This window comes from Macaca nemestrina, chromosome 4 (genome assembly GCF_043159975.1).
Source record: "Macaca nemestrina isolate mMacNem1 chromosome 4, mMacNem.hap1, whole genome shotgun sequence".
NCBI classification, from domain to species: domain Eukaryota; kingdom Metazoa; phylum Chordata; class Mammalia; order Primates; family Cercopithecidae; genus Macaca; species Macaca nemestrina.
In genome coordinates this window covers 74,422,612-74,980,427 of record NC_092128.1, presented here as the reverse complement: position 1 = coordinate 74,980,427, position 557,816 = coordinate 74,422,612, and the positions used below count along the sequence as shown (strand labels likewise).

Sequence of the window (557,816 nt, the reverse complement as noted above, 5' to 3'; positions counted from 1 at the left end):
GTGACCACGTGGTTAAGCAGCAGCAATGCCAGGATCAGGGCTACATGCCCAGCTCACAGAAGGAGAGTTTTTCTGCTCACTGTACCTCCTATAAAATCATCATGAGCCCTAGAGAGAGACTTTCATGTGTTTCTTTCCATTGTAATTTATCTAAGTACTTCATTTCTCATACTTTTTCCCTATCATCATCATGAAAATATTTGTCAGTTAATTACGATATGCCAAACAATGCACTGAAAGTATTACATTTGTTATCTTATTTAATCCTAATTGCAGCTGTAAGTATTGATATTATATCACTTAACATTTCACAGATGTTCAGTCTATTTCTGATGTCAGAGCCTGTACCACTAACCACTACAGGATACTACTGCCATACAACGAACTAGTATTTTGTTACTCACTTTTTCCTAATGTACACAGTTTCTTCGTGTTTTGTAGATATCAGTTTGAGTTCTGCTTTTAGATGAATCATTTAATGGCTTTTAAATGTAAATTTCAGTAGTAGTCTTAAATTTGGCCTGTATGCATTTGGCCTGTGTTGTTATTTATATATTTACCTAGTTTGTTACATACTGTATTGGATTTATTTCATGCTAAAATAATTTTCTTTTTTGTTTACATTATCCATGGGAAAATGCTAAGTCATAGATGAATATAGCAAGATTAAATATTGCAGACCTAGGGATCCAAATGAAGAACTAGATGTTTTAGATTTTATGAGATTGTATCAATGAATATCTAAAAAGCTACATTTATAAAAAGTACTGGAATACAGTAGGCATAAAACAAAGTTGGTTTCTATTGCATTTATTACAAATTTTAGAATAAAACCATGTCCTTTGCAGCAACATGGATGCAGCTGGAGGTCATCCTAAGCAAATTAATGCAAGAACATAAAACCAAATATGGCATGTCCTCACTTTTAAGTGGGAGCTAAACATAGAATACACAGACAAAGATGGGAAAAACAGACACTGGGGACCACTAGACAGGAGGGAGAATGAGGCTATGGGCTGAAAAACTATTGGGTACTGTGTTCATCATGGTTGACAGGACCATCCATATCCCAAACCTCAGCATCATGCAATATACCCAGGTAACAACTCTACACCTGTACTCTTTCACTACCCCCTCAAAAAATACTGGGAAGTACAATTTACTGGATCATATGGTAGAAGTTGTTTAATTTTGAAGGAAACTGCCAAACTTCCAAGTTACTACACTGTTTTGCATTTGCACCAAGCAGTGAATGAGAGTTCCTGTTACTCCACATCCTGGCCAGCATTTGGTGTTGTCAGTGTTTTAGATTATACTGTTATGAAGTGGTATCTCATTTTGATTTGCAATTCCCTGATGACATATAATGTTGAACATTATTATGCTTGTTTGCTATCTGTATGTCTTCTCTGATAAGCTGCCTGTTTGTACCATTGGCTCATTTTAAAATCTTTTTTTATTGTTGTTTTCTTATTAAGTTTTAAGAGTGCTTTGAATATTTTGAATAACAATCCTTTGTTAGGTATGTCTTTTGCAAATATTTTCTCCCAGTCTGTTGCTTGTCTTCTCATTCTCTTGACAGTGTGTTCTGCAGAGGATATTTATTTTTAAAAGCAAAATCAGGGCACCTCTATAAGATAATATAGCCACTTCGAATGATACTACAGAATATTAGCATAGACATGTGCTCACAGTGTATTTTGAATAAAGCATGCAAGTATTTAAAAAATTTTTATTTGGACAAAAGTATATGTAAGTTAATAAGCACATGTATGGCCAGCCACGGTGGCTCACACCTGTAATCCCAGCACTTTGGGAGGCTGAGGTGGGCAGATCACCTGAGGTCAGGAGTTCGAGACTGGCCTGACCAACATGGAGAAACCCCGTCTCTACTAAAAATACAAAAATTAGCTGGGCGTGGTGGTGCATGCCTGTAATCCCAGCTACTCGGGAGGCTGAGGCAGGAGAATCCGTTGAACCTGGGAGGCAGAGGTAGGTTTCGGTGAGCCAAGATAACACCACTGCACTCCAGTCCGGGCAACAAGAGCCAAACTCTGTCTCAAAAACAAAAAAAAAAATTTATAAAAAGCACGTGTATTATTTATCTTAGAAATAAAAAAAAAAAAAAAAGAATCTCTGATTTCTGACCTCTCTGGACCATGAGGAATTGTATCAAGCTCTTAGTATATTGTGCACTTATTTATGGTGCCCTCTCTCTGATCTTATACTGAGCTGAACAATTGAAAACAACTGAAACTGTGATTGGGATATGACACCATGAGGTGAATATAGGTCTTACAGGTGTGAGTATGTGTTAATTATTTTTACTCCAAGATTCTGTTTAGTGACAGTAATTGTTTTTTACTTTTTACAAAACCTCAGCTCTTTTATAATGATGAAATGTGAACATGAATACTTAATACAAGGAGTAAGATTAAACATAAGCTATAATACAGTATTTTTTTCATGTTGCATATGGATTAATCCTTAATTGCAACTCATATAAAGCTGATTATTTTCTCTGGACTTTGATTTGCTCAGTTTGAATCCTATCTTGGAGTCACAGCCAATCTAGGCTAGTGAATATCTACTCTTCTCAGCAAAGCAATGAAAAAGTAACAGCTTAAAAGTAACCCACCACCACACCAGCCACTTCTACCTTTCTGTGACTACTTGTAGTTTTCATTACTCATGCTGCTTTCCAGGGAAGAATTTCTGGGTGTGAGAGAAGGAGCTGGGTGGGAGAATCCCAGTAGCATTCTCTCTTAGCTTTCTGCGCCTGCTTTTCAGCACTTTTCTTCTAGTGTATTTTAATTTTCATTCTCTTTTTATGAGTTAGGTACACTTTGAGATATTTAAGGAGATCTGTATTTATTTTTTTGTGAACTTTTTTTTTTCCTTCAAGGATGTTGGCCTTGTTCTATGAATTTCTAGGAGTTCTTCATGTGTAAAGGAGGAGTTCTTCATGTGTAAAATTATTTTTCCAGTTCATAACTAAATCATCCATTATGCAATTCTTGATAGGGATTGAAAACACCAGGAAAGGATGTTTTCCATTAGAAGAGAAAGCAGTACAGATATTTTCAAACTTTTAAAATCATGGAACCTGGTTCTCCCATCACAGGTAGTAGTGAGTGCAGATGACATTATTCAGACCTTTCTTAAGAAAGGGCTAATGTAAAAAATACATTTATTACATGAATTGATTCAAGGCCTGAAAATGATGATTAGGATAAACATGACTTTTGTCACTCCACTTTAGAAAACTCTCCCGAGTTCTCCTATAATATAAAATGGAAACCACAACTTTAAATGGACTCTCTGAAACTGGGCACAGTGGATCACACTTGTAATCCCAGCATTTTGGGAGACTGAGGCAGGAGGGTCACTTGAACCCAGGAGTTCATGACCAGCCCAGGCAACACAGCAAGACCCCCATCTGCATGTAAAACAAAACAAAACAAAAAAAAAAAACTTAAAAAAAATTACTACAGCGTTATATATAAGATATATGGTGATACTTGCTGTAGTCCCAGCTATATGAGAGGCTGAGGTGGGAGGATCACATGAGCCTGGGAAGTAGAGGCTGCAGTGAGCCATGATCACACCACTGCACTCAAGCCTGGGTGGCAGAATGAGGCTATTTCTCTAAATTTTGTTTTTAAAATGAACTCCCTGATTTTCTATTAATATTGCTTCTGTTTCTTGGCCCCCATATCCATATAAACAGCCCTCTTTAACAGATTCTCCAAGCCTAGACACCTTTCTTCATTTCTCCCTCTCCCTCACCACCTCTTTGCTCATATCCAACCAACTGCCAGTCCCTCCACCTAAGCATTTCTCAAAACTATACAATTATAAGAACTTTGAGAAACAATCTCCTCACCTTCTCCAGTCACCCTCACATATCTCACCCAGAAAGGCCTCCAATTATCTCCCAGCCTCCAGGAAAGGTAAGTGCTCCACCTGCTCCATAATCCACTCTCATCATTGTGGAGCAATGTTTCTAAAACACCTGCCAAAACATGTTACTTCCAGTGGCTTCCCAATGCCCCTTAGAATATAATTCAAGTTTCTTAACTTGGCCTACAATCTCCCTTCCTCTCCAGATTCAATTCTCACCATCTTCCTCCCAATCATTTAAGCTCAGTGATTCTGAAAGCATGGTCCCTGGGCCAGCAGCATCAGCATTACCTGCAAACTTGTTAGACATGCAAATTCTCAAGCCCCACCCCAAATCTAACAAATCTGATACTCTGGGTCTAGGACTCAGCAATCTCTCTTCTCAGGAGCCTTCCAGGTGATTCTTAGGCCTGCTGAAGTTTGAGAACCGCTGCTCTATCTGTACTGGACTATTTCTGTTCCAATTCCCCTACTTGCCGATGCCCTGACCTCTTTCTGTGAACCTCACCACCCTGTCTCCACTTAATTAACTCTTCCTGGTCATACAATCTGACAAGTTCATGTTCAATCAAGTAATGTAATATGCTGAATCTACCTTGAGGTGTGTTCCAAACTAGAGTTACTGAGGGACTACCAGATATTGATGAAAAATCCTCTGAAGACACTTAAAGTGGAAGATAAATCTGGAAAGAACCTTCCTGGCAAAGTGTGCCCCTCAAGGATTCCCCCATTCACTTGGTGCTTATATAGTGAAATGTGAGCCTGCTGGTACCCTGGTGCTCCTCCTGCTAAATACACTCAGCTCAGATGACTCCTAGCACACCACAGGCTGCACCTGAAGTCCTGATTGGGGGCACCTTCCCCATGGTGGGTTGCAGGAAGTCACCAAACAAGGTATCAGACTTTCACTACCTGACTTCATTATCAAGTGCATCTTCAGAATGAAATTAAGAATTTTATTTAAATTCAGAGATACCTAAATATTTAATAAGTACAAATTTAAAATAATAAAATTTCTAAATAATAGAAGTCACTTCTTAATACAAATCTCTGGTCCTCTAGCTTTTCTCTCTCCTGAGCAGCACAAGACACATTAATGACATGTAGTTGTACCCAGGTTTTAAACAGTGGTTTCTATGGCTTAGGACAATGTTTTCTAGTGTTCTAAAATCCATATCCTCTTTTTAAAAAACAGCTTTATTGCGATATAATCGTAATCTCTTTTGATTTGTTGCTCTTCTTCTCTATCACCACCTCTTTTTCTCGGCAAGATTCACTGATACAAACAATCTTTTTAAATTAAAAATGTAGCGATTGTAAACATGATCAAGATATAAAGTTTGAAAATTTTAAACATCACAGAGGGTCATACAGTAAAAGCAAAGTCTCCCTCCATACTCACTGACCTCCCCACTCTCCATGACCCCAATCTTCTGCTCTCAAAGTAACTACTCTTCAGTTTATGTCTAGATTGTTTACATATATACACACACACACACACACATATATGTGTATAATATGTAATTTCCCTAATTTTATACCTTAGGATTATACCACATGTATATTCTGCATCCCCCTTAATGGCATTTTGATTATCAGTGGTGTTGGGCTCCCTAGATCTACATACAGTATTGTGTTACTTACTGTTTAAACGTATAGCATTGAATTTGGTCTACATTAGCTCTTTGAAAGCCCCACTATACATGTAAGGAAAGAAGGGTCCAGAGGTGGTGATGGGTGATTTCAAAAGATTAAAGAGCCAACTACAAATGGAATTGGATCTTGAATTGAGGCCTTTTGAATTTATCTGTCCTGCTCTTTGAAAGTCAACAAACCTCTTTTACAATACTGATGTACCTGTGGCCTCTTGACCAAGTCAATTTGCTAATTGGCCTATTGCTAAGAGCAGATTTAGATGGTGATACTTGATACAGTGGCCTCCAAAGTTTGGAATTCTTTAATGCTAATTTACCATGCTGGGGATTTGAATTACTGATTATGGTATTCAAATAAAAACTAACCACCTCTAGGGTTTAAAGTTAATGTACACACACACACACACACACACAGACTCCTCTGCTTAAAGTGAAGAATTTTTAAACAACTTACATCTAACACAGAACTTCAATCAATTGCCCAAGAATATGCTTCTTTCTTTAGCCCTGTCTTCATGCTATGCTGCAAACACAGTGATAAGGAACATGAGCTCTAGAGTCACCTGATCTGAGTCCACATGGAGGCACTGACACTTCTTAGTTATGTAACCTTAAGTGAATTATTACTTTACCTCTCTAAGCCTCACTTTCCTTCTTTTTAGTCCCATCAAACTTGCAGCAAGCAATTCACTTTACTTCTTTGAAGGTAAGGTTAATAAGAAGTAATGTGACAAGGCATGCATGTGCTGAGTGAAATAATAATGTGACTATTATTATTTCATTATCCACTCCATTTATTTTTTATTCTTCTAATTTTTCTTTCTCCCAAGTCCATATTTTACATCCATCCATCTAATCATATCTGTTGAGCCATTATTAAGCACAAAGTTCTATGGATGGCACAGGAAAACCCAGCTGTCAATGGGATGGAGTCCTTCCCACAGGAGCCTACAATCTCAAGCAAAGTTCAGAATTAATTAGTGGTTAATCTTTACTGACTTCATAAAACGTATCAAGCACAGTGCAGAGCACTTGACACTCATTATCACATTTAATTTTAAGCTACCTGTGAGGTGGACGCTCTTTTACAGAAGAGGAATCTGTAGCTTAATAAAGCTGAGTACCTTATCTAAGCTGGATCCAAACTCAGGCAGCCTGACTCCCAAACCCTGCATGCACGTCTACACTACAGCCCAGGCCCCTCAGCTCTGTGTGCCTTCCTAACTTCGATTCCTCCTCTGCTTGCACTCTTTTAACATTAGTCATCTTAACAAGAACTCTTATCTATACAATTCAAGACGTTACACTGTGCTTTTAATACAACCCTTCTTCCATAGCTTTTCTAGAGGCAGCATGGTAGAGGCAGCTCAGTTAAGGGCCCAGATTTTGGAGTCTGCTGCTTGATAGCTGTGTGACCTACAGCAAGCCACATAAGCACTCTGTGCTGCAGGTCTCACCGGTAAAATTGGGTTAAGGCTACCCACACCCCAGAGATTGTGTTGATAATTAAATGTGTTAACACAGGTAAAGGTGTCAGCACAGGCAAAGCACACAGTCAGTACTGCACAAGTGGTGGGCTTCATTATTCATCCTGTAATTATGTATTCACAGTAGAATCATGTATCCCGTAGGTCAGGAACCACCTTTTCTTTTTTTAATACCCCCAGGATGGGCAAATCTTGCTCTCTCAACAAATAGTGTACTCAGTGGAACCCAACGGAACTAATGTTTCTTTCTGTCCGTAAATAAAAATAGATCATGCTTGAAGATGCTACTTTGCCCGAAATGCTTCTTGTCTTCCCCCATCTTCAGTTCCTCCTCCTCCAACCTGGTCTTCATCAGGAGAGGGGAAAGAGCATTTCTTGCCTGGCAGGAACTCAAGACCTAGAAGAAAGAGGTCCTACCCTGCCAAGGAAACGACCTTCCCCTTCATCGCCTCTGCTCCTCTTCCCGTTTCCTGTGTCTTTTCCTTCTTTTCTCCTGGTGTTTCCTTCTCCGGTTAACTCTGGGGGCAGACACAGATATTCACAAGTCCGTCTGGGCAGCACACTCCGAGGTAGGGCACGAAGGTCAGGAGACAGGTTCCCGTGCCCCAAATCTTGGAGAAGATGAGTTAAAGCTCTTCGCTTCGATTACCTTCGCCCTTCCCGTGTCTCGGGAGCAATTCAGCATCACCTCACGTCTTGCCTTGCAGAAGTCCGGAATTCCAGTCCTGAACTGGAGCTCCCCCTTCCCGGCCCCTCCGGTTTCCCTCTCAGGCCATCTGAGGAACTGAGGTAGGATTTAGCGGGTTTTAGGAGCAAACCCCCTCCACAACTTGGTCCTGGGCTTCCTCTCCGTTGAGCCTTGACCTTCGCCCAAAAAACAAGGACTCGTGCACGTGAAGCTGGCCTTGAACCCGGGCTGCGGGGCTGGACGGGACTCGTCGGCGCCCTGCTGCCGCACCTGGGCCGCTTACCAGAGTGGGAGGCGCGGGCGGGAGGGGCCGAGCCGGCCCCAATCCGTAGGCGAGGCGGAACCGCCCGCCGCGCCTCCGGAAGCTCTCGGCGCTGCGCGTCACCTCTGGGCACCCGAGACCATGGGGAAGCTGGTGGCGCTGGTCCTGCTGGGGGTCGGCCTGTCCTTATTCGGGGAGATGTTCCTGGCGTTTAGGTGAGTGGCATCTTGCCAGGGCGTCCTTGACTCTCTTTCTCTCCTCTTCCAAGTGAGGTCAGGGGCTGCCTGGCGCCCCCTTCCTAGCGAGTAGGAAAGAGCAGCTTTGGAACCTCACTCCTCCATCGCACCCAGCAAACTGCCCCTTGAGACTCGCTTATGGGGAAAGTGAGCTACTTGCGTTTTCAAAGACTGCCGAGCCGACTTACTCCCATTTATTTTTTGAAGGTTATGACCCCCCTTTACTTTCTGAAGATCATGACCCCCTTTTACTTTCTGAACGTCATGACCCTTTTCCCAGCTCACCCTCAACATTCCGCTTGGGAAAAAAGGATGTCCATTGGAAACGCTGGACTGGGGAGAGGATCAGGCTACCAGTTGGATGTTTATGGCTGACTGAGACATTGCCCGGGTCTAGCTAACCACACAGAAGTACTGAGTTATGGAACCTATCCTAGATTTAAAGAACTGGCCAGATAGCAGGGCAAACCAGCTGAAACCTGCAGTTGGTAACTGGCATTTTGTAGGCATTTGACTTTTTGAAGTGGAAGATACAATGGTGGTAGCCAGCCTAGAAATGTCTCAGGAAAAGTCAATACTGGGCTAGAAAGAAGAATCTTTAAGTGGTAATGTACATTCATGAGTGGATCGAAAGCCTCTGCTTGCTTTCAGTTGTCTTTGAGTGTTTATGTATTTCTCTTGGTAGAAGCTGGCCTTCTCAGAGGATTATGTCTAGAATCTGTTGAGGTGCCTGATGCCTATTAGTAATACTTCCAGTTTGAGAGTTTTATTGTTACATTTGTTCCCAGTGCAACCGCATGGAGAATCATAAAATAATAGTAATAATAATAAAGTAGATATAAGGGGTATTTTTTAAATAAATGACTGTAAGGTAAGTATCAAGTCTTCCTGAATATACTTTAATACAAATTTTAAATTATCCCTGATATTAGAAGAATGTGGAAACATTCCATTTCACTCTGGAAACAAGAAAATTGTATTGAAAAATAAATTGGCCAATTGTTTAAATTGTGGTTGGTTTAATGAATTTACATACTTGAAAAGTAAGTCAGCATAAAATTTAAAAATTAAAGCAAAAGTGACAGAGTTTGACTATTAGCACACCCTGTTGAATTTTGGGAAAGCAGTTTGGAAGGAGAAGTTCAAAGGGCAAGACTGTAGGGGATTAAGTGCAGATTTATAACAGACAATACTTTAGAAAATTAAGTAGGACTATTTTGTGCATTTAAATTAGTGATATTGTTCAATTACTCATACTATTAAATAGTGTCTTTTATTTGGGCAGCAGAATGTTTTCCATGTAGAATCATATTATAGTTTTTCAGCAATAACTGAGTAAGGTTAGCTGATATAGGTAAAATACCCATATAATGTCTACATTATGTAAATAAACATAAAAGGAGGTACCTACTTGTTATATCATTCATAAATTATGATAAAGATAGTTAACCAACACGAAGATGATTGAAGTCCACATTTAAACGTACATTTTGAACGCTGTGCCTTGATTTCCAGGATTGGGTTTTATCTTCTACAGAGAAAGGATGAGTGCCTCTCGAGAAGTGCAGCCAGTAGAACCTGAAAACTGCCGCCTTATTGAGGAACTTGGTATGTATGTGACAGTACCAAGAGGAGCCAGCACAGCTTCTTTGTCTCCATCCACCTGACTGAGCCCCACCAGCTCATTTAATTACCTGTCACTACTTAAGCCCTCCCAGTGGGACATCTGCCCCGTCCACTCTGCCTCATGCAAGGTCTTTAGGGGCGTCCTAAATGACATCCTTTGTGGCTTTTTCTCAGCACATTTCCTTACTGACATCTCTCCACATTACCTAAAGAATGTCATTGACCACACCCTGGTTTTCCCCTCACTGAATGCTTCTCCTTTCCTGTCTGTGATATTTCACTCTTCTCCTTGTCCTCTGTTACCTTCTTTTTTTTTCTTCCTTCCTTCTTTCCTTCCTCCCTCCCTTTCCTTGTTGTCATTCCTGGCTTCAAGTGTTATTTTTTTCAAAATTTATCTACAAGTACCAAGAGTAATATGACTTAGCCCCTCCCCTCAAGAACCTCAGACCCGGCTGGCACAGTGGCTCACACCTATAATCCCAGCACTTAGGAGTCCGAGGGGGGCGGATCATGAGGTCAGGAGATTGAGACCATCCTGGCCAACATGGTGAAACCCCATCTCTACTAAAAATACAACAATTAACCGGGCATGGTGGCGGTGGGTGCGTGTCGTCCCAGCTGCTCGGAAGGCTGAGGCAGGAGAATCACTTGAACCAGGGAGTCATCGGAGGTTGCAGTGAGCCGAGATCGCGCCACTGCACTCCAGCCTGGCGACAGAGCGAGACTTTGTCTTTAAAATAAAAAAAAAGAAGGAACCTCACAGCCTACCTACCTTCTTTTAAAAAAATTCACCAAAATTCCAGGGCCCAGTCCCTAACCTTACAAACTGCAGCCCTTCTTTTTTAGTCAGTTAAAGGGTAGCTCCATCTCAAACTCTCCCTAAGCTGAAATCTATTTTACATTTCTGTCCTTTTCTCTCTCATCCTCCCACCCACAACCAGCTCTGCCTCTAGACATTTTCTGTGTATGGTACCCTCATTCTCAAAAGATTCAGTTCAAAATCCAGGAACCATTGTTCCCCGCTTGTCCCTCATGCTTCTACGTGAGACATGGGCTAATCTCACCTACTAGCTAATGCCACAGCTGCTTATTTGGGCTCCACACCTCCAATTCTTCCTGACATTGCTAACAGAAAAATAAAATAAAACCAGGCTAGATTGTGTTCCCTGTTCTGAGAATATGTTCTTTCACTTTCTCACCTTTGCTTATGAAATTCTCTCCAAACTTACTTATTCCTCCGTCTCTGCTTGCTGAAATCAGCTGCTGAATTCTCACTGCACTCTGAAGCTCCGATTCACTTATGACACCTGCCACATGCCTTATATTATAGCTGGCAGTGTTCTCTCTTTCACTATCAGATTGTAAACTCCCTAGGGCCAAGGACTGTGACTTATGTATTAGAATGTGATGGGATAGCTTATTTTGGGATATGATTTTCTATTTTATTGCTATATTAAAAAATACAGAAAAAGTGCCCTTTTAATTTGAGTTTTCTGCCTTTTTTGCCTCTCAATTTCTAAAAAATAAAGTAATCTGAACCTTGCACTCCCTAGTCTTAGAGGTGGTTTGTGCTAGCAGCTGGAAAGCAGAAGAAACCAAAGAAACTCCCTTTCCTGAATTGTTTTTAAGAACCTGAGCCCCTTCAAGGGATTCTGATGGAGAAGGGATATGAATATGTGGATATCTTTGAATAATAGGGACCCTTACCCCACTGGCTGACAGCATTCTGGGAGAGAAGCAGGACCTCAGAAGGAATGGTTGCAAGGTATCTTTAGGGATGCTGGACCCCGTGTTCCAGCTAAGGTAAAGACCTTGTGTCAATGTATGACATGGAAGTAGCAGAATTGTCTAAATAAAAGGGACCAGTAACTGGCAATGAATAATTTGATGATACATAGTATAGAATGAATGCCAGATGGCCTTTCCAAAACATTCTGCTTAGGTTTAGAACCTACCACCTAAAATGATTTCATAACCCTAACAGAGAAACCCAGTAATGACTCAGATTGGATTTTCCATCAACTTAGCGGAATGGGGTATCAGAGTGATTTATTTAATTTTAAAAATAAGAAAATGTGACATTTACTCATTTGTTTACTGTTTTGTGGTGTAGTAGTATTCATATTCACTATACAAATAACTCTCAAAATATATAAGCCTGCAAATAATTAAGAGGTGTAATTAGATTAGATGATTGGTAAGGTCTAGTCTGACTCTTGAATTGTATCACTCAACTAGATTTGAGAAGGTAAAATTAGAGTTAATATTGTAAGTCTTAGGTCAATGTTCTGATTTTCCAAATATTTTGAAGAAAATGACTTAGTTGGAAGCAGGCTGGGAGCAGAAGAAAAAAATGCCATGTTACTTCTCATGTCTATTGGCATATGTTTGGTGAACTAAACAAGTTAGAATGATGATGGGTCATGCGTCAGTAGGACAATACTGGTATATATCTTTTGAAAAAGCTGCTTTATCAAAGGCTTGGTGACTATGAGCAGCCTGTTGAGTCCTTTACAAACATCTACATCATCCTCATAACCAATTTGTAAAGTGGGTGCTGCTATCTATGCTTTGCAGATTAGGAAATTGACATACAGAAGAATTAAGTTGTTGTTTGCTCAATGGTCTGGAACTAGGGGGTGATGGGCTTAGCTTATGAGCCAAGACCATTTCCTTCTATGCCTTTGTACTCTCTGTTGTGTAACACCACCTTTCTTATCTACTGACAACACATTTTTTATTATGGAAGCTTCAGGAAAGTATTACAACAGCAGGAAAACAGAAAATCTGAGATGCGAACAGCTGAAATATTACTAGGTATAGGTTAATCAAAACAAGGCGGGCTAGATATTTAAATTAAGATAACTGATAAGATAATACTTACAAGTCACAACTAGTTGAAGAGTAGAGGCTTTATAAAGCCATGAAAAGCTGCTGAAGGATTTTAGGTAGGGTATAGTAGGTTGTAACAGAGCTGGAGAAAAATTCTTATTTGTATTTTCAAGACCCAGATTTTTGAGGTTTATTTTATTGGCGGAAGAAACTCTTATTTTGTTTTTCTTCCCCAGTATTTTTTTCTGGGCAGAAAAGTTGAAAGATGAAATATCTTTCTCCAGAAATCATATCTCATAGATCTTTTTGTATTACGTTCATCTTTTTCTCCAAGGCTTTGAGGGTCAAGGATTGTTTTAACCAGGATGTTATCTGGCTGCCCTTGGCATCTAATCAAAGCTGCACTTGAAATATGAATACTTCAGTAGGGCTTTCACTGGGCAGGATTATTGAGTAGATGGCCTGTGTATTTAATACCTACCTGCCTTCCCTTCCACTCCTTTCCATTCTATAGCTTCCCATGTCTCCAAGATATGCTTCTACACCATAGTAGGTTCCATGTGTTTTCTTAACTGACTATCAGAAACTTCTCTCCAAGATGTGAAGTGACGATAATAAAATTAACTGATAGTAATGTTTTGATGTGACCCTTTATCAGAGTGCCTGTAGGGGATGACTGGAGAAATGAAGAAAAGAGTAAAGAAATGAAGTTATGCCAAGTAGTAGTAGGGTTGACAGGCTAAGAAGCAGTAGGCACCTATTCATAAGTCTGATTTTAGACTTAGCACTGGGGTTTTAATGATAGTTGTGCATAGACTAATAAGTGTGTGGGAAAGTCTCAGAGGAAGGTATCCTGGAGGCTTTTGCTCCCACAGGTGCCATTGTTGCTGAGATGCATGGGGCCTGTCATGCAGGCACAGTGTAGGTGGGAAGAAGGGGTGGTGACACTGTGCAATCTTGTGTGGTAATTCTTTTCCAGTGCTGAGTGCAAAGCACCAGCTTTCCCATGCTCCGGATGGAGCAAGTAAATTAAGACAGGCACAACACGTCTGAAAAATGCCCACTCTGTTTTAGGTGAGTTATTGAAGTAGGTTTATGCTGTCAGAGGAGACATGTAAAATTGTGTTTGGAAGAGAAGAGGAGCCAAACACAATTCAGGATATCTTGGACTCAGAAATCATCACCCACTTTTCAATAGTTGAGCCTCAATACATGACAAAGTTCAAAAAACAAAAAGTGTTTATTTCTTTTTTGAACCAGCCAGCTTTATTAAGAGCTTCTGCAGTGAAAAGGCAAGTATTATGTTGAGTATAAGGATACAACACTGAATAAAACTCAGTTCTTGCCTTCAGAAAGCAGACCATCTAGTAGGAAATTAACAAGTAAACAGAGGGGTGCAGCCTAGTATGAAAAAGATCATGGTAGACATAGTCACAGATGACCATATTAATACATAAAATGGATGCTGAAACCAGGAAAGTTTGCATAGGTTGAGAAGGTGGCCCCAAACCTCCAGGAGCCTGTGGCCTTGGCCAAGTAGAGGTAAGGTTAGGATGGGAAAGGTCTGAGTGTTGCAAGGAGAAAGCAACATATGCACAGACATGCTGGTGAATGAGTCTGGCCCATTTCACAAATTACTCACAGGACAGTAGTAAGTACCACAGCACAGCTGCAATGTAGAGTAGAGAGTGGGGCCACAGTAACTGAGACTGGAGCCAAGATGTTTGGGATCTAGACCAAAGAGCTTGGTATTTATACTGTCAGCCCTAGTGGGCCTCTGGGAGGTTTTAAGCAGGGGATAACAAGGTCAACTTTAAATTTTAAAATATGACTCTCAGCAGTGCAGAGAATGGGTTCAGGGAAGCAAAGCTGAGTTATTGGGAAACTATTGTAGAAATCCAAGAGGAAGTCCTGGAGCTTGAATGACTGGTGATCAGTTGGATTTGGAAATTAAGGAAAAGGAACGCATCAAAGGTAACTCCAAGCTTCCTGCTCTAGGTGTTTGTGGAATGGAGGCACCATTCATTGAAGTAGAAATATAGAAAATAGAGCAGATTCGAAGCAGAAACTTTCAGATCAGTTTGGGACCTGTGGAATATGAGAAATAAAAGACCCAGGTAGAAATGTCCAACATGCAGGTTCATACAAAGGTCTGGAACTTGGAAGAAAGCTTTGAGCTTGATTTAGAGATTGGGGATTAAAGAGCATCCAGGTGGAAACTGAAGCCATCTGCCACTACCCATGTGGGAGTAGAGTGCATCATGTGGGGAAAATGGATGCTTTGCCATGAGAAAGAGCCATGGTCAGACAGAGCCTGGAAAATATCCACCTATAGGACAGAGAGGGGAATGAGATTAAGGTACAGAGAAACCAATAGGGGAGTGCAGAGAAGAAGGAGAAACACTAGAAAATAACCAACAAATATTCAATGCAATTTTTAAAATGACTTTATTCAGTTTGCTGGATTCTTCTGATGTCTATGTCATTTTGTGTGAAAATAGCTATCAAGGTACCATATATAGGTAAATCTTGATTAACTGGAATACTTAGGAAATGGGAAGTTCTGGTTAGTTTGATTTTCATATTTCTAGGTGGGGATTACTTTCAACCTTCAGTATACTGAATAAAATAAAATCTTTCTCAACTTCTAAGTGCCTATTGTTCACCATTTTATTGATTTCAGTTTGCATCTTCTTTGACTTTTCTGCAATTTTCTTTTTCATATTTTCCCCTATACTTCCCCCATTGCCTTTTGACACTCTAGTAACCCACTACTCTAGGTAACCATTTCCCTGCATGTTCCAATAACTATGACTGTGTAGCAAACCACCCCAAAACTTAGTGACTTAAAACAACCACCACTATTTTGCTCAATAATGTGCAATGTTGACAGGGCACAGTGTAGGCAGTCCACTCTGTTTCATTTACATCAGCTAGAATGACTCAAAGGCTGGGAACTAGAGTCATTTCTAGCTCCTATGGCCTGAGCTAAAGATAATGCTGACTCTCTTTCCACTTTGGGTGATCCCTTTGTACTCTTTCCTCTGTAGTTTTACAATAGCCAGACTTTTTACATTTTGATCCAGAGTTGCCAAGGTGCATATCTTAAGAAATAGAGAGAGAGAGAGCCAGTGGCAGCTATGACTATGACTTAGCCTAGGATGTTATGTGGCATTGCGTTCATCTTACTCTATTTGTCAAGGCAGTTACAAAGTTCTACCCAGCTTCAACAGGAGAGAATATAGACTTTACCTCTTGCTGGAAGAGTCTGAACATCACATTTTAAGAACAAGTGGCGATGATACATATTGGTTCTGACATATTTGTAGACTATAGTTTGCCACACTAGATAATCTCACTTCTGTCTACTTGGAACCACATCATATGCAGATCTCTATTCCTACTAGAAGCCATGACAGCTCCTTTTTCATCTTGTTCTCAGTCAAAACTTACTTATTATATGTCTCTTTCCATAGAAAAAAATGCTGAAAACTAGCTCTTAATGAGAAAAAAGATCTGACTAAACTTTCATATTAATTCTCACTAATCTTTCATATTCATTTATACTCAATATTTTATTACTCAATAATTTCCCAATATAATTGTATAATGATAGTGTTTTAGGCTTCACGTTGGAAGAGAAGGAATGCTTGGCAGAGAGGCCTGTAATAAAAGACCTTCACGATTATGACTTTCTAGATTTTATTATTGAGTCTATAGACCAGCCTTCTATGGGGAATAAAGCTGAATCTCTCAGGACATGCCCTGGAAATTGTTACTTAAAGAGTAAATCTAGGATATGAGTTTATTTTCTAGATATTTGCCTTTTTCTCCTGAAAATGGGATTCTAAAAAATGATTTAGTATTTGAGGAGTCTGATTCAAGTTTTACTGTAGAGTAGCATGCCTGTGAGATTCCCAAAAGTTAATATAGTTTCCCAAGTAAATGGTTGAACAAGTCGACAGTTTCCAAAAGAAGTTTCCAAAAGATATTTGTAGTTTGGACTGTGAGATGTATTTTTTTGAGCATTCATATATGCATTTTTCTGATTCTACCCTTCTTTTGCAGAAAATGGCTCTGAAGATATTGATATACTTCCTAGTGGGCTGGCTTTTATCTCCAGTGTGAGTATTTTCCATGCTGCTCTGATGCTCACGTCAATAGCTGTATAGACAGTACATTAATGTTGTCCACTGGAGCTGCCAGATGGATCCCTACACTCTCATCCCACCTATGGGTAAACCAGTCAACTAAAAAAACCAAAACAGGATTCTGGAGGGCTAATTAGAACACCACAGGAATGCCCAGCTTTGACTGCCTCATGGTGGGCAACTCCCTGTGGGTAGTGGCATACTCAGTAGGGTCTTGATAAATGTGTATTGATTTCCATTCGATTCCTACACTGGTCTCCAGATCGGTCCTATTGCTATCCATTCTCATCATTGCCCTATTTGGGCTTCCGCTTCTAATTGTGAATGGTAGTTCACTCATGATTGGCTCTCTGTTTGTTTGTTAATAGTGTATAGGAATGCTTGTGATTTTTGCACATTGATTTTGTATCCTGAGACTTTGCTGAAGTTGCTTATCAGTTTAAGGAGATTTTGGACCCGGATGATGGGGTTTTCTAAATATACAATCATGTCATATGCAAACAGAGACAATTTGACATCCTCTTTTCCTAATTGAATACACTTTATTTCTTTCTCTTGCCTGATTGCCCTGGCCAGAATTTCCAACACTATGTTGAATAGGAGTGGTGAGAGAAGGTATCCTTGTTTTGTGCCAATTTTCAAAGGGAATGCTTCCAGTTTTTGCCTATTCAGTATGATATTGGCTATGGGTTTGTCATAAATAGCTCTTATTATTTTGAGATATGTACTATCAATACCTAGTTTATTGAGAATTTTTAGCATGAAGGGCCATTGAATTTTGTTGAAGGCCTTTTCTGCATCTATTGAGATAATCATGTGGTTTTTGTTGTTGGTTCTGTTTATGTGATGGATTACATTTATTGATTTGCGTATGTTGAACCAGCCTTGCATCCCAGGGATGAAGCTGACTTGATTGTGGTGGATAAGCTTTTCGATGTGTTGCTGGATTCGGTTTGCCAGTATTTTTTTGAGGATTTTCTCAGCGCTGTTCATCAGGGATATTGGCCTAAAATTATCTTTTTTTGGTGTGTCTCTGTCATGCTTTGGTATCAGGATGATGCTAGCCTTATAAAATGAATTAGGGAGGATTCCCTCTATTTCTATTGATTGGAATAGTTTCAGAAGGAATCGTACCAGCCCCTCTTTGTACCTCTGGTAGAATTCGGCTGTGAATCCATCTGGTCCTGGACTTTTTCTGGTTGGTAGGCTATTAATTATTGCCTCAATTTCAGAACCTGTTATTGGTCTATTCAGAGATTCAACTTTTTCCTGCTTTAATCTTGGGAGGGTGGATGTGTCCAGGAATTTATCCACTTCTTCTAGATTTTCTAGTTTATTTGTGTAGAGGTGGTTTTAGTATTCTCTGATGGTAGTTTGTATTTCTGTGGGATCAGTGGTGATATCCCCTTTATCATTTTTTACTGCATCTATTTGATTCATCTCTCGTTTCTTCTTTATTAGTCTTGCTAGTGGTCTATTTTGTTGATTTTTTTTTTTCAAAAAAGCAGCTCTTGGATTCACTGATTTTTTGAAGGGTGGATTCATTGATTTTTTGAAAGGTTTTTCATGTCTCTATCTCCTTCAGTTCTACTCTAATCTTAGTTATTTCTTGCCTTCTGGTAGCTTTTGAATTTGTTTGCTCTTGCTTCTGTAGTTCTTTTAGTTGCGATGTTAGGGTGTCGATTTTAGATCTTTCCTGCTTCCTCTTGTGGGCATTTAGTGCTATAAATTTCCCTCTACACACTGCTTTAAATGTGTTCCAGAGATTCTGGTACATTGTGTCTTTGTTGTCATTGGTGTCAAAGAAAATCTTTATTTCTGCCTTCATTTTGTTATTTAACCAATAGTCATTCAGGAACAGGTTATTCAGTTTACATGTAGTTGTGTGGTTTTGACTGAGTTTCTTAATCTGGAGTTCTAATTTGGTTGCACTGTGGTCTGAGAGACAGTTCGTGATTTCTGTTATTTTGCGTTTGCTAAGGGATGTTTTACTTCCAATTATGAGGTCAATTTTAGAATAAGTGTGATATGGTGCTGAGAAGAATGTATATTCTGTTGATTTGGGGTGGAGAGTTCTATAGATATCTGTTAGGTCCACTTGGTCCTGAGCTGAGTTCAAGTCCTGGATATCCTTATTAACTTTCTGTCTCATTCATCTGTCTAATATTGACTGTGGGGTGTTAAAGTCTCCCATTATTATTGTATGGGAGTATAATTCTCTTGGCAGGTCTCTAAGGACTTGCTTTATGAATCTGGGTGCTCCTGTATTGGATGCATGTATATTTAGGGTAGTTGGCTCTTCTTGTTGAATTGATCCCTTTACCATTATGTAATGGCCTTCTTTGTCTCTTTTGAGCTTTGTTAGTTTAAAGTCTGTTTTATCAGAGACTAGGATCACAACTCCTGATTTTTTTTGTTTGTTTGTTTTGTTTTTGCTTTTTATTTCCTTGGTAAATCTTCCTCCATCCCTTTATTTTGAGCCTATATGTGTCTTTGCACATGAGATGGGTCTCCTGAATACAGCACACCGATGAGTCTTGACTCTATCCAATTTACCAGTCTATGTCTTTTAATTGGAGCATTCAGCCCATTTACATTTAAGGTTAATTTTGTTATGTGTGAATTTGGTCCTGTCATTATGATGTTAGCTGGTTATTTTGCTCATTAATTGATGCAGTTTCTTCATAGCATCAGTAATCTTTACAATTTGGTATATTTTTGCAGTGGCTGGTACCGGTTGTTCCTTTCCATGTTTAGTGCTTCCTTCAGGAGCTCTTGTAAGGCAGGACTGGTGGTGACAAAAATCTCTCAGCATTTGCTTGTCTGCAAAATATTTTATTTCTCCTTCACTTATGAAGCTTAGCTTGGCTGGATATGAAATTCTGGGTTGAAAATTCTTTTCTTTAAGAATGTTGAATATTGGCCCTCACTCAATTCTGGCTTGCAGGATTTCTGCCGAGAGATCTGCTGTTGGTCTGAATGGGTTTCCCTTTGTGGGTAACCCGACCTTTCTCTCTGGTTGCCCTTAACATTTTTTCCTTCATTTCAACCTTGGTGAATCTGACAATTATGTGTCTTGGGGTTGCTCTTCTCAAGGAGTATCTTTGTGGTATTCTCTGTATTTCCTGAATTTGAATGTTGGCCTGACTTGCTAGATTGGGGAAGTTCTCCTGGATAATATCCTGAAGAGTGTTTTCTAACTTGGACCCATTCTCCCTGTCACTTTCAGGAATACCAATCAAATGTAGATTTGATCTTTTCACATAGTCCCATATTTCTTAGAGGCTTTGTTCTTTTCTTTTCACTCTTTCGTCTCTAATCTTGTCATCTTACTTTATTTCATTAATTTGATCTTCAATCACTGATATCCTTTCTTCCACTTGATCAAATTGGCTATTGAAGCTTGTGCATGCATCAGGAAGTTCTCATGCCATGGTTTTCAGCTCCATCAGGTCATTTAAGATCTTCCCTACACTGTTTATTCTAGTTATCCACTTGTCTAACCTTTTTCAAGGGTTTTAGCTTCCTTGCAATGGGTTAGAACATGCTCCTTTAGCTTGGAGAAGTTTGTTATTACTGACCTTCTGAAGCCCACTTCTGTTAACTCATCAAACTCATTCTTCATCCAGTTTTGTTCCTTTGCTGGCGAGGAGCTGTGATTCTTTGGAGGTGAAGAGGCACTCTGGGTTTTGGAATTTTCAGCTTTTTTGCTCTGGTTTCTCCCCATATTTGTGGTTTTATCTACCTTTGGTCTTTGATGTTGCTGACCTACAGATGGGGTTTTTGGTGTAGATGTGCTTTTTGTTGATGTTGATACTATTCCTTTCTGTTTGTTAGTTTTCCATCTAACAGTCGGGCCCCTCAGCTGCAGGTCTGTTGGAGTTTGCTGGAGGTCCACTCCAGACCCTGTTTGCCTGGAAATCACCAGCGGAGGCTGCAGAACAGCAAATATTGATGCCTGGTTTTTTTTCTGGAAGCTTCGTCCCAGAGGGGCACCCACCTGTATGAGGTGTCTGTCAGCCCCTAGTGGAAGGTGTCTCCCAGTCAGGCTACACAGGTGTCAGGGACCCACTTGAGGAGGCAGTCTGTCTGTTCTCAGAGCTCAAATGCTGTGCTGGGAGAACCACTACTCTCTTCAGAGTTGTCAGTCAGGGACGTTTAGGTCTGCTGAAGCTGTCTGCTGCCTTTTGTTCTGATATGCCCTGCCCACAGAGGTGGAATCTATAGCAAGGCAGTAGGCCTTGTTGAGCTGTGGTGGAATCTGCCCAGTTCAAGCTTCCTGGCCTCTTTGTTTACACTGTGAGCACAAAACCACCTACTCAAGCCTCAGCAATGGTGGACGCCCCTCCCCCTGCCAAGCTGCAGCATCACAGCTTGATCTCAGACTGCTGCGCTAGCAGTGAGCAAGGCTCCGTGGGTGTAGGACCCACCAAGCCGGGCATGGGAGGGAAGTTCCAGGTCTGCTAGTTGCGAAGACTGTGGGAAAAGCACAGTATTTGGGAAGGAGCATACCGTTCCTCCAGGTACAGACTGTCACGGCTTCCCTTGGCTAAGAAAGGGAAATCTGCTGGCCCCTTGTGCTTCCCAGGTGAGGCGACGCCCTGCCCTGCTTTGGCTTGCCCTCCATGGGCTGCACCCACTGTCCAACCAGTCCCAATGAGATGGACCAGGTACCTCAGCTGGAAATGCAGAAATCACCCGTCTTCTATGTTGATCTTGCTGGGAGCTGCAGACCGGAGGTGTTCCTATTTAGCTATCTTGGGAGCCTCCTTCCAGTTTAAATTTTCAATGTTATGCTAAATACACCACTAAAAGTGATGATTCTATAGCTAGGAGATTTCTTTGCTGTTGTGAAATAATGTTTGTCCTTCGTACTGTATATTTTCTTCTTTTTTTTTTTTTTAATTTTCACTGGAACTAAAAGTTCTGAATCATTACTATACAGGAAGTATATATTTTGATCACAAGTTTATGAGAAATGTTAACATGAAGTTTTTAATAATGAATCTCCTTTTGTAAATGAACAACTTATAGGATAAGGATTATGTTATTTGCTTGTTTCTAATCCTTCTGCACTATAATAAATTCGGGACCTTGTTCTTTTGGTTTCTCCTTTTACCCTTTCTTGCCATCCTAGAAGATGTTTGAAAGTTGCTGATTTGGACAATAATTCTGTGCAATAGATATTTCTAGTCTATTTAGGGATGGCAAAGAGGGTATTTTTCTCCCCTGTCTTGGGACTTGACACGCTTATCTTTGACTCCAAGATTACTCCCTTCATCACACTTTGCCAGCTAACTCCTACTTCTTTGTGAGGGTTCATTGCGGTGGCACTTTACTTCCTCAGCAGAGTCTTCCCTGGCACTCTCTTGTGGAGTGAGGTGCCTCTTCAATGTTCCCTCTTGAATATTCACCTGAGTTAAGCTGTTATAGACCACACCATACTTATGTACTTGCTCTAGATTTCAAGATCCTTGAACTCAAGACTTTGGAGCATGCATTGACATGCCCAACACCTAACATACTACCAGGCGTGTGCAAGTCCTCGAATATTTACTGAGTGCATGTGGTGATGGATGAGGATAGTGGAAGAGTTCATTGATTGTCCACATATACCTGTAGTTTGTTGGGAAAAATAAGATTCCTGCATGTCTCGATGATGATTTTCACCATTTTCACCAGTGAATGGTATGAAAAGAATTGCTTACAGTCATTAGCACATAGTTGGTTTGCTGCCACAAATTCCTACCTAACTGCTTTACACAGAAAACTAGGTGAATGTGAAGCCATTTATCAGAAGCGTTTCTTCGATCATCACACTTAATCCAGACCAAGCTTGTTTGCAGTGCCCCACCCTTATCTCTTTATCAGATTATTTTATTTCTGTAACATCCAGTCTTTGCATTAGCTGTCTATGCTCTACCTTCCCCCAAGCTACCAAGGTACTTGCCAGTGTGTTCTGTCTTGAGCTGCCTTCCTGAGCAATATTGTTTACTTCCAAACCTTTCTGTATGTGTGGGAGAGAGGCTGAACAATAAATGATCTGAGTGATTTAGGCAAATCACTCATCTAGGCCTCATTTCCCTCATGTGAAAGGGAAGATGTGAGATTAAATGCCCCTAATATATTTATATATATAATTATTATATATATTTGATTTTTAACGTATATATATAATTTTTTTCTCCAGTGCTACTATTATCTGAGCCATTGAGTTTGGTGACAAATTGGTTATGGGGGAAAGAGTGGATTGAAAATTGAATTTTATGGTCCAATGTTGGGGAGCATAGTGATGTCCTTAGCTGAGAAGAATAGATAGAAATGAGAGGATGGATTCGAGGGGAGAATGTTGATTTTGTTTTTGACTATTTGATTTTGAGCTGCCCTTTGGGAGGAAGTTGGGAATGCAAGCTAGAGTTACAGAGTTACAAATAAATGTGCAGACTTGAAAGTCCTTGTTATGAAGGAAATACCTGAATCTTTATGTATAAGATCTGCAAGGAAAGAGTATAGAGTGAGAAGGGAGGAGGGATGGATTTAAAACAGAAAGAGGCAGAAATCTAAGAGTCAGGAAGAGGAGCAGGATTTCTATCTAGGAACTCTACTTTTGACTTTTTGATAAGAAAGAAGACGGTATATTGTAGTGTCGAATGCCACAGAGAAACAGATAAGAAGTAGAAAAGTTATCAAAATAAAGTAATTTGGAGACCATTATGTGATCTTTGTAATGGTAGTTCTACAAACTGGTGGGTGTAGAATGCTAACTTCAGGGAATTGAGAGTTGGAGCAGTTCACAATAGGCAACAAGATCAGGTGATGTTTCTAAGAAATTTGATGGTGAGGGGAAGAGAGAGAAATGCATATATGAAGAGGCAGTAAAGTTAGAAAAATATTGATTTCAGGGAAGGAAACCTTGTAATTTTTCAGGCCAAAGAAGAAGCTGTTAGTGAAAAATGAGTGGTAAAGCAAGAGAGAGAAGGTGTAATCTCTAGAGACAGACCCTAGAGAACAGGGAACCAAGAAAGCAGGTAAAGGATGTAACCTAAGAACAGAGGAGGGACACTCCTTCCTTGAGAAAAGAAGGAGAAAGGAAGAGAATGAATAAAACTAAGAAGAATTACTGGGACAGAAAGGAAAGAATTATAGGAAATTCATGTTAAATGACATGATATCTTCAGAGAAGTAGTAAGTAAAGTCATCCACTCATAATAAAGAGGAAGAAAGTATGGGCTCTAGAACATTGGTCCCAATCTTTTGGGCACCAGGGACCAGTTTCATGGAAGACAATTTTTTCCACAGTTCATGGATGGGGAGCAGGGCATGGTCAAGACAAAACTGTTCTACCTCAGATCATCAGGCATTAGATTCTCATAAGGAGCATCCAACCTAGATCCCTCGCAGGCTCAGTTCACAATAGAGTTTGCACTCCTATGAGAATCTAATGCCACTGCTGATCTTACAGAAGGTGGAGCTCAGGCGGTAATGCTTACTCATCCACAGCTTACCTCCTGTTGTGTGGCCCAGTTCCTTACAGACTACGGACTGGTACCAGTCTGTGGCACAGGGGTTGGGGACCCCTACTCTAGAAGATAATGAAATAAATTTAGAAGGGAGACATGAGGAAATCGAATAGATTGCCTATCATAATGAGCCAAAAAAATCAATAAACAGTACTAAACGTCTGGCTGAAGTTGGGGTGGTGACTTTGTAGTGGAGTTTTTCAACCTGATTTTAAACTTGCCCTATATAAGAACTAGACCAAAGCAAAGGGAGTTGGAACATAATGTGATAAGGAAGCAAAGGGTGTGGCTACTGATGATGACAGAATTATGGTCTGGAAGCAGAAGTTTGTGGCTAGGGACATGCCAATCCCTTCTCCAGATGTGCTGACTTAAGGAGAATAAAGAGGGAACATTGCCTCCTCTGATGAGCTTCAGTAGTGCCAGTGTTGTCTGGGAAAAGCCAGGTTTCCTCCAGACAACATTGGGCATATGATTTGGGCATACAAGGACTGTTCTAAAAAAAAGTTTGAAGATGTAACTGGGGTTGTTCAGAAAAGGTTGACTACCTCAAGAGGGAGCAGTGGAAGAGCCGGTAATAGTATTATAAGTGTATGTGTATGTGTGTGTAGAAAGGACAGGGAGAGGGAAAGAGGCAGAAAGACAAGGTGAAATAGGAAAGACAGAATTGCAATAGACTGTGAAAGAAGATAAAGGTAGCAGAGAAGATATAAATTTATTGATATTGATATATATCCGATCCAGTGATAGATGGGGAACATGGAGAAGAAGTGGACTGTTTTGTAACTGGTGTAGAATAAACCAACCCCAAGGTTTGTCACAGTGGACTCAGATGCAGCAAAGGCTTCATGCATTCAGGATGCCTATTGTTGATTGATAGCTACCTGATCCTAACAGTAGAAAGGACCACTGTCCAAGTTACTGGAATAAACTTTTTGTGATATATGAGTAAAGCATTCATGTCAGAATTTTCAGACATACCTACAGGAACAAAATAGGTCAAAAATAGTCAACTCTATAAGACTGGTATCCTTATGTTGATTCTTGGCCAGCTCTACTGTTTGCCACTACATGATATAATCAATGTAGGAATGGGAATGATACAATTAAACTATACACCCCTTCTCTCTGCTTTGAGGAAGGTTAGTTATAGAATACCAGTACTGGAAATAATCTTATAATCATGTATTTGAACTTCTTCATTTTATAGATGAGGAATGTGAGGTACAGGCATGTGAAGGAATTCACACAAAGTAACAGCCTAGTCTCTTCCGTTATATTTTTTGGCTTAATTCCTTTTCTCTAAATTAAAAACTCTTCCTTATCTTGAATATGGTTCTTTCTGTGTTTATAGCCAATGTTTAGATGACATCAGTAACACCCCAGATCAGATCATGGAAACAGCTGACAGAGTGAAAAAGCCCAGAAATCTAAATGAAATTTAGAACTTTGAACATTTTTATTTGGCTTTGAGATTTTAAATTCCATATGAAAATATTGTTTTGATATGTATATGTGTGCACACTTGTTCTTTATTTTTAAAAGGGATTAAAATATCCAGGCCTGCCAAACTTTGCACCAGATGAGCCAGGAAAAATCTTCATGATGGATCTGAATGAACAAAATCCAAGGGCACAAGCACTAGAAATCAGTGGTGGATTTGACAAAGAATTATTTAATCCACATGGGATCAGTATTTTCATCGACAAAGGTAAAGCCTGTATGCTTAGGGATAAGGGGGAAATGAGGGAAATAGAAACCATTTATCTCCAGCCCCTCAATATTTATGTAATAGAAAGAGAGAGGACGGTATTTTACCATACACATATGTTTTTGTAAAATGATAGATAGGTATAAAACATTGTAACCATTGCATTAAAGAAGGAACACTAGTATTTTTGGCCCTATGTGGTCTCCTCCTCTTCCTTCTATTCACTTGTCTTCTTGTTTGACTGTCACAACCTGTTTGAATAGTATTCTCAGAAATCTAACATATAAACTAAAGACCCTTTAGTTTAGTTGTCACAAAAGACAACTGTGAGACATTAAAAAACATAACATAAAGGGAAAAAAAAAACAAATTAGACTCATCAAAGTTGAAAGCTTTTGTGCTTCAAAAGACACCATCAAGAAAGTGAAAAACAACCCAAAGAATGAGAGATATTTGTAAATCATATATTAGATGAGAGACTTGTATTCAGACAATATAAATAATTCTTACAACTTAACAACAAAACACAAATCATATAATTTTAAAATGGACAAAGTATCTACCTAGATAGACATTTCTCCTAAGATACACAAAGGCCTGTAAGCACATGAAAGATGTTCATCATCCTTAGTCATTAGGAAAATACAGATCAAAACCAGAATGAGATACTATTTCAGATAGTATCTGAATGAGATACTATTCAGTATCAGAATGAGATACTATTTCAATTATGGTGATAATTAAAAAGACAGACAATAACAAATGTTGGCAAGGATGTATAAAAATTGGAACCCTCTTACTTTGCCAGTGGGATTGTGAAATAATGTAACCACTTTGGGAAGCAGTTTTGCATTTCCTCAACATTTTAAACATAGAGTTACCATACAATCCAGCAACTCTGCACCTTGGTGCATGCTCAAGAGAATTGAAAACATATCCATGCAAAACCTACACAAATGTTCATAGCAGCATTACTGCTAATACAAAAGGTGGAAATAACCCAAATGTCTATCGACTGATGAATTCACAAATAAGATGTGATAGGCATTTATACAATAGAACACTATTTGGCAATAAAAAGAAATGAACTACTCATGCATTGCTATAATATGGATGAAGCTTGTAAATATAATGCCAACTGAAAGAATTTAGTCACTAAAAGCCACATATTATGTAATTCCATATATATGAAGTGTTCAGAATAGGTGAATTCGCAGACAGAAAAATTGTTGACAGGAGCCAGGGGAGTGGGGAAGAAGGAATGACAGCTAATGAGTAGGTGATTTCTTTTTGGGTGATGGAAATGTTCTGAAACTAGATAGTGGTTATGGTTGCACAACCCTGTGAATATACTAAAACATACTGAAGTTTACATTTTAAAAGTCTGAATTCAATGGTGTGTGAATTATATCTCAAAAATATATTATAAAAAACATAACAGTTATTAACATGCCATATATGCTTTAAAAACAACAGTTTCCAATATTATTTTTGACTTCTTCACAGTTCATAGTTTCAAACATCTAATTTTAAAATATTTGTGGGTCTATACAGCATGAAGAAAAGTAAGAACAGGGAAACCTCACTAACAGTGACCACATGAAAGGAGGGCCAAATTGAAATGCTAGAATTCCATGAAATCTTATATACACTTTTTATTTGCTTAGCAAGCTCTGCTTTAAAAGATAATTGAATCTAACAATTTTTCATTGGTTTATAATATATAAACTATTTTCATTTATAATGGTGTCTTTACTTCCCAAAATAAAATCCTGAGCCCAACCTTGACACTTCCTCTCCCTGGCCCTTTCGATCAACTCATTATAATGTTTTGTTTGATGTATCTCTCCAATATCTCTCCCATCTGAAATATCTGTCCACCTCTCCCCATCCTCACTGCCACCAGCAGTCCAAGGGCCCAGCATGTCTTCCCTGATTCTGCATGGGCCCCCAACTGTACCTTCCTTCTCATACCACTTCAATTCATTGTCATAGTAAGGATTGCTTTTTATGCAAATCTGATTCTGTCCCTCTTTTCATCAAATTTTCCATGTTGTTCCATCACTCTGAGGATAAACCCCAAATCTCCAGAATGGCCTGTGTTCCTGGGTGCTTCCCCTGTACATTCTGGCATCTGTATGCTCTCCAGTTTCACTGGAAACCATTCTCCCCCAGACTCTCTGGACCAGCCACACTGGATTTCTTTTCATTCGATGAAGTGTCTCATGCCTCGGGATCTTTACATCTGCTGTTCCCTCTGCCTGGAATGTCCTTGTGCCACTTCTGGCTCACTCTTTGTCATCATTGAAGCCTCAGCTTAAATATCATCTTCTCAGGGAAGCCTTCCCACCATCTTGTTCCAGGTTGTGTACCTTTCTATATTTCTTCTCAATGTACCTCTTTTTAAAAATCATTCATTACAGGGGTAACTAACTTTTTTTATTTTTTGAGATGAAGTTTTGCTTGTCACCCAAGCTGGAGTGCAGTGGCACAATCTCAGCTCACTGCAACCTCCGCCTCCCGGGTTCAAGCTTTTCTCCTGCCTCAGCCTCCCAAGTAGCTGGGATTACAGGCATGCGCCACCGTGCCGGCTAATTTTTTGTATTTTTAGTAGAGGCAGGGTTTCACCATGTTGACCAGGCTAGTCTCAAACTCCTGATCTCAGGGGATCCACCTGCCTTGGCCTCCCAAAGTGTTAGGATTATAGGCGTGAGCCACCACTCCCAGCCTACAGAGATAACTATTTTTTTTTTTTTAATGTTAAAGGATACCAATTTTCTTTCCCTCTCCTGCTCTTGCTCTATAGCAAGTTCCTAAACTTAACTGTTACTCTTCAAATGAATGACACTCTATGAAGAACATGTCTCCCAACTGTAGTATTCTTTGTTTTAATTTATTTAATAATTTTTCCTCCTTGTTTTCCTCTCTCAAATATAATCACCATAAAAGCATATGTGATTTGTCCATTGCTGGATTCTGAGAGTCTAGAATGTATCTGATGCACAGTAGGTACTCTCTGAATGCATATTAGATGAATAAATAAATGAACCCTATAGGACAGGCAGAGCACATAATAATATTCAACTTTATAGATGCATACAATGAAGTTTAGAGGAATACAGTAAAGTGTGACTTCACTTCTGCAGTTAGTAAATGGCTGATCCAGAACTCAGACAGAAGAGGTCTCACTTCTAATCCTGTGTCTTACTAAGGTGAGATTAGGGCTCTATTTAAATAATTTTAAAACCACGGCTGTTTTGCCTCACACTGTATAAGACATAAGATTCTTCATTGGCGATGGTATAATAAGTGATTAGATTTACCTGAAACGATTTCATTGCATGGGGTAGTATTAGAGGTAGAGGTAGAGGTGGAGTTGGGGCTTTTTTTCTTTTTTTGTTGCTGTTGTGTTTTTTTTTTTTTTTCTTTTTTTTTTTGAGATGGGACACGTTTACACAATAACATTCAGTCCTATAATCAGGCTTCCATAAGTTGAGTATATTATGATTCACAGCTTATCTTATTTGTTTTGTCATCTCCCTTAATTGTGTGTTTAATTCATAAGGCCAAAATATTACACATAGAAATAGAGATGGAATGAGGAGATGAAGAAGAAAAGTATTCTCACTAAGTATATCTTATTTGGAAAGAGGGATTCAGTAGATGCACTAGAAGAAATGAAACCAGGGCAGCACATATGATTGTTCACTACTGTGTCTAGCAAAAGACTGAAGGTCCGTGTTGGGGCTGAAATCCAACCCATGTTCTGTTTGCCAAGCCCTGAGCCTTGGAACAGAGCTGGATCAGACCAGAAGGAAGATTTCATCTGTGAGCAAGCACCTTTCCTTAATGTGCATCAAAGTGCCCAGTGTGTTTCAGAGGTCCTGGTTATGAATTTTGCATCTCAGGGTTTGGGCTTGTTCTATCACGTGCTTAAAAACTCCATCTGGGAAAGGAATAGGGAAGATGAATACAGATCAAGTCCTACAGTGGGAGGATGGGGCCAGACCCTTTAAAACTCCAGAGCTCGTCAAACCTAGAACTCCTGATAAGTCAGAAGACAGCACTCTCAGAGGCCAAATTACTACCCTCAATCCTGTTCACAGCAGTTCACATTCCAGTTGAAATGGGTAGGTGACATTTCTGAGGTGGGTACTACCTGGAATTAGTTTGTTTTATCTTGCATTCGTATTTACATGCCATGACCATTGGGGTCACTAAATATTGTTATGTTGGCTTGTGTCAGAAATTCATTGTCTAGCTGGGAAATGTTGCTTATTTTAAGGTATTTACACTGCCCTGACATTTACTCAGCTTCTGTTGCAATGCAGATAATTATTGCACACACACAACGTCTCAGCAAAGTTTTGTTTGCTTGCACTCACTTTTCTTGCTGAAGGGCCGTCTGGGGAACCACATTCCTGTTTATGCATCATTATAGTTCTGTAGGCTCCTGTTAGGCAGGATATGCATATAAGAGTGAAGTGACTATGGCAAAACATCTTGGCTCTGCCACTTTGTGGTGATGACATTGCTGATGGGTCATTCGCCTCCTGAGCTTCAATTTCCTCAATTAAATCTGGATTCTGGTATTTGTCTGACTTACCTATCAGATAGACTGTGAGAGTCAAATGCAAGATGTATGAAGAAAACTTTTGGAAGTGACCAAGTTTTAAAACAAGTCTAATATTAGTTGTGATAGAGGTAACTTACTTGGAAATTATGCCTTTTTTCCATGTAGACCATACAGTGTATCTTTATGTTGTGAATCATCCCCACATGAAGTCCACCGTGGAGATATTTAAATTTGAGGAACAACAACGTTCTCTGGTATACCTGAAAACTATAAAACACGAACTTCTCAAAAGGTATGGAATGAAAGTATTATGCAGTTCTATTTATTTTGCACCTCTGCTGTGTGCTTTGTTTTCTTTGGTTCAGCAGGCTTTCTTAAACTTTTGTTTTGAAGTTGTTTTAGATTTTTTTCTAAAGCTTTCTAATGATTCCCATGGTGACTCTTCCCAGCACCTCACTAGAAATTGCCTGTTAGGTATTGAATATGCCTTTATTTTCCAGCATTTTGAAAGCATTTTAATCCTATAAAGGTGCTCAATTAGATTCGCAGCTCTAATTCCATCCCCTTTACCACAGCAACTCAATACCTACTATCGGTCTCTGTTTAAACACCTACACCCTTTTTTGGTTGTCCTGGTAGGCTGTGTTCCGTGAGCCTTGCCCACCGGGTGTTATAACCAACCTCCAGAGGAGCCACTTCTTTGTTTAATTACAGCTTTAAAGTAGAATTTTTTAAAAGCCCGTGGGCACTTATAAAAAATACATTTGTTAAGCATCAACTATGTGCCAGGCACTATGCTAGAATACTTAATTTAACTTAATTCTCACAAAGCCTTTAATAATAGGCATGGGTAAACTAAGACTTAGAGAAGGTTTGGGTTAGGTAACTTGCCCAAGTTACACAGTTTGTAAGTGGCAGAAACAGGGTGTAAACCTATATCCATCTGAATTCAAAGCTGAGCTCTCAGTTGCAATGAACATCTTTCTTCCTGCATTCATTAAAATAACAGGCTTTTCAGTGGACAGGCTGCCTGTTTAAAGGCTGTAGCAAACAATAAAGAATTCATCTTTTATCAAATGGGCTTAACACTAAAAAAACTGACTCCAAAACAGTAAACTATTTCATGGGATGGAAGAATAGGAAAAGAAAAGAAAGTTCATCTTCTCTCCTTTGCTCTCTTTCTCAACATCATGTGTTAATTTCTCCCCATAGAATATGAGGGAAACAAATGCAGAGGGTAGAAGTAAGAGTGGTTGAAGTTATTGAACTCTGCTCCTAATGCACTGTGCTGGGTTCTGAGGCCATAGTGGAGAACAGGACTTCCACAGGGTTGCTGGGAAACTGTGTCAAGTCACTTAATTGGTGCCTCAATTTATTGAGCAAAATGGGGGTTCTCATTTGCCTGACTTACATAACTGGTGGATTGTGAGGATCAACTGCATTAGCATAGGATCTCACAGGAACAGTCTCCCAGAAAGTGCAGCCTGAGGGCACACCTGATATGTGGCCACTTCATTAGGGAGTACAATCCCAGGAAGCAGACTTAAGAAACCAGTGTGAGGCAAGGAAGGGAGAATGTTATGGGTTGAATTTTGTGTCCCCCTGCCCTCCCTGCTCTGCTCCCCCGCCAAAAAATATGTTAAAATCCCAACCACCACTTCCTCAGAAGGTGACACTATTTGGAAATGGAGTCATTGCAGATGTAATTAGTAAAGATAAAATCATGCTGAAATAGAGTACCCTTAATACAGTAGAACTGGTGTCCTTGCAAGAAGACAGGCAGATATACAGGGAGAATGTAATGTGAAGATGGATACTGACATTGGAGTGATGTATCTACAAGCCAAGGAATGCCTGGGACTACTGGAATGTCTTGCTGGAAGAGGCAAGGAAGGATCCTTCCCTAGAACCTTCAGAGATAACATGGCCCTACCAACAATGTGGTTTTGGATTTCTAGCCTCCAAAACTGTGAGGCAATACATTTCTGGTGTTTAAGCCACTGAGTTTGTGGTTCTTTGCTGTGCCAGCCCTAGGAAACACACAGTGAGGGAGGTACAGCAAAGGCGTCATTAAGCCAACCACTGCTAAGTGCAACTGACTGCTTGAAATCATGGGCTTATCCTCCAGTAATCAACGCAAGCTGCATCTCAGGACAATCTGGTCGAGGAGAAAAAGGGAGAAGGGTTTATCCACTGGCCCCATCTCCTGTTAGTCAAAGGTTTGCCTCAAGAGGCCTTCATTCTCCCACATTCTTGGTTGTTGTGCACATGCAAGTCTAGTTTTGTGGTATCCTATGACTCGATGTCAACATGAAGTCTGGAAGTGGGAGGCAAGAGGGCCACAGCAGACATGAGCTGAGACACTGCTAGGCTGCCCCTGTGGGAAGTATGTCAGACCTGTGCAGAACTGGTTGAAATAATAGCAGCTGGAACAAGGCAGGTGAGGCTATGAGGATCTAAAGAGGAGCCTGAGGGTACGTACACTGGCACAGGCATTGATAAGCACTTACAAGGGGGCAGAACAGAGAGCTACAGAAACAAATTATGAGGCACTTTAACCTAATTTATGGTGTCAGGCAATACTTTTTGGAGTAAGGAATGCTTAAGCTGAGATGCAAAAGGTGAGTAGCCCGGTGACTTCGGGAAAGTCATTATATATCAAAACCTCAAAGTATTTCCTGATTCACCCAAATTTTCCTCCCTAAAATTTAATCTAAAAATGTTTAAGCATTATTTTTTCAAGTCACTTTTTTCCTTTCAAAAATAAAAATGACTTTATTGTTCTTACTGATTGTAAGAACAAGACTTGCTCCATTTTAAAATGTCAATGATATTGAAGAACGTAAGAAAGAATATCACTCATAATTCCATCTACTCAGAGAAAATATAAAGGTCAAGATGAACTGGGTTATGCTCTGATAACAGGACAGCAAAACCCTAACATCCTGATGGCTCAAAACTGCCAAGGTTTGTTTTGTTTGCTCATACATGCTATGTATCCAGTGTAGGTTATTTAGGAACTCAGTTTCATATTATCCTCATTCAGGGCCCTAGGAGGACCACAGTCTCTATCATTACTGTGGGAACATGGGGGAAACATGGTGAAGCAAGCACTGGTTCTTAAAATCTTCCATCTACAAGCCACTCACCTCATTTCATTTCATTTCATTTCATTTCATTTCATTTCATTTCATTTCATTTCATTTCATTTCATTTCACTGGCCAAAGCAAGTCACATGGCTGTGCCTAACTGCAAGGGGATGGGGAAGTGTAATTCCTGAAGGAGGATAACCATAGCTATCAGTGAACTGCGCTACAACTGTCACAGATAACCATGATCAACATGTACAAGTCAACAGATTTTGGAGTTTGAGATTTATTTGTGAATTTATTTCTTTCACTGACTTCTGTGAAAGGGAAGAGTGAGAAAATAATAAATGGCTAAAGAAAACCCATGAGGGCAATGCAGAATCATGACTTTCTATGGAATTCCTTAATCCATACTAGTTCATGTATCCTTTTTCAAATTGATGAACATATTGGTCTATGTAGAGATGAGTGATTTTGACAAGGATAAAGGATATTTAAATAACTCATGGGTCTCTTTTTCCACCTCTCTTTCACTTTAGTGTGAATGACATTGTGGTACTTGGACCAGAACAGTTCTATGCCACCAGAGACCACTATTTTACCAACCCCTTCCTGTCATTATTTGAGATGATCTTGGATCTTCGCTGGACTTATGTTCTTTTCTATAGCCCAAGAGAGGTTAAAGTGGTGGCCAAAGGATTTTGTAGTGCCAATGGGATCGCAGTCTCAGCAGACCAGAAGTAAGCTCTTGTATGTATTTTTCTATCCTTTGCCCTTGACTTTTTGGTGGACTCCTTTCCTTACGAGGTACTTACTTCCTTACTTAGGCTTACATAGTGAATATATGTGTGGAGGGATCAGTTGTGGCCAGGATTTGCACTAAATCTGTGATCCTAAGCAATCCATTTGTTTCCTTGGACTTCAGGTTCTTCCTAGTTAAAGGAGGGACGTGGACTTAAGCATAAAAGGACCTCATTCCAAATTTTAACATAACTCTTGAAACACATTTTCCTAACCCACTAAAAAGGAAGATAAATGAGCAATACTTCTGCCCCTTATGAGACTAGAAAGTATTTGACCACTTATGCTAAGTTCAGTTACACAAAAGCTCTTAGGAGAGAGGGAAGGCTACCTTAGATTGGGCATAGGGATTGTAGAAGTTTCAGACTTACTGACTTACAACAGCAGACTATTCAATGAGAAAACACTATTTTAAACAGCATGAAATTTTATGAGAAAACACTTTTTAAAAGTGTTTAAAAATTGAAGGTTTTTTTAAATAAAGAGAAGTACCTTGAATATTAACATGTGTATTTGAGATAATGAACAGAGATGATCCCTGTAGAAAACACCTTTCAGTGTCCTTCCTCTTTTCAAATATTGTGATTGAATTTTATGGTCATTTGATACTTCTTTTCAAGCACTAGTTTTTAGAAGTATATATACTTTTGGCCTTATAGGAGATTCACTTACTTTCATTCAATTTAAGGAAAAAGTTGTGACTTTGAAGTAATAAGATTGAGCCTATATATGTAATGTAGAAACACCAGTTTCATTATGGTCATAACTCATATTCAAAGCCTGTTTAAAGCACTTCAAGAATATTAAAAATACTACTCCATTATCTTATTTAACTGTGGTTTAGAAAAGGATTGCAGTTGTACTTTGAAGGAGTGTGAATTTTTATACCTCTTCTCCAAAATAAAAGTGAGTGTTGTCTCTCATTACCACTTGCTTAAATGTAAATGTCATTTACTTCAAAGGTATGTCTATGTAGCTGATGTAGCAGCTAAGAACATTCACATAATGGAAAAACATGATAACTGGGATTTAACTCAACTGAAGGTAAGAGTACCCTGTCTGGCCCACACAATCTGACTTCTTACCTTAGTCCCATACTTGACCCAGGAATGTGCCCCTTGAATGAGGAAAACACGGCTGTTTGAGAGCAATGCCAGTGAGATTATGCATGCGTTTCTAAAATACAGAAGCAAAGCCCCCTAAAAATACCAATTTTAGGTGCCAGAAGGAGCTGTAGGGGTTGTGGGGATGAATAGGGAAGAAAGCAGAGAATTGTTGAGACAATGTCTTCACTGCTCCCTCTTTGTTGTAAGGTGATACAGTTGGGCACCTTAGTAGATAACCTGACTGTCGATCCTGCCACAGGAGACATTTTGGCAGGATGCCATCCTAATCCTATGAAGCTGCTGATCTATAACCCTGAGGACCCTCCAGGATCAGAAGTAAGTTCCTATGCCTCTCTGAGCTCACAGGCAAAGCTGCAAGAACAAATTTGTTGGGGTGACTAGAATTTAAGCCAGTTGTATGTGGTGTTATAGAACTAAAGAAATTCTACATATGAGAAAACTAAAGCTTTTGACAGGTAGGGAGATAAGGTTCGTTAACTCTTTTAGACCACCATTAACTCTTCAATAACTCTTGCTATTGGGAATAATGGAAAAACATAAGCTCAATTATTCATATTGACCCAGATTGCCATATCATGTTTCCAATCAGGAGATAGTCTCTGAGCAGGTCTTGCAGTTAGACAGAGAGTTATATATGGTACCATCTTCTTTCACACAGTTCAACATGATGCTCAGATAAAAGGATTTAAATAACTGTCATCTCAAAATAAAATGAGTTTTTGCCTGCAAGTTCTAACCTATATGATGGTGTTGAAAATTGTCTTATTTTCAAGATATCATTTATGTTATTTTAAAATATCTCTTCTAAAACAATAGCATAATCCATTGAATTTTCTACATTAAAAACAACATTATAAGATAGTACATTTTCTATGGCATTAAGGTTAACAATTTAAAAACCTTTAATGAATTTATATATAGTTATAAATTCTAGGCACACATACTCAGAAATTTATTCACAAAAATTTATTGAGTACCTATGTTGTGTCACACATTGTTCTTATGCTTAGGATATATCAGAAAAAATATACAGAGATCCCTGATCTGAAGAAAGGGGGACAAACAATGAACAATAAGCATAAGAAATAAGTAAATTACATAGTAACTTTGAAGATGGCAAATTCTATGGGAAAAAAGGCTCAGCAGAGTAAAGGGGATCAGGATTACTATATTCAGGAGGATGGGCAAGTCCTACTACTAAAGTCAGAGATCAGGGTAGGCCTCATTGAGAAAGTACAGTTTGAAAAAAATTAAAATGTGTGAATCCATATTTGGGGATTTGGGAAAATGAAATTCAAATTCAAACCCGGTAATTGGTCTAGTGGGTAAATTAGGACATACAGTTATTTCTACTTCCAATATTGCTGTTTTTCAGTTAAAAATATGATTTTTTCTTTTTTTATTAATGTATTAGTCACAGCTTCTTAAAAAGAACACAAGAAATGTAAAAAGAAACACAAGTCCAGCCTAAGCCTAGAACCAGAATTGTTACCTTAAACTAGGAAGCAATCCTTGCCTCAGATATATACCCCTAAGAGTGATAGACAAAACTTTCCTTCAAAAGCTCAACCACAATGTCTGCCTTAAGGAAATGAAATATGATACATAGGATTATTGGAAAATTATTTAGGATCTTTTTCATATCTCTATTTTCAAGTTGAATTATTTTTAAAATTTTAGATAAGACTTTTTTGTCACAATTATGACACCCTTTACTTTCGGTTGAATCTCATGTTTTCTACATGAAATCAAAGCTTAAGTATTTTTGTGTAACAAACCTGAGATGAAGGATCTCCCTTAAGACAAAAAAAAAAAAAAAAAGAACAAACTCAATTCTAATAAGAGATATCAATATAGACTCATACCTCATAAATTTCTAATTGTTTTCCTTTAATTCCTATCGTATTTTGTTTGAGTGAACTTCATCCAGGCTATTTGGAAGCCTGAGTGCTTAAATATATACTGATTAGCAAAGTTAAGTGTATTAATCCTGGGATCAATAACAGTACTAGGCAGTGATGTGTCAGATGGAATTCCAAAGTAGTATCCATTATTTATGCTTTCTAGCCACTTTGCAGATGTGAAGGGGCTCCAGTTGTGATGATTGCCATCCCATCAGGTTGGGTTGACTGGATAACTGGTTGTTTCTTCATTATTTTGTCTTGTTTCTCTCCCCATACTGTCAAAGGTAAGATTCTTCCCACAGAGGGATGACCGCTATCCACTTGAGAACTAAATAAGAGCATCCACTGGGTCTTACCTCCTTCTGTAAGGGATGCCTGCACTATAAATATTGTGTAAGTCATCCCTGAGGAATTTGGCTAATGTCAGAAAGCCAGTTCACTTTGGTGCATAGATATCTTTATGACATTAGTACTTTCATCAGAAGAAGAACAAGTTATTGAAGATATACAGATTTTAGCTTCTGATTTCTGAAAAATAGATTCATCCTGGAATGTTTGGGAAGGACAACATCATGAAACAGCTGTTTACTCACATAATATACTAATAAGTGATTTTTTCTTAACAGGTACTTCGCATCCAGAATGTTTTGTCTGAGAAACCCAGGGTGAGCACCGTGTATGCCAACAATGGCTCTGTGCTTCAGGGCACCTCTGTGGCTTCCGTGTACCATGGGAAAATTCTCATAGGCACTGTATTTCACAAAACTCTGTATTGTGAGCTCTAGACGCTAGATGGTAAAAAAAAAAAAAAAAGTCTACATATTTGGTAAAAGTAAGCTGATAATTGTATAAGTGGAACTGCAAGTAAATAGCAAACAACAACCAGTGAGTGTGGCTTTTCTTATGGATAGAAGTAAAGGAGCAGACAGAGATTCCATGATAGCCATCAAATTGCAAGTCAGGTTAATGACAGTCCAACAAGAAGCCAAACTGTACAGCTCTTTGTTAGCAGCCCCAGTATTCTTTCTACAATAAAACATGTGGACGATGTCCAGTGAGGTCTCCAACTCACCTAGAGGTCCTTGGTAACTGGGTCCAAGTTTCTTCCTACAGTTTTGATGTTCTGGGTCTCCTACAGTCCAGACCAAGAGAAAAGCTAATGTTCACGTATTTACAACCCCTGTTCTCTCCCACAAGTTGTGCTGGGCATAGACTGTTAATTAAGTGTTCCAGTCTGCAGATAAAGCAAGAATTAGCATCATGAGAACTTGCATTCTCCCCGGGTACTGACACATAGGAAATCGGGTTCTGAGAAATCTGACAGATGGGCCTCAGAGGCTACCTTAGGGCAGACGGGGCTTATCTGTAATAGGCTGTTATTTGTATTGATGCTTGTATCTAAAGTACAGTTGGCCCTCTGTAACTGTGAGTTCTACATCCGTGGATTCGACCAACCAGAGATTAAAAATATTTGGAAAAAAAATGGATGGTTGCATCTGTACTGAACATGTACAGACTTTTTTTGGTAATTAATCCCTAAACAATACAGTACAACACATATTTACATCATATTTACACGATATTAGGTATTATAAGTTATCTAGATATTACCTACATAGGCGAATGTACATAGATCATATGCAAATACTATGCCATTTTATATTAGGAACTTGAGCATTCATGGATGTTGGTATCCATCAGAGTCCTGGAATCAATCCTCCTCCTCCTGGAATCAATCCTATTGAGGGACAACTGTTTTGCTAACCTACTGGGCTCTGAATCTTAGATGAAGCCTTAAGGCAGTTGTCTTTGACTGCTTTTAGCCTGCTCTTCTGGTTAATTCAATAAACACTTATTAAGCAATCTCCAGTAAATTTGGCCCTAAGGAATCTGAAATGAGTAGAATGGTTCTGGCCTAATGTACTATCGTAAAGACCAACCTTAAACTTAGTTTGACGAGAATGAATAGAAGTGTCCTTTTTTGGTCCAAAACCAGTACAACTTTTAGCAAACAAACCATTAATGAAAGTAACAGCACCCAAGCACCTCCCTTCCCTGTTTGTGACTTTTATTCGGGAGTGATTTGTTGATGCTTTTTCTCTTTTGGGGATAGAGATTTGGGGAGACCAGTTTACATCCTTACCTTGCTCAGTTATATGTAAGTTTGCTGAAAAGTTTTGCAGGGTAAAATTCTCCCTTTTTCCCCTTGTAACCCATTGTGATTTTGACTATAAGACTTTATAGTTTTCATTGCTTCAAAGAGGAATAAACATTCAGCAGAATGCTATAGTCAATTATCAGATTTTAAATTTCAAAAGCCTAGCTATCAAAAGAACACAGAAAAAAAATAAAGACATAATTTAAGAAAATAAGTAGAATCAGTTTTAAAGAATATAATAGTCTTTGTTTTAGTCCCTAACCCTCATATTTACTATATTAGATAATGTTTACCAGACTAGGGGAGAATAAAGAGAAATAGGAAAAGACAAAGATAATTTAGATGCTGGTGAGTTCCTGAGAATTGATCCTGCTCTGCCTTCTCCTCAGACCAAGTTAGAAAGGCTGGGGGATAAAACCCCTCAGGAAATTTGGGTGATCTGATTGCTGAGGGACTAATGTGTCCTTTCCCTGGGAGGGCCTGGGAAAGTCACAAAGCCCTAGGGATTCTCTGCGCTCAGCCTGATGAAAAAACAGAGAAGAAATGCTAGTGTGATTTACTGGGGATGGCATCACACCTGCACTTGAACTTGGCGCAGAAGCAAATTCCCATATGCACAGAGGGTAATGGGGGTTAGCAGAGAAAGAACTGATAGACTTAAAAAGGTTTCGCTGTCTGGAAAAAGAAAATAAGTAGTCATTTGATTCAAATGGAGACCGAAGTTTAGACGGTAACATCAAAGACCAGCTGTCTCCCATGATGCTTTAGCTCTCCCTCCTGGATTTTAGACTCCCGGGATTAGGAGGGGGCCTTGGAATTGCTTTATATATTGATTTGTGCTTCCAAACAATGTGTGGGGACTCAAAAATACAATTACATGAGGCTTTGGAAAATAATAAGTTCTGATACACTTTATGGTTTTAGCTTTATCAGAATTGGAACAGGATAGAGTGGAAAGGACTTAAAGTCTTTTGCTAATGGACATGTGATTACTATCTTTTATTGCTTGTTCTATGGCTAAGACCAATGGGTTATTAAGTTGGCCCTCTCCTGGAAATGCCAGTGGAAGATCCAGCATAATCTCTTTTACATTTCACCCCTGCTCTTGCTCCAAGTAGGTCACTCTCAACCTTCAGCTACTGGGATCCCCTTACTCAGTGTGTCCTCTCTTTGGGAGAGGCCCTGGCAAGATGGTTGAAGCTTGGATTCCTCCTGGAGTAGGCAATTTACCCATTCTTTCCAAAGGATAGGGTTGCTGATTGTCCCACTATCATCCTCTCTTTGCCTTGTTATCTCCCTTCAATAAGTTTTTTCTCCCCTTTATAGGGAGGCACAGGTTTACCAACAGGCCTGCAGCCTAGACAGTTATCTCAACCAACTTTCCGTTTGTGTAAGCACTCCCAATCTTTATGTGATTATGTTGAGCCTCTTCCTTCATTTAGCTTGGGAAGGAGAAGAATCACTCCTCACAATAAATGCTGTATTTTGATAATTAATTCTCTTCTCTTCCCCAGTCTTTCTGCTTAATTATCAGAGACATGAATTGGGAATACAAGGGTGAGGGTTAGGGGTAGGTGAACTCTTCCAGGAGCCACAAACAAGCTTTGGTTGTGATATTTGACTTCAAGTATTTTCAGCTATTTTTAGAATGTGGGGCACTTCATGCTTTGTTGTTTTTATCTTTGAGCCCTTCGATGCTGATTCTATAATCACAGAAAAATTCTCATTCTATATTCCTTTGGCATCAAACAGGTTTTAGTTTCAGGTGGCAGAAACCACTCTATCTAGTTTTTGGGGAAAGTGATCAAATGCAGGAACTAATGCTTCACAAAATGCTGGGGTATTTCCTTTGGGTTTGGAAATAAGACAAAGATTCTCTATTTTACCATGACTGTTGTTTAACATAGGATTGGAAGTCCTGACCAATGCTATAAGATAAGAAAAAGAAATAGGCTCTGCACAGTGGCTGACACTTGTAATCCCAGCACTTTGGGAAGCTAAAGAGGGCAGATTGCTTAAGTCTAGGAGTTCCACACCAGTCTGGGCAACATGGCAAAATCCCATCTCTACTAAAAATACAGAAAATTAACCAGCATGGTGGCACATTCTTGTAGTCCCAGCCACTTGGGAGACTGAGGTGGGAGGATCACTTGATCCCAGAAGGTCAAGGCTACAGTGAGCTGTGATCACTCCACTGCACTCTAGTCTGGGCAACAGAGAGAGACCCTGTCTCAAAAAACAAAAGAAAAAGAAATAAGGACTGTAAGAATTGTAAGGGAAGAAATAGAACTATTATTATTTGTAGATTACATAATCACCTACTTGAAAGTAAAACAATAGAACCAAGAGATGTACCATTAGGATACTCAACAGTGTTGCCTGATACAAGCTAAATAATAACATTTAATAGCAATGAAAACTATGAATTTGAATCAAAGAGAAGATAGCACTCACAATAGCAAGAAAAGCTATACAGCATTTAATAAAGAAATATGTTAACCAAGAGTACACAAGACCTCTATGGAGAAAACGTTCAAACTCTAATAAAAGATCTAGAAAATATGTTGGATATATGAATACATATTCTAGGCTCCTGGATAAGGTGAACTTATAAGGATATAAATTCTCTCCAAATTAATCAATAAATTCAAAGTCTAGTAGAACTTTTAAAAATAAATGACATAAACTTTTTTATATCTTAAAGGGACATCTTTGATTTCTGGCAATACAGCAGGCTAAATAATTCAGAACAAAACAGCCTAATATAAACAACAAAAGATAATAGATAAAATATTTTTGAAAGCATCAAATATCTCACAAGATAATATGGAATCAGCAAATCATAATTTAAAGGAAACCAGAAATCCAGAAAGGTAAGCCAGATGAATTTGCTCTTGCCCTGAGGGCATCTTAACTGATTGATCTTGTGCTTTGGGTATTAATGTCTCAGAGGGCAAGGGGAACAGAAGCCAAATCCCAATTCATCCTAAAGTGAGGAGTCTAATAAGGGACCAATGCCTATAAAACCAAAACCCTCTGACCCCAAAGGGCTCAATATTCATCTAAGGTTGAAATAAATATAAACCCGTTCAATATTTCCACTCCCAGAAACCTAAAATGAAAATTGTCTTGGGACTGAAAAAAGTAGAAGAAATATAGTTAATATTGCTGATTAGTTTAATATTGCTGAAATAAATTCAAGATTGTTGATGATATCCATCTGCTTATCATCACTCAGATTTTGAGTCAAATTCTCACTAATTGAATGGAAAAAAAAAAACTCAAGCTATAAATTTAGTATAAAGTCATACCATATTTGTAGTATATTTACTCACCTGGCAGAAACAAACACATATCCTCTCTGGATTTTATCCTAGATCTTAAGAAACCTAACAAATAATTATCTAAGCAATGAGCAACAAATCACAGTAAATAAATAAATAAATAAGTAAGCAAAGAAATAGGGCAGGAGAAACAAAAGCCAGCAGAAACAAGTGATGGCAGAAACAGACTTGCAGAGACCCCAAATACAGAAATGATCAAATAGAGGCTCAATAACTATACCTACAGAGTTTAAAGAAATAAAAGACAATTTTAAACCCAGGATACAGTAAATTGTATTAAAAAATTGCAGCAGATTTGAAAAATATAAAATTGAACTTTTAGAAATGAAAATCTAGTAATTGAAATTTAAAACTTAATGAGTAGCCAGGAAACATTTTATTATTGAGGTACAGCAGCTTAAAAATTGTTCAAATATACATTTGTAAAGGCTCTCACAATCTGAGGGAAACATTTTCCACTTTTTAATTTCAAAGCACACCAAAAGTGTTACTCCATTGGAAAGGCTATGAGGATGATTTCTAATCTTCAGGACTCAAATGCCTTGGGATAGTTACTCAAAGCCTTTTTTTTTTTTTTTTTTTGAGACAGGATTTCTCTCTTTCACCCAGGCTGGAGTGCAAAGGTGTGATCATGGCTCACTGCAGCCTTGACCTCCTGGGCTTAAGCAATCCCCGCACCTGAGTAGCTGGGACTGCAGGCGTGCACCACCACACCCAGCTTATATATATATATATATATATATATATATATATATATATATATAGGGTTTCCCCACATTACCAGGCTGGTCTCAAATCCCTGGGCTCAAGCAATCTACTTGCCTCAGCCTCCGAAAGTGCTGGGATTACAGGCATGAGCCACTGCACCTGGCCCCACACAAAGCCTCTAAATATACCCTCTAAAGGTGGATGACTAGTGAGGCCATGTAGGTTGCAAATAAAGACAGGCCAAAACATGCTTAGGCTCAAATAAAGTCATGGATTATCTGATGCATTTGGCTAATTATTGGCAAGGGACCTGAATTCATTCTTAAGTTTTTGAGGTCAGTTTTTAGGAAGCAATGTGGGGTTGTGTCAAGGACATTAGAGACCAAAAGAAAAAAAGAAAAGAAAAGAAAATGAAAGAGAGAAACAAAAATCTTTAATGGATGGATTTAACAGGAAATGAAGCAGATCTGAAAAGATAATTAGTGAAATGAAAAATAGTTCATGGGAGATTATACTCAGTGTAACACAGAGAAACTGAGAGATGGAAACTCTAAAAAAGACATGGAGGCCAAAAGTGAGAAGATCTAGCGTAGGACAAATTGGATCCCCAGAAGGAAAGGAAAAAAAGAAAAGAGGAGGGTAGAGAAAATATTTTAATCATACTGAGACTTAGTAATGCATACCTAGCCATATGTTGGTGACATTGCAGAATATCAAACTCAAAGACCTTAAAAGGAGTCAAGGGTGGGAAGAACTATACTGTTATCAATCAAAATAGATTTTGAGAGTAAAAGTTTTAACACGGATAGAAGGGACCACCCAGAAGATATAGTGATTTTCTTTTTATGTTATTTATTTATTTATTTATTTATTTTTGAGATGGAGTCTTACTCTGTCGCCCAGGCTGGAATGCAATGGCGCGATCTCTGCTCACTGCAAGCTTCGCCTCCTGGGTTCACGCCATTCTTCTACCTCAGCCTCCCAAGTAGCTGGGACTACAGGCGCCCACCACCACGCCTGGCTAATTTTTTGTGTTTTTAGTAGAGACGGGGTAGAGTGATTTTAAGTGTACATTTTCCTTCTAATACAACCTTAAAATATACAAAGCAAAAATTTGCTGAACTACTACAAGAAAAATACAAAGAGTCATACTGTCATCATGGTTGATTTTAACTTGCATTCATTGTTTATTGGTAGAACTAGAAAAGTTTTTTTAAAAGATTAGTGAGAATAGAGAGCACCTAAAACACACAATTAGCAAACTTAACCTAACAGAATTATATAGAACCTTTTGCCAAGTAATTCAGTAATGCAGATAACACATTCTTTCAAGCTCACAAGGAGCATCTACAAAAATTAACTATATACCTGGCTATCAAGCGAGTCTTGATAATAGTATATATTGTCTGACTACAATGCAATCAAGCTTAGATTCAATTTTTTACAAACCTAGAAAATTTGCATGTTGAAAAATTATGTAACATTTCTAAATAATCCGTGAGTCAAAAAAGAGAAAGAAGTAAAATGGAAATAAGAAAGTGGTGTTAATTGAATGAAAGTTTTCCAACCGATAAAGTCTTATAGGAAACAACCAAAATTAAATTTAAGTAAAATTTATACTCTTAAATGAATATATTAGAAAAGAAGAAAGACTGATATTAAAGAGGTAATATCATCCTTTTGTTGATAGAAAAAAACAGCAAAGTAAGATCAAAGAAAGTTCAAGAAGGGAAATAGTAAACATCAGAGCAAAAACTAACATGGTAGTTAGCTCTAGGATTGTTAGCAGTGGTGGATCCATATGGGTCTGCAGCAAGTTGATTCTTGCCTCCTTAAAGGAAATAATTTACCTAAGGGTTATAAGGTACAGTGAGAGACCAAGGCAAGTTTTTGAACAGGAATGAGAGTTTATTTTAAGCAGTTTTAGAGCAGGAGTGAAGGAAAGAAAGTATACTTGGAAGAGGGTCAAGCGGGCAATTTAAGAGACCCAAGTGCCTCATCCCATCCTTCACTTGGGGTTTTTATACATTGGCGTAGTTCTGAGGTTTGCAGCTCTCCTTCCTTGATTTTTCCTTAAGGTGGGATATCCACGTGTGCAGTGGCCTGCCAGCACTTGAGAGGGGCTGCATATGCAATGTGTTTACTGAAGTTTTGTGTGTGCTCACTTGAGGCATTTTTCCCTTACCAGTTGAGCATTCCTAGAGGAAACTTGTATACCAGTTAAACTCCACCATTTTGCCTCTTAGTGTGCATGCTCGGGCCCACTCACCCAACTCCTGAGACCTTATCGGGAAGCTGCTGATCATGTTTCAGGTGTTTTCAATCTACTGGGAACCTGCCTGTCCCTGGCATCAGCTGCCACCAATTACTATTTTAGTGAGTCAGCTTAACAACCACCTGGCCATAACCTGATCGCCTGATCATCTGATGGTCGCCTGAGATTCATGGAAGCAGCGGCGGGATAGGTGCCTCTTTTGCCCTGTTCGTGTCTGCCAAACTACCTACTCTAACATTCCTAACCCAGTTCTTTGGGAAAATGGACAAAGAAAGGTCAGTCTTCATAACTACTTCCTGCTGACAGAAGGATAGTGATGATTGTTCCGTGGGTCTTGGCCTCTTGCTGTCAGGGCAGGGTGGCTTTGTGGGTTGTTGAAAGTGGTATCCAGCAAGGTCCAGGGGAGACAGGGGCAGGATTTCGCTTCTTTCGTGTCTCACTGATGGACAGTCTAGTGGTCCTCTGTAGAAGTGTGACTCTTTTTTTTTTTTTTTTTTTTGCAGTTTTAAAAAAATTTTGTTCAAGGAAACAAGTATACTTTCAATGTAATTACAATGCTTCCAAAAATCCACTCCTTTTAAAGTTACATGCAAATCATGTATCTAAAAACTGTAGTTGTGGATTTGTTTTTATACCCAACACTCTGATTTAGTGTAATGTCTGAAGTGTCAGTGGCTTAGTTATTCTACTGTAAATTCTCTGATATTTAAATACATTCTATTTTGAATTAATTTTTTTTATATTTACCGCATTTGCAAATTTATATTTTAGTATAAACTCTCTGGTGTTTTCTAGGCTGTAGTTTCTGGGAAAAAAAATCAGTGTTTCTAAACTTATTACATTTGCAGAACTCATCTCCAATATAAATTCCCTGATGTTGAATAAAGCTTGAGCAACTGCTACAGGGTTTTCCTCTAGTAAAAATGTGTGCAATAGGATCTGTGATACAAGCAAATGTACTATAACCCCCTTTATATTTGTAATAGTTGTCTTCCCAATACTCTTCTTCACTTTAAAGGCTTATACTTTCTGAAAGATTTCTTGACTGTAATTGCACTGTTAATGCTTTTATTAAAAGGAACTTTTTATGTCGAGTAAAATGTGAGTACGAATTAATGGGTTTTCCATATTCTTTATAGTTGTACAATTTTTCTCAAGGATACTAGCTTTCCTGTGAAATAAGGTATAAGAACTGATGAAAAGTTTTGCCACATTTTTCACACTTGTAGGAGTTTTGCCAGTATGAATTATCTTACCTACAATCAAGTGTGGCAACCATATAAAGGCTTTGTCACCTTTTATATATCTCTAGGGTTTCACACTAGTATAATTATTTTTATGTATAGAGAAGTTGGAGGTGTTGGTAAAAACACTGTCAGTCACATTTCTTAGGTTTGTAGAGTTCCTCTTCAGCATGAATTATCACCAAGTCTCTTAAGAATTGAGAACTTGTGGCTGGGCATCGTGGCTCACGCCTATAATCCCAGCACTATAGGAGGTCAAAGCAGGTGGATCACCTGAGGTCAGGAGTTCAAGGCCAGCCTGGCAAACATGGCAAAATCGCGTGTCTCTACTAAAAATAAAAAAATTAGCTGTGCATGGTGGTAGGCAGTTGTAATCTCAGCTACTAGGAAAGCTGAGGGAAGAGAATGGCTTAAACCTAAGAGGCAGAGTTTGCAGTGAGCTAAGATTGTTGCATTGGTGACAAGAGTGAAACAATCTCAAAAACAAAACAAAACAAAACAAAAGAATTGAAAACCTGTTATAGGCCGTGCGCGGTGGCTCAAGCCTGTAATCCCAGCACTTTGGGAGGCCGAGACAGGCGGATCACTAGGTCAGGAGATCGAGACCATCCTGGCTAACACGGTGAAACCCCGTCTCTACTAAAAAATACAAAAAACTAGCTGGGCGTGGTGGCGGGCGCCTGTAGTCCCAGCTACTCGGGAGGCTGAGGCAGGAGAATGGCATAAACCCGGGAGGCAGAGCTTGCAGTGAGCTGAGATCCGGCCACTGCACTCCAGTCTGGGCGACAGAGCGAGACTCCGTCTCAAAAAAAAAAAAAAAAGAAAAGAAAAGAAAACCTGTTATAGGCTTTGCCACATCCTACACACTTGTAGGATTTCTGTCCAGTATGAATTATGTATAATAAGGGTTGAGAACTTCCTAAAAGCTTTGTTACATTCTTTATATTTGTAGAGTTTATGTGCCATATAAATTCTCATATTTAGTAAAAGTTGATAGCTGGTTAAAGGCTTTCCCACATTCATCAAACTCATAGGGTCTCTCTCCAGTATGAATGATCTTATGTCTCGTAAGCATAGAGGAGTGCTTAAAGGCTTTGCACATGTTCCCACTTGTAGGGTTTCTCTCCCATATGAATTATGTCTATTAAGGTTTGAGGAGGAAATAAAGGCTTTGCCACATTTATCGCACTTGTATGGTTCCCTCCAATATGAATTTTCTTATATGAAGAAAAAGTTGTGGGACTGGTTAAAAGCTTTGCCACATCCTTCACACTTGTACAGTTTCTCTCCAGTATGAATTATTTTATGTGTAGTAAGCATAGAGGACCAACTGAAGATTTTGCCACATTCTTCACATTTGTAGGGTTTCTCTCCAGTATGAATTTTTTTATGTGTAATAAGGTTAGAGGAGCAGTTAAAGGCTTTGCCACAGCCTTCATTCACATTTGTAGGGTTTCTCTCCAGTATGAATTATCTTATGTGTAGTAAGGGAAGAGAAGTACTTAAAGGCCCTGCCACATCCTTCACATTTGTAGGGTTTCTCTTCAGTATGAATTTTCTTATGTGGAGCAAGGTTAGAGCAGCAGTTAAAGGCTTTACCACAGTCTTCACATTTGTAGGGTTTCTCTCCAGTATGAATCATCTTATGTGTAGAAAGATGTGAGGACCGTTCGAAGGCTTTGCCACATTCTTCACATTTGTAGGGCTTCTCTCCGGTATGAGTTTTCTTATGTCTAGTAAGGTTTGAGGACTGGTTGAAAACTTTGCCACATTCTATACATTTGACAAGTTTTTTTACAGTATGTCTTATCTTATGTCTGTTTGAATTTGAAAATTGATGAAAGACTTTCACATATTTATCACATTGAAATATTTTGCTCTGGGTAGTTGTCAAACATTGGTTAAGTCCGTTATAGCCTCTTTTGTGCACCTTACACACATCTACACTTTCACAGCCTTTTTTTAACTATAAGTTGTCATGTCCACATTTTTCATATCTTCTCAGTATCAGTTTTTGGAAAGAATCTTTTATGCTCTGCTCTGGCTAAAGATCTTGGGTGAAATGAGAACACAAAACTGAGGGGTTGGCTACCATCTCATGTCTCTTCATAGTCAAAGGTTTTTTTCCTTGCTCCAGACAGGTGATGAGGTCTGGCCTTAAGACAACAATATCAAGGAAGACCAGGTTTCTGTAGTTCTCTAACATCACATCCCTATATAAATTCCGCTGTGCAGTGTCCAAGCAATGCCACTCCTCCAGAGACTATTCTATGGCCACAATGGCCACGTCTCTGAATTGCAATGGCCCCTTGTTATACAGGGTTTTTTTTCCCAGAAGATCTGGAATAAAGTCTAATTTTTTGAATTTCTAACAAGCTTATCAATAATGTCAATGTTTTTGGCCAAAGAAGGAGGATATTTTGTCAAAATATCCAGTAAGTGGAAGAGCCTGTGTTTTTCCCACTTTTTCTGACCCAGGTGTGGTGGTGCACACTTGTAATCCCAGCTATTCAGGAGGCTAAAACAGGAGAATCGCTTGAACCCGGGAGACAGCAGTTGCAGTGAGCCAATATCACACCACTACACTCCAGCCTGGGCAACAGAGTGAGACTCATTTTTGGCTTCCAGGGAGTCCTGGCCTCTTAATTGTGGATCTTCCAATACATGAAGGTAACAGGGCCACAGAGGCTGGGCCTCTAGGAGCTGAGGACACGGAGCAGTGGAGACAGAGTGTGACTCTTGAATATTGAGAGGATGGTATCTCTCACTGAGGATCATCTGGAGCTTGATGGCCTGAAGGTGTGAGGAGACAAATCAGGTTGCTAGATTTAGAAGACATGGCCCAAAACGGAGCAAAACTAGGAGACTAACAAGTGGGCCTAAAAGGGGAATAACTCAGGAGAACCATTTCCAGGTTCCTTCCAAATCTAACCAACCCTGAGAGGCTTGTTCCAGTAAACGGGAGGCTCCATTTAGGAGTTGTCTGATATTGTACTTTTCCTGACTGATTTACCCATAAGCAACATTTTTCATCTAAGGCTAAACAAATTCCTCTCTGTGCTGCCGTTAACTTATCTAATTCCTGATCATTTTGGAGGACTATAGCTGCTAAAGAGTCAATTTGCTCTTGCACAGTTGTTAAGGTTTTAGCCATGGCATCAATGTTCTTGGCTATTTCCCTTGAGGGCTGGCTACGGGTCAAGGAGGCTTTTGTGATTCTAGCAATTCTGGTTCCCATACTGGCTATAAAACAAGTCCTGTGAGAAGGAGAATTAATTGGAATGCCTGTAGATAGAATGCCTGTAGATTGGTGCTGGAAGAGAGAGATTGTCAGGGACTATGAAGATGTCTAGGGATACATAGCCTATAGTACAAGTGCCAGTCTAGTTAGTGGGGAGGCACTGGTGAACTGACTGGCCACAAACATAGAAGGCTCCTTGGGTTTTAAGATAAGTAGAGATGTAAAAATGAAACAAGGGGGTGAGGACAGCTCCAAGACATGCCAAGGCTGCCAACACACGCAGGTAGTTGGTGGCTATAGTCATGCCTGCTAAGACTTACGTGCGTGGGCTTTGATTCTGTTTAGTTCCCTTGGTTTTATTTTCCTAAGAAAGAGAATTTTGAGTTTGGTCCAATAGAACCCATTCTTCTGTAGAGCTGAGGTTGGTAATTTGCAGGCATTGGTTGTATCAGCAGGCCGGAATGAGAAATTTTGACTACTGAAGGAGCTTGGGTGTCCCTGGCAAAACTGGGTGGATTTATCTAGCAAAGTTCCCAGAGGAAAGTTAATATTTGAAGGTTTGGGGAATCTTGTGTGATGGTAGAATTAGTTGTGGATATATGTTTGGTAAGTTTGTTGCTTAGGATTTACGGTCAGAGTAACATTGCAAACTGTACTGGGAAGAGCCCCAACATCCATTTCATTTTTCTTGGCCATAACGCAAATAGGGGCTAGTCCCATTAAAGTGATATTAGAAAAGATGGATCAAAAATTGGGAGGTTCCTTGCAGATACCAGGGAAATCTTGCTTTACTTTTGCAAGAAGGCTATTTGCAGGCCCGAACATCTCCCATTAGCCTCCCATTGATAGAAAATATGCAGTTCTCCCTCTATACTTGTCCAATCTCTTGGTGAGGCTGGATAAGCTCTCCCTGGTGTTTTAGCAGAAGAGCCGGTACATAACCAGCAATTGGTGGAGTAAGGGGATCCTGTGCTTTGGAACAATTACTGAGGTTTTTCCAATAATGGGAAATCAGGATGGTAGTGTGCTGCCAGTAAAGGGGTGAGATTGAGAACCAGCAGGAGCATGCCCATGGCAACCTAAGGCGACTGTGAAGAGAGAAACTGGTCACAAAGAAAGCTGCCCCTGGAATGCCTAGTGGTGTACAAGTTAGGGTTAAAATAGTGATAATAATCAGAGCAATTGCGAGTAAGATTTCTAATATTAAGATCATCTTACTCTGAGGAGAAAGGACGTTGAGGGTCATTACTTATCTTTCACTTAAAGAGGAATTACAGATTTTCCAGCGCCTCACAAGTGTGTTCTGGAGCTGAGGGCATTGCTTCCCGATCTGGTGTTTCGGGGCCTTTCCATGGCTTCACTAAGGTGTGATGTATCCAACTGACAATCTCTGGTACTTTAATGGCTCTGGGGGTGAAGAGGCCTCTTCACACTGGAGTTAGTTGGGAATTCAGAGCTTCATCCCTCCAAGCTTTAATGAGAACTAGTGAGCCTGGAGGATAGAGGCTGGTATTTTTTCCCCTTCTGATTTTGGGTTTCTTTGTAGCCAAAATTGCTGGAAAGCCTGTTGGAAGCCTGCTAAAGAAGAGACACTGTGGGTGATTTTGGCAATTTTTTCATCTAGTAATAAGTCCGAATATAGGAAGGCCTACCATATAAGGCCTCAAAGGGGCTTAATTGCAAGGGAGTCTGAGGGACAATATGCTTCTGAAGGAGGGCTAACGGTAAGAGGTTCACCCGTGGCTGTGCTGTTTTCTGACACAGTTTATTGAGGATGTGTTTGAGGGTTTGTTTAGTTCTTTCCACTTTTCCTGAAGATTGCGATTGCCAGGCAAAGCGATGCCTACTTTATGCCTTTATACCTACTAAGGGCCTACTAAGGGCCCTACTAACCTGTTGAGTTACTTGGGAAATAAAGAATGAACCATTGTCACTTTGCAATGACCTGGGTATCTCAAACCAGGGAATGCGTTCCTTTAGGATGAATTTAGCTACCTCCTGTGCCTTCTCAGTCCCTGTGTGGCAGGCTTCCACCCATTTTGTGACGATATTTACACAGACCAAGAGGTACTTATACCTGAAGCCTGCAGGGAGATGAGTGAAGTCCATTTGCCAGTCCTCCCCAGGGTATGTACCTCTCCTCTGGATTGGACTTATTAATGGAGGGGGCTTCCCTCTGTGGGAATTATTTATGGTACACAGGGTATAGGCTTGACAAACCTGTTGAATGGTTTTGTTTAGTCCCTACCCACTGAACACTTATTTACAAATTTGCCCTAGACTGTCCTTTGCAAGGTGGCAGAAGTTGTAAAAACTCTTAATGACTTTCTATTGGGAGGTTCCATTTTTGGACCCATCTTTTCTAATATCACTTTAATGGGAATAGCCCCTATTTGCATTATGGCTGAGAAGAAAATGGAATAGATGTAGGGGCTCTTCTCAGTACAGTTTGCAGTGTGACTCTCACTGTAGACTGTAACCAATAAACTTACCAAACATATACCCACAACCAATTCTCCCATCAACCAAGATTCCCCACACTTTTCTCCACCTACCTGCCAATTTCTTATCTCTCTTTCAATTTCTCCATCTACCTCCCAATGGAAAGATTTCACTGGGAGGCTTTCCATTGGGAGGTAGATGGAAAAATTCTTCCAATCTGTACCATCCATTGGTTTCTTCTTTATACCCATGTTGGGTGGCCCAGTCTATTTCTTCCTTAGTGTACTGGAGAAAGGGAAGTTCACTGGGGAGAGAGGGTTACAAGTCTCCCATGAAGGTATCATTTGATATGGCTGCATCTTCAGCGTTTTTGTCAGCTAACCTATTTCCCTGTGTAGTTTCATAGGAGCCCCTGTGGTATCCTTCACAATGCACTACTGCTACTTCCTGGGGCAAATGAACAGCCTCCAGTATCTCTAAGATTTGAGGCCCATACTTAATAGGAGCATCCTGAACTGTTAGGTAGCCTCTTTCCTTCCAGATAGCCATGTGGGCATGAAATACCAAGATGGCATGTTTGGAATCTGCATAGATGGTTATTCTTTTTCTTTCCCCTAGTTTTAGGGCTCTGGTTAGTGTGATGAATTCAGCTAGTTACACTGAGGTCCCTGGGGACAGAGCTTTGGCCTCTACAACTTGGTGATGGGCCTCTATAGCATACCCTGCATATCTAGTTCCATCCCTGACAAAGCTGCTGCCATCTGAAAACCATATTTTGTCTGGATTATCTATGGGCTGATCTTTTAAATCTTCCCAGCTGGCAAAAATTTTATTAAGAATCTCACAGCATGAATATGTTGAGTTATCATCTCCTGGTAGTGGCAGTAAGGGGCCTAGGTTAAGGGTGGAACACTGCTCATCTGTTACCTGTGGGTTTTCCAACAACAAGACTTGGTACTTTAGCAATGTGTTGTCAGTGAGCCATTATGATCCTTTTAGATCAAATAAAGGGTCTATTTGGTGGGACATTAGGAGCCAGATTGATTGTCCCATTGTGATATTGAAGGCCCCCTTGAGGAGAAGGGCTGCTGCACCCACTACCTTGAGGCAATGTGGCCACTGTTGTGCTGTTGGGTCTAGGTTCTTTGAAAAGTAACGTACAACATGTTTGGCCTAAAGGTTTGAGTTAGAACTCCTAGTCCTATACCTTGCCTTTTCAGTGACGAAAAACTGAAATGGTTTGGTTAGTATGGGTAGCTCAAGGGCTGGGGCTTTTGAGAGGGCAGTTTTTAGCTACCTAAAGGTTTGCTCCTGATTCTTTTCCCAGAGATTGACTCCCTATTAGTCCCTTCTTTTAAAGCCTGATATAAGGATTTAATAATTCCACCACATTCCAGTGTCCAAAGTCTGCAATATCTTGTGATTCCCAGAAAAGCTCAAATTTGCTTTTGGGTGGTTGGAGTAAGGATTCTAAGGATGGCCTATATCTATTCTGCAGAAAGCTTGTGTTCTTTGGGGGTCAGGATTATCCCCAAGTATTGGACTGCTTGTCTTAGTAGCTGTGTCTTGGCCTTGGACACCTTGTACCTTCTGTCTGCAAGGAAATTTAGATGTTGGATTCCTAACTCTCTTGTTAGGGACCAGATTAACAGGTCATCCACGTACTATAGGAGATGCTCTCCCACATCAAGACTTAGGTCTTGCAAATATCTAGCCAAGGTTTGCCCAAACAAATGGGGACTATCTCTGAAACCTTGTGGAAGCACTGTCCAGGTGAGCTGTTAACTTCTTCCTTTTTCATTCTCCCACTCCAATGCAAATATAAATTGGGAGGATGGGTCTAGGTGGATACAGAAGAAATTTTTGAAGTCTAAGACTGAAAACCACTGAGCATCTGGAGATACTTCTAGAATTACGTAAGGGTTGGAGACCATTGGGTGTATTCAGACTACTGCCTCATTTATGACTCACAGGTTCTGGACTAACCTATATTCTCCATTAGTCTTTTTAACAGTTAAGATAGGGGTGTTATAGGGTGAGTTACAGCATATTAGTCCATGTTTTAGAAATTTTTAAATCAGGGGCCGAAGTCCTTCTTTGGCCTCCAACTGAAGAGGAAACTGTCCTCTGCAAGGATAACTAGAAGGAGCCTTGAGCTGAATTACTATAGGCGTGGCCATTACGGCCTTTCCTGGTATTCCTGGGGCCCAGACCTCTGGATTAATTGGAAGGTCTGTGGGCAGTTCATCCTTGTGTGTGGTTTCCTTGAGGAATAAGATTGCATTTGGGAAAGGGGGTGTTGGCCCTGGAGGAAAGGTTAACTGAATCCCTAGTCTAAACAAAATATCTCTACCCAAAAGGAGCATAGGACATGCTGACATCACTGAAAATGAATGAGAAAATACTATTTATTCCCACAGACGGCACCAAGAAGGAGCAAACCTCTATATTATGGGCATCCCATTTATCCCCATTGCCTGGAAGGATTTGAGGATAATTGCCCAGAAAAAGAGGTAAACACTAAGCAGGCAGTTCCTATGTCCAAAAGAAATCTTACAGTCCTACCTGCCACATCTGAAGCAGCCCTTAGCTCCATCCCCTCAACAGTGATGTTCAATCCAGAAGCTGGCCAGAGCATAGAGCCCCTTCAGCTCAAGGTCATCAGGGGTTGGGATTCTGTCCCAGAGGCCCTTTGGCCCTCAGGGAAGTATGAGATCCAGTGGCTGGGCTTGTGGCAGAGGGGCACACCATGCGGGGCTTTTTCCCCTCTGTTCCATTGGGGCTGTTGACCTTCCAGTGGTCTGGCTTCCTGCACCAATGGCAGTTACCTGGGATAGTTGTCTGAGGCAACCTGGAGGGGGCTAATGGACCCGTAGAGCAGCCAATAGTTGGAGCTGCCTCTTTTCCTTTCACCTCTCCTTTTCCTGAACCCTTTCCTCTTCTCCTGGTCCTGGTTGTAAAAGACTGAGGAAGCTGTTTTGAGGGTGTCAGGCATAGGGGTGTTGGGACACAGTGCTCGTTTCTGGAGTTTCTTCCAAATCATCTGGGGCTGCCTGAGTTAGGAAATGGTCCTTTAGGACCAGTTGCCCTTCTGGTGTCTCTGGGTCTAGGTTAGTATATCTCATTAGGGCCTCTTGTAGCCTCCTGAGGAAAGCAATGGAGGTTTCAAGAAGGCCTTGATCTATTAAGGCTGATTCATTGTAGTTCACACGTTTTGTTCTGCTAGCTTTCATTCCTTCTACCAGATAGAGGAATATATGGCTTCTTGTCCACATGCCCCACTGGGTATTGTAATCCCAAATGAGGTCCACCTGAGAAACTATTGTGCCCCCACTCCCACCCCCCACCCCCAGAGTAGCCACCAGGGTCAGTCATATGCATTGCATTTGCAAATTATTGGGCCACTTCCTTAATAGAGTCACGTTCTCCCTTAGAGTTTGCCTAGTATGACCGAGAGGTCCCTCCAGGTGAGTTTAAATGTTAAGCCTGCCTTGTGGAACCCTTTCATGTATTTGTCAGGGTCTTCCATAAACTTCCCTAGTTCCATTTTAATTTGGCTCAGGTCTTGCATAGTGAATGGAGTTTGGACTCTAGTGGCTCCACTGGGGCTGCTAACCTCTTGAAGGGGCATAACTTAAGCAGGTGGTGTCCAGAGGATGGTCCTGGTTAGGGAAGGGAATGGTCTGGGCTGGGAAACTTGGATATAATAGGGTAGAAGGAGCAGTGGAGTTTGAGCTAAGCTCTGCCCTTGGTTCCTCTGGGGCTTGCACCCTGGATAAACACAATAATGGTCTCCCAAACCAACCAGATGGGGCTGCCTGACTGGCTGCTATCATCGCTGGATCCGTTTTACAAGGCTGACAAAGGTCAGGGTTGTTTCTTAGGACTATGAAGCCCTGACATAGGGGATTTTTGCCCAGTTTCCCTGCTGCCAATAAAACAAATCCAGTGAATAGATCATATTAAAATTTATAATCCCATTTTCTGGCCAAGATTCCTGGTCCCTGAGCTTGTATTCAACCCAGGCTGTATTACAGAAAAATGTTAGCCTCTTCTTTTTTAGGGTTTGGGGGTCAAACTTTTCCCAGTTCTTGAGGATGCATCTAGGGGTATGTCCTGTCATATGGAGATGCAATTACCCATCTGTGAAGAGAGAACAGAGGAGAGAAAAAGAAAAGAGAAGGCATTCCCTCTTATTTCTTTATTATCCTTTCCTAAACAGGGCATCCCCCAATTCGTTCTTAGGGTTCCAGAATAAACCAGTCTCACCAAGTACCCCTAACCTTGGTCCCATCTCATCATGATTACCCACTTGAGAAGAGGAGATACTGGAGTAAACAGGGGGCCCCTTCTTAATCCTTGGAGTCCAGAATGAACTGGTCTTACTGGGAACCCCTAACCTTGCTTTCCTTCATCTCTGTTCTAATGGTAATCTGTGCCTATAGCCTGGGACCAGCCTTCATCTCTGTCCTATGAGTACTTTTGTCTGTTGGGCCTGTAGCCTTGGACTGGCCTATGTGTGTCTCCATGACCTTATGGTGACTCTCACTTGGAGCATTCTAGCAACAAAATGATTATTTCTTTTCTGATATTCCTATTTTGGGGGGCATAAAATTTGAATAAACTTTAATGAAAAAGGCAAATTAAATGTGAAAACATTGAAATTATTCTTCAGGCTTTCAAAGAAGGTCTTGGTTATTTTTTTAAATTATGCTTTAAGTTCTGGGGTACATGTGCAGAACATACAGGTTTGTTACATAGGTATACATGTGTCATGGTGGTTTGGTGCACCCATCAACCCGTCATCTACATTAGGTATTTTTCCTAATGCTATCCCTCCCCTAGCCCCCCACCACCTGACAGGCCCCAGTGTGTGATGTTCCCTTCCCTGTGTCCATGTGTTCTCATTATTCAACTCTCACTTATGAGTGAGAACATGCAGTGTTTGATTTTCTGTCCCTGTGTTAGTTTGCTGAGAATGATGTGTTTTAAGTAGATGAGAAGACTGGTTTTCAGCCAACTGCTGCAATGGGTTGGACTTCCATCCCTTCAAATATGGCCTTGAAGGTCCTTATACCTATTGAGAAGAGTCTGGAAGTGATTGGAGGAATGGGGACAAATTTGTATTTGGGGTTCCTTATTCTCCCAGGGTAACATGGAGAACAAATGCTTCAACAGACAAGATAATCCCTCTGCTACAGGAGAAAATGGGAAGAAGGAAGAAGAATTCCCATGGAAAACCTTCATGTGCTTGCAAAACAGCATCCCTTGGATTCAAAAGGACAGCATTTTTTTTGTCCTTTTGACATAAAGGAGGAAACTCCAGAGGACTTGGGGCTTGGAATAAGGGTTTGCAAATGGCAAAGGTAGAATTTTTCTTCCTCCCAAAGGGTTGCTTACTCAAAAAAAAAAAAAAAAAAAAAAAAAAAAAAAAAAAAAAAAGGAAGTAGGTGGAGTCCTTTAAAAGCCACAGAATAAGATTCTATGCAGTGGATAAACAGCATCAAAAGACACCAAAAAACTTGGCCCTGAAGCACAACATAAACAAAATGCATATGGTAAGTCATAAGGAGCTGGCAGAGTCAGGGTTCTGGTGTCTGTCCCAGAAACGAGCCAACAGACATCCACAAGGAAGCCCATCTCTTTGCTGCTGTGCAAACACAGCAAGAGCTTCATGCATATAAATAACAAATCAGGAGTGTGTGTTTAAGGCAGAGAAGGAAGTCGTGTGGCATGCAAAGTGAAAGCGGGGAGGGTGGGGGGGAGGCAGACTTGCCCCGCCTCCTGGTGGGTATGCAAGACCATTTCAGGGTTCACAGAGAGAAAACAGAATAGAGAATAGATGGTGTTGGTTTTAGGGAAAGAGCCAATTTTAGTAGGAAAAACAGAGGAAACCCCAGACATTGCACAGTCTTAGGCTTTAGTCCTACCCATCTCATGAGCCTCCTATCCAGGAGAACCGTTAGTGTCTCAGGTCTACTCGGTACAGTCTCCAAGGTTTTATTCACCCCTGTGAGCCACCATCAGGGCCAGCTGAGAGATCAGCTATGGGGACCAGAGCCACTGTGACTGAAAGGAACCATTCTGGGGGTTAATTAATAAGCAGGAGAGTGAAAGGGGAGAAGGAAACCATGTATGGGGGTTGGATGCCTCCAGTCTAAGAAGGCGAGGCATAGATAAGTGTCTTACCAGTAGGGAACGTATCCAAGTCATGGTAGCAAAGTATTTTTGCACTGGTGAATCTGTACAGCTCTACAACAGCTCAATTCTTGCCCCCTCAAAGGAAAGAATTCATCTTACGTGTATAAGGCAGAGTGAGAGACAAGGCCTAAATTTTTAAGCAGGAGTGAGTGTTTAAGTTTTAGAGCAGGAATGAAAGGAAATAAGGTACACTTGGAAGAGGGTCAAGTGGGTGACTTAAGAGATCCAAGTGCCTCATCTGACTTTTGACTTGGGGGTTTTGTACATTGGTGTGATTCTGGGGTTTGCATTTCTTCTCCCCTGATTCTTCCCTTGGGGTAGGCTGTACACATGCACAGTGGCCTGCCAGCACTTGGGAGGGGCCGCATGTGCAGTGTGTTTACTGAAGTTGTTCATATGCTCATTGAGATGATTTTCCCTTACCAATCGAGTGTTCCTAGTGGCAGTTATATACCAATTAAACTCTGCCATTTTACCTCTTAGTGCGCATGCTTGGACCCACTCACCGAAGCCAAGATCCTGAGATCTTATCAGGAAGCTGCTGATCACCAGCTTCAGGTAGTTTCTATCTATTGGGAGACTGGCTTTATCTGGTGCCAGCTGCATCCAATTATTATTTTAGTGAGACAGTTTGCTAACTACCTGACCATCACCTGATAGTCACCTGATATTCCTGGTGGTGGGCAGTGGGAGGGGGAGGCCCTCCTTCCCTGCACATGTCTGCCTAACTACCTACTCTAACCCCAATACCGGAACCCCAACATGAACCCCAACATCCTCACTTCCTGGTATTCATGCCCTTGCATATCCCCCTCCAACATCAAATAGGGCTGACCTGTGTAACCAATAGGATACTCTAGAAATGATGATGTGTGACTGCCAAGGTCACCATTTCCACCTTGCTCCCAGAAAGAATGTGTTATGATAAACATTTCTGATTATTTTTAGCTGCTAAGTTCCAAAGTAATTTGCTATGATAACTAGTACAGTTAATGAAATAGAAAATGAACATATAATGGAGTGATTCAACAAACCTTAACATTTCATTCTTTAAAAAGATTGATAAAAACTAATACCCATGTGATGAGACAATCAAGAAAATAATGGCTCAAATATCCAATTTTAGAAATGAAAAAACATGCAGATGCTATAGACATTAGAGAGGGAAAGAGGAGTCAATGAATCATTTTATGCCAACAAATTTGAAAATTTAATGAAATGGACAAACTTTTAGAAAAAAAATATATCCTACTCTATTAATTAGGGTAAGATGAAATTACTATAACACATAGAACAAAAATATAGTGACTTAAAAAACATGGATGTTTATTTCTCTCTCATCTAACAGTTCTTGTGAGAGTTTTTAGTAGGGGAGTTTCTCTTGAGGGGGTCATTCAGAGACCTCACTCATCAGATCCTTCAGGAAAAAGAAGGTACACTCAAAAGGGCTATTGAGGGAAGTTCTTTAAGGGGACTATTGACATAAGGATGGGAAAACTAAGGGAAATTAACAAGACACAATACAATACTCCAGTGCTAGCAATGGGATAGAAGAGGAGAGGTGAGGGGAAGGCCAAGAGCTCTTTCCATCTCTAGGTTTGAAGGAATAAGGAGTGGAAGCAGATACTGGCACAAGAAGAGGGTAGCCAAAGTGGAGACTCTCCCAGTAGATGCTGTGGCTGTTGGTAGAAAGATGAAGCCAACCTGTGACAGCTCAGCACAGAGGGCATGGAGGGAATAAATATCCTGACTTAACTTATTCCACCCTCTGAACTAGAAGCCCGAAGGCAAGGGAGCTGTTGGTGGAGTTCATAATGCCTCCAGGGACGGAGCATTGAGGGACTGCATAGAGAGTGAATCTTGAGCAGTGAGTGGCTCTTTCATGTTTCTAACCATTCCTAGGTGACTGCGGTTATCTGCATGGTTGAATTTAGGTCACTACTGTGTCTGTGTTCCGTCAAACTGGAAGAAGAAACACTAGAGAGAATGTAAAGGAGAAGTACCCAATGTCTTAAAGCCCAGGACCAGCAATGGTACTCAGCACTTCAAATTCCCTTCTAATGGTAAAATCTAGCCACCTGGCCATACCTAACTCATTGCAAAAAAGAAATGGGTAATGTCAAATGACTGGAGAGACATATGTTCAAGGCAAAAGAGAAAATAAATCTTAGTGAGCCATTAGCAATCTGTGCCTGCCATTTGACCACCAAATAGCCATCTGCACCCTTCTCTCACACATTGACTCCCTCATCCCTCACCAAGGGATAAAATCCCAACCCCCATCCAATTTCTGCACCCACTTCAAAGTACAGTATCTCTGGGTGATGTTCTGACCTCCACATTAGGTCCACTAGGGCTGCATGTGGAAACCTAGAAAACAAAATTATTATCCACCAACACATCTAGATTACCGTCTAGAGTGTGATCAGTATAACTATAATAAGCAGTCTTAGGAAAAGAAAGGAAGAAGGGAATAGACTTGATAGTCAGTGAAAAGTTATTTCTTTTCTTTTCACATTGCATAGCAATGAGATTATTCCACCAGAGAGGAACTGAGATGGTTCCCTGTCCTGACCATGGTGTACTTCCCCATGTTCTTTATGATTTCAAATTTTGCCCTTCGGAAATTCTTCCTAGTCTGTTATGCTTTAAAGCCACCTCTGAAATGGGTCTTGAAAAGACCATGTAATTTTAGTGTCCATTTCTTACAGGTATAGGTCTGAGAGTGTGAAGTCATTTTCAGGCCATGCTTCTGGTTGCTTTTGAAATATCAATACCTTAGAAACTCAATAGGCTTCTGGGTCTGTTTGGTTTCATGTGCCAGCAATGTCACCCAGATTTCATTTCAGAGCATGGCATTAAAGCCAACTTTACTTCCTGGTTACCGTGACCCATTTCCCTCTCTCATTGAAATGCTTTCTCTTTTGAGGTCATCAGAATACATGGTCAAGAAGAAATAACACCTTTCATAGCACCATATTTGTAGGCATTCTCTGTAGCTTTTTCCTTTATACCTGCTAGTTCTCTCTCTCTCTTCTTCTTCTTTTTTTTTTTTTTTTGGAGACAGAATCTCACTCTGTCACCTTAGCTGGAGTGCAGTGGTGTGATCTCAGCTCACTGCAGCCTCCGCCTCCTGGGTTCAAGCAATTTTCCTGCCTCAGCCTCCCAAGTAGCTGGGATTACAAGCACACACCATCACATCCGGCTAATTTTTGTATTTTTAGTAGAGACGAGATTTCACGATGTTGGCCAGGCTGGTCTCAAACTCCTGGCCTCAGATGACCTGCCCACCTCGGCCTCCCAAAGTGGCTGGGATTACAGGCATGAGCCACCATGCCTGTCCTACTAGTTCTCATTTGAAAACACAATTTTTCTTTTACTGACCTCTGCTAAAAGCATCAAGGAATGGCCAGCACACATCAACATTCTGATTGCTCTCTGGGTAAATGATCAATCTTTCAAGTTACAGCCAGAGAGAGTTTCACAAAATATTTTGTGATGACAGTACAAGAGTCCCCATTTTTGCAGCCTGTGTGTGAAATCTGTTTCCTCAGTTCTGCTCTAACCATGTATTTATCTAGGTTCAAATTTCTGTATTTTTAAGGTCATGCTAAGCTGTCGTAATGAAGACTCCAAATATAGTGGTTTAAAGGACATAGACATTACTGGAAGGTGGTGCATCACAGTGGGTAAAAGCACAGATTTGGGAGTCTAATTTTCTGGATTTCAATCCTGGTTCAGTCATTTACTAACTGTGCAAATCTGGCCTTCTCTGAGCCTTAGTTTAAAAAAAAATTAGGTAATAATAGTTACTACTACCTTCAGGTGGTAATAAATCTTTAAAATTGAGGTAATAATATTACCTAACATTGGTAAGAATATTAAAAGAGTTACTATATATAACATTTAGAGTTAATATATGTTATATGACAATGCTATAGAAGTATCTGCTAATTTTTTAGAACATTTATATTCTCTTTCACATAAGAGATCTCAGATAATTATTCCAAATCAGCGAGAAAATTCTGATACTTCAGGGGACTAAGAGCTTTCCATTGAGTTACTTACACTCTATGGGGTATTGTCATTAGCTTTCTGATCAAAACTTGCTCACCATCACATCGGATTCCAGCCATGGAAAGAAGAAAGAGAGTGTGAGAAGACACATCAAATATCTTTGGGCCCAATTTGGAAATGGCACAAACTACCTCCACTGACATTCTATTGATAAGAGAATAGTTACACAATTATAGCTAATTGGAAGGAAGCTGGAAAATTTAGCTTAGCTGGTGGTTTGGTTTAGCTGTGTCCCCACCCAAATCTCATCCTGAATTGTAATCCCTATATTTCCCAAGTGCCAAGGAAAGGATCAGTGGGAGGTGATTGGATCATGGGGGCGGTTTCTCCCATGCTGTTCTTGTGATAGTGTGTGAGTTCTCATGAGATCTGATGGTTTTATAAGGCAGTTTTCCCTGCTCTTGTTCACACTCTCTCCAGCTGCCTTGTGAAGAAGGTATCTGCTTCCCCCTCTGCCATAATTGTAAGTTTCCTGATGCTTCCCCAGCCATGCAGAACTGTGAGTCAATTAAACCTCTTTCCTTTATAAATTACCTAGTCTTGGGTTGGTTGGTCTTCCTTTCCTTCCTTTCCTTTCCTTCCTTTCCTTCCTTCCTTTCCTTCCTTCCTTTCCTTCCTTCCTTTCCTTCCTTCCTTCCTTTCCTTCCTTCCTTTCCTTCCTTCCTTCCTTTCCTTCCTTTCTTTCTTTCCTTCCTTTCCTTCCTTCCCTTCCTTCCTTTCCTTTCCCTTTCCCTTTCCTTCCTTCCTTCCTTCCTTCCTTCCTTCCTTCCTTTCTTTCTTTCTTTCTTTCTTTCTTTCTTTCTTTCTTTCTTTCTTTCTTTCTTTCTTTCTTTCTTTCTTTCTTTCTTTCTTTCTTTCTTTCTTTCTTTCTCTCTTTCTTTCTCTCTTTCTTTCTCTCTTTCTCTCTTCCTTTCTTTCTTTTTCTTTCTTTTTCCTTCCTTCCTTCCTTCCTTCCTTCCTTCCTTCCTTCCTTCCTTCCTTCCTTCCTTCCTTCCTTCCTTTTCCTTCTTTCTCTTCTCTTCTCTTTTCTTTGACAGAGTCTCACTCTGTCACCCAGACTGGAGTGCACTGGTGTGATCTCAGCTCACTGCAACCTCCACCTCCTGGGTTCAAGCAATTCTCTTGCCTCAGCCAGGAGTAGCTGGCATTACAGGCACACACCACCACACTGGGCTAATTTTTGCATATTTAATAGAGACGGGGTTTTACCACTTTTGGTCAGGCTAGTCTTGAACTCCTGACTTCAGGCAATCTGCCCACCTTGGCTTCCCAAAGTGTTGGGATTGGAAATGTGACCCACTGTGCCCAGCCTCAGGTATGTCTTCAGAGCAGTGTGAGAATGGACTAATACAGCTGGGTAGCCTTATGCCCAGAAAGGAAGAATTTTGGTAGGCAGCTAGTACATTCTACCATAGTTCCTTAAACTGACTAAAAAAGAACTTGGAATATATTATAATTCTATAACTATTGAGGAAATTAAGTTCGTGAATTAGTATTAAAATATATTTCTATTAAAAGAAACTAAAAAATCAAAACAATGAAAGGTCTATAAACATTGAAATGGATAAATAAATTATGGTAGATTCATACAATGAAATATGGACAGCAATTTATCCCATAACTAGAGATACGTGCTAACAACTTGGATGCATTTTACAAATAATGTTGAGCTAAAGAAAACAAAAACAATTCATGTAGTATGATTTTGTTGTGGGGGAATTCCAAAAGAAGCATAATCAAACAATGTTATTTGAAGATACATGCCTAGGAGGTTAAACTAGAGAGAACAAAAAGGTGATGATTATCATAAGAGTTAGGACATTTGTTGCTTCCAGGAAAGCAGTCAAGGGAAGGTACAGGGGAGGCTTCTGCGTTGTTAGTAATATTATATTTTAACCTGGATGGTGATTTACATTGGTGTTTGTTTTATAACTGTCCTATAGAAGGATATATGTATTTTATACACTCTCAGGTATATATATGTCACAATTTTCTAGTGGATATGAGAGAGCAAAGTCAGCTTCAAAAAATAAAGGGCAAGGGTAGGCCTGATAATAAATCAGTTTAGTATTTGTGCAAAAAAAACCAAATAGACCAATGGAACAGAAGAGAGATCTCAGAAAACACCATATTTATGTATGCGGAATTAATATAAAATAAAGTTAGCAGCACCAGTCAATAGGGAAAGGATGTTTTGTTTAGGAGATGGCATTGGGAGAATGGTCTCACTCTAAGGAAACAAATCTGTATCTTATCCAGCATCTCTAGATAACTACCTAAGAAAGGTGGACTCTGGATGGGTTAAAGATCTTAAGGTGGAGGATAACTTTTAGTTAATAGAAGACAATAAAGGAGAGTATCTTTATGACCTAAAGGTAGGGAAGAACTTCTGAAACAAAATTTAAAAAGCATAAACCCTAAGACTAAAAAAACCTGATTGAATCTGAATCATCAAAATTAAGGATTTCCACTCCTTGTAAAACACTATTGGCAAAGATAAACTGACAAGGTATTAGTAAGTAGACTATATTAGGAACTCTTAAAAATTACAAAGTGGGGATAATAAGCCCACAGAATAACAGGCAAATGATGTGAAGAAGCAATTTACAGAAGAGAGGGAAAAATGACACACATGAAAGATGTTCAGAATCTTAGTAATCAGAGATGTGCCAATTAAAACAGCACTTCTAAATTACTTTATACCTATTTGACTAGCAAAAAATTAAAAGGCTTGATATTGCCAAGTGTTGATAAGGAAGTGGGCATGTGGACCTTATGCGTCACTGGTGGGAGAGTAGATAGTTGTACCTGTGATAGGTAACATCCAGAGCTCAAGGAACCACAAGAACTGTAGGCTCCAGAGCCACTCCTGTAGCCACAGGCCTCCCTGGCAAAACAGATGCTTGAAATATTGCCTCTTTCCTCAATTATTTGTAAATTTTAGTTTTGCTCAAGCCCTGGCTAACACAAAATTACATCCTATACAAAATTATATCCTATACTGTGGCTTCAAGGGAGTTGATGGAATATAACCTTTAGTTTCTATCTCTGCAGGGCAGGTATGCACACTAGAAGAGTGAGGTCTAACCCCCCAGTTGGGGTCCAGGCACTGGTATTTTATAAAAACTCCATATATTATTCTAATATATGAGCCAATATTTTAAAACACTGCACCCAAAAGATGTTGGAAAAGAGCTTGAAGGTCTTGATTTAGTGTCCTCACTACACATCACAGAAGGAAGACCTAGGTGCACACTAAGTATTATTGATGTGTTCATGTTTCATTGACACAATACAGCAGAAATTTGTCTACAGCAAAAAACCAAATCATTTACTTTTTGCCAAAGCTCATTTTTATTGTGCAATGAGATTTTCTAGAAAAGTAATTCACTGGAAATGTAAAAGACCATATTAGCACAGCCGAGGGCAAGTCATCCAACTGAGGGAAACCAAGAGGAATGTTCTTAAGCAGAAGCAGAGAATGTAATGAAAACTTTTAACATATTTAGTTTCATATTCTCTATAACAGATATAGCAGAAAAAGCTCAGTCCTTTAGGGATGACTTTGGGAAATGGTGAATGAATAGTTATCACATATTTGTGTTCATCAAGCTCTAGGCTTTGCATACCAGAGGAGTTCTGCGGTTTCTGACAACTAACTGGTGAATCACATAAACCATAAAATGTAATTGATTCTATCAAGAAGTAAAATCAAATGAAGTATAGATGGAGCATTCTGTGGACTGTTATCAATTTTCTTTAAAGCAAAAAAGATTTGGCTTCTGCCATGAATCTGAAGATTGTCTGTGGGTAAAATGCAAATGGAAAATAAATTGTTCATTAATGAATTCTAGAAAAGCCCACTGGTAGTCAGAGAGAGAGAAAGTAAATATCTATATAGAAATTTTGGGAATAATAAAGTCAGATGTGCCCTACTATTACTAGGTTTAAACATTTTGATTATTTCCCTGTCTTTATCTTGCTTTACTCACTACTTTCCAGGACTTTTCCTATCAAGCACAGTCAATAAATCATGTGCTTCTGAAATCCTCTGTCTCCCATTCTAGAGAACCAGACAAACATCAGACATGAATCTAAGTTGCCCAAGACAGGAACCAGATACTCACTGTCTCAGCCTCTGTGGTATATTGGACATCTGTTTTCCAAATATTCCAGTTCTCTTCTTACTGTGCCACCCTCAGTGGGCTGAGTATACATCTCTGTGTCATTAAACTCAGGAATGGTCATGTGACTTAGTTTGGCCAGTGAAATACTGGTAGAAGTAACACAGATCACTTTCAGGTAGGAATTTTAAGAGCCACTGTAGTTTGCTGTGTCTCTTTTCTCTTTGTCCCCAGACTGGTAATGTTTTAGACAGAGTTTGCTCTGCCAGACTGGACCCTGGATTAGTGATGACAGAAGAAGAGCCAGAGCTAACTTGCAGTGGACAAGTAGCATGAGCAATAAATGTTAAACATAGACAATAAACCATTGTTGTTATGAGCCTCTGTTGCAGCATGCTGCATGCTGCAGTAGTTCATTCTTTTTCATTTGCCATGTATGGTATTTCATTGTATGAATATTTCACAATTTATCCATTCTACTATTGATGAACACTTAATGTTTATCCAAATTTTTGTACATTATAAATAAACTGCAATGAACTTTCTTGTAAAATGTAGTTTAATGTATGTATGTAAACATTTCTTTTGACTATATAGAATTGGAATTACTGATTAATAAAGCACATATATGTGCAGCTTTAGCAAGTACTGTCAAGTAATTTTCCAAAGTGGTTGTACCAGCCTGCTCCTTCACAAATAATGTTGGAGAGTTCTAGTTGCTTCATTTCTTTGCCAACACTTAATAGTATTAGTTTTTCTTCTTTAACTTTTAACTATTTGGATTGTTATGTAAGAATATCTCATTGTGGTTTTTATTTGCATTTCTTAGGTGACTAATGGAGTTGAACACTTTGTCTTATGGTTATTGGCCAATTGGAATCCTCGTTTGTGCAGTGAATATTTAACATTTTGTTCATTTAAGAAATTAGGATGACACTATTTTTCTTATTGATTTGTAGGTATCAGTCTTTTGTGCATACATGTATTGAAAATATATTCTATTTTTTGGAGTCTTTTTCTTAATCACTTCTGTTGATGAACAGAAAGTCTGCAATTTTAATGAAATCTGACATCAATATTTTTGTTTATGAATGTTGCTTCAAATATCCTCTTTAAAAATCTTTACCCCAAAATTACAAAATATGCTTTCTTGTTATCTTATAAAATATTTATAATTATTTTTTGCATTTAGATTTTTCATCCACCTGGAATATATTTTTGGTTGTCTTGTGAGTAAGAATGAAGATTCATTTTGGCCATATGTATATCCAATCTATACAGCATCATTTTATTGAAAAGAAAATATTTTCCCCACTCATTGCAGAAGCATTTTATCATAAATAAGGTAACCATACCATATATGTGTTGGTCTACATCTGGACCTTTTTTTTTTTTTTTTTTGAGATGGAGTTTCACTCTTGTTGCCCAGGCTGGAGTGCAGTGGCCCAATCTCAGCTCAGTGCAACCTCTGCCTTCTGGTTTCAAGTGATTCTCCTGCCTCAGCCTCCTGAGTAGCTGGGATTACAGGTGCCCATCACCACGCCTGGCTAATTTTTGTATTTTTAGTAGAGATGGGTTTCACCATGTTGGCCAGGCTTCTTTCAAACTCCTGACCTCGTGATCCACCCACCTTGGCCTCCCAAAGTGCTGGGATTACAGGCATGAGCCACCGTGCCTGGCCTATATCTGGACTTTCTGTTCTGTTCCGTTGGATTATTTGTCAATCCTTGCACAAAATCACGGTGTTTTAATTATAGTGGATTTATAATAAACCTTGATTTTTGGTTATAAAATCCCCCGAATTTGTTTTTCCTCAAAATTTTTTATGGATATTCTTAACTCTTCACATTTTCACTTAAATTTAGAGTCAGATTGCCAATTTGTACAAAACCTTTCTGGGATTTGTGTTGGAATTTTATTGAGCTCCGTATAGATGAATGTGGGGAGAATGTACATCATTAAATTGCCACCTTTCCAAGATCTGAAATTGGTCTATGTGTTTCTTTAAATGTTTAGTTTCTGTTAGTGAAGTTGTAGATTTTTGTTTAGAGATTTTGAACATCTTCTGTTACATCCTAAGAGTTTAGTAGTTCTGATGCTCTTGTAAATAGTATCTTCTTAAAATTTCATTTTCTAATTGTTTGTTACTACACAAGAACAAATGATTCTGTATATTGACTCTATAGCTAGCTACCTTGGTAAATTTATGTTTTTATTTTAATAGTTTATCTATAGAGTCTTTTGTCTTATCTACATACCAATTACGTTGTCTGCAAATAATGAGTGTTCTAGATCTTCTTTTCCAGCCTTGACATCTCTTCTTTCTTTTTCTTTCCTTTAGTTTAATATTGGGCATAAGTGATAATCATGAATATCTTTGTTGCTTTCTCAATTACCAGGGAAAACTTTCAAATTCTCATCAAGTGTGAAAATTGCTGTAACTTTTTCTCTTTGGCAGATATTCTTCACCTGATTAAGAAAGTTGCATTTTCTTTCTAGTTTACTAAAAATATCTTTAATTGTAAATGAGTGTTAGATTTTTAAAATACTTTTTCTGCATCTTTTGAGATCGTCATTTTCCCCCTTTATTCTGTTAATTATATGTTGATTTAAAACTTTAAGCCAAACTCCCGTATGGTGTGTAAACCTTACTTGATTATGATATTATTACGTTTTTATAATTGTGGACTTAATTGACTAATGTTTTAAGATATTAATGTCTATGTTCATAATAAAGATTGGCCTGTAATTTTAATTTCCCTTTTTTATAATTAATTGTCAGGTTTTAGTATCATGGTTATATTCACCTGGTAAAAGAGTTGAGAGTTATTTATTTATTTTTTATTCTCTAAAAGTTAGTGTAAAATTGAGCATTTTTTCTTCCTTAAGTGTTTGGAATAATTCACTTACGAAGCTACCTGGGACTAAAGATTTCTTTAAGGGGGATTTTAAATTATAGATTACATTTATTTAAAGAACATAGAAATATTGAGATTAAATGTTTCTTCTTATGTATGCTTTGATAAATTTAGGAATTCATTCTTTTCATTTAAATTTGCAAATTTAGTGGAATAAAGTAGCTCATAATATCCTTTTGTTACATATTTAAGATCTGCGGTAATATCCTCTTTATTTCTCACATTTAGAATTTGTTTTCTTTCTCATTTTCTTTCTGTCAGTCTTACTAGGGTTTTATAGCTTTCATTAGTCTTTTCAATAATCAACTTTTGAATGTTGTGTCTTAAGATTTTATTATAGTAAATTTCGCATAGTATAAAATTCATCATTTAACCATTCAATGACATACAATTCAATGGCATTAAGTACAGTCACAATATTGTGCAACCATCACCATGATCTTGTGCCAGAATATTTTTCATCATCTCAGAAGGAAACCCATATGCATTAAGTAGCTATTCCCCATCCTCCTCTCCCCTGCAGTTCCTGACAACTACTATTCTGCTTTCTGTCTTTATGGATTTGCCTTTTCTGGCTATTTCATATAAATGGAATCCTATATCATGCAGCCGTTTGTGTCTGGCTTCTTTCACATAACATAATGATTTCAGGGTGTACCTATGTTGTGGCTTGTATTAGGACTTTATTCTTTTTTATGACTGAGTGACACTTCATACAATGGATAGTCTCTCTTCAAGTTTGTTTTTTATTTCATTGATTGCTGCTTTTATCTTCATTTCCATCCTTCTCCTTTCTTTGGGTTTTTAAGCTTTTTGAGATGTGTGCTTAGACAATTGGAGTGAAGTGATATAGTTCTGTTAGCTTTCCCTTTCTATACTTTCAGGTTCTGTTTTTAGGTACACATCAGTTTTGGATTGCCCATATCTAGACATACAAACTTAGGGCTCCTACACTTCCTAACTGGATGACACTGTATGAATGGGGATACTAATATTGATCCTATCTCCTTGTCCAGGGTGTTGTGAGAGAATGCAAGGTAAAAGCATTTTGTAAACTAACTCCTAGACTTGGACAGTACCTTGTACTTTGCACTGCCGTTGCTTTATATCTGCATGGTGGTTTCACAGGTTTTTAAAAATTTAATACAGCAAACTCAAAGGAATTATCTCCATTTTACAGATGTTATTTCTGCTACTATAGAATTTTCAGGAAGTGACCATGAATTTAGCATTTAAAGCCCAGGGTTTTGGGGGTTTTTTCTTCCAGCTTACTATAGCTGCCTTATGCAGAATGGTATTATTGGCATTCTTAGAACATTGGAATTTCACACTTTCAGAAACTTGAGAACATTGCAACAACTGCCAAAAGGGCTCAGCATCCTCTGTAGAGGAACAACACCAAGTGGTGTAGTCACCCAATCAATCCTTTTACACTTGTACAAAGTTAAACTTGGCAAATTTGGCTCTGGCTTTCTACCAATTCATTTACAGTTTTTACTGACTACTCTGTGAATTAGGCTTTTTGTGGGAAAATAAAAGAATGGGTTGATGTGATTGCTACCAAATATATTTAGGAAGAAGTATTTGAACATGTGCAAATAAATAAGGCACATGAGGACCAAGGGAGGAAAAGGAAAGGGATTCTAATAGTCAAGATGAGATCTGAGTTTTTTATAAGTTTGCTTTCTAAGTGTTTGATTATACATTTCTGGTGATAAAAAAGTCTAATTTTAAAACACCTTCATAATTTCTCATAACATTTAAAATCTTCACATTCCATGGACTCATACTCGTTTGTACATTTTAACATGTGTGAAATAGGAAATTGTTGTATAATTAATAGTTTCTTAGAATTGTGTTGTAGATTAATTATAGTTTTTCTTTTTTAGTAGTACATAAAACAAAAGAATAATAGTAAGATAGTTATGTATTTAACATTGATGGCATTAGAGTAAAATGTGGAACATTAAACTATTCCAGAGGCTTCTGTAATAAGTTTTAAACATTCATTCATTCATTCATTCATTCATTCATTCATTCATGCATGCATGTATTCAACAATATTTATTAAGCACCTAGATTTTGTTAGGTGCCGTACCAGGCGTTAGAGCTATAACAACAAGCAAGGCATTGTTATATGGACTTCTGGTCTGGTTAGAAAAACAGTACAGTAATCAAGTATTAACAATACAGAGTGGCAGGAATAATAAAGAAGCAGCATGGTGCAATGAGACATACAAGAAGGGTATTCAAGATTTAGACATCAGGAAAAACTAGTAGAAATAAACTGCAAACACTGAAGGAGCAGGTAGGATTTGATCATGTTGAGAATGGAGACTAGTATTCACACCCTTGTGTAATTCCTTCACCTTGAGAGAACAGAATGAATAGAACATGGCAAAAATGATATGTCACTTTGAAAATTAGGTTACAGAGAGATGGTGACTTCCATCTTGCTTGGTTAAAATGAGATCACAGCCCTAGCTAATGCCTGGGCTATGACCTTGGGAAAGACCCTGAGACAGAGGCACCAGGTAAGTTGTAGTCATACTCCTGGCTCACAGAAAGTGAGAGATGATAAGTGTTTGTTGTTATAAGCTGATACATTTCAGGCTTGTTTGTTTCACGATGGTAGATAACTAATACATCTGTAGGGAAGTGGGGTGGACATAGGTATGAGAGGCATGAGAGGGATTGCAAATAGGCATGAAGAAATTTGGAGGCAAAGGATATATTTATTACCTTGATGCCTGTGATGGCTTCATGGCTGAGTATATATGTCAAAACTTATTGATTTATATATATTGACTTATATATTGAATTAAAAAATATATAATTATATTTATATATTATAAATGTGTGCAGTTTATTGTATATAAATTATATCTCAATAAATATGTTTGTGTTTTAAAATGGGAAATAAAAAGCTTATGGAAAGACAGTGTTTCAGGCAAAAGAGCAAATGAGAACAAAAGCCCAGAGCAAGAGCTCCAGAGACAGCAGACCATTTCAATGTGTGCACTGACTTGGGAAACCTTTGCTCTTGGATTTGAAAGAGATAAGTAGGTTAGGGGAAGGAAGGAGGACAAGATTGGTTGTGAAAAGAGAACAAAGAGAACAAATAGTCAATGACTTCAAACAAATACCATGGATTTTTGTGCAAGAAAGACCACTTGGGTTCTTTAAGGCCCATAGGACAACTGGGTCAGAAAAGGAGAGAGTGGCATCTCTAGTCTACTTCCAAACCATCTTTTACTCCCTGCTCCTCCTGCCTCCTTTATACCCAACCCCTTACCATTCACTTATACTTTCCTTCCCTCTACAAATATTTGAGCATTTACTATGTGCCAGAAACTGTTCTAGGAGTTAGAGAGAAAGTAATTAGTAAGTTAAGGTCTGTGACCTCTAAAAGTTTACATGCTAGTAGGGGAAGGCAAGTGGTATTAAGTAGGAAGATGATTTCCTATGGAGTGCTGTGAAGACAGGGGTGATAGAGTCCTTAACAATAGGTATGGCACAGCCTCAAACGGTCTGTTCAGCCCCAGCTGAACAAAACACTATTTGGAAGCAGAATCCTAGAGACCCTACTGTGCCAGGAAATAATACCTTGGTTGCTAGATCATGGTAAAATGAGGGAGGATCCCAGGGAAGAGAGAATGGTCAGTACTCTGGAGGACCTCTCGGAGGGTCTGAGGAAGTGGTTATTTACCAACCACTGTAGAAATATGCCATTATTCTAATAACCAGTAATTATGTACTGGTGCTAACCGTTTGATATCAGCACTGAGGTCTTAGTAACTGGTGCAGAGAGGGGGTTCAGGAGAAGAAGGTGTGGAGGAAGGCTACTCTAGATGGTAATATTGGGAAAGGCCTCTCAAAAGAAGTAACATTTAAGCTATGACCTGAATGAAAAGAAAGAGAAATGCAAGGGGCAGTTGGGAAGTTAAGTCAGGGGGATGGGAAGAGGATTCTAGCCAAAGAATAGCAAAGACAATGATGGTGAAGTGCAATAAACTTGGTGTGTGTACAGATTGGTACAAAAGCTAATGTTGCTGCCACGTTATGCTGTGTGAATTATAATAAATTAGGTCAGATGATAAGCACAGCCCAGACCTTTTAGGCCACAATAAGGAAGTAAAATGAGAAGCCACAAGAGGGAGGATTTTAATCAGGGAAATGATATAATCTGATTTACATTTTTAAAGGATTACATGGGCTTTGGTAAGAAGAATGGATTTGTGGGGAGGCTGATTAGAGAGAGAACAATGGAGAATCTGTTCTAGCCTGGAGACGATAGCAGCCTGAACCAGAGTAATGGCAGTGGAAATGGGGGAAAGTGGGTTGATTCAAGATTATTTGAAAGTTGTGGTGGTTTCAAAGAGAGATCCATACATTATATGATATGTGGGCTAGGCCATTTTTGAATTGCTATAAACACCTGAGGCTGGGTAATTTATTAAAAAAAAGTTTTAATTATTTCACGGTTCTGTAGGTTGTACAGGAAGCTTGGTGTCAACATCTGCTCAGGTTCTGGTGAGGGCCTCAGGAAGCTTACAATCATGGAGGAAGGTGATGGGCATCACCAGCATGTCACATGACAAGAGAGGGAGTGGGGGTTGGGGGAGGTGCTACAGTCTTTTAAACAACCAGATCTCACGTGAACTCAGAGCAAGAGAACTTACTCATTACCATGAGGATGGCACCAAGACAATTCTGAGGCATCCACCCCCATGATCCAACACCTCCCACCAGGCCCCACCTCCACCATTGGGGATCACATTTCAGCATGAGATTTGAGGGGGACAAACATCCAAACCATATCAATATGCCTCAAGGCATATGGAAGGGAGCCTCAAGAGGTGAAGTTTAATTCTTCTCCCCTTGAATGTAAACTGGACTTAGTAGTTTGCATCTAACAAACAGAATATGACAGAAGTTAGGGGATGTCATTTCAAAAGTTTGGTTAATAAAAGATTGTGGCATCCATTTTGGAGGCATGCTGTCTCTTTCAGATTGCTCATTCTAGTGAAAGTCAGCTACCTTGTTCTGTTGTAGTTCTGTAGAGAGGCCCATGTATCAAGGGACTGAAGTCTCCCAAGAGCTGTGTGAGTAATCTTGGAGGCTGATCTCACCTCTTCCACCCACTCCAGTTGAGCCTTCAGATAAGATGGCAATTCACACTGACAACTCAGCTTCTAACTCATGAGAGACTTGAGCCAGAGGTATCTCCCTGTGCCATGCCTGAATTCCTGACCCACAGAAATGATGAGATAATAAATGTTTGTTGTTTTTAATGGTGAGGCTTTGGTATAATTTGCTATGCAGCATATGATAACTAATATAGAATAGAGGACTGTCTGATATGTTTGGTGCAAGAAGGTGTGAGGAAAAGAGATGGATGAAAGAAGATATGTAGATTTTGGACTTGAGCAACTGGATGGTAGTGGTGCCATTTATAGAAGTGTGAGTTTGGACAGGGGGGATTAAGAGTTTTCCCTTGGATGCATTTTGAAAAGACTATTAGACACCCCAGTGGGCATGTCAACCAGGTAGCCTGCTGGGCGCTGCCCAAATTCCTTACGCACTGTTTATGAACATAAGAAAATGATTGTTTGGTTTAGCAGCTACCCTTGGGAAATATCTCCAATCTTCCTTTCTTGCCTTAACCCATTCTAATATGGCTTGTGTTCTTTGGACTCATGTAGAATTTGTTCTTATTAAACCACCCATTGTATCCATGTTATCAAATTAAGTAGTTGCTTCTCTGCCATAAGCATACTCAACTCATAGCCACTTTGGACACAGATCATAACTCCCCCTCTTTTCGAATACTCTTCTCTTTTGGATTCATTGGTTCTACTCTCTTAGGTAGATTCTTCTGCTCTACCTGGTGTTAACCAGGGTGCCTTAGCCAATGGTATTCAGTTGGTGGCCAGGCTGTGGTGGCTGGGCTTTCATTCATTTCTGCTTCTTTGGTGCCAATGGTTAGAAGGTTGGTTTCAGCTGACCACTTTCCCTCTCCATATGTTCATGGCCTTTCATGTGGATGCTCTAGTGCAGTGGTCAGTTTTTTTACATAGAAGCTCAAGGCTTAAGAGCAAGTGTTCAGAGAGAGCAGAGAAAGAGGGCAGTAGTTACAAGGTGAGGCTAAAGAAGCTTCCCCCCAGATAACTAAAGGCTATAAGTAAAGCATGTTGGTATTGGCTGGCAATATTCCAGAAAAGATGAAAGGACAGTTATTGCAGAAGAGAGAAGGTGTAACTGGGACCAAAAGCCTTGAGAAGGAAAGAGACATGCAGACAGCAGAGAAGAGAGACATGGTTGTACAGAGGCACCTCCTTTGGGTCTTTACTCAAGGGCCCCCCTATCAGTGAGGCCTTCCCTGACTGCCTGTTCTTAAGTGGAGGGTATTCTTATTCCCTTTCTTGCCTTATGTGTTTTCTCCATAACATATGGGCATATCCATAATACACACATGCTAGAGCATTATATATGCCCTAGTGACATGTTTTGCTGATTTCTCAATTGACTCCCCCCATTGGAATGAACGTAAGCTTGGGGAAGACTTTTTGTCCTGTTATGTAGCATCTAGAACAACACCTGGCACATAGCAGGTACTCAATAAATGTCAGCTGCGTGAGGAAATGAATGAGCTGTGTGGGGGATGTACTTGAGAGCACTATAAAGTCAGAGTGATGTTGAGAGAAAGATGCTTGAAATCCAGATGTTGGAAGGTGACACAGAGTAGTAGCCTGGTGAGAACAGTTAGATCTTAGGGGTTCCTACTACAGCCCTCCCTTCCGCACCTTTTTGGCTGTCACCATGATCAAGCGCCTGAATCCCTCTGAGCCGCAAGGACCTGGCTGGCACAAAGTGAGTGCTCACCAAAGCTTGACTGTCCTTTCCCACCTCTGTTTGCTTCAGCTTGTTTGATCTCCCCTCCCCGACCGGACTAGGCACCTATTCTCGGTCTTCTCTCTTTGCAGTGGCAAGAAGCAAAAAGGCGCTTGGCTGAAAGCGCTCAGCTCCGGCGTGGGGCCTTCTGTGTACCTGGTCCGCCCAGCGAGCTGCGGACCCTGCGGGGAGGGGCGGAGCGGGCCAATCGGCGCTGCCCCAGCTAGGCTGCGGCTGCAGGTAGGCATAGCCTTCTAGCCCGTCGGTGTCTGCGCCCATCGATCCGTCTGTCTGTCCCCGACCATGGCGAAGCTGATTGTGCTCACCCTCTTGGGGATGGGACTGGCACTCTTCAAGAACCACCAGTTTTCTTACCAGTAAGTTGGGTTGTGGTGAGGGCTGCAGCCTTCGTCCTCCTCACCCCCTGCCAGCTCCATGAGCCCCCAGAAAGTAGGGTCCAGGCTGTTAACAGAACATTTACTGGCAGGTGCAAGATGTACACTCTGCAGGGGTTTCCTAAATGTTTGTCCGGCTGTCATGTGCCCCTTGAAAACAAACTCTTGCTCATGGCCTGTGACATGGGATAAGGAGGCAATTGCCAGGGCTGTGAATGCCCAGGTTGTCAGCATACATGAATTAATTTTTCATGAAGATTTGTGTGCCCTGGCTACAGATTCACTTCCCAACCCGGAAGGAAACTAACTAGCCAGGCTGGGGGTTCTCCTGATATTTTGTGAATTAGAGAAAGGAGTCCCCGTCCCTTCTGCGCCTTGACTGCCTGGCCATGGCAAACCTTCCAGGCTTGAAGAGTCTCAAATTGAGGCTACTGAGGGCCACAGCAAAACTGCGTGTGGACCCGAGCAGGTGGGAGCTAACGTGTGCCGTGATGACTTGCTTCAGTGGGGGCAGGCCGGGAAGAGGGAGCCCTGGAGCCAGCATCTGATGTCCTGGGGTTTAGCTCTGCTCCGTGAGTATGGGATTTTGGGCAAATCACTTTACATCTCTAACCTTCGCTGCTTCAGTAAACTGGAAACGGTAATACACACCTGCCTGGGACAGAGTAGCTATTCAATAAATGTTAGTTCCCTGCTTCCCTTTAAAGTATTTAATAAACGGTTAAGTGTTACACAAGGAGGGTGGGGATATTTTAAGAATGTATCAAAAGTTTCATAACTTGTAACAGGAGTTCATAGTCTAGAGATCATCCTAGTCTCTAAGGCTTAGTCAACAAAGCCTTATTTACTCTAAGGTAAAACCCAATCAACATTAAATATAAAAAAATTATATGTGCTTATGGACTAATTAGAAGCTTATATTCAGAATGAGTTTTTACTAATTATTGTGGAGGTTTTTCTAATTTTTTTTTAAGTTACAGAGTGCTAGAAAAAAAGAAGCAGTTGGTAATCTTGGCTTTTAAATCATGTAAAAATTAGTTTGTGAGTTTGTATTATAGGTTTATTATAGGAGATTATAGGTATAGATAAAAATATATAAAGGATGGGTTGCTGAGCCTCCTGGAGTGGCCCAGACAGAGGAAGGAAGGGAAATTGTACCCACTGTTGGAAACCCCTAAAACCTAGCTACTCAACTGGGTCTGGGGACCAAATGCCTGAGCATCACCTAGGGGCTCCCTGCACATGCAGAATCTCAAGCCCTACCCCACACTATTGAATCAGAACCAGCGTCATTGAACAAAATTCCTGGGAGATTAGAGACCATGAATCTGTCCCAGGGAGAGAAGGCAAGAGATGATATCCTGAAGCCTGCATCAAGGAGCAAGCCAAATCCCCAGGGTGGATGCATCCTTTTTTCTTCAGACTTGGAGTGTATGTGTGTGGGGCTCACAGGAAGCTATATGTGTCTGGGCTGGAGGGAACTTATGGAAGCACACAAGCGATGCCCCAAGAGATTTCTGAGTTTCCCAGGTGGGAGCAGCACAGAGAAAGGAACTGGGAGAGTTCCGCTAGACCACGAGTCTCCCACCTTTGTAGTCGCTGTATGTGCCGCACAAGTCCAAGGAATGCCTTGGATGATGGTAGAAACAGCTCCCCTCTCCCACCCCAACTTGGGCTATGGAATGTTGCAGCGCTGCATCTGTATGGCAGCTTCCTTGTCCCTACATTGCTAATTGCAATACGTGAGTCCACTGAGTTTCCCTTCTCAGAAGGAAACCACAAAGCTAACGTTGGGCCTCTCAATGCATTTCTGCCATTCCATGCTTACTGTAGGTAACACACAGTTGTGGGAAGAGAGTAGTGGTGGATTCCTGATGACCTGGGTTAGATCTAATTTCTGCAACTTTCAAGTTATTTTACTACTTTATTCCAGAAAAGTTCCAGCCTGTTTCTCCACCTGAAAACTAGGGGATAATGATACATATTACAGCACAGATGTATGTGTGTGTATATATATATATACTATATTTATATAAAAATATAAAATATATATACGCATACATATATAAATCAGGCATATAGCAGGTGTCCTGTAAATGTTAGCTTTTATAGCTGTCATATGTGATCTCAAAAATGCACCTATGAAACCTAATGAGTGATACTTGAATATGTATTATAATTATACCTCATTGAAACTCTGAGATAAGGACAAATAATCCTCCAACCCTCCAGCCTCCCCGAGGAGCGCAACCAACGCCATCTTCTCAGTCTGAAGTACTTGCCTTGTATCTCCACAAAACACTTCCGTGGACATTTGCAGAGTACCTTCTCTTTGCAAACATTGTGTTTCTGCTGGAGGTTATAGGAATGAATAGGATGCAGTCTTCACTGCAATTTTAAAGTCTACTAGGAGCAAAAGAACAAAAACTGACAACTGTGAAACTGACAACTATGGTCAGAAAGTTGACAGTTGTGAAGGTTCCTGAGGGTAAACTAAGGAGTTATTACCCAATACAGAAGACTGGAGAAGCTACAAAGCATCACGAGTAGGGGTCTTCCCAGTGGGTAAGGGGCTAAAGAGCATTCTAGGTGAAGGGAAAAGTGTGAGCAAATAAAGAGGTATGAAAGAGATACAGGGAAGAGTGCTTAGTATCATGACACCTAGTTTCAAATCCCAACTCCACCCTCTTAAATAAGAAACCACGTGCAAAGTACTGAGTCTCTCAGTGCCTCCATTTCCTTACCTACAAAACAGAGTAAACACTCATCTTTTTCTCAAAGGTGGCTAAAAAGATTAAATGAGGAAGTATGTGTGAGAGCCCTTATTGGGGCTTGGCACATAGTAGGCCATGAAAAGGAATTTGAATGAATGAGGCACATGTAGGAGCAGAAAATAGACTGATGAGAGTGAATTTGGCCCCAAGAAGAGTTTGAGAATGGATATGGATTTCTTAATGCCTAGGCAAAGATCTCTGCTTTCTTCTGTGAGCAGCCAGCATGTGTTTTCACTGAACACTTCTGCTTTGGTTTGGATGTTTGTCCTCTCCAAACCTCATATTTGATCTCTAATGTTGGAGGTGGGGCCCAGTGGGAGGTGTTTGGGTCATGAAGATGGATCCCTCATGAATAGATAAAGGCCTTCCTTTCGAGTGAGTGAGTTCTCACTCTATTCATTTTGAGAGAGGTGATTGATTGGAAAGAGCCTGGTACCTCTCCCCTCTCTTACATCCTCTCTCATCCCGTGATCTCTGTAAGTACTGGCTCCTCTTCACCTTCTGCCATGAGTGGAAGCAGCCAGAGCCCCTCACCAGATGCAGATACCCAATCTTGAACTTTCTAACCATCCAGAATCATAAGCCAAATAAACCTTTTTTCTTTATCAGTTGCTCAGCCTCAGGTGTTCCTTTAGAGCAGCACAAAGCAGACTCAGACAAGTTCACAGCAAAGGCTGTATGGTTTCTGCACAGAGTTCAGAGTCTAGTGAATCAGGGACGTATCTCAGACAATGACCCTTATCTCTTAGGCCCAGAACGTTTGGACTTAAGCCTTTGACAAGATATTTCCTAATAAATTGAAAATGAGGTAGAAAAAATATGAGTTGGATGATAATAACACAGGTGAGTCAGTTTTCAGGTGCCTCATCCAGCTTTTAAGCAGTGTTCTCTGTAGATTTTGCCTGGTTAGAGAGCTAAATGTGAACTTTGCATTCACACTTGAATTCCAATCTCTGCTCAGCCACTTCATAACTCTGTGGCCTTAGAAAGCCACTTAATCTTGGTCATCTGTGACTTAGGGAAAAATAACACCTCATGGAGATGTTTGAGGATTAAACGAGGGCATATACGGTACCTGAACTGTAGTAGTAATGATTATCCTGTAGAGATATGACATTTTTGGGCCACAAATTGGAACCCAAATCAACAGGTGCTGACTTAATGCCTCCTTGCCCACCCTGGGCTCTCTTTAACTAGGATTATTCTACCTTTTCCAGGCTAGAGATCATCTTCTAGCCTGAATTAGAATAGGAGCTGAGCAGTTCTGCCTTTCTCTATCTTTTGTGAACCCATATGTTTAGTGACCCTTGTGAGTCAGGCAGTGTGAGTATTCTTCCCATGTGGTTTTGAGTCTAAGAAAAGTGAATTTGACTGTCCTTGGTGTTTTTCACAAGTCTTGGCCCATTCAGTGATTTTATGTCCTTGAATCTCTCCTTCCATGCCAGTCTTTGTGTTGTCCTTGGTTATGACCATCACCCTTAACATCTTGTACCTGCCCTTCGGTTCCTTGAGGGCATGCTACAAATATTCACTACACTTTCCCTAGACCAGAATTTTTTCAAATGGTGGGTAACAAAGTCAATTTAGTAAATAATTACTAACATTTTAAAATAAAACAGAATTGAACAGAAAAGTTAGGAATGTATCACACAGATTAGGGCAAGTATTGTTTGTGAAGCTTGATTCAGATGTGTGTGTGCATGTGTGTGTGTGTGTGCATGTGCTGGGTGTTTGCACCATATAAAATACTTTTCCTAATGTGAGTCTCCGTCTGAAAAGTTTGTAAGCCATTGCTCTATCACTTCCCCTTTTATTTCCTTATTGTGAATTTTTGCAATTATAATGTCAGATTTCCATTTTTGAAATACCTTTCCATTTCTTAGGTTATGGACAGATTCCAACTTTCTGTTGACGTCTGCTTTCTAAGTTCATATCCATCAATTAGGAAACCACAATCTCCTCACAGTCCAAGCCTTCATCATCTATTCATTCATCTCTGTATTTCTAGTACCTAGACTGGTGGTTCTTTACTCTGGTTGTACGTTGGGACAAACTGTGGCACTTTTACAAAGCAGATTACTAAGAGGCACCCCTTACCTCTTAAGTCAGATTTTCTTAGAGAGTGAAAATGATAGCCAGTGACCTGGTGGTAGGAATATACTCGTTTTTTCCTGAATGAATAAATGAAAGATCAGTCGCCCCCAAATTCCTATCATTTTGTACCATGTCAGTAAGAATTTTATCTAGCGTGTCTGTTCCCCCTGTAGCCCATCCTCCTCCTGTGAGTTCAAGTCATCAGGAGGACAAGTAAACTTCTTAGCCTATCTGAAGCCAGATAAGATTTCTAGGGATATTTGAATAATTGTCACTACCTGCCTTGACAATACTGTATCACTAGTTCTCAAAAAAAAAAAAAAAAACAGTTTATTGTTTAAATCTCTTGGTTGTGCTAACGTCGTCTGTTTCTTTCAAATGCCGCATCAGTAGCTTCACTCTGCTCAGGCAGTTGGCTGGTACTTCCCTCTCACATCTGTTCATTTTTCCTTTGTCCTTTACTCAGACGTTCTCCATGGTGTTTATGCACTCATATCTGATAAGTTGCTCCTGTGTATGTGTGTGTGCGTGTGTGAGTGCACCTGTATGTGTGAAATGCCTTTTTACATGCAGGCCTTGTGCGTGATTTTTTGAAGTTACAAATCCTTTCAACATACCTGTATTTTTCAAGCACTACGTCACAAAGCAGATGCCCAGTCCAGTCTGTGGAGTTAGACTGAGCAGATGAGTAGGAGGCTGCCCATCTGTCAGCATCTCTAAAACGTCAATGGAATAAACTGGAACCATGTTGCCATTTACCCGGACTTTCCACCTAGGAGTCCTTACACATTGATGAAATTGCTCCTGTGCCTGCCTAAGTACAAAGAGCCCTGGAGAGGGTACTGTGTATCTCTTGTGTGTACCTATCCACCTCTGCTAAATAAACACTAAATATTGTACCCAGAGTTCCCCACTTGTCTTGCCCTGGCCTTGCCTGGAAAAATTGCAGGAAAAACTCTGGAGTTGAAACTCAGACAAAGTACAGTGAAGGAGAACTTTGTGGGTTGCCTACCTTTGCAACTTAATTATAATTTCTGAATAGTTTTGTGTGTGTTTTCTTTCTTTCTCCCCCACAGAACACGACTTAATGCTCTCCGAGAGGTACAACCCATAGAACTGCCTAACTGTAATTTAGTTAAAGGAATCGGTATGTATGTGAGAGGAAGAAGGGTCTCATTTGAACTTCCGGTATTTTTTTGCTTTTTGTGTGATTAATGTGCCTGTTTAATTTTGTCGAAAAATAAAATTTTGAATCAGGAGAGTCAGTGGTAGTTAATGATAAATACCATGTTTTTTGACTTTTGACTTTACTAACATATTACCAAGGTGTTGGCAGTTTTGGTTGGTTGTTTTTGATCAATAGAGAAAAAAAAAAAAAAAGAAAAGTAGAATAAAGTTTGATTCCATGGTAATCTAACTTGAGGAGACGGCAGAAGAGGGGCAGGAGAGCCAGATAAAGCAGTGAATAAAGGTAATTTTTTTTAGAAAAGCTCTGACAGGACTTTGCAATTACCACAAGGCTTCTCCTTATGTGTATCTCTTTTGATATTGGAGAGGAAAATTTTTTCCAGAAGCTCCCAGCAGATTTCTCCTTAGATCTTATTTGTCAGAGCTGGAGGACAGGCTGGTGCCCTAGTTGCAAAGGATGCTGGGAAAGTAATTATTGAACCTCCAATGTGGGAGGCAGGCCCTGTCAGCAAAGATAAAAGGGTAGGGGAATAGCAGCTGGGAGGCAACCAACAAGGAGAGTCCCCGGGCTCAACTCTCCAGCTGGTTCCAACCAACAAGCTTTGTTATTTGAGGACAATTTTTTTGAGATCATGCTTTTGTGTATTTTGGGTATTTTTGTTGTTGTTGTTGTTGTTCTTTTAGAATTATTCATCTCAGTTGATTAAGGCTCAGGAGGCTAGACCAGATGACTTAGTATCATTAAATTTCACTAGATATCTTATGGTGCAATTGTTTTCTAGAAAAATACGATATTGATATCAAATATCACTGGGTTTTTGAAAAGCATACTTTTCACTAAGTGTATAAATACCTATCAAATAGTTCATTTTTCTCTAGATAAATTGAAATGTTAAAAATTTACATGTACTTAAAGTATAACTAACTTGAATACAGTAATATTTAACTGATGTTTGTAATTAGTAGTAAAAATTCATATTCTGGATCACCTAAAATGTATCCCCATTTTAACTCAACTATTTGGAATTTGCTTATATTTTCAATATGGCTTTCCAAGGGTTTAATTTTTTTGGAACTATTAAGTATCAACACATATTTGTAGTTTACCCTGTATCTTTGGAAAACAGCAAGTTCTTTTCAAATAATCATGGCTTTTGTATATTTTGTGAATTTCCATGAACTTTAAGAGGTTTCAGTCTTTGAGGAAAAAGCTCTAGTCCATCAGTTTAAAACAAATATACTAAGTGTAAATTTTAATTAAACTTGTTAATGATATTAATGTATTTTTAATTTCCATATAATCACATTCATCAATTTGAATAAATGAAAGATGAATTATTCTGAACCTGTTAAAGAAGAGTAACATATAGCCCCAGTTTCAAGAGAGGTGTTAAGAAATGGATCCACTTCCTGCAGTAATATGAAACAACCTGTACTTTCTATTCTCTTTTCTGGCAGAAACTGGCTCTGAAGACTTGGAGATACTGCCTAATGGACTGGCTTTCATTAGCTCTGTGAGTGTTTTCTTCCACTTTTCTGTGTTCTAGAACGTTTTCTAGGACTGGCAGTTTAAGTCTTTCACTTAGGCTTTCTGTATACCAATGCCCACTTTCAAATAAAATGAACAGCCGTGGTTTAAAAGACAAATTGTGTATGCATTTACACCTCTGCTATAATTATGATCATGCGTGTTCCATGCATATTTGTGTTCTTCGGTCTACATTAAACCATATTACCTTAGCTTCTATAGCAGCAATTTGTTTGTGAGTTCAGTGTATTCAAGAATGTTTTCCCCTCAATTGTCTATTCCCTGAAGCACTTAAAATTGCCATATTCAAATATTTGCTAAATTAAATATACATTTAATGTATACTACTTCACATGTCATTTCAACTTTCACATTTTTAAACATATTTCAGAATAAGCCCTCTAATTTAACATTGTTGATAGGTCCCAATTCCCAAGCTTTGAAGAGAGAATCCACCATATTTGTTGAAACTCTCCTGCATATAGATCGCTATGGTAGCTGATACAGTGCAAAACAAAAGAAGTCCACCATCTGGCCTGGGGATCATAACATAACAGAGTGGATAGGAAACAATAGACAATCATCCAGTCATTTAAAAACCTTTGCTACCTCTTGTAATTTATTTAGTCCAGTTTTCTCTTACAAAGATAGTAGATTAGTCATCCTGCAAAGCAATGTCTTGCAAACATTTCTTGAGCAACATAAGGCATATTTTAAGCAAAATCTTATATGGGAACCCAATATATAAAACAACAGCTTTGTTGTTTTGATTGAAGGCTAAGAAAGGAGTAGTTCCTCCGACCCACTAAACCTCTGTCTTTGAGATGCTTCCAAGGACCTACGAGGGAACAGTGTAAAAGCCATAACCAATATTGTATCTGTATTCCTTGCTTCTATCATTGAAGACTATTATTAATTGCCTCTTGGGTCTGCTCTTCCATTTTTGATCTTTCTCATGGGCTGGAAGCTGTAGTGTGGTGCACATATGATTTTGCTGCAGGGGATGAAAGGGTTTGTGTGGGGTGGCCTAGTGGAGCATGTGGCTTCCAGAAGACTTCTCCTGGGGACCCATCATGCAAACTAACTTAAGAGGCTTCCTATGTGGCCATCTGGCTAGCTCTGTGGTTTGGAGCAGTCAACACAAACCCATGGCCCATGCAGCGTCTCTATTAGCATTTAAAGTACTGGTATTGTGCTTGATTTTTCTCCTCCATGGTTTATAAGGGATTACAATATCCTGGAATAAAGAGTTTCAACCCCAACAATCCTGGAAAAATACTTCTGATGGACCTGAATGAAGAAGATCCAACAGTGTTGGAACTGGGGATCACTGGAAGTAAATTTGATTTATCTTCATTTAACCCTCATGGGATTAGCACATTCACAGATGAAGGTAACAAGATTTACTGTTTATTAAAATCAAAACCAAATTTAAAAAACAGAAAAACATGCCAATAAATGAATTATTTTTTCTCATCCAAATGCAGCATAATCATGAATAATGTTCTTACTCTGGGTTTTAAACTTACCCCCTATGTTAATTGACCCTTATAGTAAAACCATTAGAATACTTGAGAATGCTAAAATATTTAAGATTTGTAAAGCACCTGATTTTGTAAAATACCAACATTCACATTATCCCTATAATTACCATAATAATAATATCCAGCCCTGATCATTATAGCTTTTCCATTGTTAACAATTTTCAAGACTCAGGCATTTACAGGAACAGATTTTTCTAACCCAAGGCATCTGCAACCTATAGGTCCAGTGACAGAAAGTCACCATGGTCAGTTTTCTGCCGGCCCCATCACCTTTAGTGCCTCCTGTCTGCTGGTTCCTCTGTTCTGTGTTCAAAATGCTCTTCTGCATGTTGGTCCCTTTCAACACAACTTGTTGATGTCATCCTTTATGTCTTTACCCCATTTCTTCCTTTCCATTTGCTGCTACTTCCTTGTCTCTATATTAATTTTCAGCCCCAGTTGCACATGGTAGCACCTGAAGAGTTTTAAAAGACTCGATGCCCAGCCCCCAGCTCGATAGATTCTGATTCCAATAGTCTGAGGGAGGCCTGGATCACAGTACTTGTTAAAAGTTGTTCAGTTCATAAAAATGTCAGGCTAGGGTTAAGAACCACGTTTATACCCATTACCTCCATTTCATCATCAGACAATCACTCATTCAGTTCCTCTTCTGGACTTTCCCCACTGTGGGTGGCTAAAATTGCTGCCTTGAGAATCATCAGTGATGTTCCTATTTACAAATCTCCTCTCTTCCCTTCGTCCCTCTCCTTCCTTCCCTCTTCCCTTCCTTCCTTCCTTCCATAACCTCCTTTTGTTTTTTGTTTGTTTTGTTTTTGAGATGAGTCTCGCTCTCTCCCAGGCTGGAGTGCAGTGGTGCAATCTTGGCTCACTGCAACCTCCACCTCCCGGGTTCAAGCAATTCTCCTGCCTCAGCCTCCTGAGTAGCTGGGACCACAGGTGCATACTGCCATGCCTGACTAATTTTTCATATTTTAGTAGAGACGGGTTTTCACTGTGTTGCCCAGGCTGGTCCGGAACTCCTGAACTCAGGCAATCCACCCACCTTGGCCTCCCAAAGTGCTGGGATTACAGGCATGAGCCACTGTGCCCAGCCTCCTTCACCTCCTTTTATGCTGTTGACCATTTTCTCCTTCACAAACTTGCTCTTCCTTGATGCTGCAGTGCCCCTAGCTGCTCCAGTTCTCATCCTACTGCAGGTTTCTCCCCAATTCATTGTTTTGTCACTCATTGCCACTTCCCTGAGCACTACCCCAGAGGTCTGATCTTTTACTTCCTCTTTATTTTCTCTATTTCAGAACTTTCAAACCAGTGTCACACTGCCTGCTTTCTAGGAGGACATCCCCAAATAGGGGTATTATTATTATTCTTTTCACTAGTCCTTCACTTTTAATGCCGCAGGTGCTTACTAGACACTTCTATTTGGGTTCCTTTCCTATAGACACTTTAAACTCAAAATGTTGAAAATGATTTTCCATCCTTTTATCTTTCCTTCTCTTCCCCATGTAACGCGCACACACACACACACACACACACACACACACACACATACATATATATATCCCTTTCAGTGGACTCTCCACTCATCCACCCATTCATCGCCATTACATTTTATTTTAAAAATATTTTTAAGTGCAAAGAAATATAGTGTTTGATGTGTGGATACTTTTTAAAATAAAAATGAGGTAGTATTACACAACCTCTTCTATAAATTGCTTTTGCATTAAACACTACATCATGGACTCCTTTACATACAGCACATTTGCAGCTGCTTTGCTAAGGTGGTTTGGGATTCGGTTGTGTGGGAGCACTGTAATATAGCTCATCTGCCAACGGATATTTAGGTTGTTCCCACCTTTATGCTCATTGCAAACAATGCCAAAATAAACTTTCTCGCACATGTATTTCCTGCGACTATATCCTTAGGATGAATTTCTAGAAGTAGAATCCACTGCACAAAATGTGAATCCAGGTTTTAATCCTCACTTGAATTTGATTTCCATACCCTCCTTCCTCAGCTATATTCAGGGCCTTTGGATTCTTCCCTTCAAATACCTCTCATGACCTTTCCTGTCTTTTATTGCCAGTGGCATCATCTTGGTCCAGTCCCTTCTCTCCACATTGCTGGATTACTGCTGTAGCCTCAGCTCATGTTACTCCTTGGTTCAAATCGGCCAGTGAGCAAAGCCTGGATCTTCACCTTAAGCCCTAACAGGACCAATTCTGGCTCCCTGTGGTTTCAGCCCTCTCACTCTCCCACTCTCTCTTGCCTTCACTCTGCTCCCACCACAACCTCACTATTAAGTGAATATGTCCAGGAACTTCTGCCCCGGGGCATTTGCACATTTTCTCTCCTCAGCCTGGAATGCTATTTCCCTAGATATCCACATATTCGTTCTCTTATTTCACTTAGGTTTTTGGTCTAACATCCCCTCATCAGAGAGAACATGCCTGACTCCCATGAGGATAATACTTCATTACTCTCTATTCTTTTATCCTGTTGTATTTTTCCCTTGTAGCATTTAACACCAACTAAAATAAATTAAACACTTGTTTGCTGAAAGGGGTAATGAAAATCATCTTAGCAGCTTTCTCTGTTCAAATCTTCTCAATTCAACCTGCCAAATTTTGCATCTTGACATGGCGAAACCCCGTCTCTACTAAAAACACAAAAATTAGCCGGGCATGGTGGTGGGCGCCTGTAATCCCAGCTACTCAGGAGGCTGAGGCAGGAGAATCATTTGAACCTGGGAGGTGGATGTTGCAGTGAGCCGAGATAGTGCCATTGCACTCCAGCCTGGGCAACAAGAGTGAAACTCCGTCTCAAAAACAAAAACAAAAACAAAAACAAAACAAAACAAAACCCACCAATTTGATCATGTCAGAGGTTTCAAAAGACTTACTCTTTCTTAAGGCAAAGGCCACAATCTAACTTTTACTTGCCAACTCTGATCACACATTCTTGACCGCTTAGATGGGTCGCCTTTGTATTCTTAAACTCCCACTGACCCAAGGAAGCTGCTTCTGTTTGCTACTATCCTCTCAGATGTTCTGTGAAATTTATCACCTTACACTGTGTAAATTACACTTGAGCACACCTTCTCATATTGGGAGTTCCCATAGTTTTTATACCTTTCATCACAACTGTGCATCTTGTGGAGACCATTTGAACTGGAAAACTTCAAGAGTTCTTTGGAGTTTTAGTGTCAGTGATACTCATTCTTAATTTGAGAATTTTTTTTTCTCCTGTGGAGTTTTGAGTTTTCAGAGACTGTCACTGGTTCTTCCTTGAGCCACTTTTCTCTGGAACAGGAACAATCACAAATGCTTCTCTCTACAAAGAGATGAAAATATTCCATCTGCCTGACATCCTAACTACTAGCTGGAGGTGGGTTGAAATTGGTTTTTGGAGAGAGGGCTGACAGTGAGAGCTTAGTTAATGTTTCATTTTTGTTTTTAATCTCCTCTCAGATAATGCCGTGTACCTCCTGGTGGTGAACCATCCAGATGCCAAGTCCACGGTGGAGTTGTTTAAATTTCAAGAAGAAGAAAAGTCGCTTTTGCATCTAAAAACCATCAGACATAAACTTCTGCCTAAGTACTGAGATACAGCACATTTCTATTTTCCTTTAGCTGTAGTGGATAGTTAATCCACTTTTGGTTTTTCCTTTTGGCCAGAGTAGGTATGGCTGTTCAACTCTCATTTCTAATGATCACAAACTCCTCCACATGCTCTTCTGAAGAACGTTTTGAGGACTCAAGCCCCTCAGAGATGGCCCATTCTTTTCCTCTCTTTCCCAGGCTGGCTCCTGGCCTCACGATCTCCATTCAAGTTATTACCAGGAAAAAATCCTGCTCTTCTTCAGAACCAGACTTAGTATTTCAAACCCAAATAGGCTTCATAGATAAATTTGACGTCATGAGCTTATTTATTTATATTAAAAAGTAGACTCTGGGAAGTTTCCATGAATTAGAAACACAGACCCAAGAGGAGACCCTAAATCAAGTGCATGTAAGACCTCCTTATACTGCCTCCACTGCTGTTTGATTGCACGAAATGTATGCAATAGCAGATCTGTGGTAACACTCAATTCCACCCTAGGCGCCTTCACATAACATATGGTGAAATAAAACACTCAAGGATCCCCAATCTCAGTCAGCTTCCTCACATGCCCTATGAAGATCTGACTTGTAAGACCAGTGATGGATTTAGGAGAACAACCTGACACTATCTTCTAAAACATTTACCTCCAACTCATTACGATTGTCTAGAATCCCAACCTATTTTTGTATAATTTATGTTATACAAAAATTTGACCACCTCCATATCTGTAAATCTAGATGTGTACTCTTTGCAGGTACCTAGCTAAGGGCCTGGTATGTGGTGTGCACTCTGTGATACCAGGACCCCTTCCTCTTCTTTCTTATCAGGTGGTTTGAGGATGAGGAAAATGAGATTGGAGAGAAATTGAGTTACTGGATGAGGGTCAATCAATTCACTAGTGACTAAGTAGGAACCCCCGCTCAGGTCATCTTCTGCTCCAGTGGGATGAGTAAAAGTCCGGAGAACAGCTTTTGGTAGAAGAGTTCATTCATACATTCATTTAACAAATATATTTTGGAAAGAGAATAAAGTTACTGAGTGTTTGGAGAATGTGAAGAACACCAAGATTTAAAGTAGAGAAAAGTATGTAGAATGGAGAAGCTGGGTTAATGATAACACTAATAAATGAGCTTTCTCTGTACGTCAGGTGCTGCACTAACTAATTCAAACAGATTATTTTATTGATGTTTTACAAATACCTTCTGAATTAGGTGTTAGTATTATATCCATTTTGGATTTTTAAAAAGTTGAGGCCTGGAGTAATTGTTAAGTTCCCCTAGATGACATCATCAGTAAATGGTGCAGCTGTGATTCTAATCCTGGTAACATGAGTTCAGAGCTGGTGCCTTAAACCGCTACAAAATAGTGAAAAAAATTATATGTTTTAACATTTAATCTTGGAAATCTCAGATTTGTCTAAGTTACCGGGTTGGAGTATTTTTTTCTTGAGCCAGTTGCAAAATTGTTGGTCTTAGGCAGCATAGAAGGAGACTGAAAATAACCACGGTGCCATAATTAACTAGAGTTCTGCTCTCTCAACCCAAGGATTAGCTGTGTGTATTTTCTTCTTTGTATTTTATGGTTGTTTATAACATTAATATTCCAATTACTAATTCTATTATAATTTAAACCTGTTATTATTCATATATCACAAGCATTATTATTGGTCATTTACTGTATGCCAGGCATGGTACGAAGGCCTTTGCATTCATTATTTCATTTTATTCTTACCCTAGCCTTTCAAGGTATACAGAGAAAACAGAGGTTTAGAATAGTGGCTCAAAATTTAGTGATAATGCTGTGGCCCCACATTATGATAGCAAGCAGTGTCAGGATTCAAATGAAGTCCATCAGATTTCAAAGCTATTACTCTATTACCCTTTAAAAATTTGTTATTTATTTACTTATTTTACTACACCCCCATTTCAGCAATAAAAAGTTATTGCTCTAAACCATTGCATTCTGCTCCTTTCTGTGAAAAACAGACAAATGATAGTCCAGCATACTAATTTCAGAAATTTACTTTTAAAAAACAGAGAGTAAAATCAGATTGCAGATTTATGTCTGGTGCCCGTCCAGACTAATCCTAAATTCCGAGACCTTTTTTTTTTATGTTGTAATAGTGGCTACCATTGATTGAGGATTTATTGAATGTCATGCTCCCTGCAAAGCACACAACAGGCATTGTCTCATTGTAATTCCCACTGCAACTCCACAAATTAAGATCCTGACCCTTAGTCTTCTACTAATGAGCTGTATGACTTTGAGAATATCATTTAACCTCTCTTTACAGATGAGAAAACTTAGGCTCTGCATGCCTGTCTAACTTGCCTGAGAGCTCAGAGCTGCGTCAGAGCTGATGCGCTGGCCACGACGCCCTCTGCAATAGAGCAGAGATAATTTTCTCCCAGATCATGCCCTCGGGAACTTCCATCACCTCAATCAGCAAAGAATGACTCACTTATGTGTTCACTATTGTACCTATTAAAGCAGAAAAATAGACTCATATATCTTACATTTTCAGTGACAGAGAGAGAATCCTAATCAGAAAGCGGGGGGCGGGGGGGGGGGGGAAGCCATAGCATTCTATTTCTGAGGATTCTTGTTCATGGACATTTCATTCAGTTTAGAATCACGAAATCTTAAGGCTGGAAGATAGACCAGTCTATCATCCTGCTTTCATAGATAAGGAAACTGAGGTCCTGATATGTGAAAGGATTGATTTTTCTTAGATCACACAGCTAATAGTAGCAGAGCTTTAACTAAAATGCAAGTATCCAGGCTGCTGGTTCATTATTTTTTCAGTTTCTTATGGGAGTTAGTTCTATGTGAGCACAGATATGTGAGCACATTTTTGCCCTGACAATGATTTCTGGCCTGATTTAATTTCTACTGAATTTAGTGTATTTACACACACACACACACACACACACACACGATGTAACACTATTTTAAGATACATATAAAAGGATTTTTATGTTACAGTGCTATAATCACTTCCTCAGATTTCTTAGACCAATGATTGTCTTTAAGAATTGTATTGGCAGGACTAATTTCATATTAATTCTGTTCCATTATAGCTAGCATGAAGGCTCCATCCCATATCTTGATTTTAGGAATAGACGGCGATGAATGTCAGTTCATAATCCTGTAATGTTCAATACCTTCACCTTATATATGATGTGTGTATGTTTTATTTGCAGTTTGAATGATATCGTTGCTGTGGGACCTGAGCACTTTTATGCCACAAACGATCACTATTTTCTTGACCCCTACTTACGGTCCTGGGAGATGTATTTGGGTTTAGCGTGGTCGTATGTTGTTTACTACAGTCCAAGCGAAGTTCGAGTGGTGGCAGAAGGATTTGATTTTGCTAATGGAATCAACATTTCACCTGATGGCAAGTATGTGAACTCTCTGAAATGTAGTGAATTTACTCAGATTCTCAGGAGATATCTTGGAATATATTCTTTTTAAAAGTAATATGATACATTTTAACATGTTACCCTAGTGAGATAAAATCAGGAAAAATGTAAAATGTCTTAATTTTTCAGGGGGTAAAATTTATCAAATCAAAAATTTCGTTGTGAAGGCATATTGGTTTTGTTTCCTTTTTGGAAAAAAAGTACATTTTAAGAGGGGGAACTGTGATGAAGATTTAGTATGTCTGAATAGACTTGTTTTGAATAAAGATTCGAGTGTATAATGAGATGAATAGTATGCAGGTATACATATGTCAGTAGTTCAGGTTTATGACAAGATAAGGAATTTGTACCAAAATGTAAATCAAGACAACACTTCCTTCATCACGAAAGTATTACTGTGAAAAACGTCAGTTTAAGCAGTGTGCTTAGTGATGTAGTTGATTTATAATGTTATCTCATGGGGCCCTACAACAAACAATTTGCAAACCAACATTGGTCTGGAGACTGCATTTTGGGTAGCATTGGTATATGCATTAAATATCTATATCCATCCATATATATGCCCTTTGTCATCTTGCATCATCATCAAGGATTTCAGAGTCAGTAACATATGCTTAGAAAGAGCAACAGGGGCCAGGCGTGGGGGCTCATGCCTGTAATCCCAGCACTTCGAGAGGCCAAGGTGGGTTGATAACCTGAGGTCAGAGACCAGCCTGGCCATCATGACTAAACCTCGTCTCTACTAAAAATACAAAAATTAACCAGGCATAGTGGCACACTCCTGTAATCCCAGCTACCAGGGAGGCTGAGGCAGGAGAACCACTTGAACTTGCCAGGTGGAGGTTGCAGTGAGTTGCAGTGAGCTGAGATTGCGCCACTGCACTCCAGCCTGGGTGACAGAGCAAGACTCTGTCTAAAAAATTGAAAGAAAGAGAGAGAGAGAGATAGAGAAAGAAAGAGCGAGCAAGTGAGCAACAGGGACAGGGACAGCTTTTAATTATTCATATCATGGACCAGTTTTTGAAAATAGAAGATAATCGAGCAGTAATTTCTTTTTTTGTTGGGGGGATGCACAGTGCTTAGACTAACCCCAGATCTTTGTGGGGTATGACTAAAGCCACAGAGTCGGGACCAGACTCAGGACAGAAGAGGAGGAAGACTTCTCTCGATCGATCCAGGCCAAGCAGCTTTTCTTCTCTCATAGTTTTCTCTGGATTAAAACAAGGAGCTGTTGTCAAAGGGCTTTCCTGCAACTTTCCTGGGAGAGAACTCACTATCCCCTGAAATGCAGAACCTGGGGCTTGACACAAATTGACAAACCAAAAGAGAAACACTGTAATGCATTTTACTCCCAGATACTAAAAGTTGGTGTTAGGGTTAAGTTCCTTCCATACTGATAAGGACAATTACGTCCCCTCCTTCAGAAATAACTTTGCAGAGATTAAATCCCTCTGTGCATTGTAAACTCACTGAGTTCTTTCAGAATTTAGTGTGTTTGAGATGGGTTCCATTTTCCATTCCTTAAACGAAGTTCTTCCCTATGAATAGTTATTACAACTTCATCGTAATCTCTCAAGTTGTGTTACTTCTAGTACTTTGACGTAGCTCTTTCTTCTTTGAAGGTATGTCTATGTAGCTGAATTGCTGGCTCATAAGATTCATGTGTATGAAAAGCATGCTAATTGGACTTTAACTCCATTGAAGGTAAGATGTATTAACACTGTAAGTTTGCAGAGTGATAATTAGATTCTAATTGATTTGTGAAATTAAATGTGAAAAGGACTCCTTAATTGGTGTGGGTGAGAACCAATTTTTCACTCCTTTATTAAGAGTCATTAGCATGGTTATGTGTTTGTTGTTCGTTTTTACTCAACTGCAGAGTGGCAAACAGCAAACCACACCTCTCACCCGGGAACCTTGCATTCTTTCTGCTGTAGCAAACTTTGAGCTTGGCATTGTGTTCCCAGATCCTCCTTCCACTCCTCCCTTCCAGCCTTTCTTCCTTCCTTTCTCCCATTCTCCCTCTCCTCCACCTTCCTTCCCTCTCCTCCCCTCTCTCTCTCTCTCTTTTTCCCTCGACGTTGATGGAACAGCCAAGAAGTAGTCTCAACTTGTACTTAATGCTGGGCTGCTCTCCACAATGTTTATGAAGTCCACGCGCTCACAATGGCTGCCGGGTGACCTGGCTGCTCCTCACCTCTCTGCCTTTTTACCTCCAACCATTGTGTCCCTGCCCCACGTCTCCTGCCACTGTCTCAGAATGGGGCACCATTCCCTCTGCTAGGAGAAACCTTCCTCCAGATCTCCATGGCCCTCTCCTTCATCTCCTTTCATTTTTACTAAAACGTCAGCTCGGTCTTCGAAACCTGGAACTGCTCCCTTCCCCTGCATGTTTTCCCTCGCCTTTCCTGCTTTATTTTCCCATTCAGCATGTATTGCTAGCATACTATATATTTTATTCTTCCCCTTTATTACCTGATTCCCGAACTGGGGTGTAAGCTCCACAAGGACAGGCTGTTTTTCTATTTGCTCCTAGTACAATTCTAGTTGGAGCTGCCTAGTTGGCATTTAACAAATACTTGTTAAATTACTGTGGTGGGGCTGGGCATGCTTCAGGGGTTCACCTCCTGTCCCCACCAATTCTGGTCGTTTGAAGGTTGGAGTCAAAAGGGGTGAAAACACAAAGGATAGGAAAGAGAGACCAAGAGCAAACTAGAGCCCTATGAAAGCAGCCCTCTACCTCTGCAAAACAACAAGATGTTGCTTTCCTGCCATAAACGCCCACTGCAGGAAGCACTGTCAGCGCCAATTGTATGACTGTTCCTGTCAGCACATCCGAGGGACTGTCATGAGGGGCCTCACTCAGAGAAAATTACCTTAAAGCAACATTAAATGTAACATTGTGTTTGACATTAAAAATCACTGGCAGGGCTACTTTGGTATTAGCTCAAGTAAAATGGAATTTCACACGCTCACACTGGCTGAGGGAATAAAAAACAAGCTGCAGTTTTAACAATAGATATTTCTGTAAAGCGAAAGTTAAAGAATTTTATGAGAATAGAACCCAATGTAACATACCTTCACCACAGAATGTCAAGGCTCTGCTCCCACCAGGGCGAGACTGAAGGCAAGGGCAATTTCAGCAATAGACCATGTCTGTCTCCCATCATAAAAACCCCAAAAAGGTTATCCATCAATTGACACATTATTCTTTCTTTTGAAAAATTGTATTAATTAATGTCAGTTAATTAATACTCGAGAGTGCCAAGTAATTTGATAAACTAGCCGAGGCTAATCTTAAATTTTTGAGGAGGTGTAGATGGGTTTATGTCCAATCGGATATTATTCAGCCTTAAAAAGGAATGAAGTTCTTGGCCAGCTGTGGTGGCTCATGCCTGTAATCCCAGCACTGAGGAAGGCTGAGGTGGGTGGATCATGAGGTCAAGAGTTCAAGACCAGCCTGGCCAACATGGTGAAACCCCGTCTCTACTAAAGATAGAAAAAATTAGCCATGAGTGATGGCATGTGCCTGTAATCCCAGCTACCTGGGAGACTGAGGCAGGGGAATCACTTGAACCCAGGAGGCAGAGGTTGCAGTGAGCTGAGATTGCACCATTGCACTCCAGCCCGGGCAACAAGAGCAAAATTCTGTCTCAAACAAAAACAAAAACAAAAACAAAAAACGGAATGAAGTTCTGATACCTACTACAACTTGGATAAGCCTTGAAAACATAATGCTAAATAACATAAGCCAGCCACAAAAGGATAAATAGTGTACAATTTACTAATGGGAAGTACCTAGAACAGGCAAATTCATGGAGACAGAAAATAGAATAGAATGCTGATTACTAGGAACTTGGGGGAGAGAAGAACGGGGAGCTATTGTTTAATGGGTACAGGATTTCTGTTTGGGGCTGACTGAAAGTTCTGGAGAGGGATGGTGATGATGGTTGCACAATATTGTGAATATACTTAATGCCACTGAGTTTTATACTTAAAAGTGGTTAAAATGTCAAATTTTATATATATATTACCACGATAGAAATAATTCTCTCCTCTCTCCAAAAAAGATTCCAGGACTTAGTCAATGGATTAGTCACACTTTGATGAACCTCAATTCGCAAAAACCTGGAATATTTGTTAACAGAGAATACCGTTTTTCCCAAAGAGAGTAATTTATTAAGTTTTCTTGACCAAGGAATGCGAAATTTTCCAGTTGCCTTTGTGGGAGTGTGAGATGTGATATGCAGGGGTCTTGCCGTGAGTTAGCATGGAGAGGAATTATTTATTTGCAAGGCAAGGAGTTCACTGTTGGACTCAGAATAGGTTCCCTGCTGGACTGTCAGCACTTCCGTGGCATAAGCTGTGTCTGCTGGGTACCTGGTGCTCTCCAGATGCTGCGTTCCTCGCAGAGCTCATGTAGGAGCTTGGTAATTGCATGTTGAATGAATGGGATCCCAGGTTTCTGTGTCCTTCTCCCACTCTCATCTCAGTAGGTTTCATCTGCCATGGAATTCGCCAATCGGCTATGCCGCTTCCAAAGATAAGAGCAAAGCCCTGCAACAAACATTTCCTCATTTAAAGACATTATGGTACCAGAGTGGTGTGCTGACACTGGGATGGACAGGGATTTAGGGATGGAGAAAGCATGGAGCCGCCTGTCTTGCCTGTCTCTGGGGTAAGAAAGACTGATGGCTCTGCATGGTGGTGAGAATGAGGCTCTGCCACGATGCTTGAGTCCTCTAATCCCTCCCTGGCCATGTGAGGAACAGCTCTCATTTTGAGTAGGAGGCACAAGAAAGCGCTGGTTTTCTGCAGCTGTCTGTTCATGCCCTGGCCTTTACAATGAGTCATGAGCAGTTATTTACAGGGTCTCTGGGCACTGAGGTATGCTGGTCTCTGAGGTAAATGGTAGATATTATTTCTCCAATTGAGAATAAGAGGTAAACAAATAGATGGGATTTCTCCCTGGTAGAAGGCAGACAAGATGATGAATGGTGGAATTAAGAATCATTGGTATTATTTATGATCCTTGTACAAAGCCTCAGCAGCAATCTGTGCAGTCATCAAATGCTTGCAACTTATATTTAGAGAATAAACAGCAGAAGAACAGGGAGTTGAATAACATCAAGAAACTAAAGAACAAACTTTTCCTCAACTTCAAGGCAAAAACGAGACTCTGGGTGATCATTTCTTCTCTGGCGGCACAGCCTATGATTAGCCATTAAAGAGTCCACATTTCATTGATGTTCTTCTCAGAAATGAATCTACATTTCCTGATGGTTTTCTGAATGCTTATAAAAATATCATTTGCACATGCCATTTTAGAAGCAGTTGTTTTATGCTGAACTGAAAACTTTTTTTTTTTTCAGTTTTAGGTTCATGCACAGATGTTGGTACAAATGATTTTGTCTAACTTTTAACAGTCTTTCTTGGTTTTCTGTATCTTTACCCTACCGCATTCTGTCCTGGAAACTGACAAAATACTAGCATAGACGAAATGTCAGAGGAATTTTGTGAGTCCTGTTGAAATGGGGCAGAACTGTATCCTTGGAACCAGCAGTGTGGTGGCCAAGGACAAGAGGCAACTTTTCTCTGATATATTTTGCTCCATCACAATTGTGTTTTACTTTATGTCTTGTTCTTTTCTTGTTTTTAATCTTGTAAGTCCCTCGACTTTAATACCCTCGTGGATAACATATCTGTGGATCCTGAGACAGGAGACCTTTGGGTTGGATGCCATCCCAATGGCATGAAAGTCTTCTTCTATGACTCAGAGAATCCTCCTGCATCCGAGGTTAGTTTTAAAAATGAACCAGATAAGTGACTTTATTCCCAGCCGTTGTTTTTTTCAGTTGAAAACATAATTCTCAATTCTATGTGCAAATAAAAGGGGGGACATGGATAGATGATCCAAATGATCAGAAACAAAGGCTTTTGAAGGTGCTTTAGTCAGCGTCTAGGCAAGAAACACATGGCACACTTAAATTGGATAATTTGAGGGGAGTTTAATCAAAGGACTATATAAAAAATGTGTGGACACAGTGTAGAGTAATCAACAGAGGATAATGCAGTACCTCAGGGCTAGCGAGGGAGGGAGGAAATGAATACCAGAAGCCAGAACAGGTATACGGTGGTGGGTGGAGAGGGTTGCCTGAGAGGAACTTGGCCTCTGGTTAAGGGATCCTCAAAGAACATAATGACGCCATATTGCTATGGTTTAATCATTCATTTGTTACCTGCCTTCCTATTCAACTCCCCCTTCCTGTGTGGTAGTATATGCACAGGTCCATGCAATGGACCAGTCCTGGAGCACATTGGCCAGCCTCTCTAGATCTTCCTGCAGGTGGCAAGATAAATTGCTGGAATTATTTTGGCTTAGAAGATCTCATCTTCCACCTTAGTTACAGTACTCAAAGGTCCCAGTTTTTGTCCATGGTCTTTATTCAGTGAACTATTTTGGGTACAAATAAGAATTTGGGACCTACTTCAATATAGGTATTTGCACATTTACTGAGTTTTCAGTATCTACTAAGGGTACTTATTATTTACATCATATATATGACATCATTTTGACATATTTGTCTGCTGCTGTGTATGTATTGTTAAAGCTGAGTTTTAACAGTCCATTTCACCTGCCCAACAGGAAAAAAAAGTGTTAAAGCCCGTATCTCTTGGGTTAAAAAAAAATCCAAATGCGTATTTCCATTTACATTATGCCTCTTCTATCTTTTATCTCTAGGTTTACAGGACAATTGTGATCATGTTTAATGGAAATCCTTTTTGCCTTTTGCTAGTTTTTGGCTATTAGGGTTGCTGAATGGTATGTTTAACAGAATTGAAGAAATGTATGCTGTGGAGCATTCAGTGCTCAGAACTGAGCAGAATGTTAGATTCTAATTGTTCTGGCTTGTTAGCTCATTTAGTTATCTTGGGTCGTTTGCTATAGCATGGACTTGGTTTGTTTTTCTGGAAAAAATACTTCATTTCTAATGATTGCTCTGCAAAGGAATAGTAAAAAGTAGTAACAATTCATTATCTAATGCACTGCCCCAGAAGAGTGATTTAGTTTTATTAACAAGAAGCTTAGGTAAGCCAAGGTGCACCATCAACTATTTACCTGTAGCTACTACATGTTAATGCTATGGCAATTTCCTAAGACATCTGTCCTTGGTGCCAGCTGTTTTTAAGAGGTCATTTTGAAAGTTCCCACAGACCCTTTTAGATCCAGGCACTGGCCTTCACAGTTGGCCACATTTGTGATGTACATATCCTTTCTTCAAGTCATTATATATTATCATAAAGGCTTAATAATAGAATGTTAGAGTTGAAGGGGAATTTAGAGATAATCTAGTCCCACCTGTTTCACTCTACAGATGAGAAACAAATGGTAAGTGGAAGATCCAAGACACGACCCAGGTCTCCCACCTCAGTGTAGTGAATCACATGCGATTGCTATTTTTGACAGCCAGAATGATCAAATATTGGCTATTTCAAATGGCTGGCTTAACATGATACTATACTATTAATGATGCAATCACATTTCTCCTCAATTAAGTGAAGTAAACTGAACTTACAAAATTTTATACATTTAGAGACAGGAGGTTAACTTTAGAACACCCGAGTATGGTACAGAGATGTGGTTTTTTGGGGGTCACATTTTTTTTTTCTCTTTGTCTGCATTTTAAAAACCAGGAATTAAGTGTAAACATCCAGTTCCCTGACTTACCTGAAAATACATGAAAATGGACCTGAATTACTGCATGGCAACCATTTGGCTGTTGTTGAGCGTATTAGTCAAGGTTCCCTAGACGGATAGAACTAATAGGATAGATATATATATATATATATGTAAAGGGGAGTTTATTAAGTATTAACTTACCTGATCACAAGGTCCCACAGTAGGCTGTCCGCAAGCCTGAGGAACAAGGAGAGCCAGTCTGAGTCTCAAAACTGAAGAACCTGGAGTCTGATGTTTGAGGTCAGGAAGCATCAGCACGGGAGAAAGATGCAGGCTGGGAGGCTAGGCCAGTCTCTCTTCATGTTTTTCTGCCTGCTTTATATTCGCTGGCAGCTGATTAGATTGTGCTGCCCAGATTAAGGGTGGGTCTGCCTTCCCCAGCCCACTGATTCAAATGTTAATCTCCTTTGGCAACACCCTCACAGACACACCTAGAATCAATACTTTGTATCCTTCAGTTCAATCAAGTAGACACTCATTGTTAACCATCACACTGAGTTAACAGCTTCCTCCCTCCACATTTACTTAAGTCCCCACTGCTCCCTAATGTCCCACATCCAGGATGTGCTGCTCATTTGCATTTCCTGCCTCACCCCTGTAGGTTTAATACTCTCCACCTCTGCTAAAGATCACTTGAGATCAGTACCCACCTGTTCCCAAATGAGGAAACAGGTGTGTTAAGTGTAATTTTGGAACAAAATAGGATTTATCTCATTGTATAAGATCATACGGCTTCTTATGGAGGATGACCCTACACATAAGGTTGTTTTAAGTGACCTGACAAAAATGTTAATTCAATGTTATTTCTTTCACAGGTGCTTCAAATCCAGAACATTCTAACAGAAGAACCTAAAGTGACACAGGTTTATGCAGAAAATGGCACAGTGTTGCAAGGCAGTACAGTTGCCTCTGTGTACAAAGGGAAACTGCTGATTGGCACGGTGTTTCACAAAGCTCTTTACTGTGAGCTCTAACAGACCGACTTGCATCCACGCCATAGAAACTGAGGCCATTATTTCAACTGCTTGCCATATTCCAAGGACCTAGTGATCTTAGCTGAACAATGAATGCTGACCCTAAATGTGGACATCATGAAGCATCAAAGCACTGTTTAACTGGGAGAGATATGACGTGTAGGGCTTTTTTTGGAGAATACACTATCAAATCAGTCTTGGAATACCTGGAAACCTCATTTATCAATAAAAATCCTTCTCACTAAAATGGATAAATCAGTTATGTCGATTGTCAGATATTAAGTAACAGTGTGTGACCCCAAAAGTACTTACCCTAAAACATGTGTTGCCTGAAAGCACGTGTATGTATTGCTGTCTTGCCATGTCTTGTTCAGAAGACACAAGGGAAGCAGGCCTAGCTCACGTGTCTTCAGAACTCCAGTACTCGCTCAGGGACTCCAGTTCGTGGGCCAGAAAACTAGATGTGCATTATGAAGTTCCCTTCTACTCCACGCACATAGCAAGTCTGACGATGGCAGTCAGACTTACTCCTGTTTTCCCTTTGATACATGACTTTCTCAGTAAATATTAACCTGAATTATTCCAACTCCCCTTGTACTCTTGCTTTTTCAATTCTCCTGTAGTAATGACACATAGGAAAATCTTAAAATTTTTGGGAGTGTTGTCACACCTGAAAATTAGGAGTCTCTATGATCTTGGCACAAATTGTACCTTAGAGTGTCTTTGAATTGGTGAAAGGAAGTTTGTTCACTGCGATGATTGGATACAGATTGAATCCCATAATTGACTTGGGTTAAGCTAAGTGTCCCCAAGGACTACACTGTTGTTGAGGTGGTGGTAGTGCTGGTGGGTTTTTGTTTAATATTTAAACTTGTTGTGGAGGCTGAAAAGAAAAAAAAATTGAAAGGTAAACAAACAAATAGAAAAGATCAACAACCCCTTTGGCTATCTTCTGAGACATGACTAGGAAGAAAACATGACTTTATCATTTCTCTTATAGAAGCTGATATATAAAGGTTACCCATTTTCATTTATTTGTCTGTTTTGAAGGTATAACCTTCATGCTGAATTACTTCTTTGGGGTGTTAAGGCAGTGACTTTAGAAACAAATTTTTTTCTTGTTTTTGTTTTTTGAGACCAAATCTCACTGTTTTCCAGTCTGGAGTGCAGTGGTGCAATCTTGGCTCACTGCAACCTCTGCCTCCCAGGTTCAAGGGATTGTTGTGCCTCAGCCTCCCGGGTAGCTGGGACTACAGGCGTGCACCACCATGCCTGGCTAATTTTTGTATTTTTAGTAGAGACAGGGTTTCACCATGTTGGCCAGGCTGGTCTCGAACACCTGACCTCAGGTGGTCTGCCCGCCTTGGCCTCCCAAAGTGCTGGGATTACGTGTGTGAGCCACCGAGCCTAGCCAGAAACGAAGTTTTTCTAAGGCATTTGTTATGATGATAGTCTGGCATTTCAGAGAAAATGTTTTGCCAATTAATTGAGAACCACCAACAGTTTAAGATCACTGACTTGAAGTAATAAACAGGAACATTTTGTTTGGGTCAAAAAACCACTTTCTTCACATCAAGATTGGAGTTAGTCATGATTCCAGTGACATAATATCCTGTGCCCTACAAGGGCTCAATTATTCTGAGATGCTGCTCACAGCCCAGGATGCTGGGTTCTCTGAAAGACTGTCTTGAAATTATCAATGAGTGTGATGCTTAGGGACCCCCACCCCCACATATTTCCTTATTTAGAAAGAATGTCCTGAGTAGTTAGGCTCCCTAACATCTTCAATAAAATGACCACATTCTGTTCTTTCTTATTCTTGCTAGAATAGGCAAATTCCATGGAAGAAACAAAAGTCTATCCAATTTGACACAGCACATACTCAAGATCATTCAAAAAGGGACATGCCTTGGTTAGAAATTTCATAACCTACATTGTGAAAAAGAGGAAAACAGCTTAATCCATGTATTCTGTGATTCCCAAATCTAAATTTTCGCACTGACACAGGTTTAGTCACATATAAATTACAGTAGTTTGCGTGTGTGAGAATGAATGAAATTAATAGCCCTCACTTGTTATCTCCAAGTCTTCTGAATTTTTAAGGCTTTAGAAAGAATATCGTTTAAAATAACCCCATACTCTATGATGGTCCTGATTCTTTCTTAGCTTGCCCCTCGCTATGAGAGGCTGACTACTTAATGAATTTGTCACAGAGGTTTTCCCGGCTGAGAGATATCGGAGACTTTGACGGTGAAGCAGCGACAGGGGAACAAAATGATGGGCGAGGAAGCTTCGAGTGCAGGCTTTGCTCTTTTAACTTTATGCCCAGTTCCATAATTGTGCTTTCAAATGTAATTCTAGCTGCCAATTTACACTTTACCAGAGTTAAAACTTATTTTTAGTTTCATTTCCATGAAAAATGTGCACTTTGCTCTTGATTGACAGATATGCTTTGACAGTTGATACAGGTTTACCCAGTCAAGGCTTGTTTTAGTTGAAGGTGAAAATGGAAGAGGGAAAAAAATTGCTTCAACAGATCTCAGTATTTCTCTTTTTATTGCATTCGTTGTCTAACAACAATAATACTCATTGGCAAGAAATTTATTTACACTAACAAATTAAATTTAATCACAGGTATTGTTAGACTGGTCATAAAACAAACTGTGATATTTTGCTTGAATGCCTCTGAAAACCAAAGAGTAAGGAATGTCATTTGAAACTTTTTGAACAATCTAGAGAAGTACATATTAACCAAGCACAAGAGAACAATTCAGACGTGGCACTATTGTCTCTTCCATGCAAATGATCAGACATCAAAATGTACAAATTAAACGCTTAGGTAACATGCTATCCATACCTATCAGACTTAAAATTATTTTCAAACAATTCTTGTTCTTTACTGATATACAAAGAAAGCTGAAAAGAAATCAACTTCTTACAGTGGAATAGAATTTATTCTCTTTTATTTTCAGCTGCCCAGTTTTGTCAGTAACATGTAGCAGATGTACAAGTGGTTGCAACACCATTAAAAAATACAAAAGCAGTAGTTATGATATTAAATAACTTCAATATTAAATTGAATAAAACATATACATATATATTTAAGGAATTTCACTAAGCACTAACTAAATTTCATGTTGTTGGGAGGTGTTATCTGGCTGGAGTGCCTCTTAATTCTTACTTTTTAAGGTAATTTAATTATTTCTTGCCAATTGTTCTTTCATGAAAGAATGATTACATCCTTAACAGAAAACCTGGGTGTATAAATAATATAGCTGAAAGAAACAGAAATGTACACCTTCCAACAACATACACTCCCAACCACTTGTGCTGTTTTTGGCAACAACCAAAATGCCATCACTTGCACAAAAAGTAAATAAATGATCATATGATGGCAACATTCACCATAAGAGAGCCAGTAGGCAGTGACTTTAAGCATCACAGCCACCAATTGTCATTTTAGAATTGTGAGCAAATTCACAAGAACACACAGTGCAATTTTTAGCCAAGAAAACTGCAGTCTGCAGTTGAAAATGCCCGAAGCTGCAGAAATTTCTTCTGAGCTCCAACTCAGCAATATGCAACCCTGACATCAAAGCATTAGCCAAATATTTGAGGAAATTTTCTTACTAAAATACCAAGTATCTGATAAATCAATTTTACCAAAATATATAAACATATAGAAGGATAAGTGCATTTAGTAGAAATACTTACAATAAAAAAATCTCTTAAAATCTATGAGCCATTCAATGTATACACAACACAAGAAGTGGCAATAAGGCTATGATTATAGCTCCAGGTCCTGACTGATGTTACCAAGTTCCATACACAATGTATTTTTTAATGCCATGTGATTGTAGTGTGTGTGCATGTGTAAGGTGGGAGTTATATTCACACATATGTAGTTCTGAACATCTACACAAATGGCATGCACATTGTTGAGAAGTTGTCTGTTCTCTTATTCCTTACATCTTACTGTTGAATCCCTAGCAGTTTTGGGGTTGGGTTAGGGTCAAGCATAGGAAATCATCATATTTCTTTCCTTCTCCACTCTTGAGGATCTGGAATCAGGTCACAGGCTGTGCTGGGTCCACATGCTTACATATGCGAACCTTCAAGTAACTACCATTCCATAGGCCCACATAGACACCATGCACGAGCAAATAAGGACCCTCTGTCTACCATAAATAGAACTTGTTGCTTTCACTTACCAGGAGAAGCTGATTCTGTCGGCTTTCTCTTTGCCCCTCCAACTTCTTAGTTGGGCCTATTCTATGCCGCTACTTCAAGTTACTCAAATGTGTTTTGTCTGGTGTTATTTTTTTTCTCCAGTGTTTTGGACCAAGACTAGATTTCCTGAGACTTTAAATATGCAAGACAAATGCAAACAAAATCTGCCAACATACCCAGGCTGCTTTTCAGGAGTGAATCACTGAAGCACATTCAGATTTCCTATAACCCTGCTTTCTTTTGGGAATGTACAACCCTCCCCCAGCTTCCCACCCCCCATCATAATGTAAACGATTCTAATAGAAAATACGGATGTTTTGGCTGGGGGTGGTAGCACATGCCTGTAGTCCCAGCTACTTGGGAAGCTGAAGCAGGAGGATCACTTGAGCCCAGATGTTTGAGGCTGCAGTAAGACATGATGGTACCACTGCAGTCCAGTCTGGGTGACAGATGACAGAAAAAAAAAAAAAAAAAAAAAGAAAGAAAGAAAATACGGACATTTTATTTCTGGACTTTATCCTTAAATGCTTAGCTTTAGAATAGTGTACAGGTACATCCTTGATAAAAAGTAAATTTTAAAAGATAGAAAAGAACTGTGCTTTTCTCTTCCATTTTACCTTTTCGTTCTGAGACCACTAAGGTCTTTGCATTAAGTAGGTGACGGGAACCCTAGTGACCACTGTCCACCAAAGTGTCCCTCATCTCCAGCTCTGCCAGGAGTACCTTTAGTTACTCAAATGGAAATATCTCAGTGTAATGATGGGGCTACAACATATCCAAAGTGTAGATGGTTCTCTCAGGGTTGCTGGGACAGCTTCCTTTAGAATCCTCTAGAACACTACTGTTAAACACTGGATCTCCTCTTGAAGTTTAGTCTGCATAACCTTTAACACTTAAACATGAATCAGAGTATCTATATAAATGGAAATTTTTATTTCCTTTTTTACAAAATGTAATTTTCAAGCACATGTTAATTCTGGTGCACAACGAACCCAGACGAGTTTGTCTTCAGCAGAAACTCTAACGGCAGAGATGCTAGATCAAACCACCTGTGACCATTTTTGTAGCTTGGGTCTGGGATATTTTAAGATGTCAGGCTAGGCATGACTACAGTGTCACAGATAGTGGCAAAGGTAAATCTGGTTCCTCATTTTCCCTCTTGCCACTTTGTTTCCAACAACAATGGAGCAAAAGGTAGACAGTCCCATTTTGTGCCAGTTGAAAGCTGAGTTTGGCTTCAGCACCTATCATACTGCAATCATGAACTGCTGTGGGTTAAAAAAGTTTGTGTGATGTTGAGGGTGTGAAATCAATGTCAATCCCAGCTAAAGGATGACAGCCACAGTGCAGCTTTATTGTCATGAAACTAAAGGGGGACTTCATCAGGAATGTTAGAATGGATGAAATGAGGTTTCTTCCCTAACTTAACATTCTGCAGTAAATTCCTGATTCAGGCAAAAAAAAAAAAAGAATGAGATAAGTATTACATAAACTGTGAGTTACTTGAAGGGAGATGGTCTTAAACAAAGTAATCTGTTATAAAACTAACATCCTTTAATGGAAAACCCTGACCCAGATACAGCTCATACAATGCTTTCTGTCTGCAGCTTGGCCTCTTCGCCACACACTCCCTCCCAGCAAAGCATAACCTATACCCCAAAACACTTTTGGCTATTGTTAGAATCATACTGAGCTCTTCTTTAGGGAACACAGTTCATAGCATCCAGATATTTCCTTTTTTGTTCATTTTCTGATAATAAAAAACTGCAAAGTGTTTAAGGTTGATGAAGTAACAATTCTGTATTAAATTGTAAGGACAGTGAAAACCACTAGCATTAAAGTAGGAATTGTGCAAGACACTGGAGCCTCGATTAGGTATCATGCACTACAGTCAATAAAAGAAATAATAGGAAAACAAAATGTGCACAAGATCTGAGGTCTTTCACTTTGTTTTCATACCCTTCATCAGTTTATATCTTATGCTTTGTGGGGCAATCAAACCAAGTGACTTTTACAATTTCATCTGTTTTAAGTGGTAATGCTAAAAGAACTCATTTAGGACTAAAATTACTATAATTTAACTAAAAAATCAAAATAGCTATAATACAAATGATTTAAGGAATAAGAATTTGATTTATAACATTGTCAGTTGGACACTGATCTAAACATTCAATGTACAAACAAAGTTATAAAGAAAAATACTTCTAAGACATTTAAGAAAATGCAATATAATAGATCATAAATTAGGTGCAAAAACAAGACACTTATAGACATTTCCAGTATATACATCCATTTTCAAATATTACCAAAGTGTAAACATAACTTAAGATAATCATCCTTCTATCTCTACTCTTGAATACAGTGAAATTTCCAGTGTGATCCAGGTCACTTTTTTCCCAAAGATAAGCAAAAATGGCAAAAATTTACAATAGCAAGCACTAATATTACTAGATTTTTTCTAATTTAGTGTTTTAGTATTAGAAAATTTTGCCAAATTTTATCGCTCATTAATAGTGGCTTCTTATTTCTCATGATGTTAATAAATAACAAAGCACCAGACATCTCAAGATATTAATAGAGTATCCAATATGGCAGTTTCATTATCATACCCCAAATGAAGACAGACAGAAAAACATAATGGTGACTTTGATAACTGTAAAACACAATGTTACTTCATGTTAACATTTCTGAGGCTTGAATGAATGGTCTGTACCTAATGACAAAACAGCTGAAGCATAACAGACAATACTCTGGCAATGAAAAGAAAACAGGCCTTGGGTGTAGAACAGAATTAAAAATGTCTAGTTTAGATAATTTCCGAATTCAGATTTTCAGATAAGCAAAAATAATTTTTTTAAAGAAAAAAATCACACTGTTATTAAAACACAAGATGGGGCTATAAGGGAGTTCCCTTAATCTGTTACACTCAAAAGCCTTGCCCAGGCCCTGCATATGGAATAAATACTTCCAGTGGAAGATACGATGATGCTGGGAACGGAGCAGAGATTCCCATTAAGTAAAAGAAGTAAAATACCGTTCAAGAACTCATGTGGCCTCAAGTCTTATGTTGAAACTTGTCCTTTGGAAAGTGGATAACCTCAGTTTAGAGTCAATGCAGCAAAGAGAACCAGATACATGAGCATAAACTACAAAAACCCAAAAAACCCTCATCACACGAAATTTCTCAAAACGAGTTTATTTTCTCCTTCTTCTGCCCCAGTCTCCTGCACTTAGGACTTAGTTGGTGAAATACAGAAATCCTTAATACTGGCTTAAAATTAGTATAAGTTCCTCCACTACTAAAGTGTATCCTATGCACTGCCCTAAACAAACTTTTTCTGTAAAATTGGAAATCTTTAAAGTATGGAAAGGAATGGCTCAGAAAAACCATTCAAAATCTCCCTAAAATGTTAACTGACAGTTCTTCTTTATAGGAACATTCTTTGTACTAAAAAAAAAAATTGGTTCTCCAGTTGAATATTATTCAAATCTAAATTTCCTCAAACTGGTATTTCTACTTTTCTTAAAAGTACATTTGTTAAAACACTAACTGAGCCCACCTGGGAAATCTTGAGTAGAAACTATGTGATGAGTTCCTGATTGTGACATAGACAGGCTGAAGACCAGCCAGAATGTTCCCCAGGAGAGGAAACCTGAAAATGGTGGTTTCCTTAAAAATCAATTTCCTGTTCAATTTCTTGGGTTGGGTGGGGGGAAGGGGAACTGTGTTGTGTTTGCCAGTGTTGCTGAGATGCTGAACACACAACAGTAGCAAGGTCAACAGATCCCAATATCCCATGGCTGCATTAATGTCTGATTTTTTTCTTTCGTGTTCAGCTATATCTAGAGGATAAATATTACTCTCAGAACCTAAGGTAATACTCACATACACAATCTTAAGGCTTTTGCTTTTTTCAGTGGTTAACAAATAGCTATAATTTCTTTTCTTTCTTTTTGATGCCTAGCAAGCAGAATGGCTTGCTTGCCTTTTCCCTTAGTAGGTAACTATGGAGCAGAGCATCCATGTTTCCACAGCAGGGTGGTCTTACTGTCCAGACTCAGAATTAAGAGTGAATCTTTCCCACACACTGGAGTAGGTTTTGCAGCCCTAGAAGTAAGTACTGGTCCAGATCTCATGGCAGGGTGCTCTCTGCCATGCAGACAAGTGCAATTGCCATTTCAGGATCCCAAACTGAAAATTCACAGTGCTCCATCAACAACACCAGGGTGTATCATGCTCTTGTTGGGTGGGGTCAAGCTAGTTCTCCAAGTGACAAAACACACCCAACACAACACAAGATGTTGCTAAGTTAGAGAAGAGCAAAACACAGCTACTTAAATGAAATGTCTGGTTTGTTAATAAATCAAAGGTGGCTTGGGACTATGTCAGTAGTTAAAATTAAGAGTGCCTTCTATTGCAGAAAATGCAGTTATTCAACACACGGTTCCTCAGCCGGCCTAGAGCCGCATTACCCTTATCATTTAGTTTCTTCTTCATCCTCTGGAGGAGAGCAGGGCAGGAAGAGGTGGGGACTTCTCTTGGATAATCTCCATCTTCAGTAAGAGGGTATGTGTTACTGCTCACCAGCACCGTCGGCTGCAGTTGACGTCATCTTTTCTGTCTTTTTGGACTTCCTCTGCATTTGCTCTTGTTCCTTTCTCCTTAGCTTTTCTCTTTGTTTTTCCATTTTCTCTTGGGCCTTCCGAGCCTTCTCTAGAGACATCTTCATTTCCTTGAGTTTCTTTTTGACCACTGCTCGGTCCTGGGATGCTGTCATTCCAAGAGCCTAAGAAGGAAACACACACACAAACTGAATTTGAAAACCAGTGAGCCCTCTGATGATGTTAATATACCATATGTTCAAGTTTGTAAACTAATTCAAACATAAAAGAGATAAGAAAAGAGGAAGAGCTAATTACATTTGTTAAAAATTAACACACTGGGGGCTACCCTTTTTCTTTTGTTCTTTGAAGTCCCTTGCAAAGTATACCCTAAAGCTCATTAATTAAATGCTTTCCAAATTAGTAATTAATGGGTGAATGAATGGAAAAAAGGCACAATTCTACTTCTCCGACCTTTAGGCTGTAGACATTTATAGGTAAAGGTATTGCTAAACTCATCAATATTTTCAAAGCATAGGAGTGAACACCTGCTGTCACAGAGGGCTCCAAGAAGGGCAAGAAGAATTGAAACAGCTTCCTTTCTGCCAATGTTTTCATTACAATGAGAACCAAAAGTGTCTTTGGGGCCAGAATGCTCGTGTCAGCATGACTAACCATTCTTTCCCTGTAGGTAGACCTATAAAGGAAGCTTGATTATAATGAGGAGGTTGCTCGATGAACTTAGAATTCAGAATAAGGGGAGTTGCTTATGTACTTTAAATGTTTCGTGACCTTCAGAATCAACAGCAGGATGCATCTATCTATCTCCCCAACAGGGACAGCCTTGTCAATGGGGCCTTCATATTCACAAGCTATTGATTGATCTCTAACCTTTTCAAGACTGTCAAGAGATACTCATCTGCCCGTCAGCCCAGCAGGGGGCTGAGGCGGGGGCATGGAGCTTGGGGTTACATGGAGTTGGCTGTAAGCTCCTTTCTCCCTTTCCCAAAGGAATGGATGCCACCTTGGTCTCTAAGGGGGATGGACTGGACAAGTGGAAATGAAAGTGCCATGGAGGGGAGGGAAGATGTGTGTACATACTTGGAGAAAAAAACTTCTGGGGAAAACATCATCCCAGTTTGGGAGTGGTGTGTAAGGAAGAGTGGAGGTGAAGGAGAAATGAACAAGGAAAAGAAGAGTCGTGGATCTGGGTCTTAATTCTAACGTGATGAAAAAGTCCACAGTGGCCATGATTAAAACTCACACTACATCAGAAGGAAGGAGAGTTAATATATGGACCATGTGTTGCCAGGTGGAAGCAATGGAGTGGGTCCCTCGCTCTCCTAATCAGCAGCCTACCATTTAATTTAGAACCCCTGATGGACTTTCTGAAACTTCATTTACTACTCAGAAAGAATTCAACATCCTTTCTGCTGAATGTTGATGAGAATTACCTCTCAGATATGCAGAGTGCTCTTATCTAATGAAAACATTTTAGGTGCTTTGAGTAATACAAGTTATACCTGGTAACCTAACACAGACATATAATTCTTTACCTTAAGTTTATTTCCATCCAACTGCAGGAGCTGCTCTCCAGTGATGTTTTGGGCACTGAATTCAGAGACATACTGCTCCAGATTTAGGCTCATTAACCAGTGAGAAACCTGCTGCACACTCCATTCCTGAACGGCCCGATTCTGACACTGACTGTGTTTGGGAGACTGTCCATCATCAAGGATCTGAGATAGGAATGTTACGTAGTGTTGTTAAAGGACCAAGATACTATGGCTCATATTATGCTATCAGAAGGAATTTCTTAACCTATGAGAGCCACACTTATGTTTAAACCAAAAGCTAATGGTTCTAATGGTGGTAGAAAAAATACTTATTACCTCTATGTTCTTATGTTTTTGGAAGTTTAGAAATTCCCCCATAATAAAAAAGCAGCATTATTAATGTAGGAAGTTTAATATAGAAGAAAATACACTAATTTTGCAAGCTTTTACATCAAAATAGTCTGGACAGATTATAAGAGGTAGAAAATAAATATTTCATAAATCTCTATATGCAATGCATCACTTATCCTCTAATAAGACACTGGAATTTTGTAAAAATATATTAACAAATACTGAGGTATCTTTCACTTGGGAGAGGAGAGCATTAAGCTCTCAAGCCTTCTTAGGGGAAGTTTCACAACCATTATTTCATTCGAGCAGCAAGCAAACTGTGAAGAAGGTAGGGCAGATAATATCCATAATTACTTTTAAGAAATGAGGAAACGTTGGGCGCGGTAGCTCACATCTGTAATCCCAGCACTCTGGGAGGCTGAAGTGGGTGGATCACTTGAGGCCAGAAGTTCGAGACCAGCCTGGCCAACATGTCGAAACCCCCTCTCTACTAAAAATACAAAAATTAGCTGGGTATAGGGGCACATGCCTGTAATCCCAGTTATTCAAGAGGCTGAGGCAGGAGAATCGCTTGAACCTGGGAGGCAGAGGTTGCAGTGAACCAAGATTGTGCCACTGCACTCTAGCCTGGGCAACAGAGTGAGACTGTCCTTAAAAAAAAAAAAAAAAAAAGAAATGAGGAAACTGAGGCTGAGGAAGTCTATGTGATCTGTTCAAGATCACACAGTTAGTAAGTGGTAGAGCTCAACAGTTAGGAGTTTATTCCAAATTTCTGGCTCTGTCCACTGCAGAATATTCCTTTTAATAGTGCAAAAGGACAGGTTGGTTCCTAGACCCACTAAGCTGAGAGGAGATGAAGGTGATGATAGGTCTTGGAGGAAAGACAGGAGTCACCTTGGTGACCCATAAAGGGAACACAGAAGAAGGGATGCGGTAAGCTGAGATGAAGGCAAAGAGGAGGAAAAAGAATGGACCATGTCAATGTAATGGTGATGGAAGATAAATCAAGGAACTCTGGAGGTGCAATGCGGAGATTCTCTTAACTTAGGAACATCTTTTAAACTAAGACATGACAAGGGCAGAGAGTAAAGCTATTTAACACAAGGAAACCCTTCACTACAGAGGAAGGTATTCTTGTATTGTCTCATTTTTCAGCCATCTCCAAAGAAAGAAAAAGCACATTCAAACAATAGCACACAAGCCATCACACACAGCCCACTGATAGCTCACCTCGTCATCTATCATATCCAGGCTCTGAGCGAGGGAGCGATAAAAGAATCAAGACGAAAAGTGTTACAGAAACAGGAGACACAACATACATAGTACATAGTTTTAATAAAACGAAAATTGCACCAAACTTGAAGAATACGGGCAGAAAAGCTTACGAGAAAAAAAAAAAGTTTTATGAATCAAAAATCATGTTACAAAGAAATAGTAAGAACAAACATTTAGAGCAAAAATATCTTTGTTTATGGTGCTTTCTGTCCTCCCCCCATTTTTCAAGGAACTAAATCACAAACCTCACTTCCTGACTCTCTCGTGCACATTTATCTCCTGATAATTTGTAGTAATACTAATTTTGACCCTTGCTTCTAAATAAATGGTTCTCATGCTATTTTCCCTCTTTATCAAAACTATCTCTGTCTACTGCAATGATTCTCAATCAGAGACCTCAACCTAGTCAGAGAAAGTATCAGAATCTTGGAGTGAGGGTGGTTGTAGGAGGAGGCAAGGAAAAAAAAGGAAGGAGTAATTCGTAAACTTTGATGTGATTTCTGAGCTGTTCCCCCATGTTTAACTCTGCACTGCCCAGCCTCCCCATCATGTGTGTTTACATATACATGTAAAAGGGGCCCCTGGAAAGCTTAAGAACAAGATTTTGCTTTTATGTTGAGAAAGGGAGGGAGAGAAATCCTGAAGACTTCATATTAAATATAAACCACAGTCTTGATGATTTCTATGCAAGATCTACCCTAAAAACATTTTCCTGGTGATGGTTCATGGGTAAAATGTCACATTTGACAAAGCAGTTCTGTCACAGTGCCATGAAAGTACCTCATCTGATGACAGTGCTAAGGACTGAGAGAGCCCTGGTGTTTTAGGTTCTGCTCCTAAGCCGCTGAGGTCTGCTGAACTGGTACTGCTGGGACTGAAGTCATCATTGAAGGTAAAATTCTGTAAAAATAAATGAAGCTCAGTGTTACATGAGTGCAGTGAGTGAGCAAGAGGTAGGTGTTTCTGCAAGTTCTAAAAAGGCTCTTTTAAACCATCTTAGCAGAAATTCATGTATGATTTGGTGATGACCTTTAACGGGACAGCGGTTGAGAATGCTGCACCTTGTGCGGTTGAGGGAATTCTGGCTGCTTTCTTCATGTGATGAAAGGATAGATGTTTTAGAGAAATGATTCTTCAATCTCTCTTCAAGGGTACAGAATTCATTATCCTCTGCAACTGCTCAGAGGAATAATATTAATAAGCCTATCTTCTTTGACCCTAATCGTGATGAGTAACAGTGTAAGTAAAAATACAAGATGGTGTGGAGAGGCTGAGTTATTAGGAACAGATGGCAATTCATATTAGAAAGGTAGCTAGAGCACCCCCTGGGAAGGATCGCTTATTGTTGGCTGTGATAAATACTATGAGAAATGGCAGATCCTCTCCTGGATGTACCCTTCAAGATGATGAGTTCTGGGGGAGGTCACAGTCTGACAATACCCTAGTAGTTACATGCTGAAATACAACTCTCTCACAGCACCAGCAGAGCATCAAGGAGGCTGCCACACAGCACAGACACAGGTTTCCAAATAATCACCTGGGGGTGGGGAAGGTGGGAGTGTATAAAGCTTCCCCAGAACTTCATTAAAATGTTCAGTGGATATGAAAATCAAACAACAATGACTACGTAGCTGCACTTGTAAAAACATTTTTAACCAAATCTGGAGTCTCTACAGTGCAAGATAATGGTGGAATTCTTTGAATAGCATTTAGATGCCTCAGGTCCAATACTGAAAATGTTTCAAGACCAAAGTGATGTGCTGCTGTCAAAACTTCCTTTGCTAGTAATTCTAAAATGGCTGGATTTCCAGGAACTCTAAGCACTTGACCAACACCATCTTGTTTCTATTCCATTTCCTTAGGAATTGGACTGTTAGTTTTCCACTAGGTTCCTTTATATTGGGTTTAGTTGGTTATCAAAAATAAATACCATGCCAGAGGCTGGAAACTTCAGTACCGAACAAACTCCAAAGTTTGCTAAAACTTCAGAAAAGAAGTCTAGGTTAGAGCACACCGAGCTAGGCCAGCAGAACATTTAAGCAGCAGGACATTTAACATGAACATTACCATTTGGTACCCCAGTCAAAACCCTTTGAGCTGTTGAAAAGATTTAAATTGAAACTGAAAAGAATTAAATTCAAGTAACATTAACCACATGTTTCTGTTTGAGAAAGAAAAGCGAACACAGATAAAAGGAGACCAAACAACGTGTGAAAGTTAGCCACCATATGTGTTTCAACAAAATGTTAGATAAGGTTTGCAGTGTCATGCTGGAAATAACCATCATGCATTTAAAAACGAGTAACACCCATGCATATATTTCCTAATTCTGTTAAAGAACTTTGGTGATAGAATTATACAGCAGTTGTTCAACATAGAAGTTTGATATTAAAAGAGGAAATAAGTAAGGGTGCTATGTCAGTATTGGTTTGTTTTAAAGAGTTTCACTTAGATGTACTGAGCACATATTCAGTCTCAAATTTATTTGCTTTTCAGTAAATCTTGAAGCACAGTGAAATAGTTTAGTAATGAAATTTAAAGTAGAATACTGGGTAAACAGATATATCACTCTGTTCTATGATTCAAATGCATCCTTCCCAGCATGGCTTAACTGTCAAACTGAGATTAAATAGCAATATGTGAAAAGATAGGCAAATCAAAGAGTAACGTACAATCTAGAATGAAACAGTATTAAAGAAGGTGATGGTTAAATGAGGCTTTCTTTTCCCCACACAAGAAATACCATGCATTGTTTATTGCAGTGTTATTACATTGGTTTCTTGGATCCAGACTACAGACATAAGTTGAGAATGCCTTCCAAAGATTGAAGAAGAGGAGGGATTTGGGTTTCTCTTGTTTGCTTTTGTAATCCATGTGTTTTCTACCTTAGACCCCTTTTTATCTGAAATTAGAGTCTCAGGAGAAGGCTGAAGGGAACTTGTAGGTGCAGGCAGGTTCCTGAAGGAATAGGATCCTTTCCGGCTGTCATTAAACCATGAAAAAGGCATGCAAGGGGAACGAGTGGAGGTCTGAGCTGCTGAACGTGGCTTGGGTGTCCAGTTTTCCAGTCTGCCTCTGAAGATCCTGTTTTGTGAAAAGAATGGGTGTGTTAGATAAAGAAAGGGCAGATAAAAGACTTACTGAACCAAAGGACTCTGAATATAGTTTGAAGTAAGAATTTGAGACACTGTTCTACTCAACAGAGTAAAAATTTTGCACTTTTGAATACGACACTAATCTTCATAGTTATCTTTTTGCCTCTAAATGGATTCTGTGACAACGATCAACATTTTCATATTGTTATTGCCATGGTGAATTTTTATAAAATGTGCCTAATAAGTGTATGTGGATGAATTATAATCAGGGAGGGGCACAGTCTTTCAGGAACTGCTATTAGGTTAATCACCACAGCATTTCCTTTATCTGGGTGACATGCCTCACAGCTAGGGACATTAGCTCATAAGCAGTATTCTTTCCTGTCTTCCACTGGACTTGTGTTCCCAAGGGTCTGAGACTTAAGAAAATGATATATTTAAATGATTTTGAAATTTCAGGGTTCATAATGCTTTAGGTAGAATACACAGTTTATTGGTTTTTCACCAGAATTTTAGTGCCTTTTCGTAGGAGGAGTAGGAGATCTGAAGTCCTCATCTCCCACTTGGAGGGCCAGGGTTCACCACCTCCTAAGTACGTGGTCTCAGGCCTTCTCTTGGCCTTTAGTTCTCCATCTGTAAAAGGTGGATATTTTTATGTATCTCATTGTGTTTGTTAAGAATTAAATGAGATAATATGTGAAAGTGCTTCAAAAACTGTCAAAGGTCTATGTTTACTGTTTAACATTTAAAGGATTCAAAGGCATTTGAGGAACACAGTTTGAAAACAGATTTTTTTGTCTTAATGTAGGTTCTTTCGTATCTGTAATTATCTTTTGGTTAAGAGAAAAAAATAACTATCAGAAACCAAAGTAGGAATGGGCAGCAGTTTGTGCATCTTGGAAGAGGTCAGCCTTGCCATTTGATGGAATGCCTATTATTTGATAGCTGCTGATATCACGACAAAACAGATTCCCTTTCAGTTAAAAGTGCCTGAACACCACAGCCAGACAACTTCTGTCCCACCACATGTATACTGAATTTCAGTCTTCTTACATTTCATTTCAAATATATTTTGAAATGTATTTCCAGTTTATATAAATAGTATAACACCTAACAATTCCCATTTATTTCCAAGTATTATTGTGAGAATCAAATGGGACATGAATGTAAAAGCATCTTGTAAACTGTAAAGCAAGGTAAAAATGTAAAGGGATTATAAGACTGATAACTAAAGAGAATGAAGAAGTCAGTGAGGTTCTGATAAAATATTGAGATCAGCATGCTGGGAGAACCAGATGTCATCCCTACACATGGTCTACACTCTAGGTGAGGCATTCCAAAAATATGAATCTGGATGATTATATAGGAGAGGGAAAGCTGTTCCCTCTGCAGCCTCTGGGGAGGGTGGAGGCAGAAATCTGATCTCCTTAGTGTAAATTGAACTTGGGAAGGATCTTGGGCTCTGACCATTTGGGATGTAAACATGTGTCTCTAGGGAAAGATATGACCAGTGGCTCCATCTTCATAACTCTGGGAATGTCTCCATGTAGCTGGTCTCATCCCCCTCTTCCACTCAGCCTCCTTAAATGTCACCACATCACCTCTGCCGAGGTAAACCTCTCTGGAGTTCTCACTATCTACGCGCTCACAATTCAACTTCTGTTTTCTCTTTTTTTTTTTTTTTTTTTGAGACAGGGTCTCGCTCTGTCACCCAGGCTAGAGTGCAATGGCACAATCAAGGCTCCCTGCAGCCTCAACCTCCTGGGCTCAAGCAATCTTCACACCTCAGCTTCCAGAGTAGCTAGGACTTACAGGTATGCGCCATCGTGCCTGGCTAACTTTTTTATTTTTTGTAGAGATAGGGGTTTATTATGCTATTGAACTCCTGCCTTGGCCTCCCAAAGTGCTAGGATTACAGGTGTGAATCACCACACTCGGCCTCATAATTTATTTTCCGAGGCTTGTTTTTTTAGCTTAGATTCCACATTCTAGTAAAAATGCCTAGAAAGCTCTAGCTGTGCAGAAACATACAAATATTTTCTCTGCAGCCCCATACTCTTATAATTGGGTATCTCTGAGGAAGAACTGGACCTGATGATCGTTATCCCCTCTGGTTATAGATTTCTGAATCAAGAGAATTTTTAAGAGTTTCATCCACAATTGCAATAAAGTATAGTAGTGCTTAAATATATGGATGTTGTTTTAAAGTTTATAAATAGGCCATGATTAATGACAGCATGACAATCTTGTCCTACTCCCAGTGTACAGCCTTTGTAACAATGTTTTTACAACAATCACTATTATCTTTAAAAACAAATAGGGAGAAAATAAGAATTGTTTTCTACTTGTGGTCATTCTGTTGCTTTATTTGAAAAGGACTTTTGGTAGTCCACATCCTGTCCAAGCAACATTTGAAAAAAAAATCTGAAGGTCACATCTAATTAAACTCTTTCACAACAACGTTTTCACTGTCAGAAAAATATTCAAGACTAATAAGTCCACATGGACCCATGTATCCAGCACTGAGGGTCTTGAGGCCATGTGGTTCTTACATGTGTGGTGAAGGAGATCATGGAAGCTGGGCCTCTGGTGATACCCAGAGGCTTTCTTTCCCCAGCTTTGCAAACCAAGTTAATAGACAGGAAGGAGGAAGAGCCAGGAAGAAGGCAATGAGAGGCCACTTCTGAGAAGACACCTATGTCTCCACAGTGGCAAACCACCAGATTCATGGATCTTTTGAAGAATATTTTTCAGTTTCCTAAGAGGCTTGGCTGTGTCCCTGCTGAAGCTGTATCCTGTATCTCTCATTCCTCTGTGTATATCTGTGATTTTAAAACTCCATGAACTGATATAATCCCTGAGTACTTGCAAGTATCCTTAAAGAACTGAACAGCGAGTGGTATGCTTTCATTTCTTGGACCTAGAGAACATTCATTTGAAAAAGGAAATTTTTACTTTAAAATTACAGATCTATCAGTTTAGCAGACATACTTTCTAAAATAAATGTCAATTTCCTTCTGAATAAATTGAACTCTTGGGCCCACAATAGAATCAGAAAGGGTTTGGGAGCAGTTATTCTATGTTGATCATTATTATAGTCTATTTCACTTTGTGGATAAATCCATTAGGAATAACACAAACTCCTTCTTTCCTTATTTGTTTCCTCCCTTTCTCCTTCCTTCCTTCCTTCCTTCCTTCCTTCCTTCCTTCCTTCCTTCCTTCCTTCCTTCCTTCCTTCCTTCCCTCCCTCCCTCCCTCCCTCCCTCCCTCCCTCCCTCCCTCCCTTCCTTTCTTCCCTCCTTCCTTTTCTTTCCTTTTCACCTTCCTTTCTCCCCAAAATCGAGATTGGCAGAAATGAACTCTTGATGAATCTGACAATAATTTTTCCAGAGGATCAAAATAGGTAAATAGTCTATATTCCCTTCACCTTCTTTTTTAGCTGTAATTTAATGGCTTGCTATCATTTTTGGAAAAAAGAGAATCATAAGTCACTTCTAGGAACTGGCAGAAAGAATGACTTCAAATTCAGAGTTCATAATCCAAATATACCATTTCAGGGGTAGCTGTTTCCTGGCATTTAAATGGTTTATGTAATATCTCTTACAAGTAATGAACTCATTTACATATATTTTGAATCCAGTGTATCCTGGGACTGGCACCCCAAAATTAAATTGCCAGCTAAACATTCCAAGGTGATCTTTGTTGTTGTTACTTTAACTTTGAATACAGGTGTGTGAAGTATTCAGCATCTAACTGGATGTCATCAAAATATCATTAAGAGTTCAAAAACTGCCAGAAGAGATGAAGTATAACAGAAATATAGAATTTAAGGCAGGAGTAAAGGAAGTTAATTGATGAACGTTAGCTGCAACCAGAGGAAGAGTTGCAGACTTGTGTTTACCTAAATCAAATGATGCAATTCTATAAGGTTCTAACATCCACCAAGGAGTTTGAGGTTGTAAAGCGAGCCTCATCTAAATGGGATCCAGAGACCCTAATGGATAATAGCTGTGAGAAACATGTCCACCTACAGTTCAGGGCCAACCCCTGGCCCCTACTCAGACATATCCTGCTCCCAGATCCTGAGTTCTGATCTAAATTTCTAATCAATAAATAACAGTCCATCTGAGATGGTCACTGTAGTGTTCAACTTTGAATCATTTGAGATGGTGAAACTATTCCCTTAGTAAGTCTTCCCCATACTAGAAAGGTTTAAAATGAAATAGAAGAGGATCACATAGATAAAATCCACACTATCAAAATGGAAATGCTAAGTTTAAGAATAACAGATATATTGCTTAGGTGTTTAAGAAAATTTGTATGAATAGAAATCTGAAAGAGAAATGTGTCCACTGATTCTATCTTAAAATGCTAAACTCATTTTAATGATCTAAACTCATTTTAAATTTGAGTTTTTAAGACACAAATATATTAAGCACTTTGATAACTATACTGGGATGTTTAGAGTCACTATAGTTAAATATTAACTTATTAGATTTTCAAGAGATTTTTTTAAGTATGGAAAAGTGTTTGCCCGTCAAGAATGTAAGTTTGTCAGGCTTCAGGCATTTGAAATACTGTACTTAAAAAGAAAACTGAATATTAAATTGATAAATGCAGTTAAAAATCGGCCAGACAGTTATGGGGAATAAGTCCAATCTACTAGGGCTAAGCTGACATTACTCAAAAGTCTCCATGAAAATGACTACATTCACTGGGCCAGGCTTAGGCAGAGATGAGGTGTTTTTTAACTCACACACATGTGCTCATCTCCATCAATTCTTCTAAAAGGTGTGTTTCCAGCCAGCTCAGATGATTCTTAAGCAGGGGTTTTGCTCTTACTCAGCAACAGAGCAAAGCGGACCCTCCAGGTACTTGTCATAGGATATAATTTCAAACTCACTGTCATGCCATGATTTATCTAAAGCCTCTTTGGGAGAAATAGCCTATGAAGGGCTGCCTGAAGTATAATTCATATAACCCATTCATTCTTCAAGATATAACAAAAGTCATCCTTGGATGAACAAGACTGCCAGCCAAATATACAAGAAGAATATTGTTTTGTATCCTTCCCATCAAACCTGTTTTAAAGATAAACAATGAAAACAATAGCCATTTTTATTTAAGGATTTGAAATGTACTTAAATGTGACCATTTTAATCCTCCTAATAACATGAAGAGGTGTGCGAGGGGTGTGTGTCTGTGTGTGTGTGTGTGTGTGTGTGTGTCTACGTCTCCATTTTACAGATGAGAAAACCAAGGTACAGAAAGTTAAGTAACCTGTCCAAGAAGTAAGTGGCAGAGTTGGGATTTCAACCCAGGCTTTTAACCACATTGACATTTGTTTTTGGCTTTGACTGGAAAGTCACTGTTACACTTACTATGAAGATGTTATTGAAGATGTTGCATTTCAAGTGAGTTTTTAATCTAACTTTTCCCTATTCAATTTATTTTTTAATAGATTATATTGTTGTAGCATATGTACTTTTGTATGTAAACAAATTATTTTGGAATAACGAATATAATACAAATAAGTAAGAAAATAATAAATGAATATGTGCTCACTCACAGACCAACTGAATAATGGGGTAGAAATTAAAGAAAGATTTGTCTTTCATAGAATCCTACAGATCAACATTATCCAAAAGAAATATAAATGAACCACATTGTAAACTAGAATTTTCTAGTAGCCACATGAAAAAAAAGAAGTAAAATAATTTTAATAATAATACATTTCATTTACCCTCCAAACCCAAAATATTTTTTGACATGTAATCAATATTATACAATTATTAATAAGATATTTTATGTTGTTTTTGTTCATACTAAGTCTTTTGAGTCCAGCATTCCTTATTCTCCTACACATATCCCAATATAGACTAGCCTTTTCTGACTAGAGGCAACCATACTGGACAGTGTATGCAGAGGTGAATGGGAAGTCAGAGCCATGCAGTGTTAGCCCAATCCACTTATTTTTTGGTAGGAAACCAACATTCCAGGAATTTGGAGACTTGCCTAATGGAAAAGTAAGGACTACTACCTTGGCTTCCAGCTTAGTGTTTTTTCTGTTGTTCACACTTTCTACATGAATGCAAATTCATTTCCATAGAAGAGTGCCATCTCTTTTCTTATCATTTTCTCAACATACTATCACCTAGCCCCATCTGAGACACACACATCTCACAGAGTTTTCCATTCAGTGACTACACTGGAAACTTACAGAGCTCCAAAGTACACATTAGTGGCTACTTACTCCAGAATGTAGAATAGGATTTTATTTTATCCTTTGGTATATATTTTAAGGGGTGAACAAGCTGCGACAACTAAATGTTTCCTGCTTTCGTTATCTGCTATGCTGTCTGTTTAAAATCAGAACGTTGGTTGGGTGTGGTGGCTCGTGCCTGTAATCCTAGCACTTTGGGAAGCTGAGATGGAAGAACTGCTTGAGCCCAGGAGTTCAACAACAGCTTGGGCAACATAGCAAGACCCCACCTCTACAATTTTTCTTTTTTCAAGCTGGACATGGTGACAAACACCTGTAGTCCCAGCTACTCAGAAGGCTGAGCTGCAAGGATCACTTGAGCCCAGAAGGTCAAGGCTACAATGAGCTGTGATTGTGCCACGGTACTCCAGCCTGGGCAACAGAGTGAGACACTGTCTCCCCAAAAAAAAAAAAAAAAAAAAAAAAAAAAAAAAAAAAAAAAGACAATGCCACTGAGCACATATTTGAAAAGGGATGGAACCAAATCATATTTCTTTGTTGGGTTTATTTGTTTATTATTATTAGCCTCATCCATTTTCTCTAGTTGTACCATGTCGCACATGTATCTGAGTCATTATGAATCCACAGGAACACAAAAAGGTAAACTCTTTATAGAGAGGAAAAAACTAAAATCAAGACCAAAGAGTGAAAGTCTTGCCTCTTTAAAATCTAACAGCCACAGTTTATAGCTGACCAATAATCTTATCAGAATCTTAGCCTAGTAAGAATTGGATGAAATGCCTCTAAAAGGTAACATTACTCAGCCCAAGCATCCTTCCCTCCTTTTTCTGAGGAAGTCTCCCAGGGGTGGTGAGTGTATTCCCATTGCCCCCCACAATCGTAGTGCGACCCTGCAGCTGATGGTGCTCACAGCGCACCAACTTTCAGGGTCCTGAGAATCCAACTCAATTGGATTAAGCTCCTCCTGGGCAGCAATTCTGTTCTTCCTGGGATAGGTTTTATAAGGTTCTGCACCCATTATCAATCTAGACAGAAGAATATAGGCTGTCAATAGATTTTATTAGTGTTAACCAATTACTATGACAGCTCAAAATTTTTTTTTTCTTGCAAGAGAAAAGTGTCCTTCTTCTTCCCTTGTTCTTCTATTTCAATTAGATGAATTCCTTTCCATCCTGCCAAAATTCTACTATAATTACAAATAATTATAAAACTATGATTTTATTTTTTTTGGATATGCCAATGTCATAACAAGGTTTGAGGGAGGCCGTCTCCCACATGCTTGTGAACATCCAATCATCACGCTTATGAACTACAAAAGATCAAAATCATGATTCTAATTAGAAACTAGTTTGTAGTGTGGGTATGAGTACAGTAATTTCTGACTGCTGAAGCAGGGGGACTCCAGAGTTTTAAAAATACAGCGGTAGTTAGGCAGCCAATCTAGAAGTCTAGATGTGGGTTCAAAGTGGACATCAGCCGTGGCGAAGCAGTGTGCCGATGGCCACCTGCCCTTGACAAGCTGTGGTTTTGCCTACAGTGAGGTGAGCAGGCACTCACCAACACAATCAAGATTGACTTGACTTTCATTTGTGATTTATACAAGGAGGTGATAATCTCTGGCTACTATGGCAAAATTCCATCAAACACCCTTCCCCTTCCTGGCTGCAGGTGCTTACATCCCTCTCAGGTGTCTCAAAGATGAGAGGGAGTGACTGTCTTCAAAGCCCAGAGACCAAAGGAAGGACAGTGTCATTTTCAGTATCTGAGTTTCTCTCCCATCGTGTATTTAGGCATCTCTTTCTCCCTTAAATGATTTCATTATTTGTTTTTTTTCCTGAGTTTGTTTGATTTTTTTTTCTATTCTTTTTTTTTTTTTTGAGACGGAGTCTCGCTCTGTCACCCAGACTGGAGTGCAGTGGTCGGATCTCAGCTCACTGCAAGCTCCACCTCCCGGGTTTACGCCATTCTCCTGCCTCAGCCTCCCGAGTAGCTGGGACTACAGGCGCCCGCCACCTCGCCTGGCTAGTTTTTTGTATTTTTTAGTACAGACGGGGTTTCACCGTGTTAGCCAGGATGGTCTCGATCTCCTGACCTCGTGATCCGCCCGTCTCGGCCTCCCAAAGTGCTGGGATTACAGGCTTGAGCCACCGCGCCCGGCCTTTTTTTTCTATTCTTAATTTTAACACACAAGGTAGACCATTCTCACTCCTGAACCACACAAAATTAAACTGCTTTCGAGTTGCATATAGCCTCAGATTTACCTTTATTTTCCTGAGATTTTTGTCCTCTTTATGAGAGCATTCTACCCTTTTCCAATGTACAGTATAAAGGAAAGCCACACTAACAAAAATAATTAATTTGGGAATTCTCTCTCCTCATCTCCAACCCATTATGTTCCTTTAATGCTCCTTTAATTCCAAGAAGAAGGTACAATTTCTCACCAATGTATATGTCAGAAAAGAGAAAAAAAAGTAAACAGCAGTAGACAACCTATGAAGTGAAGAAGTGGTCCCTGCATGATTTAAAGTCTTTTATTCTTAGTGTTTCTTCCTTAGTCTGATATTGAGATTATTTCCAAATTCATAAAGAAATTTAAGCATCATTAGATGCATAAGTAACTGAAGGTGGCATAGTATGTTGGAAAAACATCTATACAAGAGGAGCAAGCCCCAGGTCAACATTAACTACCTGCTGCATAACCCTGGGCAAATCAATTAAATTCTATGAAGGTGAAGTTCTTCATCAATAGAGTATGGTATTATCTACTCTCCCAGTCTTTTTTTTTTTTGAGACAGAGTCTCGCTCTATCGCCCAGGCTGGAGTACGGTGGTGTAATCTTGGCTCACTAAAACCTCCGCCTTCTGGGTTCAAGCAATTCTCTGCCTCAGCCTCCCAAGTAGCTGGAATTACAGGCGTGCACTACCACACCTGGCTAATTTTTGTATTTTTGGTAGAGATGGCATTTTGCCATGTTGGCCAGGCTGGTCTCAAACTCCTGACCTCACATGGTCTACCCGCCTTGGCCTCCCAAACTGTTGGGATTACAGGCGTGAGCCACCCAGCCCAGGCATCCTCCCAATCTTATGAGGATCAAATTAAGTGATAAATGTAAAACCACTTTGTAACTTGCGAATAATAATAAGGTAATAGTAATAGCAATAGCAGCAAATTGTTAACTTTATTATTCTTGAATACATGCCTAGTATCATTTTAAATGTTTTACATGAAAACTCCAAATCCTTACACTGACCTTAGGTAAAACGTACTGTTATTACTCTCATTTTACATGAGGAAATGAAGGCACAGAGGGTAACTCACTCGTCCAAGACTTAAAAGTTGTAAGTGGGAGAGCCATGATTCAAACCTAGGCAGTTGCACTTCAGAGCTTGATGCTTTACTGACTCCCTATACAAACCTCAGCTTAAAATTATATAATCTCAGGAAAAAAACTGGGAAAATTTGGCAACATGCTGTTCGAAGCTCACTCTCTATGGGAAGGTCTTTACTGAAGAGTAAGCATAGTTGATAGTGCCCACAAAATCAATTAAACAGCCAAGTCCAGCAAAAGATGGTGGTCACTCCTACATACATGTGGACAAGACAATCTTGAATGTCTACAAGATACTTAAATGCAAAATGATTATCCTTTTAGACTTAACACAATGCACTAGCCTTGTGGGTAGCCAGGCAAAAAATCTGAAGTATCATAAAATATATTTGATATGTCTGAAGTATCACATAGATATATTTGTGCTGAATTTAGATAAAAACTTATTGAAATGGTTCATGTGGTCATAATTCTGCAATTAAGAACCAATGGATATGCCCAAGGCTAGACAGAGGCTATAATTGGAGTAAGACCAATATAAACTAATTGTGCAATTTTTCTTCCATCTCAATTCTTGGCATGTCACTTCAGCTCAAATATACTGACCACTGATTTTGGTTAACAATGGAAGAGGGAGTCAGAAAGTTTAATTATAGAAATACATGTGTTCTTAATCACACAGCCGTACCTGCTACCTGCAGAAAACCTACTGGCTTCTTTTTCTTTCCATTTCTTTCCCTTGTTGGAATTCCTTCGCAAAGGCGCCCTATAATGACAGCATACAGTCAGAAAGGGGAAGTTGAAATTTTCTCTTTCAGTCCTCCTTTTACAGAGGGCTTTCTTTTTACATCACAAAGTGCTTACCCCAGATCCACAAACTTCTGCTTAATTTTTCCTCCTTGCACCGCCAACGAACTGGATGCCCTTAGTGATTTGGGATCTTTGGCATCATCTAGGATATACACATTTGTGAAAAAGATCAATTATTATTATTTTTAAAGTCACAATTCAAAAGTCAATGCATCTTTGAATCTAAGGACTTTGCCTAAATTCCTAATTGTAAAAGAATTAATGGATGCCTTATCATACGACCTAGGAGACACAGTTACATCGAGGAACTCTCAGTTAAGCAGGGGAGGTCCTATATAGGATAGAGGCTCAACATACATCACAAAGAGTTTTAGCTTCAACTGCATGGGAATGAACAAGGGAGAATAAATACTATCAAATCATCCTCAGCATCAAAGTAGGGACCAGCATGACTTTTGTTCCTTCTCTGGCTCCGAATTCTTGGCTTCAAGTGCCTGGGCTCTGTTCTCCATTCCTTTCTTGCCTTGGGGTTGCAGTGCCTTCTAACAGGAAACTAGCCCACTTCTCCCATATCTCCAAAGCCCAGTGCAGAATATCAACTCTGAGAGTCTGAGAGATTTAGGGGGAAAGTCAGAATCAAAGTTTTCTTCTCTGGGCTCTCCTTTGCTAATGCCCTGTGGCCAGTCCTGGGACAGAGGAGGGGAGGACATGGGGGAGACTTCTTAAGCAGGGCCTCAGCTATAAGACATTTATATCTTTGAAAGGGCCTTCTTAATAGTTAGGTTAAAGCACAACTTGGCTGGTTCCCCTTAATGTGGAAGACGCCAAAATCTCCTCAGTGTTCAGAGCAGATTGATCTTTGCTTCTTTGAGAGTTTTGCTAGGACTCTCAAAGATAGCAGCTGCTGGGGAATGGGGACCCTCAAAATGATACCAAAAGCCAATAGGAAGACAGGCCTTGCAAATGGAGTTCAATGTCAACGTGGGAACCAATTCCACTGGTGGCACTTGTTCTATCTCAGAGTAGACAACTCATACGGCTCTACCCAAACTACCCAGCAGAGGATACTGATCAGCATCATGTTTCAGCATATCCAATTAGCTCAGGAGATTAACAAATGCTGTTTTAAATTTGATGTTTTTTATGTGTGAAACTCTTCCTCCCTACTTCTCTGTTGGTGTCTGTTTTTCTGTCTCTTATCTTTTAAAATGTTTTTTAAATTTCTAGGAACTTTTTAGTATGGAATGCAAAGAATGGCCCTCTTAAAAAAGGTGTTCAATTGAACTTTGCAGGTTAGTGTTGCTCATGATTTTTGTTTACTTCAAGAGAAATTTCTAAACACACATCGACATACACCTTTAAAAAACATGAAGTACACACACAGTTCATGGATAGGAATCTAGTTCAAAGCTCTCAAGCAGCACAGGGCACTGACAAATACTCCACGTGTTTTTAGCAATGAGCTTTTCATATTTTTAGTTAATGATACTCAGATTACAATAAGCAACTCACTGAAATGTACATAATGAAATACAAGAGTCAGAAATATGTCTGTGTCAAAAATCCACTTCAAGCCTCAAATATTTATTATGCATATTTACATCATTACTCTTTGGGTAACTGAATTGTCACAGATGTGACACAATCACATAAAAAAATTCACAGACATAGACATGGCACAAACACCTTCTAAGGTGATTTTATTAATGGTTTTTTTTTTTTAAAAAGCAAGATTTAAATTTTCTTAATAGAAGCTGAAGAAAAGAAAGTGCCAAATTCTTCCAGATCAATCCTAAAGCAACTTTTAATGGCTAGGAGTATGCAAGTTAAAAGAAGACTGCCTAATTATTTTCTGAATTAGAGGTTGCTGGGAGATGTTATAATGAGTGGTGAGAAGACCAGCTGAGGCAATGTATACGAAAACACTCTGTAACCTATGAGTGTTGCAGCTATTTGGACATCTCACGACTAAAAGCCTGATTCTGCCTATCACAGAGCCTGGTGCTAGGCAACCTCACATCTTTATCTCACACATTTGCCAAAGTGTGTTCCCAGGAACACTGAAATGAATGCTTCCATAAGGTTGAAGAGGTTAAGAATAAGGAATAATGTACTTTCCCATTCTAAATTGATCAAATCCATCTTTAATGCACACTAAGAACTTGTAGTCTGCATAAAATCCAACATTAGATTGGTATGATTTCAGGAAAAAAGAAACATACATTTTTGTTTATTTAGCTCTATGTAAGGCTTGTGTTAGGCTTTTAAAAATCTCTCCAATACGACCTTTGTGACCAACTGTACATCTGAGCCCCCAGATTGGGTGCTTCAACTTTAAGCTGTGGCAACCTGGTTTTCATTTTCAAATAATAAATGATCTCCTGATTGCTAAATCCTAAGGTCTTTTACTGGACTGCATCTCCTTAATCTCACTGTAATAAGATACTTTAGTATCTCTTCCTTTATAATGGGGACTCCCAAATCTCCCTGGCAGCCCTGACCTCTCTCTTGTGCTCATGACCTCTTCTGTTAAAAAAATGAGTGAATCCTATCTCCATCATGTTCCTGATTTCCTATTTTCTGTTAATGACAAGACCATATGTTCTGAAGCGTGAAGCCCATGATAGTTTTGCCTCACTTTCTTCCCTGTTACCTAGTCAATGTATGTCTCAAGGGTCCTTGTATCATTCTTTCCTGTCATTGTCTACTGCTCCTCTTTGGAGGGCACCACCTCACAAGGTCTACTAACTCAGCTTCTCCATACCTGGTGGTGCCTTTTCCTTTTTATTCCTCTGCTCAACCTTCTTGTGGTTTCCTAGTAATATGGTAAGTTATCTAAGATATTTAAATTCTAAAGCTATATACTTAACCTACCTGCTCACTTTTGTGTGTAACCACTCTACCCTGCATAAGCAAACTGCTTCAGCCAGGTTGGAATAGCCTTGTTCCTTTAAATCACATTTTATGTGCTTGACTGTTAATGACATCACTTTACCTTGTATTTCCTCCTTACCTACGCTTTTTTTCTTAAGTGCTTTGATGGTTATTCTAATTGCACTTCCTTTTGTTTACCAACCTCAGCTGGATGCAACCTCTCTCTCTTCTGAGCATTGACGTAATTGTACTCTATTTACACTTGCAGAGGCCCAATACCTTTAATCAGAAATAAATCTTGTAAAGCTTTAAAAAAGCCAGTTTCTATTTACTAGGACATCAATTCAATGAATATTTTTGAAGACATTTTCTGGGTCAACTAATGTGTTACTAACCACACAAAAAATTAGAACAATAATCTCTAGCAATTGTGAATAGAAAATTGATAGTGTTCAATTTACTCTATTTAAACTTGACTGAACAAAGGCCCAGTGCTATGTAAGCCTCGGGACCAAAACTCTAGTATTAGGTTGCTTATAGAATAGGAATGAGGAAAATATTTTCATGCCTTCTACTGGCATATAACCTGTTTTACAAATCTCTAGAAAAAAATCTTTTACTTCCTCTAATTCGATATTCAGTTAGATGCTTATCATTTAGCCAGTTATAATGGAACTTTTCCATCCCAATTTCCACTGATGTCCTTCAGATATGAAAAAAAAAAATGACTTGTAAATGTGGTACTGACACAATTCAGGAAAAGGCCAACTCCTGTTAGGGTAACCAGTCTTATCCTCAAGCCTGCAATCAAATATAGCTGTAATGTAATCATCTTTGTGGTAACTTGATAGACCAAAAGTAATGATATATTAAAATACTTTTTAAAAATTCTAGATAAATGGCAATCAATGATTAAGCCATTTTCAGAGTCTATCCAGTTATGTTGAGTATAAGAAAATATACTTCTAGACCAGGCATCAGGAAGCTTTCTTTACCTGTTAGGGGCCAGAGAGTAAAATATTTTAGGTTTGTGAGATACACAGTCTCTGTCACAAACACTCAACTCTGCTACTGTAGCATGAAAGTAGATAGTATGTAAGTAAAAAAGTGTGACTGTACTCCCATAAGACTTCATTTACAAATGTAGGTGGAGACTGCATTTGATTATCCCTCTTCTAGAAGATCTGCACTGGTTACGTGGAAAGGTATATTAGCAATTCATCCAAGAACATTATTATCAATTATATGCCTGTGTCACTTTGATCTTCCTCTTTTTTTTTTTTTTTCCTATATGACTATGTTAGTGTTTACTGAAACTCTGGGCTGCTATTCTACAAAATCGCTCTCTATTTTTTCTATATGACTCTGTAGTGTTTTTTTCTTTATGACTATGTTAGTGTTTGTTGAAACTCTGGGCTGCCCCACTCCCCTGAAGAACTCCCTTGAGTAGTGAACTTATAGAGAGCTGAAGAGATAAAAATATTGAACCAAGTAGGAAAAGATTAAACTAAAGTAAAATACATGGAGGAGTTGTTTCTCTTATTCTATAATGTAAAAAGAAAGTAATATTAACTATCAGCTATGAAAAGACAAATAACTTATGATTATGAGAAAAAGTCATTTTTATACTGTACAAGATGAGGTGTTATGAAGTCAGAAAAAAAAATTAACAATACCTTTTTCTTGTAATATTTTCTTGTTGCTGGTTTGGTGGTGGCAAGGAGATTCTTCCATATCATGATCAGACTTTGAAGTAGAAAAGAGTGAAGTGTCTCCCCACATAGAGGAGAGAGGCCCCACTTCTGGGTCCAGTGGTTCTTCTTGAAATTCAGCTATGTGGTCAGACGAGAAGGGCACATTGCTATCCACTGGGGTGAGGGGTGGAACACCAGAATCTGATTCTGGAGAAGTTCTCAAACCCTTAGGTGGAAGTAATTTGGTAATATGCATGTGGTTATAGAAACTGTTTGATGGCTGTTGGTATAAGAGATTATAAGGAAGGTTATGCCACTGAGTATCAGTTCTATGCAATACTTACTTTGAAATAAGACCAACCTTTTATTAGTGAATCCCCATGGAACCAGTTTTGTTGATTTACAGATGAGAATGCATAGTTCATAACAATCACCATATTAACATCGTCACTAATACATATACCTAAGACCTACAGAAACAATTACTTGTACATTCATTATTTCCCACTAAGTAAAGCCAATAGCTGAATATCAAAAGCACCATCATGAAATATGACAATATGGATAATGCTCTTGGTTAGTTCACTGAATGAATAGGCAAAGTATTTTGAATTACAACAATTTAAAGAATTCAGGAGACAAAGATGTGAACTATTCTAGCTGCTTCCAACTAGGACATAGACTCTGGTAGTAGAAAAATCATAATCTTCAATAAGCTGTAGGAACAATGATACACTCCAACAGTACAAATCAGAAAACGGTCAAGGGTGCTCACCTTTCTCTCTAGACTGTCCTCCCCATCTGTGGAACTAACACTATCATACAGTCTTGTCCTAGAGGGCCTCTGGCGTCTGTTCTTCACAGAGAGCTGGGCTCGAGTTTTCAGTGCTTTTGAATCCAGGCGCTCTGTCTCTGGGACTGCTTCATTCAAGTCTAAGAATATTGAAAGATAATCAGTGAGAGAAACCTTTGGAGGGAACTGATGAAGAGACCACAGACACTGATAAAATCTCAAGATAACCAGTAACATCAGGTAAGGATCAGGTGACCACTGTGACAGCCTGCAACCAAGAAATAACCAAGAAATCAGTGGGACTTAGGAGGAATATACAAAGTCAAAGGAAGAAACCAACACTAAAGATGATGAAGGCAACATAAAAATCTAACCTCCGAAAAGCATACCACCTTCCTGCAACATAATTATAAAAATCACTAATTTGTATTTATTATTTATGTGTATGCATGTTGGGGAGTTAGATGACCAAAGATGTAAGAGGAAGGTATATCAAAAGTTGAGAGATCTTAGAAACCAAGGACAAAAAAACCTACAAAAGTCAGGTTTCCAGTTCAACTACAGGCAACAGAAGGTAACTATCATAAATTTACTGTAGCAAAATTTACTAGTAGTCTTCAGGTACTATATCATTCTCATTTTAATACATATTTTTCCATCCCAAACAGTTCCTGAAAGTCTACCATGTTCCTTTTTGAACTCTGTAGAAAGACCAGTGAGGAATTTACCTCATCAGCAAATTTACAGTAGCTGGGGAAATAAAACAAAGTCTGGCTACACAAATGAAGAAACAGTTAAAAAACTGTGAGTACTTAGTCTACTAGTATTGTGGATGGAGTAAGATAAACATTTCCTTTTCTTTCATTAACATCTAACTTTGTATTACAAGTTATTTGTATGTGCCTCTGACTCATCTCTCTGAATACCTTCTCTCCCCACCAGAAATGACACTGATTTTCGAAGGGTAAATGTTTAAGTCTTTAAATAAAAAGGCTAAAAGAAAAAGAGAAGAAAAAAGAGAGTAAAGTGGGACACAAAGAAAATGAACTATTAACAGTAAAGGCCACAGAGAGAATCCAATTAGTCCTCTTTAGCCTGGTTCTTACCATCTTTAATTTTGCTAGCCAGATTTTAAGTTAGGACCCCAAAGTTAACATTCTAAAGGAAAGGTACCCATGAATATACCAGGATATCGGTGAAGGAAAAGTACTCTCTAGTGGAATTTATTTGAAATGCTGCTACTCCTTTCACTTGCATATTAAATCACTCCTTAGAAATAAAGGAGTTTGATCATTAATCCCAGTTTGCAGTAATTACCTAAAGTCATGTTCAAGGAATTAATAATTGAGTGCAAATAACTGAGTTGCAGAAAATTATGTACCTGTATTAACAGAATAAACAATTTCTTATACTATTATTAGCTCAGGCAATTCCTTTTTACAGCATTATTCTAGATGTGCTCTACATATACTATATTACAAAACCAAAGCAAGGAAGTACCTCAGTTTGTGCCTCTTGTCTATGAAACTTAGCACTTAGGATATGGCTTTAATAAACAAAATCAACTACATTTTGCCCAGGAGATACATCTATTGAATGACAATATTTAGAGGTTTTGACTTTTCATTTCCTATACCTGAATGAAGAATGAATACTCGAAAATTCAGACCATTCAGGTACTTATAAAGAACAATTAAATATTTTCTAATTAGCAGTCTCTTTACTTTTTACATGTCAGGGGAGAAAAAATAATTCCTTGATCACTTTAATTTCCTCTTTACGATAAAATCTGTATTTGTAGCTGCCCATTAAGAGTTCATTAGTTGTGATAATTGGGAGAGAGTCAACCTCATAAGCTCTTGTTTACATATAAAACGTGGAACATCACATAGATTAAAGCTATAATATAATTAGAAACACTGTATGTAGCACATGCACTTTTTATGCCTTATCTAGCTCATATTTGGATTGTATGCTCTATAATACAAATCATACCATATACTCTATCTCATTTGTTCCTTACAACAACCTCATGAGATAACAATCAAGTATTTTTTTTTCTCTCCTGAAGCTCACAGAACTTGAGTAGCATGCCCTCATTTACACAACTAATTAATGCGCTACCATGATTACTCTAGTGTCTTGATTTCCAGGCTACTAGGCTATCCACTATGATTTAGCTAGTGTTGATAAAGGTCCCATCGCAAGATTTTAATGCCATTAGAGTTTGGTGTTTTGGGCTATAAAATCATGTATGACATGACTAGTCTAGGAAAGTTGTTTCTCCAATAGGCTACATCTAAAATATTATAATTAATCTTCCATATATGTTAGACAACATGAAAAATAAAAAGGATGACATGTTGAAAAGTACAGAATAAATTACTTCCTGGATGATTTTTTATTTTGGTCTCATTGGTTTAATAACAGCTTTGGCTATTCAGTGACAAAAAGGCTCAAGGAAGAATCTCACTCTGCTTTTGTAAACATGGTTCCTTTTGCAGTAGTAGAATGCTGGCCCTGAGGACCTGGTATGGGACCCAATCAATAGGTACTCTATCAATGGCAGTTGAACAAATATAAGTGAGAGAAAAATCAGAACTACTTATTAGCAGGTTTTAATAGTGCAGAAAATTTACTCTAGGACTCCTGGCTCTATTACTCTTCAGTAATTTGCCTGGTGCTTCCGTCAGACAACCCCAAAATGGCAATCTGGTGTATCTGCTTTAACATTAGCTGAGTAGGTGCAAACTGCTTGAACACACACACAAAAGTATACCTATTAAAGATGCCGTTAGCTGGAATCTAAAAAGTTGTGCCTTATATCCAAGTGGCCAACAACACATTGTATGCAGTTAACAATTTTTAAAGGTCTGAAAGCAAATATCAGAGAGCTACTTTATTGAAGTGATTCATGGATTACAAATCAGTAATTTATATTCCATCCTAAAAATAATGTTTTAAAAGAGCCAGAAACATAAGATGGAGTTGGAAACTTTCGCCTTAATAGCATTTACACCAGAAGGAAGCTGGAAGGAATGCTGTCCACAAGAAGCACCTACCAAAAACACTGCATGTAATATGTCCCCCTTAATAATATTAGAGGACCTGTGTGTACACAGAAGGAAAATGCGTACAAGATTTATGCTGCTGGGTAACTAGAAGGGTGACTGACCATCATATGCTATCTTTTTCCATCATGTAATACAAAAATCCTAATATTGCAACTCAAAACAACCTTGGGATTCTGGTCCCAGCTTATTTCTCATATAAGAAAACTGAGGCTCAAAGAAGGTCAATTTGTGTATTAACTGGCACCACACAGTTAATCTGTGACAGAGACTGAATAGAGCTCAGGCTTCAGAAGCCTATTCTCCTTCTGGAAGGTCAATCTCAAGTCTGGAAGTAAACTTCACATTCTTCTGCCTTCTTTGAATCCTCTTTTTGGTCTTACTTTACGTTCCCAACAGAAGTACACGTCAAGGGCTAACTTTGCAAACTTGCAGAAGCATGTAGCATCAGAGGGCCAACACTGAGGGATTTTTTTTGGCTTTACATATATCCAATAATAGAATTCTTACAAAGAAAAATAGATGTCAGTTTTGTGGATGGCAGTGTGGCAGGGGAAATCCAACTGGCTCAGTGTTTCTAAGTTATGTGCTGCTAGATGTAAAGGCTTAGGTGGCCATGTTCTCTCATTGTCATTCATTCTCTGCAGACATTTTAGTCAATAATATCACACTGCTTTTATAAGCCTAAGACCTCAGTCCCTTCTCTTCCACTTTTCTCCAGTGTGCCTTGTTCTGCTGTCCATAAGGGTCTGCGGAAAATTTCCTCATCCTCCTCTGCTTTCTGATCTTCTATTTTTTTCAGACCCTCCAGTCTCTGAAATAGCCTACCTCTGACTCAATGCAGCTAGAAATACAAAACGGGAGAAGACTCAGGTGAATCAATAAATACAGAAAGATAAATACACAGAAGATATGAAGTGAATAATGACAGAGGAGTTTTGAGTGAGAGAGACTCCACCTCTATACATGCATTTTAAGACTATTTTCAATACTGCTCCAAATTAGATCCTTTAAAAGAATTTAATGGATTTGATGATTTTAGCAGCTGTTATGAAAAATGCTCTATGAAATTAGGACGTTATACATCATATTACACAGAGACCAGTTCCCTACAGTAATGCTGTGAGTCATAACAGTTTTTTTCACTAGATTGACGTTATTTTTGACGTAAATGGAATGCTGCCCACAGATCAGATACAGGCAGCAAGGGAACTAGGGGAATGGAGCAGCATAACAATGGGGTCTGCTTCGCACAGTTATGTGCTCTAACCCACTCGGAAACAACCATACCTCATGCCGTCACACTGCCTCGCCCGTGCTATTACCAGCAGAGGTGCTGAGCATCATAAGGCACTCGGTGGCATTTTAAAACTTGAGTAGTATCTGCATATCATTTGTAGCCACTGCAAGTTCATAAAAGGCGGGCATGCTGCGGTTTGGATTAATAGATAATTGCCTTCAGGAGGTAAGTTTATGTATCTCAGAGAGGCAATGTGAAACAGTTACCATGAGAGTAGACTTGGAGTTTTTCCTTGAATAGAATTCAGAACAAGCGGCTGTCCCATTAAATTGGGCAATTTGTCTAACCTCTGTCCCTCATGATCCTCAATTGCAAAACAGTCATGATAACAAAACATAATAACTGTATTGCTATGAGGATTATATATGCATTAATAGATATAAAAGTGCTTAGAAGAGTGCTCAATAAATATCTTTATAAAGAGATTAGCAAGATGTTAAGTGGGTAAAGCAAGTTGCAGAACAACATGTACACTCATTTAAAATATTTAGAAAACATTAACACAAAATACATTTTCTAGTGGTAAACATATGCATATAGTTGCATAGAAAAACTGGAAAGAGGCCGGGTGCGGTGGCCCATGCCTGTAATCCCAGCACTTCGGGAAGCTGAGGTGGGCAGATCACGAGGTCAGGAGTTCAACAACGTGGTGAAACCCTGTCTCTACTAAAAATACAAAAATTAGCTGGGTATGATGGCACGCGCCTATAATCCCAGCTACTCAGGAGGCTGAGACAGGAGAATCGCTTGAACTCAGGAGGCAGAGGTTGCAGTGAGATGAGATCAGGCCACTGCACTCCAGCCTGGGCGACAGAGCAAGACTCCGTCTCAAAAAAAAAAAAAAAAAAACACCAAACAAAAAAACCCCCGAAAAACTGGAAAGATATACTTCCTACTGATATAGTGGTTACTTACAAAGAAGGTATTAGATTAGGGGATGTTGGTCAAAGGACACTTTAATCTTATTCACAATGTTAAAAATTTGGTATTATATTTTGTATTATGTAATTGTTTACATTTATGTATGACTTGTGCAGTTAAAATTAATAAAAATAGAGAAAAACATATATTTAGTATATTTTCTCTTAAAGACATCTTAATTCTATTCTAATCTAATTAGACCTGGTGTCCTAGGACTCAGTATCTCCACATGTTGATATGAGCCCAAGGAACTGTCAAAATCTGCATGACTATCATTCTTCCCCATGAGAGAAGGCTGCTCTTTCATTACATCTGTGGTGATTGTCTGCCTGACTTGCTACCTTACTAACTGCCAGATGATTTTGGCCTAAGGTCTATGGCTTAGCTTTTAGTTATTACTTCATTTTAGTATTGCATGGGGAAGATGTACTGAATTAGACACAGTTATGGAGGAAGTGTGTCTTTCAACAGTTCCAGAACAAGCAGAAGATTATTGCTATTTTCTAATATTCTAACTAGGTCTGAACTTACTGTTGTATGAGCTATACATTTAATTTGCTAATCGTTGAAAGAATATTAAGAAATTCCTTTTTTAGTGTTTTGGTCAATACATGCAATCTCAAAACTATCTGTATAGCCTTTGAAACATAAGTTGGTTATTTGTTAGTGTAGTACTTCTCTGGTGAAATCTGATATCTAATATACTCTTCTTCAGTTTATGATCAGCCTACACTACTGTTCTCAGTGGGCGGAGAGGCTTAAATTCTGTTATCCATATCTCAGAAACAACTCTTCAGTAATACCACTAAGCTACATGGAAAGGCAGTGACTACTAGTCAGAAAAAACTATAGGAAATGTCCTAACTGCTATCAAATATCATCTGAAACACTTGTAAGAGTTGCTTGATTCTAGACTATGAAAGAATGTGGAATTTAGATTTAGACCACAGGGAAAGGCATTTACGTATCTCAGGGTTCTTTCAGTGTCAGATGTCTTTAGATTCTGATAGAAAAGAGATCTGCATAACCTAAAAGCCAGAGAAATAGAAAAATCTAATCAAATGACCAACTGGTTGGGGACTCCAGGCATCTATGAGTAGAACTATGACATCATGTGGATAAGTTGGGTCATGGGAGGTAGGATATGTGAATGTCCTTTTCTTGACACTGACGTTGTAGTGTCTTTGACATGGCAACAATAAATGAGATTCTGTGTTTTCACTCAGGGTTGCCTACAAGAATCTAATCAGTTTCTCAATCAAAATCTGTGGATATTAGGTAACCCCAAGCATGCTAAGTAGGCACCCTCCCATTACATATTGTGATACAATAGCATCCTTGATTAGTACAGGAAGAATTCAGATTGTACGCCTCTTAAAGAAAGTAAACTCAGTTACCTGAGATGATAGTTATTTCCCTAAAAAGGAAATCATCGTTCATCACGGAAAGATTTTGTTATGTAAAGCATTAGAAAATGTAAGAAAACTTAAGGTTCACAATCCTTGGAAGTGTAATATAATAGATATGTAAGAATTTTTTAAGTACTTGCAAAGACTGTCAGTCTCCTAGTAAGAGTACTTAAATAGAAAATGGAATATAACAAATTTGTAAATGTGTCGTTAAATTTTTATAGGTGTTTCATTAGTTAAGCTTGGAAATAGTTTGTAATAAAGTTTGTAAATCAACTAAATATTAAAAATCCCTTAACAGTGATTTTTAACAAATTAAAAAGTTTAAAGAATTAGGTTTTTGATAATGTAACTTGAGTAAATCAAACATTAACTTAAAACCAAAAATTAATATCTGAATGACTTTTTCAATGTTCAAAAAAAACCCTCAGTGTCATCAAAAACTCACAAGCAACAGTCTTTTTTGGTATAACTATGTTCTAATGTTTCTTTAGTTTCCTTGTAAGTGGATTTATTCCCTATAGGTCTTAGACGTCATTACTCCATAGTATTCAAACAGAAGTATTTCATGTCTACTTAAAGGAACTCAGTCATAACCTGATGGACCTTGATACTCTAATTACTGAAATAATATGGTTGGCACAATTTTCAGAACCATACACAGAGCAGAATTTTCTGGTACTAAATAACTGTTCATCTGTTCAGTTTTAACTTTACAGATGCTTCAACCTCTGTGACTGGTCATGTTTCCCTCTTGGCTGTTAGATATCTTCCGTGAACACCGTGCCCCACCTTGAAAACTATGTAGGAGCCCAGGGCAACACGTCATATACAAACCACACTGGGTAGCATCTTCTCCTTCATACTTTTAGATCCCTCTACCCTGATATCCCAGTCTAGTCAATTTTATCTTAGCATAACTATACAGTTATTATTTAATCTAGAATTAGAATTTCATGGTAAGCCAGGTGAACCAGACCATATATCATGTATATATCATGGTGAATCATACCATATATCAATATAAGAAATAATTTGGAATACAGCAGTCTTCTGAACTTCTGAAGTTTCCTTGAAAACAAATTACTCACATTTGGGTTAAAATGATCTTTACTTATAAAAGATCATAATGTATCTTGTTCTATTAAAAGCAAGTAAAATTCAAAAGCCAAAAGAAAGTAGCCCACTTTTCCTAAAATGAACAGAAAATTACGAAGTTAAAGCTCATTCTGACAAAGTAACATAGTGTTTCCTCTTAAAGCAACTTTATATATATATATATATATATATATATATATATATATTTTTAATCAGAGTCTTGCTCTGTCCCAGGCTGGAGTGTCGGGGCACCATCTTAACTCACTGCAACCTCCACCTCCCGGGTTCAGGCAATTCTCCCACCTCAGCCTCTCGAGTAGATGGGATTACAGGTGCCCATCACCAGGCCCAGCTAATTTTTGTATTTTTAGTAGAGATAGGGTTTCCCCATGTTGGCCAAGCTGGTCTTGAACTTCTGACCTCAGGTGATCCTCCCGCCTTGGCCTCCCAAAGTGCTGGGAAGACCGGTGTGAGCCACCGTGCCTGGCCTAGATCTCTCCCAGTACTATTTTATAACTCAGTATGATTGAAGGGTCTGGTGGATTCTATGAATTTATGAAGATGCAGTGAGAAATATGAATGAAGCAGAGCTGTCAATTTGCCACTGAATACCTCCTTTAGAATGTCTCATTGATTTGGCAACAAAAGTTTCAATTGTTTACAAGTAGGCAGATTCAAAACTTGCACAAAACTAGACAGGCAATTTAGGTGCTTTGCTTTTTAAGTAAGAGGACAGATTTTGGCCTTAACGATATGCCAGAAAATAATCAATAAATATTGATTTCTCATTCACTTGGCTTGTTCATTAAAATTTACCAGAGTGATTTACCAGGAATGTTCACCCTTTAATTAGTGCAATTCAATATTTCATGGTCAAAATTATTTATTGGGGATTAAACAAAATTGAAAGTAAGTTTTCAAGAAAAATGAAAATTGTGAAAGTTTACCATATTGTATTGGTATGCATAATTTTTTTCTTTTTTTTTTGAAAAGGCTGAATGTACTCTAGAATTCCCCAGGCTCCGGTTTAGAACTAAACAGTGTGACAGCATGAAACACTTACCTCATTGCTCTGTGCCTAACGCTCTTGTACGGCAGTCTCCTGACAATGTAGTGCAGGCATTCACTTTTCTTTTAGCGACTTTCCATCTAATCAATTCTGGCTTTGATCACGCCTTTAACCTTACTTTAAAATTATAGGTTCCAATGCTAAAAGAGAATGCTTAATGCACTCTCAAACTCTATCAGGAAATAAATCAGATGTGGTGGTAGGGGTCTGGCCTCGCTTCAAATCCACAGGTATCTGAAAAGAGCTGCTAATTTTGAGGGCTCAAGAGATTGGCAAAAAGGACAAAGAAAATGATGTCTTGGAGGAGGACTCCAATGACCTTAGGAACACACTTATGGATATAAATGTCTGGCTGATGCTATCCTTTTTTATTTTCTTACTAAACATTAAACTAATATGTATTTTTTAGCCTAAAAAATCTTTTGTGGTTTGCTTATTCTTACCTTTTAATTATTTTAAAGTTTCCATTCTAAAACATTTACATACAAATGTGTACCAACAATGTAAGTCATATGAAAAAACAAAAAAAAAAAGACAACCCTGTACCTCTATCAAGCCTAAACTATAAAATTATTACTTTTGAAGCCCTCTCTGTTCTCTATTTCTAGTTGTAACCCCTGTGTTTTCTTCTAGTTATTCCATAAATTTATCCCTAAAGAATATATTGATTAGTCTTTCTTGCTTTTAAACTTCAGATGCATGGTAGTGAATTGTATATAATATTCTGCAAATTGTTTTTTAGTTAGCTGGTTTGTTTGCTCAACATTATGTTGAAAGGTGTAACTAAAATTAATTAACTTTTTTACTGCAGCTATACAAACAATGCTACATGGAATGTTTTTGAATATGCCTTTTGGTATACATTGACAAGAGTTTCTGGAGGATATATATACACATCGAAGTAAATTTGCTGGGCCATAGGATTTTCACATCTTCTATTTTAATGGATAATGCTAAATTATTTTAATGAAACAGTTTTATGAATTTTCCTGTTTTTCCATGTTCTGGCTATCACATTTTACTGTGAAACTTTATCTTTGCCAATTGTTTAATTTTTGCTAGTGAAGTTGAATGTCTATGTTTACTAACGTTTAGGTTCCTGTTTTTGTGAACTTCTTATGCATTTTGCCCATTTTTCTACTATGTTGGTTGTGTTTTTCCTACGATTTATGTGAGTTCTCAATTTATTGTGGACAACAATATTTTTTTCTTAGTTATACATGCTACAAATATCCTCTTCAATTTTCGGCTTCTTTCCATGTACTTTATAATGTCTTTTAATGATCAGATTTTCTTAATATTACTGTGGTCAAATTTACCAAACCTTTTTATGATTTGGAATTTTTGTGTCTTAAGAAATCATATGAAACCTACATTTTCTTCTAAGCGTGTTAAGTATTGTCTTTCAAATTTGAGACTGTAATCCATTTGGAACTTATTTCATGAATAATGTGAGGTGGAATCCAATTCATTTTTTTCCATATGGATGGTCAATTTTCCTAGCACCATTTATTAGTCCATCCTTTACCCACAGAACTGCAGTGTCTGCTCTGTATTATTCTCAAATTGATGTAAATGTGTCAGTCTGCTTCTGGACTCCGTATTCTGCATATTAGTCCACTTGACAGTTGTTGAGACTACACCACATGGTCTTAATCACTTTTACTTCATAATGAATCTCAGTATCTAGAAGAACAAGTTCCTCACCTTGTTCTTCCTCAGGAGAACCTGGCCCTTATTCTGGGCCAAGCAATTCATCCATATACATTTTAGAAACAACTCACTATTCCAGAACACAACCATGTAAACAGCTTAAATCTCATAAAAATGTATTAACTCCATCTCCAATTAAATTGTTTGTTAAGATATACAAATATGCACTCCACTAATTACAAAAAAGAAAAACAAAAACAAAAAACCATATTCAAGGTATTTTCCAGGGAGTATAACCTGTAGCTCATTGCCCTTCAATATTTATAAAAAGCTAATTTAAGAACTATAACACATGAATGGGAGATATCTTAATGAATACTCAGCTTGTACTCTCCTGCAAATATCTTTTTTTCTTTTATTTATTTTTTTGGAGACAGAGTCTTACTCTGTCGCCCAGGCTGGAGTGCAGTGGCCTGATCTCGGCTCACTGAAACCTCAGTCTCCTGGGTTCAAGCGATTCTCCTACTTCAGTCTCTTGAGCAGCTGGGATTACAGGCACTGCCACCAAACCTGGCTAATTTTTGTATTTTTAGTACAGACGGTGTCTCACCATGTTGGCCAGGCTGGTCTCGAACACCTGACCTCAAGTGATCCACCCACCTTGGCCTCCCAAAGTGCTCGCATTACAGGCATGAGCCACCGCACCTGGCCTCTCCTGCAAATATTATTATTTATCAATTAGAATTTATAAATTATATCTGTAGGTATCCACTAAAAGAAGAATAAAAGCTAATATAGAGAAAAATGAAATAAAAGGAAAACACTTGATTAATCCAAAAGAAGGCAAGAAAACACAAAAGAACAAACAGGAAACAAATAGTAAGATGTTAGATTTAAACTCTACATATTAGTAAATAAATTAAATAGCAACTTTTAAAGTGCATTTAAAAAATAGAGATAGACTGTAATAAAAAAACAACAATTACATACTGTTTACAAGAGATATAGAAAGGTTGAAAGCAAAAGGATAAAAAAAGATACGCAATACAAACACTAATCAAAAGATAGTTGACACAGCTCTCTAAATACTGGATAAAGTATATAGTAAGGTGAAATACTAGGAATAAAGAGGAATACTTCCTAATGATCAAAGGACAATCTACCAGAAAGACTGAACAATTCTAAACTGAATATATCTATTAACATCACCTTAAAACACATAAAACTGACATAGCCAGAAAATAGGTAAGTCCACAATCACAATGTGAAATTTTTTACACATCTCTTTCAGTAATATATTCTAGAAGTTTTGAACAATATAATTAAAAAACTGGGGCAGGGCACGGGTGGCTCACGCCTATAATCCCAACACTTTGGGAGGCCAAGGCAAGTGGATCACCTGAGGTCAGGAGTTCGAGACCAGCCTGGCCAACATGGTGAGACCCCCATCTCTACCAAAAATGCAAAAAACAAAATTAGCGGGGCGTGGTGGCTGGTGCCTGTAATCCCAACTATTCGGGAGGCTGAGGCAAGAGAATCACTTGAACCTGGGAGGCAGAGGGTGCAGTGAGCTGAGATCACACCACTGCACTCCAGCCTGGGAAACAAAACTTCCTATCAAAAAAACCCACAAAAAAACAAAAAAACAAAAATGACTTGACATACATGACAGTCCTTTCCTCCCCTTTCCCCTTTCCCCTTTCTCCTTTCCTTCTCTCTCTCTCTCTCTCTCTCTCTCTCTCTCTCTGATAGAGTTTTGCTCTTATCACCCAGGCTGGAGTGCAATGGGGCGATTTCAGCTCACTGCAACCTTGGCTTCCTGGGTTCAAGCAATTGCCCTGCATCAGCCTCCCGAGTAGCTGGGCACCTGCCACCACGCCTGTCTAATTTTTTTGTATTTTTTAGTAGAGACAGGGTTTCACCATGTTGACCAGGCTGCTCTCAAACTCCTGACTTCAGGTGATCCACCTGCCTTGGCCGCCCAAATTGCTGGGATTACAGGTATGAGCCACCGTGTCTGGCCATGACAGACTTTTCTCCCTGAGCACCAAGCTAGTCAACAGTACCATGATATCCTATCCATCCCCTCTCCTCAGTAGCTTAATTCCTTTTACTGAACACTATTTTGTATGTTTGTATGATGACATTAGCCAACACTGAGGGTCACTATGTGAAAATATCTTAGTAAAATCATTAGTGGATCTCCTTTAAGGATATTATCAATATCAACAGCACCGTTTGCCACAAATCATGCATTATTTTACTTGTTACCAGTAATTGTATTTTCCTTTAGCAGTTTGTTTTTATCTTATAAATACTGTGAATAATATAATTGACAAGGGTTTCCTTTTCCTTCTGGTAATTAGAAAGCCTAGAGCCAAATTGAGGGTCCAACCTTATAAAAAGTGTAATTGTGATATATTTGGTTGCAGCATCATTTCTGGTTCCATTCATTCTTCTCTCTCATCTTACCACTTTCAGTTCCCCTATCCTGTCACATAAAGTGTCTCTCCAAATTACTTCTAGACAGTACATGAATAAATGAATTATGAGAATTTTAAAACACATGGGTAGTGGAAAAGACAGATACTCTTAATGGCAGTGTATTTTCTCTTGTTATTCCTGATAAAGACCCTATTTATTAAATCTGAGTAAATTTCAGAGAAGTGAGTAAATACAGAGAAGTAAGATTCTCTAACAACTGGGTCACAAGAAGCAAATACCAAGTAGATGAGGCCTGATGACCACAGAATTGGCTCGATTCAATATGTAAGCTGACTCAGAGTTCCACTCACATGTCTACAATTTCTGGGTCTGGGATCAGGGAAGTTGAGTTTAGGATACACGTGCAGACTACCACCTTGGGGATCTACTTTCGGGGTATCTGGGGTCTTACTGCAACAGCCAAACCATTTTGTGGAAAAAGAGTAAGAGAGAGGAGAGGAAATAAAAGGGATTATTTTCATATTCTTATGCTCCTTCCTCTAGGATAGTTTAAAATTAGCTGGGAAGTACCTAAGAAATATTCCTATTTTTGAAAAAATCCAAGACTGAGTAATTAATTTCAGCCACAATCTATTATGAAAGTCTAGACTTTTCTATGAGCTTATAGGAAAGATTATAACTTTCCTATAATCTTTTATAATCCTTCCTATAATCTTGCAATTTAAATATTTTCTTCTTGCTCAGTTTTCATTAGAGCTAAGGAACAGTAAGCAACTAAGGGAACAAAGTATAAAATGCTTTATATAACCCTCCTTGTTCACACTTTTGGGAAGATAACATGCAGTATTACCTAACTGGTGGTCCACTGATGGAGTAGGTAGGTGTGAGAAGGAAATGAAGCAGCACTTGGTAGCAATATTCAAACTTCACAGAAATCTTTGAGTTACATTTACAGACCTGCAAGTGACTAAGTTCCTGTTATGCCTCAAGACTGTGAATGGGTCGCAATGCTTACAAAATTATGTACAAACCTTTCTGCAGTCAAAGCCCACTTTCACTCCAAGAACACACTATGCCATTTCAAATGGCTCTACCTTTTTAACATAAAGACTATGAATCAGAAAAAAGTTATGCTAATGTTATTCAATTTTCTCTTCTTTGAACTCCCTCTCATCTTTTGAGATGCTTACATAGTACCTTAAATTCTATTTATTTGTCTCCTACCAAACTTTTCCTCTTTCATCCTTGATCCCACAAATCATATACCTTGCAGTATAATCAGCAGGACCTAGTACTTTCTTTCTGCCTAGTAGCCACTCCTTCTCTTACAAGTCAGTGTGCCACCTAAAGCCTTCCTGGAAGCAGGTTTTCAGTGTTCAAAATAATTTTTTAAATGATATCATACTTACTCCTGATCTCTCATGGTAGAACAGCCAGAATATGCCTTCATAGGTAACTTCCACCTACTGGCTCTAGTCTTTCTTTCAGTATCTCTGTGGGATATGCATAATCCTTTAGCAAACCAGCCTACAAAATATTTGAAGCTGCAAACGGTATCAACATAAGGATCCTGGAATTTCTAGAAGCTCAGAACGTGTTGCTTCTGTGACTTTTCTAGAAAATCCAATAAAACTAATATTACAAGCTTTTAGCCTACCAAGATCACGCTAACATACCTATTCTCTGTTTTTATCCTAATCCTGGCATTATTTAGGCACTAAGAAATGACAAGCATGAAAGAGCAGCAGGGCATAATTATCATTTCTCCTCTCCTGGAGCACAAGGAAAATACTTGACCAGCACACTAGTATAAACTAGAATGGATTTGGGGTCTGTTATGGCTCTTGGTGGAAAAAAATTTGTTACATCAGCTTTCTGTAATCATGATAAGAAAAAAGTGTTAGATTACATTCAATAACAAATTTGTATTGATGATTGTTATCAAAATTTTAATAATACTTGAGTTGGCTTAGGTTTTAGAGATAAACACACAAATGGTGGTCAAACATAATTTTAAATTTGTGCTAAATTTTTGTATGGTTTGGAAAAAGCTTTTACTCATCAAAAATCTGTAATTCAATATTGAGAGTCACATCATTTTGGATGAGCATGAGTACACATGAAGGAACGGCTGCTCAGAGGCTCTTCCTTCCTTCCTCCTTTGCCTGCCTTCCCTTCCTTTTACTATTTCATTCTGACCGTTTTCATTGATCTACACTTGATTATTCTTTTGCTTCATGAACTACCTCAATGCCTAAAAACATGCTAAACCACTCATCCTACCACTCTAGTGCCTGAAAAGCAAACAGAATTGGACAGTCGGTAGAAAGTGGGGAGCATGACACTTGCATCTCATGAGCAGGAGCCTTGGAACTACTGGAAGTGCTATCCCTCTCCTGGTACAAAACGGTGGTGGTGGATTTTTAAATGTGGAATGGCCTATGTTAGGTCTGCAGCCTTACTTTTCTTTCTAAACCTCTAGTATTTCAGCGTTCCCTAGCAACAGAAGCAAAGGATCAATTTAGAAAAGTGCTTTCCAGAGCATTCCTATCCAGCTACTGACCAAGCCATTTTAGTTTATGTGATCAAGCAATTGAAATTCAAAGAGATTTATCACTGACTGTCCTCACAGCAAAACTAGAAGAGCACTTGATATGTATGCTACTAATATCTGAGATGACCGATTCTACCTCTACTGCACAAGCATGGATTGGTTTCAGTAAGAATTAGTAGTCTCCACATCTCACTGTGAACTGACAGTGTTGCTAGGGAAACTGACAATTATGTGGCAAAATGGAGGGTGTAGAATAGAAAAAGGGTTCAGAAGAAATGTAAGGTTTTGATCCAAATGGGCATGCTAATAGTATAGTGTGTTGATCTTCCATAGTCATATAATTTAATAAATACCATTAATTATATGTTTGACAAGATACAGATGTCTAAACTGAAAGAAATGAATAGAAATGAAAAGCTACTAGATACTGCTCATATTTTGTGTATGCCACAGCAGGAATATGTATTTATTACATATAAACTATAATTTTTTAAAAGTTAAAATAGTCAAAAAGGTAAAAAATTTGGTTTGATTTCTGATGTTTTTCTTTAGATATCAATCTTATAGTGTTCCAGGTATAAAAATTATAATTCCATAAGAGCTCGAATAAATTACTTTTTTGGCTTCAAAGACTAAATCATATAGTCTCAAAACAGGTCATAAAGTGGTGAAGAAAGAAATACTACTTTTAAAATACTATACACAGTAATATCAACCCAGAGAAGCGAAATACTCTTCCTGAAGTCACACAGCTCCTCACTTAGTGGTAATGCTAATGCTAAATCCTCCTCTTTCAGCTGCCTAAGAGGCACTATTTATAAATTACATCCTGTTTAGGGAAAACCCATTAGAAGGATATAAACCCAGTGAATGGATTCAAATCTCCAGATATCATTTTAATTTTAAATGAAGATTTCTAATACTTTCCATTTTTAATGGCTAAGAATTTAGTTCTAAGAGTTCATGATAGGATATAAACACTTGCTTATCAGGAAAACCTCACTGGACACATTTTAATATGTGAGAAAGATCATGAAAACTCTAAAAAGCCCATTATAACAGGGTTTTACTGCACGTCAAAGTGTTGCCTCTGAGTTGTCGGTCCTGTCATGACAACCCTGCTGCACTACATTCTTTTATTTTCATTTTCCAGGGACTACTATGTATATATTTAAAAAGATGAAGCCACACATTCCTGTGTATTTATCTTTATAATTATTATGTTTTCTAATTTGCAAATACACCAGAGATATTAAAAGTCATTCATGTTCATACACGTACAATCTAAGAATAAGAATGGTGTGTGTGTAAGAACATAAGTAATTTATTTATGGTTGGTGTATGAATGAAGATAATCATCTATAATCATTTATAATACAAAATGTCTCCAGTGTTTTGGTCTTATTTCGTCTTTGACATGAAAGACCTAAGTATACATGAGTACACCATGGTAAAAGCACAAAACTATATGGACTTCATTAACTACATAAATCTCAAGTGCTGAAAGCAGCAGTCTGCCTTCTGATATTATGAAAAAGATCTTTATTCTAGTGACTTAAACATTCTAAAGCTTGGCTGGGCGCGGCAGCTCATGCCTGTAATCCTAGCACTCTGGGAAGCCAAGGCAGGTGGATCACCTGAGGTCAGGAGTTCGAGACCAGCCTGGCCAACAAGGCAAAAGCCCACCTCTACTAAAAATACAAAAATGGGCTGGGCGTGGTGGCACATGCCTATAATCACAGCTACTGGGGAGGCTGAGGCATGAGAATCGCTTGAACCTGGCAGGCGAAGGTTGCAGTGAGCTGAGATTGCACCACTGTACTCCAGCCTAGATGACAGAGTGAGACTCTCAAAAAAAAAAAAAAAAAAAAAAAAAAAAAAATCTAAATCTTATTCATTAACACGTAAGTAGTGTAGTTCATCCTAGATAGGATGAACTATAAAATTTATAAGGTAGTTTATTAAATCTGTCAATTTTATGATGATTTAAAAATAGTATTTAGCTTGTCTTTAGCTGGGATTTATTAATTCTACATATTAAAGTATTTATTTTTGATAAGATAAGAGCTAAAATGATTGGCTCCTATTTTGACAAGCCTTTTCTTCTTTCCCATAGAAGGAAGGTATTTCCAACTTTTAAATCTCTGGGCCAGAAAAAGAAAAATAAAAGGCCAATTACACAGTTATGAAAAATGATTTTTGTGGTTGGGTTAAACAAACCTTGACTTAGGCCATCTTGGCAAGATGTTTGCTTGACATCCAAGTTCTCCATGGTATCCCCTTTAGAGACTTCACCAAGAGATGTTCTTCTCTCAAAGATGTTGTTATTATTGTTAACTTGAGTACCATTTTGCTTCAGTAGCCTGAATACCTCAGCTTCCAAATCTCTAATCTAGGAAAAACAAATCCATTCATAAAACTCTAAACCAGCACTCCTCTCCAAGTACAGCAAAACCATCTTATTATTTAGTGTCTTAGGGAACACAACTCACCCGCACTTGGAGGCCTTGCACTTCCACAAGATGAGCTTTTTCCAAATCTTCTATTTTCTTTCTTTCTGCTTCCTGTCTTTTGATGAAATCAAGCTCTCTTAAGAAGAAAATAATAGTTCTGATTATATCATACACTCAATAAATGAAAGTTCTTATCTGAAACAATAAACTGCATAGTAGGATAAGCAACTGAACAGTTATTTAAATGGACAACATTCAATCAGTTAGAGGAAAAGGTATAGTAATGAAAGAAACCAAAACATCTTTAATGGGTCACAAGGCAAAGAAAAATGATTTGATTCTGCTTATTATAGCTTATTATAATTTTCTTTTGTAGCTCCTGATTCTAGAACACCCATACGTATTTAGATAGGAATGACTGCACTAATGATCCAAGTTGGGTAATTTAGTGGAGACAATTACTTGTCAGGTAGAAATAATTCCATTTTTCCAATGTCATAAGCGTAGTACAGTAAAATGATGTAACTAGATAAGAGTTCAAAAAAGATAACTATAAGATTTCTATGAATAACAGTGAAGAGGGGCTGGGTGGGTCAGAAACATCAAGAGGGGCACTCACTTATAGACCTAAGGATAATAGGGGGAAAAGAGAAATAACTCCATTTTGAAAACCTGGAATAGAATATGCAAATTTAGCAAAATTTACTATAAAATTATTTCATGAAAAAGAGTTTGGCAAAAAGTTAAAACAGTGATGTATTGAATTTATAGTCACAGAGAATAATTACTCCCCTTTTATCAAGAAATTTTTGATAGCAATCTCTTTTAAATATTAAAAACATCCTTTCCATAATAGGAAATAATAGAAATATGGTGAATCTTACATATATGCTTAGCTTCTGAGGCTTGACATGGAAAGCTAGAAAAGGTATTGGCACTACTTATTTGTTCTAACTAGCCAGAAGTAACTGATGAAAAAAATCTAGTAAAAATCTCCGTGGTCAGTCTCCGTGACATTACATCGAGATCCAAGAGATGGAAGCAAAGGAGCAGTAGCTCAGAAACAGCTGCTGAAAATCAAAAACAGAATGTGGTAATGGTCTCTCTCCCTGCAGTGAACTGAGGCCCTCCTGATTCTCTCAACAGCTGAGAAATGCAGAGTGGCAGGGCAGGGGGGCTTGCTAGTCGATATGTGCGCTGTCTGTAGTGGGAAATTCTGTAGCTACTGATCTAAGAATAGAGGAGCAGCCTGATTCAGGCCCCAGCTGCGGCTTGCGTGCTCCACATCCAATAGTCAGTCATTCTGTATGACTTTCAGCTGGGCTTCTTGCTTCTAAGTCACAGAGGTGTTTCAAAAAGAATGAAGAAATTCAGATGTTTTAACAGTTACTAACAACAATTAATTATCAAAAATAGCCAAGAGGCCTGGTAGTCAAAAACTATAAAATATACAAAACATAATCTCATGAAAAAGTAATAGAAGTGACTTCCAAAACTTAATGTGTATTTACGCTGTAACTATGCTCCTGGATAGGAAAGATATCTCTGAAGCCATCTTTTCTATTCCACTAGATATTCCAAAATTATTGGACATAAGCCTTCTTTAGACAAACACAACTATTCTTTAGTCATTAGAAGTTGCTTACTTTTGTTGAAAATCCTTGATCAACTTCTTTGCCTTGTTGTATTTCTTTTCCAAGGCCTGATACTGGCTTTGAGTCTCTTTGAGATGTTCATTCACTGTGTGGCATAATGTTTGGGCCTCAATCCAGTAGCTTTCCAACTTCAACATTCTTTCCTTGTTCTCTTCTATGTTTTGTTGGAGTTGGGTTTTTTCTAGTTCCCACCTCACTTTCTCATTTTCTGCTGCCTGCAGCTGGAGAAAGCAAATGTCAAGGAAAAGATAATTTGGCCATTTTGTAGCAAAAATCTCTCATTTTTATAGCATGTTGTAGATCAAGTTCTGTTATCATAAATAATCACTGAAACCACTTAAGATGAGAAAAGCAAGTATTATTTTTATGAATCCATAGATGATAAAACGGAAGCCTTGAAAAGTGAAATGATTTGTCCAAGGTCACACATTTGATAATAAAACATGGATTGGATTCCACATCGCATGATATTTCCATCACATCATGTGATCTGAAATGCTGTGAGCAGTAAATGATGTTTCAGAGTTTGATAGGGATCTCTTTTAAATATTAAAAACGAATGTCAACATGTTTTGAGAGTTTTTTAAAAAATATACAATGATATATAAAAAGTTAACTAAAAAGGGAGTGGAGAGGGGCAGGGAGGAGAGAGGAGTTAGAAGCACAGTATGGCCTAATGGTTAAGAAGGGGTCTCTGGAGTCATTCAGCATAGATTTGAATCCCAGTTCTGCCATTATTGGCCATTAAACCTTGGACATGTAATTGAAGTTCTCTAAGACTCAATTATATCATCCATACAACAGAATTGTGATATAACACATCAGTATGCTTGAAATAGCTCCTTGGGCACAAGAATCATCTGATAAACATTAACCACTTTCACTCTGCTTTTAAACCTTTTGATGATCTTATTTTGTTCTTTATTTCAATGAACATGAACACAGTCTACAGTTCACTATTTTACATGTAGTGTAATGAACTTCTCAAGCTTTATAAACCTAAATTCCCATAAAAATATAAAAGATAATGTAAGTAAAAGTATAAATTGTTGCTTGGTTAATTTAAGTCCCTCCCCCGGAACAGAAAGCCGTAACCAGCTTTTTGTTTTTCTGCTTCTAGGGACTCTTAGGAATAGATAGTAAACTAGTCTAATACCCTCATTTCTACAGAAATCCAAGACTGATCATTTAGGTGAGGGCTCAAAAGTCATTCCCAATAACTCTCTGGCCTTCAAACTGGTACTTTATCTACTTTATATGCCTTCTTTAAAGTTCAAAATGATGCAAAGTCATTATAAACTATCAATGTTCAAAATCATATAGCATTTAGCAAAAGTAAACATGTATTTATATACACACACATCTATGTTTTTGCAAATATTTTTAACTAAACACATTTGCAAAACAGTTTACAAAGTTAGAAAGCAGCCAAAACAATTTCAAGATTAGGAATTCTATTATCGAAATGAATAATAAAGAATCATAATAAAGTGTTAATCTGTGGATATTACATGCCACCATAATGATGAAACAATATAAAATGCTAATTTATAGTATTTTCTAAGTTAAATGTCTATAGTCTAATACATAAGCTCCATTAAAACATTTACAATCACAGAGAAAAAGAGATCTTTTTAAAACAACAATTTAAAATATCTTCAATTCTTTCTATGTCAAGAGATAATAACAATTTAAAACAGGAATAGGTTATTTACTGCATCTTTTATTAAGCAATGTTTTGTATCAAGTTGTTTATTTAGCAACCACTACTAATTTGAAATTATTATTCACGGAGCTGGACTAACACTGTGAATGACATATAGATGTATTTTGACTACAGAGCTGCAGAGTAAATTAGCTGAGAATAGCATTTAACCAAAATAGCCTTGGTAATTCATCTCCATTTAAAACACATGGAGAAACCAAAACAAGTGTTCAATGTGAACAACAAAACAGATCATTAGTGGTGGTGGTGGTGGTGGTTGGGGGGTGATTATGTCTTAATTTTTAACAGACCAGGGAAACAATAAAGAATATTGCTTTAAAAGTAATTTAAAATATATTTTTAAATCTTTGAAATTGTATATTTGATAAAACTAAACAAAATTGCTAGAACTGGGTCTCATACAAGTGCCTTAAAGTTTGTCAATTAAAATATATAGACTAATAATACATACTCCCTTTTATCAAGACCTTTTCTCCCTCACAAATTTAAATTATATGAACCAAACAACTAAAAATTTCCAGTAGTACCTGGCACTTAAATTATGCATGTATTAAGTTTATAATATTTAATTATTAGAAATTAGAACTTGTTTATAAAAAATTGATGTGCTATACTAAATTTGTTCCTACAAATAAATGATTAAATCTATTTATAATAAGGTAAGTAAAGAGGAGATATAGTAGCTTTGCTTAAGGAATTAGTAATCAAAACATACTTTGCAAGCTTGAACCATTAAAAACATTACTTAAGGAAATCTCAGAGGCCACATATGTGCAAATACATAAATACATATATCTAAAATATTGTGTAATTTGCACTGAGGGGGATGTGGGCGTTTGCTCTCACTGGCAAGTTTGTCTATGTACCTAACAGTGAAAATGAATCTATCACATTTGTATTCTTTCAAATATACAGGGACAAATCCTAGGGTTGAATTTATTCATAGTATCTGAAGTTTAAAAAGTAAAATTCAAACACCATGTTTCGGTGCTTACCTTGGTCTTCAATTTTTGAATCTCTGCTTCTGTAACTGCATGTTTGATTTGCAACTGAAAATTGAAAAGAAAGAAAAAATCTGAACTAAGAAAGTGTATCTATATTTGTAAAGCCTCAGCAGCTACAAGAATGCCTTATTACATAGTAAAAGGCCTAGAAAAGTGCTGCAGTGCAGCCAGTTGTAAATTAAAGTGTCTACTGTGTGAAATGACACTGGGTGCAAACTAATTAAACACAGTTTATGGTCTATACTCCCTAACATCAGATTAGGTTACCAATTTAATTGCTCAGGGACCAAGAGAAGAAAACACTTTTTACTGCCCTCTTTGCAGCTCTTCCTTTATGGTTTGAGTGTCAAGGAACTGTTTCCTTGCTAAGCCTAGCTAACTGAACGGCATAAGCAGGCAAGTGAGCTGGTAATGTGATTTAATTCCAAACCTGGCAGTGTGAAGATTTATTCCAAATCTGCAAGAAAGGTGGCGCTATGGTCCTGTGAGTTGCAAGCACATTCTGCTCAGCAGCTCGGCTGCAAAGGGAGAGAGGAGGACTGCAGTTGCACGGGGAAATCTCTGATATATATTTTTTATTTTAATTGCAAGAAACGTACAGATCCAGATTTCTGTCTTCCAAAAGATCTGCTCCTTTTAAAGACTCAGATCCCCAATAGCTTCTGCTACAGCTTATTAGCATAAGAGTAACAGTTTACATTTGTTTTGCTTGTCCCTCCCCCGCTTTGTTTTCTTTGTAAGGGAAGAAGAACAAACTGAACGAATCATTCATTTTCCTTAGGGGATCAATAAATACTCCCAAATTTAAGGAAACAACTTATGGGTTCACAATTTCTTGTCTGAAATCCTTGGGGCCAGATGTTTTTGGAAGTCAGCATTCTTCCAACTTCAGAAAGGTAGTTAAGACGTATCTTCTACAAATTGTTTATTATCCACAGCAGGGTCTTTAGAGGCACTCTATAGTCAAACACATGACTTATTTTTGCCACCAAACATGAATATTCCCACTAAGTGAGGTACAAAAAGACTGTAAATAGCATCCTGTTAGGTCAGGTTGTACCACTAAATTAGTTTGACACAAAATTACAAAGACGACTGGGGGCATTTTGGATTTAAGACTGTATACATGAGGGACCATAAACTTTTACTATTACTGTAATCAAGTAAGGCTAAGAGGTTTTCTTATCAGAAGTGAGTGAGTCTGACAGAAGGACAGAAATGTGGAGTTTTCAGACTAGCAATGTGAACCTGTGAAGACCATAGCACCTCCTAAACCTCAGCCCTCTCTTGGGTTTGCAACCTGTATTCCCTTGGTTTTTACCAAGTTCGTGGGGACACGTGGGAAGGATGATAAGGGGAAGATGGAAGAATCAAGGACAGGTTTATTCAACCCCCTTGGATGCCAGTGGCTAACTGCCCAGAACCTGAGGGTTCCTAAGTTCCTCGTAAAGTGCTCCCTCCTGTTATGCAAAAGGCCATGAGGTCTGCACTGCCACAGCTCTTGTTACCGCTCTTGGTGCTGAGAGGTGATTTTGAAACTTTTTAGTTTGATTCTGCCCCACTCACACTGCTTACATTCTTCCTGACCTCGTCACTCTGGCCATCTTGCTGGTGTGGCTATTACTCCTTGCACCCTCACTGGCTCCTAGGAGCTTCTATGCTTGAACAGTTTCTAGAGTAGGACCGTATGTGGAAATGTTATTTTTATAAGGCACAAAATCTGGCTCTTTTAGTTTCTTACCACAGCACAAGTGGTACAATTCTTACTTACCTGCCTTTAGCAGATGCTCAGAGCATTAGTGCACCTGGCAAGGAATCTAATCACAAGTTTTCTCAATGACTAGATTGGAAGAAGGTATAAAGACACAACAGTGCTGCTCAGAAATCCCTGCAATTCCCTACCCCCTCACTGATGAGGTCTATGCTCATCCTAAGTCCTAGCCTGGATTGATCTTTTGGAAGCCTGACAACACCAGGCTAGCCAGTCAGATAGGCTTGAATGCCCAGTGGATACTCCAACTGTAGGCTCTTCTGAACTCATTTTAGACACGGGAAGACTAAAGATTAGAGAAGACAACCAACCTGGTCTCGTCCTCACAGTGAATCAGCATTAAAACCAGGACTAAAACCTGGATCTTCTCGTTCTGATTCAATGCCATTTTCCTTAGAAAATAAGGATCAATTCAATAGGCATTCATTGAAGAGTTGCTATGTGCAGGATGCTGTGAAAATAACTTTTTCTCCCTCTAATAAATATTAAGGCTAATCTCCCCCACCAGTATAAACTAATAACGTAAAAAAGGGCAAAAGTACTTAGACATCAGACACATTATTTATATATAAATCTACAAAACCAATGTATATGCACACACACATATATGGCTATGTGCTAAGGAATCCAGAAAATCCATACACTTAGGTGATTCTGGAGGATTTGCAATTGTTATTGACAAGATCTACTTCTTGTTCTTTCAACCATGTGACAAGCATGAAGGGTAGTTAACTTAGACTGAATTCATCTCTGGCCTACCATGTACTCTATAGAGCATTAGAAAATTACTTAACCTCTCTTATTTCACTTTCCTCACCTGTAAAATTCAGTTCCGTATAAGTCATAACCTTCCTTATTGGATGATTAAGTGATATAACCCATATAAAGCACTTAGCACAGTGGCTAGCATAGAGTACGTTCTCAATAAACTCAGCCAGGACCAAGAGAGAATGGTCTGAAGAACTCAAATATGATTACCCCAGCTTCATCTCGCAGTTAAATATGCTAACGGCTGTAAAATGTCACACCTGAAGTAAAATGAACACCTCTGATTCTATTTAAAGAGAAGCAAGAAATCAAAAGGGCAGATTTCACAGTGAACACTGCACTATGGGCAAGTGCCAGATTTTATTAACTCCTGGTAGGGTAACCAAATATGTGGCATGCAGCTTGTTGGGATTTTGGACTTTCTTTTCTCAGATCACTGTGTCTTCTATAAGTTGCTTCTCTGGACCTCAGTTTCCCATATGAAAAATGCTAGATGGAACTCCAAGAGCCCTTTCACATATGATAGGTGTGACATTTACGAAACGAAGAACCTGAAGGTAGTTGTCAAGGTTGCAGAGTTTAGAAATTCTTGTCCTGAGCCAATACTTTCCTTCTTGTGAATAAATACACTAGATTAATCCACAAACTGCGGGACAAACCCAGGTAAAACTGTGAAAGAGCCCATGTTGATCTATTCTACCCTTCCCATCTCACCAAAAATGGATAACAGGAGGGAACTGAACTAATTAGCAGTGAGGTGAGAACAACTGCTGAAAGTTTGGACTGTTACTAAGTACAGCTAAATTCTTCACATATAGGAAAGCAGAATGAATTGTGTAAATTCACGTATTATTCAGAATGGACAAAATTTTCTTAGTACACATAAGGCCTAAAATTTAAAATATGTGATTATTTTAATTCTGTATGTACATTAAGAGAATTTTTACAAATCCATCACTATTGACAAGAAAAGCATCAAAAATACACTAACTGAACTCTTTCATTTTACATAGTATGGACCTGTGTCTAGTGAGCTTACGTTGGAAGGCTATTAGTTGCCAAAGCTAGGTTTTAGAAATCTCAGCCCATGGTTCTTTCCACTAATACTAAATTTCTTACATCTGTAAGCCCCTTTATTTTTAATCATCTTCCTTTATCATTGCAAATGACTGGGGGAGGCAGGGCAGGTGTTGTGAACCTCATGGTTCAGATGAGGAAAGAGGCTCAGGGAAGTCACACACCTTCTTCAAGTTCCCACTAGAAACAGGTGGTGGAGTGGAAGCGAAACCAGATTTGACTCTTCCTACCTCTGTTCCTCCCTTAACCATGTATCTAACTGAACCAGTTGCTTTGGGATATATTTTTCATTTACTCTTTCCCCAAACCCCAAGGCATATGTCATCATCATAACCTCTCAGATGAGAAGTTATTACTCCGACTGGAAACCATGGATCACTTCTGGTAGTCTGAGCATTCTGACACTGAATGCAAAATGGTGCTAAATCAGCTGCTGTTGTTATTAATGAAGCTTAGAAAGCACACCTCCACCTCCCTTAATAATCAATCGGCATTTAGTGACTGAGACTATGTGCTAGGTACTATGCTAATCACTGAGGATACATGAACATGACATAGAATCTACCTTCAAGATACTTCATGGAGATTAATAAATACCACCTTGTAAGAATTCTCCAGATCACCCTGTGAGAAAGGTCAGAGGCAACTTGCTGCTGGATGGCTTGTTTAGTCTTTTGTTCTATAGCAAGATCAGATGTCATGTGTCTTTGGCCTGTTTGTCCAGACGTGGACCCTACTTTCCAAGCAAAGTGAGCAAGATGGACCCAAGATATCTCCATTTCATGAGGAAAAGAAAATTGCTTTTCACAGGGGTGAAGGACCTTGACAAAAGGAGCATAGTTGGTTAAAGGTTGAGTGTTCTTATCCTAGAGCAGTTCCCTTTCCACATGTTTAAGAGATTTATGTCAAGAATCAATAACCTTTTCAAAGTACAGGTCCAAGAGTTTGCAAGAATGGTCAGGTAGGCTGCCTGCAGGGATAGAAGGTCAACAGGGCTGGTTAATAGAAATAGAGCCTGAAATGCCTGCTGGAGTTTTTGGGCTTCAGAGAAGCTAGGTTTGGAGAAAAGACTTGGGATTAGGAGGGCATAAATAAAAAGAAAAGGTTAAGAACTGCAGGTCAAAGTCTTTTAACTTACAAGACCATCTTTTTCATCTCTTTTGTCATCTTTAACACGAAAGCCATAGATATGCACCTCAGGATTTCAGCACAAATAAACATACACATTCCTACGAGAACAGGAGTTTTCATTTAACATTCTGAAGGTGTACCTGCTGTGTATAATTTTTTTTTTCAAAAAGATGAATACAGAACATGTACTCATATTACTGGATCGATATAATCCAAATATAACTGTGCTAAAAATAGAAACATCCTTTACACAGAAACTTAAATAGGTGAGACTGAACTTTTGCCCTCTCTCTACTTATCCTGTGAGAGCATGGAAAACATTTTTCTTTAAAAAGTGAAAAAAATCTTTGTAGGAAACGTTTTAAGAGAGCTCTAGTTCTAGAAATATTACAATCAGATAAGAGTAACATTTTCTGCTGTTGCTTTACAAAAGCAAATCAATAACTAATATTTGCAGAGAACTTTATAAAGTGCTTTCTAGATTGGAATCTAAATTTTTACAGTTATATTTATGAGTATTTGAGTGATGTATTACCTACAACAATGTGGCTTCACAAAAGAAATCAAAGTTGTTTTTAACTACATTTTGGTGTTAACTTGAAGCTTTGCCACAATTCTTTGTAATTTCTGCTGAAAAGTTTACATATGGTATCTATCTTACTTATTAACAAAAGTGTTTTACTTACGGAATCACGTATGCAAAATGAACTAAAACTGGCTGACTGAACAATATCACAATCTAATCTGAATGGTAACACTAATTGCAGCATATGTAGCATAGGGTGAGATTCTCTAACAAGGTCACTCCCTAAGTAGGTACTCATAAACTTGTTATTAATGATGCTGCTGCTGGATGTAGTTGATGGCCTATAATTACAGCTCTTTTTTTAAAATAAGTAACTGTTTGCTATTAAGTAGGCAGCAATTTATAGCTTCCCTACATGTTAGTGGAAACTTTCATAAAGATAACTTAATGTTATTATCCCACACATTTTATAACTTTTCTAGATTCTTTTTCATAGACTTAAATAAATAAAATAAACCAACTTTTAGACTCCATTTTTTCTTCAAGAGAAATGTAGAATTTTTAAAAATTGTTGCTATTGCTGTGACTCCTGAGGAGGAATGGCAAGGGAGAAATTGGACAGTCAGTTGAAATGGCACCTGGCTAATAGTTCCTGAGCCAGCCTCGCTGTAACTTCCACTAAATTACCAGTGAAATCACATTAAAAACAGAAAAACTCATAACCAAAAATGAACACAACTAAAAACAACAGTTCATAGAATATAAAAGAGTCATGAAGGTGAATTAAGAAAAATCTATCCAAGATTCCCTCTGACATCAGGGAGACATTTCGTACCACCCTCATTGATGGCTTGAGATCCATTCTGTCCCAAGCAAAAAGTGGACAACCCCTACTGTCTTGCCCAGGAATGGGGCGTCAAACCAGGCTCTCTAACTTTCTCAGTATTACATATTTGTTCAGAAAGCGACTGTTAGGGGGAAATGCAGGAAGGTGGCTGATGCATGGCACACTGCATACTTTCAGCTGCAGACCCTATATAGACGGGTGGCTTCAGTAAGTGCTTTGGTAGCAGTGAATACTGGAAATTACCTTTTTTTTTTTTTTTTATCTCTTTAACTTAGAGAACTGTGTGGCAATACTTGGGAGTATCTCACCATAGTACAGAGAATTGCCCTAGATGTCAGACTGCTAGAAAACAGCAACTGGGCTGGAAACAAGGCACCTAAATATCCCTCCTAATCTAAGTCCAGAAATGAGATTCATAATCAAAAAGTGAATAATTACTGACTAACCAATTACTAAAAGGTTTTTGTCTCATTTCAAGATAAAGAAAGAAAAAACAGGCCACCTTAGGTCTACTAACAAATACTGCAAATCAAGGTAAAGAAAATACCAACTTGAACACACAAATAAGTAAACTTGAGAAAATGATGTATCCTATAAGTAAAAAATATTTTAAGATCACTTTTTGAAATTCTAGGATGAAAAGAAAGTACAGCAAGAATGAAGAGTAAGAAAACTAAACATTTAATGAGAGAATTAAGTCATGTTAGAAGTGCTAAAAAGCATAAGCGAATTTGAAGTTAAAAGCATATTTAATTCAATTAAACTGTACACTTAAAATGATGAAGACAGTAAACTATACATGTATATTTTTCCCAATAAAAAATTAACAAAAAGCATAATTAATGCTACAAAAAATAAAATCACTGATATGACAAGACAAATTTAAGAAACAGTCTCAGACACAGAAAAAAAGACAAATTAAATAAAATGATAAAAAAGTCATAGATACTGATGACAGTGTTTCTAGAAAAAAACGGAAATAGAAAAAAAACTGAAGGAAACATTAATGAACTAAAATGAAAACAAAACAAAAACAAGAGCAATGCAAGCAAATTAAAAAGAAAAATTATCAATGAAAGAAGGCCTATTTCAATAAATTATGCTAAAAACTTTTGAAGTACAAGGTGAAAACAATACAAGCATCCAAATGCAAGCTTTATGTCAGACTTTTCCTTTAAAACACGCTTAAAACAATAAAACTTGCCCTACCACTTTTTCAGGGAAAAAGTTCGTTAATGAATTAGAATGTCATTCTTAGTATGGGAAGATCTGGAAACTATATCCTCCACAAATACTAAAAAAAGTACTTAAAGATATACTCTGCGAATGAGAAAAAATTCAGAATATAAGAATGAAGAAATTATTCTTTAAAAGGAATAATAGTGGATACTGATTAACCTGAGAGTATAACTGTTGTAAATATCATTAGAAAACTAACCAAAAACATAAGTTTAAAAAAAAAGTGACAATTATATTTTAATAATCTCTCTTAGAACCCAAGATTGTATCAAAATCTTCCATATGAAACATTCAAATGATTATTTGAATTCAAATTATATTTTGTTCTTAATCTTTAATATTTTAATTTTTAATTTTAATTTTAATTTCATTTTTGATATTTTTTTATTTTGTCCTTAAATTTTTAAACACTTTTCAAAAACTTAAAGACAAGCCTTAGTAAAAGCCAATAAACATAAAAGAAATATATAGCATAAAACAAGGTGGGAACACCTATATCTTGCATAATTATAAACTTAAACTGATTAAATTTTCTTAGTAAAAAATACAGACTCCAATATTATATTTTTATTTGTTCATTTATTTTAAGACAAGGTCTCACTCTCTTGCAAAGACTGGGGTGCAATGGCACAATCACCACTCAACTGCAGCCTCGACCTCCCAGGCTAAGGTGATCTTCCCACCTCAGCCCTCTGAGCAGCTGGAACCACAGGTGATTATATTATTTTAAAGCTACTATAAAACAAAGTGCTACAATTAGGTTTATGTTAAAAATAGGTACACACTTATACACTGGTGTTTATCCAGCAGCTGCAAACAAAAGTAGCAGTAAGAATACTGACATCAAAGTATACTTAAAGGTTGATAAATCTTGAAGTCAAATTTTACGTACTTTCAATATGGCATCAACCTAGATAACCAAAGCTGTAAGACACAAAATACAACAACGAGGTATAATTTCAGTATATATAATTCTCAATTTCCTAGATTAAGTAAGGAAAAATGAATATGGATCCAGAGGTCTAGAACACATCATGTCACTTTTACCAAAAACACCCATATTAATCTATAATGAAAGCATCACATTCAAAAAAAGAAAAACTTGAAAAGACACTATTATCTGGCCTCAATGTAATAAAACATTAAATAGATTAAAAAGCTACAAATTGAAAAGTTTCCTCAATTGTTCAAGTCAAAGAGAAAATGAAAGTCAAAATAAAAAATACAGACTATTTATGAAGTGATGAAAATGAGAAGAATGCACGTTGAAACAAGATGTGGCCAAAGGCATAATAAGAGACAGGTTCATAATTTTGACTGCTTTCATATTTAAACAATCAAGTATGACAATAAATGCAGCATTGGTTGCAAGAAGTTAGAATATGAGTAATCAAACATTCCTAAGAGAAACAGGATGATGGAATAAGTAAAAATACAAAGTTAGGGAGGGGGAAAGTGCCAGTGCAATACAACATAGCAAACTAACATGAGTTATTCCCTGTCTCTCTTGAATTCAACTTTGGAGACGACAAAAAAGAAAAATAGACTATGTATGGGCTTCAGGGTCTTATTCATCAATTAACAAAACAGCTGGTGAGAAACTCATACAGAACACAAATGGTTGCAGATGTCTTTGGAAAACTGAGGATCTGAAGCAGGAGAGTACAGTAACCAGGAATGGGGGCCAGCAATTTAATTTTTCATCTTCTCCATATAACCTGGGTAAGCCTGTATCTGGAGGTACATCAGGGATAGCCTATTTCAGGCCCTGAATCTTGTACCTCCTAGACACTAACTTATCCTTTAGTGCCTTTGGTAGAAAACTTTGGTGTAATGTGGTAAGCTGCAGCACCAGAGATAATAGTGAATTAACACTAGGGCAGCACCAGAATCCCATTACAGTTGGACAGAAAGAAGTACAGGTGAGCTGGAACTAATTATTTTGTAAAAAGTACACTTACAAATATATGTAACTAAAACTCTTCAAATACAAAAAGTTGGCAACAAGAGGAGAGGTAGAGGATGGTATGCTAAGGGTATTATTTTGTTAAATGATAAAGACATGGATATTGATCTGCTTTATACATTGCCAGGAAAAAAAACCTAAGACTAAGTCAAAATAAGTCAGGGTAATAAAATACAAATGTACAACTTTTAAGCAGCAGATAAAAATTTGATGTACCTAATGGCAAGTAGGTAGAAAGACTTAAAAAAGAAACAAGAAGAAAGCATGGACATTGTAAAATATGAAATAAGGTGGCATACATAAGTTCTAATATTAAAGTTATTAAGGTAAATGTAAATACGTTTGACTCACCAACTAACTGAAAAATACTCCCAGAGTATTATAAAAGTAAGATGTAGAAATAGGTTGCCTAAACGAAACATTTAAACAAGAGAATACAGAATTGTTGAAAATAAAGGGATGGAAAAACTAGATGCTGTGAAACAAATATAAAGAAAAGAAAGCCAGAGTTAATTTTTTATTATGAGACAAAATATAATTTGGGACAAAGTGCACCATAAGGGAGAAGAGAGATGTTATAAATAAAGAAGTTGTAATAATCCTCAACATATATGCAGTTAACAACAAAGATGTAAAATATCTAAAACTACCACTGGTAGGATTACAGGAAGAAATAAATGATGGTAACTGGTGATTTTAATATATGCTTTTTCAGATTTGGTAGATCATGTAGACAAAATATAAGCCATAGTATAGAAAAAAATGTGTATATGTGTTTGTATTATTAACCTTATTTATATTACGGTGGCTCATGCCTGTAATCCCAGCCCTTTGGCAGGCCAAGGCGGGTGGATCACCTGAGGTCAGGAGTTTGAGACCAGTCTGGCCAACATGGCGAAACCACGTCTCTACTAAAAATACAAAAATTAGCTGGGTGTGGTGGCGCATGCTTGTAATCGTTGTGCTCGTTTATAAAAGACATTTCTGAAAATAAAAAAATAGGGGAAAATCTTCCTAATTTATATTGAAGCAAATATAATCTTTGTGGCAGTTAAAAATGTTTTTTTGTTATAACAGATTTTTGGGAAACAGGTGGTGTTTGGTAACATTAAAAAATTCTTGAGTGGTGATTTCTCAGGGTTTGGTAAACCCATCACCTGAACAGTGTACACTGTACCCAAAGTGTAGTCTTTAATCTCTCACCACCCCACCTTTTCCCTCGAGTCCCCAAAGTCCAACATATCACTCATGCCTCTGTGTCCTCATAGCTTAGCTCCCACATATCAGTGAGAACATACAATGTTTGGTTTTCCATTGCTGAGTTTTCACTTAGAATAATAGTCTCCAATTCCATCCAGGTTGCTGTGAATGCCATTATTTCTTTCCTTTTTATGACTGAGTAGTATTCCATGGTACATATAAACCACACTTTCTTTAGCCACTCATTGATTGATGGGCATTTGGGCTTGTTCCATATTTTTGCAAATGCAAATTGTGCTGCTATAAACATGTATGTGCAAGTATCTTTTCTGCATAATGACTTCTTTTCCACTGGATCAAATGAAAGAACTTTTAGTTCTTTAAGGAATCTCCACACTGTTTTCCATAGTGGTTGTACTAGTTTACATTCCCACTAACAGTGTAAAAGTGTTCCCTTTTCACCACATCCATGCCATCATCTGTTATTTTTTGTTTTGTTTTTTTTTTTTTGATTATGGCCATTCTTGCAGGAGTGAGGTGGTATCACATTGTGGTTTTGATTTACATTTTCCTGATAATTGGTGATGTTGAGCATTTTTCCATATGTTTGTTGGTGGTCATTTGTTTATCTTCTTTTGAGAATTGTATATTAATTCATGTCCTCAGCCCACTTTTTGATGGGATTGTTTGTTTTTTTCTTGCTGATTTGTTTGAGTTCTTTGTAGATTCTAGATAGTCGTTCTTTGTCAGATGTATAGATGGCAAAGATTTTCTCCTAGTCTGTGGATTGTCTCTTTACCTGCTGATTGTTTCTTTCACGGAACAGCAGCTTTTTAGTTTAATTACGTCCCATCTATTTACCTATGTTTTTGTTGCATTTGCTTTTGGATTCTTAGTCATGAACTCTTTGCCTAAGCCAGTGTCTAGAAGAGTTTTTCTGATGTTATCTTCCAGAATTTTTGTGGTTTCAGATCTTAGATTTAAGTATTTAATCCATTTTGAGTTGATTTTTGCATAAGTTGAGAGATGAGGATCCAGTTTCAGTCTCCTACATCTGGCTTGCCAATTATCCCAGTACCATTTGTTAATAGTGTGTCCTTTCCCCACTTTATGTTTCTGTTTGCTTTGTCGAACAACAGTTGGCTGTAAATATTTGGGTTTATTTCTGGGTGCTCTATTCTGCTTCATTGGTTTATGTGCTTGATTTTATACCAGTACCATCCTATATTGGTGACTTATAGTATAGTTTGAAGTTGGGTAATGTGATGCCTCCAAATTTGTTCTTTTTGCTTAGTCTTCCTTTGGCTATGTGGGCTCTTTTTTGGTTCCATATGAATTTTAGTCCTGAATGGTACTGTTAAGAATGATGGTGGTATTTTAATGGGAATTGCATGGAATTCGTAGATTGCTTTTTGCAATATGGTCATTTTCACAATATTGATTCTACCCATCCATGAGCATGGAATGTGTTTCCATTTGTTTGTGTCGTCTATGATTTCTTTCAGCAGTGTTTTGTAGTTTTCCTTATAGAGGTCTTTTACCTTCTTGGTTAGTTATAGTCCTAAGTATTTTATTTTTCTTTGTTGCTACTGTGAAAGGTGTTGAGTTCTTGATCTGATTCTCATCTTGGTCGCTGTTGGTGTACTGCAGAGCTACTGATCTGTGTACATTAATTTTGTATCCCGAAACTTTGCTGAATTCATTTACCAGTTCTAGGAACTTTTTGGATGAGTCTTTAGGGTTTTCTAGGTATACAATCATATCAACAGCAAACAGTGACAGTTTGACTTCCTCTTTACTGATTTGGATGCCCTTTATTTCTTTCTTTTTCTTGTTTGCTCTGGCTAGGACTTCCAGTACTATGCTGAATAGAAGTACTGAAAGTGGGCATCCTTGTCTTGTTCCAGTTTTCACAGGGAATGCTTTCAACTTGTCCCCGCTCAGTATAATGTTGGTTGTGGGTCTGTCATAGATGGCTTTTATTACCTTAAGGTATGTCTCTTCTTTGCCTATTTTGCTGACGGTTTTCATTGTAAAGTGATGCTGGATTCTGTCAAATGCTTTTTCTGCATCTATTGAGATGACCATGTGATTTTTAAATTTTAGTTCTGTTTATGTGATGTATCACATTTATTGACTTGCATATGTTAAATCATTCCTGCATCCCTGGTATGAAATCCACTTGATCATGGTAGGTTATCTTTTTGATATGCTGTTAGATTCAGCTCACTAGTATTTTGTTGAGAATTTTTGCACCCATGTTCATCAGGGATGTTGGTCTGTAGTTTTCTTTTTTTGTTATGTCCTTTCCTGGTTTGGGTACTAGGGTGATACCAGCTTCACAGAATGATTTAGGAAGGATTCCCTCTTTCTCTGTCTTTTGGAAAAGTGTCAATAGGATTGGTACCAATTCTTCTTTGAATGTCTGACAGAATTCAGCTGTGAATGTGTATGGTCCTGGACTATTTTTGTTGGCAATTGTTTTACATTATTTTTTCTTTTTTTATTATAATTTAAGTTCTGGGATACATGTGCAGAACATGCAGGTTTGTTACATAGGTATACATGTGCCATAGTAGGTTGCTGCACCCATCAACCCGTCATCTACATTAGGTATTTCTCCTAATGCTATCCCTCCCCTTGTCCCCCACCCCCTGACAGGCCCTGGTATGTGATGTTCCCCTCCCTGTGCCCATATCTTCTCACTGTTCAACACCCACTTATGAGTGAGAACATGTGGTGTTTGGTTTTCTGTTCCTGTGTTAGTTTGCTGAGAATGATGGTTTCCAGCTTCATCCATGTCCTTGCAAAGGAAATTAACTCATCATTTTCTATGGCTGCATCATATTCCATGGTGTATATGTGCCACATTCTCTTAATCCAGTCTATCATTGATGGGCATTTGGGTTGGTTGCAAGTCTTTGCTATTGTGAATAGTGCTGCAATAAACATACATGTGCATGTGTCTTTATGGAAGAATGATTTAGAATCCTTTGGGTATATACCCAGTAATGGGATTGCTAGGTCAAGTGGTATTTCTGGTTCTAGATCCTTGAGGAATCTCCACACTGTCTTCCACAATGGTTTAACTAATTTACTCCCACCGACAGTGTAAAAGCATTCCTATTTCTCCACATCCTCTCCAGCATCTGTTGTTTCCTGACTTTTTAATGATTGTCATTCTAACTGGTATGAGATGGTATCTCATTGTTGTTTTGATTCACATTTCTCTAATGACCAGTGATGATGAGCTTCTTTTCATATGTTTGTTGGCCGCATAAATTTCTTCTTTTGAAAAGTATTGTTCATATCTTTAGCCCACTTTTTGATGGGGTTGTTTTTTCCTTGTAAATTTGGTTAAGTTCCTTAGATTCTGGATATTAGCCCTTTGTCAGATAGATAGATTGCAAAAGTTTTCTCCCGTTCTGTAGGTTGCCTGTTCACTCTGATGATAATTTCTTTTGCTATGCAGAAGATCTTTAGATTAATTAGATCCCATTTGTCAACTTTGAATTTTGTTGCTATTGCTTTTTGTGTTTTAGTCATGAAGTCTTTGCCCATGCTTGTGTCCTGAATGGTATTGCTTAGGTTTTCTTCTAGGGTTTTTATGGTTTTAGATATTATGTTTAAGTCTTTTAATCTATCTTGAAATAATTTTTGTATAAGATGTAAGGAAGGGGTCCAGTTTCAGTTTTCTGCATTTGGCTAGCCAGTTTTCCCAACACCATTTATTAAATAGGGAATCCTTTCTTCATAGTTGGCAATTTTTTTATTGCCATTTCAATCTCTCTGCCTGCTATTGGTCTGTTCAGAGGTTTTTATATCTTCTTGGTTTAATCTAGGATGGTTGTATATTTCCAGGAATTTAAACATCTCCTCTAGATTTTCAAGTTTATGCGTGTAAAGGTGTTCACAGTAGCCTTGAATGATCTTTTAGTATTTCTGGGTATCAGCTATAATATCTCCCTTTTCATTTGTAACTGAGCTTATCTGGATCTTCTTTCTTCTTGGTTAATCTCACTAGAGATCTAGCAATTTTATTTATCTTTTCAAAGAACCAGCTTTTTGTTTCATTTATCTTTTGTATTTGTTTGTTTCAATTTCATTTAGTTTTGCTCTGATCTTCATTATTTCTTTTCTTCTGCTGGGTTTGGGTTTGGATTGTTCTTGTTTCTTCAGTTCTGTGAAGTGTGACCTTAGATTGTCAGTTTGTGCCCTTTCAGACTTTTTGATGTAGGTATTTAATGCTGTAAACTTTCCTCTTAGCACTGCTTTTGCTGTATCCCATAGGTTTTGATAGGTTGTGTCACTACTATCGTATAGTTCAAATAATTTTTAAATTTCCATCTTGATTGTTGACCCAACAATCATTCAGGAGTAGGGTTATTTAATTACCATGTATTTGCATTGTTTCGAGGGTTCCTTTCAGAGTTGATTTCCAATTTTATTCCACTGCGGTCTTAGAGAACTTGAGATAATTTCAGTTTTCTTAAATTTACTGAGACTTGTTTTGTGGCCTATCATAAGGTTTATCTTGGAGAATGTTCCATGCGCTGATAAATAGAATGTATATTCTGCAATTGTTGGGTAGAATGTTCTACAAATATCTGTGAAGTCCATTTGTTGTAGGGTCTAGTTTAAGCCTATTGTTTCTTTGTTGACTTTCTGTCTTGATGACCTACCTGTCAAGTGCTGACAGTGGAGTATGAAAGTCCCCCACTATTATTGTGTTGCCATCTATCTAATTTCTTAGGTCTAACAGTAATAAATTTGGGAGCTCCAGTGTTAGCTGCAAATATGGTTAGAATTGTAATATTTTCTTGTTGGACTAGTCCTTTTGTCATTATATAATTTCTCTCTTTGTCTTTTTTTAACTGCTGTTGCTTTAGTTTGTTTTGTCTGATATAAGAATAGCTACTCCTGCTTGCTTTTGGTGTCCATTTGCATACAATATCTTTTTCTACCCCTTTACCTTAAGTTTATGTTAGTCCTTATGTGTTAGGTGAGTTTCCTGAAGACAGCAGAAACTTGGTTGGTGAATTCTTATCCATTCTGCCATTCTGTATCTTTTAGGTGGAGCATTTAGGCCATTTACATTCAATGTTAGTATTGACATGTGAGGTACTATTCTAGCACTGTGCTGTTTATTGCTTGAATATTTTTTTTTCCATTGTGTTATTATAAAGGTCCTGTGAGATTTATGCTTTAAGTAGGTTCTATTTTGGTGTAATTTGAGGATTTATTTCTCTTTCTTTTGGGAAAGTTTTCCTCAATTATTCCCTCAAATTTGTTTTCCAAACTTTTAGATTTCTCTCCTTCCTCAGAACACCAATTTTTAGTTTGGACATTTAACATAGTCCCAAACTTCCTGGAGACTTTACTCATTTAAAAAAAATTCTTTTTTATTTGTCTTTGGTGGATTGGGTTAATTTGAAAGCCTTGTCTTCAAGCTCTGAAGTTCTTTCTTCAGAGCTTGTTTGATTCTACTGCTGAGACTTTCCAGTGCATTTTGTATTTCTGTGTGTCCTTGATTTCCAGAAGCTGTGACTGTTTTTTTATTTACGCTATCTATTTCACTGAAAAATTTTCTTTCATTTCCCGTATTATGTTTTTGATGTCTTTAAGTTGGACTTCACCTTCCTCTGGTGCCTCCTTGATTAACTTAATAATTGACCTTCTAAAATATTTTTCTGGCAATTCAGAGATTTCATCTTGGTTTGGATCCATTGCTGGTTAACTGGTATGATTTTTTGGGGGTGTTAAAGAACCTTATTTTATCATATTACCAGAACTGTTTTTTCTGGTTCCTTCTCATTTGGGTTGACTACATCAGAGGGAAGATCTGGGATTCAAGGGCTACTGTCCAGATTCTTTTGTCCCACAGCGTGCTCCCTTGATTTGGTGTTCTCCCCCTTCCCCTAGGAATGGGGTTTCCTGAGAGCTGAAATGTAGTGATTATTTTTGCTCTTCTGGGTCTAGCCACCCAGCGGAACTACCAGGCTCTGCGCTGGTACTCGGGAGTATCTGCAGAGTACCGTGATGTGATCCATCTTCAGGTCTTGTAACCATGGATACCAGCACCTGCTTTGATGGAGGCAGCAGGGGAGTGACGTGGACTCAGAAGGGTCCTTGGTTGTATTTTTGTTTAGTGTGCTGGTCTTATATTGGTTGGACTCCAGTCAGGAGGTGGCAATTTCAAGAGCACATGAGCTGGGGTCCTATAGGGAGGATGCATATTTGCCCTAGGGCAAAATATGAATACCTGGTTAAGTATTCAGGTTTCTCAGGCAGTCAGCAGGGCCATGGAGCTCCCAAGAGATTATAACCTTTGTCTTCAGCTACCAGGGTGGGTAGAGGAAGACCACCAGGTTGGGGGAGGGACAGGAGTGTCTTAGCTCAGTCTCTCCTTGGGCAGGGCTTGCTGTGGCTGCTGTGGGGGATGGGGTTGTGGTTCCCAGTCCAATGGAGTTATATTTCCAGGGGGATTATGGCTGCCTCTGCTGAGTCACATATGCCACCAGGGAAGTGGGGGAAAGCCGGCAGTCATAGGCCTCATTCTGCTCCCACGAAGTCCAGAGTCCTAATGGCCAGTTTCACACCCACCATGCCCTTCACAACAGCACCAAGTCTATTTCCAGGCAGCTCATGACCAGCGCTGAGAACTCACCCTAAACCAGGAGCCTCCCTGTTGAGAAAGCAAGCAGACTCACAGGTTTTTGGCATTTCAGGGAGCCTGCAGTGGTGATCCAGTTCCTTCGAAAGGTCTGTGGATTCTCTTGGCTTTCCTGGTATTTTCCTGCGGTAGTTCTTGGGGCAAAAGTTCACGATGTGAGTCTCCACACGCTGTTCTGTCCATCCAAGCAGGAGCCGCAAGCAGTCCTGACTCTTATCTGCCATCTTAATCCTCCCAGTTTTTGTTTATTTATTTGAGAAGGGGTCTTGTGTGGCTCTGTCACCCAGGCTGGAGTGCAGTGGCAACCTTCATTGCTCACTGTAACTTCAAACTCCTGAGCTCAAGCCATCTTCCCACCTCAGCCTCCCAAAGAACTGAGATTATAGGTATGAGCCACCATGACTGGCCATATGGCAGCTTTTATTTAACCTACTCCAGTAATATGTTCTGTTACTTATAGCTGGATACTTAGGTAACTTAGTATGTATGTGACTTACATAATGAATAAAGGGCACTATAAAACTTTAGGGAGGATGAGAAAAAAGGTTTTAATTAAACAAATATATTCCATGAACTTGGATTAAAAGATTCGATGTGATTTTTAAAATGCCAGTTCCCTGCAAATTTACTAGTTTAACATAATTACAACAAAAAATGCAGAGTATTTTTCAAGGGTATTTATAAAGTGATTCATACATTTTCTTGAATAAGTTGAAAAATAAAGGAATTTTTGAAAAGTTGGAATAATGTGACTTAGCCCATCAATACTGATGTATATTCTAATAGTATTGCACTGAAGAAAAATGAGAAGATGGAGCAGACTATGAAGCCATAAGCAGTTCAGAAGGTAAAGGCACAAATTCTTTAGATAATAATGTTGGCCCTCCTACCAAAGGGAAATTGGTAAATGAGCATTTAATAAAAGGGTTAACCAACTTTTGTTGGCTATTTGGAAACGTTAAATTAGGTACATGTCTTATATCATACAACAAATTCCAGTATATGTTTGACGCCATTCATTCCCTAAGTATTTCACCACTAACTATATGCCAAGAATTATACAAAGACTGAGGACACAATAATAAACAAAAACATGGGAGCTTAGAGTCTAGCAGGAAGATAGATACAAAACAGGCCCAAAGTACAACTGATTGAGATAATGTCAGTCTAATGTGTTCTGCCCAAGTAGTAAAACATACTTTTGCTTAAAATAATTAAGACAATCCTGTAACATGAAACTTTATAAAGACGCTAATACAATATGACCCTTTACACTCACCCCAAGTTTTGTGCATAATCCTGTTAAAAGTGCCTAGTGCTATATAATATTTGGACATGTATATTAATCACATAAAGAAATTTCACAAAAAGAGTGCCACACAGGTGATATGCAGGGACAATATTCTGAAGAAATGAATATATTAATGTTAAATGTAAAACAAAAGAAGATAAAAGAATTGTAAGTGGGACGATGTGATATCGCCTGTTATTGAGGTGAGGATAAAATTCCAATTCTTAGAAAGCAAAACTAAAAGAAAGTTATAGACCTGGTTACTCAGGCTAAACATAAATCAGCCACATTACACAGAATCAGCCAGATTACACAGCAGTCTACACCACGGTCAGCAACATTTTTCAGTAAAGGACCAGAAAGCAAATAATTTAGGATTTGCAGGCCATACAGTCTCTATTGCGACTACTCAACTTTGCTGTTACAGTATGTTATCAGCCACAAACAATAAAGAGATGGGCATGCTTGTGTTCAAATAAAACTTTATTTATAAAAAGTAGGCCAGATTTGGACAATATATCGTAATTTGCTAACCCCTGGTCTAGATCACTCTACACAATGGTGCATGCTTAAAACAATATTTATGGAGGTTTGAGTCCTTGGCTCAATTTTGAAAATGGAAGATATAACTTTCCATATATTATCTGTGCCCTGTAGGCTCTTCACCTTCCATAAAAGAATATGGACCCTTCTTCCAGCTCAATTATCTACCAAAGACTAGGGGTCATACTTACCTGGCAAAATGAAAGAGCTGTATTATAGGCTTTTGCCAGGGAATACTACTTTGATCTCATTGCCTTCAATATTTGTTAAAGTTGGGTTGTGAGTTAAAATATTCTTAGAGAACAAGGCATCTACCTACTTTTCTTGATAACTTATATTCTTTGACAAAATAAGGGCTGCAGAGAAACAGGTACTAGATTACACTTCTTCCTCACACTCAGACACTTTCTGCAGAACTTTTCTTTTTCTGCATTGCTCTTTGGTTTGAAGATATCAGTTAATTTAGAAAGTCTTCATAAGAAATGAACAAGTTGTAAATAATGACATATTTCTCTTCAGTGATGGAGAATACTCTTCCAAAACAAGGAAGTATAAACTGCTTGGGGACCTGTTAATCACTGTTTTTGTTTTATATGTGTCAGGGTTCTGAGAAGTTACTTTGGAAGAAAAGCTATCCACATTTCCTCCCCCAAGGTTCTATTCTTGGCCCTTCTCTAAGAGCACACTGCCTCAGGAGTCTGACCTCTTCAGACTCTGAGACTGCATCACCATACTCCCTTGCCTGGGTTTGGAAGCATCAGCAGAAAAGGAAAGCAGAGTCAGGGTATATTCTTACCCTTGCCCCAAGGATGCAGCTTTTAGCAGTGGCTGCATCTTATAAAGCTGCGGATGTTGATGGTAATAGCCTCCTGCTGTTGCCAGTCCCCATGCACTTCAACACCCCTTGTTAGTACTATTAACTCTGCTCAAAGTCTGTGTATTAAACTCTCTTCGAGTAAACCCTTTGGGTATGCCATCTGATGCTTATTAGAAACCTATTTCATGAACAGAAAGACAAAAAGAGCCTTTTTAGGAAATCCCTGCCTTAAGAGAACAGCTTATCACCAGGTACCAAAACTTCTGTAAAACTGAAAAAACATAACTTAAACATCATAAAACTGCACATGTAAGTTACTGCTTGAAATTATGGGCTACATGTATGTCACTATGACAAATAAGCATTTAAATCAATGATTGTGGAATGAGATTTACTGAAATTCTACTTGAAATTCAATGAGACTCAAGACAACCTGTTATTAAAAAGCTTTCATTTGCAAACTGATTATTCTTAATATACTATTTGAACAGAAATATATACTTAATGAAATGAACACGCATAGAGAAATATTTTGCAGCTTAGTGGCATACCTCTTTGAACTTGTGACTGAGCTTGCTTGTGTCCAGGTCTGATGGGGAAAACATGTCCTCATTCTCAGGCAGCTCAAAGACTTCAATGGCCATGTCGCTGCCAGGAAGGACAGGTCCTACCTCATCTTCTTCTTCATCTGTGGCATATTCTCCTGTCTGAAAGGAAGGGGATTTCAGAAATCCAGCTGTCCTTACCCCAGATGGAGGTGAGTTATTTGAAAATATTTTATAAAAGAGAAGTAAGACATGTACCCAAATGGTGAAAGTGTAAGTAGGTTTTTCAGTCAAGCATGCCTCATGCAGTCAATGTTATAAACAAATGTTAGTTTAAAGATCCAAAGTGACAAACCTATGCCATATACAAGTGCGTTTCTAAAAATCTACTAGTATCAGTGGCATCTTTAATATAGAAACAAGAATTGTTTTTTCAATCTGAGTATTTGATTATTTTACCAAATAAAATTCTGTTGCTGTGGGAAATAAGTAATTTCTTCAAATTCTCTTTGTGAATACACCACCCAATAGTGGGAGCAAGGGAAAGGGAAAAAAGGGAAGGGGAGTTTAACGAATCACAGAGTTGGAAGGGACCTTAATTAAGGCTTGCAAAGGTTTAGCTGGTTAATTCTCCTAAGCTTTAGACTTCAAACAGTTCTGTTTTGTTTGCTTGTTAATTATTGTGGTGGTGAACTAGTGAGCTAAAGAATAAACCAAAGGCTTCTAACTTGCAGCCTGCACCAAGTGTATTGTTTTGCCTGCCTAGCACGTTTATAAATCTAAATATTTTGTCAACGTGAGAAAAATGTTTCACATAAAGTTCTAGATTTCCAGCTTTCCTTGAGAAAGCCAAACATCTGTTAATATAGGCATACTGGGACATTATAACAATTGGCAAGTTAGTAGTGATTGCCCCTTTTAGAGGAATTATATGCTTTCTGATACCCCACAACTTTTCTAATGCCATATTGTTTCATGTTGTTAGCTTCACTCCTTTGTAATACCCACCGGTCCCTGTAGGTATTTGAGTTCATGACCTCTGGAATAAACGTTCCTCTTTGCCACTAATTTCCTTAACTTTATTAGAAAGTAGATCCTCTCCTGGTAGCATCAAGTTATGATACTGTAATTCAAAATAATTGTTTGAAATCTATACCTTATGATATAATTTAAAGATAAATCACTGACAGAGTTAAAAAGACAAAGTTCATTGAACTCATCCTTATTCCTTCAGGTAGCACGTTATCTAACACATAAAACAGAGATAGGAATTCATATTGTCTTTAAAACACTTTAATGAACAGTGTACTGAATGATCTATTCCTTTGATTAAATAGGCTCAGCATCTGATTGCCGTTTTTTTCTATTGATTCTGTATTATATTCTTCCTGCCAAAGCAGGAACCCCCTGCTTCACCTTTCCCCCTGCCCATGTTTGCACATGAAGGAAATCTGGTCCTTAATCCCAGTCTAATAATTCCCAATGTCTGAAAGACCATTATTAAATTGCCTTCAGATTTCTCTTTTTCAATAAAATAATTCTAGTTGCCTCAAAGGTAATTTGCTGTAATTGTCTTTGTGGTTGTGCTCTGATTTCTCTCCAAGTTTTCCACGTTTCTCTAAATTGCAGATCCTGAAAGTGGACACAGTTTCTAGTAAGGAATTTGAAGGTCATCGACCATGATGAACACACTGCCACAGCATCCTTCACGCTCTACCTCCCCACACAGAGGCTATTATCATGGAGAACTTGACATTGGTGGCATCTGTGTACAGAAGTAAGCTCAGAATATTCCATGTGGAGCAGTGATTTTCCAAACTGGTTACAGGTTAGTGGGAACATTTATTTTCCCCAAATATAATCACAGGTGATTTGACTAAAAGGAAAAGAGGTTGGTGGCCTCCAGTTTGATCCTATATATCTCCTCAGTACCTGGAACTCTAGATCTCTGTAGAAATCAGTCTGAAAATGTCTAAACTATAAATACCAATTCAAATGTCTTTGCCACTGGCAGGTGAAGGTAGCTCAAGAATGGGAGCTGGCTGGTCAGATAGCTTATACTTATTTATTAGCACAATGAGATCCTACAAATCTTAAATAACTCTAATTCCAGATCTGGCTTTTTTTTTTTTTTTTGTATTCTGTGAATTAACTCATCTCCTGTTCATACATATTTCTACAGCCAACAAATACTTGGTAAATTCCAGTGAAATTAATTAACAGGAAAGCAGCAAGACTGGCAAGTAAGTAATCTCAAGATACGTTGCTGAAAAATTTTCATATAGAGGTATAAAACTGTGTATTTGTTTTTAACCCTATCATTACAACTGGCAGCAAAACCCAAGCCTTTATTATGAAGGCTTAAACCAGGTATATAGAATTCACTATATACAGCATTGAATGACTCAAGAAACTCTTATGCTAAATTTAAAGTATGACTAAGCCATAACAATGTGGCACATTTTAAACATGAGTTGAAATGAACAATTTGATTTCCTTTTGCTAGCTTGGAAATAAATACTTGTTCACTATATGTGAGAGAATTAATATAAATATGTGCCTAGGATGGGACCTGACATATAACAAGATCTCAGCAAATATTTTTAAAAGAATAAATCCAAGAATGCCAATGCATTAACTTGGTAATATACAGAACTTCCTAAGGAGGTTTTCAGTAATATCAAGAAAATGAACTGTGGTCACTTGTTAAGAAGGCAGTAATATATTATACTACAATCTTACTGTGAATAACAGGAATAGCGTATGCACAACATATGCAATTCTTACCTCTAAGTATAAGTTGCACTTTGTCATCCATATACAATTTAATTTTGAAAATTATCTTCAGAAATATAAGTTGTTAAGCATTCTTCTCGATTCTTTTGTGGACTTTGCCAGTATCCTCTCCTTCCCAATACCCAAATTACCTGCAGTACTGTTAAAATTCTTATCACTCATTTCATCTTTTCATTTACTAATGCCTTCTTTCTCCAATTAGCCTTATAAGCATCCTGAGGACAAATATGTCTTTTGCTGTCTCGATTCTACTTATTACTTATTATAGGCTAGGGATGTCATGTTTAAAACATTATGTTATAATTCTCTCTTCCTGAACAGTTGCCATTCCACCCTTAAATAGGCTTTAGGATAAAGGATGCATTTACTACAGAATCTCCTAAATACCTGGAAATAAAAAAGTTACAGTTAGTGGACTAAGAAAAATAGATTCTTCTAATATTTTATCTTTATTGAAAATGGAAATTGTTTTTGTGGTTATACTGCAAATAAAATACGTAACATGGAATGTGTCAGCAGAATGTTGTAAACCTCAAAATTAGATTGGATTAAATCTGCCATTTACAAAGGAAGATGAACAATGTTATACCAAAAAAAAAAAAAAAAAAAAAAAACCCCAAACCAACAAAACCCAAAATTACTACAACAAAGTATTTCCATTGGTATCTAGCTCTATTTCTGCTCAAATTAAAAATCTTTCAAGTAACCAGAGATTCTTGAAATTCTTTGTCCTAACACGCAAATCCACTTCAAATGTGGCAGTAACAGATTTTTGGGTAAAAAACTGACAGAGATAGTAAATTTTCCTTTTCATGTCTTTACCTACCTTTTTGATTAATATATGATATATATGATATTATACGATATAATATATGATCTTTTTAATAGCCCCACACAAAGGGGTAAAAAATGAAGAGCAATACTTTTGCAACTTACTGTGTGCTCAGCATTGTACATTCCTCAACTACGGGATATGGGTGTTACCATACTATCTTAATTTGAGGAAACTGAGACTCAGAGACCATACCTAAAGTCAATTAGTTAAATTATTGAAGCTACATCCAACATATTTCAAAGCCCATGCTCCTTCTTCTATGCTATGATGCTTCCAGTCTACAGAAACTAAAGTTCTGCAGGAAAAAAAAAAAAATTGGGAATATACTTTTTAATGATCCCAACCCCAAACCTGGGTGGATAATCCTGTTGTATTGAAATTCACCTTCCCTGGCTTTGAACATTATCATGAATTCACTTTGAAGACTCACACCTCTGTATAGTGGGCTCCAAAGTTCTTGTCCTCTTCTCTTATCTCATAATATGCTTAACCTGGGCAAGTATATAGAATTCCCTTTTGAAAGAATCAGGAGCAGTACTGGTGGGTTAATTGCAATACAGAGAGGAATCACTGACAAACACACACACACACACACACATATGCGTACCATTTTATGTTAACTTAAATCACAGAAGTATTCATTTATTGCTTATCTTTTAATTGCAGTGTCAAGTCTTCCTCTTGGCTTATGGGTCTGCTGACTGACATTTTATGCACTCTTGTATAAACTACAACAATAAAATATAGTCTACGAAATTATTGTAGCATCTTTAAAACAGATGAAAAAGATCCTCCCAAGGCAAAAGGAATGCAAAATTTCTCTAGATTTTTATGGTTTTCCTCTATCTTTTATATTTCCTTCTCACACCTAATTTTCTTGAGCTGCCAGTCTTTATTAAATCTTCCCAAAACATTGTATTAAGTTTTCATAGATACAACGACTTCCTTTACACACATATTACATCACTTAATATTTTATAAAATAACATAATTATAACAACAAGTACAACCAACAGGTTCTGCCTCTTGGTAAACATATAACTTTTGACTAGTGGGAGACGTATGCAGACATACTAGAGCCTGGGACACTCATGAGAGCTATAGATATCAGTCTAGGCTTTGCAGAAGGAACAGAGAGTATCTGTTATATTGGCAAGTTGGTTAAGTGGGGATCAACGAAAGAATTTTGGTTTTGAAGTCACGTAGACCTGTGTTCAAGTCCTGGCCTTGAGACATTGGGAATTAGTGTCTATATCTAAGCTTTAATCTCTTCATCTATAAAGTAAGGACAAAACAGTTGCTTAGCATACGAAAGTTGTCATGAGATTAAGTTACATGCTGCTTATGTATTTAACACAAGGTCTGGCACATGGTAGGTGCTCAAAACGAGTGACTGCTATTGTTGCTGCTGCTGGTGTCGATACTGCAATAGCAACAGGCTAAAGATTTTCCAATCTGTATCTTGTAACCACGTTTGCTAAACTTTGGTCTCATAAATGTAAATTCCTAGAAGACCCCAACACATGAATCTTTTATAAGCAAATTGGTCATTTTTGAAGTAAAACTTTTCCGTTCCTCTATATATACCTGTTCCTCTACTCATATTCCCAGTTTGGAGTAGGCACCAGCTTCTACCCAAGCCCAAGAAAACTTCCATGCCTCTGTCCTCCTCACTTACTGGCCCCAACCTGCCCCAGGGCTTCAAGATGAATAACCGTGTACGTGAGAACATCCTGTGAAGCTGCTGCCCTTAAGACTTTCCTAATTCACTCCTTTATGCTCCCACTGTGTGACTGACATCACTCATAATGCTTTGACGTTTCTTTATCTGCCTTCTCTCATCAACTTCTTTCATCTGAACATTCCTAGAGAGTGCCAGATACAATTTATCCCTGCAATCCTGGTGTGGCTAGTACATTGCTTGGCATCTAGTGGGCACTGAACAAATGTTTGCTGAATAAATTCAGATAGTTGTAGCCACATCTGCATAGCACAGCAGAGCCTGATTTTCCTGTTAATCTCAGCTTTCCAGGATGAAATATAGTGAAACACAGCTGCAGCTGGGGCCTAAAAGACCCTTCTGGGGATTTTCTCTTGTTGTTAGGTTCAACCATTAGCAGTAATTTTTGCTGTAGCAATGTTTGCTCTGGTAAATTCAGGGAAACTAAATGGTGCTAATCACAAAAATAGCCTTAATTATGCAGTTTTTGTTGGAATTTGTTTACTGGATTTGAATTTGGTTCTATGTATTTTCAGATGCACTTCTGTGACAGAATAGAGGAGAGCCGCTTCTTCCCTGGAGGAGAAAAACCTCAAACTCACATTTTAATGTTTAAAATTCCTAAGTCTGCACCCACCATCCAAGGGCTTTTGGCAAAAGCATCCCTCTCTCTGCCGAAGCATCTCTCTTTCCATTTTTTTTTTTGTCAGTGACATCTGTGTGTCCTAGTTTTATAATGTTAGTACACTTAGTCTCTTTGAATGTTGTTTGTTCATCTATAAAATGGGAATAACAGCACCTTCTTCATTTAAAGAGGTTGTTATGAGAATTCATTGTGGTGATATGAAAGAGTTAACCACAGTGCCTAGAATATGCTAAATGACTGCATGACATTATGATTATGATTGTTTTCACCATCCCTTATTTCTCCAGGACAACACCATAAACTAATGCAACAAAAAAAGCATTCGGGGTTGGAGAGATGAGGGCCAGAAGAGAGAAAAATCCTAATGTCGCAGTTGCATAACAGTGAGCAAGTTCATTTAGTTTGTATCTTTTGTGGTCTCCTCTATAAAACGGTGTAAAAGATACCAATCTCATAGGATATTGAGAGGATTCAAAGAAATGAAATATGCAAAATATCCAACACGATGCCTGGCCCAGCATATATATTTATTTTTTCTCCCACTTTTCAACTCATTCAAAATTTTCTTGTCAATCTTTTGTTATTGGAGTATTTCCTGATTTTTCACTCCATTCTCACTGTCTAGTCACCAAGTCAAGAAACATCTAAAATCCTTCTCTAGATTACTCACATGGCCTCTGTGTTCCTTGCCTTCAGGCTCTCAGCTTGTCAGGTCATTGGTAATATTGCTGAAAAATTATTCTTCCTAAAATTTTGACCAAAAAAATCATTATTTGCCAATAAAATCTTTTCTAACAACTCAAATCCATTCTTCAGTTTTTATCCCCTTCCTTTTAGAAAGTATCCTCTGGAAGCCGGGACTCTGTTTCCTACTACAGGAGGCAGACTCCAAAATGACCCCAGTGACCTTGCTTTCTGGGTGTTCATGCCCTTGTATACTCCCTTCCCACTGAGTGAGGGCTGAACGACTGATTTCTAACAAACAGAATACAACAAAAGTAATGGAATGCCACTTCTCAGATTAGGTGAAAAAAAAAAAGACTATGATTTGTGTCTCTTTTGTCCTCTTGCGCGCTCTCTCTCTCTCAGCCCTCACTATTGGGAAGGAAGTTGCAATGTTATGAGCAGGGAGAAGCCCACATCCCACGGAGCTGATGTTTCTGGCCAACAGCCAGTGAGGACCTGAGGCCTGCCAAGTCACATGAGGGAGTCTGGAAGTGGGTCTTCTCAGTCCTGCCAACAGTTGTGAGTGAGCATGGATGCACATCCTCTCCCATTGGAGCATTTGGATGACCACAGCTCTGGCTAACACCTTACTTACAGCCTTGGGAGAGATTCTGAGTCAGAGGCATCCAGCTAAATTGACCCACAGACATGGTAATGTACAAATATGTCTTGTTTTAAGTTGCTAAGTTTTGGTGATAATTTGTAATGCAGCAAATAGAAGAGGGATGCTGCCAAAACAAATACAGAAAAAAGCCAGAGAAGTGGCTTCGAAACAGGCAGTGGGCAAAGGCTAGAAGGATTCTGAAGAGTGTACTGGAGCAAGCCTAAATTGCACTGCACAGATTGTGAGTGGAAACTGGAAGGGAGCGTGCTTGTTATGTAGTGACACAAAGCTTAGCAACATTATCACCTTCTCTAATGAGAAAGTAGGAAGTGTTCCTTGTGAACAGGGTGATCTGGCTAAGTAGAGTTCTAAACACAGTGGTGAAGGTGCTGCCTGATTTCTTCTTGCTGCTTATAGTAAAATGTAAAAAGAATAGAGTTCAGTTGAGAGTATTAAACAGAAATGAATTCTTTCTGTTTAAACAGAAACTTGATGGTTTTCAAAGTCTTAAAATTAAGTCTAAAATTAAGAAATGGCTTCCAAACAGAGTTCAAATCCAGGGAACTGCCAGAAGAATGTGGTTTAAAAATGAAGCAGAACGTATAACCAGGCTGAGCGTGGAGGCTCACACCTGTAATCCCAACACTTTGGAAGGCTGAGATGGGTGGATCACTTGAGGTCAGGAGTTTGAGACCAGCCTGACCAACATGGTGAAACCTTGTTTCTACTAAAACAAACAAAATACAAAATTAGCTGGGAATGGTGGCACTAGCCTGTAATCCCAGCTACTCAGGAGGCTGAGGCATGAGAAACGCTTGAACCCGTAAGGCAGAAGTTGCAGTCAGCCAAGATTGCATCAGTGTGCTCCAGTCGGGGCAACAGAGCAAAACTCTGTCTCCAAAAAAAAAAAAAAAAAAAAAAAGAAAGAAAGAAAGAAAAAGAAAAATAGTATAACCAATAAAATCTTATTAAGAATTCTGCCCTTAGGAAATTCAAATTTTTAAATAATGAGTGATAAACAAACCTGTCACTGTCCTAAAGGGATATACTATCTCCCAATGATACCAACATCATTGGAAAGATAATTTGAAACATAGGCTGCTGTTGCTGCTGCTGCTCAAAAAACAAAGCAGAGAAGGGAGAACCCATGGAGGAACTGTCTCCAAACAGCGTCCACCCTCATTTTTACACAGTCTTGGCTTGGGGTGAATTTTCCCCGAGCATGGCATTCCCTTGGCCACACTGATCAATGTGATCAAGAGTGGCTAGGACCAAAGCCATTCAGTCTGTCTCAGAGCATATGATTAATACTGCTATCAATAGGATTCCAAGCAGCAGAATTAGTCTAACTTGCAGCATTGATAACAACTATATTCCCTAGGCTCCCAGACCCAACTGGTTAAAGAAATCCCATAAACCATCAGGATATACCTTAGAAACCCAGGACTTTCTCCTTAAGCTTCTGTATTGACCTTTCCACTTGGCCTAAGGTATTAAACCAGGTACAGCAGGATCAATAATTACATAGACTCAAACCTTGGCATACAAGGAGGAAGTCTAGGGGTTAGAGCAATTCTACTGTCCAGAGAAACCCTGACCAAAAGGTTGAGGCTGACATGACTGCCTTCCAAGACTGAGGTAGTACCAATAATCACATTACCTAAAATCAGGAACAATTTTCATAAGACCTTATCTGATTAAATGACTTTAATCATAAGGACAATTGCCTGTAGGGCTCATACAAATAATAAACTAGTTATCCCTCAGGAAAGCTCCCTTTAGTAACTAAGAGTAGCCTCATTTTGGAGGGATCTCTATAATCATCTGAAGGCTACATGATCTAATGGTGGTCTTTCTTTAAATACATATATATGTATTTTTAAATTCTTTAAAATATTCTAAAGAAAAGATTTCTTTTTTTTTCTTTTTTTTAAAGAAAAGATTTCTTACAAAGGTCTTTCTTTGGTGATGGATATCCCAAGTAAACGAATTTGATCTTTACAAATTAAATGAATGTGTTAAATCGTCACATGTACCCTGAAAAGATACATATCTTATGCATCAATAAAAATATTTGTAAAAGAATCACCTGGAGATCCTATTAAACTGCAGATTCTGATTCTATTTTTAAAAGCCTTTCTTTAAATACGTTTAAATATATAAAAATACCTCTAAGGTGCAGCTACATGAGCAGTTCAAAGAATGTGACCAGTTGCCACAATTTGCTTCCACTGTTTGCTATCCCAAACTTTTTTTTAATTGACTGAGTAGAGACAGGAACTTACTCTGTCACCCAGGCTGGAGTGCAATGGTGCAATCATAGCTCACTGCAGCTTCAAACTCCTGGGTTCAAGTGATCTTCCCACCTCAGCTTCCCATGTAGTCGGGACTACAGGCATGCAGCACTGCCATGCCAGGCTTTTACAAAATTATTTTTTTAGAGACAGGTCTTGCTATGTTGCCCAGGCTGCTCTTGAACTCCTGGCCTCAAGTTATCCTCCCACCTCAACCTCCCAAAGTATTGGAATTACAGGTGTGAGCCATCACTCCCAACCCTATATATCCCAAACTTCAATATGTCAGTCTGTAATTTTAGGAGTGGCAGACCCAACAAATCAGTTGCAATAGACCCACAGTTAGTAAAAATATAACAAGCTTCATCAAGGGGAGTATTGGCCAGAGAGATAAATGGACTTGTGTGCTGCCTGTTGAGCAGAGTGACCATGTCCATTTTGGGGTCTGCATAACTAGTGCTGAGATTGAAAAACCAGAAGACAACATTGGACAACTTTGCAGAACCATCAGTGAACCAATACCAGGGATTTAAAGAAAGTCTATGAATTGAAGACATCACCAAGTCAAACTCCCCATTTCAGGAGGCAGAGAGACAAAGTTTTAATCAAACAGAAAGCTACCACTTGTAGCCAGCCTGGCAGCTTTCTGGAATCTGTCCTTTCTATTTGACAAACAATGTGTGTTGAACCCTTCCAATCTTGTTGGTCATGAGTTCAAGTTGACCCATCTCAAACTGAGAATATCAGGCCAGAGGTATTGTCTGTCCATGGGTCAGACATTCAATTTCTTTTTATTATTTTTTTAATGTGTTTTTAAAAATATACTTTAAGTTCCAGGATACATGTGCAGAACATGCAGGTTTGTTACATAGGTATGCATGTGCCATGGTGGTTTGCTGCACCCATCAACCTGTCATCTACATTAGGCATTTCTCCTAATGCTATCCTTCCTCTAGCGCTCCACCCCTTGACAGGCCCCAGTGTGTGATGTTCCCCTCCCTGTGTCCGTGTGTTCTCATTGATCAACTCCCACTTATGAGTGAGAACATGCAGTGTTTGGTTTTCTGTTCCTGTGTTAATTTGCTGAGAATGACGGTTTCCAGCTTCAACCACGTCCTTGCAAAGGACATTGACTCATCCTTTTTATGACTGCATAGTATTCCATGGTGTATATGTGCCACATTTTCTTAATCCAGTCTGTCATTGATGGGCATTTGGGTTGGTTCCAAGTCTTTGCTATTGTGAATAGTGCTGCAATAAACATACGTGTGCATGTGTCTTTATAGTAGAATGACTTACAATCCTTTCGGTATATATCCAGTAATGGGATTGCTGGGTCAAATGGTATTTCTGGTTCTAGATCCTTGAGGAATCTCCACACTGTCTTCCACAATGGTTGAACTAGTTTACACTCCCACCAACAGTGTAAATGCGTTCCTATTTCTTCATATTCAATTTCAATAAGAGCTTAGTAGCAAATTCATAACCACTTAAAAAAAAAAAGAGGTGTGTTCAATGACTGATCAAGCATGTGATATTGTTGAGTTGGGAAATGGCCTGAGAATCCTGGCAGCCAAATATTTTTATTATTTTATTATTATTTTTGAGACAGAGTCTCATTCTGTCACCCAGGCTGGAATACAATGGCACGATCTCGGCTCACTGCAACCTCCACCTCTTGGGCTCAAGTGGTTCTCCTGCCTCAGCCTCCCGAGTAGCTGGGATTACAGAAGTGCACCACCACACCCAGCTAATTTTTGTATTTTTAGTAGAGGGGGGTTCACCATGTTGGCCAGGCTGGTCTCGAACTCCCGACCTCAAGTGATCCTCCCGCCTTGGCCTCACAAAGAGCTGGGATTACAAGCATGAGCCACTGCTCCAAACCCATTAAGTGTCTAAATAAGCTGTGAATTCCTTTTCTCCTCCTAAGATGCTATCTTGTTTCTGCTGGGCCACCTGAGAGAAAACAGGGAAGGTGATATACATGATCCACTGTTATTGCTCTACATGTGGCAATCTCTGAATGGGAAAATTCCCATGGACACTAATGTGACAAGAAGTTCACGCATGTAACACACCAATTCCATTACACATTTAGCAGTGGAAACCATGACACCATTACATTTTATTTGCCCACAAAGGGTGCCATCCTCAAGGCTATTTTAGCTTACCTTCCCACTATGAACCCATTATATCAGCTGAATTTGGGTATCCTTCTCACAGTGGCACTAGGTGAAATAGTGAGTTGGGAACCACAGTATCAACAGAACAGAATGATAAAGTTCAAGTGTTTCCTCCTCCAAAGTTCTCCATTTTATTCAAGGGGTTTTTATAAAATATGGTCTCTCTAGAGGGCAAAAAGATTTCAGCCCAAAGCAACTGAATCAGGGAGGAGCAGGAAGGCATCAAGAGGTGTGGAAGCAGAGAAGAGCTCTGTGGCAGTCACAGGCACATTCAGTTCTGAGCAGTGCAGTGTTTACTCCTGCTTTAACCTAACTTCCAATGTTTATAGTCCACCTGAGGCACTCTATATGGCTGCTCATAATTACTGACACCATCTACTTAGTTTTGAGGAGTCTTTGACTCAGTAATCATAACCTTGACTTCTATAGCAAAAATTCCATTATACAGTCCATCTTCATCTGGGACATTCACTGCCCTGTTATCATGATAACATCTCTTTAAACCTGGTTTCAACATAAAAGGACACGGGAGTTTTCCAGGATGATAAGGCTGACTGTAAGAATTTATCTAGACTGTCTTGGGACAGTTTCACATTCTCCAGTGAGTTACCTTCATCAGCATTATAGGTTCAATGCAAGGCATTTAGGGTGCAAGTACTCACTAGGTTTCCCATAGGAGTTTATGTATCTCAGAGAAATTTCCCCAATAGGAACAATATTCCCTTGTAATAGCCAGGACCCACAGCAAAGAACACTGTGACACCTTTTATAATCAGAATGAATCTAAACTTGGCATGATAGACATGACAGACTGCAAGAGGGTTGAGTCAAAAAGCAGCCTAACTGTTGCTATTCCTCCTTATCTAGCACTACACACCCTGCCTCATCATCTCCCCAGTGAGTGAAATTTCTTCAATTCATGCTCAATATAGGTGTGGGGTCAGATCCTTCTTCTAACCCAGGATGGGTCTTTGAACTAGTTGAAACAGACTACAGTAGTTTCCCCTTATCCACAAAGGATAAATCCAAGGCCCCTCAATGGATGGCTGAAACTTCAGATAGTTTTGAGCCCTATTATATACTATGCTTTTTCCTATACATATATACCTATGATGAAGTTCAATTTATAAATTAGGCACAGTACATTCTATATACTATATTATTAATAATAAAATAGAACAATTATAACAACATATTATAATAAAAGCTATGTTAACATGGTCTCTTTCTCTCAAAATATCTTATTGTACTGTACTGTGGGTAACTGAAACCCTCACATGCAAAATTGCAGATAAGGGAGAACAGCTGTATTACCATTTTTGGACTGGCTCCTGAAGCCACATTTCCAAAGGGTAATGAGTAGAAGGTCAGATGATTCCTGCACAGGTAGACAAGTCAGAAGAACCCAGAGCTATGTAACCAGAATCTTTCATAATCAGCAGTAAATATTACTGCCCTTTGCTCTAAAGGGAAAACTATCTTCCAAGGCTGTTCAGTCCACAAACTCAAACACTTGAAAAGGTAGTCCAGAACATAGGGCAGTCAGCATCTCAGAATTGTGACAGGCCCATGGAGAACTGTTTCCCAACAATTATTTAATGGAAAAAAAAGTCTATACAGTTAGATGAAAGATGAGGCCCACAGGGGGGTAAAAATGTCAAGAAATTCAGTTGATTTTAGAAAGATTGAACACTAATGTTATATTAGGTTGGTGCAAACTAATGCCATTACATTCAATGGCAAAAACCCGCAATTACTTTTTAAAGTAATTACCTTTTAAAATACTTTCTAGCTATGATTTGTTTCTGTATACTCTGCTCTGCGATAGGCTGCGTTTTTTTAAAAACATTTTTGGGCCGGTCACGGTGGCTCATGCCTGTAATCCCAATACTTTGGGAGGCCAAGGAGGGTGGATCATGAGGTCAGGAGATCGAGACCATTCTGACCAACATGGTGAAACCCCATCTCTACTAAAAATACAAAACTAGCTGGGCATGGTGGCATGTGCCTGTAGTCCAAGCTACTCAAGAGGCTGAGGCAGGAGAATTGCTCAAACCCGGGAGGTGGAAGTTGCAGTGAGCTGAGATCATGCCACTGCACTCCAGCCTGGGCAACAGAGCAAGACTCCGTCTCAAAAAGAAAAAAAAAAAAATTGAACACACCCTTTATTGCCACAGCTGCTTGTGCTACAGAAAATAAACAACACAAAAACCTCTTTGCAAATAAAAATAGAAAGCAGAAATATCAAATCCACTTTTATTTTGTATGCCTTAACATTGTGATGATTCTTTTACACTATGGTTATTGGATCTTTTGACAGGTTGCCTTGAAAAGGATTTAAATTTTTTACTATATATATAAACTATTTTCACAGCAAAATAAGCTGCTTGTGAATATAAAATATATTCTCCATGTCTTAATATTCTTAATTCAATTCCATTTAATACATTTACCTACTTATAAAGAGAGAAATGCTATTGTTTTTAATTAAGTCCCTGATAAATATATTCTATATGAGGAGGGAACCAGTGATCTCTTTTTGCCACTGAGATCCTGAACTAAACGGTCGACAGACCCAAAGTAGACCTCTATAATTCAAATGTCACACTGCAAATTCAAACTGGCAGTCTTCCTTGAGTTTCATTTTACTTGCCAAGAGAACAATGAAGCACTTATTCTGATGCCAGTAGAACTTTGGGAAGAGACTAAGAGATTGTATTTCCCTGAATTTTCCTCTACAGAAGAGGACAGCTATGAGTGACTGAAGAGACATGTTATCATTATTGTAGTAATTCTATAATTGTACAAGTAATTGAATCTTGAAAAATAAGGTGTTTACATAAAGACTGATTCATATAATTGCAAAAATGCTATCAGATCATCAAAAAGAACCAGAAATTACAGTTACAGAATTTAAGGTACAAAAAAAAGTAAAATCAACAAAAATGTCACTAGTGGTATTACATGGATTATGGTATTACATAGATTAATGATAAACAGGGTCTCAATCTTAAAATCTCCTTCCAGGGAGAATAATTCTAGTCCTTTCCTCACATGGCTGTCTCATGATTTGTGGCAGCCATTCCGTCTTGCAAAGTGCCTGCAATGCCAGGACTCAAAGATCTTTACTGCAAGATTCCTGGCATCTTTACACTGGATCACTCCAATACTGATTGCGTCTAACCGCTTCCCACAAACATCCCAGGTGATATCCTTGCAAGCCATATTCAGATTCAGTAGGTCTGAGGCTGGGTGGATAAATCTGTATTTTTAAAGAAGTAGCATGATATTCTCATACTGAAGCAAGTTGAAGACACAAAGTTTTAAGCCATTTTATAAGTCCTCAGAGTGCAGGAACTATGTCCTATTCATTTTATATCCACATAATCACATAACTGCAAAATATATTATACTTGGCAGCTTTTGAATTATATTAAATACTGAGTTGACATAAAGCCTATTCAAGAAATAAATTTAAAACATAATGAATAATTATATAACCACCATGAATAAACTAACAACTTATTTCAGGAAAAGGAACAGAACAACTCATTTTCATTGAAGTCCTCTGTGTGTGCCTCCTTGATTCCATTTCAGTTACTTACTCTTCTGGAGTAATTCTGCTGAATTTTATCATTCTGAGTTTTTTTTTTTTTTTTAGTTTTGCTATATTTTTATATCCAAACAATGTGTTATTTTGACATGATTTTTTGCTTTATATAAATGGAATAATATTGTGTGTATTTTTCTGTGCCTTTTTGCTTTTAATCCTGTGCTCCTAAGATTCCAGAAGTTGTTGCGAGTTGCTGAATCAACATATAATTTCATTTTATGACTATACAATAATATATTTATGCATTCTCTTGTTGATAGAGATGTCAGATATACTCAAATTTTGTTACTACTACAAGAACAATATTATACATGTCTTATAGCTAATGTATATGAATTTTACTAGGGTGGTTTACAAAAAATATAATTGTTGAGTCAACTTTGTTAGATAATGCCAAATTGTTTTTCAAAATGGTTGGGCTTATTTATTTTTCTACGTGCAGAGAATAAGAGTTTCCCTTACTCCACATCCTCACTAAAACTTAAAATATCTGATTTAAATCAATTCAGTGGGTATAAAGTAGTATTTTATTTTGGGTTTTAATTTTCACTTGCTGATTGCTAATATATTTGGACATCATCTGGTATGGAGATTTCCTCTTCTAAGACATACCTGTTCAAGCCAATGGCCCATTGCAGTCTTTCCTTACTGCCTCATAGAAGTACTTTTTATATACAGTCATGTACCATATAATGACATTTTGGTCAGTGCTGGACCTTACATATGACAGTGGTCCCATAAGATTATAATGGAGCTGAAAAGCTGTCATAATGTCATAGCACAATACATTACTCACGTTTGTAGTGATACTAGTGTAAAAAAACCTACTGTGTGGCCAGTTTTATAAAAGTATAGTGCATACAATTATGCACAGTACATGATACTTGATAATAAACAGCTTTGTTAGTGGTTTATGTATTTAGTATGCTTTTTACTGTTATTTTAGAGTGTAGTGCTTCTACTTATTAAAAAAAGACTAACTGTAAAACAGCCTCAGGCAGGTTCTTCAGGAGGTATTCCAGAAGAAGGCATTGTTATCATGGGAGATCACAGCTCCATGTATGTTATTGCCCCTGAGACCTACCAGCTACACAAGACATGGAGGTAGAAGATACTGATGATTCTGACCTTGTGTAGGCCAAGGCTAATGTGTATGTTTGTGTCTTAGTTTTTAACAAGAAGATTTAAAAAGTAAAAACTTAAAAACAGGAAAAAGCTTACTGAATAAAGATATTTTTGTACAGCTATACAAAGTGTGTTTTAAGCTAAGTGTTATTACAAAAGAGTCAAAAAGTTTTTAAAAATCTAAGAGTTTATAAAATAAAAAAGTTAGAGTAAGCTAAGGTTAATTTATTTTTGAAGAAAGAAAATATTTTTAAATAAATGTATTGTAGCTTAAATGTATAGTGTTTATAAAGTCTGCAATAGTGTAATGTCCTAGTGTTCACACTTACTCACTGACTCAGCCAGAGCAACTTCCAGTCCTGCAAGCACCATTCATGGTAAGTGGCCTCCATGGGTGTACCATTTTTTATGTTTTTTTTTTTTTTTTTTTTTTTTTTTTTGAGACGGAGTCTCGCTCTGTCACCCAGGCTGGAGTGCAGTGGCCGGATCTCAGCTCACTGCAAGCTCCGCCTCCCAGGTTTATGCCATTCTCCTGCCTCAGCCTCCCGAGCAGCTGGGACTACAGGCACCCGCCACCTCGCTCGGCTAGTTTTTTTTTGTATTTTTTAGTAGAGACGGGGTTTCACCGTGCTAGCCAGGATGGTCTCCATCTCCTAACCTCGTGATCCGCCCGTCTCGGCCTCCCAAAGTGCTGGGATTACAGGCTTGCGCCACCGCGCCCGGCCCATTTTTTATGTTTTATACCATATTCTTACTGTACATTTTCCATGTTTAGATACACAAATACCATTGTGTTAAAATTGCCTACAGTATTCAGTACAATAATATGCTGTACAGGTTTTGTGCCTAGGAGAAACAGGCTGTAACATCTAGCCTAGGTGTGTAGTAGGCTATACTATCTAGGTTTGTGTAAGTACAGTCTATAATGTTCACATGATGATGAAATTGCCTAAAAGTACGTTTCTCAGAATTTATCCCCACCATTAAGCAACATGTGACTGTAATTTACTTTCAGTTATTTATTTTTTAAACATTTTATTCCAGCTTCTGATTTGTCTTTTCACTTTCTTAACGGTATTCTTTTGATGAACAGAAGTTTAATGTAGTCAGGTTTCTCAGCGGCTCATTTAAGAAACATTTCTAAAAACTGAGGTCATAAAGGTATTCTTCTACACTATCTTCCAAGTTTTATATTTTTTGCTCTTCACATTTGAGTAGTCAGTCCACTTGAGACAGAATTTTGGGTATGGATTATATGGGGGCTCAACTTCACTATATTCTCTTTATTGAAGAGCCAAACATTTCTCAATTCTTCTAGAGTGTAATCTATGTCATGAATCAGGTCTTTGTATATCTGAAGTGCTGTTTCTGGGCTCCTTGACCAACTTGCCCATTCTTTTGTCTCAAAGTATAAATTTACTAAAGTTTAATAATATTTATTTCCATTTTAAAGCATGTGAAATGCCATGGTTATTTCTCGTGTATTGCCCTTTCATGTATATTTTAGCAATAGCTTACCAAATTCTATTTAAAAATCTTTTGAAATTATTTTTACAAGAATTGCACCAAATAAACAGGTATTGAATCTTCCAAACCATGAACAAGGTTTCCTTGTCCTATTTTATACACTTTCTTTAGTATATCTCTATATGATTTTATTTTTCTCTGTGAAGGTCTTCCCTATCATTTATGTCTTGAAGGCTTATAAATGGTAACTTATAAATTATGTTTTCCCCTGGTTTGCAGACATATTGAAACATATGTTTTATTTTACATTAATTATGTATTCAGCAAAGTTACTATAATTTTATATTACTTCTAATAACTTATCTATAGGTACTTTTTGAGATTTTTTAAATGGACAATCTCATCGTACGTGAATAACAGTTTCATTTCTTCCTTTACAATTTATTTCTTTAATTTCTTTTACTTGCCTTCCAGTACAATGTCAAATATAAAAAGTGACTGATTTTCCAATGTTAAACCATACTTGCATTCCTGGCTAAACCCAACCTAGTTATGATATATTATCTACATAATTTATGATAAATTTTTTAGAATAAAAGCACGACATACTCAATTCTAGAATGTCATTACAATAAAAGCAGAACACACTTTTCTTGAATTGCTTCTTTCACTCATCATAATGTCATAATTATTGTTAATACTTAAACGTTATGATGATACTGTAATTGGTATTACTTTGAGTTATAGTAGACAAAACCCAGGGTCCACTTGATGTGGGATGCTTAATTAGGAAACTTCATCATAAAGCTGGAACCCCATGGACTACACCTTTCTGTAAGGTGAAAATAAATCTATCACCCTTTTTACTGTTATTTTAGAGTGTAGTCCTTCTACTTATAAAAAAATAGACTAACTGTAAAACAGCCTCAGGCAGGTTCTTCAGGTGGTATTCCCAAAGAAGGCATTGTTATCATGGGAGATGACAGCTCCATGTATGTGTGTGAGGTATGTGTGTATTTGTGGTATGTGTGGTGTGTGATAGAAAATACATTTCTAAGATTTAAGGCTATTTCTAAGTGAATACATTGGGAAGGAGATAAGGACATATATGCAGTATTGTAATTTAGGCCATTTTGACTATTCTGTTTCAACTGCAGGTTTATTCAGTTATGACTAAAAAGAAGGCATGTTACTGTGAGTCAAGTATGTTAAGTATGTTCTGCTTTTATTGTAATGACATTCTAGAATTGAGTATGTTGTGCTTTTATTCTAATGACATTCTAGCTATGATATCTCTTTTATATGTTGCTTCATATGGTTTACTAATACTTTGTTTAGGACTTTTTTGCATTGTTTTTATGAATGGGATGGACCTATAAGTTTTCTTTGTCATCGTTGTTAGCTTTTGGTACCAAGGTTATGTTTTATTACTTCATACATCTCACACTCTCAAAGTTTTACTGCATTCCTGGTATCAAGTTGTACTACTTTTGTTTTTCTGTCTTCTGGAATAAGTTATACGCAACTGGAGATATTTGTTCTAGTTTGGCATAATTGATAATAAAAGGATTTTGACCTTATATTTATTTTCTTTCTTCTTTCTCTTTCTTTTCTTTTCCTCCCTCCCTTTCTTTATTTTCTGCTGTTTGTTACTCATGGTGCTTTATTTCCCTGTGAACTTTGTACCTTGAAATGGTTAACTCGTATTTCTAGAAACTTTATTTTCTTTGAGTAACAATGAATGCCCAAGGAAAGATATGCTTTTTTTTTTCTTCTGAAAAGTAACATAAATTAAGTCTACTTGTGATCATAATTTCTTAGAAAAAAATTTTTTGGCTCTTCCCCTCAGCACCTAAGGTTTGACACTGGCAATTATCCATGCAGTCCCCAGAGTGATAGATTTATTTTCACTTTACAGAAAGGTGTAGTCCATGGGGTTCCAGCTTTATGACGAAGTTTCCTAATTAGGCATCCCATATCAGGTGGACCCTGGGTTTTGTCTACTATAACTCAAAGCAATACCAATTACAGTATCATCATAACATTTAAGTATTAACGACAATTATGACATTATGATGAGTGAAAGAAGCAGTTCAAGAAAAGTTAAGTATGTTCTGCTTTTATTGTAATGACATTCTAGAATTGAATATGTTGTGCTTTTATTCTAATGACATTCTAGAATTGGAGAAATTAACTTACAGTTTCAAAAAGCAGAGTGAATAGTTGTCTCAGGCTGAGAGTGACTACAAAGTTCCATAAGTTAACTATTTGAGGTAATAAAAATGTCTTATATCTTGATTATGGTGGTAGTTACTCATCAAACCATTAACTTAAATACACTGAAAATTGGTGCATTTTATTGAATGTAAATTATTACTCATTAAAGTTGATATTTCAATGGGACTATGTAATGATAACATATCAAATTATACATTTAAGATCTGTGCATTTCACTCTATGTCAAATTTATCTCAATAAATCCATAAAAAAATCTCTTTAGGAACTGAAACTTCCGAAATCAACTAGAGTTTTTAACATCCTTACTAGCTTCAATATCAGTTAAAAATAAATGAAGCCTTTATCAAGCCTGACAAAACTCCATGATAAAGCAGCTTTACCATCTCAATCCTTGGCCACGTCACCATTCAGTTTTCATTGCAGATGGAAATGTATTTCTGTGACAGAAAATATGTTTCTATGATTTAAGGCTATTTCTAAGTGAATACATTGGGAAGGAGATAAGGACATATATGCAGTATTGTAATTTAGGCCATTTTGACTATTCTGTTTCAATTGCAGGTTTATTCAGTTATGACTAAAAAGAAGGCATGTTACTGTGAGTCACCAAGTTGCTATTTTGATAGTCCCAAAGGTTTTCAAGGGATAAAATATGCACATTCATTTTTTTCTGGTTTTACATGAAGAAGATTGTGGTTTAGTGTGATAGAGATACGGTCTTCTTGCAAATTCATGGACTCTCAAGACAATTAAAATGTTGTAGCAAGCAAAAGCCCATTAAAACCTGTCATTGAGGAGATTACAGGCTAATGGGGGGAATTTATGGATAAATAATGATAGAAAGAGATACACACAGTACCGCTAGCCCAGCAATGCTTTGTGAAGGAGATGAAACTTAAATGGAACCCTGAAAGGTGAACAGGATTAAGTTGACATACAAGGGCAACAGAGTCAGTGTACTACACCGTAAAAGGTAGAGGAAACAAAAGGCCTAGAAAAACTAGGGGATCCCGATGGCCCCTGGGAAAGTAAGTCTGTTTCCCAGGCATCCATCTCTCACTGTGTTTTTTAGCATTTTAGAATGTTTTGGTAAGTTATTCATACATTTTTAAAGTCAGAAAAATACTGTCATTTGTGTTAGTTTCTATGACATCTCTTTAACACTGCAAACTGTGTTTCATCATTGTAATATTGAATTGTTCTAGCATAGTTTCTAGGGAGTACAAAGTCTACACTTTCAGAGAAATTTAATTACATGGAAGAATTTGATAAAGTTTATTTGGTATTTCGTATCTAGCTCATGAGTAAATAACATCACAATGTAGCAGTGGGAAGGAAAATATATTCAAATCATTTGCATCATAGTTTTTTTAAATCAAAGAAAATGAGCTACAAAAAGATGACATTGTTTAGATGAAGGTTCCTATCCTAACCTGTATCTCCCCTTTACCCATCTTTCTGTCTGTACACAGTGTATTAAAAAATAACATCTCCATATACGAAGAATATTTCTAGAGAAAAATCTTTCAAGTACAGGAGGATGTCTACCCTGTGGGGTCAGAGTGTGTGTGGTGTGTGTGGTGCATGTGTGAGGTGTGTATTTGTGGTATGTGTGGTGTGTGAGGGTGGTGTGTGTAGTGTGTTTGTCGTGTGTGTGGTGTGTGTGTGGGCATGTGTGGTGTGAGTATCGTTGCGTGGGTATGTGTGGTGTGTATGTGTGGTGTGTATGTTTTTGGGTATGTGTGGTGTGTGCGTGTGGGTATGTGTGGTGTGTGTGGGGGTATGTGTGGTGTGTGTGTGGGTATGTGTGGTATGTGCGTGTTGTGTGTGGGTGTGTGTGTGGGGTGTGTGAGGTGTGTATTTGTGGTATGTGTGGTGTGCGACGGTGGCGTGTGTAATGTGTTTGTCATGTGTGTGTGGTGTGTGTGTGGGTTTGTGTGGTGTGAGTGTGGTTGCGTGGGTGTGTGTATGTGTGTGTGGTGTATGTGTGGGTATGTGTGGTGTGTGTGGGTATGTGTGGCTTGAGTGTGGTGTGTGTGTGTGTGGGTATGTGTGGTGTGATTGTGGTGTGTGTGTGTGTGTGTGTGTAGGTATATGTGGTGTGTGTGCATGGGTAGGTGTGGTGTGTGTGTGTGTGGTGTGTGTGTGGGCATGTGTGGTGCATGTGTGGTGCGTGTGTGAAGCGTGCGTATACACTACTTAGGCCAGAGCACATATGGATAGAGTCTTAAACAGAATGTTTTCCAAGCACCTTGTGATTCTGGGCCTCAATGACAATGACCGTTGCTATAGATTTGGGGATCATAAACCAAAGGATGTAATTAAATTTAATGATTTTAGAGATTAGACCAAATTGGAGTCTGTGAACAGGCTGTTAAATATATTTCTTTTATTCTTCAGGCTCCTCTAATTGCCATAAATCAGCCTGCCTTTTACATACACTCAACCTCCATTTTTAAGCACCTCTATCTATATTAACAGCAACTAAACATAATGAGAATTATTTTATTATTTAAAGTATAGTATCATTTTAGATATTTTGATATGTCTACCATATAAATCATGCAACTAAATGCTACTATAATTTAAAGATATATGTATCTAGTGTTTTGAAAAATCAAGAATTTTGTATCAAAAGATTAGTTTCTTAAAAAGTACTGGATTTACAGACAGTATAAATCACTATGTACATTATTACTGTATAAACATCATACAGACCTGCTGTTGGACATTTGTTTTTTCCCTTTAATTTCAATCACAAGATATTTAAAGTGTTAGGGGTTAAAAATATCCATGGCTAAATATTAAGAAATGAGTCTAAATTGCAGAAGCTATACCTAAAATATATGCTATGTTTCAGAATTAAATGTTTTTTTATGATTATTTTCAAACTATTATTCAATGCACAAAACACATCACTCTAGAGAAGTTCTTCAGAACATACAGATAGTTAATAAGACACAAAGAATATTTAATTTTACATATAAAGCAGGAAAGTACAGGTAAGCATTGCTTTCAACCAAAAAACAAACCTTAAGAAAATAGTTGTTATTGTTATTGCAGTTGCCAGACATTCCTTGTAATTCAGCCACAGTGTTCTAAAATGGTTGACAAAAAATATTAAAGAAGGCTTAACCCCCACTGCAAAGAGAAAAGCCAAATGATAAAGGATAGAAAAACACTGAGTCCCAGTGCTTACTGTTATACACAGTGTTAAGTACTAAGACAATATTGCTGCATGTTGGTAAAAAATGCCCCCCCTCTTAGTTTCTCAGTATTATTCAGTATAAAGTCTATTTACATTATTGTATTCACATGATTAAAAGGCCAACCATAATAACTGCAATCTCTTGTTTACACACACAAGCTGTTTCCAACTAGGAATGGCAAACAGTATGAGTCAAATTTAATGTTATCCCTCTAACACTTTTTATAACATAAATATTATATTCTTGTATACCTTTTAATACTTATGCAAACCAAAGCTTCCATTATATTTTTCCTCTAATTATTACATGCCAACACAAGCAATAAAAAACCATACCCATGTGGGCAGCTACTCTAAACTGTATTTAATACTTTAAAAGATTCTAAAAATATATTGTTACTATAACATTTTTATAATGATATTAATTTCCAGTAATGAAAACAAATTATGAAAGAAAGATTAAATTATATTTTAGAAGAAGGGGCTTCAGTTTCTGGAGTGATGATTAACCTTCTTATGAACTACTGCCTAAGGAGACTTTGAAATGCTATCTATAGCTAAGACTTTACAATGTCATAAATATTATATCTTAAAAGAATATTTAAGGAAGCCAAATAATCATAATTTTTACAGTGCAATACTTTATTTTAATTTCAATGACCATACTTATTTTCTAATTCAGAAATGGAATATAGCACCAGTTCATACTGTATTTCCTCTAAGCCTGCAGCACTTCAAACTGCACAATGCTCTTAAATAAAAAATACTCATAATATATACACGCTACACAAAATATATACCATAATTACATCATCTCACTACTAAAAGGCTACACACTGATAGTGGTGGAGTATGACAAGAGAGTAAATGTAATTAAAAAGTTAAATTCTAGTTGAAAAATTTATCATACCCCCTTAGTGTCATGAAATAGTGCTGACTGTCTGAGGGATTTACTGAAATCCTCCATGGCAACCTTTCAGATTGTTAGAAAAGAAAGAGAAAGAAAGAAAAAAACCCAAGTGATCAATACTTCTATTAAACAGAAATTAAATCATGAATCACAGATATATTCAGATATACATTTAAAATTTTTCAATTGTTCAGATATTCATCTCCCTCTTCTTAAATAGGATCCTCCTTTTTATTCTACAGCTTTTAAGCAGAGCCATTTTAACATTTTTTTTTTAAAATCAGAATGTTTAACAGAGAGTAAACAAAAACAGGGATGCAAATTAAAATAAAATTGGCTCTTCGCTTATTTTAAACCCTTCTAAAGATGTAGAGGAAGAAAAAACAGAAAAAGCAGAAATTTAAATAGTTTGAAAATTATCTATATAGCTTAAATTCTACTAGAGTATGACTTATAATTTCCTAAAGCATTGAAACAGATATGTCTAAGCATACATAATATATTGTAAGGTAATCTTCCTCAATATAGTTCTTAGAGCTCCACTGTAGGTTTATAATTTCAGGAGCTATTTCTCCCATTGTGATGTTTTCCATGTAGCGAATGCAAGCAAGCAAATACCCTCTGTCACTGTGACAAGTTCCAAGTTACAATCAACTGGATGATTTGATGAAAAACAGAAGCTATCTATCCTTCAGCAGAAAATGCTGATCTAAGAGCTGGCTCTGGAAATCAGTTGGATGAACTTGGTTGCTCTGAATCTAATTGGAGGTTTTCCTTACTGGTGCAGGGAATGTCACAAGGGATACTGTCAAATAAAAATAACTCTAACTTGGAAATCACAAGATGATTCTATAAATCATAAAAGTAAAAAACCAAGTGACTGATTACACACATCCAGGCCTTATTTTAACAAAGATATATCAATCAATAAATTGTTGGATTATATATGAAATTAACTCAATTATTCAAGGAGCATTTATTCATTATATATTCAACATTTGTTCTTCTCATTTCCTTTATGCCTCTTGGGCATTTTATTCTTCGTTCACAAAGGAAGACAGGGAGTACATAGAAAATGGGGGAAAAGCACTCAAATCAATCAATTTAATAATATTTTTTAGGCCGAGCGCAGTGGCTCAAGCCTGTAATCCCAGCACTTTGGGAGGCCGAGGCAGGCGGATCACGAGGTCAGGAGATCGACACCATCCTGGCTAACACGGTGAAACCCCGTCTCTACTAAAAAATATACAAAAAAACTAGCCAGGCGTGGTGGCGGGTGCCTGTAGTCCCAGCTACTTGGGAGGCTGAGGTAGGAGAATGGCGTAAACCCGGGAGGCGGAGCTTGCATTGAGCTGAGATCCGGCCACTGCACTCCAGCCTGGGCGACAGAGCGAGACTCCGTCTCAAAAAAAAAAAAAAAAAATAAATAAATAATATTTCTTAGCATTAGAAAAAAAAGAATTTGAATCAAATGATAATTTGAAATTTTAACATTGGAGTCGATTTTCACTATTTGTACAGCTTTCATCTCTCCTATATAACAAAAATTAACAGTTGGTTTTTATCTGGGCATCTTTTGGTGAGGCAGTGTGTAACATACAAAAAAGGGAAAAAACCCAAGTCACAGAGGAGGATGAGAAAGAGATACAAAGGAAAATTCTCTTTGACATTTTTCCATAAAGTGAGTTACTTGGAGTAACATAGCAAGCACCTTGTTTTTACTTCTACAACTTGCATAAAGAAAAAACAGTTTAACTCAAAGCTAAACTAATTTAAAAAATTGAGTACTCAATCATTCTTCCCTTTAAACTCTATGAAGATGATTCTTACGGACTGTTAGATAGAGTAAAATAATTATCCAAAGACTTGATTTCCCTATTATTAGAAATACAAAACAAAGAATCATAGAACCTGAACTGTAGCACCCCAAACAGTAATTCTCTTAACATCTTTTGTTACCCAGTTATTCTGTGTCTGCCTGAATAGAGCAGGAGTGTTCTGTATACTCTACTGAAAAACAGCACAGTGTGTTGCAAAGAGTCCAGGCTTTTGAGCCAGCAAGACCTTATTCCAGTTCCAACTCTGCCAGCTACTGGACATACCACTAGAAGAAACCTCAGTTGCTGCATTTCTAGGAAAAAAAAAAAAATCTCTTCTGGCTGCATCAAAGATTAAATGAGATCATGTAGGAAAGACACCTTGCAAAGTGCCTGCCACTAAATATTTACTTAATTTCCTTGCCCCTGACAATATCTGCTCAGGTGACAACTCTGATTACTTTACAAAAGCAGGCAAACAAACAAACAAAAATCTATAAGCAATCTGCCATTTAAGATGTGATACATTCCTAAGTATAAATGTCATGTAAAAAATATTCTTTTTCCATCTATTCAAATTATCAAGTTAAAGAAAAATCTGGGCCAGGTGGGGTGGCTCACACCTATAATCCTAGCACTTTGGAAGGCTGAGGCAGGAGGATTGCTTGAGGCCAGGAGTTCAAGACAGGCCTGGACAACATAAGTGAGATCTCATCTATTTAAAAAAAAATTTTTTTTTCATTAGCAGGATGTGGTTCTGTGTGCCGATAGTCCCAGCTACTCAGGAGGCTGAGGCTAGGCAGAAGGTTGGCTTGAGCCCAGGAGCTTGAGGATATATTGAGCTATGCTTGCACCACAGCACTCCAGCCTGGGTGACAGCAAGACCCTGTGTCTAAAAAAAAAAAAAAGAAAGAAAAAGAAAAAGCTAAATCTTATATCAACTTTTGGGAATGAATGAGATCAGTGCCTCAAAATAACTGTAGAAAATGTGTGGTCTGTGATCTAAATGTTTTACTTGGAGTGCCTTAAAAATGTGACTATCTTGTTTGCCCCCTCTGCTTGTTAGACTTGATGGCTTATTTCACATTCATGGAACATTAGAAGCTGGAAGGAATTTTGTGATCTAGCCCAATCCCTGTGCTTTCAGGCCAAAGACACCAAGGCACACAGACTAGAAAGCCTGGCCACGTCCCCTTCCACCACTTGATGTCACTGTACTCCCCTGAACCTAAGACCAAAAATCCTAGCACAGTGAGGATGCAAAAATCAAACCTGCAGAAAATGATTCTACAATCTTAGAAAAAGCTTGCAGTCAAAGCAAATTGGTGTCTTTGATAAAATACAAAATACTAATGTAGAGAATTGAAAACCAAGAAAGATACAAGTTCAAAATATTTGAGGAAATCCCTTTTTTAGTTTGAAAATTCAAGAGAACATTTTTCATGCAAAATATCTCAGTGTAATGAAAATATACTTGCCATTTCAAATGGACTCATCAAGTAAGAAAATAAATTAAATCAAGTTCTAAGAGTCTAATTCATTCACTTAAAGGATTTCTAGTGTATTATTCTTTGATCAAAAGTTAACAGATATACCACCTCTAATTTTCTACTAAAATAAGTAGAGAATATATCCTCATTATACCACATATTCATGAGATCTTAATATATATTGGGATTAAAACATCTCAGATTAAAAATATGTGAAAATATTTGAATGTCTGTTTATTAATCTCTATATCCTGGCTAGAAAGCAAAATTCTGAAAAGTTATATATTCAGAAAAGAAGGGGTTGAATATATGAAGTTTCACTGTGGTTATATCAGCTGGAATGAAGAATATTTATTTTATCTGAATATATACTAGTATATGGAGTATAAAATACTACAATTAAATTGTTGATGGATCTTTTGACATGCCAATATGAAACATATGCATGTTTAAATGTGTTTATAATAAAGCATGTTGTCCCGTTATATCAATGTACATTTGACAATGACATTAGAAACAGACCAGCATCTGTATTATATTATAGCACACAAGGGTTCTGGAGAGCTGTTTTCACTTGAGGGTTAGCTTCTATTCATTTACTTGATCTTTCACAGAAAGCAGGATGTAAAATTATTCCAATATGTATCTACTCTATGGAACATGTGCTAGTGGAAAGCTTTGTTCTGCATTATGTTAGCACAAATCATAGTGAGCAGATCCAAAGAACTTTCTCTTCCTGGGGGAAAAAGACACTGGAAACACTCAGCAATCTTTACTACTTTTCTATGTATATTTGTTTGTGTTTGGGTGTGTTTACCAAGTTTTTGGAAAAGCATTACATACTATAGTAGAACATTTGGAAAAGATTGAAAAAATATAAAGCAGAGAGAGAAAATCGCCCAATTCCACCAATAAAGACAGACATTATTCACATTTCTGTGTTTTTATCCTTTTCTGTTTCTATGACTTCCTTTATAATAGTGCAAAATATAAGACTTATTTGTGTCCACAGTCTTCATACTGTAAAAAGGATACCATGACTTGATTCTTAAGTGTGTATCAGATGCTAGTAGTATTTCTTTTCCAAGGTAGAATTTTAGTTCAATGTGGACACACCTTCCTCAAGAAACTGCATAAAACCTGTCATACTGTTTCATACTGTTATACAGTAGAGAGAGTTTCATGAATTAGAAAATGTGGGAAAAATAATCATTGCAAGCACTACTGACCTCGTCATCGTCGGCATCATACTGGGCATAATGCTGTTCCAGCAGCTCTCTCTGGCGCCTCTCCTGTTCCAGTGTCTGGCTTATCAACTGGGCAACCTCACTCACTTGTCCTGGTTTTTCCCGCCCAATAACAAATCTGTGGAAAGGTTAACAAAGACTAATATTTAAGACTCTCCAACAAAAAGGAGTGCTAAGAAAAGTAACAAGCAGGTTTGATCTCAGCAGGGTCCATCAAGCCTCAAGAAAGTAATATCACCTACGGACTTCAAAATGGTTTTCTTGGGTGAGAAGAAAGGTTAGATGAGCAATTGAAGTGATTTTTAACGACACAGCTCATAAAAGAAGGGGGGAAAAGTAAAGGACCATAAAAATTATCATTTTAAGAGAAGATGTAACATAGGTAACCCATTCTGCAGCACTTTACACATTTTTTGATGCCATACAAAATGGAAGCAAGCTCATAATTTCCTGTACCATTGAACTCAAGAAGCATTTGCATAACTATACCAAAAATTGTTCAAAAACATTTTGAGGGCCAGGCGCAGTGGCTCAAGCTGTAATCCCAACACTTTGGGAGGCCAAGGTGGGTGGATCACTTGAGGTCAGGAGTTCGACAGCAGCCTGGCCAAGATGGCAAAATCCCATCTCTACTAAAAATACAAACATTAGCCAGGCTTGGTAGTGTGCACCTGTAATCCCAGCTACTCTGGAGGCTGAGGCAGGAGAATCACTTGAACCCGAGAGGCGGAGGCTGCAGTGAGCAAAGATCGTGCCACTGCACTCCAGCCTGGGTGACAGAGACTCTGTCTCAAACCAACAACAACAACAAACATTTTGAAGTACAGCATAACTTAGGTGGCTAAATATATAACTTTGGAAATAAGAGAAAGGGAAAACTTAAGTAGTGTTTTTTGTTTTTAAAATGAAAAACTGTAATAAGAAGAGGTGGTGAATTAATTCACTTCCTTTCGGGGAAAAGATAGCATGAGAAGGGGTATGGTTCAATAAATAAAGGGAGGAAAGGAAATATTTGTTGATATTAATGCCTGTAAAAAAAGCCTAAAGAGAAAAACAAGGAAGATATTTCCTTATTGCAAGCTACAGTCATTTACGATATATTCTTGTCAACATAATGTGTTGTGCTCAACATTTTAATATTTGTATTTTGACATCTTTTCACACTAATATACATGTTTCTGTTTTTCTAAAAATACAAGTGTGTCTCCAGGATGCAGTTTCTAAGTATTACTTATCATCATTTTAATATGAATCTTTGTTTAAATCTTGTTTCTACATTTAATTGATGCTTTCCTCTGATTAATGTATGTTGCTGTCTTTGATCAATTTTAAAAGAAATATACCATAATTTTTCTGCATAATACACTAAAGGTCAAAATTTTCACCCTTGGATGTTAGTAGTTAATTGCCTTTTAATAAATACTTTTATATAGTTTCAAGCAAGACTTACTTTGAAATTATCTTTAAGTGTTCACTTATCTTTTGCGTTATTTTCCTTTGGAAATCAAGTATTAATAGAATTTATAAATACTATCTTTTTCATCTTTATTCAGGTACAATTTACACACAATAAAATACATGAATTTTAAATGTACAGTTCAATAATTGTGATACATACGTAAACATGTAATTACCACATTAATGAAGATACAGGACATTTCCATCAACCCAAAATATTTCCTTATATTCCTCTCCAGTAAGTCATCTTCATCCTGGGCCTATATTTATCTTTTCCAGAGTTCTATAAAAATGGAATTTTAGGGTGTCTAGCTTGTTTGGCTCACCACAATGATTTGGAGGTTTATCCATGTTGATGTAAGTATCAGTTATTTGCTCCTTTTTATCACTAAATAGTTTTCCATTTGTATTGAATACATCACGTTTGGTTTATCTATTTTTCTACTGATAGGTATTTGGGTTGATATTATAAAGAAAGTTACTATAAACATTTGTGAACAAGTCTTTATGTGAACATAAGTTTTCATTTCCTTTAGACAAATAATGGAATTGATGAATCATATGGTAAATGTATATTTAACTTATAAAGAAATTGTCAAATTGTTTTTCAAAGTAATAGTATCATTTCATATTCCCACTAGCAATGCATAAAAGCTGACGTTGCTTTGCATCTTCATCAACACTTAGTACTGTCTTTAATAATTTTGGCCATTCTAGTAGGTATCTAGTGGTATTTCATAATGGTTTTAATTTCCATTGCCCATATGATCTTTTCATGTAGTTATTGACCATTCACATATCTTCTCCAGCGAAGTATCTTTTCAACTCTTTTATCCATTACTGAAAATTAGGTTGTCTTTCTATTATTGAGTTATATTTGTTCTTTATAGACAAAAATACACACACACACACACACGTGTGTGTGTATTTTATTTTTAAAACAGAGTCTTGCTCTGTCACTCATGCTGGAGTGCAGTGGCATGATCACAGCTCACTGTATCCTAGAACTCCTGGGTTCAAGCAATCCTCCTGCCTCAGCCTTCTGAGTAGCTGAGGTAACAAGCATGTGCCCCATGCCTGGCAAAGTTCATTTTATAATGTTTTATAGAGATGACAACTCATTGTTTTGCCCAGGCTGTTCTTGAACTCTTGGCCTCAAATGATCCTCTCACTTTGGCCCCCCAAAGTGCTGGGATTACAGCCATGAGCCACCACACCTGGTCCTTTATATATTCTTGACACATATCCTGGTCCATGTATGTTCAATATACATATACAAACACATACACAATATACATCTATGTGTTTATGCATTTAATTTATTTATTAACTTGTCCCAGTCTGTCGCTTGCTTTCTCATTTTTTAAATTGTATCTCTCAAGGAAGTCTAATTTATCACTTTGTTTTAAAAATTCACACTGGACATGGTGGCTCATGCCTATAATCCCAGCACTCTGGGAGGCCAAGGTAGGAGGACTGTTTGAGCCCAGGATTTCAAGACCAGCCTAAGCAACAAAATGAGACCCATCTCTAAAAAAAAAAAAAAAATAGCCAGGTTTGGTGGCATGCACCTGTAGTTTTAGCTACTTGAGAGGCTGAAGTGGGAGGACTGCTTGACCCCAGGAGGTCAAGGCTGCAGTGAGCCATGATTGCACCAATGCCCTCCAGACTGGGTGACAAAGCAAGACCCTGTCTCAAGAAAAAAAAAAAAAAATTGATAGCTTTTGCTTCCTACATAAAAAGCCTCTGCCTGATTTAAGATTGTTAAGATTTTCTCCTATTTTTCTTCTTAAAGTGTTTATGTTTTGCTTTTATATTAGGTCAATGATATCTTGTAAATTAATTTTCATGTATGATGTGTGGTAAGGGTGGAGTTTCCTTTTGTATTTCTAAATTGATAATGAATTGTTTCAACACCATATGCTAATAACACATTCCTCTGATTACTATATAATAAGTCTTTAGGTGGTGTGAGTTTTCTAACTCTGTATCAATTGTTTTTCCTCTGCAATTCCATATAAATTTTACAATCAGCTTGTCAGTTTCTAAAATAAAGCCCACTGGGTTTAATTTAGAATTGCTCTGAATTCTAAATTAATTTGTAGAGAACTGACATCTCAGCAAAATTGACTTGTCTGATCTCCGAACATGGTGTATCTATGTATTCATTCCGATTTTTACTTTCTCTCAATAATATACTATGGTCTTCAGTATACAGGTCTTAAAAAATCATTTGTTAAATTTACCTCTAAGTATTTCATGTTTTTTTTTTTTTTTTTTTGGATTGTAAGTGATATTGGTTTTTAAATTTCTGTTTCTGGTTATTTGTTTTTAAAGTATAGACATATAATTGATCTTTGAATACTGGCCTTGTATTCTGCAACCTTGCTAAATTCATTTATTAATCCTAGTAGCTTTTTGTAGATTTCCTAGAATCTTCTGATATATAATATCACATCCACTATGAAGAAATACATATTTTACTTCTTCCTTTCCTATCTATTTATTTGTTTATGTATTTATTGCCTTAATGTCCTGGCTAAAACTTCCAACATATATTAAAAAGAAGGTGTAAGAGCAGACATCCTCGCTTTGTTCACTGCTGATCTAGAATTCTAGAACATGAGTTCTAGTTTGCCTAGAGATACACAGAATAATTTTATTTAGCGATATTATGTTTTTTACGGTTAAAGATATATAAAGTCTTTAACATGCTAAACGAATCCATAGACAAATAATGACTACCTTGAATTCATTACATTTTTGGTAAATTTTTAAATGTCAGAAATTATGTCTAATGATACAAATATAAAGCAATTCAGAAGCTTATATCCTAGAATGGTAATTTTAGAAAAGCCTAGATTGACCTTTTATCTTTATTTAAATGCATCATAGAGTAGCATTTCAGAGTATCGCTTACTACAAAGTTGACAGGAAATCGAGGGTAGCAGTTAATGTATAAAACGCATATAAATTGAAAACAGCAGCCTAGCTCAAAGTAAAAGGTAAATTAGAATTCAAATTCATTTAAGCCATAAATTCTTTAAACTTATTTGAGAATGTTATTGCCAGATCTTTTAGTTTAACAATTTTTCTAATAGAAATAAAGTTCATTTTCTCTGAAAGACAAGTGCTACTCAGACTACAATTCAGGGAGAAAGAAAGATGATTTTAGAAATTATCTGCAAGCCAAAGATTAGAAACTACTGTTGCTATTTCCAGAGGTGAATGAAAGTGTCTTAAGAAAGACCCTGTGAGAGATTTTAAAGCAGAAAATTATTTTTATATAGTTCAGATTATAAGAGTATATAATAAACTATATAGTCATTTATCACAAATCAAAACTCTAATATAATTTGCAAATTTCTTCCTATCCTCAAAAAAGATCCCTAATTCCAAATCAGAATTATTTGTGAAGCTAAAATTAAAAAGAATAAATGCATTTATAATAGAAGTTTGAGAGGAAATAAGAATCGTTCCACACTGCATGAGAAACTTGCATTTTAAATCATGAAGGCACAGTTGCTCAAAATCGCAGTTTCACTTTCTCAATTTGCCATACAATTTAACGTAATTTACTATTTGTCCAATATTGCTTTGTATTCAAAATCACTCTACAGTCTTATGAAATAGAAATGATTTATAATTGCACATAAGACAGACAATTCATCTCATGAAATATACTCACTTTTAAAAGTGTAATGTTAAAGTACATATATCTCTTCATTCAGGCAGCTATTTTGAGCAGTGTTATAGCACCCAGATCCACATATCTTTAAAGCTTTGTAATCCAGTAAATTTAAAGCACAGGTTTGCAATAATAGAATGCCATCCTGATAAGTATGATCCAGATGGAAAGCACGCAGAAGTGGAACCAAACAACAGGCCCCTGCCTCATTTTCCTCATGTGGAGATTAGTATACAACCTCATGTGTCTGAAGGGGTGATAAAAGAATAAAATGTGGCACATACATGAAAGAACTTGAATGCACTATTGTTATTATGATGAAACTGATAAAATCTCCCATACTGAAAAATCTATATCATTCAAATTACCTTCCTGTGTGTTCTTAAGTGTCTGGTCTATTTTATGCTGTCTTTGTAAATATGTCCTATAAGACTATGTATACAACTAGCATAAAGAGAATTCAGCAGAAAATGTAAAACTTAAAGTAAAGTTATTATTTCAGTTATGAATTTAGAGTATGGGTATGCTATGATAGTACAACTTAGGAGTTAAAATGGTAAGTAAAAGGGAAAACCAGCTTTGATGGGACAAATCCACCAAACTATAAATACCACTTAATGATTCTGTGACCTTGGATGTATTAATATTTCTAAGCTTTTGTTTCCACATTTGTAAAATGAGTATACTAACCATAATAAATACTATATAATCCATAAAAAAACTAAGTATGTGGTGCTTAGTGAGGGTTTAATAAATGTACATTGTTGTTTTAATCTAGACAAGACCAAATGCATTTAAAAGTACTTCCTGTAAATTGATCTGAAACTTTTGTGGCAACATTAATAGATAATGTATCAGCCTTTCACTAGTAAGCAAAGAACATTAAATTGAAAAGAAAATAGAGATGCCATTTCCTATCTATTCAGTAAATAATAAAATAACAAATTAAAATAACAAATTGTAATAGTGCTGAGGCCATGGTGAAACCGCATATTTATACATTACTTATTGATTACAATGCACACTGTTACAATATCTTTGTTGGACAATCTGACAGTAGGTAATAAACACTATGAAATGATGAAAAAAAAGTACTTACTGTACACACTGTCTCAATTCCCTTTTATTTGATCACAGTATTGAAAATAGAGTTGATTTTTTATGAGTAAACCATAGGAAAAGGATAAAATCTTTAATCTAAAATGTGCTCTGAAAACCGAAATTTCTGTTGCCACTGAAATATTAAAGTATAAATCTATATAATCACTTTAATTGAATTTTTAAAACTTTCAAAATTATAACATTAGTCAACAATAATCAGTCCTAAATATATGTGGCCAAATCAATTGATATTTCTGCACAACTATGATTCATATCTTATACATTATCTTTAACTGAAATGACAACATGTACTGAATCAGCCTGTTTTTAAACTTAAATTTTCTTTAAGATAATAATATTTTCTCTTGTCACATTCTAAACTTTTTTCTTTGCTTCAACAAAGAAAAATAATGTGTGACAGTAAAAGTAATAGTGGGATCTTTTTATCTTTTAGGTATAAAGAATAAATTAACAGAAAACAAATCTAAGGAATTAAATTAAAAATTAAGTATTTTTTCTAAGCTTATCATTGCGAAATAATGCAATACCAAAACTAAAATCTACAATTAAGGTTTATGTTTTTAGCCTGGCTTTTTATTGTGTTAAATGAAATTACCTTGGACAAAAATTATCACTAGATAGAAGGAACAAATACTAGTGTTCTATACTGCTGTGGGATGACTCGAGTTAACAATAATATATTACACAGTTTCAAATAGCCAGAAGGAGGATACTGAATGTTCCCAACATAAAAAAATGATAATGTTTGAGATCACAGATATGCTAATTACCATGATATGATCACTATACATTATATAACAAAACATAATTATGTACCACTTCAATATATGCAATGTCAATTAAAAATTTTTATCTTGTTTTAATGTGCATTATTTCACTAAGAACTGCCCTCTCTCTCCTTCATGCTGAGATACAATAAGCCAAAGCAGATACATCACTTATTCCTTTCTTTTCATTTATTATCAGGCCAAGAAATATCCATGTACTGTTCTTTGGAGTATAGGTATCTAGATTATGTGGGATTCATTTCATTAGTTTATTTGGTAAGCTGTCAAATACAAGTTAAACAACAATTAAATTGTATTTACAATTTACTAAACTGAAGTCATAAAGATCCTACATGCTCCACGTAAATGATGAGAGGTTATAAAAAATGATAATTTATGAATTCCTTAGTTTTCAGATTTAGTTGTTTTAATAAAATTTATGTACTAGTCAAAAATGGCACTTATTTAATGTTGAAATTTTAAAAATCTCAACGTGGAATTAAGTTTCAGTAAAAATGAAAAAGCTGATTGTGGAGTCAAGACAGCAGACAGGAGACAGGGCTGACATGTAGCTCCCACTGGGACAGACAGAACAATGTGTAGAGACTCACAATGTGGACTTTTAATCCAGGAACCACCACAGGAATGTACCAGGAAGACTAAAAGAATTCATGGATGCTTTGAAAGAAGTGGCAGGCCACTGGAAGTTCTGAAAGACAGGCCAAAAACTCTGGTGATCTCTCGAAAGTGCCACCTCCTGGCTGGAGGCTGACCAACTTAGGACATTACAGCAACTCATGACAGAACAATCCTGTTCTGAGGAGGAGAAGACAACAGCTAATTCCACTGCCTGCAAAATCCCAGCTAACCAGTGGTCCTCAGTGTGTCCATGTGACAACTTTACTGCTGGCATAACCAGCATTCAAGAAAGCCAGCATCCTCAATGTATCTAAAACTAAGGACTCTCACACAGTCTATTTCACAGCCCTGCCAACTCCACCAGAGCAGGTACTGGTATCCATGGCTGGGAGACCTGAAGATGGATCACATCACAGGACTCTCTACAGACATTTCCCAGCACTAACACAGAGCCTAGTAACCCTGCTAGGTGTCTAAACCCAGAGGAGCAACATCAGTCACTAAAGTCTGGCTTGCAGAAAGTCCCATCCCTAGGGAAAGAAGAAATGTACCACATCAAGGGATCACCCACGGGACAAAAGAATCTAAACAGCATCCCTTGAGTTCCAGATTTTTCCACTGAAATAGGTCACTCAAATGAGAAGGAATCAGAAAAGTAATTCTGGTAATGTGGCAAAACAAGATTCTATAACATGCGCGAAGGATCCAAACCAAGAAGAAATCTCTGATTTGCCAGATAAAGAATTCAGAAGGTTGATTACTAAACTACTCAAGTAGATACCAGGGAAAGATGAAAACCAACTTAAAGAAATTAAGGAAAAAACACAGGATATGGATGAAAAATGCTCCAGAGAAACAGATACCATAAAGAAAAAACAATTACAATTTCTGGAAATGAAGTACGCACTTTAGAGAAATAAAAAATGCACTGGAAAATTTCAATAATAGCTGAAAGTCAAGGTCTTCAAATTAACCCAATCAGACAAAGACAAAGAATTTTTTAAAAATAAACAAAGCCTCCAAAAAATTTAGGATTATGTTAAACAGCCAAACCTAAGAATAACTGGTGTTTCTGAGGAGGAAGAGGATCCAAATACAGTGAAGCTCAAAGAACACTTGGGAAATACATTGCAAAATGTATTTTGTGTGTAATGGATGATCACCAGCAAAAAGATCATCACCCAGGCACATAGTCATCAGGTTATCTAAGGAAAGAATCTTAACAGCTGTGAGGCAAAAGCAAGCAGTAACCTAAAGGAACGTAAAGCCGTAACATAAAGGAAAACCTACCAGATTAACAGCAGATTTCTCAGCAGAAACCCTATAAGCCAAAAGGGACTACGGTCCTAACTTTAGCATCCTCAAACAAAATAATTACAAACCAAGAACTCTGTATCCAGCAAAACTAAGCTTCAAAATGGAGAGATAAAGGATTTTTCAAAGAAATAAATGCTGAGAGAATTCATCACTATCACACCAGCACTACAAGGATCTTGAAACAAACCCTTGAAATGCACGAAAATAGAACCTCCTTGAAGCATAAATCTCATGGGGCTTATAAAACAATAATACAATGAAGAAAAAACAAAGTATTCTTTGGGAGGCTGAGGCAGATGGATCACTAGGTCAGGAGTTCAAGACCAGCCTGGCCAAGATGATGAAACACTATCTCTACTAAAACTACAAAAATTATCCGAGTGCAGTGGCAGGTGCCTGTAATCCCAGCTACTCAGGAGGCTGAGGAAGGAGGATCACTTGAATCCAGGTGGCAGAGGTTACAGTGAGCTGAGATTGCCCCACTGTACTCCAGCCTGGGTGACAGAGTGAGATTCTGTCTCAAAAAAAACAAAACAAAACACAACACAACACACACACACACACAAAACAAAGTATTCAGGAAATAACTAGTGTGATGAATAAAATAGTATCTCACATGCCAACATTAACACTGAGTATAAATGACCTAAAGGCTCCACTTAAAAGATACAGAATGGTAGAATGGATAAAAGTCCACCAACCAAGTATATGTGGTCTTCAAGAAACTTACCTAAGGCATAAGGATTCACATAAACTTAAAGGGGTGGAAAAAGGTATTTCATGTAAATGGAAACGGAAAGCAAGCAGGAATCGCCATTCTTCTATCAGACAAAACAGTCTTTAAAGCAACAACAGTTAAAAAAGACAAAGAGGGATATCATATAATGATGAAAGGACTAGTCCAACAGGAAAATATCACAATCCTAAATATATATGTACCCAACGCAGCACTCCTAAATTTATAAAACAATTATTACTAGATATAAGAAATGAGATAGATGACAACACAATAATAGGGGACTTCAATACTCACCTGACAGCACTAGACAGGTCATTAAGAGAGAAAGTCAACAAAATAATGGACTTCAAATGGACTTAACAGATATTTAGAGAACATTCTACCCAACAACTGCAGATTATATATATTCTTTACATCAGCACATGGAACATTCTCCAAGATAGATCAATAAATTAATAAATTAAACAAGTCTCAATAAATTAAGGAAAATCAAAATTATATCCAGTGCCCTCTCAGACCACAGGGAAATAAAACTGGAAATTTTTGGACTTGAAAAAAAAAAAAAACCCTCAAAACTAAGCAAATACAGGAAAATACAATAATCTGGTCCTGAATGATCTTTGGGTCAACAATGAAATCAAGATAGAAATTTAAACATTCTTTGAACTAAACAATAATAGTGAAACAACATATTAAAACTTCTAGGACACAGCAAAAGTGGTGCTAGGAGGACAGTTCATAGCATTAACTGCCTCCATCAAAAAGTCTAACAGAGCACAAACAGACAATTTAAGGACACAACTCAAGGAACTAGAGAAAGAACAAACTAAATCCAAACCCAGCAGAAGAAAAGAACCAACATTAGAGCACAACTAAACGAAATTGAAACAAACAACAAAAAATGCAAAAAAATCAATGAAATAAAAAGCCGTTTTTTTGAAAAGATAAACAAAATTGATAGACCATTAGTGTAACTAACCAAGAAAAGAAAAGATCTGAATAAGTTCAATTAGAAATGAAATGGGAGATATTGCAACCAACACCACAGAAATACAAAAGATCACTGAAGGCTACTATAAACACCTTTATGCATGAAATCCAGAAAATCTAGAGGAAATGGATAAATTCCTGAAAATATACAACCCTCCTAGATTAAGTCAGGAAGAAATGAAAACTCTGATCTTATCAATAATGAGTAGTAAGACTGAAATAGTAGTTTTAAAAATTGCCAACAACAACAACAACAAAAGTTCAGGACCAAAAAGATACACAGATGAATTCTGTCAGGCGTTTAAAGAACAATTGGTACCAACCTTTCTGAAACTATTCCAAAAGATAGAGAAAAAGGGAATCCTCCCTAAATCATTACATAAAGCCAGTATCACCCTAATACCAGAACCAGGAAAGGACAGAACAAAAAAAAAGAAAACTACAGACCAACATTCCTGATGAACATAGATGCAAAAATCCTCAATAAAATACTAGTAAACCAAATCCAACAGCATATCAAAAAGATAATCCACCATGATCAAGTGAGCTTCAAACCAGAGATGCAGGGATGATTTAACATATACAAGTCAATAAATGAGACACACCACATAAACAGAATTAAAAACAAAATCATATAATCATCTCAACAGATGGAGAAAAGGCATTGACAAAATCCAGCATCCCTTTACAATTAAAATCCTCAGCAAAATTGGCATAAAAGAGACATACATTAAGGTAACAAAAGCCATCTATGACAAACCCACAGGCAACATTACACTGAATGCGGAAAAGTTGAAAGCATTCCTCCCGATAACTAGAACAAGAAAAAGATGCCCACTTTGACCACTTCTATTAAACATAGTACTAAAATGCTCTAGCCACAGCAATCCGACAAAAGAAAAAAATAAAGGGCATCCAAACTGGTAAAGAGGAAGTCAAACTGTCGCTGTTTGTGGATGATATGATCGTTTACCTAGAAAACACTAAATACTCATTCAAAAAGCTCCTGAATCTGACAAATAAGTTCAGTAAAATTTCAGGATGCAAAATGAATGTACATGAATCAGTAGCACTGCTGTACACCAATATCGACCAAGCTGAGAATCAAATCAAGAACTCAACCTCTTTTACAACAGTTCCCCACCCTCCCAAAAAAATATTTAGGGAGTTTCAAAAGATCTCTACAAGGAAAACTACAAAACATTGCTGAAAGAAATCATAGATGGCACAAATGAATGGAAACACATCCCACGCTCATGGATTGGTAGAATCAATATTGTGAAAATGACCATACTGCCAAAAGCAATCTACAAATTCAGTGCAATTCCTATCAAAACACTATCATCAACCTTCACAGAACCAGAAAAAACAATCCTAAAAATTTCTATGGAACAAAAAAAGAGCCTGCATAGCCAAAGCAAGACTAAGCAAAAAGAACAAATCTGGAGGCATCACATTACCTGACTTCAAACTATACGACATGGCTATAAGAAAACAGCATGGTACTGGTATAAAAATAGGCATGCAGACAAAAGGAACAGAATAGAGAACCCAGAAATAAAATCAAATATTTACAGTCAACTGATATCTGACAAAGCAAACAAAAACATAAAGTGGGGAAAGGACACCCTATTCAACAAAAGGTGTTGGAGTAATTGGAAAGCCACATGTAGAAGAATGAAACTGCATCCTCATCTCTCACCTTATACAAAAATCAATTCAAGATGGATCAAAGACTTATATCCAAGATCTGAAACCATAAAAATTCTAGATAACATTCGAAAAACTCTTCTAGACACTGACTTAGGCAAAGAGTTCATGAACAAGAATGCAAAAGCAAATATAACAAAAACAAAGGTAAATAGATGGGACCTAATTAAACTAAAAAGCTTCTGCACAGCAAAGTATGTGCAGAAAGAGTAAACAGACAACCCACAGAGTGGGAGAAAATCTTTGCCATCTACACATCTGACAAAGGACTGATATCCAGAATCTACAGAGAACTCAAATCAGCAAGACAAAAAAAAAAAAAAAAAAAAAAAATCCCATCAAAAAGTGGGCTAAGGACATGAATAGACAGTTTTCAAAGAAGATATACAAGTGGCTAACAAATATATGAAAAAATGCTCAACATCACTAATGATCAGGGAAATGCAAACCAAAATCACAATGTGATACCACCTTACTCCTGCAAGAATGGCCATAATTAAAAGATAAAAAACACAGATGTTGGCATGGATGTGGTGAAAAGGGAATACTTTTACATTGCTAGTTGGAATGTAATCTAGTACAACCAGTATGGAAAACAGTATGGGGTTTCCTTAAAAACTTAAAAGTAGAACTATCATTTGACCTAGCAATTTAACTACTGGGTATCTACACAGACAAAAGGAAGTCATTATATGAAAAAGACACCCACCCACTCATGTTTTTTTGCAGCAGAATTCTCAATTGTAAAAAGATAGAACACCCTAAATGCCATCTATCAACGAGCAGATAAAGAAAATGTGGCACACATATATACAGCATGGAATACTGCTGAGCCATAAAAAGGAAGAAAATAATGACATTTGCAGCAACCTGGATGGAGTTGGAGACCATTATTCTAAGTGAAGTATCTCAGTAATGAAAAAGCAAACATCCTATGTTCTCACTTATATGTGGGAGCTAAGCTATGAAGATGCAAAGGCATAAAAATAATATAATGGACTATGGGGACTTGGGAGGAAATTCTGGAGTGGGATGAGGGATAAAAGACTACACATTGGGTACAGTGTACACTGCTTCAGTGATGGGTGCACCAAAATCTCAGAAATCACCACTAAAGAACTTTTTCATGCAACCAAACACCACCTGTTCACCCAAAACGATTGAAATAAATACATAAATAAAATGAAACAATTCTTTAAATGAAAAAGCTACACCAGGATATAGTTATCAGTTCTTATATAACAAATAATTTCATTCAAACAAACATCTACTGTATATACATTTAATACCTGAAATATATATCTCTAAAAAATAAAAACAGATGCACACAACTTATACTTGAATATTGGGATACCTTCATTGGTGGGTCACAAGATCCTAGAGTGTTTTAGAAAAGCACAGTGCCTCATTGTTTCTATTTGATTATATTACATGGCTTTTCTCCAAATTTGATAGCTTTTTAATATTTAACTTGATTTCGATGAGTATGTAGTGGTAAATTTAACTCTAGCTATTTTCACTAGTTTGCTGACAGTAGTTAAGAGTTAAAAGTCCTAGACAACCAAGCTCTTGCTCCTTATTTGTAATCGCACATTCTTACATATTTTTCCTTTCTATATTGGGAGCTAGATTAATATACCTTATTATATACTTAACATTAAAAAATTTAAAAATTCATCTATGAAGATGATTGCTTTTGAAAGCTGGATCTGGCCATTGCACTCCAGCCTGGGTGACATGTTGAGACTCCATTTAAAAATAAAATAAAATAAAATAAAATAAAATAAAATAAAAGATTTTAAAAATAAAGAAAGCGGAATCTGAAATATTTAAACTTAATTATAGGCAACAGTTCTTTGAAACGATTTTTCTATCTAACCCAATACTAATTATAAGAATACTTTTGGCCAGGCGTGGTGGCTCATGCCTGTAATCCCAGCACTTTGGGAGGCCAAGGCGGGGGGACCATGAGGTCAAGAGATCGAGACTATCCTGACCAACACAGTGAAATCCCGTCTCTACTAAAAATACAAAAAAGCCAGGTGTGGTGGCAGGTGCCTGTAGTCCCAGCTACTCGGGAGGCTGAGGCAGGAGAATCACTTGAACCCAGGAGGTGGAGGTTGCAGTGAGCCAAGATTGCGCCACTGCACTCCAGCCTGAGGAACACAGCAAGACTAGGTCCCCCCCATCAAAAAAAGAATATTTTCGCCAGGACTGGTGACTCATGCCTGTAATCCCAGCACTTTGGGAAGCCAAGGCAGGCAGATCACCTGAGGTCAGGAGTTTGAGACCAGCCTGGCAAACATGGTGAAACCCTGTCTTTTCTAAAAATACAAAAAAATTAGCCAGGCATGGTGGTGACTGCCTGTAATCCCAGCTACTTGGGAGAGTGAGGCAGGAGAATCACTTGAACCTGGCAGGCAGAGGCTACAGTGAGCCGAGATCGTGCCACTGCACTCTAGCCTGGGCAAGAGAGACCCTGTCTTAAAAGAAAAAAAAAAAAAGAGTATTTTTCTATGCTATATTTTATTGTAAACAAAAAGTTGAATTCTTAAAAAAAAAAAAAACACCTTGCCTAACACATGCCACTTCAAGAACTACTCACTATTTAATAGATATAAACTTAAGGTACTTTCCAAAAATACTACATCCTTTCCAGGAATAACATTTCTCTGCTTAGTAGTTAGCCTTGATGTCTTAGGTTTAAACATTAATGTATATGAACATTACAAAGGTAGTATGCAAAATGTTAATCTGTATATAGTGACACCAGAAAATGTCTCATCAAGCCAAAATCTCATTTCATTAGTTTGTTTGAAATCCTTGCTGGTTTTACTCTTTCTCTCAACAGTGGTTGTTGACCATTCTTATATATTCAACATTAAGGAGATCTAATATCCATGATCCAAAATCCAGAGTAGTTGCTTCTGTCATCTTAGGAGTAAACACAAAATCCACAATGGTGGATGATTTCCATGAATATGAAAATTCCCTCACTGCTCTCCACTGCATATAACACTTTATTATTCAAAATCACAAAACAAAAAGCTCTGATAAAAAGTGAAATTCTCAATTGCCCCTTGTACTATAGTGGCAACAAAAACAATGAAATAAGTAAAGTAAAAACATTTCAAGGTTTACTGCATTTCAAATGGAAATAATCTTAATATAAAAGAAACAAAAGCTTCCAAGCATAGAAATTACACATCCAGGTATATATCCAAATATAAACGTACATATCTATTAAAAAACTCATTTGTCATTCATTTCTATTTTCTTTTCTTTTGAGACAGGGTCTCCAGGCTGGAGTGCAGTGGTGCCATCATTGCTCACTGCAGCCTTGAACTCCTGGTCTCAAGCAACCCTCCTGTCTTGGCTCCCAAGTGTTGGGATTACAGATGTGAGTCACTGCGTCCAGCCTATATATATTTTTTAAATTTTTTATTTTTCATATTTTATTGGGGTATGGGTGGTGTTTGGTTACATGAGTAAGTCCTTTAGTGATCTGTGAGATTTTGGTGCACCCATCACCCAGCAGTATACACTGCACACTATTTGCAGTCTTCTATCCCTCGCCCCCACAACCTTCCCCCCAAGTCCCCAAAGTCCATTGTATCATCCTTATGCCTTTGCATCCTCATAGCTTAGCTCACACATATCAGTGAGAATATACAATGTTTGGTTTTCTGTTTCTGAGTTACTTCACTTAGTATAATAGTCTCCAGTCTCATCCAGTTGCTGCGAATGCCATTAATTCATTCCTTTATATGGTTGGCTAGTATTCCATCATAGACACACATACATGTATATACATATGTACACACATATATACATACGTCCACACATGTATAAACATGTATATGTATATACATACATATATACACACATAGACGTATATGCATGTATACATGTATATACATATACACATGTATATGTATATATACATACACATACCTATACATATGTATATACATATACATATGTCTATGATGGAATATATATATTCTACATATGATAGAATGTATACATTCTATATATGATGGAATATGTATATATAGAATATATATGAACTCACATATATGAACTATATGAACATATATGAACATATGAACATATATGAACTCATGTGATATATGTAGAATATATATCATATATATTCTGTGAATGTATATAGAATATATATAGAATACGTTTGTTGGTCATTTGTATATCTTCTTTTGAGAACTGTCTATTCATGTCCTTAGCCCACTTTTTGATGGGATTGTTTTTTTCTTGGTGATTTGAGATCGTTGTAGATTCTGGATATTTGTCCTATGCCAGATGTGTAGATGGCAAAGATTTTCTCCCACTCTATGGGTTGTCTGTTTACTCTGCTGACTGTGACTTTGTGCAAAATCTCTTTAGTTCAATTAAGTTACAGCTATTTATCTTTGTTTTTATTGCATTTGCTTTTGGGTTCTTGGTCATGAAACCCAAAATTGCCTAAGCCAATGTCTAAAGGGTTTTTCCAATGTTATTTTCTAGAATTTTTATACTTTTGGCTCTTAGATTTAAGTCCCTAATCCATCTTGAGTTGATTTTTGTATAAGGTGAGAGATGAGGATCCAGTTTCATTCTCCTACAGGTGGCTAGCCAACCTATATCCCCGCACCATTTGTTGAAAAGGGTGTCCATTCCCCATTTTATGTTTTTCTTTGCTTTGTCGAAAATCAGTAGGCTTTAAGTATTTGAGTTTATTCCTGGGTTCTCTATTCTGTTCCGTTGGTCTATACGTCTATTTTTATACCAGTACCAAGCTGTTTTGGTGACTACGGCCTCATAGTATAGTCTGAAGTCAGGTAACGTGATGGTTCCAGATTTGTTCTTTTTGCTTAGTCTTGCTTTGGCTATATAGGTTCTTTTTTGGTTCCATATGAATTTTAGAATTGTTTTTTCCCAATTCCGTGAAGAATGATGGTGGTATTTTGACGGGAATTGCACTGAATATGTAGATTGCTTTTGGCAGTATGGTAATTTTCACAATATTGATTCTACCCATCAATGAGCATGGGATGTGTTTCCATTTGTTTGTGTCATCTACAATTTCTTTCAGCAGTGTTTTGTAGTTTCCCTTGTAGAGGTCTTTCCCCTTCTTGGTTAGGTATATTCCTAAAGTTTTTTTTTTTTTTTTTGCAGCTATTGTAAAAGGGGTTGAGCTCTTGATTTGATACTCCGCTTTGTTGCTACTGGTATATAGAAGAGATACTGATATGTGTATATTAATTTTGTATCCAGAAACTTTGCTGAATTCTTTTATTAGTTCTAGGAGCTTTCTGGAGGAGTCTTTAGGGTTTTTGAAGTAAATGATCACATCATCAGCAAACAGTGACACTTTGACTCCCTCTTTACGGATTTGGATGCCCTTTATTTCCCCTCTCTGATTGTCCTGGCTAGGACTTCCAGTACTATGCTGAAGGGTAGAGGTGAGAGTGGGCATCCTTGTTTTGTTCCAGTTCTCAGAGGGAATGCTTTCAACTTTTCCCCATTGAGTATTATGATGGCTGTGGGTTTGTCATAGATGGCTTTTATGTCGCTTGTATGCCGATGTTGCTGAGAGTTTTAATTGTAAAGGAATGCTGGAGTTTGTGGAATGCTTTTTCTGTATCTATTGAGATGATCTTGTAATTTTTGTTTTCAGTTCTGTTTATGTGGTGTATCACATCTATTCACTTGTGTATGTTAAACCATCCCTGCCTCCCTAGTATGGAACCCACTTGATCATGGTGGATTGGCTTTTTGATACGTTGTTGGATTTGGATAGCTAGTATTTTGTTAAGAATTTTGGAATCTATGTTCATTAGAGATATTGGCCTGTAGCGTTCGTTTTTGGTTATGTCCTTTCCTGGTTTTGATATTAGGGTGATGCCAGCTTCATAGAATGATGAAGGGTTCACTCTTTCTCTATCTGGAATTGTGTCAATGGGATTGGTACCAATTCTTTGAATGTCTGATAGAATTCTGCTATGAATCTGTCTGGTCCTGGACGTTTCTTTGTTGGTAATTTTAAAATTACCATTTCAATCTTGCTGCTTGTTATTGGAGTGTTCAGGGTATCTAATTCTTCCTAATTTAAGCTAGGAGGGTTGTATCTTACAAGGAATTTATCCATCTCTTCTAGGTTTTCTGGTGTATGCACATAAAGTTGTTCATAGTAGCCTTGAATGATCTTTTGTATTTCTGTGGTGGCAGTTATAATAGCTCCCATTTTGTTTCTTATTGAGGTTATTTGGATTTTTCTCTCTTCTTTTCTTGGTTAATGTTGCTAATGGTCTATCAATTTTACTAATCTTTTGAAAGAACAAACTTTTCATTTATCTTTTGTATTTTTTTTTTGTTTGTTTCAATTTCATTTAGTTCTGCTCTGATCTTGGTTATTTTCTTTCTTTCACTGGGTTTGGGTTTGGTTTGTTCTTGTTTCTCTAGTTCCCTGAGATGTGACCTTAGATTATCAGTTTGTGCTCTTTCAGTCTTTTTGATAGAGGTGTTTAGGGCCATGAACTTTCCTCTTAGCACCGCCTTTGCTGTATCCCAGAGGTTTTGATAAGTTGTGTCACTACTGTCATTCAGTTCGAAGAATTTTTAAATTTCCATCTTGATTTCATTTTTGATCCAATAATTATTCAGGAGCAGGTTATTTCCATATATTTGCATGGTTTTGAAGGTTTATTTTGGTTTCCAGCTTTATCATACTGTGGTTGGAAAGAGTGCTTGACATAATTTCAATTTTCTTAAATTAATTGAGGCTCGTTTTGTGGTCTATCATATGGTCTATCTTGGAGAAAGTTCCATGCACTGTTGAATAGAATGTATATTCTGTGGCTTTGGATGGAATGTTCTGTATATATCTGTTAAGTCTATTTGTTCCAAGGTATAGTTTAAGTCCACTGTTTCTTTGCTGACTTTCTGTCTTGATGACCTGTCTAGCGCTGTCAGTGGAGTACGGAAGTCCCCCACTGTTATTGTGTGATTGTCTATCTTATTTCTTAAGTCTAGTAGTAATTGTTTTATAAATTTGGGAGCTACACTGTTAGGTGTGCAGCTCCCAAATATGTTTAGGATTGTGATATTTTCCTGTTGGATAAGGCCTTTTACCATTATATAATGTCCCTCTTTGTCTTTTTTTAACTGCTGTTGCTTTAAAGTTTGTTTTGTCTGATATAAGAATAGCTACTCCTTCTCATTTTTGGTGTCTATTTGCATGAAATGCCCTTTTCTGTCTCTTTAAGTTTATGTGAGTCTTTTTATGTGTTAGGTAAGTGAAGGCAGCAGATGGTTGGTGCATTCATATCCATTCTGCTGTTGTGTTTCTATTAAGTGGAGCATTTAGGCCACTTACATTCAAAGTTAGTATTGAGATGTGAGGTACCATTCCATTCATCATGTTGTTTGTTGCCTGTGTACCCTGGCTTTTGTTTATTTTTTAACTTGTGTTTTTGCTTTATTGTTCCTGTGAGATTTCTGCTTTAATGACGTTTTGTTTTGATGTGTTTCCATGATTTGTTTCAAGATTTAGAGCTTCTTTTTGCAGTTCTTGTAGTGGTGGCTTGGTACTGGTGAATTCTCTCAGCATTTGTTTGTCTAAAAAAGACCGTATCTTTCCCTCATATTTGATGCTTAGTTTCACTGGATACAAAATTCTTGGGTGATCATTGTTTTGTTTGAGGAGGCTCAAGATTGGGCCCCAATCCCTTCTAGCTTGTACAGTTTCTGGTGAGAAGTCTGCCATTAATCTGATAGGTTTTCCCTTACAGGTTACCTGGTGCTTTTGTCTCACAGCTCTTAAGATTCTTTCCTCCATCTTAACTTTAGTTACCTGATGACAATGAGCCTAGGTGATAATCTTTTTGCAATGAATTTCCCAGGTGTTCTTTCTGTTTCTTGTATTTGGATGTCTAGGTCTCTAGCAAGGCCTGGGAAATTTTCTTCAATTATTCCCCCAAATATGTTGTCCAAACTTTTAGATTTGTCTTCTTCCTCAGGAATGCTGATTATTCTTAGGTTTGGTGGATTAACATAATAATCCCAGACTTCTTGGAGGCTTTGCTCATATTTTCTTATTCTTTTTTCTTTGTCTTTGTTGGATTGGGTTAATTCAAAGATCTTATCTTCGAGCTCTGAATTTCTTTCTTCTACTTGTTCAGTTCTATTGCTGAGATTTTCCAGAGCATTTTGCATTTCTATAAGTGTGTCCAATGTTTTGTGAAGTTTTGGGGTTTTTAAATTTATACTATCTATTATATTGAATATTTATCCCTTCCTTCTTGTATCATTTTTTGGATTTCCTTGCATTGGGCTTTGCCTTTCTCTGGTGCCGCCCTAATTAGCTTAGTAACTAACCTGAATTCTTTTTCAGGTAAATCAGGGATTTCTTCTTGGTTTGGATCCATTGCTGGTGAACTACTGTGATTTTTTTCCGGGGGTCAGGGGGTGGTGTTAAAGAGCCTTGTTTTGTCATATTACCAGAGTTGGTTTTCTGGTTCCTTCTCATTTGGGTAGCCTCTGTCAGAGGAAAGGTCTAAGGCTGAAGGCCGTCGTTCAGATTCTTTTGTCCCATGGGGTGCTCCCTTGATGTAGTACTCTCCCCCTTTTCCTATGGGTATGGCTTCCTGACAGTGAAGTTGTAGTTTTTGTTATCTGTCTTTTGGATCTAGCCACCCAGCAAATCCACCAGGCTCTGGGCTGGTACTGGCGGTTGTGTGCACAGAGTCCTGTGATGTGAACCGTCTATGGGTCTCTCAGCCATGGATACCAGCAAAATATCTGGGGTGTCTCCCAGGTCCTGCAAGAGAAATCTGCTTCCTTCAGAGGGTCTGTGAGTCCTCTTGGGTTTTCTGACAGTCGTTCTGGAGCTAAAATTCATGATGAGAGCCTACACATGCTGCTCTGTCTGTCCAAGTCACAGCTGCAACTTAGTTCTGCCTCCTGTCTCATGATCCCAGCCTATATTTTCTTTTATGTATTTTAACCTTTTACAAAAAAGATAAATATTTAAGACCCTCAGATTAATTATTTTCTATTGTTATAATTCCTAGAAAACTGTGACCATCAGAAGTTATATGGTTCCCTGTCAAAGTCATTAAATCCATATGCTAGGGATAAAAGTAAAATGAATGCATAGTTATTGATCATGGGTAGCAGATACTTTCTTGAAAGCATTTAAAGTTTAATGTGAATGACACTGAAAAGCAAACATATAAATCATTGAAAATTTCTTCAAATTGAAACAAAATCTCTGTCTTATATCAAACTTTGCCAAATTGCTGACAGTACCAGAATGATTGTGTGGAGTTAAAAAAAATTCTAATCCTTTTTCCAGAGTTCACTCTTTCAAATGCTTTATAATTACAATGTCTTTTAAGTTTTGTTTTTTTGTTGTTTGTTTTTTAAGGCAAAAGGTTATAGAATATTTTAACTTTTATATATAGAAGGAAAATAGTTAAACCTCTCACCATCCTGGTCAATCTTTCCTAAATAGTCTCAGGTTTTTCAGGATTCTTAAGGTGGGTATGTAACATAAATTAAGTTATAGTGTGGTATAGCATTAATCTATCTGCCCGTTATCTGTCCGCCTGACCGACCATCCATCCACATCCATCCACCCACCCATCCACCCACCCACCCATCCATCCATCCATCCATCCATCCATCCATCCATCCATCCATCCATCCAACTAGTTATTGATCCATCCATCCATCCATCCATCCATCCATCCATCCATCCATCCATCCATCCATCCATCCATCCAACTAGTTATTGATCCCTACTATGATAGGCTGCCTCTAACATAGACCCAAGTGATCCTTGACTCCTTATATTTAAGTCTGAATGTAATTATCTACCCTCGCATGTAGGCTGGACATATTAACTCACTTTTATCAAATAAAATACAGAGCTGACGGGATGTCATTTCAGATTTTAGGTTACAAAAAGATGGCAGATTGCATCTTGGGCACTCTCTTGCATCACTCTTTGGAGAAGCCAGTTTTCATGTGGTGAGAGGCCTGGCAGAGGGGCCCAAATGAGTTCACTGGGAAGTGGATCACAGAAACCATGAGGTAATAAAAGTTAGTTGTTTCAGGTCACTGAATTTTATAGTAACATATTATACAACAATAGGTACATGAACTATTCCAGTGGTCAACAAGACAGGCAAGGTCCTGTTTATAGCTGTAGACTCAAGAAACATGAGTTTTCAAAAATTATGTTACAAATCCATGTTTGATAAAATCAGATGCAAAAAATTGTACATAAAATATTATTTTCTGATAAAAAGTCAATAATAATATTTTAAATATAAAAGTACACAGTACCATAAAATCTTGAGATTGTTATTGAAATTCACATTGATTATATCTGCCTTTGTTAAAGAGACAGTCCTTTTCACATCACTATCACTATCAACGATAATCAATTTGTATAGTGCTTTTTAAGTTAATGATAGCTATTATCTCACATTTTAAAATTCAATTTTAGAGTTCAAACTATATATGTTAAAATTGATATTTAAGTTGTATAATCTGAGTAGTTTTGATAAATGTATACATAGCTGTGTAACAAACACAGTAATCACAATATAGAACATTTTCATCACCTCAAAAATGGTCCTTCCTTCTTGTTTGCAGACAATTCCCTCCCTTCATTTGTGATTCTGAGCAATCATACATCTGCTATTACCACAGTTTTGCATTTTCCAGAATTTTATACAAATGTATTCAAGCAGTATACAGGCTATTGGCTTCTGGCTTCTTTTACTCAGTATAATGGTTTTGAGAGTCATACATGGTATTGAAAGGATTGGCAGTTTGTTCCTTCATATCACTGAGAAATATTTCACTATATGGGATATAATATAATTTGTATATCCATTTATCAGTTAAAGAACACTTCAGCTGTTTCCAGTTTTTAGTTATTATGAAAAAGCTGCTATGAATATGCAAGTATGAGTCTTTATATAGATATATGTTTTTTATTGTTCTTGAGTAAATAGCTAGGTGTAGAATTGCTGGCTCGTATAAGTGTAAGTCTAACTTTGTAAAAACCTACCAGACTGTTCTGCAAAGTGGTTGTGCTATTTTGCATTCTGATCAGCAAATAAATGTGAACCTCGGTCTGTATGCTTGTCAATGCATAGTGGTATCAGTCTTTTTAATGTCGGCCTTTTTAACAGGTATACAGTAGAACCTCATTGTGGATTTAATTTACCTGCCCCTAATAATTAATAACATTAAGGAGCATTTCATGTTTAATGGTATATCTCCTTTGGTGAATGGTCTCTTTCAGTGATTTGCACATTTTAGTAGGATTTGCATGTTTAAAAACTCTGTTATATAGCTGACAATATAATCTTATTGAATTACGAGAGTTCTTTATCAGAAAATTGTTTTACAGATATTCATTCTGTGGCTTGTGTTTTCATTTTCTTAAGGGTATTTTGTAACAAATGTTTTAAATTTTGATGCAGTTTATCATTATTTCCTCTTACACTTTTTGCTTTTGTGCCCTAAAAAATCTTAAATTGTTAAATTACATTAAAAAATTTTTTTCATTCATTTAGAGGGTATATAAGCAGATTTGTTACATGGATATATTGCGTAGTGGTGGGGTTTGAGCCTCTAGTGTACTCATCACCTTAACAATGAACTTTGTGCCCAATAGGTAATTTTTCAACATTCACCCTCCTCCAGTTCTCCTCTTTTAGAGTTCCCAGTGTATATTACCTATAGTGTTTCCCTCTGTATGTCCGTGGATACCCATGTTTAGCTCCCATTTATTTTATTGTTATTATTATTATTATTATTATTATTATACTTTAAGTTCTAGGGTACATGTGCATAATGTGCAGGTTTGTTACATACGTATACTTGTGCCATGTTGGTGTGCTGCACCCATCAACTCGTCAGCACCCATCAACTCGTCATTTATATCAGGTATAACTCCCATTGCAATCCCTCCCCCCTCCCCCCTCCCCATGATAGGCCCCGGTGTGTGATGGTCCCCTTCCCGAGTCCAGGTGATCTCATTGTTCAGTTCCCACCTATGAGTGAGAACATGCGGTGTTTGGTTTTCTGTTCTTGTCATAGTTTGCTGAGAATGATGGTTTCCAGCTGCATCCATGTCCCTACAAAGGACACAAACTCATCCTTTTTTATGGCTGCATAGTAATCCATGGTGTATATGTGCCACATTTTCTTAATCCAGTCTGTCACTGATGGACATTTGGGTTGATTCCAAGTCTTTGCTATTGTGAATAGTGCCGTAATAAACATACGTGTGCCCTCCCATTTATATATGAGAATATGAGGTGTTTGATTTTCTATTCCTGCGTTATTTCACTAAACTTAAAATTACAAAGATTTTTGACTGTTTTCTAGAAATCTTAGTGTTCTAGATGCTGCAATTAGGGTTGTGATCAGTTTTAAGTTAATTTTTATATATACTGTGAGATGAAGGTCAAGGCATTTTTTTGATTTTTTGTTTTCATTTTGTTTTCAATGAGACTAATTTTTCCAGCACCATTTGTTGAGTTGACTATAATTTCCTCCACTGAATTACCTTGGTACCTTTATTTAAAAATCAATTCTTTATATCTGCGCAGGTCTGCACTGCAAATTTCTATTCTGATCCATTAATCTATATTACTATTCTTATACCTCAGCCAGACTGCCTTGATTAGTGATGTTTTTAGGCAGGGAAAGTCCTCCAAATTTTTTTTTTTAATGATAACATCTACAAAATAATCTTCTAAAATTTTTACTAGGGTTATGTTTAATCTACAGACTAATTTAGGGGAAACTGAAATCTTAACAATATTGAATATTGTAATACATTGAACATGGTCTACTTCTTCCCCATTTAAGTTGTCTTTACATTCTGTCAGCAATATTTTGTTGTTTTAAGTGTGGAAGTCTGCAATATACTGTTAGATTTACCTTTAAGTATTTAATATTTTGGATGCTGTCATCAATGTGATTTTTCAATCTGAATTTTCAATTATTCATGTTGATAGTATATAGACTCTGATTTCTGCACGTCAACTTCATCTTCTGTAACATGACTGGACTGTGATCAGTTCAAGTAGCATCTTTTGTAGATACCTTAGGATTTTCTACATAGTCATCTGTGTATAAATGACAATGTTGCCTGCGAATAAAGAGTTTTACTCCCTCCTTTTCATTCCTTGGGCTTTCCATTAGTTATTACTGTCTCAGTGAACTAGCTATGGCCTCTGGTACAATCTTGAATGGAAGTGGTGAGGGTAGAGATATTTGCATTGTTCTTAATACCAAGAGAAAAGCATTACGTCTTTCACCATTAAGTATGTTATTAGTTGTAGGTTTCACTAAGATCCTATTTATCCCATTGAGGAAGTTCCTTTCCATTTCAAGTTTCCTGAGAACTTTTTAAAAAAATCTACATCTGTTGAGATGAACAAATGACTTTTACCTGTATCTTATTAGTATTAAAACTTCCATGGGTTGATTTACAAACATTAAATCAACCGTACATTCAAACAATAAATGTCACCTGGCTATTGGATTTATAACCCAATTTGGATTTCTGTATCTACATTCATGAAGAATATTGGTTTGTGATAGTTTGTATTTTAACATCTTTTAAAAATTATACTATCATAGCAACATTGGCTTCATAAAAGTAGTTGAGAAGTACACCATCTTCCATGTTCTGAAAGAGTGTATGTTGAATTGGTATTATTTCTCCATCTAATGCTTGCTAAGATTCACCAGTGAAACAATTTTCTTTTTAAGAGGATCTTAAATCTGAACTCATCTTCATGTATATGCATAAACAATTTTTTTCTTGAGTGAGCTTTGGTAATTTTTCATAGCACTGTCTTCCAAAAAATGTAAAACATTTAGTCTATCTTGTTGTAGTCACTGGCATAAAGTTCTTCATAATATTGGTTAATCCTTAAAATATCTGTGGAATATGTAATTACACCTTCTCATTCTAACTTGTGTCTTTGTTCTTTTTATATGAAACAAGTCTGACTAAAGATTTACCAACTTTATTTATCTTTTCAAAACTGACTTTTAAAATTCATTTTGTCTAATATCAATATAACCACACTAGTGCTCTTTTGATTAATGCTAGCATGATCTTTTTTTTTTCTATCCTGTTACTTTTAACCTATTTGAGACTTACTTTGTAAAAATCTAACATGACAATCTCTGCCTTTAAATTGGTCATTAGACCATTTACATTTAAGATAATTCCTAATAAGTTTGGGTTTAAAGCTACTATTGTGCTGTTAGTTTTCTATACATCTCTTCACTTCTTGTTCCCCTATATTCTTTTTATTTTTTGCATTAAGTACTTTTATAATTATGTTTTATCCTTTTTGCATAACTCTTTACTGGTATAACGCTTTGCTGGGGTTTCTTCAGTGTTTGTTTATGTCTTATAGCATACCTCTTCAATTTATTTCAGTCTGTATCCAAGTAGTATAATACTATATCATGCACAGCATAATCGCCTTACAAAAGTATACTTCCATATTGTCATAAAAGCCAACATGCTATTGTTCTAAATTTTACTTCTCAATGTTATAAATCTCAAACAACACAGTCATGTCCTTTGTTTTAAAAAGTTAATAATCCTTTAAATAATTTTTTAAAAAATGAAGTAGCCTATATTTACCCATATAATTTCGATTTCTCCTCATTTCCTTGTGTAGGCCTAGAATTTCATTTTATATTATTTACATTATTAAAGACTTCCCTTAACATTTCTTATAATAACATCCTCCAGGTAATGAATTCTTTTAGCTTCTGTATAGAAGAAAGTCTTCATTTCATCTTCAATTTTGAAAGCTATTTTCTTGAGTATAAAATTCCAATTTTTCTTTCAAAACTTTTAAATTATTACTCACTTTCCTTGGTGATGTATTATTTCTACTGCAAAGTCTACTCTATTCTTATCTTTGGTTCACTGTACACAATATGTCTTTCTTCTCAGAAGGCTTTTATAATTTTCTTCTTTACTACTGATTTCAAGTACTTTGATTATGATGTCTCTTCATGTAGTTTTCATTATATTCCTTCTGTTTGGGATTTCTAGAATGTCTTGGATCTCTGATATTATAAATCTTAAAAATTTAATCAAATTTGAAAAATTTTCAGCCATTATCTCTTCAGTTATCTTTTCTAGCACTTCTCTCATCCCAATCCTTTGAGATTCCAAAAGTGTATATTAGTAGCTTATAATTATGCCACAGCCTCTTGAAGTTCTGTTCATCCTTTCCTGTCTTTTATTTCTGTGTTTAAATTCTGATACTTTCTATTGTAGTATATCTTAAAATTAACTAATTTTTCCTTCTGCATATTTGAATCTGTTATCCCATCCAATGTACATTTCATAACACATGTGTTTCATTTTAGAAGTTGGAGTGGGACCTTCTTTTTATCTTTTGTGTATCTACTTATCATACTCAGCCCTTTTGCTACCTTATTGTATTTCTGAAATCTAATTATAGTAACTATTTTAATGCTTTCATCTACTGCTTTTATTTCTAACATTGCTGGATCTGTTTCAGTTAATTTCTCCACTGACTGTGGCTCATATTTTCCTCACTCTTTGCATGCCCAGAAATTGTTGATCGCATGCCAGATATAAAGATATTTTTTGTAATACAATCAGTATTCTTGAGTATTCCTCTGGGACAATTAAGATACTAAAAAACAAATCTTTTTGAGGCTTGCTTTTAAGGTTTTTGAATGTGGGATCAGAGCTACATTTAGTTTAAGGGTAACTTGTACTAATTTTTTAAATTTTTTATTGATATAAACATTTGTACATATTTATGGGATCAAAGTGACATTTTCTTACATGCTATACTGTGTAATGAACAAATCAGGGTATTTGGAGTGTTCATGACGTCTACTATTTATCATTTCTATGTGCTGGGAACATTTCAAGTGCTCCGTTCTAGCTATTTTGTAATATACATAGGTTGTTATTAACTACGACCACCCTATTCTGCTACTGAACATTAAAACTTATTCCTTCTAGGGAACTGTATTTTCGCACATTTTAACTAACCTCTCTTCATCCGCCCACCCACACCCCCACACTCTTCCCAGCCTCTGGTAACCATCATTTTACTCTCTACCTCCACAAGATCAACATTTTTAGCTTCCATATAGGACTGAGAACATGTCATAGTTGTCTTTCTATGTCTGGCTTATTTCAGTTAACATAATGACCTCCAGTTCCCATCCATGTTGCTACAAATGACATGATTTCTCCCTTTTTTATGGCAAAATAGTATTTCACTGTGTATATATAACATTTTAAAAAATCCATTCATCCTTTGATGGACACTTAGGTAGGTTGATTCCATATCACTGCTATTGTGAATAGTGCTGCAATAAACACTGCGATGCTGCCATCTCTTTGATACACTGATTTCTTTTCTTTAAATAAATACTTAGTAGCAGGCCTCATGGATCATTTGGTAGTTCTATTTTTAGTTTTTTGAGAAAACTCCTTACTGTTTTCCCTAATGACTGTATTAACTTATATCCCCAGCAGTGGTGTGTAAGAGTTTCTTTTTCTCCACATCCTTGTCAGCACCTGTTACCTTTTGTCTCTTTAATAACAGCCATTCTAATTGGGGTAAGCAGATATCTTATTATAGTTTTATTTTGCATTTCTCTGATGATTAGTGATATTGAGCCTCTTCGCATATATCAGCCATTTCTAGGTCTTATTTTGAGAAATGTCTATTCATATCCTTTGGCCACTTTTTAATGAGATTTTTTTTTTAACTGTTGCATTGTTTGAGTTCCTTTAATAGTCTAGATATTGGAATCTTATTGAATAGTTTATTAATATTTTCTCCCATTCAACAGGCCGTCTCTTCACTCTGTTGTTTCCTTTGCTGTGCAGAAGTCTTTTAGATTAATATAGTCCCGTTTATCTATTTTTTTTTATTGCCTGTGCTTCTGAGGTCTTAGCCATGAAGTATTTGCCTATACCAATGTCCTGAAGTGTTTCCTCTAAGCTTCCTTCTAAGTTGTTTTGCTGATGTGGGGCTTACATTTCAGTCTTTAATCCATATTGAGTTGATTTTTATATATAGTGAGGGATAAGGGTCCAGTTTCATTCTCCTACAAATAGATAAGCAATTTTCCTAGCACGATTTATTGAAGAGGGTGCCCTTTCCCCAATGTATGTTCTTGGTGTCTTTGTCAAAAATCAGTTGGCCATAAAGGTGTGAATTTGTTTCTGGGTCCTCCATTCTGTTTTATTGGTCTATGTTTCTGTTTTTATACCAATATCTTGCTGTTCTGGTTACTACAGCCTTGTGATACATTTTGAAGTCAGGTAATGTGATGCCTCCAACTTTGTTCTTTTTGCACAGAATCACTTTGGTATTTGAGCCCTATTTGGTTTCTTACCAATAGATCCTATTAGGATCTTTTTTTTTTTTTTCTATTTCTGTGAAAAATGACATTGATATTTAGACAGGGATTATACTGAATCAGCAGACTGCTCTGGGGAGTGTGGTCATTTTAACAATGTTAATTATTCTGATCTATGAGCATGGGCGCTTTGTTTTGTTTGTGTCCTCTTCAATTTCTTTCATCAGTGTTTGTAGTTTTCCTTGTGGAGGTCTTTCATCTCCTTGGTTACATTTATTCCTAGGTATTTTTTTTTTAACTATTGTAAATGTGGTTGCCTTCTTGTGTTCTTTCTCAGCTAGTTCATTATTTTTGTATAGAAACACCACTTATTTTTTGTATGCTAATTTTGTAACCTGTGACTGACTTTGCTGAATTTGTTTTATCAGATCTAAGAGTTTTTTGGTGGAGTCTTCAAATTTTTCTAGATATAAGATCACATCATCTGAAAAGAGGGACTATTTGACATCCTCTTTTCTGATTCAGACACCTTTTATTTCTTTCTCTTGCCTGATTACTCTGGCTAGGACTTCCAGTACTATGTTGAATAGGAATAGTGAAAGTAGGCATTCTTGTCTTGTTCCAGCTCTTAGAGAAAAGGCTTTCAGCTTTTCCCCACTCAATACAATGTTAGCTGTGAGTTTGTCATATATGGCCTTTATTATGTTGAGGTATTGATATGGTTTGGCTGTGTCCCCACCCAAATCTCATCTTCAATTGTTACTCCCACAATTCCCACATGTCATGGGAAGAACCTGGTGGGAAGTTATTGAATTATGGGGACAGGTCTTTCCTGTGCTGTTCTTGTGATAGTGAATGGGTTTCACGAGATATGATGGTTTTAAAAATGGGAGTTTCCCTACACAAGCTCTCTCTCTCTGCCTGCTGTCATCCATGTAAGATGTGACTTGCTCCTCCTTGCCTTCCACCATGATTGTGAGGCCTCCCCAGCCACATGGAACTGTAAGTTGACTAGATCTCTTTCTTTTGTAAAATGCCCAGTCTCAGGTATGTCTTTATCAGCAGCGTGAAAATGGACTAATACAGGTTTGTCCCTTCTATGTATGGTTTGTTGAGGGTTTTTGTCACGAAGGGATTCTGAATTTTATCAAATGCTTTTTCTGCATCGACTGAGATGATCATATGGTTTCTGTCCTTCATTCTGTTGATGTGATGTAGCACATTTTATTGATTTGCATATGTTGAGCCATTCTTGTATCCCTAGGATAAATCCCACTTAATCATGGTGTATTATCTTTTTGATGTACTGTTGAACTTGGTTTGCTAGTATTTCACTGAGGATTTTTGCCTCTGTGTTCACTGGGAATATTGGCCTGCAGTTTTCTTTTTGGTTGTGTCCTTATCTCCTTTTGGTATCAGGGTAATGCTTGCCTCATAGAAAGAATCAGGGAGAAGACCCTCTGCTTCAATTTTTTGGAATAGTTTGAGAAGAACTGGTATTAGTTCTTGTTTGAAAGTTTGCTAGAATTTAGCATTTAAGCCATTCGGTCCTGGACTTTGCTTTTTTGGGAGAATTTTTATTACTGATACAATCTTGTTACTTATTATTGATCTGTTCTAGTTTTCTATTTCTTCCTGATTCAATCTTGGTAGGCTACATATATGTATCCAGAAATTTATCCAGTTTGTCTAAGTTTTCTAGTTTGTTTACTTTGCTTTATTTTTAACAATTCTTCCTTTAGCTTATCTATCTTCTCATAAATTTTAGTTATATACAGCAAGAAGCAGCTAGTGACACTTTCAACAATGGCTTAAAATCTTATGAGTTAAATGTCCCAGTGAATATTCTACTTTCCATATTACTAGAGGTAACTTTTGTTAAATTTTCTGTCATTACAAAATGAAGATCATCTTTCTTCTTCAAATTTTCTTTCTTTGTTTTTTTGAAATGGAGCTTCATTCTTGTTGCTCAGGCTGGAGTGCAATGGCGTGATCTCGGCTCACTGCAACCTCTGACTCCTAGGTTCCAGTGATTCTCCTGCCTCAGCCTCCCAAGTAGCTGGGATTATAGGCATGTGCCACCACGCCTGGCTAATTTTGTGTATTTTTAGTAGAGATGGGGTTTTACCATGTTGGCCAGGCTGGTCTCGAACTCCCGACCTCAGACGATCCACCTGCCTCGGCTTCCCAAAATGCTGGGATTCCAGGTGTGAGCCACTGCGCCCAGCCCAATTTTCAATAACATTTATAGTTTTCTTCTTTAAGCCCTCACCAGCCTCCTCCTCACAGGCTATCAGTTTTCTCCCAGCAATCACTGTAAGATCTCTTTGGCTTTTACTAATACTCTCCTCATAGTCCTTCCAGCCTCACTAACAGTCCAGTCCCAAAGCTACTCCCACATTTTCAGTTTTTGTTAAACTGCAGCCCATGTTCAGGTACCAAAATATGTGTAAGTTGTAGATGCTGATACAAATTACCCCAAAACTTATAAACGCTTATTATCTTCCATAGTTTCTGTGAGTCAAGAATTCAAGGGAGGCTTGTCTGTTCAATTGTGGCTTGATGATTCTCACAAAATTCAACCAGTTGTTAGCTGAGGCTGCAGGCATCTGAATGCTTCACTAAGGCTGGAAGATCTTCAAAGGTGCCTCCCCACATGGCTGGTTAAGTTAGTGCTGGCTGCTGGCAGGCTCAACGTCTTCCCTGTGTAGGCATCTTCAAAAGGGTAGTTGAAAGCATTCTTGATATGGCAGCTACATTTCCCTAAAATTGGTGATCCGACAGAGCAGGGTGAAAGCCACAGTGCCTTTTATAACTTAGCCTCAAAAGTCACAGATCATTACTTTCATATTCAAATTATCATACAGACTAGACAGGAATCAATACAGTAGAAAACCCAAAAGAGAGTCAATAACCAGGAGGAGAGGATCAGAAGAGGATCAGTAAATGAATGCTATGGAGAAAACATGGTAATTGGGATAGAGTGAATTGGAGTTTGGACAACAAAAATATGAGAAAAGCTCATTCATTGAAGAACTGATATTTGAACTGAGACTTGATAAGGTGGAAGCAGCCAATTGCATGTCATGTGATACAGAGTTTTTTTGGGGGGAGGGAGTAAAGCAGGGAAGAGGGGCAGAAGACAGGGAATGGCATAAATAAAGGATAATACTTGGAGTATATTAAATTTGATGTGCCTTTTGGAATGTCATATGAAGAAGTCAAGTAGGAAGCTGGATATACTATTCTTAAGCTCTGGGCAGAGAGAATGGAGTTAGAAATAAAAACAGAAAATTGAGAATAAAGCATAGAACAGTTAAAATAGCCCATGCCTGAAAAAACAACATGGTAATCTGGAAGAGAAAATTTAAGAAACTCTTATAGCATACTAGCAAAAAGTCAAACAGATGGAGATCCTGAGAGAAAATAAGATTCTAGAGAATATGCCCAGAAAATCTAAGCCCCACTTAATATTGGTTTGAGAAGAGAGGCCAAAGACAATGCAAAAGAAATAAAGCAAATAACCAAAGCATAATAGAAAATTTCCCAAACCCAAGTCTTCAGACTGAATCCCAAGCAGAATTTCACAAAACCAAATAAACACAGATCTAGTTACAGCCTGATAAAAATTACAAAAACCCAATTATAAGAGAAAAAAATCCAAAAGAGGGGGTAAAAAAGAAAATACTATAAAGGATTACAAATCATATGAACATGAAACTTTTCATTACCGATTGTAAATATTAATAGACAATGAAGGTAATGGGAAATTAAAGCAATCAGATTCCACCATACATCTATTTGAATAGTCAAAATCCAAAACACTGACAACAAATGCTGGCAAGGATGTGGAGCAATAGGAACTCTCACTCATTACTGATGGGAATACAAGATGGTACAGCCAGTTTGAAGATGGATTGGTGGTTTCTTACAAAACTAAACATACACTTACCACATGATACAGCAATTATGCTCCATGCTTGGTATTTACCCAGTAGAATAGAAAACTTATGTCCACACAAAAACCTGCACATGGGGCTGGGTGCAGTGGCTCACACCTGTGATCCTAGCACTTTGGGAGGCTGAGGCGGGCGGATTACCTGAGGTCAGGAGTTCAAGAGCAGCCTGGCCAATAGGGCAAAACTCCATCTCTACTAAAAATACAAAAATTAGCTGGGCGTGGTGGCGGATGCCTGTAATCCAGCTACTTGGGAGGCTGAGGCAGGAGAACTGCTTGAACCCAGGAGGCAGAGATTGTAGTGAGTGAAGATGGCACCAGTGCACTCCAGCCTGGGTAACAGAGCAAGACTGTCTCAAAAAACAACAACAACAAAAAACAAAACAAACAAACAAACAAAAAACCCCTGCACGTGGAAGTTTATACAGGTTGAGCATCCCACATCAAAATATCTGAAATCCAAAATGTTCAGAACACTCAAAACTTTTTGAGCACTGACACGACACTCAAAGGAAGTACTCATTGGAGCATTTCAGATTTTGAATTTTCACATTAGGGATGTTCAGCTATTAAGTATATATTGCAGATACTTTAATATGCCAAAAAAAAAATCTGAAATCAGAAACATTTCTGGTTCCAAGCATTTAACATAAGGGATACTCAGTCTGTACTAGAGTTAAGCAGAACAAGGTCAATTTCTTTTTCCATGATAGCCCTTCATGTATTTGAAAACTATAATTATGTCCTTCCGTGAGGGTAATGGTGAACAAAGCAGACTGAAGAAGCGAGAATGTGAAATCAGACAGACCAGTTAAGAAGACATTTGAAGACTTCTGAAATCTGTACAAGGCGAAAATAATAACACAAGATTATGCAGTCAACAGAGGGAAAAAAAGGCATGGCTATGGTTTCATGTAACTACAAATTCTTTTCCAACTGAGAAATGTTCTTATGAGTTGAATGTATATCTTACCTATTTCATTTTAAAATTTACTTTAAAGTCTAATGGACAGCTTCAAAACCAAGTTCTATATTGACATGGGAAAGTGCTCTTAAGAACACACAGTGATCTTCAAAATAACAATCACATTTACTGAATGGGCCCACCCACACAACTCAGAGAGCACCACGCAGTTTTGCAATTATTTTACACACTTTTCTCAGGACTGTGGATATTCTAGAAACATCAACATAGCACCCACAGAAGTAGTTTAGGTAATATTCCTTAAGGCATCCCTTTAGCATTAGAAGATGATTTACAGTTGAAAAAGCCTAACGTCTAAAACTTAAATTCATGCTTCAGCAAAGTAAGACATACTGCAATAATATCCTAATGTTACTGTCTATATAGCAATGTTAACTCGTTAATGTTTTCAGAGTATTTAGCAGTTTCATTTTGATAATGAGAACACCCAACCATTTTCATCATTACACATACTAAATAATGTTTCCTTAATGTTTCTTCCACAAGAGGTATGGAAAACTATATGATATAAGCAATACTTAAGTAAGTAACCTATAAGCAAAAAAATACCTGATTTCAAACCTTGACTTCAACTAGCTCTAAACTGCTTTCTTACTTGTTTTCCAATATACAATATTCACAATCCCAAGGTTGAATATAAATTTCAAGGTCCAAAAAAAAATTGCACCCTAAGTGCATTAAGTTGGAAACGTTATAATTCATCAAACATTGGTCATGGCTGATTCCTTAAAATAATATATACATTTAAAAAATATACTTACCTTTATTCAACCTGATTATCTAAAAAACATATAACATTGACCATATGTATAATCATTTCAAGTATTGTATAACTGTGTTCCTTAAAAAGATTTGGGACCTAATTCATTTTATTGAGGTTATAACTAGAAATTATATCTTCCTGGAAAACATAGTATTTTAGAAAGATATGAAGACAAGCACTTGCACTTGTCTTCATATCTTTCTAAAATACTATGATTTGTAATTTTAAATTCCATTTTCATGAACTAATTATAATAAAGGTGAAAATATTTAAAACTAAAAGCAAAGTTTTACTATTTAGGTAAAATTGTCATTGTAATTACATTTATTTGCAGGTTAAAGTTTAGAAAATTAAAATTCAACTAAAGTAACAACATGGTGTATATTAGAAGACACATATTTACCTGACATTGCCCTTGGTGTTTCTGAGAACTGTTGCTGCAAAATTCTGTGTCACACCCACCAAGCTGATTCCATCCACTTCTACAATCTGGTCATTGACTTGTATTCTTTAGAAAGAGGAAAAAAATTACCCACAATTAATTTATGTAATAATCATTTCCAACAAATCAGTTGACGAAATATGTGATTTTTAAGATACTCTTTTTGATCCAAAATCTATATTTTACATACAGTCAGTCTTGCTTTCTGTTATCAGTGGGTTCCACATCTGTAGATTCAACAAATTGTGGATATAAAATATTTTGAAAAAATAAAAAAAGTAGTACAATAAAAAGTACAAATTTAAAAACTTAACTATACAGCATTTGCATTGTATTACATATAAGTAATCCAGAGACGATTTAAACTATTCGAAAGGATGTGCAGAGGTTATGTGTAAACACTATCTCTATACTATACTATAAGAGACTTGAGCATCCACAGATTTTGGTATCCACTGAGGTCTTACAAAGAATCACCTGTGAATTCCCAGGGATGACTACAGAAGCTCCAGATCTTAGTCAAACACTTAATGTTTTAAAAAGACTATTTCCATTAAAAACTGGGCAAAAAACATGAACAGACATTTCTCAAAAGAAGACATACAAATGGCCAACAAACTTAAAAAAATGCTCCACTTCACTAATCATCAGAGAAACGCAAATCAAAACCGCAGTGAGTTACCATCTCACACCATTCAGAATGGCTATTACTAAAATGTTAAAAAAAACAACAACAACAGATGCTGGGGAGAATGTGGAGAAAAGGGAATGTTTATCCACTATTGGTAGGAATATAAAGTAGTTCAGCCACTGTGGAAAGCAGTTTAAAGATTTCTCAAAGAACTTAAAACAGAACTACCATGTGATCCAGCAATCCCATTACTGGGTATATATTCAAAAGAAAACAAATCTTTCTACCAAAGTGATACATGCATGTTCACTGCAGCACTGTTCACAACAGCAAAGACATGGAATCAACCTAGATGTCCACGAATGGTGGATGAGATAAAGAAACTGTGGTAGATATACACTATGGAATACTATGTAGCCATAAAAAAAGAATGAAATCACACCCTTTACAGCAACATGGATGAATTTGGAGGCCATTATCCTACGCAAACTAACACAGGAACAGAAAACCAAACACTGCACATTCTCACTTATAAGTGCAAGCTAAACATTGGGAACTCATGGACATAAAGACAGCAACAACGGAAACTGGGGAGTACTAGAGGGGAAAGGAAGAGAGGGAGGGGAGCAAGGGCTGAAAAACTAAATATTGGGTACTATGCCTGGTACCTGGGTGACAGGATCATTCACACCCCAAACCTCAGCCTCACACAATATACCCAGGTAATAAATCTGCACATGTACCCTGTGAATCAAAATATAAATCAAAAAATAAAAATAGAGACTGTTTTAAAGGACAGAAACAAGTAATACTAAATGGAGACATTCGGTTTACCAAACATCCATATTCCTATCACAAAAAGTGATAACTGCACATGACATATTTACATATTTATATCATTTTTGTCCTCAATAGCTGTACATAAAACATAAGAGATCCAGTTGAAATATGCTTTGGGCCTAATACCTAGTCTCACAACACATCTATCTTCCCTAAGGAAAAACTTAACCAGGAATTACAGGGAATCCTTCCCATTCAAGGTGTACACTTCAAATATGTAATGCTCATTCATGTGCGTGTGTATACTTACATATACATACAAGTGTTTGTGTGTGTGTTCATACTTATGTTTATGAGCAGTGTATGTATTGATACTGTTTACTGTATAATACTTTTACATTTCTATATATATTTTGTATATACCACTTTTATTCTTCATAACGAAATACTTCAAACATGAGAAATGTAGTGAAATAGATAATAAACTTTCATGTACCCAATACCCACCTTTATTAAATCCTAGCATTGTGCTATATTTGAGTCATATTTTTTCTTTTTGTTTTTGTTTTTGTTTTGAGACAGTGTCTCCCTCTGTCACCTAGACTGAAGTGCAGTGGCGTGATCTTGGCTCACTACAACCTCTGCCTCCCGGGTCCAAGAGTCTCCTGCCTCAGCCGCCTGAGGAGCTGGGATTACAGGTGTGCACCACCAAGCCCGGCTAATGTTTTTTCTATTTTTAGTAGAGATGGGGTTTCATCATGTTGGTCAGGCTGGTCTTGAACTCCTGACCTCGTGATCTTCCCGCCTTGGCCTCCCAAAATGCTGGGATTACAGGTGTGAGCCACCACGGCCGGCCCGAATCATATTTTTTCTAAAGAAACACATTACAGAAAAGACGAAGTCCATTTATTATTTGTCTCTAGTTTTATTCCTTCATTGCTTACACAGAGGTAATCACCATACTAATTAGATGACGGGTTGACGAGTACAGCAAATTACCATGGCATGTGTATACCTAGGTAACAAACCTGTACATTCTGCACATGTACCCCAGAACTTAAAGTATAATAATAATAATAATAATAATAAAGTTTTCTATTTTTTGAAACAGAATCTATATATATGCATGAATAGGCATAATTTATATACATTTGTTTATTTTCAAAAATTATGAAGTATACCTCTCTTTCTGCAACTCAGTTTGCTTCATTCAGCATTACATTTGAGATTTAACCATGACTATAACTGTAATTCTACCAAATTTATTTTAACAACCATATAGTATCATCTTTTATCAATATGCCAAAATGTATTTATTCATTATTTTGCAGCTGGACAATTGTGTTGTTTTCCATTTTAACTATAATACAATAGTGCTGTAACAGTCAATTTCATACATGCGTCCTTGTGCACATGAATGAGTTTCTCCAAGATATATATCCAGAAATAAAATTTCTGAGTCAAAGAAAAGAATATAAGCATTTTCAATTTTATTAGACAACAAATCTCCACGCCCTCAGGAATACTTGTTATGCTCAGATCCTTTAAGTACTGCCAATCATATAGGTGTAAAAAGATAGCACAATGTGATTTTAATTGCATTTTCCTGATTACTAGTGTGGGTAAACATTTTTTCATATGTTTATAGGTCACCTGTCTACTTCCACAAATTGTCAAATCATTTCTTTTACCCATTTGTTACACTGTTGTTGTTGGGTTGAGTGACTTTTCTTATTAATTTACATGAGATATCTTTATATATATTGTATATTAATATTTCCTAAAACATATTGCAAATACTTTCACCCTACCTGTAGCTGGTCTTTTTGTATTTCTTTGAAACATAGTGGTTTAGAGGAAAGTAATTTTTTAAAGTATATCCACATTTGTAAATAGGTATTGTTTTCTGTTTTGTTTAAGAAGGACTTTTCTGCCCAAAGGTTATAAAAAGACTCTATATGTTCTTCCCTTTTTTGGGAGGTGGGGGATGCAGTCTCACTATGTTGCCTAGGTTGGTCTCAAACTGCTCGTCTCAAGTGATCCTCCTGCCTTGGCCTCCCAAAGTGGATCACAGCTATGAGCCACTGCTTTGGGCCTATGTTTTCTTCAAAATGTATTAACATTCTGATTTTCTATATTTAGGTAGTTATTCACCTGGAAATTTTCTAAAATTATAGTATGTGTTGGCAATCTAATTTTATTTTTTTAAAATATATAAACAACTGGCCAAACAACATTTACTAGAGTTCATTTTCCCCCAGAGTTAAGTAGTGCTATATATGTCAAGCTTTCAAATGTGCATCATCATGTTTGTAGGTTCCCTATAGGTTCTATTTATCTCTTTGTTTATCCTTGCATCAATGCTACATTGTCTTAGCTAATAAAGCTTTATAACTAGTTTTTGCATTTCATAGGGCAATTCTCCTAAAATGGTTCATTTTCTTCAAATTTGTCTGAGTCATTCTTGATACTTTGCTCTTCCTAATTAGTTTTGGGCTTATTTACCAAGTAATATGAAAATATTTGTTATGGTTTTAATGAAATCAGACTGATTTTAAAGATTACCTTGGGGAGAACTGACAACTTTATCATATTGACTTTGCCCTTCAAAGAAAATTTGAGTGTTACCCATAAGCGCCCCTGGGTAATGGTGGCATAAATCACATTTTGATCCCAAATGTTAAGAAAAGTTTTTCAAAGCTTGGAAATAAGGTCAAAAGTAGGGCAACATATTCTTTCATTGTCATATGAAGGCACTGTTTAACAGATCCATACAAGGATAATTCAGGGAAATGGACTTATTTGATTCACTGTTTACTACTGACTAAAGGTTCTAGCTACAGCAGCAGCCACTCCAGATGGCCTGCCGCCGCCATCAGGCCGACTGCAGCAGGGAGGTGCCGCCGAGGCTACATGCTCCATGGAGCTCCAGGCAGCAGGGGACAAGCATAAGCCCTTCTCCTTCTGAGGTGGGGTGGGAGCTCCCTGGGTGCAGCTGCAGCTGCTCAAATTGCAACTGCAGACCTGGGCCTCTGGCTCCATGGAAGAGGCAGGAGCCTCACCTTCCTGGGAAGGGCTGCAGGTGCCCAAGCTGTGGCTGCAGAATGGAGCTTCCCTGCACTTTTGGGGGACCAGGAGCAGGCAGGAGACCCACTCCCCTAGGGTCACTGCAGCAGCCCATATTGTGGCTGCAGACCCAGGTATCCCTGCACTCTGTGGGGGAGGCGGTAGAGCTGAGAAGGCCCCCCTGCCCCTGTAGGCTCAGAAGTACCTGCTCCTGCTGCTTGGCTTCTCCCTGCTGTGGGCACCTGCTCCCATCTTGGAGCAAATCGGGACCAAGCCCATGTGCCATGAACAGCAGGGGGAGGCAGACAGATACCTGGGCAGAAGGGGGCAGATCTCTGAGAAAAGGCCTGAAGCCTGGGGACAGGACTGCCAGTCCTGCTGATTTGGAGGACAAACTCATGGTGGTTTTTCCTGGGTCCTCCCATGGCTTCCTATGGACCAATCAGCATGCACTTTCCCTCTATTAGGCCTATAAAAGCCCCAGGCTCAGCCAGAGCACAGCAGATAATGGGATGACCAGCTGCAGAAAAGAGCTACCCTTTCCACTGACAGCAGGAGATGTCCCAATAACCATCAGAAGAAAGAAGCTACCCATTCTAGGGCCTCTTTTCTGCTGAGAGCTTCAGAAACCTGCAGAGACACTGAGACTACCAGCTCGATAGCAGAGTGCAGCAATCCACACCAGGGCTGCCTCTCTGCTGAGAGCTAAGAAGACAATGGGATGACCTGCCTGCTAGGAGGAGCTTCCCTCTCCAGGGTCTCCTTTCTGCTAGGAGCTGAACACTCATCAGGACACCCTGGCTGTGGAAAGGAGCTACCATCTGCAGGTGTCCTGTGTGCTGTTCTATGGCTCAATAAAGCTCCCCTTCATCTTGCTCATCCTCCACTTGGCTCTGTACCTCATTCTTCCTGGTTGCAGGACAACAACTCGGGACCTACCGAATGGCAGAGCTAAAAGCTATAACACAGGGCTGAAACATGCCCCTTGCTTGCCACATTGAGGTCAAAGAGAAGGAGAGAAGAGCTGTGCCTTCTCAGGCAGCCCAGACCTGAGAGCTCCCTGAGCCAGGGTTGTGACTCCCTCTTTGGGATCCTGTGGTGCCTAGTATCTCCAAGCTTCCAGGTGCCACTGCATTTCCCGGTGCCAGCTGGGGATGCTGCCTGCAGTGCACCTTGTCCGGCCACAGCCTCATAGTTGGCCAGTGCCTGTGCCAGCACCTCTAACTGCCCACCCCATTGCAGCAGCCGGCATGTGTGATTGCACAGTGGCTGAACCCCATGCTCCCTCACACACCCCTTGCCACTCCATGCCTGACTTGCCCTTGGCAGGTATGGGATCCAGGCCAGTAGCATAAGCCAAGCACAGCCTGCCAGGCCAAGTGGGCAGAACAAGCCCAGCGGGCCTACGCAAGATTTGGGCAAAGACATCACCAGACAGAAAAGCAATACCCCAAAGATCTTGTGACACTAGGCATAGTGAAGTTCTTTATTAATTTGTAGATTTTTATCCTGGAAAATTCTAATATTTTCAACTATTAAAAAAGATAATCCCAAAAATAATGGTTTATTGTCATGTAAAATATTAACTAGATTGTATGTATCTTAGCTATATTATTCTAACATAAAATTCATTAATTTGTCTTTAAGAAACTAGTTCCTAAAATGCACTTTGAACCATATTTATAATCTCACTAGTCCTCTACTTAATTAGGAAGTGGAGTAAAGTATTTGATATATTTTCTTTTTATGTTTACAAAAGTCACAATTTAAATTCTTTGAATATTAACATGTTATACTTTTGGAGGATTCACTGAGATACTAAAGTGGGTTCATAAAGACAACCAAACTGTGATAGCACAGAAATGTACTTCAGGAGCTGTTTAGGAGGGACTTCTTTTCTTTTTCCTCAAAGTGATTCTCAAAAAGCAATAGAGTCCTGGTGCAGTGGCTCATGCCTACAATCGAGCACTTTGGGAGGCCAGAATTGTTTGAGCCCAGGAGTTCAAGACCAGTACAGGAAATAGTGAGACCTTGTCTCTACAAAAAATACAAAAATTAGCCAGGTGTGCTGGCATATGCTGTGCTTTTTGTCCAGCTACTTGGGAGGCTGAGGTGGAGGGATTGCTTGAAACTGGGAGGTCAAGACTGAAGTAAGCCATGATCCTGCCACTATACATCCATATGGGGGAAAGAGCAAGACTCTGTTTCAAAAAAAAAAAAAAAAAAAAAAAAAGGGCAATAGAACTTTACCTTTGCTGTGATGCCAGTCCACTACAAGTTGGCTTTTTTCTTTAAATTTTGATTTTTTCATTTTCCTTTCTAGTTCTTCACCATTTTGGTTCTGGATATAGTTTCCACTAGAAGATGATAATGATGATAATGATAATCCCCATGCATAGCATTAATAATTGGGAATGTAATTTTATAATCTGAACTTTAGAGACCTCTGTTAAGATTAAAGGGATTTCTTGTCCTTCATATGAGACATGAAAAGGAATGAGAGTTGCCATTTTTTTAATTCTTTGTTTCACTATTTGTACATCCAAATAATTTCATAAAACATTTTATAACTACTAGAAGGGAAAATAATCTTTTGAAATCTTAAACACTGAACTCTGGTGTTTCCTTGATTACCTAACCTGTTGCTGAGACTGTATAATTAAAGCTACAAATTTCATTGTGTTGCTATAACTCAGAAGTCATTCTCTCTCATTATGTATGAAGTATTTTCCTAAGAAGAGTATTAATAAATAAAATTCATAAATCTCTGAATTTTAAGGAGCTAAGATATAATTGGCTTACATAGTATAAGAAGTTCATGAATCTACAGTAATATCTAAAGAAAACTTCAAATGTACTAGAAATTTAGGGGAAAAATTCTTCTTACAGTATCTGCTAGCAGATTACAAAGATTTTAATTTATGAATCTAAATTCATGCAATAAAAGTGAATCTTTGTAGACTATGTGTTAAGCCACAAAACAAGTCTCAACAAATTTTTTAAAAATGAAATCACATCAACTATCTTCTCAGACCACAATGGAATATAACTAAAAACCAGTAATGAGAAACTTTAAAAAAATGTATAAATACAAGAAAATTTAAAAATATGCTCCTGAATGAACACTGGATGAATGATGAAATTAAGAAGCAAATATAAAAATTTTTTGAAACAAATGAAAATGGAAACACAACTTACCAAAACCTATGGTAGATAGCAAATGCAGTGCTAAGAGGAAAGTTGATATCCATAAACTACTACATAAAAAAAAGATACAAAGAAAAAAAAAACCACAACTAAAAATAAGTAGGAGGAAACATATAATAAAAAGTAGAATTAAACAAAATGGACACTAAAAAAGACAACAAAGAAAAGGATAAGATCAAAATAAACACAATCAGAAACAGAAAACAGACATTACAACTAATACCACAGAAATACAAAAGTTCATCAAAGACTATTATAAGCAACTAAATCCTAATGAACTAGAAAGTTGGAGGAAATGAATAAATTTCTGGATACACATATATAGGTTACTGAGAGTGAATTAGGAAGAAATAAAAAACTGGAACAGATCAATAGTAAGTAATGAGATTGAGTCAGTAATAAAGTCTCCCAACAAAGAAACGTCCAGGACCGGATGGCTTCAATGCCAAATTCTACCAAACTTTCAAGCAAGAACTAAGACCAATTCTCCTCATTCGAAACATGTAAGAAAATATCACATGTACCCCATAGATAGGTACCAATATAAGGTATCAATTAAAAACTATTTAAAAATTTAGTTAAAAACTGATTCTTTGGACAAATCAGACTGATTTAAAAATTTTGTCTGAGGCCGGGCGCGGTGGCTCAAGCCTGTAATCCCAGCACTTTGGGAGGCCGAGGCAGGTGGATCACGAGGTCAGGAGATCGAGACTATCCTGGCTAACATGGTGAAACCCCGTCTCTACTAAAAATACAAAAAACTAGCCGGGCGTGGTGGCGGGCGCCTGTAGTCTCAGCTACTTGGGAGGCTGAGGCGGGAGAATGGCGTGAACCCGGGAGGCGGAGCTTGCAGTGAGCCGAGATCACGCCACTGCACTCCAGCCTGGGAGACACAGTGAGACTCCGTCTCAAAAAAAAAAAAAAAAAAAAAAAAAAATTTTGTCTGAAATTCATAGCTATGTTTTCTCCATAATTTTGTATGGATGTTGAGTTTCTGTTTTCAGAAAAGACTAGTTAACCTGAACTTCTTAAAATTCTGATAATAGTGTATTGATCAGATAAGCTAATGATATCCATATCTAAAGTTTAAAATGATAAAAAAGTAAAACTGTTTGACTGAACTGAATCATGATTCTAACAATGTTTTGTATCCATACCTACATGTTTTAGAGTGTCCACTTAAATGTGATTTCTAAGATTCTTACATACTTATCTTCAAGATCTTGAATAACAAGCTTAGTGCTTACAATATACAACTCTACTTCTTACCTTAAAATGTTACAGTGTTACCATGATTTTACATCATGTTAATGAATGTGCTCACTCTTGTCACTTGATGAAGACATAAATATAATGTATGTGAGATGGGCCCGCAGTGGCTCATGCATGTAATCCCGGCATTTTGGGAGGCTGAGGTGAGTGGCTCATTTGAGGTCAGGTGTTCAAGACCAGCCTGGCTAACATGGTGAAACCATACCTCTACTAAAAATACAAAAATTAGCCGGATGTGGTGGCAGGTGCCTATAGTCTCAGCTCCTTGGAAGGCTGAGGCAGGAGAAACATTTGAACCTAGGAGGTGGAGGCTGCAGTGAGCTGAGATAGCACCACTACACTCCAGCCTGGAGGACGGAGCGAGACTCTGTCTCAAAGAAAAAAGAAAACAAAAAGGGGGTGTGGCTGTAGAGAATGATATTTCCTAGTCACCTAAATTGCTTGTGCATGATAGGCAATTATCAAGTTCCTATCTACCAGAGAAGCTTAAATAGAAGTTAATTAACAATGGTAATATGGGTAACTTTGAGTCCATTTTAGCAGGGACAGTTTTAAGAAAAAGCATAACTATGTAGGTGAGGTAACAGGATAAATGTTTATTTTTCAAGAAAAAGGACAGAAGTTTAATTCTCAGATAAAGTGAAAGGTTGCTCCAGAATTAAGAAGAAACAAAATGAGGACAACAACTTGAGTGTACATAGTGAGTTGAGGAAGCTTTAAATAAGAGTTTTTATTTGCCTTGATTTATAATATTGGGACAAAACGGAAGCTGTAAATGGGTTAAAAATTTGACACAATTCACTCAGCTTTGAAAGCCTTATTCATAATATAAATTAGAAAAAAGAATGCATGGATCCTTTACTGTAAAATATTAATGCAAATATAGAATAGATTACATATTAAAATAACAATTTATCTGGAATATTTAGTATTCTCTTATTAAGGGATTTTAAGAGATTATGCTACTCATCAGGATGAATTTCAGGTCAGGCGCAATGGCTCACTTCTGTAATCCCAGCACTTTGGGAAGCCAAGGCGGGTGGATCACAAGGTCAAGAGATCGAGACCATCCTGGCCAACATGGTGAAACTCCGTCTCTGCTAAAAAACAAAAATTAGCCCTGTGTGGTGGCATGCACCTGCAGTCCTGACTACTCAGGAGGCTGAGGCAGGAGAATTGCTGGTACCTGGGAGGCGGAGGTTGCAGTGAGCCGAGATTGCGCTACTGCATTCCAGCCTGGTGGCAGAGTGAGACTTAGTCTCAAAAAAACAAAACAAAAAAACAAAAACAAGCAAACAAAATGAATAAAAGAATGATTCTCAGTACTACATGTTGACTTTATCATTTCCTTTATTAATGTAAAAAATAAAAACAAACATAAATAAGCAAAGCTTCCTACAGTAACCTTCTCCTACCTATTTTGGAAATTAATAAACTTTCCTTTTGTAAGGTATTTGTATGTTCAGAACAAAATTAAGTGGGAAATTTGGAGAGTTTCTCTATAGATTCTGTCTGCACACATGCACAGTCTCCCCCCATCAACATCTTACATGATAGTGGTTCACATATTACAGGGAAAAAAAAAACCTATAGAGATACATCATTAGGTTCAAAGCCCACAGCTGGCATAAGCATTCACTCTTGGTATGGCACATTCTATGGGTTTTGACAAATGTATGATGAATGGCATGTGTCCACCATTATAGTATCACACAGAATGGTTTCATTGCTCTAAAAAATCCTCTGTGCTCCACTTATTCATCCCTCCCACCCACTTAATCCCTGGCAAACAATGATCTTTTTACTGTCTCCATAGTTTTGCATTTGCAAGAAAGTCAAATAATAGGAATTATAAAGCATGTAGGCTTTTCACATTAGCTTCCTTCATTTACTGATATGTATTCTTCCATGTCTTCCCATGGCTTGATAGCTCATTTCTTTTCAGCACTGAATAATATTCCAATGTCTGGATGTACCACACTTTTTACATTCACCCAGTGTAGGACATCCTAGTGGCTTCCAAACTGGAGTAGTTATAAGTAAAACTGTTATAAATATCTGTGTGTAAGTTTTTGTGTGGACAAAAGTTTTCAGCTGGGTCATATCTTGCATTCCCACCAGGTATGAATGAGACACCTTATTGCTCTACATCCTTGTCAGCATTTGTTGTCAGTGTTTTGAATTTTAGCTATTGTAACAGGTATATAGTGGTATCTCGTTATTGTTTTAATTAGCAATTCTCTCATAACATATGATATTAAACAACTTCTCATATGCTTACTTGTTTTCTGCATATCTTCTTTGGTGAAATGTATGATCCGGTCTTTTGAGCATTTTAAAATCAAGTTATAGTTTTCTTATTATTTAGGGTTTAAGAGCTTTTTGTATATTTTAAATAACAGTCCTTTATTAGTTTTATCTTTTTTAAAACTTTATTAGTTTTATCTTTTATAGTCCTAGCCTATAGCCTGTCTTCTCATTCTGTTGACACTACTTATCACAAAACACAAGATTTTGATTTAAAAGAAGTCTAGTTTTTCAATTATTTCTTTCATAGATTATGCCTTTGATGCTGTTTCTAGAAAGTCATTGCCAGCCAGATACGGTGGTTCACACCTGTAATCCTTCGGGAGGCCCAGGTTAGCAGACAACAAGGTCAGGAGTTCGAGATCAGCATGGCCGATATGGTGAAACTCCGTTTCTACTAAAAATACCAAAAAAATGAGCCGGGCATGGTGGTGCATGCCTATAATACCAGCTACTCAGGAGGCTGAGGCAGGAGAGTTGCTTGAACTTGGGAGGCGGAGGTTGCAGTGAGCCAAGATTGTGCCACTGCACTCCAGCCTGGGTGACAGAGCAAGACTCTGTCTCAAAAATAAAAAATAAAAAGTCATTGCCATACCTAAGCTTACCTAGATATTCTGTGCTGTCATTTAGGAGTTTTTGCTTTTGCATTTTACATTTAGGTCTGTAATTCATTTTGAGGTAATTCTTGGGAAGGGTGTAAGGTACCTGTTCAGATTTTTTTTTTTTTTTTTTTGGCAGGGGGATGTCCAGTTATTCCAGTACAATTTGTTGAAAAGACTGTCTTTTCTCTAACGTATTGTTTTTGCTGCTTTACAAGGTTCAGTTGAGTATATTTATGTGGGTCTATTTCTGGGCTTTCTGTTCTGTTCCACTGCTCTCTTTGTCTCTTCTTTTGCCAGTACCACACAGTCTTGATTACTGAAGTTTTATAGTAAGTCTTGAAGTCAACTAATGGCACTCCTCCAACTTTGTTATTTTCCTTAAATATTAAGTTGGCCATTTTGCATCTTTTGTCTTTCCATATAAACTTTAGAATCAATTTGTTGATATACACAAATTAACTTGCTGAAATTTTGATTGAAATTTCATTGAAACTTTAGATTAAGTGGGGAAGAACTGACATCTTATCCATGAATGTGCAATATCTTACCATTTATGAATTATTTGATACCTTTGATCACAGTTTTGTAGTTTTCCTCATATAGACTTTATATTTTATTAGGTTTATACCTAAGTATTTTCATTTTTAGGGGTGCTAACAGAAGTGAATTTTAATGTGTTTTTAATTTTCAATTCTACTTGCTCATTGCTGTTATATAGGAAAATGATGACTTTTGTATAATAAGCTTGTATTCTTAAACCTTGCTATAACTGCTTATCAATTTTCAGAGGTTTTTTAGTCTATTTAGTCTAGGATGTCACTGTGATCAAAGATTCAAAGACTTTTATTTTTTCCTTCCAAATATGTGTTTTGTTCATTTATTTTTCTTATCCTACTGCATTAGCTAGAAAACAACTATAAGAAAGGATATCATTGTCTAGTTCCTAATCTTAGGAAGTTTTTTAGTTTCTCACTATTAAATACAATGTCAGCTTTAGGTGTTCTGTAGGTGTTTTTTTCAGGTTGAGAAAATTCTGCTCTACTCCTAGTATACTAAGAGTTTTTCTCATAAACTGATGATTTTTGTCAAATGCTTTTTTCTGCATCTACTGATATAATCATGCTATTTTTCTTCTTTAGCCTGTAGATATGATGGACTATATTCATTGACTTTTGAATGTTGAACCAGCCTTGCATACATGGGATAAATCCCATGTAGTTACTGTATATAATTCCTTTTATATGTTGTTGGACTCGATTTGTTAATGTTTTATTGATATACATTTCTATATATCAATATACATATTGATATATATTTGTTTTTGCATTTATGTTCATGAGAGATATTAATCTATAGTTTACCTTTCTTGTAACATTTTTGTCTGATTTTGTTGTTAGAGTTCTGGTGGACTCACAGAATGGAACAGGAAGTATTTATCATCTTCGCTTCTATATTCTGGAAGAGATAGGAGAGGATTGTATACTTTCTTCCTTAAGTGTTGGGTAGAATTCACCAGTAAACCCACCTGGCCCCGCGTTGCTCTTTCTTTTTGAAGGTTGTTAATCTCTTTTTTTTTTTTTTTTTTTTTTGTATTTTTAGAGAATTAGGGTTTTACCATGTTGGCCAGGCTTGCAGCCAACTCCTGGCTTCAAGTGATCTGCCCATCTAGGCCTCCCAAAGTGCTGAGTTTATAGGCATGAGCCTCTGTGCCCAGCTGGTTGTTAGATATTGAATCAATTTCTCTATTAGATATAGGACTATTCAGATTGCCTATTCTTGTAAAGTTTTGGCGGATTTATGCCTTTGAAAAAATTGGTCTATTTCATCTTGGTTGTTAAACTTGTGGGCACAGAGTTGCTCACAATATTCTTTTATTATCCTTTTAGTGCCCATGCCATCCACAGTGAATTGTCCTCTCTCATTTTTAATATTAGTAATTTGTGTCATCTCTCTTTTTTTCTTAGCCTGGTTAGAGGCTTATCAAAAATACCGATCTTTGCTAATAAAAAGCTTTTGGTGTTACTGACTTTCTCTACTGATTTTCTGTTTCCAATTCACTGAATTCTGCTCTAATTTTTATTATTTCTTTTGTTCTCCTTACTTTGAATTTACTTTCCTCTCCTTTCTATAGTTTCCTAAAGAAGATGCTTAGATGGCTGGTTTTAGAACTTTCCTCTTTTCTAACACATATGCATTCAATAATATAAATTTCCCTCAAAGCTCTGCGTTCACTGCATCCCAAAATTTTTAATATGATCTATTTTCATTTTCAATGAGCTCAAAATACTTTCTAAAAAATGACTCTTCACAACAAAAAAAGAAAATTTCAGGCCGATATCCCTGATGAACATCGATGTGAAAATCCTTAATAAAATACTGTCAGACCAAATCCAGCAGCACATCAAAAAGCTTATCCATCACAATCAAGTCAGCTTCATCCCTGGGATGCAAGGCTGGTTCAACATATGCAAATCAATAAACATAATCCATAACATAAACAGAACCAATGACCAAAACCACATAATTACCTCAATAGATGCCGAAAAGGCCTTCGATAAAATTCAACACCCCTTCATGATAAAAACACGCAATAAACTAGATATTGATGGCACATATCTCAAAATAGTAAGAGATATTTATGACAAACCCATAGCCAATATCATAGTGAATGGTCAAAAGCTGCAAGCATTCCCTTTGAAAAATGACACAAGACAACGATGCCCTCTCTCACCACTCCTATTAAACATAGTATTGGAAGTTCTGGCCAGGGCAATCAGGAAAGAGAAAGAAATAAAGGGTATTCAAATAGGAAGACAGGAAGTCAAATTGTCTATGATTGCAGATGACATAATTGTGTATTTAGAAAACCCCATCATCTCAGTCCAAAAACTCCTTAAGCTGGTAAGCAACTTCAGCAAAGTCTCAGGATATAAAATCAAGTTGCAAAAATCACAAGCATTCTTATACACCAGTAATAGACAAACATAGAGCCAAATCATGAGTGAACTCCCATTCACAACTGCTACAAGGAGAGTAAAATACCTAGGAATACAACTTACAAGGGATGTGGAGGACTTCTTCAAGGAGAAAAACAAACAACTGCTCAAAGAAATAAGAGAGGACACAAACAAATGGAAAAATATTCCATGTTCATGGATAGGAAGAATGAATATCATGAAAATGGCCATACTGCCCAAAGTAATTTACAGATTCAACGCTATTCCCATCAAGCTACCATTGACTTTCTTCATAGAATTTGAAAATCTACTTTAAATTTCACATAAAACCAAAAAAAGAGCCCATATAGCCAAGACAACCCTAAGCAAAAACAACAAAGCTGAAGGCATCATGCTACCTGACTTCAAATTATACTACAAGGCTACAGTAACCAAAACAGCATGTACCAAACTGATACCAAAACAGATATATAGGCCAATGGAATACAACAGAGGCCGCAGAAATAACACCACATATCTACAATATCTACAATCATCTGACCTTTGACAAACCTGACAAAAACCACCAATGGGGAAAGGATTTCCTATTTAATAAATGGTGTTGGGAAAATTGGCTAGCCATATGCCAAAAACTGAAACTGGACCCCTTCTTTACACTTTATACAAAAATTAACTCAAGATGGATTAAAGATTTAAAAATAAGTCCTAAAACCATAAAAACCCTAGAAGAAAACCTAGGCAATACGATTCAGGACACAGGCATGAGCAAAGACTTCATGACTAAAACACCAAAAGCAATGGCAACAAAAGCCAAAATTCACAAATGGAATCTAATTAAACTAAAGAGCTTCTGTACAGCAAAAGAGACTATCATCAGAGTGAACAGGCAACCTACAGAATGGGAGAAAATTTTTGCAATCTATCCATCTGACAAAGGGCTAATATCCAGAATCTACAAAGAACTTAAACAAATTTGCAAGAAAAAAACAACCCCATCAAAAAGTGGTCAAAGGATATGAACGGGCACTTTTCAAAAGAAGACATTTACGCGGCCTACAAACATACGAAAAAAAGCTGATCATCACTGGTCATTAGAGAAATGCAAATCGAAATCACAAAGAGATACCATCTCACGCCAGTTAGAATGGCAATCATCAAAAAGTTGTGAAACAACAGATGCTGGAGTGGGTGTGGAGAAATAGGTATGTTTTTACACTGTTGGTGGGAATGTAAATTTTTTCAACCATTGTGGAAGACAGTTTGGAGATTCCTCAAGGATCTAGAACTAGAAATACCATTTGACCCAGCAATCCCATTACTTGGTATATACCCAAAGGATATAACTCATTCTACTATGAAGACACATGCACATGTATGTTTATTGCAGCACTATTCACAATAGCAAAGACTTGGAACCAACCCAAATGCCCATCAATGATAGACTGGATAAATAAAATGTGGCATATATACACCATGGAATATTATGCAGCCATAAAAAAGGATGAGTTTGTGTTCTTTGCAGGGACATGGATGAAGCTGGAAACCATTATTCTCAGCAAACTAACACAGGAACAGAAAACCAAACACCACATGTTCCACTCATAAGTGGTAGTTAAACAATGAGAACGTATGGGCACAGGGAGGGGAACATCACACACTGGGGCCTGACGGTGGTGAGATTACAGGTGTGAGCCACCATGCCCAACAATTTCTGTCTTTTAGTTGATGCATGTAAACCACTGACATTCAAAGTGATTAATTGATGTACTTAAACCACTGACATTCACAAGTAACAAATATTGACTAATATCTACAATATTTTCTACTTTTTTCTATTTGTTGCCTTTGTACTTTGTTCCAACTTTTGTCTTCAATTCTTTTTCTGCCTTTTGTGGTTTTAATTTTTAATGAATCTTGGAGACTGAATTTTGGGGCTGGTTTCCCATGCTCATTCCCATTCTTATTTGCATTCCTTAAACTTTAATATAGTTGGTCTGCGCCACTAACAATATATTCACTGCAGACAGCATCAGTGATGAAAAGGTGAGAAGGTTCTCTTTTCTGTTTTATCTTAGCTCTTCTACTTGTAAATATTAGGTGATCTCCTCTAAATAAGTGGCATTGTATTATTTCCCTGAATGCTTGAAATGTTTATTACATATTTAGATTTGGGATAGCTAGTACGGACATTTCTACAATATTCTTCCAATCCATGAATACGAGGTATCTTTCCATTTATTTGTGTCTTATTCCATTTCTTTCACCAATGTATTACAGTTTTCAGTGTGCATATCTTTCACTTCCTTATTTAAATATATTACAAAGTATTTTATTATTTTAGATGCTATTGTAAATGGTATTGTTTTCTTAATTTCTTTTTCAGATAGTTCACTGGTAGTGTGTAAAACACAGCTGATTTTTGTATGTTGTCCACTCAGTAAACTTGATCCTGCAAGTTTGCTGAATTTATTTATTAGTTCTAACAAATTTTTGGTGCGCGCTTTAGCATTTTCTTTAATCAGGTCCTGTCGTCTACAACAGGAATAGTTTACCTTCTTCCCTTCCAGTTTGGATGCCTTTTACTTCTTTTTCTTGCCTAATTATTAGGCTAGGACTTCCAGTACTATGTTGATAAGTGGAAAGAGTATCTGTGTCTTATCCCTGATCTTAAAGGTAATATTTTCAATTTTTCACCATTAGTATGATGTTAGCTGTAGGCTTGTCATACGTGGACTTTATTGTGGTACACTCCATAATAGAAAACAACATAGAGGTTCCTCAAAAATTAAACTGAACTACCATATGATCCAGCAATCTACTTCTAGGAATATATTCAAAGGAAATAAAATCACTATGTGGAATCACTATTTTCCATGTTCATTGCAGCATTATACACAATAGCCAAAATATGAAAAAAAAAAAAACCTAAGTGTCTGTTGATGGATAAATGGATAAAGATAATGTGATTTTACACACACACACGATAAATTATTATTCGGCCTTAAAAAAAGGAAATCTTGTTAATTGCAATAACATGGATGAATCTGGAAGACATTATGCTAAGTGAAATAAGTCAGACACAGACAAGTTCTGCATGATCTCATTTATATGTGGAATCTCAAAAAGTCAAACACACAGAAATAGAGTAGAAGGCTGGTTATCAAGGGTTGGGGGGAGTGGGGCAAATGGGGAGAAGTTTATCAAAGAGTAGAAACTTTCTGTTATAAGATGAATAAATTCTGGAGGCCAAATGTATAGCACAGTGAGTATAGTTAACAATAACGTGTTGGGTACTTATAATTCACTAGGAGAGTAGATCTTAAATGTTCTCACCACAGATGAAATTAACTATGTGAGCTGATGACATGTTAATTAGCTTGATGAATATGTTAATGATGCACTCATTTCACAATGTACATGTACATCAAAATATTACAATTTTTACTTGTTAATTATACTTCAATAAGCCTGAAAAAATAAAAACAAATTAAAAATTAAAAGAAGATTTGGGACAGGAACTAGAACTAGGAAATGTCAAATAAAATATTAGCTAATTCATGTGATCAGACCTGTCTTTATCATACTTGCTAGATAATACTTCCCAGGTAGTACCAGCCCAGGTAATAATGAATTAGCTCTTAGCCTCCTACAAAGCCAAGACTCCTTTCTCACAGGGGCCTCTGCCAGGGGCTTCATAAGGAGGAAAACTGAATGTTAGGATTTAAGCACTAGTGACTTGGTGGAGTAAATACCAATAAATCACCACTAATATCCTTGTAACCAAAATAACAAATTGACTTAGAAATACCCGAAACCAGAGTTCCTCTAACCATCTATATCAGAATTACCTGGAGGTACGTGTTTAAAATACAGTGGGCCCCACTCTGAGAGCAGATCTCACCAATAAGTATAATAAGTCTGAGATCTATGGTCTTATTATATCTAAGAGGTTTTAAATGGAAAAAAAGAAAAATATAGTAATATTTATCTTCTAGCAGGACAGAATGGCCAGGCAGCTATGGAATGCCAATAAAGACTAAAACAGACCAAAACAAGAGATGATATCTGAAAATCACAGATGACACCAGAAAGCTAAGCAACCAATAGGAAGATATGACAGTTCATTAGAAACTGATTATAAAGAGCCAGAGTGTACAGAGCTGTACATTGGAATAATACGGACAGCTATAAAAAATACAAGTAACTTAGTCTAACCCTAATGTACTAAATCAAATTCAACAAAGAGGGCCAAGACTTCAATCTTCAGAGAATTCCTTGGGATATTCAAGGATACTTCATAGCTGAGAAGACTTACAGGAGACTCCTTTGTTCCTAAATTCATTCTACACATTCCAGTTAGTATGAAATAATAATATAAAATCAAGTCATTGGATAAAAGAGAAGGAATAATTATAATGGAAATATATGTAATATATATTAGATAACACATAATATACACAAAATGCATACTGAAGACATAATAATTCAGCTTTGTCTCTTTATATGTATCGCCCAACAAACTGCACTGACTTAGGTCCATACAGTTTCACAATGGTACTTCCTCTAACTCACCTCATTATCATTGGCTCTATGTGTTCCTCAAATCCATTCTGCATACTACTCATTAAAATATTAATTTAATCCATATAATAAACACATATTTATGATCTACAGACTTTCAACAAGGATGCTAAGACCATGCAATGGAGAAAGACTAGTCATTTCAAAAAATGATGCTAGAAAACTAAATATCCATATTGAAAAGAATTGAAGCTACGAATATATCCCTTCCTCACACCTTATACAAAATTAACTAAAATGTGTCATAGACCTAAATATAAGAAAGACTAAAAACTACAAAACTCTTAGAGGAAGATGAATGAGTAAATCTTTATGACCTCAGAATATGTAGAGTCTTCTAGGATATGAGATCAAAGTACAAGTGACAAAAAACTAGATAAATTGAACTTCATCAAAATTAAAATATTTTATGTTTCTAAGGAAACCATCAAGAAAGTGAAAAGGCAACTTGTAAGTTAAAAGAAAATGTGTATATATTATGTATCTGATAAGAGGCTTCTGTCCAGAATATCATAAAAAACTCTAACTCAACAACAAAACAACCCAATTTTAAAATGGGGAAAGAATCTGAATATTCATTTATCCAAAGTAGATATAAAAATGGCCAATAAGCACATGAAAAAAATGTTCAACATCATTAGCCACCAGGGAAATGCAAAGCAAAACTAAAATGAAATACTTGATACCCACTCAGATGGCAATAATCAAAGAGATAAAAACAAGTGTTCATGAGGATATAAAGAAATTGGAACCCTCATACATTGCTTGTGAATAGGTAAAACGACTCAGCTGCTTATGAAACCACTCTAGTCATTCCTCAAAAGGCTAAACACAGTTATTATATGACCCAGAAACTCTACCCCTGATATATTCCCAAGAGAAATGAAAATATGTCCACACAAAAACTATCACATGAATGTTCATTGAAGCATTATTCATAAGAGCCCAAAAGTGAAAACAACCCAAATATCCATCAACTAATATCAAAATGAATAAACTAAATGTGGTATTATCAAGTCAATGGAATATTATTTTGCAATAAAAATGAATTAAGTACTGATAAATGCTACAACATGAATGAACCTTGAAAACGTTTTACCAGTTTAAAAAAAAAAAAAAGTCAGTCACAAAAGACCACATACTGTTTTCCATTTATATGAAATGGCCAGGACAGCCAAACATAGAGACAGAAAGTAGATTTGTATCTATGGCAGAGAAGGGAGAGGAGAGCTGGGGGGAAAGGAAAGTGACTGTTAATGGATTTGGGGTTTCTTTTTCGGTGGTAAAAATATTGGGTGGTAAAAATTCTAAAATGAATTGTGGTAATGGTTATATAACTCTTGAATATATACAAAACCACTGAATTGTACACTTTAAATGAGTAAACTATATGGTATATGAATTATATATTAATAAAGGTATAAAAAACAAATCTTAGTAAACAATTTTATCTGAAACACCATCAGCTTCACCATTCCAATAAAATATATTTCTAATCACTTGGCTTAGTTTTCAAGTTTCTTCAGCATTGGGTCTTCACCTAATTCTGATATTTTCATCCGAAACTATCATCCTTGACATTTAAGTTTTTTTATTATCTGTCCCCTATCTGCCTTCACCTCACCCTTATTTCACCATGCACAAGACTGAAATACTTTACCTATAGAAAATAGGAATGTTGGTCAAGTTCGAGAATATTTTATTGCTTATTGTGGTGGTTTCATTAAAACTAATTAAGGCTGGGAGTGGTAGCTCAAGCCTGCAATCCCAGCATTTTGGAAGGCCAAGGCAGGCAGATTGCTTAAGCCCAGGAGTTTGAGACCAGACTAGGCAACATGGCAAAACCCCATCTCCACAAAAAAAAAAAAAGAAAAGAAAAAAAAAAAATTAGCCAGGCGTGGCAGTGTGCACCAGTGGTCCCAGCTACTCTGGAGGCTGAGGTGAGAAGACTGCTTTAGCTTTGGAGGCAGAGGGTTGCAGTGAGCCAAGACTGCGCCACTGCACTACAGCCTGGGTGACAAAGTGAAACTTTGTCTCAAAAAAATAAAAATAAAAAATAAAAGTACTCTCATCTCCTGGCTGGTTGTGGTGGGTCATGCCGGTAATCCCAGCACTTTGGGAGCCTCAGACAGGTATACCACTTGGGACCAGAAGTTCAAGACCAGTTTGGCCAACACGACAAAACCCCGTCTCTACTAAAAATACAAAAAAATTAGCCGGGTACAATGGCATGCCTATAGTCCCAGCTACTTGGAGGCTGAGGCAAAAGAATCACTTGAATCCAGGAGGCAAAGGCTGTAGTGAGTCAAGATTATGACACTGCACTCCAGCCTGGGCAACAGAGCAAGACTCTGTGTCAAAAAAATAAAACGAAATATGCAATTATAATTGATTGAAAAGTAATTAATGGATTAAATATTATAGTGGATTAAAAATTCTAGAATACTGTATATATGCCTTCTCCCACTTGATCCATGTGGTTAGAGGGACAGAGGCTCTGTTCTCCCATAGAGTAGGTCCAGAATCACGTTTTCCCTTTGTTAATCATTCTTCCCAGAAATTTAGAAAAGCATGGCCTTCTCTAGTTCTCTCTAGCTTACGCTCCACTCCCCTACAGTGGAAAAATGAATGGAGCTACAACTACCTACTTCTACTTTCATTTCTTCTTTTCTTTCTAGCAAGTGGCAAGACCTGGGTTCACTTTGAGCTACTTAGCCATCTCTCCTATTTTCTTCCAGTATAGCCTTTCTACTTTTCCTCTAGCTCTAAGTAGTAACGCATTTGGTAGCAGTGTGTTAGTAATATTAAAGATTTGCTTTAAAGGAAAACAAAAGACATAAAGTCTTCTAGCTAATTCCAGACTCACCTAGTTTAAATACTCTGCCAAATTAAGGTTACTCATGATGAGGTTGGGAGTAAAAGCTTCAGGGTTTGTTTTTTTTGTTTTGTTTTCCTTTATGTAATGTACATGAAACAATGAAGTACAGATCCCACATGAGGGAATATAAAGAAAGTTGAAATTCAGTCTTCATTCTAGCTGCTAGGCCATACACCAATAAGATTGCATCTTTCCAGAGAAGGCATGATTTTTCAAATTTGCAAAAAAGTACTCTACGAATTAGCAGTGTCCCTACCTTACTGGATAAGATAGTCTAGGGCACTGGTTCCCAATGTGCCTCACTGCAACAGAATAACACGAAGCAATTTTGAAAATTATAGATTCCTGAAGTTGCACCTTCTGCAAAAGTCTCATTCAGAAGACATGAGGCAAAAGCACAAAATAGAAATTTGAGTTGTGATACGGTTTGGTTTTATGTCCCCACCCTAATCTCATCTTAAATTGTAATCTCATAATCCTCACATGTTGTGGGAGGGACCCGGTGGTAGGTAATTGAATCATGGGGCTGGTTTTCCTCCATACTGTTCTCGTGACAGTCAGGGAGTTCTCGTGAGATCAGGTGGTTTTAAAAGGGCTTCCCCTTTGCTCTGCACTCATTCTGTCTCCTGCTGCCCTGTGAAGAGGTGCCTTCTGCCATGACTATAAGTTTCCTGAGGCCTCCCCAGCCATACTGAACTGTGAGTCAATTAAACCTCTTTTCTTTATCAATTACCCACCCTTGGGTATTTCTTCACAGCAGTATGAGAATGGACTAATATAAGTTGTTTCCTGATTTTGTCTATTATGAGTAAAGTTGTCATTCACATGCAAGACTTTATATAGACATATGTTTTCATTTCTATTGGAAAATATCTTGCAGTGGAATTGCTGGGTCAAAAAGTTAAGTGTATATTTAACTTAAAAAAAACAAAAAAAAAAACAAAAAAAACTTCTAAACTGTTTTCCTAAGTGGCAGTGAAATTCTGCATTCCCACCAGCCATAAGGGAGCATTTCACTTCTCGACATCCATGTCAGCACTTTATATTGTTAGTGTTTTTATCTTTAGCCATTCCACTAGGTGTGCCGTAATATCTCATTAAAGTTTTAATTTGCATTGCTATTACATCGAATATATTTTCACACACTATTGGCCAGTCATATGTTTTCCACTTTGAAGTGGCTGTTGAATCTTCTGTCCATACTTTAAAAATTCAGTGGTTATTCTTCTTGTTGTTACTAGTGTTCTTCATATTCTAGATACAAATTCTTACATATATTTGCAAATATTTTCTCCCTGTCTATGTCTTTGCTTTTCATTTCTTAACTGTGTTTCTCAAAGAACAAAAGTTGGATACAATGAGGTTCAAGTTCTCAGTTTTTTCTTTCATGGTTCATACTTTGTGTCCTGTTTCAGAAATTTTTGTTTAATATGATTTTATAAAGGTTTTCACCTCTGTATTATTTTAGAGGTTTTATAATAATAGACCTATGTCCAGATCTACAGTTAATTTTGAATTAACTTTGTATATGGTGTGAAATAGGGTTTGTGGTCCAGTTTCTTATTTCTCCATATGGATATCTAATTGTTCTAGCACTTTGTTGAAAAGGCTATACTTTTTCCAATGCAGTTATCATGGTACTTTTATTGAAAGTCAATTGGCTGGGCACAGTGGCTCACTCCTGTAATCCCAGCACTTTGGGAGGCCAAGGCGGGCGGATTATGAGATCAGGAGATCGAGACCATCCTGGCTAACACAATGAAACCCCATCTCTACTAAAAACACAAAAAACTAGCCAGGCATGGTGGCAGGCACCTGTAGCCCCAGCTACTCGGGAGGCTGAAGTAGGAGAATGGCGTGAACCCGGAAGGTGGAGTTTGCAGTGAGCCGAGATCGAGCCACTGCACTCCAGCCTGGGTGACAGAGAGAGACTCCGTCTCAAAAAAAGAAAAAAAAAAAAAAAAGAAAGTCAACTGACTACATTTTCATCTATTCCTGACTTTTTTCTATTACATTGATCTATATTTTTATACCAATGTCATACTGTCCTGATTACTGAAGCTTTATAGCAAGTCTTGAAAAATCAAATAAGGTCAGTCCTCTTTGTTCGTCTTTTTCAGAATTGTTATTCTTGGTCCTCTGCATTTCCATGTGCATTTTAGAACAACCTTGTCAATTTCTCCAAAAACAACAACAACAACAACGACAACAACAACAACAACAACAAAAAGCCTCCTAGAGTTTTCATTGGGATTTCTTTGACTCTACAGATCAATATGGGGAAATTTCACATCTGAAAGACAGTGAGCCTTCTGTTCTATAAACATCATGTATGTTTCCATTTATTTACCTGACAAATATCCTATTGCCATCAACCTTAATTTCATTTCAACAAGACTTCATTTTTTTCCAGCAACATCCTCACATTAACTAAAAGCATTAAGGCAAGTCACACCCTGAAAAGACTTGCATCTTTTATGAAACTTTGCCCATAAGTCCTTTCTCTACCCTTTCAAAAGCCTTTTCTTGAAGGTCCAGCTCAAATAACTTCTCTTTGAAGCTACCTGCTTATCCAAGCTTATGATCTTTTCCATCCTTTGAACCTCTTCTATATCATTGTATACCTGAAACTAACATTACATATTACTAGATATTGTTTGATATTTCTTGATGTATAAGGTCTCTTTAAGCAGACAGATTGCAAACTTCTTGGGTCTTATAGCTAAACCAAGAGCAATAAATATGTTTTCCTAATCTTACTAAGTCATTTTAGGAAAAGAAATAATTCCTTTTATTTGTGGTTTTATTTTCTGGATGGGACAAAAGTTAGGTTGTCAAATATTAGGAAAGTATTTCTGACACATACTTGGTGATGAGACTTAAAAGCAGCAAATGTTCTGCTGAGTTCTATATCATTATGTACATGCCATTCTCTTTCCTATAATCACATATTCTCCTGCCAATCATCATTTAAAATGCTATTTTCTCAGACTATCTAGAAAACATCTTTCCTGACTAAATGTTACATGACCTTAATACCATTTTTAACTTTATATCTTTGTGCATGTTTATATATGACTTGCATCATTTTATTTATTTATGATTTTAATTTTGAAACAAGGTCTTGATATGTTGCCCAGGCTGGCCTCAAACTCCTAGGATCAAGCAATCCTCCCACCTTGGCCTCCCTGGTAGCTGAGACTATAGGTGCATGTCACTGTGCCCAACCATATAATTTAATATTTAGTTGCATTGTTTTATAAAAGTTATTATGTTGTGTAAAGATGTGTTGTGGCAGAGACTTTGTGTTGTAAGTTGATTCTAGACTACCCTAATGCCTGATATTATGACTTTTATTTCAACTTATACATAAAATAAAATAGAATGCTATGGAATTAACATGTGCTTAATATATTCTTTGATAGCAATAATTCATCAATGTTTCTGAGTGACAAATGACTACAAATGGCAATCCTGCCATGCAACTTACATGGCACTACAAGTTGGCTGACTTAGGGACATATATGGAAGATAAAGGCAAGAAGAAATTCTTTATCTTTCAAATATTTAATTTAAAATATACTTTTTATTTTGAAAGCCAAATTAAAGTTGTTGTGGCATTTGAAGGATGAACAGAATTGGCTTCCCAGCAAAAAAAAAAAAAAAAAAAAAAAAAAAAAAAAAAAAAAAAAGGCAAGGAAAGCTAAAAGCTTAATCTCTCAAACACAAAGACAATCAATGTCATACTTTCATGAGGCGAAAGGATTAATAACGCAACTTTAATAAGGCAAGAGCACTCGAGAAGGCAAACTTTTTTTAAAGGGCAAAAATTTAAGGATGAGTAACAGGAATCCTAAATAATAGATTATAATAAAAAATTTGAAAAGGACTTTTTTTTAAAAAACAAGTATGTACAGAGCTAGTATTTACTGGGAAGAAAAAAATAAAAGCAAAATACAGGTTTGTACACTATTGATAGAATAATCAGAAGTGAAAGAAAGCTAAGGTGATAATTGCCTTAATGGGCAAAAATAAAGAAAGAACAAACTAGATCAAAAAATGTCTGAAAATAAGCATCCTGTCAATTCTGATAAAATGCAATGAAATAAGTACAACGGAAGGGACTAAGTAATCTAATCAGAAGAAAGATAGCAGAAATGCTGGAAAAATATAAGTAGAGAAAATAATATGCTTGCTTCATTGGTTTGGTTGATTCATCCAGTTAGTAATTTAGCAAAAGTAATTTGATCCTGACTATAGTAAAAGGACAGAGAGAGTTACTGGGATGCAAATTTAAATAAGACATGGTCTCTGTTTGAGGATACCATACACATACACAAATACACACATGTACACATACATGTACATGTATGTGTATACGCATATATAGGATATGTGTTGCAGGCATTATAGACATAGGAGTGTGATAAGCTGTAAAAAAACATGTTAAGTGTGCTAAGAAAGGTATGAATAAAATAGGTTGATGTTAAGAGGAGGGGCTGCTGACTCTAAAGTGAAGATAAAACGAGAGCAACAAAAAGACTGAGAATAGATGGATTCAGAAGTCTCAGTGTTTTTCCAAATAACCCAAGAAAGTCATCAGCCCTAATGTATAATGCTGTTTTTTGAAAAAAGTAAATGGCAATATGACCTTCACAAAGACTAGAGATTATTGAAAATTGCCTTTAGGAAAAGTAATAGAACAAACATGAAAAACTAAAGTTATAAGGAAATTTGCCAAGGAAAAAATTGATTCCTGAAACTGAAATCATTCCACTCACAAATGTGTTTGAATGCTTATCAAGAGTCTAATATAGGCCAGGCGTGGTGGCTCATGTCTGTAATCCCGGAACTTTGGGAGGCTGAAACAGGAGGATGGCTTGAGGCCAGGAGCTCAAGACTAGCCTGGGCAACATGGTGAAAATCCATCTCTACTAAAAATACAAAAATCGGCCAGGCATGGTGGTGTGCACATGTGGTCCCAGCTACTTGGGAGCTGGAGAATCGCTTGAACCCGGGAGGTGGAGGTTGCAGTGAGCCAAGATCACACCACTGCACTCCAGCCTGGGTGACAGGGCAAGACTCTGTCTCCAAAAAAACAAAATAATAATAATAATGATAATAATAATGAAATCAAATGAAATGTAATACACCTAGACATGGTCTTCTGGTCCTAGGAATTCATTCCAAAGAATGATGCACAATAATTTTTATGTAAAAATGCTTACCTCACCAATACCCTGAAACAACATACTAGTAAAACAATATGTAAATGATGTATACATATATATATATTTATAATATGACAGCATAATATATCCTTAAAGTCTATTATGAAAACTAATGACATGATATAAAGTAATATATTATTTAAGTATAAGAACTAGAGTCAGATATCCTAGGTATACAGGTAGGTCCTGCTACTTATTTGCTATTAGTGATAGCATAAGGAGGCAGACAAATTTCTAGGCAGACAGGGACAGGTCCCTGGTGAAACCTGACCTACAAGCCAAAGACAGTTTAAAGCCTGAAAACTGAGCTACCAGTCAGTTCATAGAGCCCGTGACTGGAATGAGAACTTCCTCAATGCCTTTTAACCAATTGAATGGTGCTTTTTCCAGGCATGCCCATGGACCAATCAGCACGCACTCTACTATTATGCCCGTAAAAACCCTGGACTCAGCCTCACAGAGGCCTACCTGCTCTTGGGTCCCTTCTCTGCTGAGAGATCTCCTTCTGACGCTCAACATAATTCTTCTCTGCCCTACTCAGTCTCTGGTATCCAAATATCTAATTCTTCTTGGTCATGGCACAAGAACCCAGAATTTGCCACTCTGCAGGCAGCAGGAGCAAACGAGCTGTAACACGAACAAGGTATAACATTTCTTGGGGATCTCAGACCTTGGGACTCTCTGGGTGAGAGCAGTAACAGCTCTTGGGGGCTCAACAGTTGCTGACATATCTGAGTTTTTGGTTGTCACCACATTCCCCTTGTCTAGATGCCAGCACCCAAGGCCGAAGCAGGTTGCTGCACACCCAGCCCAGCCACAGACTGTGTGTGGATCCTGTGGCAGGTGCAGCATCCAGACTGGGGCACAAGCCAAGTGCAGCCTGCAGTGGGTGGGTGAGCAGCATAAACCTAGTGAACCTGAGCAAAGAGGCATCAGCCGCAGAGATTTCCAGGCAAAGCGGCACCAAAGGGATCATGTAACACTGGAATCCTCCCTCCTGCTCACCAAACTAGGGGGGAAAAAGAGCTGCTGGGTGTGATTCTCACCCACCACTGAACTACAAAAGCCCTGACAGTTGGTTCAACATATACAAATCAATAAATGTGATTCACCACATAAACATAATTAAAAACAAAAACCATATGATCTTCTCAGACAGGGAAAAAGTTTTAGATAAAATCTAATAACCCTTCATGATAGAAACCCTCAAGAAACTAGGCACTAAAGAAACATACTTCAAAATAATAAGAACAATCTATGACAAACCCACAGTCAACATTAGGCTGAATGAGCAAAAAAAACTGGCAGCATTCCCCTTGAAAACCAGAACACGATAAGTGTGCCCACTCTCATTACTCCTATTCAGTACAGTACTGGAAGTTCTAGACAGAGCAATCAGATAAGAGAAAGAAATAAAAGATATCCAAATAAGAAAAGAAGAAGTCAAACTATCTTTAAGGACAATATAATTCTATACCTAGAAAGCCCTACAGACTCCACCAAAAGGCTTCTGAAACTGATAAACAACTTCAGGAAAGTTTCAGGAGACAAAATCAATGCACGAAAATCAGTAGCATTTCTATTCACCGATACCATTCATGCTGAAAGCTGAACCAAGAACAAAATCCCATTTACAATACCACACACAAAAAATAAAATACCTAGGAATACATCTAACCAAGAAAGTGAAAGATCTCTATAACAAGAACTATAAAATACTACTAAAAGAAACTACAGATGACAACAACAAATGGAAAAACATTCCAAGTTCATGGACTGGAAGAATCAATATTAGTAAAATGGCCATACTGCCCAAAGCAATCTACAAATTTGACACTATTCCTATCAAACTACCAATGTCAGTTTTCATAGAACTAGAAAAAATATATAAAATTAAAAATTCAGATAGATCCCAGCACCTACCTCCTGAAAGACCAAAAAAAAAAAAAAAAAGTTAAAATGCATAGAATCTAAGAAGAGCTGAAATAGCCAAAGCAATCCTAAACAAAAAGAACAAAGCAGGAGGCATCACATTATCCAACTTCAAACTATAATGCTACAGTAACCAAAACAGCACAGTACTGGTACAAACACAGACATATAAACCAATGGAACAGAATAGAGAACCCAGAAATAATGCCCCATGCCATTCTGTTTTCATGCTGCTGATTAAGACATATCCAAGATTAGGTAATTTATACAGGAAAAAGGTTTATTGGACTTAAGGTTCCACATGGCTGGGGAGGCCTCACAATCATGGCAGAAGGTGAAAGGCACATCTCACATGGCAGCAGACAAGAGAAGAGCTTCTGCTGGGAAACTCCCCTTTTTAAAACCATCGTATCTCGTGAGACTCATTCACTATCATGACAACAGCGCAGGAAAGACCCATTCCCATAATTCAATCACCTCCTAGCAGGTTCCTCCCACGACATGTGGGAATTGTGGGAGTTACAATTCAAGAGGGGATCTGGGTGGGGACACAGACAAACCATATCATTCTGCCCCAGCCCCTGTCAAATAGTATGTCCTGACATTTCAAAACCAATTACACCTTCCAAACAGTCCCCTAAAGTCTTAACTCATTTCACTATTAACTCAAAAGTCCGCAGTCCAACATCTCATCTGAGACAAGGCAAGTCCCTTCCGCCTAAGAGCCTGTAAAATCAAAAGCAAGTTAGTTACTTCCTAGATACAATGGGGGTACAGGCATTGGTTAAATACTGCTGTTCCAAATGCAAGAAACTGGCCAAAACAAAGGGGTTACAGGCCCCATGCAGTCTGAAATCCCGCAGGGCAGGCAAATCTTAAAGTTCCAAAATGATCTCCTTTGACTCCATGTCTCATATCCAGGTCACATGATATAAGAGGTGGGTTCCCATGGTCTTCGGAAGCTCCACCCCTGTGGCTCTGTAGGGTACAGCCTCCCTCCCAGCTGCTTTCATGGGCTGGTGTTAAGTGTCTGTGGCTTTTCTAGGCATAGAATGCACGCTCTCAGAGGATGTACCCATCTGAGGTCTGGAGGATGGTGGCCCTCTTCTCATAGCTCCACTAGGCAGTGCCCCAGTAGGAATTCTGTGTGAGCACTCCAACCCCACATTTCCCTCCCACACTGCTCTATCAGAGGTTCTCCATGAGAGCTCCACACCTGCATCAAACTTCTGCCTAGGCATCCGGGCATTTCCATACCTCCTCTGAAATCTAGGCAAAGGTTCTCAAACCCCAATTCTTGACTTTGTCCACTCGCAGGCTCAACAACATACGGAAGCTGCCAAGGCTTAGGGCTTGCACCCTCTGAAGCCACAGCCCAAGCTCTACCTTGGCCCCTTTCAGCCACAGCTGGAATGGCTGGGAAACAGGACACCAAGTCCCTAGGGTGCAAGCAGCATGGGGACCGTATGCCCAGCCCATGAAACCGCTTTTCCTCCTAGGCCTCCCAGCCTGTGATGGGAGGGGCTGCCTTGAAGACTTCTGATATGCCCTGGAGACATTTTCCCCAATGTCTTGGGGATTAACATCCAGCCACTTGTTACTTGTGCAAATTTCTGCAGCTGACTTAAATTTCACCTCAGGAAATGGGATTTTCTTTTCTCATTGTTAGGCTGCAAATTTTCCAAACTTTTAATCTGTTTCCCTTTTGAAACTGAATGCCTTTAACAGCACCTAAGTCACCTCTTGAAGGCTTTGCTGCTTAGAAATTTCTTCTGCCAGCTATCCAAAATCATCTCTCTCAAGTTCAAAGTTCCACAGATCTCTAGGGCAGGGGCAAAATGACACCAGTCTCTTTGCTAAAACATAACAAGAGTCACCTTTTCTCCCATTCCCAACAAGTTCTTCATCTCCATCTGAGAACACCTCAGCCTGGACCTTGTTGTTCATATCACTATCAGCATTTTCAACAAGTCTCTAGGAAGTTCCAAATTTTCCCACATTTTCTTGTCTTCTTCTGAGCCCTCCAAACTGTTTCAACCTCTGCCTGTTGTCCAGTTCCAAAGTCGCTTCCACATTTTTGGTGTCTTTTCAGCAATATCATACTTTACTGGTAACAGCTGACTGTATTTGTCTGTTTTCACACTGCTGATAAAGACATACCTGAGACTCGGTAATTTATACAGGAAAAAGGTTTATTGGACTTACAGTTCCATGTGGGTGGGGTGGCCTCACATTCATGGCAGAAGGTGAATGACATATCTCACATGCCAGCAAACAAGAGAAGAGCTTGTGCAGAGAATCTCTCCTTTTTAAAACCATCAGATCTCATGACACTCATTCACTATCACAACAACAATGTAGGAGTGACCCACCCCCAAAATTCAATCACCTCCCACCAGGTTCTTCCCACAACATGTGGGAATTGTGGGACTTACAATTCAAGATGAGATTTGGGTGGGGACACAGCCAAACTCTATCACCTACAGACTTCTAATCTTTGACAAAATTAACAAAAATAAGCAAGGGAGAAAGGACTCCCTATGCAATAAATAGTGCTGGGACAGCTAACTAGTCATGCTCAGAAGAATGCAACTGAACCCCTAGCTTTCATTGTATACAAAAAATTAACTCTAGATGGATTGAAGATTTAAACATAGGACTTCAGACTATGAGAATCCTAGAAGAAAACCTAGGAAACACCATTTAGGAAACTGGCCTTGGGAAAGAACTTATGACTAAGTCCTCAAAAGAAACTGCAACAAAAGATGGGGCACAGTGGCTCATGCCTATAAGCCCAGCACTTTGGGAGGCTGAGCCAGGTGGATCACCTGAGGTCAGGAGTTCGAGACCAGCCTGAACAACATGGTAAACCCTGTCTCTACTAAAAATACAAAAATTAGCCAGGTGTGGTGGCAGGTGCCTGTGCCTGTAATTCCAGCTATTCAGAAGGCTGAAGCAGGAGAATCGCTTGAACCCAGGAGGCGGAGGTTGCAGTGAGCCAAGATCACACCATTGCACTCTAGCCTGGGCAACAAAAGTGAAACTCCATCTCAAAACAAACAAACAAAAAACAAACAAACAAACAAGAAACAGAAAAGAGAAGAAAACTTGATGAGTGAGACCTAATTAAAGAGATTGTGCAGCAAAATAAATTATCAGCAGAGTAAACAGACAAGCTACAGAATGGGAGAGAGTATTTGCAAACTATGCATCTGACAAAAGTCTAATACCCAGAATCTATAAAGAGCTTAAACAATTGAACAAGCAATAAATAACCCAATTTAAAAATGGGCAAAAGACATAAACAGCACTTCTCAAAAAAAGGCATACAAGCAGCCAACAAACATATTAAAAAATGCTCCATATCACTAATCATCAGGGAAATGCAAATCAAAACCTCAACGAAATATCATTTCACAACAATCAGTATGGCTATTATTAAAAAGTCAGAACAACAGATGCTGGTGAGGCTATGGAGAAAAGGGAATGGTTATACGCTGTTGGTGGGCATGCAAATTAGTTCAGTCACTGTGGCAAGCAGTTTAAAGATTTCTCAAAGAACACAGAAGTACCATTCAATCCAGCAATCCCATTACTGGTAGATATCCAAAAGAAAACAAATTGTTTTACCAAAAAGACACATGCACTCGCATGTTCACTGCAAACCTATTAATGACAGCAAAGACAAAGAACCAACCTAGGTGTCCACTAACAGTGGACTAGACAGAGAAAATGTGGCACATATGCATTATGGAATACTATATACCTATAAAAAAGAATGAAATCATGTCCTTTACAGCAACAAGGATGCGACTGGAGGCCATCATCCTAAGCAAACTAATGCAGGAAAAGAAAACCAAATACTGCATATTCTCACTTATAAGTGGGAGTTAAATGCTGGGTACTCATGGACATAAAGATGACAACAAGAGAAACTGGGAACTAATAGAGGGAAGAGCAAGAGAGGGAGGCAAGGGTTGCAAAATTAACTATTGGGTACTATGATCAGTACCTGGGTGATGGGATCATTCATTCCCCCACACCTTAGCATGACACAATATACCCAGTTAACGAAAGTGCACATGTACCTCCTGAATTTAAAATAAAAGTTGGAAAAAAAAAAAAAAAGAAAAAAGAAGAAAGAAGAGATACAAGATGCAAAGTATCCCATGTAACAGAAACAGTAAAAATAAGACTTTTGGCTGGATTTGCTCTTTGCATTCAGAGGTCAGAGATCAATGTAAAAAAGAGGAATCCTATGACTAAAATACTGATTCTACATAGTTCTTCCTGTCTACCTTAATACTGAAAACATTAAGGGGGACAAATAAAGCTTCATGATATTTGATTGTTTTTTTCGTCAAAAGTATGTCCATTTAAATTCTTTTCTCATTTCAAAGTGATACATTCATTAAAGAAAAAATTTGAAAATCTGATAAACAATTAAAAAATAAGGAAATAAAAACATCTTCAACATTTTTGTAAAGAGTGAGTGAAGGAGGGAGGAAGAGAAGTGGAGTTCTATGGAGTTTGCTATATAAGCGGCTTTTCAATTTACCTTTTCATGGAGGTAAACTGTAATGATTAAGGTGGAGACAAGTTCAAGAAACTAAAAATGGGGAGAAGAGGAGGGAGAGATAAAGAGAATTGGGTGGGAGATGAGGGGAATAATGGATTAAAAAGGCAGCGGTTCAGGTTTATTCCCATTATAGACGGCTCCTACAACTCACTAGAACATGAGCCAGCATAGTATTAAATATAAAAATGGTTACTGTGATGGGAAAATTTTTCTGGTATCTAATATCCACTTTGCTTGTATCTTTTCTCATGAGAAGACAACTTTTAGATGCAAACTCATTGAACAGTAACACTGATAATCTCTCTCAAATCTTAGCTGTAATGAAAAGCCCAGAAAAGACAAGGGAAGACTGTCAGTGGTTAAAAACAAAAGAATACCTAGACAGAGCTCTGTATCAGACCATCCCAGACTACAAAGAATAACCAGTTCTATGGATTATCTAAACTTTTCAAAAATTTTCCAGGATAGCAGAGGAAATAGTCTGTTTCCCCTGGAAATACTGTCCACTGGAATGGAATTTACGGGAACATACCTGGCTAGTTTGTAAAAACCATCTCATCCTGGCCAGTTTCTCAATAGTTTCCATGTGCTTACCATAAACAAAAGTGCACAACAGCACTTTTCTTCAGTCTCACTATGATATTGCTGAGATCCTGCAATTCTGAAAACCAGAATCAATAGGGATAAGGCTAATGAAAATACATAAATTGGATTATTCTAGGGTTTGTTTAATGTTACTGGATAGTTACTTATTGATACAATGTTTCTGGGAAGGGAAAAAACAATAACCCTACCTCATGGGGCTTTTGTCAACAAAGCCACCAAAGAAGAATGACAGGGAGACCAGCTGGAGCAACATTAATGAACTTTGGTCAACAGAGATCTTCCTCAAAATGCTAGATACTGAAGTTTTAAATGTATGTGAAAATTGTGAAAATACATGCCAAAGCAGTAACAGCCCAAACCTAAGGGGTGAATAGGCAAAATATTTTATTAGAAGACTAACATGAGTGTGTGTGCACAGAGAGGAAACCATCGACTGGGGAACCATGACAGAATCAATTAAAACAAGTTTCCATCCAGGGTTCTCTTAGGCTGGAGGGTACTTCAGGCAAAGATGGGTCCTAAGAGGGGGTAAGTTTGCTGCAGTTAGATAAGCAAAAGAATGGGACTCTTTATCTATTGTATATGTTAGTATATCCCAAAAGATGGGGGAAAAAACAATTAAAATCGTTTAAAAATCAATACTTGAATGAGGATAAACTACATAGAACCTTAATTTCATATTTGGTATCTCTTCCAGTAAAATTGAAAAGGACAGTGATTGAAAATGATGATGAGCAAAAGCTTGTGAAACAAAAACAGGACCCAAAAACAAAGTGGATCCAAAATGGATTTTTTATTTGCCTCTAATTTAGCACAGCATTATTAACATCCTTTGTCAGTTACCATCCATGTGATTTACTCTACAATTCAGCATTTTGAGTTGTTTTTATGAAACTAATTTTGCTTTAAGGAATCATGAACGAGGACTGGAAAATCACTAGTGTGTGAAAGTGTCCTGTGCGCAATCCCAAAAATTACATTTATGACAACAAAAACTAATAGTATATTTAATATTATTTTACTAAAAATTTAGAAATGAAACAGGAAATAGAAATGAAACAGGAAATAGAAATGACTGTCATGTCATTCAACTAAATTATAAGCCACTCTGTAAAAGGCAGGTAGCACAAAAACAAAACAAAGAAAAATGATAAGCCCAAGAAAAGGTTTCAAAAGTGATTAAAAGCCCCGCATGGTGGCACTCGCTTATACCCCCAGTTACTTGGGAGGCTGAGGTGGAGAGTTCACTTGAGCCCAAGAGGTTGAGGTTAGTCTGGGCAACATAGTGAGACCTCGCCTCTAAAAATAAAAAATAAAAATAAAAAGTGATTAAAGCACAAGGATTCACTCATTCAACAAATATTTACTGAGCACACTCTAAGTTTAAGGCATCAAAGGAGAAAGTACACACATGAAAAGCTTGACAAAAGAAAATTTTGAAGGTAAGAGATCATATCAAAGAATAATGAAGGGTCAACACTTTTCAACTATACTGGATAAACTTAGGAGGATAAATATCCACCGCAAATTTTTTAAAGTACTCAAAATGTGGTGAGAGTTTACAAGCCATTTAAGCAGGAATACAAACAATCACAATGAAAAAGCTTCTTGTGGGGGCAGGAAGGAGGGAGGAGGGGGAGAAAAAACGTCCTCTATATATACATGTATGCTCATTTAACATTCCTTGAAGGAGGTATGACTAAATCTGAGATTAAATTGAAACAAATTTTCTTAAATAGAAAGAGTTATTAAGAATCTAAAGCAGCTAGAAAACAATAATAAAGAATCTTATCCTTTCAAGGCTAAAAGGAACTACCTTACAGAATATCTAACCCAGAACTTTAATTCCGTCAATAAATGAGGTCTGATGAGTAATTTCCTTGGGGTGGAAACCTTATCATTTTTAGTTTTGAGAAACTATACACAAGTCGTATATATTCTCTACAAAATTTGATATTCTATACCAGCCAAAAATTTTTTTAAATCCATACACTAGAGCCGTTCAACATTTTTGTATGTATTAATTTTAGACTTTTTCAGAAAGAGAATGACTGAGAGATAAGGACAAAAAGGAACAGAGACAGAGAAAAGAAGAAATAGAATATATACCCTACACAAGAATGGCATCATATTAATCATACTATTTTGTAAATCCTTAATGGAATATTTTTCTATATCAGTAAGTATATATAACTTAAAATGTATTATTGACTAGAGAAAGTGCACTTTGTATAATTTTTGTATGTTGATACCTTTTAAATAGTAAACATCAGTAAACAGTAAACACTGTGCAAATGAGCACACCAGTAGTGGTAGAAATAATAATTTAAAAGATATAAATCTGTTGTAAGTATAATAATCATTTTATTTTCTCATTTTCTTATACCCACACACATATGCACATATACAACCACCCTCAATTTTCTTATTAATAAACAAGAAAATGTGTTGATTATAAGAACTCTGAAGTTTCTGTGGCCTCTAAAATTTTGATTCTGTACTTATGTTGTACACCTTTAATTGTTTTCCACGAGGCTTTTCCCATAATAACTACTTTTTAAATTAAGTTTCAAGCTTACTCTTACTTGGTTCAAGAACAGTTTCATATATACAAATAGCACTGTGGAAGGTTATTCACACAAACCTAGTTAATGCTTATTCACACAAACTTAGTTAATGCTTACCACAACCCACAATGTAGATAACATGAAAATTAAGTAATTTGTTCGATATCCCCAGAAGATAAGTAGAGGGAATGGAATGAAGGCTCCCGGTTACATTATCTTAAAGATTCTGTCCATTCCGTCATATCAAGGTTTTGTTTTGTTTTGTTTTGTTTTTTTGAGACTGAGTCTCATTCTGTCACCTAGGCTGGAGCGCAATGGCACAATCTTGGCTCACTGCCACCTCTACTTCCTCGATTCAAGCGATTCTCCTGCCTCAGCCTCCTGGGTAGCTGGGATTATAGGTGCCCACCACCACAGCCAGTCAATTTTTGAATTTTTAGTAGATACGGGGTTTCACCATGTTGGCCAGGCTGGTCTCGAACTCCAGACCTCAGGTGATCCACCTGCCTCAGCTTCCCAAAGTGCTGGGATTACAAGCATGAGCCACCTTGCCTGGCCCAAGTTGCCTGTCTTAATATATTCACTGAGGCATTTTTTAAGCACCTATTATAACAACAACAGGATTAGTATACTAGGAAAATACTCATTTAAAAGAACTGAGGAAATAAATGTACACTGTGACTGGTAAAGCAGAGTTCTAATATAGTTATAAATAATGAAACCATGTAGAAGAATAAATAATTAGTAAATAGATTAATAGAAAACAAACCTAATTTTAAAACGATTGAGGGAAAAATAACTATGTCTATGTTTAGAACAACAGGAATTGGCTAACTACTAAGTGCAAAATTTTCTTTTTCTTTCTTTTCTCTTTCAGGACACGTGTTACATGGCTATGAATGTAAAATATTCTGATTTTTTGTTCTTTTAATCAAGTTGTACTTTGATTTGGCTTTCTGGATGGTTCATAATAATTAAGCATGTTTGAATACTAACTATAGCATTATTTCCCACCATCTTAAATTTTTCATCAAACTTAATAAGAAATGCGATATATTTTACAAACAAGTTTTAGCTCTCTTGGAAGAAATGTGGTAAATTAATAACTGGAAATACTACCACCATTATCTATAATTTATTAAAGGGGCACAAAGAGGTTATTTCCTTAACTACTCTGAAAAGGAGGAAGACTGTTAGTAAGTTACTTTAAGACACAAGATAGTCATATTCCACATTCTTTGTTTTAAATGTAGTCAGCTGAATGTTCACTCAAAAGATTTATTTCAAACCTTCTCTATGCAAAGCATTATACTAAGTGCTATAAGAATACAAAGCTACTGACTAAGATGTTATCCCTAACTTCACGGAAAAGAAGATGTAATAAGGTGTGGTTTTCTATTTACATAAATCAATTTAGCTCTCTTTGAGAACTATCAGTGGGTATCAATATGCATTTTTAGGATTAAAACAGAAACAATGGGCCAGGTGCAGTGGCTCGCACCTGTAATCCCAGCACTTTGGGAGGCCAAGGCAGATGGATCTTGAGGTGACTTGAGGTCAGGAGTTCAAGGCCATCCTGACCAACATGGTGAAACCGTTTCCACTAAAAATACAAAAATTAGCTGGGCATGGTGGTCCACGCCTGTGGTCCCAGCTACTCAGAAGGCTGAGGCAGGAGAATCACTTGAACCTGGGAAGTGGACGTTGCAGTGAGCAGAGATCATGCCATTGCACTCCAGCTTAGGCAACACAACAAGATGCCATCTCAAAAAAAAAAAAAAAAAAAATGCTGCTCTGGGTCTCCTCAGACATTCACAAAGTCTTTCCAACATGCTTTATTATTCCCTGGTAAGATGGTCAAATGATACATACTTAAACATAAAAAAATTTAAAGCTATTCATTAAATGTACATAAAACAACATAATATTTCTTTGAATTTAGCAGTCATACATTGGGTCTACTTTTATTATATTGCCAACTGCTATGGTTTGAATGTTATGTGTTGAAAACCATCCTTAACGCAACAGTGTTAAGAGGCGAGACCTTGAAAAGGTGATTAGGTCATAGGGCACTGCCCTCACAAGTAGATTAATGTCACTATCGTGGAAGTGGACTTATTTCTTTGAGAATGCATTTGTTATAAAAGCAAGTTTTGCCCCTTCTTGTTCTCTCTCACTTGGCCTTTGCACCTTTTACCATTGGATGATTCACCTGCAGGGTCCTCATCAGATGTCACCCCTTAATCTTGGACTTCCCAGCCTCCAGAACCATGAGTCATATAAATTTCTGTTCATTATAAATTACCCAGTCTCAGGTATTCTGCCACAGCAGCACAAAACAAACTAAGACACCACCTTCTGCTTCTAGCCCCACCCTGATATATAAGAGCCAAGTATGAGGGTTAATCAAAATCTTGGCCCCAGATAGATAGATAGATAGATAGATAGATAGATAGATAGACAGACAGAGCTTGAGATTATGAAAGCTAAGACAAAACAGTGATTATCTGGATGCTCTGCTGTGTACTAGAATTATCCAAGGTGCAGACTGCCAGACTCCTCTACTGGAGATTTTAATTCTACTGGTTTAGGTGTACCCAAGAATCTGTGTTTTTACATAAATGTATTTGGAGAAACACTGACCTTCAGAATTACCAACAATACAGAATTAAAGTCCCTAACTTACCATATACCTGTGTCATTTTTTAAGATGCCAGAACTATTATCATTTCTTTCAATATTTCTGAAGTGAAACTATGTGCTGACCTCCATAGTACACATTCTCAACTATATACACCCATGTTTCTGCCCACTTCCCACCAGATAGATGAATGGATAAAGACAGGTATAGACTGATAGATCTACCCACTCATTTACCTAATATAAATTAAAGAAAGCAGATATTTTGCCTGCATATCAGAAAATAATTTAAGTGTTTTAAGATTTCTCATATCTGAGAAACCTGAAATTCTGTCCTAAAAAATCAACAAACAAAAGCAAAAAGCTACAACTGAAAGAAACTTACAGGAAAGTTCCCTAAAGATTTTAAGTTAACAACAGTCCTTAATTTACCTGCCATCCCGTTGAGCAGCACCACCTTCTGTTACCGTCTTGACGAATATTCCCAGCTTTTCAAGTCCAGCATCTGCTCCAACACCCATTCCAATAATACTTATACCAAGACCATCCTCATCTATTAAAAAGAAAAAAAGCAGGGAGGTGAAACAACCTAAGTTTTACACTAGTCTGCAATTAGCTGGTGAGACCTATTTGCTGTCTCTAATTTTATTTTTCCTTATGGATAGGAGAATAACATGCTTGATTTAGCAGAATTATTTTCTAAGGTAGGCAGTAAAGGGTATCTAATGAGAGCCTCCAAAAGGCCCATGCATTTAGCATCATTTTACTACTACTGTTGGTAATGCATTGTGGTCTCAAGAAAAGGTAACAACTTTGTTATTGAATAGTCACTCTGTCTTAAAACTTAGATTCTCTAAATAATGCAATGAATTATTTTAGGCGTAAGAGTACACACATTCAAACATATAATTTTAAATAAATGCGATCATAACATATCTGGAATTCCTCCTTCATTTATATGGTCTTTTCTTCTTTACTTGTTTATTCATGTTAATAAGATAGCACATGTGGCTGGGTGCAGTGGCTTACGTCGGTAATCCCAGAACTTTGGGAGGCTGAGGCAGGTGGATGGCTTGAGGCCAGGAGTTCAAGACCAGCCTAGGCAACATGGTGAAAGCCTGTCTCTACTAAAAATACAAAAAGTTAGCTGGGTGTGGTGGCAGGCACCTGTAGTCCCAGCTACTCTGGAGGCTGAGGCAAGAGAATCGTTTGAACCCAGGAGGCGGAGGTTGCAGTGAGCCAAGATCGTGCCATTGCACTCCAGCCTGGGTAATAGAGTGAGACTCTGTCTCAAAAAAAAAAATAATAAGATAGTATGTGTATTTGAGTACTTTCCTCTGTGCTTCTATACCCAAGAATATATACTCATCAAAAACTATAATACATCCATACATTCACTTAGACATATATGAATGTGCGTGTGTATATATATATAATATATATACGTGTGTGTGTGTGTATATATATAGCTTGTTTTTCCTTGTTATTTGCTTACACAAGTGAGATTACAACTACTTCTCTTTACAGCTTACTTTTCAAAAACCAATGAAGCATCTGGGCACAGTGGCTCACATCTGTAATCCCATCACTTTGGGAGGCTGAGGTGGGAGGATCCCTTGAGCCCAGGAGTTCAAGACCAGCCTGGGCAACATGGTGAAACCCTGTCTCTACTACAAATAGAAAACTTAGCTGGGCATGGTGGGGCGCACCTGTAGTCCCAGCTGTTTGGGGACTGAGGTGGGAGGATCACCTGAGCCTGGGAGGCAGAGGTTGCAGTGAGCTGAGATCATGCCACTGCGCTCCACCATGGGCAACACAGCGAGACCCTGTCTAAAAAAAAGACAAAAAAATAAAAAATAAAAAAATATGTCATGGATATCAATGTCCTCAATGTTCATAGCTCTAAATTATTTCTAATGACTGAATAATATTTCATGGTGAGATGGCATCATCATGTATCCAAACATTCTGTATTCATAGGTACTCACTTTTGTTTCCATTTTACTGGTCCTATGAACAATACTGTGTAACAGTTTTTTTTTTTAAATTCACTTACAAATCACGTGTTTATCCATATTTCCATTTGTCCTTTCTGTGAATATATAAAAGGTACACTATATTGTGTGCCACATGTTTTAGTTAAAGTTCAAGGTTATTTTCTGATAGTCTCAAGTCTTTGTAATCATGCTTTACTAGTAGCATAAAAATACTAATTAATCAACAGCACTGGATTATTAAAGAAATACTGGTCCATATACTCAACAGAATGACACTTTTAAAAGACTTTTCAGCAATAACCTTTACTTTCTTAAGTATTTTTTCTTTTTTTCTTTCTTTTCTTTTTTTTTCTGAGACAAGGTCTCACTCTGTTGATCAGGCTGGAGTGCAGTGATGTCATCATGGCTCACTGCAGCCTCAACCTCCTGGGTTCTGGTGATCTCCCACCTCAGCCTCCAAGATGCTGGGACTATATGCATGTGCCATCACATCTGGGCAATTTTTTGTATTTTTTTTTTGTACAGACAGGGTTTCATCATGTTGCCCAGGCTGGTCTCAAACTCCTGGGCTCAAGCAATCTCCTGCCTCAGCCTCCCAAAGTGCTGGGATTATGGATATGAGCCACCATACCCAGTCAGGATTCTTGTAATCAGTATTCTTTGGATGAAGGTTCATCTCATACATTATTACTTACCACCAGCTTATGCCTGAAGTATTTCCAAGTACACCTGACAATCTTACATTTTTATTCTATATACGTTTTAAAAGATGTCACTTGGCAAAAGTGTGATTTGTTTGCTCAGCTGTATGCTAAAGGAATCTGTACAGTGTTTCCCCTGGATGAGCTGCCTCATGCAAACCCCTGCTGAAGGCACTTCCACATTGATTCTAGGCATAGGTATCTTTTTAGTGTGAAAACTTTAATGTTGACTAACATAAATAATCTCTGAAGACTTTCCTCATCCATTACATTTAGAATGTTTATATACATGTGATTTCTCCTATTTATTCAAATTGTTTCTCTGGTATAAAGACTGATTTCATCAAGAGGATTTATCTTGTTAAAGACTTTTCTACATTCATTATAGTTTTAAAATTTCTCCACAGAATGAGATTTCTTGTGTACATGAAGGTTAGATGTGTGTTGAAGGCTCTCCCACACTGGTTACATGCATAGGGTTTTCCTCTCTCCCACCATGAATTCTCTTCTGTGTATAAGGTTAGCAGATGGCTGAATTCTTATTCACATTCATCACATTCATAGGGTTTCTCAAGAAAATGAATTTTTTTTCACACTGATGAAGGATGAATGATTGCTGAAAGCCTTCCCATAGTGTTTACATCCACGTACGTTTTTCCCCTCAGTGTATTGTTCTTGTGTTGTTTAAGAGACGATCAAAGTAGCCTCTCCCACGCTGAAAAATACCACAGAATTTCTCTCCTGTATGAAATCTCTGGTGTATATATGTATTGGTATTCTTGCTGAATTCTTGCTCACTTTCATTATACTCACAGGGTTTCTCTTCATTATAACTTATCACATGTCAAACCAACATAGAGCTGTGAGTCAAACTTTCCCATACTCATTACTGTACAAAGGGCTCCTCTCAAATGTGAACTCTCCATACTGTCACACCATTAAATAATTTCTTCCTGCAACTATCTTGAGTGAAAATTACTTCTTGGTTTCTAAATCCATTTTCTCTGCCTCGACTCACGTCTTGGTAGAATTCTCTTTCTTCCTTCCATTGCTCCTCTCATTGCTTTTAACTGGAAATTACTAAGATCTGCAGAGCTGAAAATCCAGTTGCAGAAAAAGCAATATTAACTTAAGCCATCCTCAATTCTAATGCAAATTACCTACAAGGACAACGTGATGACTGAAGGGCAATACAACAAAGAGCACAATCAACGCACAGAGACCAGAAGACTGATGTTCTCCAGCATCTTATTTATGTACAGCTTTCTCTAAGATGAGTGAAGTCTGGAGCCTCATCCTTAAAGGCCACTTATTACTCCTGTGGCTGCCCCATCAAGAACCTAGCTGCACCCTGTCTTCCTCTCCATACATTCCTAGGGACAGGCAAAGCACTAAGGCAAAACAGCCATAAAATGATGGCAAAGCCAGTGGAACTATGTCATTGTGGAAGACACTATTGTCATACTATGGAGCCCAAAGCTTATTTTCTAACTTCTGGTTTCCCATTTTGGGTAAGCCTCTTCTGCCACAAGCCTAGATGATACATGCAGTCATGTGAATTTTCTTTATGACATCTTCAATATGTTATTATTTAACCCATGTAGAGTTATTTATTTTTACCTATGCTATAATGAAGGTGTCCAACTTTAGACTCTTCCAGATAGATGCTCAGTTATGCAAGAACAATTTATAAAGCACACAATTACTTCTAAGCTGAAATATCATGGGTGTCATATATTAAATTCTCACACATACTAACATCTTTTTCTGGATTTTCTATTTTGTTCCAGTAATCAACTGCCATTTGAATACAATTTGTTCTGATTACAAAAGCTTTACATTGTATTTAGATATGTGGTAAATTAAGTCATTCATATTCTTTTTCATACTTAAGTCTGTATTTCTCCAGACTTAAATTTTACCAAAAAACTTTAATACTGTTTTTTGCAATTCTCCTCTCCCAACCCAACTTTGTTGGCAGTTCTATTTGGAGTCTTCTCATCCAAGAATATGGTTTGTCTTACAATTTGCTTTCAAATTGAAATGTCTTTCAAAAAGATGTTATTACTTTATTTAGATAAATTCCATGTTTTTCTTAGTAATAAATATTTTGTTGTTTTGGTGCTACTGCAAATGAAATATTTTTCCCATTTTCATTTCTAAATTCTTAATGTGATTACATAGAAAAAAATGATTTGTATACATATCTTGGATGTAACCTCTTCCTTCACAGATTATTTTACCAAATTTAATATTTTAAATTAGAATCAGTTTGGTTTTCTAGATATATATGGATATGAATATATCAGCAAAAGGTGATGCTTTTCATCTTTTATTTGCTGTTATTTATACTGGTCATTTCATTTAAAGGGCATTACAAATTTGATTTCTAGTTTTAATTAAAATATCTTTAGTGTTTACTCAATTTAGAAATAGAATTGTTTGTATTGCAGATTGACAGTTTGCATAAATTTAGGCAGCTTCCATCACATGCTAATTTACAGAGTCTTTCAAGTGGTAAATGTTACCAAATTGACATCTTTTCATATCAATTTAACATGAAATTTTAAAAATTTAAGGGCTTTTCCTTTAAATTTTATGTGGATAAATCTCTGAATAATGAACCATTCTGGATCCTTGTATCTAAAACCCCATTTGATCTTAATGAGTCTTTTTTTTTTTTTTTTGAGACAGAGTCTCGTTCTGTCGTCCAGGCTGGAGTGCAATGGCACGATCTCGGCTCACTGCAGCCTCCACCTCCCGGGTTCAAGCGATTCTCCTGCTTCAACCTCCTGAGTAGCTGGGACTACAGGTGCATGCCACCAAGCCCGGCTAATTTTTTGTATTTTTAGTAGAGATGAGGTTTCATGGGTTAGCCAGGATGGTCTCAACCTCCTGATTTCGTGATCTGCCTGCCTTGGCCTCCCAAAATGCTGGGATTAGAGGCATGAGCCACCGTACCTGGCCTTTTCTCTTTAACTATTTCTATATTTGATATTTTATTTCATTTAGAATTTTAAAATATATATTCACAATTGTAGTTGTACCATGGCAATCTTTTTTGTAGTACATTAGTTTTGGGTGTAAACTTATATGGTATTTCAACGAAATGAAGAGTTTTCCTTCATCATCTACGATCTAAAATAGTTTAAATAACACTGGTTTTATGTGTTCTTTAAAGGTACAATAGAATCATCCAGTTCTGACAACATTTTAATGTTTTATCTTTCGTTGCCATTCTCGTTTCTTCTATGGCAATTAGTCTATTTTACTAAAGTTGATTCTGGTAATTCAAATTTTGTTAGGACATAAATTATTTCTGGGCATACACCTCATTTGAGAAAGAAATGCAGTGACTGACTGATCTTTTCTAGTAACACTATATATTTGTCTTCCATTCCTAGTTTGCATAAATTTGCTTTCAATTTTCACCACTCAGTATTATGATTGATATATTTTATAGATGTATTCAATGAAAAGGATTTTTATTACCTTGTTTTACTAGATTTTCCTTTCTATGTTATTAATATTGTTTTTACATATACTACTCTTCTTTGCTAGTTTGTTTATTTGGTTTACTTTTTCTGATTTCTAAGACAGGTCCGTTGTTTACTTTTTAAATTTTTTTATTTTAAAGAAAGAAATCAAGGATATAGCTTTTCTTCTGAGTAAAGGTTTTGCTGTGTGCTACAGACTTTTTAAGTTTAATCCTTTCCAAGATGGTTTGGGATATGAGTTTTAATTTTCTCTTAAATCAAATATCTACCTAGGAATGTATTATGTAATTTCCAAATTCTCATATTAAAGGAACTTTTAAAATTTTTTCCAAAGGATAAAACTTTTTCTCTTAAAATACAGCTTGAAATAGAGTTCATTGTATTAACCCACTCCTTGATTTTTGTTTTCTGTCCATAAATTTGTCCAGTTCTGAAGGAAATATATTGAAATCTCCAATAATTGTATTTGATTTGGTTATCTTCTAGTTTGATTTATCTAGTTTAGTTCTTTGTATGAAATATGGCAATATACAATTGAGTTTAAGCAAATATTTATCTACAAAACATTACGTTTAAACAATAAAAATAAAACAAATGTCCATGTACAAAGACACAGAATATTACTGACATCATAAAAGCCCACTATATATCCCTCCCTGACTCTTTCCTCAGTGACCATTATACTAAATATTGTGTTAATCATTCCCTACTTTTTAATACTACTTTTTAAAAACTACTCTTTTGTGTATCCCAAAACAATATGCTATTTAATTTTCTTGGTTTGAAATGTAAGTAAATGCAATTATATTACACTAAATGTCTTCTTCTGTGGTTTGCTATTTTTTACTTTCCCTCGATAACACGTTAAGAATCATACATACTACTGCATGAACTGTAGCACCTCCATTTTCACTGCTGAGTAATATTTTATTGCCTAGGTATGCTACAATTTATAGACCCTTTCTACCACTGATGAATATTTGGATTGTTCTCGTTTTTTTGCTATACTAAAACAAGTAATATGATGGCCCAGTTGTGTTTGTATGGCCCATGAACTAATGGCTTTTACATTTAAAAATGTATGAAAAATGTAAGCACTACTCTTTAATTCACTTTAACCCCAAATGAAAGTGTCTTTTAACAGGAGCAATCCATCAGTCATGTTTGATGTAATATGACTAGTATTCTTCATACTTTTTCATTTAAGCAATTGTATGTTTAAAACTTAATAGTTTTCACCTCTTTTTTCCTTGCCTTTGCTGTTTTGAACAAGCTGCTCTTTATTTCCCTCCCTCCCTGCTAAACTGGACAGTAAATTTCTCAGATAAAGTATGTAGGCAATGTGTTCTTTAAATCCTTAGATAGCAGCAGATGTCTTTCTTTCACCAGGATGGATATGGAATTCTTGGATCACCATCCTTTTCACCCTCAGTGGCATGTAAAATTATTTCTACATCTCCCTGCTTCTAGTGTTGCAGTCTGATGCTAGTCTAATTATTTTGCCTTTGCAAGTATCTTTGCTTGTTTATTTGCTTGGGTATTTTTTGGTCTGGAATTTTTTAAGATTTTTCACTTTGCCTTTGAACATTAGGATTTTTTCCCAGGCTATGCCTAAGTGTGAGATCAGTTTGGGGTTATTTAGCCTTCTCACTCACAAATGGATAAGCTCTTCCTGATATATGCCTCAGATCTTTTTTTTTAAGGACAAGAAATTTTTTTTGTATGATTATTATTAGTCTGTCCTTCTCCATTGTCATTTTCCCCTTCTGTTGCCTACAACTTATATATTGGGGCTCTTTCATGACTTTTCTTGGATTTTTGCTCTGTCATTTGAGAATTCTTTTTGGAACATCTCTTAAACGTCATCTTCTAGATTGCCAACTTAAGTCTCAACAACAACTAACCTCTTCAATTCTCCTGGTGAAATTTTTCATTTCAAAATCAAGTAATTTGTTCTTGTTGCTAAGTTGCTCAATAATGTCTTTTAAAAAATCTTTATAAATTCAGGGGAGTACATGTGCAGGTGTGGTATATGGATATATTGCATAGTGGTGAGGTCTGGACTTTTAGTGTAACCTTCACATGAATAGTTCACATTGTACGACAAGTGGTTATTTGTCAAGCCCCATCCCCCTCCCACCCTGGTAACCTTTTGGAGTCCCCAGTGTGTATTACTCTGCTCTGTATGTTGATGTGTACCCATTGTTTAGCTCTCACTCATAAGTGAGAACATGCAGCAAATAATTTTGTGTTTCTGAGTTATTTCATGTAGGGATAACGGCCTCCAGCTCCAACCATGTTGCTGCAAAAGACATGATTTCATTCTTTCTTATAGCTGCACAGTAGTCCATAGTGTATATATGCTCCATTTTCTTTATCCAGTCATCTATTGATGAATACTTAGGTTGATTCCATGACTTTGCTATTTCCAAGACTATTTCCATTTAATAGTGCTCTGTTAAACATACAAGTCTCTTTTTGATATCATTTCTTTTCCTTTGGGTAGATATTCAGTAGTGGGAGTGCTTGGTCAAATGATAGTTCTATTTTCAATTATTTGAGAAATCTCCACACTGTTTTCCAGAGATTGTACTGATTTACATTCCGCCAACAGTATCTAAGCATTTCCTCTTCTCTGCATCCTCACCAACATCTGTTGTTTTTGACTTATTAATAATAGCCATTCTGACTGGTGTGAGATGGTGTCTCACTGTGGTTTTGATTTCCATTTCTCTGATGATTAGTGATGTGGAGTGTTTTTTTCATGTTTGTTGGCTGCTTGTAAGTCTTAAGAAATATCTGTTCGTGTCCTTTGCCCACTTATTAATGGGTTTCTTTTGTTGTTGTTGTTGTTGTTGAGTATTTGAGTTCCTCATAGATTCTGAATATTAGTCCTTTGTTAGAGGCATCATTTGCAAATGTCTTTTTTTAAACCATGCTTGAATATCCTTGGGTAGGTTTTTGTTTCTTTTTTTCTTGTTATTCAAGTTATCATCTGTTTGTTCTACTCTTTTGTTTTCAAAGATCTCTCAGAGGTGTTATTTCTCTGTTCACTGAGTGACAGTTCAGTTCTTGGGTGCCCATCTTACATCTTACATAGCAATCTCTGATCCCATGGGTCAGCAGTAACTACAGTCAGCAGGGTGTTAGTCCAGGGAGAGAAATCAGAAGGAAGCCTTTCTGCTCCCTCTTCTCCCTGCTCTCTTTCAACCTTCTCCCCTCAGAGTTGGAGAGGATGTAGCCCTACTGTTAAAATTTCCTTGGATTCTACTGCCTTCATTAAAAATCTCCATAATTTTCCAGTTATCCACCAAAACAAAAGAAAACAACCATCTGCCCCAAGCTCTCATATACCAGCCCTTTCTGGGCTCTCAGCTGTAGCAGCCCTTTCCAGGAATACCAACAAAGCATTAGGCCTCACTCATACCTCCCTGGTCCTAACCACCATCCCAGCCAGCTAAGATAGATGGGTTTCAGTTGGGAGTAAAACTTTCAATCCACCATCTACTCAGAATCCATATCAACTGTTTTTGAAACTTAATATATAAGATCCTCTGTGAGAATTAAAATTTTATCTAATCCTTAGAAAAAAGGCTACACTTTGGAAAAATAATTCTGTATTATTAACATAGCAACATAATGATATTAACACTGTAGCACTCACGAACCTTTCTCTAGTTCCACTGGGAAAAGTTCCAGCTTTTCTACACGTTTTTCAAGTTCATACTCAGCTGAAGCAGCCACAGGGTCAACTTCATCATTTCTCCTGTCATAGTCTTCATTGGAGTATGTGTTGAAAACCTGTAGTAAGAGGCCAACAAGATGATAATATAGAAAAAAAGAAACTGCCAAGTATTCCAAACTATGTAAGTTTAAACATTCACGTGATGAATTTCTTCTAAACAACTGTTTTGCCTTTAAAATCAATTGGGATGTTAAGAAAAGGAAAATTGAGTCAGTATAAAAGTAACTTACTAATTTTTAAAATGTATAAGTGATAGTACCACTTTTAAGAGACAAAGTAGCCACAGAACACATTATGTGAATAGCAATATTTATCGTCTTTTATAGAATCAGAATATACCATATTAGCTGCAACGCTCTGCTGTTTCCCAATAAAACTAAGGTAAAGCATCTTGAAGCTACCTAAGCAAATAACCAAACTAAACCTCTAGCCCTGAAGTAGCAGTGTGTCAGTATTATCATGCTATCTCAATCACAGGATTGCTGAACCTGATCTCCATTCTAACACTGTCCTGGGCTCTTGTTTGTCATCCCTCATTTTACTTGCATATACATTTAAGTTAAATCATCATTGAAACTTCCTATGAAATTATTATGAAAATATCGCTCAAGGGCTGTACAGCAAACAGGATATTGACAGCTGTTTATTTCTTACCTACATCATTTAAAAGACAACTAAATGTGGCCTTCAGATATAGCCATAAGAAACCTGATTGTCCTTATTTCTGCTGAAATGTTTATCTTAAAAGGAACCGAAGTAATTGTCCAACCCCTCTCTTAATACAGGAAGAAATATATGAAAGAAATACATGTATAATTAATCAAGTCCAATTATTATACATAACACTGGCATTTTCAATTAAATTCAATAATTATTATGCATCTAAACTGTGTCTAAGGAAACTGTGTCCTCCCAAAAATCGTACAGTCTAGGATTAGCCTTTAAAATAATATTTATAAAAAGATACAGTAAAAACAGAAGGCAGAACAGAAGGCCAAAGATTAAAGAAATTATGTCTATTTCCTACAAAGCTGGCCCTGCTGGTCTATGGACACTTTACATTATATTATTGGAAAACAAGTAATTCCTGTATTCTACATATGGTAACTTATAAACCAAGAATACATATGCATATATAAGAGCAGATGTAATGTGGCTCCTAATGGTATATGCTTTTCAAAATAGTGTCATTTGTAGGATTTGTACCTGAGTGGGTACTGTTTTTCTTCCTGACTTTCAACATGTTTTCATAGCCTCGTGCCACTTGGATCCCTATTTGGTCTCTACCATGTTTCTCCACCATAGTCAACCTTATTGCATCAAAATGCACATTTCCATAGTATGGGGTTGGTGCTTTTATTTCTCTTTTCACAATATTTCATAAATATTAGCATGTTTCCCATGCTAATATTTCTCTTTTTCTTTTCTTCTTTTTTTCTTTTTTTTTTCATTGAGACAGGGTCTTGCTCTGCACTCCAAGCTGGAGTGCAGTGGTAGGTTCACTGTAGCTTCTGCTTTTTGGGCTCAAGTAATTCTCCTACTGTAGCCTCCTGAGTAGCTAGGATTACAGGCACATGCCATCATACTCAGCTAAATTTTAAAATTTTTTTGTAGAGGCGAGGTCTCACTATATTGCCCAGGCTGGTCTTGAATTCCCAGGCTCAAGCAATCCTCCCATCTTGGCCTCCCAAAGTGCTGGGATTACCAGCTTAAGCCCCTACACCTGGCCTAATATTCTTTTCAAATTGTCATACTTATAACTTTCTCTCAGACAACCCTTTTGATCTTTCACTTCCTTTTATATTTTTTAGTAATTGCTTATTCACATTTATTCATTCAACAATATTTTAGAGTTCTAAACTCATGCTTGACATCATGCTAGGCACTGGAGAAGGAATAGTTTCTAGTAGCTTACAATTTAAAATGTGGTAACTGATATAAAAGTAGAATATACCAACTATTTTTTTTTAATTTTCCTGAGAAAGTAAAGAATTTTGTGAAGGCAAAGATACTTGACCCGAGTCTTGAAGAATAAACAGAAATTCACATATTTGAGTACAGAAGAGAAGGAATGTATATTTCAAATATAAGACCCTAGACCAAAATATATATACACACAAATACACATATCTATAGTTTTTTGGAAAACATTGATAGTTGAATATACTGCAATGGAAAATGCCTATAGGAGCAAGCTTTACACATAAAATAAGAGTTAGCTGGGCCTGGGTCTCATGCGTCCTGGAAATCACTGGCAGATATAACTGGAAATTATTCATTAATATTTATCACTTCTCTACTTCTGCTAATAGGTCCAGATTTATGACTGCAAAACAGTGGTTTAAATAGTATTCATTCTGGAATATTGCTCAATTTCACTAGTACTAGTAAGTAAATAAACATGTATGTGTGTGCCTATATATAAAGTAAGTATGAAAGAACTGTTTCAAATAAATAACTCCTTCCCCACATTTTTTTTTTCCAGGAATCCAAACACTCTGATATCATAATGTTCTTTCCTATTTGGGCTAGTTTATAAAGTTCATTTGAGGGTATTCTGAAATTAAATAAAACAAACCTAAAACAGTAGGACTGCATATTGGAAAATGATACTGTGTATAATTTTTGAGACATCTAGCAATGAGATGACTATGCCACCATTTCATTCTTTAATCTCAGCACTTTAGGAGGCTGAGGTGGACAGATCATGAGGTCAGGAGATCGAGACGGTCCTAGCTAACACAGTGAAACCCCATCTCTACTAAAAATACAAAAAATTAGCCAGGCGTGGTGGCAGGCGCCTGTAGTCCCAGCTACTAGGGAGGCTGAGGCAGGAGAATGACGTGAATCTGGGAGGCGGAGCTTGCAGTAAGCTGAGATCCGGCCACCGCACTCCAGCGTGGGTGACAGAGCAAGACTCTGTCTCAAAAAAAAAAGGAAATAAATAATGTAATATACTCTTCATCTTCAGCTTACTCATAAATTAAGTAGGCATGCAGAAAACGCTGCAAATTATTGAAAAAGAAAAGCCAGAAGTCGTTATTTGTAGATTAAACAATTGATTACTTGGAAAATCCAACAGCTTTAACAGAAAAACTACTAGAACTAATAAGAGTTCAGTAAAGTGATATAGCTTTTAAAACTCAATACCTATATACAAAAACAATTTAGAAAATACAACAAAATGATCAAAATAATACTTAGTAATTACCAGCCATAAATGTAAAAGAATTTTTCTCTATATAAAACTAAGTGATGAGTACAAAAAGCCCTGAAGAAAGTGCAATGCCATATTATTTTCCAGGATTAAAATCCTTAATATTATGAAGACATCCACATTCCTAAATAACTGCAAATATCAGTTTATCCTAAGTTAATTTATGAATTCAGGGCAATAAAAAATAAAATCCTACCTACATTTTTCATGGAAACTAACAAGCAGTTTGAAAAAGAATAAGGGTAGAATCAGGCCCTAGTGGATATCAAAACACATAATAAAACTTCACTTATTAAGGCAATGTAGTTTGAGCTCTGGGATACATTCATTTTTATATTCTATTCTGTTCCACTCCTCTTCTTTTCTATTCAAATTAGTTAGAGTGGTCTATGAATAAATTATGAAAAGAATTAGGTATCTACCGGAAAAAGATATTCCTACTTATATCACGAAGAAAAATACAATTCAGAACAAAAATAAATATATATATATAAAGAATGCCAAAAGAAAATTTGGGACAATGTTTAGCTAACAGGTTAGAAAGAAATTCACAGATACTAGAAGTTCTAAAGGAAATAAATAATTTGATTAAAAACGAAGGCTAAAAATTTCTAAGCACTAAAATATACCATAATGAAGTTATAAGTCACAGATTAGGAGAAAATATGACCAAATATTTAGATGAAACATGAATATTCCTAATTTATAAAGAGCTTTATCAACTCAAACAATTGCGTGTATAAGTAGGTAAAGGAAATTGAGAATTGAACAAAGAAGAAATACTAATGTCCAGTAAATGATGTAAAGATGCTCAGCTTTATTAAAAATTAAGCAAATGCAAATTAAAACAAGGATATATTATGCATTCATCCATAAGAATAGATTGTTGTTTTTTTTTTCAACTTCAGTAATTTTTATTGAGATCCCTGTGGTTCATGTGTCTCTACGAATTTATTTATTTATTTATTATTATTATTATTATTATAATACTTAAAGTTCTAGGGTACATGTGCATAACGTGCAGGTTTGTTACATATGTATACTTGTGCCATGTTGGTGTGCTGCACCCATCAACTCGTCAGCACCCATCAACTCGTCATTTACTTCAGGTATAACTCCCAATGCAATTCTTCCCCCCTCCCCCCTTGAACATCGATGCAAAAAACCTCAATAAAATACTGGCAAACTGGATTCAGCAGCACATCAAAAAGCTTATCCACCATGATCAAGTGGGCTTCATCCCTGGGATGCAAGGCTGGTTCAACATTCGCAAATCAATAAACATAATCCAGCATATAAACAGAACCAAAGACAAGAACCACATGATTATCTCAATAGATGCAGAAAAGGCTTTTGACAAAATTCAACAGCCCTTCATGCTAAAAACGCTCAATAAATTCGGTATTGATGGAACGTACCTCAAAATAATAAGAGCTATTTATGACAAACCCACAGCCAATATCATACTGAATGGGCAAAAACTGGAAAAATTCCCTTTGAAAACTGGCACAAGACAGGGATGCCCTCTCTCACCACTCCTATTCAACATAGTGTTGGAAGTTCTGGCTAGGGCAATCAGGCAAGAGAAAGAAATCAAGGGTATTCAGTTAGGAAAAGAAGAAGTCAAATTGTCCCTGTTTGCAGATGACATGACTGTATATTTAGAAAACCCCACTGTCTCAGCCCAAAATCTCCTTAAGCTGATAAGCAACTTCAGCAAAGTCTCAGGATACAAAATTAATGTGCAAAAATCACAAGCATTCTTATACACCAGTAACAGACAAACAGAGAGCCAAATCATGAATGAACTTCCATTCACAATTGCTTCAAAGAGAATAAAATATCTAGGAATCCAACTTACAAGGGATGTAAAGGACCTCTTCAAGGAGAACTACAAACCACTGCTCAGTGAAATAAAAGAGGACACAAACAAATGGAAGAACATACCATGCTCATGGATAGGAAGAATCAATATCGTGAAAATGGCCATACTGCCCAAGGTTACTTATAGATTCAATGCCATCCCCATCAAGCTACCAATGAGTTTCTTCACAGAATTGGAAAAAACTACTTTAAAGTTCATATGGAACCAAAAAAGAGCCCGCATCTCCAAGACTATCCTAAGTCAAAAGAACAAAGCTGGAGGCATCACGCTACCTGACTTCAAACTATACTACAAGGCTACAGTAACCAAAACAGCATGGTACTGGTACCAAAACAGAGATATAGACCAATGGAACAGAACACAGTCCTCAGAAATAATACCACACATCTACAGCCATCTGATCTTTGACAAACCTGAGAGAAACAAGAAATGGGGAAAGGATTCCCTATTTAATAAATGGTGCTGGGAAAATTGGCTAGCCATAAGTAGAAAGCTGAAACTGGATCCTTTCCTTACTCCTTATACGAAAATTAATTCAAGATGGATTAGAGACTTAAATGTTAGACCTAATACCATAAAAATCCTAGAAGAAAACCTAGGTAGTACCATTCAGGACATAGGCATGGGCAAAGACTTCATGTCTAAAACACCAAAAGCAACGGCAGCAAAAGCCAAAATTGACAAATGGGATCTAATCAAACTAAAGAGCTTCTGCAAAGCAAAAGAAACTACCATCAGAGTGAACAGGCAACCTACAGAATGGGAGAAAATTTTTGCAATCTACTCATCTGACAAAGGGCAAAGAACTCAAATTTACAAGAAAAAACCAAACAACCCCATCAAAAAGTGGGCAAAGGATATGAACAGACATTTCTCAAAAGAAGACATTCATACAGCCAACAGACACATGAAAAAATGCTCATCATCACTGGCCATTAGAGAAATGCAAATCAAAACCACAATGAGATACCATCTCACACCAGTTAGAATGGCGATCATTAAAAAGTCAGGAAACAACAGGTGCTGGAGAGGATGTGGAGAAATATGAACACTTTTACACTGTTGGTGGGATTGTAAACTAGTTCAACCATTATGGAAAACAGTATGGCGATTCCTCAAAGATCTAGAACTAGATGTACCATATGACCCAGCCATCCCATTACTGGGTATATACCCAAAGGATTATAAATCATGCTGCTATAAAGACACATGCACACGTATGTTTATTGCGGCACTATTCACAATAGCAAAGACTTGGAAACAACCCAAATGTCCATTAGTGACAGACTGGATTAAGAGAATGTGGCACATATACACCATGGAATACTATGCAGCCATAAAACAGGATGAGTTTGTGTCCTTTGTAGGGACATGGATGCAGCTGGAAACCATCATTCTTAGCAAACTATCACAAGAACAGAAAACCAAACACCGCTTGTTCTCACTCATAGGTGGAAACTGAACAATGAGATCATTTGGACTCGGGAAGGGAAGAATAGATTGTTTTAAAAGACTACCACATCCAGGCAGGGTGCAGTGGCTCACGCCTGTAGTTCCAGCACTTTGGGAGATCTAGGAGGGCGGTCACTTGAGGTCAGGGGCTAGAAACCAGTCTGGCCAACATGGCGAAACCCCATCTCTACTAAAAATACAACAATTAACCAGGCATAGTGGCATGCACCTCGGGAGGCTGTGGCAGAACTGCTTGAACCTGGGAGGCAGAGGTTGCAGTGAGCCAAAATCATGCCATTGCACTCAAGCCTGGGTGACATAATGAGACTGAAAAAAAAAAAAAAAAGACTACAACATCCAGTGTTTGTGAGCATATAGAAAAAAGGATACTCTTGAAGAGGAAAGCATAGTTAGAAAGTAGTTATCAGTATTTTAAATGTAAATGTCTTTGACATAATAATGTCACATCTGTGTTTACAGAAATACTTGCAAATGTGTACAAAGATGTATTTGCAAAGAAGTTCATTACAGCATTATCTGTAATAGCCCAAAGCAGGAAATTGCCTGATTGTCCACCAGTAGAGAAAATGGCTTGCTAAATTATGATATATACAAATATGTAATTCAATGCAGTGACTGAAGAGATGTATATCTCTCTACTGACATGGAAGATCCCAAGATACATATATCATTAAGCCAAAGAGCATGATGCAGATATAGAAAAAGATATTCCCAATTCATATGATCTCCAATTGGTATGGTCCCAATTTTAACCTAATTTAAAGCCCCCTAAATAACCTAGTTATGTAGCACTTGCCAACTTGTAAAACCATGCTAAGCCTCAGTCTCCTTATTTACAAAATAGTTATTATAATAATAATGCCTATCCCCATAAGAGTATTATGAAAATAAAATGAAATAGTCCTTGTAATTATGCTTGGTTCAATGAGGGGAGAGGAAAAGCTTTCCCAGAGTAATACGAGGGATAATATTTATCCTGATACCTACTATTCATATCATACTTTTTAAAAATTAAATTTGAAAACATTTTTAATAGAGATAGGGTCTCACCATATTGCGCAGGCTAGTCTTGATCTCTTGGCCTCAAATGATCCTCCCACCTTGGTCTCCCAAAGTATTGGGATTATAGGCATGAGCCCAGCCTCATATTCTCTTTCATAAACATGTTTTGAATATATCATCCACTGGGATGTTTAATGTCCTTTAAGCAAAAATCTGCGTAACTGACTTAGTATTAGAACATAGATTAGGCTGCCAAAATCGCCATGTCCAGAGCAATGCACTGTCATTACACAATGGCTCACGGCCTGCCAGGCTTTCTGTTTTTTTCCTGACCAGGAAGCCCTTTCATCTACATGATCTTGATTCTTTCCATTTTCTTACAATAGTTCTATTATTTTTATTTATGTTAACCTTAATTGCTCTACAAAAATATGGATAATTAATCAAATAATCATCAGAGCATGATTCCTTCTGGTATTCCAGCAACACAAAAAACTCTAAAGGCCAACAGTATTCTGGGCCCTAATGTTCAACACCATCAAGATACATGTATTTTTGCAGTTCAAGCACCTTCACATTGTTCCTGTTTTATTTCACTGAGAAAAGTAAACAAAGGATGTTTAAATTTAAGACTTCTTGTTTCAGAGCCAACAAACGATATTCTGGTTCCCGGATCAAAGGAAACAAAACAAGACCTCATCCACTGCTTCACAGCAGCGACAGGCTTTCAGGGGTAATGAGTTTACAAACACAGTTAGCAAGGACATTTCTGAATGAACAACCCAAGGCTATGAAAAGCAAATAAAGTAAAAATTAGCTTATTATAAGATTTCAACTAGAATCATTATCTTATATATATTTTCAGTAGTTTAAACTGCAACACTTTTTCAAAACGGCGGCAATACATTTTCAACAATAAGAAAAAGACTTATTTCCTTCACTTCTTTATGACACATTTTCTTTAATCAATGCAGGTCTAAATAAATTCAGCATTTTCTTGAAATACTGACTGGAAGGAATCTCCCACAATGCTTCCACAAGGTCTCAGTTCAGGCTATGGCCCAGGTTCTGTAAAATCTTCCGGACACATCAAAGATGAAAAATGTTCCAGGTCCTAGCACGCTGAGTTTCAGATGATGGCTTGGCAAAGTGTACGTACTCCTGGAGATAAGCCAAACATTCACATGCTTCCACAAACAGGCTACACTCATCACAAGCTTCCTTGGCAGAACCCTGACTCACCTTCACATGATTTCAGTGGCTCTGCAAAATAAGCTCTAAATTGAAACTAACAATAAGCATGGAGAAGATAGCCACATATTAACATTCCAAAAACCACTTTGGCAATCCTCACAAAGGAGAATTCTAATGGCTTTAGAGCAATGTATAATCTCAACTTTCCTTTTCTTCCCCCAAATTAAGGCTAGTTCACTGATTGACAATAGGAAGAATTATCTAGTGTATTGATTGCCCAGTGTGTGCCCGGGAGTATGTTAAGAGTAAGCCAAACTGGAGTTTATAATCATCAGACAATTTAGGGTAAACACTGGTAGTCTCCAAAGATCTAAACAGCTGAGGGCTTTATAGTCTATTCCTCTACAATCTTATAACGTAAGGAGTATGTTACAATGAAAAGAAATTTCAAACTAAATTCTGCTGCATGTAAAATCATTGCTTAACTGGAAGGTGCAAAAAACAGACTCATAGGGCTATCTCATAAAACTCTGTAAAATCCCAGATTTCTGTCCTTAAAGTCATTTTGAAAAGTAGCCTGTGTGAAAGGTTTACTTAAAGTAGTTGCAACTACATTCTGTAGTAGGATGCATTTAACATTCTAAGTGGATCACTCACCAGAATCTTACATACCACAAAACAGGATCAAATGGAGTACTAGTTAGGTATTACTCCAAAAGTTGTTAATTTGCTACCCTCGCCTGACCCAAAGTCTAGTTACACAAAATATTACCATGTACCTTCAACATCATTGATTTCACCAATTATTTGTAACATACTTAACATTAATACCCTGTCTTGTGTAGATTTAAAGTATCAATATCTGGGTGCAGGCTTCTAATCAGCATCTTTCAAATAATAACTTACTAATCCTAGTGTGTGGATTCATGAATGAAATACCTAGAAAGCTAAAGGGTCCTAAAACAAAGTCACTCCCATAAATAGTATGTTATATATGCTAAAGTACTTTAAATTATAGACAATATGACACTAGACACAAATTAGCTCTCTTTACCAACCAATCTAGGGAGTAAGGCAGAAAAGCATAAAGAGAGTTCCCACGGTTTTTCATATTTTAGTGTTTCAATGGATTACTAAAGAACAAGAAGTTGGGCTGGGCGCGGTGGCTCATGCCTGTAATCCTTGCACTTTGGGAGGCCGAGGCGGGCGGATCACAAGGTCAGGAGATTGAGACCATCCTGGCTAACACGGTGAAACCCCGTCTCTACTAAAAATACAAAAAAATTAGCCGGGTGTGGTGGCGGGTGCCTGTAGTCCCAGCTACTCTGGAGGCCAAGGCGGAAGAATGGCGTGAACCCGGGAGGCGGAGCTTGCAGTGAGCCGAGATCACGCCACTGCACTTCAGACTCCAGCCTGGGCGACAGAGCCAGATTCTGTCCCCCAAAAAAAAGAAGTTAAAAAAAAAAAAAAAACACAACATACCCTACATACTGGGAGGCAGAGAGCATGCTAGTTCAAATGGCAACACAAGGAAGTCCACCTTTGTCAAGGTTTTCTAGAAAAACAGAATTAATAAGATATGTGTATGTGTTTTTTTATATATACTATATATATTTATATTAAAATTGATTTATTTTAAGGAATTGTCTCATATGACGGTAGGGACTAGCAAATCCAAAATGTGCAGGGTAGGCCTGCAGGCCGGAGACCCAGGGAAGAACTAATGTTGCAGTTCAAGTTCAAAGGCAGTCTGCTGGCAGAATCCCCTCTTCTTTGATAGAAGTCAGTCTTTCTTCTATGAAGGTCTTCAATGAATTTGATGAGGCCAATCCACATGAAGGAAGGCATCCACTTTAGCCCACTGCTTTAAATGTTCATCTCATCTAAAAGATACTTCATAGACTCCAGAATAATGTTTACCCACATATCTGGGTACTGTGGCCTACCAATGTTGACTCATAAAATGAGGCATCACAAAGTCCTTCAAACAGGATATTCTCTGGCTGCAAAACTGAACTTTTTAGTATTTGACAAGGATAGTCTGGAATATGACTTCCTTACAAGTAAGTAGAAATAAGACTACAGATTTACAACACCTACAAGCTACAGAGACATTTCTGACAAGTTAAAGCATTTCATAAGTATAATATCATTACTTCCATACTTAAACTCCTAGCTTAGAAAAGAAAAAGCCAACCTAGCTAGCACTGCAGTAGGAAAGAATACTGAGGGGCAACTGCATGGGGCCCACATGTAAGGCAGTGGTCAATGAGAACTTGTGCTGCCGTACTCTGTGGGCTTGGCCAACTCACTGGGTCTTTCTGAGATCAGGCTTTTATGTGCAAGAATGCAGGACCAATTCTGATACCCAGGCTGCTGGATTCTAGGGTCAATCTCGACGCTGAAACCTAATCAAAATTCTTATCACTATGTGTCTCTCTGATGACAAGTCTTCAACTATTCATACCTACATTTGATGGTAAGTTAACTAAAAGCATGAATTCTAAGTTGTAGCTTATTTATAGCAAGTTATCTGTTCCACATTTTTTAATACTGCCACATAAATACACAATCCTATTGAGCATTTGAGGGATGGATCATCTGGGACCCATATTTCTACCTAGATGATATTATTATGTTTTTTAGATAGTTAAGCTTTTAGTTAATTTTACCACTCTGCTAGTTCCATTCTCACATCTAAATCATCTAATAGGCATTATAAATGCCAAACCAAAACACTTAGTTTACTGCCCTCTGCTAAATATGGGTCAGCAAGGCAGCTGAGACCCCTCTACCCAGGTAAAAGATAATATCCATAAGCTACTTTTGCAAGGAAAGGTTTCTGAGGGATATCCCATTTGAGGGCATTAATAGGCCAGATGCTCTCCTTCACAACCACAAATCCACATAATGACTCAAACTCTGAATTCAGCAGTAATGTACAAAAAGAAAAGGAAATGTAAAGATTAATACATGTAAAAATCATAAAAGTAAGTTTTTTCTTGCAAAAATACAGGAAAAAAGAGAAAGTAAAGATCAATTTATATTTGTTCATATAAACAGTAAGCTCACTTCTGTAATCCATGTGAGCTAGCCCAAAGAAAGGTAAACTAGTCTATCTATGAAGATGTTAGTGCTGCTAAGCAGTATTTCCAGTTCTTCTTGTGGGTGCGAAGGGTATTTTCTTTCTTTACCCTTTCTTGCCTTGGGGTGGGGCTATGTAAATAATTCTCAACAATGGGTTCTGGGCAGAAGTGGTGTGTGTCACTGAGCCATTTTACTGCGGAGGCAAGACCTTGCAGTGTTTTTTTTTCTCCTTGTATTTCTGGAATCTGGAAAGCATATATGATGGAAATGGATCCTCTACAAGTTTAAGTACCTTAGTGACTATACTGAATACAAGGAGCTTCCCTTTGACCTAACATGGACATGTAACATCAGTGAGAAATAAACATCTGTTAGAAGATAATGGGATCATTTAGTAGTGCAATATAAACTAGCCTATGTTAACCAGGCTACCATCTAAAAGAATCACTTGCTCACTATTACTATGGATTGCAAAGATCCTATCTTGCTTTAAAAACACAAGATTTTGGGGCCAAGAGATGAATATAACTAAGAACCTTTCACCTCATTTTAAGTGAAAACATTAGTGACAATAAATCACACAAAGAACCCCAGGCCATGTCAAAAGCACTAATCTCAAGTCAAGGCCCTATTGTCTGTTCTTCTGCTGTAAGCTCAGTTCCAAAAGCCTACGGGCCTCAGGGAGGGGACTGAATACCACCTTCCATCCTAGGTGGTTCTAGATCTTCTTCCCAGCTTTTCCTCACACAGGGCTGTGGGAACCCAGGCATGGCTGCTTATAGTGGCATCAATCACATCTTCCATATTACCTACCTCTCATGTATTTCTTCCCTTATGCAATACAAAGAGAGATAGTTTTCAGAACCAGTTCTTATCTAAGGACAAAAGAAGTAGTGAGCAAAATAGTCTTCAGAAGGTGAAGATACTGGAAAACACAACTTACGCTGCTTACTAAGTACTCTCAATTCATATCTCCATAGTATTCTTCTTACATTATTTGGAGCAAATTGTTGTATCCCCAACATATTCATATTCAAGCATATACAAAAGTCCATGATAAAATCAAGTATGCATTTTTGTATTATCAATAGCACCAACCACCTCAAATATAGAGGATGCAAACTGTTTAAATTTTTAAACTATTTATTTATTTTTAATAGAGACAGGGTCTTGCTATGTTGCCCAGGCTACTCTCAAACTCCCAGGCTCAAACAATGCTCCCATCTTGGCCTCCCAAAGTTCTGGGATTACAGGCATGAGCCACCATGCCCAGCCACAAAACTCCTCAAATTTAAAATAGCTACAGTTGACTTTGTGGAAAGTTTTATATATACATACATGCATACACACACACACACGCGCACACACACACACATATAAGTAAAATATATATAGTAGTTCATATATATGAAAAGTTAAATTTTCATATATATGAAGATTTTTAGTGAAAGAATATTTCAAGATAAGTAGAGTTTTACTAAGGTCACATATATAGAAATATTAATGAAATAAGTTAAATCTCTTGCTTTTGACAACACAGAATTCAATCATTATTGGTACCATTTATCGGCAAATATGTGTTGTTAAAATACTTGAAAAGTATTTTTTTATTTTAATTTTCATTTTTATTCTAGTGAGACTGAACATTTTCAAACAATGGTCTTTTTCCCATCTTCAATTTGTGACTTACTGGTTACTATACATTGTTTTTCATTGACTTTTAATAAATTTCAATGTATAGTATTGCCTAGAGAAGCCTTAAAAATAAGTTCTCCCTGTAAAAATAGTTTATGCCATTAAAGTAATCAGGGAAAAAAAATCCTTCATAAATGTAAACTTAACTTATCCTGAATATGGACAAATTCTAAGACAATTAAACCTAAATTAGCGAGTTTTTTAACAGAGAACTGGGAAATTCCACTGATGTTCATGTTTTCCTCAGTATTTTTCAATTTATTGTAAACAATTAAACATATCCATGAGAAATTAGCAATGTCTTCTTTCAGTTCAGCCAGAGTTTTAAACTGGAGACATATTTTGCTAACTGACAACTGGTGGCCAGCATGAAATAAATTGGTGGCCTTGGTCCAGTTTCCACTGGACAGGTGTCCTCATCACAGAAACATTTAACTAATTAACCCAATTGGCACCTATGTGGGGGCAGTGGACAATCTCCTAGGTGAAATAACTGATTTCTCATTCCAAGAAGTAAATACTCTTGTACAGATGCAGCAAGTTAAGTTAGTAAATCAATTTTTGTTCTCGCATGTGTCTCAGCAGTTAGTCCTTCCTGCTTCTTTTACTACAACTGCCAGCACCGTGCTTCTAAAAGCCCATAGAGGAAAATTAGTCTAAATTGTCTAAATAAGAAAACAGATGGAGAGGACCAATACGAGGTGCTTGTGTGTGCACACGCAGTGAGATTACAGAGGGGAAATGGGGATGAGGGGATGCCGGGCACACGAAAGAGGGTCTGAGAGCTTCTCTGGAGCATAAAAATGGAAAGAAAGATTTTAAGCTTCTCCAGTACAGAAGTTTACACTCTCCCATGAAAATCCCCCGGGGTGACTAGACCTCTGAATGGAAGGGAGGGTGGGGTAAAGAGTATCATGAGAAGCAAACACTAAACTCTGAGGTCTTGGGTACCTTGGGAAGAGTACCTCAAGCTCCAAATTTTACCTGGAAACAGAATGAAACAGCCTTGAAAGGAACTTAACTGTTCGTTCAAGGAGGTCATCAGAAACAACTGTGGGCTAAAGTCAAAGGGGCTCTCAACACAAGGACCTCTGTAAAACTCCCAGGAACCGTACATACATTTACCCAGGGTAGTGGAAGAGAATGCCAAAACATGGATGAGGCCAAACAAGTGGGTGAGGATCTCAAGAAGGTTAACATTAGTGCAGAGGAAAAAAGGAATGTTATATAAAGTGATTGGCAAACTAAAATGGATTCCTATTCCTTACATAAAAAAGGTTGATGATCAGGCTCTTCACAGTACTATAATAGTCTCTTTTTTCTTTTTTTTTTTACATTTATTTTTATTCAGTCTCCATAGAGACTGCCAAAAAATGCCAATGCTAACTATATTGTAAGTCATCATGGCCGGGTATTGGGAAAGGTTTTCAATTAGCTATAATCACGCCTAGGATAAACCTCAGTTGCTGTGATACTGCCACTGCACAAAGCTATGATGATCTTTCCATATGTCAACACGACTAGGCTATAGTTTCCAGTTATTTAATCAAACATTAATCCAAGTGTCACTTTGAAGGTATTCTGTAGATGTGATTAAAGTTCAAAATCAGTTGACTTTAAGCAAGGGGAATTATCCTAAATAATCTGGGTGGGCCTGATTGAATCAGTTGAAAGGCCTGCAGAGCAGAGCTGAAGTTTCCTGAAGATAAAAGAAATTCTGCCTGTGACAGCAGCTTCAACTTGTGCTTGAGACTTCCAGCCTCCCATCTTCATTTGCCTGCCCTATAGATTTCATACCCAGCCTCCACATGTGCATAAACCAATTCCTTGTGGTAAATCTCTTAAAATGTATCTTCTACTGGCGGTGCTTCTTTGGTTGACCTTGACTGATACATCAACAGTTCAACTCTTCCTCACAGAAAAGGTAGAGTAATTTACAGCAATAGTTTGCAAAGTGCTGACTGTGACCTAAAGAGGTTGTAAATCAATCTAATAGGTCATGAAGAACATTGAGAAAGGAAAGTAAAAAGGATAGAATAGAAAAACGTCAGCATTCATTATAAGTAGTAAAAGGACATGTTGTATTTCAAAACTTTTGGTTTCAAATATACACATACATATACACATATGTATGGATCATATGTCAATATGAAATGGTTTTGATTTAGAGACTAAAAGAACAGTAGCACTTAAGAAATAGTGAAAAAGTCAAAGCAGGGAATATAGTTTTCTCCAACTACTGAGCCTGTGAATGCTGACCACAGATACAGAAATTACCCTTCACACTTTGTCTCCTTTTGAGCCACTGATTTTTACTTCAAATCCTTATTAAGCACCAGTTCACTGGCTGGTACTATGCTCAGTATTGAAAATATCTTATTAGGCCAGGCATGGTGGCTCACACCTGTAATCCCAGCACTTTGGGAGGCTGAGGTGGGTGGATCACCTGAGATCAGGAGTTCAGGACCAGCCTGGCCAACATGGTGACACCCCTTCTCTACCAAAAACACAAAAAAATTAGCTGGGCATGGTGGCAGATGCCTATAATCCCAGCTACTCAGGAGGCTGAGGCAGGAGAATCGCTTGAATCTGGGAGGCAGTTGCAGTGAGAAGACCGCACCACTGCACTCCAGACTGGGTGACAGAAAAAAAAAAAAGAAAAAAAAAAAAACTTTACTAATCTCAGACCTATCATTGTAACCAACATAAGGGCTGTAATAAAGGGATGTGGGCCATACTACGGGAGCACACAGTAGAGACATCTAAGCCTACCTGGGAGGAGAGGTGAGCAAGAAAGGATTTCCCAAGTGACCCCGAAAGCAAAGAGTTCAGCCAGCAATGGTTAGAGTGAGCAAATAATAAGGCGGGGTGGGGGTGGTAGGTGTGGAAGGCATTCTGAGAGGAACAGTAGCATGTGCAAGGTAGGAATAAGACAGAAGAACACAGTAACAGGACAGGAAGTAAGCCAACATGGCCAAGGCTACATACAGCAGTGAATGAATGGGAAGAGATGGTACAAAAATAGGTAGAGGAGCTCTGGGACACAGTTTTTGTGAGTAAAATCCACATGCCATGCAGAGTCCCTAAAAGCATTTGTCTTTCAGAGAATGGGAGTTTACGAAGAAGATTAGAGAGAACCAGAACTAAAAAGAAAGAGAGGAGCCAGGAGCTCTAGGAAACCTCTATCTTCAGTCCTTTTGGAAGACTTAATGGGAGTCTAGGCCCTCTCAGAATACTAAGAGATTTTTCTCAAAGTGATCCTGGTGAGGGGGCCATCATTTGTGTCACAGCAGAAGGAAGGCAAGAATATGATTGCACTGTCCTTGCAACGAAAGCAAAAAGAAGAAAGGCAGCATCAATCTCAGAAGGCCATGAGCAAACCAAGGTCCTAAGAAGTAAAGTTTCTCCTGCAGTCAGTCAGGCAAAAGAGGAACATGAGGGAGAATGACAGCAACAAAAGCCCTTCCTTTGCCAAACACATGTTACATTTTTAGGGTGAAATTATGTAAAATACATGCATTGTAAAGGCCTATCTAAAATCCTCTATTTCCACAATGTGCTGGTCTCATATAAAGAGAATTCATACTTGAGGCTTAGCATTATCTATTAAGAGTCAAAGAATAAAACAAAGGTTGCACAATTTTCTACAATCTCAAACAGTTTCAAATGCTGACAGAGGTTTAAAAAAACTGTTTTAGCAAGGATATCTAGACCTACACAGTACAACGAAAAATTTTAATTTCTGTAAAGGTCAAGAATAAAATATGCTTAATTTTTAAATTCTTCAAGCTGAGGCCAGACATCACATGGTTGAAAAAAAAAAAAAAAAGAATCTTCAAAACAAGACTGAAGCACAAACAACTAATTGTTAGGGAATGCATATATACATGAGGACACTGATGCTGTGGTACAAGGCTGAGCTTGTAAACCTAAGACTAGACTCACAAAAAATCTTTACTGCATTCGGGGCAGCTGTGATCCATGTTAAAAAATAATCATGTTACCCTTAAAAAGCAGGAAAGACTCTGTTTCCTTATAAACAGATTGTCCCTTCCCTTTAGACTTCTCCAAGAACTACAGTCAACTGTAATTGACCAATTCTGGATCATGACTGAAAATGTCAATATACAGCTAAATCTACAAATGGTATCTGTCTCATGTTCCCTTACTTATTGGAAAAACTGAAAGGGTGGAAATCCTTTACAGGAAACAAGATAATCGACTATCTTTGTTAAAATATGTCGAGGACAGTGTTATCTCATTATTCTTAGTGTTTTTGAAGTAAATGCTGCCACCACTTCCGTTAGTATAGGATTAATAGTCAAATCTGGGAATCACTGACCTTGAATCATACTAACTTTGACCTCATATATCTTTTAATAGAACTGATGGTTTTGTAAATATGCTTCTTAAATCAGTTGTCACCACAGCCTCAGAAACTGTCCACATGAAAGAACACACTAGAAAAACTGGTAATTTCTTTATTAAAATAAATAGGTGAATGCTCTGTAAGCAAAAAAGAAAATGCAGCAATCATCTGCACCTCCTACCTGGGTTCCTGATTCTGTATAGACGGTTCATACTTCTGGACCAGTTAGATGCCTTGATAGCACCTCAAATTTAAAGTATCCCAAAACAAAATTATAGTGTCTCTCATCTTGTCTTCAGTGTTTCTCATGTTTGAGGACAACAGGATCCTTTCGGCCACATAGGCTTGAAAGGGCAGTCAATCACACAACAAAACTTCCTCTTTTCCTCCTATACACCCACATGAAATCAGTAAAAATCACCTTTTGTTCCTATCTCTTTTTTTTTTTGGGGGGGGGCGGTCGGAGTCTCCCTCTGTCGCCCAGGCTGGAGTGCAGTAACATGATCTCGGCTCACTGCAACCTCCGCCTCCCAGGTTCAAGCGATTCTCCTGCCTCAGCTTCCCAGGTAGCTGGGATTACAGGCATGTGCCACCATGCCTGGCTAATTTTTGTATTTTTAGTAGAGACAGAATTTCACCACGTTGGCCAGGCTGGTCTCAAACTCCTGACCTCAAATGATCCACCTGCCTTGACCTCCCAAAGTGTTGGGATTACAGGCGTGAGCCACCACACTCAGCCTGTTTCTATCTTTAAAAGGATTCTTGTTCTACTCACTCGTTCCTATTCCCTCTGCATACTAAGATTCCTAATAAGTTATCCTGCAACTTATGATACACCACATCTAGGTGCCATTCCTAAAGCATGGCTCTAATCACATCACTGTGGGTCAGGAAACAACACTGGAAGATGGGATGGAGTAGGGTGCCAGAAGAGAGAGAATGAATTTATGAATGATTTTATATTTCTTTTATATACTTTTTTGTACTTTCCAAATTCTATATAATGAGCAAGTATTACTTTCTAATGGAGATGAAGAAGGGCACAAAAAAGCCTCCTAAGTTTCTCCATATTACCTAGAGAATATAGTTCAAACATGCAGAAAGACATCCAAAGTCCTCTAAGATCTGGCTCCAGCACACATGGCCAGCCTTTACCTAGCACTACTCTTCCTTTCACTCACCCTATCATCCAAAAATTGTTACTATTTTGTTATATGTTTGCTAAGCTTTCTTTAATATTCTTCGGTCTCTCCTAAGATTTATTACATTATGCTATACATTGTATTTATCTGTGACCACAATTTTTATTCAAATAAAGTCAGCTGCTTTGGAGTCTTATCTTTCTATCACTTAATGTTCACAGTACAATGTTTTAGAAGCAATGGGCCTTTAATAATTGTCAGTGAAACATATAAAGTTGGTACCTTAAATCAGAACCACTTCTGAACAAAAGAAAAGTGACCTGTGAGAGGCAAAACCTCACAAAAGGATAATAATAAAATTTATAACTTCAAAACAAAGAAGTCTTATGCACAGTTGAGGCTGTATTCTAGAAGACATGACCTAATAACATAGACTTAATGATTATTTATGTCAGGAATCAAGTATTACCAAAAAAGGAAGATTTATTAATAGTACCAAAATTAATTTTTGTATCATATGGTAGACAACATAAAAAAAGATTTTTACTCTCCTTTTGATGGCTTAGGTTGTTCCCGGCAAAAAATTTTATGTTTCCGGTTTTTGATCATTTTAATGTGACTGAATAGAGAATCTAGTTTGGAAGAACTCATAATTTACTTTTTAAATGTATTTTGAAATGCTAAAATAAAACTGTATTAGAAATGGTACAGTCAAGGGTAATTAGCTTTACTGATGTGGATGAAAGTGTATTATTCGGGTTCTCAGGTTGAAATATAGAGCTGGCAGGAAGAATTAAAATGCTTACAAGTATTTCAATTGTTGCTGGAGAATGGATTTAAATATGTAAATATATAAAAGTGGTTGGCTCCCTTTGCAGCCTTGAGTGCAACATCTATCTTTAGGTGATGTAAGGTCAGTTAAGGCTTTAATGTCCCACAACTGTGGCAGATTTGCTGATTGAAATACAGCAGTCACTTTTACAGTTTTGCATTCTAGTCATGGTGGTCTAACCTGAGAAACTCCATCTGTTATTGCCTGTCCTCTCTCAAGCCAAAAAAAAAAAAAGAAAGAAAGAAAGAAAGAAAACAAAACAAAACAAAAAATCATCCCATGTATAAGAACTCAAGTCTCCCAAAACTTGTGGTCATGGCATGTCATCTCCATCTGCCGTACTGATATCGGGAAGGTAAATACATATGCCATATGTCTTAAACAAAAGTGTAGTTGTACTCAAATGTCCATTTGCTTCTTACAAGTCACCCTGACATAGACAAAGCAATTATAGAAACACAGTTTAATACAGAAGAGAATTAAGCCTCACTCTCTCACTTTGGAAGAAACCAAAACCACTTCCAAATTATAGGTTTCAATTTCTTGAATATCTTGGAACTTCCCTATGACAATATCCTCCAACATTAGGTGACTACCCTCTTGTCTGTAACACCTGTAGTCCTTTAGTACTTACATCCTGCCTTTCATCTGTTAATGCTATTTTACTGTTTAAATCTGCCATCTTCAGCACAGGACTAGTGTCTTACTCCCATTGTATCTCCAAAATCTGGCATTGTGCCTGACAGAGGATCTATTCAATAGATGCTTGCAGGGAGACTGCCTGATAAAAGCAGTTTTTCTGGAAGTTCTGTAACTCCCTTGAATATGTACTTCATTCATTCAAACAGCTGTTCAAGATTTCAGATAAGCTGGCAACATGAGCAAAGGAATCTTTTTCACTGTCTGGTCCACCCTGCTGGCTTCCACTGTAAGCACTGGTATTTAGGGCATCCAAGATTCTGGCAGCAGCTACAGTTGGCATAAAAATGCAACACAGAGAACTAGTCCTCAACCAAAAAAAAAAAAAAAAAAAAAAAAAAAAAAAAAAGAGTATGTAGTATAAGATACAGAGAAGAAAAAGCTGCTCCTCTGATGGCTGGGCCTGTTCCAATGCTGGCTCTCTTTCCACTCCTTTCTCACTATATATAATGTAAAAGTATATCCATCAGCTGTCATCATAAGAATTGAAAAGATTTCAACAGTGACTACCGGGTGGTCAGTGAGATTGTACCCACTCTGTTTACAGGCAAATAGCAGACTTGAATGGCATTTTCCTTCAATTCTGTTCAAAAATGCCTAAAGAGCGAAATGACAGGTAGGTGATAATGAGGAGGTGAGGAAAAGGAGAAGTGCAGCTACCATTGAGTGCTTCTTCTGGGATAGGTATCTCATTTAAATCTCATAATCATCTTTTTTGGCAGACCAGTCAACTTCAGGCTCACAGATGACAGACAGTTGGCCCAAAGACACACAGAAAATACATAAGTGACAACAAAATACAAGTCCATGAATTAAAAATCCATGCTTTTCTCTCCATGCCACACAGCTTTGGGGGGGGGGGGGGAAAGCATTATTAAAAGCACCAAATGCCAAAACTAAAATAAGCACCCCTACATAGAATAAACAACACATGCCCCTCAACCCCACAACTGTAAAGGGCCATAAATTGAAGGGGGTGGAGATTCAAACTTACCAGTAACTAAAGAAATGCAAATTAAATTACATAAGTAATTTTTCATCTGCAAAGATTTAAGGCTGGTCATGGTGGCTAACACCTGTAATCACAGCACTCTGGAAGGCCAAGACGGGCAGATAACTTGAGGTCAGGAGTTCAAGACCAGCCTAGCCAACATAGCAAAACCCCATCTCTACTAAAAATACAAAAATTAGCTGGGCGTGGTGTCATGTGCTTGTAATCCCAGCTACTCGAGAGACTGAGGCAGAGGAATCACTTGAATTCAGTAGGTAGAGGTTGCAATGAGGTGAGAGTGTGCCACTGCACTCCAGCCTGCGTGACAGAGCAAGACTCGGTATCAAAAAAAAAAAAAAAAGACATAAAACAAGGCAAAGAGACAGATAAACTCACTCTAATACACTGTGAATAAAATTTAAACAGGCATAACTTTCTGGGGGATAAAAATATTGAAAACTTTAGTATCAGCTGACCTAATAGATTCTAACAGTTTAATGAAATCACAGATATACAGAAATATTTCTGCACACTGACATTAATCACAACATTACTTTAAAAAGGGGAAAAAAAATCAAGTCCAACAGAACTTAAAGAAGAAAATAAAAATTTAAAAGAGCAAAAACTTGGAAGCAATCTAAATGTCAAAAAGGAAGGGTTAAAAAAAAATGGTACATTGATACAATGGGATATACTGATTCTTACAGATGTATCCTAAAAATCATGCTCTATAAGATTATTCAGTGACACAGAAAATATTCAAATATATTCAAATATTTGGTATGTGAAAAGATTATAAAACTATATCACTATGTACACACATGATCCCAATTATGTAAATACATATAGACATCATAATTTCTGAATGCTAAGATTATGAATGATGTTTTTCCTTTTCTTTTTTTGAGATGGAGTCTCACTCTATTGCCCAGGCTAGAGTGCAGTGGGGTGATCTCGGCTTACTGTAACCTCTGGTTCCTGGGTTCAAGCGAGTCTCCTGCCTCAGCCTCCCAAGTAGCTGAGATTATAGGTGTGCACCACCACACCTGGCTAATTTGTGTATTTTTAGTAGAGATGATGTTTCACTATGTTGACCAGGCTGGTCACAAACTCCTGACCTCAGGTGATCCGCCTACCTTGGCCTCCCAAAGTGCTGAGATTACAGGCCTGAGTCATTGCGCCTAGATGATTTTTTATTTTCTTTATAGTTTTCTGGATTATTAAAATACAGAGCTTTGGTAAATGTTATCTTAAAAATATTCATTACAAAACCATGAATGATCAATGGGCATAAGTTTTCCATACACTATAAAAGCAAATTTGTCTATATATCAACTTAAAATATATTTTTATAGCACTTCCAATGTTCATTTACATAGTGATAACTTATGTTTACAATGATGGGCCTATGATACAAAAATATCTTGTATTCTATAAATTTCAAATGCAAAATAAAATCAGGTTCAGTTTTTTTTTTAATGTAATAAGCTTGTATTTGCCAGGCAGTAAACTGAAACTATGCTCTGCAGTTAAGCTGTCATTGACCCCTCAAAAAAAGGATTAGTGCGTGTTGACCTTAAATACTAAAAACCACCAAAAACTTAACCCTTAATAACAAAGGGACTCTAAGATCTCACTTCCCATTTAAGACAGCTTAGTTTCTAGGACACTTTGATTTTAATTTTCAGACTGTGTTACAGGAAAGTCCACTGTACTTTATCTTCTTTCAGACATTTGGCTGAGGGTCTGGAAAATTACTGCTCATGCTGAGAAAAATAATAATAATAATAATAATAATAATAATAATACCGTGCTTCAGTTGAAGTTTTCTGAGCTTAGTTCACAATGACATTTTTAGTATGTGTGTTTGTGTGGAATAATCTGTCATCATATGACAACAGAAGAACTAGTTCCCTGAGTTACATCTACAGATGGTTCTAGCATATTGATTAGTCTAAAGAATAAAAGTTTATGTAAAACTCAGTAATATTATAAGTTAGTTTAATTCAGAAAAAAAAAAAAATAGCTTCTAAAATATACAATTGCAGAATGTTATAACCCAAGAGGATCTGAGCAATTACCTAAGTAGGGATGGAAAGAACCACGAGACATGGCAAGCCCTCTTCCTGTGTTGGATTATCCAGGTGAAGAATGTGAGGCAAGTGCGGCCATCTTCCCAGAATCTCCAAAGCAGTTAACTATGTGATCAATTTAAGGGAAGGACAAAAGAAACATATTTGCCGTATCTGATCTAATCTTATTTTAGATTTAAGGAAAGAAGTACACATTCACACAGTTATTCAAAGCTCATGTTAGAAAAAAATTCCAGATACAGAGTATTCTTGATATATTTACCTTGTATTCTTTCAGAATGGTTCTCTATAAAAAAGACAAGCAGCAAAATGAGTCCTTTCACATGAAAGAGATGGAGCCCTCTTGTATTCCAATTTGGATACTGCAGTTATACTTCACATATAAATTGTATGCATTAAAAAGCATTTGAAAAGAAATGTGTAAAAGTGGTAGCAGTCATTGTAAAGTAGCTGGAGTACTAATTTGCTTTATTGTCTTTAAGATTCTCGTATTTTGGTGTTCTATATGAGAAAATAGAAATGAGAAATTTCACTTAATTTTCTATTGAAAAAGCAACGTATTAGCATTCCTACTTATAAATAGACGTTGGCATGGTGACTCAGAAGATCTGCTCTTCCGCTTGTGTTATCTTAAGTAAGTTGACCTTTTTAGGCCCACATCTTCCTCATCTGTAAAAATGAGGGGAGTTAAGTAAATGACCTCTAAGATCACATTCAGCTTTGAAATTCCAAAACTGTACCTATAATAAATCTGCTATTTGAGAGTAGCAAATTATCACTGCATTAATGTTTTCCAGTCTCAGCAGTAACTACTGACTAAAAGACAAGGAATCACCTTTTCCCGGCTTTATTTTTCAAGGGAAGAGACATCCATTAGTGCATGCCTCCAGGTCCTCCCACTTACTCACATCACCCCAGGCAAAAGTGATTTACTTGTCTGGCTGGTCCCTTAGTTATAACAAACTGGGCCTGTGTAACAACCTCCTACCTAGTATTTAACTGGATACTTTGATCTCTACAACTCTAACTTTTGTCTTACCTCTCAAGTAGTTCAGAATTAGTCAGAGAAAAGAAATATTGTTCGATAGGCTTCTCAAACTTCCAACTTCCAAAACAATACTCAGTTAACACAAGCATTTGCAATCATGGCTGTGATTTTTCCTCTACTATCTCTAAGCTGCCCTGATTGCATGGTGGTTTTACCAGTGCCAAAAACTTCAGTGAAACTTTCCAAATTCAAAGTTAGAAAGCACATAACACAGAACACCATGGTCCTTAAAAAATATATACCACCATATATTTTAAATCAGAGGTTGAGGTCCAATATATTCCACCTTCTTTAAAAGCTTGAGTTTCTTTCCTCTTCTCCAACATGATGAATGCTCTTCTCACTGAGAAATGATATTGACTATTACATCCCAATTCTCAGCTACTATTCAGGTACCACTCTAATCATACCAAATTGTTTATTAGGATTCTACTCTGATTAAAGAGCCCACATTTCTTTTTCTTGTAAGGCACAGAATAAAGCTCAAACAATATAGTGTATCTTGCAAGATTTTATTTTTTTAAATTCTTATTTCCCATCTTCTCTCTGACACACTCTTATTGGTATCTCCAGAAAGCTCAAGATCTCAAACTACTTAAAATGAACAGAATTCCCTTTCATGATTCTTGTTTTTTTTTTTTTTTTTTTGAGATGGAGTCTTACTCTGTCACTTAGGCTGGAGTGCAGTGGCACGATCTCGGGCTCACTGCAACCTCTGCCGCCCAGGTTCAAGAGATTTTCCTGCCTCTGCCTCCTGAGTAGCTGGGATTATAGAAGCCTGCCACTGCACCCAGCTAATTTTTGTAGTTTTAGTAGAGACAAGGTTTCACCATCTTGGCTAGGCTGGTCTTGAACTCTTGACCTCGTGATCTACTGGCCTCAACCTCCCAAAGTGCTAGGATTACATGCGTAAGCCAGCACGCCCGGCCAGTGAGTCTTCTCATCCATCCAAAAAACTACTTATCCTTCAAGGTTAAATGTAGACATCTATCCTTTTACTATCAATATTTCATCATGTTTCACTTTTTCCCCATCAGAGTGAGTTCTTCAAGTATTAGGCCCATGACCCAGCAAAAACACTGACCCATATTAGAGATTCCATAGTACTATGAATGAAGAAAATTTACTTCATTTGTAGTTTGAAATTACAGAGACTAATATTTCTAATGAGCTACAATTCTTAAAACTGAAGTATTTATCTTTATATAAAACATTGAGACTATTTGATTAGAGAAGGGGAAATCTAAAACGGGTTAGCAATTCTCATGGGATAAAAGTAAACATCTGAGTGCTATAGAGCCACATCTAAATTATGTTTATTTCTGTGTCTTAAAGAGTGAGCAACTATTACAGAAGGTAGATTCACAATCGTAGCACAACTACAATAACTGTGTTAGGTGGTTTCTCAGAATGAAATTACCATAACTTGAACTCTTAGTATAATGGGTCGGCCTTATGCTTTTGGCTTTCTCTCTTTTTTTTTTTTTTAATAAGAAAATCCACTTTTTATTTATTTGTCTTATTTTTTGAGACAGTGTCTCACTATGTTGCTCAAGCTGGTCTCAAACTCCAGGGCTCAAGAGATCCTCCCTCCACAGCCTCCCAAAGTGCTAGGATTACAGGTGTGAGCCACTTGCTCCCGACCTAAACTCTCTTTTCTGAACCAAAATAGCATTTTCATGAATTTCCCTGACTTCTCATCTAAACTAGCAACCACTTTATAAGTTATGTTCACTATCTGCCTTGATGTGATTTTCACTGATCTTGGGCTAAATTTCATATATGAGTATTACATGCCCCCTTTTGAGTCCCCAAATTTTAGTGTATATATTTTATTAGTGACATGCAGTAGAAAAGAATAAAAGTAAACAAAAAAATGCTTGGCCTAGTGCAGCAAAACTAGTAGGTTTTAAGAAAAATCTTAGGCCAGGCGCGGTGGCTCAAGCCTGTAATCCCAGCACTTTGGGAGGCCGAGACGGGCGGATCACGAGGTCAGGAGATCGAGACCATCCTGGCGAACACGGTGAAACCCCGTCTCTACTAAAAAATACAAAAAACTAGCCGGGCGAGGTGGCGGGCGCCTGTAGTCCCAGCTACTGGGGAGGCTGAGGCAGGAGAATTGCGTGAACCCGGGAGGCGGAGCCTGCAGTGAGCTGAGATCTGGCCACTGCACTCCAGCCTGGGCGGCAGAGCGAGACTCCGTCTCAAAAAAAAAAAAAAAAAAAAAAAAAAAAAGAAAAATCTTTATTCCCTGTTTCCCCATTCTAGAATTTAGAACTAACTACAAAGGCCCCTTAGTTAGTAATCAACAAACTCTATAGTTGTAAATGTTGCAAAGAAATTCAAGATATTTTGGCAATAAAAAGGCAACAGACTAAAACATCCTTTGCCAAGTTAAGATTCTTCCCAAATCTTTTTCAGGTAAAACACTTATTTATATTTGTGTCAAAATTTATGACACAGTCACCCCAAATCTTTTTTAGGTAAAACACTTATTTATATTTGCATCAAAATTTATGACATAATCACCCTGTTTTGATTTAAACTACCTATAAAATATGTGTTAAGAGATAAAAATCCTAAGCTAAAATTCCCTAAAGTTTTGTTGTAAAAATAAAAACCACTTCTACAATGTGCAGAGCAATATGTACTACCATCTATTCTAAAACTATGCTAACATAAGATGTTAACAATTGAGGAAACTGGGTGTGGAGTATATAGGAATTCTCTGTACTACCTTTGCAGGATTCCTACAAATTTAGAACTATTTTAAATTTTAATATTATTTTGGAAAAAATTGGGGGGACAGGAATTGGTTACTTACATAAAATAAAATTTAAAAAAAGAAAAAAAACACATTAAATTATATCCCTACCTCACATCATACAGAAAATAAATTCCAAGTGGATTAGTGTATTGAAGACAAACTGAAAACCAAACTCTTAAAACCTTTAGATGAAATTACACAAGAAAATGTTTATGGTCTTAGGAAGATTTTTAAAACAAAAAGAAATCAAATATTAATCATTATGACAGTATTAAAATTTAAAACTCCTATATTATAAGGAAACATATACCAAGTGAAAATACAAGTTATAAACTGAAAGAATAGACTAATAAAATGGTATTCACAATATTTTTGGGTGGGGTGCAGTGGCTCTTGCCTGTGATCTCAGCACTTTGAGAAGCCAACGCAGGTGGATCACTTGAGGTCAGGAGTTGGAGACCAGCCTGGCCAATATGGCGAAACCCTGTCTCTACTAAAAATACAAAAATTAGCCAGGCATTGTGGTGAGCGTCTGTAATCCCAGTTACTTGGGAAGTTGAGGCAGGAGAATCGCTTGAACCCGGCAGGCAGAGGTTGCAGTGAGCTGAGACCTTGCCTCTGCACTCCAGCCTGGGCAATAGAGTAAGATTCAAAAAAACAAAACAAAACAAAACTTTTTTTTTCTTTTTTGCTGAGCGCAGTAGCTCATGCCTGTAATCCTAGCACTTTGAGAGGCCGAGATGGCAGGATTGCTTAAGTCCAGAAGTTTGGATTAGCCTGAGCGACAGAGTGGGATCTCATCTCTGTTTTTCTTTTTTTATGAGACAGATCTCAAATTCATATAAATAAGAGAAATAAAAATCAAACAAAAAATGGGGGTAAGATATAAACACATCATTCACAGAAAAGGAAAATCTAATGGATAATAAACACATGACATGGGTCCTACTTTAGTAGTAATCAGCAATATAAATTAAAACAATGAATTCCATTTTACATCCATTAGAGAGACTGAGTATGGGTGAGATGTGGAAAAACAGGAACTAGTAAATTATGTGAGGGTGGGTATGGCCCAATGATAAGTAATGCGACAACAGACACTAACAGTAAAGGTATTATACGAACCTAAAACCTGGCTAGTTCACACGGAGACACACAACACAGAGAAACACTTGCTTATGTGCCTATGTAAATATGCACAAGGATACTCACTGCAGCATGGTTTGCGATGGTGTTGAATTATAAACTATCTTAATGTCTATAACAAGAAAATGATTACAAATTCTGTACTATTCATAGAATAGAATACATGTACTAACTATATAGATTACAACTAAGTGGGCTATGGCTCATGTATCAATAAAGACACATCTCAAAATAGAAAACTTCAACAAAGAGTATATTTATCTGACACCATTTATAACAAGTACAATATGTTTTAAAAGAATATAAAATGCTTGGTAACTAAAAGCACCAAATTCAAAAGAGTGATTACTTCTGGGAAGAGCTACAAGATGATTTTATATTAGGGAGTGAACACTGTGGAAATCTAAGTCTGTAATATTATATTTCTTTAAATAGAAAAATACAAAGCAAGCATGAAAAAACATTAAAATTTTACAAAGCTAAAGCAAGCATGAAAAAACATTGAAATTTTACAAAGCTAAATGGTGGATACTCAAGTTGTGATACGAGAAGTTCTATGTTCAAAATTCTTTATAATAAAAATGTGTAAAGATTAAACTTGGCAAAAATAATTTCTTAGTGATGTTTAGCCTATTTTTTCAAGATTTCACTACTAAAGTTAATTTTTACTTCATCATGTCCTTCTAATTGTTCTCTGCCCTTAGGTACATAATCCTTATGTAAATAGTAACAGACTGACTTCTCTGTCTACATCCAATAACTCAGAATTTTTCCCTAAACTTTTCTTTCAACATAGGCATTAAATTTTGTGTTAGCTCACTGGTGAGTGGTAACACTTGTTCTTTTCTATTTTAATAAACTGATGCCTATGGTATATACATGCTACCTAAGTATGAACAATTTTTTAAGAACTTAAATATACGTCTTTGCCTTGTTTTCTAGCATACAATTTTCCTGATAAGAAATCTGCTGTTGTCTTTATTTTTATTCTTTTCTCTGCAATGTTCCCTTTGTCTCTGGCTACTTTCAAAATGTCTCATATTCACTGATTTTAAGCAATGTGATTATGATTGCAACTTAGTGTTGTTTTCATTTTTCTTGTGGTTGGGTTCATTGAACTCCTTGGATCTGTGAACTTAGTGTTTTCATCAAATTCAGAAATTTTTCAGCATCATTTCTTCAAATATTTTTTCATTCCTCATCTACTTTTTGGAACCCAATTACAAATATATTTCTTGCTGCTGTTTGTTATTGTGGAGGTGGTTGAGATTGTTTGCTTAGAGACTTCTACACTAAAGTCTATAATCCTTGTGGTATGGAGCCTCTGAAGTCTCTGCTTGATTAGCTTAGCAGTTAGCTAAGCTGGAACTACCTGGAACCACTATGTTTCCTAGTCTTTGCAGCGGAGCTCTGAAGTGTTAAGGGACACTTTTGACAAAGTTCAAGACATGCTACCCCAAAATATGGCACCTTGGAAGTTGAGGAAAGAGCAGAAGCAAGAGGTCACTTGCACCTTCCCCTACTCACATTCTTCCCTGAAACAGGCCATAAGACCTAGGTTACCATGTAACCTCTCTCCCTTCTCCGCTGAAGAACGTTAACGTGATAGGTGTCTTGCCCTATACCGGGGGCAAGGAATGTCACACAGGGACATGAAGAAGAATCTGAAAAACTAGACATTGCCGAGTTCCCCTAGTTTATTACCATTAGATCATACCCTTTTGTCCCCCAATCATAGTTCTACATGACTGTCCATAAAAATACACAGATCTACCTGTTTCTCTGGGTCTTCATTCCTGAAGGCTCCTATGTCACATAAAATATATACTAAATAAATATATATGCTTTTCTCTTGTTAATATGTCTTTTGTGGGACCTCAGCCATGAACCTTGCAATGGGTGAGAAAAGAAATCCCTTCCACTCTACAATTTTTTTTTTTTTTAAGAGACAGGATCACCCAAGCTGGGGTGCAGTGGCGTGATCATAGCTCACTGTACCCTCAAACTCCAGGGCTCAAGCCATCCTCCTACCTCAGCCTCCCAGGCAGCTGGAATTACAGGCACACACCCCCATTCCCTGCTAATTTTAAATTTTTTTGTAGAGACAGGGTCTCGCTATGTTGCCCAGGTTGGTGGTCTCCCACTCCAAGCCTCTAGCAATTCTCCTGACTTGGCCTCCCAAAGTGCTGGAATTACAGGAATCAGCCATCACACCAGGCCTCTACCCCCTACACTTTCAACGTGCACCAGGCAGCACACAACGCTGCCTTAGCCTCCACTTCTGGCTTATACAGAGTCTCAAGGTCAGCCTAAGGTGAGAGTTTAGGGCCTTCTTAGGTGTTTCCCGAGCATGCTCACAGCTCTACACATGCACGTAAGTCTTCTAAATTCCCAAGAATGTGTCAGAGCTTCCTTCAAACCCCATATGAACATCTAATTCCCCAGCTTCTCCTATTAAGTTTTTTGGTTAGCCTTATTTTTTGTTTTAACTACTAACTACCACTAAGACAGCAGAAACGTAAAGCAAGTATTTATGACAAACACCCCTCTTTCCCACCTCCCCTGCAAAAAAATCTGTTTGCACTGAGTTGGGTCAAATAAAAATAATCTTTGTGAGAGGGGTTATCCAGACAATCACCATACAGGTCAAATAATGACAATTCGATGAAAATGGAATTTCTAAGGCAATTCAATACTATAAGCCCCCTGCAGTGGCTGCCAAGGTGGTGGTTTTCACCATGATTTCAGGCTGTTGGTTTCAAGGCTATCATGGCACTGGGAAGTTTGCTGGGGGCAAGGGAGAAGGTAAAGGTAATAGAGTAAATTTAAATCCACTAAAGTTGCTGTTCTTACAGAGCTTATTATAGTCATTTTCCTTAAATGCTTCATAATTGTAGCAAGACTTTGGTTAATTTCCAAAATTCTGGAAAAAGGTGACTGACCATTTTGCCAGTATTGCTTTTATGAAGAGGAGGATTCCCAGAGCACCTTATCCCACCATTCCTGCTGATGTCACTACATATTTGGCCGCTTAAGTTATCTCACTGTTTACTAATGCACCTTTCAGGGAGTTCTTCCCCAGTCATTTTTATTCTCTCTGTTTCATTTTGGAAAGTTTCTATAGCTGTATCTTAAATTTCACTTATCTTCATTTGTTCACTGTCTAATGCACAGTTAATTCCATTCAGTACATTTTTCATCTCATTTTTCATTATAGTGCTTATCTCTAGAAGTTTGATTTGGACCTTTTTCGTAGTTTCCATATCTCTTCCTAATACATTTTTCTCTAGCACCTCAAAACATATGGAACACAGTTAAAATAACTATTTTAATATACTTGTATACTAATTCTTTCATTTCTGTCATTTCAGGGTCAATTTTGATTGATGTTTCACCTTGTTATGCTCTTTTTAAAGTCCCTGCCTCTTTGCATGCCTGGAAATTTCTGAATGAATGTCAAATATTGTGAATTTTACCCTGTTACTGCTGGCTATTTTTGTGTTACTACAAATATCCTTAAGCTTTTTTTTTTGGGATGTGGTTAAATTACATGGAAAGTTTGATCCATTCAGGTCTTGATTTTAAGCTTTGTTAGGAATAGATGTGCTGCATACGCTTCTGAATTAATTGATTCTACTCTTTTTCTCAACTCTTTGTAAACTATAGTTAACAGGCAGATATGTAAATTGACATGCCTGATAATGTTTTAATTGACATCTTACCCCATATGGAAAAATAGTTTTGTTCCATTTGCAAGTCATCTGGACCTTTCTTTATCTCATTTAAATCTCTACTGTTTTGACTTCTCTGAACCTGTTACAACATCTACTTGGTTCTGTAGGAAACCAGAATATGCCACCCAAAAATATGACTGTAGGAGACCAGAATGTCACCCCAAAACATGCTCTTTTGCATATTGATTATTTTGAGAAGCAGCAGACACATGAGAAGCTCTAAAAACAGAGTAGAAGATACTCTTTTGTAAGGAAAACTTAGATCTATGGAGAAAAGCTCCATTTGTAAGAGTATCTCCCTCTTTGTGGCAGGAAATGAAGAATTACTAAATCATAAGAGACTCTTATCAATGGAGAAGGCACTGACTCAAATCTGCATAACAAACCTTACTCTTCACCATGCTTTTCCTGGTCACCTCCCCACAACTGGCCTCACACACAATCTTTCTTCCTTTTTAGCTGAAGATGTTATTTAAATCTGAATCCTAAGCTATCTCTTTGAGATTTACCATTATTTCTTACATACCTCCCTTGTATACAAGAGGTGTACATATTAATAAACTTCTGTTTGTTTTTTCTTGTTAATCTGTCTTTGTTATGGCGGGGGCGCAGGTCCCAGCTAACAATGCAGAGGATATAGGAAAAATTACTTTTTCCTCCTCTACAGTTCCCTCATATTATACTACTGAAAGAAATCCTTTAACGGGCATTCACTCTTGAATCTGTATAAGAGATATAATTTTCCTTTTTATTAAAAATTATCTTGTAACACAGTAAAATAATAAAAGTCAAAAAGATGAGGGGAAGTCAAGGGATTAAAAAAATGGAAGTAAACTAATATCCTCACATTCAATAATATGTTGGTAAAAGTCTACTGATTTTTAAAAATCACAGATTATATAAATTAACTGTTTAAAGATCACTACTCTAAGTGAAAGTAACAAAGACATAGACCACAGAGCAAAAACCAGAAAACAAAGTGATTATTAGAAACAAATAAATATAAAAAGAAGTTGATATAATTAAGAGCAAACATTTATTTCATAACAATCATTGCTTACTGAGGAAAGTCAGACATTTGAGGGAAAGAAAATTTCAGACTAAATTAAACATCAAAAGCCAAATCTATATTTACATAGACGGCTTATTTTGAATAAAGTCATTCTAAAAGGTTAAAAGTAAAATGGCGTTATTTGAAGGGAATCATTCTGTGAAACAAGACAAGAAAAAAGAATAAAAGGTATAAACACTGGAAAGAAGGCATAAATATTAGAAAAAGATAAAACTATAACTTACAAAGGATATAACTAAAAAATAAACTGGAAAAGATTAGCAGTATAACTAAGAAGTCAGATTATAAAACTAGTATACATAACCTAAAGCTATTTTCATATATATACAATAATGAGAGAAAATAAAATGAAAGAAAATATTTCATTTCTGATTACCTCAGGAATTAAGTCCTATTTAAGATATTAAGTCCCACTGAACTCAGAAACTCCAAAAGATTCTCACAAAATAATGTACAAATATTTTTATTTTGAAATATAAGTTTGCCTGGAAAAAGTACACACTAACAAACTAAAATTTTTTGAATAAAAATAGTATTGGGGGAGAGTAGCTAGGTATAAGAGAAAATTTAAAGTTTTGTAAACATACAATAATTGTTATTACTAGTGTAGGAGTAGACAAATTGATGAAACAGAGAGTCCAGAAAGATCCAAATTCAAATATATACAATTTTAGTTTATGAGATACAAAATATGTGAAAATAATGAAGAGAAGGTAGATTATACAATAAATGGTATTAGGAAATTATGCTAACCTGATGAAGAAAAATAAAGCTAGATCCTCACCTAATTACTTTCACCATGTGAGTTTGTGAAGGGAATCAGAGTAGGCCATTGCAAAATATGCCACTTTAGTCTAAGAACTGTGTTGAACTAAAGGCAATTGTTCTCTGACCTGCAACTTTCTGTCTAAAACTAGGACATAGGCTGAGTGTGGTGGCTCACACCTCTAATCCCAGCACTTTCAGAGGCCAAGGTGGGAGGATCACTTCAGCCCAAGAGTTTGAGACTAGCCTGGGCAACAGAGTGAGACCCCATCTGTATAAAAAATAAACATAAAACCAGGACATAAATTTCCTTTTGTAAAGATGACATATTTTTCCACTTATGAAGATGTTCTCCTCTTCCATACCAGAAAGAAGACTTCTAACCTGCAAAACAAACCTTAGTAAACAACCCTTAATTACTATACATTTTCTAGTTACTTTCCCACAAGTTACTCATTGCTGCACCCCACAGAAGTCCAAAACCCCTTTCCTTTGTCTAGCTACCTCTCCATATTTTATCATCTTTTGTTAAGTTGGTATATAAGCTTCAAATTCTAACCACCTTCGTGAGTCACATTTCGTTGTGAACTTCCAGGCAGATGTACGTAAATGAATGTTTTTCTTCTTGTTAATGTCTTTAGTTTGATTCCTGGGTTCTAGACTCTGAACTTAAGAAGGCAGAAGATTACTTTTTTTTTCCTCCCCTACATTTTTAGTAGATTTAAGATTTAAAGGTAAAAATAAAATTACAAGAGGATCTAGGAACAGATTAGTGAATCTTTTTAAATGTGATCCTATGTTGGCAAAGATCTTTTGAAGAATGACATAATACTCAGAAGCAATAACAAAATAACAAATATAAGAATCTGAAAACATGAAAATTGGAATAATCTATATGACTATAAAGGAAAAGAAGTCAATAATAAACTGAGAAAATTATTCATGGCACAAATCAACTAGCTAATGGCTATTTTACAACAAAGTATTCTTTCAAAAGCAATATGAAAAACATTGATAAACCAATAGAAAAGTGAACCAATGACATAGACGTGTAGTTCCTAAGAAAAAAATACAAATAGCTCAAAAATATGAATATTCAACTCCACTTAACAATATAACTTAAAATAAAAATTAGCATTCATCACCTATCACATTAGCAAAACTTAAAAATTAAGTGATACTTAGTATTGGAGAGAGTAGAAGGAGAAAAGCAATCTCACAAATTTGAAGGACAATTTAGCAACACCCATGGAAACTTAAAATATGAAGTCTTTGGGCTGCGTGTGATGGCTCACGCCTGTAATCCTAGCACTTTGGGAGGCCAAGACGGGTGGATCACCTGAGGTTGGGAGTTTGAGACCAGCCTGACCAAGATGGAGAAACTCCATCTCTACTAAAAGTACAAAATTAGCCGGGCATGGTGGCACATGTCTGTAATCCCAGCTACCCGGGAGGCTGAGGAAAGAGAATTGCTTGAACCTGGGAGGCAGAGGTTGCAGTGAGCCAAGATCGTGCCATTGCACTCCAGCCTGGGCAACAAGAGAGAAACTCCGTCTCAAAAAAAAAAAAAAAGTAGTCTTTGACACAGGAATTATACTTCTAGGACTTCATCCTATATATTTACTTCACAAGTACAAAATCCTAATAATAAAGACAGTCTTTGCACCATTGTTTCAATAATATAAAATAGGGAAATAACCCAATGGCTTGTGATGGGGAATCAATAAATTATAGTAATATTAAGATGGGATAATCTAAAAATATTAGAATAAATTTATATGCTCTTACATAAAAAGGTAAAAGCTAAATACAATGATTATTTTGCCAATAACTAAGTACTTTTCATATACAAACTTAGTGAAAGCTCACATCAACTCTATGAGACAGATATTTGTATTGTTCATCATGCTAAGCATAAGGAAACTGAGACACATTAAGATATGAAATAACTTTCCCAAGATGTCACACATACTAAATGTGGGAATTGGGGTTCAATCCCAGACAGCATAGCTGAAGATACTGTGCTTCTAACCTCATTCATCATTCTTACAATATACCTTAAGATGAAAATTCATGTTGCCTAATAGTGTGTGTGAGTGTGAACATGCTTGTATAATATTTTTTGTTTAAAGAAGTTATGGCTGGTTTCCATGGCTTACACCTATAATCTCAGCACTTTGGGAGGCTAAGGAGGGAGGATTGCTTGGGCCCAGGAGTTAAAGACCAGCCTAGGCAACATAGCAAGACTGTCTCTACTAAAAGAGCAAAAAAAAAAACAGTATTTATTTATGCATATATGTATTTAAATATGCATCTAAAATTTCTAGATGAATACAAATATATTTATCAGTAGTTCTGGTGTGTGAGCCTTGACAAAAAAAAAAAAAAATCTTTCACGTATTGCATTGAATAATGGTACAAAATCAAAAGATACTGATTGTGTAGTAATTAGGTAAAAAAAATACAACAATTGGGATAAGCATCAATTAATTTTAGAGAAAGGTAGCTACAAACATTTTATTAAGTTATAAAAGAGACAGGCAAAGTCATTAAAAAGCAAGCCCTTGGCAAGAAGTCTTTCAAGAAAGTAAGTTCTAAAACAACTATACCAGAGTCAAATCCAAACTTACTCTTATGCTATGTTCTATATATACTGGTAGCTTTACATGTAGCTATAATTAGAACAATATAAATTCATAATATAAACCCTGAAATATAAAAGTAGGCTGGGCAGAGTGGCTCATGCCTGTAATCCCAGCACTTTGGGAGACCAAGGCAGGTGGATCACCTGAGGTCAGGAGTTTGAGACCAGCCTGGCCAACATGTTGAAACCCTGTCTCTACAAAAACTACAAAAATTAGCTGGGTATGGTGGCGGACGCCTATAATCTCAGATACTCAGGAGGCTAAGGCAGGAGAATCACTTGAACTCAGGAGGCAGAGCTTACAGTGAGCTGAGATTGCGCCACTGCACTCCAGCCTGGGCAACAGAGTAAGACTCTGTTTCAAAATAATATTATTATCATATTATATACTAATAAATATAATAATATTACATAATACATTATTATATACTAATAAGTATTAGTATATATTATATATATTATATTATGTGGATATATAACATTATATATTATTATATTAAATTATATATTTTTATTATATTACTATATTATATAATAACACATATATATTATATTCTATATTTTTAGTAAGGCAAAAGCTATGTGCATTAGACAAATATGAGTTTATAATAAATAGGAAAATAAAAAGAACAGTTTCCCCTTAAAAAGAAGTAAGTAATAGAAGAGAAGTTTGGTTAATATATTATGAATTTGACAGGAATATACATATTTCTTTTATAATTAACCTAGTTAATAAAATAGAATTAGTCCATTTAAATTAAACATGACATTATGGTTCACTTATGTAATATAACAGTAAGCAGCCATTAAAATTTTACCACAGAACAATATTTAATAAAATGAACTGCTCTTTTAAATATAATATAAAGTAGGCAAAAGACTACAAAAAGATAGATAAAATATGATCCTTTAGAAAATAAAAGTATATGTCCTTATAGGGAAATAGCCTGGAAATCTAATTTCAAACTGTCATAGTGTAATAATTAACACTGGGTAGTGGAGCTACAAAAAGTTTATTTCTGTATTTTCTAAAATAAACACACTTTTATATTAAAATAATTATATTAATGTATTTCAAAATTTAACAAATAATACAGATTTAAATTTTTCTAAATATACTTTCTTTTATAATAAGACATGTTATTTTAATTTTAAAACTACTAGATATTCAGCTATTCAAAACGATCCCAGATAGCTAACATTTTTGTAGACTCTATTTTGTGACATTTAAAGAAATAAAAGTGGAAGGTAAGTTGAGCTAAGCTTTTCACATTCCTATTTTGCCATGCCTCCACAGTACTCCTAGAACTGCCACATAAAAAAATTCAACTAGATATTGTATCTAGGAAAAGTAAAATTTAAAAACTAAAACATTCCTAAAGATCTGGTACTATTACACCTTTGCAAAGAACTCTCAAAATAGATTATTCTGTATTACATGGCCTCAATATCCCCCTAGTGAGCTTGTTTTCTAGTTTCTCTCGCTATATGGCAAATACTTCTGTCCCACTGCTAACTCACAACAAAGAGGATAGGCTCAGGTAGTTATTCTCCAAATTCTAAAATCTCATAATTTTACATTTTAAAAAAATCACTAATATACTTAACATTTCCTATAAGGAGATATTGCCTGCTAATTCTAACAGACACCGTGATAGCATGAAACCATTTCTAAGTATGATGACTTAGCTTTATGAGCCCTGAATACATGTGAATCAAGTGACAATCTTCAGTTTATAGTCACAATTGAAAATCAGCTTCCAGTTTGAGATGAATCATAAATAAATGTCCCTATCTCCTCTTTTTCCCCTTGATATTCTCACAAAAAATATTCCTCAATTTTTTTAGCCAATTAACATTATCTGAATCATCTGAGGCTTGCCTCTCTTGGTGTTTAAAGTCTCAAAGTAGAAGCCATTGTTCACTAATATTCTCTTTCCATATGACAGAATACATATAATGACTTCATAATACTCTTGAAGGAACAAAGATACTAAATACCTGTAAAGTAGAATTAGATAATGATTCTACAATGGGGAAATTGAAAGCATGATCTGACAAAATGCTCCAAATAATCACAAAAAGTCTCATTTATTATGATCCTGAACTTAGAATTTTACAAGTATATGAATTCTGACAAAATAGTCTTATTTCATAAGTAAAAACATCTTATACATATATACCAGAGATTTAAATAATTGAGATTTAAATTTTAGTATTAGTCATTTAAGTGGGGTACTCTGTATAGTCCTATGAAATAGAAAACAAACCAAAAAAAAACTTTATTTTCCTTCGTTGATCACTGGTTTTCAGTAATTGCCTAAATTTGCTTTCACTAAATGATTTCAAGGGAAACTATTACAAGGTCATGGTGATCAATGTTTACTCAAGCAATTATTTCAACATCTCTTGCTTAAGATGTATCTCCATTCAACAATTTTTTTCAAACATAATTAGGCCAGAAACCACCTCCAATTAACATAGAAAATTTTCCATGACATACAGGGAAAGAAAGCAGGCTTACAAGAATGTGAGGTTACTTATATGATGTTTACCCACTTGGGAATGATTTTGAGACAAAGTCAGGTGCCACCGGAATGTTACATTAAGGTTAACGAAGAAAACCAAGTAAGTCAATAGCCTGGAAACCTGTGATACGCACAGATTTTCTGTAAGTAGGGCTAGGAAATGTCTTTCTTGCAATAACGTAATAGTTGTACCCACAAAGGGAATCATGTATTTTTTTTTTAAAGTGCTTGAAGACAATAAGAAATAGAGGGAATTTTAGGGTTAAAGGCTCAAAGAGTAAGAAGAGATCATTTTACTGTGTGCTAACAACATGAACAGCACATAGTAGTAGTTCCTATATTGGCAACATGAAGCTAAAGGACCCCAACACGTATAGTAAGATGTAATGGTTCACTTTACTCTCTTCCACCTTGGCTGTCTCTTCGCTTGGTCTCTGACAAGAACATTCTCATGAAAAAGAAAAACAAGTCCTTACAAACATAAAGGGCTTTCAAGAAATGGCAGGCACCTAACAAGAAAAAAACAGCATATAGGTGGAGAACCCTGACTGCTACTAATCTAACTACACGTGTCAACACTGAAAAGAACACAAGCTGACTGGGGAGCAAGTAACTGCAAAAAAAAAATACAACGGCTGGGGCATATTAACATTTATTAATATGTATACACATAACCTCCACTGGGGTACACAGTGGAGTGTCTCAACAGTGTCTTGATTTTTCCTTTCTTCTCTCTCCCTAATGTACTCCAAACCCAGCCTATACTCCTCCTTCCCTCTCCCTCCATTTTAACTGCCCCCCTTCTAAATGTAGTCTATCTAAAGTGTAGCCCTACTTCCTTTACTAGTATTAATATTTCTCCAAAAGAATATAATTATAGAAGTTTAAAAGCCAAACACTCAGGTTTGTTACATAACAGAGAGTAATCCCCTGCCCTCCCTCTCCACATTTCTGATTCTTGTCCTCCGTCCCTCCTTTGAGGCAGTTACACACACACTATCCTCCTCACATGTTGGGAAAATCATTAGGTAGTCAGCCCTCCATATCTGTGAGTTCTGCAGATGGCTGCATTTGTAATGAGGATGTACGGGCTTTTTTTCTTGTCATTATTCCTTAAACAATATACTATAACAACTATTTACATAGTATTTACATTGCATTAGGTATTACAAGTAATCTAGAGATGGTTTAAAGTAGACAGGAGGACATGTGTGGGTTATATGCAAATACTATGCCATTTTAGGATACTCATTTGAGTAGTAATAAACTCCGGTCTCCTGCACAGCCGGCTCTGCATGAATTACTCTTTCTCTATTGTAATTCCCCTGTCTTGAGAAATCTGCTTTATCTAAGCAGTGGGCAAGGTGAACTCATCGGGTGGTTACAAAAGCAAACACCTGACTGCTGGACCTAGGTCCCCTCTTCATCATCTCTCGTCAAGTGTGTAGGCCAACACCTTCTTCTAGCCTTCCTTGGTCCTGCGGCCCACTATCTACAGAGATGCTGACGGCATAAGCTCAATTTTTGAAGGGTGGTAGACATGACTAGGGAAGGGATGCCAGAGACCTGGGTTTGGGGCTGGCTCTGATATTTTCTACCTATAAACCTAAGGTTCTCTGACCCTCAGTTTCTTCATATGTAAAAGAGGCACAAAAGTAACCCAGGCTATTTGGTTAAGATGAATGTCACTTTTGCTTTTTGTGCTTGTTTTTTGTTATGTTTTGTTTTTTTGAGACAGAGTCTTGCTCTGTCACCCAGGCTGGAGTCTAATGGTGCGATCCTGGCTTACCGCGATCTCCACCTCCCAGGATCAAGCAATTCTCCTGCCTCAGCCTCCCGAGTAGCTGGGACTAGAAGTGCATGCCACCACGCTCAGCTGATTTTTGTATTTTTAGTAGAGATGGGCTTTCACCATGTTGGCCAGCCTGGTCTCAAACTCCTAATCTCAAATGATCTGCCGGCCTTGGCCTCCCAAAGTGCTGGGATTACAGGCGTGAGCCACCACGCCCGGCCAAATGTCACTTTTGTCTCCCAATTCTTGCTAACAGTCGTTACTTCTTAATAGGCTGAGATTTGCAATATTGTAGGGGTTTGCAATATTTTAGGAGTTTGCTGGCGGGCTAGACCACATATCCAGTTTTTTGTGTGTGTTTTTTTTTTTTTTTTTTTTAAGCAACAAGGCTGTTTATTTCACCTGAGTGGGCGGGCTGAGACCGAAAAGAGAGTCAGTGAAGGGAGACGGGGTGGGGCTGTTTTATAGTTTGACTGTAGTTTTTCACATTTCCAGTTTTAACCACGATCTAGCCAGATAGCCAGATCTGAGGCCCAGCTGTAGAAATTTGGTCCTTTGTGGAATTGCTTTTACTGAACTTCCATTTGTAGCTGACCAATAGTTACCTGGGTATACACAGGTGTGTTACTGAAGCTGTAGACCACCTGATTGGGCACTACTGTATTTATGAGCTTCTTGGAGAAGTTCTCTCAAACCTCAGCACTTGGAAAAGAAAAAAAAGAAAATACTTTGCCATATAGGAGTTGAGCATCCACGGATTTTGGTATCAATGGGGAATCCTGGAACCAATTCCCCACAGACACCGAGGGACGACTGTGTTATTATTATCATAAAAGTTGTTTATGCCTGAGCTACTTCATATATAACTATCTCTTCTTTCTCACACAAATTTTTGTTAACTATAAAGTTATAATTGTCTTTGTTTTTTGAATAACTTTTTGGTGTACATTCGCTAATTCAGCCCTAGATATTCCAAAAGGACTACAAAACTTCCTTCCCTCCAGTGTATTGCTTCAGATAATATATTAGCTTCATGCTTGTTTGTTTTCCTTAGACACCGTCCTGGAGTCTTCTGACTGTTTTAATCTGGACTATAAACTCTCTAGGCACTGAGCCAACTATTATCCTAAACTTCACAGTCATTGTGGGAATTCCCTTCACATCTCTCTGCTGGATCCCATTTCCTGGATTCCACATTTTCCTTCTTCATTTATTAATTCCCTGAATTTCATGGTACACAACTCCAGTAGCTTTCTGAGAAAGGGCAGACAAAACATATTTTTAAGACACTGTATGTATAAAAATATCTTTATTCTACTCATGCATATGATTCATAATTTTGGTATAGAATTCTAAGATGAAAATTATTTTTCCTCAGAATTTTTAAGACATTGCTCTGTTTTCAGCTTTCTTTGTTATAACTGAGAAATCCGATACCATCCAGATTTCCCAACCATTAACATGGCCTGTTGTTTCCCCTGAAAGTTTTCAAGTTCTCCTTATCTCTGGTGCATGAGAATTTCTAAATGACATGTCTTGGTGAAAATTCCTTCCTTCTTTATTGCACATTTAATAAGGCTTTCTATCTCAATATTCACTTATGTCTAGCTCTAGGACAATCTCAGTATTATTTGCTTGATAATTTCACTTCCTTTTCCTCTGTTCTCTAAGTTTGTGTGTATTAGTTGGATGTTGGACCTCCTGGACTGATTATCTTCTATTGCCTAATTTTTCTCTCCTATTCTCCATATCTACTATTTCTACTTCACTGGGAAATTTTCCTAACTTTATCTTCAAAAATGCAAGAAATCTTAAAATGTCCACTATCCTCTCAATGTTCTTTTGTCTTCTGAATATCACTTTATTAAGAAACCTTACTCCTGCTACATAAATATAGTATCTTCTCTTCTATTACTTATAATGTTTTCAACGTTTACTTCTCCTTCCTACATTATCTCCATTCTCTTCTACTCCCATTTTTCCTTTGGTTTATCTTACATGTTTGGCTCTACATACTTAATTCTTTAAGAGTACTAAAACATTAGTTTGCTAGAGCTGCCATAACAAAATACCACAGTCTAGAGGACTTAAACAGAAATTTATCTTCTCACAGTTACGCAGGTTAGAAGTGTAGGAGTGCAAGATCAAGGGGTTGGCAGGTTAGGTTTCTTCTGAGGCCTCTCTCCCAGGCCTGCGGTCTAGTCACCTTCTATATCCACACATAGTATTTCCTCTGTGCATATACCCCTGGTATGTACAAATTTCCTCTTCTTATAAGGACACCAGTCAGATTGTATGACAGCCAATCCAAAAGGCCTCATTTTAACTTCACCACCTGTGATAAGGCCCTGTGTCCAAATTCAGTCACATTCTGAGGTGCTGGGGTTTGGGGCTTTAACACATGAATCTGGAGGTAGGCACACAATTTGGACCATAGCAATACATTTCTATAAAGCTGATTGGAGTACTGTGCCCTTGCCTAGGCTTATTAACTAATGAATCTCTTTGTAGGTTGAAAAAGTAGTGACCACATGAGCCAGTGCTTATTTCTCATCTCTATATGGAAGAGTCTATTTTTATCCTTGAATTTTACACTACCTAGATGTTATCAATCTCAACTCTCTAGTAGGTTAAAAAAATTGAAATTGTGTAGATCATCTATCTTTATCCTTATTGTTCTGTGGGAGTGACATTCACTATGGGAGTGACATTCTTTCTGGCTTTTTACATCCCAGGATTAAGTACAACCAAGTTATGCACTCAAATTAAATCACTACTTTGGTCTGTGCAGAAGATAGATGATTCCTGAAGAATAACAGAAGTTTATTGTCAGTTTAATCCAGTGATTCCAATCCCAACAGATAATTCCATTTTCTTGTAATAAAGCTCCTGAAACAGGCATGTACCTAACAATCTTGAAATTCCTTTTTTAAAAAAGTAAACTTAAAGTCGTCCAAAGTAACTTTAAATCACCATACTTGCTAAGACATACATATCTAGAATAATTCTGAACTAGCTAATCTGGAAAAAGGAGAAAACCTAAGAGTGAATTAAAAAATGAAACAACTTGGGGCGAGGTGCAGTGGCTTATGCCTATAATCCTCTGGGAGGCCCATGGGAGGGCTGCTTGGGGCCAGGAGTTCGAGACCAGCCTGGGCACCACAGCAAGACTATGTCTCTATGCAAAATTTTAAAAATTTGCCAGGTGTGGTGGTGCACGCTTGTAGTCACAGCCACTCAGGAGGCTGATGTGGGAAAATTGCTTGAGCCCAGGAGGTCGAGGCTGCAGTGAGCTATAAGCATGCCACTGCACTTCAACCTCAGTGACAGAGTGAGACCATGTCTCAAAGAAAAAATAAATAAATAAAAAATAAAAACACTTGGGCTCCAGTTTCATTTCCACAACACATTAGGCAGGTCGACAGTGGTAAATCACTTACTTAATCTGTCAGAATCGTAGTTTTTCCACTACAGATAAAATTAATTATGTACCTGAAGCACTATAAAAATTTTACAAGACATTATACAATTGTGGTTAATTTCATTATTTAAATCAAAGATATTACAGTAAAGTCATCTTAATATGTTATAACACATCAAAAGTTCTCATTAATTCTCCAGATTCTGCAAGCATTTACGTGACTATACAGGTTATTCCATAATTTACAATTTTTGGCAAAACTACTTGTAATCAATTCTCATTATTCGTGGATTTCAATATTTGAAAACTTGCCCACTTGCTAAAACTCATTTGTAACTTCAAATCCGTAGGGCTTTTCTGGCATTTGCTGATATGTCAAAGAGTGACAAAAACTTTGAGTTGCCCAATGGGCACACTCCCAACTGAGGTCAAATAAGTAAGGTGTACTTTTCCTTCATTTTTCAGCTCTTATTCTGTAAGCAAGTGTCCTTTCTTCACTCCACTTAGTGCCATACTTTTTGTACATTTATGCTTTTTGTTGGTGATTTTGCTGTTGAGAATACCCCCTATGCATAGTGCCAAAGTGCTGTCTAGTGTTCCTAAGTGCAAGAAGGTTGTGATGTGCCTTATGGAGAAAATACTCGTGATGTGCCTTATAGAGAAAATATTCGTGTCAAATAAGCTTCATTCAGGCATGAGCTATAGTGATACACTAGCCATGAGTTCAATGTTAATGAATCAAAAATGTACATTAAAGTGTCTTTAAAGAGAAACACACATGAAACAAGGTTATATAATGATTTACTGATGAAAATGTGACCGGAGGCTGGAGGGGACCTAATGCTGTATTTTTCAACCAGCAATGGTTCTATATTCACTAGTTCAGTGTTTTCTGTGACTTTACGGAACTTAACAGCAAATAACAGTACTACAGTTTAAATGATAAAAGAAACTCTTCTGAATGTACAGAGTTATTAAACAATTTAAGAAGTCCTAGTTAACTATTACCAAGATAAGTGGATCTCAAAAGTCCCCATTTTTATAGTAAATTTATAAGGCTCTCTTTACTAACTTGATATGAATTAACATGGTAAAACCTACCCCCACACATAATTTCAAAACAAATATTATGCCCTGGGTAATATAAAGAAAAAATAAGACTATAATTTATGTTAAATAATGTATTTCATTATGAATACGTTTCAGACTCAACTACATTAGAAAACACATTCCCACAAATTTCCACAACTCTCCTGATAAGAATCATCCACGTTCACTTGGCCCTTTTGCAGTTTCAAGAAAACTGATTATAGTACAAATGCAGGCCAAAGAAGCATCCAATACGCAAACTTACCACATCCAAATTTCATCACATATGCATGTAAGAATCTGTGGCAAATGAGAAGATATAGGTAAGATGCATCTTTATTTTATTTAAAAAAATTTTTTAAAAGTCTTGCTCTGTTTCCCAGGCTGGAGTACAGTGGCACAATCACAACTCACTGCAGCCTTGACCGCCGGGACTCAAGAGATTCTCTCATCTAAACCTCCCAAGTAGCTGGGATAACAGGCATGTGCTGCCACACCCAGCTAATTTTTTAAAATTTTTTGTAGAGATGGGGTCTAACTATGATGCCCAGGCTGGTCTTAAACTGATGGGCTCAAGCAATCCTCCTGCCTCAGCCTCCCATTAAATTGCTGATATTACAGATGTGAGCCATTCCCTCCATCAAATGTACCTTTAATTGAGTAAGGCACATATACAGGGTCATACAAGATTACTTGGTGACATGAAACAGTCTTACAATAAATGATGGAATTGTTTTCTCTTTCATCAAAATACTCTATTGGTGATACTTTTCTCCAGTCATTCCCTTGAGTCTTCTCAGACTTACAGCCCAGCAATTCCCTGCCAAGAAACCACATCAATACTGGTCTGCATAAAAGTTTACATGGCTCAGATAAATGTTTTTCCTCTTTTTCACATTAGACTTTCAGTTCTGCTTCATCACAACAACACTCTATTTGACCAGTCAATTTCCGATGGAAGTTTATTTTAACAATATTTGCAGGACTGCAGCTGCAATCCTGCAGTCCCCCATCTGCCATCTAACACCCACAGACGCTACTGCTACCAAGCAACACTCCTCCTTTCATAATAGGAGAAACATGGATATGTAAGTGCTCCATGGCAGCAAAGCCTGTTGTGGATATTTTTCTTTTAAAACATAGAGTGACTCTGCTAGAAGCAGAAAAAAGTGGGGCAGGGTAAAGAAAAAGTATAGTTTTATAATCATACATAGGGCAACTAAACTGAAAGGAGAAAAAAAAAATCCCCCTTGGCAGGGCGCGGTAGCTCACGCCTATAATCCCAACACTTTGCGAGGCCCAGACGGGCGGATCACCTGAGGTCAGGAGTTCAAGACTACCCTGGCCAACATGGCAAAATCCCGTCTCTACTAAAAATACAAAAATAAGCCAGGCATGGTGGCACACACTTGTAGTCCCAGCTGCTCAGGAGGCTGAGGTTGCAGTGAGCTGAGATTGCACCACTGTACTCCAGCCTGGGCAACAGAGTAAGACTCTGTCTTAAAAACAAAACAAAACAAAAAAAAACCTCATCTATGGAGTTGAACTACTTAAACTTGAAGGAGCAAGAAAGACCTGCACAGGACATTTTGGGTTCTCTTTCACACGGATGCATAGGGAATTTGGGAAGTTAATGCTGTTCTTATGCCATCTCAAATGTTAACTGTCACGTGACTTCATAAAAACAAGGGTGAGTGTGAATCTGAAGACACTGGTTTCCAAAATGTTACAATAATGAAGAGTCTCAGGCAGAGTGCTCCACTCACCCTCAAAGGTCACCTAATGCATGCTCCTGACTCCAAGCACCCTGCCAGCTGTGCAGAGGAGTCACTCCTCCATCTTCAACATCTACACAGTTGCCGAAGGAAAATAAGAGCAGAAACAATTACCAGAGGATGCAAGTTAAAGAAATTCTCCTCAATTAAACTGCCTGAGTCATTTAATTTAAAAAGAATTTAAAAACAACATCTTCTCAGGGTCATACAAGTTTGTTCCAGTCACTAAGATATTTTCATGGCTCACTACAGCCTGACCTCCTGGGCTCAAGCAGTCCTCCCACCTCAACCTCCCAAGTAACTGGGACCACAGGTATGCACCACCACATCTGACTAGTTTCTATATTTTTTGTAGAGATGGGGTCTCCCTATGTTGCCCAGGCTGGTCTCAAATTCCTGGGCTCAAGCGATTTGCCCGCCTTGGCCTCCCAAACTGCTGCGGTTACAGGTGTGAGCCTCCGCATCCAGCACCATAGCTCTTTACACATCATTCAAAGAATAACAAGTTACATTATAAAAGCCTGTGGTATTGTTAAATAATTATTTTATCACAAAGGTGAAAGAATTCCAAACGGCAATTAGAATATCACAAAATTTTTGCCTATTCACTTAACATTTTTATAGATGTTAGCTCATACATGTATTTTTAAACTTCCTATAGATTTTCATAGAGAACTTCATATGGGTGACATTATATTGAGTCCCAGCACAAGCCCAGGAAGGCAAGGAGTCCAGAAAATCCCAGTTTTTGATTATCTGGACTTAGGACTCCCCTTATAACACAAATGATTTTCTTAAATTCCACGTTATTATGGGATTTTACTGTAATCAATTTATACATGCACACATAGGGTCAGAGGTAATGTTCTATTTATGTACTCCACCAACAGTCCATATCACAGTCATAATACGCTGGCCCGCAACTTTCCTGGGTCATCTACCCCTTAAACTAGGACTAGTTCCCACGGTAACCTTTGTACATTCATAGTGTTAGTTATACTGGGATTAATGGAATAGTTACATTCATTCCAGAGGCCTTTTCTGGGGAATATATAGTCAGGTTATGTGCATGTGAATTTGCTGCCACATGGCACAAGCATATTTTATTAAAATATTTTCTAAATTGAAATATGAATCCCTATAGCCAATCAGGTGATACTGCCCACCCCTCTGACTACCTGACTCAGTAAGGGTTGGGTAGGGTAAAAGTGCCAACTTCTTAAGGCTGCAAAACTATATCTAGATGATGTCAGCATCTAAATCCAGTTGTAACTTATGGGGGAAAGTTTGGGGTCTTCGGACCTTATATTTTCAACTGCACTATCTAACTAACCAAGACTGATTCCATCATTTAATTTATATAAACAACAGATCTCAGTTTACAGTCCCACTCATAAAAGACACTCTTATTTGGCACTGGTGAAGGAGGCATGGCCTGGGTGATGGGTCATGGTCACTTCACCTTCCTTTTTCATATCTACTCTTTATTAGCTCATTTCAAGTTCAAATCCTAACCTGTACCTTAATCCTTGGTTCCATAAAGTTGATTTATACAAATCCCCAAATCTGCCCCACCCCCTTGCTAAGGCATGGCTGGCTCAAGCTTCCACTGTTGGAGAGGTCCAGCACAGGATGTTCAGTCAACTCAGACACTTACTTGTCAACCTCTCAAAACTGTGTGGCAAGAACCTGGATACCTTGGATTTCAGTTTTCTAAGTAAGTCTCAACCTATGAAAGGTAGGGCTATAGCTCCATTAGACTGAAGGCACTATGGCACTTACAGAGCTGGTGTTTCAGAGTCAGACAACCTCTGCTGTGTAGGAGAACTGGGGATGGGGTAGACTTCAGAGAATCACCAGTCTATTTCCAGGAGTGTTTTCACTTCCAGGACTGCTGCCAAGTTCTCTGCTCAATCTCCCTCAGCCTGTATCTTCTCCTGCACCTTAACCCCTACCAACATCTGAGGCAAAACACCTCAGCTACACATTTTTCAGAGTCCTTGATGTTCCTGTCTCTCCTCCAAGTCTTGCAAAACAAAAGCAAAAGGGGTGAAACAAGGTCTAGATCAGAATCCAAGGTTTCCACAGTATCAAAATAACGTAGTACACATTAGGAATGAAGGAACCTAAATAAAACTCAAGTCTAGGTGGTAGAGTATTGAGTTACAAAGTTCCTTTGTAGGGACTAATACATCACAAAAATTTTTGTCCTTCAAAGTCACACTCAGCATACATAAATCTGTTACGCTCAACTTCATACAAACTGCTTATGCTCCAGAAATAACAGATACAGAAAAATGAAGTAATAAAATATGAACTTTTCATGCTCAGGCTAGTCTATTTTGGGACATATGTTTGACATTAAACTGATCATACTGTCAGATATACTGACTCAAGGCCTTCTAAGTCTGGGCTGAGAACCTTTAACCTATTACTACTTTGTTATTCTCTTGTATGGTTAGCCTCTGTAAAAGGTGAATAAAGAAAAAGTGGGGTTTTCACAGGACTAAAAAGCTATTAAAACAGTTATCTGAGACTTTGTAAAAAGAAATATAAAAGGATACACAAGAAACTAGTAAGAATGGCTGTTATGATCAATGAGGAGAAAGGGGTAGAAGACGTTTGGGATGACTGGTAAAACAAACCTTAGCCTATACCTTTTAATAACATTTGTATTTTTTTAACCATGCAATTATAATACCTACAAAAGTAAAGATAAAATAGTGAAAAATAGTTAGCATGGTAATTGGAAATGGAAAAAAAAACACATGGAGATGATACATGAATAACTAAAGTTTGAAAACTAATGCTTTGAGGCTGGGTGTGGTGGCACATTCCTGTAATCCCAACGCTTTGGGAAGCCAAGGCAGGTAGATCACTGGAGGTCAGGAGTTCGAGACCAGCCTGGCGAACGTCGTAAAACCCCGTATCTACTAAAAATACAAAAATTAGCCGGACCAGGTGGCACACGCCTGTAATCCCAACTATTTGGGAGGCTGAGGTAGGAGAATCGTTTGAACCAGGGAGTCAGAGGTTGCAGTGAGCTGAGATCATGCCACTGTACTCCAGTCTGGGTGACAGAGCGAGACTCCATCTCAAAAAAAAAAAAAAAAGGAAAAAAGAAAACTAAAGCTTTGATATAAAAACCTTCTTCCTACTCTACCCCACTCCACCTCCACCCCCAACCCCACTCCCATCCCTTTTCTTTCCTTTGGCAAAGTCAGTTTTCTTGTATCATTTTTCTTGACCTCTTACAATAGCTTCAGCACATTTGACTATTCCCTTCTGGAAACCTTCCTTTAGTCTGACAAACCTTCCTTTATCTTTCTCATCTTCTTCCTGCCTCTCTAGCAACTAGCAACTAGTCCAGAATCTCCCTTTCACACCCTTTCTCCTTTAACCAGACACTAAAGACTGTACTTCCTGAGGGGTCCAGAGCCCTCTTCTCTTCTCAGTTTACATTCTCCCCTTGTCTCATTTAGTTGGTTCAAATTACAACAACCACTCTAAAAGCATCTTTGGCCCAGATATATATCTTCTTGTGTGCTTTTTTTGTTGTTGTTGTTTTTTTGTTTTTTTCCAGGAAAAACATCTTGAAATTCCTTGCATTCTCCATCTTCCCCAGGTATAACATCTAATACCTAGTAATGGATCTGTAAATAGTCCAGTTAACAATTTTAATTTAGCCTAAGTCATTATTTTTTACTTATAAATTCAACTAAACAATCCAACTAAAGGTAGAACTTTTGGGAGATCAATCTACAAAGGAACAAAAGACTAATCCTTACAGTATTATTTAAGATGATTACTTACAGTACTTATTCACAGGACCACTTCTGACTTACTGAATCAGACTCTCCAATTACAAACTTCAGAATACGTGGTCCCCAATGTTCTACAAGAATTTCTAGTGCTCAGGTTTATAACCATTGGTCTACATATCTCTCTAATTGACAAATACGGTCATTCCAATTATTTAGAACAAAGATCTCCCCAATTCCTGATCTATTACCCATGCCTAAAGTTCAAACTCAGAAGAAAATGGATTATTAGAGAGGAAGTAAGTGAAACAAATTTTAAAACATTTGTTCAATATAATTAATTCCTCTTCAATACTATACTGAAAGGGCACAGGAAGAAGGAGTCAAGTGGATTCTATTACACTGAAAGTTACCCCAAGTAGAAAACTGGATAAGTGAAAGGAATAAAAATGAGTAGGAATATGGTTATTAACAAATTAGATCTGAGAGGATTTTAAAAAATTAAACACAGTGATGATTTCCCAAGTTTTAGAGGTTTTATAAGCTGTCTATAATCATTTCTTTAATGTACCTAAATTCATCTGCTAGTTCCCTTTGGGGAAAATGCCTCAAGTTCATAGAGTAGACCCAAATTAAATCTCTCTACCATGACCATAACTTCTTTTAAACCATTCTAGAGATGTACACTATTTCACATCTGCACTAAATGAGAAACAAACCACTAGCTTTTGATGTCACATTAAAAACAAGGTAGTTACTACTAAAATATAGCACTTTAGCTGTATGAGTTACTTAATTACTATGGAGACAATTTAAATTTTCCCCCTTTTCTTTTCCTTATTATTTGCTTTTTCTCCATGTTCAGGGGGAAAAAAAATCAAGTTCATATAACTATAATTTGTGGCATATCTAAAACAGCTGTGGTTGAATGATATAGTATTTGGAATCCCCCAAATTATGTGAGTTCGAAGACTGTCAGTTTCTTGGGAACAAATAACAGCAGAAAAAAAGAAAAGGAAAAAAAGACAACTCAGCATGAAAGCCAAACATATTCCCTAATGAGGCTTCTGATGAAGTCATAAATTCCTCTTTTTCTTTTCTAAGTGAAGTCTCCAAATAATACGTTTGTCATGGAGAGAGAGAGATCAAAATTCAACAATTTGTAAAGCAGTAAATCACATTAATAACTTAATCTATTCTTATATATAACATGAAGTTATCTAACAAAGTTTAGTGAAGGTGTGTCTGATAATTTTTTAAATCTGGTCTAGCAGAATGACATAATTAATGTCCAAACATAAATATTCATTTAGACCTTGGCCTTTTCAAGATTCACTTTTTCTTAGGAGCTTCTCCTAAAGCAAATACCTGCAAAAATATACTAGTTAAAATATTTCGTTTAAACAGATCAGTGATAACTTTCATGAGTTGAATTCATATTACATACAGCTGTATATGCCATTAGTATTACTTCAGGCAAACTTGACTATCACAAAGCAACTTCTGGGAATATGGTCAAACAATGCATGCAATATTTGCAAACTAAAAAATACAGCAAAATCATATGGCAGGGGGAAAAAATCACATGGCAAGGAAAGCCTGTTATTTTGTGACACCATAAGATTACCATGGTTAATATGAATACAACACTTCATTAACCTCAAACCACTGTGAGCCCCAGGGTTTGAAGTAACCAGTATTACAAGAAAAAATATATCTGCTATGCTGCTCAAAGTAGTCCAGTGTTATACTGAAATTATCTTTGCATGACCATAAACCAGTATATTGATTTGTTGGGTGGCAGGGTGAATACCACGTAAATCCCATGTCTATAAACCTGTTCCTTAATAGTGAAAGATTACAAGAAAAATACAAAATTCACTGAACTTTTGTTATTCCAATTTAATTGTTTAGATGAGAACTTCTTGGACTATTAAAGTTCTTTAGCACACAAATTCATAGGTATCAAGTGTGCCCATGATAAGAAATGTCAGCCTTTAGGAAATGTTAAATGTGTATGCAATTTTAACAAGTAAAAGTGAGAAATTAATGTTGCTAATAGTATATGCAAGTAAAGAACTATGAGACATGAGTCTTGCCTTCTGAAAGCTTTTGCAATTTTTATAATGAAAACATACTTATATACAACAGTTAAATAACAATACAAGTTAGTAAATAACTGGATTAATACTTATTTGGGATTGCTCTGTATTGATTAGCAATGCTTAAAACATTAGTATATTATTCTGGCACATGGTAGATTCTCAGTAGATAGAATGGTAGATTCTCAGTAGATAGAAGCTCAAATAGGTATGCAAAGGTTATGTGAGAGAAAATAAGAACAAGAAATTCTTAATGTATGTTGAGGTCAAATTTAGAGTGTATTGTCAGGAAACACTTCCTAGAGTACAAGGTACTTGAGCAAAAGGGCGTTCTGGGGTAGAATGAGAGACAAAAGAAAAAGACAGAAATGAGTGTACTAAGAAACCGAGGAGATGTACATGATGAAGAATTAACATGTTATGACTAAAGTCAAAGGCCAGGCTTAAAAATATTGATAGCTTAAAAATATGGATATTATCAAACATGCTATGGGGATCACTAAAGGTTATTGGCAAACATCACTTTTAAAGATTAACCTGTCTTTGGTGAGCTTGATGGAGAAGCGAAAACAAACATGGTAAATGTTATCATAGCAATCTAGGAAAAATTGATGACACTAGGGGTGGGTGTTAAGTAGTGGTAATAAAAACTGAAATTGGAGATGTTTCCAAGGAAGAATTAACAGGACTTAGAAACTTAACTCCATGTCAAGAACAGAAGAATGGGTAGAGTTAAGAATTCTGAAGTTTTCAACAGAAAACTTTGGTCCTAGAATTCTCAACAGAAATGGGGAGATTCGTAAACAGCAATATTTTAACTGGGGAGAGGAATGGAAAATATATAGTAACACTTCTAGTTATAAAATGCCCCCTAACACTCTGCACAGTCCTTTCCCAAACATTTATTTTATGCTAATAATGGCAAAATGAGCAATGTACATATTATCTCCACTTAACAGATTTGGAAATTGAGGTATCAAGGAGAGAAAGACAGTCAGTGAATACTTAATCCAAGAAATAGACTTGTCTCCCTCCTATACCAAGGTTCTTTTTCCTAAAATAACTTTTGTTTTTAACACCAAGACATATAATTCATCAGGAATTGATCACATAAGTTAAAATAGTTAACTTGCTTTTATTTATTCAACGAACATTTCTGAACATTACAAATAGACCCTGTGCTAAGCACTGGAAGCAGGGTAATGAACGAGATCAACACAGTCCCTACTTTCCATTTTATGAAGAAACAAGTAAACAAATATAAAACAAAACTTTTCCAATAGTGTTCAATGCTTTGAAAAACGAATGTCAATGTGCTGGGAAGAGGAGCTCATCTGGGGCAAGTACAAACCTAGACCAGTCAAGAAAGAGAAAAAGGTCAGATTTGGAAAATAGAAAAAAGCGGCAGTGAGTGTGGCAGGGACAAGCAGGGACCAGGGAGCCAGGATGCATAGGGTCTTATAGCTCTGGTAACCACACCTTCTAATTCACCTAGGACAGGACTGGGCACACCTGTGCTCCAGGTACAATCAGTAATAGCACTTCCTTTTACTCTCAAAAGAGTTCTAATTTCAATGATAAACTAAATGATCACTCTAGTTCCAGACAATGCATGGTAAGGACATAGAATTATATCCAAAATCCAGGCCAGGCATGGTGGCTCACGCCTGCAATCCCAGCACTTTGGGAGGCCAAGGCGGATGGATCATTTGAGGTCAGGAGTTCGAGACCAACCTGACCAACATGGTGAAACCTCGTCTCTACTAAAAATACAAAAAAAAAAAAAAAAAAAAAAAAAAAAAAAGGCCGGGCTAGGTGGCTCAAGCCTGTAATCCCAGCACTTTGGGAGGCCGAGACGGGCGGATCACGAGGTCAGGAGATCGAGACCATCCTGGCTAACACGGTGAAACCCCGTCTCTACTAAAAAATACAAAAAACTAGCCGGGCGAGGTGGCGGGCGCCTGTAGTCCCAGCTACTCGGGAGGCTGAGGCAGGAGAATGGCGTAAGCCCGGGAGGCGGAGCTTGCAGTGAGCTGAGATCCGGCCACGGCACTTCAGCCTGGGCTACAGAGCGAGACTCCGTCTCAAAAAAAAAAAAAAAAAAATTAGCTGGGCGTTGTGGTGGGCGCCTGCAATCTCAGTTACTTGGGAGGCTGAGGCAGGAGAATAGCTTGAACCAAGAAGGCAGAGGTTGCAGTGAGCTGAGATTGTGCCATTGCATTCCAGCTGGGCAAGAGCCAGATTTCCTCTCCAAAAAAAAAATATACAGTGGGGAACCACTGGAAGAAGCCACAGTGGACTAATTTAATATTATCAATGTATCTATTCTAAAATCTTATGCTTCTCTGTATACTCAACATAAACTATCTATGTATACTTATTTTAGCTGATTTAACGTTTCTTTCATCAGTTTTATCTTTTCAGGCTAAACGTTTTGTGATTGCCCTTCAGATCTTTCCTATCTTCAATATACCTGTATGAGCTGAACTCTCTATAATTCTAGAGAGCAATGCATAATGAATTTTGTCACGAAGCTTTCCAAACTATGCAGTTCCCTTTCTCCAAGTTACTGCCTATTGCCCAAACAAGACCAAAGTTTGGTGAGGTCAGTAGAAACCTAAATGAGGGAAGATCCTAGGAGGCCTACTTTACAGACCCACATAGAGCAATGTGTCAGGTGCCTCACAAACAGATTCTGTATTGCCATCCTCTTCAGGATTAGGAATCCAAGTTGTAAGCACCCTCTCCAAAAAGTGAGTATTGTACTCCACTTTCATCCCCTCTCTCCCATCACAGTTCAAAAGTAAAATTACATCTAAGAATAGGCTTTCTACACAGTTTCCAATATTGTTATTCCTGTTATCTAGTATTTTAATTTTTATTGGTGTTGAGAAACTTACTTAAAACCTTATTGAATTTTTTGCAATACTTCCTTCATGTGCATGAATGAAATTTCCCCAGAGCCAACTGTATCATGGGAAAATTACAGATAAACTTCCTTAGTGTGAGGTTCAAGTTCCACATTCACTCTATTCCCTGTACCCTCTGCTTTGTAAAAAACTGACAAGCACATACCAACACCTTACTGATGAAAGCCATAACCCATTTCTATTATATTCCTTCAGATTTGATTTTGTGAGAACTTTAATCACTTTATTTGCTTTTCTTTTAACAATGAGTTTCTTCACATCCATCTCAACACAGAGAGACCCTAACTGTGAACAACGTTTTAATGAAACTTCCCCTGAGTGAGGATGGAGGGAAGTCGTCCCACCAATGCTACTATTAATACAAAGAAATGAAACAGGCTTCATGAAGGCGGCATGCTTTATCACACAGGAAGATTGCTTTGGGGGCTTAGTCAATAAGGGGCTGGAAGGAGGGGAGACTAGAGGCATGCAGACAATCCCAGGCTTTTGAGATTTTCCAGGGTAGAAATGATGAGAGCATGATATAGAGCAGACACAATGACAAGAGAAAGGGGCAGAGGTAAAAGAGATATTGCAGACTTAGAATTGATGGCACTTGGCAACTGACCTGACACATAAGGTGAGGGAAACAGAAAATTGAAAATGACTCCAAGATTGCTGTCCTAAGTTCCTACTGGTTGATGCCAATAACTAAAACTGGGAACACAGAAGAAAAATTAGGTTTTGGAGAGAAGATGAGGAACTGACAAGGCCCCCCCATTTAGAGATATCCAGCAGGAAGAAGAAAATTTAATGACTTAATATTATAAAATTCTATGACATAAATGCTTAAGCATGTCCATATCCTTACCAACTTCTAAAATTAAAATGCCTACAATTCAACACATCTATCATGAAACTCAGTATCTTCTCCTATAGCCTGTTTTCTTGCTTGTATTTCTTATCTTGAAGGATGGCAACACAATCCACGGGGCTCCCCAGCCAGAAACCTGGGTATGATTCTTAACTCCTCCTTTTCAACCATTAGATTCCTTCCACCTTCTAACTAACTCTTCAATCTTTCCACTTTTCTCCATTCCCTCTATCACAGCCTTGCTTCAGGCCATCATAATCTCTTATATGAACTACTAAAATAGCTTCTTATTTTGCCTTCCTTCTCATTCTCGCTTTTTACCAGTTAACAAGTTTGGCAAAACAATCTTCCTAAATTTCAAGCCAGTTCATAGTCTCCCTGACATTAAGCCCATTACTGACTGATTATTATTTCCTTGTGGTGATGAGAGCCAATGACTATAAAATGTATCTGGGCCAGGCACAGTGGCTCATGCCTATAATCCCAGCACTTTGGGAGGCCGAGGCAGGTGAATCACTTGAGGCCAGGAGTTCAAGACCAACCTGGCCAACAAGGTGAAACCCCATCTCTACTAAAAATACAAAAGTTAGCTGGGCATGGTGGTGTGCACCTGTAATCCCAGATACTCAGTAAGCTGAGGTAGGAGAATCACTTGAACCCTGGAGGCGGAGGTTGCAGTGAGCTGAGATCACACCACCGCACTGCAGCCTGAGCGACAGAGAGAGACTCCATCTCAAAAAAAAAACATTTAAATAAAAAAAAATTTTAATGCATCCAGTTCTGTAGATGTTCAATAAATAGTGATGGCCATGGCTGACTTTTTTTGTTGTTTTGGCATAAAGGATCTTTTGTAATTGAGCTTCTGAATACCTCTCCAGTTATATCTTCTAACCCTGAATGGTATATTCCAGTAGTAGCAAACTGGGTAACCCCAGAAAATAGTATACTTTTTCACACCTCAGTAAATTTATACATGCTATTTCCTCTTTCTGAAATGACATGTATAAAGATGCCAATTTTTCCCAATTAAATATAGAGATTCAACATAATCCCACTCAAAATCTCAGAAAGTTATTTTATGGATATTGATAAAATGGTTCTAAAGTTTATATGGAGAAACAAAAGACCCAGAATAACTAACACAATATTGAAGGAGAAGAACAAAGTTGGAGGACCAACACTACCTAACTTCAAGACTTACTATGAAACTACAGTAATCAAGATAGTGTGGTACTGGTGAAAGAAGACAAACAGATCAATTGTACACGATAGCCTAGAAACACACCCATATAAATATACTCAACTGATCATTGACAAAGGAGCAAATACAATGCAATGGAGAAAAGACAGTCTTTTCAACAAATTGTCGTGGAATAACTGGACATCCCCATTCAAAAAAAAAAAACAAAAACAAAAGAAAGAACCAAGACACAGACCATAACCCTTCCCAAGAAACACAGACCTAAATGTAAAAATGTAAGATGCAAAACTGTAAAACTCCTAGAAGATAATGTAGGAGAAAATCTAGATAACTCTGAGTATAGTGATGACTTTTTAGATACAACACAAATGCACAAACCATGAAAGAAATAATTGATAAGCTGGATTTATTAAAATTTACTTGTGCCAATAAACAAGTTTGGCATTGATGGGACCCCCATTTAGAGACATCCAGCAGGAAGAAGAAAATGTAATGATGTAATATTATAAAATTCTATGATATAAATGCTTAAAAATCTCTATATCCTTACCTACTTATAAAATTAAAATGCCTTAAATTCAACACATTTATAATGAAACTATCTTCTCCTACAGCCTGCTTTCTTGCTTGTATTTCTTTCTTTTGAGATGGAGTTTCACTCCTGTTGCCCAGGCTGGAGTGCAATGGCACAATCTTGGTTCACTGCAACCTCCACCTCCCAGGTTCAAGTGATTCTCCTGCCTTGCCTCCCATGTAGCTGGGATTACAGGCATGCACCACCATGCCCGGCTAATTTTGTATTTTCAGTAGAGACGGGGTATCATCATGTTGGTCAGGCTGGTATGGAACTCCTGACCTCAGGTGATCCACTCGCCTGGGACTCCCAAAGTGCTGGAATTATAGGCGTGAGCCACCAAGCCCAACCTATTGCTTGTATTTCTTATCTTGAAGGATGGCAACACATCCTTCAGATGTGCCTATCACAAGACATATCTGATAAAGGAGTGTTATCTAAAGTAATTTTAAAACTCTTAAAAGCCAACAATAACAAAACAATCATTTTGATTAAACAGATATATCTCACCAATGAAGATATACACATGGTAAATAAGTAGATGAAAAGATGCTCCACGTATGTCATTAGAGAATTGCAAATTAAAACAACATGATACCCACTACATGTATTAGAATAGCCAAAATCCAAAATACTAACAATACCAAATGCTTCTCAGGATGTGATGCAACAGGAGCTCTCACCATTGCTGGTACAGCCACTTTGGAAGACAGTTTGGCAATTTCGTACAAAACTAAATATACTCTAACCATACAATCCAGTAATCACACTCCTTGGTATTTATCCAGATGAACTGAAAAACTATGTGCACACAAAAATCTGCACACAGATGTTTATACCAACTTATTCATAATTGTCAAAACTTGAAAGCACCCATAGGTGAATGGATAAATAAACTGTGGTATACTCAGAAAATGGAATATTATTCAGAGCTAAAAAGAAATGATCTATCAAGCCATGAAAAGACATGGAGAAAACAGAGATGCATTTTAAGTGGAAGTCAATCTGGAAAGGTTATATACTATAATATTCCAACTACAGTACATTCTGAAAAGGGCAAAACTAGGGAGACAGTAAAAAGATTAGCGATTGGCAGGAGGAAGGGATTAATTGGCAGAGTACAGTGGATTTTTAAAGCCATAAAATAATACCATAGTGCATGATGTGGATATATGTCATTATACATTTGTCAAAACCCATGAAAAATACAACACCAACAGTGAACCCCAATGTAAACCATGGACTTTAGGTGATAACGATGTGTCAAAGTAGTGTCACTGATTGTAACAGACGTACCACAGTAAGGTAGGATCTTGAGAGTAGGGGAGGCTGGGAAGGAGCCAAGGTGTGTATAGGGCCTCTCTACTTTCTGCTCAATCTTGCTATGAACCTAAAACAGATCTAAAAAGTAAAGCCTATTTTTAAAAGTAGGTGGGGTCCTCTTTTTTTTATCCCAATCTCTTCCCAAATTAGTGGTTTATCCCCTGGAGGTAAAAATTGACCTTTCTTCCCCAAAATAAACAAATTGGAACAATTCTTTCTGATCTCAATCCCTGAAATTAAAATTTTTAATTTATGGAGCCTGGAAGTGACTGTTGATGAAGTTTATTCCACATGTGACCTTCTACATGCTCCTACGCATATCTCTTTCCAGCATGGTGTGCGTTTGGGATGCTACAATCAAGCACCCAGTGGTCACACAAACAGAAGCATGATAGCCCAGGGTCTGACCAGACTTCTCCCTGTGCCTGTTTGTGTTTGTTTTATTCTCTTTTGCTTTATTTTGCAACTGTTCAATACATTGTAGAACATGATTTTGAAATGCCCAAGTCATTTTTACTTCTCAGTATTTGTAAATGTATAGATATAACTGAAATAATGTCAAATAACAGATACACTTATATAAATGCTTATATCAATAAAAACACAGTAATTAAAAATAATAGCTGTCATAGGGCCGGGCATGGTGGCTCACACCTGTAATCCCAGCACTTTGGGAGGCCGAGGCGGGCAGATCATGAGGTCAGGAGTTTGAGACCAGTCTGGCCAACATAGTGAAACCCCGTCTCTACTAAAAAATACAAAAAAATTAGCTGGGCTTGGTGGCAGGTGCCTGTAATCCCAGCTACATGGGAGGCTGAGGCAGGAGAATAGCTTGAACCCAGGAGGCAAAGGTTGCAGTGAGCTGAGATCGCGCCACTGCACTCCAGCCCAGGCAACACAGTGAGACTCCGTCTCAAAAAAAAAAAAAAAAATGCTGTCATGGTTAAAAAAAAATACCAATATATACTTTCATTTCTCCAGAAAACTTACCCTTAACTACTTAAGCCAATTACTTGCTCTTCCAAGACACTGCTATAATAATATTTCTATTATTGTACTCATCATATAGTATTTATCTTTCACATCCAAATTTCTCGGATTAGTTCTTTGAGGCTAAGTATGATCCTGTTTATCTTAAAACTTTGTTATGTAACTTTTTGTTGAATGAATATTTAAAAATGATAAATGAATGAATTACAAGAAACCATAAAATAGATGCTAACTATTGAGGAGAAAATGCTCTCAATTTTTGTCATCCTAGTAAACAAGAACTAAATATCAATATTTGTACTAAAGCCAATTTTATGTTAGACTTTATGTACTACTATTTAATGTACATTTCACTTTACATAAAATTAGATGAGTAATTAAAAATATAATGAAGTTCTCTTATTCTGTTAAGAGCTATTTCTTTTTAAAATAAATACTCTACTTGGCAAAGTATAATTAAAGTCTTACTCTAGTTTAATAATATAAATAAAACTGAATTCCGTCTAAGGTAAAACAGGAAAGATTTATTAACCAGCATGTTTTTATACTTATAGTTTGTTCTATCTGTTCAGCCTACAGCATACATTTTTGTAAAAACTTCAAACACTTTCTATATGGAGTACTGCCAACTGCAAAGGCCTAATAGAAAAAGCTACCACAAGAATGTGTCCCCTTTATGTCTGTGCCTCATACCACAGTGCAAAAGATAAAGTGGTCCCCAATGAATCACTCTGGCAAAATTTTTGCAAATTTAAATGGAAAATTTAAGGCCATTAAAATAATCTGGTGAGATCAAGAAAATTCTTCAAAATCTCCTTCTTCAGTTTCAGCAAAGGCACCACCTGACAAAAAGTGTACTGAAACAGTCTTTTTGGGCTCATCAAGCATGTCAGCTAGGGCACTCAACTATATTTACAAAAAAGCAGTATCAGAAACATTCTTTACTGTGAATAAACAATAAGCTCATTCAAAACAGACAGAAAAAGATCCTGGAGAATTGAAGCCATTATGTCTCAAAAAGTGAATTTCTAAAAAGAAAGCTTTCTAGCAAGTTAGAAAATGATAGATTTTGTCACTGAAGACTGAAACTGTATTGATGGCTCCCTATAACTGGCATAGTACACATCAACTAAAAAATGTACTCTAAAGCATTTGTGCCAAAACACTGCTTAATAGTCCCTACTGATAAAATTTATTCATGTATACTATAAAAGTAAAAAGCCATTTGAAATAATAAAAAGAGATGGCATGCTGACTTCAATCTTAGGGCTGGAACCACCATAACACCCTTAGAGGTAAATGTGAAGTAAATCTCAGCTGCTGCCAACTATGGTGTGTGTTACACTGAACCTGGAGAGCTCTCACTGGTCCCTCTCTGGTCTCCTGAATTACTCCATTGTTGAAATCAACAAATCCAAGAGAGGGCCCAGCACCACAACTAAGACATACAAAAAGCTTTCAATTATAAATACCACAACAGATTTAGCTTAGTGGTCATAGTTGGCTGCAAATCGTTTCTCTGAGAAGGAAAAATAAGACTTTATCTACCAAGGTGGTTATAAACTTTAAAGAATAATTTTGGAATGCAGGGTCAACAAGACCAGAATGTGTGCTTTTCATTTAAGGATTCATGAGCTTTTATTACTGGCCTAATTTAATCAAAGATAATGTATTATTTAGAAACAAGCAATTGAAAGTTGGTATAAAAAGAAGGAAGTGAGAAATCAGTAGCAAATAAGTAGCAGCTGATGTCCCCATATCTAAAATGCAAAACAGAGAATTCCCTGGACTCAATCCAAGTATTACCCATGCAGGCCTCTATCTTTTCTCTCTTAAAAAGTGTCTTCTTAGAAAATGTGCATATTAAGAAAGTATTTAAATACAACAGAAGAGAAGAATAGAAGTTTCATATGATATTCCACAATTCCATGTTATCAAATAGCAGAGTCCAAAAGGTTTTAGGCAATGCCGAAGGCTATCGGGTTATCTGCTTTTAGAAAATACAGTATCTGAAACATTTAATAGAAATACTACCTAATCTTGACTGGCTCATGCTGATAATCACAGCCTTTTGGGAGAATGAGGCAGGTGGATTACTTGAAGTCCAAGACCAAGAACTCGAAGTTCAAGACCAGCCTGGTTAACATGGTGAAACCCCGTCTCTACTTAAAAGTACAAAAATTAGCCGGGCGTAGTGGCACATACCTGTAATTCCAGCTACTCGGGAGGCTGAGGCAGGAGAATTGCTAGAACCCAGGAGTCAGAGGTTGCAGGGAACTGAGATTGTGCCACTGCACTCCAGCCTGGGCGGCAGAGCGAGACTCTGTCTCAAAAAGAAAAAAAAGGGAAATACTACCTATTCTTAATGATACTCAACACTGATAATTCTACAGCCTTCTTTAGTAGCCTGGTATGTGTTTAATAACCCATTAAATTCAGAAATTATAATTAACTATTTTCTGTTGCTCCATTATAAGCCCATTTTCTCCATTTTATTTTTGTTGCATCAATATATTACAGTAGGTAGGTAGTCAGGCATAAGCAGGGCAGGAGAGGGCTCCCCTCACCCACTAGGAATGTCAGGCAACCATCAGGTGATGGTCCCACAGTTGTCACACCACTTCTCTAAAAATGATCATTGGTCACAGGTGCCAAAAAGAGGCCCTTTCACAATAGATAAAAACACTTGAAATTGGTAACTGGCAGCTCAGGAACTGGGCAAGTAACTTGGGTATGTGCATTAACAGACAAAATGGCAGAGTATGACCTTCCAGGGGCATTCCACTGGAAAAGGGAAGAAAGCCTCAGGTGAGCATGCGTACAACTTCTCAAACACACTGCGCATGTTCATCTCCCAAGTGTCAGCAGGCCACTGCACATGCAGGCAGCCCACCCTAAGAGATGGGAAAATGTAAACAAAAACCTGTAAGTATGCCAACATATAAAACTCCAAATCAAAAGTCAGATGCCACCATTGACCTCCAAAGCGCCCGATTAGGTCTCTTCCAAGTGTACTTTCCTTTGTTTGCTGCTTTAAAGCTTTTTAATAAACTTCCACTCGTGCTCTGAAAGTTGCCTTGGTCTCTTTTTCCACCATATACCCCTCAGTCAAATTATTTCTTCTTAGGAAGCAATAATTGAGGTTGCCATACACTCATATAGATTTGATGCCAGTAACTCGGATATTTGCCACCCCTAACAAATACGTTATTTCATATGCCTTAAGGAGTTACAAGGAGTTAACCACCTTATCTAATTTTCTAAGGACAAAATGAAGTCCCAACGCTAGTCCTAGAACATATTTTTTCTATTATTTTCATCATTTTTATTGCCTTTTACTGAAACCACTTAAATTTTGAAATAACCTTTTAAAACAAAACCTATTCCACTAACAAAAATTGGGTCCAACTATGTCAAAATCAAACACTGAGGTCAGGCACAGTGACTCACTCTGTAAATCCCAGCACTTTGAGAGGCTGACGAGGGAGGATCCCTTGAGCCCAGGCATTCCAGACCAGGTTGGACAATATAGTGAGACACCCCCATCTCTACACAATATATATATATACACATAATATATATTTTAATTATCTGGGTGTGGTGGCTCACACCTGTAATCCCAACACTTTGGGAGGTGGAGTTGGAAGAATTGCTTGAGCCCAGGAGTCTGAGGCTGCAGTGAGGTTTGATTGTGTCACCTAACTCCAGCCTGCATGACAAAGCGAGACGCTGCCTCTAAAACAAACAAAAAAAACCTGAAATAATTGTTAATAATATAATAATATCAGCTTATTGACTGTATAGTCCCTTACTTTTCAAGATATTTTCAGCTTTTTTCTCTTTTAGACTCATTAAACCCTTCCAAGTTAAAAACAGAAACTTGAGATAATATTCCTGATCTTGCAAATGATACTGCATGGGCAAAAATGCTCATATCTTGTTCTTTTAAACTTCAGTTACTTACATAAAAGCAGGGAAAACATAGGGGGAAAAGAGTATAAAGAGCCACAGTTAAGGTAGAGCAGGAGAAAGCAGAGGGAAGTCCCTTCAGGTGGCTCATTCTTTTTAATAAATATGTTGAGAATGATGGATAAAGTGTGGCTTTCAAGACCGGAGGCAAGAGGAAGCAGTTACAACGGCCACTGGCAGACCCCCTCCAGAAATAAAGGACAAACAACTAAAACACTGTAACTGCCTCCTTTCCCGTTCACCCAGCCTAAGGTTTCTTTTGATTTTTCTCTTTTTCAGTTGAGTTTTGAAGCAGTCTCCAATGTACTGTTCTGCTTCGGAGATAAGAGGGCTTTAAATCTTGATCAAACTAAGGAGTGATCCACTAATCTTATTTCTGATATTAATGTACTTTAAACCCTAAGAAAATTGATGAACAAGAGGCTCAGGTATTTCTGGACAGAACTGGAAGAATTAGAGTAGAAAACAAATGGCATGGAGCAGCCAGTAAGAGGAAGAAAGTTAAGACCAAGTCTAGAGATGATGTTTTAACAGTTTATCGTTAGAGGAATTCGACGTTAGAATTCCCTAAATGTTGCCCACTAGTGACTATCTGGGCCCAGTGGCACAGCAGTAAGAAAATTTACCAAGACAATAGTAGATAAAGAAAAGCAGATTTATTAAGAAAGTATGAAAGTATGTTGTAAGACAGGCAGCACAGCAGAGAAGGGGCTGTCTGCAGATGGAGGGAAGTTTTACAGGGTCATGCTAGAAGGGCTACCTGGAGAATGAGGTCACTGTGCCTACAGAATTAGGTCGAGGTCACTGTGCCCTTGTGTTGTTTTGATTAGCCATCTCTCAGAACAGTTGTTTACTGTTCTTCCCCATCTGCGGCCCTTCCTCCTTGTTGCTTACTTATCAGGACTCCACATGAAACATTATGTACAAGTTTTTATTCATTTGTGTTGTATGTTATTACTGTCCAAAATATTTTAATTTTATAGAAAGCACAAGCAAGGGTATTTAGTGGAATGTGCCTGTTTATTCTCAGCACAGTTAGTCAAGGCAAATATGTCTTACCACTCTGCTTGTATTATCCTACTGAGTCACCACTAATTACCCCATAGCATAGTCATACCTCAAGTAAAAGAAAACTCAGGGGGAATTTAAGTCTCTCTAGAATTTAATTTGAAATCTCATTCCCTTAAGTGATGGAAATATCACAAAAGAATAACATAGGTTTAAAGAAGGTAAAGAAGAAAAGACCTAATTTAGCAGTCTCATTTTTTATATATGCTACAGGGACTGCACAGTAGCAAATTTTCCATGTCTCTTACCTGTGTGGGGAAAACATTTTAAAAATATGGTTCTAAGTTAATGAAATTGTGTAGCAAACGGAGTACCTAAAATCTGTCTTAAAGGAACTTTTTTTTTTAAATAAAAATATGCTTTTAGATGTACCAGAAAGATAAAATTCCAAAGTGAGAGTTATCAGCTAAACTCTGTTTATTTCAATGTGTGGATTATTTCAAAACATGAAATTTATTTTAACATGTAGATGATGCTAAAACCATTGTATTTTGTCAGCTTGATGGCATCTTTCACCTTTTCTTGAGCATAAAAATAACCTATAGACTATAACATCAACAAGAAGTTTTACTTTAAATCAAGACATCATGAAGTCCTCATTAATATACACCTGTGAAGAACAGGTGTGTTAAACAGAAAGATATTTTGCATAATAAAACAGACACACTGTCAAAACCCTAAATGTATAATAAATGAATCACGTGTATGGTATATTTTTCAAGGCATCATAAATGAAGTACAACTTTACCAAAATTTGATATTTTCATTTGACGAGATGAAAAATGGTATAGATGCCTTCATGCAAAAACAAGGTCATAAGATAGCATTCTTAAATTCATTTCATATGAAAAGTTCTACATCTAAACAGACATGTCGTCTGACTCTTCTAATAAAACATGCCAATTTTAAAAAATAGTAGCATAAGTAGGAATTTTAGGTTGTGTAGACAAAATTTCAGAAAAAGACCCATTGCACTGCACACGACGCATGAGTATCATGTATTCCCTAAATGCTTATTCTTCCCTGTCTACTCACAACTCCACACCTCCTGAAAAAGGGAATATTTTTGGAATCATCTCAAATGCTTACGTGTAGGTCTATTTCATGTACAAGTAGACTAGGAACTCCAGGAGGGCAGTAAGAGCACACCTGACTACCTGCTTTCCCTGACATCACCTTCCCAAGTAAAACCTATTGCCCACAGGCCTGAGATGGATGGTAGGACCCTCTCCCCACCAGTGAGTGAAGCACAGAAGTAATGTCCTGTTCCCAAGGATGTACTACATGGCTGGTCACATATTTTGACCTCTAATAAAGGTCCCATGTAAAGTGTTATAACTTCTATTTGCACCACCCAGTGGGCAAATAGATCTCAAATTTATGCTTCCAGCAAAGGTCCTGGAAGTCTCACTGAAAAAAAGTTCAGGAAATAACGAATTTTTAAATAAATAAGTAAAATAATATATGGGAATAATGTATAGTTAATATTTTTGATGTGCCATAAGTCACTTCAGAGTGATACAATACTCCTTAAGGACATGTCAATAAATATTCAATTATTCCTATTTCAGAAAAGCATGAGATTTCTAGTTACTAGAAACTACAAATAAAAGAAAACTGAATGAAGCACAGCCTTTGCAACAGGAACATAACAAGTATACATTCATATTTTAGAGTGACAATTGGATAAATGTAAATAACATTTAGGGAGGCTATAGAAAAGCTGCAAAAAATTCATAAGAAATGAAAACACATTCTTCTTAAATTTGTCAAATAATCCTACACTTACATTGTCAAGATGAAATATAACAACAAATGAAATAAAACTGAGCTCTCTGGAAGACTTTAAATACTACCAAAGCAAGTTTCCAGAAACATGATTAAAATCTTTTTTTCTCCTGAGATTAAGAGCGGAAGGGTTTTTCCTCCTATTTTTCTGCATGACAGTCTTTGCAGATTATAAACAGACGCAGGGGATCATTCTAAAAACCTTGAAGAAGAAATCAGCATTTTGGGATTCGTCTACTAACGTATGTCATCACCTCATATGCAGCTGGCCTATTCTCCATGCTCATTACTACTAAGATGACCTTAGTCATGCATTTCCCTCCTGTTCCCTTTCCCAAACGTTCACATTCTTCCTTCAATCCCAGCATTTCCCAAACTGTACTCTGCAAAACATTAGAGATCCAGGAGACACTAAGTGGATATTTCTGTCAAATAAATTTGGAAAATATTTCATGGGATATCTCCTCTCAGAAATCACAAACTATAGTTTGGGGCAGAGTAAGAAGGCCCTTGAAAGACAGGCTAAAGAGGTAGATTTTATTCTGGAGGCCAATGTGAGAACTGTAGAAGATTTTCAGCAGGGAGACAAAGGCTTAATCTCTTTCATGGAGAATGCATATTATGCTGGGAGGATGGTATTGGGGAAAAAAGTCAACAGATCATCAAAATAATCATGCAAGACAAGTCAGTAACTGTAAAATTCGAGAGTAGATTAAACAATTTCTTCAGAGAATGAAAAGTGCCTAGTGAAACCTAGATGTGGCACAAGGGAAAGGATGGAGATAAAGATGGCCTAAGTTCTCTATGATCACTATTTTCTCAGTAAAATAGAAAGCAAAATAACCTGAATAAGGGAAAAGATACAAATTTCAAGAAACGAGAGGAAAATAACAAAGGTCAAGTTCTGAGTCAACTCCCGTGAGCAACAGAAGTATTATTTTAAAATAATATGTATTTATTTATTATTATTAAAATAATATCCCATATTATTTTTATTTTATTTTTTGTAGAAACAAGGTTTCCCTATATTGCCCAGGATGGTCTCAAAAGATGCTGGCTGCTTATAAGTAAAATAACTCCTTAACATCATCATGCATGGAGCCGTTACTGACTCAGCCATGCTATCTTTTCCTCCTCTAAATCCCTTATAGCACTTTTTTTTTTTTTGTTACCTCCCTAGGATACTTTAAAATCTGTGCTGCATTTTTACTTATACACTTATTTTACTTTCTTCTACTAGATTTTAATTACTTGACTGGGGGAGAGAGAGAAGTTATTAGGTCTTATTTATCCTGTATTATCTTTCATAAAACATGCCATATGGCAGATATTTAAAACATCCATGTCATAAAATGTATGCAACCTTGCTTCAATATCCACCTTTCTGATCCTTGTTCCTCTATAGGATAGATGTATCTTCCACCATCTCTCTTATTTCAAGATCTTCTCTGTCTTTGGTTTTTGGCAGTTTGAATATGATGTGCCCAGCCAGGTGTGGGCTGTTGGTATTTGGTTTTTGTTTGTTTTGCTATTTATGCTACCTGGTATTCCCTGAGCTTCCTGCATTTGTGGGTTTCTGTCATTAATTTCAGAAAGTGTTAGCCATTATCACTTCAAATATTCTTCTCCTTTATCTATTTCTCCTCCTGTTACTCCAATTATGGGTATATCACACCTTTAAAAATTGATCCACAGTTCTTAGATGCTCTATTCTGATTTTTTCCCCTTTATTCCTTTTTTCCCTTACATTTCAACTTGGGAAGCTTCTATTGACCTATTTTCAAACTTACTTATTCTTTCCTCATCCTTATCAAGTCTACTGATACCCTGAAGGCATTCTTCATTTCTGTTACAGTGTCTTTGATTTCTAGCATTTCCTTTTAATACTTTTCTTTTTCTTCTTGAGATGCTGTCTCCCTCTGTCACCCAGGCTGGAGGGCAGTGGCACGATCTTGGCTCACTGCAATCTCTGCCTCCCAGGTTCAAGCAGTTCTCCTGCCTCAGCTTCCAGAGTAGCTGGGATTAGAGGCATGCACCACCACGCCCAACTAATTTTTGCATTTTTTGGTAGAGACGGGGTTTCACGTTGGCCAGCCTGGTCTTGAACTCCTGACCTCAAGTGATCTGCCTGCCTCAGCCTCCCAAAGTGCTGGATTACAGGCATGAACCACTGTGCCTGGCCCCCTTTCAATTTTTTATTCGAGTTTCCAACTCCATTCTTACATAGCCCATCTGTGCTTGCATGTTGTCTACTTCTTCAATTAGAGCCCTTAATATATTAATCATAGTTATTTTAAACTGCCTGTCTTATAATTCCAATCTCTGTGTCACCTATGATTAGGGCTCTGATGATGGCTTTGTCTCTTCAGACTGTGTTTTTTCTTGCCTTTGGCATGCCTTGTAAGTTTTTGTTGAAAGTGGACATGTTGTAATGGTAAATAGGAATGAGGTACATGGGCTTTTGGTATGAGGATTTATGTTCTGCTGGCTATGTGTTGGGCTGTCTAATGTTTGCTGTGGGGTGCTAGAGGTAGAAAATTCCTCCAGTGCCCTTGTTTTCATCTTCCCTTATAACTATGGGTTTCTTTAAGTACTCTTCCTCGGAGGGAATTTGTGTCTTGAAGTTCTTTCAGCTGTCATCTGCTGTTATTATACTGGAGACCTGCCAGTGTGATAGTGAAGTGGGGGCAAGGAATAGCATTCTATAATCTCTGATTAAACAGAGGTTTAGTTTAATCAGAGATTACTGAATGTCTTTTAGTGAGCCTTTGTCTTTTGTGAGCCTGTGACCTTTACAAGTTTTTTCATGAATTGTTTTTTCCAATTCCTTCAGTGAAGCAGGAAGGCTACAGGGCCCAGGCAGTAATGGCCTACTCCTATGGCTCTGGCACAAGGCTCTGATACAGTCTTTCACCCTGGAGTGCAGACATTTTATAAAAAGGGCTCTGAGTACATTTTAGGATGATTACTTGTCCACTTCTCCCACCAGGGCCATGAGGGGATCAGTTTTAGATCATCTGTGAGAAACTGGTGGGGTTCCTTATAGGCAAAGCCCATGAACACTGGTGGGGAGGCAGGTAGGAGTTTCTAAGTCACGCCCTGTTGCATACTTAGCCTTCAGCAATTTATCAAAATTGCCATTTAAAGTGTTCCTACCAGTTTATGACTCTAGCAGCTTCTTCTTCAGGTAAACAGATCTTGGCTGAGACTCTCTGGATGCACCTGTCTCCAGATTTCAGGGAGGGGGTTTACCCTGTAACCTCAATTTTCTGATGGGTCCAAGGAGAGCCACTGGTTTTTCAGTTTGTCCAGTTTTTTCTTGTTGTAACGATGGAATAATAATTTTTTAAAATTTTTTTGTAGAACAAGGTTTCCCTATATTGCCCAGGCTGGTCTCAAACTCCTGTGCTCAAACAATCCTCCTGACTTGGCCTCCCAAAGTGTTGGAATTACAGGTGTGAGGCACCACACCTGGCCAAGATTAACAACTTCCTTGATCTTAAAATGTCAGAGCTGAAACTGGGAGACTCAATATCTAATTTTTATATTAATCCAGTGTTAAAGTGCATGTACACGCGTGCGCGCGCGCACACACACACACACCCCATTCTTTCAGATTCATATTCTCAACAAGGGCTAAGGAAAGAAAATGTATGAGTAGAGCATATTCAAAGGTGCTAGTGATAGAGAGCAACTTAAGGATATTACAGTGGTGCAAATCTGGTATTTAGAGTAAGAAGATTCAGCCATGAATCCTTTCAGATGTACTAAGTTGATTATTTAACTCCTCTAATCCTAATTTATTAAAATCGATATGAAATCACTTTTGGTCATAACACATGTGGTCCTAATAATTATCATCATAACTCCAGGTGACATTTTCATTTTAAAATAACAGGCCAAGAGTGACAATGCTTTATATTTATGAATGCAATCACTAATTTTAAAATTTCAGAAAACGAGAATCAATATTCTTCTTTGTATCATTATCTCTGTGGCATAGTTTCTTTATTTTACTGCTTGTCTGTTATTTCTTCTCAAAAGTAAAAGTCAATTTTTTTTCAGTTAAAGAAAAGCAAATATTCACATTTATATATAAAATTTCCATTACTAATAATGGAAATTTTCAAACATATACAAAAACAGAGAAAAATAATGGACCACTATATGCTCACAATCGATTCTCAATAATGAATATCAACATTTCTGCTATGAAGTCTCATCTCTCCCTCCCCCCGGTTTTTTCCCAGAGTACTTTAAAGCAAATCCCAGACAACATGTGAATACTTCAGTATGTATCTCTACGAGATAGAAAAGTCCCTCCACTGGGTACAGTGACTTTGATCTCACCCCCTTTGGAGGAGAAGTGAGCTGCTTTTCCTGTGTATGAATGAGAGCAGAAGCGAAGCAGAAGCCATTTTCCTACATCCTTTTGGCTGTTTTAACTGCAAACAAAGACAAAGAAATGCAAGGTATTAGTAGTGCTTTTTGTGGCACTTTCCAATTTTCTGGGTGTCAAGAGGCAATTGTGACTACAGCATTAGCAGTGTAACTCTGGCTTCCTGATTACTGGATTGCAGCAAGAGGAGTATATTCGTAACTCACAGTTGCAGCAACCATATTAGCTATAATTGGCTCTTGGGTGGATCAGTTCTGTACTCCCTAAAGTCATTCCAGCAAGAACAGCCTAGAACTCATATCTTAGATCTTCCAACTATTTTATAAGCATCAAATTCCCTTGTATTTAATATCTTCCTGTTTAAAATAAATGTAATTTTTGTTTCCTGGACTAAATCCTGACTCACACACTATTTGATGTATCTGTGTGTCTGTGGAACTAATACTAAAGTTTCATGAAAATCCCCTTTTTATGTGTGATACACTAATTTTTCTATTTTACTTGTCCTATTTACAATTCTCTTAAGTTTATAGTCACTCTTAAATTTCCATGCTATTCTATGTCTATTCATCAAATAAAAATGCTAATTGCAATGTTTTAAATCTACTTCATGACCCACCAGTGGGTTGCAAGGTTCAGTTGAAAGACACTGCTTACAGCATGATCTTATTAAGATAGCTGAAGTATATTGCAGAATATCACAACTGCATTACTTATTTTTCTTTAATTCCATCCTGGTCTTCATGATAGACAATCGAAGCTTTTCCAGCTGTAATCTTATTGGCCTCTACCTAAATAAGAGACAACATTGAGGCAAGGCTCCACATAGCTAAGAAATGTTTTCAACAAATAAGCAAAAATGGAGAACAGAAAATAATAAGAAGAAAATCATATGACAGACATTAAGGTTTGGGATAAAACTGCTCTTGATCTCAAAAGAACGCAAGGTTTTTTTATAAAACCATTTTCTGAAAGCTTTCATTGACTGGACTTGATTTTGTTATTAAAACATACCTCCAGAAACCATATGCAGTGTTTGATTTTTTTTTCCTCCATCTACTCATTAGTCAAACAGAAATAAATCTAATATGGACCAAAAGAACTTTTAAAAACTAAACATCCTTAAATCTTGTTATATGAATAGTGAACTATATTCAGATTTTGGTTCTTGATTCCAAAACCAATAAAATCACAGCAAAATGTTAAACGAATCCACAGATCTCAGAGGATAACAGATCATAAAACTCCCACAGATTTGGCAAGGTGGCAGTCACTGACAGAAGGAGAAAAGATATATAAATATAAGCTAAAATTTCACATTTTTTTCTATGCTAAAAAATTGAGCTCTATGTAAAATGCGGAATATTTAAATATAAAATGTTTTTCTATTTTAACAAATACATAGCATTAATGAATACTATATTCAAGCATTATATGTTCTCTTTACTATAGGAAAAAAATTTTTAATTAATTTGAATCATTAATTGAAGCTCAGCAGGCTTAAACTTTGATTTTAATGTTCTGAATAGAAATCTGAAAAATGTAGTACCCTTTTACACCTAATAAAACAGAATAAAGTGAACATTAGTCTTTTGATGCTTCAGATTTCTCATTATCGTAATCAATTACCATCCCCATGCTGAAATACTGCACTGAGCTCAGGAGTTATTGATACATGGCAAAAATTAGAGTGAAAACATCATGGATGTTGGTGTTAAACACAGCCTAGTTCAGATCATGGTACTCACAACCTTCTAGCCGTGTGACATTGTGCAAATTAATTAACATCCCTGCATTTAGGTCTCATCTGCTATAAAACAGGAATCATAAATGCTCTACTTTTAAGGTTGTTAAAAAGATTAAACAAAAATATAGGCAAGAAAATAAGGTATTTTTTCTTGCTATTAACACTATAAAATCAAGTATCTCTTCTCAAACTAGAATATTCCATAATTCTGAATAATTGATACAAATGTACAAATAATTGGTAAATTGGGCACTACTGTATTTGTAGACTCATATACCATAAACTTTTAGAGTTCAAAGGACAAAATACGGCCGGGTGTGGTGGCTCATGCCTATAATACCAGCACTTTGGGAGGCTGAGGCTGGCGGACCAATTGAAGTCAAGAGTTCGACATCTGCCGAACCAACATGGTGAAACCCTCTGTCTACAAAAAATGCAAAAATTAGCTGGCTGTAATTCCAGCTACTCGGGAGGCTGAGGCAGGAGAATCACCTGAACCTGGGAGGCAGAGGTTGTAGTATCAAAAAAGAAACAAAGGACAAAATATGATGTGTGAGAAATTTACACCTTAATTTTAAATATATTTAGAATAAATGCTATTGTATTGCTTAGAATATTTTTTAAATTAATGCTGTATATTTAAAATGTCATTATGTTTATTGATATTACACAGACATAACTAATTTTTATTTTAATCTTGTATACCAGAAATCTTGCTAAATGGGACTACCTCTAGCAAAGGACATACAAAAATCTCTAAAGATAACTTCATAAAATGTTATTGAGACATTTATAAAGACCTGGATAAATGAAATATATACTATTTATATGGATTTAAGAGTAAATATAAAGATGACAGTTTTCTCCAAATTAGTATGGACTCAATGTTATCCCAGTCTAAATTCACAAAAAAGTTTCTGTGGAAATTGACTGATGTAAAATTTATATGCAAACGCAAAAGGCCAAGAATAAAAAACAAGGCAATTTTGAAGAACAAAGTGTAAGAATTTTATGAGATATGAAGATTTATTATAAATAAATAGCAATTAAGATAGTGCAGCATTGGCATATAGCATCACAAAAACAAAAGACAAATGGGACAGACCAGAAAAACCTAGAAACAGACCCATACATATATGAATCATTGATTTAAGACAAAACTGGCATACTTCATAGAAGTAGAGAAAGGACAGACTTCTCAATGACAATGTTGAGACAACTAGATGTCCATATGGAAAAAAAACCTGGAATTGGATCCTTCTCTGACACACACAAAAAAAATCAACTTCAGGTAAGTTTTTAGGACTTAATGTGAACACAAGCAAAATATAAAGCTTTTAGGATACAGGAGAAAATCTTCATGACCTTGAGGTAGGAAAGATTTCTAAAATGACACACAAAAAGCACTAACCATCAAGGAAATAACTGATAAATTTGGCTAAATTGAAAAAAACTTCTGCTCAACAAAAAACACAATGAAGATTGAAAAGACATGGTGCAGAATGAGACAGGACACTGTGACCCACAGAAGCAACTAAGTTTCCAGTCAAATTCCATATAGAAATTGTACAAACTGATAAGAAAAGATAGCCCACTAGAATGAAAACTAGACAAAGGACTTGAACATATATTTACAAATAAAAAATTAGGCCAGGCACGTGGCTCACGCCTGTAATCCCAGCACTTTGGGAGGCCGAGGCGGGTGTATCACGAGGTCTGATCGAGACCATCTAACCTGGCGAAACCCTGTCTCTACTAAAAAAAAAAAAAAACACACACACACACACAGACAAATTAGCCAGGCATGGTGGCAGGTGCCTGTAGTTCCAGCTACTGGGGGTGCTGAGGCAGGAGATGGCGTGAACCCAGGAGGCAGAGCTTGCAGTGAGCCGAGATCTCGCCACTGCACTCCAACCCAGGCGACAGAGCAAGACTCCGTCTCAAAATAAAAAAATTAAAAATTAAAGAGTAAGGTATACTACTACTATTTAGGAATGCATTAAATAATATTATTTTAAAGGTAACAGAATGATTACTGTTAAAATTAGGAACAGTAGTTACCTCCAAGAATTAGAGACTTCTGAGGTGAAGACAATATTCTACTTCTTAATGTAGGAGGTGGTTTACACGGGTGTTTATTTTATAATTACTTGTAATGATACACAATATAAGATTGTTTTACACACTTTTGTATGTATTTTGTAATAAAGCAGACTGTCTTAATTATACTAAAAGAACTCAGTGACAATTTTCCAGACAACACATGCTATACAGCCCAAAATAAAGATTCTCCGGAAAAATGTAACTTCTAGATTCAGATTTTCCATTTTGTTGTTCTAGAGTCAGACTGACCATTGCGGGTAGAATATAATAAGATATATTGCTTTCTCCAGAGAAGCTTACAGGGAAGTGGGGGCATTGGTCTAGAAACTGAGCAGCTAAAGCTGAATAAATAAGCTTTAACTAAGGGTAGATATGGGGGAAAGGATTCGATTAGTTTTACTATTCCTACCCTCAGTTTGATGAGTAAATCTTCCTGAATAGTGAGCTTGCTCCTCTAGATTTCAGTTTCTTATTCAATTAAAAAAAAAAAAAAAAAAAAGGTTATGTCTTAGTGAAAACACAAGTATCAAGTTTTCTCTCTCTGGTGATCTTTTCACAAAATGCATTTTGAGAAATTGTCCATGAACCTGCACCATCTATTAACTCTCACCGTAATTTTATGCAACCAAGAGAAGCATGGAGAGATACCTTTGGCTAGCTACACAGGAAAGGTGATAAGGTGCATCTTTGACATCCACCAGCATGAAGAGTGAAATAAGATCTAGAACCAGGAAATTCTGAGACTCAGTTTCCTCAAATTTCAAACAGAAACAATAACGTCCATGCTATGTATCTCAAAGGCTATATATCACAATGGTTGCCAACGTGATTTGAAGCAAACAGATTATAAAATAGACCATCACTTCTGAACACAGATAGGGTACAGTAGAAATAACAGGAAACAGAAATCCAAGGTTTTGCCTCAGGCATTTACTAGCTGAGTGACTGACTGACTACAGGTGAGTTAGACCAGTCTGGTTGAAATAATTTAAGGTTATCTTCCCATTTCCATAATTACATATGAATTAGTCCTTCAGAAACTATATACTATTTAAGGTTCTATACTGTCTTTTTTTTTTTTTTGAAACTGAATCACCGAATCTCGCTCTGTTGCCCAGGCTGGAGTGCGGTGATGCAATCTTAGCTCACTGCAGCCTCTGCCTCCCAGGTCCAAGCGATTCTCTTGCCTCAGCCTCCCGAGTACCTAGGATTACAGGTGTATGCCACCAAGCCTGGTTAATTTTGATATTTTTAGTAGAAACAGCATTTCACCATATTGGTCAGGCTGGTCTTGAACTCCTGACCTCAGGTGATCCCACCCACCTCAAACTCCCAAAGTGCTCGGATTACAGGCATTAGCCACTGTGCCTAGCCAGGTTCTAAAATACTGATTTTACAACAAACATTTTATTAAAAATCAAATATTATGCCCAAGATAAATTAAAATGATCACTTTATGAAAGGATTCCAAATAGGGTTGCTTTCAGTAATTTTCCCAGAACCTATATTTTTACTTTCTGTATACCTTCCTAAAAATGTTAGAAATTTAATGTTACATCTAAGTTATACCTTCAACTGCCAATGTTAGGAATTAAATGTTATATTAAGTTATTCCTTCAACTATCTCCTACAACTGATTAAAGTAAACAAAAGGAAGAACAAGTTTCCGTAAGACAAAACTGAAAGCCAGTATTATGAATCCAGTTTTGGGTAGACACATTTGGGTAAACGCGAGGTTGATATTCAATAGTCACACATGGGTTTCCGCCCTACTTGGCCATCAGCTGCTGTTTAATAGAGGGCCCAACTACCCCTTTCCCACACGAGGTTCCCAGTCTCCTCTCCCAGAATCCCTGAATAAGTCACCTGCCCTACATTCCCCACAACTACACAACGAAAGAGCTAAACCCCAGGAGGAAAGGGCAGGCCCAGTATGCTGTTCCAGTCCTGAATCCTTGGTGCGTATGCCACATAGGTTGTTAAATATTTGGAAAATCCTCCTTGGGTAAACACTACGTGGGTGAAATATACTTTATGCCTTCTAAAGGAAGAGTAAGAGATTTAGTGGATCTGACTTCAAATTTTTCTATCTCTTTGGTTGAGTTGATCAAATTACTGACAGCTTTATGTATGTAGGTAGGCAACATTGCTCCCTGTTCTTTTTGGGGTTACCACCTCTTTTTTCTTTGTTGTCATTATAATGGTAAGAACCTCAGAGCTAACACTTGGACAGGAAAACTCTGTCCAAAGTATTTGCCTCTAGGAAATCAGACATCTAAAAGTATATGTCAGTCGCTTTCTCAGATGTCAATCTGTGCAAAATTTAAAAAAAAAAAATTAAAAGACTACAAAAATGTTTTTCAATAAAACATATTAAAATGTACAGTTTTTCTCTGCAGTCTCAGATGAACTTAATGGAATAGTAACTACTGGCTATCTAGAACACCACCAAATGCCAAAGAGACTGTCAGTTTGATTCAACTTGCTAATTAAAGTGAACTAAGATAACATTTGAATGATGTTTTTAAAAAGCTTTTTACTAAACACTTGTTTACTTATTAAAAATCTTTCTAAATATTTCTGATTTGGATCTGACCAGCTACCTTGTGATATGTGTTATTAATACAATTTCACAGATGAGGATATTGATGCTCGCAGACGTTTGCTGAATATTACTCTGCTGTTAATTAAGAGAGGGCACTATGCACAGCAAGAGAAGCATAAGAAGTACCCTAGAGCAACTTACAATTCTAACTAAAGGGCAAGCTCAGAGGGCTAACAGAGAGTTAGCAATGAGATACATGTCTTTGGAATGTCTCTTGCACTGTCATTACCATATTCATCCTACTACAAAGGAAAGAGCCCTAGGGCATGCAACAGCTATGATGCTCAAGCTAAGCCTGCTGTCGTTTTAAGACAGTAACATGTTCAAAAAGTGGGCAAGGGATATGAACAGACATTTCTCAAAAGAAGACATTCATACAGCCAACAGACACATGAAAAAATGCTCATCATCACTGGCCATCAGAGAAATGCAAATCAAAACCACAATGAGATACCATCTCACATCAGTTAAAATGGCAATCATTAAAAAGTCAGGAAACAACAGGTGCTGGAGAAGATGTGGAGAAATAGGAACACTTTTACACTGTTGGTGGGATTGTAAACTAGTTCAACCATTATGGAAAACAGTATGACGATTCCTCAAGGATCTAGAACTAGAAGTACCATATGACCCAGCCATCCCATTACTGGGTTATACCCAAAGGATTATAAATCATGCTGCTATAAAGACACATGCACACGTATGTTCACTGCAGCACTATTCACAATAGCAAAGACTTGGAACCAACCCAAATGTCCATCAGTGACAGACTGGATTAAGAAAATGCGGCACATATACACCATGGAATACTATGCAGCCATAAAAAAGGATGAGTTTGTTTCCTTTGTAGGGACATGGATGCAGCTGGAAACCATCATTCTCAGCAAACTATCACAAGAACAGAAAACCAAACACCGCATGTTCTCACTCATAGGTGGGAACTGAACAATGAGATCACTTGGACTCAGGAAGGGGAACATCACACACCGGGGCCTATTATGGGGAGTGGGGAGTGGGGGGGAATGCATTGGAAGTTATACCTGATGTAAATGATGAGTTGATGGGTGCAGCACACCAACATGGCACAAGTATACATATGTAACAAACCTGCATGTTATGCACATGTACCCTAGAACTTAAAGTATAATAATAAAATAAAATAAAATAAAATTAAAAAAAGACAATAACATGTAAACTTAGTAAATGTACCAATAATTTAGTAAAGTAAATGCCAACTAAAATGGCAATGTATGTCAGTTTTGATTCACTAAAATATGCATCAGAAATATGAAATCAAACACGTCTAAAATAATTTTCCAAAAAGCAAATAATGAGTATGATAGGAAAGACATGCTTCAAAATAAAACTTTCTTCCCTGGGATTTATTAGATAAAATTCCCATTTAAAAATTAATTACAATAATTCCAGTGGTAGCACGATGTAAGTCTCCTATCCCTAATAGTTCTTTACCAAACTTATTAAGGGGAAAAATCACTTTACAACACACAAGTTGTCTTCTGTAATTACTTAAGACTAAACAGATCTTCTGGGATCCCTTCATTCACCGATGGTTAAACAGTTGAGTAATATTTTAACATACATTCTATCTAATTGCACAGAATTTTAACATCATCAGCTATTGCCTAGAATCAATTATCTCAATCACAATTTCTCTAACTTTTTCCAAATATTTTTTTCTAAATCAAAATCTGGTCTACTTACAATGAACTCAAAACCTGCTTACAGTTCCAGAACACAAAAATTTCCATTAAGTTAGGACTTACTACACAAATAACAATAATAATAATAATAAATTTCAATTCACGTTTTCACATGATCCTTTAAAAAGTAGCTTGGCCTCCCATAAAACACTTCCTCACCCCATGAAAAAGATTTGTGACAGAACAGTGCGAGGAAGGAAAGTATTTGGTGCAAAGAATATACGCAGCCTCTGTATGTTAACATTTATCAATGCTACAGTGTCTAGGATATAGTCTAGCGCCTACACTCCAAAAGGCAAAAATTATTAAATGAAGCTCTTCAAACAGAAAGGCTCAGCTGTGACATATGCACCAAAAACAGGAGTTCTATTTTCTTTGGCTTTAAAAAAAAATCACTTCTGAGAATTTCTTCTGAGACTAATCTGCAAATAGACTTTTCACACTGACCTCCTTGTTTGTCCAAGCAGGTCTAAAGAGTGAAACCACAAAGTTCAGTCAGTTTAGCTATCTTCCTGCTTCAGGCTCCACTCAAAGAGGGCTATTATGTCAATGCAGCCCTGCTACAAACAACTTCTGTAGGTGTTTCATTTCTGTCACCAGGGAACATCTGTCTATGGAATTTGTTTGCATGTATTAAACAGGATGTTCTTTACGTAACAAGCATAATAGAGCAAAACTTACATGCATATTCTAAGAACTTTAAACTTCATAAAAGGCACTTTTTAAAAAACTTCCCCACCCATGCTCCACATTCTATTCAGCCAAGTGAATATACATTATTTCCTCTAGCCCTAAAAAGTTACCTAATATTTATTCCATCACACGATTTCTAATAAAACTTACCTAGATTACATGTTAACATATGCAATTACATGAACAATATATTAATAAAATGTGTTGTGTTAATCTTTTAATTTCCCTTCAGCAGAGCATTTGAGATTGCTATTCTAAATTATTCCAAATATATAGTAAGCAATATGAATTCATTTTTATGAAAGAAAATTTCATATTTCTCATATTTCATTTATACCCCTGATTAGAAATATCAGCTATTCTAGGCTGATTTTTCATCTTTGGGCAGCTGTTTTCTGTTTGTCCAACTTTGCATTACTAGTATGATCTAAAATCACCAAAATATTCTCTAAAAGGATTACATATGAGTTTTATGATTAAATATACTTGATTTCTCTACAGTATTTTCTTCTGAGGTGATTCTGAATCCCAAAAGACTCATTTATCCATAATCACAATACAGAATTTTAGTGACAGAAGAACTTTTGGTGATATGATACAACCCTAAATTTACAGTTGAGAAAAGTGAGGCCAAATAAAATGAAAATAATTTTATGTTATCCTGAAAACTAATATATGTCACTCAATGGACCTAAAAGTAAATATACAGGCAGGTCATTCATGAAGCCACAGCACAAAAAAAAACAAAATACATAAAGCAAGTACAGTCATATGAAGCATGCGGCATAAAGAGGTTTTGGTTGACAACAGACCACAAAAATGAGGGTGGTCCCATAAGATTATAATACCATACAGTAATTTTACCTTACCTCTTCCATGTTTTGATATATTTAACTATACAAATACCACTGTGATACAACTGCCAACAATATTTAGTACAGTAACATGCTGCACATGTTTGTTGCTGAGAGCAATAGACTATACCATATAGCCTAGGTGTGTAGTAGATTGTATCATTTATGTTTAAATACAGTCCATGATGTTTGCACAGCAACAAAATCACCTTGAAGCATCTCTCAGAACATATCCCTGTCACTAAGTGACACATGACTATAAAAACGTAGCTCTTTTCAAGGGAGGCTGGCAAGATAGCCGAATAGGAGCAGCTCCGGTCTGCAGCACCCAGCGAGATCAACGCGGAAGGTGGGTGATATCTGCATTTCCAACTGAGGTACATGGCTCATCTCATTGGGACTGGTTACACAGTGGGTGCAGCTCACGTAGGGTGAGTCGAAGCAGTATGGGGCATTGCCTCACCCGGGAAGTACAAGAGGTCAGGAAACTCCCTCCTATAGCCAAGGGAAGCCATGAGAGAGTCTCCTGTGAGGAATGGTGCATTCTGGCCCAGATTCTACACTTTTCCCACGGTCTTTGCAACCTGCAGACCAGGAGATTTCCCCCCGGTGCCTATGCCACCAGGGTCCTGGGTTTCAAGCACAAAACTGGGTGGCTGTTTAGGCAGACACCGAGCTAGCTGCAGGAGTATTTTTTCATACCCCAGTGGCAGGTGTAATGCCAGCAAGACAGAACCATTCACTCCCTTGGAAAGCGGGCTGAAGTCAGGGAGCCAAGTGGTCTAGCTCAACAGATCCCACCCCTACGGAGCCCAGCAAACTAAGATCCACTGGCTTGAAATTCTTGCTACCAGCACAGCAGTCTGAAGTCGAATTGGGACACTCAAGCTTGGTGGGGGGAGGGATGTCCGCCATTGCTGAGGCTTCAGTATGCGGTTTTCCCCTCACAGTGTAAACAGAGCTGAGGGGAAGTTCCAACTGGGCAGAGTTCTCCACACTTCAGCAAAGCCACTGTAGCCAGACTGCCTCTCTATATTCCTACATTCTGGGGAGGGTATCTCTGAAAAAAAGGCAGCAACCCCAGTCAGGGGCTTATAAATAAAACCCCCATCTCCCTGGGACAGAGCACCTTGGGGAAGGGGCAACTGTGGGCACAGCTTCAGGATTTAAACATCCCTGCCTGCTGGCTCTGAAGAGAGCAGCAGATCTCCCAGCACAGTGTTTGAACTCCACTAAGGGTCAGACTAGACCACCTCCTCAAGTGGGTCGCTGACACCTGTGTCTCCTGATGGGGAAACACTTCAAAGCAGGGGCCAATAGACACCTCATACAGGAGAGCTCCAGCTGGCATCTGGAGGGTGCCCCTCTGGGACAAAGCTTCCAGAGCAAGGAATAGGCAGCAATCTTTGCTGATCTGCAGCCTCTGCTGGTCATACCCAGGGAAACTGGGTCTGGAGTAGACCTCCAGCAAACTCCAGCAGATCTGCAGTAGAGGGGCCTAACTGTAAGAAGGAAAACTAAAAAACAGAAACAAATAGCATTAACATCAACAAAAATGATGTGCACACAGAAACCACATCTGAAGGTCACCAACATCAAAAACCAAAGGTAGATAAATCCACGAAGATCAGAAGAAATCAGCACGAAAAGGCTGAAAATTCCAAAAACCAGAACACCTCTTCCTACAAAGGATAACAACTCCTTGTCAGAAAGAAAACAAAACTGGATGGAGAATGAGTTTGACGAATTGACAGAAGTAGGCTTCAGTACGTGGGTAATAACAAACTCCTCCGAGCTAAAGGAACATGTTCTAACCCAATGCAAGGAAGCTAAGAACCTTGATAAAAGGTTACACGAATTGCTAACTAGAATAACCAGTTTAGAGAAGAAAATAAATGACCTTATGGAGCTGAAAAACAGAGCACAAGAACTTCGTGAAGCATACACAAGTATCAACAGCCAAATCAATCAAGTGGAAGAAAGGGTATCAGAGATTCAAGATCAACTTAATGAAATAAAGCATGAAGATAATATTAGAGAAAAAAGAATGAAAAGGAATGAATAAAGCCTCGAAGAAATATGGGACTATGTGAAAAGACCAAATCTATGTTTGATTGGTGTACCTGAAAGTGACAGGGAGAATGGAACCAAGTTGGAAAACACTCTTCAGGATATTATCCAGGAGAACTTGCCCAACCTAGCAAGACAGGCCAATGTTTAAATTCAGGAAATACGGAAAACACTAAAATGTTACTCCTCAAGAAGAGCAACTGCAAGACACGTAATTGTCAGATTCACCAAGGTTGAAATAACGGAAAAAATGTTAAAGGCAGACAGAGAGAAACGTTGGGTTACCCACAAAAGGAAGCCCATCAGGCTAACAGTGAATCTCTCTGCAGAAACCCTACAAGCCAGAAGAAAGTGGGGACCAATATAAAATATTCTTAAAGAAAAGAATTTTTGCCAGGCATGGTGGCTCACACCTGTAATTCCAGCACTTTAGGAGGATGAGGTGGGCAGATCACGAGGTCAGGAGTTCAAGAACAGCCTGGCCAACATGGTAAAACCCCATCGCTACTAAAAATACAAAAATTAGCCAGGCGTGGTGGCGAGCACCTGTAATCCCAGGTACTTGGGAGGCTGAGGCAGGAGAATGGCTGGAACCCAGGAGGCAAAGGTTGCAGTGAGCTGAGATCATGCCATTGCACTCCAACCAGGTGACGGCGAGACGCCATCTCCAAAAAAAAAAAGGGGGGGGGATTTTCAATCCAGAATTTCATGCCCAGCCAAACTAAGCTTCATACAGGAAGAAGAAATAAAATCCTTTACAGACAAGCAAATACTGAGAGATTTCTGTCACTACCAGGCCTGCCTTACAAGAGCTCCTAAAGGAAACACTAAATGTGGAAAGGAATAATCAGTATCAGCCACTGCAAAAACACACCAAATTATAAAGCCTATTGACACTATGAAGAAACTAATGGGCAAAATAACCAGTTAGCAGCATAATGACAGTATAAAATTCACACATAACAATATTAACCTTAAATGTAAATGGTCTAAATGCCCCCAATTAAAAGACACAGACTGGCAAATTGGATAAAGAATCAAAATCTCTCAGTGTGCTGTATTCATAAGACACGCATACGCTCAAAATAAAGAAATGAAGAAATATTTACCAAGCAAATGGAAAGTGAAAAAAAGCAGGGGTTGTAATCCTACTCTATGAGAAAACAGAGTTTAGAGCAACAAAGATCAAATGAGACAAAGAAGGGCATTCATTATACAATGGTAAAGGGATCAATGCAACAAGAAGAGCTAACTATCCTAAATATATATGCACCCACTACAGGAGCATCCAGATTCATAAAGCAAGTTCTTAGAGACTACAAAGAGACTTAGACTCCCACACAATAATAGTGGGAGACTTTAACACCCCACTGTCAATATTAGACACATCAATGAGACAGAAAATTAACAAGGATATTCAGGACTTGAACTCAGCTCTGGTCCAAGCGACCTAATAGACATCTACAGAACTCTCCACCCCAAATCAACAGAAGATACATTCTTCTCAGCACCACATCACACTTATTCTAAAATTCACCACATAATTGGAAGTAAAACACTCCTCAGCAAAAGTAAAAGAATGGAAATCACAACAAACAGTCTTTCAGAACACAGTGCAATCAAATTAGAACTCAGGATTAAGAAACTCACTCAAGGAGGCAGTGCCCAAGATGGCCAAATAGGAACAGCTCCAGGCTCCAGCTCCCAGCGTGAGCCACACAGAAGATGGGTGATTTCTGCATTTTTAACTGAGATACTGGGTTCATCTCACTGGGGCGTGTCGGACAGTTGGTGCTGGTCCATGGGTGCAGCTGAACCAGCAAGAGCTGAAGCAGGGCGAGGCATCGCCTCACATGGGGAGCACAAGGGGGAAGGGAATTCCTTTTCCTACCCAAGGGAAATGGAGACAGACAACACCTGGAAAATCGGATAACTCCCACCTTAATACTGTAATTTACCAAGGGTCTTAGCAAATGGCACAGCAGGAGATTATACCCCACACCTGGCCCAGAGGGTCCCACATCCATGGAGCCTCCCTCATTGCTAGCACAGCAGTCTGAGATCTAACTGCAAGGTGGCAGCAAGGCTGGGGAGGGGAGCCCAACATTGCTGAGGTTTAAGTAGGTAAACAAAGTGGCCAGGAAGCTCAAATTGGGTGAGCCCACCTCAGCTCAAGGAGGCCTGCCTGCATCTGTAGACTCCACCTCTGGGGTCAGATCATAGCTAAACAAAAAGCAGCAGAAACCTCTGCAGATGTAAATGTCCGTGTCTGACAGCTTTGAAGAGAGCAGTGGTTCTCCCAGCACAGAGGTTGAGATCTGAGAATGGACAGATTGCCTGCTCAAGCAGGTCCCTGAGTCCTGAGTAGCCTAACTGGGAGACATCCCCCACTAGGTGCAGACTGACACCTCACACCTCACATGGCTGGGTAGACCTCTGAGACGAAGCTTCCAGAGCAAGAATTAGACAGCAACACTCGCTGTTCAGCAATATTCTATCTTCTGCAGCCTCTGCTGCTGATACCCAGGCAAACAGAGTCTGGCGTGGACCTCAAGCAAACTCCAACAGACCTACAGCTCAGGGTCCCGACTGTTAGACGGAAAACTAAGAAACACAAAGGACACCCACACCAAAACCCCATCAGTACGTCACCATCATCAAAGACCAATGGCAGATAAAACCACAAAGATGGGGAAAAAGCAGTGCAGAAAAGCCGGAAATTCAAAAAATCAGAGCGCCTCTCCCCCTCCAAAGGAACGCAGCTCATCGCCAGCCATGAAAGAAAGCTAGATGGAGAATGACTTTGATGAGTTGAGAGAAGGCTTCAGTCAATCAAACTTCTCAGAGCTAAAGGAGGAACTACGTAACCAGCGCAAAGAAACTAAAAACCTTGAAAAAAGAATGGAAGAATAGATAACTAGAATAATCAATGCAGAGAAGTCCATAAATGAACTGACGGAGATGAAAACCATGACACAAGAACTACGTGACAAATGCACAAGCTTCAGTAACTGACTCAATCAACTGGAAGAAAGAATATCAATGACAGAAGACCAAATGAATGAAATGAAGCAAGAAGAGAAGTTTAGAGAAAAAAAAGTAAAAAGAAATGAACAAAGCCTCCAAGAAATATGGGATTATGTGAAAAGACCAAATCTATGTCTGATTGGTGTGCCTGAAAGTCACAGGGAAAATGGAATCAAGTTGGAAAACACTCTAGAGGATATCATACAGGAGAACTTCCCCAACCTAGTAGGGCAGGCCAACATTCAAATTCAGGAAATACAAACACCACCACAAAGATACTCCTCGAGAAGTGCAACTCCAAAACACATAATTGTCAGATTCACCAAAGTTGAAACGAAGGAAAAAAATGTTAAGGGCAGCCAGAGAGAAAGGTCAGGTTACCCACAAATGGAAGCCTATAAGACTAACAGCAGATCTCTCGGCAAAAACTCTACAAGCCAGAAGAGAGTGGGGGCCAATATTCAACATTCTTAAAGAAAAGAATTTTAAACCCAGAATTTCATATCCAGCCAAACTAAGTTGCATAAGTGAAGGAGAAATAAAATCATTTACAGATAAGCAAATGCTGAGAGATTTTGTCACCACCAGGCCTGCCCTACAAGAGATCCTGAAGGAAGTACTAAACATGGAAAGGAACAACCAGTACCAGCCATTGCAAAAACATGCCAAAATGTAAAGACCATCGATGCTAGGAAAAAACTGCATCAACTAATGAGCAAAATAACCAGCTAATATCATAATGACAGGATCAAGTTCGCACATAACAATATTAACCTTAAATGTAAAAGGACTAAATGATCCAATTAAAAGACACAGACTGGCAAATTGGATAAAGAGTCAAGACCCATCAGTTTGCTGTATTCAGGAGACCCATCTCATGTGCTAAGATACACATAGGCTCAAAATAAAGGGATGGAGGAAGATCTACCAAGCAAATGGAAAACAAAAAAAGGCAGGGGTTGCAATCCTAGTCTCTGATAAAACAGACGTTAAACTGTCAAAGATCAAAAGAGACAAAGAAGGCATAATGGTAAAGGGATCAATTCAACAGGAAGAGCTAACTATCCTAAATATATATGCACCCAATACAGGAGCACCCAGATTCGTAAAGCAAGTGCTTAGAGACTTACAAAGAGACTTAGACTCCTACACAATAATAATGGGAGACTTTAACACCCCACTGTCAATATTAGACAGATCAATGAGACAGAAAGTTAACAAGGATATCCAGGAATTGAACTCAACTCTGCACCAAGCAGACCTAATAGACAGCTACAGAACTCTCCATCCCAAATCAACAGAAGATACATTCTTCTCAGCAGCACATCACACTGATTCCAATATTGACCACATAGTTGGAAGTAAAACACTCCTCAGCAAATGTACAAGAACAGAAATTATAACAAACTGTCTCTCAGACCACAGTGCAATCAAACTAGAACTCAGGACTAAGAAACTCAATCAAAACCACTCAACTACATGGAAACTGAACAACCTGCTCCTGAATGACTACTGGGTACACAACAAAATGAAGGCAGAAATAAAGATGTTCTTTGAAACCAATGAGAACAAAGACACAACGTACCAGAATCTCTGGGACACATTTAAAGCAGTGTGTAGAGGGAAATTTATAGCACTAAATGCCCACAAGAGAAAGCTGGAAAGATCTAAAAATGACACCCTAATGTCACAATTAAAGGAACTAGAGAAGCAAGAGCAAACACATTCAAAAGCCAGCAGAAGGCAAGAAATAACTAAGATCAGAGTAGAACTGAAGGAGATAGAGACACAAAAACCCTCCAAAAAAATCAATGAATCCAGAAGCCGGTTTTTTGAAAAGATCAACAAAATTGACAGAGCACTAGCAAGACTAATAAAGAAGAAAAGAGAGAAGAATCAAATAGATGCAATAAAAAAATGATACAGGGGATATCACCACCAACCCCACAGAAATACGAACTACCATCAGAGAATACTATAAACACCTCTATGTAAATAAACTAGAAAACCTAGAAGAAATGGATAAATTCCTGGACACTTACACTCTCCCAAGACTAAACCAGAAAGAAGTTGAATCCCTGAATAGACCAATAGCAGGCTCTGAAATTGAGGCAATAATTAATAGCCTACCAACCAAAAAAAGGCCAGGACCAGACGGATTCACAGCCGAATTCTACCAGAGGTACAAGGAGGAGCTGGTACCATTCCTTCTGAAACTATTCCAATCAATAGAAAAAGAGGGAACCCTCCCTAACACATTTTACGAGGTCAACATCATCCTGATATCAAAGCCTGGCACAGACACACACAAAAAAAGAGAATTTTAGACCAATATCCCTGATGAACATAGATGCAAAAATCCTCAATAAAATACTGGCAAACTGAATCCAGCAGCACATCAAACCTTATCCACCATGATCAAGTGTGTTTCATCCCTAGGATGCAAGGCTGGTTCAACATACGCAAAGCAATAAAAGTAATCCAGCATATAAACAGAACCAAAGACAAAAACCACATGATTATCTCAATAGATGCAGAAAAGGACTTTGACATAATTCAACAGCACTTCATGCTAAAAACTCTCAATAAATTCGGTATTGATGGAACATATCTCAAAATAGTAAGAGCTATTTATGGCAAACCCATAGCCAATATTACACTGAATGGGCAAAAACTGGAAGCATTCCCTTTGAAAACCGGCATAAGACAGGGATGCCCTCTCTCACCACTCTTGTTCAACATAGTGTTGGAAGTTCTGGCTAGGGCAATCAGGCAAGAGAAAGAAATGGAGGATATTCAAATAGGAAGAGAGGAACTCAAATTGTCCCTGTTTGCAGATGACATGATTGTATATTTAGAAAACCCCATCATCTCAGCCCAAAATCTCCTTAGGCTGATAAGCAACTTCAGCGAAGTCTCAGGATACAAAATCAATGTGCAAAAATCACAAGCATTCTTATACACCAGTAACAGATAAACAGAGCGCCAAATCATGAATGAACTCCCATTCACAATAGCTTCAAAGAGAATAAAATACCTAGGAATCCAACTTACAAGGGATGTAAAGGACCTCTTCAAGGAGAACTACAAACCACTGCTCAGTGAAATAAAAGAGGACACAAACAAATGGAACAACCTACCATGCTCATGGATAGGAAGAATCAATATCATGAAAATGGCCATACTGCCCAAGGTTATTTATAGATTCAATGCTATCCCCATAAACTACCAATGACTTTCTTCACAGAATTGGAAAAAAAAACTCTTTTAAAGTTCATATGGAACCAAAAAAGAGCCCACACTGGCCGGGCGCGGTGGCTCACGCCTGTAATCCCAGCACTTTGGGAGGCCGAGGCGGGCGGATCACAAGGTCAGGAGATCGAGACCACGGTGAAACCCCGTCTCTACTAAAAATATAAAAAATTAGCCGGGCGCGGTTGTGGGCGCCTGTAGTCCCAGCTACTCGGGAGGCTGAGGCAGGAGAATGGCGTGAACCCGGGAGGCGGAGCTTGCAGTGAGCCAAGATCGCGCCACTGCACTCCAGCCTGGGCTGGGCGACAGAGCGAGACTCCGTCTCAAAAAAAAAAAAAAAAAAAAAAAAAAAAAAAAAAAAAAAAAAAAAAAAAAAAAAAAAAGAGCCCACATTGCCAAGACAATCCTAAGCCAAAAGAACACAGCTGGAGGCATCACACTACCTGACTTCAAACTATACTACAAGGCTACAAGAACCAAAACAGCATGGAACTGGTACCAAAACAGAGATATAGACCAATGGAACAGAACAGAGCCTTCAGAAATAACACCACACATCTACAACCATTTGATCTTTGAGAAACCTCACAAAAACAAGCAATGGGGAAAGGATTCCCTATTTAATAAATGGCATTGGGAAAACTGGCTAGCTAAATGCAGAAAACTGAAACTGGACCCCTTCCTTACATCTTATACAAAAATTAACTCAAGATGGATTAAAGACTTAAACGTAAGACCTAAAACCATAAAAACCCTAGAAGGAAACCTAGGCAATACCATTCAGGACATAGGCATGGGCAAAGACTTCATGACTAAAACACCAAAAGTAATGGCAGCAAAAGCCAAAATTGACAAATGGGATCTAATTAAACTAAAGAGTTTCTTCACAGCAAAATAAACTATCATCACAGTGAAGAGGCAACCTACAGAATGGGAAAAAATTTTTGCAATCTATCCATCTGAAAAAGGGCTAATATCCAGAATCTACAAAGAACTTAAACAAATGTACAAGAAAAAAAATCAACCCCATCAAAAAGTGAGCAAAGAATATGAACAGACACTTTTCAAAAGAAGACATTTATGCGGCCAACAAGCATATGAAAAAATGCTCATCATCACTGGTCATTAGAGAAATGCAAATCAAAACCACAATGAGACACCATCTCACACCAGTTAGAATGGCAATCATTTTTAGTCAGGAAACAACAGATGCCCAAGAGGATGTGGATGGAGAAATAGGAATGCTTTTACACTCCTGGTGGGAGTGTAAATTAGTTCAACCATTGTGGAAGACACTGTGGCGATTCCTCAAGGATCTAGAACCAGAAATACCATTTGACTCAGCAATCTCATTACTGGGTATATACCCAAAGGATTATAAATCATTCTACTCTAGAGATACATGCACACATATGTTTACTGCAGCACTGTTCACAATAGCAAAGACTTGGAACCAATCCAAATGCCCATCAACGATAGACTGGATAGAGAAAATGTGACACATATACACCATGGAATGCTATGCAGTCATAAAAAAGGATGAGTTCATGTTCTTTGCAGGCACATGGATGAAGCTAGAAACCATCACTCTCAGCAAACTAACACAAGAACAGAAAACCAAACTCTGCATGTTCTCACTCATAAGTGGGAGTTAACAGTGAGAACACATGGACACAGGAAGGGGAACATAACACACCGGGGCCTGTCTTGGGGGCAGGGTAGGGGGCGGTGGCTAGGGGAGGGATAGCAGTAAGAGAAATACCTAATGTAGATGATGGGTTGAGGGGTGCAGCAAACCACCATGACACATGTATACCTATGTAACAAACCTACACGTGCTGTACATGCACCCTAAAACTTAAAGTATAATACAAATAAATAAATAAATAACCACAACAACAAAAATGTAGCTCTTTTCTATGATAAAGCTGAACTTACAAATTGAATATTCTAAAAAATAATGGAATATTTAATTTATATCTTCCTTTTAAATTTTATTGACATTTGATTCACAATGACCTGGATATATAAACTGTACAATTTGACGATTTCTTACCTATATATTCCCATGAAACCATCACTACACTGAAGATAACAAGCATTTCTACCAGACCCCTTACAATCCATCTCTCACTGTACCCTGTTTCCAGGCTAACACTGATCTGCTTTACGTCACTACAGGTTCATTGTACTTTCTAGAACTGTATATAAGTAGAATTATATAATAAATATTTCTCTATTGGTCTGGTTTCTTTAAGGGTAATTATTTTGAAATTCATTGATGATGATGATGATGATAATGATATAGCCGTTTGTTCCTTCTCACTGCTGAGTCCACTGTTTGGGTATAATATAGTTTGTTTCTCCATTCGCCTGTTGATGGAATTTGGGTTGTTTCCAGTTTTGGCTATGGCAAATGAAACTGGTATCAACATTCATGTACAAATCTGTGTATGGGCACATGTTTTCATTTCTCTTGTATAAATAAATTTTAAAAAGCCAGTGGAATGGCTGGCTTGGGTTGGGGGGATGCTTAATGCTTCGAGCAATTGCCAAATTGTTTACTGTTTTGCATTAACCTCAGTGATACATATAATTTCCAGTTGTTCCACACGCTTGCCATCGTAATGGATGTAGAGTAAGATAAAATTGTGATTTTACTTTGCACTTCTCTGATAACAACCTATGCTAATCATCTGTTTATGGTTTATCAATTATTCATGTATTTTCTTTTATCAAGTATCTGTTCAAAAATTTTGCCTACTATTTTAAAATTGGATTGTCTTGTTATTATTAAATGGAAAGAGTACTTTATATATTCTGGACACAAGTCCTTTGTCTGATATACGTTTTGGAAATGTTTTCTTCAATTCTTGCTTTTTTGTGATGTGACCTTACTGTGTCATGCCCCAAGGGTGCAGATTTTAAGTTCTATGTTTTTTATTTATTTATTTATTTATTTATTTATTTATTTTTATTGAGACTGAATCTCATTCTATCGCCCAGGTTGGAGTGCAGTGGCGTGATCTGGGCTCACTGCAACCTCCACCTCATGGGTTCAAGTGGGATTCTTGTGCCTCAGCCTCCCGAGTAGCTGGGATTACAGGCGCCTGACATCACATCCAGGTAATTTTTGTACTTTCAGTAGAGATGGGGTTTCCCCATGTTGGCCAGCCTGGTCTCGAACTCCTAGCCTCAAGTGATCTGCCTGCCTTGGCCTCCCAAAGTGCTAGGATTACAGGCGCGAGCCACCATGCCCAGCCTATTTTTTCTAAATAGTATAGTTTTAAGTTTTACATGTTGGTCTATGATCCAATCGAATTTTTATGTCTGGTATGAAGTTAAGGGTTAATGTTAATTGTTTTACAGATGGATATCCAGTTAATATGGTGCCATTTCTGAAAAGATTTTCCTTTTCCCTTTTAATTACCTTGGTACTGTCAAGAACTATGAAGGATCTGAGATTTTACCCTACTTGCAAGCTACAAGTTAGCATGCCATGGCTTCCCTCACACTGGCAGAAGACCCAAGACACCTGAATCAGAGACAAAGCACCTTATTACTCTCAGCATATCAGGCAGAAAGAGCTTCATGTTTGCACTGGTCTCTTTACCCACCAAGGTCCACAGGGAAATGCAGAAGCAAGGTCAGATGAAGGCTGGCACACAGCGGGTCAGTGTCACAACTGAGGAACCATAAACTTAGCAAACCCTCACTCTTACACAGTGGCTGCTGGCAACCCTACCCAGGCTTTGCCTAAGTTGAAGACATTATGCTTACTATCGTGGTGAGAAAACAAATCCAGTTCCTCCGTCCTGTTAGTGCTTGAGAGAAAATGTCATGAAAAGAAAGATACTAGTCATACTTAAAAGTAATTTTATCTGAGATTTCTTTGTGGAAAATATTCCCAAAGATTGTGTTGTCACCAGGCCAAGTGACGTAAGCCTTGGTGATGTCACCCGCCATCTTGGCCTCTTCCCACACATTTTCTAGTGATACCCAAGAAACAGATATCCCAGATTTCTGCAGCAGAAGATGATAATGAGAGCCTTCTTGGACATTTAATGATTGTTGGCAAGAAATGTGCTGCTCATCTGGGCCTGAGTAAGGGTTACTGAATGAATGGTGATGAATGAAGGTTCAGATGGCGGACAGTCTGTCTATCATATTCATCTCCATGTTCTTGGAGTCAGCAGATGAATCGGCCTCCTGGTTAAGCATGTTTTGGGGATAATTTTCCCTTCTCTAGGCAATGATGAAGTTTGTACATTCCAATATGTTAAATAGGATATTTATTTTTGCCTGTGTATGGAGAGATTCAGGAAATAATTTTTGAAACCTTTAAAACCCATACATAATAAGCTATTGTTGCATGGCTAAAAATAAAAGAAAACAAATCCAGACTCTTCTCCCAGAGAAAGGCACTATCTCAATCTCCCAAGCAAGTTTACTATACAAACGTCTTTGGAAAGATAGTCTAGAACAAACATGCCAATGCATCTTGCTCGAAAGATGTGTAGAAATGTCAGAGAACCACAAGAATTTGTCTTAGAACAGATACCTCTATTAAAAAAATCAATTGCTCATATATGTGTGGGCCTATTTTTAGATTATCTATCGTGTATAATTTCATCATACCAAAATGTGTTGATTATTGTAGCCTTATATTAGTTCTTCAAATCAGGTAGGATAAGTCCTCCAACTTCCTTTTCTTTAAACTTCTTTGGTCATTCTAGGTCCTTTTTTATTTCCACATAGTTTTTATAATCAGCTTCTCAGTTTCTTCCCTCCTATCCTATTGGCAATATTTTGTATTTTTAGTGTAGGGGTCTTAGACATCTTTTGTTTTGTTTATACCTAAGTATTTTATGATTTTTAGTGCTACTATAAATGAGATTCTTTTAAAATTCAATTTCTAACCGTACGCTGTAAGGATAAATGAATGCACCAATTTTAGTATATTAACCTTGTAGTTTGCAATCATGAAGATTCACTTATTAGTTCTAAGAGTTGTTTTATAGGGTTCCTAAAATATTTTCATGTAATAATCATAACATCTGTAAACAGTAACAGTGTTATGTCTCATTTCCCCATCTTTATTCCTTTCATTCCTTTTACTTGCTATATTTCAGTTTCCCAGAGAGTACCACAAACTGCTTGGTTGAAAACAACAAAAATTTATTATATTGCAGTTCTAGAGGCTAGAAGTCCAAAATTAAGGTGTTACTGGGCCATGCTCCCTCCAAAGCTGCTAGGAAAAAATTCTTCCTTCCCTCTTCCAGCTTCTGGTTGCCCTAGAAGTTCCTTGCCTTGTGGGAACATAATTCCAGTATCTGTCTCCATCTTCATATGACTGCCTTCCCACTGCGACTCTTCTCTTCTAATAAGGACACTAGTCATATTGGATTAGGACCCACCCTAAATCAGCATGGCCTCATTTTAACTTGATTACAATGCAAAGATCCTACTTCTAGGTAAGAATACGTTCAAAGGTACCAGAGGTTAGGACTTCAACACAACTTTTTGAGGTACACGATTCAACCCATAACATATACCTTATTACAATGGCTAGGACCTCCATTACAATGCTGAATGGAAGTGGGCGAAAGTAGGTATCCTTGTCTTGTTCTTATTCTCAGGGGAATAAGATTCTGTCTTTCACCATTAAATATGAGTTACAGATTATTCATAGGTGTGCAGAGTTTGAGGAATTTCCTAATTTTTATTTAATAAATGGATTATTGTCACATGCCTTAAATGCATCCACCAAAATAATAATGGGATTCATTTCTTTTTTTTAATTACACTGATTGGCTTTAGAATGTTAAATAAACCTTGTTTTCTTGGGATACCTTCTACTTAGGCATGTATTATCCTTTTATATATTATTACATTTGATTACTAATATCCTGTTAAGATTCTTGCATTTACATTCATGATAGATTTTTGTCTATAATTACCAGCTTCTCAATGTTTTTATCTGGTTTTGGCATTAGGGCAATTCCTTTTCCTTAACAGATATAGTTATTCAGATTCTCTGCTGCTTCTTGCATTAATTGTGGTAAGGTGCAATTTTCAAAACATTTATTTATTTCATCTCATTGTCAAATGTGTGGCATAAGACTGTTGCTGTATTCTCTTATTATCCTTTTAATGTCTGTAGTACTATTATATATCCCCCCTTTTCATTCCTGATATTGATAATTTTTTTTTCTTCATCTGTCTCTAGCCCCCATGATTTTCAATGAGAAATTTGTGGTCATTTAAGTCATTATTCCATTGTATATGATAAGTAATTTTTCTCTGTCTCAAAACTTTGTTTTCATCTGTGGTTTCAGCAGCTTGATTACAATCTATCTAGGCAAGATTTTCTTTCTTATTCTTTAGAGACAGGGTCTTAGGTCTTACTGTTGCCCAGGCTGAAGCGCAGTAGCGCAATCATGGTTCACTGTAACCTTGAACTCCTAGGTACAAAAGATCTTCTTGCCTCAGTCTCCTGAGTAGCTAGGCCTACAGGCATCCACCATCATGCCTGCCTAATTTTTTTATTTTTTGTAGAGACGGGGTCTCACCATGTTGCCCAGGATGTTATTAAACTCCTGGTCTCAAGTAATCCTCCCACCTTAGCCTTCCAAAGTACTAGGATTACAGACATGAGCCACCATAAATCACCTAGATTTTCTTTGTACTTATCCTAACCGGTGTTCACTGACCTTCTTTAATCATTAAATGTGACTTTCTCTTCATTTACAAGACTTTTTACCCACTATTTCTTCAAACATATTTTCCTTGTCAGTCTCTCTAAGACTAATTACATTAACATCATAAATTTTGATATTATTCAGCAGGCCCATGAAACTGTTCATTTTTTCTCAATCTTTTATCTCTATTTTTCAGACACAATAATTTCTAATGATCTATCTTCTGGTTCACTGACACTTTTCTCTGTTATATCCATACTATTATTGAGCCTATCCAGTGAGATTTCATTCAGAATTCTATATCCAGTGAAAATAATCCTTAGAAATGAAGGCAAAATAAAGACATATTTGATAAAGCTTCCTATCATTCTATGTAGACATTAAGTTGTGGCGATGATAAATAGCATTACACATTATAGATTTTTAAATATAGATAGACCAATGCAGAAATAGGTATATATGTATGTGTATGTATGTGTATGTGTGTGTTTTTTTTGTGTGTGTGTATATATATATTCATGTGTGTACATATATATTTTATGTTTGTCCACTAAGAGCAACTAGAAGCAATGATACTCCAGTATATATACATACTCCAGTATAAATGATACTCCAATATAAATGAAGTGCCCAGGTCTTGGTTTCTAAAAATCATATTCAAATAAAAGAAACTATAGCTCCTTGGAGAAATGGATTCTTCCTAGACAGGAAGAGATCCATATACAATGAGTCTGGAACATCTTTTTGTGTCACAGAATAAAGAAGAATTCAGGGAATTATGGAGATTTTTCAAAAGGAAACAGAACCATCCAGAAAAGGTTCCAAAAGGCCAAATCCGGGATAATTTGAGCAAAAAACAAAACCATAGTAACGGATTTTAACTCATAGATTAAGATAAGAATTAATGAGTTCATGCTAATATAAATAAATACATCAGTAAGCAAGTGAGAAAGTTCTTCCTTACAGTACAATGACAATTAGTAAATACACAAGTGACAGAATGAGAAAAAGCATTTTACAACTATCATAGTAATGCTTTTTCTAAAGCAGTGATGCTTCATTAATGCAAGAATCAACAGGTGCTAAAACTAGTGTATTTAACTTTGATGAGAAATAGATATTTACAAAGTCTCAAAGTATTTTCACATAAGATATTTATTAAAGGATAAAATAATAACTTCATAGGGAACAAACTGGCAAAGTGGAGAAACCACCTTAACAAAATGATCAAAGTTAATATAATCAATAACTGGACAAATCTTTACAATGTACCTCCAGACCTTATGTACTGAAAAGAAAACAAAAACACTTCCATAGTATTCCTCCCAAGACTGCATAAATCCAAAGCTAATCATGAGGAAAAGAGCAGAAAAACCCAAGCTTATGAACATTTTATCAATTAACTAACTGACCTACACACTTCAAAATATGTCAATATCATAAAAGACAAAGAAAAAATAAGGAACTCTTCCAAATTAAGGGAGACATGATGACTAAATCTAATTGTCTGAGCCTAGATCAGATTCTAAATCAGATTTCTTTTGTTTTCTCATAAAGGACATTACTGGGTCAACGGGTCTAATTTAAATAAAGGATATAGATTAAATAAATAAAAGTACTGTATCAATGTTAAGTTCCTGATTTTGATCACTGCATTGTGGTTGTTTTAGACCATGTTCCTGATTTTAAGAAATGCATACTTGAGTATTTGGGGATAAAAACATAATCATGACTGTAACTTTATCTCAAATAGTTCAAAAAGAAAAAAGAAGAAGGCAGAGAAAATAACTATGATAAAATGTTTCCATTTTCCATTTAGGAAATCTGGGTTATAAGTACATGAGAATTATCTGTAATTCTTCCTACAGTCTGTCTTTAAATCTGAAATTATTTCAAAATAAAAAGTTAGAAACGTACAGAGAAAATGCTAAAAACTTGTTCATCAGCTGAAAGGTTTGAGAAGGCCTGCAATATTAATAATTTTTAAATCACTTCAACCTTTTAAATGTAAACTGAAAATTTCTTCTTGCACTGGTAGCAAACCAAACTAAGTAATTTCTTAATTAATAAGCACAAGCACTAATTATTTCCAAATGAACGAAAAAAGTATATGTTACTAAACTGGGGATCAAAATCTGTCCCACTACAACAGCAGTCAGGTAGGAGTCTCTTTAATGACAACACAGAAAAGATTTGGTGAAATTTGCAGAAAAATATCTGTTCCTACTTCTATACCATCCTACTCTGGTTTACTTCTTAAACATTTAGATAACCCTCTGCTTGCCAGTACTAGACTAATGCAATCAGCAGGGACAGAGAAATTATGTAATAAAAAATGACAGTCCATGGAACAAAGACTATTTAAGGAATATGAACGAAGAAAGGAAACCACTGAACTGTGTAAACGGATGGGAAGAATACACAGTAATTAAAAATTGACTAAATTTTACCATACTGAATTAAGGTTACAAATGTCTAGGAATTATATTCCCATATCCCTGTATATACATATCAGTAAAATAATGAGACTGACCTATCAGTAAACACCTATTCTTCAAATAAAACCATCAGTTGATTAATTTCTTATGCAGTGAAAATGACAAAGGCTCACAGATTAAAAATGGTCAAATGGCATGGGTAGGGAGTCCGCATGTATCATGAAGCCTGTTACAATTCCAACACCAACCTCTTTCCCAAATCATACTTTGAGGAATAATATGAATTAAAAGGTGTCCACAACAAAAACAAAAACTTCCAAACTCTTCAATAAATCCTACTACATATACACAAAAAATGGAAGGGGCCAGAGAAGTCATCCCATCCAGCTAGTAAATTAATCCCCTCTTTACAATAATAATCTAGACAAATTGCCATTCAGCTTGACGGGGAAAGGACTCACTTTGTGAAGGCAGCCCAATTGAGTGATTCCAACTTTTCTCACCATTACATAATAATGTAATCTACTTCCCTAAAACTTCTATATACTCAGTGATCCTAGTCCTGCCTTTCATAAGAAGGCAGAATAATTTTATGCTCATTGCCAGAAATCTTTTCTCCAGATCAGGTCCCCTAGAATTGAGAAGTCCTTCTCTAGACTTCTCAAGCATTCCCTCCAAATAAAGTATCTCTTCCTAAAAGCATGATCTTGTTCATCTTATGGATATCCAATTATTCCTTAATATATAAAGTGTAAAATGAAACAAATACTCCAAACGTATCCTAAAGAGCAGACAACAGAGTACAGGGGGTCATATGGCTTGGATCTGTGTCCCTGCCCAAACATCATGTGGAATTGTAATCCCCCATGTTGGAGGTGGGGCCTGGTGGGAGGTGACTGGATCATGGGGGTGATTTCTCATGAATGGTTTAGCACTATCCCCCTAGTGCTGTTCTCATAATAGAGTTCTCAGGGTATCTGGTTGTTTAAAAGTGTGTAGCACCTCCCCTCCCCCTTGCTCCTACTCTGGCCATGTAAGTTGAGCCAGCTTCCTCTTCGCCTTCTGGCATGACTGTAAGATTCCTGATGTCTCCCCAGAAGCAGAAGCCACTATGCTTCCTGTACAGCCTGTAGAACTATGAGCCAATTAAACCTCTTTTCTTTATAAACTACTCAGTCTCAGATATTTCTTTATAGCAGTGCAAGAACTGACTAATACCAGGGACCTCTTGGAAACTATTTAAAAACTATTAACTACTATAGTCCATGATTATTTTGACAGTTTTACCAGCTTTATCCTATTGTTGGATTATATAAAACATGCAGTCAACTAAAACCTTTCTGTATTGTTTCCTTGAAATTAAGTGAATATTTTATATATATTAATGCAGACATATATATTTATTCACATGAAATAACATATTATTTGCCATGACATAGCATGTCAGTCCATTGAGATAATTTTAAATTCCTATTTCTCTACTCAACATATTAGCTATTCCTTTCAACTTTTCATGCCCTAAAAATTTATTTTGTGTATCTTCATCTAAGTCATTCATAAGAAATGTGGAGCAGATTTCAAGAGCTCCCTTTCCAAGCTGGTGCTGATTCATCCAAACCACTCTCTTTTGGAATCTTTAGTCACCCAACCATGAAGAATTTCAACTGGAAGTTGTTCTCTCTAGTAGAGTAGTTTTTAAATGCCAGTCTTCATAATTCCTGATTAGTAGTAAATGTGTGATTAATAAATTTTAACTGAAGAAAGTGAAAAATATTAAGAAATCAGAAGAGCAGAAAAGGAGTCGTTTACAGAGAAAATAAGGATAAAAGGATAAGACCACATATAGAGTGATTACTTTTGAAACATTACCTTAGGTTTTAACTTGATTGTTCAATTTGAAAAAAATCACAAAAATAAATAGCATCATTATTTCCCCCTACAATCAGTAGTTCATGGTACAGATCACAGTCTGCCAAGATTTCCTTATAAAAAGAAACTCTGAGAAAGACTAAGTAAGCCAAAATTTTTCAGATGCTTTTATTGTAAGATAATCTAAAAATCAACCTTGTGAAAGAAAGCTCTATTGTAATTCCACATTTCAAAGTATAAAATTAATTTTGGTATGTTTAATTCAGATATTAATGTTTGCATGATTCTCATTTTACATATAACATAATATTGAGCATGAAGTATTTTGGATGTAATATGCTGATACAAAAAATATCTTCAAAGAAAGGCTGAATTCTGAAAGGCAGCACTGTTATCTTAAACTTAGGCCAAGTGTAAAGAGATGATATTGAAAGAGAAAAGTTTTCTCTCAGACTGCATTTCTGTCAGGCAGAATCCAATTTATCATTTTTATCTACTCTCTACGTGCAATACCAACATCAGCGGTACTTGTATATCTTTATGAACAGTAACATCTGCAACTAAATACAGAAAATCAATATAAGAATACTGTTCCCCTAACAGATCCTCCTGTTTATCTTTAAATTTTAAAATATTATCTGTTATAGCAATAGTACCTGGTTCAAACAGTTGTAATTTTCAAAAAGAGCAGTACATAGAATTTTTTAAAACTATATACTTTGATTATATATTTTGGGGTAAACTAAAGGTGAAGGCAAAAAGGAAAAAAACTGTCTGAAGAACTACTAACCACATAAGGGACTAATCCATCTTGCTAACATACAGTTTCAACATTGAGTAACTACGCTGAAAGACACAGACTTCAACTAAATTCATTATGAGTAGAACTCAGTGACAGAAACCAAAAAGACCAAGTAAAATTTAAAGAATGAATTTCCTTTAATTTAAAAACAGAGATAATTATCAAACTTGTAAAGAAAAACAGAAGTTCCGAAATCAGACTGCACTTAGAGGAAGCTATTTTGTTTTGTTTTGTTTTTTCTTGAGGTAGAGTTTCACTCTGTTACCCAGGCTGTAGTGCAGTGGCAGAATCACAGCTCATTGCAGCCCTGACCTCCCGGACTCAATCAATCCTTCCACCTCAGCCTCCAGAGCAGCTAGGACTATAGGTGTGTGCCACCATGCCCAGCTGCTATTATTATTATTATTATTATTATTATTATTATTATTATTATTTGTAGAGACAGTGTCTTACTCTGTTGCTCAGGCTGACCTCAAACTCCTAAGCTCAAGTGATCCTCCTGCCTCAGCCCCCTAAAGTGCTGGGATTATAGGCGTAAGCCACAGCATCCAGCCAGTATGAAATTTAATACATACAAACAGTCTTTGATATTAACATTTCTGGAACTGTGAATAGTCTGTACCCTCTGAATAGTGCATACAGTACCAGAAATGCTAAGATTTCTAGCCTGGAAAGGTTCTTAATAGAACACATCATTCATTAAATAATTTAATACAAAGTTCCTCCATTTTTATTATAATCAAATATTTGCTGCTGTTCAAGTCTATAAAACCTGAGGAATTATTTTCCCTGTGTAGCAAGGAACACTACTTTCCTGCTAAGCCATTCTGCCCCATCCTCCTCTTTACCTGGCAGGATATGCTGTGTGCACTATTCCTGCCTCTTTACATCCAAGTAACCAGAATTCACTTCATTACTCTAAGAATATATATTTATTCCTTTCATTTCAACTGGCTGTCAATAATTCCAAGCTCCTAGTTGCTTGGCTAACAACATTAAGTCCTAACTGCTCAAACTGCTGAAGCACAAGTTCTGGCAGAACTGTACAACTCCCAGTATTCTTGAAAATCCAAAGGAGCACTTCCAAGAGTCCAGTGATTACTCCTGACCTCTACTTTTCATTACAAGTCCTCAAGATGAAGCCCTGATGGGTCTAGAGAAGTGCTAATCAAAGCTGGAACTCAACACTTCCCTAATATCTAGCCACTGGAAGCATTAGGAAGCCGCCCATATCTTGATGGCCAAGACGTAAGAATCCCAGCACACCTGGATGCTAGAGAACAATGCTATCATCCCAGTCAAGACAGTAGGCAGCAACCTCTTTCTTTAAAGAAAGAGTCTTAACGCAGAAACCAAACTCCACTCTCTCTCATTCTTCACTGGGGTAGGTGTGACCATGAAACCAAGTTCTCACCAAATAAGAACAAACAGAATATGAGCAGAATTTAAATATCCCACTTCCAGACCACTTCCAGACCACTGCTTTTAGGAAATCAGTGAAGCTTACAATGTACATGGTGATCCCATTAGATAGAAGGAGCTTCAGTTCCTGAAAGAATGTCCAACAAACCTGAAGCAGTAAGGACTAACATGTGAGCAGGAAATAAACTTTACTGAACTGAGCCATTAAACTGTGGATTTGTTAATGCAACTTAGCCTGCTCTGTAACTAAAACAGAATCCCACAATAAGGCTGATTCCTTCATCCACTGTTCCTCTTGGCAAATAGAGATAAATCTATAAGGAGTCTCTCTAATGCATTTTAAAACTTCATATATATATGTATGCCGATTGTAGGGAGATTTCAAGTAGGTTTTTCCCCCTAAAAACCCCTTTTATGAATCGGATAACAGAAATGTTAAAATGGAGTAGAAGAGTACCATCGAACTACAACCCACCAAAGGCATCTGATTCTCAGCTGAGCTTAGCTGACCATATTTATCATGTAATTTATTCCTTACAATAAAACCATAAAATAGATATTATTTCAATTTTACAGAAGAAAACACTGAAGCTTAGTTTGCTTATTTATTTATTTATTTGAGATGGAGTCTCACTCTGTCCCCCAGGCTGGAGCGCAATGGCGTAATCTCGGCTCACCGCAACCTCCACCTCCCAGGTTCAAGCAATTCTCACACCTCGGCCTCCTGAGTAGCTGGATTCCAGGCATGTACCACCACACCCAGCTAATTTTTGTATTTTCAGTAGGGTTTCACCATGTTGGTCAGGTTGGTCTCGAGCTCCTGACCTCAGGTAATCTGCCCAGCTCGGCCTCCCAAAGTGCTGGGATTACATGCATGAGGCACCATGCCTGGCAAAGCTTCGTTTCTATAACTTTGTAACAGCCACATATGGAATACTGAGGATAGTATTTAAAATCGATCCAACAGATACCTAAACTAACTCTTACTTATACTATACATGGATTATACAATATTTCCTCTCCAGGTTTTTACATATTTGTTGATACATACCGGCTATAACATAAAAATCACCATTTCTACACAAGATAATCAGGCCTTAAAATAAAGTTACTAATTCAATTAAGCAAAAATTACTGGGTTCTTATACATAATAACACAATTGAGGAGACATGTGTATCGGAAATGAGAGAATACAAACACAAAAGACCTTCTTGCCCTAGAGTAGTGGTTCTCAACTGGAGATTTTCCCCTCAAGACGACATTCAAGCAACGTCATCTTAAGACATTTTTGTTTGTCACAAATTGAGCACAGAGAAGGCACCACTGGCATCTATTGGGGTGAGGCAGGGAACACTGTTAAACATCCTACAATGCACAGGACAGTCCCCCATGACAAAGAATTATATGGGTTAAATGTCAATAGCGTCAAAAATACCTCCCTAGAATACCTTACAATCTATGGCAAAACTGTGCTCAAATGAGGCACCTAAAATTTAGGATGGCCATTCAAAAATTTATTATAGCCGGGCATGGTGGCTCATGCCTGTAATCTCAGCACTTTGGGAGACTGAGGCGGGCGGATCACCTGAGGTCGGGAGTTCAAGACCAGCCTGACCACCATGGTGAAACCTCATCTCTACTAAAAATACAAAATTAGCCTAGCGTGGTGGCGTGCACCTGTAGTCCTAGCTACTCGGGAGGCTGAGGCAGGAGAATCACTTGAACCTGGGAGGTGGAGGTTGCGATGAGCCGAGACTGCATCATTGCACTCAAGCCTGGGCAACAAATGCAAAACTCCATCTCTCAAAAAAAAAAAATTATTATGGCCATTCAGTGAAAATAGATCAGGCACGGGAAGGAGACAGTGGTAAGACAACTGAATGCTTAAGCAGCTATTAGCAAATAAACCCTGTCTCACCTCCAGCAGACTATATCAGAATTGAGAAGAGTAAGGGATATGGAAAACTACTCTTTATAATTAGAAGGCAGTAAATTTTATTTTTTCTCAATAGTTTACCAAAAGTTATTATCCTACTAAATAAAATGTTAATTTCCTGTGTTGCAGAAATATATAATAGGTCATGCACTTTAAATTTAGGATCTTCAAAAACTCAAAGGCCTAGCCAAATATCTTCTTATATAAACAAGCATTAAAAATGTTCTTGGCCGGTCAAGGTGATTAATGCCTGTAATCCTAGCAGTTTGGGAGGCTGAGGCAGATGGATCACCTGAGTTCAAGACCAGCCTGGCCAAGATGGTGAAACTCCATCTCTACTGAAAATAACAAAAGTTAGCTGGGCGTGGTGATGCACGCCTGTAATCCCAGCTACTCAGGAAGCTGAAGCAGAAGAATCACTTGAACCTGGGAGGCGGAGGTTGCAGTGAGCCGAGATTGCGCTGCTTCACTCCAGCCTGGGCAAAAGAGCGAAACTCCATCTTAAATAAATAAATAAATAAATAAATAAATAAATAAATAAAAATGTTCTTAAGATCTCAATTTATTTTAATCCTTATGAAAGGTGCAAATTGAAGCAAGTAGTTCAGATTTTGTGGAAGGATTCTTGGCAAAAATTAACAAATAAGGCTACAGAGAGAACATTAAGACATTTAAAAACTTAATAAAAGTATCCTACCATCAAAATACCACTAAGGTTTTTACAAAATTGAAATCTATAAGCAAGATGCTAAAAATAAGTGTAGATTACTTCTAAGATACTTTCCACTTCTAAAAATTCTACGATTCTTCTCAATAGTTTTTTTTTTGTATCTTTCGAAGAGAATAATAACATGTCAGGTAACAAGGGAAAGGCTAATTAATTTTTCTATTGGCATCTGTTCAATGGAGAAAAGAATTCACAAAAATCATGAAGTGGTAAGGTTTGTAGCACGTATTTATATAGGCTACTATAAAGATTGCCAGAATATTTTTCTAAACCAAAGATCTTAAAGAAATGCTATATTAACTTTCTTGGCAGGTGCTGGCCATAACCAGATGCTAGTATATATCACTTTTACAACATATAAATGATCCTAAAATGATCTGAATATTGAACTTTTGAAAATGAAATTAGGTTTAAATTCACAAGGTGAGTTTGTAATTTAAAACCATTCTGTGGATTTTCTTTTTTACATATTTAAGTGTTTTGAAATGTGAATAAATCTGTGTGATTCTGAATAGGTTTCCTTAATGTGTTTTATATCTGTGATTATATGCCTTGAAACTTCTAAAAATCTTCTTTAAACTTTTTTTAAAAGTTTATTATAAGACAAAAGTTCAACACTAATGTTCAAGTCGGTGTTTAAACTGTTATTCTCTATAAAATTCACAAATCCTCAGTTTACTGAATGTCCTGAATAAACAATAAACTGTTACCATATTTAGCCCTGTGAAGAAAACTAAAAATAGATTACATCATATAATTACAAAGTGAAATAACAAGTGGAAAAATGAAAAATTAAAAAGTAAATAAATCACTTTATCAAAATTAAAATCATTTACCTTTCATCAGGAATACAACAGTGCTCAAAACAAAATCCCTGCCCACGTGGTGCATAGTCTAGCAGCCTGGCACCCAACCAACAAAATGCCAATTCTAACAGCTTACAAACAAAAGTATATAGTTTGTCCATGAAAAATTACTTCCATTATTTCTGTTCTAGGATAATCGGAAATCTTTACTCAAGTTGGCAAGAGAAAACTATATTAAAATCCTCTTTTCCACAGGGAGTCATTCGACAGATCTTTGTTAAGATATGGACTGTAGTTTGTGGGAAGGAATCATCATGTGTAGTGTGTCCTTCCCCTTCACCATGACAATGTGCAGCAGCAAAGCTGGATGAAGTGCGTGTACCCATCTGTCATCAGGAGTATATTTAACCAATGACTACAGGATAGCAACATCAAACAGGTCACCAGTTAAACCACAGTACATGGTATCTACTCCCAGTTATATCCAGTCATATCCTTTCTATTATTGAGCCTATCCAGTAAGTTTTCATTCTATGCATGAATACTCTGGATTAGCCCTCTAAAGAAGGTTCATTTAGACATGTAGCATCCAGAATTGATATTAATAAGACATTCCTATTCTTTTCAGAGTCTTTAAGCAGCTCCATATACATGGAACTCATTCATTAAGTCAGTACTCATAAGCTAGTTAATTTAAAAATGTATAATTATGTTGATTATAGCAGAAATGGGATAGTGACAAAGTAAGCTTTCTTTAAAGATTTTTAAACATGTCTCACAGACTTAAAAGAGGCAAAATGTAACCCAGGTGTGTCCTCTCTTCCTCTCCTTCCAATAGCTTTTTTTGGCCGTCATACTGTTTTAAAATAAATTTCTTTACAATATAACCAGTGATTGTGCTGTCATAGCTTAGCCAAAAAGCACAAAGGAATGCTTTTACATCTCTTTAGTTTGAAGTGATATACAGATCTGCTCCATTCATATATTTCTCTGACAGATTACCTGATACTCTTGGCACAGTAATTTTTTTCCTAAAATGCTAAAGATGCAGGAGATGCTCAACTTGTTACTCAAAGTCAAACAGAAGAAGAGAAGTTAAAACAATCTATCATTCGCTTCTTTCCTGACAAGAAATGCCACCACACTGTAACATCCAAGAACTTTACTTTCAGTACTGCACACTGGCCCATGTGTTCTGGTACACAGGGTGCAATATCCAAGCCTTCACCTGCTCCCTACCTTGATCTGTTAGAGGCAGCACAGATGGGTAGCTAATCTACAGGTCACTCCTTTTCTTCCTCTTTCGTTTTCTGATTCCACATGAAGATAAAAGTTCAACTGTGTGTTTCTAAGGCAGTAGTTTTCAATTCTGACTACACATTAGAATTACCTACGGAATCCAATTAACCATGCCTAGGCCCTAACCCAGACCAACAATAATATCCGAATCTCTGGGGTTAAGATCACACTGGTAATTTTAAGAAGCTCCCAGGTGATTGTAAAGAGTCGCCAGGGTTGAGAACCAGCATTATAGGTCAAACAAATTACTAAATATTTGATCTATGTTTGGGATTGAAAGTTACCTCTCCTTACTTTAAATTATTTCTGCAAAAACTTACATAAATATTAAAACCAGGGTTATATTTTTGTTCCCTCATTAGAGAGTTTTCAGAATAAAGGCGCATCCCCTTAACAATCTCATTTTTATACTCTACATGGTAGACTTTAGTTTCTAAATGATCTCACATGGAATCAACAAGGAAGCATTTTTTTTCCCAAGGTACAGAATAACAAGTTGAGTTACTATGTTTTCTAACAACTAACAGAACACGGAAATTTTATTTCCTTGTTTATTTTAGAGATAAGCATGGACTATATTTTATGCATGATTCCTCATATTAATGGAGACGTGTAAGATTAATTATTTAAGTTTTTCCTGATAGGCTTGAATCTGACTACTGAAAACAGGAGACGACTGTTTTCTTTAGCAACTAAGAATGACACTTTACTAAAATTACTTATTAAAGAAACCTAAAGAAAAGAAAGACACAATCAACAGCATTTTAAAAAGGCAATTTTCTGATTTATTCTTAACATACTTTAAGGCTTATCCTTTACAAGTGTCTTATGGGACTTTTTTTATAAGTTATGATGACACTGGCAACTCTACAACCAGCAGGACTCAGGATCAAGTTCCCATACTCGCATCCTCTGGGTCCTACTGCAGTGTAGTCATCCAAGGAATAATGAGGCTGGCCCTCCTTTTTATAGGCATAGCTATTACAGATATCATGGGTAAAATGTAAATACAGAGTAAATTCATATGAACACTTTCATCACAGTTTAAGGACACCTAAAGAGAGTAAACTATGTATGGGTAAGTTAGACACCTATACTGTGCCATCCAATTAACTAATCTCAGCTTGAAGACAAATCATGATTTCTGCCTGACTCTACACTGTTCTGTTTTGCCTAGGAGATGATAGTTCCTCTTTCACTTTTCTTTCCTGCTAAATCATTCTACTTCTAATTTTAGGCCAGGTAATATTTTTCCATTCTGTATATTTTCCTTTAACTCTGGGTTCCAAGCTCACAAATGGAACCTCAAGTCTAAACTGCTCTCCTTACCTCCCTAAAAGGAATCCCTAATTTGACTTTCCTCTGACTCTAGGAACCAAGCACCTTTCTCAGGTCCCCTGAACTTATTCCCATCTTCACGTGTCCTAACTGGACACCCACCTCAGCTACCTCTCACCTCTTCCTTCTCATAACTTACAGGTCTTGGATAAACTCTCAGATTGCTCATAATTCTGACTCCTCCTTCCAAGGCCTTCTTAAATGAAATATAGTTCATATCAATGTATGAGACCTTCAGTGTATGAATAAATCCTAATCCATAATATTATAATTTTTGCAATAGTCATATACTTAAAATATCAAACTCATTATTTTTAATAACATGTTTTTGAACAGTGTGGAATGGCCTCTTAACCATTAGGGGTTAGTAAAGTTTCAGTATGAAAGGTAATTTTCACTCCCACAAAGGTATTTTGAAGGGCTCGCTATTTCCCTCTTAATAGACCAACATTAGTGTTTGCCATAGATGATGCCACTTCATAATTGCTGCAGAGAGAGCACTTATTACAAAGTTCTGGTTTCTAAAAAGCATGGCTTGTGACACTCACACAAACACTAAAACATGTCAAAGAATTTTGTCAATGATTAACCTTTTGAGTAGAAACACCTGAATTAAAGCATCTTAGGAAGAACTCTATGGTTTCCCCCTTGGTTTTTTTGTTTGTTTGTTTTGTTTGTTTGTTTGTTTGCTTGTTTGTTTTTCAAATATGCCTCTGGAAAGTGACAGCTTAATATTAGATTTTAATAAATGGCTTTGTCTTCAATACATTTAGAAAACTTCTAATGTAGGCTCCAGCTTTCAGAGGGCTGCAAATAGTAACTCTGAGCTGATTAACAAAAAATACTAATCAAAATGATGTGAAATATGGAAAATGAACGATAACTGGTTAAACTGGACTCAAAAATCAAAATAAAATTTGTATTTCAACTGGGTTTGATGTTGCAAAAGTCACACTAAGCATCATCCTATTCTCCTCATACAGGATAATATTGTGAGAGTTATATGGGCAATTGGATCTGTTAAGATTTTCAGAACATACTTCTTAGTGTATTATATGACTCTCATCTACCATAAAGATTTAATACCTTTGGACTTTGAACTTTTCTGCCTTTATTATAATTGTATGCTTATCACCCTCATGGTTATGCAGCATGAGAGAGGAAAAGACCATTGAAAAGATTCAACTTTTCTGTCAAAAACAAGGCAAAGCATTTTTTCTACTGCTGTTGTTTGTTTGTTTGTATGTTTTTCTTTCAATAGCTCAACTGAATAGCTACATAAAGAAATGTTACTTATCATGCAAGCCAAGCCCTTATTTATAACAGCCTTCCCTGAATTCAAGTACAAGTATATTTCTAAATCCAAACAATACAGGTCCCCAGAGACATGTGAATTCCAGACCAGCATTCTACCAGTCAAAATTCTTAACTGTAAAACATCGAATTACCACAGCAGTAACAACAGATCTGGGAATCACTGTTTTCTCACCATCTGCTTATATGACAAACAAATTAATAAACAAGGATTTAAGACACAGGGCTCTAGACAAGATAATTACAATTACAATTTTTAAAAGATCAGAATCAACCTCTGAAATGACATTTTCCCACTAAATACAGTCATTTCCTTCTCATTCTCTTTAATCAAAATTGCAAGTCAATTCTGAGTTAACTAAAGCAAATAGATGATCTATCCCTTTTTGAAACAGAATATTCAGAGACACTGTAGCATCAGCAAATAGAACAATGACCCTGGAGTCCTAACGCTGCAACTTAACTGTGTGACTTGGAGAGAAACGATTAGCCTATCTGCATCACTTATCTCATCTGTTTACCTACCTTACAAAGAAGCTGAGGGAGCAAACAAAATAATATGCATAAAAATCCTCCCTAAATTGCCCTATCTATATAAGATAAATCAGTATCTATATAAGTATCTATAAGTATAAATAAGTATAAATAAGTATCTATATAAGATAAATCAGTCAAAAAACTACAAATTATATTTCCAATAGGTAGGAAATTTTCACCTGGAAAAAGGAAAAAAATCAAGGAAAAAGAACTCAAATTATGTAGGCTATAGTAAGAGCACACGAAAAAGCATCAGTTACTACATAAAATAAGATTGGTTTAAAAAAATCAAACTACTAAGTACCAATGTTAGAAAGGAAATGGCTACTAATATACATCATAGAGATGTAAACATATGTGTATGTGAAGTGTATATGCAAAAATCCACATGAAATCAACAGCCATGAAAGAATAGCTTTCTTGAGATCTGTTAGGCCTGTCATGAGCAAACACTGCAATGCAATAGAACAGACTTATTGTATCATTTTATAAACACTTCCTGAACACCTGCATCACACCTATATCATGTATGAAGCATTATTTTGAGTGTTGAGGACACAAGGATGGGTATGAAAAATTTTGCTGCACTACTCACAAAAGAACTCCATCAGAACTTATGCATGATGAATTTTAATTTAAATTAGGTATCTTGGCTGGGCACGGTGGCTCATGCCTGTAATCCCAGAACTTTGGGAGGCCAAGGCAGGCAGATCAGTCGAGGTCAGGATTTCAAGACCAGCCCAGTCAACATGGTGAAATCCCATCCGTACTAAAAATACAAAAAATTAGCTGGCAGTGGTGGCAGGCACCTGTAATCCCATCTACTCAGAAGACTGAGGCACAAGAATCGCTTGAACCCGGCAGGCAGAGGTTGCAATGAGCTGAGATCGCGACACTGCACTCTAGCCTGGACAACAAAGTGAGACTCCGTCTAAATAAATAAATAAATAAAATAAGGTATCTCAACTGGTTTTGGTAGTGATCCTACTCTTCTTGTGCTAAAAAGTAACGCAACTCAAATAGTTGCACATCATCAGCAATTTCTTAGGAAATGTTTTGTTTATTTTATTGGGCTTAGTTCATCTGCTCATTGGATGAATATTCATTGAGTCCTTAATAGCCACTACAGATGCGTCTCAAAGGAAACCTTTCTAAGACTATCTGAGGACATATGTGTAACTAAGTTATTTGGTGTTTTCTGTTTATTTTCTTTTTTAAGTAAGGAGAAAATGAAATAAAATAATAGTAACAACATAATTCTTCAATATTAAAGAGTAGCTCTAACCAGTAGACTGAAGAGATTAACCTAGTGCTATATCTATCCCTGCCTGTCCACCTCTCATCCATCAAGAGTGGCTGTCCCATTTCTATACCATAGGCCATACCGATGAAGCAGTGACTGAACACAGGACAGCTTTCAGTAAGAAATTAAACTGTAGCTCTTAGATTCGGAGTGCAGACTGCCCAGGTGCACATAAAGAAGATTTCTGCCAAGTAACACAGTGCAAGCTGTTGACATTCCCTGCTTCCTTCGATATGAAAACTTCCCCAACAATTCAAGGTCACAATCAATGATCTGCTATTTAGAGTTCAAAGTATATCATTCATCACAATATAGTCCAAGTACTTTCTTTTTCTTTTTTTTTTTTTTTTTTGAGACGGAGTCTCACGCTGTTGCCCAGGCTGGAGTGCAGTGGCGCGATCTCGGCTCACTGCAAGCTCCGCCTCCCGGGTTCCCGCCATTCTCCTGCCTCAGCCTCCTGAGTAGCTGGGACTACAGGCGCCCGCCACCGCGCCCGGCTAATTTTTTGTATTTTTAGTAGAGACGGGGTTTCACTGTGGTCTCGATCTCCTGACCTTGTGATCCGCCCGCCTCGGCCTCCCAAAGTGCTGGGATTACAGGCTTGAGCCACCGCGCCCGGCTAGTCCAAGTACTTTCTAGGAGATTAAATAACATAAACACAACAATTGAAGAGGAATGAGGAATAAAACAAGACGGATGGCAGTGGCTCACACCAGTAATCACAGGACTTTGGGAAGCCAAGCAGGGAGAATCACTTGAGTCCAGGGGTTCAAGAACAGCCTGGCAGCATGGTGAGACCCTGTCTCTACAAAAAAATTAAAAATCAGCCAGACATAGTGGCTTATATCTGTACTCCCTGCTACTTGCGAGGCTGAGATGGAAGGACCACTTGAGCCCCAAGGTCGAGGATGCAGTGAGCCATGGTTATGCTACTGCACCCCAGTCTGGATGACAGAGTAAGATTCTGTCTCAAAAACAAACAAAAAAATACCAAGAAGTATGTAGCCATCTTCATACAGTTTGATAAGCAGAAATCTTACATACTGAAGCGTGAGAAAACAGAATAAACCAAATGTTGGACTGGATTTAATATAAACTATTTCAAGATTGTTTAAACAGCTAGAAGTTACAACAGAGCCCATGTGGACTCAATGCGCTATACAAAGATTAATAGGAAATGGAGTTCTCTAAGAATCTCATGCTGAAACAGCTCAAAATCAAAGAGACCTTTAAAAAAAAAATCAAGCTGACTAAGAAAAATAAGACTGAGTTAGGATATAAGAGGTCTTATTTCAAATGCTAGAAAAACTCATATAAGCCAGACAGTTTAAGAGTCATTAAGACAAAACATTTGACCCTTCTAGAAGTTAGTTTCCTCCTGTAAAATGAGAGGGGTAAATAGTTCACAAGTTTTCAAATTTTATTTTCGGGAGTACCAAATTGCTTTGGAGTTAGGTAGAGACCAACAGAGCTATAAAACTAATTTAAATGAGAGCAAATGAAGTTTTAACTATTTTCTATATTGGGGTCCTGTGTAGAATTTCGTTTTTTAAAAAAGGAGGGAGGAGGGCTCTATTTCTGTGAAGAGCTACTCACTAAACAAGAAAAATAAACTACCTCGGGTTATATTTATTCAAAGTCACAATTAAAATAAATTCTTGTATTAAAAACAGAAATGGTTCCACTTCTGCCATGATGGAACAAGTAAAACTGTCCATACCTTCTCACTGTAAGCTACTAGAAAACTGGGGGAAAAAAATTTTTTTTCAAACATTGAGACAACAGGCAGCCCAGAACTATGATCCATGAATGAAGGAAAAAAACTGAGTAAAACCTTTTCCATAAGACCCTTTCCACAACAGTGCAGGCTAGGAATCCCAAGTAGATCACAGCAGCCTCACTAGGTTGAGGAGTTAAAAATAAGACTCTAGGGAGACTGAAGGGGCCAGAGTTTGTAGGGCTGAGTACCAGTGAGTTCAGAGCTTAGCAGAGAAAGCTCCAGAAATCTTCACAGAGGCCCCTGAAGCCAATAGCTAACTACTAAGTTACGCATATACACAGAGGAGAAAATTCGATGAGACTGGGTGACCTATTACTGGGGAGCTGCAAGTTAAATAATTCCCAGTGGTCTCACTGGGCTGCAAGATGCTTGAGTTCTGACAGACAAGAATAGAGAGACAAACACCCTAAACACCGAGCAGAGGGTTACATCTTAGTAGCAGAGCTACCCTGCCCTCCACAGGGGTATCACCAGACCGACCATAACGAAGTTTTGATAAAAGCCTCAAAACATGAAGCTAAACCACAGTAGCTTTGATACCACTCAAAACAAATTTCAAAAAATGTAAAAGAAGATAATAAAATCTAGACAATAGCATAAGAGTCATAATATCCAACATCTGATAAAAAATTTCAGATATCAATTTTAAAATGTGATTCATAAATGGGTGAAAAGAGACCAGAACAGACCCAAAAATATATGAAATAATAAACTTAGCAGATCATGGAAATGTTAAAATAATTAACCTAAATAGGCTCAAATATTTACAAGAAAATATGAGTATGATTTAACAAATGGAAGATATATAAAAGAAAATGGAACTTTTAGAGACAAAAAACATACAGAGTATCTGGCCAGGTGTGGTGGCTCACGCCTGTAATCCCAACACTTTGGGAGGCCGAGGCAGGTGGATCACCTGAGGTCAGGAGTTCAAGACCAGCCTGACCAACATGGTGAAACCCCGTGTCTCTAACAAATACAAAAAATTAGCCGGGCATGGTAGCACAAGTCTGTAATCCTAGCTACTTGGGAGGCGGACGCTTGAACCCAGGAGGTGGAGGTTGCAGTGAGCTGTGATTACGCCATTGCACTCCAGCCTGGGCAACAAGAATAAAAACTCTGTCTCAAAAAAAAAAAGTACAAAAAAAGTACAGAGTATCTGAACTGAATAATGAAAATTACAGTAAATTTTAAAACACTGCAATACAAACAAAAATGGATGAGTATGAAAAAATGGACCGCAAAATATTAATAGAGCCTAAGTAGCCTACAATAGTAAACAAGTGACATATGTGTACTTTGAATCCAAGAATAAGAGAGGAGAAGGTCACAAAAGGCATTTGAGGAAATAATGGCCAATAATTTCCCAAATTTTTATGAAAACAGTAACTCACAGGTGCTCAGGTAAGTTATGCATAATGAAAACCACACCAAGGCCACATCAATATCACATTACTAAAAACCAGCAAAAAGAGAGAAAATCTTAACTCATCTGTAGGAGTTCTTTAAAAAGTCTAAAGAGGATTTTTTTTGTCAGATGCATACATGACAAATATTTTCTCCTAGTATCTAGGTTTCTTATCCATTTATTAACAGTGCCTTTTCTTTTTTTTTTTTTTTTTTTTTGAGACGGAGTCTCACTCTGTCGCCCAGGCTGGAGTGCAGTGGCGCGATCTCGGCTCACTGCAAGCTCCGCCTCCCGGGTTCACGCCATTCTCCTGCCTCAGCCTCCCGAGTAGCTGGGACTACAGGCGCCCACAACCGCGCCCGGCTAATTTTTTGTATTTTTAGTAGAGACGGGGTTTCACCGTGGTCTCGATCTCCTGACCTTGTGATCCGCCCGCCTCGGCCTCCCAAAGTGCTGGGATTACAGGCGTGAGCCACCGCGCCCGGCCAACAGTGCCTTTTCATAAAAAGGTTTTAATTTTTATCATGTTCAATTTATCAATTTGTCCTTTATGCATATTTTCTATGTTCTGCATAATACATCATTTCTTATCTCCAGGACATGAAAATATTATTGTCTTTTTCCTAGAGATGTTAAAGTTTCAGCTATCTATTTAGGTCTATAATTCATCACATATTAACTTTTGTATAGCATAAGCTAGAGGTCAAGGTACATTTTTTTTCCCCAAGATATATCCAGTCCTTCCACCAGACTGTAAAACACTGTAATTTATGGAGCAATAGACTGAGTATTCAGAAGGACTTTGTTCCACTAGTGAAATAATTATGAGCCATGGACCAAATGCTGTTCTTGCCCTGCTCAAAACTTTTTAAAGCAAGATCCAAAAGGATAAAATTATTTCTACATAACTTAAGTGAATCCCAGAAAAAAACTCAAGAATATTTATAGAAATACAAAAATATCTAGTACTCAATAAGGTAATTTTCAGAATGGTATCCAATCATAGAGTCTCAGAAATGTAAAGAAGCAAGAAAGTTTGAACAATAATGCTGAGAAAAATCAATTCAGTGAAATCAATATAGAATGGACACAAAGGGCACAAATTTTAGAAATGGTAAATATGGACATAAAACCATCATTATAACTGTATCATAGAGTCAAAAATTAAGTACAGGTATGGGAGATACTAAAGAAGACTGAAGCTTCTACAAGTAAAAATTATAATGTCTAAGATAAAAAATATACTGAATAAGATTAACAGTAGAGTATAAAAATTACAGAAGAAACGTGTAGTAAATTTAAGACATAACGGAAACTATCCAAAATGAGACACAAAGGAAAAAAATTTAATAATAAAAAAATCAAAAGAGCATCAAGTGAAATATGGGACAACTTCAAGCAACCTAACATACGTGTGATTTGAGTCTCCTAAGGAAAAGAAAAGGAAGGAAAGAAAATATTGGGGAGAAAAACGGCCAAATTTTTAAGTTTTATAAAAACTCTAAACCCATAGATCCAAGAAGCTCAACAAAACCCAAGCACAAGAAACATGGAGAAAAAGGCACCAAGGCATATCATAACCAAATTACTCAAAATCAGCAATAAAGGGAAACTCTTAGGAGCAGCCAAAGACGAAGATGAGAGGCCATTTCTCTTGAAAAACAACACTAGCAAGAAGATAATGCAGCAACTTATTTAAAGTAATGAAAGAAAAAAATATCAACTTAGAGTTGTATAATCAATAAAAATACTTTCAAAAATAAAGGCAAGAAAAAGACTTTTTTCCAGACATGTAAAAGCTGGAAGAATGCATCACTATATTAGCAAACTACATTAAACAGCATGTTGAAAGGATAATATATTATGACCATGTGAGTTTTATCCCAGAAATGCAAGTTTGGCTTACCTTGAAAAAGCAATTAGAGTTTGTGGGGTTTTCTTTGTTTTTTGTTTGTTTGCTTTTTTTTTTTTTTTTTTTTTTTTTTGAGACAGAGTCTCACTCGGCCACCAGGCTAGAGTGTGACGGTGTGATCTCGACTCACTGCAACCTCTGCCGCCCAGGTTCAAGTGATTCTCCTGCCTCAGCCTTCCGAGTAACTGGGACTACAGGTGCGCACCACCATGCCCAGCTAATTTTTGTATTTTTAGTAGAGACGGGGTTTCACCATGTTGGCCAGGATGGTCTCAATCTCTTGACCTCATGATCCACCTACCTCAGCCTCCCAAAGTGCTGGGATTACAGGTGTGAGCCACCACGCCCACCCAGCAATTAGTTTTTTAAAAAATTAATGTAATTAAACTAATTAATAACTTACAAATCTAACATTTATTCCTGATAAAAACTCTCTATTTAACAAAGAATAGAAAGGAACTTCACCAACTTGATAAAAATTGCATTTTTAAAAAATACAGCTAACCTCTTACTTAATGGTGAAAGACTCAGTGTTTTCCCTGTCAGGGCTCAGAACGTGATATCCCAAAATATGGCACCTTGGCATGAACACAAAGATCACTCTGATCTTCTGCCGCCCTTTTTCCCTGGGGCCACAAAAAGAATTTTCCCCACCTTCTCCCCTGAAGACCCTATGTGACTGGTGTCCTGCCCTATACCCAGTGAGAAGGAATGAAGACACAGAAGAATCTGAACAAACAGGCCTTTCAAAGTTTCCTCTACAATCCCAATAGATCATACCTTTTCAGTCCAATCGTACTTCTACATGGCTATTTATTTTTTCATCGCACCAATGCAAAAAAAAAAAAAAAAAAGTACAGTTTTCCCTGGGCCTTTAAGTCTTCATTTCTGAGGGCTCCTGTGTCAGATAAAATTTCGGTTAAATAAACTTGTTACGCTTCTCTCTTGTCAGTCTATCTTTTGTTATGGGATGTCAGCCGTAAACCTTGTAATGGGCAAGGAAAAGATACTTCTCTTTCTCCCCTACATCCCTACAATCAGGAATAAGACAAGGATGTCTGCTTCACCATTTATATCCAACATTCAGTTGGAGGCTTTAGCCAGTTCAGTAACTCAAGCAAAGAGAAAAGAAAGATGTAAAAGTATCTTTATTCACAGATGACATGACAGTCTGGGTAAAAATCTGACAAAATTTGCAAGCTACTGATACTAATGGAGTCTAGTAAGATTAAAAGATATAAAATAAAAGTATTTTTAAGACCCACTGCATTTCTAGATACTAGCACAGAAAATTGAAATTTTAAAAATTGCCATCTACATTAGCAGCAAAAATAGGAAATATTTAGGGATAAACGCAGCAAAAAAAAAAAAAAAGTGTAAGATATGTACGCTAGAAACTATAAAACACTGCTGAGAGAAATTAAAGAGACCTATACAAATACAGCTATAGCTTGTTCACGAAAACTCAATATTGCTAAGATGTCAGTTCTCCCCAAACTGATTCATAGATTCAAAACAATACAAGTCAAAATACCAGCAGGCTCTTTTGTATAAATTGACAAGCTAATTCTAAAATTAATATACAAATGAAAATACTTAGAGGAGCCAAACTGGAAAAGAACACAATTCAAAGGCTAACTGTTCCTGCTTTTAAGGATTATTATTAAGCTACACAGTGTGGTACTGGCATCAACACAAGACAAACAGATCAATGGAACAGACAAGAGCACCCAGAAATATATAAAATACATAAACTAGAGCACCCACACATATATTAAAAAAACTGATTTTTGACGGAAGTAATTCTGTAGAAAAAGGATGGTCTTTTTGAAAAAAAGTACAGGAACAACTGGATATCCATATGCAAAAACAAAAACCACCATACACATACTAATCTATACCTCTCAACATGTATAAGATTAACTCAAAATACTCAAAATATATCATATACTTAAAAGTAAAACTAAAACTACAAAAATCTAGAAGAAAAGATAGAATATATTTGTGACCTTGGATTAACCAAAGATTTCTCAGATATGACACCAAAAGATGATCCATGAAAGAAAAACTTGCTAAAGCAAACTTCAACAAAATACACAGAATAAATATATTATTTATATTCAGAATAAATAAATAACTATTAAAACAGTAAGAAAAACAACTTAATTTTTTAAAAATCAGAAAATATTTAAGCAAATTTTTCACAAAATAAGATACACATATGGATTGCAAAAAAAGGCAATAAAAAGATGCTCAACATCATTAGTCATTAGAGAAATCTAAATTGAAACCACAATAACATTCTACTACATACCTATTACAATGGCTAAAATTTAAAAAGACTGCCAAGACCAAGTGCTGGCACGGATGTAAAGGAAAGTGAATGTTCATATACTATTAGTGGGAATATAAAAATGGTACAATCACTTTGAAAAACAGTTTGGCAGTTTCTTTAAAAGTAAACATACATCAATATGATCCACTCCTAGGTGATTACCCAAAAGAAAAATGTATGTTTATATAAAAATGTGTATACATCTGTTCATAGCAGCTCTATTTGTAATACCCAAAAGTGAAAGCAATTTCCATATCTGTCATCATGCGAACAAATAAATTGTGGCACAGCCATAAAAAAAGAATCCTAGCTGGCAAGAAGAAGGTATAAAGTATTGATACATGCACAACATGGGCAATTATGCTAAACAAAAAGGCTGGATTTAAAAAAGAGTACATACTCTGTACTTGCATTTATATACAATCCTAGAAAATGCAAACTAGTCTATTATGACAGGAAGCATATCAGTAGTTGTCTGAAGTCGGGGAGGGGAAGATTACAGCAGGACTCAAAGAAAACTTTGGGGTGTGATGTTCATTTTCCTCATTGCTGTGATTATCACATAGGGTATACATTATGTTTAAACTTACCAAATAGTATACTTTAAATACATACAGTATACTGAATGTCAACTATACCTCAATAAAGCAATTTTAAAAGAAGAAACTTTTAATAAGAATGGTGACAACAGGCTGGGCGCAGTGGCTCACGCCTGTAATTCCAGCACTTTGGGAAGCCAAGGCGGGGGGATCGTTTGAACTCAGGAGTTCAAGACCAGCCGGGGCAACATGGCGAAACCCCGTCTCTACCAAAAGTACAGAAGTTAGCTGGGTGTCTTGGTGTGAACCTGTGTTCCCAGCTACTCGGAAGGCTGAAGTGGGAGGATCACTGGAGCCTAGAAAGTCAAGGCTGTAGTGAGCCATGATCCTGCCACTGTACTCCAGCCCTGGGTGACAGAGCGAGACTCTGTCTCAAAAATTAAAAAAATAAAAATAAAAAAATAAAGAGTGGTGAAAATAAAAAAGAACGAAAAAATAAAAATAAAAAAAAGAGCTATTACCAGTCAGACTACCAAAAGCATAGGCAACAAAAACAAACAAACGGGACTATATTAAACTAAAAAGCCTCAGCACAGTAAAGGAAACAATCAACAGTGTGAAGAGACAACATGTTGAATAAGAAAAAATATTTTCAAACTATTTACCTGACAGGAGATTAATATCCAGAATATACAAGAAACTCAAACAGAAAAAAACAACAAAAAAGCAAAAGATCCAATTAAAAAATGGGCAAATGGTCTGAACAGACATTTCCCAAAAAAAGACAAACAAATGGCCAACAAATGTATGAAAAAATGCTCAACATCACAAATTGTCAGGGAATTTGAAATCAAAACAACAATTAGGTATCATCTCACTCTAAGATGGCAATTGTCAAAAAGATAAGACATAGCAAATGCTAGCGAGAATGGGGAGATAAGGGAACTGACACACTACTGGTGGGAATGGAAACTAGTACAGCCGCTATAAAGAACAGTATGCAGGCTTCTCAAAAAACTACAAATAGAACTTCCATTGCTGGGGCATTTTTCCAAAGGAAAAGAAATCAGTATATTGCAGAGACATCTGCACCCCCATACTTACTACAGCACCATTCACAATAGCCAAGATACGAAATTAAATCAGGTGTCCGACAACAGATGATAAAGAAAATGTGGTGTATTTATACACAATGGAATACTATTCAGCCATAAAAAAAGAAGGAAATCCTGTAATTTGCAAGAACATGAACGTAACCGGAGGACATTATGTTAAGTAAAATAAGCCAAGAACAGAGAGTTAAACACCACATGTCTCATTCATATGAGGAAGCTAAAAAAGTGTTGATCTCATAGAAGTAAAGTAGAACAGAAGATACTAGATGCTAAGAAGGGGAAGCACAAGGAAGGGAAAGGGAGAGATTTGTTAAAGAATACAAAATTACAGCTAGATAAGAAGAGTGAATTCCAGTGTTCTATAGTACTGTAAAATAAATACATTTAACAATAATATATAGTTTCAAATAGCTAGAAAGAGGATATTAAACATTCCCAACACAAAGAAATGATAAATGTTTGAGATGATGGATATGCTAATTACCCTGATATGCAACATCATTATGTACTCAATAAATACACACAATTATTACGTGTCAATTTTAAAAGTTATAAAAAAGAAAAATGAGAAAGAGAAATGGTGAATGACTCCAATTTAGCACAAACTTATTTAATGTTTTCCACTGTGCAATATTCAAAGTATCACACAATGTTAGTGCCTAAGACAACCTTAGGTCTCATTTGGCTCCATCAACCTTATTTTGCACATGAGAAAACTGAAATCCAGAAAGCAAGTACTTACATCATCACAAGAGCTTTGATGCCTTTATCTTTATGTCCTCACCAGCACTGTGAATTACAAATTAAATAACTTACTAGCTACAAAAAGGGAATAAATCAAGAATGACCTCCTAAATCCAGGGCCCTTTATATCACATCACCCAGCTTCTTAAATTCGCCAGGTCCTTTCAGAATTGTGAGAGGCATTTTATTATGTATAAAATGACTGACTAAAGATAAGCCCTACTAAAAGATCTTCAACTAAAATTTTTCATATTTTAACTGATCAAATGCTTCATGAAGCATATTTTATACTAGATCAACAAAGTCTTTTTTTAATTATGTTCAAAAACTTCACAACTACTTTATTATATAAATACATATTTAATTCCTTTACAGGCAATAAAGAGGTTAAAATATCAGCTAACAGGAGCAATCTGACCTTGATTTTTAAAACAATGAACTGGCTACATATGAAATAATTTGTATAAGAAATAACTTGTATAAGAAAACATATGATTTAGTAAATAAGTATTACAAATACACTAAATCTTTTCTCTGTCACATTAAGATGATGGTTCTCAAACTTTAGACTGCATCAGAATCACCTGAAGAGTTTGGTAAAAAGCCACTATAAGGAAATTGGGAATGAGAAAAAAGATGACAGTGCACTCAAGATGGAAAAATATGGACTTTGTGGTACAAAACCTTCCACGTTTTCTTTCTTTCTTTTTTTAATATTTTATTATACTTTAAGTTCTTGGGTACATGTGCACAACGTGCAGTTTTGTTATATATGTATACATGTGCCATGCTGGTGTGCTGCACCCATTAACTCATCATTCATATTAGGTGTATTTCCTAATGCTATCCCTCCCCTCTCCCCCTACCCCACGACAGGGCTGGTGTGTGATGTTCCCTTCCCAGTGTCCAAGTGTTCTCATTGTTCAATTCCCACTTATGAGTGAGAACATGCGGTGTTTGGTTTTCTGTTCTTGCGATAGTTTGTTGAGAATGATGGTTCCCAGCTGCATCCATGTCCCTACAAAGGACATGAACTCATCCTTTTGTATGGCTGCATAGTATTCCATGGTGTATATGTGCCACATTTTCTTAATCCAGTCTGTCATTGATGGACATTTGGGTTGCTTCCAAGTGTTTACTATTGTGAATTCTAATTCTAGCCTTTCACTGACTTTGAGCGATACTGAAACTCAAATTGTTGATTAACTGCTGTAGATAACTGAGAGTAATGTAAATTACTCTAGTCTGGAGACATGCAAGAAAATTCTGTCCCATGGAGGTTCAACTGACTACCCCGATAGAAAAAGTCAGTTTGCTGACCACTTGGAAATGTACTTCAGTATCCTTTATTCCACATAAATTTGTGCTTCTTTGAACTGTTTATAATATCTGACTAGTTCCATCATTAATGACTTAAATAAAATCTTCAAAATGTGTTCAATACTTAGATAACTCATTATTTGTATCTAGATAAGAGTGTTGATTTTACATCTCTTTGAAACCGTAAGTCAGTGGGGTTTTTTTTCAAATATGGTTCTAAAACCAGCCTCATTAACATCACCTGGAAACTCATTAGAAATGCACATTCTCAGGCTACATTTAGACCTACTTTTCTAACCAAACTTCCAGGTAATTCAGATGCAAGCTAAAAATCTGAAAGCTACTGGACTAAAAGAGCTCTCAAAACTGTGATAACCATTGTTTTAGAGTTAACTCTATTTTGATTGTTTTCTGTTGTAAAGTCAAAGGGTTCACCAAATTTAATCAGTAGTTTTACATGGGACTAAAATAAGCTAAAAGATTTAATGCAAATTTTAAAACTACTGAACAGCTAAGGACTAAAAAAATCAGGTTAAATTATGGGGTGGGAGGCAGGTTATCAATCCTGGATGTTAGGATATGGAAGAGAATATGTATTTGTATTACATCTATTCTAAAGCTGAAACTCTGCCTACTTTACACCTACAGAATGGTTTACTCTCAACATATATTTTGACTCGTAATTTCTTTTCTTTTTTTTAGAAAGTAGACATTTCTCACTTCACTTTTCCACTGTTTTCAACAAAGGTTAAGAAAATGTAACAGAAGTAAATACCTACATAATTTAGACACTCAAATTCTGTTTCTATACTCACTAGGAATTATTTAGCCTGGTTTTCAGATCTAATCAGATCTGCTGGAAATTGGCTCATCTCTCCAATTCACTACTTACTTAAATACACACAGTATCACCACTTGGAAACATTATTAAAACAAACAAAAAAAAACTTACCAAACTGTTGAGCTGGTGTCTTATTCAATAATTTTTAATAAACTGGAACGGTCTCTTCTTAAATAGTTAAATTACAAATAAGTAAAATAAGCACTAGAATATGAGAAGATATGGAGGATCTATTGTCAATTATAAAAGACTTTTAATATTCTTGATTTTTGTTTTGTTTTAACTGAGGTATTTCCTCCAGAATTGTAATATACACATATTTGGGTTATTTCTACATATTCCCAACATCTCCTTCTAACCAAATTTTCTGGTATTTTAATTGTAATAAAGACTGAACATCAGAAGGCAGAGTTTCCCATCTGGAAACAGATGACAAATTCCTAGGCCTCTAGCCCACCAATGTCCAGGGTAATGAACCTCTGACACAATTCCAAGTATTTACTGTGTTAACTATTTTTTTAAATCAAATAAATAAAAATGTATACACAATGGGATGTGTTTTATCACCTTTAAGTTAGACTATTAAGTGAGTTACAATGCAAAACGTGACAAGAACTGTACTTTAAATGACAATTAATATTTTACAAAGAGAATAAAGTTGGAAACCTGAATAACATCTCAAAAGTATGTAATAAGATATGGAGCAATTGAGAAAAAATAAAATAGTAAGTTAGCAAATAAGCCAGAAAGAAAAACAACTATTCTAAACATGTTTTCAAAACAAGAGAACATCTTTTTAAAGTTAAGAAATGGCTCACACATAATAGTGTACAAATTTCATTTTATAAAACATTTTTACATGTCTCAAGCCACTATAAATAATTTCATAAATATCCTTTTCAATGGTTGCATAAAATAGCATCCAGGGAAGACACCTAAAATGTGTCACTTTTAGGGTAAGGGTATGAGACTGTTCACTAGTTTAAATAAAGCTACAGAGAACTTTCATCCTTTTGAATTATTTACATAGAATACACTATGAGAAGTAGGCTTACTAGCTCAAAGAATACAAACATATCTTGATTTTTACTGGCGGAAATACCTCCTCTCCTGCTATCATACTTGAAGCAAAAGGAGTATTACTTTATCTATACAGTTAAGATACTGTTTTCTTAATAGGATTTAATTTCTAAACCTTCAACCATTTTTGCAGTTTCACTAAATTTGCAATTTTTTTTCTTTTACATAAATTTTGAGACACTGTTTATCTGCTAAATAGGACACAACAGAATGAATTACTTTATGTGACATAAACAGCAGAGCCGCAGCCAAAGCTATTTTTAAAAGAGAAAAAGGTTTCAAAACGATAAATATTCCCTACTTTGTCAACCACACAATGTACTCTTCCAGTTGATATTTTATCAATTTCTGACCATTTGCAAACATTTTATTTTTATTCCTAAACTTCACTGGTCTATTACTTTGAGATCACCAAGTAACTGCATAGTTCATGTTATCAATTATAAAAGAAAAGTGGCCCAACGCATACCCTGACAAGAGAACAGCTCCACACCAAAGGCTGCTGCCCAAACCCTACTGGCCAGCTCCTATATGGCTGGAGAGCAATGGATACTTTCACAGCATTAAAGATCTGGCGTAAGCCAATCTTATAATAAAAAAGACAAAACAAAATTACCTAAAACTAGAAGCAGCAGCAGCTTTTTAAAAGTATATAGTCTATTCAAAAGTCAGAATCATGAATCTATTTCTTTTTTCCTTTAATTTTTAATTGACACATAATAATTGTACATATATATGGAATACAGTGTGCTATTTCAATGACTCTGTATCCAATGTGTAATAATTAAATCTGGATAATTAAGATATGCATCACCTCAAACATTTATCATTTTGTGCTGTGAACATTCAAAATCTTCTAGCTTTTTGAAAATATACTCTAAATTACTGTTACCCATAATCATGCTACACTGCTATGCAACACTAGAATTTATTCCTCTCTTCTAGCTACAACTTTGTATCTGTTAACCAACCTCTCTCAGCCTCTGATAACCACAACTCTACTCTCTACCTCTATCCGCGCACGTTTTAGCTCCTATCTACGAGTGAGAACACAGTATTTATCTTTCTGTGCCTGACTTATTTCACTTAGCATAATGTCCTTCAGGTACATCCACATTGCAGATAATCACGAATCTATTTCTGAATGTCAATATTTTAATCCATGTAACAATAATTTTAATAATTTTATTATAAGAGAGCATAGAGTCAAGTGGACAAGAATATTGGAAAAGGAAGAGAAAACAGAACAGGTTCTTCCAGAACTTGAGCAATGAAACTACAAGTTTAACTAAAAAGAAGATAATGGTAGTGGTAAAAGTATAACACGACCTTGAAAGAACCTACCTAGCATATTCACCGAAATCAGTGCTACAAACCTTCCCCCAACCACCAAAATTTTCTCCATTATATTTTTTGCTTGCTGGTATCAAGTTAGTTTCCAAAGATTTTAAAACTTGTGGAAACTCACTTACACTGAATATCTGAAAACAGCTATCACGTCTCCTCCTCTCACCAGCCAAATCTTCCTCAAGATAAATATCTCATTTTTCTCAAAAATTTCTCATATCCATCCATACATGGCAATTGCCATTAGCTATTAAAATTAAGTTGAAGAATACTTAACAATCTGAAAGAAAATTTTATGATTTCATTTTTTATAGAGAAATAGAGAAGAATTGGGACAAGTGCCCTCAATCATAAGAAACCCTCCTCTAAGATCCATCTCACATGCAGAGACACACATAGGCTCAAAATAAAGGGATGGAGGAAGATCTACCAAGCAAATGGAAAGCAAAAAAAAAAAAAAAAAAAAAGCAGGTGTTGCAATCCTAGTCTCTGATAAAACAGACTTTAAACCAACAAAGATCAAAAGAGACAAAGAAGGCCATTACATAATGGTAAAGGGATCAATTCAACAAGAAGAGCTAACTATCCTAAATATATATGCACCCAATACAGGAGCACCCAGATTCCTAACACAAGTCCTGAGAGACCTAAAAAGATACTTACACTACCACACAATAATAATGGGAGACTTTAACACCCCACTGTCAACATTAGATAGATCAACAAGACAGAAGGTTAACAAGGATATCCAGGAATTGAACTCAGCTCTACACCAAGCAGCCCTAATAGACATCTACAGAACTCTCCACCCCAAATCAACAGAACATACATTCTTCTCAGCACCACATTGCACTTACTCCAAAATTGAACACATAGTTGGAAGTAAAGCACTCCTTAGCAAATGTAAAAGAACAGAAATCATAACAAACTGTCTCTCAGACCACAGTGCAATCAAATTAGAACTCAGGATTAAGAAACTCACTCAAACCTTCACAACTACATGGAAACTGAACAACCTGCTCCTGAATGACTAGTGGGTACATAATGAAATGAAGGCAGAAATAAAGATGTTCTTTGAAACCAATGAGAATGAAGACACAACGTACCCGAATTTCTGGGACACATTTAAAGCAGTGTGTAGAGGGAAATTTATAGCACTAAATGCCCACAAGAGAAAGCAGGAAAGATCTAAAATCAACACCCTAATATCATAATTAAAAGAACTAGAGAAGCAAGAGCAAACACATTCAAAAGCTAGCAGAAGGCAAGAAATAACTAAGATCAGAGCAGAACTGAAGGAGATAGAGACATAAAAAACCCTTCAACAATCAGTGAATCCAGGAGCTGCTTTTTCGAAAATATCAACAAAATTGATAGGCCGCTATCAAGACTAATAAGGAAGAAAAGAGAGAAGAATCAAACAGACGCAATAAAAAATGATAAAGGGGATATCAACAATGATCCCACAGAAATACAAACTACCATCAGAGAGTGCTATAAACACCTCTATGCAAATAAACTAGAAAACCTAGAAGAAATGGATAAATTCCTGGACACATACACCCTCCCAAAACTAAACCAGGAAGAAGTTGAATTGCTGAATAGACCAATAACAGGCTCTGAAATTGAGGCAATAATTAATAGCCTACCAACCAAAAGAACTCCAGGACAAGATGGATTCACAGCCGAATTCTACCAGAGGTACAAGGAGGAGCTGGTACCATTCCTTTTGAAACTATTCCAACCAATAGAAAAAGAGGGAATTCTCCCTAACTCATTTTATGAGGCCAGCATCATCCTGATACAAAGCCTGGCAGAGACACAACAAAAAAAGAGAATTTTAGACCAATATCCCTGATGAAAATTGATGCAAAAATCCTCAATAAAATACTAGCAAACCAAATCCAGTAGCACATCAAAAAACTTATCCACCACGATCGAGTTAGCTTCATTCCTGGGATGCAAGGCTGGTTCAACATACACAAATCAATAAACGTAATCCATCCCATAAACAGAACCAAAGACAAAAACCACAGGATCATCTCAATAGATGCAGAAAAGGCCTTCAATGAAATTCAACAGCGCTTCATGCTAAAAACTCTCAATAAACTCGGTACTGATGGAATGTATGTCAAACTAATAAGAGCTATTTATGACAAACCCACAGCCAGTATCATACTGAATGGGCAAAAACTGGAAGCATTCCCTTTGAAAACTGGCACAAGACAGGGATGCCCTCTCTCACCACTCCTATTCAACATAGTGTTGGAAGTTCTGGCTAGGGCAATCAGGCAAGAGAAAGAAATAAAGGGTATTCAGTTAGCAAAAGAGGAAGTCAAACTGTCCTTGTTTGCAGATGACATGATTGTATATTTAGAAAACCCCATCGTCTCAGCCCAAAATCTCTTTAAGCTGATAAGCAACTTCAGCAAAGTCTCAGTATACAAAATTAATGTGCAAAAATCACAAGCATTCTTATACATCAATAACAGACAAACAGAGAGCCAAATCATGAGTGTACTCCCATTCACAACTGCTACAAAGAGAATAAAATACCTAGGAATCCAACTTACAAGGGATGTGAAGGACCTCCTCAAGGAGAAACATAAACCACTGCTCAACAAAATAAAAGAGGACACAAACAAACAGAAGAACATTCCATGCTCATGGATAGAAGGAATCAATATTGTGAAAATGGCCATACTGCCCAAGGTAATTTACAGATTCAATGCCATCCCCATCAAGCTACCAATGACTTTCTTCACAGAATTGGAAAAAACTACATTAAAGTTTATATAGAACCAAAAAAGAGCCCGCATTGCCACGACAATCCTAAGCAAAAAGAACACTGCTGGAGGCATCATGCCACCTGACTTCAAACTATACTACAAGGCTATGGTAACCAAAACAGCATAGTACTGGTACAAAAACAGAGATGTAGACCAATGGAACAGAACAGAGACCTCAGAAATAATACTACACATCTACAAACATCTGATCTTTAACAAATCTCACAAAAACAAGAAATGGGGAAAGGATTCCCTATTTAATTAATGGTGCTGGGAAAACTGGCTAGCCATATGTAGAAAGCTGAAACTGGATCCCTTCCTTACACCTTATACAAAAATTAATTCAAAATGGATTAAGCACTTAAATGTTAGACCTAAAACCATAAAAACCTTAGAAGAAAACCTAGGCAATACCATTCAGGACATAGGCATGGGCAAGGACTTCATGACTAAAACACCAAAAGCAATGGCAACAATAGCCAAAATTGACAAACGGGATCTAATTAAACTAAAGAGCTTCTGCACAGCAAAAGAAACTATCATCAGAGCGAACAAGCAACCTACAGAATGGGAGAAAATGTTTGCAGTCTACCCATCTGACAAAGGGATATTATCCAGAATCTATGAAGAACTCAAATTTACAAGAAAAAAAACAACCCCATCAAAAAGTGGGCAAAGGATATGAACACACACTTCTCAGAAGACGACATTTCTGCAGCCAAGAGACACATGAAAAAATGCTCATCATCGCTGGTCATCAGAGAAATGCAAATCAAAACCACAATGAGATACCATCTCACACCAGTTAGAATGGCGATCATTAAAAAGTCAGGGAATAACGGGTGCCGGAGAGGATGTGGAGAAATAGGAACACTTTTACACTGTTGGTGGGAGTGTAAACTAGTTCAACCATTGTGGAAGACACTGTGGCGATTCCTCAAAGATCTAGAACTAGAAATACCATTTTACCCAGTGATCCCATTACTGGGTATATACCCAAAGGATTATAAATCATGCTACTATAAAGACACATGCACACATATGTTTATTGCAGCACTATTCACAATAGCAAAGACTTGTAACCAACCCAAATGTCTATCAATGATAGACTAGATTAAGAAATGTGGCACATATACACCATGGAATACTATGCAGCCATAAAAAAGGATGAGTTCATGTCCTTTGTAGCAACATGGATGAAGCTGGAAACTATCATTCTGAGCAAACTATCACAAGGACAGAAAACCAAACACCGCATGTTCTCACTCATAGGTGTGAATTGAACAATGAGATCACTTGGACACAGGGCGGGAAACATCACACACTGGGTCCTGTAGTGGGGTAGGGGATTGGCGGAGGGATAGCATTAGGAGAAATACCTAATGTATATGACGAGTTAATGGGTGCAGCAAACCACCATGGCACATGTATACATATGTAACAAACCTGCACATTGTGCACATGTACTCTAGAACTTAAAGTATAATAAAAAAAATAAAGTTAAATTAAAAAAAGAAACTCTTCTCTATAATAATTACAGAAACTTGTAACAACCTCAATTTTGCTTCATGACTGCTATGGAAATATGGACAGTAGTGTGAAAAGACAAGAAATACAAAATTGTATTAGAATATATGTACATATACATATATATGTGTAATAGCCGAAGATGAAGACTTCACCTGAAAATAACACCAACTGGCGGTTGAAAAGAAAATTATCTGTAATACAAGGTGAAAATATGCCCACAAGAAAATATCTGTAATAATAAGTTTTAAAAAAAATTGTAGGTCAGGCACAGTAGCTAGCGCCTGTAAACCCAATACTTTGGGAGGCTGAGACAAGTGGATCATCAGAGGTCAAGAGTTTAAGACCACCCTGGCCAACATAGTGAAACCCAGTCTCTACTAAAAATACAAAAATTTGCCAAGTGTGGTAGTGCGCTCCTTAGTCCCAGCAACTCAGGAGGCTGAGGCAGGAGAATTGCTTGAACCTGAGAGACAGAGGTTAGAGTGAGCTGAGATCTTGCCACCGCACTGCAGTCTGGGTGACACAGCAAGACTCTGTCTCAAAAAAAAAAAAAAAAAAAAAGTACACTGGACCTCCTGCCTAAGAAGGTTTATGGGAACGAGGGTACCCTACTCAAGAAAAAGGATGTGACATCTGGGACCAAAAACCTAAGCTTCTAGCTCCCATTTTCTTCTTTAAGCTATATACAAATGAGATGATCAAAAACTGTGAGCAGGCAACCATCCTCCATTATTCTCTATCACAGCTGCACAGCAATTTACAAATATTTATTCACTTATTTATTATCTCTTCCACTACACTGAAATTCCTGGAGATAGAGACAGCCTCTGTTTGTTCACCTTCAAAGAGGCAGTAGTAAGTTCAGAGTGTGGCACACAGTTGCCACTCAACAAAGATTAGTTATACAAATATATGACTCTTCTATATGCATTTTTAAAATTATCTGATGGTAAAGATCACTTTCTTGTGGCCAGTGGGCTTTGAGTAATATTCAATAATTTTATCCTTCTCATAAAAACCCAGAACAAAAAAGTGATTTTTATGTACACAGTCATAGTAACATACCCCATAGTTGTGCGGCACCTCAGAGATCAGGTAGGCCAGAATTTTTCAAAAAGCAAGTTATGACTCAGTAAGGGGTATGAAATCAATGTAGCTCATGTCCAACGTTTTCTAAAAAAAAAAAAAAAAAAAAAAAAAAAAACAAAACTAAGCTGGGCATGGTAGCATGCGCCTGTAGTCCCAGCTACTTGGGAGGCTGAGGTGGGAGGATTGCCTGAGCCCGTGAGCCCGTGAGGTTGTGTCACCACACTCTAGCCTGGGCAATAGAGGGAGACCCTGTGTCAAAACAGATAGAAATATATTAGAATGTATGTAAAAGTAAGTACTATTTCATGAAACTTTTATTTCATATATATAACATATAACTGTAATATTAATACATATATATATACACACACACACACATGCATACAAATGTGCCAAGGCACTGCTTAGAGCAAGCTTGTCCAACCTGTGGCCCACGGGCCGCATGTGGCCCAGGATGGCTGTGAATGTGGCCCAATACAAATTTGTAAACTTTCTTAAACATTATGAGATTTTTTTGTGATTTTTTTTTTTTTTTTTTAGCTCATCAGCTATTGTTAGTATATTTTATGTGTGGCCCAAGACAATTCTTCCTCCAGTGTGACCCAGGGAAGCCAAAAGATTGGACACCCCACCTTAGAGTGTAGAGTTGTGGTCAAATTTTAAGAACAAGCATCAATCTAGACAATTTCACCAATAGTAAAAGAAAGTTAGTCTAGACAATTACAGCAATTCATGAGTATTATGAATTTTCTGACTTAATATTTCAATCCTTACAGGTAAATACTAAAAAGGTACCCTAAAACCAAAAAATAATACTTTTAACATTGCCAACCAAAGTAACATATACTCAACTATTCTCTTCCTCTTATCAGATAATTGAGTCATGCCTGCACACCACCAAACTAGCACTTGGCTTTCACTATTTTAAATAACTGGCCATAGGACATAGGAGACATCTGCACAGTTACAATTAAAAACAAAAGTTGAGTAAAGAGCCTTACTCCTTCACCTAAGCCACCATAGAATCTGGTATTTCCTCTGGAGAAAATTAAGAGGTAATAATGACACTTACCTGAATGGGTATTCAGAGATCTTCTGTGGGGTGACCTTGATAATAACAGATTACAAGTAACTGTATGTCAACTGAAAACAGCTTTCTCAAAAAAATTTTTTAAGTCCACACTATCTAGAAATAACCTAAAATTACTGTCAAAGCTTTGCATCCATTTGCTAAGTAACATTTAACATTAGTGCTAATTACCTTTTGTAAAAATATAAAGGTGACACACTCAAACCACAAATCCCATTTAGAGATCGCCAAGAAAATTCATGGAGACAGCACTGATTAACAGCTATACTGTCCTACAAAGACCCACTAATGGAGATATACAGGATATATCTGGCTATTAATAAACTGAATTTAATACAATTTACTGCAGAAAAACTAAAAATGTAATCTGGCACTACAAATATATGACAAATTTGATTAATAAAAGAGTTTGCTCAAACAAGTAAATTCTAATAGTAAACCAACCGTCTCTCCCTTCAGAATTTGCCCAGAAAGCACCATAAACTTGATTTAAACAACTCATATTCTATCACTAAAAATGTTGATGTTGGCTGGACACGGTGGCTCATACCTGTAATCCCACCACTTTGTGAGGCCGAGGCGGGTGAATCACTTGAGGTCAGCAGTTCAAGACCAGCCTGGCCAATATGGCAAAACCCCGAATCTACCAAAAATACAAAAATTAGCTAGGCCTAGTGGCACATGCCTGTAATCCTAGCTACTCGGAAGGCTGAGGTAGGAGAATAGCTTGAACCCGGGAGGCAGAGGTTGTAGTGAGCTGAGATCACGCCACTGCACTCCAGCCTGGGCAACAGAACAAGACCGTGTCTCACAAAACAAAACAAAACAAAAACTGTTGATGTTTTAAGAAGAAGCACTACTCTGAACATCTAAATTAAATGGATTCTGGAAAATAAATCAGTCTAGAATTTTCAGAAATGTTGAAAAGTTGAAACAGTATTCAGAATACTTACACTGGGTCATTATTTCATTCTAAATATGACTGGTGTTTATTTTGGGGAAAGTACTCAGCAAAGAAACCACTGAATGAAAATGAATCCAGCCCCCCGCAAAAAAAAAGATCACGATAGGAAAAAAATGTCAAGAAATGAATTGGCAATGTAAAATTTTTAAGCAGTCTCCAAGAAAAGGAGTAAGTTTTTAGGAAAAATGCCTAGAATTATTTATCAGGTTTTCAGAACTTTACTGAAGGAGAATCTGTAATATTCAGTCTTTCAAGCATTTATTCTTTCAGTAGCCATTTACATGTCACATAAAAATTTAGTCTACTCTATAATCATAAATCAATTAAAAACATACAGGCTCTATATTTAGTAGATAGCCATAATTTGGCTTTTTGGTACAATTCAATGTCAGGTTAAACTGAAACAATTTACTTTCCTAGATTATTCCTTAGCAAAGTATCTTATAAGAAATCACTTTATGGCCTATGAGAATTATGCCACTCCCCATTCCCTATCCCTCAACATTCACAGGCTTTGCAACACAATCTACTTTGAAGACACTGGAGTTAAACACTTCCTTCATCCCCTTCATATCAGTCACCACAAGAAGCCCAAGATGGGCCGGGCATGGTGGCTTATGCCTGTAATTCCAGCACTTTGGTAGGCTGAGGCAGGTGGATCATGAGGTCAGGGGTTCGAGACCAGCCTGGCCAATATGGTGAAATCACATCTCTACTAAAAATACAAAAATTAGCTGGGCATGGTAGTGCACACATGTAGTCCCAGCTACTCAGGAGGTTGAGGCAGAAGAATCGCTTGAACCTGGGAAGCGGAGGTTGCAGTGAGCCGAGATCACACCACTGAACTCCAGTCTGGGTGACAGAGCAAGACTCCGTTTCAAAAATAAAATAAAATAAAATAAAAAAGAAGCCCAAGATACCCAAGTCATCCTTCACCACCTAGTCTCTTATCACCATAACATTCTCTATATCCCCTGATTTGGCCTCATATCCCAATCATCCTCTCAGGAACTCATTGTCAACTGTCTACACATTGATAAACAGTCTGAAATGTTAATCTTCAATTTAATTATCTCCTCTAAATTCTCTCCTGAACTCACCCCATTCAAGCTTTTGTGCCACCTCTCCATAAAAATGACTCCATTCAAAGATTACCAATGTCCTCAATGTTGCTCAATGATCACTTCTCATCTTAGTTGAACCATGAGCAACATTTAACAAAACTGATCACCCCATGTTCTTGAAACATGTTTTTTAACTTGGCTTTTGGGGCACCATCTACCTCAGCTATTCTTGATGGTCACAGTTGCTCTTCTTGGTCTACTTTGCTAATTCCTTGTCTTCCCAGCCCCTCAATATTGGAGAGCACTGGGGCTTATAACTTGAATCTCTTCTTTTCCTATATTTACTCTCTAGTGATAACTGCCAAATTTCTCTTCATCCCAGACATCTCCCCTAAACTGCCTTTCAAACACCTCAATTTCAATGTCTAACAGGAACCTCAAGTTAATACATAAAAACCATATCCTTGATCCCCTCTCACTCCCACAAGCCCCCATATCCTGCAGTCTTCCCCACTGTAGGGAAAGGCAATTACAGGCTTCTAGCTGTTTAGACCAAAAACCTGGCTGATATCCTTGATTCTCACATACCATAGCCAATCTGTTAGCCAAGTTGGATCTACCTTCACAATATATCCCAACACACATTTACTTATTCAATTCTCATTTATTCTCTGGATCCCCAGCAAAAATATAACCTACATAAAGAAGGGACCATGTCTGTTTTGGTCATTGTAGTATCCCCAATACCTAGAATAGAGCCTGATACCAAGCAGACACTCAATAAATACATGTAGAGTGAATGATTAATAAATAAAAGGTTCCAGATCCTTGATTCCATTCAAACTAACAGCCATCCCATCAAAGTAAAACATTCCCTGAGGCTGAAGTTAAAACAGCCTTACTCCCTGCTAAACAGAATCTCTTTTATTTAATGAACACATATATTCACCAACCATAACCAGTCAAAACAAAATATGCATTAAGAATAAAACATGTTAGGCCGAGATAGGCGGTTCACGAGGTCAGGAGATCGAGACCATCCTGGCTAACACACTGAAACCCCGTTTCTACTAAAAATACAAAAAATTAGCTAAGCATGGTGGTGGGTGCCTATAGTCTCAGCTACTCAGGAGGCTGAGGCAGGAGAATCGCTTGAACCCGGGAGTCAGAGGTTGCAGTGAGCCAAGACTGCACCACTGCACTCCAGCCTGGGTGACAGAGCGAAACCCCATCTCAAAAAAAAAAAAAAGAATAAAACATATTAAATATAACAGATAATGTATTATGCATGGCTCACCAAAGTTCAAAGAACTAAAATCCAACATAATAAACATGCTGTAATAATTTTTGTATTATGTTATTAATAATTTAGTAGGTATTTTAGTTTTCTATCCTGTACAATACCAGTCATCACCATACTTGACAGATAACAGATAATTTCCCAAATAAACTTTATATCATAAGCCCTTACCAGTCTCTTTTAAAGACAGAAAGTGATTAACTCTATTACTCAATGCTGGCTAAAAGAAATACAGGAGCACTAACCATTTTGTAACCAAACCTGTACACACAACCCCTGATATAGAGACATAAACTTAATAATGACCCAACATTTAGAGAGAAAAGAGAAAGTAAAGAAAGAGGAAGACTGAGAAACTGGGGCTACCTTTCTAAAATAGTAATCACTACGGGAATGAATAACCTGAAATTGTACCTTTAAATTGAGGGGAAGGAGTTAAAAATGTATAATTAATAAATTACTGGTTTTTATGAAGGACCAGTGATATCTTTTGAGAAGACCCCAACCCAGCTAAACAAAGATAACCTATTTTTTTCAAACTGATTTGGGATATATTTTTCCACAGAAACAAAAATATCAACTCAATAAATGGAAATTGTACAGTTAATACTTAAAGTACATTTGGGTGAAAAATGTTTGTGAACTGGCCTGGGAACATAGTCAATAATTTTTGTGCTGCTTCAATAAGGAAAAAAAAATGAGTCCTGAGTTCCAAACACCTGTCTTACACATAAACTTCTGAAACACAACTAGCTCATGCGCTGGAAACTGTGTATACAGGTTGTATTTCAAGGGATTCAATTTGGCCCACAGCATTTCTGAATATGTTTAAGAATGAGTCACTTTACACTAGACCTCTTCCACTCAGATGCAGTTTCAAAGACCTCTAGCTTCAAGGATCTTAATACTTAAAAAACAAAAAAACAAAAAAAACAAACAAAAAAAAAACTCCAGCTTGTCCAGAAGTAAATGGAAATGTTGAACATTTTATAAATCTGCGGCAAAGCCAAAAGAACAAGGTCAAGCTACCAGGCTACTTTTATTCATCTACGAATAAACTAGAGTAAACTTCCTTTATCACAGTGATTCATATCAATTTTTAGGTTATAGCACAATGTCACTGCTTATTTGATTGTGAGACCAGAGTTTGTTATATACCAAGATTCTTCTAAAGACTGCAACACAGTATATTTTTCCAAATTAAGAGAAGACTTAATTTTTTCAAGAATTTAAAAATGCTAGCTAAACTTATCTGAAAAGCTCTCTCTAAGGGTCCTGAAAAATATGGATTAAGAATCATTTATATATAGGGATATGTCAGATACTATAAACTTTCCTCTCAAATTCTATTATTGCTTACCAGAGCCCAGGATCTTAAAACTACAATCAATTTCCTGTATGGTGTCTGTATTTTCTCAAATTAAAACACCATTTCTGTTTTCTCTTCCCCATAACTTTCTCTTCTGTATAACTTGTCTTGACTTATTTATGAGTTATTTTAATGAACAACTCAAATAGCTGCCTTTAGTGGTTGAAAATGCTGTCAGCCAGTCAAGACCAGCTTGACTATGGCAAAGACATTTATGTACTTTTCCCAAGAGTTAAGAAAATAAAACGAGAAGCGTCGATGTTCCTTTAGAAGAGAAACAAGAATGAAACTGTGTTGAGCTGACATAACTAAAGAGATTCATCACTGCCCCAGTGTTTCTTAGATGAATTAATCAGAAGAAAAGGTCATGCTCTTGTTCTTTTTCCAATACCTTCCTCTGATACATCATACACTCTCACAGACAGATGCACTACAATCCAACACGAAGATCTATTTTTACTGGACAGCTCTTTCTGTTTGGATGTCCTGTTATCAAATTCATTGCAATATATAAAGATAACACTCAACTTATCCAAAACCAAACTGACCACTTCATCTTATAAAACTATTCTCCTAATTTCCATTTCTCTCCCTATGATTATCCTGGGGTCTCTGACTAGGAACTTGTTTACCATTTATATCAGAAATGCAGAGACTACCTTTAAAAATGCAATTTCTGTCCTCTTACCCATCCTGCCAAAATCAGAACCTTACCAAGTTCCTCAGGTGATCCTAATACACACTCAAGTTTCAGAACCTCTATCTCAGATTCATCCTTAACTCATGCAGTTCATCCAATATCACATCCTTCATCTCTCAAAGCCCACTATTGTTGCCAGAGTGCAGGATCCTAAAACTACAATCAATTTCCTAAATGGTGTCTACATTTCCTCAAATTAAAATTTCTGAGGTCAGGTGTAGTGGCTCATGTCCGCAATCCCAGCACTTAGGGAGCCTGAGGTGCAAGGATTGCTTGAGCTCAGTAGTCTGAGACCAGCCTGGGCAACAAAATGAGACCCTGTCTCTACAAAAAATAAAAAAGTAGCTGGGTGTGACAGCATGAGCCTGTAATTCCAGCTACTTGGGAGGCTGAGATGAAAAGATCACTTGAGTCTTGAGGTCGAGGCCACAGTGATTGTGCCACTGCACTTCAGCCTGGACGACAGAGTGAGACCTTGTCTCAAAAAAAAAAAAAAAAGAAAAGAAAATTTCTAAAACATCACTTTTGTTTTCTCTGTTCTATAACTTGACTTATATACCATAAATAAAGCTCATCTTCCTAATTCTGATACTATCTAATCCCCATCTCTCTCTCGTCCCCCATGAATTATCTACTCTGATGGCAAATGCTCATTCGACATGCTAATTCCTACCTCACTAACTATACTCATTTTAGTCTGATATTCTCCACCACCAACAGTTCAACTCTCCAAAACCTACAACGTTCACTTTTTTCTTATCTATCTATTCTTCAAAGGAATGCTTAAGTCCCAAACTCACTTTTTGGTTCTCAACACATGACATCGTTACAATTCAAGGCATTCTTTTAGCCTATCATTCTCTGTACATCTCCTAAACAATAATCTTATTAAAGCACTTTTTAAAAATAAGCAGTTCAGCCCTTTTCAACTCTAGTTTATAATCTAAGGCAGAAAATAGCTTAGTACACAATAACCAAAATATAAAAACACACATTATTTTTATGATGTGGTAGATATATTTCTTCGAGGTTTTGTGGAGGTTTCTTGTTTTCACAGTATTTAAGACAAGGGACAAAATCTCATAAAGCAAAAAAGTGAAGGAAGTGAAATCTCAGCATTGTTTTAAATGACTGAAACATCCTGGAAAAGTACTAAGTAATTTCTACTTCCACCTTTTAAAAATATATTGTGTCCAGGAAGTCGTTATTTCCTAACCATTAAGAATCTATTCACTCCATTGGTCTTTATAACTATTACGGAATGGAAGGAACATGAAACTTTGATTCAGTAAGAGTATATTAAATTTAGAATGGGATGACTTTTTGACAAGTTTCTCTCTCTCTCTAAGATCCAGTCTCTCCATCAGTAACATGGTAGTTACCAGGTCCCATGACTTGGCAACACTTAATTTTCAGATCATCTAAATCCTAAAATATTCCAGGTGCTCTCAACCTGTCTTCAGATTAATCTTCCTCCAGGCTGCCAGTGTACACCTATTACAAATCTACTTAATTGGCCATTCATTTTCTTCTTGCTCAGAAAGACCAGTTCCTGGGAAGAAAACTCAAACCCAGGGAACACATCTGGAACAAGTTAGTGTCCTAGTCACTGTGCTAATGCTAGAAAAATCATAAATCTACTATTCATGGGATAATGCTTAGCTACTTGTGACAAATCGAAGGTTGAGAAAATATTTGCACAAAGAGCCATCATACCAGCTGAGTCAGGGCCAAGGTAGAGGTCGCTGCTAGAGAACAAGAAGCCTGTCACATTTGTAGGGGAAAAAAAAAATCAGTCCTAACAGCATAAGTTAGGAATGCATTGCTTCATCTAAGAAAGGTTGTTTCTTTTCTCTCTGGTCAATGTTTGATTTGCATTCATGTAATCATGAAAGTCGAAGTCAATGTGAATCTTATCCACTTACATATCTAGAACTAAAACTTAGAACAGATAAACTACCTAATAAAAATAACAAGACCATATATACACAGTAGCAAAGACCAATAATAAGTACAGTACAATACCAAGGTTGTATGAAAAAACAGACAACTGCTTTCATGAATTAAAATTAGGCATTATTATTCACATGCCACAGCCACCTTCTATGTGTGCCTAGGTCATCATGGCTATAACAGAAATATCTCTGTATTTTAATTTAGAATCAACTCATTATGAGAATACAAACTGGGCAATACATTGTACTGAAGTATATAAATAAATTACATAAGGAGAGTTTGTAATGATAGAAGCCTTCTTCAAGACAAAGCTTTAAATCAGGTTTTAAAGGAAACAATGACTATTAAAACAAAGGGAAAAACTTAGGAAGAAAGAATTCTTATATCCTGACCAATTTAAAAATCCTGAAAATTTCAATCGATTAACAAAGTTCAAAGCATTTTTCTTTTGAATAGCACTGAAGAGACTGCTAAAATACTTCAACTAGATTACTGCATCTATGAGTTGAAACAGCAACTTTCAGCACACCTTTTTTGGTTATTGCTTTGTTTGCTTCTCCGTTGATCTGCAATCACATGCAAACACTCCTATCTAAACACTACTGTGAGTACTACAGACTGACCCATACAGAGGGTATCCAAAGGTACATAATTTCACCTGCTAGCAACAAAAAGAAGAGAAAACTGTGAATTCTCAAGATGATCTCAAAGAGTTTTGAAGATGACTAAGATAGTCTAAGTAAGAGTTAAGAGTTATCTTAAGCTTAATCAGTTTGTTTCACATTCTTTTGCAACGAGAAAATAACTAGGAAATCTGGCCATGGGTAATAAAGCAAAAAAGTGTTGCAGTCTTTTCTTGCTTGGTCAACTTTAACAATTCATTTATCCAAAATTTCAAGCATGAAATGATTACCAAGTAGCTTTTGCCATAAAATGCCATTTGTCCATTAATACACTTGGCTGACTACCTGAGGGTTACTTAAACGTGATTTCTACCAAGAAATCTTCCTAGACCTCCCCCACTGCACTCTGACCCCCAGTAGGAGGCTCCTCAGTGGTCCACCACTAAGTGATTATCACTCTTGAGGCACTCACCACACTGGCTTCTAATGGTTGACTTACAAGTGTTGCTTTTATTTCTCTTTTGTCCCTTTCCCCTCTCTCCTACTAGGTTCTGAGCTCATCTGAAGACAGAGCGTCCCCAAGTTCTTGCACAAATTCTGCCACAGAGTAGACACTTGACAAATATTTGCTGAATGAGAAAGCACAGAGAGAGGACAAGAGTGCTGAAAACCACAGAAATCTTCCAATTGTTGAACTTCCACTTACTATGTAAGAAATTAGAGGTACAGAAGATTTAAATGCTAGAGTCATGATTAGAAAACCCATTTCCACTACTCAAAGATGCTTCCTTATGTCAGTTCATTATATATAGAATACAGAACCCTGTTTACTCTTAACAATGTAAAATTAGGTAGTCCCAGCTACTAAGGAGACTTAGGCAGAAGAATCACTTGAACCCAGGAGGCGGAGGTTGCAATGGAGGTTGCAATATGCTGAGATCACGCCATTGCACTCCAGCCTGGGCAACTGAGTGAGACTCTGTCTCAAAAAAAAAAAAAAAAAAGGTGGCTGGCAAGATGGCCAAATAGGAACAGCTCCTGTCTGCAGCTCCCAACGAGGTCAAAGCAGAAGGCAGGTGGTTTCTGCATTTCCAACTGAGGTACCCAGTTTGTCTCATTGGGACTGGTTAAACAGTGGGGACAGCCCACGGAGAGTGAGCCAAAGCAGGGTGGGGCATGAGCCAAAGCAGGTTGCGACACTGCCTCATCCGGGAAGTGCAAGGGGTCAGGGAACTTCCTCCACTAGCCAAGTGAAGCCGTGAGGAACTGTGGAGTAAGGAACAGTGCACTCCAGCCCAGATACCACACTTTTCCCACGGTCTTTGCAACCTGCAGACCAGGAGTTTCCCTCTGGTGCCTATGCCACCAGGGTCCTGGGTTTCAAGCACAAAACTGGAAGGCCATTTGGGCAGACACCGAGTTAGCTGCAGGAGTGTTTTTTCATACCCCAGTGGCACCTGGAACGCCTGTGAGACAGAACCATTCACTCCCTGGAAAGGGGGCTGAAGGCAGAGAGCCAAGTAGTCTAGCTCAGTGGATCCCAGCCCCATGGAGCCCAGCAAACTAAGATCCACTGGCTTGAAACTCTCGTTGCCAGCACAGCAATCTGAAGTCGACCTGGGACACTCCAGCTTGGTGGGGACAGGGTTGTTCACCATCAGGCTTGAGTAGGTGGTTCCCCCCCTTCACAGTGTAAACAAAGCCACCAGAAAGGTCGAACTGGGTGGAGCCCAGTGCAGCTTAGCAAAGCCAGAATAGCCAGACTGGCTCTCTACATTCCTCCTCTCTGGGAAGGGCATCTCCAAAAGAAAGGCAGCAGCCCCAGTCAGAGGCTTATAGATAAAACTCCCATCTCCCTGGGACAGAGCACCTGGGGGAAAGGGTGGCTCTGGGCACAGTTTCAGCAGACTTAAACATTCTTACCTGGCAGCTCTGAAGAGAGCAGCAAATCTCCCAGCACAGTGCTTAAGCTCTGCTAAGCATCAGACTGCCTCCTCAAGTGGGTTGCTGACCCCTGTACCTCCTGACTGGGAGACACCTTCCAGCAGGGGTTGACAGATAACCCCATACAGGAGAGCTCTGACTGGCATCTGGTGGGTGTCCTACTGAGAAAAAGCTTCCAGAGGAAGAAACAGGCAGCAATCTTTGCTGTTCTATAGCCTCCACTTGTAATACCCAGGCAAACAGGGTCTGGAGTGAACCCGCAGCAAACTCCAGCAGACCTGAAGCAGAGGGGCCTGACTGTTAGAAGGGAAACTAACAATCAGAAAGGAATAGCATCAACATCAACAAAAAGGATGTCCCTGCAGAAACTCCATTCAAAGGTCAACATGAAAGCACAAAGGTAGATAAATCCACAAATATGAGGAAAAACCAGCACAAAAAGACTGAAAATTCCAAAAACCAGAATGTCTCTTCTCCTCCAAAGATTCATCACAACTCCTTGCCAGCAAGCAAACAAAACTTGATGGAGAGTAAGTTTGACGAATTGACAGAAGTAGACTTTAGAACATGGGTAATAACAAACTCCTCCAAGCCAAAGGAGCATGTTCTAACCCAATGCAAAGAAGCTAAGAACTTTGAAAAAAGGTTAGATGAATTGCTAACTAGAATAACCAGTTTAGAGAGGAACATAAATGACCTGATGGAGCTGAAAAACACAGCACCAGAACTTTGTGAAGCATACACAAGTATCAATAGCCAAATCGATCAAGCAGAAGAAAGCGTATTACCGAGACTGAAGATCAATTTAATGAAATAAAGCATGAAGACAAGATTAGAGAAAAAAGAATGAAAAGGAATGAACAAAGCCTCCAAGAAATATGGGGCTATGTGCAAAGACCAAACCTATATTTGATTAGTGTACCTGAAAGTGACAGGGAGAATGGAACCAAGCTGGAAAACACTCTTCAGGATATTATCCGGGAGAACTTCCCCAATCTAGCAAGACAAGCCAACATTCAAAGTCAGGAAATACGGAGAACACCACAAAGATAATCCTCAAGAACAACAACCGCAAGACACATAATGGTCAGTTTCACCAAGGCTGAAATGAAGGAAAAAATGTTAAGGGCACCCAGAGAGAAAGGTCAGGTTACCCGCAAAGGGAAGCCCATCAGACTAACAGAGGATCTCTCTGCAGAAACTGTACAAGCCAGAAGAGAGTGGGACCAACATTCAACATTCTTAAAGAAAAGAATTTTCAACCCAGAATTTCATATCCAGCCAAACTAAGCCTCATAAGCAAAGGAGAAATAAAATCCTTTACAAACAAGCAAATGCTGTGAAATTTTGTCACCACCAGGCCTGCCTTACAGGAGATGTGGAAGGAAGCACTAAATATGGAAAGGAACAACCAGTACCAGCCACTGCAAAAACATACCAAATTGTAAAGACCATCGACACTAGAAGAAACTGCATTAACTAACAGGCAAAAAACCAGCTAGCTTCATAATGACTGCATCAAATTCACCCATAACAATATTAACCTTAAATGTAAACAGGCTAAATGCCTCAATTAAAAGACACAGACTGGCATATCGGATAAAGAGTCAAGACCTGTCACTGTGCTGTATTCAGGAGACCCATCTCATGTGCTAAGACACACATTGGCTCAAAATAAAGAGATGGACGAATATTTACCCGGCAAATGGAAAGCAAAAAAAAAAAAAAAAAAAAAAAAGGCAGGGGTTGCAATCCTACTCTCTGATAAAACAGACTTTAAACCAACAAAGATCAAAAGAGACAAAGAAGGGCATTACATAATAGTATAGGGATCAATGCAACAAGAAGAGCTAACTATCCTAAATATACATGCACCCACTACAGGAGCACCCAGATTCATAAAGCAAGTTCTAAGAGACCTACAAAGAGATTTAGACTCCCACACAATAATAATGGGAGACTTTAACACACCACTGTCAATATTTGACAGCTCAACAAGACAGAAAATTAACAAGGATATTCAGGACTTGACTCAGCTCTGCACCAAGTGGACCTAACAGGCATCTACAGAACTCTCCACCCCAAATCAAAAGAATATACATTCTTCTCAGAACCACATCACACTTATTCTAAAATTGACCACATAATTGGAAGTAAAACACTCCTCAAAAAATGTGATAGAACAGAAATCACAACAAACAGTCTTCCAGACCACAGTGCAATCAAATTAGTATTCAGGTTTAAGAAACTCACTCAAAACCATGCAACTACAGGGAAACTGAAAAATCTGCTCCTGAATGACTAGTGGGTAAATAACAAAATTAAGGTAGAAATAAATAAGGTCTTTGAAATGAATGAGAACAAAGACACGAATGTACCAGAATCTCTGGGACACAGCTAAAGCAGTGTTTAGAGAAAAATTTATAGCACTAAATTTCCCACAAGAGAAAGCAGGAAAGATCTAAAATTGACACCCTAACATCACAATTAAAAGAACTAGAGAAGCAAGAGCAAACAAACTCAAAAGCTGGCAGAAGACAAGAAATACCTAAGATCAGAGCAGAAATGAAGGAGACAGAGACATGAAAAACCCTTCAAAAAATCAATGAATCAGGAGCTGCTTTTTTGAAAAGATCAACAAAATAGACCACTAGCCAGACTAACAAAGAAGAAAAGGGAGAAGATACAAATAGACACAATAAAAAATGATAAAGGGGATATGATCACTGATCTCCCACAGAAATACAAACTACCATCAGAGAATACTATAAACACCTCTACACAAATAAACTAGAAACTCTAGAAGAAATGGATAAAATCCTGGACACATACACCCTCCCAAGTCTAAACCAGGAAGAATTCGATTCCCTGAATAGACCAAAAACAAGTTCTCAAATTGAGGCAGTAATTAATAGCCTACCAACCAAAAACGTACAGGACCAGACAAATTCACAGCCGAATTCTACCAAAGGTACAAAGAGGAGCTGGTACCATTCCTTCTGAAACGATTCCAAACAACAGAAAAAAAGGGACTCCTCCCGAACTCATTTTAAAAGGCCAGCATCATCCTGATACCAAAACCTGGCAAGGTCACAATAAAAAAAGAAAATTTCAGGCCAGTATTCCTGAAGAACATCGATGCAAAAATCCTCAATAAAATAATGCCAAACCAAATCCAGCACCACATCAAAAAGCTTATCCTCCACAATCAAGTCAGCTTCATCCCTGGGATGCAAGGCTGGTTCAACATAGGCAAATTAATAAACTTAATCCATCACATAAACAGAACCAATGAAAAAAACCACATGATTATCTCAATAGGTGCAAAAAAGGCCTTCAATAAAATTCAACACTTCTTCATGCTAAAAACTCAGTAAACTAAGTATTGATGGAATGTATTTCAAAATAAGAAGAGCTATTTATGACAAACCCACAGCGCATATCATAATAAATGGCCAAAAGTTGGAAGCATTCCCTTTGAAAACCAGCACAAGACAAGGATGCCCTCTCTCATCACTCCTATTCAATATAGTATTGGAAGTTCTGGCCAGGGCAATCAAGCAAGAGAAAGAAATAAAGGGTATTCACATAGGGAAGACAGGAAGTCAAACTGTCTCTGTTTGCAGATGACATGATTGTATGTTGTATATTTAGGAACCCCATCATCTCAGCCCAAAATCTCCTTAAGCTGAAAAGCAACTTCAGCAAAGTCTCAGGATAAAAAAATCCATGTGCAAAAATCACAAGCATTACTATCCACCAATAAGAGACAAACAGAGAGCCAAATCATATGTGAACTCCCATTCACAATTGCTACAAAGAGAATAAACTACCTAGGAATACAACTTAAAGGAATGTGAAGGACCTCTTCAAGGAGAACTACAAACCACTGCTCAACAAAATAAGAGAGGACACGAACAAATGGAAAAACATTCCATGCTCATGGATAGGAGGAATCAATATTGTGAAAATGGCCATACTGCCCAAAGTAATTTATAGATTCAATGCTATCCCCATCAAGCTACCATTGACTTTCTTCACAGAATTAGAAAAAAACTACCTTAATTTCACATGAAATCAAAAAAAAAAAAAGCCCATATAGCCAAGACACTCCTAAGCAAAAAGCACAAAGCTGGAGGCATCATACTACCTGACTTCAAATTATATTACAAGGCTACAGTAACCAAAACAGCGTGGTACTGCTACCCAAAACAGACATATAGACCAATGGAACAGAAAAGAGGCCTCAGAAATAATGCCATACATACAACCATCTGATCTTTGACAAACCCGACAGAAACAAGCAATGGGTAATGGATTCCCTATTTAATAAATGGTGTTGGGAAAACTGGCTAGCCATATGCAGAAAACTGAAACTGGACCCCTTACTTAAACCATATACAAAAATTAACTCAAGATGGATTACAGACTTAAATGTAAGACCTAAAACCATAAAAACCCTAGAAGAAAACCTAGGCAGTACCATCCAAGACATAGGCATGGGCAAAGACTTCGTGACTAAAATGCCAAAAGCAATAGCAACAAAAGCCAAAGTTGACAAATGAGAGCTAATTAAATTAAAAAGCTTCTGCACAGCAAAAGAAACTATCACCAGAGTGAAGAGGCAACCTACAGAATGGGAGAAAATTTTTGCAATCTATCCATCTGACAAAGGGCTAATATCCAGAATCTACAAGGAACTTGAACAAATTTTCAAGAAAAAAACAAACAACCCCATCAAAAAGTGGGCAAAGGACATGAACAGACACTTTTCAAAAGAAGATATTTTTGCAGCCAACATACATATGAAATAAAGCTCATCATCACTGGTCATTAGAGAAATGCAAATCAAAACCACAATGAGATACCATCTCACACCAGTTAGAATGGCAGTTATTAAAAAGTCAGGAAACAACAGATGCTGGAGAGGATGTGGAGAAATAGGAACACTTTTACACTGTTGGTGGGAGTGTAAGTTAGTTCAACCATTCTGAAAGACACTGTGGCAATTCCTCTAGGATCTAGAACCAGAAATACCATTTGACTCAGCAATCTCATTACTGGGTATATACTCAAATCATTCTACTATGAAGACACATTCATACATATGTTTATTACAGCACTGTTCACAATAGCAAAGACTTGGAACCAAGCCAAATGCCCATCAATGGTAGACTGGATAAAGAAATTGTGGCACATATACACCATGGAATACTATGTAGCTAGAAAAAAGGATGAGTTCATGTCCTTTGCAGGGACATGGATGAAGCTAGAAACTATCATTTACAGCAAACTATGACAGGAACAGAAAACTAAACACCACATGTTCTCATTCGTAATTGGGAGCTGAACAATGAGATCACAGGGACACAGAGAGGGGAACATCACACACCGGAGCCTGTCAGAGGGTGGGTGGTTAGGTGAGGGATAGCATTAGGAGAAATACCTAATGTAGATGACGGGTTGATGGGTGCAGCAAACCACCATGGCACGTGTATACCTATGTAAACTGCACATTCTGCACATGTATCCCAGAACTTAAAGTATAATTTTAAAACAGTAAAATTAATCTTTTCAAATATTAACCATATACTCCCAGATAATTATCTTAAAAAAAAAAAGAAAGCCTATGTCCCTGCAAAAACTTCCACATGAATGTTTACAGCAGCATTATTAATAACAGCCAAAATGAGGAAACTACCCAAATATCTCTCAACTGATAAATGGATACATAAAATATGGTATAGTTTGGGCAAACCTAACCCAGAAATTCAAAACATTCTGAGCACTAATGTAACTCCACAAATGGAATATCCTACACCTGACTTCTAGTGAGAAGTTGCATTCAGAACACAGGTGCACAATAAACAATTTAGTCAGTTTCCCCAAGTAAAAAAAAGACCCCTCCAACCCTTTTCAGGTGGAATATATATTTTCCTGCACACCCTTATTCCCCTACACACTCACACAAAGGGTAATAAAATGGCACACAATGTGCAGGTGGATATGCCAATGGGATATGTCAATGCCAGGTTCCCCACAATGCCCCCACATGAGGTCAAGACCTATGTGCATCACTCACTGTGGTTTTTCTACTTATTCTCTACTATCTGGTATAAAGATATTGTTGAAAATGTCACAAAGGCTTGTATGATACAAAAAGTATTGCAAATATTCAAAACTTCAAAAAATCAAAAATCCAAAACATTCTGGTCCCAAGCATTTCTGAAAAGGGAAACTCAACATGTATATCCATACAATGAATATTAATTGACAACAAAAAGGAATGAAGTATTGGTATGCACTGCAACATGGATGAAAACATTGTTAGGTGAAAGGTAGAAGACACAGAAGACTATATAGTATATGATTCTATTTACATAAAATGTACAGAACAAGCCAATCCAGAAAAAAACATATGATTAGCACTTGCCTGTGGCTAATGTGAGCCACGGATGGGGTGATGGAAATTTCTAAAATTGATTATGGCTGAACAATTCTGCAAGTATACTAAAAAATTTATGATATGTGAATTATATCTCAATAAAGCTGCTATAAAAAATAGAAACTATAGTTTAAAACTGAGTTATCCATCATATTAAAATTTAGAAAGTCTCATTAAGAAATTTTCATTTCCATGCTTCACCAATCCAAGTTAAGTGTGGCATAACTGGTAAACCTAAAATTCATTTCAAATTCCTAAAATGTCACATTTACACAAAAACTACTTATTCAAAGAAGTTTCCATGTTAAATATATTTTAATATTTTGAGAATGGTTTGTTCATATTCTATGGCTAGGTGGTTTCATAAACCCAAATGCTTGATTCCCCAAGTATCTTGAATAACAAGATTTTTTTTGCTGTATTTAAGCAATTTCTATTTTGAATTTTAAATTCTGTGACTTCATATATTTAAAAGTAAGTCATTTTACTGATAAAGCATGTATGAAGAGAAAGTAAATCCAGGAAAGGAAATTTCTACTGTGAATTATCCTGTTATTCTGTGGCAAGTCTTCTGCCTACACCGAAACCCACAGATACAGAAATTCAAAGGGAGCTGTGTTAATATGCAAACTTGACTCCAGCAGTAATATACTTAGTCCTTTTATGCTCAAGTCAATGACACTGTAGTCACTCAGACTCCCAAGATCAAGCCCAAAATTAAGGTGGAATTTACTGCATTTCATATATATTAATTTTTTTAGATTACACATGCATCATTTCAATGTATTTTTTAATGCATGATTTTGCTATTTATCTGAATTTTCAACATGAGTTTTTTGGTTGAATACCATATGCTTATAAATAGAACTCCAGATATTTTCCTTATAAGGAACAATTTCTGCATTCCTTTAAAAGAAAAGTGAGATTTTCTTATAAGAAAGAAGTTAAAGAAATCCAATTTAGAGTCATATGTCATACATTCACAACATGGGGAAACTATTGAATATTTTACAATATTTTTCAAAATTTTGAGTGTCTTTTTCTTAATTAAAAAAACCACTAGTTTCAACTGACAATCCAATATAATAATATATGAGAACTTTGTTTCATCAGGACGTTCTTCAAAAATCTAAGAACAGCTAAGGCACCAGAGTTGACAAAACATATTTACAAAAATAATTAATTACAGACATCTCAGCAGCAGCACATTTTTGTGGTTTATAAAATTTGGAGACAGTGAACTACCCAGAAACATACCATGAGTTAATGTGAGGATGTATTAGACATAAACAAATATTTTTTAAAATCTCATTCTATATAAAGGACCCATTCACAGGTGACCTGCACCAAAAAAAACCTGTCACTCCTGATGTTGAAAAGATTTAAATTAAGACTATGGGATTAGCTGATACACAGTGAATCCCAGAAAATTCATTTGACTCCAAAGTTTCTATTTCAAAACCCAATGAAGATTCAAAAAGTAGATTCAATACATTTCTCATAGAATACTTTTAGGCACACAGTAGGCATTGAATTATTTATAAAATAGTCAACAATATTGATTTTTAAAAAATAAGGTAAAATGAACATCCTCCGACATATCAACACTTGGGCTCCACTCAAATACATTGGCTGTACCAATACAAATCTGTTCTAGGATTTGTGTTCAAATCACAAGTAAAACATGAATGTGTTCAAGGATAAGGGCAAACATTTTCCAAATACTTTAATTCATACTTTAAATAGTAATTTGCTGCCTAAAAGGATATTTGTATCCTAATTTGGCACTATGTGCTACTACAATGAGTATAAATATTTCAAAATAGTTTTTGCAAAAGGGCACCCAGTCATTTCTAAAAATAACCTTCACTCTGAATACTTCAACTTCCTATAAAGATAACCAGATAGAACTCCTAAATCTATCCAATTTTATACATATAAGGAACCTCACAGTCTTTTAAACATAACATTTTACTTAAAATATTATAGATTTTTGGCTCTGAATTTGTCTGGCCCAGTGACTCAGGCTATCCATTGTTTTTTTTTATTATTTACTCATTAATGAAATGGGAATAATACCTAGTATACGCAACCTACTGGGTTATTAGAATAATGCTAATATTATTAGTGATGGTATCATTTTGAAAAGCACAAAACATTCAATACAACCAAAAGACACCCAAGTTATCTGAAAAAATAAACCACCCCTCATTAAGGTTCAAGTTTCCCTTTTAAGGCAAATGTGTCACTTTATTTATAAGTTTTGTGTTTTTATTAACCAGTCTTGTTTTCTTATAAAGCAGAGGAAGGAGAAGAGAACACATAAGAGTCAGGAAGTTAGTGAATTTACGATCTTTCCTTCCGGATTAAATACATCATATCATTACTCAATTCTCTCCTTTACCTATTCAAACTAATTTACATAAAGAAAAGCCTATAGAAACCTGAAAGCAGATGCGAGTTCTACAAACATGTATCTTTCCTGCCAATAAATGGGTCTACAAAACCAATAGGGATGATTTAGAAAGCACATTGGAACTTTCTTTGCTTTTCTATTAAATATATCTGCAGGGAAAACAAGCAAATGAAAAGAAACATAGCCACAAGCAACATCTTTTAAACGAACACAATTTTAACTTTATTGTCATTTATTTACCTTCTGACGAAGGAGATATGGATTAAAAAAAGAGATCTGGATTTTAAAAAAATAAACACATCTAGATTCAAATTTTGGCTCCTTCGCTTAATAGTTTTATGACCCCTGAAAAGTTCACTTTACTGAATAACAGTTTCCTTATGTGTAAATAAACTTTATGAGGGATTAATATTACTTACCTGGCAGGTTTATGGTAAGAATGAAATCAATTTAAATTAAATAGTCTATGCAAAACATCTGGTAAGGTGTAGGCATTTAGTGTTATTTCCTTTTTCTATCCCTACTTTCAAAAAGGGTTTCAGGAGCTTTCTCTCCATTTTATTTTGACCTAAACTGAAAGGAACACAGGCTATCATTTATAACATAAAGGACACTATAGGATTAGTATCAGTGTACTTTTTAAGAGAACTCTTATTTTCCCCTCCCTCCCCCCAGCATAGAGGACGCACACAAAGCTGGAAGAAGGGTCAAAAGACTAAAGGATTTCACTAATCGGTTTTACTTAGCATCAGTAGAATCACCTTGTAAATTATAACTGAACAGTCTTAAGAGAGTGCCAGAATTCAATCAGATATTTTAATAACAGTAAGATTTCTGTGCTTCTGCCAGATAGAAAGAACAAGAAAAAAGAGAGAGAGAGAGAGAGAGAGAGAGAGAGAGAGAGAGAGAGAGAGAGAGAAAGAAGTCCATATAGTTCTAGGATCTTTAAAGCTTGGTGAAAATGTATTTAAATATCTTAATAGCCAAAGAAGTACAAAACCCAATCAAGTATTACAGACAACATTCTACAAATGAATAGAATAGGGGTATAGACCACATGGTGAAGCAGAAATTAATTAATTACATGTCTGTTACCAATAAATAAAGTTTGATATATCTTAAATGAACTAACAAAAATCTTGCTCAAATTCTTCATGCAGCCTCAAATAATTGAGAAAATTGCTTGGGATAACATAATTCTGAGGAGATTTAAAATATGAAATATTTAGGAGAATCAAATTCATATTGTTAACATTTTATAATAACAAAATCAATCATATTTTAAGTATGTGTAACTTATAAGAGAATATGACCTATTAGAGTGACAGGACAATAATTCCTTGTAGTCCCAATTAAAATTAAAAATTGAATAACTGATTGACACTTGTGATTATAAGTAGAAATCTTACTAGCACTAAACATAGTATTGACATATTTAAGAGAACATTATAGTCACTATATTTGTAAGTTTAATTTGTAACATGCATAAAATGTATATCAATTCTCAGAAAATTAAAAATCAAATATATTAAATTTATAGTTTTGTGGTTAAATTTGTAAATGACTAAATATCATTCAAAAACCCTTAAATGTTTAAAATTTGATATATTTATAAAAGAATAATGTGCTTTATAAATAGAACTTAGAAGCCAAAGACAAAACTAGGTGTTTGAATCTGTAACATTAATAAATTTAATATTAATTTTTTAAATCAAAATAATCTTTTCATTTTTATATGTCCACAACCACTATTGCTCAGAAAACACCAAACACATCACATTAAATAAAGCAAATTTAATGACAGGCTTTAGAGGTGACTATTTCTGAATTCATAGAATCCTCCAACTATAGGTGGTTATTAAATACCGAGTAACTAAGTAACTTGACAAATCTAAGAAAATGATTCTTTCCATAGGTAAAATGAAATACTAATCTTGAAACATTTTGTGCTTTTTCATTTACATCCAAACTAAGTCTAGAGTTGTCCTTCCATTATCATTAGTTTGGATATAAATAAATAAATGAAAATTTTATTCCTACATTCAAACGGTTGTCCATTAACTATTTCTATTAACTTTCTAGTAGTTGTTCATTAACTATTCTCCAAACTTTGAAATCAGCAAAATATGTAACCATATCCATCTTTGGTATTTTAAGTTTAATTATCATAAAACCTCTTAAGGAAATTTAAGCAGTGATACAGAAAATGTATCTTTTCTTTGAAAATAACCAAATCCATTTTAAAAAGGAATTGTTTATACAGTCTGAGATTTTAGCCAAGTTACAATTTTTAATGAATGAAAATAAATATATAATGTAACAAGAAAGCGAATACAATCTCAAAGCTTAATTTAACATTGCTGATGACTTGGCCGGGCGCGGTGGCTCACGCCTGTAATCCCAGCACTTTGGGAGGCCGAGGCGGGCGGATCACAAGGTCAGGAGATCGAGACCACGGTGAAACCCCGTCTCTACTAAAAATACAAAAAATTAGCCGGGCGCGGTTGTGGGCGCCTGTAGTCCCAGCTACTCGGGAGGCTGAGGCAGGAGAATGGCGTGAACCCGGGAGGCGGAGCTTGCAGTGAGCCGAGATCGCGCCACCGCACTCCAGCCTGGGCGACAGAGCGAGACTCCGTCTCAAAAAAAAAAAAAAAACAAACAAAAAAAAAAAACATTGCTGATGACTTAATGAAACTATATTTACCTCAAAGCCCTGATGTGATACGGCCATTTGTTATTTTTTAGGGCCCACCTATTTCGTATTCCCATAATAACTCTAACAAATGACAACATAGTAACTCTAACAAATAACAGTAACCAAAAAAGAAAAAAGAAGGTGAGAGTAAGAAAATGTATACATTCACTTGGTGAACATTTTTTGCGTACCTGCCATGTGCTAGGCAGTGGCCTAGGCCCTGGGAATAAAGAGGTGAATGAGATAGACAATGGCTCTACTATCCCGGAACCTATAAGTTCCAATATGAGAAAAATAAATGAAGAAGAAACATCAGGTAATGATAAATTACACTCTGGAAATAAAAAGAGTGATATGTTAGAGCCTGAGAAGCTAATTTAAACTGCAGAACAGGGGAGGTCTCCAAGGAAGTGACATTTAGGCAAGTGGTTTGGAAGTGAGAAACTATCCATACACAAACTCCTTCTAGCAAATCATTCAGAAAATTTAACTAGTTTTATTATGTTTTAGGCAAGTACTGGATCTACTGAGACCAACAACCACAGTTTAGGCTTTTTTTGCACACAAAATACACATTATGTCTTGTCCTCAAGGGGTACTTAAAATCCACATTTGAAACTGATTAATGATTAATAAAGAATAAGGGTCTAACACTAGTACCTTACCACTAAGCCACTTTCTAATCTAAAAATGAGTAGATTAGAAAGCTGTTTAAGAAATTTCTACCCAGAAATCATGATAGCAGGCCTATCAAATATATACTTGCTTTCTCATACCTAGTTAGTCAAAGGTAGAAAAACAATTAAAATTGCTTTAGTTAGTATGGCTTACTGCCTACTATTCCTGTCGTTTCTACAAAAAGAAGTGTGAAGAAAGAAGGTTGTACAGTAAAGTGGGCTAAGTAGGATATCTCAGGTACCAATTTTTAACTCCATCAAAGTTAGTCATTGTATAGCTCCATGAAATCAACAGAAAGAATAATACTGATTCCTTATTTTGTTAAAAGATGGAAGTTTGCTCACAAATCCTATAATTTCAAAGGTAACAGTCAGCATTTGGAAAAGGAATTAAAAATCATCTCCCTTCCCTAAGCTTTGGAACCCAGTTCCAGCCATACCTGCCAATCTAGTCACACTTACTTTTGCTTCCTGATAACTCCCTAAAATTCTGGCTTTCATCCTCCCATATGTACTCCAAGAATCTTCTTTTCTCCCATTCTATCTAACAGAATCATTTATTTTCAAAATTCTTCCTTCCTTAGGACACAGTCTTCCAAGAATGTTGTCAGTAATCTTAACAGGGTTGAACTCAGAAACATAAAAATGGTTAAGAGATAAGGAACTTTAAGTTTTAACCCCTGTCAAGCATGATACCCAAGCAGGTAGACTGAAGTCCAGGTGTCCTATGGCTTTATACTGTACAGCATAGGAGTGACTGAGGCAAAAACTGTGTCTTCCCTTCAACTATCTGATGCAGTGCCATCAGAATAAGTCTATTATTAACCAATAAAACTGTAGTGTAGCTTTAAAATAAAGAACACAGGGAAACAAATTTTTCACTTGTTGCAAAATAAGATGTGAAATTATGGCAGAGAACTCTGCCATAAGCCCCATTTATACTAAAAACCACTTTGAGGTTTAACACTTTCGGTTTTTTGGGGTTTTTTTTTTTTTTGAGACGGAGTCTCTCTCTGTCGTCCGGGCTGGAGTGCAGTGGCCGGATCTCAGCTCACTGCAAGCTCCGCCTCCCAGGTTCACGCCATTCTCCTGCCTCAGCCTCCCGAGTAGCTGGGACTACAGGCGCCCGCCACCTCACCCGGCTAGTTTTTTGTATTTTTTAGTAAAGACGGGGTTTCACCATGTTAGCCAGGATGGTCTTGATCTCCTTACCTCGTGATCCACCCGTCTCGGCCTCCCAAAGTGCTGGGATTACAGGCTTGAGCCACCGCGCCCGGCCCGAGGTTTAACACTTCCTTTGTGAAAAGGAAAACTGATCAAGCTGATCATGTACATTTATATCTGGATATAAATTAATTCAGTATGCAGTTATCTTATAATTACCTATATTTCTGCAATTTTGATAAATGAAAATTTTGAATCTAAACTTTAATGCTAGCTCATCTGGTTGATTTCTATTCAAAACATTAATGGAGGACTGACTATGCACTGTAGGTAGGCACTGAGCCAGCAACTATGAAATTAAAAATAATAGTAAGATTTGCCTTCGGGGAGTTGACCATCTCTACATACTACTTTTTTTTCCTTAGGAGACAAGGTCTCACTCTGTTGCCTAGGCTGGAGTGCAGTAGCACAATCATGGCTCACCGCAGCCTTCAACTCCTAAGCTAGTATCCAACTCCTGAGCTCAAGCTTCTTCCTGCCTCAGTTTTCCAAGTATCTATGACTACAAGTGTGTCCCACCACACCCAGCTAATTTTTTGTTGTTGTAGAGATGGGGGTTTTGCTATTTTGTCCAAGCTGGTCTTGAACTCCTGGCCTCAAGTGATCCTTCCACCTCAGTCTTCTGAAGTGTTAGAATTATATCATTTTCTTTTTTTACTCTAAGTAAAAAGTGGGTATTCAGAAACTAGATATTAGAATTCAGAAGAAAGAAATTACTTCAAGATACCAATTCGATAACAAAATTATTTGAAGAAATATAATGCATTTAATGCTAGCATTTGTCTTTATACTTGAAAGTAAAGCTCATAGGGATAAAAATGAATATTCTAGAAAACACTTTCTTGCCACCACTGCATTAATTTATAAATTTTCCTAATATTAAATCTTGTTCAATCATATTACAGTACAATCATATTATAGTATACTCATATTACTTCTGTTGATTTACAGAAATTAATCACCAGGTAACAACCAGAAAATGAAATAAATCAATGAGGTAGCATTTCAGTACTGTAGGAAAATAATCCATTTGTTTAGATAAATTAAATAGAATAATATGAAATTCAAAATGAATAAAGTTAAGAAATCAATCTTTACATATAAAATAAAAGATCTAAAATTCTACTCCTATGGCACACAAGTTTTTGCTTAGAAATAAACTAGAACCAAAGAATATTAACACTCAATATGTTTACAATAAAAAGAAGATTCTTAATTGCAGCTAATTTTCTCTTGAAAGCTTGTGTCCTTTCTGAAATGCTCACTGGTACTTTAGAACCAAGGGTTCAACTACCAACAAAATGGGCTGTCTGAGAAAATTAAACATGCCTCTACAGAAATGTTTTCCTTGGAAGTCTGTCCAACCAGCATCACTGATGAAAAAAATCCAACCAAGCTAGGGGCCAGCAGTAACTGGAGAACATAGTGTCAGGTAACAGGATAGAGTGAACAACACTGTCACAGGTACAGGCTGGCAGGTAGGCAAGTAGGCAGGCAAGCCTGGCAGCAGATAGCGAGATCCCAGTTAAAGTTGTCCAGGTAATCATGAAGACAGGTAACCAAACACAGAAAGCAAGACAGGAGCTCTCATCCTACAACAGGGGCACAGAACACCTAAACTTCCCCAACTCAAACAATACTGGCCCCAAAGTCTCTATCAGGACCGACACAGAAAATGCGGCAAGCTTATAGGATACTGGTAGAATTTAGTGACACTTAGTCATGCAAGTTATCACAGTGTGAGAACTACAAATATGCAAATGAAGAACTCCTAAGTCCGAGTTCTGCTTCAAATAAGCACTGATTTTTAAACCGTACAAAATAACAAATTTGTGACAAGTGAGAATGCATTGAGAACAGCTATACCTGTTTCAGTGCCCAGACAGTTAAGGGAACTAAAGAAAATTAACAAGTCAAGTTCAGACATTTTTTAGAACAGCAATTAGAGCAAGCAAGAAAGTACTATCCAGTGGGAATCAAAAGAAATAGGATAACTATTTTGGACCAATTTGTAACAGGAAAAAAAAGATTCTGAATCTCCTACAGGTTATTCTTGATTATCCATGTCACAAGAAGAGTATAGGAGTATGGATAAAACAAAGCAATAGATAATACACAAATCATTATACAGAGTATAGGAGTATGGATAAAACAAAGCAATAGATAATACACAAATCATTATTCTTTGATAGATATTTCAAGAAGTAAAATTTTATACTAAGTTTATCTTACTATTTATGTTTTCTTTTGAACAGATCAGATAGTGTGCTATTTACAGTTAAGAGTGAGCATAAGATTTCAGACAAAAAAATGAGACAGCTTAATAATCCTTTCTTAAAAGATGTACACTTCAGGAAAAAGGAAAGTAATACTAGAGAAAAATCTGTGACACATGAATAAACAGTGAAAAAAAACAGAAAAACAGGTGTGTAAATGAAAATGAACAATAGTTGTATTATTGACAGTAAGAATTATCTGATTCAGCAAGTTTTTTTAAAAAATCTAAATATGAGCAATTTTGTAAACACAGAAAGCAGAATAACAAAAATGACCTAAATGGTTCACAAGGAGATAAGAATATTGAATAACTGTAGACTTTGTTAAGATACACATATATAAATACAAATATATGTGGGCATATACATACACACACACACACACACGCATATTTACAAACACATATTCTAAAATAACAGAATAAACAATTTTAAAAATGACTAAGCTGCCTGCTACTGAAGGGGACAAAACAAATGAGAAGGAAAAACTCAAAAAAATCACCAAAAATGAGAAAAAAAAAAAAAAACTGGAAATGTTACATAAAAATGCTAAAAATAATCACAAATATATTAATAATTATGATATATCTAAGTGAACCAAATACCCTGTTATCTTTAAAAGTCTGAATTTTTAAGATATCTATTGATATGCTGTTCATAAGAGATTCCTAAAAAATAAGGACACAAAAATATTGCAAAGAAAAGACTTTAAAAGAGGCCTTCAAGAAAAGCTAATGTAGCTATATTTGCATCCAACATACAGACTATAAGTAGAAATAAGGAAATGGCATATACCTACATAAGGAAAGAATGACTTTTAAAATTATAAAGGAAGACATAACTCTAAACTTATATATACTTAACAAAGAGCTTCAAAATACATTAGTAAAAAACTGTCAGTAAAAAAATTAATACTTACAAATAATTCACGGCCAAAGGAGTAAACAACAGAAATCAGAAAACACAAAAATAATGACAACATACTAATATAAAAACTTGTGAGCTAAGCAGTAAAATTTAGTCTTAAAATCTTGTGTTAGAAAAAAAGAAAGGCTGAAAATTAATGAGCTAAGCATCAAAATAAGAAAAACAACAAAAAAAGTAAAATAGAAGAAAAAAAAACCCACAGCCAATATCACACTGAATGGCCCAAAACTGGAAGTATTCCCTTTGAAAACCAGCACAAGACAAGGATGCCCTCTCTCACCACTCCTATTCAACCTACTATTGAAAGTTCTGGCCAGGGCAATCAGGCAAGAGAAAGAAATAAAGGGTATTCACATAGGTAAGACAGGAAGTCAAATTGTTTCTGTTTGTAGATTACATGATTGTATATTTAGAAAACCCCATCATCTCAGTCCAAAATCTCCTTAAGCTGATAAGCAACTTCAGCAAAGTCTCAGGATACAAAGTCAATCTGCAAAAATTACAAGCAATCCTACACCAACAAGAGACAAACAGCCAAATCATACGTGAACTCCCATTCATAATTGCTACCAACAGAATAAAATACCTAGGAATACAATTCACAAGGGATGTTAAGGATCTTTTCAAGGAGAACCACAAACCACTGCTCAAGAAAATAAGAGAGGACACAAACAAATGGAAAAACATTCCATGCTCATGGATAGGAAGAATCAGTATCATGAAAATGGCCAGACTGCCCAAAGTAATTTATAGATTCAATGCTATACCCATCAAGCTACCATTGACTTTCTTCACAGAATTAGAAAAAACTACTTTAAGTTGCACATGGAACCAAAATAGAGCCCATATAGTCAAGACAATCCTATGCAAAAAAAAACAAAGCTGGAGGCATCATGCTACCTGACTTCAAATTATACTTCAAGGCTACAGTAACCAAAACAGCATGGTACTGCTACCCAAAACACATATATAGACCAATGCAACAGAACAGAAGCCTCAGAAATAATGCCACATATCTACAACCATCTGATCTTTAACAAACCTGACAGAAACAAGCAATGGGTAATGGATACCTTATTTAATAAATGGTGTTCTGAACACTGGCTAGTCATATGCAGAAAACTGAAACTGAATCCCTTCCTTACACCGTACACAAAAATTAACTCAAGATGGATTAAAGACTTAAATGTAAGACCTAAAATCATAAAAACCCTAGAAAAAAACCGAGGCAATACGATTCAGGACATAGGCATGGGCAAAGACTTCATGGCTAAAACACCAAAAGCAATGGCAGCAAAAGCCAAAATTGACAAATGGGATCTAATTAAACTAAAGAGCTTCTACACAGCAAAAGAAACTATCACCAGAGTGAACAGACAATCTACAGAATGGGAGAAAATTTTTGCAATCTATCCATCTGACAAAGGGCTAATATCCAGAATCTACAAGGAACTTAAACAAATTTTCAAGAAAAAAACAAACCACCCCATCAAAAAGTGAGTGAAGGATATGGACAGGCACTTATCAAAAGAAGACATTTATGTGGCCAACAAATGTATGAAAAAAGCTCAGCATCACTGGTCATTAGAGAAATGCAAATCAAAACCACAGTGAGATACCATCTCATGCCAGTTAGAATGGCGATCATTAAAAAGTCAGGAAACAACAGATGCTGGAGAGGATGTGGAGAAATAAGAATGCTTTTACACTGTTGATGGGAGTGTAAATTAGTTCAACCATTGTGGAAGATAGTGTGGTGATCCCTCAAGGATCTAGAACCAGAAATACCATTTGACCCAGCAATCCCATTACTGGGGATATACTCAAAGGATATTATAAATCATTCTACTATAAAGACACATGCACACATATGTTTATTGCAGCACTATTCACAATAGCAAAAGCTTGGAACCAACCCAAATGCCTATCAATGGTAGACTGGATAAAGAAATTTTGGCACATATACACCATGGAATACTATGCAGCCAGAAAAAAGGATGAGTTCATGTCCTTTGCAGGGACATGGATGAAGCTGGAAACCATCATTCTCAGCAAACTAACACAAGGACAGAAAACCAAACACCGCATGTTCTCACTCATAAGAGGGAGTTGAACAATGAGAACACATGGACACAGGGAGGAGAACATCACACACCAGGGCCTGGGGGTGGGGTACTAGGGGAGGGATAACATTAGGAGAAATACCTAATGTAGGTGACGGATTGATGGGTGCAGCAAACCACCATGGCACATGTATACCTATGTAACAAACCTGCACATTCTGCACATGTATCCCAGAACTTAAAAGTATAATAATAATTTAAAAAGAAAAAATATATAACATTACCAAAATTAACTCAAAAAAAAGGTTTTAAAGTTGAGTGCTATAATCTTCAAAGAAGTTGAATGAAAAATTTAAAACTCATAATGCAAAAAAAAAAAAAAAAAAAAAAAAAGTCCTAAATGGTCTGAGAGGAAACTGAATGAAGCACTCAAAGAACAAACCAATCTAGTATTACAAAAACTCTTTCAGAAAACCTAAGATATGAAAACATTCCTCAGGTCATTCTATGAGACTGGTATAACCCTTATACCAAAACCCAGAGGGACAGTAGGAGGAAGAAAAATTATGGGTCTATCTCACTCGACCATCGATGCAAAACTCTGAAGAAAATATTAGCAAATATGATCAGCCAGTGAATTAAAACATAAAATACAACAAAGATTTATCCCATGAATTCAAGTGGTTTAACATGAAAAGTACCTATTAATATCATTAAAGGAGAAATCTTATATGATCATGTCTATATAGATGTATTTTAAAAGTTCAATGAAATTCAATACCCAGTCACAATTTTTTAACACATAGCAAATAAATAAATGGCAATTGAAGAGAACTTCCTTAACCTGATCAAATATACCTGACAAAAATTAACACCAAATGCCATATATAATAATAAAATATTAAAATAATTAACATTAAAATCAGAAACAAGACAAAAATGTCCACTACTCTCACCTTTGGTTAATATTTTAAAGAAGGTCCAAGTAAGACAAAGAAGAAAAAAGACAAAAGTATAGGCATTTTTTTTTCTTTTCTAACAAACAAACTATCATTATTGGAATACTATACAGTCACCTATTTAGAAAATCTGAAATCTGCAGGCAAATTTTTAAAATTAATAACAACCCAGAAGTTCTAAGAAAGTTACTATTCAAAAATTAATTGCCTTTCAGGCTGGGCACCTGTAATCCCAGCACTTTGGGAGGCTGAGGTGGGCGGATCCCTTGAGCCCAAGAGTTCGAGACCAGCCTGGGCAGCATGGCAAAACCTCATCTCTACCAAAAGTACAAAAATTGGCCCAGTGAGGTGGCACATGCCTGTGGTCCCAACTGCTAGGGGAGGCTGAGGTGGGAAGATCACTGAAGTCTAGGAAAGTTGAGGCTGCAGTGAGTCATTTATTGCACCACTACATTCCAGCCTGGGTAACAAAGTGAGATCTTGTCTCAGAAAAATGATTTTTTAAAAAAGTAATTGCCTTTTAATTCATGGACAAAAAGAAGACACTATCCACAACAGTAGCAAAAAACATTTTAAACAAAAATTGTATAATAACTTATGTAATAAATATATTAAAGAAGACTCAAAAAGATAGAAAAGTATGATCTTAGCCAAGGACCGGAAAATTCATTATTTTAAACATTCTCTCGGCCGGGCGCGGTGGCTCAAGCCTGTAATCCCAGCACTTTGGGAGGCCGAGGCGGGCGGATCACAAGGTCAGGAGATCGAGACCACGGTGAAACCCCGTCTCTACTAAAAATACAAAAAATTAGCTGGGCGCGGTGGCGGGCGCCTGTAGTCCCAGCTACTCAGGAGGCTGAGGCAGGAGAATGGCGTGAACCCAGGAGGCGGAGCTTGCAGTGAGCCGAGATCGCGCCACTGCACTCCAGCCTGGGCAACAGCATGAGACTCCGTCTCAAAAAAAAAAAAAAAAAAAAAAAAAAAAAATTCTCTCAAATTTAATCTACCGATTCAATGAAATGCCAATCAAGCCGGGCGCGATGGCTCAAGCCTGTAATCCCAGCACTTTGGGAGGCCGAGACGGGCGGATCACGAGGTCAGGAGATCGAGACCATCCTGGCTAACACAGTGAAACCCCGTCTCTACTAAAAATACAAAAACTTAGCCGGGAGAGGTGGCAGGCGCCTGTAGTCCCAGCTACTCGGGAGGCTGAGGCAGGAGAATGGCGTGAACCCGGGAGGCGGAGTTTGCAGTGAGCTGAGATCCGGCCACTGCACTCCAGCCTGGGTGACAGAGCGAGACTCCGTCTCAAAAAAAAAAAAAAAAAAAAAAAGAAATTCCAATCAAACTGAAAGAAAAAAGTTTTATGAGCAATAGCACAGGCTAATTCTAAATTACACAGAACAAAGGGCTAAGAAGAGCTCTCTTAATGAAGAACAGATGAGAAAACTTGCCCTATATGATACCAAATGTACAAAACTATAAAAGTTGACAAAATCAGTTTGTGACATAGAAATAAAGCAAATAATGCATCCCAACAGAAAAGAGATCCCAGAAGCAGAATCCTGCTTACATAGAAATGAACATAAAAAAAGAGCTGGCCTAGTCAACTATTCCCAGCTAAGCAATTCAGCTCTCTGAACTATACCAAACTATATATAAATTTCATATTCCAAGAATTACAGAAATTTCACTCATCCTATTTCAAGTTTTTGAGAGGAACAAGGTATACATTACTGAAGATAAGTAAACAGGCAAAACAGTAGAGACAGTTACTTTCCATAGAAATCTAACTTATTCTTCTTGTGCAATAGATGTAATTCACCTAGACAGAGTGTTTTTGGGATCTTCTATAATTTTTAGGTAAAGGGGTCTTGACACCAAAAAGTTTGAGAATAGCTGCTTCTGAAAAAATAAGAAAAGCAGAAAAGTTCAAAACAAAGTAACCATTCAAAAAAAGAAAAACAAAAACAGAACTGTTTTACTGGGGAAAGAAAACATGTCATTTTGAAGCATGAACCATTTTGAAATGCCTCCTTTACTAGCCAGAAGACAACCTTAGTAGAGAAGTGGCTCAGTGGAAAGGGGCAAACTATCTCAACATCACACCCTATGATTCACCTCCCCTAGGGCTCTCTAACTTGTTTCCTCCATTACCACCCCATCAGCCCCCAGGTGAGGTTCCTGCTCCATTAGGAAGCTTTCCAGAGCTGTGTGTCCTTTCACAGGGCTGTCATTAAAAGGTTCCGCATACTTGGATAAACTCCCACCACTGTCTGAGCTGCTAACTAGCCCAATAGAGGCTTCATAGTCTCTAAAATAAGTCAGAGTAGCCTTCTACTTTGCGTAAATCCCGTTCTTGTTTTATATGGGGGCCACAACACTTGCATCCAATTCTGAGGACCCTATTTTATGCCCTCCTTGACATGATCTAAGTATTCCATTCCCTGCTTCATACCTCCAATATCAGACCCAGCAAGACATTTGAGTATTATACTTCTTAATACAATAGTCCTCATGAAATTCACCTTTCATTGCTCCTCCTCCTCCTCCCTGCACAAGTGGGCGAATGGTAGAAGTCTGCGAGTGTAGAAACCAAAAGGCATATGAGAGTTTTGAGAAAACTGACATTTCAACTCCCAAAAGCAAGTGCTAGCCCTTGAGTCAGCTCCATGTAAATCCAGCAAAGCTCACACAAAGGCAAAATCCCTCAAACCTGCTCTGCTAAGGCGAATCAAAACTGGATAGAAATGGGCAAACCTCTGTAATGCATTTGTCGGTTTTAAAAAATATTTTTCTTACCATTCTCCCTTGGTTTTTAAGAATTTCTTTTTGAAAATGCTGGCTTATCCCAGATGTGTTTAACAGAAACAAAGGTAAAAACATTAGGCCATGCTTGGACCAGAATGTTAAGGCCAAAGTTTTCTAAGGAACATTAAGGTTGCAAGTTAGCCCCAGGGTTTTGGTGTAGTGATATATATACCCTTGACACAAAATGAATAATAAGAATTGGAGTACTTAGCCTTTCTCTCTCTTCGGAAATATATTGTCCCCAGAGCTCTCCGTTTAAACCTGGAAAAGTTCTGAAAGACCATGGAGCCCAGAGTTTCAAGTATGCTATAAATGCCAGAAGCATGAGAAAAGGATTACCAGAATGCACAAAGAGAAGTTACAAGATGCAAAAGATGGATTTTATTTACTTCAAAATTATGCCTGGGACTAACCACGTAACTTGGAAAGAGAGGGGAAAGCTAGCTACACTTCCTTTCTACCCCTTAGTATATCTCAGAGACATAGTAAGTTAAATAAGCTTCTGTACGCTAGCCTGGAAACTAAATCATCAGCTTCTTTGGGAAAATGCATCATGGTACGCATCCCTCTGCCCCCTCGCAGTGACTGGCAAACCAACTTCAGGCATATGACCACTAGCTACTTAGAGGATACTCAAATAGAAACCTGCTGCTAAGAATGGGCGTGATGGGGGAATGGGGAGAACATAGGAATGAAGAGGGAAAATGTAAAAACAAAAACACTCCATTATGGTATATAAAGTACAAGTGGTTAGAGTTTGCCAGATAACTCTAACGTGCACATTTGGCCTGTCCCTCCCTACTCCTGCCCCACCACTGTACCAGGTTTCTAATTCATCCTGAATACCTGTGGTCCTAGCTTCTTCTCATCTACAGCTTCTGTTGAAAATCTGTGGGCCCTTGGATTAGTTAGCTGGGCCTATATCCTGAGCCTAAGTCCTAGCTACAAGGAAGGTTGAGCAGAGCAGTATGTAGTGTTTTCTAAGTGAAACCATAGGTTTCTAAGCGACAGGTTTCTAATTCATCATGATCATCATGTTCCAAATTTACAATTAATTCACTCATTACTTATTATAATATATACCAATACATTCTTTTTTTCTTTTTTTTTTTTGAGACAGAGTCTCAATCTCGGCTCACTGCAAGCTCCACCTCCCGAGTTCACGCCATTCTCCTGCCTCAGCCTCCTGAGTAGCTGGGACTACAGGCGCCCGCCACCACGCCCGGCTAATTTTTTGTATTTTTAGTAGAGACAGGGTTTCACCGTGTTAGCCGGGATGGTCTCGATCTCCTGACCTCGTGATCCACCCGCCTCGGCCTCCCAAAGTGCTGGGATTACAGGCGTGAGCCACCGCCCCCAGCCATACCAATCTATTCTTACGGACCCACACTGAATATGAAAGACCTGCTCTTGGGAAGGAGAACCCATCATGGGATTACAAGGTGGCATGGGAAAAGGACAACATGACATCAGGAGACCTGGATGGACTGTATACAGAGCTGAGCATCAGGTGGATGGGCCCATTATTTGAGTAATAAAACAGACTTAGTCACACTGCCGGACTCAGTATTTCACTCAGGCCTCCCCAAACCTCACCCAAAAGGACCTGACTACCTGGCTATAAGTGTCAATCCCATCAGGAGGCTACACTTTTGCAAACAAGCTTTCGTCTTACTGTTCTGACCTGCACCTTTTATTAGCATACATATTTTCCCCTATTGTTTCACCTTCTGGTTTGTTTTTTCATGAAACTTATTACAAATTCTAAGTCACTATCGTATATACTCAAAACATTAAACACAGCAAAAACTATAAATTAGCACCAATCTGCCTCTCAAAATATGTACTGGAACTCTTCTCAACATAAGTGACACCTGTACTGTGGTACTACAGGTTCTGAAAGCTTCTCTTCCCTTCTAGTAGTGTCACTTTACAGCTCTCTGGGAATGCAGCTACTGCTCCCAGAGAAAGCACTGTTCAGAACCCAGCATCTGAACCCACTTTCTGCATTTGAAGAATCTCTTACTTCATGAGGCAGAGCCCACTCTTCACTGTAGCTGTAGAAACACAACATACTTGGTCGCTCAACCTTCCTTGTAGCTAGGACTTAGGCTCAGGATATAGGCCCAGTCAACTAATCCAAGGACCCACAGATTTTCAACAGAAGCTGGTGATGAGAAGAAGCTAGGACCACAGGAATGCAGGACAGGGTGGTAAAACTACATTCCGTTTCCAGAGGTAGCAATTCTGGAGTTTGATAAAGGAGTGTCCAGCACTGATGGTCGGCAGTGCAAGCCAATATCTGTCCCTGGAAGCAAGGGTGATGTGTCTTCACCAGACCAGCTCCAGAGGGTGAGCATATCCATTCCTGGCTCCATGGCCTGCAAGCAGACCTTTCTATAAAGTAACAACTTTCACTTAAAAGGTTATAACAACCGTATTCAAGTACTGTGCCAAATCCTCAAAGAAAAAAATTAAAAAGATAGAATGTCTGACCATTGGGCTTTTAGTATTTACTAACAACAATAAGAAAAGGATACAAATAATAGAACACAGAATTCATAAGAAAGTGATTCAAAGATACAAATACAGTTCTCAGAGGTAGGGCACACCAGATCAATGCAGTGATATAAAAAATGAGCCAAAATTCCACATATTTATCTTAGGATGACAACAGTTCAAACAGTAAACAGACATCTTGCCCTTACCTTGCATTTTGTGCAAGCATTTAAAATACAGTAACTAAGATCAAGTCAAAATATTGTTAGTACAGTGAAGTGGCATCTTCAGAACACAGAAAGTAAATTTGAATTACATAATCAATCATGTAGGTCTTTGTATTCCATCATCCCCAAATAATATATGCCTAAAGTCTGACAGTCAATATGTACAGGCTAAATCCTATGGATTTTAAGTGTTTTCTGACTAAAGAAAAAGAAATAAAATATGCAAATGAGTATTAATCAATTTCCTGTAAAATTAACTGAAGTGAGATCATCTAGACACATGACCTGAAAAAAGTAAGGTAAAATTGACCACTGTGTCATATCCTTAAACCATGATTCTGACTATGGGATTTTCACCTGACTGTTAGATGCAACTCACTCTACACAGTGCCTCCATAACAAAGTAGAGATTGTCCAATTAAGGTTCCTAGTTATATTGGCTTCTAAATTACACTTCAAAAAAGGCAGGCCCTAGTACTATGTTCTTCTACAAACTTTCCAGGCATGGCATCTAGAAGCCCAAATCAGACAGAATAAACCAGCTGGTTCACACATTTTTATCTATTCTCCATTACAGAGAATGAAAAAAACAAAAACCTAACTTATTTAAGTAATGGTACCTATGTAAACTGAAGACACTAAAATATAAAATGCTGGAAATACCAATGTGTTCTACATATTTGTTATTGTATTAGATTTCCTTTCATCTGTCCATAGTGTTTTATCTAAGTAAACTTATCTTTAATGACAATAAATTTTCAAATCTTTCTAATCAAAGCTTAAAATCTACAGATTCATTTTCATGTGTAATATTGAACTTTTTTTTGGAATCTCTTACATTTTTAGCATATTAGTTATCTGAAGATGAAACATTCCCAGAATGAACACTGTGTGAGTTACTGATCTAGTAAAGTATATTAAAATTAATATTCAGACTCATAAAATAAAATCCAAGAAATAAACTCTATACATAAGTATATAAGTAAGCCTCTTAACAAATTCTTTTGTTTCTATTCTGCTTTGGGCATATCAAATGATCAGATCAGTAAGAAAATCTTTAAAAGATTCAAATTGTTTTAGCAAAACAAATTTCTATCTTTATTGATTCTTTTCTTCCAACATGCTTCCAATTTCAAAACATATGTTCATAAATATTTAGCCTCTTTCAACTGATAAACTGTAATAGAATATTGTTATCTTTTGTCTGCGACTAAACAGCAAGGAGATATTTGTGAACTGAGCATAAATATAAAGTGACTACAGTTTTCATGCCAATTTGAAAGACTGGCAATTTTTCAAAGAACCAGGACATGCACAATGAATCAAGTTAAATTATTTAAATACTCTCCCTAATATATGTCCCTCCATCCTGACAAAATCTTTTTTCCTCCAAGCTTTCAGCTTTAATTATCCAGAAAACCTAACCCTAGTTATATTCATTTGACCTTAAGAATCACTGTCTTTTGTATATGTCATGAAAATAAGCCTCATAAACTTCACTTAAGAAGGTATAATCACCCTCATTTTTAACAGGAAAGAAAAGCACCAGAGGTTAAGTAACTTACATGAGATTACTCAAACTTCTAAGAGTTTAGACACCTAACATAAATCCTTTTACTATCATACTTCTCTGATCTTTTTTATATACATATATATATGAATATATCATATATACAGGCATATAAACGTATATAGGGTATAGTCATAGCCCATGGAAGCTGAAAGGTACGTATCTCATGTAAGGAAATGAAATCAAGGTAATCAATAGATCCTTAGGAGCAAAAGTTTGCCTCTTGGCTACCACACACTTTCAAAAAGTTTTCTATTTAGTAGTCTTATCAAGCACAGATATTATATGTCATCCCCTCAAACCCACTGGAACTAGCTGGTGAATCTGGACTTAGAATCCAAAATGTGATTAAGAATTTCTTTTTTTTTTAAATCCTTGGAATGTAACTATCCATATACATCTGAAAAGCATTACCTCCAATGCCCTAAAATAATGGTATTTAATTAAAATTCTACAATAGCTCTCAAAATCTTATGTTCAGAAGTACCTAGAATAGCAAATCCAGGCAATCTACTATTTTGAGAAAAAGATTCTGAGTATCCAACAAACAATACAAAAAGTGATTGCAGAAACTGCTCTGAAAAGGGTGTGACAAACCTTTTCAAATGACAAATCTGTCATTGACAATAACAAATGAACAAATCTGTCAAAGAAACGGTTCTGATCACTAGGTCATCACTCTGGTTTTAGTCAAAGTTTAACTCTACAGGTTTAAAAGAAATGAGGTGCCCTCTTCCCCCTTAAGTAAAAATTAGCAAATCTAAAGAACCATGAATCAATTCCCAGGCATAGATAGTAATGACCTTTTTTTTTTTAAATGGGGGGGTGGATATTTCTACTATAGTCACAAACTACTTTGCTAATTATATAGTAAATGTTTAGTGAGTGTGTAAGGGGCATGGTGCCAAGCACTACTGGTGATAAACTCTGACATTATTTTATATAAATATCATAGGAGATGTCTAAAAGAACAGGTGATTGAAGGGGATATATGTTGGAGTGGAAGGGCAGGGAAGGCAGGAAAAATTCAATGAGAAAGTGTTATCAGACATAAGTGTGGAAAATTATAGTAAACAATAACTTATTGTATATTTCAAAATAGCTAGAAGAATTGGAATGCTCCCAACACAAGGAAAGATGAAAGTATAAGGTGATAGATATCTTAGTTACCCCGATTTGATCACTAGGGATTGTATACATGTATCAAAATATCACATATACCCCCAAAATATATATAACTATTATATATCAATTTTAAAAAAAGAAATGGACTTGGAAGATTGGTAGGACACTCACACAGATGGAATGAGGTAAGTACTTTACAAACAAAGGGAATAACAAACTCAGTAATTAGAAAACTGACGGCCGGGCGTGGTGGCTCAAGCCTGTAATCCCAGCACTTTGGGAGGCCGAGACGGGCGGATCACGAGGTCAGGAGATCGAGACCATCCTGGCTAACACGGTGAAACCCCGTCTCTACTAAAAAATACAAAAAACTAGCCGGGCGAGGTGGGGCGCCTGTAGTCCCAGCTACTCGGGAGGCTGAGGCAGGAGAATGGCGTAAACCTGGGAGGCGGAGCTTGCAGTGAGCTGAGATTCGGCCACTGCACTCCAGCCCGGGCGACAGAGCAAGACTCCATCTCAAAAAAAAAAAAAAAAAAAAAGAAAACTGACTATATTTTTAAAACAAATATCCTACTTTTGCTAAAAAATAGGTCACAATTTGGCCTTCACTGATTTTCTCAACGCCACTCTCCACTGCAAGAAATCCATTTCTAAACTCTTTCACAGGCTATCACTATTTCCCATACACAGAAATGATGGTTATTTGTTTTAAATATCATTATAAATAAAGACCTAGTTTTGTATCTGAAACATACTCAACAAATAATATCTCCATCCCATCTCCCAGGGTCTACTACACTGCCTTGAATCTTGATAGTTCAAAGCACGTCAGTAGATGACTTAGAGGCAATCATAAGCTTTACTTCCTCAAGACCTCTCCTTTTAGACAACTATAAAATTTGCCTGGGAAGACAAAGCAAAATCTCTGAGTAACACACCTAATCAAAGTTGACTTATTTCAGCAAATATTACCTTACCCCATTTTACTGCCCAAGAACCTGAACTCATTCATTCACTGATAAACATTTCCACAATTTCTACAGAGCCTAAATGGCACAAGCTAGGAAATCTCCATGTGAAAATATAAAACATGTATTTATAGGAAGAAATTTCAGAAAGTCTTTGTTTACATTCTAAGTCATGTGCCAACAATCTTTGAAGAGAGATTTAGAAAGCTCAGCTTTAATAACTACAGAAAGCTATACCCCTCTGGGGAGATAGTTAATGGCCTATAGTTTGTCTCAGAGAGATGAAAACAGATGTCTACATAATATAAATAAAAATGCTTATGAAATTATTTTAATCAGCAGTTTACTCAGTTTTAGTAACCTTGAAACTACTTCTGAAATTTTAAGAAAACATATGAAGAATTAATACTAAATAGTACATGTTCTATCCAAAATAACTAAATAGTCCATGAATGATGAAATGAGATCTATGAATTCCAGACCACGTTTGAGCTCACCTAGAATCATGGTAGCTAATACTTGAAAGTTATGAGATATATTTTTTAATGAGAAAATTCGCAGATATTTAAACATGATTTTAAACCAAAGTTTGTCAGGAATATTCACCTAAAGAAATGATCACAATCTTCTAAATCAGCAGTTGGCAAATTTTTTTTTTTTTTTTTTTTTTTTTTTTTTTTTTTTACAGGGAGTCTCACTCTGTCACCCAGGCTGGAGAGCAGTGGTGCGACCTTGGCTGACTGCAACCTCCGCCTTCCACGTTCAAGTGATTCCCCTGCCTCAGTCTCCTGAGCAGCTGGGATTACAGGTGCCCGCCACCAGGCCCGGCTAATTTTTTGTATTTTTAGTAGACACAGGTTTTCATTATGTTGATCAGGCTTGTCTCGAACTCCTGACTTCAGGTGATCGGCCCGCCTCAGCCTCCCAAAGTGCTGGGAAGGCAGACAACTACTTGGCTCTGCCTTTATAGTAGGAAAGCAGCCATAGATAATACTTACAGGCATAAGCATGGCTGTATTCAATAAATCTTTATTTACAAAAGCAAACACAGGTCTAGCTTTGGCCTAGGGGCCATAGCTTGCCAAACTCTGTCCTAAATTATTCAATTAAAATTATGATCTTTTAATTGATAGGGTTGACTTATTCCTAGACAAGTTCATAATCTTTATTCTCCCACCCAAGTCTAAGAAGTGGTTGTTTACTGCTGCAGAATACAAAAGGAAAACTCATTTGAAGCTCAGGTTAAATTCTCTAGAGCCTGGCGAAATTGACTTTAGTGCTATTATGGTTTCTGAGTGACAGATCAAGTGACTAAGAATTGGAGAAATATATTCTGACTGAGAAGAGAGAAGTGGGAGAAATGATATTTAGATATTTAATCATTAAATATCTTTCCTTTACTTTTTTTTTTTTTCCTAACCTCATTAAGAATTATAAAATTCTGAGTTAGCACTACATATCAGACACAAAACCGGGCCCTTCATATATATATTTCATGTGATGTACAAAACCTTATGTGCCAGAAATTATTCCAATTTTCAGGTAAGGAAATTAAGGATCAAAAAAGAAACTTCAGGTTAAGGTCACAAAGATGCAAAAACATAGCCAAGTGCTCTTTCCATTAACTACATTGTTTCTCTAAAAATTCAACGATTTTTTTTCTCATTCCCTTGTCTATTTCAAAAATAGGACTCCAACTTTCATTATCAAGATGAATCGTAAAAGATCATTTGTAAGACATATAGAAATTATAACTTAACTGTACAAAAATCAAGATTTAAACGGAAATTAGGTTCCCACACTTGCCAGCCCACAAATACTTATTTATCAGATCCCAAATATGGGTGGCTTTTAATTTTGAGAAACGGGTCAGCCTAGGCCAAAAAAAAAAAAAAAAGTTGCTGATTAATTGAGAGTTGAAACCTTTCCATATCATACTGTACTTTAAGAGCATTTAGATAAACTCCTTTCTAAAGTATGCAAACATAGTTTCTTCCCTTCTTAAAGAGAGTACAAGGAAGAAGTTCAAATTATCAATGAATCATACCATCACATATGCAGACGTACAGACACCACTTACCAGGGATAAAGATGCACATAAAGATACAATTCCAATCTTGTAATTACTAGGGATAAAGATGCATGTAAAGATACAATCCCGTATCTTCCTGAGGTTTAGGCAACTGTCTTATCACTTACACATACTCTCATCACAGCACCCCTGCAAGGCAAAACTGATCTCTGCTTTGTCCATTTGTTACTAACTCTGAGCCCTGTTTGTCCTATTTGATCTCTGCAACAGCTTCTAAACGCCACTGTTTTTTCTTTTAACTTCTTCCCCTCTCTACTCCCATTTTATTTTCATCTCTTGTATCTTACTGTCTGTCCTGCGACTTCTGGATTTTAAAAAATATTAGTCTTTCATAGACAATATCCAACCAAGTAGAGTTTACTTTTCTTTCTGCAAAATGAAGACACACAGTAACTGTGCATAACGTATTTCTCAAATTTTCAGCTCTTCTCTGATTTTGTTGTTGCCTAAAGGGGTCTGTTTCTCTTCATTATGAACAACTTTTTATAGCTTACAGAAAGATGAGAGCTGGGCAAGGTGTATTTTGGAAGAATTAATTCCCTTAGACTTCCAGTGTCCTAACTTATTTTTTAAGTGTTCTAATTTATAAAACATTTTTCCTATTTTAAAAATTAAATAAGATTGTTTCCAGCTTTGAAATTCTATGAATCTACCAGAAATCAATATTGTATATAACATTTGATTTTTTGATCTTGCATTCTGGTCTTTCAAGAGAAGCAGTTTTAAGCAGATAAAGACAATAAAGTAGATGAAGACATTTAGGGGGATTCTGAAGAGACTTTTAATTATTTTTAAGAACTCTAGAGGCTAGCAGAACCAACTTATTTTACTTTAGGGCTAAACATTTTCCTTTTCCTTTATTATACAAATATATAACATTAATACCAAACTCATGTTTATGAGCTATGATTAGCATCATCCTTGGTTCACAGATCCAGTGAAGAAAGGGAAAGAATTCTCAGAGTAACTGCGAAGAAGAAGAAAAATAGTATTAAAGAGGATGTTACACATCTGGATGAAATGGGCTAAGCTCCAATTAACTTAGCTGTAGTTAAAAAAAATAAATAAAAGAAAAAGGAGACCCTACATTATACTTGATCCTCCTAAATGGGAAAAAAAAAATGAGAGATGGTTATGACATTGGCAAATTATCTAACTTCTCTGAGACTCCAATTCTTCATATGTCAAATGTGAATAGTAACAGCAGCCTCCTCAAGATGTTATAAAAGGATTAGTTACTGCCTGAAAGTTACTTAGCCTAGAGCATGATACATTATAAGGGTTTAATTAATATTAGCCATCATGATTATTATGGTTCAAATTCTTTTCCATAGAAATATTGCTAAATCAGAACCTTCATCTATTCATGACTCAACAAATATTAACTGAGCCGTTACTACGTCCTAGGGGCTATACCAAGTGCTGGTGGTAGAAGTGAACGACACAAAACCTTCTACTTGTGGAGCATGCAATCAGTGATTAGCACAAGTCAAGATAAGGAACGAAGAAAAGAGATAGGGTGTCTAAGTTTCTATAAGTTTGGGTCATAAAATTACACAACCTCCTGGGACGTGTGTGTGTGTGTGTGTATATACATACATACACACACACACACATATATATACACATACATACACACATACACATATACATACATATATACACACACACACATATATATACATACATATATATACACAATCTTGTCCCTGTCATAACATTATACAATCTTCTGGGACGGGACACATGGTATCCTCCCAGTCAATGTTTACCTAAGTTACTAAGAGCTAAGTACATAATGTATGTTCAACAAATATGTATTTGTAACATAAACTGTTCAATGGTATGATAATTTGTATGCTTAGTCTGTTTTGCTGACTAAAGTACTTTATATATCCTCCACTGGAATACTGAGCAACACATTATTATTATCAAAATCTTGCCTCTACGAAAAATCTATATTAGATTAATATTTATTTTCTTGAATTGAAACATACAGAAGAAAGAAAATAAAAAGGGGTAACCTGAATGCTTCTGCTAAGAAGCAAATTCCTCCAGTTCAGTGTTACTCTGTTTCATTTATTCAGCAAGTATTGTACACTCATTTTCTACCAGCACTGCTGTAAGTGCTGCCACAATAATATCTATCAACAATATAGGTATCTGTCAATGTAAACAATAATGCTTTTAAGTTTAGAAAGTGTCTTGACATACTCATTTAATTCCCAAAACAACACTGTGAAAAAGTATTATTATCCCTTTTCCTAGATGAAGAAATAGAGGCTGGGAAGACATTTACACAAAGTCATTCAACTAGTAAGCACCAGAGCTGAGTCTCAAACCCAGATCTTCTTGTTCCAAATCCATCATCCTTCTCAGTGCCTCCACTGGGATTCATCTTCATCGCACAGTAATGAATTCCTGGCTGAGCATCTCTATACCAGTAAACAAATAATACTAATACATTTACATTTGCTTATAAAAATTCATCTCTCTTCCACAATTTGGGGGAAAAAAAACACCATTTATCTCTCCCTTTAAAAACACAGGAATAGTGTATCCACATCATGATAATTGTCTAAGATTATATAAGAAAATACTGCAAGAACTCTTTCAATCCCCAGAACTACATACAACATAGCACATTTCAGTTTCCATCTCCAAAAAAAGAACTTAGAGGAGAACCAACTGATTATATGGCTGATAGTTTACACTTTTGAAAGTAGTTTTACTGTTTGTTCACATGGTTTGATGAAATTTACAGATTAGTTTAAAAGTTGGCTTGCCCAAGAAAGATGAGAGCCAGGACCATTTCTGATCTTTTCAACAGCATAATCTAATTCAATTTGAAACAGGACCAGTCAAAGAAAATTTTTAAATAAATCACATTAAGGAAGATGACAGAGAAAAAAGACAAGAGCTAGCAATGAAAACATGAAATGATTAACACTGGTAAATTAGGAACACTTTTCTCCTAGTAATAGCCACAGTCAACATATTCATACTAAGAAAAAAAAAAAACCTGTTGAAAGCACCAGGTATGTCTGAATGGCAACAACTAACAGTAATTGTCCAAAATCTCTGAAATACTTACCAGTTATGACCTTCTACTCCAGCAGTCCCCAACCTTTTTGGTATAAGGGACCGGTTTCATGGAAGACAATTTTTCCACAAAAAATTCAGGGGGCAGGTGATAGTTTCAGGTCTCATAAGGAACGTGCAACCTAGATCCTTTCACATGCACAGTTCACAATAGGGTTCATGCACCTTTAAAATCGAATGCAGCCACTGATCTGACAGGAGAAGGAGCTCAGGCGGTAATGCTTGCTCACCCACTGCTCACCTCCTGCTCTCCAGCCCAGTACCTAACAGGCCACAGACTGGTACCAGTCCATGGCCCAGGGTCTGGGGGATCCCTGTTCTACTCTACCAGAGGACCCCAGTGATACAGAAAACTATGGTGAACATGTTGTCAGCCCAGCTCCCCTCAAGATGGAAAACTCTGATGGTACCTGGGAAGGGAACTAGTATTTCACAAGTACGTACCTGTACCAAGTCCCACATTAAACATTTCACATTCAAGACGTCCATTAGTCTTTCCCGTGCCCTATCTTAATACAGAATATGATCTTCATTTTACAGAGGAAAAAATGGATCTCCCATAAACCAGTAAACTCGCCCTAAGTAAATGGCTATAGAATACCACAGAGAAGATGCTTTCAAACGTCAACTCCAAAACCTATATTCTTTTCAATCTACCACAATGCTGATTACATAAAGGTTCTCACCCCTGATTTCTAATTAGGAGAATTATCTCAAGAGACTTGGAAAACATTTATTCTGTAAGAAACTGCGCCTGTGTAATTGGGTCATGACAAGTTTCTGAAATTTAAGTTGCAAAGAACTGAGGAGTTACCTGTATGTTGATGGCTATGGCCATCAGGAGAGCTATGTTATGATCCAAATATACTAGGGAAAAAAATTATTGCAACGCTGAAGAAGTCTGTAAAAAACAGGCCAAGACTTTAAAATTAAGACACTGGATATTGATTCTCAAGTTTCAAGTTCAGTTCAAATTTATTTTTAACTACCGTGTGCTTAGTGCTGAGGATACGACAATGAATAAATGACAATCTGTGTCCCCGAGGAACTTCTAGTGAAGGGAACAGCCTCATACTTTCAATAAAATATGGTTCATTACATGCTAGAAGGATTCGCAGGGAGCTTTGGGAGCTCAGGAGAGGGAGAGCTTGGAGGACAAGAAAAGGCTCTGGGCAGCACTACTTCTAGGAACCTATCCCACAACACTCACACATGTACACAAAATATATCAAGATGCAGCATTATTCATAGAAGCAAAAACACAGGAAAAATATAATATCCATCAATAAAGAAAGAATAAATAATAAGTTAGGGTATATTTATACTAAGGACCTATTAAAATGCTAATACACGGACATGGAATGGTCTCATATGGCTGTCAACTGTCATACTATCAATTGAAAAAAGCCGGAAGGATAACACAAAAAAAAAAGTACTCCTATTTTTACTTTAATACGTGTAAATTTATTCAGAATATCGCAAGTATATATAAGAGCTAAAGAGTCCTTTAACAACTGAAGAAATTACTTGCCCAAAGTCAAAGAAGCAATTAATTACCAGGGGCTGGTCATTTACTACACAAAACATTACAGAAATTAATGTTTTACCATTTGGTAAAATTTCCCACCAGTATGTTTAGAATTCTTAATTATTTAAGTTGTTAGATCACTTTTGGAGGGAAAAAATATATACACAAACACACACACACACACACACACCCCTACACAGTCTCCCGGTACTTAGTGAAAGGTTTTATTAATACACTGTTTAAACAACTTTAACATTATTTGAAGGCAAAGTACCTTAAAAGGTTCTTTCATGCAATCTTTGCTCAGGTTTTCCTGTTTACCATACTCAAGTACCTTTAGAATAGGGAATACAGAACATTACATAAGACAGTAAATGGTAAGATGAAAACAGAGATGTCCTTTTTCCCTGGACCTCCAGCATTGCTAAAGAGCAAATAATACTACTGTCAGAAGCCTGATTTGATGTTAAAAGCTTTCCTGGGCAAAACAGAAACAAGAACTAGAATTACTGTTTAGATATAGAATTAAAGAAGACTGATTTTAGGAGCTAAGACAGATCTTAGATCATCTAATAGAACCTTTTCAATTTAGAGAAGAGGAAACTGGTACCCATAAAAAGATCACCCATAACAAATGATTACCACTAAGAAAACACAGACAGGAAAGTCTAAAAGTATCAAACTCCAAGTCCATTGTCTTCTCTGGTACCCAGACATCAACACTTAAACCTAGTTATTGAGGAAAATTACTTTAATTCAGGCTTGATTACCCAAATGGGCTTTCTCTAGGGGATGAAATTACTGCTCAAATCTTCTTTTACAAATGTAAACATAGCCTAAAATATTTACTTTACTACTATCAATTATTTAAACAAAACAATGTTTATAATGTTCTTATATTTTATGGCAATATAGTTATCATGAGACAGAAAACATAGCATGTTATAATCCAGGCTGATTCAGGAGATTAAAAGAAAATTTAAAATCCACAATCTCTGGTTTCCAGAATGAAATGGCAAAAATGGTCTACTTAGTGCAATCAACAAGTTTTACTCAAAGGTCAAAATACTTTATCCTAGCAATACTTTTATTAATTGAAACCACTTTATCATAACCCTACATTCATTATTATAAAATTTTCAGATTTCTGGGATAATCATTGAGGGGAGAAAGGCAATAAGAACTGAACTCATGAAATGCAATTCAAAAGAATAATTCTGTTTTTAAAACTGTACAACAATACTTTTTATCAAACTGTCAAACTGTGTTCCAGAAGTCACAGAATGTTAAATAATATCACATTTAAAACAAGGCAAGAAGAGAACTTTTTCAAAAATGTATTAATGTGGTCTTTCAGGGGCCTTGCATACATTAAGCTTTGTGATTTTTTAAGAAGGTGGCATGGTATAAAGTTTCCCAAACATATTCAACCACAGAACCATTTTTTTTCACAACGCTCCCTAATATCTACTAAAACTTATCTTTGGCATAGGCCATTACATGTTGTCATTATTTGGCGCTAGACTGTACAAAGTCCTTGGTTCACTGGTTTTATATGAAGGGTTATGAAAAGGAATAATATTTAAGTAGTAGCTTAGCCCTGCAATCTTCTTTTCACACTTTGGCAGAGACATGAGAAGGAATTGAAGGTGACCAATTTCAGGAAGTGAAAATGACTCTCCATAGACAATGTATGAAAACGCAATGCACATTATTCATGAACATAAAATTTGTATGTCTTAAAGTTCAAACCATTGCACCAATTATTCTCACACTTTATTACGTAATATTCTCTTAGAATTGTTGTTCATCAAAAAATTATAAGCTGGGTGCAGTGGAACACAACTGTAGTCCAAGCTACTAGGAAGGCTTGGTGCAGTAGGATCACTTGAGCCCAGGAGTTTGAAGCTTCAGTGAACTATGACTGCACCTGTGAATAACCACTGTACTCCAGCCTGGGCAACACATCTCTTAAAATATATATGTGTGTGTGTGTGTGTGTGTATGTATATATATACACATACATGTATATGTACATATACATACACATTTGATGAAAACTTTTAACATCAAATATATACACATCAAATATGTATATACATATATACACACACATCAAATATGTATATACATATATACACACACATACATATACACACACATATACACACATATAGTTCCAGAAACAAGTATATATTTTTAAAACATAACATAGATAATAAAAGGGCAAAAAATGATAAATAAAAGCTCAGATAATAGCCTAAACAGAACACAAAGGTACTGTAAATTTCTGTCTATACTTGTTTTGACATATTTTTTAAACTACACTGAATCTGATCTGAATTCAAAGGCCAGATCTTTGTGACAAAAAAAAAATTTTTCTACAAACATGAGGGGTAATACTTGGGTGATAAAACTCAGGATAGATCTCAACAATAAAGGTTGAGAAGCTCTCAAATTCATACCACATGTTAGAGATCTTGAAAGGTCACATTAAAGGAGATGAAACAAAGGACAAAATGTTCAAAGCAAGTGTTTGATGTCTAAATTATTACGGGTGTGCTGTTGTGACTCAATTACTTTCTGAACTGTCAGTGTGAGTCTGATAGAGGGAAGACACATTAACTGACCCCTGATCTAGTGCTCTCCTATGCTCATATGCATTTTACACAGTAAAAGGCCAAAATATTGCCCAAACAAGATTCTACATTCAAATTATTCCTGGGTCACCTCTTACATTACCCTCATTTTGTGGATTTAAGACTCTGCCTCTGGTTCCTCATCTGCTAATTATGAACTATTTCACAAAAGTTTTCAAAGACTAGTCAATAAAATAACATTAACAAAGAAAAACTAAAAATGTTAAAGTTTCATTTGTACCAAATTGGGAACATACATCTTTATTTACTTTGACCATATTATTCAATGGCAGTCTGCTCTAAATTCAATTAAAAGCATTAAAGGGATTTTCCAAATGGGATAAAAATAGAGAAAGAAGATAGCTTATCATGGAGGGCCTATTCTAAAACCTGACTCTTACATCAGTAAACACACAGGCTCAGGCCAGACTACCCAGGCTGCATGCTGGGTCTGTCCATAAACTGTGGGCTCCATGCTTAAGTTCTTGGTGCCTGGGTTTCCACTGCTAAAAAGTGATCGGCTATTGTAAGGACTAAGTTAATTAGCATAAATAAAGCCCTTTACTTGGTGTCTGGTAAGGTGAATGTTAGCTATTTTTATTATCATCATCAAAATGATAATGTCCCATGTAAAAACTTGTTCTTTTGGAACAAAACAAAAGCTTTATTTTTTCTGAGGTAAAAAGATGCCACTCGTCCTTAGAACAAGAAGCATGTAATTGAGTATACCTCCTTTTCACAGTGTTAATCACACTGGAGCTGTGTCTCCAATACAGTTGAGAGAGGGAGGAGAATGCCTCCCACTTCACATTCTATTCTGATCTCTCTGCCTGTCTACCTAAATTCAGTCATGACTTAAGAAGCACTTTGATACTTTACATGTTTCAGCAGCATTTCTGCAAATAGTTCAGAATATGTTAATTTCACCTTGGTTGTATTTCTGACTTTCCAGAGAAGTAGCAGGCCTTATTTAAAAACTGAACCATAATACATTTATCTCTCTTAATCTCTTCGTAAATTTGCACATTTCAAGTGGAATCATGGCAAACTACATTCCCAAAGAATTTCTTTCAGCTTTCTAGTTCAATAATGTAACTGTTCTTAATAATTACAGCACTGAAATTTTCCTACATGATGACAGGACACTAAATATGCTATATATATACACATATATATATACATACACACATATACATATATACACACACATAGTGTATGTACATATATAAATGCATATACATGCAAAGAGATGTGTGTATGCCTAAATTGTCAAAATCTATATCTGTGTGTTTATTTATAGACAAAGTTAATTCATTCCTGACTTTTTATCATACAGCCACATCTTTAGTCACATTGTGCTGGTTCACTCTGTTCCACAGATATTCACTGCACTCCCAACCATCTGTCTCACAGGTATGTGATACCAGTCACACGGGAGAACACATAGTGGAATGAAGATGGGTTAAACCGTTATTACCTCTCCTGACCAAAAAAAAAAAGAACGCTTCAGGTGGATTGGAATGTCCAGCTCCATCTTTGTAAATGAAGAGAGGCATATGAAAAAGATGTATCATACTTATTATTGGTAGAGCAGGTGGTTTATTTAATTCATGAATTGTCGTGACGTTGAGTTCACCACCCCTTTCCCTTCTCCACCACTCCTACATATAATTGCAAGGTCAAATGCCATGAATATTGAATTCTCTCAATTTTAAGATAGGTAAAAATTTAACTTCCAGAATTAGCTCTACTCCTAGGGTCTCCAAAACTCTGCCTCAATTCTAACAAACTTAGCAAACACTGAATACATATCTCAAAATAACATTCACAAAAACAAGGGGTCTGACTATTTATGTAGCACATTAAGAAGAATTCAATAATAAATGCTTGAAATGTCTTATCTAGATAGATCATCTAAACCAGCACTTATTTTTTAGAGAATTCAAACATGGAGCTGGCACCAATTCAATCTTTTTGACACAATTTACAAAATCATAAAGCAAAATATAATGACACAAAAGCCTTTTGGCTGGCAAGTACTCATCTGTTTTGAAAAATCATCATCATCATAATCCATTTTTTCTAAGAAGGGCAATACTAAGTTGACGGATTTCTGACCACCCCTAAGGTGGAAAGGCTCAATCAAAACCATGTGCCAATTTATCTGTATAACAGCAGAGAAAACTAAACTTGTTTTTAAAACTGTCTAATGACTTCTCCACCACCTACCTACCTCAAGTGAAGCTAATGCCCAGAGCCAGGTCACTGAAGACTCAGCAGCAAAATTCACTGAAGAAGAAATAGCCATGGAAACAGTCACTCCCCTGCATTTACCATCCAAACACTCTGAGACACACACATAGAAATGGTATTTTAAGAATCCACAGTCAGCCGGGCACAGTGGCTCACGCCTATAATCCCAGCACTTTGGGAGGCCAAGTCTGGCAGATCACCTGAGGTCGGGAGTTCGAGACCAGCCTGACCAACATGGAGAAACCCTGTCTCCACTAAAAATGCAAAATTAGCCGGACGTGGTGGCACATGTTTGTAATCCCAGCTACTCAGGAGGCTGAGGCAGGAGAATCTCTTAAACCCAGGAGGTGGAGGCCACAGTGAGCCGAGGTTGCACCATTGCACTCCAACCTAGGCAACAAGAGCGAAACTCCTCAAAAAAAAAAAAAAAAAAAAAAGAATCCACAGTCAGTCTAATTCATGCAGAAAAAAAATCCCTAAAGGGAGCATTTACATTATTATCATGCTGATTACTATACCTACTAGTTGCATAAACATACACTGTATGTTCTCTTTATTCATTTTCATGACTAATTGTAGTATTTTTATAATGTGATATCTGTTTCCAGAAACAAAATATCACTGTACAACACTGGGCCAATAGGAAAGGGATTTTAATTTACAATGACCTGTCAAGCCTATTACTTGAAATCAACTGGGTCAATTGGGTCAATAGTGTTCCTGTAACTTAGGAGTTACCAGAACACTATCTGAAGTTCACCTGCCTTCAGAAAAGAACATAAAACTTCTTACTGGTGAGCACTTATTTTTTCAGTGTAAATTAATATTCAAAGAGAAATTACTTCATTCTACTGCTGATAAAGAATAATATCCAAGTATATTTCTCTGAAGACTTTAAGATCATTATAGACCCAGTACTTCAGAGGGCAAAACAACAGCTGGAAAAATCTGCAAAGAAAAAAAAGAAAAACTCCCAGCTGACCATGCAAAATCATTCTACAGAAGGCAACATTAATCTTCATACCTATTTTGTATGGATACACTAACAGTCTATCTTAACCTGCAAAACTGACAGCCAAGCCCAGCACTGGTTCTTTTAGGACCTGATCTCTGATTCCAAATCTGCCATAACCTTGTGCACAGCTCTAAGTTACTATTACATATTTTAAATGGTCCAGTAATGCTAACCTACTTTACCAGAAATAAACGCAAGTCTCTATCTTTATATCCCTGTAACTCCTTTCCCCTTCTTGATGCGCAGTACTCTTTCCCCAGTCTCAATCCATAAATACCATTGGCTTTTCTCACAGTTACTTACTTTACCTACCAACTCACCTCTATAAAAGTATAAAGACTACTAAAAATACAAAAAATTAGGCAGGCGTCGTGGCGGGCGCCTGTAGTCCCAGGTACTCCGGAGGCCGAGTCAGGAAAATGGCGTGAACCCGGGAGGCGGAGCTTGCAGTGAGCTGAGATCGCACCACTGCACTCTAGCCTGGGCAACAAAGCCAGACTCCGTCTCAAAAAAAAATAAAAAATAAAAAAGCATAAAGATAGGGCTGGGCATGGTGGCTGACGCCTGTAATTGCAGCACTTTGGGAGGCCGAAGCGAGCAAAATCACTTGAGGTCAGCAGTTGGCAACTGGCCTGACCAACATGGTGAAACCCCATCTCTACTAAAAATACAAAAATTAACCAGGCATTGTCGGGGGCACCTGTAATGCCAGCTAGTTGGGAGGCTGAGGAGGGAGAATCGCTTGAACTTGGGAGGCAGAGGTTGTAGTGAGCTCAGATTGCACCACTGTACTCCAGCTGGGGTGACAGAGACTCCATCTCAAAAAAAGAAAGAAAGAAAAAGTTTAGCAACCTTTATCCTTCTTAAAATCTTTCCAATCTTTTTCTCCAAACTTTCTCTGAAGCACTATTTCTCAAACTCTATTTCTCCAAAATGTGGGGCTCCCCCATCATGCTGCCTCCTAACACTCTCACACTGTCTTACCCCTTATTCTCACCTTTCCTCCTCTCCTCACAGTATCCCAATGACATAGATACCTGGATCTAACACTCAGATCCACAGCCTTGGCTCTAAGGCCCCCATGAGTTCATCCATCCTATTTTGCAACTATTGGATTAAAGACAATCAACTTCCTGTTTATGTCTAGTTAATTCCTACACTAGCTCTCATTTGCTGAGCATCTGTTATTAACAAAGCACTAGGCAAGATCCTTTGTGGGGAAGGTAGGAAAAATACATGGATAAATAAAAAACAGTCACATATGATTTTTATACTTACAAGTTAATTTCACACAAAATAGCACCTCTTATTATCTTCTACCTAATCCAGCTTACCCCAGTTTACCCTTTGCTTGTTTCAGCCTCCATTCTGATATTCATCAGTCTCATCTGTGTTCACTGTGACTGCTGCATACCCACCCCACACTTAGCCTTTCAATCTATCTCCACTCTCTATTAGAGTGGCCTTCTAATATACAAATCTAATAATGTCTTTCCATGCTCAAAATCCCCTCCAACAATTAATATGTTTTCAGAAAAGTGTGCAAACTAAGTCTAGCACAAAGGAACCTTCTTAATCTGCCCTTGCCTTAACATGTACCAACAATATTAAACTTTGTGGTACATGCCTTACCATGTACCAACAATATTTTGCCTAAATATAAATCATACTCTGAGATCTGCAAACGACAGCATTTTTTTTCTCTCCTCTGTGCCATGCTGTTACGTTGCACACTTGTCCCTTTTTCTGCCAACACTTACTAAACCTTCCAAACTCAGAGTTTGGTTTCTCCCAGAAGTTTCTGGGAACTTGACTCCAGAACCCAAGTGCCCTCTCTCTGCACTCACAGCATCCTGTGCACACCTCTATTGCAATGCTACTCTCACTACATTGTGACTTACATGTCCATCTCTCCCAAGCTAATTCAAGCTCCTGGAGAGATGTATTCAAATATGTAATTCAAATAAGTGCCTAGCTTAAAGCAGACACTTTTACAAAAAGATGCTCTCTTAGAAGAAGCAATTCAGACTAAGAATGTGTCACATATTTGAAAATGGCAATTAAAGTTAGAAATCATAAAAACTGATGTATATTTTCATAGGTCTACATTAATGTAAGACACCTAGAAGCATATTCATTCACCAATCTTTTGACGTCAGGCCAACACCTTTACTTTGAGTTTAGGTCTGCAAATTAATGATCCGCAGTATCTTTCATGCATAATTCATTGGCTATGATGGCCACTTTGGTTTTCTTTAAAGTGGGACAAAAACTTGAAGACACTCACAAAACAATTGGAGTGGCAAATCTTTTTAGATATTTGTTGAAAGAGTTTCTGTCATCTATATCTCCCTTATCTAATTTAACAAGATCTTTAAGTGATATATTTTATCAGATCTTCCCCAAAGAATTCAATTTACATTTTTATAGCAAAAAAAAAAAAAAAAATCTTTTCACACTCATGTTTTATCAATTTACATAGCACTGAATACACACTTAGAAAGACAAATAAAGAGGGCAAAAACAGGTTTAGGAATGTACACAACCAACTCCTAGTCAGTCTATGACTGTAGGTGGTGAGGTGAGTAGTGAGGGCATACTAAAGAACAGTCTGTGAGGTCATCAGTCAGCATATTCTATCCAGCAAATGGAAGACATCAGTTAACCCAGCAAGCTGAATAAACAGAAGTTGGTTGAAAGCTTCTAGGATAAATGTTTACTGAAAGAACGGAGAGAAAAAAAATGGGGGACCAATGGATCTTCTCCACCCTTCCATAACCACCAACAAATAGGAGGGACATATATAGCAAAGTGATGATGTCGTCTATCCCTTTAAATTATTCAATGACTTCCCATAGTTTGCATTTTATTTCCAACTCCTATGTATACAAGTCCCTCCTTGAACTACCACCTGCCTACATTCTTACACTACACACACACACGCACTTCATGTTCCTCCAACTGTTCTGGTTTACTCTTATCTCAAACATGCTTTTCCCTCAGCTTAGGATTTTCCACTTCTCTACCTAATTAATTCTTATTCATCTTTAAAGCTTCAACTCAAGCATCACTTCCTCTAAGAAGCCCTCCCTAATGATTCCTCTCCTCCTGGTAAAGGTAGACTCCCCTGCTTAGGAGCACCACTGCAAGCTGCTATATCAAAGGTAACATGTGTACTAGCTTCCCTGAGTCAGTTCCAGATTATGTCTGTTGCCCCAGTGTAAGTATTCATAACATTCCCTTTCATTCTCAAAAACTGTCCCAATTTTGACAATAAATTCCATGGTCACCTTAGACGCTGCATGATCCAAAGAGGACTAAACAATGGTCTGTGCCCTTATTTGAAAGATAGTAATAATAATCAGAACACCTAATTTCTCAACAGTTCGGACAATAAATTATATTTGATCACCCTATGTATATACCTCTATCACAGCACTTATCATACTAACCTACAAATGTTTACTTCTCTTCTTCATAAGTCTATAGTCTCAAGGAGAAAAGGTTTGTCTTATTTATCTTAGTATCTACACAGCAGAGCTCAAAGTCAACACATTTTAAACATATTCAATGTTTGTTGACTATTATCAATCAACTCAGAAGACAATGCTTCTCTAAATAGCTGTAGCATAACCACTTATTCATAAACACTTGAATAATAGGTGATTTATCAGGCTTGACTAATGCCTATATAGTAATTATAAAATGTTATAATCATATTAATCTCAAGATGGAAAACAGCAGCAACAAAATCACATCTGACATAGTGGCTCAATTCATTCAAATAATATAATGAACCTTCATATTAAGTCATATAGTCTTACCAGCATCCTGCTAAAAAGTGCTTTTATTATATTCATTTTAGAAATGGAAAAACAATAACTTTTATAGTTATATTTTTAAATAAAGAGGATATTATCAAGGGCCCTGAAAGATTCTTCTACTTCAATGTCTACAATGCATTTTACAAAACATTGCTTTTACATATCTGTAGAAACATACATAACTCCCCAAAATATTATTGTACATTTAAAAAGAAAATGTAGAAAACAGCTTAACCATTCTCTTCCTTAGGATGCCATCAAAAGGTATTTCTGCCTAGGAAAAACTTGTTTCTACATAAACATATTTGCATGAACAAGCAAAGCTATTTCATATTTCAGCTTAATAACAACTGTCAGACATTTTCCAGATAATGTAATTCATGGAGGAAACACACAGGCAAAAAATACAACTTCAAGACCTTGGATTATTTGCTTCCATGCAATTTATTACTAATTACAAGTCACCAAGAAAATGAAAAACTGTTCTCTGGATAAACAAATTCATAGTCAGCAAAAGCTTGTTTAGAGAATGAGACAAGTGACTACAAAAATAATTACAAAATTGTAACTTAGCTATGGAATTAAAACCAACCACATTCCTTTTTTTTTTTTTTTTTTTTTGAGATGGAGTCTTGCTCTGTCACCCAGGCTGGAGTGCAGTGGCATGATCTTGGCTCACTGCAAGCTCCGCCTCCTGGGTTCAAGTGATTCTCCTGCCTCAGCCTCCCGAGTAGCTGGAATTACAGGCGGCCGCCACCACACCCAGCAATTTTTTTTTTTTTTTTTTTAGTGGAGACAGGGTTTCACTGTGTTAGCCAGGATGGTCTCGATCTCCTGACCTCGTGATCCACCCACCTTGGCCTCCCAAAGTGCTGGGATTACAGGCGTGAGCCACAGCGCCTGGCCAAAACCAAGCACATCTCTAAAATCAATATTAAGGGAGTAGGGGGACAGAAATGACCCCAAAAAAGTAATTCCTCTCTAATCACTGAAAAAAACAAAAGAAACCACATTTTAGTAAACAAGACCGGAAATAAAAGGAAGGTAAAAAGACTAAATAGTAAAAAAATTATTCAAATGTTTCAGTTAATTAAATTTTCGATAACTTTCATTTTCAGAGTATAGATACACTCACATACTCAAGTTACCAAAGGTGAGGCAAGTTACTGCAACCTCTAAATAAGTAGCTTTACAACTTTCTGATGGAATCTCAATTTTTAGATTTTCTTGCTACTAATTACAAGCTTCGGTGATCTAAGTAGAAATAAAGTTAAGGCAAAATGAGTACTCTCCCCCTTCAACTTCCATAGTTATATCTCACACAACCATACTTTAATGACTGTGGTTACTTATGAACTGTCATTACCTTACAGGTCAATAGATTGAGATTTCCCAAATGAAAGAGAGCACAACAGCTTCAGCAAGCCAGAGCAGTGGCCAGGAAAGATTATAATCTGCAATGGAATCACCCAGCTTTCATTTATAACTGCTAACCTGAATGCTAGCAGTTATAAATTTATCTATAAAAAAAATCATACAAGCATTACACACATAAAAATGTTAGCCCGGCAGTGGCCCATGCCTGTAATCCCAGCACTTTGGGAGGCTGAGGTGGGAGGATCACTTGAGCCCAGGAGTTCCAGACTAGTCTGAGAAACATAGTGAGACTCTGTCTCTATAAAAACGGAAAAAAATTAGCTGAGCATGGCAGCACATGCCTGTAATCCCAGCTACTCAAGTGCCTAAGGCAGGAGAATACCTTGAGCCCAGAGGTCGAGGCTGTAGTGAGCTGTGATCATGCCAGTGCACTCCAGCCTAGGCAACAGAGTGAGATCTTGTCTCGAAATATAATAAAACTAATAATATTATTATCATCCCAACTTGGACCTTCAGGTGGCGGGAGGGGGAGAAGAGGAAGGAGAAGGAGCAGAGATGATGAACATAAAAGGTTATTAAAGCCAACTGTGTGCCTACAATGTGCCAAGCAGTGTGACAATCCTAGAGACACAACCATAAAACAAATTCCCTGCCCTCAAAGTTTAAACAAACTTTCTTAAGAAGATCAGATGTCTGCAGGATCTGAACACAGGTCTGTCTGATTCCAAACATATAATCCTCTGCTACAACATACTGCCCAACAGAGGGAATCCCTTCAGCAAATTTTCTAAGAATGAGAGGGAAAGAGGAACCAACTCTCCCACTAAGATATGTGGGGGGGAAAAATGAGTTTTCTCCCTGAAACAGCTTCAGAAGGGGCAATCAAAACAAGAAAGTTTGACTGTGATAGTTAATTTTATAAGTCAACTTGACTGGGCCATGGTGCCCAGGTATCTAATCAAACATTATTCTGGATGTTTCTGTGGGGGTGTTTTTAAATGTAATTTGAGGAAAGCTCATTTCTTTCCATAACGTGGATGGGCCTCATCCAAACAGTTGAAGGCCTGAATAGGACAATAGACTGACTCCCCCATAAACAAAAAAAATTTTCCAGCACAAGGCTTTTATACTTGAACTGCCATGTCAGCTCTTCCCTGGGTCTCTAGCCTGCCAGCCCACCCTGCAGCTTTTTGACCTGCCAGTCTCCATAATCCTGTGAGCCAACTCCTTCCAATACATTTTTCTCTGTATAATATACACATCCTATTGGTTCTGTTTCTCTGGACAACTCTAATATGCCAGGTAAACATTAAATATAGGATATGGAAAAAGAATACCTTCAGAAATATTTCATATCAATATTTTTTCAACCATATTCCAGCTACAGACTTTCAACCATTTGAGGGACAAGCTTCAAGGGTTCTAATGGATGAACTCTTAACAGTTCTCCTAGATTAAGGGTAAGAATTTCGTTCAGCAGGCCAGGCGCAGTGGCTCACTCCTGTAATCCCAGCACTTTGGGAGGCCGAGGTGGACAGATCACTTGAGGTCAGGAGTTTGAGACCAGCCTGGTCAACATGGTGAAACCCCATCTCTACTAAAAAAAGAAAAATAAAGCCAGGCATGGTGGTGCGTGCCTGTAATTCCAGCTACCCCGGAGGCTGAGGTGGGAGAATCGCTTGAACTTCAGAGATGGAAGTTGCTGTGAGCTGAGATCGCACCATGGCACTCCAGCCTGGGCAACAGAGCAAGACTCTGTTTCAAAAACAAAAAATAATAATGCAGTCAGAGTGAGACTCCATCTCATAAATAAATAAATAAATAAATAAATAAATAAATAAATAAAAATAAAGAATTGTATTAGGTAATAAGAGTCAAAACCCAGTAACTCAAACTAAAGCTCTTCTGATTGCTACATCTGCAAATGGGACAATCTCCTGAGGCAGCTCCAGTTCACTAATGGTCCTACTCATAGAACTCGTTATACAGAGAAGAAGCCAGCAAAATAAAAATTCCACAAGCATCATAATCTCCATGGAAAAACATAAGCCTCGTCTCAAACTTGATTGGGTACATGATTAACTAAAAAAAGATATCACTGCCTCAAATCATTCACAAATTTATATAAATATGCAAAATCACAACCAGTAAAATTATTTTTTCTTGAACTCCAATTGTCTTTTTCTAATGTAATCATTTTATAGAAAAGAGTCAAAATTTTACATGGTTTGTCTGTTAATGTTGCCTCTTTTTCTTTAGTTACTATAATTATATACAATCATCTATATATCCCTACTAGAAACCCAGTATACAAGAAAATATTAACAGAATTTATCAACCATATTGTAGTAAGGTTTAAGAATACTTAACAAAAAGTGATAATCCAACCACCAGATTATATTGTAAGGTAATTTAATTAGGACTTCACCAGAACTAATAAAATGCCAGAACTGCTTAAAACTCTAAGATCAAAGTAATCTGCTGATCTGATTAAACAAAAAGCAATAATTTAAACTTCCAATTTCAGAAAACTCTGCCACCCAACAAAAATATGTTTGTCATCATTTATAGACTACAACATTATCTACCAAAGCTTTTCAAAGGTAGAAAATTATCCAATAGATGAGGGGAACTGACCCTTTGACTCTAACTAAAAATATACTACCATATAGTCCAACCATACATCAAATGAATCTCTTTTCAGCTAATATGGTTTTTAAGAGGAACAACAGGAAACTACATATTGGCTGGTGTTTTAGGACAGGAAACATTCAAATGGCTTCTGTGGAGGCCTAGAACTCAAAATCCTATTTTTAACTGGGTGTGTACGTGAGTTTTTTCAAAGGATTATATGTAAGCAAGATAATGAACTTGACATCTCCACTCTGTCACCTTCACAGGGAGCAAGCCTGTTGAGGCTCAATAATCTATCAGAAAGACATCATGCCACATGGCAAAATGGTTAAGTTTCCTTTAAGTAAATGTTTATTATTTTTAGTAAGACTATTCATTAAAATATATTTCACTTCAAATTCATTATACCCAGTGTTTAAAAGCATATTTTAAGTAACACATTAGAATATCATGTACACAATAGCTGAACTTAAGGAAAATATCTCAGGTCTATGCAAAAGTTATATAATCACAATTCAAAATGAATTGGAAGGTCTCCCTCCCCATAATACTTACAGGCTTAGCCACAAATGTGGGATCAATTTTACCAAGGTTTAAGAAATATGCACTTAATGAATTCAACTGTCAAAAGTTCATCCATTTTCTTAAAGTAACACCTTCTCCAGTGTTATATAAATTTACACTTTTCAACCAAATTTCTTTTCTGTGACATGTCCTCCAAAAAAAAGTACATTAAAAGATAATTAGAATTTGGGGCAGCATTTTAAAGTGTTTTTGTTAACTTCCTTATGTTGTTATTGCTGATCATTCCAATTGTGTCCCACCACTATTTTTTAATGTAATTAAAGAAGTAATACATGCTCACTGTAGAAAATTAAGTAAATTCAGAAAAGTATACATTTATTTAACATCACCACTATTCTCTCAATCCAGAAATTTATCAGAGTTAACATTTTGATGTATGTGTTTTTAATCTTTGTCCTACGTGCAAATACACATATTTTTAAAGTAAAAATAAGACAGAAATGCATATTAAGCATTTAACCAGACTTTTTATTATGAAGTATTTACATCTTTAAGTAATCTTAGAAAACATGAGTTATACAGCTTTATCCTATTATACTATATGCATTTATCATAATGAATTTAACCATATCCCCATTACTGGATATGTGAGTTGCTTTAACTTTCTACCAACTCATTTAAATAACACATTGATGTAGTCTTTACTAACAAACATTGATTTAAAAAGTAATAAAAACCACTCAGAGCTCATATCAAAAAAGCCTATAAACACATAAAAATCTTCAATCTCAACAACAGATCAAGTAGAAATTATAAGAGTTATTTTCACTTACCAAACTGAAAACTGCAAAGCATATAAATAATACTAAGTACTGGTGCGGGGATTGTGAGAAAACTATTCCAATGCAATGCTGATTATAAACTAATACACCCTTTCTGAATAACAATTCAGGCAGTATATATAAAGGGCTTTAAAATAATTTTATTTTTAATTAATTTAAATATAATTTAATAAAATAAATAATAAAATTATAAATTAATAAAATTATATTTTATTTTTAGGAATCTATCTTAAATAATAGGTAATTCTAGATGCTGAGCAAAAAACTGTATATAATATAGACATGAAAATCATAGATTTTTGGGCCCAGCCCTTCTTTTTCTTTCTTGAAATAGGGTCTCGCTCTGTTGCCCAGGCTGCAGTGTGGTGGCCCAATCACAGCTCACTGCAGCCTCAATCTTCCAGGCAGCCTTGATATTTCGAAAGACTTATTTACAGGTTTGTTTGTTTTAGTGCTCAGTGCTCAATGTTAAAATTTCTAAAAGGAAATACATGCTCTGGACATAGAATATTATATAATTCCTGGTGTACAATTTAAATTACTGTATTTTATTATTCTACCTACAGAATAAACTTCTAAAAATAAACACATTCTAGGTAATGGTAGATAAAATGTCATTCAAACATCCTACAATAAGTTTTGCCTTTCTCCCCGAGAAATGGGTTATTTAAAAAAATAATTTTATACATGTCTATAATATCAATTAACAATGAAAAGTGCAAATTTACGTCTTTCTCTTCCTTTACAAAACAATTCTGCAACTCAGTTTTACCCAAAACAAGTACTTAGTAAAAGAATCCATCAATATAACACTGACTCAAAAACAGGTATTTTTTTTTTTTGACACGGAGTCTCGCTCTGTCGCCCAGGCTGGAGTGCAGTGGCCGGATCTCAGCTCACTGCAAGCTCCGCCCCCCGGGTTCACGCTATTCTCCTGCTTCAGCCTCCGGAGTAGCTGGGACTACAGGCGCCCGCCATCATGCCCGGCTAAATTTTCTGTATTTTTAGTAGAGACGGGGTTTCACTGTGTTCTCCAGGATGGTCTCGATCTCCTGACCTCGTGATCCGCCCACCTCGGCCTCCCAAAGTGCTGGGATTACAGGCGTGAGCCACCGTGCCCGGTCTCAAAAACAGATCTTAAAAACTAACCAATAAACCTGATTTTCCCTCTCCTCTGTGGGCCCTTACCATGAAAAGAAAACTCTTTGCAAGCCTGAAAAGGTACCTCTGACTGTGAGTACTATTTAAGATTCTTATATTGAAGATTAGACAATTTTCTGATGTGAATGTAGCCTCCATGAAGCTGTATACTTACGTATTTTTAAAAGAGGAGGAGTAAAAAGAAATTTTTGGAGGAGAAATCTGAGGTGGATAAAAGAGAAAAGTCCATGTTACCATACAGCAACAGACTCAACATGCACGTCACTCAGTTTCGTACGGTCATGCCAGTCCTAAGGCATCAAGACAGAAATACCAAAGACCTAATCTGGAAGCCTCTCACTGCTTATTCCTGGAAAGAAACTTTCATGGTCATGACTCTGTTCACCCTTTTGACCCTTGACAACCACTCTATGTCTGAATCTAGCCCTACATATTTCAACTGGCATGGAAAACAACTTGGAAGATGAGCTTTCCCCGGCACAAAACTCATCTGACTTATAAAAGAGGGCAGGAGACTAACAGATCTGGGAGCAGTTTCATTTACCATTATCCATAAATACTTGGTGAATAGTTTTAACTCCACAAATACTTTTTTAAAATACCAATGAAATAATAGATTAAGTATAAGCAAAGAACAAAACTTTCCTCCTCCTAAAATATAAAATTTCCTGATATCTTCATACTCTATTTCGCTGTCTTCTTTGTAAGGATATGTGCATGAGAAAGAGTAAGTTAGGCTGAAAACTGGGAACTGTACAAAAAAATTATCAATATTTCAATCATGTTGAACTGTGCTATGAAGCTATTTCCAGAGCAAAAGTGAGTGAAGCAATTAATATGTCAGCAACTATATTACAAAACATTTTTTTCTTTATTCTTAGTTTCCTCAGCAGGGTGTTTTAACATATAGTTAAACCCATACTTTCAAAAGTCAAGTTGCTCTAAAAATCCACTCTATAAAAATGTACTCCCGTGGACTTAATATTCTACTCATTTTAAGGTTTCTACTATAATCTATAGAATTACTGTTCTCAAGAACAATTTAACATAAATTCTTCATTTTGATATTTCAACAAAAGATGTCCAAAATTTTCTCTTTGAAATCACAGCACAAATATTTATGATTATGGTGTAGTACAAATATGTTTAAGACACAGAGAATTCCAGAATGGTAAAGCTGAGAAACAATCTTAGTGATAAATTACTATAATAATAAAAAGTGATAAATTAAGTAAGACAGCCTCAATTACAGGTAAGAAATTAAGGCCTCAAGAGGCACACTTGTCCAACCTGACAGAATATCAAGTACCTCTTGATGTTATCATTCTTATTACTAGTTAATGATATTTAATAGTAATATAGACTATATAGTAATATGCTCCAACAGACCACACATAGGAAACTAAATAAATATCTGCCTCAAATCACTCATCTTACAGATGGTTACAGTTCAGATAATAGCATGTAGGCATAAGAAATCTATATCGAAATATCGAAGGATGAGAAAAAATTTTAAAGTAGTGAAACTGGCTATGAACAATTCCAGTAAAAGTAAAAGAATAACAAAAGCAACAATATAAAGAAGTAGGATAGAAATAAGCATCAGATTATTAGAAAAGGAACAGGATTCCTTCATGCTAGAAAAAGACCAATGTAAAGATGAAACTCAGCATCAATGCCACTTGTACCTTTAAAGAAACCCTATGCAGGCAGGACATGGTGGCTCACACCTACAATACCAGCATTTTGGGAGGCTGAGGCAAGAGGGTCACTTGAGCCCAGGAGTTCAAGACCAGCCTGGACAACACAGCAAGACCTGAATCTTCAAAAAAAAAATTTAATTAGCCAGGCACTGTGGCACATACCTGTAGTCCCAGCTACTTGGGAGGCTGGGGCAGGAAGATCCCTTGTGCGCAGGAGTTCAAGGCTGCAATGAGCTTTGATCGTGCCACTGAACTCCAGCCTGGGCAACAGGGCAAGACCCTGTATCTAAAAAGAAATAAAGAAACCCTATGCTGAATCAAACACTCATGATTCATATGTAGCAATTTTAGATTACATTAAGAGAAGTGTGGTGCCCCATGCAAGGGAGTTGTTCAGCCATCCTCTTAGCCACATAAACCTATTCTTCCTCAGTTATACATTTCATCCCTTCTTGAATCCTACTGTCTCCTCAGCTTCATGTGTTCTTCCTCTCTATGAAATGCATAAAATGGCAGACAACATTTGTTGATCCCAGATAGCGCCACTTAATTTTTAGACCATGTCACCAACCAGAAGAAAATTTTTGCCATTGCTCTCTAGACTTTACTGTAGTGTGCTATCCTCATGATATCTTAAATTTAATATATCCCAAGCCATACTCCTATATTCTTCTTCAAGTATCCTATAGTCTTTTTTAAAAGCATTTGTAAGAAATGTCTGGAAGAAGTAAGTCTACAGAAAAAGCAAGTCAATTACTGCTTGCCAGAGGATGGAGAAGGATGGGGAATTGGGAATGATTATTCACAGACACAGGGTTTCTTTCTAGGATGATGAAAATGTTCTAGAATCAGATAAAAGTGATGGTTGCACAACACTGTGAATATACTAAAAACCACTGAATTGTGCACTTCAAAGTGGTGAACTTCGTTACCTGAATTTTATCTTAATAAAAAATTGCAAATTAAAATTAAATAAAAAGAAGAGTGGGTGCACCACCTCCCTACACACACCAGCATGCCCCTCCTTCTAACTTTCCTTTTACCTTCCAAAGTAATAAACACTCCATCGGTGGAATTATTCAAGCAGAAGCTGAAACATCATCTGTCAGGAGTATGCTAGTGAAGGGCTTCCTGAAGTGACTGGGAAATGACGCTAGATTACCTTCAAGTATATTTCATCTCTAAATGTCTACGCCACAAACTAAAGAGATTAGAATCAGGAGAAAACTGTAAAAGTGACCAGAAGAAAAACTATAAGGCATAACTTGAAAAGTTTTCTTCCTTTTCAAATCCATAGCTATAGAATATAATGAAGCAAAAGAACAAAAAGAAAATAGGTCCAAATGAGAGCACAGAAAATTAAGAAAAATTCAGGTAAATTAGATAACAGCATAAAAAGCAACATATTATAGCAATGTTTGTTTTGTTTATACAGAATTTATCCAATATCTAACTATATTTCTCTATAAAAATTCCTAAACTTGTTTTCAAGCGGTAGAGAAGATGTTAGAAAAAAATCTAATGCAGATGAGATTTCAATCAAATTACTTCTGATGGGCATGTAACTGGGTTCACAAGGTAAACAACGTATGGATAACATAACACAAAGTGATTTTCCTCCAAATTTGGCATCTTATCTTTCAAGTACATGAACCCAACAACTAGAGTCATTTGTGAGAAAGAAAGTTTAGAGGGAACACAAATTATGTATGATCCAAAAAGCAAGAAACTGCTGGGCACAGTGGCTCAACACCTTTAATCTCAACACTTCGGGAGGCCGAGACAGGAGGGTCGCTTGAGCCCAGGAGTTCAAGACGAGCCTAGACAACATAGTGAGACTTCATCTCAACAAAAAATAAAAAAATTAGCAAGCATGGTAGCGCTTGCCCATAGTCCTAGCTACATGGGAGCTGAGGCAGGAGAATTACTTGAGCCCCAGAGGTCAGGGCTGCAGTGAGCCATGATTGCATCACTGCACTCCAGCCAAGGTGACAGAGCAAGACCTTGTTTCAAAAAAAAATTAATTAAGTAAACAAAAAACAAGAAACCTTAAATCTTTCTATTACAAGTAAATGCCAGTAAACATCTGAAATAATCTACTGTCAAAAGAATTCCTTTTTAAACACTAAATGATCATTGTTCAATTTAAAAAAAAAAAAAAAAAGTATAGATATACTTCTGGATTTTAGAAAAGGGGTTCATTCAACAAATATTCATTATTTGATTTTACAAAGTATATTAAAATATTTGACATATTTCATTTACCTGATTATGAAGCATAGGTCATAAAACATAAAAATTTACAAGGAAATCCAATTTAAATGTTATACCATTGGCCGGGCACAGTGGTTCACGCCTATAATCTCAGCATTTTGTGAGGCCAAGGCGGTTAGGTCACTACAGGTCAGGAGTTCGAGACTAGCCTGGCCAACATGTTAAAACCCTGTCTCTACTAAAAATACAAAAATTAGCCGGGAATAGTGGTACATGCCCGTAGTCTCAGCTACTCCAGGGGCTGAGGCACGAGACTCTCTTGAACCCAGAAGGTGGAGGTTTCAGTGAGCTGAGATCGTGCCACTGCACTCCAGCCTGGGTGACAGAGCAAAGCTCCATCTCAAAAAATAAAAACTAAATGTTATACCATCAAAGTTATCCAAGAAAAGCAAGTTAAATCATATGACAATTCTTATACTCTCTCCATAAGTTTATTAATTTACACTTGTAAAAGAAAGAAAGAAATGAAATTTCTGATCCTATTAAAAACTTCCTCCTCCCAACTTTTTATAACTAAAAACGTAAATCACACAAAGAGCCTAGGATGTGACTTTTTAATGACCCAAATGCCTTATGAGTTAAGGATAATAATCCACTTTGGGATCCAGAAACAAGAGTGTTCATGCACTTTACAAGATTACACCTTATTTCATCTTCAGAGAATATTATTCCACCCAGCCAGCTATAGCAGCCCCATCTGGAAAGGAAATTTATTAAATGTTGCTTTCCTAACATTTTATGACCAGCCACTTTCAGAAGCTAGAAGATTGTACTTCAGATTAATATTCCAAAGAGTGATCTCTTGATCAGCGACATCAGCACCACTTGAGAACTTGTTAGAAATGCAAAATCTTAAGGTCCTCCCCAGACATACTGTTATGTAGTTTTCCTATATTATTTCAGAATATGAAATTCTATTATAGAGGTAAACAAATGGGATGGATGAAATGCTTAAGAAGTGACAATCATAGATGGTAAATAAACTAATAACTTATGAGACAGAGGCAACACTCAGGCTGGGCCAAGTATTGATAATGAGAATGGAAGCTGGTGAAATGAAGGCAGTCAACAGATGCGTAATAAATAGGTAAGCTGGGAGTAAGACATGACAACAATAAAATAAATAGAAATTATGATAAAATGAATGAGGTTTACGTATAGACAAAAAGCAATGGAAATACCAAGTCACCATTATGCCTGGACTGACAGCTACATTACTTCCACGTCAGTCATCTACTGAGGACACCAAGGATGGTCCCATGGCTCATGAGCAGGCAAACTAGCAAAGCTATGGCTGTACCTAAGTGTATTTGTCACATCTTTTCAATAGAACAAGTGTGTATCATCGACCCAGGAAATCATTAGTCTATGGAGTCTTGGTTCAAATATCAGCTGTGGTCCTCATAACCACGTCATTAATGGGGAACGGTTATGTGAAAGAAAGATGGGACATAGGAATATTGTTTACCCAGGACACAGGTAGTGTGGTCCTTCCAGCCTGGTTTGAACTGCATTAACTTACTCCATAGCTTTCCTCTTGCCTCAGGATTTGTGTTTAACTGGTTTGGTAAATCATGTGATTCAAGCATTTTAACTTGTTTTCTGAGTCTTCTATTCCATAACCTCTGAGATAGCTTGCCTGGTGGTGTACTTGGAGCCCAACCATTGTATCCAGGTAATTTCCCACAGAATACCTACTGAATCAGAATCTCCATGCTACAAGATCTCCCAAGTGATTCATACGCATATTAAAGTTTAAGAAGCAATGACAAAACTGTTATAAAGGGAAGCCTCTGCAAAGACAAAAAGTTGGATCTCAACAGAACTATTCTCTGAAAACAATCTTGAACAAAAAAACTTCATATATCCATGAACGCCCTAACAATGACTCAGAGCCCCAAAAGAAGGAGAGAATACAAGAAGATCCATTTTCAACAACTATTATGTAAGGTTTGAAGCTCTGGTACCCTTGCTGATTATTTGAACTCCAGTCCTGTAAAGCTCCATATGAGTTGAGAAAACACTCACAATATAGCACAATGTACCTCAATATTAACTCTGTAATGTCCTTCTTACTGGGAGTTAGAAAAATCTTTTTCAGATATGCTGTTTCAAGGATAACAATCCACTGTAACACAATAGTATTTGAGGGGAAAAAAATACCAATCCAAAGGACATAAGAAACAGAGAACGGTTGTGACTTCCTTAATGAGGCTGCAGCAACCTTAGAAAGATCATCAAAGCACAGAGTTGGGAACAGCCTGAGAGCTTCCTTAATGGGCTGTACACTTCCCACCTACCAGCAGCTCCTGACTTCATCAGCTCCTCATTTTATGTATTTGTTATATTTGCATTGTCCCTGACACATATTAGGGGCTCCGTAAATGTTCTGAATTAGTAGAAAAAATGACACGTCACCCTCTCTTGTTTTGATTCATCTGAGACAAATTTACTTTAATTCAATCCTTTCATTTTGAAAAATTCCTGAGAATGAAGGCATAATTCCATCTTGAATTAGCATGGTTCATAACATTCTCCCATTCCATATCTCAAAGTTGGATCTTAATTTGCTATTATTAATTCCATTCTAATATTTCATAACCCTATGAAACATATCAATCTATCCAATAAGATATAACTATCTATGAAAGATAGAAAAGTCATACTGACAGCTGGCAATACAGTCCGACCATTTTTAAAAGTCAAGGTACATGTTCAAGTACAAGGTATATGCTGCACAGGAAAGATCAACTATTATTCTGATGTTTTTCTACGTCCAGATTTAAGACATCTTACGGAAATATCTACGTAAAACATCTATAAAAAGAACTGAAGTAGTCACTGCGGACAATATTGCACATACAAAGATGATAAATAAGATCTATAACAAAAAAACTAAAGCTGCTGGGAATTTTTAACCTAGTATAGAATAAAGTGACAGGAAAAGAATGTAAAAGTTCTAAAAATCATTTATTTAAATAATACATTCCCTATTGCTTCTTTAAGAGGAAGTATGTTTAAGCTTCAAAGGAAAAGACTTAGGTTAGAAACTGTAATTTCCCATTCCATAAATAAAGCTTTATGAAAAGAATAAAGAAACACAGATAGAAAATGGTTGCGTGTATTCCTTTCCAAATAATCTATCAAATCCCTTTCTCTATATGCATTTAGTACAACCCAGTGCCATTAAAGGACTCACAGGACATTAAACATTTAGGCATAGATTTTTATACTGTTTTTTATGGATTCTAAATACAATGTGTTTAAGAATTGAGTCTACAAACTCACAGAGGAAAGGGGTAACCTTACAGATTTTTGTGTCTTCTTCAGCTAACAGCATGAGAGAACACACATGATAAGCCTTCAATAAATACTTTAATTGGATCTAATTAGGTATTACCATCCTCTGAGGCAAAAAAAAATCTTAATTGGGGAATAACCTAAACACTAAGACCACCACCATGACCAGTAGAAAGCAGCTCTCAAATTTTCCAAGTGAATCAACTTGCATATTAAACAATGGAAGCAGCAAGAAAGAGCAATTGTCTTATTCATTACAAAGGGCTAAGAATGAATCTTCTGTTTGCAAACTTAATCTACTCCAAGTAGTCCTGTTAACTGCCCAGTAAAATGCAATACATTACTTTTGTTTCACAAATCTTATGCTTGATCTAATTTGTTTTACAAATCTTATTCTTGATAAAATGTGTTAAATGTAAATAATGTTGCATTCTTTGCTATACAAAATTGTCATTATATGAAAATTAAGAGGCAAAATACTTATTATCAGCAATCATAGCAAAAATTAGTTGAACTTCAAAATGTCATTCCCAAAAAGCAGGTTTGTTCACATATAAACAGACATATTTCAATGATAAATACTTTAAAATCCATTAAACCTACTAGTGCACAGTTATGTTTTGTGCAGCACAGGACCCAAATACAGGCTGGTATCCCACTTGGCTGACGGGGTAGTGTTCTACTTGATAAATTTTCATAAGCTGCTATCCTCCATATTAAAAACTTAGTCACTGGGTTTAACAAACTCCTTGAAGAGTTCATTTCAGTTATTCCTGCCTTTCTCAATGTGAAACGATTTAATCTTATTGCTTTCTTCCTAAGGGGTAGAAAGATGATGTTCAAAGGGGATGTGAATGGCGAAGTTTAGGAGCTCACTGGATAGGCTTGGGGGAAAGGCTCCTTTAAAGACCATCTAGAGTAGGGCAGAGGGCATTGGGAGGGGTAGGAAGGCAGGAGACAGAGAATCACAAAGGAAGGTGGTAAAGCACTGCAAAGAAACTTACTTTCAAACTGGATTGACATCTGTAGTTTATTTTAAACTACAGTTTAACTTAACATGACCCATTCTGACCCAGAACTTCTGCCTTACACTAATAAAATGAAAGTTTGCCTGCTAACATCTGTAAATAATTTCATAGATTATTACTTTATTTCAGAATAGTCTTTCATAATCAGAACAATGTCAGATTTCTCTTTAAATATTTCTATGTAAATTTATATTTTAGAGCCTTATATGGAAGGTCCTAAAATGAAAATAACAGTGATTTTAGATTTTTGAGGAGAAAATTTACAGAAATGTATCAGATTCCAAGTCTATCATATATACACACTGTGTAAGCTAGAAGCCCCTAGAATGTGGTCTAAAACTACCGTTCTGCACCATAACCTTCCAGATTCCCCCAAGGAGAGCATGCCAGAATCTCAGGACTAAGCTGTGAGCAAGTATACTTTGAAAAAGCACCCCAGGAGATTCTGATACTCAACCAACCACCTCCTGCCCCTATTGCCATTATCCGCTAATAACATTCCACCACCCACTGCTGATGTACTTTGTGCTATTCTTCCATATCAAATGTTAACTAAGTGAAGTCATTAGAGCATGTGAATTCAATTGTCATTTACCCAGTTTTTAACAAGTAAAAATAAATCCATGAATGGCAAATCAATGTTATTTCTTTCAAAAAAATTCATTTTAAAGCTATGTAACGAATTTTGAACTCAAAGTGTTTACAGTCAAAGCTTTTCAAAGTATTTAAGTCAGTTAATATATTTCCACAAATTAAATTTTGACCACCAAGTAGCAGTACCCAAAAAAAGAGTTCCAACAAAATTCCCCACAATCCAGTTACACTTAAGTAATAATTCATATTTTTTAAGAAAGTAAATCAAGTATTATTCCAGATTATCATAACTCTCCCATTGTACATTATACTTCATACCTTAAAGTGTGCACATTCAGAAGATATTATTTATGAATAATTTTAGGTAAAACTAAAGTAATTACATTTCTAACTAACACTCCTGGTTTTCGGTACTCACATTACTCATACTCCAGTTCACTGGAATGTATCTCACAATCCCCGAACTTCTTCAGCTTTAATATTACTCACTATTGGTGGATGCCCTTATAAAGCACATTTAAGAAATGTAATTGATATCTCTCAAACTCCAAACTTTTAAAATCACCTGACAACAGGTGTATATCAACAATCTTGAATCCCTTACAAAAACTCCTACTAATTGTCAAGTCTATTCTACATACAATTAGGCCCTAGTACTAAAAACAAATTTGAAAACAAATGGAGAAAATACACTTACCTTAATAGGGGCACTACTAAACTTAATTTTCCTATTTGCTGGGATTTCTTCTTCTTCTGGCAATCCAACTATTTCCGAGTATTCCATATCAGGCTGATAGTAATTGTTCTCATCACTATCTTCCTCCTCATCCTGCTCAGTGCCGGTCTCTCCCCAGTCTGAATTATACCTGGATCTCACCCTATACACATTATAGTCACTGTGCATGTACACATGGGAACTATCAAAACTGTTTGAATCTTCGGGTACTTCTTTTCCACAACTGGATGCAGAAGCATCAGGAGAGGTGAAATCACCACCTGCAAGTTCTTTCCTCTGTTGCTTTGCTGCCTCACTTTCAAGCAAATTAGTTTCAGCATCTTCTAACAGTTGGCTTTGTGGTGAAGGGATTTCAGACTTTGGCATTGCCTTACTTTCAGCACAAGGTTCTTCAGGACTGTCTTTGTCAATGCTGTCGGGAGTCTGTTGGTTAGATGTGGAGTCCTCGGGTTCCTTGCTCTGCTGGATCTCTTCACCAGGTATCGAAGCTAGAGAGGTACTTTTAGAAGCCACTTCTGGTACTAGAGTTATATTACTCTTGTGAGCATCCTCTGTATCAACACCTTGCTTGTTTGAAGGAGACCAGGAATTAGAATCCTTAAGGTGGCCAAAGGTGTCAAGATTTGTAACAGTAACAGAGGGTAAATTCAAAGGATAATGCCCAGTCACTGAGTATTCACTGTTCTCAGCCTTCTCAGAAATGATGGCACTGGGAGAATCAGTGTTCTCAAATACTGCACTCAGTTGACTCACAGTTGGGGAGACAGCCTCAGTTCGGGAGCTAAGGCTGTCCAAGGAATCAGTACTGCCTCTGTTGGACTTGGAACCTCCCCATTCATCCTGAGGTTCACTCCCTCCAGCTTTCTCTTTCTTTGGGGAATAGCGGTTGTTTTGTCCTGATTCATGCACACTTCTCTCAAACATCTTCCGAGTCTCAGTGAATTTGGAATATGAAGGGCCATCGTACATTGTGTCAAATCTACTAATTCGTTCAGAAACAGAGGACTCCAACTTAACAACTGAGCCATCTGTTTTCTCCAGAAATTCTTTGGGCTTCATTCTTCTCTGAGGAGATGAATGTCCACCTTTCCCCCTTGTTTTGGCAATGACTGCAGCATTCTCGTTGGGTTCCATACCCATCTGCATAAATAGGTTTTTAATTCTGTTGACATTGGAGCCATATTTCCTCCCCCTGCTCTGCTGGGAGCCCTCACCTTCTTTTGTTTTTTGTTCCCCATCTGACTTGGGTTTGTCAAAGGTACTTTTCAGTGCCTGGAACTCAGTTCGATATGCATTCCTGTGAGGAGAGGCACTTCTGAGAGTTGTTCGTTCACCTGAAGACTCAGTTTTCAACATTTTCACTTCAGGGGTAAAAAGCCAATGTTCATAATGATCAAAGAAAAAACAAAAAACCAAGATACCTGTCTTCTCTAATCACCAGTATTGGGTCAAGAAAAGTACCTCTCAAATGGTATACTGTGTTAGCGATTGTGCCAACAGGTGTATTAGGAACTTAGTAACAGTCAAGAGTTACAGAGAATGGTTTTTTCAAAGCAAGACTAGAGGTTCATCTGAAATAGAAAAGAATGAATTTCTGAATTCATTTACTTACTTGAATTTATGTCTAATCAAATAACATACATTTTATTTTCCAAATGGCTTAGCCACGTGGCAAACAGAAGAGCTTACTCATTGAAACGGGAAGTTAAAAGTCAATAAGTTATCATTCTGATTGTCTTTGGTAAAAAATGTTTCAAACACAATTTGGAGATACCTATCAAAATCTCAAACACACACACACTCACAAATACAAGTTACACATAAGTATATTTGAAAGCAATACTTTAGACCAAGTTTTAGTCACTTTTGTGAATGCCCTTTAAAAAGAAACCAGCAGTTCATCGATCTTTAAGAAATCAACAAACTGTCCAGAAAATCAACTTCATTCAGGATTCTCCACAATTAGTTGGAACTTATTCTTTTTAAGTACAATTAAGTTTGGAATCTATGTTTACAAACTCCAAAACATGCCTACAGAGGCATATTTTACTTTTTCTGGTCCAATATTCTCATCTACAGCATCCCCAAAGCAATACTAATGCAATTTCAGACCAAAACAAGGAGGAAAAAAAGTTCCTGAATGGCAATAAGTTTCATTAAATTCAGTTATAACAAGTATTTGGAAGTTTCCTAACAGTGGTTATTATTAATTATGGAGTGGGATGCAGACTACCATGGGAATAAATGCGTAAGAATGTGACAATCAGAAAGCAAATATACTGTGACACCCCTTTTCACAGCCCTGATTTGTTTATTCTTTCTTGCCTCTAACTTACTACAGTTCAAAACGCTACGCAATGCACGCTTGCTGGTCTCCTTAAGCCCACAGCAGGATTTTATATCAATAAGCCAGCAATCAAATACTTCAAGATATGCTGAAGAGCAGACAATGCAGGCAGTTCTAAAGATTTCTCATTTTATTTTTGTTTTGTTTTGATGTTAGACCGAGCCACATCACCCTCACGTACAAACAGCTGAGGAGGCACACACTTTCACTTAAAACGTCTCCAAACTCGGCTCCTGGCCCAGCACGCATGCATGGCCCATGCAGACAAACAAGAAAGGCTTTGGAGTGTGGTGCCTGTTTTTCCTTTTTTTTTGTAAAGCATCGACAATCTCCTTTTACCCTGACCATTCTTTTTAAAGCCACAAACACCCTCCCCTCTCCCCTACACACACACCCCATTCCCTCCCCCGCCAATTCCAACCCGAGGAGGCGGGGGCGGGGGAGATGGGGCCGCCGGGGGATTCAAAACCTGCCCTCACAAAAGACAAACATAAATAACACCAACTTGAGAGGCAGCCGATTCCCAAGCCCGGTTCGGGACGCAATCCCTCGGCCCTGGGGCAGGACCGGGAGAGCAGGTGACGCCAAGCGCTATGGTAGGAGGTCGCAGTCTAGCTTTGTGCCAAGAAGCACCTGAAGTCCTAACACATTGGCTGCGGCTCCCGGCGGCTGCCAGGCGGATCCCAGTGTGACACGGAGAGAGACGAGCTCCCTGGCCACATTTAAAAAAATAGAAAAGAAAAAAAAATTACAGGGTAATGAAAATAAATCCCTTTGTTTTTCCTCTCAATGTGCCAGGAAACAATAGATCCCACTGATAATGCCTCCGATCTTCAACCTATTGCTCCTCCACCACAACCCACCCCCACCCCCAGCCTGCAACTCAGCCTTTGTACAAGCCGATTTTTTCCTCCTCTCCACCCTCCCCAACTCCTCGCCCCGCGCTCAGCCTCCCCCTTACCCGAGCGGGAGCGCCGCGGGCGGGGAGGGTCGGGCCGCCACGGCTCCCACCCTCTCCTCGCAGGCGCCCCCCGCCCCACGGTGGCCGCGGCGGCACGGCACGGCGCCGGCCCGCTGTGTACACCGCAACCCGCTCTTCACGGCGCAGCGCGCTGGGCGGCTGCGGCGGCCGCTTCCACTCGCGCCTCGGCCCCCACGCGCTCCCTGCCCGCGGCGGGCGGCCCCGGGAGGCGCGCTGCGCTCCCCAACGCCATTGCGGGCGGGCGGCGGCCCGGGCAGCTACGCGCCCGCATGCTCGGACCGGCCTGGGGCCAGGGGTGCCGGCAGAAGAAGGGGTTTGGCCCACGTGCGGTCGCCAAGCCGGGCCGTTTGGGCAGCCGGGGAGGCCGCGGTGTAATGGAGGCGAGGCCGCGGGGGTGAGGAAGACCAGGGGGTAACAGGTGCCTCACCTCGGCTGATGGGATTAACTCTAGGGCCGCAGAGAGAGGGAGCCCGGCAGCAAAATCCCGGGAGAGGGAGAGAGAGGGAGCCTCTGGCGGCCAAGGAAGGGCGAAAAGCGCTGGCCCGAGGCGAGGCCGCCCCACCCCCTCGGCCGTGGGCGAGGGGCCTCTCCGGCCTGGGGCAAGGCCCCTTCCTGTTCGGGTGTTGGCTCCGGAACTTGGTTCTGGGGCTGACCGCTGCTGGAGCCCCACTTAGTATGAGTCTGCAGTTAACTCCGTGACCCCAAGGCATCCAAATCCCAGGCCACTCTGCTGGCCTGGAAGGCCAAGACGTAGGCCCAAGTCTGGTGTGGCCTTCACCTAAGCCACTGCGCCTGGCCTACTACTTACCTTGACCTTAAAGTCCCACTGCCAAAGAGAAAGGGATGAGGAGGTCTTCTACCTTTCCTGTCTAGGGAGAGTTTTTCAGCTCACCCCACCCCTCCGCCCTTTTCTAAACGCTCAGTACTCCCTCTTACACCCCCAAGTACCGGAAGTGTTACCACCTTCCTGCAAAATATAAAACTGATCATGACTGTCAATACAGATCTTTAAACCAATCCTTCCAAAAAGCCTAGGTAGCAGGAACTCTTAAAGAATAATTTTTCAAGAAGGTAAAAACATGACAATGGTAGAAATACAAAATGAACATGGGTCAAAATTTTATAACTCTTTTAATTAGAAAGGGAACCCCAGCAAGATACCGCAACCCACTCATGTGAGACTGTGAAGAATAGGTATAGAGACAAGAAGAGGCAAAGCCGCTTAATATTCTATAGAGCACTGAAATGTAATGTGTATTATTATCTGTTTTACAGGGCGGTAACCAGTTGTATCTGTAAAGTAACAAATTTGCATTCTGTAGATAAAACTCATTTACATTACCAAACGTATCTACAGCTTACTGAGTAGTAAAATAGCCTAGTGAAAGTCAGTCTAAGAAAGGTGCAGAGGACTCTAAATTTCACAACACTCCGGAGTCCTGTAGATAACATCCAACATTCTATTGAAAGGACAAACAGTAATCTTTTGCTCATTTCAAAGTCTTTCACAAGTTTTCCCAACATAACGATTTTTAGCCCCATTTCACTGATGGAAAAACTAAGGTTTAGGTTTTGTAACTTACCCACTTCTTTATTGGCTATTAATAGTGAATGATTATGGCTGAATATGAACCCAGCAAGTCTGTACACAGATTCTATATATTCTGGGAGCAAAATCTTTTCATTTCAAAAGGATTTTGTAACTACTCGATTCTATGTATTTTTCTATGTATTTTTTTAATTTTAAGCAGTAAGGGCTTTTTTTTTTTTTTCCTTTAAGCATCACCAAATTCTGGGTCCTTTCCCAAGAAATTGGCATTCTCTGTCTATGAAGTAGATGTCACTTCTATAAGCATAAACAGATGTAACAGGCAATGTGAGGGGGCTGTGGTTCCAGGCTCCACTTTTGGAAAGAACATTTGTGCTGTCTGGGATAATCTAGTGGAAAAGTTCCTGTCATTTATTTGCAGTATGGAAACCAGGTTTTTTAGGCGAATAACCTAAATAAATGCAGAATCTAATCACTGAGTTCTGTCTGTAGAAGAGGGGGCAGAGTTGGCAATAAAATCAGTCTTACACCTCTTTGCAAAAAGATGATTCATACAGAAAAGCACCCTAAAGGATTTGGTTGGTTTAAGTTTTATCTTTTGAAAATATGAAACTTTTGGAAAAATTTATACTGAAGGAATGACAGAGTTTTAAACCCAATGGTGAGAATTTAAGATTCCTAGATTTCCTATAATGGACCTTCCATTTCCAACATTTACTTGAATGTTCGAAGAGTCTGTTAGACCTGTGCTAATCCAATACATGCGGCTATTTAACTTTAAATTAATTAAAATTAAATACAATTGAAAAATCAGTTCCTTAGTCACACAAGCCACATTTGAAAGGCTTGATGGCTACATGTGGCTAGTGGCTACTCTGTTGGATAGTGTAGATACACAACATTTCCATCATAGAAATTTCTATCAAACAGTGTTGTTCTAGACCACATTTGCACTTCTATGAACTTTATAAGGGTTAACTTAGTTCAATACATCATTAATGTATGAGGGATCAGAGGTCATAAATTTTATATGTTCCAACTGGAAAGGTGGTGAAAAGTGTGAGAAGTGAACTTCATTACTGACATGCAAAAAATCCAAAATGTGTTTGCGGTAGGGGAGTTCTCAATTTTCATATATGATATCTTAACCTTTTATAAATCATATAGAATATTGTGGGCTGTTATTTTCATTTCCTTTGCAACCAATAATATCATGATTAGTAAGACCACAAGATTAGAGGATAAACAAAAAGTGCAAAATATATTCTACATTGTTTTAGGGGTTTTCTCAATGTATTTCTAAGTTTTTGTGATGGACATTCTAAGAACTATACAAAGAATTAAGTTATTCACGTGTGTATGTGAACCACTGGGTGCAGCTGTGAAATTAAGCCTAAACTAAGCCTGAATCAAATTTTAAGACTAGGGAAAACTGGCTAAGCTGGTACTGAAGACTGCCTGTCACAACTTCATTTCTAGCAGGAAGATACCTAGCTGGTTGTGTACTAATGGAAGTTCCTGAAGGAAGAGAAAAGACCAGAACAAACTAAAAGATCTCTAGACTTAACTTCTTTATGGAGAAGGCAAAGTAATGGGAGAGCAATTCCTGTAGGTAATTTTACACATAATTGTAGTGTAAAAGGACATGTTATTCATACCACTGTTTTCTTACCGATATGCATGTTTTGATAGTGATGAGGCAGCTTTTTAAATAAAAGTTTAGTTATAACTGCTTATTTCACGTTTGTAAGTATTGCAGAATGCTTTGTTAACTTCAGTCTTGAATGTCGATGTTCAATTTTCTTAAAGGTCTCTTTAAAATAAATATCTCTATTTGAGGATAAAAGTTTAAGTTTACTTTTGAGTCTTATAATATTTCACACAAACTCCATCATAGAGGTAGAATATATTTCTCTAAAATAGTCCTCAGGCTCACATTCAGACTCAAAGATATCTATGATCAGTCTTATTTTGTAATGTTAGCTATAAAATTAACATTAAAGGTGTCATTTCTACCCCAACAAATTGATAATATTCAGCATGGCTTTCTACCTACACTCATGACTTGGGCATGCCACTGAAAATTTAAACCATCATCTCTGTCCATTTCCCATTCTACAAGTATCTTGGATTTTCAGCTTAAAAAGTTCATAAGGTTGAGTATTTATTTTTATTTGCCATGAGTAATGAACTGTAGAACTCCTTGGGATTCCTTTAGGTCATTTTTAAGTTATTATTAATATCTTATCTCAACAAATAAACAATAAATTTACACAGTGTGTTTAGGCTAAAGTGATGAACTTCTCTTTCTTCGCTACTATTACTTTATTTGTCCACCCACACAAAACAAAGTAAAACAAGAGTTTTATTGGACTAGACATTGGTATAATGTTTTCATTACTGTCACAGCTTCTGAGGTTGAAACAGCAGCTGCTATAACCATTAGTTTTCAGTTTTATAGTGGTGCATGTTACACTTTTAAAGACAAGTATGAGGCATTTATTTGCTTCCACAGAAGCTCATTTTTCTCTCAACAGATTAGCCCCTCTAGCAGGACTCTAGTGGTGGTTTTCTGTCTGCAAATCCTCCACCTACAAGTTGCACCTGAACTCAAATTGGCATGTTGCTGATCTTCAAAATAATTTATTCACCATTTATTATTTTGAAGTAGGCTCTGTTCCATATTATTTTGAAGTGACTCTATTCCATAGCATTAGCCTTGGTGAATTAACTATTAAAGTAAATAAACATCCATGTTTGTCTACAATTAAATAGGAGATTTCTGTGACTTTATTTCCATTTTCAGTCAAGTTCTAGTAATAAACCTTCTTGGTGAGGTCCACAATAGTCCCATTTTATACAAAATTTACATTATAACAATGCATTTTAAGAAAATCATAATATTTAATTTGTGTATGCAGTCATCAGCTTTCAGAAATAATTCAATGATAAATTTGCTCTGAAGTTACTAGTACATTTTTTCATAGGTTCTTAAATAGCCATAATCCATGTTCATCCAGCATGGTAATTTATTACCATTACATTAACACACTGTTTCAAATAAAGTTTGAAAATGTATCATAATCCCTTACATTGTTTGTACACCGTTAAATTTCTCAATTGGATCAATAATGGACAAGTACTTATCCCCATCCATCAGAAGGCAGATCTTGAGCTGGTAGCGTTCTCATTCTTGTCCCGGGACAGTACTCAACATCGTGATTACACCTGGAAATGCTGCATGTTTTAGACTCTTCTTAAGTGATACTACAAAGTTAGAATCACTTAACTAGTATTTTTTATTAGATTCTAAATGCATGGATGGATCACATAGTTTAGAAAGGCTTTTTTGGCATTATTAGAAGAAAAAAAATTTTCAAACAAACCAACATTTTAGATTTTTAAAAATATATATAGAAAAGATGAAATAAACAGTCTGGAAACTCTTGTGTCTGAATCCTGTTATTGCTTTTTTTAATTGAACAAAACACTGTTACATTTAAGTTGCTCTTTGGCATGGAGTTCTCTGAGCACAGCAATCTCAAACACAATGATGGGTTAACAATTGTTTGGTGAACATGGATATTTCACAAAGAGTTCAAGATGTCAGTTTGGGCATCAACTAGATCCAGATTCCCTGGGATAACCCGGACTGCACATTGAGGTCTTCAGCCTTTGCCTCCGATAATTCTGTGGACTACAAGCCAAGTGTTTGTTTCCTTATATCAAGTTACTTTTAAAGGAAAGCTATGGACACCAAGGTTATATGTGTCTATGCAAAATAACAAGATGCTTTTATTTTCCATATCGAATTTTGACCAAAAACCATAAAAACTAAATATTTTGTGAATACAGAAACAGCATGTGGACAGTTAAAAGCAATACCTAGCTGTGTCCTCAAAGGATATGAAATTCATATTTGATGATACCAAAAATAGAAATAAACATATTAATGTGAAATGAAATTGAATTGATATGAATTAAAATTGTAAAAGAAGCTTACATGTATCATTTTTAAAACAAAAACGAGATAACATTTTTACCAGGAATGCAAAGTTGGCCTGTTGTAGCTTTAAAGGGAAAGAAACCAAAGTCTGTGGATTTTTTTAAATTACACTTTGTTCTAGAACTTAATGATCTAGTCTGACATTATTTTGTGTAGCTGGAATGATTTTCTTATAATAAATCACATGTCTGTGAGTGCAGTGTACTATAATGTAATTTATGCAAAGTATACATATTTTGTTATTGCTTTTTGAACTCAAGAGCCTCAGAAATTAAGCAAGGCCAGCAACATACCAAATGATAGACTACCACATGCTTACCCAAAGTAGAGTTGGACCAAGGCCAAGTGAAGCATTTAGATGCATAAACAGTCATTTATTATGCGATGTAGCTTTGTTTTCCAAAAATCTAACACTAAGCTTAAAATTGACACTGAGATACTCTTGGATGACTACTGACCTAGAAACATCCATATTTACATAAAGGCTCAGTTTCCAAAATATTTGTACATCATTATCACCTCATTAAAACTGTTCTGATCTCTTCTGTGGGATTTTTCAAATCACAAGATTATTGCATATTACAATGATTTTATTTTGCTTTAAGTGAAATTGTTTCCAATTATGGAAAATATGACTTCCCTAAAAGAGTCTAACCATATATTTGGGTTGTAAAGCCTAAGAAATAAAAGGACTATATAATTCAGAACTGACCAAGGGATCAATAAAAATAACACAACATGCTGCCAGTAGACAGTACTATCTTGTAAGATTACCTAGGAAATTTGTAGAAATCAAATATGCAATTGATATTGAATGGTTCTTGGCAGGATTTAGACTTTGAAAAAAAAAAAAGGAAATTGCCATGTAGTTTAGGTTAAAATAAAAAACAATTATGTGGCCTACATAATTTATATTAAATAAGTTAATAAAATCCCACTATGTTCCTTGCTCATAGAAAGTTTGATTATCTGGATTTAAGTCGTCATCATAGTGCTAGACACCAAAGATGAATTTTAGTTGCCCTTGTCTTTGTAAAGGATGCTTGGAAAGCAATGTAAGAAAACACATAAACTATATTGCAAAACTCGGAAAAGTTTTCCCTTTTTATGAGTATCATATTCACTGACTCAAAACCTTGTGTGAAAATCAGAATCACCTAGAGAGCTTAATCAGATTCAGATCCCTGAGTCCCATGCCAGACTTTCTGAACAAGAATCTCTTGGGTACGATTTAGTAAACTCCAGAATGCTCTAAAGGTGTTTCTGTTGAGCAGCTGGACTAAGGCTGGATGTTAGGGAAACACTAACTAGATTATGTAACTGATATTAAAATCAAGGCCGGGCGCGGTGGCTCAAGCCTGTAATCCCAGCACTTTGGGAGGCCGAGACGGGCGGATCACGAGGTCAGGAGATCGAGACCATCCTGGCTAACCCGGTGAAACCCCGTCTCTAGTAAAAAATACAAAAAAATAGCCGGGCGAGGTGGCGGGTGCCTGTAGTCCCAGCTACTCGGGAGGCTGAGGCAGGAGAATGGCGTGAACCCGGGAGGCGGAGCTTGCAGTGAGCCGAGATCCGGCCACTGCACTCCAGTCTCGGCGACAGAGCAAGACTCCGTCTCAAAAAAAAAAAAAAATAAAATAAAATAAAATAAAATAAAATAAAATAAAATCTAGTAAGTTGCTAGTGTCTAGTGTACACCTAAAGTTCTCACTCTTGCGTTACTATTTGGTGGACCCTATGTAGTAGGGTGTTCATATACACAGAGACGATTATGGGATTATGAGCAGGAGATACTAGAACCCATTCTAACCCCATCTTCCCTGCTGTTTTTGCTTAAAAAGCTCTACTCCTGGCTTTTTGGTTAAGATGATAGTGAAAGCCATTGCTTCTATAGTTACTACTCTGATTAGCTCTGTGCATTGATCCAAGTAAGCTAGAAAAAAATGTGTAAATGTGGTACTCACATTTCTAAGAACTGAGAAGTCTTCTTGAGTCTCACTGCTCAAAACTTTCCTCTAACTTCAAGACTATTCAGAAAAATGTTAATCTCTTAGATATAATTTATTTAAATATGTAAGTACAGTAGTATATTAGCTACCTCTGTTGAGATTTCAGAAATGTTTAGAACTGGTGGATACTTCTCAGAGTCACTGAAGTTCTATTTCCAGCAGAAAAAGAAATTATGGAGTCAGTCGAATATTGAACATGTGTTAAAAGATCTTTCTAACAAAACAGGTAAGATCATGACTTTCATACATATATAAAATGAAAACAGGCTAACAATTTTATTTAACTAATTAATTAGGAAACTGGCAAGGTATTACAACCACATCAATGGACATCGTAAAAAAAAAAAAAAAAGACACAGTTACAGTCAGTAATAGTGAACTTAAAGTGCAACTGAAAGCAAAAATGGCCTCTTCCTCAGTGAAGGAGGGAAGGCAAGGAAACCTCCACCTGACAGAATTTACAGGTCTATACATGGGAATTATTTTGCATTGTTATCAGCTCTCTATAATTCAGACAGCTGTAAAATGGCTCAAAAACAAGGAAAGATTAGAACCGAATACCTGGAAGAGTGTAATCTAAACAATGTATAGTTTTCCATTAAAGCATAATGTTCTTACAATGTCAGACAACAGGACTTCTATAAGGTTTTTAGTTTTATTCTCAAACACTTATATTAAGAATCTTTGGGCCATGCACAGAAATGTTCATAGCAACATTATTCATAATAGCCAAAAAAGAAAAGCAACATAAATGTCCATCAAATGATCAATTAATGAAACATAGCATATCCATACAATGCAACATATTTGGCAATAAAAAGAATTGAAGTACTGATATGTACTACAACATGGATGAAGCTTGAAAATATTGTGCTGAATGAAAGAAGTCATCACAGAAGGCCACAAACTGCATGATTCCATTTACACAAAATGTCTAGTATAGGTAAATCTATAGAGACAGAAAATAGTTTGTGGTTGCTTAAGACAGGGGCTAGAGGCTTGGGGCTGGTAAGGGACAGCGAATGAGTACAGAGTTTCTTTTAAGGGATACAAAAATGTTCTCAAATTAGATCATGGTGGAGGTAGCACAACCCTGTGAATATGCTAAAACATACTGAATTGTATACTTTAAATTAAGCAATTGTACAGTAATGTGAATTATATCTCAGTAAAGTTATAAAAAAAATTTGGGCATCAATATTAAAGACCACAGCCTCATAACCAATTGCCTATCTCTGGTGAAATTCTCATATTTTAACCAAGTTTATTAACACTGTTGTCTACCACTGAATGGTTCTCTTAAAGGACTAGACACGTGAGTCAGGGCTAATTCAAATTATAACTTAAGAGTTACTGAGCTAAAACTAAATGTAATAATTCAGATTCTTACAGTTATGTGAGAGTCTGCACACAGAGGGGAAACAAAATTGGAAATAAATGTTTCATCTCTATACAAAAGCATTAGATAAATAATGTCACTCTCTCTTGGGATTTACAGAATCTCCATGATTTGAACTGAGGTAACTATACCTTGCTTAAAATCCTTTTTGGAATACAGAAAATATAAATTAATATATAAATAACACTGCTGATTTGACATATCTAAAAATTTAGAAGGGAATATGTGAGGTATTCATGAATAGATAACCTCTGTGGATACCTGGTTTTATTTGTTTGGTGTTTTCTTTATTTTCTCAGATGCTTCATAGTCAAAATTTTTTCTATGCATAAGTGTATGTCAGGCAATGTGAGTGATTTTTAAATAAATATGACAAAAATTTGCATCTAAATGAGTCTCATCTCAATGTAATTTCCTAAGTTACTCAGTAATGAATATCTTCATACCTTGAGATAGAATTTGACATATATCAACAATCTAAAGTTATTTTCAGTCAAATATGACATGAGAAATGAAAGTAGTGAATCCACTTTTATAAAGTAACCCAATGACTGAATCAGAGGCTGGTTTATAACAAAAGAGAAGTTCCAAAGGATTTTTTTTAGCATTATTTGAAAAGGCATATTCTTGGAAGGGGACAAGACTCATTTTGATGCATTGGTTAGGTGGTTAGGTGTTTATTTTATTGCATTTCAGTCACACCTCATTATTGTCACAGCAACAGCTTAACAATATTTTACAATTTATTATACAAAAATATTTCACAGACAAATAAGAATTATTGCTTGTAATGTAGTTACACTGCACAGCTTCATTATACAATGTGTGTTGTTAACATGGCACAGATTCACTATGCAATGAGTAGTTGTCACTGGCATACCAGATAATGGAAAAGAAGCTGACACAGAACATTGTCTCATAGACAATTTTCATTGTTAAAAGTATGATTTCATTTTGAGAAAGGAAAACAAAGCTGGTGGCCTCACAGTTTCTGATTTCAAAACGTATCATCAAGCTACAGCAATTGGAACCACATGGCGCTGGCAAAAATACAGACATATAGACCAACAGAGAGCCCTAAAATAAACCTTCTTATATATGGTCAAATGATCTTTGATGAAGGTACCAAGGCTACACAATGGAGAAATGATAGTCTTTTCAATAAATGGTGCAGAGAAAACTGGATACCACATGCAAAAGAATGATGTTGGACCCTTATCTGATACCACCTATAAAAATTAACTCAAAATGGATTAAAGATCTAAATAGCAGATCTGAAACTGTAAAATTCCTAAAAGAAAACAGAGAGAAAGCTTGGCCTCCCAAAATGCTGTGATTGCAGGTATGAGCCAGTGCACCCAGCTGTTCTCTTGTCTCCTGCCATGTGAGACGTGCCTTCACTTTCTGCCGTGATTGTGAGGGCTCCCCAGCCACATGGAACTATAAGTCCATTAAGTCTCTTTCTTTTGTAATTTGCCCAGTCTCGGGTTTGTCTTTATCAGCAGCATGAAAAATGGACTAATACAACTTCCAACAGAGATAGACCCAGGGCCTATTTGTGGGCAAAGTCAAGATTTTCTTCCACAAGCAATTCTAGGTCTTCTTAGTACTTAGAGAAATGAATGAGGGAGACTGCCATGTCCTGCTCCAGAGAGCAGGAGAACTTTGCCATAATTATTTTTACCTGGGGAATTTTTAAAGATGATACATAAAATAACTCAAAAGCTCCCACAAAATGTGAGACTTTGAAATATATTCTAGTGAACCCTCCAAGATAAACTGGTTGCAAAATATATCTCTAGGTATATTCATTTGATCTTCCATATAAGATCATTACCAAATATCAGTAAATATCTGCCTCCAATGATGATTTGCAACTCATACTGGTGGCTCTTAAACCATTCTTTCTGGGAACGATTTAATAAAAAATCACAGCTTATTGAGGTATTATCTAGTTCACTGACAATAAAAATATTTCATTGTGACATTTAATTTAGCATTATCTCCTGGGAACTATGTTTATTACATAAAGCAAAATATATCACGAGTGGTCATACTAAACCCACATAAGTGATCGATCACACAAATTTAAACACGTGTGTGCACAATTTTGGTTGTGGTTTTCTGAGTTTGTAAGTGCAATAGCTTCTGAAAGTTTGAAGTTGCTGAGTAGAAAGGGTGCTTTGTGTCCTGATAAACCCGTGGCTGGAGTTGTCCTAAAAGCAGGAGCAAGGAGTACCCATGGGGGAGTGTCCCAAATTGTCAAACAGGGCCAGCTGGGATTCAAAAGAAAGAAGCCATAAATGCCAGTGGGATCAGTCCAAAGCATTCATTTGGGAAACTTACCCACCAAATGGGCTCCAGCAATCCTTGAGTTGGACAGAAAGAGAAAAGGGATATCCTACCTAGGTGTGTCTGCAGTGAGGGGGTCAGGGTATGGAGTTTATATGAAGGTTTAACAGATTTGGCTTAGGGCTACTGCCAATTTATTTCTAGTAAACGTAGATACTTTTATCAGTGTCTGGGAATACTCAAGGGTTGGGTTCAAGCCTGCTGGCAAAAAATATCTGCAGCTGGCTGGGTCACAAAGTGATGCAGGCACTCTGTGATTTTTGGTCTGGACATAGAAAGAAATGGGGGAAGCATGGGGGATAGGGGATTACTGGGGGACCCTACAAGGGGTGAGGAGCATTCAAAAGCCAGCCAGATGGCAAATTGTATTTTGTGTTCATCTACCTAGATGTCTCCCTGGTTCTTTTAATACTCCCCAATGCCCAAGGTGCCAGAGACATTGTTTCCTTCTGGTCACAAACATTTCCTTTCCCTAGTAGAAGAATCTCTCAATGCAGTGCTTCGTGTTCCTGACTTTCTCCTCTCCATTGTCAAAACTTGCAATCTAGTGTTTCAGTCAAGGAAACTTTTTGCTTTTGTTGCCAACTAAACAGTGTTGGCATTTCAATAATTGTCGGATTCTTTTTAAAAAATATTAGTGGGCCTCGGCCAGGCACGGTGGCTCACGCCTGTAACCCCAGCACTTTGGGAGGCCAAGGTGGGCGAATCACGAGGTCAGGAGATCAGGACCGTCCTGGCTAACACAGTGAAACCCCTGTCTCTACTAAAAATACAAAAATTTAGCCGGGCGTGGTGGCAGGTGCCTCTTGTTTCAGTTACTTGGGAGGCTGAGGTAGGAGAATGGTGTGAACCCGAGAGGCAGAGCTTGCAGTGAGCCGAGATCACACCACGGCACTCCAGCCTGGGTGACAGAGCGAGACTCTGTCTCAAAAAAAAAAAAAAAAAAAAAAAAAAAATTTAGTGGGCCTCATCAATTAAAGACAAGTGGTTGACTCTTGGGACCAGATCTCAGGTTATAAACATCTTAGGTAAAAATCTTGGCCTGTTTTTACTAGGGTTTATGCATTTTCCTCGCTGATATGCAGGAACTCCTCATGTATTACATATTGATCTCTTTTAGGTTTTAAGCACTGCTAATATCACATATCCCAGTCTGTCATGTCTCTAACTTTGCTCATGTTGATACTTAATTTTTATGTACTCATGATCTTATTTATTTATTTATTTTTTTGCCTTGAAACTTTTGCTTTTTGGATTTTCTTAATGAACGGATTCCTTATCTTTATACCACAAAGATAATTTTCCTACATTATCTGTTTTTTAACACAGTGGTTTCACTTTTCCTATTTAGGCCTTTTATATCAGTCCACTTTCACACTGCTGACAAAGACGTACCTGAGACTGGATAATTTATACAGGAAAAACGATTTAATGGACTTACAGTTCCATGTGGCTGGGGAAGCCTCACAATCATGGCAGAAGGCAAGGAGGAGCAAGTCATGTCTTAAGTGGATGGCAGCAGGCAAAGGGAGAGCTTGTGCAAGGAAACACCTCCTTATAGAACCATTAGATCTCCTGAGACTTATTCACTATCACAAGAACAGCACTGGAAAGACTCACCCCCATGATTCGGTTACCTCTCAGTAGGTCCCTCCCACAACATGTGGGAATTCAAGATGAGATTTGGAGGTCTGGAGCAGTAGCTCATGCCTGTAATCTCAGAATTTTGGGAGGCTGAGGTAGGTGGATCACTTGAGGCCAGGAGTTTGAGACCAGTTTGGCCAACATGGTGAAACCCTGTCTCTACTAAAAAATATAAAAACTAGCCGGTTGTGGTAGTGTGCACACCTGTGGTCCCAGCTACTCAGGAGGCTAAAGCAGGAGAATCATTTGAACCCCAGAGGCGGAGGTTGTAACAAGCCAAGATCACACCACTACCCTCCAGCCTGGGTGACAAAGCAAGACTCTGTCTCAAAATAAAATAAAATAAAAATAAATAAATAAATAAAATTAGGCTTTTTTTAATACCTATATGTGCTAGCCACCAATATTTGGAGGTAAAGGCCAGTACAATCTCACTATTAGGTGATATATATTACAATTAAGGAACTCCTTGACTAAATTTTACCACACTTACATATACTTACGAGCAAGTAGGCTCAAGTTGTTCTACAAGCTCAAACAAGTCCTAATTATCTCTTCTTTTAGGCACTCCAACAAGCTCCTTGTATGAAAATTTATTTGGAAATACTGTGTAATATTATAGCACCAGGATCCAACTAACCTTTTAGGAGTCAGAGGAGGAAATTTTAAGCTATGTAATTGAATACAGGACAGTTCAAATATTACATGCGATGTACCACTCAGTGCATTTCAAACTTTAAAGTGCATTCGAATCTCGTTGAAATATAAATCTTTTAAAAATGCTAATCTGGAATAGGTGAATCTGAGATTCTCAGTTTCTAACAAAATTCCTCCTGTTGCTGGTGCTGCTGGTCTAGATTTCACTTTGTCTATCAAGGGTATAAACCACTGATCTTGGTAAATTATTTCTTCTTCTCTTTTTTAAGACAGGTTCTTGCTGTGTCACCCAGGCTGGAGTACAGTCACGCGATCTCAGCTCACTTCAACCTCGACCTCTTGGGCTTAGGTGATCCTCCCACCTCAGCCTCTTAAGGAGCTGGGACTACAGGCACACACCACCATGCTTGGCTAACTTTTGTATTTTTTGTAGATACTGGGTTTTGCCATGTTGCCCAGGCTGGTCTTGAACTCCTGAGCTCAAGCAATCCTCCGCCCTTGGTCTTCCATAGTGCTGAGATTACAGGCATGAGTAATTTTGTTTTGTTTTGTTTTGTTTTTGAGACTGAGTTTTCACTCTTGTTGCCCAGGCTGGAGTGCAGTGGCACAATCTTGGCTCACTGCAACCTCCACCTCCTGGGTTCAAGCAATTCTCTTGCCTCAGCCTCCCAAGTAGCTGGGATTATAGGCGTCTGCCACCACATCCTGCTAATTTTTGTATTTTTAGTAGAGATGGGGTTTCCACCATGTTGTCCAGACTGGTCTCGAACTCCTGACCTCAGTTGATCTGCCTTCCCTGGCCTCCCAAAGTGCTGGGATTACAGGTGTGAGCAACCGCGCCTGGCCTAGTCTTAGCAAATTTTTATACCTTGTTCATTCAGGGGTGGGAGGACCTATACAGTCTTCTTAGTCACACATATATCTTGAACACCAATGAACAATTTCTAATATTTTTTTATATTTTAAAATGCACCTGGTATTGATAGTAGTTGAAACAGCTACTTCTCTAAAGCCTGGATTATGGAATTACTTGGTCTTTCAAATTGAAACTACCTATCCCCGAACTGTGTATTCAGTATTAGGGTGCTTGTAATGTTAGCTCACATTTATATTATGGTGCCTATGGTGGATCATTTGATATAAATTAGCCTCATTCCTGCTCTGAAACTCTAAGTTTGATCCTCCTCTTTGCCATTTCTTCTTCTCTGTTTCAAATCTGAATGCAGGCCAGTCTCAATGGCTCATGCCTGTAATCCCAACACTTTTGGAGGCTGAGGGGGAAAGATCCCTTGAGGCCAGGAGTTCGAGACCAGCTTAGGCAAAATAATGAGAACTTGTTTCCACAAAAAAATAAAATAAAGACAGTTAGCTTTTCTCCTCACCACTCTCCCTCATTTTCACTTTGAATTGTGACTAGTGCCTTTACCTTCAACCCAGGCTGAGACATTGAACAACCTGGGTAACATTGTATAATAGAGTAACTTTCAAAGAAATTTTGGTACCAGATTAATTAAATGAGATTTGCTGGAAGCGAATCTCCAGGTAGCTGTAGTTTAGTTTGTACCCTTTCCCTAGGTAATCCTAATATGCAGCCAGGGTTGAGAATTATGACTGTAGCACACTGATTCTCAAACTTGGCTGAATTTTGGAATCCCCTGAGGAGCTTTTTAAAAATATAGATACCCAGGTCTCACCCCAAAAGATCCTGACTTCATTGTTCTGGAGTGCATCCTAGCCATCAGGATTTTTAGGAGTTCCCCAAGGGATGTTAATATTTCTTAAAATTTGAAAATCACTACCCCAGTAAGTGGTAATTAGTAAGATCATAACTCGATAGCCAGTTCCCAGAATGCTGCTTGGTTCTGTTTATAAACTCAACTTCAAGAATTGGTTGAAACAAAACAGCAGGATTCCTCACAATTTCTTTCACATTAGGGAAAAGGATTTGGTTTACTTTCAAGGCATACCATACCCAGGTCTCACTGAAAATCTGGTCAATGTTATTTGTAAGAAAGTTATATTTGTTTTAGTATATATATGTGCCTAAGGATACACTAACAGAGTTAACACAACCTAACTTAGCATAACAACAGAGTTAGCATAACTTCACAATGCAGATCAGAATCTCCAGAGAAGGGTTAGGAAGAAGGCTTATCAGTCTATATTTTTAAGGAGGCTCATTTGGTAATAACAGCATTTGTGAGACTATGGTGAGCATACCATACAAGTAGAATTGCCTAAGTGCTTGGTAGCCATCTAACTGTTTATCTGGTATCTTTTGAGGCTGAAGGGGATCAGGATATGCCACACCAAAATTTGCCACTTTGGTACAAGAATTATTTTGAATTGAAGGCAACTGAAAGTCAACAGATGCAGGAGGACTTCTCTGTTCTTTCTTTATCTGCCTAAAAGCAGCACATAAATTTTCTCTTGTGCGTTTCCCTTTCCTGTACCAGGAAGAGGAGAGTAGCTCATCACTAAAAATGGAGAATTGACACTAAGATGAGTTTGCATAAACAGACCTTACTAAAATAACCTCATTCTCCATCAGTTCTCCCATATATTTCCTAATCACTTCCCCATGATTTCTTACTGGGTTTTAAAGCCCAACTCCCTTTCCCTTTGTCATAATGGTATGCAAGTCCCTGAGTTTAACTGTTTCTTTGAGTTTAGTTCTTTTTTACGAACTCTCGTGCAGGTAAATATTATAAAACATGTGTGTCTTTACTCCTGTTCATTTGTCTTTTGTTAGTTTAGTTCATAGAGCCCAAGTCATTGATCTAAGAGGGTAGCAAAAAAACATTTTCCCCTCCTTGACAGTTTTGGCGATGAGGATGGGTTGGTTGGGCTTGAAGTCTTTGCTTGCTCCTGAGGCTGTGACTGAGATCTCAGGACGTCCAACAAAGCTGACAAGATAAGAATAATTGCCAAGGCAGCCACCTGGATTTCAACTTAGAGTCCAGTTAAGTGAGGCCTGTAAGGGCCTCTTCCTAAGTTTAGCTTAACAGGAAAAAATGTTTGTAAGAACTAGTTTTTTGGATATTGCAACTCTTGTGATTTTGATTTGAGTCCTTTTGTTAATGATCATTTCCTTCCCTGGGATGGTCACTGTTTTATCTTAATCTCTGTGTTCTGTCATTTCTCCATAAGGAGGAGAATCACAGAACACAAGAATAAGTCTTATAAGTCTATTGTTCAAGTCGGCCTCACAGACTGGTGAATTTATAGCTCTCACCAACCCAGCATTCATGTTGACAAACTTTGTTGTGGGTCACTGATTAAAATATACTGGATAATGTTCTGCTTCCTTCTTGTTTTGTGTTCTGAGAGTTTGGCCTGGATCCAGAGAGTGTTCTCTCTGGTGTTCTGCCTCTAGGGGGAGGAGAGTGGCAGGCACTGTTTCTTGGGCCTTCATCTAACGATGACTAGCTATCAGGATAGGGCACCCAAGACACAAGGTGCACAAGGAACCCTTTCTGTCTGACCATGCCAGCTTTCAGAGGAATTAGTCTAAATAATTTTGTTGTTTTTTCCCTCCTGCAGTTTGCATTCAAAGAATTTTTCTAAATAAAGGGCCCCAGTCAATAAGTAACCCTTGTCTCTTCCCACATTGCCTTGTCAGTACTGGGGAATTCCCATCTCTGTAATGCCTGCCTGGTGTCAGTCTCATGGATCAGCTGGGCTGTGATTGGCAGCATCTCACTATATGGGAGACTAGAGACATGATTTTTCACAAACACCATTCTTCACTGCCTGTGGCAATGAAGTCCTTTGCTTTCGTTCTTTTTAGCTATCTTTGGGAAAGCCTTTGGATCATGAGAGCTATATCTTCCGCATCCTTTTTGGGAATGCCTCTTGTGACCATGGTTAAGCCATAAAAAGGCTTATTGGTTTTAAGTCACATTAAGAATAGATATGCCTTTGGCGGTATCCTTTGATTGGTAAAGCTTTTCTATTTTTAAAGAATTTTAAATCCTTTTAAAAAGATTTAGCTCTCACCCTAAACAAATGTCCTATTTGTACCTATGGGAGGATGAAATTGAAAGAGGATGCAAAAAAGCACCATGGCTAGCCTAAAGGACTCTCTTAACAAGATTAAAGAACAGAAATCAGATTTAAATTTTTTAAATTTATTTATTTATTTATTTATTTATTTATTTATTTATTTATTTTTTTTGAGATGAAGTCTTGCTCTGTCGCCCAGGCTGGAGTACAGTGGCTTGATCTTGGCTCACTGCAACCTCTGGCACCTGGGTTTAAGCGATTCTCCTGCCTCAGCCTCTGAAGTAGCTGGGATTACAGGTGCATGCCACCACGCCCAGCGAATTTTTGTATATTTAGTAGAGACGGGGTTTCATCATCTTGGTCACACTAGTCTTGAACTCCTGACCTCGTGATCCACCTGCCTTGGCCTCCCAAAGTGCTGTATTATGGGTGTGAGCCACCGGGCCTGGCCTAAAAGTTAAATTCCACACCCACTGTAAATTTCCCCTCTCACCTCCCTCCTATACTTCCTTTTACTCCAACTCCCTTTCCCCAACCCTCTAGAAGATTTTTTGAATCTCTGGATCTCTGCCTCAAATTCTCCTCTCCATATTCTGGCCCTACCTCCTCAAAAATTCCTTTAATTCCTGAAACTCCTCTGATTTTTCCAGAAAATCCCTCAATCACTCAACTTTCCAATTTAACTTCTCTTTCTTTGCAAGAATTGCAAAAAGTGCTCTAGCGTGACCTATAGGTGTAAAGATACACATTACTTATGTAAATGACAATAACCACAAATAATTCTGGCAGAGGCTCTGTGAATGCTCAGCAAGACTTATCTTACTTTCCCTTATAATCCCACCTTCTTCCTAGGACTCTGTAATCAAATCCCATCAGCTCCAGGTCTTTCCATGCAATACGCATTGTGAATGTATCCTGGATTCCCACCATGAAGAATTCATTTGCCCTGGACAGTAGCAGATCTTTTTAAATTTTATATTCCTTTTACCTCTACTTTCTGAAAATTCTACCAAATTTAGAAAGGATGTAGAAAGAATAGTGGCCGTCCACAGCTTGACTCATAGGGCCCGCGACAGGTTTCCAAGAAGTTTTCTTCCCACTCATGATTATATTGTAATTATTCAACAAGCCAGGAGGCCCTCTGGGGAAAATCCTCTTCAACAGGGAAACAGATGACTAGTACCCCTCCTCGGACCCCCATGAATGACCAGGAAATGGCATAGTTGGAGACTGACATTCAAAGCTTAATAAGGGTGATTGTGAGGATTTCTCCCTCTAAGGTTGAATTCTTCACTTAGAAAGAAGGTGAACATCAAGCTGAGTGTGGTGAGTGTGGTGGCTCATGCCTGTAATCCCAGCAAACTGGGATGCTGAGGCAGGAGGATTACTTGAGCCCGGGAGTCTGAGACCAGCCTGGGCAACATAGTGACCCTGTCTCTACAAAACAATAAAAAATCTTCCAGAAGGGGTGGTACACACGTGTAGTCCCAGCTACTTGTGGGCCTGAGGTGAGAGGATGGCTTGAGCCCAGGAGGTCAAGGTTTCAGTGAATAGTGATTGTGCCACTGCACTTCATCCAGGACAACAGAGTGAGACTGTGTCTCAAAAAAAAAAAAAAAAAAAGAAGAAAGGAGGAAGAAGAATAAGGAGGAGGAGAGGAAGGGGGAGGGGAAGATGAAGAAAAGAAGCAGAGGAGCAGGAGGAGGTGATGGTGAACAACCTAAAGTCTTCGTGCAACAATTTATAAAAACATTCTTTTTTCTTTTTTTGAGATAGGGTCTTGCTTTCTCACCCAGACTAGAGTACCGTAACATGAACATGGCTCACTGAAGCCTCAACCTCCTGGGCTCAAGTGATCTTCCCACTTCATCCCTCCAAATAACTGGGACTACAGGAGTGCACCACCATGCCTGGCTATTTTTGTATTTTTTTGTAGAGATAGGGTGTCACTATGTTGCCAAGGCTGGACTTGATGCCTGAGCTCAAACGATCTGCCTGCCTCAGCTTCCCAAAGTGCTGGGATTATAGGTATGAGCCATCGCACCCAGTCAATTTATAAAAACATGCTGTTACAGTAGGTAGCTAGTCAGGCATGAGCAGGGCGAGAGAGGGCTCTGCCTGACCAGGAATGTCAGGCAACCATCAGGTGATGGTTAGGCAGTTGTTAACTGACTCTCTACAATAATGATTGGCTGTAGTCAGTGCCAGGGAAAGGCAGCCTCCCTATAGACAGAAAAAAATCTGAAACTGGTGATCAGCAGCTTCCCAATAAGATCTCAGGAGCATTTGCTGGTAAGGGAAGAATGCCCCAAGTGAGCACGCATACAACTCCGGTAAACACACTGTAAATGCTGCCCTCCCAAGTGCTGGCAGGCCACCCACTGCACATGTGGACAGCTCACCCCCAAAGGAAGAATCAGGGGAGAAGGGATGCAAGACCCCTGGAGTATGCCAGTGTATAAAACCCCAAGTCAAAAGGTCAAGCTGTGCACTTGATCTCTCAAGTCAACCCTTTGGCCCTCTTACAATTGCACTTTACTTCCTTTCATTCCTGCTTTAAAACTTTTCAATAAACTTTCACTCCCTTTTCTAAAACTTGCCTCAATCTTTTCTCCTGCCTTACGTCCCTCAATCAAATTCTTTCTTCTGAGGAGGCAAGAACTGAGGTTGTTGCAGACCCCATATGGACATGAATTCTCCACTGGTATCAATTCTAAAGGTACACTGCAGTAAATCCACAGGTTCCAGAACATAGGAATTGCTTAATTTCTGCCTTAGTTTGCAATCTTCTCTCAAAAGACAAAAGCAAAATACAGATGCTCAACATACAATGGGGTTACGTCTCATAAATTCACTATACGTGGAAAATATCCTAAGTCAAAAATACATTTGATATGCCTAATACTATCATCATATGAACATCAAAGGCTAGCCTCACCTACCTTAATTATGCTCGGAACACTTATATTAGCCTACAGTTGGGCAAAATCATCTCTCAACGAAGTACCTTATATTGACCTAAAAGGAAGAAGCTGGCTGGCACGGTGTCTCACACCTGTAATCCTAGCACTTTGGGAGGCTGAGGCGGGTGGATCACCTGAGGTCAGGAGTTCGAGACCAGCCTGGTCAACATGGTGACACTCCATCTCTACTGAAAATACAAAAAAATTAACCAGGCATGGTGGCGGGCACCTGTAATACCAACTACTTGGGAGGCTGAGGCAGGAGAATCATTGGAACCCCAGGGAGTGGAGGTTGCAGTGAGCTGAGATGGCGCCATTGCACTCCAGCCTGGGCAACACGAACAAAACTCTATCTCAAAAATATAAAATAAAAGGAAGCAGTTGAGGCAAAATTAATATAAGTAGAGTTTATTTGGGCCAGCCTTGAGGATTGCAATACGGGAGCATAGATTCAGATTGCTCTGAATACACACTCTGATCAGTAGCAGTTACAAGTGAATTTTTAAAGGCAAAAAAAAAAAAAAAAAAAAAAAAAGATGGGCATAGGGAGCGGGCTGATACAAATTTGTTTGTCAGAAACTCTCATTGGCTTATAGAAATACATTGATTAGTGGTTGTACATTGTTAAGCTATAGGGTATAGGTTAGTGTATCCACTGTAGCATTATTGGGCTAATTTATAGCTACTTGTGGCAATAGCAAGACGTTTCAAGAGATGAATACATAGCTCAAAGGCGGAGGAGGGAGTGATTGCTGTCTCATTTTAATGCCTCTCTAGGCCTAATAGAAAAGGGCTCATACTCCTCCGATGAAAGTTATCTTTGTTCCTCACCTGTGGAGTATCAGTTGTGGTCATCCTTGTGATTGTGTGACTGACTGGGTACTGAGGCTTGCTGTTGATGCCCTATACCACAAGAGTAGCATATTGCTAGCCCTGAAAAAGATCATTCAACACCTGAAGTACAGTTTCCACTGACTGTATCACTTTCATACCATCATACCCTTGAAAAATTAGAAATGGAAACCTTGGAATGAGGCAAGATAGTAACCAGGTAGTCAAGGAAGTAACTATGTCCTCAGTACGTCTTCAGGATGCAGCAACCATCGGCCCCAATAAGCCCAGTGTTTGCACTGTAGTCAAGCTCATTCAAGCAAAGCTATCTCCAGTAGGAAACCTCCACTGTAGAGAGCATGTGCATTTTGATTTTACTATCAGTCATCAGACTGACCCTTTGCTCATTATAACAGTAAAACTCACACCCCTGGGTGGAACTTTAAAATATTAATGAGACACGTGATATATAAACAAGCATGTACAGCTACTGTGCATGTGCACCCAGAGGACTACCCAAAACATGCTTCCTAGCAACACCTCTTTCCAGCCCCTTATGAATAATCATGTAAGACTCCATAAAGGGAGTTTCCCTAGTAATGGTCAATGCTGTCTCATCCTCATGAGCAGCTCCCACTGAATTGCCTCTTAGGGTGTACTGTCTATTCTGCACCTAATTTTCAGAGTATTCTTTCTCCTTTGCAATAAATTGCTCTATGCTACATCTCCCTTGCTGTGTGTCTCTTGTTGAAATTCTTTTAAACTAAGAAGACAAGAACCTAGGTTTCACAACAGCCATCAACAGTAAGTCAGGGACCATCTGTAGTGTGTGGTTGGATGGACAGGCAAGGTTATCATTGATTCTGTCAACCAATTCTTTCAAGAGTTAAAAACAACAGTTCTTGTCTTACTAATTGAGTGTTTACAAAAACAGAAATGCAGCTCTAGAGGTAACCCAAAGCCCACCTATCTTTCTTTTTCAATCTCAAACCCTCCCCTTTCATCTCAAAGTGCTTGTAGATAATGTGGCAGAAGGTCAGGATATTACGAGAAAGGGACTGTCCTACACTTAAAAAAAGAAATACTAATTACTCTAGGTTCTGATAATAGGAAAATGTGCTCCTGAACTCCTTCTTAGAGCTTTAGAAAGTTAACATCATTTCTCTGTCCCTTTGGGAGGTAAATCTTCCCTCATCCAGAATGCCCGAGAGCCATGCTTTTACAATGCAAACATCTAAAGGAAAGGGCTCTGGCTTTCATTCCAAAGGGCATCTCAGTGTAACTTCTCAGTTGACTAAAACAACCACCTCAAGCTGAAAGGGAAAAAGAGCTAATTGGAAACAGGCTGAATATTTTATCCACATGGATGGGCTTTGGAAACACCCAGAAAACCTCTCAGTATTTCCAAATTGTCTCTCCTCCAAAATTTATTTCATAGCCTCTCTAATATTAAATATCAGGGCAAATCAAAATCTTAGAAGTCTTTTTGTTATAAAGTTTCAGTGCCACAAAAGAAATAGCACTCAAATAAATTTTCTTTTTTTCTTCTCAGCAAGGCAATTTACTTCTACAGAAGGTTGTGCCCTCACAGGTGGAGCAATGGTGAGCGCATACCTGGGCAAGGGAGGGGAAGGGGTTCTTATTCCTGACACATGTGGCTGCTGCTGCTGTGTCCTTCCCCTAATGGCTAGATAGGGTTTGACCGCACAGGCTAAACTAATTTCGACTGGCTAATTTAAAAAGAATGACAGGGTGAGTGGTTTGGCAGGGAAAATGGTTATGGAATGAGTTAGGGTGAAGCAGGTAATTGGAATGAGTCAAGGTGGACAGGTGATCAGAATGAGTCAGGGCGGAGCAGATAATTGGAATGGAGTGAGTCAGGGTGGGGCAGGTGATCAGAATGAGTTGGGGCAGAGCAAGTAATCAGTATGAGTTAGGGTGGAGCAGGTGAGCGAAAAAGGTTGCTTTGTGAGGAAGTTTATAAGCAGAAGGCAAAGAATTGAACATACTGACATATTGATTCTTTGAAGAGAAATTTAGAACTCATATCTAACATTCCCTCCTCTTGCATTTCCCTTACAGTTCTTTCTCTTCAAACTTCTTTAACATGTCTAGGCTTAGTTGTTCTGTTTGATTTTCCAAAAGCAGCAGCTTTTCTGGATAAGGTGGAGGACAGTTAAGGGAGGTTGTCGTAAGTGCCGTTCTCATGAGCCTCTGCACCAACCCACAGATGCATGGTATGACATAGCACCTGACAAGAATAAGTACACCCAATACGGCTGTGAGGGAAGTAAGAACTGAGGCTATTATGCTTTTCCATTTACTGAACCATTTTTCTAGCCATCCTGTAAAGGGGACATTTACCCCGAGTTGTTGGCTAACTCATTGGACAGAGCAGTTAGACCTTGCAATGTCTTTGTTATACTTCCATCAGGAGCTGTGTTGTTTGGCATGAAGGTACAACATTGAGTTTTAATTATGATGCAAACTCCTCCTTTTTTTGCTAATATCATGTCTAAGGCTATCTTATTTTTCCCAAGCCATCTGGCTAGTGGCCCCAAATTGCTCAGCTATTCCTTTAACAGCATTTCTAGGGTAGTTAATAGATCACTGTTGGTTTTAATAGATGTAGTTTATCTAATCTACATTTTATTAATTGTCACCAACCAAAATATTTACTCAAATCCTGCAGCTATTTGATTTTGGGCTTTAAATTGATCTGGTATTCCCCATGGGACTCTAATTGTGTCTAAATAGACATGAGAGTTGAAAGGCAAAGACACATAAGGGGCTTCTTTTGCTTTACGATGTCTTATTTTTCCTTTCTCTGGTTGATGAAATGCAAGGGTGAAAGTGATAGCCAATTGGACTAAAGCACAAGTGCCACTTCAATTACTCGGCAGAGTGTCCAATAAAGGTCCACCATAATACCAGCACACATCCACTCGGGGATGAATAAAGGCTGATTGATTGGTAAGCTCCTGAAAATTCTTAAGCTCACTATATCCCTTCAGGTCTCCAAGGAACTCTAAGTTTCCTCCCTGTCGTGAGGGACACAAAGGGAACTTAGTGTTGAGAGACGGAAGCTGGATGGCCCTCGGGAGCTGACCCTCAGGGTGTTGGACTTCAGGATATAGCAGAGAGAAAGAGCTTGGCACAACTTGTTACCTCAGGCTATAGAATCATGGAAAAGAGCTACCACGCAACCCACGTCCATTTGACTGGAGGACCACCCTAGTGGAAAGGGGACAATCTGGGCCTCTGACCTGCTGTGCACACAAGCATAACAATTGCCTTTAACATGCGGATGGAATATTTAATCCATCTTAACTAGGCATTTACATCCTTATACCCTGTTTCAATGGCTATGGTTTGCCTTAGATCTCCTATTTTTACTACTGAGACCTTGTTTTTGTCATTTGGCATGAGCCAAGTCATAGTTTGATTTTGCAGGTTTGGGAAAGGGGCAACTGTAGGAGGTGGAGGGAGAACAAAGCACACCTTAAAGAAACCTATAGTATCCTTTCCGGTGACCTCTGCTCCTAAACAACAGAAATGCTCTAAAGTGGGGTTAGAGTTGCTAGTGGTAGGAATAGTAATGGATATAAGTACTGGGTAAGGAAAGGAAAGGAAAATATAGATAGACTAAGCTTTCCTTAGCTTTAATTTGGTAGGGCTTGATCCAAGAATAATGGCCCATGATTCTGATGATAATGGTGCTTGCTTGACTTGGGCGTGATGTGTCCATCCCTTTCCGCTGAACAAACAGCAGTCTCGGTGGTTAGCAGCACAAGGTAGGGTCCTTCCCAGGCTGGCATAAGTTTCCCTTCATTCTACCCTTTGATGAGAATGTGATCCCCAGGCCAATGCCGATGTACTAGAAACTCCAAAGTTGGCTCCTGTGCTAAAAGACCTCTTGTTTTAAAGGAACAGCAGGTGGAGGATAAACCAAGTATATAATTTCTAAGAAACTGATCTTTTGTTTTAAATGTGGGGACATCAGCAGTGGACTTTATAGTTCTTGGTGACTTCTTCCCGAGAAAGTTTTTTAGCACCTATTTTTATTAGTTTTTAGACAAAAGAAAGCCAAACACCATTTTATATTTAACAATGCTTCCTGTATGATTTTTATACCAGATGAGCTAAATTTCACCTTTAGTGTGTTATTAATGTTAAACTTAATTTTAATAAAACCTTATAGATGTATTTATCCAACTTTAATGTCTGACCATAGGTAAGATTTTTATAGACTCTTTTTAACCTTTTATAATTTGTTAAGGAGCAGGTTAGTGCTTTAAGAAAAACCTGTTTTGCTTTTAATGTCCAGTTCACAGAAAAACTGGATAATACCCCTTTAACTTTAGCCAATATGTTTACACACAGAATTTCCTTTACGATTAATGTTTCAAAACTTGCTTAAACCTTTTAACAAAATATTTTTTAACCTTTTAATATAGGTAAAAATCCAAATTTTTATGCTTCCTTATAGTCCTTTTACCAAAAGCATATTTTACTTTTTTTACACAGCTTGCACATAAACTGTTTCTTCAATAGTTTTACATTCAGGAGGCCTAATTGCTTTTAAATTATACAACATTTCTTGCATAAATTTCCTTTTATAACATTTTTTTCATGACTTTCACAGACAATTCCTCAACATGTCTCAACTTGCTGACTTGTTGCAAACATCCCTTTCTTTAAGCAACCAGTTAATTTATTTTAGAACAAGAATTTACCATATAACAGTCTTCTTACATAAATTCTCCCCTCCGCCTTTTTTTTCAAAGATGATAACCATTCTTTTCCAAAGCGAACTTCCTTCATGTCTGTGGACTAGACTGCATAAGGCCACAATATTAGAAGTTAGGATAATACATGTTACACTATTAACTTTTAGCAAACTTTACTTTTGTTGAAACCCTTGTAAGTTTGGGAATTCAATTATTCTTTGCTATTAATAAGACCTTGTTCAGTCCATATTAACTTAGAATTGGTATAGATGACTCCTGACTGATTCTGTTAAGTACTTTAAGGCTTGGTTGAGTGCAGACAGCTTGCACATTTGAGCAGAACATTTTTAAGGCAATTTTCCTAACTTTGCTTCTACAAGAGTTTCCTTATCACTTACTGAATACCCATTGTGTCTTTTTCCCTCAGTCACCCAGCAGGAACCATCTATGGTACTGTACTGAAGGGAGTTCCTCCTAGGTTGGGTAGGACCTTTGTATGGTAATTAAGATTTAGATCCCCATTTAGGAAACCTGCTGGGTTAGGGGAATTTTCAGAGGTTAATGTTAAATCATCTTTTTCTAACAGAATAGCCTCATACTTTAAGGTTCTTGAGTTAGTAAGCCACCTTTTTTTTTTTTTTTTTTTTTTTACTTAGGATAGTTCTGACCTGGTGAGGTGTGCTCACAATGAGGTTTCCTCTAAAAGTTACTTTTCTACTTTCTTCTGTTAGCAAAGCAGTTGCTGCTACAGATTGAATGCATTTGGGCCATCCGTGGGTTACTGGGTTAAAGATTTTTGATTAGGAAGGCTATGGGTTGTCAGTGGCCTCAGTGCTTTCAGGCAATGCCCTTGTTTACACTGACAACAAGGTGGTATTGGAATGTTATAGGGTCATGGAGAAGACCTTCAATTATCAATTATAGGTTTTAAATTTACCCTGGCTTTTAAAGGAATAGGGTACACTGTTTTCTCTTTACTTCTATCTCTCTCTCTCTCTCTTTCTCTTTCTCTCTTTGACTCCCTGTCTCTCTTTCTCTCTCTCTTTGACTCCCTCTTTGTCTCTCTGTCTCTTTCTCTCTCTCCCTGCCTTTCTCTCTCTGACTCTTTCTTTCTCTCTGACTTCCTCTCCTAGTTTCTCTTTCCTCTCTGCTGGTCTTTCCCTGCCTCTGCCAGCCGCTTATGCTGCTGTTCTCCCCTCTCCTTCGCCTTCCTTTAGAGGAGGGATTGGCAGGAGTGGAGCTACTCTTTCTTCCCCTGAGAAGAAAGGAAAGGGGAGTTCTGAATTTTTTTTTTCTTTTTTACTACAGGAGGTTTGTGTGAGGTTCAACCCCCTGAAATTTGCAGAAGGCTCAATCACTCAAACCAGAGGTGTCTTGCCTTGCCTGCCCCAGAAGCCTCAATCCCTCAAACTGGGGATGTCTTGCCTTGCCTGTCCTGGGAAGTTGACCCTTTCCCACTCTGAAAGCCCTTTGCACACTTCCAACTCATGCTGTCCTCTCTGGCCACTCCCCTAAGGGGGAATTAGGCCCCTCTTAGTGTTGGAGTGCCAGTATAAATCCCACGGCAGGATCCACCCTAAGCCATATGAGGCAGCTATGGAACCGCAGAGAGGACCCACTCACTGTGTTCAGCAGTAGAACTTGTCACCATCTACACGAACAACACCACAAGTAGGGTTGTTTGTGATCATTCATGCACACATACATTCAGTCCTCCAGAGTCTGACTACCAAGGAAGTACTTTACCAGCTCCCCTGGCTTCTCCTTCCTTGGTCTGTGCACAGAGTCATCACCACAGTATGTGAGGATCCTTTACCCCAGGTTGCCAACCGGTTTCTTTCCACATTGCTGAGAGCTGGGGTTATTCCTGGCACAGAGTGGGTCCTGATTTCTCACCCCTGAGGCCACCACGAGGGGGTGGGACATGCCTTCTCACAAGAGAGAAACACAGAGACTGCCCCCAGAGGGAAATGTAATCCCAAATTGTTATAAATAAAGTTTCCGTGCTGCAAAAGAAATAGCACTCAAATGTAAATTTTTCTTTTTTTTCTTCTCAGCAAGGCAATTTACTTCTATGGAAGGGTGCGCCCTCACAGATGGAGCAATGGTGAGTGCACACGTGGGCAAGAGAGGGGAAGGGGTTCTTATTCCTGATGCACGTGGCCCCTGCTGCAATGTGGTTCCCTTATGGGCTAATGTTAAAATGGTTATGGAATGAGTCAGGGTGGGGCAGGTGATTGGAATAAATCAGGGTGGAGCAGGTAATAGGAATGGAGCGAGTCAGGATGGGGCAGGTGATCAGAATGCGTCTGGGCAGAGCAGGTAATCTGAATGAGTCAGGGTGGAGCAGGTGATCGAAAAAGGTTGCTTTACGAGGAAGTTAAGTTTAAAAGTAGAAGGCAAAGAATTGAATATACTGACATATTGATTCTTTGAAGAGAAATTTAGAGCTCATATCTAACATTTTAAAATAAATATTGGCAAGAAGCTTTAACCCTCATATTGAGCAAGTAATCTTAACTTGCTACATCTGCCAGAAATATAATTCAGATTTTAAAAAATGAAGCAGAGGCTGCATGCAGTGGCTCACGCCTGTAATCCCAGCACTTTGGGAAGCCAAGGTGGGTGGATCATCTGAGGTCAGGAGTTAGAGAGCAGCCTGACCAACATGGTGAAACCCCACCTCTACTAAAAATACAATATTAGCCGGGCATGGTGGCACACACCTATAATTCCAGCTACTCAAGAGACTGAGGCAGGAGAATCGCTTGAACCTGGGAGGCAGAGGTTGCAGTGAGCTGAGATCATGCCACTGCACTCCAGTCTGGGCAACAAGAGTGAAACTCTGTCTCAAAACAATAATAATAATAAAATAAATATAATAAAACAAAATGAAGCAGAAATGATTCATATAAATGAGTGAATTTTGTGTTTCTGTAACCTCACTCATGGCTAAAATTTTAGAAGATCTCTATATGCATCCCTCTATATGTTTATGTATATGTATGTCCCTTGTGTAGATGTGATATTTATCTACCTACAAATGATCTTAAGGTCAATTGACAATCAAGAAATGCAGGAAGAAGGCAAGGCACGGTGGCTCACACCTGTAATCCTAGCACTTTGGGAGGCTGAGGCGGATGGATTGCTTGAGGTCAGGAGCCTGACCAACATGGTGAAGCCCGCCTCTACTAAAAAATACATAAAGTAGCTGGGCGTGGGGGCCAGTGCCTGTAATTCCACCTACTTGGGAGGCTGAGGCAGGAGAATCACTTGAACCCAAGAGACGGAGGTTGCAGTGAGCTGAGATTGCCCCACTGCACTATAGCCTGGGTGACAGAGTGAGACTCCGTCTCAAAAAAAAAAAAAAAAAAAAAGAAAAAGATATGCAAGAAGAGTTTTCTGCTCTCCTCCTTTCTGCCTAAAAACAGGGCATATTTTTCTTTGTGAAGGTTCTTCCTCCCCATCCCACCCACTCATACCTAGGGATACAGAGTCAAAACCAAGAGGAAGTGCATGACTAGACCTTACTAAAATAATATATCTTCCATTATTTTCTTTATATATTTTCTTGTCACTTCACCAAAATTTACCATTCCCTGAAGCCCAAATCTCTTTCCTTTGTTACAATAGTGAGTAAGCCCCTGAGTCTAACTGTTTTGTCTAGTATCTGAGTGTTACTTCTTTTATTTTTTGAGACCGAGTCTCCTTCTGTCACCCAGGCTGGAGTGCAGTGGCGAGATCTCCACTCACTGCAAGCTCCACCCCCTGGGTTCATGCCATTCTCCTACTTTAGCCTCCCGAGTAGCTGGGACTACAAGTGCCCACCACCACGCCTGGGTAATTATTTTGTATATGTAGTACAGACGGGGTTTCACAGTGTTTGCCAGGATGGTCTCGATCTCCTGACCTCGTGATCCGCCTGCCTCAGCCTCCCAAAGTGCTGGGATTACAGGCATGAGCCACCGTGCCTGGCCTACTTCTTTTCTATGAACTCCCATTGGGTAAATATTAACAATTTGTGCCCTTTCTCCTGATAATCTGTCTTTTGTTAGTTTAATTCACAGGTCCCCAGACACTGAACCTAAGAAAATAGAAGAAAAGTATTTTCCTCCCTGAAAAATTTTACATTGTGAAGCTCCCTGTCCACCAATATCCCCTTTACTGGACTGGGTATGGTGACTATAATTTCTACTCTGGACTCACTCCTTATAATAAAACCTTTCCTCAATTAAAGGTAAATATGCCAATATATGTTAAAGCTGATTGTACAAGTTGGATCATTTTTATCATATCCAATTAAATCAGAGTGAGGAGGCCAGGGGTAAAAAGCACTCAGGTACGTAGCACCAGATCTAATAATTGAATTTTCCTTAAATCCAGCTGCTGAAAGGACCTGCTGTAACCAACACCAGTTCTACCTAGTAGCTGCTGAAATGACCTGCTATGACTTTAAGATAGGTCTTGAACCCCTGACCTCAAATGATACCCCTACCTCGGCCTCCCAAAGTACTGGGATTACAGGCATGAGCAATCGCACCCAGCCAAGGGCTTTTAAAGGCAGGGGTAAATTTCAGGAGAGTAGAAGTTACGGACAAGATCATACATGAAGGTTATACACTGGCTTTGGCCTAAAAAGGTGGGATATCTGGAAGCCAGGGCTTACAGCTTATAGGTAGATTCTAAGATTTTCTGAATTGCAATTGCTTAAGGAAGAGAAGCTTTGTTTAAAAATTTGGGAGCAGCAGAAAAGAATGTTAGCTCTAGCCCCTGGGTGTGACCTTCTTCAGGGCCCCCAGGAAGAAATTTAGAGCAAAGAATGGAGGTCAGTTTAGTCCTCAACTCCCCCTTATCTGAGATCTACCTGACAGTAGATCCATTTGGTGAGGGTCCAGGTTTCTGAAAAACAACTCAGGGACATATGTTAAGATATTTCCTTTAGTTTCTATAGATAAATCAAACATTTTTAGACTCTAACTTTCTTGGCTATCGTTTTAGGCTACTATTATCCTCTTGCTTAACAAGTTACTTATTTACCTCTCAGAGTTAGCTAGGTGCCTGGAATTTCCCTTGAGGGAACTCCAGACTTTCTTTTATTTCCCCATTCTTGGGGTGGGGAGGAGCTGGTCAGGCCCCTAAGAGGGGGTTCCCAGCTCAGTCTCATTTATTGTTGAGAAATTCATTTATTAACCATTATTTCACATCCATTTAATTCACATGTTCTTAGCAAGTATTCTTGGATTCTTCATGATGATTTCATGAGATATTAAATAAAGCAGCCATCATCTTAAGTTAGTTTCTTATTAGGCAAGTATCAAAACTCACAAAAGCAAAAAACCTAAAAAGTTAAGCATATGGCTTCTTTATATCGCCATGTTTGACATATATCATGCAATTCATTTTTACTGTATATTTTTTCTTAGATTGAATATATAATTTTATAGTCTTAAATATCCACTAGAGATAACATAAATTTATTTGACTAGTAAACCCAGGTGGAATAAAAATACATGTCTGCATTATATTTAATGATAACAACTCTGAAGACAAACCTGTTTTTATTAAGCCAATAATATTAAATTAGTTTTATTTACTAAAGGTTTTCCCAAATCATACGAACTTGAAAAGCATTTGGGTTTGAGAAAGAAAAAAACCTTTTATCTCAGGGATGTGAGCCCCTTTAAATTATCAGTCCCAGAAAGGCATTTAAAATATAATAGCAGTTATGTCTCAGTCCCCTTTGAACTAAATAATTATCTCTCGGGGCCACTTACTCTGTGGGATCTAGACTAACAGACGCCAAGTAGCCATAAAATGCCATACATTCTGTAGTTCAACAATATATTACCAGTCACTAACCAATGTTATTTCTATAAACCAATGAGAATTTCTGACAAACAATATTTGTAATCGCCCCCTCTCCTGATTCATCCTTTTTTTCTTGAAAAATTTAAGCCTCTCTTTTGTTCTCTGGTACAATCCCCAAGGCAACTTGGAAGTGTGTCCTGGGCTGCAGTCCTCAATATTTCTCTTGAATAAGCTCTCTTTAAACTACATCCTGACTCCTTTGATTATTTTAGGTTGACAGGTTAGTTCCTATATTTTTGAGAGTTTTAGGAATACTTAAAAGCACTTATTTGCTTTTATTTTTGAGATAGAGTCTCATCTGTCACCCAGGCTTGAATGCAGTGGCGCAATCCTGACTCACTGCAACCTCCACCTCCCACATTCAAGCAATTCTTGTGTCTCAGCCACCTGAGTAGCTGGGATTACAGGTGTGCGCTACCACACCCGGCCAATTTTTCTTTTGTATCTCTTGTAGAGATGGGGTTTGGTCATATTGGCCAGGCTGGTCTCAAACTCCTGGCCTCCAGTGATCTGCCTGCCTTGACCTCCCAAAGTGCTGGGATTACAAGAGTGAGCCACTGCACCTGGCGGAGCACTTATTTACTTCTAAACCAATTAGAGCTCTTAACATGATTTTGGTAATAGTATATGGAGGTAGATAAATATCACATCTACACAACATACCTATATATACGTAAACATACAGGCCGGTGCACATAGAGATCTTATAACTTTCATTCTAAAATTTTAGTCATGAGTCAGGTATAAATACAGAAATGCAAAACTCACTAATTTATATGAATTGGTTCTGATTTCTACTTCATTTTTTAAAATCTGAATTATATTTCTGGCAGATGTAGCAAGTTAAGGTTACTTGCTCAATATGAGGGTTAAAGCTTTTCACCAATATTTATTTTAAAAGACTTCTAAGATTTTCATTTGCCCAGATATATCATCTTAGAGAGGCTGTGAAATAAATTTTGGAGGAGAGACATTTTGGTAATACTGAGTGGCTTTCTGGGTTTCCAAAGCCCATCTGAGTGAGACTGACTTTTTGGGCTTGGGCTGTATGGGAGATGGGTGAAGCCTGTGGCTACCGGCATTCTCCCACTCTTCTGGCAACACATTTAATGCAGCAGAGGCAGCCATAATCCCTCAGGGAATTTAACTTTATTGGCCTGGGAACCACACCCTCATCCCCAGAGCAGCCACAGCAAGCCCCACCTAAGGAGAGTCTGAGTTCAGACAGGCCTAACCTTGCCTCCACCTGATGGTCTTTCTCTACCCACCATGGTAGCCAAAAACTAAAAATATAATAACTTGGGAGCTATATGGCCATGTCCACTGCCAGCCCAGAGCACGGTAGCTCCACTGGGTGGCTAAATCCAAAAAATAGTAATAACAATCACTTCAGTTCAGCTCTCAGGAAGCCCCATCCCTAGGGGAAAGGGGAGAACACCACATGAAGGGAGCACCCCGTGGGACAAAAGAATCTGAACAGCAGCCCTAGAGTCCCAAATCTTCCCTTTGACATAGTCTACCCAAATGAGAAGAAACCAGAGAAACAATTCTGGTAATATAACAAAACAAGGTCCTTTAACACCCCTAAAAAATCACACTAGCTCACCATCAATGGATCCAAACCAAGATGAAATCTCTGAATAGTCAGAAAAAGAATTCAGGAGGTTGACTAATAAGTCAATCAAGGAAGCACCAGAGAAAGGTGAAGTACAACTTAAATAAAAAACAGATACAGGATATAAATGGAAAAATCTCCAGTGAAATAAACAACATAGATAAAAAACAGTCACAACTTCTGCAAATGAATGACACACTTAGAGAAGTGCAAAATTCACTGGAAAGTCTCAGCAATAGAACTGAACAAGTAGAAGAAATGATTTTAGAGCTTGAAGACAAGGGTTTTGAATTAACCCAATCCGACAAAGACAAAAAAGAACTTTAAAAAATGAACAAAGCCTCTAAGAAGTTTGGGATTATGTTAAATGACCAAACCTAAGAATAATTGGTGTTCCTAAGAGATCTAAAAGTTTGGAAAACATATTTGAAGGAATAATTAAGGAAAACTTCCCTGGCCTTGCTAGAGACCTAGACATCCAAATACAAGAAGCTCAAGCCCTAAAAAATTCATTGCAAAAAGATCATCACCTAAGCACATAGTCATGAAGTTATCTAAAGTCAAGATGAAGGAAATAATTTTAAAAGCTGTGAGGCAAAAGCATCAGATAACCTACAGAGGAAAATCTATCAGATTAATAGCAGATTTCTCAGTAGACACCCTACAAGCTGGAAATGACTGTGGTCCTACCTTTAGCCTCCTTAAACAAACTATTATCAGCTAAGAATTTTGTATCCAGGAGATCAAGCTTCATAATGAAGGAAAGATACAGTCTTTCTCAGACAAAAAAAATGCTGAGAGAATTTGCCACTGCCAAGTCAGCACAACAAAAACTGCTAAAGAGAGCTCTAAATCTTGAAACAAATTTTCAAAATACACCAAAGTAGAATCTCCCTAAAGCACAAATCTCACAGGACTTAGAAAACAACAACACAGTTAAAAAAAAAAAAACAAAAAAACAAAACCCAAAGGTACTCAGGCAACAAATAGCATGACGAGTAGAATAGTATCTCACATCTCATTGCTAATGTTGAATGTAAATGGCCTAAATGCTCCAGTTAAAAGATATAGAATGGCAGAATGGATAAGAATTCACCAACTGAATATATGCTGTCTTTAAGAGACTCACCTGACACATAAGGACTCACATAAACGTAAGATGAAGAGATGGAAAAAGATATCACACGTAAATGGACACTAAAAGGGAATAGCTCTTCTTATATCAGACAAAACAAACTTCGAAGCAACAGTAGTTAAAGAAGACAAAAAGGGACATTAATGATAGAAGGACTAATGGGAAAATATTGCAATCCTAAATATATATGCACCTAACATGGGAACTCCCAAATTTATAAAACAATTACTACTAGATATAAGAAATGAAATAGACAGCAACACAATAATAGTGGGGTACATTAATACTCCACTGACAGCAGTACGTAGGTCATCAAGACAGAAAGTCAACAAAGAAACAACGGAATTAAACTATACTCGAGAACAAATGGACCTAACATATATTTACAGAACACTCTGCCCAAAAACTGCAGAATATGAATTCTGTTCATTAGCACATGGAACATTCTCCAAGATAGACCATGTGATAAGCCACAAAACAAGCCTCAACCAATTTAAGAAAGTTGAAATTATAGCAAGTGTGTGGTCTCTCAGACCACAGTGCAATGAAATTGGAAATCAACTCCAAAAGAAACTCTCAAAACCATGCAAATACATGGAAATTAAATAACTTGCTCCTGAGTGATCATTGGGTCAGCAATGAAATCAAGATGAAAATTTAAAAGATTTTTGAACTGAATGATAATAGTGACACATCCTATCAAAACCTCTGGGATACTGCAAAGGCACTGATATAGTTTGGCTGTGTCTCCACTAAAATCTCATCTTGAATTCCTGCATGCTGTGGGAGGGACCCATTGGGAGACAACTCATGGAATCATGGGGGCAGGTCTTTGCTGTGCTGTTCTCATGATAGTGAATAAGTCTCACAAGATCTGATGATTTTAAAAGGGGAGTTTCCCTGCACAAGCTCTCTTCTCTCTTCTCTTGTCTGCCACGATGTGAGATGTGCCTTTCACCTTCTGCTGTGATTGTGAGGCCTTCCCAGCCATGTGGAACTGTAAGTCAATTAAACCTCTTTCTTTTGTAAATTTCACAGTCTGGGGTATGTCTTTATCAGCAATGTGAAAATGGGCTAATACAGATGGTGCTAAGAGGAAGGTTCATAGCATTGAATGCTTACATCAAAAAGTCTGAACGAGCACAAATAAACAATCTAAGGTCACACCTCATTAAACTGGAGAATCAAGATCAATCCAAAACCTAATCCAGGAGAAGAAAAGAAATAACAAAGATTAGAGTGCAACTAAATGAAATTGAAACAAACAAACAAAAATACAAAAAACAAATGAAACAAAAAGCAGTTCTTTGAAAACATAAATAAAAATTGATAAACCATTAGCAAGATTAACCAAGAGAAGGAGAAGATCCAAATAAGCTCAATTAGAAATGAAATGAGAGCTATTACAACCAATATCACAGAAATACAAAAGATTGTTCAAGGCTACTATGAACACCTTTATGTGCATAAACTAGAAAACCTAGAGGAGATGGATAAACTGGAAATATACAACCCTCCTAGATTAAACCATGAAGAAATAGAAACTCCGAGCAGACCAATAACAAGCAGTGAGACTGAAATGGTAATTTAAAAGTTAAGAAAAAAAAGTTCAGTGCCAGATGGATTCACAGCCAAATTCTATCAGACATTCAAAGAAGAATTGGTACCAATTCAATTGACACTATTCCAAAAGATGCAGAAAGAGGGAATACTCCCTAAATCATTCTATGAAGCCAGTATCACCCTAATACCAAAACAAGAAATGGACATAACACAAAAAAGAAACTACAGACCAATATCCCTAATAAACACAGATGCAAAAATCCTCGACAAAATACTAGCTAACCAAATTCAACAGCATATCAAAAAGATAATTCACCATAATCAACTGGGTTTCATACTAGGGATGTAGGGATGGTTTAACATGCTCAAGTCAATAAATGTGATACACCATTCAAACTATTAAAAACAAAAATCACATGATCAACTCAATAGATGTAGAAAAAGTATTTGACAAAATCCAGCATCCCTTTATGATTAAAACTCTCTGCAAAACTGATATAGAAGAGACATACCTTAACATTAAAAAAACCATCTATGACAACATTATACTGAACAGGGAAAAGCTGAAAGCATTCCCTCTGAGAACTGGAACAAGACAAGGATGCCCACTTTCACCACTTCTATTCAACATAGTGCTGGAAGTGCTAGCCAGAGCAATCAGACAAGAGAAAGAAATAAAGGGCATCCAGATTGGTAAAGAGGAAGTCAAATTGTTACTGTTTGCTGATGAATTGATCGTATACCTAGAAAACCCTAAAGACTCATCCAAAAACCTCCTAGAATTTGGTAAATGAATTCAGCAAAGTTTCAGGTACAAAATTAATGTACACAAATCAGTAGCCCTGCTATCCACCAAGAGTAACCAAGCTGAGAATCAAATCAAGAACTCAACCCCTTTTACTATAGCTGAAAAAATAAAATAAAATAATAATATACTTAAGCAAGGAGGGTGAAAGATATCTACAAGGAAAACTACAAAATGCTGCTGAAAGAAATCATAGACAACAAAAACAAATGGAAATACATCCCATACTTATGGATGGGTAGAATCAATATTGTGAAAATGATCACACTGACAAAAGAAATCTACAAATTTAATGCAATTCCCACCAAAATACCACCATAATTATTCACAGAACTAGAAAAAACAATTCTAAAATTCATATGGAACCAAAAAAGAGCCTGCACAGCCAAAAGCAAGACTAAGCAAAAAGAACAAATCTGGAAGCATTAGATTACCCGACTTCAAACTATACTATAAGGGTATAGTCACCAAGACAGCATGGTACTGGTATAAAAACAGGCATATGGACCAATGGAACAGAATAGAGAACCCAGATATAAAGCCAAATACCTACAGTCAACTGATCTTTGACAAAGCAAACGAAAGCATAAAGTGGGGAAAGGACACCTTATTCAACAAATGGTGCTGGGATAATTGGCAAGTCACATGTAGGAGAATGAATCCTCCTCTCTCACCTTATCCAAAAATTAACTCAAGACAGATTAAAGGTTTAAATTTAAGACCTGAAACTATAAAAATTCTAGAAAATAACCTCGGAAAAATCCTTCTAGACAGTGGCTTAGGTAAAGACTGTGCCCAAGAACCCAAAAGCAGATGCAACAAAGAGAAAGATAAATAGATGGGACTTAGTTAAACTAAAGAGCTTCTGCATAGCAAAAGAAATAATCAGCAGAGTAACCAGATAACCCACAGAGTGGCAGAAAATCATCACAATCCATTCTTCTGACAAAAGACTTATATCCAGAATCTACAAGGGACTCAAATAAATAAGCAAGAAAAAAACAGGCCGGGCGCGGTGGCTCAAGCCTGTAATCCCAGCACTTTGGGAGGCCGAGACGGGCGGATCACGAGGTCAGGAGATCGAGACCATCTGGCTAACACGGTGAAACCCCGTCTCTATTAAGAAATACAAAAAACTAGCCGGGCGAGGTGGCGGGCGCCTGTAGTCCCAGCTACTTGGGAGGCTGAGGCCGGAGAATGGCGTGAACCCGAGAGGCAGAGCTTGCAGTGAGCTGAGATCCGGCCACTGCACTCCAGCCTGGGCGACAGAGCGAGACTCCGTCTCAAAAAAAAAAAAAAAAAAAAAAAAGAAAAAAACAAAAACCATCAAAAAGTGGGCTAAAGACATGAATGGACAATTCTTAAAAGAAGAGACATATATAGCCAACAAACATATGAAAAAATGCTTAACATCACTGATTATCAGAGAAATGCAAATCAAAACCACAATACTATCTTACTCCTGCAAGAATGGTCATAATAAAAAAATTAAATATGATAGATGCTGGCATGGATGTGGTAAAAAGGGAACATTTTTACACTGTTGGTGGGAACAAAAAATTGTAAAAACACTATGGAAAACAGTGTAGAGATGCTCTAAAAAACTAAAAGTAGATCTGCCATTTGATCCAGCAATCCCACTACTAGGTATCTTCCCAGAGGAAAATAAGTCATTATATGAAAAGGATATTTGCATATGCATATTTATAGCAGCACAATTTGCAATTGCAAAGATATGGAACCAGCCCAAATGCCCATCAATCAATGAGTGGATAAAGAAAATGTGGTATGTGGTGGCCAAGCACGGTGGCTCACGCCTATAATCCCAGCACTTTGGGAGGCCAGGGCAGGCAGATCACAAGGTCAGGAGATCAAAACCATCCTGGCCAACATGGTGAAATCCTGTCTCTACTAAAATTAAAAAAAAAAATTAGCTGGGCGTGTTGGCACATGCCTGTAATCCCAGCTACTTGGGAGGCTGAGGCAGGAGAATCACTTGAACCCTGGAGGCGGAGGTTGCAGTGAGCTGACATCATGCCACTGCACTCCAGCCTGGCAACAGAGCAAGGCTCCGTCTCAAAAACCAACAACAACAAAATATGTGGTATGTGATATATATATATATATAAAATGAAATACTACTCAGCCATAGAAAGAAAAGTAATGATGGCATTTGCAGCAACCTGGATGGAACTGGAGACCATTATTCTAAGTAAAGTAACTCAGGAATAGAAAACTAAACATCATACGTTCTCACTCATAACTCGGAGCTAAGCTATGAGGACGCACAGGTATAAGAATGATACAATGGACTTTGGTGATTCAGAGGAAAGGGTGGAAGCAGGGGTGAGGATAAAAGACTACACATTGGGTACAGTGTACACTGCTTGGTTGACAGACACACCAAACTCTCAGAAATCATTTCTAAAGAACTTATTCATGTAACCAAACATGACCTGTTCCCCAAAACCTATTGATAGTTTTAAAAATGCCAATTGATTCAAATAAACCTCAAAAAAAAAAAATTCCTTCTATGGTAAAGGAAGTTGTTGCATTTGGCCCCACCTACAACCAAGAAAAGAAGTTTAATTGGCTCATGGTTCTGCAGGCCGTACAGAAAGCATAGCAGCCTCAGGAAACTTTCGATCATGGCAAAAGGCAAAGGGGAAGCAGGCATGCCTTACATGGCCAGAGCAGGAGAAAGAGAGAGAGGGGAGGTGCTACAGGTGCTACACACTTTTAAACAACCACGTCTCCCGATAACTCACTCACTATATAGTACCAAGTGGGTATGGTGCTGAACCATTGATTAGAACTCCGCCCTCATGATCCAATCACCTCCCACCAGGCCCTATCTCCAACAATGAAAATTACAATTTGACATGAGATTTGGGCAGGGACACAGATCCAAACCATATCTTGGGTTCTCAAAGTTCAATGGCATGCCAAGATAATTCCCTGCTTCTGGGACTCCAGCTGGTGACATGTTCAAACATTATGGCGATCATTCAGTCTGTTTTTCTTAAAACTAAAATAAAAGATCATAGCTATAACATCATATAGTCCAAATAGAACCCATAACTCAAACTGTATCTCAAGGCTTTCAAAACACATTTAGGATTCAAAGATTACATAACTGCTAAATACTGTCTGAAAGCTAGCTGATATTCCTTCTTCTCTGAACCCTTTCTACACCTTCTCACCCTCATCCCTCTCTAAGCTAAACTCTTTTTCCAAAACTCCTCAGCTTTTCTGGCTTTCTTACTATTTAGGTAAAGACACTTGAAAACCAGTAGATATAAACAAAATCACTTTGACATTTGTGCTGTTTCTAAAAGGCAAAAGGTGAAACTCCCATATAAAAGACACCCTCCCTATACTGAAAGCAAAGGTAACACTCTTCAAAAATGAAGAATGGAGAGCAAGAAAATACTGTACAGACCTTGTTAGAATGATTCTTATCTTTTGGGCCTCCTCACATAATTCAGTCACATTTTCATAGTTAACGATGCATTGTCTAATCCAGTATATTAGTAACTAACTCAAACTTCTTTACCCAAAATTTGGTTCAAAGGCTTCATAAGGTTACCTGTTAGAGGAAAAAAAAAAAATCTTAATATTTAGTTTTATTTCATTTTGTCAGGCATATAGTTTTGACCTGTATTAGCGTGTTCTTGTTATAAAGAAATACATGAGGCTGACAAATTTATAAGAAAAGAGGTTTAATTGGCAGACGGTTCTGCAGGCTGTACAGGTAGCATAGTGCTGGCATCTGCTTCTGGTAAGGCCTCAGGAAGCTTATAATCACAGCAGAAGGCGAAGTGTGGCAGGTATCTCACATGGCAAGAGTGGGAGCAAGGGGGGGGTGGGGTGTGTGCTACACTTTACAACAACCAGATCTCATGAGTAGTGACTCACTATTGCTAGGACAGCACCAAGCCATGAGGGATCTGCTCAAACACCTCCCACCAGGCCCCACGTCCAACACTGGGGATTACATTTCAACATGAGATTTGGTAGGGACACAGATCCAAACCATATCGGGATCCAACCATCTTCTTATAAACCAGTGCATTTATATTACTATGTTTTACTTGTGACTAAACTTTTAATACATATTGTAAGGTCTTTATTTTTGTTTTAATTTTTATTATTTTTATTTTATTATTAGTGCAACCTCTGCTTCCCAGGTTCAAGTGATTATCCTGCCTCAGCCTCCTGAGTAGCTGGGACTACAGGCACGTGCCACCATGCCTGGCTAATTTTTGTATTTTTAGTAGAGATGGGGTTTCACCGTGTTAGTCAGGATGGTCTCGATCTCCCAACCTCGTGATCCACCCACCTCAGCCTCCCAAAGTGTTGGGATTACAGGCGTGAGCCACTGCACCCGGCCAGAATCAGGACATTCTAAGAAAATATTACCCAACAGGAAGAGCAAGGCCAGGAAATGTGGAAATACTGGACCCCAGGTCACGTGGTTATCAGATACCTGGGAGAAGATTTGGGTGTGGAAGTGATAGTGGCCTGGGTAGGCGGGGAATGAGATGATATGGAAGCACCTGCTGTAATTTGGAGAGAAACAATAAAAGGGATAAGGAGGGAGTGAGGAATGAAAGGCACGCAGGTTCACCAACATCACTAGTTGGCTTCCTGCTAAATAATAACTACCATTTATTAAGGATAATGCAGATACTAGGCACTGTACTAAGTATGTTACATCAGCTCTCATGTCAATTTCTGCAACACTTCTATGAGTTACACTGTATTTTACCACTTTGTGGAAAACAAAAAACAAAACAGATTCTCAGAGAGGTTACATAATCTCCCTAAAGCTATTAATAGTGAGCCTGGGATGCCAACCAACTATCCCAATTAAATTCCAAAGTCCTTTTTTTCTCCTTAATATCTTTCATCAAAAAAGGCAAATTAAATTTTGTGAAGGAGAAAAACTAGCAGAATCTAAGCACCATTTGTTTTAACCATGGTGATTGAATTAACTCATCAACATTTGCTGAGAATTCATAAATTGTTAATAAAATTGTAGAAGCACTATCACCTTTGCTGATGCCTACTCGAATAGAGCTTCTTAATTTAACTCCAGGGTATTTAAATTGTCTGGCTTCTCAGAAGTTTCATTTAATAGGCCTTGACCTGGAAATTGGCCAAGAGCTCTTGATAATAGAGGTGGCAACTACTACTCCAAGAAATCTTATTTCTTGTTGTATTAAGAAGCAGAGCAAAAGGAAGACGATCACTGAGTACATACTGGTCTATTGATCCAGCCTATGTGTCTTGTAAATTATTAATGGTTGGCACATATTCCCAGAAAAGTAGAATGAAATACAAATAAACAAAAAAGCTCTTCTTATTTGAGAAGCAAAGTAGCTTTACAGACTGTACAAGATTATAGAAGTCAGATGCTCTGATTTTTTTCTACTATGTTGGCCCATTCTTTTAAAACACTAATGGAACTGAACAGCTTAAGGGTATTATAAGAAAGCAAATGAGGCTCATACTCTAATTAGAAGCAATTTGAACTAAACTACTTACACTGTGGCCAAGACTGCTTTATAAAATCGAATTAAAAAATGTAAAAAAAAATAATGACTAGTATGTAAAGGTACACATGAATATTTACCAGTGATACTGCTCATGCAGGAATTAGGTAAAGCTGTATTTTTATTATCCCAGAGACTGTATGAATAAATAAGAAACATAAGAAAAAAGGGGAAAATATAAAAACAAGGATCTATTAATATTTCATACCTACTTTTCCCTAGGCAAAATAAATTTATTGTGCTGAACAAAGAATAAAAAGAGATCTTAAGTTATTTCAGTTTTTTAAAAAAATCCTAAATGTTTTATATATATATATATATATATATTTTTTTTTTTTTTTTTTTTTTTTTGAGATGGAGTCTTGCTCTGTTGCCCAGACTGGAGTGCAATGGTGCAATCTCAGCTCAGTACAACTTCCACCTCCTGGGCTCAAGCGATTCTCCTGCCTCAGCCTCCCAAGTAGCTGGGATTACAGGCACCTGCCACCACGCCCAGCTAATTTTTGTATTTTTAGTAGAGATGGGGTTTCACCATTTGGCCAGGCTGGCCTTGAACTCGTGACCTCAGGTGATCCACCCGCCTCCACCTCCCAAAGTGCTGGGATTACAGGGGTAAGCCATCATGCCTGGCCCTAAATGTTATATATTAATCTTCCTCATGTAATCATGATAACTCACAGGTAGTGCTGTTTTTCTTTGATACTATGCACTACTAGACATGTAAATCAGATGGAATTCTAATGAATTCTTAGACTTTTAAAATCAGCATTTTGGATATTTAAATGACCTCACAGATTGTCTAATCCAGTGTTTCTCCCTCGTTTTAAAAAATATCTTTTATTTTTTATTTTTAAAAATAGAGATGAGGTCTCACTATATTGCCTAGGCTGGTCTCCAACTCCTGGGCTCAAGTGATCCTCCAACCTTGGTCTCCCAAAATGGTAGAATTATACGTGTAAGCCACCACACTTGGCCTCAGTGTTTCTCAAAGTGTAGTCCAGAGATTGAGTCAGAATCAGTTGGAATGACTGATAAAAATGCATATTCCTAGAAGTCACACCCAAATGAACTAAATGAAAAATCTGTCATTGAAATGTATCACAGCAGCCTGCTAACTTTGAAAGCATACAACGTTTTCTGTATTTTCAGACAATACAGAAAACTCAGAGGAATACACATGGCCCTCCTTCTCTCATCCTTTGCCCAAGTTCTGAGGTTGGGTTTTAATACCCACTGCATGGACTGCATGCCTGTTTCTCCCTCAAATTCATTCATATGTTGAAGCTGTAACCCCCAATGTGATGGTATTACGAGGTGGAGGCTTTGGGAGGTAATTAGGTTTAGATGAGATCATGCAGGTAATGCCACCATTATATGATTAGTTCCCTTAGAATAAGGGGAAGACACACTAGAGCATCCTCACTCCATCCTGCAAAGATATAGCAAAAGGCAGGCTGTCTGCAAGTCAGGAAGAGGGCCTTCGTCAGAACCAGGCCATTCTGGCATCCTGATCTTGAACTTCCCAACTTCTAGAACTGTGAGTAATAAACTTCTATTGTTTAGGCCACCTAGTCTGTGGCATTTTGTTATGGCAGCATGAGCTGTCTAAGACACACATTCTGGGTTTGCCTTCAGTATGATTTTCTATAACATGTTTTTGCCTTTCTTTTTATATCTGGTATCCATAAAATGATTATTATAAAATGAACTTTTATTGCACCTATTCCTATATCTTATCAGTGGGAGAATGTTAACATTTTGTAGGAATCAGACATATAGGCATTTGGGATTTGTAAGTCCAGTGCCTGTCAGATTTTAAGTTTTATGAAGTTCATACATATCTCTGAAAGTTAATCATGTGTGATCTTTTAAACCCAGCAAGTGGCACAAGCAGAATTTAAACTCAGTCCTAGCTCAGTGCCTTTTCTTTTTATTTATGTAATGCCATCTCTAGCAACAGTGAAAATATTACACAACTTATGTCACATAAACAGTCTTAATGATATTTGAATTAAAAAACCACCACAGCTATGAAGGTCTACAGAGTTACTTTTGTTGTTTTAAATTCAAGTCAATAAATCAGAAAAAAAGATGTTAATGCTTTCATAGAGAAAGACTAGAAAGGATCTTAAAAATAATAAAATTTGACCTCCATATTTTACAAATGAGGAAACTGAGGCCTATGTGTACTAAGTTACTTCTCCAAGATAATACAATGTACAATGGAGAATCATATCCAGACATAAGACTGTTGACTCATGGCCTTTTGCTCTTTTCTCTGACCCTGTTATTCAGGACTATTGTCCATGGACTAGTAGCATAACATAATCTAGGAGCTGGACCAATACTTCTCAAATGTCAATGTACATGATGAATCTCCTGGCATTAAAATAAAAAAGTAGATTCTGATCTAGTAGGGCTGGAGTGAGGTCTGGGGTGCTACCTTTTTATTAAGCTTCCAGTTGCTATGTAGTGAATTATTATAGTTTTATGTTGCCTCAGTATCTGTTTTGAGTATAAGTTGGACTTTCTCATACCAAAAGCAGGACTTCGTCACCCTTGATCCAGTTTCTGGTTTTCTTCTTTTTCCTAGTTCCTCAGATTGATGGATCCAGATGTCTGCCTTTTGTAACCACCTCCTGGTGACCACGTCTTTGTGGTACAGCTAGATAAAACTGACTGTACTTGCCCCACAGACTTCACACCCTGCGTGGACTGTGCAGATATGCTACAGTGACCACCTCTGTCACAGTGTGACTCCATGGAGCCAATGCCTGCTTGTGTTAAATTCACCAATTAGAATTCCCCTTGAGCCAGCAGCTTGGGTAGCACCTTTAGACTCCAATACAAGCTTTGGGCCCCTCCTGCTCCCTGCCTGCTTTCTGTTGGCCCAGGGAGGCATGCTATATTCTGCTTGTGTTATTTTGTGTGTTCTATTGTGCTGCCTCCTCTGTGTCTTACTTGACCAACGTATCCAAGCCCAACTCTCCTAGAGAGTGGCTATCTTGATTAGAATAAACTGGACACAGGTCAGACAAGAGTCACAAGGGTGTCTGCCAGTATAAACAAGTTCCTGTGAAAGGGGTACTTGGTCACATGTTGGACACTTGGACATCAGGCCATTCACCAGGACAAATAAGTATCCTGTGGGTCTGGTGCGGTGGTTCACACCTGTAATTCCAGCACTTTGGGAGGCTGACGCGGTTGGATCACGAGGTCAGATCGAGACCATCCTGGTCAACATGGTGAAACCCTGTCTCTACTAAAAATACAAAAATTAGCTGGGTGTGGTGGTGCATGCCTGTAGTCCCAGCTTGGGAGGCTGAAGCAGGAGAGTCGCTTGAACCCAAGAGGCAGAGGTTGCAGTGAGCCAAGATTGCACCACTGTACTCCAGCCTGGGGACAGAGTGAGACTCTGTCTCCAAAAAAAAAATTTAAAAAAAGGCATTGTGTGAAAGGTTCACTGTAAAGATCAACCCATGCTGTCCGCGCAGGGGTACAATTTATAGCCATTCTCCAGAGACAGAGCTCAAGACCAAATTAAAGGAAAAAAATCACAACATGTTCTCTATGCTACTGATCCCCAGGACACAATGAGTAATTACAATATGTTGATGGGTGAATGGAGGCCCCTTTCTCCTGAAGGATCACTTTCCTCCAGCAATAGGAAAAGGAACTGCTCTGGCTGCAACTGAGTCTTAGGTCTAAATGTTATTCAAGAGATGGCTTCTCTAAGCTTACATTCTTCAGTCAGCTTCATCAATTTAGACATACTTGAGAAATCAAAGATTAATAATTTGATTCTTAATTGTGAAAGGTATTTATTTCCTAGTTGCCATAAATGGCTAATGAAAAATATAGGTGGATTGATAATTATTTACATTTGATGAATAAAATATATCAAAAAGCTTTTAATAAAAAAGAGTTAACACACCTACTTTACCACCAAAGATATGTGTGACTCCTCAATTGAAAATGCTTCTCAGGGCTTAGTGTTTTTACAAAGAAGGCCTAGGAATAAAGAACACAGACGATCTTTTAAGGAGGAAAACCATTACATTCACGGTCATAATTTTTAAAAAGTCATTAGTATGTGGGTTTGAACACCATGTACTCCTTATTAATAAAGATCAGACATTTATTTAGCAAACATTTATTTGATGCCTAGCATGAATCAGAATGTACAAAAGTACCTACAATTCAAATAAGAGCCAGATCCTAACCTCTAGAAACATACCAGAAAAAAAGATATATAATCCCATGTAAAATGTAAATATTTCTTGAAGAATATTGAGTGGAACAGCAGTAATAATTAGTAATTACAAAGTATGTTACCTTTTCAAGACCGTTTGCACATTAGTTCATTAACCCCATTGTGAGAAAAATAAACCTTGAATTTCTTTTAATAGTCAGCAAGAAAAATGAGGTCAAGAAATTGTGTGATTTACTTATAGCAACCAAGAGGATAAACTAGTGTTTAAAAAAAAATTATCCAAAACTTGGAAATCAGAATGAAACAGTATGACTATCCAATATAATATCAATATAGTATACAAGGCCCACCCAGGGATTATTTTATAAAGTGAATGTACTTGTGACTAACTTTGCTATGTTACTATCTGATTAGAGTCCAGGTACTGTGAATAACATGCTAACTTATAGATTTTTATTTGATAGAAATGGCATCTACAGAGGATATGGTTTAACTGTCCTGTAGGACATTGAACAGTTTGTATTTAACATCCCACTCACCACCCCGGCCTCCAAAATGCCTGTAAGTAAACAGTTTCTCAAAATGGTCTTTGAAGGAGCTTTATCATCTTACTGGCTCCCTTGTTAATGACAATATAGCTATGACAAATATCTATATTTGTGTGAGAATTACTTTAAAAAGTTTTGAAAATTATACTTCAGTACTAGGCCAATGACTCAGAAATTTATTGAACTTAATAATGATGACAATTATCCTTGGTCAGATAGTGGAAGGTGAAAAAGAAAGTTATATTTTTTATAATAAAAAATAAAAAATAATATGACAATTAAAATGACATTACTCTGAAGTTCAATAAGAAAAATAAAGTGTTCCCTGATTAATTGAGCAACCACTGATTACCCTTTGTATTCTTATAGCATTGTCCGCGACCCTCATTGTTTATTTAATATAGATTAGTGACTTTTTCTTACATAATCTCTCTTCCTAACCAGATTTTAAAATCTCATACTTGTAGGCCAGGTACAGTGGCTCACACCTGTGATCCCAGCACTTTGGGAGGCCGAGGTGAGTGGATCACCTGAGGTCAGTTCAAGACCGGCCAACGTGGCGAAACCCTGTCTATACCAGAAATACAAAAACGAGCTGCTTGTGACTTGGGAGGCTGAGGCATGAGAATCGCTTGAACTTGGGAGGCGGGGGTTGCAGTGAGCTGAAATCGCTCCACTGCACTGCAGCCTGGGCAAGAAAGTGAGACTCCATCTCAAAAAAAAAAAAAAAAAAAAAAAAAATTATAGTTGTTTCCATCCTTCAGGATGCTAAATGAGTAAGCATGGTAGATTCTCAATATTTATTTTATAAAGAAACTGAATGAAATATACAAGGCATTAATGTGCACAAAGCCAATATGCCCAAATTGGTATTTACTAAGTTTTAGAAAATTCTAACAAAATATAACTGGCCGTAAGGGAACCGGAAAAGAGAAATGGTAAGATTCTCATGCTTCATACACATGTAAGTTTATATGCCCCATCTTGTTTTAAGAATAATTGAAGCTTTCAAGGACAATAAAAGAAAAAAACTTAAAAATACCTGTTGCATGGCAGCATATATCAATTAAAAGCCAAGTGAAAGAACAAAGAAAGTGATTGACTCAACATGATACAAGTAACCAGGGTTCCAAATAAAAAATTGATCACAGTGAGGGTAAAAGATTTCCTAGGTTTACTGTGGCTATGCACATAATGATAATGAAAAGCTGAAAAAAAAAACCAGCAGAATCATTACTTCTTGACTTTCAGTATCATCATATTGCTGTAAGAACACAAACATTCTATATAACATTTTTTTCTCTGTCCTTCTAAGCCCTATATCAGTATATACAGTAAATTACATTCAATATATATTATTAAGTTACTAGGTTTTTGTGATCCCACAGTTTGTGGAGGTCCCATTTCTTCCTTTAAAATAGTTTAGGTGATAAAGGTGACTGGACAGAAGAACATTTGTCAAATGGTCTCACAGTACTCACAATAAAACCAATCATTCATAAACAGTCAAAATACTCTTCTGAGCCTTATTTTCAGAAAAGCTTAACATGCTGTACATAGCTATCAAATATGAAACATTCATAACCCTAAAAAAAGATGATAGGCAACCCAAGATATCAAGCATATTTAATTAAACAGACTTCATGAAAAATTTAAGTAAATAATTGTGTTAGAGCTAGCAGATAACCTTGTATAGTCTTACTCATTTGATGTTCATTTGTTCACAAAGACATGGTTTTTCTTGTGGTTTGTTATCATGCCAAATTGCATGCAGGGAACATCATAACAGTTTTGCAATTTAGCTAAATATTTGTACAGTTTTATTATAATGTTAGTTTTTGTGAATCTATTGATTAAATATCTCTCTTGAAGCATTTGCTTAGTTTTTCTCCTTTTATCTCACAAATGAAGTCAACTTATTATCCTCACAAATGCTAAAAAATATAACGCTGGTATCTCAAAACAAAAGAGACTTCAGGAATGATTCAGGATTCAGGGTATCATTTACTATCATACTGTTATACTTCAACCCAAAGCAGACACGTAACACCCATCTTTACCCAACCTGAATGCTCTCCTGACTTTGCCCTACAGGACCATGTTGGGGAAATGTTTGAAAAATGATGAAATGAAGGAGATAATTTGTGCATCTAGTTGAAAGGTAGGCAGATGAGAAGTAGTGTATGTATGTCTGTGTATTCATATATAGTTATGTTACATTTGCCTGGAATGTGAAGAACCAAGTTGATATCATAGTGGATGCAAAAGAGTGTAATTTCCTGACTGGGCATGATGGCTTATGCCTGTAATCTCAGCACTTTGGGAGGCCAAGGCAGGTGGATCACTTGAGGTCAGGAGTTCGAGACCAGCCTGGCCAACCCGTCTCTACTAAAAATACAACAAATTAGCCAGATGTGGTGGCGGGTGCCTGTAATCCCAGCTACTTGAGAGGCTGAGGCAGAATTGCTTGAACTCGGGAGGCAGAGGTTGCAGTGAGCTGAGATCACACCATTGCACTCCAGCCTGGGCAACAAGAGTGAAACTCTGACTCAAACAAACAAACAAACAAACAAAGAGTATAATAGTGTAGATTCTGGTTAGAAAGATAAGATACAAATAAGAAAAATTACCAACCGTGATATGGTTTGGATTTGTGCCCCCACCCAAATCTCATGTCAAATTGTAATTCCCAATGTTGGAGGAGGGGCCTAATTGGAGGTGATTGGATCATGGGATCATGGGGGCAGACCCCCCCATTGCTGTTCTCATGCTAGTGAATGAGTTCTCACAAGATCTGGTTGTTTAAAAGTGTGTGGCACCTTTCCCCTCTCTCTCTTCCTCCTTCTCCAGCCATGTAAAACATGCCTGCTTCCCCTTTGCTTTCTGCTATGAATGTTGGTTTCCTGAGGCCTCCCCAGCCATGCTTCCTGTACAACCCATGCAACTGTGAGTTAATTAAACCTCTTTTCTTTATAAATTACCCCACTCTCAGGTAGTTCTTTATAGTAATGCGAGAATGAACTAATATAAACCATTTGAGAAATTAAAGTCAATCATTTGATTTGAAATCCACAGAGAACCTTAGAAAAATCACTTTGCTGTCAGTGTTTGCATTGATAGAAATGTTCTGTCATTAATGACCTGCCTTGCAAAAACATTGCTTACAAAGTTTGAATGAAGTTTTATTAAAAGTTAGAAAGATTCACGGCCTGGACAATATGGCAAAATCTCATGTCTTTACAAAAAATACATATACAAAAATACACACATAAAAAATGCCAGGAATGCTGGCTTGCACCTGTAATCCCAGCTACTTGTGGGGTTGAGGTGGGAGGAGCACCTGAGCTTGGGAGGCCAAGGCTGAAGTAAGCCGAGATCACACCACTGCACTCTATCCTGGGAGACAGAGTGAGACTGTGTCTCAAAAAAAAAAAGTTGGAAATGTTCAGTAGATATAATAACAACAGTCTATTTTTTCAATATTTCATTCACAGGATAAAAAATCTTCAGCATGTTCCAGACTAGTACTCAATTAGCCAGCTGCACTGACCTCTACCACCCAGGTCCCTTTGCTCTTGTGGCAATATCCCACCTCTACCATCTCATCTCATCTCCTGGTGACAGTCATTGTAGAGTCCCTATTGACTACACTATCCTCTGCTGGTGTAGTCCAATATTTCCTTGTTTTGCCTTTCTTGCAGGCATCTAGTTCATCAACAGTTTTGGGGGATTTATTTAACATTTAGTGAGCATCAATACTTGCCAGGCACTGGTGTTAGCCTCTTAGCCACTTTAGATCTCTTTAAGATAAACATTTAAGATTTCTTTTACTCCAGTTGATGTCTTCAGCAATTCAGTGTACCTTGCAGTTTTAGTGCTTGAGGTGCTAGAGGAAGAACTTTCATGAAATCTTGTCACTCGTGTGCCTGATCTATTGGGAGCTCCTTCTTGGACTAACCCCTTATTTTATAATTCAACCCCATCTGCAAACATTGTATTCAACAGTGTGGTCATCACTGTAACTCCAAACACCACTCATCCTAAATCTTACTGTGGTGCAGGGTTCCAGATTAAAAACCCGGAGGAGAGGGCCATATGGCAAGTAATAATAAGGGTTCAGTTTGAAAAGTACTAGCTCCTAAAAGATGGGCCTTGAGCAAAAAGCAAAAGGGGCAATAGGTAAGAAATATAAAAAGGGCGATGCACCTCGGTAATAAATATTAAGAAACATGAATAGAATGATGCTTCATTTCATCTAGAAGACAAACGCGGCAAGATTTCATGAAAGTTCTTCCTTCTCCTTCTATTTATTTAAGAATTATACTTCAGAAATGGTTGTCACCAAGACCCGCAATAACATGTATATTAGATTTTTTTTTTTTTTTTTTTTTGAGACAGTCTCACTCTGTCACCCAGGCTGGAGTCCAGTGGCATGATATCAGGTATATTTGAATGTTTTAAGAATTTTTTTTTTCTGATTTGGCTTATAATAATGGGGACTGTTTTTGCCAATTAGGTAATATGCAAGATACTTACAAATAGAATGAATTAAATATGAAGCTCTGAGGTTTCAACAAAAGTATATTTATGGAGAACAATATGGAGGTTTCTCAAAAAACTACAAATAGAACTACCATATGATCCAGGAATCTTACTACTGGGCATTAATCCAAATGAAAGGAAATCAATATATCAAAGAGACATCTGCACCTCCATGTTTACTTTAACATGATTCATAATAGCCAAGATATGAAATCAACCTAGTTGTCTAATAACAGATGAATAGATGAAGACGTGCTGTAAAAACACCATGGAACATTATTCTGCCATGAAAAAGAATAAATCCTGTCATTGGCAACAACACAGATGGAATTGGAGGATATTAAGTAAAATGAGTCAGGAAGAGAAAGATAAACACCTTATGTTCTCATTCCTACGTGGAAACTAAAAAAAGTTGATTTCATAAAAGTGAAAAGTGAAACAGAGGATATTAGAGTCTAGGAAGGGCAGGGAGAAGAGAAGGATGGGGAAGACATTAGAGGATACAGAATTAAAGATAGGAGAAATAGGACTAGTGTTCTATAACACTGTAGGAAGACCATAGTTAGCATAAAGTTTCAAATAGCTAGAAGGAATGTGTTAGCCCATTTTGCATCGCTATAAAGAAATACCCGAGGCTGCGTAATGTATAAAGGAAAGTGGTTTATTTGGCTCACGGTTCCACAGGCTGTACAAGCGTGGCACCAGCATCTGCTTGGCTTCTGGTGAGGCCTCAGGGAGCTTACAATCATGTCAACAGCATATCACATGGTGAGAGAGGGAGCAAGAGATGGGGAGCAAGAGAGGTGGTGGTGGGGGTCCCAGACCTTTTTTAACAACCAGATCTTGTGGCAACTTATTATCATGGGCAAGGCACCAAGTCATTCATGAAGGAGTCTCCCCCATGACCAAAACACTTCCTACCAGGCCCCCACCCAACATTGGGGATCATATTTTAACATAAGATTTGGAGGGGACAAATATCCAAACTCTATCAAGGAGGATATTGAATGTCTCCAGTACAAAGAAATGATACATGTTTGAGATGATGGATATGCTAATTACCATCATCTGATCACTATTCATTATATGTATGGAAAAATTACTATACATGCCATAAACATGTACAATTATTATGCGTCAGTTTAAAAACTTCTAAAAAATGTATAAAATACATCAAAGTTGATGGAAAAAATCACGCATAGTGTTACAAACACTAAAATATGAAATTCTGATATTTAGAAAAAAATTCTAATATTTTAAAATTTAGTCTTTTTGATGTAATAGTTATTTGAAATTTTTATGCTCCATAAGCCAATTTTAGTAAAAATCTTCAATAAGCTAGGTTATAAACTGTAATATATATAATGTTTGTGTGTGTGTGTGTGTGTGTATGGCATGTATACTATAAAGGATACATTTTCAGTGAAAATGCTTAAAATTTTTATACAATTTAAGGCATCATTTAAAAATATTCAAGGGAGTATATCATTTAAAACATTCTTTTAGAGAGCACATTAATAAAAATATTTGAAGACTACTGCCCTAAAAGGCCTCTCTCCTCTCAATTTCCACTTCAGTTTTAGGCTTTGGAAGTGAAATGCTATAGAGGCTCTACTCTCTGAGGAGTGAGTGACAAAATATGGTTTTTCTGACTTGTTACCAATAGGCTAGGCAATCTTTTCCCCCAAGAAGCTACTTTCTATTTCCCCTGGAGAACGAGGCGTATAAGCCCTCTTTTTACTCAGGCCTAGAACTGGAGGCTATTCTTACTAAGATAAAGCTTGGTTTTCCACACCTAAGTTTCCTAAGTTGCATAGAAGTTGGCAAAGTCAGGGCTCAGAATGATTCTTTTAGTCAAGCAAATATTGCATGGATGCATTATATAAAAGCTGTTGTTTATCTGAAATTCACTTTACACTGAGCATCGTATATTTTTATTTGCTTAGTCTGACAACCCTACAAACAGATCTGCTAAATATTAATACTATATTTACTGGTTGCCTGATGGCTGTATGCTATTGAAAGGCAGGATATTTTGTTACTATGGTTATAGTTTTAACAGAATATCCAAAGGGACATTTCAACTTTATTTTACTTTATTTTATTTTATGTTTTTAAGGGAAAAGTAAATAAAGACAAATGTTATAAGCTCTAAATAATGCTTGTATTGGGGGAAGGAAAAGCACTGATTTTGTTCTTTCACAGCAAACTCTTTGCCATTCCATGAAGAAGGAAGTTGAAAGGAAGCTCCCTGCCAACTTGTTCAGCTGTTGCTCATGTTCCCCCACATCTGCCACCATATAAGAGGTTCTACAAAGCTCCTTGAGAGCTTTCAGCCACCTCCTAAGTCCCTGATAAATTGGTGAAAATAGCCAGCCTTCTAATTTAATTGTCTTGTTAGTTTGCCTTTGTCAGATGTCAAAGCAATCAATCTGATTACCAATGCTTTGAGGCCCTAAGCTACAGTTATAGATAGCTAGGTATATATGCCAGGTCTGGGCTGTGTAGTTTCCACGTGGAATTTCTTTTTTTTTTTTTTTTTGAGACAGAGTCTCACACTATTGCCCAGGCTGGAATGCAGTGGCACAATTTTGGCTCACTGCAACCTCTGCCTCCTTGGTTCAAGCGATTCTCCTGCCTCAGCCTCCTGAGTAGCTGGGATTATAGGCACATGCCATCATGCCTGGCTAATTTTTGTAGTTTTAGAAAAGAAGGGGTTTCACCATGTTGTCCAGGCTGGTCTCAAACTCCTGACCTCAGGTGATCTGCCTGCGTCAACCTCCCAAAGTGCTGGCATTACAGGCATGAGCCACTGCGCTCAGCCACTCTCTTGGTCTTTCTAAACAGAAGACAAATTCAGCAGGAATCTGTTTGGGCAAGATGATTGTGAAACACACTTTTTGTTACCCCTCTTCTAATACTTACAAATGGGCAAATGATAAGCTGAGCTCTTGAAAGTCTTAGTTTTCTAAGCATATGGGATTTGCTTATTAAGGTGTCTTTTTTTTTTAGACAGGGTCTCACTCTGTCACCCAGGCTTGAGTGCAGTGGCACAATCACAGCTCACTGCAGCCTCAAACTCCTGGGCTCAAGTGATCCTCTCACATCCTCTCGAGTAGCTGGGACTACAGGCGCACGCCCCCATACCTGGCTAATTTTTGTATTTTTTGTAAAGACAGGATTTCATCATGTTTCCCAGGCTGGTGTTGAACTCCTGGAATTAAGTGATTCACCAGTCTCAACCTCCCAAACTGCTGGAATTACAGGCATGAGCCATTGCACTCAGCCTATTGATGTATTTTTAAAACTGAGCCTTAGGAGAACATCAACTACATGATAATCATTGATTTCATGAGACACTAGCATTACTGGGCTAGCCTTCTTTGATTGACTTATTTCAATTTAATTCATTAGTTCAATTACGGATTTAGAGCAAGTCTCAGAGATATGTACTTATTCTCAAATTTATTTCATCCAGCCCAATGGTAGTTTATTTTATTTTCATCAATTTTTGAAGGATTTAAAAAACAAAGTACTGCATTCAGGTTTTAGCTAAGGTTGCCTTTTAAATTAATTTTATTATTTTATTTTGGCTCTCATAAGAAAGCAAAATTATGAGACTGTCCAAATACTTTGCTTTTATTTTGTACCTGGTATAGGTAGATTACAATGAATACATTTGCTTCTTCTTTTACTTCTTTATTTTAGGACAGGGAATATATTCTTAGTTCTGATTTGGGACAAAAAGACTGTTTCTGGATTTCAGGGTGTTTGTGGACATTAACAGATGGTTATAGCAGTTCTCATCCTCATTTTCCTGGCCCTAGATAATTGACTAGATTGTTTAAACTAGTCTATAATTGACAAGACTGTTTAGTCTACTTTGCTGAAAATAAACTGAACAAATAGTTACATATAAAAATACATTTGGCCCGACCGCCCCACGGTCTGGGAAGTGAGGAACGCCTCTGCCCGGCCGCCCCACCGCCTGGGAAGTGAGGAGCGCCTCTCCCAGCGGCCCCACCGCCTGGGAAGTGAGGGGCACCTCTGCCCAGCCACCCCATCTCTGGGAAGTGAGGAGCACCTCTGCCCGGCCGCCCCACCGCCTGGGAAGTGAGGAGCATCTCTGCCCAGCCCCCCATCTCTGGGAAGTGAGGAGCATCTCTGCCCGGCCGCCCCACCGCCTGGGAAGTGAGGAGCACCTCTGCCCAGCCACCCCACCGCCTGGGAAGTGAGGAGCGCCTCTGCCTGGCGGCCCTAGGGTCTGGGAAGCGACTAGCGCCTCTGATTGGCCGCCCCAACATCTGGGAAGCGAGGAGCACCTCTGGCCTCACCAGCCTCTGGGAAGTGAGGAGCGCCTCTGCCCCGCCGCCATGTCACCCTTCAGGTGTGAAGTGGCAGCCGTGTGTGTGATCTTTCTGCCCTCCCCAAGTTTGCATCTTCGACAGTAAAGTTTACTTTTAAATTGAAAGATTTAAATTGGGGAAGATTTTTTAAAAAATTGGAAACCATTGTGATTTTTTGATTTTGTAAAGCAAAGTCTCTGAAAATGCATCGTTCAGTTGGCTGTGGGTAAATCACGAAGACGGTTTAACGCTGCGATTACAAGGAAAATAGCATTATATGACTACATACTTCACTTGTGTCATCATGCTAAATGAAATAGTTGTGCTATAACCTTGACAAACTAATGCACATAATTCAAAATAACAAGATGCTACACTTTTGATGGATAGTTGCCAAAAAGATGATTAATAGCCATGGGTCTTGTGAGATAGCTATATAATATGGTTTCTTCTATGTTGATATATTGAAATTAAGAGTGTTTTGATATTAAAACAAACAGACCATGTTTGTATCTTCAACCAGACAATGATTGAAAATGATCCTCAATTATCTCCCATAAGCTTAACCTTTCTTTATGTCTTTATGCCCTTCTGTTAAAAGTCTTTGCTGATCTATCTGGTAAAGTCTGTGTAGTAGTTTACTTCAAAATATTTTGGTATGTGATGCATTTGTATGTGATGTTTGTGAGGGTTTTAAACTTAATCTATAACCTGGGAACCTTCAGCTAAATTTAAGGAACCCTAAGTAGTGATCCACATTTCAGTGGTAGCAATATTAAAAGCAAATTTTCATTGGCAAACTGAGTTATGTTTAAGACTTACGGTTTTGATAGAGTTAGAAGATAACTTTTGAAAAGGTAAAATTATACTTCTCATACAAACATAAAATGAACACATGCAAATACATTTTAAATACATTAATTAATGTAAAATAATAGAAATGAGAAGAAAAATGAAAATATAACCACTGACAAGAGAAAAAGTAGATAATAAATGGGTTATCAAGATGACTTACCTGTTAAAATTAGCAGACATATCAAGATGACCTACCTGTTAAAATTAGCAGACAATGATGTTATTACATAAATATATATATAATGTTATGTTACACATACATTATGTGAATATGCTTAAGAACATAAAGATAGTCACAAAGAATAAATAAATGGGAACTATCAACAGATAAGTAGAAACTGTAAAGAAAAACCAAGTAGAATTCTAGAAATATAAAGACTAATAAGTAGAAAAAACTATGAGTTTCATAGCAGTTGGAAGATGAATTATTGGGTTAGTAAAATTGAAGACACATCAGTAGAAATTATCCAACTGATAAACAGGGTAAAATATTTTTAAACTAGATTATGGTAAGAATTGCACAACTTTGAAGTTTCCTAAAGAATTATACACTTAAAAGGATAATTTTTATAATATGCAAATTGTACTTCAATAAAGTTACTTTTAAAATAACAGAATACAAAGGAAAATCTACAGTATTTGGAAACTAAAAATATACTTAAAAATAACATATGAATCAAAAAAGAAAGCACTAGAGAAATTTAAAAATGTTTCAAACTAAATGATATTGAAAAGAAAACATATCATAATATTCGGAATGCAGACAAAACAGTTTAGAGAAAAATTTATAGCTTTAAGTGATTGTATTAGAAAACAAGGAAAGTTTACAATCAATTCTTTAAGCAGCTACTATTCCAAAACTGAAGAAGAAAAAATTAAGCCTGAAATATGTAAAAGAAAGAAATAATAAAGATCAGAGCAAGATCAATGCAATAGAGAACAGGAATATTAACAAAACCAAAAGTTGAAAAGATTAGTAAATTACCTCTAGCTAGACAAAAAAGAGAAGACACTAATTGCCAATATTAGTTATAATAAAGTACTATTACAGATGCTACAGACATCAAAAAAGGTAAAAAAGAGACCATGAATAACAACTTGAATGAATACATTAAATAACTTAAATGAAATGGAAGAATTTCTTGTAAAACACAACTTTGCAAAACTGACTTGTTTTAGTCTGTTTTCACGCTGCTGATCAAGACATACCCCAAACTGGGCAAT

The 557,816-nt window shown here is 37.4% G+C and overlaps 3 protein-coding genes, 2 long non-coding RNA genes, 1 other non-coding gene and 2 pseudogenes across 24 annotated transcripts; 4 read left to right on the top strand and 4 right to left on the bottom strand.

The window, feature by feature from the left end:
* The first annotated feature begins 8,073 nt into the window (after positions 1–8,073).
* Positions 8,074–43,651, top strand: LOC105475536 (paraoxonase 3). Its single transcript, XM_011730886.3, has 9 exons — positions 8,074–8,210; positions 9,769–9,839; positions 16,758–16,813; positions 25,906–26,071; positions 30,813–30,939; positions 34,277–34,477; positions 35,501–35,582; positions 35,852–35,980; positions 38,196–43,651. The coding sequence occupies exons 1-9, from the start codon at positions 8,137–8,139 to the stop codon at positions 38,352–38,354; spliced, it is 1,065 nt and encodes a 354-aa protein (XP_011729188.2). The 5' UTR covers positions 8,074–8,136; the 3' UTR covers positions 38,355–43,651.
* Positions 43,652–48,253: 4,602 nt separating this feature from the next.
* On the bottom strand, positions 48,254–51,235 carry LOC112425503 (zinc finger protein 486-like; annotated as a pseudogene).
* Positions 51,236–77,334: 26,099 nt separating this feature from the next.
* On the top strand, positions 77,335–102,706 carry LOC105475535 (paraoxonase 1). Its single transcript, XM_011730885.2, has 9 exons — positions 77,335–77,572; positions 83,535–83,605; positions 85,105–85,160; positions 86,399–86,567; positions 90,187–90,313; positions 93,523–93,723; positions 95,367–95,448; positions 99,413–99,541; positions 102,301–102,706. Exons 1-9 carry the CDS (start codon positions 77,499–77,501, stop codon positions 102,457–102,459), a joined length of 1,068 nt encoding a protein of 355 aa, XP_011729187.1. The 5' UTR covers positions 77,335–77,498; the 3' UTR covers positions 102,460–102,706.
* Positions 102,707–108,470: 5,764 nt separating this feature from the next.
* LOC105475534 (protein phosphatase 1 regulatory subunit 9A) lies at positions 108,471–500,317 on the bottom strand. Of its 19 annotated transcripts, none has more exons than XM_011730875.3 (21): positions 499,827–499,936; positions 496,032–497,641; positions 290,663–290,795; positions 281,232–281,352; positions 240,925–241,029; positions 204,944–205,079; positions 199,322–199,387; positions 176,049–176,204; positions 155,640–155,693; positions 152,910–153,139; positions 151,303–151,399; positions 151,031–151,202; positions 133,273–133,430; positions 132,480–132,777; positions 127,984–128,071; positions 127,808–127,885; positions 117,359–117,557; positions 115,254–115,373; positions 114,429–114,452; positions 112,848–113,030; positions 108,471–111,476 (listed from the first exon to the last, which is right to left on the bottom strand). In XM_011730875.3, the coding sequence occupies exons 2-21, from the start codon at positions 497,424–497,426 to the stop codon at positions 111,264–111,266; spliced, it is 4,026 nt and encodes a 1,341-aa protein (XP_011729177.1). In that variant the 5' UTR covers positions 497,427–497,641; positions 499,827–499,936; the 3' UTR covers positions 108,471–111,263. The 19 variants fall into 19 exon arrangements, 15 of the variants coding, with proteins under 15 accessions (XP_011729177.1, XP_070950952.1, XP_070950951.1 ...); XM_071094851.1 differs by having other exon boundaries at positions 132,480–132,723; XM_071094850.1 differs by lacking the exons at positions 114,429–114,452; positions 499,827–499,936 and adding an exon at positions 500,208–500,317 and having other exon boundaries at positions 117,245–117,557.
* Positions 125,017–125,111, bottom strand: LOC112425581 (small nucleolar RNA U13; annotated as a pseudogene).
* On the top strand, positions 176,116–182,068 carry LOC139362798 (uncharacterized). The gene is made up of 4 exons (XR_011622154.1): positions 176,116–176,254; positions 177,672–177,870; positions 178,225–178,285; positions 181,930–182,068. It is a non-coding gene; the product is annotated as an uncharacterized lncRNA (long non-coding RNA).
* Positions 305,644–305,784, bottom strand: LOC112425546 (U4 spliceosomal RNA). The gene has a single exon (XR_003016668.2). It is a non-coding gene; the product is annotated as a U4 spliceosomal RNA (small nuclear RNA).
* Positions 500,318–522,314: 21,997 nt separating the features above from the next.
* LOC139362531 (uncharacterized) lies at positions 522,315–529,786 on the top strand. The gene is made up of 3 exons (XR_011621660.1): positions 522,315–522,416; positions 527,602–527,651; positions 529,600–529,786. It is a non-coding gene; the product is annotated as an uncharacterized lncRNA (long non-coding RNA).
* Positions 529,787–557,816: the final 28,030 nt, after the last annotated feature.

Coding starts and splice junctions, on each gene's coding strand:
- LOC105475536 (XM_011730886.3), top strand. CDS start 8,137: ATGGGGAAGCTGGTGGCGCTGGTCCTGCTGGGGGTCGGCCTGTCCTTA. Junction 26,072..30,812: donor CAGTATTTTCATCGACAAAG/GTAAAGCCTGTA, acceptor TTTTCCATGTAG/ACCATACAGTGTATCTTTAT. Junction 30,940..34,276: donor AAACACGAACTTCTCAAAAG/GTATGGAATGAA, acceptor CTTTCACTTTAG/TGTGAATGACATTGTGGTAC.
- LOC105475535 (XM_011730885.2), top strand. CDS start 77,499: ATGGCGAAGCTGATTGTGCTCACCCTCTTGGGGATGGGACTGGCACTC. Junction 90,314..93,522: donor AGACATAAACTTCTGCCTAA/GTACTGAGATAC, acceptor TTTTATTTGCAG/TTTGAATGATATCGTTGCTG. Junction 99,542..102,300: donor AGAATCCTCCTGCATCCGAG/GTTAGTTTTAAA, acceptor TTTCTTTCACAG/GTGCTTCAAATCCAGAACAT.
- LOC105475534 (XM_071094850.1), bottom strand. CDS start 497,426: ATGTTGAAAACTGAGTCTTCAGGTGAACGAACAACTCTCAGAAGTGCC. Junction 155,694..176,048: donor TCAGTCACAAGTTCAAAGAG/GTATGCCACTAA, acceptor TTCAATTTTCAG/TTGCAAATCAAACATGCAGT. Junction 113,031..115,253: donor TAGCACTGTCATCAGATGAG/GTACTTTCATGG, acceptor TTCCTATCTCAG/ATCCTTGATGATGGACAGTC.